At 46.9% G+C, this 491,680-nt stretch overlaps 4 protein-coding genes across 9 annotated transcripts; 1 reads left to right on the forward strand and 3 right to left on the reverse strand.

The window, feature by feature from the left end:
* Positions 1 to 10,892: 10,892 nt before the first annotated feature.
* Positions 10,893 to 28,291, reverse strand: EIF4H (eukaryotic translation initiation factor 4H). The gene is made up of 7 exons (XM_075904312.1): positions 28,136 to 28,291; positions 19,872 to 20,056; positions 18,649 to 18,713; positions 18,437 to 18,536; positions 16,626 to 16,691; positions 13,064 to 13,222; positions 10,893 to 12,912 (listed from the first exon to the last, which is right to left on the reverse strand). Exons 1-7 carry the CDS (start codon positions 28,189 to 28,191, stop codon positions 12,776 to 12,778), a joined length of 768 nt encoding a protein of 255 aa, XP_075760427.1. The 5' UTR covers positions 28,192 to 28,291; the 3' UTR covers positions 10,893 to 12,775.
* Positions 28,292 to 32,060: 3,769 nt separating this feature from the next.
* Positions 32,061 to 113,366, forward strand: MYBBP1A (MYB binding protein 1a). The gene is made up of 27 exons (XM_075904314.1): positions 32,061 to 32,564; positions 34,046 to 34,141; positions 35,187 to 35,270; positions 35,735 to 35,809; positions 36,843 to 36,950; positions 40,549 to 40,739; positions 41,088 to 41,255; positions 42,507 to 42,624; positions 46,446 to 46,735; positions 47,889 to 47,996; positions 48,722 to 48,847; positions 51,314 to 51,520; positions 55,105 to 55,210; positions 56,461 to 56,542; positions 58,043 to 58,194; positions 59,883 to 59,975; positions 61,266 to 61,412; positions 63,075 to 63,239; positions 64,966 to 65,123; positions 66,620 to 66,754; positions 68,102 to 68,222; positions 70,629 to 70,760; positions 73,939 to 74,007; positions 100,339 to 100,452; positions 110,144 to 110,245; positions 110,978 to 111,102; positions 112,914 to 113,366. Exons 1-27 carry the CDS (start codon positions 32,406 to 32,408, stop codon positions 113,272 to 113,274), a joined length of 3,792 nt encoding a protein of 1,263 aa, XP_075760429.1. The 5' UTR covers positions 32,061 to 32,405; the 3' UTR covers positions 113,275 to 113,366.
* Positions 113,367 to 116,206: 2,840 nt separating this feature from the next.
* Positions 116,207 to 317,166, reverse strand: SPNS2 (SPNS lysolipid transporter 2, sphingosine-1-phosphate). Of its 3 annotated transcripts, none has more exons than XM_075904318.1 (13): positions 317,133 to 317,166; positions 246,395 to 246,460; positions 209,598 to 209,734; positions 176,334 to 176,485; positions 173,879 to 173,945; positions 167,472 to 167,614; positions 166,258 to 166,410; positions 162,795 to 162,984; positions 156,390 to 156,455; positions 148,988 to 149,086; positions 141,987 to 142,150; positions 124,806 to 124,852; positions 116,207 to 122,034 (listed from the first exon to the last, which is right to left on the reverse strand). In XM_075904318.1, exons 1-12 carry the CDS (start codon positions 317,149 to 317,151, stop codon positions 124,810 to 124,812), a joined length of 1,299 nt encoding a protein of 432 aa, XP_075760433.1. In that variant the 5' UTR covers positions 317,152 to 317,166; the 3' UTR covers positions 116,207 to 122,034; positions 124,806 to 124,809. The 3 variants fall into 3 exon arrangements, with proteins under 3 accessions (XP_075760433.1, XP_075760431.1, XP_075760432.1); XM_075904316.1 differs by lacking the exon at positions 317,133 to 317,166 and adding an exon at positions 294,663 to 295,077; XM_075904317.1 differs by lacking the exons at positions 124,806 to 124,852; positions 317,133 to 317,166 and adding an exon at positions 294,663 to 295,078.
* Positions 317,167 to 333,351: 16,185 nt separating this feature from the next.
* On the reverse strand, positions 333,352 to 446,025 carry SPNS3 (SPNS lysolipid transporter 3, sphingosine-1-phosphate (putative)). 4 transcript variants are annotated; one of them, XR_012896993.1, is made up of 13 exons: positions 444,879 to 446,025; positions 438,359 to 438,424; positions 437,057 to 437,193; positions 435,642 to 435,793; positions 434,273 to 434,339; positions 431,548 to 431,738; positions 426,912 to 427,064; positions 421,521 to 421,710; positions 413,317 to 413,382; positions 401,406 to 401,504; positions 392,477 to 392,615; positions 351,527 to 351,659; positions 333,352 to 333,861 (listed from the first exon to the last, which is right to left on the reverse strand). XR_012896993.1 is itself a non-coding variant. In XM_006136063.4 (12 exons), the coding sequence occupies exons 1-12, from the start codon at positions 445,102 to 445,104 to the stop codon at positions 395,336 to 395,338; spliced, it is 1,584 nt and encodes a 527-aa protein (XP_006136125.2). In that variant the 5' UTR covers positions 445,105 to 446,022; the 3' UTR covers positions 392,625 to 395,335. The 4 variants fall into 4 exon arrangements, 2 of the variants coding, with proteins under 2 accessions (XP_075760430.1, XP_006136125.2); XR_012896992.1 differs by lacking the exons at positions 333,352 to 333,861; positions 351,527 to 351,659 and adding exons at positions 394,219 to 395,400; positions 396,373 to 396,544 and having other exon boundaries at positions 391,374 to 392,615; positions 444,879 to 446,022; XM_006136063.4 differs by lacking the exons at positions 333,352 to 333,861; positions 351,527 to 351,659; positions 392,477 to 392,615 and adding exons at positions 392,625 to 395,400; positions 396,373 to 396,544 and having other exon boundaries at positions 444,879 to 446,022.
* Positions 446,026 to 491,680: the final 45,655 nt, after the last annotated feature.

The following is a 491,680-nucleotide window of genomic DNA, read 5'->3' on the forward strand; positions in this document are numbered from 1 at the left end:
TTGATGGGGCACAGCCCATCCTCAAAAGCAGCAGAGACGCCGGATACATTGTCTGGCCTCTCGAATACAGCACAGAGTGGGCAGAGCGGGCAGCCTTCTTCCTGCCTGAAAGGAAGGTCAGAGAATAACCGTTCACTCAAATTTGAAACTGCCAGGCTGGTTTTTCTTCTCTCACAAATCCAGCATAAGAGCTAGAGCTGTACAAACGAAGGCTGATTAAAGGTCACTGGTGGAGCCTCATGCTGTTACCTACCATGATAAGTTAGGTTATATCCACACTTGAAGCTAAGGGTGCGATTCCCAACTCAACCAATGTACACTAGCTCTCAAGTAAAAAGTGGGTGGCCATAATAGAATGGTGAGTAGCCCAAAGCACGTACCCACACGGCATCCCGAAGGATTTGTTCACAGGGTGGCTAGCCTGTGCTGCAGCTTACCAGAGCCCATGCTAGCGCAGCAATGCTTCTCATTTTACCGGGCTAGCTCACGGAAAGCTAGAGCAAGTGACCCACTATTGGAGCTGGGAAGCACCGCTCTGGCTCACACTGCAGACCCAGCCTAAGGAGCTACCCTAGACTCAATTACACTTTTAAAAGCATATCTGTTTCAGGTTTTCCTAGAAACGCTTAGCTCGGTCGTTCCTTTGGGCCAGTTCACACCACTTGGGTAGTCTAAAGTCCCATAGAAAATACTGATTGGGGGTGATTTCTAGAGGTACTAAAGTCCACCAACTTGCCCTGGAAGGCCATACAGAATTAGGCATGACTGATCGAAGGCTCTAGAGGTTACAACGGCACTGACTGCAACTAAGCAAGAGCACGTTTCCCGCAGCTCACCCTTCTCGCTGCCTTAATGCTCCATGTGGCTGTAACGGAAAGTGGCAACACTGGCTGAAGATGTACGCTATGCTACCACCCAGTGGAAAGAGGAGCTAAGTGCAAAATAAAGACAGTAGCCGCATTTTGCCCAGGCCTGGCGATATACTTCCACACCATTTCAAACGCCTCTTGCAGCTCAAGCCAGTTTCTGTAATGGATGGAGGGTGGGACTATAAAGTACTTTGCTTTAAAATAAGCTGCTGAACTTGTTTGTCACGTGGAGCCCATCATCAGTAACCAGAAAGGCCAATGATAGGGATGCTTTCAACAGCATCTGGTTTAAAATACAACATTTTGAACCCGTCAAAACTCTGGATAAATTGCATGTAATGTGTGGGATTTAGCCACTAGGCTGATAAGAGATTGATTATTATAAATCGTTGCAAATTTAGCCTGCAATTTTAAGAATTAAATCAAAACACCAGTGCTTTATATTTAAAATTAAAATCTCAAAAGCTGAGACCAACTGAATGCTTATGGGTATCTCCAAAGTGATACCTCATTCTACATTTGCTAAAACATATACACAAATATTCTTATAAAACTATCCTAGTGCGCCACCAGTACCTAGCTAGCAAATGAAATGCACATTATCTAAAGCACACTAAAACACCAACAAAACTAAAAGCAAATATCCAGGTCACGGCAAACGTGTCCTTGAATAGAATGACACTGCATGTTGTGATACACTTCAGTAATCCATGATTAGATCCGGCGGTCTCTCCTTTTGTAGCTCAGTCCATGCCCTGGGATGCTTGTTAAACCCCAGGGCTACGTCTAGACCGGCATGATTTTCCGCAAATGCTTAACAGAAAAGTTTTCCGTTAAAAGCATTTGCGGAAAAGAGCATCTGGATTGGCACGGATGCTTTTCCGCAAAAGCACTTTTTGCGGAAAAGCATCTGTGCCAATCTAGATGCGCTTTTGTGCAAGAAAGCCCAGATGGCCATTTTCACGATCGGGGCTTTTTTGCGCCAAACAAATCTGAGCTGTCTACACTGGCCCTTTTGCCCGAACGGGAGCAGCATAGTATTTCCGCAAGAAGCACTGATTTCTTACATGAGATCAGTAGTGTTCTTGTGGAAATTCAAGCGGCCAGTGAAGACAGCGGGCAAAGTTTTTCCGCACAAGCAGCTGCTTTTGCGGAAAAACTTGCCTGAATAGACACAGCCCAGTAGCATGACTGGTGAGCCTGGATAAGATATTTGACACCCGATTTGTTTGGGTATTCAGGTTTGCCACTTGTGATCCAGCCCAACAGTGGGATATTTAAATTAGTTTTGATAACTAATTACACATCCATAGCATTTAAGATTGATAACTATAATTATGGAACATGGCCTAACACTGAAGTTAATTCTTCAGAACTGGAAATAATTTTATTAAGTTGAAGACCTCAAATTTCCTGCCTGGTGCCTGACAGGTTTCAGCCTGCCTCAAACTTCAGAGCAGAGGAATAACAAACCTCGATACTCAAAAACCAGATACCAAGTTTCTCTATGAGACTACATGCTCTTACCAAGGTGCACCAATGGACTCTTCCATCTCAAATATGCATTAGAAGAATGGACTAGCACTGATCCATTAGGGAAGAGGGTCAGTACAGTCTCAGAAAAATAAGTTGCCTTCAACTAAATGTGATGAGTACACTGTACTTAGCTAAAAAGTCCCAGGGAAGTGCACAACAATACACCAATGTTTTTTCAGACATTCAATTCCAGAATTCCCACAAACAAGCAGAATAGTGATAGAAATGTAGCCGTGTTAGTCTGGGGTAGTTGAAACAAAATGCAGGACAATGTAGCACTTTAAAGACTAACAAGATGGTTTATTAGATGATGAGCTTTCGTGGGCCAGACCCACTTCCTCAGATCAAATAGTGGAAGAAAGTAGTCACAACCATATATACCAAAGGATACAATTTAAAAAAATGAACAAATATGAAAAGGACAAATCACATTGCAGAACAGAAGGAGGATGCGGGGGGGTGGGAAGGGGGAGGAAGGAAGGTAAGTGTCTGTGAATTGCTGATATTAAAGGTAGGGAGAGTGGGATGTTTGTGAGTTAATGGTATTACAGGTGATAATTGGGGAAACTGTCTTGATAATGGGTGAGAAAGTTCAAAGACTTGTTAAGTCCTTGTTGGTAAGTGTCGAATTTTAACATGAATGACAGTTCAGAGGATTCCCTTTCAAGTGCAGATGTAAAAGGTCTTTGTAGCAGAATGCAGGTGGCTAAGTCATTTAGAGAGTGTCCTTTCTGGTTAAAGTGGCAAGAAACTGTTTTCTCTTTGTGATCTTGTCTAATATCTGTTTTGTGGGCATTAATCCTTTGGCGAAGTGTCTGAGATGTTTGTCCAATGTACATAGCAGACGGACACTTTCGGCACATGATAGCGTAGATTATATTTCTGGATGCGCAGGAATATGTGTTCTTGATCTTATAACTCACTTGGTTAGGTCCAATAATGGTATCAGCAGAATGAATATGTGGACAAAGCTGGCAACGGGGTTTGTTGCAAGGGAAGGTACCAGGGTTGGTATTAGTGTGGTATGTCCTGTGGTGGTTGGTAAGAATCATCTTGAGGTTAGGTGGTTGTCTATAGGAGACTATGGGTCTGTCTCCCAGAGCCTCTTTGAGTATGGTATCCTGTTCCAATATAGGCTGTAGTTTCTTGATAATGTGTTGGACAGGTTTAAGTTGGGGGTTGTAGGTGATGACAAGTGGTGTTCTATTGTTGGTTTTCTTGGGTCTGTCTTGAAGTAGATGGTTTCTAGGTATTCGTCTGGCTCTTTCAATTTGCTTTTTTGTTTCTCTGGGTGGGTAGTTGAGATTTATAAATGCTTGGTAGAGATCCTGAAGCTTCTGGTCTCTGTCAGTGGGGTTAGAGCAGATGCGGTTGTATCGAAGGGCTTGGCTATAGACGATGGATCGTGTGGTGTGTTCTGGATGGGAGCTGGATGCATGTAGGTAACTGTATGAGTCAGTGGGTTTTCTGTAGAGAGTGGTGTCTAATTTTCCATTGTTGATTTGTACGGTGGTGTCCAGGAAGTGGATCTCTCGTGTAGAATGGTCCAGGCTGAGGTTGATGGTGGGGTGTAGGTTGTTGAAATCTCTGTGGAATATCTCCAGTGTTTCTTGGCCATGTGTCCAGATCATAAAGATGTCATCGATGTACCGTAGGTAGAGGAGGGGTGAAAGGGGACGGGAGTTGAGGAAACGTTGTTCTAGGTCAGCCATAAAGATGTTAGCATACTGTGGGGCCATGCGTGTACCCATGGCTGTGCCGCTGATCTGGAGGTATAAGTTGTTCTCAAACCGGAAATAATTGTGGGTGAGAACAAAGTTACATAGGTCTGCTATCAGGTTGGCAGTAGTGTCCTCTGGGATAGTGTTTCTAATTGCTTGTAATCCGTCTTCATGTGGGATGTTGGTATATAGAGCTTCTACATCCATGGTGGCAAGGATGGTATTATTGGGGAGGTTATCGATGTTTTGTAATTTCCTTAGGAAGTCAGTAGTGTCTCGGAGATAGCTGGGGGTATTGGTTACGAAGGGTTTGAGAAGAGTGTCTACATAGCTGGATAGACCAGTAGTGAGCGTGCCAATACCAGAGATGATGGGACGTCCGGGGTGCCCAGGTTTATGGATCTTGGGAAGTAGATAGAACAATCCTGGTCGGGGGTCAGAAGGTGATTCTGTGAGGATTTGTTCCCGAGTAGCTGTGGGGAGGCTTTTAAGGAGACAGTGTAGTTTCTTTTGGTAGTCCAAGGTGGGATCAGAGGGGAGAGGTTTGTAAAATGTGGTGTTCGAGAGTTGTCTGGTTGCCTCCTGGTTATAGTCGGCCTTATTCATAATGACCACAGCACCCCCTTTGTCAGCTGGTTTGATTACAATGTCCAGGTTGTTTTTGAGACTCTGGATGGCATGGTGTTCAGCGCGGCTAAGATTGTGTGTCGCTTGTTGTCGTTTGTGAATAATGTCAGTCTGTGCGTTGTTGCGGAAGCTGTGTATATAGAAATCCAGATTGTAATTCCGACCGTCAGGGGGAGTCCATATAGAATTATTTTTCCTTTGGTGTTGGTAGGGGGGATCTGGTAGGTCAGATTGATGTTCAGTGGTGGTTTGGAAATATTCTCGGAGACGGAGGCGGCGAAAAAAAGCCTCAAGGTCACCACAAAATTGTATCCAGTTTGTGGGGGACGTGGGGCAGAAAGAGAGACCCCGGGACAAGACAGACTCTTCTGCTGGATTGAGTTTGTAGCTGGAGAGGTTAACAATATTATCCGGTGGGTTGAGGCAGTTGCTGTTGTAGCCAGTGGTATGGAGCACGCTCACTACTGGTCTATCCAGCTATGTAGACACTCTTCTCAAACCCTTCGTAACCAATACCCCCAGCTATCTCCGAGACACTACTGACTTCCTAAGGAAATTACAAAACATCGATAACCTCCCCAATAATACCATCCTTGCCACCATGGATGTAGAAGCTCTATATACCAACATCCCACATGAAGACGGATTACAAGCAATTAGAAACACTATCCCAGAGGACACTACTGCCAACCTGATAGCAGACCTATGTAACTTTGTTCTCACCCACAATTATTTCCGGTTTGAGAACAACTTATACCTCCAGATCAGCGGCACAGCCATGGGTACACGCATGGCCCCACAGTATGCTAACATCTTTATGGCTGACCTAGAACAACGTTTCCTCAACTCCCGTCCCCTTTCACCCCTCCTCTACCTACGGTACATCGATGACATCTTTATGATCTGGACACATGGCCAAGAAACACTGGAGATATTCCACAGAGATTTCAACAACCTACACCCCACCATCAACCTCAGCCTGGACCATTCTACACGAGAGATCCACTTCCTGGACACCACCGTACAAATCAACAATGGAAAATTAGACACCACTCTCTACAGAAAACCCACTGACTCATACAGTTACCTACATGCATCCAGCTCCCATCCAGAACACACCACACGATCCATCGTCTATAGCCAAGCCCTTCGATACAACCGCATCTGCTCTAACCCCACTGACAGAGACCAGAAGCTTCAGGATCTCTACCAAGCATTTATAAATCTCAACTACCCACCCAGAGAAACAAAAAAGCAAATTGAAAGAGCCAGACGAATACCTAGAAACCATCTACTTCAAGACAGACCCAAGAAAACCAACAATAGAACACCACTTGTCATCACCTACAACCCCCAACTTAAACCTGTCCAACACATTATCAAGAAACTACAGCCTATATTGGAACAGGATACCATACTCAAAGAGGCTCTGGGAGACAGACCCATAGTCTCCTATAGACAACCACCTAACCTCAAGATGATTCTTACCAACCACCACAGGACATACCACACTAATACCAACCCTGGTACCTTCCCTTGCAACAAACCCCGTTGCCAGCTTTGTCCACATATTCATTCTGCTGATACCATTATTGGACCTAACCAAGTGAGTTATAAGATCAAGAACACATATTCCTGCGCATCCAGAAATATAATCTACGCTATCATGTGCCGAAAGTGTCCGTCTGCTATGTACATTGGACAAACATCTCAGACACTTCGCCAAAGGATTAATGCCCACAAAACAGATATTAGACAAGATCACAAAGAGAAAACAGTTTCTTGCCACTTTAACCAGAAAGGACACTCTCTAAATGACTTAGCCACCTGCATTCTGCTACAAAGACCTTTTACATCTGCACTTGAAAGGGAATCCTCTGAACTGTCATTCATGTTAAAATTCGACACTTACCAACAAGGACTTAACAAGTCTTTGAACTTTCTCACCCATTATCAAGACAGTTTCCCCAATTATCACCTGTAATACCATTAACTCACAAACATCCCACTCTCCCTACCTTTAATATCAGCAATTCACAGACACTTACCTTCCTTCCTCCCCCTTCCCACCCCCCCGCATCCTCCTTCTGTTCTGCAATGTGATTTGTCCTTTTCATATTTGTTCATTTTTTTAAATTGTATCCTTTGGTATATATGGTTGTGACTACTTTCTTCCACTATTTGATCTGAGGAAGTGGGTCTGGCCCACGAAAGCTCATCATCTAATAAACCATCTTGTTAGTCTTTAAAGTGCTACATTGTCCTGCATTTTGTTTCAACTACCCCAGACTAACACGGCTACATTTCTATCACTATTCTACATGCAAGGCACTACATTTAGCCGTTTGGAATGGAAATCCATCAACCATATGAAGAAACTCGCACAGATACAGACAGACATCATCTTTCTATCCAAGTGCAAGAAAATGGACATCGTACCCAAAGGACTGAAAGTGAACAATCCACTAAGATCAACATACTTCACTGACTACAGTGAAAGACTCTGCCTCACACTATCCAAGAAATTAAGAAACCACCTGATAAGTATTTTATACAAGAAACAGAAAACCATCAAGAATGACATTTCTAACTTAGATCGTCTCATCTCAAGACAAACATCCACACCGACTGACACCTTGCAAGACTTTTGTTCCACCAGACAAGAAATCTACTATACACACTTCTATTCCCTACAACAAAGAAAAGACAATAAATTTTCTAACCTGCTCCATACCACTGGCTACAACAGCAACTGCCTCAACCCACCGGATAATATTGTTAACCTCTCCAGCTACAAACTCAATCCAGCAGAAGAGTCTGTCTTGTCCCGGGGTCTCTCTTTCTGCCCCACGTCCCCCACAAACTGGATACAATTTTGTGGTGACCTTGAGGCTTTTTTTCGCCGCCTCCGTCTCCGAGAATATTTCCAAACCACCACTGAACATCAATCTGACCTACCAGATCCCCCCTACCAACACCAAAGGAAAAATAATTCTATATGGACTCCCCCTGACGGTCGGAATTACAATCTGGATTTCTATATACACAGCTTCCGCAACAACGCACAGACTGACATTATTCACAAACGACAACAAGCGACACACAATCTTAGCCGCGCTGAACACCATGCCATCCAGAGTCTCAAAAACAACCTGGACATTGTAATCAAACCAGCTGACAAAGGGGGTGCTGTGGTCATTATGAATAAGGCCGACTATAACCAGGAGGCAACCAGACAACTCTCGAACACCACATTTTACAAACCTCTCCCCTCTGATCCCACCTTGGACTACCAAAAGAAACTACACTGTCTCCTTAAAAGCCTCCCCACAGCTACTCGGGAACAAATCCTCACAGAATCACCTTCTGACCCCCGACCAGGATTGTTCTATCTACTTCCCAAGATCCATAAACCTGGGCACCCCGGACGTCCCATCATCTCTGGTATTGGCACGCTCACTACTGGTCTATCCAGCTATGTAGACACTCTTCTCAAACCCTTCGTAACCAATACCCCCAGCTATCTCCGAGACACTACTGACTTCCTAAGGAAATTACAAAACATCGATAACCTCCCCAATAATACCATCCTTGCCACCATGGATGTAGAAGCTCTATATACCAACATCCCACATGAAGACGGATTACAAGCAATTAGAAACACTATCCCAGAGGACACTACTGCCAACCTGATAGCAGACCTATGTAACTTTGTTCTCACCCACAATTATTTCCGGTTTGAGAACAACTTATACCTCCAGATCAGCGGCACAGCCATGGGTACACGCATGGCCCCACAGTATGCTAACATCTTTATGGCTGACCTAGAACAACGTTTCCTCAACTCCCGTCCCCTTTCACCCCTCCTCTACCTACGGTACATCGATGACATCTTTATGATCTGGACACATGGCCAAGAAACACTGGAGATATTCCACAGAGATTTCAACAACCTACACCCCACCATCAACCTCAGCCTGGACCATTCTACACGAGAGATCCACTTCCTGGACACCACCGTACAAATCAACAATGGAAAATTAGACACCACTCTCTACAGAAAACCCACTGACTCATACAGTTACCTACATGCATCCAGCTCCCATCCAGAACACACCACACGATCCATCGTCTATAGCCAAGCCCTTCGATACAACCGCATCTGCTCTAACCCCACTGACAGAGACCAGAAGCTTCAGGATCTCTACCAAGCATTTATAAATCTCAACTACCCACCCAGAGAAACAAAAAAGCAAATTGAAAGAGCCAGACGAATACCTAGAAACCATCTACTTCAAGACAGACCCAAGAAAACCAACAATAGAACACCACTTGTCATCACCTACAACCCCCAACTTAAACCTGTCCAACACATTATCAAGAAACTACAGCCTATATTGGAACAGGATACCATACTCAAAGAGGCTCTGGGAGACAGACCCATAGTCTCCTATAGACAACCACCTAACCTCAAGATGATTCTTACCAACCACCACAGGACATACCACACTAATACCAACCCTGGTACCTTCCCTTGCAACAAACCCCGTTGCCAGCTTTGTCCACATATTCATTCTGCTGATACCATTATTGGACCTAACCAAGTGAGTTATAAGATCAAGAACACATATTCCTGCGCATCCAGAAATATAATCTACGCTATCATGTGCCGAAAGTGTCCGTCTGCTATGTACATTGGACAAACATCTCAGACACTTCGCCAAAGGATTAATGCCCACAAAACAGATATTAGACAAGATCACAAAGAGAAAACAGTTTCTTGCCACTTTAACCAGAAAGGACACTCTCTAAATGACTTAGCCACCTGCATTCTGCTACAAAGACCTTTTACATCTGCACTTGAAAGGGAATCCTCTGAACTGTCATTCATGTTAAAATTCGACACTTACCAACAAGGACTTAACAAGTCTTTGAACTTTCTCACCCATTATCAAGACAGTTTCCCCAATTATCACCTGTAATACCATTAACTCACAAACATCCCACTCTCCCTACCTTTAATATCAGCAATTCACAGACACTTACCTTCCTTCCTCCCCCTTCCCACCCCCCCGCATCCTCCTTCTGTTCTGCAATGTGATTTGTCCTTTTCATATTTGTTCATTTTTTTAAATTGTATCCTTTGGTATATATGGTTGTGACTACTTTCTTCCACTATTTGATCTGAGGAAGTGGGTCTGGCCCACGAAAGCTCATCATCTAATAAACCATCTTGTTAGTCTTTAAAGTGCTACATTGTCCTGCATTTTGTCACAAACAAGCAGTACAGTAAATCTTAGTTTTCACATGTACTAAGAACTGCAATTCCTATTGTGAGTCTCAGTTATGCTACTAGGATTCTCAAAACCGTGTGTGTTTCATGCTTCCCACTTTCTGAAGATATGGATTTGAAATGCTCCTGAATTTTTAATCAGTCCCTAAGAGAAACTATGGCAGTCATGTTTGAACAATACCCCCATAAAAACAGGCATGTACATTTTTCATTTTAACAGACAAGTTACAAAATAGACTTCTTTACGAGGAAGTCATCACACTGAAGACTGATAAGCTTATGAGCTATTCTTGCCCAACCACTTATTTCACTGCAGAGAGAAAAATCTCTCCCACTGGAGTTCTGACAAGTATGAGAAGATCCTTGTGGCTTATCAGATAAGAATTCTAGAAGTCCATAGATCTGGCCACCTTAAGGCTGTTAACTTGTTTAATTTTAGTAAAATGCTCTACAAGAGAAACAGAACTAAATTAAACCAAGAAACATCCAACTTTTAGAACTGCAGCTCTCATTTCTGCATCCACCTAGCAGCCTTTACTTCCTTCGCCAACAGGAGAATTCAGCCTAAGTCAGAGAGAAAAAACTAGGATTGTTCTATTCAAATTCAAACGTAAACAAATATTGTTACTGTATTTACAATCAGTTTTATGCCATTTAAAATGCTCACAATGCTTTATTAAATGAGACTACCTCAACATGTTCCTTTGCTATTGTCAGATACACCCATTCTGCATGCACATCTAATGTGACAGTTTCCCTAATACATGGACAGACCACAACTTTAGAATTAATGCAATGTTGCAGAGGGCTAAAAACCAGTGGATTCAAATAAAGATGAGCATTAAATATTATGTAATGTTTTCTTTTATTTAAAAGATCATCACAAAATACCATATTCATAAATTTACTTTCTGTTATGAAGCAGAATGTGTTAAGTGTTTGGAATTCCTTTTTTACATTTAAAAGTCAACTTTATTGAGAAGTGAGATTATATGGGAGTTTTTTGTTCTTAAAATCTTTTCCACATTGAAGATGCAAATAGGTCGTTGGCTATTATTGGTTTGGAATACAACCACACAAATGCATGTCTTTGTCTTAAATTAAGTATTAGTGTTAGACAAATGGTTCTTATCTCAGAAGCAGATTAAGTGACAGGCAGAAGGAAGGAAAGAAGGATAGTTCTGTAAATGGCTGAGAGACTGATGTTACAAAGTAACAGTATGAAAAAAATCCAGTACAACCCATGCTTCCTCGGCTCTTGGCCTCTTGCAGGTACTCTGGTAAGCTGGTTGTGTCATACCTGAAAATGCTCAGCAGTGGTGTTTGGGACCCAAGAGTTCTTTTCATGCACTGGGTAATAAGTCTCCTCTTAATATTACTTAGAATGTTACCGCTCAAAGTTTCTATAACACTGCCGCTATTCAATATGTCCTTCCCCACTCTCGCCCATCAAAATCTTTCAGGTTCAAAGAGGTACACTATTACTATCTGTTTAAAGATACCATTTACCTGAATCTATACATTACAAAGCAGAATTTATTGAATGAAATGATGGCAAAGAAATTAAATCTGTTCATTTTAGAGATTAACCTCTCAACTCTGCACCAATGGGCAAAGATTTGTAGGGGCTGAAGGTAAAGAGTGGCAAATTATACACTCCTTAAACAAAACAAAAATAAAAAAGTCAACTTTATTTGTAGAAACGTCATTTAAAAATTTACCAACCATGTAAAACTCAAGAGAAATAATAAGCAGAAAGAGCCAGTCAGTAGTAATGTGCTAGAACAGACACAGCTTTATAGCACCAATCTGCAAGTTCAAGTGTGTAGCATTATATCATTGGGGAATTAAGTAGACAGCACATTGCAAAACCTAAAGGCAGATGCCTCTTTCCATCTAGTATGCCTACCGAAAGAAAAGCATTACTTGTTCGTGTAGACTGAGCCACAATGGATTGGTGAAATCAATTACTAGGTACCGCCAGACTCATGAATTACCTCTTGCACTATTGCACAGGTACTTCATTAGAGATCTTTTTTCTCTTTTATTTCTATCTGTTTAGAAGTGCTATTTCCCCTTCGCATGGGACAGGAGGACAATCGAATTCATTTTCTTAGACATAGGGAGCTCTGCTGTTGAATATGGTAATCTTATTATTCACTGTTGCATATCATACTTAATTCTACATTGTCAGGGCTGTACAGCTTACTGATGCTGTTCAACTTGCCAGGACTCTTCAGTTTAGCCTCTTTAGAGCCACAGCAATACAGAACAAAACATGCAGGGTCAGAAAAGGAACACTGAGGACATCAAAAGAAAATGATATAGAGCAATAATGAAGTCTAACCTGTGCTTCTAAAGTAAAACAAACCCAGAAGAGAGAAAGTGAAGCAGCACCTTTGTCCAGAGAGGATGCCACAATGGTGGAAGCTGCCACTGATTTACCTGCTGGAAACAGTGTGCTGCTTGGAAGGAAAAGCAGAAGAGGGAAAACTTAGCACAAAGCAGGCACTAGATACAGCGAAGCCAAGAACGTACTAAAAACCACTTGTTAACAGCTGACATGCATTCACAAGCTCTGTGTTTTCGGTTTCAAAGAGGACAAGCATCAGATGGCAGGAATGGTAACTGCAGGGTAGACGTTCCAGCAGAGCTAGTCACTCTGTGCTGTCTTGCTTATACTCCTGCCCGCCCTCAGCCCCTCCACTCCCACTCCCTCAGCCCCAAGCTCATTCTTGCTCTTTTCCTGTTTCCTCTCGGGGCTTGGCTCCACCAAAGATAGCAGAGTTAGGATTGGCTACTTGATTGAGGGGAGTAGCAACTGTTCGAGGTTTGAGCTGAAGTCGGGGCCGCTGTGCTCTTTCCTCTGGAAAAAGAATATTGAAAGATGTGAGACACCAAATGCAGAGAAACCATTCTGAAATGTTCAGCTATTTTACATGCATCGCTTCTGCAGAGCAAAGGCTAAGGTTTTGTTTTACTGGAGATACTTAGTAAAAAATATACACGTTGTCCACCTTCTGTTGGTTCTCTGAAGTCCATGGAAACGCCACGAATGGGAGGTCCATCTCTAAAGCGGCCAGTCCCACCACCCGCCATTGGGGGTGCGCCTGTTCGACGATCTCCAGGACGTGTTCCTCTACCCCGACCTCCCAAGAAGTCATCATCTTTGAAGCCTGAAAGAAGAAGAGGTTGAGTTTTGAGAGCCTATTTCTCATTTTTGTTATACCTTCAAATTTATCAAGGATGAACCGATTGCTGTGTAACTATTACTGCTGTTAGTACAAATACTGCAATGTGATTTTATGAAAGACAATTTAGCTGTCATTAAGAATCAAAGATCACTCTGCAGATAGCCAAAACTAATTTTAGAAAAAACCCAAAACTTCCACTTGTGTGGGCAGAATGATCATGCGGCTGTCCTGAGCCAAGAGGCCATTTAATTCATGTAGATATGTATAATCTGGAACAAGGACTGAAAAAAAAACAAAAAAAAAAAAAACACACCACTGCATAGAGCAGGGACTGCAACCTTTTGAAGCATGAGATCACTTTTTGAATTTAAATGCAATCCAAGATCTACCTCAAATATAAATATGCTTGCCCTACCTCCTTCCCACCCCTTCTCCAAGGCCCCGCCCCAGCTCTCTCCATCCTCCCTCTCTTTCCCATCCTCCCTCACTTTCATCAGGCTGGGGCAGAGCGTTGGGGTGCAGGCTCTGGTCTTGGATTAACGGATCTGGATTGTGGGAGGGTCTCTGAGCTGAGCTTGGGGCAGGCAGTTGGGATGTAGGAGGGGGTTCTAGGTGCAGGCTCTGGGACGGCGTTTGGATGCAGGGCTTGGGGTGTAGGAGGGGGCTCATGACTGGGGTAGGAGTTTGGGATGTGGGCTCCAGCTGGGCTCTGCTAGCGGCTCCTGGTTGGTGGTGCAGTGGGGCTAAGGCAGGCTCACCTCTGCCCTGGGCTTGGACCACTCCCTAAAGCAGCCAGCAAACTCCATCCCAAGTCCTGTTGTGTCCCCTCTCTGCTTTGTGGAGAAAGGATACAGAGTGGGAGGGGGCACCTTGACATCAGCATCCCATCCCTCCTTTCCCTCCTCTGCCCTGCACAGAAAGCAGGAGGCTCGCTAGGGGGAGGGTCAGCTCCAAGGCAAAGGGCAGAAGATGAGCAGCAGTCGGGGAAGGGGTAGCTGAACTGCCAGCACTTGATAGCCTCTTGGCCAAACCAGTCAGGATCACCTGTCAGACGCTCCAAGATCAACGGGTAGATCCCAATGTACTGGTTGGTGACCCCGGTGTAGACCTAACACAAGCCTCCCATTTAGAAGTACTTTGACCTTAGCCACAGAAGTGGAGACAGCTTTTGCATGGAATTATGTACAAATTGTGTACGAGAAACGAAGGAATGAGGGAGCAGAGAAACATGTATTTAATACTATGAAAGAGAAGCCAAACAGTAATCTATTGATAGTGTGACTAACTACATGTCTCTGATGACAAAGTTCAAGAATCTAATAAAGTAGCATCTTCCTTGTGTAATACAGAAATGGGGGTGGGGGATCTCATTGAAGATTTAACGTACCACCCAGTGACTTTTATATGAAAAGGGAAAACTGCAGTAGTACCGGGGGAAGGAACTGGGGGCAGGAGATGAGAAAATTTGCCACAATACCAATAGGGCATTCCTTTTCTCAGATTCACCAGGAATTAGAGCATTTATCTCAGACTAAGTGTACCGTGAAGCATATCAACAGATCGCCCACATGTTGCCTGGAATTAAAAGCTGTCTTGCTCCTATTTTTAAATCTCTTGTATTAGAATGATAGATTATGCCCCTTCATCAATGCAGAAGCAACAGATGAAGCTTAGTTGTAGACCAATGTAGTGCCCCAAGATACAGGCTCTGTAACAACTAACAGTGACAGTTTTTAATGACTCAAATATTTGGGTGCAGAGAAGAGTATCATTTAAACTGTAGTAAATGAATTGCTGCATTATGAAATGTTTAGATCTCAGACTTGCTGTGCTTTTCTTTCAGGTCAGCTTTTGCAAGTAGTGCAAGTCTTTATAAGTAAACTGTATTTCATTAATAGGCTAACTTCCAATTGGTTGATTGTGCTATCAGTGAATGGTCATCCATCCAACATCCATATTGAGGCACTTGGATGAGAGGAAAGTGATTAGGAATAGTCAGCATGGATTCACAAAGGGCAAGTCGTGCCTGACCAATCTGATTAGCTTCTATGATGAGGTAACTGGCTCAGTGGACATGGGGAAGTCAGTGGATGTTATATACCTTGACTTTAGCAAGGCTTTTGATACGGTCTCCCACAATATTCTTGCCAGCAAGTTAAGGGATTGTGGATTGGATAAATGGACGGTAAGATGGATAGAAAGATGGCTAGAAGGCCGGGCCCAGCGAGTAGTGATCAATGGCTCGATGTCAGGATGGCGGTCGGTTTCTAGTGGAGTGCCCCAAGGTTCGGTTCTAGGACTGGTTTTGTTCAATATCTTTATTAATGACCTGGATGAGGGGATGGATTGCACCCTCAGCAAGTTTGTGGATGACACTAAGCTGGGGGGAGAGGTAGATACACTTAAGGGCAGAGATAGGGTACAGAATGACTTAGACAAATTGGAGGATTGGGCCACAAGAAATCTGATGAGGTTCAACAAGGACAAGCGTAGAGTCCTGCACTTGGGACGGAAGAATCCCAAGCATAGTTACAAGCTGGGGACCAACCGGTTAAGTAGTAGTTCTGCAGAAAAGGACCTGGGGGTTACAGTGGATGAGAAGCTAGATATGAGTCAACAGTGTGCCCTTGTAGCCAAGAAGGCTAATGGCATATTAGGTTGCATTAAGAGGAGCATTGCCAGCAGATCCAGAGATGTCATCATTCCCCTTTATTCGGCTTTGGTGAGGCTAGATCTGGAGTATTGTGTCCAGTTGTGGGCCCCCCACTACAAAAAGGATGTGGACGCATTGGAGAGGGTCCAGCGGAAGGCAACCAAAATGATTAGGGGGCTGGAGCACATGACCTATGAGGAGAGGCTGAGGGACTTGGGTCTGTTTAGTCTGCAGAAGCGAAGAGTGAGGGGGGATTTGATAGCAGCCTTCAACTTCCTGAAGGGAGGTTCCAAAGAGGATAGAGGGGGGCTGTTCTCAATAGTGACAGATGGCAGAACAAGGAGCAATGGTCTCAAGTTGTGGTGGGAGAGGTCCAGGTTGGATATTAGGAAAAACTATTTCACTAGGAGGGTGGTGAAGCACTGGAATGGGTTACCTAGGGAAGTAGTGGAGTCTCCATCCCTAGAGGTGTTTAAGTCTCGGCTTGACAAAGCCCTGGCCGGGTTGATTTAGTTGGAATTGGTCCTGTCTAGAGCAGGGGGCTGGAGTTGATCATCTTCTGAGGTCTCTTCCAGTTCTATGATCCTATGAATGTTACCCTCAGGAACTAGTACTATTAGGAGCAGTGAGTTAGTTATTAGTGTGCATGTCCATTCAATTCCAAGCAGTGACTTGCAACTGTCCATTTTTCAATGCAACTTTGCCCCACCAGAAAAATATAAATCGTGATACCAGAACCGAAGTCATCTCTAGGTTCCCATCCACCACCTCTTGACTCCCGAGGACCTCCTCCCATTCCTAAAAAGAAAAAAAAAAAAAAAACATGTCACAACTGTCAGCTCTAAAGTAATGCAAGACAATGATTACTGGGAAATATATACTGCCAAATTAATCTGGTGCAAAACCCTTGTTCATCTGAATAATGTCACAATGCTGCCTCTACTCCCACAAATACACACAAAAACAGTTTCTGAAGTGCGAGTTTTCAAACTGAACTAAGGAAGAGCTGATGACATAGCCTCTAAAGCAGGCATGTCAAACTTGAAGCCTACGGAGGGCCGCACAAATGATGGTTTGACCAAAAAAGAAAAAATTTGTCAAGCAAGCGCGCGCGCGCACACACGCACGCACGCACGCACAAATGCATTTTAGGTGCCAGGCAGAAGGCACCCATACAGGATGCCTGGCAACCCTAGGGTCACCAAAAACAATAGACTTTGTTGGAAAGTTATAGTTATTTATTATAGATTACGGTTTAGGTATATTTTATAATATTACAATAATTTGGTGTGTAAAATTGTTATTTGCTCATATTAAATAATTTTAAAATTAATTTTACATAATTTTTAATTTAAACAAATTTAAGGTACTTTTAAATTTTGTATAGGATATACAACTTGTTTTGTTGAAATAAAAACAAGTATAGACGATGGTTAATCAAATAGAACAGGCTTCTGTGAAAATTTCAGATACTTTGTAAGTTTGAGATTTTGCATAAAGATATAATTCATGCAATTGCAAAAAATTGACATTGATATAAAATTAATATACATTTTGTGATTTTATTTGGGAATAAATAAAAAATCAAAATATTAACAAAATAACCCCTTCTCCCCCAGAGCCAGGCATTCCCACACCCCCATTATAACCCAATCCCCCTCCGCTCCCCCAGAGCCAGTCCCCACAACCTAATGTCTCCTCTCTCCTGCAGAGCCAGGCACCCCCAACCTACTGCCTTGGCCAGAGCCAGGCACTCCCAGCCTCTCCCCCGCCCCCAACTTAATACCTGGGTCCCAGAGTTAACATTGCTGCCTGAGGCGCTAGGGTGGCGTAAGCACAGTGGCCAGCTGTGAGCCTGCTGGAGCGCCCAGCACAGAGCACCCAGCTGGCTGGGAGCGCATGCGCAGAGCAGCCCGGCCGGCTGTGAGCAGGCACTCGGCCACGTGCTTCAAACAGCTAGTGGGCCTCACTTCAATCTTTTATAAAAATGTAGTGGGAGCTGCAAAAAATTTCGATCGGGCCGCATGCGGCCCACCAAACACCAGTTTGACATGCCTGCTCTAAAGCAAAATCACCATGTAGAAAGGTTGAAGATACACTCCCTTAGAAATCCAACTAAGAGACTTTGGTGAAAAGGAAGTAAGAACTCAGATTTATCACAGCATATTTGAGGAATGTCATATTAAGCCTATTGTTTTTCATTAATTTAGCTTGCTCACCTTTTGTCCTATGAGAAAGCACAGAAGACAAGACAGCTGCACCAATTATTATGGTTTTGACTTCATTTCCTGGGCCTTGAGTGACAATGCATACAGCTCTTGCTGAAGTATGGAGTTTATTTACTCCTCTATGCAACTAACAAGCAACAATTACAGGGCTAAATGGAAATGAGTCATTTCTACTTTATATGTAATCTGAATGGAAAATTTATCCATATACCTGCTCTTCAGATGTCAGGTAGTTTTCACCTTACATGGTCATTATACAGCTATAACCAAATGGTAACACATTTATAAAATGTCATCTAAGTAAGAGAAAATTACCTCTGTCATCAGGCCCAGCACCTTTTCTGAAGCCAAATCCACCTTTGTCTTGTTTTCTGCCCTCAGCTATGTCCACTCGGAGTGCTCGGTCATTCAAAAGCTATTGAAAAGAAGAGGGGAAAATGCTTGAAGTATTTGCCAAACAGGATTGCAAAGAATTCTAACATTCTGCTGATCTTTACATTTAAGAACATAAATGGAGTTATACTTACTGCACCATCGTATGTCAAGGCTTCCTTAAGTGATTCCACCTCATCAAATTCTACATAACAAAATCCTATAAGAAAAATTAGAAATCAATAAAAGAGCTTCAAGAAGTGGCAACACACATCAATATCTAGAAAAAAAGAAGAGCTGGGATATGAAGAGTAATTCTGCTGTATGTAACAGACAGCATGCCCATGTCAGACTACTTTCTTTTAATTTTGTAGATTATTATAGATTAAGTTTACTCTCTCAGATTTTACAATTAAGGAGAAAGCTTCCAACCAGATCAATGAGTAACAATTAATTGTTCCAAAGTTTTCCAAGACTGACTATAGCATCTGTTGGACTGAAATAGTGATATTTTAAATGCCAAAATAACACTTATCTAATTCATTTTAACACTGCTTTAACACTACCATTCTGCTTGCTGCTCTTGTTTTTGAAATCCTCTGCTTCCTAGAGTTACAACATCTTCCTGCTCCAAACATTCGATTATACAGACTACTGATGCTGGCAGATGCTGAGAGAAATAGATGCCAATATCTTACAGGGGTGCCAGATTATTTTCTTTTAAACTGGCTGCCTTCAAGAAACGCAATCCCCTTCTGCAGTTTATCCTTTTCTTGTAGTAATGAGTTGATACTAGAGATGTAAAAATTAAAAAACTCACTGTGTAACACAGTTAAATACTCTGCAGGCTGCTGCCGGCCCCACAGTTAAGCAGTTAAAATCTTACATCCCTTGCTGAAATCATGCAAGTTTTCCTAGAAGCTAGAAACTGAGTTGATAATAAGGACTGAGGATCAGTAGAATTTGTCTCAGTGTCAGGTTACTTAAAAATTGCAGAAGTCTCAGTTCTGTTCTCAGAAGACTAAATTGCAGAAATGATTAAAAATTTGCAAGGTGAATCCATGAGAATAATCTGAAGTCCCTTATGCTGGGCAGCAGAAATATTTAGTCTTCTAGGCATATATTACAGTTTTCTGCAAATGAAGTCCATGTCTTTCTCAGTTACCCATTTGGGAGAGGTCAATGCTGTTTGTGTTCATCTGATTCATGTTCACATGTCAGATGCTAATGGATCCACAGAAAGTCATCAGCATACATGAAGAAATTCATTCAAATTTGTCAGATTTTAAAAATAGGATTTAGAACCCTCAAAGATCAAGTATCTGAGCAAACCTAATGAGTGGCTATGTAGGAAAAAAAAAATCATACAAGTGCCCACCTTTAAATTTGTCTGTTTCTTTATCTCTGACTAGTCGCACACTCTTTACACTGAGATCCTTAAAGATTGCATCTATGTCTCCTTGAACAGTGTTGAAGGGTAGATTTCCCACATATGCAGTAAAAGGGGGTTCTGTTGGCAGCTCTTTCTGTCTACGAGAACCAGGGCCAGGACCACCACGAGACCTAACGAGAAACTCAGAATTACAACTCTGATAGTTGGACAACTTCCAGGGTACTCAAGTAGTAACAGTCACAGTCTAAATGTTGATTGAATTGTAGTATTTAGTCACAGAGATGAACCCAGCTCTTAGCATCTTTAAGTTCTTCAGTCTTTATGGTCTTGGCTTTGTTTTAAAAACAGTTTAAGGTTATTTTTCAAACATCAGAACAATATGCTCCTGTGATATCACAAGCACCTGCTGCTGTCAAAAGAAAATTAAATACTCAAATGAATACTTAATACTCAAGAAAAGTCAAGCAATGGTTAAAAACTGAGGGGACACACTGCATCTTTGATTATAGCAAATTGTCTCTGTACTGTCTCATACAAAATTTTGAATATAGACTGCAGTTAAAACTTAACTCAGAATGTGATTTTCAAAGACATGTCACTCTCTTAGGCATTCCATCAACAGATGCGAGTACACGGCTCCCTTATGCCCCTTTAAAAATCCCAACCTTCCCAACCAACAGACTAATTCAATTACTAACCTATCTTTTCTAAATAATTGAAATGTAGACTATTAACTCCAGTATGTTACTGGATTAACCTGTACCAGTGTAAAGTCTCCCTTTGCACTGGTGCAGCTCATTTACATGGGACTGCACTGTGTGCAGTTACTCTAGTCTACTTTTTCTTAACAGACAGGAATGGAAAAACATCCATTAAAACTACCTGCAAGGCAACAATTTTAATATCAGGTTATTAGAAAACAAATTTTCCTACAAAGCTGTTGAGAACTTGGCCCTACTGAACTTTTTGTTAAGTCAACTGCCAGAGGCTAGGATAAAAAGCCATATTAATGTGAACTAGGGATGTTAGAAATTGTTTCTTTTACTAATTGTGTAACCGCAACAATTCTTAGCGGTTTTACAGTTACTAAAATGCTCCCCCCACCCCAGGGGCAAGGCTGGCAGTCCGTGCGCTCCCAGCTCCAGGACCCACTCCCAGGGAACTCCCTGCTATCCCCTGCTGCTGCCTCTATCAGAAGCAGCAGGCGGGAGCTGGTTTTTAAACTGGCTCTGTGCACAGACAGGCTTCCACCTGCCATCTTGCGCTGCTGTCTCTATTGGAAGCAGCAGCGTGGGGTGGCAGGTAATTCCTTTGCGTGCTCTTCATTTAAAGCTTGAACTGATAGGCTAGAACTGAGCCAACCTGCCAGTCCGAGTTTTAAATGTAGAGCACAAAGTGGAGAGGTGGTGGCAGCGGTGCTGTGGTTAATTGGGACTGTTAACTGACGAGCAATTGCTAATTAATTAAATGGTTTACCAAATAGCTAACAACCCTAATGTGAATAGGTAACTGGTTACTTGGGAGTAGCCTCTGCCAGTTAACCAATTAAATGGTATTTTACATACCTAATTACAAGTGTACTCTGCAATCTGTCAAATAACTCACTGAGATCTTAAACAGGGCTCATTTCAGGCTGCAGCATAGTGGCCTAAAAGTGAAATATCAAAATTTGTGATCTCTGCCTAGAAAACAACAAGTAGAATTGTTATAGTATTTAATTAAGACAATAGTTATTGCAGGGGAAAGCTACAGATGAAGGAAGACTCAATAGCACAGAGATTACTCAAAACTTCTCTGTACCAAAGAAAGCAGTGTTAGAGACTACAAAATGATCCATCTCACTGTAGGACGAAATGAAAGCCAAACCGCCCTGGCCATTCCCATATTTGCAGCGAACAGAATTCGTTTGGGAAAGAGGGGAAAGGAAAAGGGAACAAAGAATGCTAGAGTTTTAAACGGTGTTCTCAATTTACTGAGATTCAGGATTTCCAAAGTAATTTGATATTACTGTAATCTATTTCAATATTGTTTATATACCATTCCTGAAACAGGAACACATTACAATTTAAATTAAAATACGAACCAGTAGCGTTCCAGCAGTGTTCTTTCTACCTTTGCATCAAGTTACCCAATACTTTTAAATGGGCTTTTTGATTAATCTTGTTGACTACACTCACTCTCCCGTTTTGCTGCCTCTGTATCAGAGGCAGAGAGGAAGGGGGAGAGGGGAGAGGAGCGAGAATCGGTGCCTGTGAGAAGCTGGCTTTAAGCAGGCTGCCCATGAGTATTGGATCCACTGATAGAGAAGCAGCAGTACAAAGGGTGAGGGGGATAGGCTGGAGCTCATATGCACCGGATGCTGGCTTTCAAGCAGTCTTCCCCTGCGTGCCTGCTCCACAGACCTGCCTGTCTCCCCTTGTTGCCTCCTACAGAGGCAGCGAGGTGAAGTGGGGGCAGACAGGAGCCAGTGCCTGGGGGAGCTGGCTTAAAAGCTGGATTCCCCCCCAGTCAGTTCGCAGGGGATCCAAGTGCCCCGTGGATAGAGGTTGCTGCCTGAGAGCAGGTTTTTAAACTGGCTTCCCTGGCAGAGCAGTTACTGCCTGCAACCCCGATTCAGAGGCAGCAGGGTGGGATGGCAGGAGTGGGGCTGGAGCATACTGGCTGCTGGCCCTGTCCCCAGGACTATCAAAGAGTGGTGTAATGGCTAAGATTTCATGTCATTACACAGCTATTCAATTACATGATATTTAACATCCCTAGCGTCCTTTGCCCAGATGTCTGCTGCTACATCTGTAGTCTGCTTGTCAAACTGGCACTGGCTTCCAGTTGCCAAGTTAGCTTCAGGTTCCCCCTTGATTTCATCTCTATAAATAAAAATGTTTGCACACTGCTGCCCACTCTATTTGAAGCTGGTTGTAATAGAGCTATGCTTATATTGGTTCAACAACTGGAAGTTTGATTTGCCACCTCATTGACCGATTTCACCCTATACAAGTGAACTATGCAAATGAACTAAGGTAGGCTACAAAAGACAGGAGTACTTTACCTCCAACACTTACAACTGGCAAGACCATTAAAACATGGTATCTTTTGCAGGAATTTGTAATAACCTGCTTCCACTAGACTGGAGAGCAGGGATCGGCAAACTTTTCAAACCAAAGAGCCAAACTGCATCAAAATTCAGAACAATCAATCAGCAAAGAGCCATATAAGAATGCCCATTTGCATAAAACGTATTATTGATAAGTGACAGGATGATTAATAATAGCATAAATGAAACATTGTACTCCTAGACTATTTAATGGGACTTCTGCTGCTGTTGGGGTTGCAGTTTGTGGATGCAGGGGGGGTGCAGGAGTCAGGGTTAAGATGCATGAGGGGTTCAGGGCAGGAGGGTGGGGTGCGTGGGAGGTTCAGGAGACAGAGCAGGGAGCGGGAAGTAGAATATGTGGGAGGCCCTGGAGCTGGATACCTTATCTGGGCCAGGGCTGGGCTGCTGCACCAGGGCAACAGTGGCTGGATGAGGGGCCCAACCAGTCGTATTGTGGCTTTTCCTCCTACCTGTGCCACAGTAATAGGGGGGGCCACCACCAGCCCTTCCTGCAGCCAGATGGGGGCTGGACCACAGGGCCTGCTGGCCCCAGGATTGGGGGAGGGGACAAGATGCTGTGCCCAAATGGGGTTGGCCAGGCTGCCATGGCTAGAGCCCAATCCGGGGCACTGTGGCTGGGCTATTGCAGCAATCGTGGAGCCACTGGGGCTGGGCCGTGGGGGTCTGCCCCAGGAGTACGGCGGCTGGGGAGAGACCACAGCAGTCAGATGGGGGCTGGAGCCGGGCCACTATGGCCAGATAGGCTGGTGGCAGCAGATGCCTCTGTTTCACGATCCTGGCTGGGAGCACGCAAGCATCCCCTACAACTTGCCTTTAGCAGGCCCTTTAAACAAGCAGAGTGTTCCAGCCAGCTCTTGCCACAGTGCAGTCAGTTCTTATCAGGGTGCACTGCCTTACTTTCACCTCTGGTTAAAGGTGAAATAGACACACACACAAAAAAGCTCATCATCTAATAAACCATCTTGTTAGTCTTTAAAGTGCTACATTGTCCTGCATTTTGCTTCAAAAAAGAGAGAGACCATCTTGACAAGTAATTATGCATTTTTTAAATTAAAATGAAAAATTAATTCAAAATTTTAAGAGTTGCATATGTTTTGGGAATGACAGAACAGCCATACTTGGTTCCGTCCTAAGCCATATTTGACTCAAGGAGCCATAGGTTGTGACCCCTGAAGTAGAGACTACCATCATGCCATGATTGGACACTACAGTTTATTTAACTGTACTGCAGTAGAATCTAGATTTCTCAGTCATGGACAAAAATCCCATTGCTCTAAGCTCTGAACAAAGTAAAAAGTTCCTGCCTCAAAACATACAATCTAAGCATAAGATAAGAGACACTACAGGGCGCCCCTGTATACATCGATTCCGCACTAAAGTCACTGACTCTTTGAAGAACTGATGCATTATAAGTCCTCCCATTCCCTGCTCTTATATCACACAAAAAACCCCAAATCCCAATTTGTGCAAATGGAAGTCAGCAGGACAAAAATTCTCTACTTTATATCTTTTCACTGTACACCCACATTTTTTGGAATACCCCATGGATGTGTAGTGGGGATACCCTGTAGATAGATGCAACTGAAAAGGGACAGAACACAGGAAACAGTAAAAAAAAATACTAGTCACCATTAGGGATGTTAGCTTCTAACATTTAACCAATAAGCCTGGGCTTATCAATTAATCCTAATGACTACACACATTCCCCATGCCTGCCTCTGTGTGTGGGAGGAGGGTGGGGGAGAGGAAAAGAAGAGAAGAGAAGAAGCTGGTGTCTGTGAGGAGCCAGTTTTTAAGCCAGCTCCCCATGAACACTAGATCTTGCAGAGCTGCCCCCTTTAGACTCCCCCCCGCCCCAACTGCTGCTTCTGATGGAGAGGCAGCAGCACGGAGAATAAGGTGGGCAGGCAGGAAGCCAGTATGCACAGGCTTTTGAGCCACCTACCTGTGCATATCAGCTCCCATGGAGCTGCCTGCTCCCTCACACTGGTGCCTCTCTATCAGTCAGCAGCACAAGTGGCGGGTGGGGGCTCACCGTAGAGGCTGCTCCATGGGATGCCAGCTCCCCTCCCAGACAGAGGCAGCAGCATGGGGGTGGCAGAGGGCTCCCCATGAGTGGGGCTGGGAATGCACTGGCTGCCAGCCTTCCCCCAATGACTACTGAATAATCATGTAACTGTTAAGATTTGGTGCCATTACATGATTATTCAGCTAAACAATATCTAACATCCTTAGTCACCATGACAGGGAGTGGTCTCAGAATGCCAGCTGTCTACCTGTACTGATGAAAGTAAAATGTCAGAAGGATTTGCATTATGAAATAATTTTACCATCTAATACTCTGGGCTCGCTGAACCGCGGCGAGCCCCGCTCGCCAGCCGCGCTGTCTGGTGACCTGCGCATGCACAGATCGCCCAAACCTGGCTCTTCTGGGTTACAATCTACTTGCCACGGGCGAGTAGATTGTATTATTTGTCGAGCCCTGCTAATACTTTATTCTCAAGAATCAGGTTTTAGATCTCTGTTTTGTCTTAGGTGAACATTTCTCTCCTAAATTAGTGGTTCTCAAAACTATATGATCACCCCCCGTTCTTTGTGTCTAATATTTTATGCCCTCACCATGTTATACAAGTATATGTACACACTAGGGATGTTAGCAAGTTGTGAACTGGAGTATCTACTATGCACTTTCCCCTCCCTTTGCTGCCTCTATGAGAGGCACCAAGGGGGCAGGAAACAGAAGCCTGTGCTGGCGGGAGCCGGCTTCAAAATCCCCTCCCCGCCCCGCTGTTAGTATCAGAGGCAGCAGGGGTGGGATGGGGGAGGATGCTGCAAAGCAGCCTCTGCCCATGGTGGGCTGAGGCTTGCCATGGGCAGAAGCTGCTCTGGCTGCAGCCCCTGACTGTGGGGATCCTAGCAGGTAGCTATCTCCCACCTCACCCCCCCCACAGGGGCTGCGGCCGGAGAAGCCTTTGTTCAGGGCTGGCTGCCGCAAACAGGGGCTGATGGACTCAGTACAAGCCGGGACCGAGCAGTCCCAGCTCCTGCTGGTCTGGGATGCTGAGGCTCTTCATTTTAAACAGTTTTAAAAACATTTTAAACACATTTTAAAGGCTCTGCAGAGCGGTCCTTATTGACTAATTGTATAGTCAATACAAATTGTATCGACTACACGATTAGTCAGATAATCGTAATTTAACATCCCTAACAAACAGGCCTTAAGTTTGAATTGCAAAGAGTAATATGTAACTTCATTTCCATCAAACTTTCATTTCTATTAATTCAATATGTAAGGGAGACTGGAGTAAGGAGGACGGTAACCTGTTATACTCATCCTATTCATGTAGTCAAAGCCTTATGAGTCAGCAGTGACTAAACAGTCATTTTCATTGGGAAACTAGTAAACGCTCTCAATCAGACACAATTAAAGAGATCATGTTTTTCAAGTAGCACAACTATTAAACAAAACTACTAAATTGAGAGTTCAGTGTTTCAGGCAAAAGACTGTGGCTCTATTAAATAAAAGTTAATGTATTATCTCACCCAAAGCTGTATTTACTGATCTGCTAGCTATGTTTTTAACATTTCAGTTTAATGTAAAAATACGTCTAAGCTTTTCTTTGCTTAAAAGGTACTGAGTAAGAATGTTCCTTCCTTTGTTAAACCTAATGTAGATTTTCATTTTTTAGGACAGAAACTTGCCCTACCTCTGGAGAAACAGGATTGCATAGCACTATGTTAATAGTAACATTGTACGTGAATTACTCTTGTGTGTATTATGTGTATCCCTCAAACACTGTGGCTATTCGATTGATATACCAATTCTATTTCAGAAATTTAAAGACTATTTGAAACTTCTGAGAAAGATGAACATTGAAGCTGTTACAACTTCATTTTTATTTCATGAGATTTCTATAGAACCTTCAGATGGTTACCAAGGTTGGCATATTACCTGGTAATAGCAACGTTTGATACAACAAATTCTGAATTTAATTCTAAATCATTGTTAAATAAACTTTAAACCTAACACGGGCTAAGAGGTATAAGCTAATACTGTAAACATTCTTCAAGCGATTTTTGCTTGAGAAACACAACACCACTTGATCCTTCAGGCACAAAATGTAACTTAATTTAAAAAACTTAGATATTCACTCATTTCTAAATAATAAATGCAATGTTTTATTTTGGCTTTCTATTACTACCCTATGCATGGCTTACTATCCAATGCACTAGCACACAGGAACCAGAAACTGAAACTAATCCATTTGTACTGTGCCAAATGACAGACGGGCAAAAAGGAACACAGGTAACTAGTGAAAAGGAATTCTGACATTTCGAAGTGTTTTATTAGAGGGTATTACATTTTATCAATCAAGTTTTATTTTAAAAAAATAAGATAAAAATGCCCCTTACACATAGCTGTGGCCCAACCTAAACACGATACATTTTAATTAATCCTTATGAGCCGAACAGACTGCACAACAGCGGAATAGTAGCTGCTTCCTCCCTGCAGCATTGCAGAAGTCGACTGATGTTAGTCTAAAGGCAATAAAGTCACTTCGTTTCAGACACACTTAAAGAACCCCGTTATCCTTCCGCAGGGTTTGGAGGCGCTGGAGAGACACAGCACAAGGCACTCCCGGGGCGTCAGGCTCCTTCCTGCGGCCGCCTCCTCTTTTAGTGAAGCCACGCGCCTCTCAAGGGCCTGCAGACTCAGCGATCAGATTCCCATCCCTGAAGCCCCCTCTCACCTCAGCAGGCCGCGCACCACAGGGGCGGGCTCCCCCCCCCCCGTGTCCCTTGGAGGGGCTGCAAAGCCGCAGGCGTCACAATGCTCCACCCCGCGGCGTGTCCCCTTAGCTGCAGAGGCATCACAAGACCCTGCTCCCAGCCCCATTTGCCCCCAGCAGCCCCGCCGTCGCACGCGCCCCTCGCCCCGCCTTCCTCGCGCCAGCCCGGCCCGCCAGCGGGCTCTGCCCCCCCCAGTCACAGGCCCTCCCCCCCCAGCCTACCGGACCCCGCGACGTCTGCCCTCCAGCCGGGCCCCCCCCGCGTCTCCTCCCCCCCCGGGAGGCCCCGGCGACCCCCCGCCGGCCGGGGCCCCGCCTCCGCGTGAGCCCCGGCCGCCCGCGCTCACCGGCCGCCGCCGAAGCTGCTGTAGGCCCGGTCGTCATAAGCATCAAAATCCGCCATCGCCGCCTCAGCCTCCTCCCCGTGCGAGCGTGACAGGGCCGCGCCCGCAGGACCCCGCGCCGCTTATATAGGGGGCCCGGCCCGGGGCTGCCCGCGCCGCTGCCTGCGCCAAACTCCCCGCCCTGCCGCGGCTGCCCGCCGGGCTGCCTGTCTAAAAAGTCCCTCACCCGCCCAGCGCTGTTCCCGCGTCTCGGGCAGCACCGTAGGGGCCAACGCAGCCTCCCCCCCCCCCCACCTGGGGTAGCCCCAAAGGAGCCTGTGTAGTCCCCCCCCAGCCTGTGTCAGCAGCATAGGGGCCAATGCAGCCTCCCCCCCACCTGGGGTAGCCCCCCCAGCCTGTGTAGTCCCCCCCCAGCCTGTGTCAGCAGCATAGGGGCCAATGCAGCCTCCTCCCCACCTGGGGTAGCCCCAAAGGAGCCTGTGTAGCCCCCCCAGCCTGTGTCAGCACCGTAGGGGCCAACGCAGCCTCCTCCCCCCCACCTGGGGTAGCCCCACAGGAGCCTGTGTAGCCCCCCCCCCAGCCTGTGTCAGCAGCATAGGGGCCAATGCAGCCTCCTCCCCATCTGGGGTAGCCCCAAAGGAGCCTGTGTAGCCCCCCCAGCCTGTGTCAGCACCATAGGGGCCAACGCAGCCTCCTCCCCATCTGGGGTAGCCCCAAAGGAGCCTGTGTAGCCCCCCCCCCGCCTGTGTCAGCAGCATAGGGGCCAATGCAGCCTCCTCCCCATCTGGGGTAGCCCCAAAGGAGCCTGTGTAGCCCCCCCAGCCTGTGTCAGCACCATAGGGGCCAACGCAGCCTCCTCCCCATCTGGGGTAGCCCCAAAGGAGCCTGTGTAGCCCCCCCCCCGCCTGTGTCAGCAGCATAGGGGCCAATGCAGCCTCCTCCCCATCTGGGGTAGCCCCAAAGGAGCCTGTGTAGCCCCCCCAGCCTGTGTCAGCACCATAGGGGCCAATGCAGCCTCCTCCCCCCCACCTGGGGTAGCCCCAAAGGGGTCAATGTAGCCCCCCCAGCCTGTCAGCACCACAGGGGCCAATGCAGGCAGCCTCCTTCCCTTCCCCCAAACTGTGCCAGACACACAAGGCCCAACGCAGCCTCCTGCCCCCTCCAGCCTGTGTCTGTCTCATAGGGATTAGTGTGTTGCCTCCCCCAATACGCAGGCTGTGTGCACCATCCATGGAGCTCAATGCAGCTAGCTGCTGCTACCCAGCATGCCTGCTTATGGGCCACAGAGCCAGGGTGCTGGGCCCCCTGACTCCAGCTTGTATGCAGACCCATGGGAAGTGTTTACTGTCCTCATCCGCAGGGCTCAGGCTATCATCACAAAATGTATTTATAGCAAGTGCATTGGTGTACTCAATCGGTACTTTTAAAGAAATGCAATCAGGCAGCACAAGGCTCTGGCATTTTGGTTTTGGAAAGAAATTCTGCAATTCATAGAAATGGCGGTGTTTTTTTAGATATAAAAGCAACACAAACACTGCAGCACCCTACTAAATACACAAACTAGAAAATGACCTTTAAAAAGACCCTAACTACTCTCTATTTTTGCCACGCAACCTGAGTGTGATGTAAAAATCAACAGCATAAATTGTGACAAGCATTCGATGTTACAAACGTTTTCACATCTAAAATAATAATAAGATAATCTAAGATAATAACCCAAAGTTAGGACATTTGATTTAAAATAACAAGATTTGAATCCCTCTTAAAATATGAATCTGTTAGAATGCCTTTAAATTCTAGAATGCCTTGCCTAGGTATCACTAACAGCATAACACAAAGTACAGTCTCTTGTCTCTGTGCAGACAGGCGATGAGAAGAAATTTTAAAAGGAAAAATGACACTATACATTTATTGGACAGCTCTTCCTGGTAAATAGCATCTTGGGTGGGAACCTATCCTCATTCTTTGTGGTAATGTTGAGAGGGAAGATAATGGATTCTAGCTGAGAAACTTCCAATATCTTTAAAGATATATCCTCTGCATTATTTATTTATTTATTTTTAAACTGGGCTGCTCTTTGGGGTTTTATTATAGAAGTAGACGACATATTGATTCTTCCACAGTCTGATTGATTGTTGGTATGGTTAATGTCTGACCCAGACAAAATCAGGCTGTCATATTTCAAAAGCATTTGAGAGGCTAGCTTTCTCAATATCCATATCTACACAGCAGCTAGTTTTAGAGAATCTTACTTTCAAATTTAGGTCAGGAGACATGGACTATATTCATAATTGTAATTAATAGAGTCTAAGTCAGGTGCCAATAGGAAGATCCTACAGTGCGTGTGTACTTTTTTCAGATTTTGACACTGGTTGTTCTGCAGAGTTTCATGAAATGGAGAATGTGTAGTTCTAGAAAATTTAAACAATACATTAAATATGTTGATCCTACATCACTGGTTCTTGATTTCCAGTTATCTCCTATGAGTTGCTGGTCCATATGCTTGTGTGAGGCCTCTCATGAATAGCTCATGAATTTAAACAGGACGGATCATTCACCCTAAAAATTATGGGGAAATATGTACATATGGTGATATGGGTGGGCGATTGTGAACAGTGAAGGATGCAAAGGCCCATGAGGAAGAGGGACAAGATAATCACTTGACAGGTTACCCTAAAATGCAGAACCTCCCCAAGTGCGGAGCCAGGGATATCTGCCTATTAATGAGATCTAGATTTTGCATGCGTGAGACAACTTAAATGAAGAGATGTGTGTGCAGGGAAGGTGTTAAAATTAATAATCCATGACATTTTAAGCATTTTCTACTGAAGTGCCCACAGCAAAACCCTACATTTCCCAAGAGAAACTTTAAATGGCTCCTTAAAACATGTCTGTCAATATCTGACACCTAGCCTATCAGTGGATACTTACTGAGCTCAGTTCAAGGCAGTGTTTCACAATTTGGTTTGGCCACGTAACCCTTTTAAACTAGAAGGAATTTTGCAGAACCCCTAATATATAGAACTAAAAAAGCAGACCACAAATAAGTAAGGATAATGATAAACAAATGCTAAACAAGATCATGAGATCAACATTTAGTTCAATTGCACATATTTAAAAACAAAAATCACATATTAATTTTTTTTAAATAATAAAATGTCACTGTAATGGAATTTTCTCACAGAACCCTTATTTTCACTTCGCGGAACCCTGGGGGTCCATGGAACACCATTTGGGAAACACTGGTTTAAGGACATGAGAGTGTTGATTTTTGGATGGGCCCAGGGGAAAAAAACAATAATTTTGCTAAAAAGCAAGAGACTCCATTATTTTCCCACAGCCCTGGCCTGGAGTTGCCAACCCTCCTCCCGGATTGACCTGGCATCTCCAGGAATTAAAGATGAATCTCCCATTAAAGACTGTCATATGATGAGATCTCCAGGAATACAACTAACCCAAACTGGCAACCCTATAGCTGTGTCTACACTGGCCACTTGTTCCAGAAAATCAGCCGCTTTTCCGGAATAACTTGCCAGCTGACTACACTGGCCCCTTGAATTTCCAGAAAAGCACCGACAATCTACTGTAAGAAATCAGCCGCTTTTCCGGAAATACTATGCTGCTCCCGTTCGGGCAAAAGTCCTTTTCCCGGAAAACTGTTCCGTAAAAGGGCCAGTGTAGACAGCACAGTAGTGTTTTCTGCAAAAAAAAGCCCCGATCGCGAAAATGACGATGGGGGGCTTTTTTGCGGAAAAGCGTGTCTAGATTGGCCACGGACGCTTTTCTGGAAAAAGTGCTTTTTTTTCCTGCCAATGTAGATGCGCTTTTTCCGGAAATACTTACAACGGAAAACTTTTTTAAGCATTTCCGGAAAAGGGTGCCAGTGTAGACGTAGCCTATGGGGTCTGGCCAGGTGCGGTGACCGGTGCTCTCTGCTCTGGGGGGGAACATGCAGGAGCTGGGACCAGCTGGCACACGGGAGTGACTTCCCAAAGAGAGGCGAGAGGAGTGAGATGTGAGCTAGGTCCGGGGGGAGCCGCTCTGCTGTGGCGCTGGAGACCTCGCATCCAGCGGGGCAGTTTCCACCGGGACAGCCAACCCCGCCCAGGCCGGGGCAGGCTCCCGCGGAGCCCCGGGAAAGGCCGGGCACGGCCGGGCAGCCCAGGGGCAGCACACGCGGCTGCTGCGAGCCTCCCCCGGAAGAGGCGGACCCGGGGACCCACGTGCGGCTCTGGCTGCGGCGTGGCTGGGGAGCGCTCGGCGGCAGCGCGGTATGGAGGCGGCGCCGGCCCCGGGCCCCGCTGGCCCGCGGGGGACCCTGCAGCAGAACCGGCAGTTCCTGGACTTCTTCTGGGACATCGCCAAGCCCCAGCAGGAGGTGCGCCTGGCGGCCACCGAGAGCCTGCTGCGGTACCTGCGGGCCAGCGAGCAGGTCAGAGCCGGAGGGACTGGGGGGCGCAGAGGGGTGGGGTCCGGAGGACTTGGGGGGCGCAGAGGGGTGGGGTCTCGGTGGGAATGTGAGGGGGTATCCAGAGGACTTGGGGAGTGCAGAGGGGTGGGGTCCGGAGGACTTGGGGGGCGCAGAGGGGTGGGGTCTCGGTGGGAATATGAGGGGGTGTCCAGAGGACTTGGGGAGTGCAGAGGGGTGGGGTCTCGGTGGGAATGTGAGGGGGTATCCAGAGGACTTGGGAGTGCAGAGGGGTGGGGTCCAGAGGACTTGGGGGGCGCAGAGGGGTGGGGTCCGGAGGACTTGCGGGGTACAGAGGGGTGGGGTCTCGGTGGGAAGCTGGGACGTGTCCAGAGAACTGTGGATTGCAGGGGGTGTAAGCTCTTGGTAGGAATGTGTGGGGGTGTCTAGAGGATTTGGAAAGTGCAGAGGGGTGGGGTCTTGGTGGGAATTTAGGGAGTGCAGAGGGCTGGAGTCTCGGTGGGAACGTGAGGGGGTGTCCAGAGGACTGGGGGGGTACAGAGGGGTGAGCTTTTAGTAGGAATGTGTAGGGGTGTCCAGAGGACTTGGGAGGTGCAGAGGGGTGGAGTCCTGGTGGGAATGTGGGCTGTGTCCAGAGGACTTTAGGGGTGCAGCAGGCTGGGGTCTCGGTGGGAATGTGAGGGGGTGTCCACAGGACTGGGAGGGTGCAGAGGGCTGAGGTCTCGGTGGGAGCGCGTGTGTGTGGGGGGGTCTTGGTAGCTCTGATGCCAAAGCCCTGGGGGGCTGGTGTAGTCGGGAGTGGAATGCTGTGGGGCAGGGAGGAAGGGAGTTGGGTCCCAGAGATCTACTCTGGTTGGGGGGGTTGGAGGTGGGGGAGGGAAGGGAATCGGACTCCGGGGGAGTGCTGGGGTTGGGGGGTAGTGGATGTAATTGTATGCAAGTTCTTAAGTGTTTGGGGGTAGGAGGGAAGGACAGAATTAGGCCTGGGGAAGGAATTGCGCCCACCGTCCCAAGGGGCTGTTGGGTTGGGTGGGAGGGGCGGTGGAAGAGCGAAGGCCATGGGGTCTAGGCGACTGTGATTGCAGCTAGCACCCGGGACACTCTTTAGGTTGGGGTGAGTGGCTGCATAATCACAGCCCTGCCTTCCGCCCCTGTTATATAGAGGTTCCCCTGACAATGCTGTTGTTCCCTGGTCTGGTACCAGTCAGTATCCCTTTACCAAGCTTAAATCCCTGAGCAGACCAAGGGTTTAATACAGTCATGGGGACATGCTCAGGGCTGGCTAGTGTGATCTAGGGCAGTGAGGTGCCTTTGTGGAACTTGGTGGTGTTTATAAATGGCAGACCCGAACCCACTTAGGAGTACAGTTCCAGCCATATTTAATATTCCCTTTCCCTCTGGGCTGGCCGTACAGCCTTATGCTTTTCCGTATTGTAGGAATGTAGTCCTAAAAGGACCATATTTTTAAATATTATTTTTTTTAGGAAGATGAACTGAAATATACTTTAAAACGATTAATAGAAGGACTGGGAGCAACTCGAGAGGCAGCACGTCCAGGTTTCAGTCTGGCACTAGCTCAGGTTGGTATTTTCCCACTGGAGCAGGTTGTCTGAATAGTGCTCACATGACTTAGTGAAAGTGTGCTGCTTATTTTGAGCTTGGTGCACAGAAATAGCTCTGGGTGCACAGAGGTCTTGGGAAGAGTCCTTGAATCTGAGTGAACTTTTTACAGCCTTTTCTACACACACAAGTTGTACCGCTTTAGATACACTGATAGGGTAATCCGTACAATCTACCATGCACTTAGGCATGCTCATGCTAGTAAAATGTTTTCCTTTAAGGCAAGGAGAATGTGTTCTATGGCAGACCTGTGATTTCCTGAGCATCAGCGTTATAAGCAACTAATTATATGAGCTGGATTTTTTTTTGACTCTGAACTAGAATTCAGGCTTTTAGGCAGTGTTCCAGCAGCTGTACCTGATGGAAAAGAGACTGGGTGACAAAGAAATGTCATTCTCACAAAGAAAAATCAAGCACACTATATGTTGGTTACCATTCTTTAGGTGCACTGATATTGAACGATTAATGAATTAACTTTCGCACCTTACACACTGTCATTTTCAGATCTTTAGTTTTATGAACTTTTTTATTTTTCTGAGCTACTCAGTCTCCAAATAGTTCCTAAAACAGGGGTTCTTCTGTACCTACACTGGGCACCTTTAGTGTGGACACAATTGCATTGCTGTAGAGATTATATTGGTTTTAAAAAAAATCAAATACCTAACTGACATAGTTAGAATATAACCTCGTCTGCATGCAATTTTTGTTTTTGTGCTCTACTATAGGCACAGTTATTCTGTAGAAAATTGTGTGTATGCTATGACTTTCCTTGGAATAGCCATGTCATTTGAAAATAAATACAACTTTAAAAAATTGCACCCCTAACCAACATAGCTATGCAGGGACATTTTAAATTGTAGATCTCGTCTCAGGTTGATAGACTCAGAGAGTTCAGTTCCAGTTCTTTCTTCAGTCAGTAGTTGTTGCAGATGATAAATATGGGTGGTGTTAGAACATTTTCTCATGGAGTTTTAATCTCTGTCTCATGTTGATTCTGATATCCAGGTTTTGCAGTCTTTTGAGGAGATTCCACTGCATACTGTCCTGGAGCAGATAAAAGAAAAACACAATCTTGAGAGAGTCAAAAAGGTAGGTTTACCTTGTACTCAGAGGAACACCAGACAATAGTACATACTCTGTGTTCCTCAGTGAGTATTAATTGCCTTATCACCCTTACTTTGGGGACCCTTTTAAGGTAAATTATTCTAATGTGGTTAATTAATATCTGGAGTAAACCGTATTGTCACAGGATCTAATGTGCATGTGCACATGCAAAGATTTACGTATGTAAATTGAGGGCAGTACAGTACCTTTTGCCTGGACAAGAACAACAAATGGTCTGGTAGCACTTTATAGACTAACGAAACATGTAGATGGTATCATGAGCGTTCGTGGGCACATCCCACTTCTTAAGATGAGGATATGCAAGGCTGGCTTTCCTTACTGCCGATGAAAACTGCCCAGAAGCATGTAAGAACTGTTGCTGAACATGAGAGCTAGCTATTTCTGCATTTTTAATTGCTGGATTGCAATGTTGATTTTCTTCTTTTCAGAAACTCTTTAGAAGTGCTGCCTTTGGAAACTTTTTTGGGGTACTGGCTCTTTTCCAGTCTGGTCGTCTTGCAAAGGTATCACGAGTGGGGCTTGTTCATGAACAATGTACCTTGTACTGTCCCAAATGCGGAACGAGACTTAGAAAGGAGGGATGGCCCATTGGTTTTGACATTAGCCTGGGGATTTAAAAGTATCAGGTTCAATTCAATTCCTTACTCCGCCAGATGCGTCCTGTGTGACTGTGAGCAAATCACTTAAGGTATGTCTACACAGTCACATTATTTCAAAATAACTAGCATTATTTCGAAATCGTGTCGAAATCCTGTCAAGCTGGAGAACTTCTTACTCTGACTCTTGTAACCTTCATTGTCCAAGGAGTAAGGGAAGTCGGAGGAAGAGTGCTCTATCTTGAAATAAGTGCTGTGTAGATGCTCCCAATTTCAAAATAAGCTATTTTGAAATAAGCTACACAATTGACATAGCTCAATTTGCGTAGCTTATTTCAAGTTAAGCCCTGCTGTGTAGACAAACCCTATGGCTCTCTGTTCTTCAGTTCCCCATTTTACAAATGGAGGTAATACCATGCTTTCATCCTATGGGGATGTCGTGAGGATAAATACATTAAAGGTTATAAGGTGCTCAGGTGATGGGGGTCAGATAAGTGCTTGAGCTGATACCTGCCACTAAAATCACAAGCTTTGTTTCATTCAAAATTATTGTGTTAAATACAGCTAGAAATCAAAAGTGTCAAAGAAATCCAGAAAATATATTTGAAGTGCCTCCTTGTAGGAAAGTTATTGGAGCTAATCATCCTTTGATATGAATCTGAGTGGGGTGGGGGGGGAGAGGAGATGAAGGAGAGAGGATGAGAAGAGAGGAAAGAAGTAGTGGCTATAGATCGAGGGACAGAGGCGGTAGAACATCACTTGTCAGTTACACACAGAAAATGCTGTATTGGGAAGATCTTACTTCTGCAGGAGGAGGCAATTGGGTTGGGTTATTATTAATAATGTTAAGATTCAGCCTGTGCGCTATGGTTAATAATGGAAACGGGAGCTTAACCGTGGCTGCTTGGTCTTTATTTTTTTTTCTTGTTTGAATTTCTAGGATAAAAAGGCCCTCCTGGAATGTGTCCGACTCCTGCAGAACTTGGTACAGCACCACGCCCATCTCCGAGATCTACCCAGGAGAACCCTTGTTGATATCCTCACGGAGGTATGAAAACATGGCACCTGAATAGTGAAACCTGGTGTTTGTGGTATTGTTTTGTCGAAGCAAAAACACGCTTCTCTGTGTTTAGGCAGCTAACAAGCAGCTTTATTAATTAATAAAGCACAGCATGAGCCAAACGTGGTCACAGCAGAGCTAGACCCAGTAAGGCTGCTAATACAATCAATCCTAGTATCTTTATACCCTTAACCAAACAGTCTGACGTCAGGGCATCCAATTACAGAAATCCTCAATTAAATTTGGAAAAACAAAGCCTTATCAACAAGATGGCGGACAGGTGCGAGGGAGTACATCTCCTGTCCCAACCAGCCCAATTAACACATACCAATAGCCCATCCTGTAGGCCTCTTCTCACGGGGTGACAGAAAGTTCACTCTGGTCTACGTGCTTGAGAGAAAAGCTGAAATGGTTTCTGATATACAAGATGGCTTCTAGCTAAATATGAAAATGGTTTCTACAGCTTCTACAGTTTTTTCTCAGTTTGGGTTGGCACCAGCTTCGCTGATGTCAAAGGAGTCTTTCCATTAGCTTCAAAGGGTGTTGCACCAGATACTTAGTGGTCATGAAAAATGTCATATGGACGAGGGATGTTAAAGTGCAGCTGTGCATACAATTGCCTGATAAGCCCAGGTTTATCTGTTAATCTGAACGTAACATGCAACCCCCCCACCTGCTGCCTTTGTATCAGAGGCGGCAAAGGAGGAGGGAGGCAGGAGCCGGTGCTCATGGGAAACCTGCTTAAAAGCTGGCTCCTGGAGTCGTCTGTCCCCCGGTGGTCAGAGGGAGCTAGCTCCCCGTGGGCACCGGCTCCCGCAGAGCCGCCGGCCCCCCTGCATTGCTGCCTCTGATAGAGAGGCAGCAGTGTAGTGGGGGGTAGGCAGGAGCTAGTACATGCAGGAAGCAGGTTTTCAAGCCGGCTCCCTGCACATACCGGCTCCTGTGGAGCTGCCTGCCCCACGTGCTGCTGCCTCTGATAAGAGGCAGCAACGGGGCAGGCGGGAGCTGGTGCTTCGGAGAGCCGACTTAAAAGCCGGCTCCCTGCTGTCACCAGCTCTTGTCTGCCCCCCCCCTGCATGTAAATGTGTAACCTTTAAAAATTTCAGGGGTTACACATTTAGTCAAAAACTTGATTTTTAACATCCCTAATACGGACATGTCTGTTTAGGCAAGATCTGTCCCCAGAACTAGTGCAGGTCTGCGTGTGTTTCCCACGCTCAGTGTTGGTTGCCCAGGATAAGAGTAGATAGACTTGGATTGTTGGGGTTGGAGGAGAGGGAAATGATGCTGAGAAGGGAAGCTAAGGATGATAGCATAAAAAGATTGTGGAACGATTTATATGCTTTGTATGAATTCTCCAGGTGGAATGTGCAGACTAGCAACCTTAACTGAAAGTTAGCCAAGCTTTTTGTGGAGGAATATTCATGGTCTACCAACTTTGATATTAGGGTTTTTTGTATGCTTTCCATACTGCTGATTTGTGACCGTGACCAATTCAGGTACCTTGTAGTTCTTCAACGATGGGAGTTTCTTTTTTATTTCAAAAGAATCTATCCAGTTTATACCAAACCATATTAGTGTTCAAAATACTTGGCTAGGAAAATCCCATGGAGGTGAACCACACTTATTTAAAATGTATTTGTATTAAGAAATAATACAAAAAAAGCTTATGAATGTATAGCCGCAAAAGGGAAATGAATCAAAATGCAGCAGAAAGTCACAGTTCTAGCCATGGAATAAAGCAGTGTTTCTCACTCCTTTTTCAAAAGTATTGAAAAAGTATCCCTTTTTCTAAATAAATAAATAAATACTCCCAGTACCTACAGTTTTCAGACACACAATTTTTTTCTACCATTGGAACACAGTTGTTTAAACAACTGAATCGTAGCTGGGCGGGTGATGAAATTTTTGGGTGTAAAACGTATAAAAATAATAAAACGCTGTAAAACTTAAATCAAAAATTCAGTTTTCTTGAAATTTCAGTTGTGTTGACGTACCCCTGGACTTCTCTCAAGTACCCCTGAAGGTACTCGTACCACTGGTTGAGAAACACTGAAATAAAGCCCATAGAGCTGAGACCATCAGGGCCCCATTCTCGGTTGATCCATAGGTATTACTGTAGCAAATGTGATTAATTACAACATGCTGTCTTCTGATTGGGTGTCCATTGTACATCCTCTTGGGATCCTTGATGAAATTGGGTCTGATATTGTCCTGGTGGTGGTTGTTGCTGGTATTATATCAATAGAAAGTTTTTATAAGGTGCCAAAAAGGATACAGCCTATTCTGTAGTCATCAACGGGTTGCTGATGGATCCCGAAGATCTTTTTAGGCCAGAATCTATGTTTTATAAAAGTCAAAGTAAAGGGCTGGTAACCCTCCTCCTATCCGATCCACTGTAGCTTTTGATGTTGTTCAATCTTGTGTCATAGGGCTAAAGATGTAAAATCCCAGTTAAACATAATGTTTAACTGGTTAACCATGACCTCCCCCAAGGGACTGCTGCACCATAAGTGGGGGGCTGCAGTCCCTTGCGGGGGGGGGGGGTCACAGTTAACCAGTCTGCATTCATTGTGCGGTCTGTCTGTCTGTCGGCCTTCTGCGCCACAAGTAGGAGGCTACTCCGACCCGGCCTGGTCCAGCTGGGGCAGCCACCCACTGGTTAACTGGGTAAGCATGCTGCTAAGGAGTGTGCTTAACCCTTTACATCCCGATTAGGACCTGTCTCCGCACAAACTTTGTACCCCTTATCTATACCAGTATAATTACACTAGTTCAACATCTGGTCCAATTGTGTTTGTGTAAAGATGCTGTATACCAATATCACTGTTTCTGTAGCACAGTGTTTCCCAATTTTATTTGGCCACGGAACCCTTTTAAACGTGAAAGAATTTTGCAGAACCCCTAATAACAGTCTAATATATGGAGCTGAAAAAGTAGACCACAAAAAAGTAAGGATAATAATAAACAAATGCTAAACAGGGTCATGAGATCAACATTTAGTTAAATTGCACGTATTTAAAAACAAAAATCACATGTAACGTGTGCAAAAAATAAAGCAACTGGTTTGACAGCTGAAGCTTCAACTTTGTCCGCCGCCGCGCTAGTATATTCGTGTTCAGTCACCCATGTGATCCACGCTCCCTGAGAGTGAGTCCGGGGATTTACGGTGTTATATAACAGGTGATTGCAGTTATTGACTGCGCGCGCAGCGGTGAGCAGTGACATCATCATCCCCACTCTCTGGCTAAGCTGGCATTACACAGGGACACTTATCGTGGCGAACACAAATGAAAATTGTTTTCAATAAAATTCATAAATGCTTAAATATTAATGATTATTTTTTTAAATCATAAAATGTTATTGTAATGGAATCTTCTCGCGGAACCCTTATGGTCGCTTTGCAGAACCCCGTTTGGGAAACACTGCTATGGAGGAAGGAGAATATGCCATACTGATACAAGGCACCCGTGTATTGATACAACTGCATCCACCCTATGGGATTTAAGAAACCCACCCCCTTGCCTCATGTAGTTACACCATTCGATAACTTGCTGTGTTGCTTCTCAATTGCATTGCTGTTTAGATTCCTGAAGCTGTGTTTGAGGAAGTCCTGTTTGGCGCCCTGCAGGCTGACCTCACTTCGGCCTTCAGCACCCCGGGGCAGCTGCATCTCTTGCTCGTGAGCATTCAGAAGTTCCCTGGGGTTCTGAAACCCAGCAAACTGAAGAGACTGCTAGGCTCATCTGCCATTGTAACTAAGGAGAACATTCCCAGGTGAGTTGTAGAAGGGCATGGAGATGCCATGCGTCCAACCTCCTAACTGTCGAGGAGAAACAATCGTATGGCTCTGATGCCTGGAGGTGCTGGGCGCCTGTCTCTCCCATTGTGTCTCCCCTTAGATTCAGAATGGAGCTGCTGGTAGGGTTGAGGTTTATTCTTGGTCACTCCAGGTATGGCAGGGAGTGCTGCTTCCAATATGTAGATCAGTTGCTCACCCTTAGGGAAAGTGGCCAGGGATAACTTGTTAGTTTGTGCGCTGTTGTCTGTCTGCTCCAAAGCTCCTTCGCACCTGGATAGTTCCCGTTCCATTTCCTATCCTCCTGGGGTTGCTTTTCTCCTCAGGCTTGTGGAGGTTTTGAAAACTGCTGCCAGGTCTGAGAAGAAGGACAAGAATCTTCCACGTGTCGGGCTGGACTTGCTCCGAGTGTCTGTGAACGAAGGCGCCTTTGAACTCTTCTGGGAAGAAGCCGTGGAGAATGGGCTGCTTAAAGAAAAGTCGGGGCCGAACAGGTTTGTTTTAAATGCCGTCCTTTGTTCTTACTATAACCTACTTGTCCGCTTCCGATCAGAGCGCATATTCTGCTGCTCTATGGTAACTAAAACGTGACCAAAAAAGGGACAGACGCTTTGTGAGAAATTCTCCCCACTTTTTTACGTTTTTTAACTCGGATCTTGTTGTAACAAAATGAAGAAGCAACTTTGTTGCAGTTTAGGAAATACTGCTTAAAATGTGGTGCTGTTTCCTGTTCTCAATAACTCAGACAAAAAATCAGGCCCATGTGACTGAAGATGATGGAAACTTAAAGGCAGATATGCAGCCTAGAATTATTTATAACTTTTAAATTTACCAAATTTCAGTCTGACAGTGCCCCTCTGAATGTGAGATTTGGAGATGGCCCAGACGCTGAAATGTGGGTCCAGTCCCTTTTTGTGCGTTACTATGGGCTGAATGCACACCCTTAGACCTTATGTGCGCCCCGTTTGGTTTTGGATTTGGCACAGAACTGAAAACGTTCATTTCCATTTTTAACACGAAGGAGGCTGAGACTGCAAGAGTTAGCTGTTTTAGCTGGGGATGTCCATGTGTAGAAGACTACATGGTTAACTGATAAGCCTGGATTTACAAATTAATCCTGTCGTCTCATTCATCCTCCACATCCCCTGCTGCCTCTGTATCAGAGACAGCAAACGGTGGGAGCTGGTTTAATGTCGGCTCCCCACGAGCTCCGGATCTATCTGCCCTCTGCCACCCCCAATCTACTGATAGGTATGAGGAGCTGGCTTTTAAGCTGGTTCTCTGTGCATGCCAGCTCCATGGACTCGCTTGCCCCCGTTCTCCTTGCTATCGAAGGCAGCAGCATGGAGGGGGAACAGGGAAGGCTGCTCTGCAGCAGCAGCCCCTATACATGGAGCAGCCTCTGTCTGCGGGGAGCTCAGATCCCCTGCAGACAGGGGCTGCTGCCGCCCCGCGCTACTGCTTCTGTGTCAGAGGCAGCAGCACATGGTGGCAGGTGGGAGCCGGTCTGTGCAGGAGTGGTAGGGGGCTCCCCAGGAGATGCTGATGTCATGCTCTGACGTGCCATTCTTTGCCAGCCTCGCATTCTCAGGTGGGCAAGTTTTGTAAGTGTCCCTGTAGTCCTGATGGCTGCCATTATTTTGCGTCTCTGTGAAGTACACAAAATGTTCTTCCTCTGCCCTGTCCTTGCGTGTGATGTTACAACTGTGTCCTTCCCTGTGGGAATCTGTTCTCTTTCCACTCAGTTACATGTGCTACCGGTTGCTGGGCAGTGCTCTCCCGCTCTTGTCTCTGGATCAGCTGCCGATAGTTCTCCGAGGGGAAGTGATGCGGCACTACGGGGAGCATGTGGTATCGGCTCAGGTAGGCATCCCTGAGAGGATTTGATGCAACCCGTGCCAAAGACCCCATACCCAAGTGCAGACCCTACGAGATACAGCCATTTTCAAGTATCCCACTACAACAGCCGTGGCTGCCCCGTCATCCCTTACAGCGGCTCCCGGCTCCCCTGTGCTCACCTGGGCAGGGGAGCCGTCCTGTGCTTGAAATATGGTACTTCCAATACGGTAGTGGCTGGCGGGAGCCTGCTGAGGACAAAAAGCTTAGAAATGTGCTTCTTGCGCTTTTAAAGTGGCAGGCTTTCCCCCCCCCCCCTCCCTCTACAACTTTGCCTCGGCTCTTTGCACTGAATCCACTCATATCTTGGCTCTTCGTCCAGGATGGGTTGGCCATGCCTGCAGTACAGCGTTGTTAGCACTTGTGTAGTTTAAGGCAGTGTTCACTGTAAGTATAATGGACGCTTTTAAGTTGAGTTCCTACACGCTTTGTTGGCATGACCCTGTTTTAATTAATTTGCTCTCAGCACCCCAGACAGCACACGTGTGTGTGCAGCCTGGAGGTTGTCATTTTGTAGCACAAAATAGTATCCTCCACCCAGTGTGGCTTTGCCAGTACTGTAAGTGTGAGGTCATACTGCATAGAGGACTCCCCTTTGCATTCTCTGTGCATTGTGACCTCTCACCCACCAGACATGTGATATGATGCTGCGCCAAGCGATATGGTGTCCTCTGCACACACGGGATTGTGTGGCCCCATGTGATGATGGCGTGACCCCATTGGGGCCAGAGCCCATAGTTTGGGAGCTGCTGTGTCAGTAGTTTCCCATGAAATTGTTAAATAATCTGATTGGAGGTGGGTTTCATTTGGGAATTCACTGTAACATTTGTCACTGGCTCCAAGAAAACTAAAATAGCCATTTTACGTTGTGTGGGGGAACTTACCAAAAAAAGGCACTGTCTAGGCTCCGTGGGCTAACACAGTCCTGTTGCCTTTTGCTGTGGACACAGTGATCATTACTCTCTTCTTTTTGGGGGGCAAACAAGTATTCCAAGCGCCCATTTCTGGCATCACAGCAGCAGCTGAAACGCAGTTGTAGTTTTCAGGGAAGGGCAGCACTGGCACCTTCTTGCTCTTTTTTTCTCTTAATATCTGCAGACTTACCATTGTAGTACATCTTGCTCCTATTAGTCCTGCAAAATCAGCACTGCTGTGAGAGGAGAACTGAGTTCTGTTCCTCTTGGTGCATCAGGAGACTTGTTTACTAAATTCCGATCCGTCATCCTTGCAATGCCATGGGATTCTACAGATGACATGGAAAGCCTAATTTTGAAGGCATAGAAATAAATGCTAATTAATTTAACCAGCAGCACCGTTATGACTAGTTTGAGCCTCTAGTTCTGGGTTAAATTACCAGGGTTGGAATTTGGGGAAGCTATTGCTAGTTTCTTACACTTTCCTACAAGTCACCGGTGCAGGCTGTTGCCGACTGTGTGCAGGTTTGATCATTCCCCTGTTCCTAAAAACACATCAATCCGTTTGTTTTTTTTGTTTTTTCTACTTGTAAAATGAGCACATTTGACTTTGTTTAATCAGGGTGGGTCTGCTGATTTTGGACAGTACTAACATGAGCTGACCAATAGAATGCAAATGGCATTCAGTTGTGCAGTGCAGACAACATCTTTCTCGGGTATGTGTCTTCTGGCCAAATGGCCGTGGAGGCAGATTAATTACCTGTGATATTTACTGACTTTCTAATCTTGGGAACATTCAGTCTTTAAATTTCATTAGAGCTCCAACTTCCTTCATATCCTTGCATTGATCCTGACATTTCTTAAAATAGTTAGTTTAATTCACTTAGAAAAGCTGCATTATATGGTTGGGATGGAGTTGTGGTTCTTTTCCCCTTCAAGCTTTCTCCAGATAGATTTCCATTCTCTTCACAGCACAGATGAGTGAGTAGGGATAAGCGTATAACGGAGTCGAAATGCCATACGTTGTAAAGGACTATTTGGAAAATGGGATCCTTCTGTCAACTGCCCCACTGCTATATATATTGGACAAACTGGACAGTCCCTATGGGAAAGAATCAATGGACACCAATCAGATATACATAAAGGGAACATACAGAAACCTGTTGGGGAACACTTTAATCTACCTAATCACTGTTAAAAAATCTTCAAGTGGCTGTCTTGTCACAAACCATTTCTACTAGCCAAATGTGTAGAGGGGCGTTGGAATTACAATTCACCCGCAAGTTCAATTCTCATGCTAATGGCCTTAATCGTGATCAGGGATGGTTGGGACACTATCAACCTAGCATTCAATGAGGGTGCAAACAGCTCTTTGTGTAGATTCCTGTTATTGCCTTTCATTCTTATCTGCTTCATTTTAACTACCCAGTCTTCAGGTGCCTTCTGATTCCCAGTTCTGCCTTCCTGTTTTTCCCTTTGATATTTGCATACCCTCTGCTCCTCATACCCCCTTCCCCCCATTTATTTTGGGTCTGCACATCCTAAACTCAGAACTCCGGTCATTTGAAGAAGTGGGCTGTGCCCACAAAAGCTCATGATACCATCTACATATTTTGTTAGTCTAGAAAGTGCTACCAGACCATTTCTTGTTTTTTAAGTTTAAATTAATGGCTGTGTCTAGACTGGCCAGTTTTTCCGGAAAAACTTGCCAGCTGTCTACACTGGCCACTTGAATTTCTGCAAAAGCACGGACTTCCTACTGTAAGAAATCAGTGCTTCTTGCGGAAATACTATGCTGCTCCCGTTCGGGCAAAAGTCCCTTTTGCGCAAAACTTTTGCTCAAAAGGGCCAATGTAGACAGCTGAGATTTGTTTTCCGCAATAAAAGCCCCGATCGCGAAAATGGCGATCGGGGCTTTTTTGCGGAAAAGTGTCCGTGCCAATCTTCACGCTCTGTTCTGAAAATGCTTTTAATGGAAAACTTTTCCGTTTAAAGCATTTCCGGAAAATCATGCCAATCTAGTCATAGCCAATGTGTCTGGTGTTGCTGGGCTAGGTCTAACTGTAGCAGATTGCCATCGGTATTGTTCTAGTGTATATAGAGAGTCTGGGATCTTGTGCAGATCTCAGCACTCTGTGGCCACATTTACAGCATTCCCAGACTCAAAATTTGAAGCACTTGATCTGTGCAGGTTTCAGAGAGCCTAGGAGAACAGGTCACATGATACATTTTCATGTGCTGGGTTTCTGCTGCAGGGAGCCACAGTGGTCCTGATAAACTTTTTGGCCAATACTGCCCAGTTGATGGTTCTTAAGATTTCACCCATATAAACCAATGAGGAATCTAATCTACCAGGGAGGGAGGACTGCTGGTAATTTGAGATTAAGGTTTGGTGAATTCAACCTCAGTGGCAGGATGAAGCATGCAAGTCGCCATTGCTGGTAGGTGAGGCAGTTTTGTCTAGTAGATAGAGCACTTCCCTGAGCCCCAGGAGACCTGAGCTATATTCTCAGCTTGGCCACTAGCCTCTTGGGTGACATTGTGTAAGTCACTTCTCTTCCTTGTGCCTCAGCTTCCCTGCCTGTAAAAGGGGAACTGTGAGCTCATTGTCCAGCACTTTATGATTTACCGATATCGGATAAGACCTCAAGCTAGCATAGAGCGCTGACCTGACCACTGAAAGGGTGAGTGGGTTATGGGGGCCTGGAGTATTTGTACTGCCTCAATAGCTGTTCAGACCCGGGATTTATTGTACCACGCACACACACAGAGTAAGGTCAGTTGTGTACAGTGACTTCAGTGTGCCTGGTTTTTTTGTCTTCATTGTGCAGTATGATGGGTTGTAACCTGCTTTGTGCTGCCTGCGCCTTTCAGCTACCAGACCGGTTTAAGTTCGCTCCAGAGATGGAGACCTACGTTGACTCATTCCTCGAGGGCTGTGATGATCCAGAGAAGCAGCTGGCAGTAATGGTTGGCTTCTCCACTCTGACCAATCAAGGCTATCCGGTTGTGCCCAGCTTCTGGAAGGTGGTGAAACACTTGCAGCCTGAAACGCTGCTGAAATATGTCAACTGGCTCAAGAGAATGTTCCTTAGACCAGATTTTGACTGCTGCTTAGATTTCACCACCAGTCGGCAAAAGCAGAACCAAGAGAAAGCAAATCTGTAAGTCTGCTTGTACAACTTTGTCTTCTCTCTCGGATCTGTACTGGATGCATTTTCCTGTGTTTAGCTCTGTTTGCTTGTCCTAGGGGTGATGTGGGGGGGTCTTCAACAGCTGATACCCAGTAGGACTGTTAGGTGGTCCTACGTCAACAGCTTGTGTTTTCTGCTCCCTTTATCTTTATTGGGAAACCTTAGAAGTTTCCTCTTTGGACGTATTCCTGGGGAAACCAAGCCAGGGGGCTGGTGACTCTCCAGAGGTGGTCTTTCTCACTGAGTCACTGCTGTGCTACTACCCCAGCCTGGTGCTAGAAGGCACTTCATTAGCTCAGAGTGTCTCTTCCAACTGAGATGTAAAACTTAGATCCTGATTTGCCATGGGGGAAGCACGGCATTCTGTATAAGCTGAGCACTTGGGCAGCCACCGAAGAGAGATTCAAATGCTGCCCAGCTGATTAGCAGAGCACCCACCGCTGGCAGCATGAGTTTCTACTGGTAGTGCACATCTGCACATGGCTCGGTGCACGTGACAAAATGTATTCCGCGCATGGTTAGAAAAAATAGAGGGAATATTGGTGCAGCACTTTGTGACAAGTTGGAGCATTTGTCAGATGATGGTTTGGGTAACTATTCTGCCGACTTAAAATTCCAGCTGCACTTTCACTTTTAGATGAAGTGAAGGAGAGGGGTCTGGCTGTCTTCACTGTTGTGGTGTCGTATTCCAGCAGGAGACTTCCTCCTGGATGTGGGCAAAGGCTTGTAAAGCATTTTGTGATCATCTGGGCTAAGACATTATGTCAGCATGTTGTATTATCCCCGTGAAAGAAGTTATTCAGACCTCGGAACATTCTTGCTGCTCTTGAACCAGTTGTTGGAAGAACACAGAGGCATATTGGATTAGAACTGATCTGAGTTCATATTTGTTCATCAAGTGCATTTAAACTAGCTGAAGAGCAAATGCAGGTTGCTTAGGAAAAATACCTTTATACACGCACCTGTCATTTCTTACTGCATGTGTCAGAATTTGCTGCATAGTAGCTGATGTCTAACTATATAAGGCCTTTGAGCTGCTGAAAGTCTACACAGTCTCCAGAGTCTCATCCATTGTTTATGTTTTTTTGTGATTTATAATCTGTATCCATTTGCTTATTGAAAGGACCCAGCACTGTGTGCTCCGGCTGAGAAAATGGATTATCGCCCGGCTAGTCAGCATCATTGACAGTCAGGGGAAGAAGGAAGAGGATTTGGTGATGGACATTGTCAGGTGAGAGGGATTACAAAACAACGTAGTGCTACCCAGTGGCGGAATGATTCTTTCTAGAAGGCTGGAGTGGTACTAAATAAGGTTGTTAAGTAGCTGATAAATGACTAAGCATCTACTCAATACAATTTGTGTCGAGTACACGATTAGTCGATAAGGGGCTGCTGCGGCTCTGCAGTTTAAATGTTTTAGGAGCCGGGTGTGCCTGCAGCCCAGCGCCTACTACATTTAAACTGCAGAGCCACAGTGGGAGTAAGTCCAGGATCCGACTCCTGCTGGGTCCAGACTGCTGCAGCTCTGCTGAGAGGTTGGCTGCAGCGGGGTAGGAGTGGGGCCAAGAGGCCGCTGGAGACCTGAGAGGCCAGGGCTGAGTGGGCCCGAACCTCCCTGGTGGCCAGGGAGAGAGCCGGTCCTGCCTACCCCCAGAGACAAGGGGGGCTGGCGAGCATAGTGAGCAGGAGGGCATGGCGCCCAATAGTAATAAAAATGATGTTGCAGGGTGTTAAAACCCTTCTTCAATGTACTAAGCACCCTCCTCTCCCATTAACTTCAAGCACTTGGGAAGGGTCCAGTAGAATTGATGAAAATTAATGAATGAAAATTAATGTGAAGTGCTTGTATGAGAAATGCTAGAGAAGTACATGCTGTTTACAGAATTGAATGTGCTTTTTATAAAGGCACACAGAACCCAAGGCAGCTCTTTAGTCTGCTCTCTTCCCCCCTTCTAGGTTTTGCTTCTTCCATGCTTTCTTTGAGACCAAGAAACCAACCTCTGAAATACCAGAGACAGAATCCCTCCCCTCAGTGCCTCTGGATGGACAGTCTCACTCAACGGTCGCCAACTTGTTTTTCAGGTATGGACTTTGCCTGGGGGCATTTAATGTTGGAAGCTGATGTTCCTTTTCTCTAGAAGGGACATGTTATTGTGTATTGTTTGTGTTGTCCGTGGCGCCTACGTGTTGTGTGCCCCATGGGGATAGGTGCAAACGCAGAACAAAAAGATGGTCTCTGCCCCCAAGGAACTTACAGTTGAAGGCTAAGTCTACACTGGCTCTTGACAGCGCTGCAACTTTCTGGCTCAGGGATCTGAACATTCCCTTCTCCTCCCTCCCCGCCCCCACGCAAGACAATTTACAGCGCTGTCAAGTGTTAACAGGGCTACAGTGCTGGGAGCTTCGCTTCCCATGCTGCTAACTGCTTCCCTCACGGAGGTGGTGGCCACGCGTTCAGTTTAAAGCGCTGCTGCCGCAGCTGCACTTCAGACTTTTCAGTGTAGACAAAGCCTTGGTTCAAGGAAACAACGAAACGATAACGTCTTGAGACGAGACAGATGCGGGGTCAGGGAAGGGATAGGACACACAAGCAGCGTGAGCAATGGGATGGCGGTAACCAGGTTAAGTGCACAATTTTTTGGTGGGGTGGGTGCTTAGGAGTGAGTGAGCTGAATGGGGGCGAGGGGGAGGGCAGGTGTAGAGTGAAGCTGAGGTGAGAAGGGAGGGGGAGGTTGGTACCAGCAGCCCATCAGCACAGGGCTCAGACAGCCAGAACTGTCTCGATTTCTGACTGGAAAATCCTGAGGTTCCAGCTCCATCTGGCTCCCCTGGTGCGGGGGGAAGGCCTTGCCGTGTCCTAGTGCCCCCAGTTGTGGGTGCACTGTGTCCCCTGCACAATTGTGGGTCCAAGAGTACTGGGCAGAGGGCTGTGGCAGGTGGCTGGACCTGCTATTGGCCCCTCTCCTGTAGTTTGACAGTCCCTGCTTTGGGTACCTCTGGCCCTACCAGGCACGCGACAAGAAAGTGGGGTTTCTGCACTTCTGTTGCATTAAGTGTCGTGTGCCTCTGTGACCTTTTCCTTAGAGTTCTTGGGTAAAACTTCCTGGAAATGCTTAAGCTGCTTCTTAACAAAATAGCTGGCCCAAAGCGTATCTTGGCAGTGCTGAGGTGAGGCCAGTTTGCCTTTCTCCTCTAGTTTCCATTTGGCCCCGTGGACTGAGCAGTATTGCCTGAGGGGGGCACTGTTTATCCTTTCCAGGGACGGGGGCTTTTGTGGTGACACCGCAGGGCCTGGGAGCGTTATGTGGCTGTTCTCCATTGCCTCTGAACGGTGTAGAATAATTCCAGTGATACAGGCTTCCTTGAGCCAGACAGCCCAGTTACCTGAATCCACAGTGTGTTCCAGATCTAGCCCCATTTAGTTGAGAGAAGTATCGGTTCAGCTGACTGCCCAGTTACAGGCAAGTTTTGGATCTTCCCCCTCCCTCCCAGTTGCCCCTGCGCCAGTTTGGATGAGCAGAAGGGCACTGGTTTTGAGGCCTGCCGATTGGCGCTCCACTCACCCTTCCTGTTCTTGAGCAAAACAAATAGAGTATTGGTCTCTGCAATGTTGCTGCATCTGATGCTCCTCTGTCAGGCAACCAAGAGGCCGGGTGCTCAAGTGCCCCTCTGTTGGATGTTGGGAGAAGGGGAGAGGCATTGAGGAGAGCTGTCACTTTGCAAAGACTCCTGCGAGGCGCGGTGGGATAGAGCTCCGGGAGGGATGGCCTGCTGGTTATAAGACACTGGACTTAGAGGTGGGATTCCCAGTTCTGCCGCAGACTTCCTAGGTGGCTTTGGGCAAGGTTCTTCATCTCCCCTGCATCTCAGTTCTCCATTTGTAAAACGGGGATTTCTGACCAGTGGTTCCCAAACTTTTTGGCATCACGCCCCCTTTTTGATTTTTGAGAAACCCTCACGCCCTCCCTCAATACAAAGCAGCAAAACTCGTTGAGCAAAAAAAAAAAAAGGAACTGATCGGGGGCCGAAAAACAGAAATAGCAACAAAATTTCGGGGGGAGGGGGCTGGGTTGCCTCATGCCCCCCCTGGAATTTCTTCATGCCCCCCAGTTTGGGAACCCATGCTTTAGACTGTAAGTCCTTCAGGGCAGGGACTCAGTCTGACTTCATGTTCGGACAGCCCTTGGTACAGCTGCTCTTGCTTGGGGGGTCTTTGGAAGCTCTGCTAGTATAAATGGGGTCTCAGGAGAGAATTGTTCTTACATTTTGGGTCATGGAAGCAAAAAGTTTGCAAACAGATGTGATAAATTCCAATACATCTATTCCTACCAGGAAAGGACTAGAACGATGGAGCCGTGTTTGGAGACTGGTTCCTCTCCCTCATCCCAGCCATTGTGGTGTTGGGAACGGATGGCGGAATAAATCGCATACAGAGGGGTGCTAGTACGTAACTAGAAAGTTACAGGGTTACTACAGCACTGAGACCCATGCTAACAGCCGCAGATTTCCATTTAACGTGGTTCTCTCTGCTATCCGCTTGCTTTTCAGTTTGCTTCAGATTTTAAACAATCTGCCTGTGCTGGGGGACACGGCGGAAGCTGCCGCCCTGAGGGAAAAGCACGTCCATGGGGTGACTGCAGACAGGAGCCTGTGGCTCTACCTCATTCTCCAGTACGCCAGCACCCTCCTGTCCCATGGGAAGCACGTCAAGGCTGTGACTCCTTTCACCGCCGAACAGAGGGCTGCTTGGGACCGGTAAGAGGCTTGGGAGGCCATCTGAAGTGTGGTGACTCGTTGTGGGGATGAGGAAGAATAATGGGAATGGCTGAGGCATGCAGGAAGTCTAGGCTCCATAGAGGAATGCAAGAAATTGGGGTAGAAAGTAGGGCTGTCAAGCGATTAAAAAAATTAATTGCACGATGAAAGAAAACCGCTATTAATCGTGCCATTAAAAAAATTAATTGTGAATAATTGTGCAATTAATCCTACTGCAGAACAGTCGTCAGAATACTATCTATTTAAATATTTGTGGATGTTTTCTACATCTTCTAATATATTGATTTCGATTACCACACAGAATACAAGTGTATAGTGCTCACTTTATATTTATTTCTTATTACAAAACATTTACACCATAAAAAAAACAACCACTTCAGTTCACCTCACTGCAGTATTGTAGTGCAAATTCTATCATGAAAGCTGAACTTAAATTCTTCTATAAAATCTATATATTTGTGTCCTATTCAAAAGAGTCCTTTTTTAGCTCAGCCCCAGCTGCGGGCGGCACTGGGCCGGAACGGGGTAGACTCTGCTGTGCAGAGTTCGGAGGGAGAGGCTCAGTCCCTGACTGCAGGTGTCATAGGGCTCAGGGGTGGGGGTCAGCCCCCAAGCTCAGGAGATGGGGTGGGGTAAACCCCACCATGCGCAGTGAAGAGTTCGGGAGGTGGGGGACTCAGCCCCAGAATCTGATGTGGGGGGAGGGTTAGTCCCAGCCCCAGGAGGCAAAGAGAAGTTAGCTTGGGTGAGCCCTGCCGGGGATGGGGGAACAGGTTGGTCTAGCTGCCCCCCCCCCCCAGCTATTTTTTTTTTTTTAAATGTGGTCACCTGGGCGGGGAGAGGGATGGGTGTCAAGGTCTTTACTTTTCTTATTTACTTCTCCGTTGGAGCTGGAACCATGGCTTCAGTTTTTCCCCCCTCCTTTTTGGCTGCTTCATTTTTCCGTGTACCCTGTGGTGGCAGTTTATATTACTGCACCTTACCAGAGACGGCCCCTGCAGCAGCTCATGCTGGTTTGCCGACCTCTGCGATTAACGCGAGTTAATTTTTTTAACGCGTTCATTCTGCCCTGCGTTAATTGCGGGTGTAAATGCAGCAACTAATTGACAGCCCGAGTAAAAAGTGCTCCTTGAACGTGGTTTGCCAGGACCCTTCTAGAGGTGCCTCCAAGGCTGTGAGCGAGGCCTCTGTTTGGGTCAGATCATAGTAGAACAGCTGATTTCTCTAGACTGGAGTCGTCCAGGCATTTAACAGGAGACAATGGCAGCTGCCTGACTGAAAAAGCAGCTCCTGCACGCTGGGTGAAGCAGCCTGTATCTGCCTATTTAGTCTCTGCTGCGTGTGCATCTTCGATGTTAACAGCGATAAGCCTTCTGGGGGCACCTAGTTTGTTGTCTTGGTCAGTGCATGATGGTTCCCTGTGCTGTACTATGTCTAGTGTGAGTGAATTGTCCTAAGCAGCACAGTTCTGTTCCTTTCCTTCCTCTGGAGACCCATCCTTGATGTTTTGTTAGTCTGTAGAAGTTGTGCCTGAAATCCTGCCTGTGTTTTCCCTTTTACTTCACCCCTTTTTTTCTCCTCGCCAGACTCCCTTGCACCAGGGTGGATTGCCTTAAATCAAGACCGTTTAAATCATGGATTTAAATAATCGAAAAAAAATCATTGATTTAAATACAATTTCACGTTGATACCTACTTCGACTATTTCTACAAACAATAGTGCAAATCTGGCCACTAAAACATGTTAATTTACAGCTCTAGTCAACAGTTTACATAATCTAAGAGGGTATATTTTGTTTAATTGTTTAGATTTTTGTTCATTTAGGAAATAGTACATAATACTCATTACCTGTACCAAGTTGCAGATGTAGCAGCAGCACTTTAGGAATGGTAAGAGTTAACTCTCACACACACAAACACAACGGCACTTGCATGTTATTAAACTAAATCTTAACTCTTACTTGCATATTTCACATTTGCGATTGAGCAGTTTCCTGGGTTGCTGGCTGACGTCTGTCCTTAAACTCTTTTAAAAAAAAAAAAATTCAAATGTTATTAACTCTGACAAACAAGTCCTCAGAACACTAACTGTGTGCTCTCCTTAAAACTTCTAGAACAAGCTCTCATCTTTCCTACGTCCACTGTCATTTTGATGCAGATCTGGTTCCAAGTTACTAAAAAAGCTAAGACTGACTGTGCTTAGAGTGTGCTTAATTTTGGAGGAAGTCCCATTGAAAACAAGAATAGGATGGGGGTTCCTTTGGGAAAGCTGAGTTATGCTGAAGTAAAATAGGGAACAGGCTTATGGCATCACCATTATGGTCTGTGGTCATGATGTTCCAAAATAAGAGGCATGTTTTATGTAATATGTCATTATGTAAAATTCCAACGGCCACTGGCAACTCTAGATTGCTATTAGTGCAGCTTTCTCTGCCGTATAGTTGGGTGATAGATTCTAAACTTAGTTAACTAATTAAACAAGCCATGAAGATTAGCTAAATTAAACTTTTTTTCCTAACAATATCCAACATAGAGAACAGCTTGGGGAATTTACTCGTTAAACCCCACTTCTACTAAAAGGCATAGAGAGAGTCTTGAAGAAGGATACATTGCAAAGTTGGTTCCCATTGTTCTTCAGAGATAGCCATGTCATTTTCTCCCAATAGGCAGTTTTCCTTTTGATGTTTCATTGTTGCAGTGAGGCTCTGCATCTTCTTCTTGCTCTGCTTACACTTGACACGTTTTCCTTTTTTACCCAGGGAAGGAATTTCTTGAAAACATTCCCCACCACATAAGCACAGAACAAAAACAGTCCTATCCCGCCCGTGTCTGTGTTTGCATGTGCGTTTCGGTGGACTCAGAAATGGAAAGCCCAGAACTTTCAAGGCCCCAAGAGCTGGTTGTTAGGCTGGACAGACTAGAGACATCAGTTCATTTTTATAAGGCTGTTCCTGTAGGAATACCATGTTCGTGATGAGATTTAACAGTTACTGTTATTTTTAAATGAGAAATTTAGTATTTTATTGATTAAAATGTTTTAAAATCCAATTTAAATTAAAAACATTGACTTAAAAAAATCATTTTTTTTAAATCCACCCTGTCTTGCCCCAACTCAAACTCTCCCTCTTGCTCCTTCCACCTTTCAGATACTTGTTGATGGCCATATGCCTTTGCATTCCTGTTAGCCACTGCTTTCCCAGCCTGGATTTCTCTTTTAATCTTTTCTCCAGAAAGGCCAGTTCCACCAGCTCCCATATGACTGTTCTGAACTCATTCCACTCGAAATGATTATGCTGTTGTGATGTATTCCTCTGAAATCTGCTGGGGGATCTGTGCTTTGTCCTACAGACACACCTGTGCTGTTGCAAGAATGAAAGTGAATTTATCTGCGTCTGCCAATTCTTAGTCAAAGCCCTGTGCTTTCCTGCGTGCGTTGATGTGATTCTGGCCTAGTTACATTGCCTCTGCCGTGGTGCAGTTGATCTTGCTGGCTCCTGCACTGGTTTTCGGAAGCTCTTGCTCTTGTCTGAGATGATGTGGATTTTATCCTGTTTGTCTCTTCAGAATGCTGCAGTCTCTGGAGAACCTGCAGAAGAAAGACAAATCCCATAATATGGAAATCGTTGCTTTCCAGCACCTTTTGCTCTTAGTGGGCATTCATCTGTTCAAGGTAATTGGCGCAGTGTATCCTGAGCTGTATAAACCATCCTGGGTTTTCTGAACTGCTGGCACAAACAGCTGGACAGTAGCTGTGTGATTGACAAGCTATGATTCATCAGAATTTCTGGCTGTTTAAATGAAGGGACGGGGTCAAATACCAATCACAAGTGTTGAGCTTTCGACCCACAAAGGAAATGCACGTGGCTGTTAGAAAGGGAGTGAACGTGATTGAGTGGGAGGTGGAGTCCTGGTTTTTCAGTCCCAGCTCACCATCCTGTTTGCTGTGACTGTGGCAAGTCATGTACCTTTGCCCCTAAATGGGGTGCTGTTGCTGCCGCCTTTGGGATGTTGGGGTAGCTGACCGATGAATGTCTGCAAATGCTTGGAGATCCCTTGGGGAGGGGTATTCTACGCAAGCAAAGTCATTAATACAGTGGGGATTTGAGGCCTGCCTGTTAGAGTCCTCATTTAAAATGTACAGAGCATCAAAAAATACGTTGCTACATTCTAACCTCCCCTTTGGGATTGGCACCTTGTTAAAATAGGAATTGTAATAGAAAACACCCAGAAAATCCCTTCTCTTTTATTTCTCACCTTGGGCACCAGCTTTGCATGGTCTCCAGCTCAGGTGTGCGATGGAGTGGTGCCTGCCCTCCCCTCTGTGTATAATTATAAAAAAATGGAGGGCGGTTAGTGCCTGGAAAGAGAGGGCCTTTAAACCAGGCTCTTCTTGCAGAATTGTTCTATGTACAAAAAGCCATTTCTTCTTCCTTGGGGAGGGAGTGTTGGGCGCTTCCTCAGAGGTGTTGAGCTCCCTTCCTTCCCTGAGACTTGCCTCCTGTCTCTTCGTGGCACTTTCCTAAAGGTCTGCACAGCCCTGAAGGCTTGGGCCCAGGAGGTTCCTAGCTAGTCCAGTATCAGCGGGGTAGCCGTGTTAGTCTGAATCTGCAAAAGCGGCGAGGAGTCCTGTGGCACCTGAGAGACTAACTGAACTGTTGGAGCATAAGCTTTCGTGGGCAAAGACCCACTTCGTCAGATTAAAGTCCTAGCTCGTCTTGGTAACTCCCGCATCTTATCCCCCCTCACTCACATGGTTGAGGTGACAACCCCGACGTGCCTGTGTGCCTAGCACCCTAATGGTACGTTGTGCTGAATTCAGGAGCCGAGATGGGTACGTTTCTTGAGTTGCCATTGCACTTGCATTGGGAGAAGGGATTGACTGCCTGGCTTCTCTCTGAGCTTCTCTTTTGCACCACACAGACTCCGGCAGAGACCCTGGACCTTCTGAATGACCTTCTGAACTGCATCGAGAGGGCCTTTGACAAGAAATCCAAGAAGGCTGGTGAGCTCCTGTCTAAAGAGAGAGACTCAGGGAATTATTCACAGTCATCTGTCCCTATTTAATGTGCTTTCCATTGCCCAGAGCACAAGGGGGAGCATAAGCAGCCTGTGTGCTAGGCAGGGGAAGGCTTTGTCTTCCCAATCCGCCAGCCAGGCCCCACCGACCCTGCACCCTAGAACACCGACTGTAGGCATTCTGGGGGAGGAGTGTGGCTGCCCCCAGCACCCGCCCTTTGTGCCTTGGGGCCAGGGAGGCTGGGACCAGGCATCCTTCTCCCTCCCAGTGCTCTGGGGCTAGAAAGGCTGGAGCCATGCACCACCCGTCCTCCTACTTTCAAGTAGGAATAAGAGATCCTCCGGAAAAGAGCTTATTTTCCGGAGGATCGCGTCCAGACTGGCGCTTTTCTCCGGCTTATCTACAAGCCGGAAAAAAGCGGCAGCCATGAAAATGCAAATGCCACGGGGGATATTTAAATCCCCCGCGGATTTGCCTATTCCCAAGTGCTACATTTGCATCCCTATTACGGAATAGGGGCCAGTGTAGACGTAGCCCATATGTCAGTTGTTTTGATGTACCCCCCAGACTTCTCTTGAGAACCCCTAAGGGTACTTGTACCACTGGTTGAGAAACGCTCATCTATACAGTGAGCAACCTTTTCCATATACAGTAAAACTCCATTGGTCCGGCATCTGATGGTCCGGCACTCCTGATGGGCAGCCTGACCATTGGAGCTGAAACTGACCAGCGGCTGAATCGGGGAAGCCGGGGGCAGAGCAGCTGGGGTGCTGCCGGTAGGTCCCGTAGCACTGCCCCTTGGCGCTGTGGGACCAACCCAGCAGCACCCCAGCTGTCCCTGATTCAGCCACCACTGAAACTGACCAGTGGCTGACTCTGGGAAGCCTGAGGCAGAGCTGCTCTGCCCCAGGCTTCCCGGAGTCAGCCACTGGTCAGTTTCAGCAGCGGCTGACTTGGGGACACCTGCGGCAGAGCAGCTGGGGTGCTGCCGGGTTGGACCAGAGGCTGATTCCGGGAAGCCCAAGGCAGACCAACCTGGCAGCACCCCAGCTGCTCTGCCGCAGGTGTCCCGATTCAGCTGCTGCTGAAACTGACCAGGTGCGGCTGAATCGGGGATGCCTGGGGCAGAGCCGGACTATCAGAAGGGGGGGCTATGAGGGGTCTGGGGTGGCATCCCCCCACTCTACCCTAGACCCCTCATAGCCCTCCCTTCCAATAGTCCGGCATATCTGATAATCCGGCACCCCCTGCGTCCTAAAGGTGCCGGATTATCTGCAGTTTACTGTAGTTACATCACCTAGCAAGATACTGTATTATTCTAAGTCCACATCACTGCCGGAGAGCCTGTGTTATTCCCCCATTTGGCTAGCATTATTATTTTTTGCCAGATGGCGGTGTCTTCAGCTCTTTCTTTAAAGCACCTGGAGAGTCTGATGCCTGGGTTTTAATTTCTCCTCTGTTGATGCCTTTCTTTTTCCTGCACAGATGATGAAGAGCCAGAATGGGTAGAGGTGATAGTGGAAATCCTTCTATCCCTCCTCTCACAGCCCAGCCTACTTATGCGCAGGGTATCTAAAAGCGTGTTTGGACGCATATGTCCTTACATGTCAAAGAAGGCTCTGCATCTGATCCTGGATGTAAGTAAGGGACCGGGGCAGGGGAGCTGGATTGGTTGAAGTTTCTGGTTGTTTTACAAGTAAAGTGAAGTTTTGGTTAAATGAGGACAGTAAGGGCTCGGGGGGGTTTGGTACAGAAAGCAGCTCCTTTGCCTTCTAGTTTGTGGCCTGCTATCTAGGGATTTAAAATCCCCTTTAATTAGTTAACCAGGTAAATGTTAAGTTTAGCCAGTTAACTGATTAAACGGGGGAGCTGGGATGAAGCTCCCCTGTCCACAGTGCACCCCACGCTGGACCTGCCCTGGGTAAAAGCTGCTTCAGTTAAGGGTGAGGCTTACCAGTTATTCATTAACATCCCTAGAGCTCTGTTACTCTAGGTCCAGGAGCATGTGTCTAGTTTCTAGCTCAGGGGTTGAAAGCGAGGCCTCTGAGAGAGGGCAGCTATGAAATGAGAGAGTTCTATAGTATCGAGGGTGGCAGCCATGTTAGTCTGTATCTGCAAAAACAACGAGGAGTCCTGTGGCACCTTAGAGCCTAACAGATTTATTTGGGCCTAAGCTTTCGTGGGCAAAAACCCACTTCGCCAGATGCATCTTAGGCCCGAATAAATTTGCTAGAACAACAGGATTCCTCGTTGTTCTAAAGCATGTACATAAAAAGCATCTTATGAGCGAATTTGTGCATGGCCTCTTGTTCTTGAACTAGGGAACCTGGTGATGGCTTATATTTGGTGACTTTTTTTCTTCTGTCTTTAGTGTGGGAAATTGTGTCCCTTTATATACCACTTTGGTTTATATGGTCTAGCATGTATGGTAATTTAAAACATATTAAAAGTCCTTGAAATTCAAAATCGGATTGAATATGGTTACGTTACACCTAATGCCACATCACCTGAGAGAATAATCTATTGGTTGTCCCCCCCCACCCCCCCAAAAGCTACAAAGTACTTCCTGTGAGGAATGTAAAGTGTATTGAGTTAAAAACAATTTATTTACTTGTTCCCATAATATGAGAACTAGGGGCCACCAAATGAAACTAACGGGCAGCAGGTTTAAAACAAATAAAAGGAAGTTCTTCTTCACACAGCGCACAGTCAACCTGTGGAACTCCTTGCCTGAGGAGGTTGTGAAGGCTAGGACTGTAACAGGGTTTAAAAGAGAACTAGATACATTCATGGAGGTTAAGGCTATTAGCCAGTATGGGTAAGGAATGGTGTCCCTTGCCTCTGTTTGTCAGAGGGTGGAGATGGATGGCAGGAGAGAGATCGCTTGATCATTATCTGTTCGATTCACTCCCTTTGGGACACCTGGCATTGGCCACTGTCTGCAGTCAGGATACTGGGCTGGATGGATCTTTGGTCCGACTCAGTATGGCCATTCTTATGTTCTAAAATGTCAGTTAATTTTACGAGTATCAGAGGGGTAGCCCTGTTAGTCCGAATCTGCAAAACCAACGAGAAGTCCTGTGGCACCTTATAGACTAACAGATTTATTGGAGCGTCAGATTTTGTGGGCAAAGACTCATCTGACTCATCATACCTATGACTTTTTGTAAGTAACAGGTATAAAAGTATTGCTGCCTGCTCAAAAGCGGTTTATAGCCTGTTATAACTTGAATGGGGTCGTTGTTCATCTCATTCGGTTTGCTGTGAACAGCTGGACATTCTGTATTAAGAAACAGTCGGACTTATTTGGAAAGCTCTTCCGCAGGTGCTTGATCCGGAGCAAGACCAGGATGAAGAATGTGCTGTCGTTGTGATGGAAGAAACAGACAAAAAGAAGAAAAGCTCAGGGGCAAATATGGTAACTCTCCTTCATTTAAAGAAATAATTTTCCATCTCTGACTATTGAAAACTTTGTTATTGCAGATCTGTGGCTTGGGAAGTTAGTTGCATTTCTCTCTCAATTAATGCTAAGGTGAATTTTTCTTATGTCGTCTGAAGACATTTCATTGAAAGTGTCTAACTCCGGGGTGGCCAATCTGTGGCTCTTAAGCCACATGCGGCTCTTTGCTCACAGAAATGCGGCTCTCAGGGTTGCGGCTTGTTTGGAGCCACGTGCCTGCTTTGTGCATGCGCCCCAGTTCCTGGAGGGAGAAGTGTGTGGCTGTGGCGGTGGCCACTCCGGTGAGACCCAGGCATTGGGTTAGAATGGGAGAGTCCTGGAGGTGCCTGGCTCTGGGGAGGACACTGGGTTAGAGTGGGGGGGCTGCGGGTGCCTGGCTCTGGGGGAGGGATATGTGGCTTTTTACTCTACTATCCACGTCTCTTTTGGCTCTTCGTATCTAACTGGTTGGCCACCCCTGGTCTAACTGATCATCTGTGGGTCCTGAAGAAAAATCATATTGGAAAAGACGAAGCATGTGATTTCCACAGAAGAGGGCTGCACATCCCACAAGGCACCTGGGTTATTACCTCCTGGTGGTGGTGAAGCAGAAAGGTTGCAGCTTGAATATCTGTTGTGACTCAGGGTGGTCTGGGCCCTGGAGCTCACTGTGAGGTTCTGCAGTGACTCGAGAGTAGGCCAAATCCAAGTTCATTAGGCATGAAAATAACAAGGCCCCTCCTGCAGTGCTTGCGGGTCTTCTCCAAAGTCTGCCCCGACTGACTTCTCTTTGGTAATTCTCTTACATTATACTCTGGAGAGGTGTCCCGGCCTGGCCTGCTCTTTCTGCTACAATCTTAACCCTTTCCTGCAGACTGGGTGTCCTTTCAGCCAGCAGCCTGCCCAGCCGAGGCTGCAGGGAGGGTATCATTGGAAAAGCGAACATTGCCATTTCCAGGGCTCGACAAACAATACAGTCTACTCGCCCGTGGCGAGTAGATTTCAGCCATGTGCCCCGTTCATTCGCGGCGCGTGCATGCGCATTGCTGCTCTTGCGCATGCGCAGTACAGGGCTGGCGAGTGGTTTTCGCCGTCGTTTGTCAAGCCCTGGCCATTGCCTCTTCTTTGTCTTGTCAGCCTTCCATTCCCACACCACTTCGGAAGTGGAGCAGGGCGTATCATTGATGAGAACCCTTGTAATCAATGATCGCTCCCGCCAAGACCTGTGGGGAACATTTAATTGGTGGGATGGACTCTTCTTCTTCCCAGGACGAGGAGGAAAGCGCAGACTCTTCTGATGACAACAGCTCCGCAGAAGACGGAGAGGAAGACAGTGAAGACGAGAATAATACGGATGACGTTGATGAAAATTTTCGGAATCAGCTGATGAATGTCCTACAAGCAGGGAATGCCTTGGTAGGTGTTGGCAAACCTGCAAGATGGTTGGTGCTTTGGAGGGCATAAGAGGAAGTGTCTGACTATGCCGTGGTACTAAGTGTAACTAAGGCCCTGATGCAGTCTAATCCTCTTTCCTCTGGATAGCGAGAACCCTGATCCTCTATCCTTTATACCAGTGTTTCTTAAACTTTTTAAGACTGAGGAACACCAAACTATATATTTTTTTTTATGGGGAATACCAGTTTTTTTTGTTTTTTTTTGTTGAGAGTAGGGAGAAAAAAGGGGAGGAAAAGTTGATGAGCAGAGCAAAACAAACAAACAAAAAAGGACAGGGGAAAGAAGTTGTTAAGCAGAAAAAGCCAAACCGTTTGCCTTTTTAAGGGTGGCCATTTTGAACTCTGTTCTCCACAGCACACCTCCTACTGCCTCGTGCTGCGGAACATATTTTAAGAAACGCTGCTTTATACGTATTTGAAACCCGTGGCTGGTGTTTTCACAGGCGTCTAAGGGAGTTAGGCACTTACTTCCTATTGAAAGTCAGTGGGGCTTGAGTCCCAAGTACCATTCAAGCTCCTCTGTAAATTTATCCCTGTAACTCCAAGTTTATGCCTCAGGCAATATCTGATGCTCTTGGGCTCTTCCACGCAGTATGGCTGGTGGTCTGCATTCAGGTTGCGTGTGGGAGCGCAGTGCCTGCATATGCTGCCTGTGGAGACTGCTCATGCCGGTGTTAGCAGAGCGTCGGGCAGTTGGGGGATAGTAAACCTGAGCATTTATATAGAGGAGTGGCTAAATGTTAGTCCACTTTACTGAGGGAACAACTATGGCACTGAGAGAGCTGCCAAAGATCACACCATGAGCCAGAGACCAGAGGGAAACCCAGGCCTCTTTCCCATCACTAGGCCTCTGCAATCAGGGTTATTTGGTTAAAACGTATGACTCGAGTTCCCAAGCCCTGCCCTAGAATTCCCCCTCTGCAGAAGGAGAAAATCTTATGGAAGGATTTTAAGATGAAGGTAGGAGGCAACTATCCTATCGAATGGCCCACGTCTATCTTCGTAGCACGTTGTTAGACAGCTGGGTGTATTTTATTGAGTTGAATAAGTTGCTAAAGAAACCGGGAACATTAAATGTCCAGTTAGAGTGTGAGCTTCAGAATAAAACAATCCCGGTCAAAATTTTCCACCTGCACTTACCACATGGAAGGGGTTGGAGCACAAAAGTTGTCCCTTCGCCCGAGCGGCCATGTTGGAAGCCGTCTGAGTTGGGCCCACACTGTGTAAGTGTTTCTGCCTCTTGCTTCTCTCTGGGCAGGGTGGCTGGAAAACACCTGTCTCGTCATTTACGCAGTCATCTGGCTGTCAGAGACATGCATGCATGCAAGATCAAGGCAGGTAGTTGATCTTTTAAGCATCTCTGCTGCCTTCTTCCAACCCTGTGAGTGGGAGGCATCTGCTGTGCTAATCGGTGCTGGGTAAAAGTGTCTAAAGTTCAAGTTGGTCTCCACATGTGCGGAAGTCTGTCCGGCACTTACACTAGCCAATTCCATCCCGTCCTGCTTGAGGCTAGAACGCTCCGTTGCTCGAAGTGTTTGGACCCCAGAGAAATGTAGTCCCAAGAGGCTGGGGAAAAGAGGAATTTGAATTTTAAAATAAGTAAAATTGTTGTTTGTTTTTCAAGGGAGGAGATCAGAGCGATGATGACGTGGATGACGAGACTATGCTGGCCCTCGATGAGAATGTTTCGGCCCTCTTTGCCGAACAGCAGAAGCGAATCCAGGCAAAGAAGGACGAGAAAGAAAAGATGCGGAAGGAGAAAATCTTACGGAGGGATTTTAAGATTAAGGTAGGAGGCAAATTTCCTATCAAATGGCCCATGTCTATCTTTGTTGCATATTGTTAGACAGCTGGATGTATTTTATTGGGTTGAATAAGCTGCAAAAGAAACCAGAAATATTAAATGTCCATTTAGAGTGTAAGCTTTAGATGAAAACAGTCCCTGTCTCATGGCATTTGTACAGTTCCTAGCCAATGTTCCCTCCAATTTTTTCCATCCTTGTGCAGGATAAATTTTGTTATGTGCACTGAGGCATGCGTGGATGTGCATCACCAGTAGCAACACATGCTGCCAGCTCTGGACATTGGCGCTCTGCTAATCAGCTGGGTGGCATTTACATCTCTCCTGGGTGGTTGCTGAAGCACTCAGTTGACAGGAACACTGCTTTTAGCACGTTGGGGATTCTAGATCATGAAAAGGACTCTAAAGTCCCACTGCAATATGTAAAATAATAATAATAATTAATAAAAAGTAGGGCTGTCAAGTGATTAAAAAAATTGTGTGATTAATTGCGTGCGCTGCCCCTTTGAAACGCTGCGGTGGCATTTCAAAGGGGCAGCACTGCAGGAGCCCAGGATCAGCTGGAGTCCCCAGCTGACCCTGGCTCCGTGCCTTGCTGCCCTTTGGAAATGCTGCCCTGGCGTCTCCAAGGGGCAGCACTGTGGGAGCCCAGGGTCAGCTGAGGACTCCAGCTGATCCCAGGCTCCTTTGAAGTGCCAGGGCAGGGCTTGAAAGGGACAGCGCAGCATTAACACCTGCGATTAATGTGTTAAAAGAAATTAATGCGTTAATCCTGCCCTGCGTTAATCGCAGCCGTGAACGCACATCAGTTGACAGCCCTAATAAAAAGCAAAGCTTTTCAAAAGACAGCAGTGATTTTAGGTGCCATAACTGTTGTACGCTCAATTGGAGATGTCTTAAAAGGGCCTGATTTTTCAGATCAGACTTGGCACTTTTTGATTTTTATGTCTCAGGTTGGGCATCAAGAAGTTGAAGCATCCAGAATCCCTTCTAGAAACTCTTGCCTGTATGTTTTCCCTGGCCTATTGGGTATAATAATGGCCGGTCTTGGAGATGAACTGGGCAGTGAAACCAGTTACCCTGGGTAGCTGTGAATGTAGTATTGATTCGCGACTGCTAGATGGCAGTAGAATCTATAGAATTGATTGAGATTTGTCAAGCTGCTTCATCCAGTAAAAGGATTTTTGTGCAGTAACTTTTTCATAAATGTTGACAATGCAAGAGGGAGAAAAAGGAACCAAAGGGTGTCCAGGGTCCTTGGAGCATCTGAATTTTCATTTTAGTTACCTCCACCTGTGAACTGGTTTGAGATCACCATGTTGGGCTGGAAGTGAGTGGGCCAGATGCTTAACTACGGAAGTGATTGTCCATTTTGTTAACGCTAGTTGACACCTTTTGAGGATCTGGCTGGGAAATGTCATTGACCCATCAGCAACACCAGGAGACTCACTAACCACAGAGCACTGTCAAATGTACTAACTCGAGGGAAAAACCCAGAAATTTTCTTCACTCATCTCTGTCAGTTACAGCAATTCTAGGTGTTAGTAGGTGTCCTATTTTCACATGAAAATGTGATATATTTTTTAAGTGTTTCATTTTTATCCTGCAAGTTGGCAAGTGTGCCTTGAAAATAGACCAGTCGAGGGAGCTGTTCTTGGCACATCCTGCTGCCCCACATAGCAGGGATTCTCTTTTAAATGACCGGTATTCCTAGGTGCTGGACCTTGTTGAGGTGTTCCTTGCTAAGCAGCCGGAGAGTCCTCTTGTGTTTGATATTATCGAGGCCCTGCTTCTGGTGATTGAGCAGAGCATGAGTTCAGACGCAGATAAGCAGGAGCAAGACTTCCTCCAGAAAACAGCCGATATCTTCAAGTAAGTGTCCGCACTGAGATGGCTTTCGGAGCCCTTTAACTATGTCAGGCTGTCTTTGGTTTCTGTCGCAGGTGGCAACGGTGAGGCTGCAGTGTATAGAGAGTGTGTCTACACAGCACCCTAAACGCGAAATAAGAAATTGCGTATCTTATTTCAAATCTATTTCAAAATAGCTTATTTTGAAATTTGGCGCATCTACACAGTGCCAAATTTAAACATAAAACGCTATTTCGAGCCATCCCTTATCCCTCGTGCAACAAGGTTTGCTGGGATGGCGAAATAGCACACCCGTTATTTTGAAAAATGTTTCAAAATAACGGGCGGCCTGTGTAGACTTAGGGTAGCTATTTTGGGATACCTCCAGTATCCCGAAATAGCCGTGCAGTGTAGATGTACTCTGTATGGATTAAATATATTTCTTTTTTTTCCTGCTAATTGCACATGATTGGGTCAGGATTCTTTTCCTTCTAAATTGTTTATAGCATTCCTTGTTCAGGCCCCTCCTAGTGACGGATTTCAAATACTGAATAGATTTGAAGGAGGCAACTTCCCTAGATCCCATGCTTCTGAAGTCCATGGGAATTTTTCCGTAGACCTCAGACTGTGCATTGAATCACATGCTGTAAGTGGAAACTCGCCCTCTTTTGTCCAGCATGAAATCACCCAACAATTGATTCTCTTTCCAAAGTGCTGGGTAAATTTTCCAAATTATAAAACGTGATTTACAAGGCCCCGCCCTGCTGGACCTTGCCTTGTGAGCCCTGCAGTGGGTGGGGAAAAGCACCGCTGAGCTGCTGTTCATGGTCCTGCAGCAAGGAATCTCACTTTCCAGCAGGAGATTATTTTGAGACACGTGCTATCCTCCTACGGGAGGTGCAGAGACACATGGGACTAACACGTTCCTGAGTTCTCTGGTAGTTGACGTCATCCCAGCCAGCTTCGGGAGGGAGGGTGTTTTTATGAATAGAGAACCTCCATGTGCAGAAGCAGAACTGTGTGTGTGTGTGTGTGTGTGTGTGTGTGTGTGTGTGTGTTTGGGGTTGTTAAAGAGTACAAGAGGGGCTGATAGCACAGACTGGCATGAGGCATAGCGTGCTGTGCACAGTACGTGGCACCCTCCTATCCCCAGCAGAACCCTGCTCCAAGCACCTTCAGTTAGGAGTCACTTTCTCACCTCCAGCTGCTGCTCTGCATGTGCCTTAGTACTGACAAGCTTGGAGGCCACCGAATTTGTGAGTGTGGATCTCTAGATGAAAGGTTTGCAGAGCAGCTGCTCTGCAAACATGGCCGCCCTTGAATCGAACCGCTAATGAGTCCTGTAAGCAGGGTTACCTGTGGCTGCAGCATGGCTCCCGTTTCCAGCTGTGAGGTGCATGCTGGGTAACTTTTGAGCCCTGCCATGGAGGGGTAATGCCAGCGCATTGCTCCCAACTCTCTCTCCCGAGGTGACAGCCTTGCGTTTTTATGGCCCGTGTCCCTTCTAACGTTCTTTTCAGGAACCGCTTATGTAGAGCCAAGCAGTACTGTAAGAGCGTGGGTGACCATCAGGCAGATCTGCACGCCCAGTTGGAGAGCCTCGTGAAGAGAGCCAGCAAGCACACGGACTCTGCGGTGGCCCTCTACTATTTCAGGTGGGTAGCGAGGCTGGGAGAACTCTCTCGCACAGGGCTAGGATCGGGGCCGTATTTGCAGCTCTTGCAAGTGGGTGCAGTTGCACTGACGTCAGTGGAGGCCTGACGCGAGGTCTGTCTTCGGTCCATGTGCTCAGATGAACAGGCCGTTTCGCTGTGTGAGTAGGGAGGGGCCTCCGTTCAGGTTGGTGGAGCCAAAGATGTTGGGCTCGTGGGCTGAGGAAATGGCGCCAGTGTTTCAAGTGGTTAACTGAAGGGTGGGCGGTAGCAGTATTCTCTGTGCTCCATTGTAACCTCTTAGTTACGGTAGCACTGAGAACATGCCAAGAGAGAGAGCCGGTGAGACGACGTTGACCGGTAGATCCGGGGGAATCACGCAGGTTGGAAATCCCTAGGAGTCTGTAGAAGTCGGGGGGGGGGGGGAATGTCCTGAGAATTGTGGGCTAGCGGCTGAGCTGCCAAGCTAGGAAAGTGGCCTGCCACTTGGAAGCACCGATGATATGAGAAGCGAGATCTGTCGTGCTCCTCTTGCCTGAGATATGGGGTCCCTCCCAACTGGTAGAAAGTGCAAAGACTCCCTCTGGCTTCCGCAGCAGGCGATAGAATTGGGTCCGGATACTATCTGATCCAGATGGGAACTGGTGTCACTTCAGGGCTGGATTCCCCTTGCTGCATGCATCTTAAGAGCCTCTTTCCCCATCTGTATTTCCTGGGGGAAATGCAGCCTGAGCTTTACGCTGCTGACAATAGCAAATGGGAGGGGAGCAAAGCGCCACTTGACAGTGTCTGCTTCTCTGCAGGTGGGTTAGGCTCTCCCAGGCGGCTGGTGCTGCCCGTATTTATGTCACGCCGGAAAAGGTGGGAGACTTTGAGCTAGTCCTTTCCCATCTCTGAGCCGTCCACGACGTAGCGCTGTAAACGTGCCTGGTTAGGTTTGACTCAACTGTAACACTGTGCTTCCCTCTGTAATCTGTGGGCTGTATCCCCCTGGGGGGAGACTGCCTTCCCACTACATGTGAACAGTGCCTAGCGCAATAGGGCGGCTGTAGGCGCTAACAGAATACAGTAAAGGAGAGAGCAAGGCACTGGGCTAGCCTTGGGTAGGTGTCACGAGAGCTCCTGACGTAGCCGTCAATGAAACAAGCGACCGCGTTCGAGCGAGGAGACCCAGCCTCCAGGCCCGACTGTTGGCCTGGCTGCAGAACGCTGAGAGAAGCAGCTTGCTCTGTTGGTGTGGCCAGTGGCCTGCTTGTGAATTCTGGTGGAGATCTGGTTGCAGGGCCCTCGGTCTTGGCTTTCGGGCTCTCACCTCAACGCTGCCCGTCTCTGTTTTTGTGTCTGGTGCAGCGCCTCTTTGTACCTGTTCAAAGTGCTGAAAGGGAACATGGCCAGAGAAGAGGCGGCGACTCTTTCTTCTTCGAAAAAGAAACAGAAAAATAACAAAGAGAACAGTGCGCAGACTGACCAGGTAAGAGGGCCGGCCGCCGTGCTGGGATGTGGTCACAGATTGTTCCCCGGTGTGCTGATCATGCCACTGACGCCCGCCTCCTTGCTCTCAGGGGCTCTCCACCAGCCTGTTGTGCTGGGCCAGATCCTCTGCTCTTCTCCAGCCCAGGCACAAAGAGCCTGGAGAGCAATGCAGACCCTGAACTGTTTCCGCGGTGGGAGGATGTAGTTCTAGGGCACCGGACTTAGGAAACCAACCCTCCAAAGGGATCAAAATCTCAGATAACTCCATCTGTCTCTGTGTAAGAGTTTTCCACTGTGAAAGGTCGTTCAGGAAAGCTCCCCTTTAGCAATGAAAGAGGGATATGCACAGTGGGTGTTTCCCCACGTAACAGTTATTTACACTGGGCTTGATAGTAAACAAAAGTGTCTTTAGTAAGTACAACCAGTAGGGCTTAAGCGGTCAGTCGTTCAGGCTTCCAGGCTCTGATTAGCACATTTAAAGCTATAAACAGTCTCAGGCTTCATATTTCTAACTTTATATACAAAAACGCTACATGCACCAAAATAAGATCCAGCAGATTGTAACATGAACATTGAGAGGTTACATGAAGTATTTTGTCCAAAGCATCTCTGAGTTATGCATATGCATATTCATAAGCCACTTTCATAAAGCTTGGGGCGAGAACTGTCACAGCCACCTTCCCAGGAAGGGCTCTACATGGCTGAGATCCCAGCTGGCTTTTTATTGTCAGTCTGCACTGCACTCCGCAGTTGTGGTCCCCCACAATGTCCTGCTCTCTGATCAGAGGTAGGATGTGAAATCCTGCTTAACCAGTTAAATGTTATGTTGCTCCCCTTCCTGCGGTGAGTGGTGGGACTGCTCCAGGCCGTGACTGGTTAACCATTCACATCCCTAATCAGAAGACCCCTTTGGTTCCTGCACTGCTGTATCCTCGCTTCCCTTTCTAGCCTGTCTCCATCTTAACCACCTGGACATCTTAACCGTCTCTCCTTCAGCCATCAAAGGGTTGCTAATACGTTCCTGGGTGCCTGCTAACTGAATAGTAGATCGGGCCCCATGGATACATATTCATGCTTTTTATCCCATTGTTCTCATGGATCTCAGCGCCACTACCTCTTCCTGCTGACTCTCAGCCCTCTTCCAGGAGGAGTGGGGTGGTATTGGTTGGCCTTTATGCCCCCTCGGATGTCTCGGGGCATGTGTACTCTGCTGTGGTGCAGCTGTGCCCTGTAATGTAGACACTTCCTACGTTGGTGGAAAGGTTTTTCCCCTCAGTGTAGTTCAGCCACCTCTAGGTCGATGGGAGAATTCCTCTGTCGACCTACCTGCAGCAACACTGGGAGGTAGGCCTATTGTAAGGACATGTTCCAGGAGAGAGCATTTTTCACGGCCCTGAGCGATGTGACTATGTCCAGCTAACTTTCCGGTGTAGTTGAGGCGGTAGAGTTCTCTGAGGCCACCTTGTGCAATTAAGCAGACAGGTCAGAGGGGATCGTGAGCAGACCTGTAATGAGGCTTGGATAAGATTTATATCCCAAGAGTCTGTCTGGTGACTGTTAGCCTAGTGTTCGGGTCTGGGGGTCCATCTGCCCATCCCTAATCACTGTAGCTGTGGGCGGTGCCTGATTCCCCCTCCGCCTACCTGGCTGGGGGCCCCTTCTTGCGGGGCACTGCCATTCACATTGTGCAGCCGGGTGGGAACAGAGCACGGCGTAGGCACGAGAGCCAGACGTAGCAGAGCCCCACCATCACAAGGAGATCAGAGTAATTTCACACAGCAAATGACGGGGTGTGTATGGGGAGGGAACCCCTCTGTGTATTCCCAGAGGTATGTGTGTCAAAAACCTCCCCAGTGCTGACAGCTCTTTAGGTAATCGGAGTCTCGTTTGTAAAACTGAACTGCTCTGCACTGCTCTCAGCTGAGACTAGTGGGTGGTAACCCAGCCGATGGCACCATGGCGCATCTCACCTGGAGGCAGCGTTGCCTAGTGGATTGTCAATCGGAAACCTGGGTGCTGTTTTTAGCTCTGCCACTGATCTGCTGCATGACGTTGGATGGGAGTCTGGAGTTGTTCTGAAAATCTTAATGTCAGTCTCTTGCCGTGCCTTAGTTTTCCCTACCTACACAGTGGGACTAAGGAGAGTTCCCTTTTGTAAAGTGCATGGGGAGCTACAAATGAGCCAAGAGATCTTGATCCAGCATTCCTCGCACACTCCAAGCACGTGTGAGTTCGGGTGCATGCGGAATATGCTGAGGTAGGCATGTTGTTTTTGGGGCAAGTGTGTAAGTTGCCCAAGAACGTTAAGTTTTAGCAATCCAGCGCGTGCTCCCAGGTGCTCTGGTATTAACAGACTCAATCCCATTGCTTCCCAAGCTCATCTCTCCCTGCTGTACTTTTCCAGCTTTCGGACACAGGCCTTCTGGACCTGAAGCGAGTGACCATGGTGTATCAAGAGGCACTGAGTGGATTCTTGACCAAGCGAAAGAGTGCCCTCACGGCCGCTATGTTCCTGGATCTTTTGGCCCGCTTCCCGGTAAGTAGAACCCGGAATGTGGTTCGCTGTGTTCCACTATAAACCCTCAGAAAGCAACATGTTTTCTTTTCCTGTTTATTGCAGGCTTGCAAAACAGCTGTGAGGCTTGTAAGGATTTCAGCCTGCTAAGTCTGAGGGCACATCTAGACTACCCTCGGCTTCCGAAAGAAGATATGCAAATTAGGTGCAAATTTGCATGTCTTCCAATCCCTTTTTCAGAAGAGCTTTTTTCAGAAAAAAAAAGCCATCTAGATGGGGTTTTTCGTGCCAAAAACCCCTTTTTCAAAAGAACCCTGTAAACCTCATTTTTTGAGAAATAAGGGTTCTTTCGAAAAAGGGGGGGTTGCGTAAAAAACCCCATCTAGGCTGCTATTTTTTCCGAAAAAAGCTCTTTCCAAAAAGGGATCGGAAGAAGATATGCAAATTGGCATCTAATTTGCATATATTTCCAAAGCTGAGGGTAGTCTAGTTGCCCTAAGAGTCAAAGGAATGAACTATTGTTGCACTCTGCCATTAATACAGTGTCATATGGGGGTGCCGGCATGGAAATTTGAATTGAACTGAAAGGCCATTCAATTTAGGATACATTGTAACTCCCCAGCCAGATGAAATCTGCCCGTGTCTATTAGCTTGGGACTCACACTCAAGACAGTAGAGATGCATTCGGCTGGCAGTTCTAGTCCAGCTGCCTTCAGGTGGTGGCTTTTTAGCTGCACAAACAAGATGTTGCCGAGTGTCTGCCGAGGCTCCTGCAAACCAGACACCTGTGCCCATATTTCAGCCTCAGTGGAGCTGAGTAGTCACCCCAGTCCTTTGGGATAGTCAGTGGATGTTGACTCCTGCAGCCTTTGAACCTCTGCACCTACTTGGAACTGGTACTCTTTATATAGGCTGCTTCTAACCCTCGTGAGCCAGCTGGTTTTCTGGGAATCTGTCCAAGAACCTTGCTCTCTGTACCCCTCACCACCTGTTGACTACTGGAAGACTCAGATACACAGAGGCTTTTGGGGAAAGGAGGCTTTAGCGGGGTCATTTCTCCAGCCTCTTCAGCATTGTAAACCCTCTTTGGGGATGAGGCTGACCTGGTGTACTGGACTTGGAGCTGTATTTGAACACATTTCTGTTCCCAAGTGGAAACCCAATCAGACCCCTGATTCATCTCCCCCAGGCTGCTATGGCAGTTTCTTTAGCTTCATGGAGAGCGGTTGTGTTTGCAATAAGCTGATCACGGAACATCTGAGCTGGGGCCATCAAGGAAAGGAGGGGATGGTTTAAAAAGAAACTAAAACCTGTGAAATTCTGTGATGCTTCAGCCCTTCCAGCCGCTGTTGTTTGGGAGCAGGAGGAGCAGCCATTGGGCAGCTGTCTCGGGGCTGTTTAGGGGAAAGAGGCTCCAAAATGTCAAACAGCCTAATCTGTGGATTCATTTTCAGATTCTTTACTTAATTCAGGTCTGCGAAGGGGGTGCTTCTGGAAGACTGGCTTCCTTGTGAGGCTGTGCCCTGCCCCAGCCAACTTGACTGCTGTCATGTGGGAAGGGCAAATACCATCTATTGGCCAGAGAGTCTCATAGGTCTACTCCTAGCTCTTCCTTGATCTTGGGGCAGCTGGCTTAGGACCCGATCCTGTAAGATACCAAGTGCCCTTGATTGCCATTGGAGGCACTGGAGGCTAAGGGCAAGGAATCACTTTCAGGATGGCCTTCTAAACCTCCCTGAATTTTCCCATTGAAAGGCGATTGTTTTCTGAGGGTGTGGAAGTGTCTAGTTTCAGTTTTGCCTGTTGCCAGGGCTGTTTATTCACTGAGTCACAGGTCTTGAGTTTCCTCCTGAGTCTCTGTAGTGCTGATAACAGCAGAAAGAGTTCAGGACCATCCATTCTACAGCAAAGAATGTTGCGTGTGTCCAATGGCCAGAACAAAGCATTAGAGTTATGGTCACGAAGCTGGGAGATTCATTTAGGGACATAGGAGCTGGCACGTTGAATCAGACTCAGAGTCCGCTAGTCTGATATCCTCTCACTGATAGTGGTCAGTACCAGGGATGTAATAGTATAGGCGATTAACTGATAAGCAAAAGCGAATAAACTACATACATCCCTCCCGGCCAGTAAATTTTTTAGCAGGCTGGCCAGTAGCCCGGCTCAGTCCTGGCTTGCACTGGGTGCGGGATCTACCAACACTGCTACTCTGCATTTCAAGTGTATAAGGAGCCAGGCAGCTCGGCTCAGTTCTGGCTCACGCCGGGTGTGGGAGCTCAGACGCCACTCTCCCTGGACAAGGGCTGCTGCCACCTTGCGCTGCTGCCTCTATATCAGGCAGCATACCTGCTCCTGCCTGATTCCCCGTGCTGCTGCCTCTGATAGAGACACAGCAGCATGGGGTGACAGGAGGCTCCTCAGGAGTGGGGCTGGAGTGCACTAGCTGCTGGCCCCACTCCCTGGGGACTATAGAATAATCGACTAACCGATAAGAATTCGCGAGGTTAATTGACTATTCATTAGTTGATATTTAACATCCCTAGTCAATACCTGTTTTTTGGCGAGAAATTCAGCAGTGGGAACTTATGGGATTCCCTGACTGTAAGGAAACTTTCCTTGAGCTGCATTAGTTACAGGCTGATTTTCCTGTGCAATCGGTTTCCCTTCCAAAACTCTTGCTTGTTTATTTAGTATTCACCATCCGAAGGGCCTGTCTGCACAAGAAAACTAATCTGGAATAAATTAGCTTTGGGTGTGAATTTAAAGCTAGATAAAGCACTCGCAAAGTGGATTAAGTTAAATCATACTAAAGGTTCTGGAATAAAAGCTGCCAGACATGGAATTAATCAGGAAAACGTCACTTTGTAGACAGACCCTAATTCTGGGTGTTCTCATGCTTCACTGAGACTGTGAAGGTGCATAAATTGTTGGCAAAATCCAGGCTTTAAGCCCACAGTACCAGGCAGGAAATAGGGTGAAATTGTGATCCTATTGAAGACAGAGTTTTGCCACTGACTTCTGTAGAGCTAAGGTTTTGCTCAAAGTTGCTGTGAGCAAAGCATGTTACCTTTTAAGTAGCCAGGTGGAGAATCAACACACACAGCAGCTGACTACAATAGCAGCCTTAAAAAAACAAAACAAAAAACCTAGGCTTTGTGGCAAGGGGTTCTAATAATGGCGGGGTTCTTTTTTGTTACAGGTCATGTGTAAGCCGTTAATAGGCACCCTGGTCAAGTCTATCACAGCAGGAGCCCGGCAGCATCAGCAGGTAAGAAGGAAAGCAAGGAAGCAAAGAGGCATTACAGCCATGTGAAGATGGCACATAATCGTGCTGGCTTATGCTTAATATGGGTATAGCTGCCTTTGGAATCACCTCCTTCTGCAAAGTGGGTTCCCCCAGGCGCGTTCTTTTGGGGCTGTTGCTGGCTCACTGTGGGTCTATGAGGCAGGTTCTGAAGGTTTTGTATTTTCCGGGCCACTCGGTTTCCTCTCAGCTACCGAGCTCTTTCACTGCCTTCTACTGACCAATTCAGTCAGAGTGCTTGACAGGGTCCAGCTGGAAGAATAGTAGAATACGCCCTCATCCTTCTTGCCTTTGAATCACTGCTTGGTGCTCTGAGAGTCAGAAGCTCCTCTTATTAACGCCACGTACGAGGAAATCTCCGTTTCCTAATGCCAAGAACCAGTTCCACGGTTAGCCTCTGGTGCCTGCTTTAAGGCAATTGCTCCAGGCAATCCCCTCTCCTCAGCATGCAGTTCCAGCTCTCCTTTGCTTCCCAGACCAGGCAGTTCTATGTTCAGATCCTGTACTGTGGAAGTTAGGTGGGGTTTGGTTTTGTTTTTTTGCTGTGGCATTGTGAGAGCCAGGCTTTGCTATATGTGTTGCGCCTCATTGATGAAACATGAGCAGGAATGACTACCCACCACGGCCTCTTCACGCCCATGTAGTTGAAACCTGTCTACCAGGATTTTTATAGCTTTAGCCATTGCTGTGACATCCGAGTGTCTCCCATGAAAACTCCTCGAGACCACTGGCCTGGTTTTCTAACCGTCCCTTCCCTAGCTGTAAAGTGCTTAGAAAGCCAGCCTGGCGTGACTGTCACTCTTTAATTCCATTGCTGTTAATGATCAGAATACAAAGGACCAGATTCTCATCTATACTAAGGCTTCCGGGTGTAAATGAAGTTGGTTCACACTGATAAACCCCTTTGTGCTGCCAAAGCGACCTTGATGTAAATTAAAATTGGGCCCAAGTGGGCTTTGTTGGATAGAGATGGGAACAGGACTCATTAATAATAAGCACATTCATTAATTGAAGCACATTCTTGGCTCTGCCCTGGCTAGGGTTGCCCGGTGTCCGGTTTTGAACCAGACAGTCCGGTATTTGAGGGTTCTGTCTAGGAAACAAATTGAGACAATATCGGACATATAAAATGTCCAGTATTTTCTAATTAGGTACGTTTTATTATTAGTAGGAGTATCAGTACCTAGTTGTGAACTGCCTGGCTGGTAGACACTCTCACGCTGTGTGAGCGTGTCTACCAGCCAGATAGTACGCAATTACGCAGGGGGCAGGGGAGTGGGAGGGCAGGATGGACTCCCCGGGGCCGGACTCACCTGTGTGCCCCACCAGGACTGTGTGCGGGATGGGCAGCACCCCAGGATCTGCATGTGCCTGGGTCATTCCCGCTCCCCGCTGGCTGATGCTCTCCCTCTTCCGCCCCCGACTCCCTCTCTTCCTCCCCTCCCCGCGGCCAACCCTGCTCCCCTCCCAGCCAGTACCCCACCCCCCCAATCTGAGATCAAGTATGTCTGGTTTTTTTATTTTTATTTTTATTTTTTTTAAGCCATCTGGTAACTCTTGCCCTGGCGAGACCAGGCTGTATCCCTAGCCGAAAGCTTCGTTTGTATTACTATTGCTGCTTCTTCCATGGGGAGTAAGGACCCTTTCCTGTAGGGCATAGGTTCCCAAACTGGAGGGCGCGCCCCCCAGGGGGCGTGAAGAAATTCCAGGGGAGGGAACGAGGCAACCCAAGGCCCCCCGCCCTCTGTCAGTCTCTCCCCCAAGAAAGAGCCCACTCCGTCCAGTAAAAAAAATTAGAAAATACCTTGTGAGATGTCCAGTATTTTCTGTTTTTCCTGGCTCAGGCGGCCACTGGAACATGCACAGCTCAGGCCAGGGGGAGGATGGAGCATCCCGGGCAGACTTCAAAATGCCTGCTCTGCTCTTAAAGCGCAACCTTCTTTTACTGACCCAAAAAAAACCCAAAACTTTTCCCCTGGAGTACCAGAACCTTTTTTTTTTTTTTAAACATTGGTCCCGGAAATTAAAGGGGTCACAACTGTTTTTTAGCCCTGATCTTTTTTTTGTTTTTTCCTCAACAGGTTTTTGCTGCTGCCTTTTTTTTTTTTTTTGAGGGGGAGGGCATGAGGGTTTCTCAAAAATCAAAAAGGGAGCGTGATGCCGAAAAGTGGGAACCACTGCTATAGGGATTCCCACAGCAGTGTGTGAGTTTTGTTATGAGAGAGTGGTTAGCAGGAGAACTCTGGGTGCGTGGTGGGGGAGAGAACGTGAATGGGCTTGATAAAGAACAGGCGAAAGCCTGGTGAAATGGGATTTTTGTTTTGTGTGTGTGTGTGTGTGTGTGTGTGTGTGTGTGTGTGTGTGTGTGTGTGTTTGAGTCTGGAGTAGCAGCTGATTCACTGCTGTCAGCCACCTGAATCACCCAGGCTGCACCCATTTCAGGAGATTTGGCTTCTTACAGTCAGAATTCCAGTTCTTTGATTGGAGGTGAGGAGGAGGAAGGGTGTCTGTCAAACCCTCCCGATGGGTGAGAAGTAGGGAATATCCTGTCCCCTTACCTAAAGTTTAGGAGGCATGCCACAGATGGGTAAGGTGGCGTGGGCATAGGAGGGGGCACTTGGTGTGATTCTGAGCTATGGTGTGTAGCTCATTGGCAGCCCTTGGGAAACTCGTGAATTAGAACAGCTCCGAAGAGGATCTCATTTATACACAGGGCCCAGAATCATGTAGGTGCAAAAGTGGAGTGAAGCCACCTTTGGCTCACCCTGGTCTTTGCCGTCTGTACTGTGCCTAGGAGCATAGAATTTGCTGGCCTGGAACAGACCCAAGGTCCAGCTAATGGAGTATCTGGTCTCCAATATCAGATGCTGCGATAAATGTCCACGTTATAAGTCGTCTGGATATTCTTGATGGCCATGGGAACGTCCTTGAATCTGGCAAAGTTCTTGGTCTCAACTCTTTGTAACAGTGAGTTCCAAAACCTCTGGATCCACAGAACCTGACCCTGTCTCGCTGTGGAGACGTGGCATTTTCTGCAGAGATATATTCAGGCTGGGGGGCATTCAGAAGCATTTAGGTATGCTGAGAGGGGTCTCTCTTTAGCCCGATGGGTTAACTGACAGGCTGTCTTCTGCTGAACTGCTTCTAGGCAGAATGCCCCAGGCAGAGCCTGCAGGAAGTACCCGTTCCAAAGGATCAGGGTGGGTCAGATCTGGGTTTGGATTTTCGTCTTAACGCTTTTGTCTACAGTTAGGAAATGGTGAAAGGAGCCTGGAGCCTGTTACTTTGGATTAAGGGGGTCTGCTAGTGGATTTGTGCAGCTGAGCATGTGGGGAGACAGCATGCTTTTGTGGCGAGGACTTGGGGCGTCAGGAGATGTGGGTTCTATTTTGGCCTAGTCCTGCTGGCTGATCTTGGGCAAATGGCTTCCTCTTCCTACTCCTCTGTTTTGTCACTCACTGTTCATCTGACTTGTCTGTTTTAGATTGTAAATTCTTGGGGGCAGGGACTCGCTCTTCGGTGTGTATGGTACCTAGCAAAACGGGGCCACCGTCTGGCTGCGGGGCAGTTGTCATACAAGGAGTTAAGAGCCACTAATAATGGGGAGCACCTTCAGTTTGTCGTAAATCTGTGTGTGGGGAAGCGGGTGAGAGAGATGGGCGCAGCCTGAGCAGGATTTCACTGTTTGTACAGAGCTTAGCACAAAGGGGTCTGACCTGGCCAGCCTCTAGACACAAGCGCAGTGTTTAAATAACAACAGTGTGTTTGTTGACCCCGTGCATGGCTGCGATCTCTGTTCCTTTACATAGCATTTACAAAACCATTCTAGCCTTTTTCCCGGGGCTTCCGGTTGTCCTGGCACCACCAAACCCTGACCTTGCTTTAAGTTAGGAGAAGAGGAAGCTGCCTACTAAATTTTGGAGGCCCTAGCTCTTACCATTTCGGAGTTCTTGAACAAATGGACTAGCAGACAAACACTTTAAAATAAACTCCTAGAAAATAACCCCAGGAGGCCACGAGTGGCCAAGTTGCCCTCTACTGTACTAACAGGGGTGGGGAAAGCAATAGATGTGACCTGTCTTGATTTTAGTAAGGCGTGGATGGTTCCACATGACATCCTCAACAGCAAAGTGGGGAAATGGGATCTGGACGAAATTACTATAAGGCTTGAAGCTCATTACGTTCCCGTGGGTAGAGTGAGGGGAGACCTTCTGACGGAGCACAAAGCTCTGACATTTGTCGTGGGAGGCGGCGGTCACATTCCAGATGCTGTATCTCCTCTGAGCTAGCAGCAAAAGAACATGCCCATGTGATTCTTCTGGCTAAAAATCTTCAAGCTGTTGAAACGAACCCCTTCTGCTTGGCAGTGCTTGACAGCTGCTCCGTCTGCACTGTCTTTCAGATCTCAGTTTTCCCTTCAAGGGCTGGGGGAAGGAGGCTGTGTATGGTTCACATTATAAAAATGCACAAAGGCTTAAAGTCTTTAAAGTCCCCTGTTCATTCCTTCTTTTACGATACTTTCTACCATTGCCTCTGATACAGAGGCAGCAAGAGAGGGGAGTGAGTGTAGTTGACAAGATTAACTGCTAAACCCAGGTTTATTGGTTAATTGTGTGGTTTAGTGTTTCTCGACCTTTTTTTTTTTAATAAAATACCGCTTTTTCAAAAAAAGAAAAGAAATAAGTACACCCAGTACCTACAGTTTTCAGACACACAATTTTTTTTCTATCATTGCAATAAAATGTTTTAAACAGCTTAATCATAGCTGGGCGGGTGATGAAATTTTTGGGTGTCAAAAGTACAAAAATAACAAAGTGCTGTAAAACTTAAAACAAAAATTCAGTTTTCTCCAAATGTCAGTTGTGTTGATGTATGCCCCAGACTTCTCTCGAGTACCCCTAAGGATACTCGTACCACTGGTTGAGAAACACTGGTGTAGTTGATTACATGTCGACGTCCCTAATGAACATAGCTCATTGCTTGTTTATTGTGGCGTTTATTTACTGCACTGCTGTTGCTGGCAATAGGGACTTTTTAGTAAAAGTAGATTCACGCACATTCTGGATTACAAAGGATTATTACTGAGCCCTTAGACCTGCTTGCACTCGCTGTAAGGTTTTCTGACACTGGATACAGGATGTTACAGGCCAAATCTTCCACTGGGTTCGGTTTGTTGTATGCAGATCTTGGTACTGAGAACTGGAAAACACTGCCTGCTAATTTTGATCCTGCATCCACTGATGGATGCATGTTCAGGCCCTCTATGAGTCTGGAACCCATCTGCATGCAGCGATGGCCATGACCACTGTCCTTACACTGAGCGGTTTGTGTCAGATTAACTCTTGCACACGCACAAAGATGGTACAAACAGAAGTGGCAGCTAGCAGGAGGTTTTTTGATCACACATTTTAACACAGCAAGACAATGGAATCATAGACTCTTAGGGCTGGAGGAGACCTCAGGAGGTCATCGAGTCCAACCCCCTGCCCCATAGCAGGACCCAACCCCAACTCAGTCATCCCAGCCAGGGCTTTGTCAAGCTGGGACTTCAAAACCTCTAGGGATGGAGATTCCACCACCTCCCTAGGGAACCCATTCCAGTGCTTCACCACTCTCCTAGTGAAATAGTTTGTCCTAACATCCAATCTAGATCTCCCCGCCTGCAACTTGAGCCCATTGCTCCTTGTTCTGCCATCTGTCATCTCTGAGAACAGCCTCTCTCCATCCTCTTTGCAACTTCCCTTCAGGTAGTTAAAGGCTGCTATCAAATCTCCCCTCATTCTTCTCTTCTGTAGGCTAACCAAGCCCAAATCCGTCAGCCTCTCCTTGTAAGTCATGTGCTCCAGCCCCCTAATCATCTTTGCTGCCCTCCGCTGTACCCTCTCCAATGTGTTTACATCCTTTCTGGGCTCACCAGTGCCAAATCAAGGAAAATAATCATTTCTCTAGATCTGCTGGCAATGCTCCTCCTAATGCAACCTAATATGCCATTAGCCTCCTTGGCTACAGGGGCGCACTGTTGACTCATCTCCAGCTTCTCATCCACTGTCATCCCCAGGTCCTTTTCTGTCGAACTGTTGCATAGCCAGTCGCTGGGGATTCTTCCGACTCTGCTCTTGCCCTTGTTGAACCTCATCAGATTTCTTTTGGCCCCATGTGTCGTCATGTGCTGCCAACGAAACGGCTTGTGTCAGATCTTTGAACTTACCTGCTGCTAATTAATTGCTTCTGGCAGGTCCGTTGGCAATTCCCACGCTTGTGATGAGTGAAGCAGAATGTGTGTGGCATATTAAAACACGCAGGAGGCATGGTACCGTTCGGCTGCTCTGTGTTCTAGATGCGACATTGGGGCCTAGTGCGGTCAGCCTGACGGTTTCCATGAGCATGGAACTTCTTTTAAATTCTATTTTGAAATCTATGTGCTTGGATCCATTTCCCTCCTGCTTCCCTCCTACCATTCGATCTTACTGCTGCAGTTGTTTCCTCGGGGACCGTGTCCTTCAGATTGCTTCCTTGTGCGTTGTTCCGCTGTGTGAAGAATTGTTTTTTGATGAACTCCTGAAAGGATTGTTTTTGCTTGTTGGGCTGCGGCGTATAAACAGGGATTGAGGTGTGTGTTTCATCCTAGAGCTGGTTGCACAGCTCAGCTACATACCAGAGCTCTCCTGACCCTCCGGTGAGAAATGGCTTCCTGCTTTATTTTTAGCAATGCCAATACATTGTTGAGCGTAGCTGAAGTAACGTGACGCTCTGAGGAACTGCCTCTGGCCTTAGGTCCATCCCTCTGAAGCTATTAATGTGATGTTCGTTAGTGCCCTTTGAGTGTCCTTGTGCAAGGGACTGAAAAAGAGAAAAGTGTGATGGTTCTTTAGACCAGTGTTTCCCAGCTGGTGCCCTGCGAAACCCTGGGGTTCCGCGAAGTGAAAGTAAGGAGCCAGCACTTTCCCCCACCCCATCTTAAAGAGACAGAGGGGTGTTGGTGGTGCTTTTTTTTTTTTTTAAAGGCAACCTTAGGGGTTTTGTGGCCAAATAAAATTCGGAAACGCTGTTTTAGACGATGGGCCTATTTTGAGGCTGTGATGGAGATCAAGGCTCTGTTGTGCTGTAGGAAATGTGTGTGTGCATCAGAGACTGCTTGCAACAAAGCACTTGCTATCCAAATAGGGCAAAGGGAGGGTGGAAGACAGGAGCAGGTTAATCAGTTTAATGATAGCCAGAGTTACCTGGCAAGCATGCCGGTTAACCGGTAAGCATGCCAGTAACCCTCATGCTTCCTGGTTAACATCCCTAAACAGCATGTGCCGTTTATCCCCTTTTCCTAATGAGTGACTGTGGCAGAGCTGGGAATGAAGCAGCACTTGGCATCCACTAGCTAAGGGCTTGCGTATCGGGGAGGGTTTAGGGAAATGCAAACGGACTAGATCTGTGAAGCGTGCACATCAATTACAGCACATTTCGCATCCTCCCAATGGGGGCCTTTCGTTCCTCCAAGGAGAGTTAGGCCACAGTGAACATAAGGCCATTTTGCTTCTGAATGAGAACATTCACCTGCGGCTTTAGTGGACTTACGTGTGTTAACTTCCCACCTTTGTTGCCATCATCCAGGCAGGCCCTTGGGTCTGGATTAGATGGTTGATGCGTTTCCTAAAGACAGGAGCAAAGCCTGCATGGGCGCTCGGTGTTTGGTGAGGGTTTATAGCTGTTTAGGTGCATCCAGACAGAGCACTGAGCCTTTTGCAAGGGTGTAAGTTTCCTTGCCACCTTCCAAGGAGAAACGCAGGAGTTTCTCCTTGTCTGTCTCAAGACACCCAGGTGTGTACTTGAATTTGAGGGTGTGTCTAGACTACAGGGTTTTGTCCTCAAAAGTGGACTTTTGTCAACAAAACTATACTTGCATCTACACTACCGCCGAGTTCTGTCGACTTAACTTCGACAGAACTCAGCAGTTTTGTCGACGGCTGTAAACCTCATTTTACGAGGAATAACGCCTTCTGTCCACAGAGTTCTGTCGACAGAAGGTGTTATTGCATCTAAACTGTCCTTTGTGTCTACACTGCCATGTCGACAAAGTGGCTTGCTTTGTCGACAGAACTGGATGTAGTCTAGACGAGCTTTGTCGACAAAACTTCTGTCGACAAAAGCCTGTAGTCTAGACGTACCCTGAGGGTGTGAGGCAACGTCAGTACTAAAGGCTGATGCAGTCATTTTAAGTTTTAAAATGACTGGCAAGGTGGAAAAGCTGTGGGGAGTTGGATGAGGGCTCTGTATTGGAAATGGGGGAAAAAGAACCTCTTGCTCGTAGCTTGAATCTATTCGGGGGTTTTGATGGTGAGTCATTGGCTTGTGTGGCATTAGTTCAACTACCCTGGCAAGGAATAAGTCCTCTTATCAAGTGCCTGCGTGGAAAGCCACCGGGTTCCCAAAGTTGAGATCTTTATCCAAGTCCAGGCTAATGGAGTGATGCATATTTGTCTGGCCAGTCCTCATTGTGTGTGTTGTACTGTGTGTTTAAACACAATAATCTGGAGCCTTTGTGGTCACCTCCACATTTCAACGTAGGCACACGCATGTACCAAGTGAGGTACAAAGGTGATTCACCTGTCTTTCCTCTGTGCGGATTGTGGATGCAGGGGTAGGCCAGGGAAACAGAATATTTACTTGTCCAGCAAACACAAGTTTCATAGAATCCTAGAACACTAGAACTGGGAGGGACCTTGAGAGGTCATCAAGTCCAGTCCCCTGCCCTCACGGCAGGACCCAGCACCATCTCCTTGACAGATGTCTGTCTAACCTACTCTTAAATATCTCCAGAGACGGAGATTCCACAACCTCCCTGGGCAATTTATTGCAGTGTTTAATCACCCTGACAGTTAGGAATTTTTTCCTAATGTCCAACCTAAACCTCCCTTGCTGCAGTTTAAGCCCATTGCTTCTTGTCCCATCCTCAGAGGCCAGGAGAACAATTTTTCTCCCTCCTGCTTGTGACACCCTTTCAGATATTTGAAAGGAGGTCCATTCTTGTCCTTGGGTGATTGGGCTAGAATTCTGTGAGGCCTTCAAGTAAGTGCATAGCTGAAACGAAACAAAAATCACTTAGACTCATTGAACTTCTACTAGCATGGAGGTGGAGCTCAAAATGCTGCCTTTTGTCATATATATAGATTCATCACTGTTTCAAAATGCATTTTATAAAGCCGCCCATGATGGAAACCCCTTTAAAATGTATTTAATCTAGAATATATTTTAGGTGAGTTACTAATTATTCTTGGTGTCTCCTGAGCCTCCTTTAAAGAGCTCTAATGTATGTAGATAAACTTTGCAGAATCAAAGGAATTCTGTGCCAATGCTGCCTTCGCCCTGAGAGTGAGAAAGGATTCTAAACCCTGCCAAAAGTGGTCTTGGCTGGGTGACAATAATGCATTTGAACAGTTTATGTTTCGTGTAAGTTGAAAAGTAATTAATTAAATTTTAACATGTAAGTATAGCTAAAGAGCCGCACTGCATCAAAAGCTGGCACCCCTTGGCTAAGCATGTATTTCTGCCCAGGCTTGTGATCAACAAATGATTCATTACACTAATGCACCTTACTCTGAATGCATTTTCATAGATGTTTTCCAGCGGGTGGTAGAGGGAATTTGCTTCGGAATCGTTTGCATAAGCTGCTTTTGGTAATGAAGCAAATTTGAAACTCCACCTCCTTTCTTTTTGCAATGTTACTTGAAAAGCCCCAGAGTGGAAAGGGGCGATGGAGTCCCAGATCTCAGTCATTTAAACCAGCCTCCATTCTCTGCATTGTTCTAGTCGCAGAATTTGCTGCATATTTCCTGGGGAGAAGAGTCCTTTCTCAGAGCTTCCACTAGGGGGCGGCTTGACACTGGGCCCTGCAGAGGCAGGTGGGCAGGTGGAAACCTCAGTTAACGAGAAGACATTGTGCGGGTCTTTGGGCCATGCAGTAGAAGCAGCCTGCAGACCTCTGTTTAAACGTCCGGGCGGGGTGTCTACCAGGAAGCCTGATTTCAGCGTTCTGCCTGATTTTTTTCCCCCCTCCCTTCTTTTGCTTAAAGAGATGAGTTGGGGGGAATGGAAAGAAAAGCAGGATGTAAGAGTTAATCCCACCCTGAGCCTGCGAAGCACGTAAGCATGGGCTCGATTGCAGCCATGCAAGTTGCCTCCTGGGCCTCCGCAGGAATACTCAGGTGCTGCTGAAGGGGTTTGGTGACTGGGGCCAGAGTGCTGTGTCTCTGGCAGGACCTAGCCCTTGGCACTGCACTGCCCTGTAGATTATACGTCTCTGCCTTCCACGTCGGAAATGCAGTCATGAATTTGACACCCAGTCGTTTGCCTTGGGAAACTCAGAACCGTTTTTCCCTTAGAAGACGCGGTTGCTGAGTCTATAAATAACCTCTGATGTCATTTGGAAACGTGCCTTGTGCCGTTTTTATATGCAGCCCTTTGGCCCACGTTGCTTTCTAAGACTTTTTTTTTTTTTGTCCATGTGTTCGACTATGCTGATATAAAATAAAAATGTACCATAGAACCCCACTGCGGGGGGGGAGCTTGAAACATTTAAATATGCAAGGGTCCCAGCGCATTAATTTCTATTGTGGTATGTACTTGCACGGGTTACAAGTTGGGGTGTATAAATGGGTTTGTGCTACATCTCTGCACAGGTGGAATTCTGAGTAGCTTAGCGCACACTCCAGATTCTTGTGGGACCATCATATATGCTGATGTGTCCTGCCTTTAAAAGATCATTGCATACCTTTCTTTTCCTTCATGGTAATTTTTTTTCTGGTTCCTGTGTTGATGGCTGTTGCAAATGTTGGTTGTGAATCCATTGTCTGGTGGAGAAATGTCAGCACCAACACAGCCAGCACCAACCTGCCTCAGCAGAGACTTTGAAGACCAGATGGACTTGGGGGCTTGTAGGAGCAAGGGGAATAAATTTGTTCAGTTACAAGACTATTGCAGTGGGCTAATAATTAAGAGTGGAGAACATAGGGTCAGGGGTGACTCTTTCCTCATAGTGACAAAGTGGGCGACTGAATGGCTGGATCGTCTGGATTTAAGTAGCACAGATGGTACAGAACATTTTATGGTTTGTAAGGTCAATTCCTGCTCTCTTCAAATCACTGGTAGTTTTGCTTTTGCCTGGAATGGGACCAGCATCGGACCTTAAGTGGAAAATCATTGCTTTACTCTGATTTGTATGTGGCTGCTATTTTGCTTGGTACTTTCCCTTCTCATACTGTAAAGCTGAAGATGGCAGGAATAGCAGATGTGCTGTGATGACTTTTTCCTTGGCTTACGGTAGATGGAGAAAGTTTAGATTTTTGCAACCTGTGACGAGAGAGTATTGTATAGTTGTGACTCTCCTAAACAGGGCCTGGAGTAAATTGCTGATGGTGACCAGTGCAAGAGGACCCCCAGGTATTCTTACATCCTATAGGGGGCAGCAATTCCTGCCTGGCTTCGGAATCAAGGCTCTGGTGGGTGCATCTGGAAAATTGCGACGCTCGCATTTTGCCAGTGAAGATGCAGTTAGGACTCAGTCTTGCAATTTGGGCGGGTAGTTACAGGACTGACTTACACAAGCCATCTTCTTGACGTCAGTAACAACAATAATATCCAACTGATCTATGCCACTTTTACCCACAGATCCAGGCAGACCAGTGGCAGAGAGCCCTAGTCTCCAGTGTCTTAATCTAGTGCTCTCTCCATTGTTCAGCATTGCCTCCCTTGTAGCATTCCTTCCAGGACTAAGGAGCGTGGGATTGTTTTAACTCATGAAACTGCGTTATTTGGCCTAATATGAGCTCTAGCATTTTTGCTTCCCACACAGCAGCTTTTGTTTTTTGTCGTTTGAATGTTAAACTTCAAAAGCTGATACTTGAGTGCATCTGAATTTTAATTTTTCATTATCTGGCTGGTGAGAGTTTTTTTGAGAGATGAACAGTTCTGTCCGTCAACGGCAAAGTCACGATTCTTGTTGAGAGAATTGGGGATTACCAGCAAAAGGGAGAGGAAAGTATGGACAAAATGATAATGAGGATTATTTTCTTGGCATGTACATTGCTCTTAAATCTCTCATAATTTGGCTCTGGCAAGATCTGTTTAACTAGGCTGCTTTATACACTAGTCCTCATTATGAATAGCCGTGAAATAAATACGGAATGATGGAAAGGCAGCACTTTGGACCGGGGGAGCCATCCAGTTCAGGAATTGTTTGCAGGAGAATTTATTGCAGGACGAGTTTTCTTGTGTAGGCAGGTGACTAAGCACACGAGCTGCTCCATGGAGTTTGATGGGATTATTAGGGTGTGTAAAATTACTCATGTGCCTCAGTGTTGACAGGATCAGAACCTTTGGTTTTCACGGAGGAAAAAAAGGCTGGGTAAGGAAGGTGGCAGCTGCTAGCTCTTCATTATGAGGCCTGTGGTATTTGACCTTTTTTCCTTAAAGCCTCCGCCTCTGCAGTATTCCGTGGGGATTGCCGCTTGCCTTTAAAATCAAAAGGTTCACGGACTTACAGCTGAGGGGTAAATTTTGCAAACCTGAATGCTAAAGGATCTAAAACCAGGAGGCGAATAATAAAAATCACAAGATTTAAAAACAACCCCCCCCCCCCTCATTTTTGGAGGCTGACTCCTGATTTTGAACGCTTCAGCTGTCGGCAAAGGTGAAAGCACCCAACTACACCTCTTCACGGTGTGGCTCAGTGGCAGGATATACGGCACAACAATCCCATCCTACAGTGAGGACTGTAACTAGAGTGAGAGATTGTACGCGGGCCCATATGAGCTCTGGTCCCAGCTCTGCCACTAGTTCACCATATGATCTTGTGCAAGTCACTTCACCTCTCTGGCATCAATATTTTCTCTCTTTATTGCCCCACCCCCTTTCTAAATTTTTGTGATAGTAAGATACTGACTTCTGTTGAGGTAAATATTAAGACTCTTCTGCTTTGGTCAGTATTTACCTCTCAGGTATTCAACAAAACGAGAATTCATTATAGGGATTGTTTCATCTGGCCTGATTAACTACATCAGAAATTCCTTGATAGGCGGAAGGGCAAGGTATCAATGTAGATTTTCTTTTCATAAGTAGTTTTATCCAATTTCATCTGCCTAGTGGCCTATGGTGGAAGAGAAGCAAAAAAGGAGAAATCCCTTGAAATATTTGCATTTTGCAGGAATTTTTGCCCAATGGGATGCTTTGTATGTTCTTTGTGGTGTTATGAGAGAGACAGTGCACTTTGAAAAGTGCCAGGGGGAGGGGAGAGAAGGCACCTGCTTCCTGTTAGGGATGTAAAATCTCGTTTAATTACTTAACCAATTCAACAGAGGTAGGCCGGGGGAGGGGCTGCTCCAACTTGGCTGGCCTGGAGCAGCTCGGACCAAGCTGCAGCTCCCCCTCCTCTCCGCCCACGGTGAGTCCCATGGGGCTGGAGCAGCCCCCCCCCCCCCTTTCATTCCTCAGGCAGTGCTGGAAGTCCATGGGGGGAAAAAAAGACCCTTGTTTGCATAGGTTTGTCTGAGTTAGGGATGTTACATTTAGTTTAATCAACTTATCGACAAGTCGATGGATTTTCCGTCGACTAGTCGATAAGTGGAGGAGCTGCAGCACGGTTGGCTCCCGGTCCTGTGAGCTAATCCCGCTACGGCTCTGCCTTTTAAATGTATTAAGAGATGGCAACCTCTTAATACACTTAAAAGGCTGACGTGCAGCGGTCCAGCCAGGTTCCCCCACTTCGCTTCTGATTTGTAAATGTATTAAGAGCCAGCGGGTTCTTAATACATTTAAAAAGCAGAGATGCAGCGTCTGGGACTGGGGTGCAAACTGGGAATCAGCTGATTTCCAGCTCGTCCCCACTCCCCCTTGCCTCTCCTGTCCCCTGCGGGGACGGTGCTGGGGGGAACCAGCTTTTAAGCCAGCTCCCCCCAGCACCATCTCCTACTCCCCACCCTTGCTGCCTCTGATAGAGGCAGCAAGAGGGGGAAGTGACTAGTCAAGGGACTAGTCGTTTATCCGGTAAGCTTTTGCTTATCAGAAGTCGACTAGTCACTTACAACTCTAGTCTGAGCCAGTGTGTGTGTGGTGTACCTGGGTCTGCAGGCAGACTGCTGCGGTGCCTCTGTAGCTGCTCAGGGCTGGTGTATCGTACAAAAATTCAGGGTATTTCTTTTCCCAGGGGGGCTTATATTGAGATAACTGTAGTGTGGACACAGTATAGCAGTTAAAGGTGCCTTATTTTGGTATTCCGCATCCTGAACCAGAATAAGCTGTATCAGTGTAAACACGTTTGTACCATTTTAATTGCATGCATGCACGGGGGAGTTGCACTTCTGTGACGAACCCAGTATAGTTCAGTGTCAGAACAGCGTGAGTGCAGACAAGCCCGAAGGGGCAGCAGAGTGAAAATAGCGGCCCTCTGGGCAGAATCTTAGGGGCTGCTTGGAGCCCTGGGGGCAACAGTGAAATTGTCAAGACTCCTTGGAACAAGGCCGGGGAGGGGGTACAATGGTGGCGATCTCTTCCTCCTTCCAACAGGCCCTGGAGCGGGTAGAAGAAACAGAAAGCTCCTTATCTCTTTCAGCAGCTAATGGGGCGTGAATTAAATCCACAAAATATGAAGAAGGATGCTCCAAAGGCAGGTGGAAGCACCAGTGCCTTTTCCCTGGCCTGCTGCTGGGGATGCCAGCAGTCTCCCACCAGATCATTGCCCCTAAACCTCACTGATCAGGGTCCCATCTCTCTTGCCTGGCTGCCTCTGCCAAGTGGGTTTAGTTCTCGATCTACGGTTGCCTGCTAACTGGGTTTGTTGTTTCCCAGCCTTGCTGAGTTGGTGACTAGGTATTAAACGGGCAGATGATTCCTGCATTGTTGGCTTGGGTGTTCTAAGCAGCTGAGGAATCACGGAGTCTGGATGTGACAAGACTTTTCTGTGTTCTTATGAGCAGCCGTGTTTCACCACCGTTTAGAAAAGACAAGCTTGGGAGGGAGGGACTTTTTGGATCAGTGTTTTAGAAATAACCCAGTTGACTTAAGAAACATCCATTGATAGTTTGATCACGCAAGAAGACACCTCACGGATAGTCCGCATATCGTAGGAGCAAAATGTGTCTCGTCTGCGATGGGAATATTTTTCACGTGCTAATAAGGAAGCTGTCAGCGGTTGTTTAAAGGATCTTAGAGTGGAAGGCATCCAGCTACTTCTGCAGGAATCTGCATTATTTTTTTTTTAGATGTGGCAGGTGCTGTCTGCTTCTGATAATTCAGGGCTGCGGTACAAAATTGCTCATTCCGAAATCCTGGTAGTGCTTTAAATCATAAAAGCGTCAAGATCTCGGAATCGTGGTTGGAGTACATTGGGAGATTTCCTTACTTGTCAAAGGGGGTAAATATGATAAAATGCCACCTAAACACTTCATGTGTGGTGAAAAAGTCAGTCTGCAAAGTTCTATTCGTCCATCCATCTGGCTCAGTAACCTTTTAAAATGGGGGAGTAAAATGTCAATCTCCCCCCTCCCCGTTCCCTGTTGCACTAAATTTTTGGCAAGGAGAATTTTGTTCTTGGGCTTGTAAACTTTCCGTTGGATTAACCAGGGCTGCTGCTTAACCACATGACCAGCCCTTTGGTATGCTTTACTGAGAGTGGCTTTTGCAAAACACTGTAGGGTTGGCAGTCAGGTCAGGATAAACTTACCGCCTCTGAGATCAGGAATGACTTCAGACCTGTGTACATGGCTGCACGATGGCCTTGGTGCCTTTTATGGGATTATTATTTTTTACCTACTTCTGCAGCATTCCTCATTGGCTGTTCCTGCAGGAATGCATAACTCAGACCTCTCAGTGGTCTATATTAGACAGTGGCTGTGTCTACTCTTGAACAACCACAGTAACGCCACACTAGTGCTTCAGGGTTGATACTCACTACAGTGACACAGTTCTTCTGTGCACCTTGTGGTCTCTACCCCAAGTACATTGCTCGGGGACAGTATTTTTTCACACCTTCCCTTTCATCTGGGAAATGCCTCCTTGGTGCCATCCTTTTAAAACATTCAGAACTGGAAAATGCTGTCTCTCCTTGTGTCAGAAACTGGTTCCCGAGTCATCTCGCGTGGCCGAACGGATACCCAGGTGTAAACTAAGAGCTGAGATTTGAATAGTGCCTTCATCTTTTGAACATCGTACAGGGACTTGGATGCCCTTGTCAAGGGCTATGACCCTGACCTTGTCTGCTAGCTGTACAATGCTTGAAACTCCCCTTCCCCACACTGTCTCGGATGGTGATCTGGGGACCCTTTGCCTTGTTTCCAGTGTAGTGACCACACCAGGTGGGACCGGTCAACATGAACACGATGGTTGTGTTGCTCATGGTTAGACCATCACTTGCCATTTAAAAGGATCAGATTGCTTATGCATTGCTGGCAAAGATAGAGGTGTGTTGTGTATCCCAGCATCTTAGTCTTACTGCTCGCAGGAAACGGGCAGATTTGGGAACCCCCAGTGCACCTCAGTTACTGCAGTGAGCATGCAGTTAGTATTTTAAAGGGAGACTTGGGATTTATTCTGAATTGACAGGTGCGTTAGTATAAGAGCTGGCAGAAAAGCTGGCAGAAAAACTACACAAGTGATATTGTGGGTCATTACTGTTCATTTTCTTCCTCCCACATGAACTAATAATGAACGTTTCTACTCCATTTACTCCTGTGCCTAGGTGGATGAATGTGTGTGTATATCCACCTTAGATTATTTTTTTGTGAAGGGAGGAGGTTTAGTGTGTAGTTTCTTCTTTCCTTCTCCCTTTTAGCTAATTTTGAATTTCTTGAACTGGCTTCTAATAGAGGGTTTGGCTGGGGAACTGGCTTAGACGACCCAGAAAGTGATGTAAAATTTTTCACCTGGTCACAGGATCTAGCTTGGAATTTAGCTTTGCTTACAAATTTTCGTATCAGGGATATTAGACGTGATATGGTGGGAAGTGAAGAGTGTGTCCTGGAAGTATTATTGTCCAGGGAATTAAGCTCAGGTTTTGGGATCTGGGAAGTGCTGGGTATTCTGAGAAAAGGTTCTGAGCGAAATTTTCTTGAGCCTAAGTTTTGCCAGTTATAAAACAGGAAGAACGGTATGTTGATTTCCCTCCTGAGCCAAACTCACAGCTAAATAAAGGGCCTAATTGATTAGATAAATGGCAAACTCCGTAGCTCCACTGGGAAGAAAGTTGTACTGCTTGTTTGTACAGTGCCACACACATGCAGAGAGTTAGGCACATTTGGTGGGGTAGGCAGGGACACAACTTGAGCATTGCGTACGGTTAGAACCATACTCGCAAAGGGAGCGTTCCTTGCCCCCTGCAAATACCCAGTTTAAAATGAAGGCAACCCCAGACCATGCCAGTGGTCCCTCTAGTCCAATAGCCTGTCTTTGACACTGGCCAGAACCAGCTACTTCAAAGGAGGGTGCAAAAGATCATGGATGCGGCAGTTATGGAACACAGTGGACACAAGGAAAACTGCTTTCTTATCCTGTTCAGCTAGAGGATGGATGCCCTGAATGGGAGGGTTTAGATCCCTTCCAAAACTCTGGAGTTTTTAAACCCCTCTCATTGTGTGAAAATGTCTGTAAAAAAAAATCTTCTTTGATTTCGCAGAAAGGAAAGCAGACAAATGTCACTGGAAGCTTTTTCTGCACTTCTTTTCCCCGGTTCTAGTAGGCTGCCAGCTGTTCAGGACAAGGACAGCAGGAAGGGCATTGCTAACGGTAACAGTATTTTTATGTGGACACATGCCCCCAGAGCAGGACATGTTTCTAAGCATCTACTTAAATAAAAACCAATATCCTAGGCTCATGGAAATCTTACATCCCTAAAGGACTTGGATGGTCTCTCTCCCTAGACCACCTCTTGGATGACCAGCACCTTCCTCTGGACATAGAACGAAATAGTGCCCTACATTTTCAAAAGCGAATAGTAATTTTAGGTGCCTCGATTTTTGGTCTTTCTGCTTAAGGCACCCTTAAAAGAACTGGGTTCTCAGGAAGTGCTGAGGGCACGTTCTCAGAAAATCAGTCCTGCTTGTGATTGGCAACCTGACTCACTAGTCATGTTTGCATTAGGCTGGTGTTTTCTACCTAGTTTCCCTCACTAAATTCTGACACATCTGAACTGCTTGAGTCCCTTGTGCGTTGTATTCCTGCCCTCCGTGTATCTCCTGGCAGCCAAGCTCTGTCCATTAAGGAAATATTAACTATAAAGAGAAAAGAGCACGTTGTTTTTCAGTGCCCCTGAAAGGAAATGGCTTCTGGGTGATTATTTGAATTATAACTACACGTCAGTCAGCTTTATTTTTCTTCCCAGCAGAGTTTCCTCACCCCCTTCACATGCTACTGTATAAATAAAAAGGAGCAGCCTACACAAACAGCAGATTATTGCTTCCTAGTTGTTAAAATTCTCTGAACTTTAGTGGGCTGCCAAGAGCTGCGTGTCTGCAGGCAGCTTTCGACATCCTTCAGGCCTGTAGCTGGGCATTTCTCACCTTGGTTTAGGCCTATCACCTGTTGCTAAGGGCTGTCAGTCCCCACCCCAAATTTCAAGTCCGCACGCCAGCAAATTTCCAATGCCCCCCATTGTCCCTTTGGTCTGTATATATATTTGAGGGCGCGTCTGTCTGTATGCGAGTCCGTTTGGTCAAGAACTCCTAAACGGTAAGAGCTAGGGCCACCAAATTTGATAGGCAGCTTCCCCTTCTAACTTAAAGCACGGTCAGGGTTTGGTGGTGCCAGGACAACCGGCAGCCCCAGGAAAAGGGCTGTTTTCCATAACATGCAAAGGGAAAGGAGCTGCTGTTCGGAGGGACACGATATGAGTGGTGCCTGGGGACAGTGAGCCCACAGGGGAGAGCTATCTTGCAGTGTCCACTGGGGATAACCGTACCGCCAGGGGAGTGGCCAGCAGGGATGGGCTGGCACCATTTTGCCAGCCATCATATCGGGTAAGTGGCCAAACCTCCTCCTCCCCCCTTCCCCCGCCCCCGCTTGGCTTCAGTGCTGGGGGTAGGTGCAGGAGAAAAGGCCCCTGGTGGCCAAGAGGCTGGGTGGGAGGGGGGGAAGAAAAGGTCTCTATTGGATGGGACTCCCTCCCTAAGCCCCTTCTCACCACCGACTCTCTCACACCCACACCGCCCCCCCAGACTCCTGCATACAGCCCCCCCATAAACACATCCCCCAAGGCCCTCCCCTGAGTCTTGCACCCCTCCTCACCACTAACCCTCTGCCCCAAAGGACCTGGGCAATGCTGGATAAGTCTGCTAGTAGCGCTATAGAATCAAAGCTCAGGTTTTTTCGTACAAACAAATGATATGAACAAGGACTGGTATTTGTACTTCTTTTTAAACAAGAGAGTGCTGAAGTTTGCTGCTGGTTAATTGTTTGTTGGCCTGTCTCATGCTATAATTTGGGACCTGCTGCAGCTGATCTGTTTCCTTTCTTTCACTTACTCCCTTCAGGATTAAAAAATCTCAGCAGGGTAGCCTTGTTAGTCTGTAACTTTGAAACCAACGAGTAGTCCTGTGGCACCTTAGAGACTAATCAAAATGAATAGAATCATGAGTGTTCATTGATAAAAATCCATTTCATCAGATGAATTGTAGTGGAAATAACAGAAACTAAGACTTTATATTGTATAAACAGCAGAAGTACCTGTCAAGGACCCATGTTAATGAGGCTAATTCAGTGGACTGAATGCATCCCTTGCATAGCTTTTGATATGGAAATGCAGATGTTAAAGGCAGTAGATATTGGCTTTGTAATGTGCTGACCAGTTACTGTTTTGTTAATGCCCAAACGGTGCCAAATCTGTAGCTGAATTCCAGTTCTGCAGACTCTTTCTGTAATCGGATAGTGAAATTCTTTCATGGAAAAAGGGCTACTTTTAAAATCCATGATTTAAATCAGGATTATCAAATTTCTTGCCTTTTCCCAAAGAGTGTGACGCATTAATGTTACAAGGAATAATTTCTGGATAGCCGTGGTTCGTACGTTCATTCAGTACCCAGTCTGCCCAGAGCAGGAGTTTGGATGGAGAATAGGGAAGGATGTGGAGATTAAAGGTACCTGTGACGACAATCCTCGTTGCAATAGGTCACCCCCAAACCTCAACTCACCATGCCCCTTGTGCCGGTGGAGAACTAGTCCCGGTGCCAAACTGAAGCCTTTGGGCTAAGATGCTCTGAGGAGAAGAAAACAAGCACTTGCATGAGCAACCTAAAAGATCAACGTGTGTGAGGGGGCTGTGACGCTGCCGTGCTATGAAACTTGCAGCTGTTACAGCTCGACCTCCCTGGGCCAAGTTCCACTGCAATGTGCTGCATCCCTGTGTTTAAAAAGCAGCAGGAATAGAGCCCAACCTTTCCTCCCTGCAGCCAAGGTGGGATTTGTAAAGTTGTACACCTGCAGGAGTGAGTCCCCTCCGGGAAAATAGCAACTGTGAAAGGAGGAGGAGATGCACATGCCATGGATCCAGGTGTTTTGCTTATGAACAGTAGCTCTGTTTGCTGGGTTATTTAAAAGAAAAATAAGAAGAGGTCACTAGATTTATGCTGATTTAACCAGAGCGATAGATTCCCACCACTTTCTTCCAGACAGGATGCTCACATACATCTTGTGATTAAGAGTCAGCTCTGGCTTGTGAGACCAATTATGGCATTGTCTGAGTGCGTGCGCCGGGAGAGGGGGGGGCTGCCTTTTGTGCAGTTATAAAGAGAGTAGGTGACCCATGGAGTAAATGAAAGACCATAACTCACTTGAAGGACCAAGTTGAGATTATCAAGCCATCATCTTGCAGTTTCAATAACATTCTCCCAAATGACTTAGCCACCTGCATTCTGCTACAAAGACCTTTTACATCTGCACTTGAAAGGGAATCCTCTGAACTATCATTCATGTTAAAATTCGACACTTACCACCAGGGACTTAACAAGACTTTGAACTTTCTCACCCATTACCAAGACAGTTTCCCCAATTATCACCTGTAATACCATTAACTCACAAACATCCCACTCTCCCTACCTTTAATATCAGCAATTCACAGACACTTACCTTCCTTCCTCCCCCTTCCCACCCCCCCCGCATCCCCCTTCTGTTCTGCAATGTGATTTGTCCTTTTCATATTTGTTCATTTTTTTTAATTGTATCCTTTGGTATATATGGTTGTGACTATTTTCTTCCACTATTTGATCTGAGGAAGTGGGTCTGGCCCACGAAAGCTCATCATCTAATAAACCATCTTGTTAGTCTTTAAAGTGCTACATTGTCCTGCATTTTGCTTCAACTACCCCAGACTAACACGGCTACATCTCTATCACTATTCTACATGCAAGGCACTACATTTAGCCGTTTGGAATGGAAATCCATCAACCATATGAAGAAACTCGCACAGATACAGACAGACATCATCTTTCTATCCAAGTGCAAGAAAATGGACATCGTACCCAAAGGACTGAAAGTGAACAATCCACTAAGATCAACATACTTCACTGACTACAGTGAAAGACTCTGCCTCACACTATCCAAGAAATTAAGAAACCACCTGATAAGTATTTTATACAAGAAACAGAATACCATCAAGAATGACATTTCTAACTTAGATCGTCTCATCTCAAGACAAACATCCACACCGACTGACACCTTGCAAGACTTTTGTTCCACCAGACAAGAAATCTACTATACACACTTCTATTCCCTACAACAAAGAAAAGACAATAAATTTTCTAACCTGCTCCATACCACTGGCTACAACAGCAACTGCCTCAACCCACCGGATAATATTGTTAACCTCTCCAGCTACAAACTCAATCCAGCAGAAGAGTCTGTCTTGTCCCGGGGTCTCTCTTTCTGCCCCACGTCCCCCACAAACTGGATACAATTTTGTGGTGACCTTGAGGCTTTTTTTCGCCGCCTCCGTCTCCGAGAATATTTCCAAACCACCACTGAACATCAATCTGACCTACCAGATCCCCCCTACCAACACCAAAGGAAAAATAATTCTATGTGGACTCCCCCTGACGGTCGGAATTACAATCTGGATTTCTATATACACAGCTTCCGCAACAACGCACAGACTGACATTATTCGCAAACGACAACAAGCGACACACAATCTTAGCCGCGCTGAACACCATGCCATCCAGAGTCTCAAAAACAACCTGGACATTGTAATCAAACCAGCTGACAAAGGGGGTGCTGTGGTCATTATGAATAAGGCCGACTATAACCAGGAGGCAACCAGACAACTCTCGAACACCACATTTTACAAACCTCTCCCCTCTGATCCCACCTTGGACTACCAAAAGAAACTACACTGTCTCCTTAAAAGCCTCCCCACAGCTACTCGGGAACAAATCCTCACAGAATCACCTTCTGACCCCCGACCAGGATTGTTCTATCTACTTCCCAAGATCCATAAACCTGGGCACCCCGGACGTCCCATCATCTCTGGTATTGGCACGCTCACTACTGGTCTATCCAGCTATGTAGACACTCTTCTCAAACCCTTCGTAACCAATACCCCCAGCTATCTCCGAGACACCACTGACTTCCTAAGGAAACTACAAAACATCGATAAGCTCCCCAATAATACCATCCTTGCCACCATGGATGTAGAAGCTCTATATACCAACATCCCACATGAAGACGGATTACAAGCAATTAGAAACACTATCCCAGAGGACACTACTGCCAACCTGATAGCAGACCTATGTAACTTTGTTCTCACCCACAATTATTTCCGGTTTGAGAACAACTTATACCTCCAGATCAGCGGCACAGCCATGGGTACACGCATGGCCCCACAGTATGCTAACATCTTTATGGCTGACCTAGAACAACGTTTCCTCAACTCCCGTCCCCTTTCACCCCTCCTCTACCTACGGTACATCGATGACATCTTTATGATCTGGACACATGGCCAAGAAACACTGGAGATATTCCACAGAGATTTCAACAACCTACACCCCACCATCAACCTCAGCCTGGACCATTCTACACGAGAGATCCACTTCCTGGACACCACCGTACAAATCAACAATGGAAAATTAGACACCACTCTCTACAGAAAACCCACTGACTCATACAGTTACCTACATGCATCCAGCTCCCATCCAGAACACACCACACGATCCATCGTCTATAGCCAAGCCCTTCGATACAACCGCATCTGCTCTAACCCCACTGACAGAGACCAGAAGCTTCAGGATCTCTACCAAGCATTTATAAATCTCAACTACCCACCCAGAGAAACAAAAAAGCAAATTGAAAGAGCCAGACGAATACCTAGAAACCATCTACTTCAAGACAGACCCAAGAAAACCAACAATAGAACACCACTTGTCATCACCTACAACCCCCAACTAAAACCTGTCCAACACATTATCAATAAACTACAGCCAATATTGGAACAGGATACCATACTCAAAGAGGCTCTGGGAGACAGACCCATAGTCTCCTATAGACAACCACCTAACCTCAAGATGATTCTTAGCAACCACCACAGGACATACCACACTAATACCAACCCTGGTACCTTCCCTTGCAACAAACCCCGTTGCCAGCTTTGTCCACATATTCATTCTGCTGATACCATTATTGGACCTAACCAAGTGAGTTATAAGATCAAGAACACATATTCCTGCGCATCCAGAAATATAATCTACGCTATCATGTGCCGAAAGTGTCCGTCTGCTATGTACATTGGACAAACATCTCAGACACTTCGCCAAAGGATTAATGCCCACAAAACAGATATCAGACAAGATCACAAAGAGAAAACGGTTTCTTGCCACTTTAACCAGAAAGGACACTCTCTAAATGACTTAGCCACCTGCATTCTGCTACAAAGACCTTTTACATCTGCACTTGAAAGGGAATCCTCTGAACTATCATTCATGTTAAAATTCGACACTTACCACCAGGGACTTAACAAGACTTTGAACTTTCTCACCCATTACCAAGACAGTTTCCCCAATTATCACCTGTAATACCATTAACTCACAAACATCCCACTCTCCCTACCTTTAATATCAGCAATTCACAGACACTTACCTTCCTTCCTCCCCCTTCCCACCCCCCCCCGCATCCCCCTTCTGTTCTGCAATGTGATTTGTCCTTTTCATATTTGTTCATTTTTTTTAATTGTATCCTTTGGTATATATGGTTGTGACTATTTTCTTCCACTATTTGATCTGAGGAAGTGGGTCTGGCCCACGAAAGCTCATCATCTAATAAACCATCTTGTTAGTCTTTAAAGTGCTACATTGTCCTGCATTTTGCTTCATTCTCCCAAGCAACCCATCTTGGCTGTGTGAGGTTGCAAGGCAAGCGAATAGTTGCTTTACACTGCTCGAGCAGTATCCCAGGGCTATTGATGGATCCAAGGATGCCATCTTGCTCGTGTATTTTATGATTGCGAAATGGTGAGGGCCCTAGCAAGGAACAATACTGTCTTCCAGAAGTATCAGAGGTGACTAGTAACAGGGGGTGCCATTTTGGAGACCTGACTTGATATCTGCAAGGGATGTGTGGTTCCCCCCCCAGTGAAGAGCCAAGAACCTGCCCTCTGAATATCTGGCCTCTCTGAAGTATCTCAGCATCCCTTGCGAACTGTCCGGGGTTCCCTTTAATTTATGTCCACTCTGCTCCAGTACAAGTCTCCATTCTCTTTCCCTTCCACCAGGGGTTCTGCATCCTGCTCCTGTACAGTCCCTTCGCCAGCCCTCCCGCCGGAGCGGCGTTCCCGCTTTCTAACTCCAGTCCTGGCCTGATGGGCTAGTGCTGGGGGCTGGGGAAGGGCTGGGCCACTCCAATCCAAAGCCGCTCATTAGCCCCTTCTGTGCTCCTATGGGGTTTGGCTAGTCCATCGCGCACAGAGGCTGCAGCGAGCCCTTTGCGATGGTATCTGCAGACAGCAGCGTGGTGTTTCTGCCTGTGGGTACAATTCTCTCGCTCTTTTTCTTTCTGACATTTTATTGTCAGGGGAAGTGTCCACTTTAAATCCTCCAGCGTATTTACAGTAATTGTTGGTGTACTGCCCTGGTGAGTTTCCTTTGTTTGCTTTGTGCCTTGCCTGTGCTTACCATGAGGACTTAAAATAGGATCTCTGGACTAGAAAAGGACACGTGAGAAGGCTGCAGGTTCCTATTGCTCCTCTGTTGGATACTCTTCCTCTGCATGGCCCTGTTGACATGGAGGTTTAATGAGTGACTTGTACTCCAGGGCTCCGAGAGCTGTTTTGAGCTGCAATTTCCATCTGGGGCTTCCTTTAGAAACGGAGTGTGTGCTAGGCTGCCAGCGCTGATGGTTTCCTCTGTAACGTGTTTATCAACAGAGCTAGAGCGCAGTGCAAGGCAAAGGAACTGAAAAGGTTGCTTGCTGCTTTATGAAGAGTCTCTACATTGCCCTTGGGCGCATTTCTGCCATAAAGCGCTGATTCTGAAACCAGGATGATTTCTCCCACCGCTTGACTCCCATTTTAAATGCGTCCGTTCTAGGGATGTTACATACCGTGTGAGCGAATAATCGGGAAACCACATCAAATATTATCGGTTACACGATTATGCGATTGTGCATGGGGGCGGGGCTGGGAGTGCACTGGCTATATCAGAGGCAGCAGCCCGGGGTGGTGAAAACTCGGACAGCAGAGCTGGGACTAAGCCAGCCTGCTGGTCTGAGTGTTAAATGCAGAGCATGTGTGTATGGGGGAAGGGGGTGTTGTGCTTAACTGGGACGAGTAACCGGCTCTCCATGCTGACCAGCTCCCGCCTGCTGCCCTGTGCTGCTGTCTCCGATACAGCAGCCCCTGTCTGAGGGAGGGCCCAGGCTCCCTGTGGACAGAGGCTGTGCTGGCATCCCCCGGAGCAGCTTCCCCTGCCCCTTCTCTCTCCCTGATAGAGGCAGATTGGAGAGCGGCTCCCCGTGGGCACCAGCTCTCACCTCCCTCCCTCTTGCTGCCTCTGATACAGAGGCAGCAAGGAGGGGGATTGCATGTAGTCGATAGGAGTAACAGATAAGCCCAGGATCATTGGTTAATCGTGTAGTCGACTACACGTTGACATCCCTAATCCCTTCTACTGAATAATTCCAATCTGTTACCCGAGTGCCGTGTGTCGGGAACGACCATGAAAAGGAGAACAAATGTTCTGTGACGACTGTCGAGGACCGTCCCCGTCCCCCTCTGAGGCTGGTCTGTAGCGAGGTGGCTAATGCGAATGGCATGTCATGTGTCCCTCTCTTCCTTCGTTCCCAGGCGCAGGCGTGTGTGCTTCTCCAGAAGGCCCTGCAGACGCGGGATCTGAAGCTCTCCATGACAGAGGAGGAGTGGGGAGAGCTGATCAAAGAGAGCACCAGTCAGATCACGGAGGTAATGGGAACCAGCTGATTAATGTTGAGTAGTGCCTACCGGATGCCTTGTCTGCACCTGTGTCCTATTCAGACGTGGTGTACTTGCTTTGGCTCCATTGACTGGACTGAAGGGCACTTACATTTGATCTGAACCTGGACCCCGAGTACCTGCCAAATGTCTTTCCTCATGTTTGTGCCACATGGCCTCCATCGGGTATTGGACGTGGCCATCTTGTCCCATATATAACAAGTCCAGGAGGCTTGGCTGTAGGTCTGATACAGGAGGTTGTGGGTCCAAGCGGGAGATTTCCTAATGCGGGAGCCAGGTCCAGCGCTGGGGCAGCTGGTGGTGGCTGCCCAGCTGCTGCCTGAGTGGGCGGAGAGGGGTGGGATCCAGCTCACCACCCTGTTGCTCCAGAGACTGATGCTCTGTCCCCGAGTTCACTGGAGATCCCATTCCACCTCCCTACCTTCAGCAGGTCCTTTATCCTGCCTCCCTCATAGGCCTGAGGAATAATCTTGTCAGGATCAGACCATTTTAGGCATTTTAGATTCAATACCTAATGACATTCTGTGTCTACCTTTCATTGACATGGTTTGCTATAAGTCGTAAGTGAAGCCAAAATTTGGAACCCAGGAGTCCAGGCTCCTCGTCCCCTGGCATAGCTCCGGATTACTTGCTGCTAATGGCAGATGGGTATTCATCAAGAGAACCTAAAATGGCTTGCTCTAAAAATAGTGATGCAAAGACTGCAGCAGAGCTAGAGAGAAAGGATACTGAGTCCATGCTGCTTCGGGTGCCTTAGGAGAGTAAGTGTCCTGCAACGGTACAAGAGGTGAGCTCAGTGAACAAATAGGCTACGTCTGCACTATGGGCTCTGCCGGAAGAGGCAATGCAAATGAAGTGCGGATTAGCATTTTTCTCATGCTTCATTTGCATAATCTCTTCCGATTCGTTTTTGCGTAAGAGGTTCTTGCACAAAAACAAGTCGTGTGGAGGTTTCCTTTTTGTGCAAAACCTCCCCTTTGCGCAAGGTCCTTATGCTTTAAAAAAAAGAAGGCGGCGACATAAACTGTTGCCGAGCGGCATGAATCTTCACCCCTTTCCATTTGGGCAGATGTTGGTGTGTGAACAAACATGGCCACACAGTGGTTCGCGTAGATGGAGATTTTCAAGGAATCCAAAGGGAGTTGTGTTGTTTGAAAAATGTCCCCCCCACCCTCCCAAAATCGTGCTATTGTGAAAACGTGTTAAGCAGGCACGTGTTAAGCGAGGAATTACTGTATAGGAAGTGGCGGGAGCAGCGGCGGATTTAGGGCAGGGCGAGTGGGGCGGCTGCTCCGAGCCCCGCACTTTCCGAGGCCCCGCGCATGCGCCGTGGCACCACGGCACATGTGCCATGTCAGGGGGGGGTCCCCGCGAAATTTCGCTACCCGGGGCCCTGCGGTACTCTCATCCGCCCCTGGGCAGGAGGCAGGCGCTGTGGTCTGCTCAGCTCACGTTCCCTCTGCAAACAGGGACAGCAAGGGGCCCCTTCAGTGCCAGCTGGGTCCAGCTTCTGAGCTGTGTCCCAGGACTGAGACCAGCAACACTATTCCTTCCCAGCAGCCAGGAGGTGGTACCAGAACTCGCTCGCTACCGGCAGGAGGCCGGAATTAGCTACAAAAGGCTCTGTGTTCTCCAATCCTGCCCTGAATCATCTTTGTATGCATCTGCTGCATCCAAGGAGGTGACGGTGTTGAGTGCAGGATCTGAAATAACCTGGACCCTTTCAGAGGCTAATGCGTGTGCCGGTTGCTTAAACAACAGCACGCGTGCCTGTCAGCTGTGGCCAGGAGGGTTCGGTTCTGCCCTAGCAGCCGTCCTTCGAGTTGACAGCAGCGATGCCTGTGATCTCCTGGATTGAAGTGGGCTGCAGCAGGAGACGAGTAGAAAAACATCTTCTGTTTAGCTTCCCATCTTGCCTTGCCTCGGTGGTCCCGTTACACGCCGGAGATCTGCTTTGCAATGGCCATGGATTGCAGCGCAGAGAGGGAGCCTGGCAAGAGCAATGCATCTGGGATAGTATTGCAGTATCTTCGTGTCCCCGTGCAAACCCAGAAGGCAAAAGAGGGAGAATCAGTTGTTTGGAACCCTAAAATGATGAGACAGCTGCTTGAAATAGCAGCCGAGGCTGCTGCCAGGCTCTGCCTCTTATGTTTATATAAGCTTCCTTGACCTCATTTGTTCCCATGCTGTTTACATGCACACAAAACACACGTTAGCACCCCCACGGGGGCATCGTGTTTGCCCTCCCCCCACTGGCGGTAGGCCAGCAGATGCATCCAAGAGGATGATCTTGCACCAGCCATGTGTCCTGGGTGTGCTTACTGCCTCTGGGTGCTGCAAGGACATCTCCTTTGTGTTAGCCCAGTCACTGCACCTCCATACAGCCTGAGCACATGGCCTCACGTGCACAGAGCTGTCCATGGCAGGGCCCTCCGTGAGGGTGGAACTGAGGGCAGACTAGTCAATGGTGCAGCAGTTTTGTTTTCCCAGTTCCAGGACAGGCACTTGATTAAAAAATGCAACATTCCTGTGCAGTCTTGGGCTCGGACTGACTTCCAGTGGGTACGTCTCCACTGCAGTAAGATACCTATGGCACAGCCATGGCTGGCCTGGCTCAACTGACATGGGCTTGCGCCGTTTGGGAGTCGGGTCTGCAAATCACAGTGTGTAGTCTAGACCCTGCAGGGGCAAGGGTTGGGGTGAAATCTCGGAGCCAGGCTCCAGCCAGAGCCCACACATCTGCTCCGTTATTTTGAGTTCAAGTCGGTTGATCCGGGTGCGGTGGGGATTTGGATTGCAGTGTAGACGTGCTCTGTGTCTCGGATCCCCAGCGCTGCACTGCAGCGCCTCACAGAGGTGCCGTGATTAAAGATGCCAGATGCTCAGATGCTACTGGGGCCGAGCCATGTAATTGTCTTTGCCAGAGCGCCACCTTGGCCTTTGGATCAGCTCGGCTATTTTTTTGTTTTGGGGTTTTAAACTCCTAATGTAAGTTAAAGCTCTTGGCTGGAGCAGGGAGAAGCTCAAGGCCTTATGCATTTTGTACGGCCAGGGCGCTGGTTCTGCACACACTGTGTGCAAGGCGGTCCCCCGCTGACTTCAATGGAGCCACGTACCGAGATCCAGCTGTGCAGGAGGGTCGGTTCCTGGGTTTGTGTTTGGTTCTGTTTTTTCGAGGCCAGGTTTTGAGCCGCTTGCGGCCTGTGACTGCGTCTTACCTGCACGTTGCATTACCAGGAATGAGCCTGATTCAGGTTGTGCAAGTGGCTCTTTCATAGACTTTCCCAGGGCGTGAACAAAACCAAATTCCTGGGGTGTGCAGGCCTGTAATTTACGCAGCAGGGAGCTAGAATACTTGGGCTGATATTTTTCAAAGCTGCCAGTGGAAATGAGAGGCCATTTCATTAAAATGCCTGGGCTGACCCACAGCTGGGGAACAAACACCTCCGGGGGCTGAGGACTGTCAAAAGTCAGCACCTTCCATTTCCAACACAAGGCACATTGCATTGATTCACCTTCTCCGTCGTAAACACGGAGCAGTCCTCCCTGGTGCTTGTGTCTCCCTCTGCAGACAAGTTGCTCACCTCCTTGTAATGAGACGCTTTCGCGCTTGGAAATATCTTCATTGCCCTTGTCAGAAATGAACGTGAGCAGGAACAGAGAAACCTGTGAGGGGAAACCGGGTCTGGACCGATTTCATTAAAATCCTTCTGTCTAGCTTCGCATTATTAAGTCTCGCTCAAGCCGCAAGAATTGCTGTTGGCTGCTTCTGTGCTGGATGATTGGCAATCATTTGTCTGATTGAGTGTATCGCCAAAGGCAGCTTGCAGGCAAGAGTTTTGGCTGGGTGGCTGTTTACATAGCACCAGCCGTATGCTGGAGTCTTCTCAAAATTTTGCACTTGATGTAACTAGCTCTATATGCCCTCTCACATGCAAATCATGTACATCAGTGTAGACATGCACTAGCACAAAACAGGGCTTTTTCCAATGTAACTTGGGCTCTGATTTAGGAAAGCACTTAAGTCCATGGGGGCTAACACCCAGGCTGGGGGTGTGTCTAGCCTATAGGGTTTTGTCGACAAATCTATACCTGCGTCTACACTAACGCTGAGCTCTGTCGACAGAACGCGGCAGTTTTGTCGACGGTGGTAAACCTCATTCTCTGAGGAATAACGCCTTTTTTCGACAGAGTTATGTCGAAAAAAGATGCTATTGCACCCACACTGTGCTTTTTCAAAAGAGAGCATCTAGACTCTGTCGAAAAAGCGGCTTGCTTTGTTGACAGATCTGGTTGTAGTCTAGACGCTAAATTTCGACAGAGGCTTTGTCGACAGTATCTGTCAACATAGCCTGTAGTCTAGATGTACCCTAAATGTTTTACTGCAGCAGCCCAGTTAGAGTGAAATCCATCAATCCTTAAAAAAATAAAAATAAATTGGCACCAAAGACCTGATTTCAGAGGTGCCAAGCCAAAACATCTTGATTTCAGTGAGAGCTGCAGATGGTCAGTTCGTTTGGAAGTGAAGTAATAGGTACAGGGACTGGTCTTGCTCCTTTGCTCTGATCTTTAATTTCTTTTGATTTCAGAGGGCTCTGAATCACACCTTTATTGTGCCGTGGTGTTGAGTGTGAGTAAGTGCTTGGGAATCAAGACCTCAGACTGAACAGAAACTATTAAGTCTCTGTCTACCATGTCTTCCATTTCTCTTAGTTCAGACAATGAAACGAACAGCACAGCTGGTGGAAAGTAAATGGGGGTTTAGGAGTCTTTGTTTTAATAATCAAAAGCGTTGTTAATTTTCAAAGTGTGAAATAGTTTTGTCTTCCATTTCCCCATCTCACTCTTTGTCTCTCCTGTGTAGATGGTAAACTCTTAAGGCAGAAGTGTGTTTCACTGTGTATTTGTACAGCACCTTGCGTAAGGGGGCTGTCCTCTCTACTGATCTCAGCTACTGTACTACAAAGAATAATGTGAGCCGGGTTGCATCCTATGTAATACGAACAAGGATCTAACTCTGCTTTGTTTAAATACATAACTAACTTGCTGATTTGTGTGTGTGTGTGTGTATGTGGGGGAGGGGGGAGAGTAAGTGGCAAGTACATAGTCTCATAGTCTGTGGATTAATTTCATGCATGTCAGTATTTTTAATCATACAGCTAATAGTTGTTTTTCCTTTACCCTGAGAGACTTCAGAGCCATAGAGTTGTGTGCAGCCTTGGAGGTTAATGCTAGTTCTGGCATAGAGAAGCATAGCTTATACCCTCCAAGAGGGAGTAATTAGCAACTTACTGACAGTCTAGCAGAGTGGTGATGTAAATTCTAGCCTGCAGAAGCTGGGGGTGTTCAGTTGATGGCCCTGCTTGATAGATATGGAGACTTTTGAGGAACTGATCATTAAATGATTGTATTTTTTCAGTAGGTTTAATTTGAAGGTGTGGGATCCCTTAAAGATAACGAGATACCTGCTACTCCAGTCATTACATAATCATATGTTTCGGCTTTATTTTCCTGCAAAGCTATGCAATCAGGCTGGTTTGCTGTCATTTTACTCTGCTGTTGTAATCCCCAGTCAACAAAGGAGCTTCCCTCATGCATTAGAATTCTTTATACTTCCCAAAATCTGGTGTCTATATAAAGGGTTTGATTTCTGATTTAATTTACTCTGGTGTAAACCAGGAGTAACTTCTCTGAAGCTGGTGGAGTCGGGTTGGTGTGACTGCTGGATCAGAATGAGACCTAAGTTGTGTATGAGACCTATGTTGTGTATGACACACATCTGTGTGGGTGCTCTAAGGTCTGTCCTAGGCACTTACTGCCATAGTATCAGCACTGCTCTCACTCTTTAATATATTTATCCACAAAGCACCCTGTGAGGCAGGGCAGCACCATTTGCCCCATTTTACAGGTGAGGAACTGAGACAAAGAGGCTAAGTGACTTGCCCAAGGCCATGCAGAGAGTATGTGGCAGAACTGGGTCTCCTGACCACCAGAGCATCCCCTCTCTCTAACATTTATAAATATACAGATTTCTTTGCCCTCTTACTTCTGTTTTACATTTGCAGTGAGCAAAGTCCTGCTAGAAGTAGGTGAACAATTCCTATGGGAAGCTTATTCTGCAAGTGTAGCCTTTTCCCTAAACCGTTCATGAATTTTTCTGAAGCCACAACCTTTATATATCTCTTTGCTATTCAAAACTGAACTGGCTGATACAAGAGACTTGACAGCTCAGCATCCACGGGATCTTGAACTGCAAAAGAAAAGGAGAAGCATTTCTGGAGAGACTGAACTGCTCTGTAGTTGTGATTTCATAACCCGGGGGTGGGTGGGTGGGTGGGTGTGTGTGTTCCAGGACCCCACATGTGATCTTACTTGGTACATAGTCACTTTGAGAGACTTTCTGCAATGGTGCCTTTTTGCACTTTGAGCTTCTTGCCTTCCTGACTTCTTCTAGACAAACTATCTCCCGTACCCCCCATACACAGAATACAGGCATCCTCATCCCCTTGCCGGCATTCGACTTTATTTCAACATAGACTGATTTAAATCGAAGTGGATTTAAATAATTGATTTTACTCCTGTTTTAAACCAGCAAACAGGAAACCTTGATTTAAATAATTGATTTTAATCTTGTATTTTTTAGTTATTTTAACAAAGAATGTTTGATTGCCACTGGTTAGTAACCATTTATACATGTAGATTTGCATGCAAATATATCCTTGGCACTAAAATTGGTGCAGCTTTCTGTTAATTAGGAGGATATACCATGTCTAAATGCACATTCATTTAAGCCGTTGTGTTGCTTAACTTACATTTATTCAGATTCTTAATTTTCAGTTTTTTTATTAGAAATGGGTGATGTATTTTTTTAACTAGATTTTTTTCATTTGTAGGTGTTTTTTTTTTTACACTAGCTTTAATTGCATTGAAATTCAATTCAAAATGCACACATTTTCAAATTATTTCATTTAACTAAAACTACTTTGAATGTCCTGGATATGTTAGGAAAAGAAGTTTTATAAAAGTGTCTCAAACTTGTTTTGCATTTCAAACTGATTTATTAAACAAAGAAAATACCTGTAATTTGTAAATTGAATTGATTGTTTTGGGCCACTGTGTCCTTTGGGATTTTAGAACTAGTAAATCTCATCCTCTCAGACCTCATTTTTATTCATATATCAGAAAAGGAAAACAAGCTTTCCTGCTTGTTGAACTCACCGTTGGTTTCTTAGCTTTGAATGAACTAGTCATTGAATTGAACTAGTTACATTAACTGAAATGGAGAAAATATTCTCTGACAGGAAAACCCTGTCAAAAGGTGGTTTAGCACTTCAGCACACTCTGGTTCGCGGTGCTTAGCTAGTGCTTTCTTGTAGCTCAGTGGTTTGACTTCCTCTGAAACTTGGCGGCCAACCTGTATTGTTTAATATTGGGTTTATAGTTCATGTAAATGCGATGAAGAGATCGTAATTTAAGTTTAGACAATACCATAAGGTGCCATCAGTTGGAATTCTACTACCTCTCTGTGAGGGGGTTCACTCACCACCGCAGCACCCCCTGCAATTAGCTCCTTTGGCTGGCGGGGTACCTTCCCTCAGGTGGTGGTTCCCCTCTTTCCTCCAGGCCGTGGCATCCTCTTCAATACACGGCCCTCCGGCAGTGCCCAAGTCAGTCTCTGAGCCCCCCTTCCAGGGGTGGTTGTTTTTTCATCGGGCCGTTCATCAGGCCCTGCAGTCTGGAGGTTTGCTTGGCCAGAGCTCCCCTAGCCCTGCCTTGCCTCCCCAGCCCTGCCCTAGCTCCAGGGAGCCTCCTACTCCCCCAGCAGCCGCCCATGCTCTTATATAGCTCCCAGCTGGGCCCTAATCAACTAATGCAGCCTCAGCTGGGGCTAAACTCCCAGGCCCTGCTCCAGGCTGGGGTTTGCCCTTAAAGGGCCAGTGCAGGACGAACGCCCTGTCACACACTCTTTTAAAAAAGTGTTTAAAATACTATTGATGTAAATAAAAGCTACTGAGCCTTATTGGTAACTTGCATAATAATATCAGGAGGGAAATCTGAGCCTACATGATCTCCACCTTCTGAACTGCTCCTCTTGCTCTGTCTCTCTTTTCCCTCTAGCCCAGGGGTTCTCAAATGTCCACAACCCGAGGACCCCGTTTTGATTTCAAATTGTCGGGGGACCCATTTCCCTGCCCCTTCACCGAGGCCCTGCTCCCTTTGTCACTTTTGCCGGGCTGGGGCAAAGGGTTGGCATGCGGGAAGAGGGGGAAGGGATCCGGGTTGGGGCTCTGGGTTTGGAGTAGGGATGAAGGGTGCAGGTGGGGACTCTGGACTAGGGCAGAGGGTTGGGGTGTGGGGATGGTGCAAAGGCAGTTTGCGTGTGTGGGTAGGTGCTTCCTGGCTGGGCAGCACACAAAGCCCTCCCCGCCGGCCGGCACTCAGAGAAACACATGTCCCCTGCAGCCAGCTGCTTGGAGTAGTCTGCAGGAGCGTGGAACCAGGACAGGTCAGCCTGCCTTAGCCCCAGGCTGCAGGCCCCAGGAATCACTTGGGGCGGGGGAGGGAGGAGTTGATCGACGCGGCCCGTAGACCCCTTGGAGTTCCCTTGCAGACCCCGCTTTGAGAAAAGCTGCTCTGTCCACAGCTGTCTGGATTTGTTCACCTTCAGAGACTATTGCATGACCCTCGAGGGGAATTTATTTATCTTATTTTTTTTTGCAGCGTGGTGGTTCTTCCGGGGAGTGGCTGCTTGGTTTGTTTCTTTTTCACTGCATTCATTGTCGTTTCCTGAGGCACTGGGGCTATCAAGAGAGGAGTGAAAACTCGTTGGAATATTGTGTTTTAAACCTAAATAAGTAACCGTTCTGCTGACGGGAAGGCCCCAGCCGGCACGGCAGAACACAGGGTGTGCTCAGAGCCGGGGAGGTGCTGGGTGTAGCCATGTCCGATGACTCCTCTCTGGGCAGATCTTAACCGGGCAGCTGCACACAAGATTCTAATACCTGTCAACAAAAGACCCAGCATCTGCATTGTTGATGTGCCTGCCTTCGCTTTCTTTTCCCTTCCTCCCCTGGTAAATACATCTGGCCTCCTTTTAACCTGTCTCCGCTGCCGCAGCTGTTCTTTAAGCCAAACCGCGCCGGCGTCTCAGCACCGTCCATGCGTAATAGAAATACACAGAGAGCGTTTCGTCTCTCCTTTTTGGGAACGTACACTTGATCGACAAGCTCCCTCTTGGGACGCCCTGCGCAGAAGTGTTAATAAATTCACATTAGCACGTTATGTGTAAATCCCAGCTCCTGCTGCCATTGAGCTAGGCGGATGGTGGTCTCTCATGGGAAGCTACTTTCCAGCAGTGGGTTTCTCCTTTTAGTGGGAGAGAGACTAACTTTCCTCTTTCAGCCAGCATCCAGCGTTAGGTCTCAATGCTGCTGTTTCCCTGCAGTGCCAGATCATACCTTGCTTTGTTTGGTCTCATGTAGTAGCCTAAGCCGTAGCGGTTCCCATCACGCACCTTCTTAGGCTCTTCTGCCGTGTGATGGCGCTCACCTCCCTGGAAGTTTCACTGAGATTTTAAACGGGCTAATTGCATGTGGTCGGCTTTCTCCCGAGGGACGTTCTTCGGTTTCCAGTTTGCTGCACTTTGTTCCTTCCTTTGCAGAGCTTGAAAGCCGTGAACCAGTTCAAGGTGAAAGTTGACCAAGAGAAAGTCATTAAGTGCTTGGAGCTGTTGAACTTCCTCATCAAAACTGCCAACCAGCAGGTGAGCCCAGACTTTGGCTGAATGTACAGACCCTTCCAGATTTAGGCTATCATACCCTCTGTAAGGGGCTTTCAGCTTCAGTCCTGTCTGCGTCTTGATTTTCCACAGGGTGCAGTGAGCTTTTAACCACCTGGCTCCCACGGAAGACAGTGCAGCCCCATGTCTCTATCCCTGTGTAGGGTTTAGAAAATGAGTTCGTGGATGAATCTGATGATAGAAAAATCCCATGAAGTCCACAACAATTACAAGAATGCCTAGCTCTTGTAGAAGGCCCTTTGAACTGGCCCGGCTTGACCAAGTCACTTCCCTTTTTCCTGCACCTCAGTTTCCCCATCTGTATAATGGGAATAATGACGCTGCCCTGCTTTGCACTGTGCCTGGAGAGATCTGGGGGGTGGTAATATTATATGAAGGGGCAGAGCAGAGAGCAGGATTCTCCTGGTTTGGACTCAGAGGTAAAACTGCATTGACATAGTGCCGGGGAGCCGCAGTGTGACACTGGCAGGATTCAGAGGGCGTTATTTTGACAAACAGCATTTGCAGAATTTGTAAGTTATGTTTGGGCTGACTCCCCCGCCCCCCAGGAGTAACAAGGCCTCTTACAAAAGTTCTTCCCAACTGTTCCTTCCTCCTGCACGCAGTCCTGCGGTTGCTGCGGGGGCATCCTGGGAGGGCTCTGGGTTGTGCTGCAGGCCCGTGTATGTCCGTCTTCCTTTGCTACCGTTCCTACAGAAGCTGAGTGTGGAGCTGGCGGAGCTGAGCCGGGTGCTGCAAGCGCTGAGCCAGCAGGAGGGGTTCGGGAAATCCGGCCGCCTCAGCAATCTCTACTGGAACGTCATGAATCTGCTGGGGTTTGCGTACGTACCCTCTTCTCGGCGGCGTCCCCCGGCGCGTGCCTCGGGCTCTCCGCGCCCTCGGGCTGCGAATGGTTCTCGCCCTGGAGGGGTGATGCTTTCCGGTTACGTTTAACCGGTGGGGGTGTGGGCAGGGGGCTGCTCTCGCCCAGCAGGGTTGGCTGCAGGTGCAGGCTGCTTCAGCCCAGCAGTGCCCCCCCCCCCCATCGGTTACCTGGTTAAGCAGAAAGTTGAACCGGTTCACTAACGAACTGGGATTTGACATCCTGCTGTGCTGCTCTGGCCTCTCAGACTGGGGAGATGGGAACAAACAGGCCGGTGCCGTGGTCATGTAGGATAAGGGTGCACGGCCCGGGGAGTCACAGCGCCGGGCTGGCCGCCATTTTGTTTTCCTGGCTCAGCGCCTGACATGCACACAGCGGGGGTGGGGGGAGTGGCAGGGGAGTGGACTGGTGCTTGAATTTTTTTTTTTTTTTTTGGGGAGGGGGCTCGACCGAATTCTGCCGGCCCTGGGGATCACGAATTAAAAAAGGTTGAGCACCACTGGTGTCGGAGACTGGATGCCAGCCTGAGCGGAGCGGGCGGCGCTGGGAGGCGATTGGCCATCGTGAGGGACCTCGCTGGGCCAAGTGCGGCGTGTACCGGTGCCTCGTCGGCCCGGGGGCAGGGATAGCGAGCCTGCCCTGATCTTCGAGCCCCTTCCGTCCGCTCTCCAGACGCTTCACGTGGCGGGGTGTGGCGGGGTGGGGCAGGCCAGCTGCCAGCTGGAACCAGGCTGCAGGCCAGGGGCGGCGGTGGAATATCCGGGGAGGGGCGGTTTGCCCTCCCCGTGTGCCCAGGAGGGGCTACTGCCGGGGCAGGCCTGGATGAGGAGAGCAGAGGTGCCCAGCGAATGGGGATTTCCTACACTCCTGCGGCCAGGCAAGCGTCAGTGGCGTCAGAAACGACTTGTGGTGTTGTGTGCCCCAGTGTCCGGCTGCCCAACTGAAAACACCAGAGCGGGTGGGGGGCTCAGGCCCTTCAGGTGCCTCACGTGAGAGTCTCAAGGTCACTGGCCACAAGCGACCAGTGCAGGAGAAGAGCAGGCCTAGCGCGGGCCCAGCCTGTTGAGCCTCCCCTCTCCCCTTTCCTTCCGTGAGCTCTTACCCCTGTGAGTCTCTGCAACCCTCAGCATGGCTCTCAGGCCCCTTGGGACTCCGGGCAGGGGCTGAACGTGTCTCTGAGCCCTCAAACCGAGCCGTTCCGTTGGGCTGGGTTTAACTTCCGCCCCAGGGCAGAAAGAGAGTCTGTGTTCCTGGGCATCTGCCGTGTTCGCAGGCTCCCAGGCAAATCAAACTCTGCCACTCCCGGGGAGTTCTTGTGCAGGCAGTAGGAGAGGTGGGCCCAGCCTCGGGCGGCTTCCAGCCTCGATGACGATCCCTCCCTCGCGGTAAGATGACCTGTAGGGGAGGGACTTGTGGAGGGCACCTGACCCCCTTGGCTCTGTGCAGTTGGGGGGTTAGGGGCTCGACCCAAAGCCCGTCGAAGCGATTAGGATAAATCCCGAAGAACGTGTCGTCCTGCTCCTGCCGCTGTGCGAGAGCGGGTGACACGCTCCGGTGAGGAGCTGGGCCCGGCACACGCCCCGCTGTTAGGCGTTCCCGGCTGTGGAACAGGTCGAGTCCTGGAACTGTCTCTAGGGCGCTGACCGTAGCTGACCTGCTCCGTTCGCTTGCCAGGTTCTGCTTCCCGGGCGTCTCTCTTTCCGGCCCTGGCCAGAGCGGGCCCCCTTCCTGCCTGGCGCACGCCGTGATCTGTGTGTGCTTGGTTGGCAGGCGCCCCAAAAGGGAGAAGGCGGAGCCCCAACCTGAGCACGGCCCTGGGGCGGAGCCTCTCAAGCGGAAGAAGAAAGGCTTCCTGCCCGCCAGCAAGAAACGCAAGAACCGCAAAAAGGCTCCGGCGGAGCCCCCGGAGGGCGGGGCGGAGAGCGGCAAGGAGGCAGGTGCCGCGGGTGGCGAGGCTGCAGCGCACAACAGCAGGAAGAGGAAAGGAGCCGCAGGGAAGGCAGGCGGCGAGAGCCCTTGGCCAAAGAAGGCCAAGGGGAGTCCTGGCAAAGAGACTCCGGGGAAGCAGGGCAAAGCCAGAAGGAAGAAGAAGAAGAAGAAAGCAAAGCAAACGCCAGCTCCAACGGCGTGAGCTCTGTGGACTCAGACCTGCCCGGGAATTTTAAGAGCTTATCTCTATTTTTGCACCATCCCATAGTTTTAATAAACCCCCCTGGTGCCCACCCCATGACCTGCCCGTCTGATTCAGGCTGGGGGGGGGGGAGGGGAACGACTGAGCCTGCAGTACGGGAGCTGATCGCCACATCCCTGCCTTCGGCCTCCCACTGTCTGTGCTGTGACCCAGATGCAGCCGTGGGGCCCGTCCTCCTTCCTGCCAGCTTGCCTCACAGGAGCTGATTGCTCCCTGGCCAGGCCCTGCTGGGGTCTGCAGGCCCGAAATGGTCCCTGTGGTAGTTGTGGGCGGCATGTCTCTCTGCCGGGCCCCTGCCCATAGCCACCCGCCTCTCCCCCAGCCGAGGACACCAGGGCTTGGTGCCCCTTGGCTCTCTGGGGCCAGGCGGGGCTCAGGCACAGACCCACGCACCTGGTGTCTGTCCCCACAAGTCAGGGGTCCTGGTCCTTGTCAGCACGAGGGGCAGGTGCTTGTGCCGGTGTTGCTTCCCGGCGGAGTCATCTGGGCTGAGCTGGCTGCCCGCTGCCGAAGGGGGCTCTTGTGCTGGGGCGGCGGCGGCCTCTGGTCGGCCCTGGCAGGCTGGCGTCCTCCCGTCTGGCCCGTCCTGTGCCGGCGGCACTTCCCCGGGAGGGTTCGTGTCGGGTCGGGCGCCGGTTCCCAGGGGCTGGGAGGTGGGTTGCAGCCTCTGAACCGCCTTGCCGCGGGGGGGGGGGGGGGTTGGGGTTCCTGCCGCGGGGGGGGGGTTGGGGTTCCTGCCGCGGGGGGGGGGGGGGTTGGGTTCCTGCCGCGGGGGGGTTGGGGTTCCTGCTGCGGGGGGGGGGGGGGGTTGGGGTTCCTGCCGCGGGGGGGGGGGGGTTGGGGTTCCTGCCCAACTTAAAACAAAAATTCACTTTTCTCCAAATGTCAGTTGTGTTGACGTACCCCCCAGACTTCTCCTGAGTACCCCTAAGGTCCTCGTACCACTGGTGGAGAAACACTGCCCTATATTACAACTTGTACTCAAGGGCTTCAATGCCCTTGAGAAATCCCGGTTAGAAAGAGGTCTCCAGACCTTTCTTGTGGCAGCGGGGACTTGTGGAGGCGAGGGTGGTGAGCAGAGCTACGGATGGTGACAGGTCTAATCCTCGCCTTTCCTTAAAGCATTTCTTTAAGTGTCTCTCTGTGAGAGTGGCTGTCAAGACATGAGATTCTGAGTTCTTCCTACACGAAGGCTCTGAGCTAGGGGATAAGGGAGGCTGGATTCACTTTCAAGTTGTGATGAGGTTGGGGCCTGTTGTGCTAGTGTAACTCACACACCTAGTGGGTGTGGTTCACTGTCCCGTGTGGTGGCACTTAGACCACTTACAGCAAGAGCTAAGAATGAGGGCGCTCTACTGCCTTAGCTACAAACCAGCTGGCTTTATAGCTCAAGCTTTGTGGCTCCCATACTGAGCTCCCGAAGTTCCAGGTTCAAATCCACCTGCAGGCAGATATACTAGCTGCTGTTCGGGTGTAGTCACCACAACGCAGGAGTGCTGCCCTCCATGAAGGGGGTGTGAGTTGCAGGTGTCCAACACATCTTCAGACCAGGATTAACTTAGTAAATTGAGCTGGAGTCTGCTTGTCCTGCTGCAAAAGCCCTCAAGAAATGCCTTGGAAAGATCTCCAGCGCCAGCAGCAGGGAGGGGAGAGGAGAGACTAGACTAAAATGGCAAAGGAGCTGGAAGTGCAGCTTCTCGTTGCTGTCTCATCATTACAGGCACCTGCTAACGAGAGTGCTATGTGCCGCCTGCCGCAGCCAGATCGTGGGACCCTCCGAGAGCCACACTGGGTTCTGTGGCTTCTAGGTCACAGGGCAAACACTGCAGAGGTCCAAGTTCAGCTGCAGGAGCCTCTGGCAGCTGCTTCAATCAGACCCTTGGCACAATCCAATCAAGCTGAACTCCCGGTGCTCTTTGCCAAGAGGAATCGAGGCTGATGGCAGTTTCTGTAGGGAAGGAGCCAGTCCAGTGCCACAAAGCTGCCTTGCCAATGGGACCTGAGCTGTTCTGATTGGTGGTGCACCCCTGGTTGGCACTGGCAGCAAGTGCACAGTGGGGGCTAGGCTGTGCACCAACCTCTGTTGGTGCACTGGAGCTTGCAGGCCACTCCTGGGGTTAGGGGGAAGACTCCTGCCACCTGGCTATCTTTTCCCAACCAGCCCGGCCACTCAGGCTGGGTGCTGCCAGGGAAGGGATCCCTTTAATTTTTCATTTTTCTTCATGTGCAGAATAAATGTTATGTCCCCCAAGGCATGTGCAGATGTACACCACCAATGGACACACATGCTATTGGAGCTCTGCTAATCAGCTGGGTGGCATTTGGCTCTCTCCGGGGTGGCTCCCTAAGCGCTCAGTTTTCGGGGAACACCGTGCAATCTGCGCAAACGCGTCACTGCGTTTAGGCACCTGTGAAGTGCAGCCCCCTTTCTGTGAGTCTCCTCTCTGGGGAGAATTGGAGCCGGGCCCTCACATGGGTGAAGGTTCTGCCTCAGATGAGTTCCTGCTCTTGGGCCACCATGCCCCTGACCGCGCTGATTTTGCACCGGGCACTAGCTGGCTCCTTTGTTTACCAGCATGGCTGGGATTCACGCCAGCGCCCCGAAGAGACTCTGTGCCCCCTTACGCATCACCTGAGCGCTCCAGTGCACCGCGCTCTCTCGGTCCCCCGGGATCCATTTGGTCTCCTGCAGCTGGAGAGTCTCCCACCAGGAGCTGCTGTTAACACCGGGGAGCACAGCCCCGCCTGGCAGCCTGGACCACCCACCTCCGTGGGGAATGCCCCGCACGGCACCGGCACCACCGACAGCACCCACTCAAGTGCCGGCAGCCGCACCAGCCGTGGCCACGACACAGAGGAGAAAGCCGGGCGGTATGCTTTAAATATTTTTATTTCTTAATTTACATAAAGGTATATATTTGGCTTTATTTCTCTTTATACTCTGAGATTTGACAATCGATTGCTCTTAAAAAATAAAATAGCCATTTGCTTCTGAAAGAAATCAGAAAACTATTTTATACGCCTCCCTTGTATAACAAGAAAACGTGCCATCGCGTCCCATCCATCACGCTGGCAAAGTGGCCGCAAGCGCTGGGTTACAAAACACGAACGCAACCGGAGGAGAAACCAAGTCATTCGGCAGCAGGGGGCGGGGAGATAGGACCGGCGCCTTCTGGGCTGCAGAGAGGTTCCCTTTAGTGACGTTTCTCTTGCCCTGAGGTTCGGCTTTGTAGCCTGGGGCCCCTGGCAGAGCGGGTGCTGGGCCCAATCCATCAACCTTCGCTAAGGCGAGCAGCTGCCCAGGACGGCACCAAACCAGCCCCGGGAGCGGAGACTGCAGGATGCCAGTACTAGCTCAGGGCGGTGGCTAAAGTGTCCTGTGGCTCCCTTGTCCCCTCCGCCCTCAATTTTGCCTCCTGTTGTGTGTGTGGGGGGGGGGGGAAGAGGGGTGTTGCATTGGCATAAACGCTGCTGTTCGCGGCAGACGAGAAATGCTTTTCCGAGGGTGGGAAGCCCTTGCAAGCGGCTGTAACAGTCTGGCTCTGCTGAGGTGATCCTGCAGCCTCCCCAGCTCCCTGTGCGCTTTAGCCCAGCCACTGAGGCAGGGGCCGCTACCCTGGTGCGGCCCCGCCGGTGACTACCTGCAAGGCAATGGCCGATACCGGGCTGCGTCGAAGGGAGCGAGTGCCCAGCCGCCAAGCCTCGCCGGTGCGGACGTGAGGGAGAGATGAGGGAGGTCAGAGGGGCGCTGAGGGAGCGTTCCGGCCCCGTCGGTTGTGAGGGCTACACAGGGAGGGGAAAAGGTGCAGTGTGTGCCTGTCCCTAGCATCCTCCTTCTTGCATCAGGGGCCATGTGCGTAGGGCAGGCGAGGGAGAGTTCCCTCTCCCCCAGCTCCCATTCTGCTGTCCAGGTTTAGCTGCTCTAGCGTCGGCACTGCTCAGCACTGCAGCTTGTTGGTGGGGGAGAGATGCGGGGAGGTAGAAGCCGCCCACGGGCCCATGGCCTTGCAGATGCTCTCAGGACCCGCTAAAGCCTTACGTCTAATGCGCAGACCCCCATTTTGCCTACAGCCAATACCCAAGACTTGCTTCTGTTTCCTGAAGGGGGCCTACACAGGCAGAGCCGTGACCCTACAGCAATTACACTGAGGGGCATTTAAGTGCAGGGGCTAGGCCAGCACGTAGGGCTGTCGCGCTAACCCGCTACTGCCTCAGCTTCACGCGGAAAGTGATTTCTTAGCCCTGCCGTCTCTGCAGAGCTGGGGCAGCTTTCAGAGCCTCGCCCGCTGCGCTGGGTCCCTCCTCCTACTAGCTTCACTCTACGTCTACTTTCAGCCCCTCCCTCTCCCCTGGTACACCAGCAAGCGCTGGGCCTCGCGCAACGGTTGGGCGCGTTAGGGAAGCCCCCGGTACCAGCTGTCAAGTGACAAGCGCACGTTAAACTATCTGCGTCTCGGTGCCAAACGACGCACCCAACTCTATTTCTGCTGCGGCTTTTCCTGACGCCCTTCTGTGGGGAACCCCCGTCTCCATGGCGAGAGCCCCGGCCCTCGTCGGTTCTGAATGTGGCCGAGGAAGAGACTACAGTAGTGCCGCAGAGGAACACCGGCGTTTGCACCCTGCGCCAGAGCTGGGAAGGCAGAGCGTTCCTCGTGGACACGGTGCCAGAAAGGGCCGGTAACGCTCTCCATGTTACTGCTGAAGAAACAAGCGGAGAGGTAGCGTCTGGCCTACAGGCCACGCAGTGGAACTGGGCCTGGAACCCACTTGTCCTATTGGCAAGAACTGGCATCAGCGCCCATGAGATCAATGCCACCCGAGGGAGGATGCACTAGCAGAGAGCCCGAATGTTACACCAGAAGGTAGGTTGTACCCAGCCGCCTCCTCTTCAGTACTTCTCACGCCTCCCTTCTCTGGCAGCCAGAACGCTTGACTTGCTGCTTTGTCGTTGCCCTGCCCCCTTGATCCGAATGACCTGCTTTCTTTCTAAAGAATAAATATGTAATAGAAGCTCTAACAGAACAATGCTAGAGAAATTCCATCTCGAAATAGACATGTGTAGCGACACCTCAAAAACACCTTCCTCTCTTTGGGTGGCTGCACATGGTATGCAAAGGGGAGATGACAGCCTCAAGATGGGGGTTTCAAAGTCCCTGCTTCTTTCCCTCCCTGGGGTCTCATGGCTGGCTACTTTAGCTCTGTGGAGCCTGGCGTTTCATCCTCCGACAGGAGAATTCAGTCAGTGAAGGATCCCTGGTGTGGGGACAGGAGCTAATTCTCCATTTGCTTACACTGTGGCCAGACACCGTGGAAGTGTGGCCTGCCCCTCCACGACGGCTGTGCCTTCCTTCGAAGGAGATGGTTGTGTTGCCAAATGGAAAATGCGGTCAAATTAAGGCGTATTTATCAGCTCCCTCTCCACTGCAAATGTATTGGGAATAACATCCCAGGGGATGCCAACGTCCTGCTCTTGAGGGTTAAGTGCTGTAACTTTTAAAGCACCTTGAAGTAACAATTTAGGAAATCCAGCTCCTCTGCCCTTGGCCTCTGACATCCAGCTGCCTGCCTTCAAGGTTTTACATAGATTAACGGCGAACATCTTCACGAGAACCACAAAAAATCACGTGCTTCCAACGCAGGCCTTTGGCTGCCAGGCTGCGGAGGTTTCCTCGAGCAAGGTTGTTAACGGCATGAGGTGGGAAATGAAGCTTTGGTGTGCACTCGCTTTGCTGATTATTGTAGCGGAGCACAAGCCCAGTGGCTGTTCTCCTGGGGACGGGCCAGTAGAAGGCTTCGCGCTCCAACTGTCTGCTCAGCCTATAAAAAATACTTATAAACTCCCCCACCATCGAAGACTATTGGCAGATGAGTCCCTACAGCAGTGGTCCCCAACCTTTTGGGGCTGCCGGACGCCCGGGGACAGCACTGCCATGCGCCACGCACCCGGGGGCGGCACTGCGCATGCGCTGCACACCTGGGGCAGGGCCCACACATGTGCCTGGCGCCTGGGGCGTAAGAATGGCTCCGGCCGGCCCTGGTCACTAGGCGGGCGCACATAAATGCCCCCGGGCACCATGCTGGGGATCACTGCCCTACAGAATTCCCAGGGAGGAAACCAATAGGATTCTCTAGCCAGGAGTCACCAACTGTGCCAGGGGCTTCTGTAGAAATGACACTTCTCGTGGGATTTGTTTCTGCAAACGTGAGGTCACTAATCTCACCGTTTAAGGCCTGGGTTCCCAAACTGGGGGGGATGAAGAAATTCCAAGGGGGGGGCCGAGGTGACCCAGCTCTCCCCCACCCCCATCAAGTTTTGCTGCCCCTAGTTTTCCTCAACTAGTTTTACTGCTATTTTTTTGAGGGGGAGGGGGCCCGTGAGGGTTTTTCAAAAATCAAAAAGGGGGCGTGATGCCAAAAAGTTTGGGACCCACTGGTTTAAGGTGACCCAGGCAGTTCCAGGTTCTCTCGCAGGACTGTTAGAAGGGCTTGTATTGCTCATTTGGTTAGCCACAGCTACAGTGACGAACTGGTCTCGTTCACGTCAAGGGGATTATTAACTGACACTTTGCTCAGTTGTTTTAAAAGGAATCTTATTGCAAATGTGGCTATTTTTGACCAGGACACGGGTAACTGGAGGTAAATATCTGCCGTCTCTCGTGTCTTCCCTGCAGAGCACAGCTCCCTGCCTTCACGGTGGACGTGAAAAGACTTGAAACATTTTAAAGTGGGGTGGGCTCTGATTTACTCGTGCCGACGTGGTAGCGTTGACGTTAGTTAATCAGTGGCTCTGCTGCTACTAATCTCTACCCCACTGATGAGTAAAACCGGCCCAGAATGCTCGTTAGTATTGTTTCCAATCCAGCCCTGGCCTAGTTTGAAAGGAAGAGTATTTTGCTGGGCTGCTTGAAAAGGGCTGAGGCCTACATGCATTTTCCAGTGACACGTAAGTAAACGGAGGAGAGAGAATTGCCCCAGCTTACGCTTTTGACTAAGCAGAAAAATAAGGTGAGTGGGCAATTATTTTTCTGGAGCCGATAGCACCTCATTGCTCACAGCTGTAATACCTTCATGCTGGTGTAGTGTAAATGTGACACTTGAATGTCAACTACAAAAAACAAGACCTCTTTGTTAAACAAAAGATCTGACATTAGACACAAAGCGAGGAGAGGCTCACTCCTTACAGTGTGGACGAGGGTATTAAAAAGAAAATCCCAGAGGCAATTCTGGAAAGTTCAAAGTGAACTTAAGTCAGACTGTCACTCCCTTAGGAGGGAGCAAACCAGAACAGTTGGGGTGCATCTACGCTGCACCGTAACTCGAAATAAGAGATGCAATTTGACCTATGCACATTGCGTCTCTTATTTCAATGCTATTTCGAAATAGCTTATTTCGTCATTTAGTGCCAAATTTCAACCCTAAAAAATTTGCTTGAAAAGGGCTGAGGCCCAGTGATACGTAAGTAAACGGAGGAGAGAGACTTGTCCCAGCTTACGCTTTTGACTAAGCCAAAAAATGAGGTGAGCGGGCAATTATTTTTCTGGAGCCATTAGCACCTCATTGCTCACAGCTGTAATACCTAGAAAGCCGGGATATTCCAGTATCCCGAAATAGTGTTGCAGGGTAGACGTTGCCTAGGACTGCAGGGAGGGGAAATACTAAAATTGTAGGAACAAAGCTTTATAACACCATAAATGTGTTTGAAAAATACTGGGGGAAAATCATTAGTATTTGCAGCATGCATAATGATGATTCTATGCATGTGACCACACACAGACCCTCAGTGCAGCAATACCAGACTTCAGGGAAAGCAATTCATCTCTGGAGTTCGGTATTTTGTAAACTTTCTTCTCCCTGGCACTGAAACGAATTTCATTAAACAAAACTGGAAGCCACCAGAAAGCACTGACCATGGTTTTCCTGGCTCTTCTGTAACAATCCCAGAGAACATCTTGTGCAAGGGAGAGACTCTCCTTCTCCTCCTAGCTGCTCAAGAATGACTCACAGCTCTCCACGCTAGTGCCACCGTGTCTCCTTTAAGCAGGACGCTGTTGCTTGGACCTCTCTGCCATCCTTTCGCATGTTCCCCTGGAGCGCTCTTGGGGGATGGATGTGGCCATGCAGTGGAAGCGTTCACATCCAGTAAGGTGCCTGGCCTCACGAGATGCTCAAAGCTTGCATACAACTCTGCCAACTCTCTATTTGGTGTCTTCTGCGAAGATAAAGCATCTGCAGACCTGTTTGAATAATCATTGAAGAACGCCGGGTTGAGCCTTCAATTTGGAAAGCCGAGATATAGAGACCAGGTTTCCAGCTGGCACAGTCTCTGGCTGACCGAACTGGCAGCATTTACTAGGACGTATGTTGCCCTGTATGCAACAAAGACTTCTTCACTGGCTAAACCTAATGTATACACAATGTACAGTCAGTCACAGGGTGGTGTGGGTGTGGGGTCTGGACACTCACTGTTGACGTTCAGGGATATGGGAAACCCTACAAGACACTTAGGCCCCCGCTTTGCGTCTCTGACCCTGACCCTGCAGCTGGTTAGAGTGAAGTGATTGGCTTAGCACTTGATAAGACTCCAAATGCATCACGGAGCTGGATGTTTTGCTTGTTTCCAGTCCTGGGGGTTCCTAGCTCGGGTGGTGGTTGTGTGAGCTGGAGTCCGCCCCTCTTTTCCTTCAACGTCTGTCACGTCAGCTGTGAAGACAAGGGAACAAAAGTCGTTATGCAACAGGGGGTCTTTCTGGTCTTGGCACGAGCTTGAAAAACAAACCCTAGTTTCCACTCGATATGATGATCTGGAGAGATGGCACCAGAGGGAGGCCTCACTGATGTCCAGGTTGTACCACGTGAATGATGCCAGTCGCACTGAACCAGTGCCACGGGCCTACTGTGGATGTTGTTAGACTGGGGTAGCTTGTTCCCACGGGGGAAGGGAGAAATGTACCAGCATGAGGTGTCATGTACTCCCCTTCCTGCATCCGCAGGAGCGCTTGTGTTGGTCTAACTAGAGAGGTTTTAAAAATCAACTCCTCTTCCAAAGTAATTCTACTGCAGCCCACGGGTCTTAGCGCTCAAAACCCCACCCCATAAGTGCATGAAGAATGGGCAGTAGGAAAAATAACTGGAAGGGGTTAGGTGCACGTAACCCTTCCGCAACACAACGGCATTACCCGCTTGGCACATTGGACGCTCCCTCTGAAACCAGCCCTTCCCCTTTATCAAAGGACACCAAGAAAGATCTTAACTGTAGCTTGAGGCTCTTCCAATGACCAGGCCTGTTCCAATTATAGTCACAGGCCTCTCACATGTCTGCAGAGGGCATGAGAGCTTCCTGTGACTTCAACAACATTAAATTTTACTGAAAAAGTTGCACTAAAATTTGGAAGAAAACGGGGGGGGGGGCTCAAAAAGGAAAAAATCCAAAAAATAAAACACTCTGTGTACTTGTAAATGGCGCAGAATTGATGTGAAAATAGAAAAACAAGCCCAGAACCCAGCTCTTTTGTTTTTAATCACTTTTCAAACTGCTGCTCCTGCAACCAAAGGGTTGAGCAATTGCACTGAGTCGTTTGCAACTGGAACGCAGAGTCAGCGATTCTGCCACTAATGAAGAAGAAAGATGAACTAGAGCCCAGCCCCCCCTCCCCCCCCCTTCGCACTGCTGGGGTCACAGGAGTAAGAGGCAACATTAATTTCTTTTAAGGAAGTGGCACCAGCAGCTTTGATAGCGACTGCAGGCGGTAGCTCTGGTGGGTGAAGAGATGCTATTTTTTACATCACTATGTGACCTTCCGTTTCCAGCTGCTTTAATGGGAAATGTATTAAATCCATTATAAGGTAAGTTTTGCCAGAAGAGTCTCTGATGATTCTTTAACCATGTTCAAAATCATGTAGCATGCTATTAAATAGCATTAAGTTGGTGTTACCTTTCATGCCCTGGGCTGGGAGTTTAAGAGCTTGTCTATTGGGCGCTTAGATTCTACCATGATCTATGTACCGCCATAGAAACAATAGTCAAGATAACATTACATCAGTTCACAAAAAAGACCATCCTTAATTGTGCTATTTTAATTCTGATTTCACAAAGTCCCCACGGCACTTTTTTATGGGCAAGACCCCCCCCCCTTTTAAGCCGGATCGATTAATTTTCCTGAAGCCCCAGGAAGAGTTTACCCTTTGCTCTCTGCAGCTCTGAGCTGGGGGTACAGGGGTAGAGGTGTGCGTGTGGTCTAATGCCCAGGCCTCAGAATGGTCCTCCAGGGAGGCATATGGCTCAGCAAAGAGGCAAAGTCAAAAAACATTTTCCAGTGTAAGGTTGTGGATAGTCATGTGGCAGCACCACAGCAGAACTGCTGTACGCAAACGAACTTTAGGACAGGCCAAATACTGACCTGGCTTCCACTGACATCACCAGGGTTTGGTTTTGCACGTGGTCCCTAGTCTGGCCAGAAAAACGGTCATGGTGTTGCTGGAATTCAGTCAGTCCAGCAACGGGCTCTGTCTACACTACCGAGGCTAGGCAGGCATAGCCCCCTCTGTACGCCGACGGGCTGTGGGTTGCTTCATGCCCCTGACTGACACAGCTATGCCGGGATAGACTGGTGGTCCACGGAAGTACCGCAGGGGGTCCATGGAAAGTTTACAAGTCAGGAGCCTTCCTTCCTTTTCTTTTTCCTTCCATATTTTTCTTTCCCTCCCCACCCCCAGGGAGGGGTGTCCATGAAATTTTAATAGATTAATAAGGGCTCAAAAAGGTTGGGACCCACTGGTGTAGACCAAGGCCAGAGCATCTGGTTTGGCATTGGTATCACCATTCATGCTACGGACCTCCTTTGGATGGCAAAGACCTGCAGTATCTTTCAAGGAGGGTGGGCTGAGAGAAACTTTATAGGCCCCATTACCCCCCCCCCCCCCACCACCTTCTTCTCCAAGTTTTTTTTTTTTAAAGCAAGGCACCGGAGTACAAGGGGGTCACACAGGCCTCATAGCTTCTTCAGTCCCTTGCTTTTTTTTGCATCGATAAGGGAGTGATTTCATTGCAAGAGTCACTGAGAGACTTGATTCCCTGGGATTTGCCCTTGGGGATAAGCCGAGGGTGGGGGAGAGAGGGGAGGGGAGGGGAGGGGAGGCTCTGCTCTGCTCTGCTCTGAAGGAAGGTGTTTCACCACAGAGTGGCCTTTAGCTCCTAGGAAGCTGTAACTTTGGGCCCTGGGGCCCGGCAGAGTAAAATGGAGGGAGTTTGCAGCTAGGGCTTTTTTGGTCAAACTATTTGATCCTAAAGGCGCCTGCTTTGCACTCTCTCATGTGACTTGCCCTTGGTCCCTGTAAGCTAGAGGGAGGGACCCCCCCAGGACACAGTGCCATCCGTCTGCTCAACTGCAGGGGCAGGAACTGGAAAGCTCCTTCTCCAAGGCCCGGCGCACCCATGTCACCACTGTCATTGTGTGTTGGCTTTGGTCACTCACCTTCTCAGACTTTCACAGAGGCTGGTGGCACCATTAATTGATTCACCCTGGATAAAAGGGGGGAAAATAACGTCAGGAATAAACCGTCAGCAGGGAGGTGGCAGAGCATCCGTCGGCCCAAGGGACACCACCTAACATCCCCTGTCCTTGCCGGAAATGGTCAAGATTCGTATTGTCAGTGTGGCTGCTCTTCTCTCCAGAGGGCTCAGTCTCTTGAGAGGCGGGAAGCTGGCATGCGTTGGCAGCTGCCCTGCGAACACAGGTCTGGGGCTCCCACCACTTTCTTGGTAGAGTCTGTGGGCAGCTGGGCCAGCCACGGGAACATGCCCGGTGACATGTCCGATACGAATTGGCACAAACCCGTCCACAGACATTCCGACACGCAGCAGCCGTTTCCCTCAGCAGGGAACAAGGCTCTTTGCGCTGGAACTGTGGAGTGGTGTCCTTTGGACTGAGCATAAATGGGAACAGCCACCACTGAGACGGGTGGGTTTAAAAGCAGTCTTTCACTGGCGCTGAAAGACTTCTTGGTCCCGGCAGCAGCTCTCCGGGGTAGGTCTAATCCACCAGGTTGTGCAACTTCAGCACCACATCCCTGTTCTCTGTCCCAATCAATGTAAGCTGCCTTACGTCCACCTATCTGGAGGGTAGCCCGGGGCTAGGGTAAGACCCAGTCTCTCTCTCTCTCTCCAGCTGAGCAGGCATCTTTCCTGTATTTATCCTCACACTCCCCTGTGAAAGGGCAGTGCTATCACCCCACCTTTTAACAGATGGGGAACTGAGGCTCAGAGAGGTTGTTCCAAGTCATTCAGGAAGCCTGTGGCAGAGGAGAGAATTGAAACCTGGTCCCCTTACCCGCTGGAGCATCCCTCCTCTGCCAAACACACCAGGGCTATGTCTACACTCGCGGCTTCTTGCGCAAGTAATATGCAAATGAGGCTAAGCATGGAATATCGCCGAGCCTCATTTGCATACCTAATGAGCCACCATTTTTTTCAGAAGAGGCTCTTGCACAAGGAGCATCTACACTGCCCCTTCTTGCGCAAGAAAAACCCTCTTGTGAAATGAGGGTTATAGGAGTCGGAGTAAGAAGTTCTCCAGGTCGACATGATTTCAAAATAATGGCTTGTGCCCTTTATTTCAAAATAACGCTATTGTCTAGACGTACCCCAGGTGTTCGACTGGTTTTCTGTTTCATCTGAGATGCAGCCAGGTAGAACATTACTTACTGTCTCACCTGCACCCTGACTACCTTTTGATTGCATTTGAACTCCTGGCAGGTCAGCAGAGACTTAACAGAGAGAGGCAAAAATACTAGTAACTCCAAATTTTCCAATGGTCATAGAATGTCCCACAGAACCTTGAGCAGCCAGCATGCTCAGGAGTCTCCCAGACCTCGGCGGGGTCCCACACTGCAGTTTGTCACTTCCCATTTAGGAATATCTGCTGAGTAAGCAGCTGTTCCTAAATTGCAGTATTTTCTCCACAGCGTTTTCTCAAGGTCCTGAGTGGTTTCATTCCTCTGTCGGAGGGAGACAGGAACCGTTCTGTTCCTTCCCGACAGAGAAGGAAACTTGTCCAGACTGTCTTAATAACCGAAACTGGTTGGAGACACTTCCTGATTGTTTCCACGGTTATCTCCACCACTTACAAAATGAGTTTACCCCCCGCTCCCCAGTTTCCTCCATCTAGAAAACCCAAATCTCTCTCCCAGAGGTGATCAAATAGATTTTGTGATATGTGACAGCATCTATAATTACAAAGTATTTATAGAACCATCTCTTTAATATTAGACTACATGCTCTGAAATGATGTATTAAATATTTAAAGTATGTAAAGCAGATCTAATTTTGTTCTACTCAGAGAATTAGAACCAACGTAGTATATATTTGCTGTGACCTTTTATGGGTTATTGTGTCTATGCACCAGCGTCACTGAGAGGAAACTGGACTGTCTAAAAAAGGCTATTCTCCAGTTAACTCTAGCCCTTTTATTCCAGCCGGTCTACATGGCCAGCCAACGCACAAAGCAGCCCAAGATTTATTATTTGTAGCACACTAAGTCCCATTATGCAAGGAGCAATACACACACATACTAAGAGACCATTCCTGCCTCTGCTTCTAAAATGATTGCTGCCAAAATCCCAGCAAATCTTCTCCCCCCCCCCCCCCCCCCCGCCATTCAGGCATAAGGAGAAAGCCAGGCTTCCCTTTCTAGCCCCTCCCCCCACCCACCTATCTTGGCTTCATTTAGGCTAAAGTTTTCGAAAGTGTCTTAGTAGCTTGGGAGCCAAGCTGCCCCTTTCAGAAGTGACTTAGGCTCTATCTACACTTGGCGACAAAAGTGAATACCGGGTCAAACCGGTTTTACTTCCTTCCATTGTTGACATTTCATGGCCACATTGCTAGCTCCCCTGGTGGCAGAACAAAGCATTGTGGGTCAGCATCCCACACTGAAGGGTTGGGAGAAGGCAGAGCTGATCCCCGTGCTTGTTGGGATTCCTACATAGCTCTGGGAGCTCTCTGGACTAAGGGATGTCAAAGCAGCACAGCAGGGCTGTGCTCAGGGTTTTGTGATCTCTGCTGCTATCGCAATCTGCAAGAGCTATGCCAGAAGTTAGGCAGGAAGTGCTGGTGACATTCTCTGGCCTGTGTTAGGTGGAAGGTCAAACTAGATCACCATAATAGATTTTTAAGGCATAAAGGACTATGGAAAGCAACCCTTTCTCTAAATGCCAGAGAGCTGTTCCATTCCTTTCCTGCTCATCTTCCCCAAGGCTTACTTAGCACAACTCTCCCCTGTCTTGCATATGCAGAGACACTTGCCCGCAGGTTCACTGTTTGAGGATTAGAGTAATTACCAGCCCAGCAGGGACTGGCAGTCTGTGAACCCACCCTCTGGAATTCATGGAGTCAGTAGCCTTAATTTTGTAAAGGCTGCTGCCTGACAGATTTGGTGAAGGACACATCCCTCCTAGCCACATCGTCTCATGTGGAAAGGCACAGGGAATGAGTCTGTTGGAGGGAGCCCTATGAATCCACAGAGAACTAATTGCAGAATGGTTTGGCTCTCACAGCCTCTCCAGTGCACATCGCTAGCCCAATGGCCAGGGTAAGCGTCTACTTTTGAGTTTCTTGGTCTCAGATTGGTGCGCCCAGAGGGACAGGCAATGGTGTCAGTTTACCCCAACAATCCGATAGGGCAGCGCTTGGCAACCAAGGCTAGTGAGCGGCCCTCCTTCATCTCAGTTGGCCACAAAACTGAAACCAAGATGGTCTCTCGAGCCAGAGTAGTTTTTCTAACTGTGCTGGCGTACCTGGAATTTTCAGGGTGTGTGGACTGAACCGTAGCGGCACTTTGACTGGATGCAAGGGGCGTGCCCGGCTCTCACAGTCACTGTTGTGTGCAATCAGCATGCCCCTCATGTCACGTGCTCTTGCTTTACCTCCCTGTCCCTTTAGTAACAGTGGTAGGAAAGAAACGGCCTGGATGGAAGGTGACAGAATCTGGCAACGCTGTGCCCGGGCAACGGTAAACAAAACGTCTGGCTGGCCACACGTTGGCCACCACTGCGAGGGGACTAAGTTAGTGCAGCCACCCAGACAGGTGGGGAGCAGGGACTCAAAGGGGAAGGAGGATGGATCCCAGCACAAGGTGGGACGCAGGAATCTCCATGCAGTTTGGGCATCGTGTTCGCCAGCCCCATTTACAAAGGGAGGTTCTGATGGGCTTTCCTGGAAGAGGAATAGAACAGGAAAAAACATGATCCCTAGAACCAGCTCATGTACCACCAACGTCACCACCGCAGGCCGCATCTGAAATGGGCTGAGGCAGCTACATAGTAAGGTTTCAGGTACCCCTCCTCCCAGTGGGAAGTCAACTGTCTATTGTATCGTTTCAGCCCCATGTCTGGTACCATCATCCGCGTCAGCAGCGAGCTGAACTCTAGGTTGTTAAAAGCTAATTCTGCAAACTGTGCCCCAGCCTGTGCTACGAACAGGCGGCCATGAACTAAAATACAGATGGTGTGAGGCTGGCCCTGCAGAGCTCACTCAGAACTCTGCTGGTACGTCCCCACCGGCTGTGCTCACGACAGTGACGAAGCTGCTAACGCCGCTCACCAGCATTATCCAGCCTCCATGGCCCTGAAGCAAAGTTGCGGAGGCCGTGCCGGATTTCCCTACAGCACGGTTGCAGTGGCTGTGCCCTATCTCCCTACAGCACGGTTGCAGAGGCTGTGCCGGATCTCCCTACAGCACGGTTGCAGAGGCTGTGCCCGATCTCCCTACAGCATGGTTGTGGAGGCCGTGCCCAACGGAAATTTCCCTGTATGGGTATTCACACCGACACGTTTCTCCATGTCCCCTGGAGGCCTCTGTCAGAGCCAGTTAAATCCAACTGTCAAAGCAGCACAGCAGGGCTGTGCTCAGGGTTTTGTGATCTCTGCTGCCATCGCAATCTGCAAGAGCTATGCCAGAAGTTAGGCAGGAAGTGCTAGTGACATTCTCTGGCCTGTGTTAGATGGAAGGTCAAACTAGATCACCAACTGACTTCACCTATCGCTCCTTGTTGCCGACAGCTTTCTGTTGGGCCCGGGTTCATTCCGAGGTTCTGCTGAGTATTGACACAAGCTGGAAAAATCCCTGAATTTTTTTTCACAAAGATTTTTTTTACAAAGCCCCAGGAGGACCAGAAACCGAAGTAGCTATTTAGCTCTTGTACAGTGTTATCTTCAAAGCTCCCACTGGAGCACTCTTGCCACAGCTGTGTGGAGAACTCGCACTGGTCCCAGCAAGCCATCATCTTCAGGTCAATTGCCAGGCTCTTCTAGCTAACAGGAAAATGGTAGCTCAGAGCCTTTAGCACAGGGCTACTCAACTTTGGAAGCCCTGAGGACCAGAATGATACAGCACATGACGAGGGCTGCAACTGAAGTGTGGTTGCATGTACATGCAAATATATATGCAAATAAATGCAAATAGCTTCTTTCACACTGAGGGGCATGAATACAAAGATTAAGGCAAGACTACACAACACGCAGGCCCCGTGTAAGTCAGTTCTGCTGATATTAATAAAATGCAATAGTTACCCGATTTCCACCCATCTGACAGCACTTTTAGTGAGCAATGTCAGTCCAGGAATTTAACTACTAAACACTTATAAGGCTGCGTCTACACTGGCATGATTTTGCGCAAATACTTTTAATGGAAGAGTTTTTCTGTTAAAAGCATTTGCACAAGAGAGCATCTACACTGGCATGTGCCTTTGTGCAAAAGATTTGCTTTTGTGGAAAAGCATCCAGTGTAGACGCTCTCTTGCGCAAGAAAGCTCCAATGGCCATTTTAGCCATCGGGCTTTATTGTGCAAGAAATTGATGTTACCTGTCTACACTGGCCTCTTGCGCAAGAACACTTGCGCAAAAGGACTTATCCCCAAGCAGGAGCATCAGAGTATTTGTGCAAGAAGCACTGATTTTGTACACTACAACATCAGTGTTCTTGCGCAAATACTCGCGGCCAGTGTAGACAGGCGGCAAGATTTTGAGAAAAAGCGACCGCTTTAATGCAAAATCTTGCCAATGTAGACACAGTCTTGTTGACAGAAGACCATTATATTGACTCGCCATTGTGGAGCGTGTTCCCAGCGGAGGCCAAGTTCAAAGGATCCCACTCACGGGCTGTGTGTTGAGCCCCACGTAAGCCCAAACTGCACCGTGGGCCGCAGACAAACAGGCTGTGGGCCACCTGTTGAGTAGCTCTGATCTAGTGCAACAGTTGAGAACGTCAGCTGCACAGGTTGGAATCCAGCAACGTGCAGAGTCCTCCAAACACCTCCGTTAGCCCTTTCCATCTCCAAGGCAGGTGGGATAGTCCCAGGTCAGGCGGCCAGGCTGGGCCTCAGATGATCCTTGTTCAACTTTCTGCTCCATCACTGAGTCCTTTTATATAAACCTCAAGCAAATCGCCGTGATTCATTTTCCCCATCTGCAAATTCTCATCCCGCAGGGTGCTGTGAATGCAACCCCTTCAAAAAGGCCAGGACCTCTGTAACTATGGCAACAGGGGCCACATAAGCATAGCACGTGGTAGCCTGACCAGGAACTGAGAACTGCAGAGGCTGCTGCCAGAGAGCCCTTGCCTGACTATCTACTGAACCCAATGTTCCTTTGGCATTTGGACCATGCCACGCAGTGCAGATGGGAGTAACACCAGGCTTGGGAGAGACCCTCAAGGTCAGGGCTTTGATTTTAAGGGCTCCAGGTGACCTGGGCTGAAAGCAATATACACGCAAAGCTGGATCTAAGTGAGAAAGCAGGAAAAGTGAATGATGCAAAGGGAGGGGCGCAGCGATTTGCAGGGGGAGGCGATGGAGAGTTAGTGCACAGCTAAAAATATCCCATCCGGTAACAAGTCGCTGATGCATCACGACAGATTCTTCTAGCCTCTCAGGAGCAGGATCTGTTTGATGAAGCGGAGGTCAGTTTGCCAAGGGAAGAGACACTAACGATTAGCTTGCTTCCAAATGTTAATGCGCAAGTGGCACTGGCTGTAGGTTGGTTTTGGGGGGGGGGGGGGAGGGGAGAGGAGACTGTTATGTAATTTAGCTCTCCCTACTGCTTACCCATGAAATGCAGCACAAGGGGATTAAGGCTTCCAAAGAGAATGAAAGCGGGAGGTAAGTAACACACAGACCCCTTGCTAGCCCTTGGCAGGAGGGTGAATTTCATTTTGCAGCTGCTGTCACAAAAGCACAGCCCTTTGGTGAGAGCTGTGCTTCCTTCTGGCTGTGTCATGTGCTCTGCCAGCTGCCCTAAGCTATGAATTGGCTTAAATCCGCTATTTCTTCCTATATGTCAATGGCTTTATTGAATGGAATTCGGAACCATGTACAGGAGTATTTTTCCTCTTCATTCAGCTTTGCCTGTAAAAGCAACATGTACTCCATTCAAGTTTTCCATCTGCGTGTTAAATTCAGGTACTAAGCATATTTGCTCAGAGGGAGAAATGCAGGCCAGTGGTCTGTTTTCCTTTGCTACAGAGATCATAAAGAGAAGGCAAAGACTGGAATTAGGGAAAAATTCCATCGCTTTCCATTCTCTCTCATGCAGCAACCGAACAGGTTTCGAAGAGGAACGGCTAACAGCGTCCCTTAGATATCAAGGACTCGCGAAGGAAATAAACTTCACAGATAAGCCCTGTCCTACTCTGCAGCAGCAGCTGATGTGAACCCATAGGAAGTGCTACTGAAGCTGAAAATCTCTTTAAATCTGTCAGTTTCCCTGTGCATGTCCGATTGAAGCCTGGTGACAGTACAGCTCCGATGGATGCATTCTGGCTTCCCAGCCAACAGTTCAAGCTCCAAGCGTGACGTGGGCTCATCCGGGTCAATGAATGGGAGGAGGATTTTTTGTTTGTTTGCGTGTGGGTGGGGAAGAAGTGTCATCAACTGGATGCAATATGAGACTGGTTCCTGTTTGCCTCTGTGGACAGTTATAAGTTCTCACTTTCTGGTGGGGTTTGATTAGCAACATCTCTCACAAATGACATTCCTCTTCGATGTGATCCTGAGGGTGCGGGAAAGGACAGTCAGCAAACGTGGTAACTCCTCTTGTGACTGCCTGATACATTCGCGTGTAGAGAGATCCGTGTGCCTGACGGAATGGACCCTTCTTCCACCCCAGCATTCACAGTCTCACCAGGTTCGGATGTCAGAAAGCACTTGAACTGGAGTGCAGCCCAGTGCTTATGGCGCTCCTCGATCCAGCACTGGGAGACCCAAGAAAAGAGCCAGGACCTGATTTCAGTTATGGGTGCAGTCCGGATCACACCTCCAGTCATTGTGAATGGAAACCCACATGGGACCCTCTAACCTGCACCCACTGCTCGCGGAGCGTCTGCCTTCCTGAGCATGTGGGCATCTCCCCTGATTTCAGGTACGCCAAGTGTAACTTAGTCCACCCTTGCTTTCACCAGAAACATCTCATCCTTTACTGGCACAAACATCACCTTCCTTTGGCAAGGTATTTACGGCTTCTGATGGCACGTTCATCCCAAGTCAGATGACGACCGCAGGCATCAGGAAGTGGAACAGCAAGGCTGAGTTTTTCATAATTTGCTCTTCTGCTTCCTCGTGTCAGGAGCACCCTGGATTGGAAGGCAGGCTCCTGGGTAAACACCCTGACCACCTGCCTGAGATCTGGTGGGCTGCGTCTAGATTGGCATGATTTTCCGGAAATGCTTTTAACGGAAAAGTTTTCCGTTAAAAGCATTTTAGGAAAAGAGCGTCTGGATTGGCACGGATGCTTTTCCGCAAAAGCACTTTTTGCGGAAAAGCGTCCGTGCCAATCTAGATGCGCTTTTCTGCAAAAAAGCCCCGATCGCCATTTTCGCGATTGGGGCTTTTTTGCGGAAAACAAATCTCAGCTGTCTACACTGGCCCTTTTGTGCAAAAGTTTTGCGCAAAAGAGACTTTTGCCTGAACGGGAGCAGCATAGTATTTCCGCAAAAAGCACTGATTTCTTACCGTAGGAAGTCAGTGCTTTTGTGGAAATTCAAGCGGCCAGTGTAGACAGCTGGCAAGCTTTTCCGAAGCTGATTTTCCGGAAAAACGGGCCAGTCTAGACACAGCCACAGTGTTCTGTATCTGTGCCAATGCAGCATTAGTAAAGCAACTGCCCTAGGACACAGTTAAATCACTATTTAGCTCCTGTATAAACTCTATGCATGCCCGGAGCTGTCCTACTGCAGTGCATATAATGTACTGAGGGAGGGCATAGTTACGTAGCTCTTTGCAAACATGAATACTTGGGACTCAGACAAATGCTTGTTATCTCTATTTTACAGATGCAGATTTTTATGGAGAACTTTTGCCTTCCTTAAGGCCAAATAGGGGATTCAGAGGCAGCTCCAGCGAGTTCCCGGCTTCGTCCTGTGCACAGACCACAAGGTCTCCCCTTCCTTTCAATTCAGGGTCAAGAAACCCTTCTAGCCCTGCTGCACTGCATCACACAACCGGCTGGGGGCGTTCTGGAGATTTTTTTTTTTTCTCAGCGGCATCCGGTGCCCATGCTCCCCTCTGCGGGGTACGTTTGGAGGGCTAGTTCCCACATGCACTTGGTGGGCAGGGGCTTGGAGTGTCAAACTCGAAGTCCTGCCCATGTTTCGGCTGCTGTTGTAACTGCCCGTTCCAGCTGTCCCAGGCTTTCGGCCCTTCCTCAAGCAAAGCCCCCACCACCTGCGGCCTAGCTTGAGTGGCTCCTTTCAAACACCACAGGAAACGTTCTTCTGCAAGGGCCTTACTACTGGAGCCAACGTGCCCAAAACAAAATAATGCCACAGGCAACCCAACCAGCCTTGGACGCCTTCTAAAGTAACCTGCAGGCAAACAGGTTGGCCCCAGCAGTCGAACAACAGGACAGTGTCTTGACAGAAGACCGTTTTTTCCCCATTTGTACAACGGAAAAAGCCTGCTGCAGTGCGCTAGGTATCCCTTCCCCCCTACTCCTCTCCCCGCTTCAAAATCTGCCGGTTTCCTCTGCGGTTTTGGAGTTGTCGCTGGGTAAATGGGTTAAAACATAGGGAGAAAAGGTAAATCCACAAGATGCCTTCTGACACCAATGGCAGGGAATACTAAACCCCCTTCGTCTCCACTCCCATTTTCCCGACGTTCCAGCCCTTTCACTTCTATTTGGATCCTTTCTATCCCCTCAGCCTTGTGCCTGCCAATCCTGTCCTCCTCCCCCAACACGCTGCTGGGCTTTCTCCTTCCTGCAAACTGTTCCCCTTCATGCAATCTTCCTTTCCATCAATGATCCTCCAGCATCTTAAATTGGGAACTGCCACTTCTTTTGTTTTCCTGTAAGCTCTCCAGGGTCGGAAGAGCACCTGAGTTAGGTTAGAGAAGCATCAGAAATGTTTCTAGTGCCACGGATATGTTTTATTAGCATCATCTGCCTAAGTAAAGCCAACCCGTGCACCGTAAGCGTTATTCTAGAGAGTGCAAGGCTGGGATTTTCAGGGGAGCACAAAGAAGTTAGATGCTCAATTTCCACTGAATTCCAGTGGGGTTGGGCTCCTAACACCAACAGGTTCTTCAGTAAATTGCAGGCTGACTTTCTCTGGGTAGGGACTACCCACGAGGGCTGCAAAGCTTGCTAGTAGCTAGCCACACAATGAAACCCCCACTTTTCTGGGGATGACAGTCGGCCATATTGCCAGTTTGTGGTGATGCTGTGCACTGCTACACTGCAATCCTCTGATGCCTCACAAGCAGCTATACGCCAACTGTGCAAGAAGTGATCCTTAAAGATCCCGTTCTGGTTGCTGAGTGGAAAAATCACCTTGTCAACTGTGACAATCTCAATCTACCACTGAGCACATCACATCCTCTCAAGTGGGCACCTAGTTTCCTCATCAAAGAGAATTTTTATGAGTTTGTCTTAAATTAATTTGCAGAAAAAATGCTTTCTACTGAGGTAAAGGCCAAGCCCTTCTAACATGGAGAGTTAAACAAACCAAATGTACATCATAGCTTACTATTGCATATATGCTCGGGGGGGAGGGAGCTATATCCTGCTCTGGCAGGAACATGACAGTATCTGATGCATCTCTTCTAACTACCACACGTCTGCATAAAAGAAACTGAAAAGGATCAAAGGCGCCGTCAAGAAAAATAATTATTGCAACGTGGGAAGTTTGAGATGATTTTGTGCCTGCCTCTGGAAAAGGCTAGAACAAGCCTACTGTGAAGAGGGTCTGAAAATGGCTTGTTCTTCTCTTTGCTACAAGGGAGTCTGCAGTTTGTAGACTTAACACATTCAGGAAAACATAAGGCTACATGTTAATTAGACGGTGTTCTTTTTGTGTTTTACACCACCCAATCAGTAGTGTAAAAAGCAGTAACTTCCTCCTAGTAAGTGTCTGAACTAATTACGTTTAAATGATACCTAAATCATTCTGGTTACTTAAGTTTCCACACTCCATCAAAAGGGTTTAAGAGTGGCAGGTGTGTGTTAAATACAATGTTTAATTTTTATTGCAAATATTTCTGGGCTGGAAAACCAAGGCCTTTCAGGCAGCCGTACTTTTTGACGTTGTTTCAGGATAATAGCTAAATAGCTACGCTGTTGGGTAAGCTGGCTGCATCGGGGGGATTGCTTACACCTGTTAATCGTTGCATTGGAGATATGCAAGACTGCTCCATCTTGTGGCTTGGCCTGCCTAGTGGAAAAAACTGGCTGTTGCATGTACTATGTACTGGCTGATTCTATGGATAGCAAGATTATCTGGATGATCATAGTTAATGCTAAAAAAGCATGGGAAGGGGTGTCAAACCACATGCTTTGAGGCCTACATTGGAAATTAGGAGAAGACCTTTGTGAGCAGCAGATTTTCCCACAACTGCTTCCTATGGAGCCCTTTCACCTTCTGCTGAGCCATCGGGAACTGCTGGAGACGGGACACTGGGCTAGACGGACCATGGGTCTGATCCAGTTTGACAGTTCCTCTGCTCCTATGTCAAAGAGGAGACCGAGTAGCCTGCTCTTCCCAAAGTACGTCTAACGGGAGGGTCATGCTCCAGCCGTATAACAGATCAGCAGACGCCATATGAAAAAGACGGGCAGAAAATGCAAAGTGGTCGCACTGGTTTATGTGCCAACTGGTGTAGGGCCATGGCAGGAGCCTGTACCCAACATGCCTAGTAACCTGGCAAATGGCTCTTATTTTGTGTGCGCTAGGAAGAGGCTAGATTCTCCCTAATTAAGGGTGAAGCTATTTACACCTGCTAAGTGCCCATGTAAAGCATTGCTTCCTGGAGCTGTGTGTGCCTCACAGAGGGGTGCAAAGGTTCATTTTCCACGAGTTATGTGCTTTACCGATGGGAACACGGCGATGCAGGCAGGCTATGGCACTCCATGAGCAGTCATGACCGTGGAGCCGTAGAGCCGCTGCGTCCCAGGGCTTGTCTAAGCTTCATTCCTCTTCCAAAAGAGGAATGTCAATGAGCCTGATCGAAAATTCAAATGATTTACAAATCTCGCACTTCATTTGCATAATCGTAGAGCGCTTTTTCGAAAGTTTTTTTTTCAGGTGTACGGACTCTTTCGAAAAAGGGTGTTTTTTTTAAAAGAACCTCTTCTAGACTGCAACTTTTTCGAAAAACCATTTTTTGAAAGAGCGCTCTCCCGCGATTATGCAAATGAAGCACGAGATTTGTAAATCCACGCGTGATTTGAATTTTCGATCGGGTTAATTTACATTCCTCTTTTGGAAGAGGAATGGAGTTTAGACGAGCCCTCAGATGATTAGGCTTGAGCTGACTTCATCTGCTAAGGCCACAGCAGAGCTAGGAGTGAAACCCTCATCGCTCAATTGACACTCGCTTGCTATAGGCACTCGGCCATGCAGGTCCCAATACTGTCCTTGGGTACACCCCACAGCCCCGCTGGAAGAAGCTCGGCCTAGCTACGCTTCACACCACCTCTGTGACTTGGGTAAGGGGGATTTTAGGGTGCTCAGTCCAGCAGAAATACCCTGTAGCCACCCCAGCGAGCAACACAAAAGAATCTCGCAGTGCAAGGCAGGACCACAGCACGTGAAGCGATGCCTTAGTCCTTCGAGTGGAATCACAGGAGGAATTTTAGGTGAACAATATACCTGTCCAAGTCTGAATGTGAGCAAGGCCCTGAGCTAATATTCCTGACCTTACTAAACGGATCAACAGAATTGTAATTACTATAGGCAGCCAAGGCCTCGACAGCCGTCCCACTCTCTAATCACTTGAGGGAGGGGCTTATATTTTATGTATATATGAAAACACACCAGAAGTAATTAGCTTACATTATGGACTGATTGTTCTCATCTGTGTCATTCCTAAATGTATAGAAAGCCTCTTGCAGCTGGTGTATTTCCAAGTGCCTGGGATGTACGTGAAAGATCCATTATTTGAGAATAATCTCATTTGAAAGCAGGCTCGTTGTGCTGCTCTTCTCATGAGCTTTTTCTGGTTCATCGTTACCGTGGGGGAGTAGGGAAGCTTTGTCAACTGGATTTAATAGGCTAAAAAAGTCATCCACAAAGTAGGCCACGAGCTGCCGTGGTGCTGAGAGGAGCATAAAGGCGTTACGCAGGATTGACGGGCGGGAGGTTTCATCTTGTACGTTCTCTCGTCTAAAAAGGAAGCGTGGCGGAAGCGGTTGTGCAGCTTTTCACAGCGGCTCGGAGGGGGCTGCTCTATTTACGGCGGGTGAGGACATTTTTCCTAAGCACCAGCCAAAAACCCTGAACTGTCCTTCAGCCTGGCAAGTCGAGAGGCGGCAGACCCACCTCAGCAGAGGAGGACGCCAGGCCTCAGAATTACCCAGCTTTGCCCCCATCTTTAGTCATTAGTCAGGGCTGTGACCTCGAGCCTGTGAGACCTGACCCTACCTGTGATGAATGGGTTTAATCTCAGGCGTGACGCGGGGGCTTTCGATGCCTGCAGGTTAATCAATTTCACTTGGCAGGGTGCACTGGGGAGTCCTGCTAATTGATTGAGCAGCGGGCTCCTGGGTGGAGGAGCACACGGGCTTCCTGAAGGAGCAATGCTCTGTGCTCAGCCCCCGAGGGGTGGGTGGGACTGGGGACGGGCCTGGCAAGGGAAGCTATTCTAGCGGAGGATGCATTAATGCCCTGTACGCCCAGCCCGGTTCCACCATTCAGGAAGCATGTGGACAGATGGTAGCCGGAGAGCCGACCTGGAGTCCAGCATGGATCGCTAACATGCTAATAATCTCCAGGCCCTGCTGCCCTTCCTCCCATTCCCATGAGCCGGGCAAAGGGATCTATGCTGCTGAGCAAACCAGGAACAGGCTGGCAAGGGGGACAGCATGCTACCCCACCGGGGGTGTGGCCCAGCAGTGGCTTGGCTTGGATCAGAACTCAAAGGTTACTAATACATATTAAAAATACAGTTTGTTTGGGTGTTTTTGGTAATGGGCCTAACCACTGCAGCAACGACACCGTCCCGCTATGACAGAGCACTTTACCAGGAGCGTGACTGCGGGCCAGGATTTTTAACAAGGGAATAACGGTTCAGGGGCATAATGAAAAACCCAGCGGACAGAAAAGCCGAGCAGGTGCGAGACCAGTCGTGACTTATAGTAATGAGTCCATCTGTATTCTAGTGGAGCCCCTCAGCACCGGCCCGCGAAGGCGTGCGGGCCGAATAACTGTGCTGCGCAAACGGCAGCGAGTCAGCCGGAGAATGGAAAGGGGAAGGATGCGGAAGGGGAGACAGAAATATAAATAGGTTGCTCGCCTGCGTTTGAAATGGAATGAGGAAGGGGAAGGAAGCTGGGCCTCGCGGGATGTGAGCGGCATACAGGAGGGCTCCGGTCAGCGTGGAGAGAAGCAGTGGGACACATGTGGATGGCCAGGGACACGGTCGCTTGGGAGCTCCCATCCCCCAGAGCCGTCCAATCAGTTCTGGAGCAGTAGTCACTATACTAGAGGATGCTGCTCTAGCGAACTAGCTACACTCAAGTGATGTCTTCACGGCGCGATCTTATGGCAGGAAATATGCTAATGATGGGCTCATTAGCATAAGTCACAATCTCATTAGCATATTTTCTGCCATTTCTTTTTGCACAAGGGGTGTTTGTTCAAAAAGAAGCAGTGTGAATAGGGTTTTTTGGCGCCAAAAAAAGCCTCCGTTTTGCGGAAAAAAAACCCGCTCGTCCACACTGCTTCTTTTTGTGCAAAAACCCCTTGCGCAAAAAGACATGGCAAAATATGCTAATGAGATAGCAACTTATGCTAATGAGTTCATCATTAGCATATTTCTGCCAGATGATCTTGCAGTGAAGATCACCCCTCAAGCAGCCACATGTGGCTAGGGGCTAGCGTGTTGGACAGCACGGCCATAGAGGTGGGTTTGTATCTCTCTAGCCCCCCCCCCCCTTCTCCCTCCAGCCAATGGCTCTTGCACATGGCAGGGCTGAGCTGGCAAAGGCTTGTGTAAAATGTGCCCCTGCACTCTGGCACCTTAGCAAGGGCAGCGAACAGCTCGGGGATTTTCACTACAAGCGTTCACAGGCCAAATAAGGACTCTTCCAGCCACATGCTGCAGGGAATGCACCAGCCACAGAGAGGTCCGACCTGGGTCTGAGCTGCCATTGCCCGAAAGCCGTTGTTCTCACTTCCGAATGCACTAATGCAGGCGCTAGTTATTCATGCGCACAACAGGGGACAGCGCATCAGACTGAGCGACGTACAGAGAAGGTTGCTCAGCCCTACTCGCTCTCACGGGGGGGCACAAGGAAAGCCTCACGCTGCTGCCACCCCTCCCCCCCCGAATGAGCTTGCTTTAAACTCATAACGTGGCCATGTTGGATGTCAGTGTTATTAAATCCAGCTACCAGCCTGGACTCGCTGGCCCCCTCTGGCAACGCATGCCGGGCTGAGCGCCTTGCTGTATTGGATGCATCCGTTCATCTCCCTGCATCCCCACAATTACCACATGGTTAGGTGCCGTCTGCTTTAATGGGCTACCACTCAGCTAAACGCAGCAGCGCAGGACGCCCCAAAGCCAGGTTAAAGTCTCTGATTGTACAAGGCTGGAATTCAGTTACAGGGGACGTGCCAGGATCCAGGTCAGCGACCACTTAGAAACACGTTGCACCCTGCTTAGAAGATGTGTCCCTTCCCGCAGTTATTGGTGAAGAATAAATCACCAATTTATTCGAAGGTGGGGGGTGAAGAAGCCGAGCCGGTTGCTTCACGTATGACATCTTGGCTCATCCCCCCTCATTCTCTTCCCTCTCCATCCACCTGGCTGTTTCACTCACGCGCTGCCTCTTGGCATAACCCAGCTTGTGAGCTTTTGCAGCTTGGCATAACCCTTCACACTGTGCGTCGGCAGAGCAAATAACAGGGTGGGCCCATGATCCCTAGGGACTAAAAACGAGGAACGGGAACAGCGGAACTATTCCTGCTGACAGAAACAGTGATTCAGCTGCCCACGGGTGTGCAAGCACCGCCTGTGCTCCGTTATCCACTGTGTCACAGCCGGCTTTTACCTATTTCCAGGTATTCACAACGTGCAGTACCTCCAGCACCTCATTCCGAGCTTAGATTTCTCATTGCTATCAGGGCGGGCACATGGCTTTTTAACATTATAACAGGGTTTCCTCTCTCCCCACCGCGTGGCTTGCAGACAGGCGCACACCTGAGGAGATCCGAAGTGGGGTGACGACAACAGCAGCGTTGCTACACCGGCACAAGCTCCTAAAGCAGATGTGCTGCGCTGGCACCAGGCCAGTGGCCGCCTGAACTGCATCGAGGGAGGCTGCACTCGGCCAACGTCTCTACATCTGCTTGTGCAGATGTCAAGGCAAGTAACATCACCATCTGCACAAGCAGCAGCAACAACAAAAGCTGCTCTAGGGCAAACACCAGCCCACGCACCTGCCAGTGTTCACTGCAGGACCAGAATACACCCGGAGTCATATCCTTGTGCAAGGGTGACGAGAGAAACTAACCCAAAATGGTGTGTGTCACGTGGGCACATCGTCTGAACTACTGGCGTTGCCAAGAGTGAAGTGCTCCGAATCGGTGTCCTTACTGGACAACACATCACTTTTTTATAAGCAGTAGTTAGGAACCAGGAAAGACTTCCATATAGTGACTCCAGATCTAGATTTATTAGCTCCCCTCGACACCCTCCCTCCCCCAATGGTTTTCATTTTCTCAGTTGTTCCGTTGGACTATTTCCCATACCGTGTAGTGCGAAGGTGGCCCAGTTGTGTAACCCTGAGGTAAAAGCTGACCATTGAGCTCTACAAGGTGGCTCATGCTCATTCCCTTCTTTAAGTGGCCCCAGAAGACTACAGCTCCCAGCATGCAATGCTCCATTGTAAGCTAAATGGCCAAGATTTCGGTGCACCCTGGACAGCCACGCATTAAAAAAAACAAACCAAAGGAGGCTGCAAGTCTGAAATCTGGTGCTAGCCCCCGGGAGGGCTGAGAACCCCTGGACGCAGAAACGTATAAAGGATGCAAAAACAACGCCCGGTGCCTGTTGTGGCATCGTGTGCTCTGCTGCGTCCTTTCCTGAAGGGCTTGGTGAAACACTCCAAACGTAGCTGCGGTAGCAGATCACATGCTCCCATCCTCCCCCATCCCTGGTGGCCTGGCTACTCACTGTTGTTCAGCTTTGGCGCGGTCGCTGAGGAAGAAGAGGGCCGTGGCCAGGAAAAACATCCCTCCGAGGACGACGACCAAGGGGCAGAGCATGAGTGCGTAGCCCAGGCTGAGGAACTCCCAGAGCGGGGACTCCTTTGTGCTTTGTTGTATCAGGTCTGAGATCTAAGAGAGAAGGGCACAAAAACCCAACCAACAACGTTACTCAAAGTGCAAGGCTCGGCGTGCTGCAGAAATGGATTATCATTCCCCACAAGGGGGCTGAGCTTTCAGTTGGGAATGTCTCTGTGTTAAATATTGTGTCCCCTCCATGGGTTTTAAGACACTTACTCTGTATACACCATTCGTCTCTGTTCAGGAGACCTCGGTTCATTTGCAGAGAGGGGTTTATGAAGAGTTCTCTTTTCCTTACCTCTTTTGACCTGCCGCCTCATTATTCCCACACTCCTCCCCCTTTGTCCTCCCCCCTCCCTCTCCACACTGCTTTGGCATCTGACTATGTGCTAACCAAGACTATTAATGAGTCTGCACCGCAACATGGGGAAATATGACCCTGCTGCAGTGTTCCCTGTAAGCTGTGAACTCAAGAGCGATTCCAATGCCACCCAGTTGTTTAGCAGAACACCCGCAGGTAGGTTTTTGGTTTCTACTGATGGTGCACATTTGCACATGCTTTGGTGCACATAGAAAAATGTATTCTGCACATGGGTAGGGTTGTCAGGTGTCTGGTTTTTGCCCGGACAGTCCTGCAATTGCGTCTTCTGTTTGGTAAAAAACCTCCGGAAAATACTGGACGGAAGGCTGCCATGTTTGGGATTTTTGAGATTTTTTGTGAAAGTACCTGGCAACCCTACACATGGGTGAAAAAAATTAGAGGGACCATTGCCCTCAAGCAATGTCTATAAGGGCTGGTTATACCTATCATCTAACAGCAGGTGCATTGAATTCCGTGCAACTTAACTCTGTATGTTTGTTGCGGGGGGAGGGCTTCAATGTCAAAGCTTTTCAAGGACCACACATTCTTCTGAGGAGAGACCCCTGTTCTCTTCGCTTTCTGTTCTATCGCGTGCCCGTTATTTGTCTTGCAATCATGCCTAGGGGATCCCAGTCCTGGAACAAGGACCCATTGTGCTACATGCTGCAACAAACACCGAACAAAGAGCCTTGCCCGAACAACTTCCAGGCATAGCAGCTGTTTCCTTCTGCCAAAGAAGAGGCATGACTTAAATGTGGGGGGGAAGGGAGAAGGTGTGCTAATGTAATTGCCACTAGGTGGATTTGAACCTGGGCCCCCTGGAGCTTAGTGTAGGAGCGTTTGAGCTAAAAGCCAGCTGGTGCTCAGCTTAGGCTGTAGGGCTCCCTTGTTCTTATCTCTCGTGGTAAGTGGTCTAAGTGCCACTCCAAGGGACAGTGACCCACACCCTCTAGGTGCATGGGTTACGCTAGTAGCCTGGAACATGGGGCCTGGTGTCAGGTCTGAGGCCTGAGCCAAAAATTGCGAACTAAAATCAGGCCCTGCAGCCACGTAAGCATCTAGTAGGTGAATTGGGCAAAGTTGTTGCTAGTTGATTAGGAACTAGATATTTATGCCAACATGCTCCAGTGAGTACAGATACCTCCTGAGCTATTACAAGATAAGTTGGTTTGACAAAACAACGAACAGGGATGTTTTGCCCAAAATACCAGGACCACGGAGAGGCAAACAGGTGCCATGAAACACGTAAAGTGGAACGTACGATGTTTATCCCAGTTGTTTGTTTCAGTCGGGGTGTCTCGCCTTAACCCTTTGTGTGCCTGAGGAAACTGCAGAAACTTCCGCTGCTGACTGGACCACTCCTTGCCACAGAGCACTCGTCTGTCAGTATTCCTGTAACCCCGGAGCTGAGGTACTAGAACTGTGCCTTGGGGCCAATAACCCTGGTTGAGTGCCTTTGTTGCTGAACCATGCCTGTATCTTTCTTTATGAGCTAACCGCGAGATCTGCTGTATGAGCAAGCTGCACTATCGGCTGAGAGTGCCGATTACACTGGCGCTCCAAGGACAAAAGCACTGAGTGGCATTACCGTGCCAACGACATTCCCGCCTTCGACACTTCGGCTACGTCTATACTGCCGCCTTCTTCTGCAAACGCTTATGCAAATGAAGCGTGGAGTAGAAGATTGCCATGCTTCATTTGCATAATTAATGAGCAGCCGTTTTTGCACAAGAGGCTTTTGCGCCAATAAAAAAAAAAAGAGCAGTGTAGATGGCTCCTTTTTGGACAAAACCCTCCTCTTGTGCAAGAGCTGGTCTTCCTCATTTTTTTAGGAAGAACAGCTCTTGCGCAAGAGGGGGGTTTTGTGCAAAAAGGAGCCATCTACACTGCTCTTTTTTGCGCAAAAACGGCTGTTCATTCATTATGCAAATGAAACACGGCGATATTCTACTCATATTCTTCATTTGCATAAGTTTTTGCAGAAGAAGGCTGCAGTATCGACGTTGCCTTCATGGAAGTGAGGATATGACAGTGGACATGCCTCATGGGTGACAGAAATATAACAGAGTGGCATTATTTATTCCAATCTTCTGGAAAGCTTGGTGGCTAAAATGTAGTTTATGTAACATATTTAGGCAAAGCATTAATCATATCTTAGCATTTGCTGGTCAATGATCTAATAAAAATCAGCTTCTAACATGGCACGCGCTGTAACAGCGATGCTCCACTAGAAATGGATATTTAAATGTCAGTGCCGATACTGCAGCTTTTTTTGCTGATGCTGCTGGCAAGAAGACAACTAGCGCCAAGCACAGCAGGGATGCTGTACTGCAGACTCCTCCTGAAACCTGTACCGAGGCCCATTAGACGCTTTCCAAACTAGCCGCACATGTACTAGCCTTTAAAAAGCCGACATTTCAAGTCTAGGAACAGCGAAAGGTTGTGCAGGGAGATTTCCCTCTCCTCCCCCGACTCTGAATAGCTTCATCTAACGAAGCAGGATCCTCTGTGATAAGAGCAGCAGGTTTCAAGCACAACCCAACAGAAATAAATGACATTTAAGTTTGAGATTTAAAGACACCAACTAATTCGAGTGGGAGAAAATCTTATACCCCCGACTGAATCCCCGACTCGCAGCCCTAAAGCCAAACACAGTGAGGCAGCGGGTAAGAACCATTATAAGAAGCACCGTAGCAGAGAAAACAATTCAAAAGAAAAGGTTATAGGACTATAAGATATACGGGGACTTCACTGAAACTGCAGCACAAAGTGCTATAAAGGGCTTGTTGTAAGACACCCTCTATATGAACGGGACAGCAGCATTGGTTTCAGGTTCTTAATATTCATCATATTCCTATTACCACTCCGATGGGGACATACGAACTATGGTGAAACGTGTCAAGAAATATACCAAGGGGCAATGGGGCCAGACGCAGGCAATGTCAAATCCAATGAGACCTGGAATAAGGCACTTTTGAGACTTTTTTACACTGGGAAATTAATTCAGATGACGATTGAGTGTGAATTTAAAGATTAAAGAAGAGTGTGAATATAATTCCAAAATAATCCTCTTCCACAATGGATTAAATTAACTTGGCAATAGGCACGTTTGTTCCAGAATAAGAGCATCTACAGAGGGAATTCATCTGGAACAGCAATTCTGGAATAACAAGCACTTACCCCAAAACTAGAGCACGAATCTGCTTTAGATTATCATACCCCCACCCCATTCCATTCCAGATTAACTTTCATGTGTAGCTAACCCCCTAAATAGCTCTCAGTAGACCTAGTCTGTACACAATTCTGCCATGTAGTGACCTTCCATCTGTATTTAAGACTATTCATGTGAATGGCTAAGAACCAGAAAGTGCTTCAAAAATTAATCCGCAATGAGACCACTTCAAACCAGACCAAAAGGCCTGAGAAACCTACAGTTCCAATTATAATTTCCATTAACGTCGTATCCCAAACGCTGCATTTACTCTGATTTTCCTTTGCTATGTTGCTGATCTAGTGCTGCTCTATCTTGGTACAACTCAGCACCCGTGATAATTAACACTGTTCTGTTGACTACTTGTTAAAGGAAAGTCATTAGCATTTGTGCTATTTAAGTAGCTCATTAGATTCAGCTTATCAGCCCACTCAAATAATGGACTTGGGGCACAGGTGGGAGGTGAGAAGTGACGGGTTTATGGCTAAAATTTTTCCAGGAACTATTAAGAATCACACAAAGCTCTTTTAAAGTAACAAAACAGTCCGGCTTTGCCTAGAATTGATTGTTTGGTGACCAATGTTCCTATTCATCTTTTTTCATCCGGAGGCGAATTCTTTTCATCCATGCATGGAATAATTTTATGTGCACCAATGCACATGTGAATGTGCACCACCAGGACAAACAAAAAGCCTAGCTGTGGGCACTCTGCTAAACAGCTGGGCAGCATTTCAATCTCTCCTGGGTAGCCCTAAAAGCGCACAGCTTTCAGGGAACACTGCAGACAACCTACATTTTAGTCACTGCGACCCTCTGTTTTGGGGCAAGATGGGTTAATAGGGCAAAGAATCTGCTGCAGTCCCCTTCCAGCCAGGTAATCAAAGCTCCTGTCCTGGAAATGAACACACATCCGGGTGCCAGATTGCCAGGCCCTGGGCTCCAAAATGAGGACGTGTATAGAGCACCGGGGCTGAAATGACGTCAGCAGCAGGAACACTTCACACTACCCAAGCTGTTCCAACTGGGCGAAGAGAAGGGAAGGGCAGTCTCCGGGAGAGGGCAGAGGTGGGATTAGGAGATACTGAAGCTTGTGTCAACGCATGGAATTTCCTTGGCAGCTCAAAGGCAAGTGTCTGCTACAAACCGCTGGTCACTGTCACTGCTAGGCCTGGAAGCAGAAGTGAGGACGAAGGAGGAAAACACGGGTTGTGCTCGGATAGTGACCAGGAGCGTTCCAAAACACACTTGCGTTTCCTGACCTGAAGGATTATGTCAGGAGACCAAGGAAAACTGCTGTTCATGTATGGAAATCTGGTAAAACCACCCCCTGAAAACAGGCCTATCTGTGTGTAACCACCATGGGGCAGATTTGAACTGTGGACCTCTAGGCTATGTCTACACTAGCGGCTTCTTGCACGAGAAATATGCAAATGAGGCTAAGCGTGGAATATCGCCGAGCCTCATTTGCATACCTAATGAGCCACCATTTTTGCAGAAGAGGCTCTTGTGCCAGAAGGAGCTGTCTACACCGCCCCTTCTTGAGCAAGAAAAACCCTCTTGCGCAAAGCCGTTAGCGGGAAAGTATTTGCGCAAGAAGCACTGATTTTGTACATTACAAAGTCAGTGCTCTTGCGCAAATTCAAGTGGCCAGTGTAGACAGCTGGCAAGTTTTTGCCAGTCTAGATGCACCCCTAGAGTTTAGCATAGGAGCCTCTACCACTTGAGCTGTAAAGCCAGCTGGCTTTCACCTTAGGCTCTAGAGCTCCCTTGTGCTTAACTCTCACTGTATGTGGTCTAAATGCCACCACATGGGACAGTCAGCCACACTAGGTGCGTGGGTTACATATGTGCGCACAAACCTAGAAACACTTCTTATTCGTCCCAATAATAGATCTGTAGACGGCACTAGAGACGTGGCTGGGAAGAGCTAAGAAAAAAAGGCACTTTGGGGGAAATACGCTGCCATGCTCTGGCACACGAGGAGTTAACTATGTACCAGCTTTGACCCTCAATGAACATCCACGCAACTTTACTAGACTCGCAACAATGCAGCCTAGGGGACAGAGCACAGGTTTCCCTGTTTTATACCAGACACTACTGCTGGCTCTCTGGACAAGCTAGTTAGCTGGCTCTGTGCCTCAGTTTGCCATCCCATCTGTAGAATGGGTCTCTCTCCTTTGCAAAGTGCTTTAGTGCACATCAGCAGCAAAGGGGGGACCCTCAGGGGCTTCCTGGGGGCTGACCAGGGTCTCCCTATGCTGTTCAACAGGACTGTGGTGTCAATTTTGGCAAGTTACTGCAAAGTTCTTTAAAAAGACAATTGTGGCTATCGTGAAACAGAAAGTAGCTCACCCCCGGGCTAGGTCTACACTGTGGTTTTTTGGGTGGAAGAGGATATGCAAATGAATGCTCATTTGCATATCTTCTTCTGATTCTTTTTGCGGAAGAGATTTTTGCTGCTAAAAAGTCCCGCGTAGACGGGCCATTTGTCCGAAAAAAACCCTTTTCCGCAAGATCCTGTAAACCTCAATTTTTGAGGAATAAGGGAGAATGAACGCATTTGGACTTGGATTATTAGGTTGTATTAGGAGGAGCATTGCCAAGCAGGTCTAGAGAAGTGATTGTTCCCCTTCATTCGGCTCTGGGGAGGCCACATCTGGAGTATTATGTCCAGTTCTGGGGCCCCCACTGTAGAAAGGATGTGGACACAGTGGAGAGGATCCAGCGGAGGGCGACAAAAATGATTAGAGGGTTGGAGCACATGACCTATGAGGAGAGGCTGAGGGATATGAGCTTGTTTAATCTGCAGAAGCAAAGAGTGAGGGGGGATTTGATAGCAGCCCTCAACTTCCTGAAGGGAGGTTCCAAAGAGGATGGAGAGAGGCTGTTCACAGTAGTGACGGATGGATGGCAGAACAAGGGGCAATGGTCTCAAGTTACAGTGGGGAGGTCTAGGTTGGATATTAGGAAAAACTATTTCCCTAGGAGGGTGGGGAAGCGCTGGGCTGGGTTCCCTAGGGAGGTGGTGGAATCTCCATCCCTACAGGTTTTTAAGTCTCAGCTTGACAAAGCCCTGGCTGGGCGGATTTAGTTGGGGTTGGTCCTGCTTTGGGCAGGGGGCTGGACTCCTGAGGTCTCTTCCAGCCCTAGGATTCTATGACTCTTGCATTGGTGCTCCCCACATGGGCCCAGTTCTGTTGGTAAGCACTGAGCAGTTTAATGTGGCACCTTGTTCCCAGCACTAAGTTAGTACGTACGTGTATGCACGTACCACACACACACTCACACCCTGCCCATACCCCCGCCATGCACTTACGAATCCAATCAGGTAGGGGCTGCCGGCATCTCCCAGCAGGTGCGAAGTGAAGCTCTGCAAGGCCACGGCGGTCGCCCGTCGTGTCGGGATAACCACGTACTGCAAGGGAGAGGAGGAAAACACATGAGGGAAGTGGAAGAACTAACCTGTGTGGCAGATCCAGGCTGCGTGCTCGTGTTGTCAGAGAGAACGGGAACCCCCCTCGCTTTCAGTGACAAGGGTGGAGGAGACTTTGTTCCCAGGCAGTTCTGGGCAGCTCTGGAGCATTGCTAGCCCCATTGCATTTCCAGTGCTCCAGTCTGCAGAGGATTGGCACAGCCTGGCCAGGCCACTGAGCAAAGCGGGCAGGGGTTTGCTCCACGCTCCTGGTTTGCTCCACTGCGCAGCGCTCCAATGGCAATTTAAAGAGCCTGGAGCTCCGGGCGTCCCTACGGCTGCTCCCTTTTGAATAGCCAGGCCTGGGGCAGTTGCCCCTTTTGTCCCCTCTGGCAGCAGGCCTGCTCTCACTCATTACAACGCATCTAAAACACAAGTGTAAGATTTTGGGGGGAGCTGGGGCCACGTTTAACATTTGCATAAGCAATGCCTAACACAGCAGGGGCCAATGGACAAACACCACACAATGTAGCTATTTGTGGTTTTAAACTATAACCTTTGATTCACGGTATAAAGAGTAATACACTCCCAGCGCTAACTCTATTAAATTCTTAGCAGTATTTTGCTTGGGAGCGTTGATTAAGATCACAAAAGACAATGGTGACTCTTTAGGGAAGGTGCTTGGAAAAAAGCCCGTTGTGGCGTCTGAAAAACACGTGTCCAGGTACCACTGCACTCCTGGGACAGGACACGACTCCCCGTCACTCTGTTTGCTTAACACCATCAACATCACGCAGCATGGCCAATGGAGCACATGAATGGCATTTCCCTGTTCTGATGTTGGCGTGCATGGAAAACAGAGGAAGGCAAAAGCATGATTAAAATCTATGAGGTCAGCAGGGACCATTTTGATGATCTCGTCTGACCGCCTGCCTAACCCAGGCCAAAGAACCTCTCTCAGTAATTTCTGCATCAGAGCGAGAACGTCTGCTTAAGCACTGCTTCTCTGTGTGCGGCCCTGCCGTCTGCTAAAGGCCATCTCTGACGGCCACAGTGTGGGGTCGGGACTGCTGCCCCACCCAAAACACAGCAGGGCTTCGGATCATGCACCCCTCCCCTTTCACAGTTCCCGGATGTACCTGGCAGCTGAGTGAGCTGCTCCGTTTGGAGCACAAATAAGAAATCGGTGGCATGCTCCTGTTCTGCCCTGCACTAGGAACACAGCGGCAGGCGGGCAGAGGGCTGCTGCGAGGGAGGGGGACAGGCTGCTGTTCTGCTTTGACATTCCTCAGCCCGGAGAGCTCCCAGAGCTACTCACGATGCTGCTCCCAGCAGCTGAGGAGGCTGTGGGAGACCTGAGATGCACAGACACTGCACTGTGGGATACCTACCCACAGTGCATTGCTCACACGGGCGATGAGGGCGCCTGCTGCGTGGCCATGATCTCTGGACAGAGGGAGCGAGCATGAACACCCTCTGGCGATTTTTGTTCTGTCGACTTTCAGGCCCGGGCATCAGTTCTGTTGACAAAACTTGGCCATGGAGACGTACCCTGAGCAGCCGTTTGCGATCTGCCATTGTTTTTCTAGCCCTGCCCTCAGCCTTGTAGCTCTTTTCTGAATCCTCTCCTAGGCTGTGTCTACACTGGGCTACTTATTCCGGAAAATCAGCCGCTTTTCTGGAATAAGCTGCGAGCTGTCTACACTGGCCCTTGAATTTCCGGAAAAGCAACGATGCTCTACTGTACAAAATCAGCCGCTATTCCGGAAAAACTATTCTGCTCCTGCTCGAGCATAAGTCCTTATTCCGGAACACTGTTCTGGAAAAGGGCCAGTGTAGACAGCCCAGTAGTCTTTTCCAGAAAAAAGCCCCGATCACGAAAATGATGATCGGGGCTCTCTTCCGGAAAAGCACATCTACATTAGCCACAGATGCTTTTCTGGAAAAAGGGCTTTTCCGGAAAAGCAGCCTGCCAATGTAGACGCTCTTTTTCCGGAAATACTTATAACGAAAACTATTCTGTTTTAAGCATTTCCGGAAATTCATGCCAGTGTAGACACAGCCCTAGCGTGCTTCATTTGCTGATGTAACCCCCATCCTGGAGCTACCCCAGGAACCGCTTTGCCTCTGTGTCACTAATTTATTTACCGTGGGGTTCAGAGAGCCATTTGTTCTACAGTAACACGCCCCTCTCTCTTAGACAGAAGGGGGCTGCTTTTGGCCAATGAAGCATCATTTCCTCCTAAGGTGCGACAGGGCAGTCACTGTCTCTCTGGGGTCTAAAGGGCTAGTCACGTGACTGTCTCCACAGAGGAGCAGCGCGCAGAGCAACCAGGCGCCACGCGGGACGTGTCCGAACACGTGCATGCGATTTCATGTTGATAGAGAAAATGGGACTCGGGCACTTGGGCAAATTTGACCCCGTTCCTGGAGATTTTTTGCCTGTGGTTTCTCAGGAACACCTGGGTTGTCCCTGCCAGGGGGGGATGGAGCTGCAGATGTAACCGGCGTGCACGGATGCAGTGTGCTACTCAGACACTGCCTGCTACATTCTTGAGGCGCAGCAGCACTCCGCCAAAACAAGGCAAAGCTTCATCCACTCCCCTGATGACAATGACACGCAGCCTTCCCCAGTGCCTGCCAGCCAGGAGTCAAACACACAGAGCTCCCGGGCGGAGAGAAGTGCCATTCCTGCTGCACAGGTAGGCAAGCAGAGGCACAAAGACGTGTGATAGGTAACGCAGTGAGTCAGTGGCAGAGCTAGCTACTGAAGCCAGGAGTACCGCTGGGCTGCCACACAATACCCCATTTCTAGTACCCCCATGCTCTCACACACTATCCCGTTTCCAGTACCCCCGTGCTGCCACACAGTACCCCATTCCTAGTACCCCTGTGCTGCCACACAGTACCTGGTTCCCAGTACCCCTGTGCTGCCACACAGTACCCCATTCCCAGTACCCCTGTGCTGCCACACAGTACCCCGTTTCCAGTACCCCTGTGCTGCCACACACTACCCCGTTTCCAGTACCCCTGTGCTGCCACACACTACCCCGTTTCCAGTACCCCTGTGCTGCCACACAGTACCCCATTCCCAGTACCCCTGTGCTGCCACACACTACCCCGTTTCCAGTACCCCTGTGCTGCCACACAGTACCCCATTCCCAGTACCCCTGTGCTGCCACACAGTACCCCGTTTCCAGTACCCCTGTGCTGCCACACAGTACCCTGTTCCTAGTACCCCTGTGCTGCCACACACTACCCCGTTTCCAGTACCCCTGTGCTGCCACACACTACCCCGTTTCCAGTACCCCTGTGCTGCCACACAGTACCCTGTTCCTAGTACCCCTGTGCTGCCACACACTACCCCGTTTCCAGTACCCCTGTGCTGCCACACACTACCCCGTTTCCAGTACCCCTGTGCTGCCACACAGTACCCTGTTCCTAGTACCCCTGTGCTGCCACACAGTACCCCGTTTCCAGTACCCCTGTGCTGCCACACACTACCCCATTCCCAGTACCCCTGTGCTGCCACACAGTACCCCATTCTCAGTTCCCCTGTGCTGCCACACACTACCCCGTTCCTAGTACTCCTGTGCTGCCACAAAGTACCCCATTCCTACATGACAGCCTGGAGTGCAAGAAACTCCCTGGGCTGCTGAACAGTAGGTGAACTGCAGCTGACCTGCTGCCGCCCAGTTTGCACAGGAGCTGCAAGGAAGTGTCCTAAGAGTGACTTTGAGGAGATACAATCACGTTCCACCCTCGGGGAGGGGGGAGAAGGGGGAAGAGGTTGGATCATTTATTGGTTACAAACAGCAGGTGAATGAAACCTCACAGTCCTATGCTTTAGCCATAAGGCCGCCCTCTTCCAGCTGAAGAACAATTTAAAGCAGCGGTGGGGAGCCTGCGGCCCATCGGGGTTCTAGGTGTGGCCCACAAGACATTTTGTTCACCGTCGCCCACAATGCCGCTGGTTTCCATCGGCACCGCTTGTTTCCTCCTAGCTGGGGCACGCGAGGTGAGGCGTGTGCTGATTGCACACAGCAGCGACTGAGAGCCGGGCGCTCCCTTTGCATTAAATCAAAGCGCTACTACGGTTCAATCGACACAGCCTGAACATTTTAGGGACGCGAGCACAATTAGCAAAGCTACCCTGTCCTAGGGGCCGTCTTGTGGCCCGCTGCGATGAAGGAGGGACCACTCACTAGCTTAGATTGTCCTTCACTGATTCAGAAGCATAAGAATTTACTACTGATCAGTGAATAGCAGTAAATTGATGCTATTCGGGGCAAATTCCGCTTCTTGTCTCAGATAACTGGGCTTTGACCGTTAATCGTTGCTTCAATAAAACATAGATTTGCAAACAGCAATACAACTGCCAGTAAAGTTTTAAGTAATGAACTAATTAAATTACTGAGGGCAGAGACCAGACAGACTTTATAATGCCAAATGCGTTTGCATGTCTAGCTTGAAATCCTAGTGACAGAAATACAGCCCAGCAACCAAATGAATCATGATGAGATTGTTTCTTCTCCTTTGAATAACATTGGCGGCGGTGGGAAGAGGAACAGTTCTTCCTGCTTCAAGGATATTTTATTCTGATAGAGCAGAAATAGCTGGTTGCAAACCTTAGCCACTGTCCTAGGGAAGAGCGCAGTAAATTAAAGATCGGAACAGGGAAGCCAATATTAAAATAGAGCTAAATTCAAACCATGCGCTGGCTGGTTAGTTGAAATGTCTCCGCGGAAGCTGGAGGTGGAACAGCCACCCCAGCCAAGAGGAAGAGCGTGGGATTGTTCTGGCCCATTGCCCCGACTCCAGGTTGTGCAGGGAGGCTGACAAAGCGGCTTTGGGGTGAGCCTCGCCTCTTTAAATAGAGCCTCGGAAAGGCTGTGGTTGTATTACTGACATTCTACGTCTACACCTCTTGGCTGGCCAGGACTGTTATAAAGCTGCCGGATAAAACATGGCTATAATCTTGGCTCTCACTTGCTGACTGTCTAAATAACCTTTCAAGACCCCTGTGTAATATAAATGCACTTCAGACCATTTCTTCAGTTTACGGGCGAGTATTGATCTGCATGGACATTCGCATTTATTTGTATAGTGCTCTTAAGTATATCCTCCCACTAAAAATGTACTGAACAGGGGCATTATTGTATATTACAGACAGTTCGTTTGCCTAAGTAGCTAATTGTGAGAGTGGCTTAAAAGCCTATGCTAATTAAAATGATTATTAAAAATAATTTTGATGTTATTTTAAGTTCTCTTGCCTATGCTTCACTTCAGGGGTTTTGTTGGTTTGTTTTGGCTTGGTTTGCTCTGAGACAATGCCTGGGACTATACAGGTGTGTCTGCAAAAAACAAACAATATAAAGATCCAGTCCGACAAGGCAGCCTGCAGAGACTAGAAATCCATTAAAAAGTTACCGGATCCTACAATCCCATGGAAATCAAGGCAAAATTCTCAGGGGTAAAGAGGGAGCAGGATCATGTCCTTAGCCTGTGATTTAACACAAAAAATGCAGGCTACGTCTACACTAACATGATTTTCCAGAAATGCTTTTAACGGAAAAGTTTTCCGTTAAAAGCATTTTCGGAAAATCGCGTCTAGATTGGCAGGACGCTTTTCCGCAAAAACACTTTTTGCGGAAAAGCGTCCATGGACAATCTAGACGCGGTTATGCGCAAAAAAGCCCCGATTGCCATTTTAGCCATCAGGGCTTTTTTGCGGAAAACAGTCCTGTGCTGTTTACACTGGCCCTCTTGCGCAAATGATTTGTGCAAGAGGGCTTTTGCCCAAACGGGAGCAGCACAGTATTTCTGCAAGAACACTGACAATCTTACATGAGATCGTCAGTGTTCTTGTGGAAATTCAAATGGCCAGTGTAGACAGCTGGCAAGTTTTTCCGCAAAATCAGATGATTTTGCGGAAAAACTTGCCAGTCTAGACACAGCCGCAGTGTGGTGTCCAACATGCTAGCCACTAAGCCACATGTGGCTATTTAGCCAGCTGAGTGTGGCTACTTGGCTATACTTGGACACCAGGGATGTAGAGGAAGAATAAGGGCGGTCCAGTGATTAGGAACTAGCCTGGGACCTTGGAGACCTAGATTCAAATCCCTGCTCTGCCACAGGCTTCCCGTGTGATCTGAGAGAGTCACTCTGTGCCTCAGGTCCCCATCTCTACAATGGGGCTGGATAACAGCACGGCCTACCTCACAAACATGTGTGAGGGTGAATATAATAGACTGTGAGGTGCTCAGGGATAGGGACTATAAAAATATCTTAGACAGACAGACATAGGCATTTGTTTTGGGTTCGTACAGCACATACGTGCGACCATAATGCCAATAAATAATGGGCTTAATTTTCACCTGCACTCATCAAAGTCTTTAAGCATGTGCCTAGGTTTAAGCTTAAGTTCTTTGTTGAATTGGGGCCCTAATGCATAGAAATACTGGCCCTGATTTTCCATCTGCTTTTGTTTGTATAGGCAAGGAATAACCCTATCTGGAGATACATTGCAGGGCTTGCACAGTGATGGGGGTGGGAAAACTGTCCACACTCTGCCACTGACCTGCCACGTGATCTTGGGCAAGTTCTGTAACCCCTTTGTGCCTTAGTCTCCCGACATGTGAAACATACCTATTAACCTCTCTCACAATGACACTGCAAGGATCAATATGTTTCGTGATCTGCAAAGGGTTAACACATATTCAGAGCAGAAACCAGCAGGGGAGACCAGTGCTCTAGAGTTCTCCAGTCCTGGAGGCATGAAACATTTTACACAGAGAACAAATGGAAGGTGAGGTACCTGAAGTGAAAAAGCCTTGAGGGTTTCCTCTTGGAAGAGGAGACTATGGTCCAAGATTTCTTCATATTTTTTTCCTCCCCCCCTCCCTTCCTCTCCTCTCCCTGCCACTCAGTTCCCCTCCCCATAAAAGTGATACTCTCCGTGTCTGTGAAGAACGTTTGGTTTCCTGGCGGTAAGTCAGACAGAGGTAGATGGCTGACTTTGGGCCTGTGTAGAGGTGACTTCCTATTACTCAACGAAGCCAGTGGCAATTCTGGATGGTAAAACTGGCCAATGGGCAGCCCATTCCTGAGTCCTCACCGAACTCAACATGTGATTCCTTACATTTTCAGCCAGGTACCAGTGAGCTCTACAGAGGTTTCACCAAACTGAGGTGGAGTTAGGCTTTTAAAGGGACATGTCAGCACCTGCAGGCTGTCCTTTGCAATCTGAAAAGCTGTTTCTACCCGCCACTCCCAGGAAGAAAATGCTTTAATAGCAGCGACTCACCATTAGTATGTCAGCTGTGATTGCCCAGTTTGAAAACAGAAGAGTTTCTCCGATAAAAATGCAAATCTGTCATAACAAAACACACACAAAGGACAAGATTTAGTCACATGAAACTCAACATGGGTGTGTGTGTGTGTGTGTTTGCCATAAACCTTCCTATTCTGTTTGTTTGTTTCAAACTTGTTGCAATAAGTCCCTAGTTAATATTCACAACAGACCACATTACAAATATATCGATTTTTATGGGCTTGGATCATGGCTCCTTTAGCAAACATTGTGCACAGTCTAGAGAACAATTCCACAAAAGGCTGACACCCTCTGCAACAGGTTAACGTGAGAGCATAGCCCGGTGGATTCATGGCTTCAAAATATGAAGTTACACAGGTCTAATCCAAAAAGGAACAACATTTGTGTTGAATGTAACTCCCTGGGACACACAAAACCTACTTGCTAGTGAAGCAATTGACGAGTATTAAAGGTCACATAGCAAAATGGGAATTAATTTCTCTAACCATAGAACAGGTGTATCCATGCAAGATCCCCTCAGTATAACACTAGGCAAGGCCTCTAATCCTCCTCTGGAGGGAGCATACATCTAGGAATCAGTAATAATAGTTCAGGGCCCCAATGCACCAAAGCCATAAGTGCATATTTAGCTTAAGATCAACCCCATTCCATCAACATGCGGATGGAACGGAGGTTTTAGTCTCAATAGCCAATTCAGTTCTTGGCCTCTTGCTAACAATTATTCCAAAAGTTCTCCTCATTGGTTCAAGCCCCCTAAAAAGAAAGGGGAAACGCCTTCATTGGGATTTATTCCTCCTTTCCATTTCATACCTCGTGCTCTAACACCATCTGTTTGTAAGATGCTGTGGCTCATTGCAACAGGCGTATGAGATTTCAAAGGCATTCAGGCCACACAGAGGCACCTGACTAATCATTTGCAAAGTAAAGAGACAAACAAATGCCCAAAAATAGCCACCTTCACAACCTGCTCAGTACATGCCATGTAAAATACACACCATCCTGACAGGCTAGTGATGGCCCCGCTATTCCTCAAATCAAGAAGGCAAGAAAAGCCACAACGTGCCATCACAGCAGCGTATTTTGCTTCGTCGTATCACTCATTTTTTGATACTCCACCTAAAAGAGCTATTTCTCCTCAAGCCAGCCCTCGGGGGTGGAGGGGAGCAGAGACAGACTGATGCTCCTGGAAGCTCAAATCTTTGATTTATTTTTAATTTGCTTCTTCGGTTTCCTTTACGGTCTGGTTATCTGTTCCACTTCTTCTGCCTAAGGCTGGACCTCATCACCCTCAAATAAGGTCTGATTCATTTTGGGGATGAATTAAATGTATATGCGGAATACTTCTAAAGAACATTGTTGGTGCTGTCTCTGTGGTTTTGAGGGCTTCAGAGAGGGGATGAGTTAGCCACATGCCCATTGAAATCAAGTGGGTTGATTCTCTTGATTGTGTTAGACATATATTTTTGGGGGTGGAACATCTCATTCCTCCCTAGCAGTTCTGATGTGGCCATGTCATTTGCTTTCACTGTATGTTGGTTTAGGTTCCCTGAACTCTGATCCTTCTGTTACTGCTGGGAAGAGGTTTCCTTATTTAGCGAGTTTTCAATCCCGCACTGATTTGCTTCTAAAATTAAATCTATTTCTCACCCCAGCTCTCTGTGACTGGTCTTGTTTCTTGTATTATGGTGACAGAGCCAATTACTATGGCCTGGCTTCTGAGCTAGGAATTCTCAGTCCTTCCTTTGGTCATTACTATGGGTGCATCTGCACAGAACCCGTTGATCGAAATAAGATACGCAATTTGAGCTATGCAAATTGCGTATCTTATTTCAAAATTTAAATGTTGAAATAGAACGCTATTCCGAAATGCCCCTTAACCCTCGTGGTTACAGTGATGTCAGAACAGTGCCCCTGTTATTTGGAAATAACGGCTGCGTTTAAAAGATGCAGAATAGCTATTTCAGGATACTTCCAGTATCCTGAAATAGCGCCGCTGTCTAGACGTAGCCTATATGTTTTTGTACTCTGCCACTGAGTTCCTAGCTTCTTCTCTATTGTGCCTTTACATTAGACTTCTGTACATATATACAGGACTTGACGAACAGCGGTGAAAGCCGCTCGCCAGCCCCGCACTGCGCATGAGCAACACTCGCATTGCGCATGCGCGTGTCGCAAATGATCGGGGTGCCCAGCTGAAATCTACTCACCAAAGGCGAGTAGATTCAATGCTTTTTTGAGTCCTGCATATATTCTGATTTTACCCCGGGAAACCCACTATTCTGAAACATCCCTTACTCCCCGTGGCATGAGGTTTACAGGGATGTCGGAATAGCGAGCTCATTATATAGCAAAATAACGGGCTTGCTGTGAAGACACAGGATAGCTATTTTGTGATACTCCGGCATCCTGAAATAGTGTTGCAGTGCAGACGTAGCCTAAACAAGCATCGTCCCAAGCCATGCCGACTCTGGAGTTCTGATATCAAGCACATTAGGAAGCATTATGAATTCCCTACAGGTGTTTTTGGAGTCTATAATTATAAACTTAGTTTCACTGGTTTTGTAAGCTTCAAAGTGAGAATGATCATTCAACTATTTTGGAGGATGGGGGGGGCATAGGTACCATGCACTCAGTCAAACTGAAGCATGCCTAATTTTCAGTGCTGAATGGTATGCAAATCTCAAAAGGCAGAGAAGGAGCTACCTTTGGGACAAAAGACAGAGCACAGGACTTGGAAGCAAGCAGCCACCAAAATGACATGGGAAGTGTTTCATTTGGGAGAAGTTGTTTGCTTTTAAGATGATCTTGGGAAATCAAAGTAAGCACGGAATCCAAGGCACTACAGCAGCTAAAAGGCATATAAAACACCTCTTTGAAGCTCTCTTTATATTTAAGCCAAGAGTTAGGCACCTGAAATCTGCTTCTGGTCCTAGTATCTCTTGAACCTATGAGCGGCATGACACAGAATCATAGAATACTAGAACTGGAAGGAACCTTGAGAGGTCATCAAGGTTCTCCAGTCCTCTGTTCTCACAGCAGGACCAAACACCATCTACTATCACTGGCAGGTGTTTGTCTAACCTGGTCTTAAAAATCTCCACTGACAGAGATTTCACTACCTCCCTGGGAAATTTATTCCAGGCCTTAACCACCCTAACAGTTAGAAAGTTTTTCCTAATGTCCAACCTAAACCTCCTTTGCTGCAATTTAAGTCCATTGCTTCTTGTCCTATCAGAGGTTAAGGCAAATAATTTTTCTCCCTTCACCTTGTAAACAACCTGTTAGGTACTTGAAAGCTGCGATGTCCCTTCTTAATCTTTATTCCAGACTAAACAAACCCAGTTCTTTCAATCTTCCCTCATAGGTCATGTTTTCATTTTTGTTGCTCTTCTCCAATTTTCCACATCTCTCCTGAAATGTGGTAATAAGAACAGGACACAATACTCCGATTGTGGGGTATTCAATGCAGAGTAGAGTGAAAGAATGATTCCTTGTGTCTTGTTTACAACACTCTTGTTAATACATCCCAGAATGATGTTTGCTTCTTTTTTTTTTTTGGCCACAATGTCACACTGTTGACTCATATTCAGCTTGTGGTCCACTATGACCCTAGATCCCTTTGGGCATGTCTAAAATACATCCCTCTTTCGAAAGAGGGATGTAAATTAGACAGATCGAAATTGTAAATGAAGCCGGGATTTGAATTTTGAAAAAAAAAACCTTTTTCGAAATTTCCTGTACTCTTCTTTTGAAAACGGCTATTTCAAAAGTGAAACTGCTGTCTAGACTCAGCTCTTTTGAAAAAAATCCCCCCTTTTTCGAAAGATCTTGTACTCCGCAAAAAATGAGTACAGGATCTTTCAAAATGGGTTTATTTTTCCCAAAAGAACTGTGTCTAGACAGCAGTTTCACTTTTGAAATATCCATTTTCAAAAGAACGCGTGGCCACCATTATGCAAATGAAGCACGGGAAATTCAAATCCTGGCTTCATTTGCAATTTCAATCTGTCTTCTTTACATCCCTCTTTCAAAAAAAGAGGGATGTAGTCTAGACATAGCCTTCCTGCAGTATTCCTTCCCATTTCCCATTGGCTACGTCTAGACTGGCATGATTTTCCGAAAATGCTTTTAACAGAAAAGTTTTCCGTTAAAAGCATTTTCGGAAAAGCATGTCTAGATTGGCAGGATGCTTTTCCGCAAAAGCACTTTTTGTGGAAAAGCGTCCGTGGCCAATCTAGATGCGGTTTTCTGCAAAAAAACCCTGATCGCCATTTTCGCGATCGGGGCTTTTTTGCGGAAAACAGTACTGTGCTGTCTACACTGGCCCTTTTGTGCAAAAGTCTTTCGGAAAAAGACTTTTGCCCGAATGGGAGCAGCATAGTATTTCCGGAAAAGCACTGACGATCTTACATGAGATCGTCAGTGCTTTTCCGGAAATTCAAGCGGCCAGTGTAGACAGCTGGCAAGTTTTTCCGCAAAAGCAGATGATTTTGCGGAAAAACTTGCCAGTCTAGACACAGCCATTGTGTGTGTGTGAAACTGACTGTTCCTCTCTAAGTGGAGTACTTTGCATTTGTCCTTATTGAATTTCATCCTATTTATCTCAAACCATTTCCCCAGTTTGTCCAAATTATTCAATTATAATCCTATTCTCTAAAACACTTGCAACCCCACCCAGCTTGGTATCAACCACAAACTTTGGAAGTGTACTCTCTATGCCAATATCTAAATCATTGATGAAGATATTGAACAGAACCAGTCCCAACTGAGCCCTGCAGAACCTCTTTCAGCATGACTGGGAACCATGGATAACTAATCTCTGGGACTGGTTATCCAACCAGTTATGTGCCCACCTTATAGTACCCCTGTCTAGGTTGTATTTCTCTAATTTATTGATAAGAAGGTCATACAATGCTATACTAAAGCCTAGGAATACAACATCTGCCACTTCCCCCTTATCCATAAAGCTTGTTATCCTATCAAGAAAGCAATCAGGTTAGTCTGACATGATTTGTTCTTTACAAATCCATGTTGACTCTTACTTATGACCTCATTATGTTCCAGATGCTTGCAAATGGATTCCTTAGTTTTTGCTCCATTATCTTTCCTGGCACAGAAATGAAACTGACTAGCCTATAATTTCCTGAGCTGTTGTTTTTTCCCTTTTTATAGATGAGCACTACATTCACCCTTTTCCAGTCTTCTGGAATCTCTTCCATCTTCATTGACTTTTCAAAGATGATAGCTCAGATAATCTCCTCAGTTAGCTCCTGAGTATTCTTGGATGCATTTCATCAGGTACTGGGGACTTGAAGACATCTACATTTTCTAAGTCATTTTTAACTTGTTTTTTTTTCCTATTTTAAGTTCTGAATCTTCATCATTTTCTCCAGCATTCACTATGCTGGGCATCCAATCCCCACCCACCTTCTTGGTGAAAACCCAAACAAAGAAGTCGTTAAGCACCTTTGCCATTTCCACATTTTCTGTTATTGTTCCCCCCCCCCCTCTTCATTGAGTCCTACTCTGTCCTCGGTCGTCTTCTGGGTAACAATATATTTGTAGAATGTTTCCTTTCGGGTCTCTAGGTCGTTTGAGCTTGTTTGTGCCTTGGCCTTTCTAATTTTGCCCCTGCATCCTTGTGTTATTTGTTTATATTCATCCTTTGTAATCTGACCTCATTTCCACTTTTTGTGGGACTTCTTTTTGATTTTTACACCATTCAAAATCTCCTGGGAAAGCCAGGCTAGTCTCTTGCTGTGCAGCTAATGGGTTTGGAAAGATGAAATTGGATGTCTTGACACTGAAGGAGAAATGCAAATTTTGGAGAAAGTGGGACTTAAAGCTATACTGGATGACAACACATGCTCACACACACACTTTTTAATGGGCAGGATGACACAGATGACAATACACACACAAACATTTATATGGCAGAGTAAGGGGTAATCAGGATTTACAGCAAAATACAGTAACAAAAAGCAAACGTTGCAAGAACGAGTGTTCCCAAACGAGGGATCACTGGTGGTCTGTGGACAGCTAGCCAGTTTGGTGCTGCCTCTTGCGCTCATTTCCAGCTACTGCCAGCACAGAACAGCCTGGAGGCATATAAAGGCAGCTGAAAGAGAGGCGATAGCTTACACGGCATGCGATGGAAGAGGAGAAAACGACACAATGCCAACACAGCCCCAAAACCAGCACAGCAATGCTGACACGGCAGTGCGCAAAAGAAAGAAGACCAAGCAGAGGAGAGGCACACATAACCCTGGGTCTCAGCCCCGTTGCATGGAAGGACGTACGCGGTCCTGCTAAGGAGTGTGGAGGACAGGGCGCACGCGAGATGGCATGCAGCATATTCAGAGAAGGCACCATACTTACATAAGCTCCCACAATGCTGCTCTTGGCAGCAACGAAGATCAGACAGATGAAGATGGCCGACCCCAGCATGCCGACGGCACAGACCAGGGGGTCAGCTCGCTGGGTTTTTAACCGGCACCATTTGGTTGCTCCAGCCCCTGTGATCACACCCAGAAAACCAGTGAAGCACGTGATTGCTCCGAAGATCAAACTATTAAAACAAAATATTGAGAGAGGGTTACTTGCCCACCTACGCACTAACGTGCACAAGCATTATTCACAAGCAAGCAGAGAAAAGACAGAGCGATGGGATCTGCACTTCATTCTCTGGCTTTGCGGGTTTACCCAATTGTCACTGTCACTGTCTGTGATGGGTTGGAGGGGTGCTGGCCAGTGCCCGGTGCCTAACGGGTTAAACTCAGCGGGTTTTGCACAAAAAATCTGCAGTGGAGACGTAGCCTGAGTGTTAAGCCGCAGTACAGCAGGGCAAATTCTCAGTGTGGTCGAGTCTCATGATTTCACTGAAAGTCTCATGATACTTGATGTTAGTCTTAAAGCCCACGCTCCTGGGATTCATTTGATTGGAGGGGGGGAAAGGGAAGAAGTGTCTAGACTGCACAGTTGCAGAGAAAAGCTTGACATGCTACCTGGGACTAGCGGGGCCGGAAGGCAGCAGAATGTCCTTCCGGTGTTTATAAAGAAACAAATCCGCATCCTCTGCACAACATGACCTCACACTTGTCACAGCGGCAGGGGCAGGAGTCACGCTGACAGGGAGGGAGTAACTGTACTTAACAACTCAGGAGTGTGCCTTACACCCTAGTGGCTCAAAAAGAAAAAAAAAGCAGAAGTAAAAAAATCTCCAAATGATGCTGGGAACAAAATTCTTGGGATTATTAAGCCACTCTCCTGATTGGTTGACCCTTGATTTCTACTTTTGGAAGGTGTAACTTCCCTTCTAGTTAGTGACCTGTGGCAAACTCCTGGGGTACTAAGGAACTGGGAATGTCTCAGCACCAACAAAACCGAGAAGGCTGCTTGTTCCAAAACGGGTCGCCAAACCGTGTCTGCAAAGTCTGCACGGCCCGCTTTGGAAAACGTCACGTTTGCATGTGGGGGAAGGAACAGAATAGTTGTCTGAGGGGAGGGAGCAGGGGGCCCTGCCTCCGGTTAATCTGCCCGAGTTCAGAACAGGACAGGGGGAGAGCTGAGTTGAGTCAGAAGTTCACACACCAAGTTCTGCGCTCAGCTCTGTCAGGGCAGTGTGGGCGCACCCGGCAGCTTCACAGCACTTCTAGACCTGGCCTTCATTATTTCCAGCCTGCAATCTTTACCACTGCCTGCGTGTCAGCAAGCATCTTCTGGCTCCCTCTAATGCACAGTATACAATGGCCAGCGGCCATTCCTGGTGAGCTGGGTGTGAGGTAAGTGGCCAGTTTTGAAAACATGGCTCTGGGAGTCCAGGTCAACAGCCTCTTTCTTCTTTTGCCTCTGTGACATAAGTTGGAGGGGAGAGCTGAGACCAGTGCATCTTTACAACAGTATCACAATGTCACAGTGGGAATGGGGACGAACATGGTATTAAATGCCCTCTTCCCGCTCAAACATAGTTGCACTGCAGCATGAGAAGCAAGAAAGCAACAGGCTGATGATGGATTAGGAACCACTACTCCATTGGAGCTCTCGGCTCTTCCCCCTATCCTGTAGGCAGACAGGATACTGGGCTAGATGGACCTTTATCTGACCCAGTCTGGCCGTTCTTATGTTCTAAGAACCAGCTCTTAAAGAACCAGAGGGCAACAGCATCTGCATGGAGTAACCCTTAAGTAATTTTATGCCAGATTTGCAAAAGAGGCACTTGAGGCCATTCAAAATTTCATGGTCCATACCAAGGATATTAACCAGAGCTGATCACAATTTTCAACCATTTTTAAAAATTAAAATGGCAATGTTTGTGAGAAAAAAAAATCCACTTTCATACAAAATGGTCAGTTTTTCATCGAAAAACTGAACTAGTTTTCAAATGTTGATTGAAAGCTTTTAGTTCCTGAAGAATCTTTTATTTCCCAAAAGGGTTGAGAAAGTCAAGAGATTGTGACACATTTTTTTAATCACTTTTCCACATTTTTTGTACAGGGAAAAATAATGATTTCCCAATCGACTTTCACATTAACTCTGATGTGAGGGCCAATTTCCAAAACTGGCAACTGTGCTTTTTCTACCCAAAATCCCCTGCAATTTGGCAATTCTTCACTTTTTTTTCTAAAGAACAGGTTAGACAAACACCCATCAGGATGGTCTCAATAATATTTAGTCCTGCCTCAGAGAAGGGGACCCAACTAGATGACTGGGACCTTCCAGTTCTGCACGTCCATGATTTTATTCTTCTCAAATAATGTGCCATAGTGCAGTCTTACTGGGGCAGGTTCAAAGCAACAATAACTTCTCCTACAAGTCTGGGATCTCTTTTCAGCTCAGAAAGGAGCCCCAAAGCCTTTCATCTACTCAAAGATCATCCTTTGGCAGCCTGCTTCCAGCACATGGGGCAACTGGTAGAGGAGCACCCATTAGGGCTGAAGACATGGCATCAAGGGCACCCCTTTGCTGGTCCCTAGATGGAGAGGGACCACGTCAAGTCTTGTACTTTGGCCGCCATGCCAACCCAATCCCTGGTATCACTGAAAAAGTCTGAACCATCCTAACACCCTCCTCTAGTGCCAGAGTAGGCACCTCCTTCTGGACCTTACTTCCAACCTCACAGAGAGCTGCATTCCACCGAAAGGTCGCCAAGCGCCATATACACAAGAACCAATTAAACGGTTAGCTCCTCTGCGGAAATAGACAGGTACATATGGTAAAGCTCAGGCATGGAGAAGCCCCATCTCCAGGTAACATCATGCTAGGACTTGGTGGCCATAACAGGGTAGAACAGAGATCTCTTGGCTTTCAATCCTGTGCTTAAGTTACAAAGGCACCTGTCTTCCCTGATCTCCCTTGCCTGGCCTCAGGCCTTCACAATGGGGTCATGTCCAGGAGTGAAAAAGGGATCGGCTGCAACAATGAAGAGTAAATTCTGAATTTAAACCTGAGGGTTGCCTATTATTGTTGTCAAGGGCCACAGGAAGTTATAGGGAGCCTAGTAAATGGTTTTGGTCCTCTTAAGCCAGTGTTTCTTAAATAAGACCGAGGAACACCAACCAATATTTTTCTTATGAGGAACACCAAGGATTTTTTGTTGAAAAAATAAAAAGGTCGGGGGGAGGGGAGGAAAGGGATGGGGGGATAGTTATTGGGCCAAAAAAAAAATGGTTGGGGGAAAGTTATTGAAAAAAAAAAGTTGCCCCTTTAAGGGCGGCCATTTTGAATTCTGTTGTTCTCTGCGGCACACCTCCGACAGCTTCGTGGCACACCAGTATACCCCGGAACACAGTTTAGGAAACACTGTCTTCAGCCCTTCCTCACAATAGCACAGGGCAAGCCTTACCTGTCCCTGGTGCCGCATGGCTGCGCACTGCACGTCTCCACAGTTTTCTGTACCACTTGTGCCCTGTGAAGGTAGAGGGGGATCCACATGCCCAGCGCCCCCGTGGCGAAGGAGACGGCTGAGGTGGCCAGCGAGGAGAACACATAGCTGCGGCTGTGGAGAGGAGAAAGCGGAAAATCCAAGGGTTAGCCCCAGAACCGCGTTAGCCTCTGAGGTCGGGAAACTCCGGAGGAAGAAGAGCCGTGGGGCCAGCTGCACAGGTTGGGAAGGCAGGCGGCAGCCACGCAGAAAACGGCATCAGCTCAGCCCCGAGCCCATAAGGCAGAGCATCCCTAGATTGAGATCAACTCCAATAGGCTCTGAAGATACAATTACAGTTCTTTCTGCTGGAGCTGCCTCTGCCGAAGACGGGCTCTCAAAGGAAATTGCCTACAGGCTCTCTCAACGGGGAGCTCCTTTTGCAGCTGTCATCACTGTGGTTTTAGCCTGTGCCAGGCCATACGGCGTGGCTTTGTAAGTCGGGTTAAAGCATCACCACGCCGTACATGGCCTGGATCTCCCCTTGTTCAGTCATTTACATCAGCGCAAAGCAGGAGTCAAATTCCCCCAGGCTCCCAGGTGGTACTGTTTAGCACTCACAGGTGCAACCATGGCACACGGTGATGACAAATCAGGCCCTGGGTACATTTCCACCCCACTGTGCTGTGACAGTCACAAGACGTCGCACCTCCTGGACAGCCCTTCACATTGGCAAAGTGCCAAGCGACTAGTAAGTATTGCAGCTTCAGAAAACAGTCAGCCCTCAGCCACCAAGATGTCGTCCCTCTTCTTTTCCCAGCATGCCTGTATGCCTGCTCCATAAACATGCCTCGTGAAACCAGGTTTACCTGCGCCGGTCGACAAAGGCTTCCTTGTCAACCGCAGCGCGTCCAGACTGCCCCAAACTGCCAACAAACAGCTGATCATCAGCTGGTCAGCAGAGCGCAGCAGCCATTTAAATTTCCCTTTGCCGCTCAGCCTCATCTACATGGCTCTGTCGACAGAGCCATGTAGTTTAGATACACCCCTAGTGAAAAAGCAACGGTGGTTTCCTCTCTCAGGGAACATGCTTTCGGCTGCGTCTTGAGCGTGGCCGCAGATCACAGGGCAACTGGACAGCAAGGCCCCCTGACTCTCAGACTGGGTGTTAAAGGCCATTTCAGCGGCGCTCTTACTTCCTGATCAGCGCCTTCATGTCTCTTAGCCACGAGGTCCGAGCCTTCAGCTGCCCCCCCAGCTGCTCCACGTTGCCTCTTTTAGCAGCGGGTACGAATATCAAGATGAGTGTCCCTGTGATCATGCCCAGGAGTGGAGATACCTGGAAGAGAGGACCGGGAATCAGCACACGAAACAGCCAGTGGCTAGCCCAAAAGAAACAGATCGCATTCGTTTCATTTCATTCCTTACAGCTGGCCCGACTTATGCACCCACCGCCTCATCTGCTCCTCTCCCGCCTTTCCCCCTGGCTGTCGAGGCTCTTACTCTCTCTAGCAGCTCAGCTATGGGGATGCCTGTGATTTAGGGGGCCACGCTCTGTGTTACTGCTCTGCCCAGCTCATCTTTATTGACATTTAACCCTTCCGGAGCCAGCTAACCCCCAGGTGGGCTAGGGGACTAGCCAGTTTCTAGAGACATTTGAAAGATGTCTGGGGTGCCAGCAAGCTGAAAGGTTTTCTGGATGTTGGGAGTGAGCCTCCATTGGTTTGACCTCTCCCCTACTACATGTGCCCTGGCCCTGGTCTGGCTTTCATCTTCAGCCAAGTCCTGATTGCTCTCTGCACGGGGCATTCAAGGTGCAAAGTGGGGAAACGAGAGGCACACAAGGATTAGGTCTCCTGACTTCCAGTCCACCACTCCAGTGACTAGGGAAGATTTGCATCGTCCAAAGGATCTCAGGGTGTGTCTAGACTACACCTCTCTGTCGACAGATATAGATTAGGCACTTCGAAAATGAAAATGAAGCTGGGATTTAAATATTCCGTGCTTCGTTTGCATAAACATGGCTGCCGCTTTTTTCCGAAACAGCACTTTTTTGAAAAAAAAACAAAAACAAAAACAAAAAACAGCAGTCTAGACGTGGATCTTTCGAAAAATAAACCCTTTTCTGAAAGATCACTTATCCCTCATAAAATGAGATGTACAGGGTCTTTCGAAAAAGGGTTTATTTTTCAAAAGATCCGTGTCTAGGCTGCTGTTTTTTTCCGAAAAAGCTCTCTTTCAAAAAAAAAAAAAGCGGCAGCCACGTTTATGCAAATGAAGCACGGGATATTTAAATCCCGGCTTCACTTTCATTTTCGATGTGCCTAATCTACATCTCCCTGTCGACAGAGAGGTGTAGTCTAGACAGAGCCTCAGAGGGCTTCACAGGCTATAAAAACTGAACCAGGTATTTACTACTGACATTCAGTCTATATGAGGATGAAACACAGCCGGGGGGGTCGACAGCCTGCACGGGTCCCTGGACAACGCGGGGGCGTGGCTCCATGCTCCCAGAAGGGGCGGGGCCTCAGGTGGAAGCAGCTAGTGCATCTAACCATCTGAGCTGCCCGGAGTGCAGCATCCTCTCCTCCCTCCCCCCCCCCCCCGCCGTGTGAATCGCCGGGCCCTAGGGCAACTGCCCCCTTTTCCCTCCTGTGAGTAGGTCTGAACACAGTGCTGTGACACGGGCCACTGGGACACGCTGTGTATCTCTGCCTTGCCTGCGGCATCGAGTTGCCCCGTTGGGGCGATGAACTCGGGCTAGCAGGGTGCACGCTAGCGCTGGAGAAACAGCTGCGTGCACAGTGCTCTGAAGCTGTAGCACAGGCTGTCAAGCTTCGGGTCGGCTTCAGAAGCGAAGCTGCAGCCAGAGAAGCAGCCACATCGTGCTGCTTCCACAGCTATTCTTAGCGCTCTCGTGCAAACCCCGCTAGCCCTGGTTTGTCACCCCACGCTGGGAGGGGCACAGGTAAAAAGCCCTTCGGTCGGTGCAGTTTTTACCTACAAGTTCTGTGTGAGCCAAAGGAACTGTAGGCCCCAGGCTGAACACGGGCGCCTCAGAGTACCTAGCCTACACGTGCACTACAAAACTTGCAGGCCCAGGCCTGTTGCAAAGAGGAAACCTAAAATATTTCAAGACAGGAAACTAAGGAAAATGCGTCATTCAGCTGCAATGTCAGGAGGAACTTATGGCTTGCAGACGGTAAGTAACTGAGCTGAAATTTGGCTAGCATACAATGCCTTTAACTCCGCCAGGGGATCTTAAAGGACCCCACGTTTTCCTGACTTCTGTTTTATTTATCTGAAAGACCAGCTCCTTCAGCAACACGGCATCCTCTGGCACGCTACTGGAGCACTGGAATTACTGCTGAATCATGGAGAAATTGCCACGTGCAAAGCACCACGACAAGCACTCTGGTTCTTTCTCTGAGGTCCCCCATCCACATAAGGATTAGCCTGATCCTGCCTATATTAGGAGATATGGTGAGACTGCAAGAGGTGACACAGTAAAGCAACACACCGAGGAAATATGCAATTACGTTACGCTACTTCTTTGGAGGATAGGGACATAATTCAAAATGACCTTAGTAAGTTAGAGAAATGGTCAGAGGTAAACAGGATGAAGTTTAATAAAGAGAAATGCAAAGTGCTCCACTTAGGAAGGAACAATCAGTTCCATACATACAAGATGGGAAGCGACTGTCTAGGAAGGAGCATGGCGGAAAGGGATCTAGGGTTCATAGTGGACCACAAGTTGAATAGGAGTCAACAGTGTGATGCTGTTGCAAAAAAAGCAAATATGATTCTAGGTTGTATCAACAGGTGTGTTGCAAGCAAAACTTGTGAAGTCATTCTGCCGCTCTACTCTGCACTAGTTAGGCCTCAGCTGGAGTACTGTGTCCAGTTCTGGGCGCCACATTTCAAGAAAGATGTGGAGAAATTGGAAAGGGTACAGAGAAGAGCGACAAGAATGATTAAAGGTCTAGAGAACATGACCTATGAAGCCAGGCTTCATGAACTGGGCTTGTTTAGTTTGGAAAAAAGAAGATTAAGGGGGGACATGATAGCGGTTTTCAAATATCTAAAAGGGTGTCACAAGGAGGAAGGCGAAAATTTGTTCCTCTTGGTTTCTGAGGACAGGACAAGGAGTAATGGGCTTAAAGTGCAGCAGGGGAGGTTTAGATTGGACATTAGGAAAAAATTCCTAACTGTCAGGGTGGTCAAATATTGGAATAAATTGCCAAGGGAGGTGGTGGAATCTCCCTCTCTGGAGATATTTAAGAACAGGTTAGATAGACATCTGTCAGGGATGGTGTAGACGGAGCTTGGTCCTGCCTTGAGGGCGGGGGGCTGGACTCGATGACCTCTTGAGGTCCCTTCCAGTCCTATGATTCTATGATTCTATGATAAGGGGACATTTAAGAAACTTAACGTGAATGAATTTAAGGTGTGAACTTAAGGTGGGTTAGTTAAACCACATTAGACCCCTTTCCTGTTCAGAATGAAAGTGGTCTTCATTCAATGTAGTTTAATTAACTGGTGAGGGGTTTAATGAGGTTTAACTAATGCATTTTAAATTCACACTTTTAGTACATTTGAATTAACTTGCCTAAGTGTCTCCATGTAGACAAGACTAAAGGGAGACCATCCCCTCCTGACAGTTTCCTTATGTTTTGTACAGTCAGGTTATTACAGGCGGTTTATTTTGACGTCTGTATAGAACATGATGTAGGGAGGGAGCCTGGATCTACAAGCACAGCAGCCCAGAAAGACTCGTCAGAACCAAAAGTGGAGATTTCACTTTAAGAGAAAGGAGCTAACGGTGACTTCCTGTCTCAAACAAGACCATTAACCTTTCAGGGCAAGGTTTCTCAGCCTGCAGGTTGCAACTCAAACTTGGGTCTCCAAGATGTCACGTGGGAGGCCGGGGCGAAGCGAGCTGCATCTCACAGTCTCCCGGCAGTGACAGCTCCTGACCCGCAGGGCTGACTGGTCTCAGCTTCCCTCTCTGGACTTTGTGACTTGGCTGCAGGGTTGCAGTACAGGTCAGTTTTGGCCCAGTCACCCCTCTGTCATGGGCCAAATTTGTGGGAATGACCTTGTGGCACTATGCACCGGATCGCAACACCACTCATGCATGGGGTTGCCAGATACTTTCACAAAATATACCAAACATGGCAGGAAAAAAATTGGTGGAGCAAAAAAATAAAAAAGGGAGGGGGGGGACCAAAGTTGTTGAGTTGCTGTACCTTTAAATCCCCACGCTCCCCCACATTCCCCCCACACCCCAGCCAGATGCAGCAGGGGAAGAATGTCCCAGGTGGCCTTCGGTCTGAGAAAAACAGAAAATATCAGACATTTTTCTTGTCCAGTATTTTCTGTTTTTTTCACCAGACAGAGGCCGCAAATACCAGATTGTCCAGGCCAATACTGGACACCTGGCAACCCTATTCACGCACATTTGGCCTGGCTGGCTTCCTGAGAAGGCATCTGGCCAAACCCGAGTAGCGCTGTGATCCCAGAAGTTGCAATGCCTGGAAGGGTGAGCCAGACCCAGCTCACCCCACAGGACAGCAGCCACCGCTCTGGTATATACATGTGCACAATTTTACTATTTATACATTAATGTGCGCACTGTACCCCATGGGGACAAAATATTTCCTAAGCCAGATGTGTTGGGCACTAAAGCTATGGACTGCGTCATGCCATGAAGGTTTACAGTGGGGTCCTGATCCCAAAGGTTAAGAACCGTAGCCTTAGGGTGCCATGCACTCCTGTGCACTTGGCCAGCATGATACCTCTGCAGCACATCAGTCTCAGTTATGCCCCACTGGCTGAGGGCATGTCTAGACTACATGCCTCTGGTGACAGAGGCATGTAGATTAGGCTACCAGGCATAGGGAAATGAAGCCGCGATTTAAATAATCGCGGCTTCATTTAAATTTAAGTGGCTGCCGCGCTCTGCCGACCAGCTGATGATCAGCTGTTTGTCGGCAGGTCAGGGCAGTCTAGATGCGCCGCGGTCAACAAGGAAGCCTTTGTCGACCAGCGCAGGTATGCCTCGTGAAACCAGATTTACCTGCGGCGGTCGACAAAGGCTTCCTTGTCAACCGCAGTGCATCTAGACTGCCCCGATCTGCCAACAAACAGCTGATCATCAGCTGGTCGGCAGAGCATGGCAGCCATTTACATTTAAATGAAGCCGCGATTATTTAAATCGCGGCTTCATTTCCCTATGCCGGATAGCCTAATCTACATGCCTCTGTTGCCAGAGGCATGTAGTCTAGACATGCCCTGAGTGAGGGGCGTAAGCCGAGCGCTGCTCCTGGGCTCAGAAGCCAGTCCACCCTCAAAGCATTCCTGCCGGTAGGTGAAGTAGCCAATTTTCTGGTCTGAAACTGTAGGTCATTCAATTTGATTCTTTTCATTGTGGCATCCTGGCTGGCATCTGCTCTCACTCAGCTAGCTGCTGACGGGCAATTCCCGGTGACTTTGCTGGCTTCGCGTCTCGTTTCCAGCCGCCAAAAAGTGCCGTTTGTTTGAGGAAGGGAATCCATGTATTTCAGCACCTGCTGTTATAAACTGCACTGGCACAAGCTTCATGCCATTAATTGCCTTCACAAACTGCCAGCCCTGAGGGAGCGTCTCACTCAACCCCGTGCTGGCCAGACTGTCAAAGGCCAGAAAGCAGGTTTGCCGGGCTATTTCCTGCCAGCTCTTTCAAGGTATCCTTGCGTGTGGCTGCGTTTGTGTGTGTGTGGTGTATTATCTTTTCAACACATTTATCAAGGTCCCTGGAGGATAAAACAGAAGGAAACGGAGAGTCTGTGGGCAGAAAAACAAGCGGAAACTGGAACAAAGTGTTTTTTCCTCAAAGCAGGAAACCATCCTGGCAGAGTTTCTTCATAGCAAGGGGACTGAAAGGCTACAGATTTCAGGTTGCTGCCTCCCCTTCCCAGCCCATCAAGAAACCAATGTCGACTGATAATGAAGTGATTGGAAATCTGCTATTCCCAGGGAGGGAAACATGCCCAAAAACCAACAAGCTCGGTTCCCTTTTTATTCAGGAGCAGGATAGGTTTAATGGCCTATATGCTGAATATCTGTACATGCATCTGTCCAGTGCTCCTGGGTTTTTTATCATCCCCTGCCTAGCAGTCTTCTTTTGCCTTTAACCTCAACCTGTTAAATAGTGTTCCGTCTCAAGATGGTGCTTCTCATGGATCACTCAAGATAGAGTAAAACACAGTGGGGGCAGTACCATCGTCTTCTGAAACGGGAAAAAGACTGTGTCAATGGCCTGTGCTTACTGGAGTGGGTAGGAAATTTCCAACAGTTGCAATACCGTTGGCGGAGGGAGGGGGAAAGGTGGAAATTTAACCCACCCACAAACCTGCAAAAATATCGTCCACTTTTGGAAAATGTTGAAGAAAATTTCAGCCAAATATCTGATTTCAAAATTTTTGACTAGCTGAAGAGCTGGAAATTTTGAGGAAGTTTTCATGAAATTGACACCCTATTTGCTAGCCAGCTCTAATGTTCGCATGCATGAGTTCATGAGGGATATTTTAGCAGACTTATTGAAGATGAGACAGATGCTTACCCGCAATGCCCAGTGCCAGTCTCCTGCTACCTGCTTCACACTTGATCCCGTGATGTATCCCAAACCACTGCAAAAGGTACCAAGAGGGGAGACAGTTTTAATAAAGAGCTATAGGTGCAGCTGTTCCCAGAGAGCATGAACGTAGACAGAACAGACTTGTGGTCAGTTGCTGTTTCTGAAAGTTCCCTTTTCCTGTAAAGAGACAAATACGCATCACTGAAAGCAGAAAAAATGGAGCATGTGTAACTTCCAAGAGCATGATGGGTCCAAATAGCCAACAGTTTGGTGGAAAGTTAGCTACTGATCTGAACTGCACGGCCGACCCATTCAAATTCCAGCGCCCTAATCTCTGCAGTGAGCTAAACATGCATGTTTTGTAAGCCAGATCTAGAATTACTAAGAGTTGTCATGTTTGTACAGCACCAAACCATGGGAATGCCCTGTTAATTGAACAGCAGTTGGTCCCCAATATGTATCAAGAGACTGTTTTGCATACGGTCATACCAAAAATCTCACAAGCAGCACACAAGGCTGAAGGGTGAGCGCAATATACCTGCCAGGAGGTTAGAGAAGCCAATAGACTTTCAACCACGGATCAGAGCATTGCAATGAGCAGGCACAAAATCCATCTTTCAGCATTCATTGCAGAAGCTGCCGTGACTAAAGTTGCCAGAGTCGTTCCAGGGTGGATTAATGTTGCCAAACATGTTTCTTGTAAAGCCTTCTATGCCGTGCAGAGTTACCATCAATAACATTCTGGCACCGAGCCATTCACAGACATGGCTCTACAATCAAACCACAGGTCCCAATTCCATAAGACTTTGGGAAAAAACAGGCCCAGAGCCAAAATAAGCGACAGGGGCCCATTTCTAGCCATTTGCCATTTCCAGGCATGTCTATCTTTGGAAGGAATTGATTTGCTGCCAACCATTGCTCAGCTCAATTCTCTACTTAAGTGTTCAGTTTCCTAGGACTGTTTGGAAAAAGTTGTTTCCATTAGCGAAGGTCCGGCCATTTCTTCTTCCTGAAGAGCAAAGGAATGTTTTCAAGCTGTGTCTTAAAGTTACTGCCATAAATTCTATCAGGCTTATCAGCCTCTCCATCTAGATGTTTTTCACTGCAATGGTGGAATTAACTGCTGTCCAGGTTTTCCCTTTCTGGAAATCAACTCCGGGGGCCGCTTCTCCAGAGGAAGTCATCTGCCTCTGGGAACCGGGATCTGCACTGTGTAAGCCCACCCTGTCTACAACCTCACAATGCAGGGCCAACCATTGTGAAAAACACAGGATCCCTCTAGTCCCAACAATCAGACACTGCACGGGGCTGATAAGGAATCTCAACTGAAAGAAAGTGCCAGGGGAAATAATTACTCAAAGCCTGAGTCTGGCTGTTATATTAATCAGGAGACTATGGGCTGCACAGTCCTCAACTCCTTTGCATACGTTTCAGTGTGAATGCTCATGCCCGCAGCTCTCTTCAGCCTTGTCTACATTAGACAAATTCCCCACTGGTGCAGCTGCAATGATGGGAGTATTAAAGACTGGCTACTTTGCCTAGAACCTCTGGGTCCTCCAGGCTATTTCAGCAGATTCAAAATGGTTAGAGTGTGAGTGGGAGCTAAGGAATGCCTTGAGAAGGCCAAAACTTCAAAAGCTACATTGTGCCTCTGACCTGAACTCCCCAATATTCACATTCCTTCTGTAGATGTGTCTGCACTTGCACTTTGAAAGTTTAGTGCTTAATACCTTAACCTGATTGCTCTTCTAGAGCAGTGTTTCTCAACCAGTGAAGTGATACGAGTACCCTCAGGGGTACTCAAGAAAAGTCTGAGGGGTACATCAACACAACTGGAATTTGAAGAAAACTGAATGTTTGTTTTAAGTTTTACAGCGCTTTATTATTTTTGTACTTTTTACACCCAAAAGTTTCATCACCCGCCCAGCTATGATTAAGTTGTTTAAATAAATGTGTTGCAATGGTAGAAAAAAATGTGTGTCTGAAAACTAGGTACTGGGAGTATACGGGGTACTTTATTAAAAAAAAGGTTGAGAAACACTGTTCTGGAGTTCATGGTAACTTGGAGGAACTTGACTCAAAAGGACACGCACCTCAAATGAGTAAAAGCAACTAAGAGAACAGGTGTAGCATTATTCATCCGTTGTACAAGTAATATTGCTATTATTCCAAAAGAGTGGTTATTTTCTGTTTTCATGCAGCTTGGTTAATTAGTAATACCTCACATTTATTCCACAGATGGCTCTTAAACGCAGTTACACGTGACTCAGTGGCAAAACTGGTACCAGAACCCATTTCTTCTGACTAAGCAGCCCCCTACTCTAATCATTAACCCACAAACTTTTTCCCTACAAAACAATCCAAAGCTAAGAAATTGCGTCTATCTTGTCAGCTGCTTAGGTGGTATGCAAACTCAAGAGAACAGCAGTGGACTGGTTACCTGCCAAGAGGGATTGCGAAGTAGAAAACAGACAGCATGAGGGTTCTGGTGTTTTTGGTGAAAAGGTCTCCTATGATGGTGGGAGCAATGGTAGAATAACTGGCTTCACCGATGCCGACCAAACCTCGTGAGAGGACGAGGAGCCAGAAATACTGAAGGAAGAAATAAGAATACATTAATCAGTCTTCAAAACGGTCAGTAATGAAACACTCTTCCCACTGTTACTTATGTTTGCACTGCTGGGGAAAATGCAGCTAATGAGGCTAAAGAATAGGAATCAGGAGAGTCTCATTTCACTCTCAGAAAGAGATCAACCATAGGAGGTTTATGGGTCCAGACAGATCACCCTTATCAGAAGATTTGTGGGGGGCTGAGCTGATGACAACTCATATTTGGGTCTCAAAGAATGAGCATAAACTCTCTTTACCAGAGTTGTCACAGCGTACTGCGTTGAAAGGTCAATACTGGTGCAACTTTTCAGGCCCTTCAAAGGGCAGGGAAGATCCAAACCCAAACAACCTGGAATTTCGTGACGTGCGAGATCCCTCCCTGGATCAGAACGTTTCTGTTTTGGGCTGACTTGTAATTCAGGCAATGGACGGGCTGAGCAGGTGATTCTGAGATTATACAGTAGGGGGCAGGACGGCGGAAGACGTGCAGAGGAAGGATTTTCAGAAGCTCTCAGTGACGGTCTAGCGCAGTGATTCTCAACTCGTTTCAGTCCACAGACCACCAGGCCAATCAAAACATTTTTGTAGATTTTGGACAATGTTCCTGTGGACCACCAAAAAAGTCACCATGGACCACCAGTTGAGAACCGCAGGTCTAGGGGCAAGTCTACATGTGACATTTGAACACTCCTTGCAGCAGCACCGCTGCACAGAGGCCATTGTGTCGCTATGGTGTTTAAGTGAAGACACTCCTATGCTGATGAGAGAGCTTCTCCTGTTGGCCTCATTCATCCACCTCTATATGAACAAGAGAAGCTCCCCCACCAACATAGCACCATCTGTAGAGGGGGTTAGGTTGGCATAACTACATCACTTAAGAGACAGAGGATTTTCCCCACGCCTGAGCGACTCAGCGTGCATCTACACTGCACTGTTATTTTGAGATAACTAGCGTTACTTTGAAATAACAATGTGAGCACCTACACAGCCATTATTACAAATAATTTTGAAATAATGGGCAGCTTATTCTGAAATCTGTAAACCTCATTCCACGAGGAATAACGCCTATTCCGAAATAGCTATTTTGAAATAAGGCCTGTGTAGACGCTCCACTGCTGCTATTTCGAAATAGCCCCTCACCAGGGCCATTCTAAGTTATTCCTCCCCAGTGCCTCTAAATCGAGATAGCGCATCCATATTAGGGAAGTCTGCCTCGGACTAATTTTGAGGCTTCCCTGCAGTGTAGATGTGCTATTTTGAAATAAGCTATTTCGGAATAACTACTCCAGAATGGCTTATTCTAAAATAGCTGTGCAGTGCAGATGTACCCTTTAGTTATAAGTAGGGTTGCCAGGTGTCCAGTATTCTACCGGACAGTTGGGTTTTTGCGCCCTCTGTCTGGTAAAAAAATTCAGAAAATACTAGACATGTGCAATGTCCAGTATTTTCTGGTTGGGCGCCAGACAGAAGCCTGGCGGGGGCGGGGGGAGTGGCTGGGAGGCGGGGCCACGATTGGCACTGGGAGCCTGTGGTAGTGTGCAAAAACCTGGTGGGGGCAGAGGGAGTGGCAGGGAGGCGGGGCCGCGATCGGCACTGGGACCCTGTGGTAGTGTGCAAAAGCTTGGCGGGGGCGGAGGGAGTGTCTGGGACTCCCAGCCACTCCCCCTGCCTGGCTTCTGCACAAAACCACAGGCTCCCAGCGCCAATCGTGGCCCCAACTCCCAGCTGGGAGCCCGTGGTTGCGTGTAGAAGCTGGGCAGAGTCCCAGCCATTCCCCCCGCCCCCGCAAGGCGTTTTTTTTTTTTGCTCAACACATTTTTAGCCCGTGCATTCGGTATTTTTTGGGAGACCATCTGGCAACCCTAGTTATAAGGATATAGCTCTGTAGTGTAGACCTTGCCTAACTTTGCTCTCATTGAACTCAATAGCAGCAGAGTTTAGCCAGTACTGAATACGTCTGAAAAAATCTCACCTCATATGTTATAGTAAAACCAATGGCCAAACAAACCATGACAAACTTACAGAATTAAGGCTTTACTGACACCAGATGAGAGTGGCCCAGAGAGCACTGGTCTACTTATATTATAAAGCAGCCAGTTGCTGCTTATCACTAAGGATTCAGGGACAGCCCAGACAATTGTACATACAGGCAGTCCCCGGGTTACGTACAAGATAGGGACTGTAGGTCTGTTCTTAAGTTGAATTTGTATGTAAGTCGGAACTGGCACATATTGTAGGGGAAACTCTAGCCAAACATTTCTCCAGAGCTCAGTTTTATTCTCCCACACCTCACTTCCCTCAGTCCTTTATTCTCAAGCTGAGGTGTCTGCTGAGAAAAGCCGCTCCGCGTCTCCCTGGTCTGCTGGGGGGAAGCAGCTAGTGCGGGGTTGCCTCACCCCGTTTGTAAGTAGGGATCCGATGTAAGTCGGATCCATGTAACCCGGGGACTGCCTGTATTGGCTGTGTCTACACTGGCCACTTATTCCGGAAAAGCAGCCGCTTTTCCGGAATAACTTGCCAGCTGTCTACACTGGCCGCTTGCTTTTCCAGAAAAGCAATTATGATCTAATGTAAAATCGTCATTGTTTTTCCGGAAAAACTATGCTGCTCCCGTTCGGGCAAAAGTCCTTTTCTGGAAAAACTGTTCCGGAAAAGGGCCAGTGTAGACAGCCCAGCAGAATGACGATCGGGGCTTTTTTGCGGAAAAGCGCGTCAGCATTGGCACGGACGCTTTTCTGGAAAAAGTGCTTTTCCGGAAAAGCATCCTGCCAATGTAGACGCGCTTTTTCCAAAAATACTTATAACGGAAAACTGTTCCGTTTTAAGCATTTCCGGAAAAGGGTGCCAATGTAGATGTAGCCATTGTGTGAACGTAAAGCCAGTTACAGAAATAACAGAAAGAAGTGCACTGTCTGTAAGAGCTGGAAGTGTGCAGACACTGAACACAGACCAGAATATGTTAGAACAACATGAGATGCAACAAATGGAAATCTAATACAAGCCAGCATGGAAGAGGAAAAGGAATTTTCCACAGATGTCTGGGAAGGTATTTCCTGATAGTGGTGCCCCTCAGATCTGACAATAATATTACAGGTTGAGCCTCTCTGGTCTGGCAACATCCGTGGTCTGGCATGATTTTAGTGAGCCGAATGTCCACTTATCATGGGTGTGCCCAAGTTTCCCACAGCCCCATAAAGTTTGCTTACAGCTACCAGTACTGACTCTCAGTGTTCTATGTGGTTATTTAACTCTAATTTACCCTTGAATGTCTTCTAAGAGCCCAGTAAGCAGTGGAAGTGTTGGTAATGCTGCTAGACTATATTGACCGTCTACGGTTTGGCAAATTCTCTGATTCGGCACTGGTCAGGTCCCGAGGGTGCTGGATTAGAGAGGTTCACCTGATTTTCAAGCCAGCTTCCCTGTATGCTTGCAAGTTTTCTGGTCGCAACTGTTTAGAAGCATAGTTCTTGATACCTTGATGTCTAACTACCTGATGCACTAGCACAATTCATACTTAGGCATCAAAGCAACGTGAGTTGCACCCAGAAATAACAGCAGGTGCAGAAATGCAACACCAGTTAATGGCAGCTGCAGACTAAGTACAAAGAAAAGAGCTGGGGGAAGCTAAACTTTAAAAATCTCAGGTCCCCATATACTGGCACGTTTCTTATACAGGTCAGTTGGAGCTCTTTGGGTTACACTAACTAACTGCAAAAGCACTTTACAAAGGCAAGTCAGGGTTTCCATTTTTTGCAAAGGAGAAACCAAGTCAAAGAGCACATAAGTGAATTGCCCTAAGTCGCACAAGTCTAAAGTAGCGCTTGGATTGGAACGCAAATCTCTTAATCTCCGGGTTCTCTACTCTAACCATGCCAATTCCTTGCTGAGATGAGCAGTAAAATGTGGGTGACGAAGCACCTACTTTATCCTATATACATCTTTTGGCAGACAACTCATGAGTGCTTTCTCTAAACTCACTGGCAGTGCTTTGCACAGCCATCATCAGCCTCTCATTCGGATGCCAGCTCTACCTTGATATGCATTTGCTGAACATAATTATGACTTGCTGGGTGTTTGCAATTACAGGTATAATTGAATGTCTTCTCCAGCCCTGTCATAGTGAGCAGATGCGCGTGGGTGCATGCAGAAAGGGCAATATCATGACTCAAACTGGTTAAATTACGTCCATTGCCCCATGCTAACCCACCCAGGAATGCTGTGGCAGACGGGTTGCCTGTGACTGGCACACGGCTCGCCAATGCGGTTGGGATTTACTCACATACATACTGAATGCATTAGTGGGGAAGGATTAGAAATGGGTAAAACGGGAGGCTGGTTTTGGTTTGCACACATTCATCATCTGGTTTCTGGCATTGCAAAATCAAAACCAAAGGTGGTTCAGAAATAGATCCCAGCATGTGATGGGGACTGGGGTAAGGAGGCTCAGTTCCAGACCAAGAATCAGTAAGTATGAAATGTCAACCATGCCAGGAAAAGGACAAGCTTGCTGACATATGGGGCCTTTCTAACACTTGATCTATATGTAAATACTACTAGAAAGATACAGGAAAAAGTACCATTCTCAGTGATCACGCTACAGGGGCCTCCGCTACGGCACCTCTCAAGTCTTGCCTACAAATCTGGTGCAAAGCTTGCCTTCCCGTTGCCAACACCAGTTCAGCTCTGCCAGTACTGATGACGTCAGGAGCCCTAGTACACTAAGCACAGCTACGGCAGTCCAGCCACAGCAGGGTTCTCTCTGACACACTGAGAGCCAAACCCCGGTATTACTGATCTCTCGTGCTTTGGGAGTCTGAAGCTATGTCTACACTATAACAGCACAGCTAGGGTACTGCAGCTGTGGCATCGCAGAGTAGATGCAGCCTACGTCAATGGGAGGGAATTCTTCTGTCAACCTAACTGCATTCCCAGTTAAGTCAACTTAAGTACAGGCAAGCCCTGCACTTACGACCTATTTGGTTCCTGGAGAACTGTTGTAAGTCAAGCTGTTGTTGAGTCGAACCTTTTTTCCCCACAGGCCCAATGATAAAAATGGGGGTTCTGTTCCTGGCCCGCTTTGCCTCCTGGGAGTTATAGTCCTTGCCGTAAGCTGCTCCCAGAGCTGGCTGTGGGCTGTTTCGGGGGAAGGTGGCAAGATGCAAGCTGCTCCCAGAGCTTAGGCGCCCCCACTAGTCACTGGGTCACCCTACAGCAAGGCGACCCAACGCAGACGTGCGACCCACTGGATGGCGACCCATTGTTTGAAAACCGCTGCCCTAGATGACAATCAGCATAAGACTTGCATATGAGAAAACAGCCGCTCCAGGTACAAGCCGTGCAGCATTTCACAGAGAGCATCTTCAAGGCAATGGACAAAAGCACCTAGAGAAATGGAGCAGCGAGGCAGAAGATATAAACACATAAAATCTGACTAGGGCAGTATTGACAGTCAGATCCCAAGTATTCTGCCCCAGGATTAAACATGATTTATATTGCTGAGAAACCTCTTGAAGGTATTTTGATAGCACCTATCATTCGGGACCTAATATGACTCAGTAAGTCACTTTGTTGTATCAACCAAAGCTTAATCTTCCATGTTTAAAACACAGGGACCCATCATGTTGTAACATTTGTATTGTCAATGTGGAAAGAAAAAGCTCTCTAGCCACCTAGGGTAAAATATAATACCAGGTGGCATTTTCTGTTGTCCACAGACAAATAAAACCCCAGACAAAAACGATCACCCCCCAACTCTTACGCTAAAATGTGCAGAGGCCCCATCATACAATGAACTAATAGGAAGCCCACACAGATAATATATAAAAAGAGACATATCACACATGTCTATGTATAGCTTCCAAGGCCAGAAAGGACCCCTTTGGTCATCAAGTCTGACCTCAAACCAGCATCTCTTCCACGTGGGCGGGGAGGATAGTTTCCACTAGGTTGAGTCCCTTTCTTTCGGCTACTTTTCCTTTCTGTTACATCCCGCGGCCAGAGCAGAGCAGTGGACAAATACCCTGTCTGCTGTGGACACACTTGGCTCTGGGACCAGCGTGAGTAGCAGAGTGGGAATGGTCAGTCCAATTCAGGATTGGTAAGTATGAACAAAGTTTATTCCTCCTGTGTAATACTTCCGTACTTTGTTCCCCCGTGCAAATGCTTCTAACTCTCCTGGGGGATTCTGAAAGCCTAAGTCAATGTTCGGCACCAAGGCATGTTTTATCTGCATACAAATTAAGTCCAGGTTTTGGTGCTTTGCTCCCTGAGTCAGGGATGACGCCTTGTTGGAATTTTTGGGCCTGGAAGAACTTGCAAGGCAAATACTGTTTTTCCATAAAGGTTAATGATCACCCTGACGAGAATGGGTTTTCCACTGCTTCCCATCATGTCTACTACCAGTGACACCCTGGCACAGGAGGGGACAGCCTCCAGAAGTGGATGTAGGGAGCAAATCCACATCCCTCCGTCTGCTGCACTCGCAAGCCCTACACATATCGGTTTCAGCCAAAGCTCTAGCCGCACCATCTTGGTGGGACAGACAGCAGGAGAGGGAGCAGACAATCCGCATAGTATAATCCCCTAGAATTCCCCCATGTGACTTTTCCAGACCACAAAGGGTTGTGAGCAAAGCAGGTGCACCAAAAGCTGACCAGGTAGAGAAAGGATGAAGGCTGCTAGAGGCCTGGTGTCTCTGCAGTGCTTGTTGGACACTCCTCTGACAGCCACGTCAGCATGGAGTGTACCATGCAGACAGGGCAGCAGAGTGGTTGGCAGCAAGTCAGGAACTGTGGACCTGGCTCTTCTCTTCTAGTCTTTATAGGGTTGCCAGATACTTAAAAAAAATACCAAACATGGCGGAAAAAAAATTGGTTGAGGAAAAAAAAGTGAATGCACCTTTAAATAACCTGGTGCTTGGATACACACCCTGAGGCTCTGGGACCCCCTACATTGGGGAGCCCGTGCGAATGCTCCAGCCCCACTGCTGCCCCACCACAGGGCTGGAGCACACAAAATCTACTAGACTGGCCCTCCTCCCCCAGGCTCTGATGTGTGAGGGGAACGTGATTTTTCTATGGGTCAGTGGCTCCTGACCCACACAAGGTTCCCCACCCCTGCTTTAAGGAAGACCAGGTCCTTACCGCTTTGTCCACACATCCCATTGCTGGAAATCCAGGGCTGTACAGAGTAATAATTAAATGCATGTTGAGGAAGAAGCATAAGTCTTTATGCCTAAGGCCTCTAATGGGGTTGGTAAGGAATTTTCTTCTGGGATAGGCTAACCTGTAACTGCCCTCTGCTGGTATTTCTTGCACCTGGCTCTTGATGGAGAGAGAGGGGATGAGGGCCTAAGGGGTCCCTGGACTGACTCATTCTGCCAAGCCCTATAATCTTGTTGAAAATGACAGAGTGGCTTGAATCTTTCCTCTGTTCTTAAGCAAGCACCACGCAAGAAACAACCAACAGCGAGGGCTTCGTGATTTGACTCTGAAATATCACATTGCAATTTTCTATAGCACACACAGACCAAGCATATGTTAACATCTTCATGCCGTTTTGATTCCTGATCTCACACATCCCCTCAGAATTCGGCAGGCCAGGACGTCCTTTAACTAAGTCGGGCATGTGACTGCCTTGAACCACGTTCGAACGAAGCCCCTAATGACACATTTATCTCAGCGCACAGGCCATTGAGTGAGTAATGCATGTTTTAATAGGTCTAATAATGACCATACCTCTTTCTCGCTCTCTTTTAATAAGTTAACAAAAGGAATTGGGCCACGGGTCTCGATGAGATTAGTTGCCACTGAGAAGCCTATAATCTGCCTAAGTATGCATAAAACTCTGAAGAACCAGTCTTGCCCAGAGAGCCATGTGATCCAGAGCCCTGGGTCATTAAGCATTTAAATGTGAAGCAGCTGTAAAGAATCCCCTAACACAAAGGAAATATTAATTCATCTAGATTAGGGAAATTTGCACCACTAAAAAAAAAGGTGGGGGCTAAAATAAGTGTGTAGAGGGGAGATCTATTATTTTCTAAAGAAGCGGAAGTGACATCACAATGGCCTGTACCCAGGGCCGGTCCTAACCAATTGACGGTTTGGTGGTTGGCCTGTAGGGTTGCCAAAAAACTGCCAGGGAAAATTTGTCAAGAAAAAAAAAAGTGTGGGGGGAGTAACCTGGGGGAAGGATTCAGGAGGTCTAGTTGAAATGCGGCCGCTTGAAAATGGCGGTTCCAGGTGACCGTCTGGCTTGCCTGCCCCTAAGACCAGCTCTGCCTGTCCCCACTAATCACCACATCAGTTCCGCACCCCGGCCTCATCAGTTCTTTCTGCAGCTTCTAGGCCACTTCAACCTGCTTGTTCTCCTCCCGATCCTCTCCTTGGAGAATGGCTTTCTCCATAGATGGGAGACTGAGGGGGAGGGAGAGCTCTGCTCTCTTCTGCAGCAGCTCTGAGTGACTGCTCTGCCCCCAGAATGGTGAATTGTGAGCCCCTCGGCGACCTGGCTGGAGCTGGAGAAATGTTATTTGCTGGGTCTGTGACCTAGTGCACTTCAAGCACTGCCGACGTCTGAGTGGCTGCAGTAGTGCAAATCACCAGTCCACGTGCACTGCACATGCACAATCCATGTTTTGCACGGATGCAACATTGTCCACCACACAGGATTGCACCCGGATAGCTACATTAATTGCACCTTGTGAAAATCTTCCTCTCTCTAGACAGAGTTGACCTAAAGTTTCCATATTTAGCTTCTTTAAAGGAGGCTCAGCTCCAGGGTGTGCACTGCTGAGAGTCACTAAACAGAGGGCTGTTGTCATTCATGTGAGACAGAAGTCAGCCCGGCAAGTCGAACAGGACTAGTGTCACGTGAGCCAATGAGCCAACGCATTCTGCTGTGCTCCATTAACAGTTTTCCCCAGCTCTGGGTTAGGATCGCATGGTTAAAAGTTGACACCATGCTCTTTCGCCCAGGTGTTCCAAACCCAGGCTGCAAACCAGAATAGCAAGGTGCTTCTGTAGTACCAGCACGGTGACTAATAGGATTGGCAGCTTTAAACTCAGTGTGCAAATTTTCGCTCGTACACAGACACGCCCCAGGAGAAAGGGGCAATGAAACGATAGACAGAGGCAGGTGGCCTGTTCCTTTCAAGTTCCCAGCAAAGATGGAACCTGGGCGAAGTGGGGGGGGGGGGAGTACCAACTCCACGCTCCTAGAAGGGGTAGGGCAGAGGCCAGCCTTGGCACTGCCTGGAGCACACACACACACCCCCAGCCACCAGCCTTTAGCGCTGCCCAGAGAATGCAGCGCTCCAGCAGCAATTTAAAGCCGCAGTTTTCAAGGGTTTTTTCTCATGACCCAGTTGAAGAAAATTGCTGATGCCGTGACCCAGCATAATATGAGTAGTGAGTGGGCTCCCGGGTGGAGCTGGGGATGAGAGCTTTGGGGTGGGAAGGAGCTCCAGTTTTGGGGGGTGGGGCGGGGGCAGGAGGGGCTTACTTTGAGCAGCTCCAGGTCAGCAGCTTGCTGACTCTCTTGGCACCACAGACCAGACTGTGCCCCAGACTGTGCCAATAGCTAGTGCTCAAGGCAGGGGCAGTGCACGGAGTCCTGTGCATTCTCCCCCTACCCCTAGGAGCCGGACCCGTTGCCAGCCACTTCTGGGGTGCAGCGCGGTCTGCGGTGCCAGGACAGGCAAGTCGCTGCCTTAGCCCCCCACTGCTCACCTGATCCCCTTGCTGCAACCACACCCAGCGCCAGACGTTCCACGCCCCAGTACTGGGGTGCCACCCGCGGTTTGAAAACCACTGATTTAAAGGACGTAGCCCGCTGCTACTTCAGCCCCTTTGAATCACTGGGTCCTGGGGTAACTGCCACCTTTGCCCCCCGCCCCTACCCCTGTCAGCAGGAGTGGTGGGGTGACAAGTGTTCATGCAGGAAGAAATGGCCCTAATGATAAACTCCTAATCTAACCACTGCAAAAACTTGTAAAGGCACTAGAAATCCATCACCGAATAGTGGATACAACAAAAATCCTGGATCCAAACAACCCATGACATGTCTGAATGAGCCATGAAGATGAGCCGGAAACTGAGGGTCAGCATCTAAGCAATGTGCTGTCCATGAAAGATGGACTGCTCCCCTCTAAGACTAGGGGCATGCTGGGAGCCTGGTCAGAGGCAGGAGGTGACTTGGATTAGAAAAGGAAATTTAGCATTTATAGGCGTATAAAACCTGGAGATGCATCTTTGCATTTATTTTCTGTGTCGTGTGTGTGCACTTGCTTCTCCTACTTCACCTCTGAGTCTATGACTTTTCTATTAAATAAACTGTATGAATTGTGTCCCACAGAATGTACTGGTGACATGCATGTGTCGTTCCTTTGAGGGTGATGAGCCACAAGGGAAAAGCCCATGTATGTGGTAGTTAAGAACTCAGGGAGATGGAATTGTGGGGTAAAGGGAGCAGGCTGAGGGTCAGAAGGGATGTTGGAGTTCACCCTGCACAGAGCGGAAGCCAGGATGAGACATTTATGCTCGCAGGCTGCAAGGACAGAACCCCGCACTGGTCTGGGTGATCCCCAAACATCAGTTTACCCATGACTCAAGATCATCTCATCTGAAGAAGTGGGCCCTGTTTTCCATGAAAGCTCATGATACTATACGTACATTTTGTTAGTCTCTAAGGTTATGTCTAGACAGCAGGGCTATTTTGGGATACCGGAAATATCCCGAAATAACAATTCCACATCTTTAAACGTGCCTCTTATTTCAAATTAGATTTCAAAATAATGGGCATGCTATTCCAGCATCCCTGTAACCCTCGTTCCTCAAGGGTTAAGGGACTTGTCGGAATAGCGCTTTATTTCTAAATTACCTCGAAATAAGCTACGCAATTTGCATAGCTCTCTGGGAGACCTTTGTGTAGAAGATATTTCCATCTCATTAACTGGTTGTGGCATAGTCATAAATCCATGTAATTTGTAGTGGTGGCTGTTGCTGATTAATCTGAAGGAGGGGTGTGGCGTGAGGTGTGTGGTGGGGTGAGTGTGGCCAGTCTGAGGCTATGAATTATCATCACAGATGCAGTTATGAATTACCAGCATTCACTTCTTTGTCTTAGATTTGCAAGGGCACTTGGGGTATGTCTAGACCAGTGTTTCTCAACCAGTGGTATGAATACCCTTAGGGGTACTCGAGAGGAGTCCGAGGGGTGCGTCAACACAACTGAAATTTGGAGAAAACTGAATTTTTGTTTCAAGTTTTACAGCGCTTTATTATTTTTGTACTTTTTATACCCTAAAATTTCATCACTCACCCAGGCAATCTGGATGCTCTCTTTCGAAAAAGCCCGGTTTGTGTTCAAGAACACCTTTTTTCAAAAGAGCTCAAAGTTTACCAATATCAAAAAAACCACCATGTGCTTTCTATTTAATTTTGAAAGAACGCAATGTCAGTCTAAATGCAGGTGACGTTTTTTTGAAAAAAGGCCACTTTTTTTCGAAAAAAACCCCTCAGTAATCTAGACACACCTATAGAGGCTGGGGCGATGGGCACTTCCTTGGTAGATGCAGTTATAAACAACCATCTCCCGCCAAGCAATCACCTCTCCTTCTCAGACATGAGTCACAATCACAGAGTGGCCTAAGGAAGCTTTCACTGCTGCTGCCGCTTCTGTTCCCACTTGGTATATTTAAGCTCGGCAAAATGTATTTTTTAAAATAATTTCAGCAGCTGCTATCATTGTTTATTTTAAGCACGTTTGATTTGTTTAAAGAGTTAAATTTTCCCAGTTGTGGGAAATTATGGGAGGGGCCAAACAATAAGGAGGTCAAATAATAGTCAGCTAATGACAGCTGCTATTGAGATTCAGAAATGTAAAGCTTTATAACCATGGAAACACAAATCATCAATATCACATACTAACGTATAGCTCTTACTTTGTCTTTCTGCAAATTTCAGGGATTATGAAAAGAGCTATTTTTTTATCAGTTTGTGTGGGTTTGGCGATATCATCGTTTATAAAAATGCATTCCTTCCAAGCCTAGGTATATTACAGAGAAGTAGCTTTCAGTGCTCTTCACCCTCCCTTCCCCATCAGACCGTTCCCACCCAATCCAGGCTGTCACTAAATCCTAGCAGTTTTTTGTTTCAAGTTTCTCCAAAATCGGACCTTTCCTTTAAGCCCCGGGGGCCACAATGATACAGCACATGCCGAGGGCCGCAACTTCAGTGTGGTTGCATATACATGCAAATATATGCAAATAGCTTCTTTTACACTGATGGGCATGAATACAAAGATTAAGGCAAGACTACACAACACGCAGGCCCCATTTGAGTCAGTTCTGCTGATATTAATAAAATGCAGCAGTTACCCGATTTCCACCCATATGACAGCACTTTTTTGAATAATGACAGTCCAGGAATTTAACTACTAAAATGCATCTCAACAGAAGACCATTATATTGACTACTATTTTGTTTTGGCTGCTACCCGCGGGCTACATGTTCAGTCCCTCGTAAACTCAAACCGCACCATGGGCCGCAAACAGGCCATGGGCTGTGTGTTGAGTAGCCCTGTTTTAAGGTCTGCTCTGCCTGGAAAAGTTACATCAGCCTAGCTATATTGGCATTGCATAGCATTGACCGACGTAGGTAGGCCAACACAACCCTCTATGTAAACTCAGCAAGGTCAATGGACGAGTTCTTTTGTCCACATGGCTAACTTTGTTCCTCACTGATAGGAAAACCGCTTCCTTCAATGAAGATTGTGTCTACAGTATGGGGCTATGCCAGCATACCTGTAGTGATGGTTTCTGTAGCACAGACATCGCCTCAGGGCATGTGAATCACTAGCAATGCTACACTTATTTCTCTCAGGGGAATTCTGTATCACTGCTCAAACGCAGAATTAATGTCCCCCACAGACTTCTTTGCTTCCCCACAGTAAAATGATATCTAATGGGGAAGTAAAAAGAAACTCACAAAAGCCCCACCTTAGCAGAACGCACGATTCCAAAGATTAACCAATGACTGCTAAATGCTAGAAGCATATTACAGACACAGGAAGAACCTGTTCTAGATAACTGAGTTGTCGGCCTCCAACAATTGTTTAATCGTTTAGGGTGCATCTACGCAGCAGGGCTTAACTCGAAATAAGCTATGCAAATTGAGCTACATCAATCGCATAGCTTATTTCGAAATTGGGAGTGACTAAACAGCACTTATTTTGAAATAGAGCACTCTTCCCCTGACTGCCTTTACTCCTTGTGCAATGAGGGTTACAGGAGTCAGAGTAAGAAGTCCTCCAGCTTGACAGTATTTCGACATTATGTCGAAATAACTGTCGGCTGTGTAGCCACGGACTAAGTTATTTTGAAATAATGTTGCTGTGTAGACGTACCCTAAGGCCTTTTCACTCTTTGGCAGAGGACGGCTGAAGAAATGAGTTTAAGGGAGATGCAAGTTCTACTCCAGTCTCTACTGCATGTTTCCTATGCGACTTTGGCCAAGTCACTTTAACTTTATGCCTCAATTTTCCCCATTTGTAAAAGACAGGCTACTCAACCGACATCAAAATGGCAGGATCGGCCCCCACTGTGTTTTTAAATCCTTGGAGCAGAGGCATTACCGAGGCGCAAAGACACTAGGAACTGGCCCGAAACTACCAATTTGTGTAGACGCAGACTAAGTTATTTTGAAATAACGCTAGTTATTTCAAATAATGTTGCTGTGTAGACGTACTAAGTCAAGTCTATTGATTTATTAACCCTTTATAAATGGTGCTTGATTTTTCTAATCTCCATAAACTAAAATCAACACCTCCGTTTTAACTGATTTCAATTGCTTTACGTATCCAGCAGCTCTTATTCTCAGATCGGTCTCTTTAGAGCACCCCCCTTTGGGGAATTTTGGCTATTACTATCCTGCCAGAAGAGGAAGGACTGCAGCAAGGAGAAAAGAAAAAACTGTATCTAAATATAACAGCGAGGCAGGGAGATGCAGCCACGTCTGTCAGCCTCTGCTCTAATTGTTATTGGTATTTGTTAATAGTGTTAGTTCTCCCTAGTGACTTGTTCAGTAACACTTGATTGAATATGGAGGGCTTTATTTGGAAATATTTGGGATTCAGTCCGATTAAAATCCCCTCTTGGTCAGCTTGACACATGACCTTAGCCTTAAATAGGCTGGGGCTACCTCTACACTGCGGGTTTTTTGCGGAAAAGAATATGCAAATGGTGTGCTTATTTGCATATCTTGTGTGCTCATTTGCATTTCTTCTTCCATTCCTTTTTGTGGAAGAGGTTTTGCTATTAAAAAGCCGTGTGTAGACAGGGCCATTTGTTGGAAAAAACCCTTTTTCGCAAGATCCTGTAAACCTCGATTTTTGAGGAATAAGGGATCTTGTGCAAAAGAGTTTTTTCCCGACAAATGGCCCTTTCTACACAGGGCTTTTTAAACGGCAAAACCTCTTCCGCAAAAAGGATTGTCAGAAGATATGCAAATGAGCATGCAGTATATGCAAATGAGCGTCCCATTTGCATATCCTCTTCTGCAGAAAACCCACCATGTAGACGTAGCCTGAGAAGTGATACAGAGAGATACCCATGTTTTTAAAATGGGTGTCTACAAGTAGACCTCAAAATGTCTATTTAGGCACTGAATTAAGCATTGAGCTCTACAAAAACAAAACAAAACAAAAAAGCAAAAATGTTAATCCTCTAGCTCTTATGAGTCAATTCAAAGTCAACAGAAACTGTGGGGCCACTGGTTTCCATGCCTGAATACAGACTTAGGCTGAGATTTGCAATGCTGCGTAAGGATGTCTAATTTCCATTTAGATTTGAAAATCTCAGCCTGGAAGCCTGATGGCAGACCCTACTGCTGAAGGACTTGGTTTGGATGCAGAAGACCTCATTATGCCTCCATTTCGAACCCAACCTTCTGGAACCTAGGAGTGCGTCTACACTGCAGGGCTGAACTCGAAATAATCTACACAAACTGAGCTACGTCAATTGTGTAGCTTATTTCAAAATAGTTTATTTCAAAATAGGGAGCATCTACACAGCACTTATTTCGAAACAGAGCACTCTTCCTTTGACTTCCCTTACTCCTCATACATTGAGGTTTACAGGAGTTGGAGTAAGAAGTCCTCCAGCTCAACAGTATTTTGACACTATTTCGAAATAACTGCCGGCTGTGTAGACACGGACTAAAGGTATGTCTACACTACAAAGTTAATTCGAAAAAACAGACGTTAGTTCGAATTAACTTTGATAGGCGCTACACATACAAACCGCTAGTTTGAACTTAATTCGAACTAGCGGAGCGCTTAATTCGAACTAGGTAAACCTCATTGTACGAGGACTAACGCCTAGTTCGAATTAACTAGTTCGAATTAAGGGCTGTGTAGCCACTTAATTCGAACTAGTGGGAGGCTAGCCCTCCCCAGCTTTCCCTGGTGGCCACTCTGGGCACCACCAGGGAAACTCGTCTGCCTCCCCTCCCGGCCCCGGAGCCCTTAAAGGGGCACCGTCTGGCTACGGTGCCCGTGCCAGGTGCAAGCCTGCCAGAACCCAGCCAGCAGACCCTGCACCTGGCACGGCACGAACCAGCCACCCGCTGCCACCCAGCCCTCCGCCTCTTCCCGGGACCAGGCTGGCGGCTCCCGGGAGCCTGCCCAGGTCCGCAAGAGGCGGACGCCCACCTGGTCTAGTGCAGAGATCGTGGACCTCATCTACAGGAAAGTGGACCTAGGCACAGGAAAGTGGCCGTCTAGGGCAGGATAGCTGCCAGCCTGGCCACCCAGGAGCAGGTTTGCATGAAAATCAGGGTGGTCCAGTGAGACCCCCGACCCTGAGCCCTGAGCTTAGAATGGCCGTCCTGGGTCAGACCAAAGGTCCATCTAGCCCAGTAGCCTGTCTGCCAACAGTGGCCAACACTAGGGACCCTGGAGAGGATGGATTGAAGACAATGACCAAGCCATTTGTCTCGTGCCATCCCTCTCCAGCCTTCCACAAACAGAGGCCAGGGACACCATTTCTACCCCCTGGCTAATAGCACTCCATGGACCCAACCTCCATGAATTTATCTAACTTCTCTTTAACCTCTGTTATAGTTCTGCAGCAAGGAGTTCCACAGGTTGACTATTTGCTTTGTGAAGAAGAACTTTCTGTTATTAGTTTGAAGCCTGCTACCCATTCATTTCATTTGGTGTCCTCTAGTCCTTCTATTATGGGAACTAATGAAGAACTTTGCTTTATGCACCCTCTCCACACCACTCATGGTTTTATAGACCTCTATCCTATCCCCCCTCCGTCTCCTCTTTTCTAAGCTGAGAAGTCCCAGTCTCTTTAGCCTCTCTTCATATGGGACCTGTTCCCAACCCCTGATCATTGTAGTTGCCCTCCCCTCTCCCACCCTCTCTCTTCCCCTCTCCCACCTTCTTTCCCCAGTCTCTCCGAGTTTTGTTCAATAAAGCGAGTTTCTATTTTTGAACACACGTGTCCTTTATTTTGTACATCAGGAAGGGGGGCTAGGGAGGGGTAAGTGGAAGGAGGTGAGGGAGGACTGGGGTATGAGCCCCCCGATGGGGAGGACTGAGGTGGCTCTGCGGGCTCCTTGGGGTGGAAGCTGTCCTGGAGCCCCCCGATTGATCCCCCCTCCCCCCGGATGGCAGCCTGCGGCAAGTGCAGCCAGGCTGATGGCCGAGTGCTGTGATGTGCTGAGTGTGGGCATTCAGGGCACTCCAAGCCAGGACTGCTTTGCTGTCCCTCATCGAGTTAGACAAGTGAGCGGGGAACCCCTGAGAACTGTCTGTCCGGGGTGGGGGTCGGGTCCCTTTAAGCACAGCCCTCGGCTAGCCTGAGACAGCAGTTTCACGTTCTAAGTCCTAATCTGGTGCCCTGCCGGCACTGCTTCCGGCCATCCTTAACCTCGGTTCAGGGTCCACTCAATGTGGACATGCTAGTTCGAATTAGCAAAATGCTAATTCGAACTAGTTTTTAGGTCTAGATGCACTAATTCGAATTAGCTTAGTTTGAATTAACTAATTCGAATTAAATTAGTTCGAATTAGTGCTGTAGTGTAGACATACCCTAAGTTATTTCAGAATAGCATTAGTTATTTCGAAATAGTGTTGCAGTGTAGATATATCCTAGGAGACTCTGCCTTCAAATTTCAGATATTTTCAGGAAACAAAAACCAAACTGCAAGCCCACTCCCCACTATCACCTAATTAAATAATTTAATTATAGGGTCCAGACTACAGGCTAAGTACAATCAAAGACAGCAATTCAGTTTGATAACTGAAGTACCTCTCATTTGACTGTGCTGCCTTGCAACAGACATATTACATGACTCTCCCATGGACAGATTTTATGTGCTTCTGGGTTTAGCCCACTAGCTTAATGTGAGCGAAAGGGGCCTGGAACGTAACGGAAAGGAACAGATTGACTTACTTACTCACCGGAATATCACAAGGCGAAACATTACCTGGATGGCTGCTTATAAAGTATAACTTAGGTGGCTTAAAGAGAGAGGAACATTAGAAACCTACGTGACTGGGGCTTGGTAGAACACTGATTAAATGCATTAGCTGAATGTCTGAGTGTAGGCACAAGCAGAGGAGCCTAGCAGTGCTATGCATCATTTAAGTAGTGGTCATTTGTCCACATTACAAAGCCATCATCACATGGTTCAGCCAGAGTGGGCCTTCCAGAACCATTAACCAAATTGGTATTTGTTGATCAGAACAGAAGCAAGCTGTTTTTGCAAACCTGTGAGGTGGTAAACCATGCTCTGGCATTTACAACACTTCTGGCTCTCGCTAATGCTAACAATTGCTCACTTTGACAAGCACAGATATCCAACATATTAATCTGAATGGGAACCAGGAGACTTACACCTTGTCTTCTTAACAATAAAGTAGACCTGAGGTTTTGGATGCAAAAGGACAATAAGACCAAAGTTTTCAAACTTGGACACCTAAAACAAGACAACAAAACAGCTACTCAAGATACCAAATAAAAGTGGCCCAATTCTGTGGGATTCAGAGCCCTACCACCAATCAGATCATTTCTGTGGGAGATGTGAGCCTCAGCACTGTTGAAGATCAGTCCAGTTATTTATGCAAACAAGTACAAAAGATCTGTCCTAGTAACTACATTCTGGAGGCTGGGCAAGATTTTCTACAGTCCATAAAAGACACAGATTTTAATGATGCCTTAGAGAACTACAAGATATTACTCAAGAACGAATTTCTTACCATTAGTACCCTTACCCATTACTGTATTCAGCTACGGTTTAGCTCATTTGTGTCTATTTTACTTGGTGCACGGCTAAAACCTAAGTGTATGAATGAATAGGATTGCCAGATGGTTTAACCAAAAATACTGAACACACACCCCCTTCCAAAAAAAACCAAACCATCCTTTTACTGGCACAAGGGCAATCCCCATTTAATGGTACTTAGGCACCAGGGTGGATTCTTCTTCTAAATCCAGGAAGTGCTGTGGCTATACTCTATTAAATGCATTTGCTTGTTTTGCAGCTACCCCTAATGAGATTTCAATCATATGTTCAGATATGCAGTGTTATTAGGGATTTGCAACTCAAGACCTATTTCATGGGCCTGGCCTTATCACTGGAATTCAGTGATCTCCAATTAAGCTATGTCTACACTAGCACTTCGGTAGGGGGAGCAAAACACACCACTTATTGGAGCTGATTTAATTATGTGGGCAGGGAGCTCTCTCCAGCTGCCATCAAATGGCTACACAAGAGACCGTATCGTGGCACAATCGTGCTGCTGAAAAAGTTGGTAGTGTAGCTATATAAGTGGCCACCTTGGAGTTTTTTGCAGTATGTGAAACTTCAGCACTTAAAAAAACCCAAGTTAGTGCTTCAAAGGTATCTGATGCCAGCAAGGTGTATTACCCACAATCACACTGCTTATCCATACTCCGAGAACACAGGCGCCCATTTTGGCAGTCTTTACACAATAGCTAGCATGCCAGGCCTTCTGTGATAACTCATGCAGAGTCACATTATGAAAGGTGTGATTGTTTTGTTTTCAAACGAGCACTTGACAGTAGGCTTGCTCCGAGCATGCCCCCAGTAAGGAATATGGATGAAGAACTTTCACTACTGGGCTCATAGTTAATGCACAAGACTGCTGGACAGACGAGGTCAAATGGCGAGAGACGTGGCCCCCTCCACCAACACCCAAATCATGTTTAATATCCAAATCATGTTTAATTCCCCAGAAAGCTGAGAACAGGATCACACAGGGTTGCCAGGTGTCCAGTATTAAACCAGACAGTCCATTATTTTTGCCTGTCTGGTCAAAAAAAAATTTTTTTTTCTCTGCTCAACAAACTTTTTTCCTGGCATGTTTTTTGTTGCTGTTCGGTACTTTTTTTTCCCTGAAACCATTTGGCAATCCTAGGATCACATGGTGCTGCCAGGCCATCATAGTCTAGCCAACTGGTTCCCCTTCCAAACTCCTTGGGCCAAGTCACTAATGCAAGTCACTCCAAGGCACTTTTGCAACGCTGCCCACTGGGAAGGTGGGCATCTGTCTGATCACAATCATTACACGGGGCACATGAGATTTAGGAGCATTTTATATTTACTCACTCTTCTCTGTAACGTGCATTTAGAAGCTTACGGGCATTTCTTTCATTTCCAGTTCAGTCCTGTTTTACCTAAGGAACTTTTCCCCTTTCTCCATCCCCTTAGTATTTCAAACGGAGCTGAAATGAATAGCCAACGATAACAATTATTTATGAAGCACTTCCTTGCACTTTATAAACATTCAAGGTGATACAACAGACAGACACTCCCGCATCCTATACAACGTAACATCTTGGGTGGTCAGCATCAAGCCCAGCTCTGAGAATCCACAACTGCTGCAGAAGGACCCACAAAACACACTGATTTTATCAGTATTTGATCTGAGGAAGTGGGTCTGGCCCACGAAAGCTCATCATCTAATAAACCATCTTGTTAGTCTTTAAAGTGCTACATTGTCCTGCATTTTGCTTCAGCTACCCCAGACTAACACGGCTACATCTCTATCACTGATTTTATGGGTCTCACAATAATAGAGACAGCTTGGAAAATGTAACCTGGTTGGCAATGAATTAAACACACACATACACTCTGCTTCCCCAGGGAATAGCTCAATCAAGTCTAGAGACCTTTCTCTACTAGACAGCTTAAAAGCTGAGATAGGATGATTTTTGCTCCTTTTAGCATTCATTGACCTTTCTATAAATGGTGCCAACTGGCCAGCTTTCCCGCTGTTTAACTAATAGGAACAGATACAGGGACATGCGCAGGGACAAAAATACTTAAGGCTGCAAAACTTACATGTACGGACATCACCTAACTAGGGCTGCCAATTGATCTGCGTTAACACCTGAGATTAACGCAGGGCAGGATTAATGCGTTAATTGTTTTAATGTGTTAATCGCAGGCGTTAATGCTGCGCTGCCCCTTTGAAGCGTTGCTCTGGCACTTCAAAGGGGCAGTGCATTAGGAGCTTGGGATCAGCTGGAGTCCCCAGCTGACCCTGGGCTCCGTGCAGCACTGCCCCTTTGAAGCACCAGTCAGACGCTTCAAAGGGGCAGCATAACATGGAGCCGGGAATCAGCTGGGCACTCCAGCTCATCCCAGGCTCCTAATGCACTGCCCCTTTGAAATGCTGGAGCAGCACGTTAAAAGGGCAGCACAGCATTAACGCCTGCCCAGCTGATCAGTGCCCAGCTGATCCCCAGCTCCACGTTGTGCTGCCCTTTTGAAGCACCAGACCAGGGCTTCAAAGGGGCAGAGCGTGTTATTAATCACGCAATTAATCACAATTAATTTTTAATAGCTTGACAGCCCTGCACCTAACATTGTGATGCCACATTTTCAGTCGGAGCCTCTAACAGCTATCAACATGCTGTGATGGGTAGAAGGAGTACTGGCCAGCACTTAGTGGCTAAGGGGTTAAACTCAGATAGGTAGTAAGGGTGTCGGCAGGGAGCCAGAAGAACCAATGGGAATATGGTGCTGAAATTTCAGTTGCATGTAGATACCTTGCCTGTTTCCTTTGTATGGGGTGTTTAACCCCTTAGCCCCCGGGTGCTGGCCAGCACTCCTCCTAGCCATCACACATACAAACACATACAAATAATACATAAAGAATAATCAAATATAACCATGTCCATTTAGACCATTGGCCTACAGGCCACAAATGGCCCAGCAGGTTCTACATGAGGCCCACGGGACATCTTATTTACCACTGCCCACGTGCAGGGTTGCCAGATTCCTCTGGTTTCCGTCCACATTGGTTTTTCCTGCCAGTGTTACTAAAGTGATACGCGCATAAAGGCCTGGGAAGGGAAGTGCGTGCTGATTGCACACAACATTGGCTGTGAGAGCCGTGTGCGCTCTCTGCATCCAATCAAAGCTCTGTTGTGGTTCAATCGCCAAGTGCTGCACATTCTAAGTGCACAAGTGCAGGTAGCAAAACTACCCTGTGCTAGGAATCAGTCTTGGTTACGACAGTCTTGTGGCCCTCTGAAAAGAAGAAGGTTCCTCGTGTGGCCCACTCACTAGCCTAAGCTGCTATTGCAGATTGACAGAGACAGGTTCTGTTCTAACAACTCCTATGAAAGCCACTAGAAAAAGTCTCCCTGACTTCCCTGAGAGCTGGAGCAGGCCTACAAAGCACAGACTCCATGGGGACGGCTAGGGTTGCCAGGTGTCCGGTTTTTGCCCAGACTGTCAGTTATTCGGGTCCCCTGTTCGGTAAAAAAAAAAAAGAAAATACTGGACATGTGAAATGTCCGGTATTTCCTATTTTCCTCGGATGGAAACCCGTTGGGGACAATTTTTCCCTGGAGGAGTGAGGAGCGCATGGCCATTTAAAGGTACAGTGCTCCCCCTTTTTTTTTGCTTAACAACTTTAGTCTCCCCTTTTTTTTTCTTAACAGAATTTTTTCCTGGTGTTTTTTTTTTTGGGTGAGGGGAGGGGTTCGGTATTGTTTTGTTAAATCATCTGGTAGCCCTAGGGATGGCCTTTCCATGTGCCAAACATTTTTCAATAGCCTAAACATCCAACATCTTCCTGAACAGAGAGGGGGGACCAAGGCACACGCCTATATACATGCACGAGCACAGAGCCACCCCGCTGGATCCCTACTCAGCTTCTATTGAGCTCTCGTGCAAGCCCATCGAAGTTACCAAGAGTTTGCCCCAAAAAGGACCCTCGGCTCTAGCTGAAGGAGTGCATCAGTCTCCTCTAGCACCGTGTTCTGTCAGGCTCACCCCGAACGAGGCCTGAGCTCTGATTAGCAATCTTGATGTTTCAGGGCTGGCTGCTGTCCTTGTTACCATGAGCTGGCAACAGAAGCCTTTGCAGCCGCAGCCGTGTGCATGAATTATGCTTCCAGTGATCCTGAGTGAAAGAGACATCAGCTTCCATTTCAGCCTCCGCAACGTTGGTTCCCGCATCCCAGGATATTAGACTAGCTAATGAACCCCAGCCCGGAGGGCAGGAGATGCAGGGTTATGAACAGAACCCTACTGGACATGCAGTAAAACCCGGTCAGAGTTGTTTCAGTAGGACGCCGTGCACTTAGGCCTCTACCAGTCCAGCAGCTGCTCTTCGGGGCAGGCAGGCAGGCTCCCTTAGAGTTCTCGAGGTCCCTGGAGGGAGGAGAGCCAGACTTGTTCTGGAGACACAGCAGAGATGGGAACCGTTACATGACAGGGATTGTCTTTTTGATAACGTTGTCCATTTTATGTTCTGGAGCAGAAATGAGCTCACCTCCCAGTGAACTCGTGTGTCGCCTGAGGTGGACATGTGGGGCTCTGCAGTACAGCTGCATTTGAGACCCCTTTTCACCACTAGCTGCCGCGTCTCTGAAGGCACTGCCCACTCTGGAATGCACAGACAGGAGTTGCGGAGGGAAAGCAATTCCTCCTTCCCTGCTGGAGGGGTTTCCCTCCCTTCCCCCCCGCTTGTGAAACAGGGCTCCCCCATAGTGCTCCCACATCTCCTCGATCAGTGCAGTGAGCGCCCCTCTCCATCTACTGTAACCACTGGGAATGGGGTCAGGAGCCAGTGAGGGGTGGAAAAGGAACATAGGATGGATTAACTTAAAAAACAATGAATAGTCTAGCAGCACCTGAAAGACTTAACAAAACATGTATTGGAGATGGTAAAACTCATAATACCATCTAAGGCTGTGTCTAAACGACATGGCTCCATCGATGGAGCTATGTAGATGAGGGTTGTAGGCAAAGGGAAATGAAGACGTGATTTAAATAATCGCGGCTTCATTTAAATTTACATGGCTGCCGCGCTAAGCCGACAAACAGCTGATCAGCTGTTTGTTGGCTCAGCGTGCTAGTCTGGACGCTCCCGCGCCGACCTGAAAGCCCTTTATCGACCTCCCCGTTATGCCTCGTGGGATGAGGTTTACCGGGGATGTCGATAAAAGGCTTTCATTTCGACAGGGGAGCGTCCAGACTAGCACGCTGAGCCGACAAACAGCTGATCAGCTGTTTGTTGTCTCAGCGCCGTAGCCATGTACATTTAAATGAAGCCGCGATTATTTAAATCGCGGCTTCATTTCCCTTTGCCAAAAAAACAAATCTACATGGCTCCGTCGATGGAGCCATGTAGTTTAGACGTACCCTAACTGTTTTGTTAGTCTTTAAGGTGCTGCAAGACTATTTGTTGTTTCTTAAGTTTTTCCAGTTACAGACTAACTTGGCTACCCCTCTGACGCCTAGGATGGATGAGACATACTGGTAGGGCACAGAACATCCGTGCCCTTCGCTTTGGTCAACTCCAACGACTGCATCCCTGGGGTAACTCTTACTTCTTTCCCCACACAACACAAGTTGAGCGGTTCAGTGGGGTAAAGTGCCCAAGATTCAGACAGTGACTCAAAGATCATCCGCACTTCTCTGTGCAAACTCTCCCAGCTCAGCTTAGCTGGTGGAATTCTGACCAGGCCCAGACCTAGAGGAACTGACCCCGGCCACGCCTCCATGCTTGCAAGCCACTAAGCAAATATGCGCCTCTTCCCCTCCTCTCCCTCACCTTTTGGAAAAAGGAAGAGGACCGAAAGTGTGATAACATTGGGAGTCTGCCTGGAAAGAGGAGTGAATGGCAGCCACCTAGAGGAACGGAAGAAAACAGCATTCTCCGGTTCCTTCAGGAATTCTCACGCTTCCTGCAAAAATATGCCATCCAGGATCCGATTTGGGCACGACTGGTCTGATCTAGTCTAGCTGGAAGCAAGTAGGCAAGAGGTGGTCCTGACTGTGGAGAGAGAGCTGAACGCTAGCTCCACCCGACAGGATTTGATTTATGAGAGTTTGGGGCATTAACCGTAGATGGATCAACACATCAGTGGCAGCTACAGTAATTCCTCATTTAACGCTATAGATACATTTCAGAAAACGATCGTGTTAAGTGAAAACGTGTTATGTGGGGTCAATTTTCCCATTGAAAATAATGGAAAAGGTGGGGGTTGCGTTTCAAGCGGTGGTGTCTGTTGGGACCGGGACATAAGGTCGGGGGAGAAAAGGGACTGGGTTACAGCAGGGAGGGGAGGTGTTTGGCTCTGGGGAAGGGAAGGGGAGGAGACGGGAGCAGGATTGGGTTGGGAGTATGCCCCTGTGACGGGTCTGCCGGGATGCGCACCGCGTCCGGCGAGGGGGAGTTGCTGGGGAACGGCGCTGCAAGCGGCAAACCCTCCGCCGCTTTGCAGGGAGGCGGGGGAAGCCCCGCGCAGCTGCCGGCAACAGGCCGGCTGTGGAAACCCAGCCGCCGGCCTGCAAGCGGGACAGAGGAGAGGGGTAAGGTGTCCGGCGAGAGGGAGTCAGTGGGGAACGGCGTGGTGAGCAACAAACCCTCCGCCGCTTTGCAGGGAGGCAGGGGAAGCCCCGCGCAGCCGCCGGCAATGAGCCAGCTGCGGAAATCATGTTATTCCGGGGACGGTCATGTAATTCAAAAAACGTTCCCTAAAAAAAAATCGTGCTATCACAAAAACGTGTTAAGCGAGCACATGTTAAATGAGGAATTACTGTACTAGAAAGCTCCCCTCTGGAGGAAGGAACACATCTCTGTCCAGCAGCAAGCATTCACCCAGGGCTCTGGCACATGTGTCTCTTTCCATGGGCTGGGCAGTAGATTTTACTTTTTCCCAGAGCAGTTAAGCACTGAACAGACATTTCATATTATAGACTTGTTAGTGCAGAAGGCTTTAAGCAGTGGCTACAAAAATGCTGCTGAGCCCATGCACTGCCCTGGTTCATCAGCCCCTGAATTGCCGTCAGCAGCACAGACCCATTTCACAGCTGAGCAAACTGACACAGAGATAATGTTAATCAGGGGCCCAGGTACGGCACAATCACAGCTCCCAGACTCCAGATGCAAAGCTCATTTGGGAATCTATTTTGCCCACCCTCAGAAACAGACTTCAGCTTACCTACAACAGTATACCACCAGGCCATCAGTTCAATGAGTCTGCAGCAAAACCTCCAGTTCCCGTTAGCCATGAAAAACTAAAAGCACGAAGACCTCTTTTTGTTTGCTTCTGGCTTTTAAATCTGAGGCTTTATTTTACTCAATAGAATCAAACGCACATAGGGGTATGTTCTACAGGCCAGAGTGCTGTAGAGGGCTTGATATTTTTCTTTGCCTCCAAGGAACCTGAATTTTACTTTTTTTTCTTACACCGTGAGTAATTTTCAGTGTCTCTTCTATCTCTCCTTGAACTAAAATGACCTGACTTTAAGTTAGGCATGTTTCAAAGACATGATTTGAGGAAGCCCTCAACACTGAGGGCATGTCTACACTACAGGTTTTTTTTGGAAAAATGGCCGTTTTTCCGAAAAAACGTCATTTACGTCCGCACTGCAATCGTGTTCTTTTGAAACAAAATCAAAAGAACAGAGGGGATTTTCCGACACTGGTAAACCTCTTTCTGTGAGGAAGAAGCCTTTTTCCAAAGAGTCCTTTCGGAAAAAGGTATGTGTTGATGGGAAGAGGGAGTTCTTTTGAAAGAAGAGAAAAGAGGAAAAAGCACAGGTGCCTGGTGGCCACTTCGTCCATAGAAATCACAGCTTAAATGTGATATAGCGTCCATTCAGTTTGGACGCTATCTTTCGAAAAAAGTGCTTTGGCAGTGTGGACGCTCTCCTTTTGGAGGAAATTCTTCCGGAAGATCTCTTCCGGAAAAGCTTCTTCTGAAAGAAGCCTGCAACTCTAGATGTATCCTGAGATGCATTTTGGCTTTGGCTGGCAGCATGTTTCTTGGGGGTTGTTCTTTCCCTTTTACAGGGCCAAATGTAGAGGGGTGGCACACAGCAAAGGCACCTGTCAGTAAGTCAGTGTAATTGACCTGCAGAGGAAACAGAAGCTGGGTTGCATGTGTCTTGGATGTTTTTATAGCTCCTGCCCTACTATATCGCAGGAGCTTTTAAGTACTGAATCCTGAACCAACCAACGGGAGGGTGGTAGAGGCTGGAAGATACAAAACCACCTGTCTTCATCTCACAGCCCTCTGCTGGTTGCTCTTCCTGCTGCAACACTATCTTCCCTCAGCAGTTAATTTGCACAGACTTATGGACGTACAGTTCACATCAGCTCCAAACTGGCATCACCTCTGAAAACAGCCCATTATTTTCAAAACCAGTTCAGGTCTGTTATCGAAAGAGCGGTCCACAGCCTCAGGGCGAGGCACGGATTATAAAAATAATTCCTGGCCACCTCTAGGAGCAGATTGTGATGCAGCAAATCCTTCTTGGTGGCTAAGCTAAGTAATAGAAGGCAGACAACACAAACCTTGAATTAACACAGCTGAAGTGTGCTTCTCCAGATGTTCTAGCTCAATGGTTCCCAACCTGGGGTCAGTGGACCCCAGGAGAGTATTGCAGGGGGTCCGTGAAAAAAATAAAAGATAAATAAAAATGATCATAGAAAATAAGTTTTAAATAAATTGCAAAGTTACAATCAATTATTATTTTTAAATTAAATATCTTCCAATAATGTTATTAATTGCAGTCCGAAAATCTATATTGTGGCGCTTTTATGTGATGAAAGGATCACAACAGTTAGAAGCATACAAACGTTAGCTACACATTCAGCACGGATCTGGGGCTGAAATCAGTCTCACTGAAGAAAAAGGAGACTGATGAGCAGAGTGAAGCATCAAACAGACATAAGTAAACAAAGTGAGAAAAGACTCCGCTGACTACTAGAATTGTGGCTAGAATTGGCTTTGACAGGGTTGCGTGAACGGTTTGGGGGGAATTTTGGGGGGTCCATGAATGGTTTGGGGGCAATTGGGGGGTCCACACTAGTGAAAAGGTTGGAGACCACTGTTCTAGCTTGTTCCTCCATTCAGCACTGTCACAGCCTTCCCCGGTTTGGGCCTCATTTATATATAGTCCCCTTTCATCGTGAAGGAGCTGCAAATGCGTAACACCACACCCCCCGCACTGGGATCATTTTGCCCATCTGCGAAGGACAGTCACCAAGAAGGAGAGGTGAGCTTTACTCAAGCCATGGGCATGGGAAATATCACTGCACCGTGAAGGACTGAGAACACTTTGCAAACTCTCCACGCGCCTGCATCGCCTCGCTTTAAGAAATCGTAGCTGTCTGCCCACCAGAGGGCTGATGTACTGGACCCAACAGAGAAGGGAAGTGTGGGAGGCCAATGCGAGGGGGGTGAGCACAACTCTTCAATACTTCTCCAGAGACAGAAGTCTGGCCAAATGAAGCAGCCATGAGAACTCTTAGTATGATGTAGACAGAGCCATCTTAGCAGACACATTCAAACTCTCAGAAGAGCCAGCACAGTCTGATTGCTCCTGATAACTCGGTAGCTTCAACATGGAAAGCGAACAAAAGAGCAATCACAGGTTTATATGGCCTCCTAATGAAACACCATAAGGCAAGCCATCCCAGGTGGAATAAGCCCCAGATATACAGGGCAGTCAGACATCTGATTAACGAAAACACTATCCCAAAAGAAAACTGACTTTTGCCATGGTCATTACTTGGCTATCACAGTGCCAGACAAAGAGACTGGAGAAATATTTACCGCCTTGTATGGACTGAAAATATAGTGACTGGAGCCAAGTTTGGTAGAAGAGCCCTGTGGGGCTTCTTGAGTTCAGAAGGCATCTGAATGAAATGTTTGTCTTGAGTCCCATAACAGCTCCTCCGAGTTTTTAAGTCTGCAGGTTGCCATTTTTATTACTAAGCCTGAACCAATACCCTGAACAAGTGTTCCTCAAATACTCGCCAAAAATGGTTTGCAGAGGTGACACTGGTACGCTTTGCACATAACACCAGGACAGGACTACTTAAAGGGTATGCACAACGGACTTGAATTTTTAGTAGGTATTTGCACCTGCAAAGTGCAGGCAGAGGGTCACAGATACAGATGGGCATAATTCTGAGCAGGGAGTCGAACCAGATCCAAACTGGTTTAGACCAATACCAAACCTGTACTTGATTTTCGTCCTATTTGCTGAACCTCAATGGGAGTGGAACTGGGGGGAAAATGTCTTGCTGGTTCAAATAAAGGCTCAGCATTTTTAATTATAATATTTTATAAAGCTACTGTGATCTTATTTTCAACAAGACAACAAAGTAGGCATGTGATGGCAGGGATTGATCCATTGGCCGTCGATTTATTGTGTCTGCTTAGGCATGATAAAACGACCTTTGAGCGCTCGCCCCTCAACTCCTGTACTCCACCAGGAAGAGGAGGTGGAGTCAACGGGAGAGCAGACTCTGCCTATCTTATCACATGCAAGACACTGTGGTAAACAGGTCTAAGTAGGGTTGCCAGATAGTTTCACAAAAAATACCGACCATGGCAGGAAAAAAATTGGTTGAGCAAAAAAAACAAAAAGTTGTTGAGCAAAAAGAGTCACAGCCCCTTTATATCCCTCCAAACTCTCCCATACTCCCCCTCTCCCCCACCAGACACAATGGGGGAAGAATGTGCCAAGCGACCTTCCGTCCGAGAAAAACAGAAAATACTAGACATTTTACATGTCCGGTATTTTCTGAGGTTTTTTTACCGGACAGAAGCCACGAATACCGGGCTGTCCAGTCCAATAACGGACACCTGGCAACCTTAGGTCTAAGTACGACATCTTCAGCTATGCTATTCACGTAGCCGAAGTTGTGTATCTTAGATTGACTGAAGGGGGAGCAGGTGCAGTGTAGATCAGGCCTAAGATGAGAGTGAGAAGAAAAGGGTGGCCCATGAGAGTACACACAGAAGTGGAAGCTTAAGCACCACATGAGGCAGCAGGATGCCCTAGAGATAGGTGGACATCTATAAGACCCCCTCCAGAGGACAGAAGCGATGGAATGTTTCCTTGTCCCAGAAGCTAACAATAACTCTTCCAGGCTCCCTAGTCATCCTCCCCCTTAGACTCCCTCCTCCTTCCCACCCCAACCTCAGGGACAGCTCCTCCTTCCAGCTGAGGCAAGACCCACACGTGCACCAAACTCAGATTTATCCTTTCCCTGCAGAGGCCCAACTGGACAGAGCCAAGGTTAGAAGATGTTATTTTAGTTCTCAAATATAGAAAAAAAAATCATGTTTCTATAACAACCCAAAAGCACTAGGAAAACTCATGTACAGTTAAAGGTCATAAATAAATGGTCAAAAAGCAAAATGGCTTCAATTTTCAGTTTCAGCTCTCCTTGACTTTATGTCCAATGAAACTCAAATGTGTGAACCTGTTTAAAATGGAAACGGGGCCATTTTTTAAAAATCGGAACACAATGAACGCAACAACTGAACCAAAACGAACACCAGTTTGACTCCCTGATTCTGGGCATGCACAACTGGAGGCAGACCAGCTGACCTGAATGTTTATCCCTAATACGGAACTTGTTGACTGCTTCCTTTATGTCCAATTTTCAGTCAGCAATGGATATTTATGAGGCAGACACCATCAACGCCCTTTACCCAGCCAATGGATTCTTTTATTCACGGGAGCAGGTAGCTGTTCAGCCCCTCTGAAAGACAGGCCACTTGTATTTACAGTTACTACAGGGATGGGTGCTTGTAGTGGTCTGCATGACATTGTGGCGGTTTACACAATGCATTCCACACTTCCCAAACAGAGAAAGGCAGTTTGCTGTTTTCACTGAACCGCTATTGTTTCTTGCCTACTTCAGGATTTCTGCTGCCACCACATAAAGGCGTTTTCTATGCAGTATTTCTATGGGCTCAGGCTGTGCCAGCTTGCTGCTCCTCACCCGGTGTTTTCACGCCAGCATGGACACGGGCCATATCGTCTGCTCACAGCAACCCAGCCACGGCTTTTATTCAAGCTGGTGAAGGGATTTTCATATTTTAAACCACCATCCCATCCTACTGTCACTTCTCTCCCTTCTTTAAGAACCACTTGTGTTTTCTCTTTAAGCTGATGTTAGAAGCCAAAGATCATAAGCTGGGCAATGACTGTATAAATAAGAACAGCATTTACTCTTCTCTGACCTCTTGGCATAGCTAGTTCAGGGTATGTCTACACTACCCCGCTAGTGTACCGGTAGTTTGGAATAGGAATCCTAGTTCGAACTACCTAGTTCGAGCCCCGTGTAGCCGCGCTGCACGGGGTTTGAACCAGCGGGGTTTTAAAAATGGCGGCTCCCCGCTTATGCAAATGAAGCCCGGGAAATTCAAATCCCGGGCTTCATTTGCAAGTGCGGTATGCCTACATTACCCTCCTAGTTCGAACTAGGAGGGTAGTGTAGACATACCCTCAGAGAATCACCCTGGACAAGCTGGTGTGACTTGTCTGCAGATTTCATGCCACCTGCCTAGGGAGCAGGACTGTTTTCAGTATGACTCAGGGGTCTCTGTCCTGTTGCTGACATACTGGGAAAACTTAAAAAACAACGAATAGTCTAGAACAAGTGTGGCCAACCCATTCTGGAAGAAGAGCCAAGATCCAGCTGGATACAGCGCAAAGAGCCGGTGCAAAAAAAGGTAGAGCAAAAAGAAATAAAATAAAAAGGCACCCCAAAAAATGGTAGAACAAAAAAAAAAAAAAAAAAAAAACCAATTGGCCCTTTAAGAAGGCTTTTTGGCCTCAGCAGGCTCCCATCCGCAGCTGCCTTTTTGGATAAACCTGCCCCAGTGAGCACAGGGGAGTTGGGAGCAGCTTCATAAGCCACACTGACCCGGGGGGGGGGGGGGGGAGAACGGGGAAGGACGACAGCCGTATGCAGCTTGCAAGCTGCAGGTTGGCCACGCCTGATCTAGCAGCACCTTAAAGACTAACAAAACATGTAGATGGTATCATGAGCTTTCGTGGGTACAACCCACTTCTTCAGATGATGGGTTGTACCTACGAAAGCTCATGATACCATCTACATGTTTTCTTAGTCTTTAAGGTGCTGCTAGACTATTCGGGGGGAGGGAGGGAGGGAGGGTTAAGTTTTTCCAGTTACAGACTAACTCGGCTACCCCTCTGAAGCTTTTAATATTGGTGAAAGTGTGTCCTCTCACTAGCTGCAGAGTCTACGGTGGTGATGAACTCTTGGGTGGCTTCTTTTGGTTTTCTTTCAAAACATGCTGTGAAAGCAACTGTGATTACAGCAAAAGGGCATTGTCTGTCGCTGCCACTCTGTTGTAAGCCAGAAAGGACTCTGGCAACAGCCTTTGCTTTCCTGCTTACTAGCCGTTTGCACAGTTGCTTTCACAGCCTGTTTTGAAAGAAAACCAAAAGAAACCCGATGTTTTAACCCTGCAGCCCAGGCCATACCAGCCTGAGTAAATTGACTGGCCTTTGAGATGTGGGGCCATGGGTCTTCCATTGCTATGTAGACATTACCCTAAAGACTTCTGCATTTGGCCCTATGATCTATGGGGTGGCTAGAAACATTGTCCCATCCAAGTAGACATCAAGGTGAACAAGTCACTTGTGAGACTTCTACCATTTCCAGGGGTGGCGGCAGCCCCTGTATTAAAAACTGCACAGCATGCCTGTCATCCTCAGAGAATGACCATAGCACTGCCACCCCTGGAATGCGGCTAAACCGAGAGGAAGAATGTCTGCTCCCTAAAGAAATCCGTCTGTGACTCCCAGAGCTGTGATTTCTCTCGCCGGGAATTCTGCCTCCTGCAACAATTAAGCCTCCTCTGTGGTATAATTTAAATGAAAGGATTCTTTTCTCAAGCCCTCCCAAGCCTTTGCTGTTTGGCCGTATCCTTGACAGGCAAGAAAACAGACAGACCGCCATGGCCTCATTTACAGTAGCCTGAAATGGGGAGCATTGTGAAATGGATCAAAGGCAGGCAGGGGATGCTATATTTGACTTTCCAAATTTAGGTGAGCCTGAGGATCCCATCATCAGTTCCCCAGAGAGATAATTTAATAGAGAAAGGACTTGAGGCTCTATTAATCTAAATCCTATCATTCACCTTCACTGCCTTTCAGGGAAACTGAGCCACGTGGCTATTTTAAATCTGTGTCCAAACTCCGTCTGACCAGCGTTTGTCATTCTATGTAATCTGGACAAGCAGAGTAAATGGCAAACTTGCCATGTAAGCTCGGCTTGTAATAAAGCTCACATGTCAATTTGAACATGTGTCTACATGAGCTTCCCTTGGGCTACATCTACATTGTGTTCTCTTGTACAAGAACATATGCAACTAAGCGGCAGAACGGCTCTTGCGCAAGAGGGTTTTTTTGCGCAAGAAAGAGCAGCATAGACTGCTCCTTCTTGTGCAAAATGGTGGCTCATTAAGTATGCAAATGAGGTGTGGCGATATTCATTGCCACGGCTCATTTGCATATGTTCTTGCGCAAGAGAACATAATGGAGTGTTTCTGTGAGTCACATGACCAGGGAAGACCACCCTTCACTTTTAAAGAGACACGTGACCACAAACATGGTACTTTATTACACGGTGCTCTGTGATATGCCAAACACACATCAATGGGGTGTCTGCGATGGGGAGTTTGGAACAGGAGTCTGTTATAGTCGGCATGCTTTGCAGGATGTCTTTGCTGATATTCCCAGCCCACAGGCAGATCTTACCTGCTCAGTGATGAAGGAGCTTGAAAAGGTGATTGCTGACCAGAAGAAGATCCCGCAGCTGAGAATGATTTTCCTGTTGAAGCGGTCACCAAGGTAACCAAATATAGGCGCTGCCACCATGAAACTACAGATGAAAACTGCAGAGGGGAGAAAAGCAGGAGGACAGCTAATAAATATCAGGCAAAAAATCAGAAACCTAATAGTCTGGAGAGTAGGCCTGCCTAACTGGATGCTTTGCAGCCTTGATTTACCATGTTAGGCAACCCGACAGGCTTCCAGAAAGCACAATTTCTATACGCAAACTGACATCTCATTCCCAGAGAAACACTGGACTCGTGACCTTGGGTTACCTTTAAAACACTAACAGTCCTGAGAGAGTCTGCTGCAAGCTTACAGTTGAGGGATGGGCAAAACAGAGATGGAATAGATCCGGAGCCTCTGTTCAAACGAGGGATGTAAAACCCCATTTAAAATGTTAAACGACATGTTAACCAGCCTGCCGTGTCACACCGTGGGTAGGGCACAGCAGGCCTGGCCAGGCAGGAGCACCCCACTGCCTGCAATGCAGCAAGCCCAGCCGAGCGGCTGCGCTAGCCGGGCCAGGCACCGGTTAACGAGTTACCCCTTTATTTCCCTAGCTCAAACCTCAACAAGAAGCTGAGACAAAGGTTTGAGAGCATTCAGGAAAGTGTATAGATGTTGGCCCTCTTGGGGGCTAGCTCGGCAGAGGTGAATTACCCATGGAGACTCACCCTTAGAAGTAACTTTTTACGGCAGTGCTGTGGCGGTGTGAGAGTCGTTTCCACACCATTCCCTTACTGCCCCCGCTGTGTGGCTCCAGGACAGCAGCTTAACACAACACTAAAATCACTTTTCTTTAAATTTTTGCCAGACATTGTATGTACCAATAGTGGGTAACTATTCCACTACTGGGGACAGCTTTGATCTATAAGGGTACATCCACACTTGCTCCCTCATTTGAGCTAGGGATGCAAATGTAGGCCACCAAAATTGCTAACGAAGCAGGGATTTAAATATCCCGCGCTTCATTAGCATGATCTCGCCGGCGCGTTACTCCACTCAACAGCCGATTCGAACCAGGAAGTTTGCGCCAGGATGCGTTAGTTCGAACCAAGCCCCTCCTCAAAAAATGAGGAGTAATGTTAGTTCGAACCAAGGGGTTTGGTTCAAACTAACGCATCCCAGCACGCATTTCCTGGTTCAAATCAACTGTTAAGCGGAGTAACATGCCGGCGAGATCATGCTAATGAAGTGCAGGATATTTAAATTAGCAATTTCGGTCGCCTACATTTGCATCCCTAGCTCGAACTAGGGAGCAAGTGTAGACGTACCCTAAGATAATAGTGTGGGACCTCCTTATCCGAAAAGCTGCCTTTCTCCTCCTGCCGCTCTGACTCAGTTGCCACTCATACAAGGGAGGAGGCTGCTAGCAGAGCATCTTCTTCTCAGCTTGGAAACTCACTTCTAGAGCCATGCTCCAAAACAGCACTTGGGTCATGTCCATGATAGATCTCGGGACACCCCCGCAGACCTCTAGTGCACTAAAACGAGTTTAAAAATCACTCGTGTCAATTTGGCTAGTAAAGAAACATGTGAAAATCGATACAAGAAAGATTTAAATCAGTGTGGATCTACATTTGGGGTTTGCACTGGTGCAACGACAGCGATTTTATATCAATTTAGGCACAACAGGATGGTTCGTTGCCCTTTTAACAGTGTTTCTCGAATTTTTTGGTCTCAGGCACCGTCGTGCTCATTTCCTAAATTGCGTCAGAGAAACAGTTAAAAGGCCCTAATTTACTGACCTCCAGAGCATGCTGCAAAGCTCCTGTATTCCTTGAACTGACAGAAAATGGGGGGGAGGGGCAAATTTAGAGACTAGAAATAAGAAATAAGGGTAATAAATCCTATTAATTATCAGGTGACTCCTGGCAGGCAAGGTGGGTTTCTGGCATTGTTTATTTGTAGCATTCTATTTTGAAATTACTCAGAGGAGCCTGTAGAGTGAAGGACAAGGACTCCTTCTGATGAAATGCGTGTATAAACAAAGTAATTAAGGGATTTTCATGGTAATAGGAGATAATATCCTCAAAAATGTGTACAATGCTGAACTGCAGGACGCTGTTTGAAGAGGCACAATTTCCATACTAAAATGACTAAACCTTCAAAAAAAATACATGTTTCTCAGCTGATGTCCATATTTTGGAATCCATACAATGGTACTTTATATTTTATCTCAATTTTTTATATGTCCTGTAGTAAGCAACATTACAACGCAATCATGTATAGTATATTATATCAAAGAAAGGAATAATTCAAAGATAAAGACTAGATAAAATAGAAACAGAAATAAATGCAAGATTATATCCATGCACCTGTTTCACTTGTTGTGAAAAGCCACTATTTTGCTACATAGGCACTATATAAAATCTCACACCGGACACATGGGGTGCATCTGCACTGCACCCGTAGCTCGAAACAAGCTACGCAGTTTGCAAGTTGCATAGTTTATTTCAAGTGTATTTCAAAATAGCTTATTTCAAAATTTGGCAGTGCTTAGACAGCGCCCAATTTCAAAATGAACCACTATTCCGAAACGTCCCTTAATCCTCATGGAACAAGGTTTACAGGAATGTCGGAATTGCGAGCCCGTTATTTCGAAAGCTATTTCAAAATAATGGGCTTGCTTAAAAGACACGGATTAGCTATCGTGGAATACCGGACATACTCTTGGAGCCTAGTTCAACAGTCCCGGCACAAGCGGAATTCCCAGTGAAATTTGCTATTTTCACTAGTAGATCTCAAAGTGCTTTATCAAAGCAGGGCAGTATCATTATCCCCATTTTGCACGTGGGGAAATGAAGCACAAGCAGGGGTATGGTTTGCCCAAGGTCACCCAGCAAGCCACAGCCAGGAATAAAACTCAGGTCCCCTGAGTCCTCCCATCCCTGTTCTATCCGCTACAGCATGCTAACTCCATAATAGGAAGGCAAGATAAGGCCAGCTGCTAGCGGAGTTATCAGGAGGTGCTGCTCCTCCCTTACTGTAATGCATGGTGTGAGGAAGTGGGGAGTTTTGGGGGTTCAATGGGGGGTTACATACAGCGGGGCACTCAGTGCCCAGAGGTTACTGGTTTAATGTGACAAGGGTGGGGAGTTTGTTGTTTCAGAGAACAGCCCAGAACTGGAGCCGCCACGTCTGGTACCCAGGTGACCCAGGCCCTGCTCAGAGGACACAGCCGGTTCCAGCCAGAGGACAGGCAATGGGCTGCAGAGGAAAACCCTGGCGACCGGCCCAGCTGATCCCAGTGAGGGGAGAACATTGGATGGAGGAGAGAAGAGGCGGAGAAGAGAGGGCCAGGCAACCCTCTTACCTGAAGAGAAGACAATGGACTGGGGAGGGGCTGTTGCTGGGGTTATTGGAGGCTGTGCTGGGAGACGGGGACAGAGCAGAGCAGGCAGGACTCAGCTAGCTGGAGGAGAGACTGACTTGCGGGCTGAGGACCCAGGCCTACTGGCCTGAGAGATCCTGTACAGTGTTCAAAACTCAATAAACCCTCCTGTTTTGTGCTGGCTGATAGTTGCTCTGGTCTAGAGAACAGGGTGGCACTATTCCTTCTGGGAATGGAGGCCCCGGGAGGCCAGAGGAAGAGGGCCCCCCAACAGGGGCTGATGGCAGAGGCAGGCGTGCTGAAGGCCCTGAGAGGTGCCGTCCCGTAGGCGGAGAGAAAGACCCCACGAGAGGGTCACTGCACTGGAGTGGAGTGGAGTGGGCTCTCCGAGAAGGGGCTGCTGCACTGCAGAGGGGGGGTTCCGCCCGGGAGCCGAGGGGCCACGTGTGGGCACGACCTGTGAGCCGTGACGCATGGGCACACGCTTCCGGAGGACCCTGAACACCGTACAACTGGTGGAATTCCACCATGCGCTGGAGCTAGGGACTGTACAGTGTTCTCCATATGAACCACTTACTGCCACTCTGCGAGGGTTCCCGCTGTGTCCTCATTGAGAAGGGGTAGGAATGACCTGGGGAGACCAAGTTGGATTCACTCCTATGCTGGCCAATGCCCCCAGTGTTGCTGTAGGAGAACCTTGGCTAATGTGCTGTAGTGGGGAGGATTCCTTGGCCAGCCAACCCACCTCCACCCTCCGAGCCCCTGAGCACACAGCACAGTTACTCAAGCTGTGCACTCAGTGGAGTGTTTGCCCTGACATGAACTCAGCTTAGAGAGCCCAGTGTGCATTCAAATATCCTCCTCCCAACTCACTGATATCTCCCAGTTCCCAATGGATACCAATATCCTCCTCCCAACTCACTGATATCTCCCAGTTCCCAATGGATACCAATATCCTCCTCCCAACTCACTGTTCCCATGGATGACAATACAGAACACTGCCTTTGCTACGCTGGGGCCCTTGCGGAATGCAATGTTGGCAAATTCTCTTCTGAACCAAGCTGTGAGCCTTTTCACAGGTAACAAGCTGACTTGACAGCTCCATGAAGGAGTAAACAAAGGGACAACAGAACCTAATAAATAATAGAGAGCGGAATAAAGCTGTCACAATAATAAATTTAATTTGCATCAGATTATTTATGACCCAAATATGCCTCAAAGCACTGATGGACTCTTAAGCCAATGCAGAAAATGATGGCTGTGTGATCCGTCAAACGGCTCTGCCTGTTAGATGTGTTTCCCACACATCCGTTTTTGCAAGTGCTCCCTGTAAATGACAGATGAGGTTCCTGAACAGGAGAGACGGGTTCAAAAATAACAAAAAGTGACTCCATGCAACTTATAAACTAGGACAGGAAAGCAAAGGAGAACAAATCCAGGGCACTCCCTCCCCCCCACACACACACCAGGCAGGAGGGAACCTGAGCTTCGACAAGGGCATTCATTAGACAGAGGGAGAAGAGGAGAACAATTTGCAGGGAAAGGAAGATCACTGGTCTGTAACGAGTCCAGCTCTCATGCTAGGTCTTCCTCTTTTCCAAGTCCCTCTCTCGGCCTCTCTCCTGACATAGCCGCTTTATCTCAGACCACCGCCCAGCAGTTACCAATTGTCTGCATTAGAGAAAGGACAGTTACAAGAACCTTCCGGCATTTCATTACCCGCCCCCCAATGGACAGCTCCTCTCCCTCGCTCTGCACTGCCAGCCCTTTCAGAACAGAACCAGCCGCCGAAACGAGAGGAAGCGAGGCAAGGCCGCGGCAGTCACGCCGGGAGGAGCTGCTCAGAAGGCACACTGGGTGTGTCAGCACAAACCCATCCGGGGAGAAGGGCGATGGGGTGTGACAGCCATTATGTAGGCTGAGAGATGGCTTGCGTTCAGCAAAGGGGCTAAACCGGGCCCAAGCAAAGAGGCCAGTGGTGTTGGCGTGTGCACCTGCAGAAGCAAAGGAAGCCTCCGAGCAGTGGATGAGTAAAAATACATTTACTAAACTGCCTCTCGGAGGAAGGCTCTTTTAAGCACAGGTGTTTTGGAAAGGGGGGACGCATTTGTCTTTCTCCCGCCTTCTACCTCACAAAAACTAAAATGCCTACTGTGGTGAAAACACAGGAAGAGTCTAATTGCCTAAACAGGATGGCTCAGGATCTATTTTTGCCTGACTCGCCCTGAGACAGGTGGGCTGGCGCTCCCAGCACGCCTTCTGGATGTGGCTGGAATGATAAAAAAAAAGGTATTTTTAAAAAACAAAACAGCAAAGCATCCTCTCTGAGCTCCCTTGCCTCTTTCACGCACCGCTGCCCCCGAGTGCTCATTCAGTGATTCTGCCCAGCGAGCTGCCATTCAACCCACATTTTCCTCCCTCAGGAAAGAGCCAGCTGCCCATTTACTCAGTAGAAAAGAGAAACCTCAGACACTTGAGACAAAAGGATGGGAGGGAGAGACAAGAGAGAAAGTGCAGAAGTTACCGTCTTATAGCCACAAAATCCTCTTGCTTCCTCCCTGCGCCCCTCCCCTGCATAAAGTTTTTGACCCCTGTAGTTGCACCCCATGTTGGTGGCCTGAAAAGAACCTGCTGGCGAGATGGCCGACCCACAGCTTTCTACGTCTTCACTCTATTCCTACGGCCTTGCCTGCTTTGCAGCACTCGCTCAGTCTTGCGAGGGAATATGTCTGCCACAATAGCATGGGCCCTGTGTGACAGAGGGGAACAAGGGGTTCTACCAAAGGAACTAGGTAGAAGCTACATTTACTGGAAAGCCGCTAGGCTCCCATTGCAGCTGACAAAAATAAACAATCCAGCCAGGCAGTGATTTAATGCCACAAAGGCTGTTTTTCCATCGGGGATCATTTACAAAGGCTCTGTTGCAACTAAAAATAGTTTTCTTTCTCTGAGCAAGGATGTTTCCTATAAGAAGTGGCCTCTACATTAGAAAACTAACTCTGCATGGAGCTGTGTATTTACCACCAATTGAGTACTGACAGTACGCTTGGCTCTCTGGAGGGGAAATCTAGACAGCCTCTTCCCCCAGGGACATGCAATTTAAGCAGCAACAGAGAAGGCGGATGCGCTGGGAGGTTGTTAATATTGTCCCAAGAACAACATATTTCTAAACAACGGGAACATCTGAAACACCCGGCATCTTGCTAGGCTTTGGTAATATACAGACATACACACGCAAATAGTTCTCTGCACCTGCAAGGGAAAACAAATTTCTTACCATCTATGCAGCCAGCCCTGCTGTTTTGAGGGCACTTTGGCTGAATACTATAGTATTTATGGTTGCTTTATAGTGATAATAATCTCACTGAGCACGTATATAGCACTTTTTAAAGGAAGCTGAACATCATTAACTCCATTTAAAGATAAGGAAATTAAGATCTGGAGAGAGGGGAAGGGACTTGCCCACAGTCAACAGGCCAGTCGTGGAGCTAGGAAGAAAATCCAGATCTTTTGACCCTGAGCATAGTGCCTTAGCTATTGAACTGCACCTCCATGGGAAGGTGAATGAGCCATGCTAATTCATCTGTCAGAACTCCAGGGCAAGGTCTGATGACTACACTTAGGCTGTGTCAAGACTATATGGCTCCATCGATGGAGCCATGTAAATTAGGGTTGTAGGCAAAGAGAAATGAAGCGGCGATTTAAATAATCGCCGCTTCATTTAAATTTAAATGGCTGCCGTGCTGAGCCGACAAACAGCTGATTAGCTGTTTGTTGGCTCAGCGCGCTAGTCTGGGCGCTCTGCTGTCGACATCAAAGCCCTTTGTCGACCACCCCATTATTCCTCGTGGGATGAGTTTTACCGGGGCGGTTGGCAAAGGGCTTTGATGTCAACCGCGGAGCATCCAGACTAGCGCGCTGAGCCTACAAACAGCCGATCAGCTGTTTGTCGGCTCAGCGCGGCAGCCATTTAAATTTAAATGAAGCGGCGATTATTTAAATCGCTGCTTCATTTCCCTTTGCCCAATAAACAAATCTACATGGCTCCGTCGACAGAGCCATGTAATGTAGACATACCCTTACTGAGTAGAACTTTTATTACAGCACCAGATGCAGGACTGGTCTGGACCACAAAAAGAGTGCTCATTCTGTGGAGCTGCATGCTGCTGTCCTAGATACACGAGGGGTAAAACCTGGCTTTCCTGACACCTATGGGAGGTTCTGATTGCTTAGCAATCTAAGAGTGCATTATCCTTGTTCACAGATTTCATCCATCCTTCTCAGCAGCATCCTTATGAATGAAGGGAGAACAGCACTCACGTGTGAGATGCCAATACATTTGTACAGGATGAACCTCTCTCGTTTGGCACCCTCTGGACGTGGCTGGTGCCCAGTTTGCTGGACCATGGGAGGTCAATGTTATCTGGACGCATTACCAACACTTACACTGCTTACTGGGCTCTTAGAAGACATTTAGGGGTAAAAACTTAAACAACAAATCAACTAGCAGCACCTTAGAGACTAACAAAACACGTAGATGAAACAAAAGACAGGACTATGCAGCACTTGTAGATGGTATCATGTAGATGGTATCATGAGATTTTGTGGGCGCAACTCACTTCTCAGATGACGGGAGTATTAGAAGTCCAGATCCAAAAATAAATAAAGGAGGGGAGAGCGTGGGGGAGGAGGGGGGAGAGGAAAAAAAGAAAGGGGAAAGGTTCAAATACTTACAAGAGGCTGATAAGAACAATTAGCACCTCCATTGTTTGGTTGGTAGGTTAAGTCATAGGATGTGGAAGATAATGTGCAAGCCAGCACACTAATTTAGGGGTAAATTCAAGCTAAATAACAGCACAGAACACAGAGCCAGGGCTGATGGTGTAAGCAAACTTTATGGGTCTGCGGGAAATTTGGCCTTACGCCATACCCATGGTAAGTCGACATCCGTCTAATTAAAATCATGCCGGACCACGGATGTTGCTGGACTAGAGAGTGCCAGAGACAATGATACAGCCTCCTATATCAGATATATCCTGCAATCCTACATTATCACAAACGATTTGATTATGATGCTATTATGTCACTCCCCTTGAACGTTATCTTTTATGATTTTCCTACCTTCGCAGCCCGTGGCTGGATCATGTCAAACAAAAACAAACCAATAAAAACCATGAGATAATGAGCCTGAGGCACACAGGTTTCAGACATCAGTGATTTGTAGGAGTTGGGGGCCAGTTCAGAACAGGCCATCAGTCAACGCGCTGAGCATGCATGTTGCATATGGACAGAACTGAGACAGCTTCACAGGAAAAATGCACCAAATTGCTCTCAATCTCCAGAATGGAGCAGAAGGCAAAATCAACTAGGGAAGCTAAACAGTGTTTCATCCTTCTTAGCATGCTAATAAGAACTAATGGACAGTGGGAGCCATTAAAAGTAAGATACTTCCCACTTGTAGCAGTTACGTTTATCACAGTCTTCCTCTCGTTCTGTGATGTTTCATGCCATGCCACTCTGTGTGCATGAACTCCAGACACTACACCTTGCTGAGGGACTATGGGAGAGCTGAACTGATTTCCCCACAATACACTGTGAGGCAGCACAATCGGCATGGCTGCACAAGTACAGTTGACATTGTGTTTGCTCGCTGTGGCAGGGTCTGATAGTTGTCCCCATCTGGTTACACCTGGAGTACAGACGGGGTCCTGAATGCACAACCTTCCCTACACATTCATGACTCACTGAGCTTCTAACAATACTGTCTATAGGGAAGGATCAAATACTAACAACTCCCATCCCCTTTGACCACCTCAGAAACTGGGTTCTTCCAGAAAATAGTTGCCTCCCAGCAGAGGATATCCTGAAAGCAGACACTGTGTACCTTATCTAGCATGAATAATTATTTCAGTGGGAATTGCTGGGAAATCCACTCCTCTTGGAAACAGAAGAGCAAACAAAGAACAGAGAATTCATGCAATAATATATTAACATACCAGAGCACTGGGAGAAACTGCTAGGCTAAAGGTATCAAAGTCATGTGGGTAAAAGGATAAGCTACAAGCTTGAACAATCTCTAAAAAAATTGACATAAAATAACATAAAGTAACATAAAATTGACTCTAAATTGGAGCAGACCATCTGGTCATCAACGCCAGGGTCCTGCAATAACCACTATCTGATATTTCAGCCAATCGTGTAATGTTCCATAAGTGGAATAAAGAAAGATTCCTTCCAACCCTCTCAGTTTACAGTTTGTTTACTTTTTATTTGTAGCAGGTTATTATTGCTCAAAAAAAGTTATCCATCAAAAAAATCAAGGCTTAAAGCATCAATTCACATACTATAACTACCCACTACTAGCCAGACATCTCAGAGATAAGAGACTGTGGATAAAACAGCATACACAATAGCAAAATCCTATAAAGAACTACCCGACAGCATTTAGATTTTCTGAAGAGACTTTTATGGACGCAAGATGGAGGATAAGAAGAGGTCATGACATCGATTAGTAAGAGCTGTTTACAGCCAACTAGCTGTCAAGAGGTGGCTTCACTCATCATTGTTATGGGTGGGTGGAGACAGGTAGGAAATGCATGCTTGCAGACAAGGGGACATTACCAGAAGGGGTGGGGAGGAGAAGGAAGAGGAGTATTGGCTTTCTGGTGGTGCTACTGTCACCCACATAGCTTCTGGGTATGGTGCTGTCCCATCTAGTGACACTGAGACCACTTCCAGAGAGAATAATGATTCTGCTCTACAGCCTTAGCTAATAGCCAGCTGGCTTTTAGGTCTTGCTGTATGGACTCGTGGTAAACTCCAGGTTCAGTTCCGCCAGCAGATGATCAGGCTCTGTTGGTGTTGCCCTACCTCCCTCAGCATCTTTCCTGGGAAGCTTGGTAAAAATGTGGCTGCTGTTTACAGCATTTGATTCCCACACTTGCAAAAGTAGCCATCGAACAAAGATTCTTCTGCCCCAGAACAGCTGCATGACAAGTTTTCCATGATGGGGGAAGGGAATATAACTCTCCTTCTGCTTCACTTATCTGTGGGTATCTCTATAGCTTGTCTCTTGAGTAAGTTGAGTAGCATTTCTGAGACCCAGCCATGAAGCTAGCTGCAAGCCAAGTTCACCCACTGATATAGGACAATGTCCAGGTCACAGTGATGGGGATGGGAAAATTGAGCACCTAAAGATGGAGAAGATATGTGATTGAGTGATTAAAGCACAGAAACGGGAGCCAGGAACTCTGAGGTACGCATGGTTCTATCATACATGTGTTTTGTAAATGTGAGCAGATCACGTCACGCTTCCTGTCTGCTGTCCTGTAAAACTGGGATAAAGCTGCTATCCCACCTCGCAACTGCATTGGCAATATCTGTGAAGAAGTTTGAGAATTGCAGATCAAATAATCATCAGTGTTCTTACAACAGGTTTAGATGCTTATCCAGACCCCTCGAGTCTGCAAAATTGAGCTGCATCTCTCCCCTAAACAGATGCCAACATGAGACTCCTACTAAGTCCTGTTCAGAATGGGCCAGAAATAGCATATATGTTTGGGGGAGAAATAAACAGGCTGCGTCTAGACCGGCATGATTTTGCGGAAATACTTTTAACGGAAAAGTTTTCCGTTAAAAGTATTTCCGCAAAAGCGCGTCTAGATTGGCACGGATGCTTTTGCGCAAAAAGTGCTTGTGCACAAAAGCATCCGTGGCCAGTCTAGATGCGATTTTGCGTGAGAAAGCCCCGATCGCCATTTTAGCCATCGGGGCATTTTTGCACAAAACAGTTCTTCTCTGTCTACATTGGCCCTCTTGTGCAAGTATTCTTGCTCAAGAGGGCTTCTTCCCGAGCGGGAGCGTGAAAGTATTTGCGCAAGAAGCACTGATTTTGTACATTACGAAGTCAGTGCTCTTGCGCAAATTCAAGCGGCCAGTGTAGACAGCTGGCAAGTTTTTGCCAGTCTTGCCAGTCTAGACGCACCCACAGGCTGTGTCTACACTGGGCCACTTATTCCGGAAAATCAGCCGCTTTTCCGGAATAAGCTACGAGCTGTCTACACTGGCCCTTGAATTTCCGGAAAAGCAACGATGCTCTACTGTACAAAATCAGCCGCTATTTCGGAAAAACTATTCTGCTCCCACTTGGGCATAAGTCCTTATTCCGGAACATTGTTCCGGAAAAGGGCCAGTGTAGACAGCCCAGTAGTCTTTTCCGGAAAAAAGCCCCGATCGCGAAAATGGCGATCGGGGCTCTTTTCCGGCAAAGCGCGTCTACATTGGCCACAGACGCTTTTCCAGAAAAAGGGCTTTTCCGGAAAAGCAGCCTGCCAATGTAGACGCTCCTTTTCCGGAAAAACTGAAAACGGAATAGTATTCCATTTTAAGCATTTCCGGAAATTCATGCCAGTGTAGACACAGCCACAGAGTTTAACATTTTGGTTTACGTCCCAATCAGAGGCTAGAAAAGCAGAGGCAACTAAACAGTGGGCAAGGAAGATATAAACCACAATTTTTAAAAATATTTCCAGTCGTGTAGAAGGTCTGAACCCATTTATCCACTCGTAGTCAGTGAGTCATGTCTATATTTTGCCCAACTCTTCCCTAATCAAAAGGAAGCACTAGAAGTCCGAGAACACATGCTAAAGTCCATGACATTTGGATCAGGCCATTTTTATTTAGAATCAATTGTCTTCACTGAGATTTTTAAACTGTGAGAAAATATTTTTACCAGCAATAGCTTTTATTCAAGCTTCTAAAACACAACAAACCCCACAAAATTCAAGTTTGCAGTATTCCTCAAAACACACTTACGCGTGCACGCACACACACACACCTTTTTCTAATGTAAAGTAATAAGCTATCTTGTCAGACAGCAGAAGTTTTCTTCCCTTGGGATTTCTCTCTCTATTTGATTTCACTTGGTCTGATGATTTGAAAACTCTACAGATCAACACAGTGGACTAAAACAGCAAGTCACCCCTTCATGAAGACAGCCTCAACTCACACAGAACACGTAGGTTTGTTTGCCATTGTGCAATCTTATTAGGGATAACCTTGTTAACTCAGCCAGCCGATTAGAATGGATTTGCATCCATTTGGGTCAAATCTGAATTAGAACAGAAGTCTCAGAGGTGCAGAGCTTGGTCGATACCTTGAAACATTTTCAGAGACATTCACACAGGATTGGTTTTTGCCTTCACACTGCCACACACTTCAATGAGATGGGTTGCTATTCTGCAAACAACTGTTGACTGAGAAAGTTAAAGAAAGCCTCATCTGAAACAACAACCAGCCACCGTTTTTTCCTCTCCTTCGTACTTGATCTGTACATCTTTCGAAAAGAAATTCAGATCACACCAGGTACGCCCAACCACATCCCAATGACTGCACTAGTTCCACATAAAACCCAGAGAACTGAAGCCATGTTTCATGGGTGCCAAGTGGTGGGGCGAGCAGGAGAACAGAATCTTCATTTCCAGGCTTTGGGTTAGAGAGAGGTCTTGAAAGAAGCAGGGTCAGGCTGGAGGACTACAGCAGATAGAGAGAGAGGCAGCAACAGCCCTGGTCAATCAGGAGCAAAGGAGATAGGGCTGCTGTAACTCAATCAGAGCCAGTTGATCTCACCTGAGGCTGCCGTGGAGCCTTTTAAGAGGAAGCTCTCCTGGCAGGGAGGGGGAGAGTAAGAGAAAATGAGCAGACCTAAGAAGGCGGCATGGGCGTCATAATCATAGGGGTGGGGTGTGTGTATCCCAAACCGAGCAGGTCTAGGAATGTAACAACTGTGTGTGTGTGCCCCAATCCGAGCAGGCCTAGGAAGGTAACAACAACATAGGGGTGTGTGTATGTGTGTGTCCCAAACCAAGGGTTTTAGGCCCTCCTGAGCCCAGCTGGGAGCTGGAAAGGACTGTTTTGCAGTCCAGGCTGACCCTGGGGCACTAGCCCCAACGCCTTCGGAGCTGAGAGACCGGAGCTGGAACCCTGCCAAGGGCTAGTAGCGCAGGACTGAGATCACCCAAGGAGGGACTGAACAGGACCCAGGAGTGGGGTTACTCTGTCACACGGGTCATAAAAATTGAACGTTGTTACTTTATTCCTCTCCGTCTGGCAGAAACAATTTCCCAGCGTGTGCATGGCACGATACACACATTGCTGTAGCAGTCCCTGCAGCCTCAATGAAACTAAGGCCAAGATCATCTGAACTAGTTAGTGATTTGGGGGGCTGAAATTGAGACGTGGCCTCGGTGTCCCCATTTGGAGCTAATCAGGCCCTTATTAGGCATCTCACGTCGGACCTGCAAGCACCGAGGCCAGTGGCGGATGGGAGGTCACACAGCTGCAAAGCCCCATGTTGCAAACTTTGGTCACACCAGCTGCAAGTCTCTTCTTAGCCAATGGGTATTTTAAAACCAGCCACGGCCACCCGGAAGCCTGCACTATCATTTGGTAGAAGATTATCCCTCAAGCCTGGTTTCCTCCTGGCAGAAACAGATGTCCATGTGCTATGCACCTCCCTGCCCACTCAGCAGTGTCAGTAAGTGTGGGCAGGGAGCAAGGGAGGGACAGTAGCAAGGGAGGGGAGAAGGAAATGAACAGAAAGGGAACTGACTTCAGGGTCTGAAGAAGAAGGAGCCAGCCAATAGAAAATCTGTGGTGCTTCTTACCAGGACTCTGGATCAAGTGTGTCTTGATGGTTTCAGGCGAATCCATCGCAGGCTTTATACAGGAAATGTTGCCTGCAGAATGAGGATTTGCTTAGACCTCGAAAGCCCTCTAGGCTAAGCAGGGAGCAGTCAAACTATTAGCTCTTAGGGCCTGACTTTGTACTCATATGCTGACAAATTTCCAATGATTTCAATCAAAAGTATTCCTACCGGAGGAGTACAGGACTGAGATCCAAACACAGGCCAAATGCTGGCCCTTTGGGCCAGATCCCAGGTTTCCATAGGGGACAGGGTGTGTTTTGTTTATGTAGCATTATTCCCCCTCCTGGAGGCTGGTCTGTGACTGCCACGACAGCCTCCAAGCTGCTCCAGGGCCCTTGCTCAACCAGTGAATGTGAGTAGCAAAGGTTTGGTTGCAAGACCTCCACACAGCAGGTAGCAGACAAACCAGGCTGGAGCGAGGACCCCCCCCCCCCCCCCCATCAGCCCAACTACACCAGCCTGGGAGACTGGCAGGATCAGGTCTGAGGAAAAACTAAAGATGCCTACAGACCTGAGATACAACATGGGTCTGGGGGGCAGTTAGTTAATTCACCCAGATTTTTGCTATCGGTATTCACTTTGCCAAGGGTCAAAATCGCCAATTTTTATTTGACAGCAACATTTCCCAGCTACCAGCATGCAGGGAGGAAGAACATAAGAACGGCCACACTGGGTCAGACCAACAGTCCATCTAGCCCAGTAACCTGTCTGTCGACAGTGATCAATGCCAGATGCCCCAGAGGGAGGGAACACATCAGGTAATCCTCACAGGATCCCTCCCCTGTCATCCATCTCCAGACAAACAGAGGCTAGGGACACCATTCCTACCCAACCTGGCTAATAGCCATTGATGAACCTAACCTCCATGAATCTATCTAGCTCTTTTTTGAACCCTGTTAAAATCCTAGCCTTCACCACATCCTCTGGCAAGGAGTTCCACAGGTTGACTGTGCACTGAGTGAAGAAAAACTTCCTTTTGTTTGTTTTAAAACTTCTTTTTGTTTCTTTTAAAACTTCCTTTTGTTTGTTTTGCTGCCTATTAAGGGGATTGCTAATTTGCATTGCAGACCAGAGTCTGTAGAAGGGTACTTCTTGCCCTGCTCACTTGGGAGGCTCCACTCCAGCTCTGATAAAACAAGTCTCCCTGAGTCAGAACAGCAGGGAAAGACTTTGGAGCTCTCTGGCAGAATTAAGGCTGCCCCAGAGAAAAACCCTCACTAGGGCAAGTGGCAGTAACAGAGACTGTCTCCCAGAAGGTAAAATCCCCCATTGAAATGTCTAACTGGTTTAAGTTATAGCTCCCTATATTAGCCAGAGTGAATCTGGCCTATCCCCTGGTGGTATCCCTAGCATTAACCTTTTGCTTACGCCTCCAGGACAGATGACCATACGCCATTAAACCATCACAGACACGACCTTGCCAGCAGCATCTCTGCTTCCCAGAATCACACCGCACCAGCAGCACTGGAATCAGGCACACAGGAAAATGTGAGGTTTCCTGTTCTTAATTAGGATATTTTTAATGTAACCTCAAGGCTACATTTCCCCCTTTCCCGTGGATCACTAGTTTCATTTCTCGCCCAGTAACACATCCCGATTCCAGATCACGCACTAAGTTAGTCTGCCTCAGAGTAGAAATCAGCCCCCAAACCTGCTTTCTGCCGTAAACGGAAAACAGGAGAGTGAGCAAAAATACACCATAAAAATACAGCGTATTCCTAGTAAATCCTTTGCTACTTTTAGCTCACCAATGGCAGCAACTTCCTAAGAACAACATTACAATAGGAAATCCAAGAGCTTCTCATGCCAGGGTTGCTAATGGAAACCTACTAAAAGAAACATGTGCCTGGTATATTCTTATCCCAGCGCTTGATTCAGGCTCTGGCTTTTAAAAAAATAAATTCACATATGAATGTCTCTTTTCCCGCTGTGGGAGACTTTTAACATCCTGGTAGGCTTCTGGTGGCATTTACAAAGCTGGAGAAAGGCTGCAATGCCTATCTGAACAACAGGGACACAAGCCAGCAAATGGCTCCACTGCAGCGCGAAAGGATGCTGGGAAAGCTAGCTAGGTCCACTGTGTCTGTCCCTCTAGTTTCAACCCAAACATTTAGAGTGCGCCTACCCGGCAGGGCTTAACACGCAATAAGCGATGCAAATTGAGCGAGGTCAATTGCGTAGCTTATTTCGAAATAGCTTATTTCAAAATTGGGAGTGTCTACACAGCACTTATTTCGAGACTGAGCACTCTTCCCCCGACTTCCCTTACTCCTCGTACAATGAGAGCTACAGGAGTCAGAAATCCTCCCGCTTGACAGGATTTCAACACTATTTCAAATAACTGCCGGCTGTGTAGACACGGACTAAGGTATTTCAAAATAATGTTGCTGGGCAGACATAGACCAATGGGGGACTCAGCCACGCTTCACCCCAGGCAGGGTGGCACTCCTGGAAATTGGAGAAGAGGACACCTTAGATGGCAGGTGCCCCCCAAGGAGAGTTCACATTGTACAGCTCCGCTGCTGTTTCACCCTGACATGCGTGCTGCTGCCCTTTCTAGTAAATGGTCTCCCAGGCACCATCCCCTGGTTCCTTAGGGGGCTGTTTTAGAAGCTGATGGGGGGAGGCAGCTAGGGTTGCCAGATGGTTGAAATAAAAATACCGAACACCCCCCCACCAAAAAAAAACCAACACCGGGGAAAAATTCTGTTGAAGAAAAAAAAGGGGGGGGGGGGGGTGAGACCAAAGTTGTTGAGAAAAAAAAAAGACTCCAAGACTTATTAAGCAAAATAAATAAATAAAATAAAACAGCATTAAAACAGCATGTCCCCTTTAAGAGTGAGTGCATGGACAGGAACAGGGGAGAAGTTGAGGCATTGCTTCCCCTGGTCTTTTTGCCGGCAGCCATTTTGTGCCGGCAGGCTTGCGGAACCAGGTAAGCATGGGGTCTGGGGTTGGGAGACTGGGGGTGTTGGGGACCTGGGGGGGCTCAAGAAGGGGGAGGCCGGGTGCTGAGTGTTTGTAGAGTTGCCAGGTGTCCGGTATTCTCTGAATTTTTTTACCAGACAGGAGGTGAAAATACCGGACTGTCCAGGTAAATACCGGACACCTGGCAACGCTAGAGGCGGCAGAGACTCTGTTCCCTATTTGCGGGGAAAGAGCCTGTGCTTAATTTGAATTGTGGGATTGCTCGGCACCCAGATAGCCCAGAGTCGTACTCAAGCACATCCTGTGTGGCAGTGAGAGGATCGAAACACTGGGTTTTGTTCAAGTCACTGATCTAGTTGGGCTCGGTGGGCAGGAGCAGCTCTCGCTACTCTGCAGTCAGTATTTGGGGGTCAGGTCCCGCTACTGTAGCAGCCCAGCCAGAGCTGTAGCGCAAGGGATTCACTGGGCCTGTGTGAGTGGGGTGAAAGGCTGAGAACTTGCCCTAGCTCCCGCTTCCATCTTATCCGAAGGCACAGGGCTGTGGGAGCGGGTCTCCTGCAAGAAACAGCATTTGCAGCACTTTTCTACCCATGCAAGTGAAAACATGCAGGCTTTGAAAGCAAATTCCTTTCACACGGCTTCTGTAAAATTCTAACCTTTTCAATCAAAGACATGTAGGTATACGTGCAGCAGAGAAAACGGCAGCTCCAGAAACAATACACTTAAAAAACCCCCACGAGGAATCTATGACTATATTTTAAAACACAGAGATACCGTGTCAAACTGTGACCAACTTTCTCCATTAAGGTGAATTCAAATCCCTGTGAATTTCTGAACAGAGAGCACAAGCCGAGGGGTGACTCTTCTGTTCCTCAGTCTCTTGGGGAGGAAGAATTTTGTCATGTTAAACTAGAATTCAAGGAGCAGTAGGGGGACAATGTATTATATCTTGCAGCAAAGGCCTGAGGATATTGGAAACATCTGACCTTTATTCGCCTCCTTGCTCTAAAGTGGTCAGCACATGGGCATGGGGCTATAACTCTGAAAATCATGTGTCTGCAGCTTTATGTTAATTCACTTCTTTAGGCATACAAATCATTGTGGACTGGGAATACGATCCCATCTGCACAGATTAGGCATCAGTTGGAGTATTGTGTCCAGTTCTGGGCATGGCATTTCAAGAAAGATGTGGAGAAATGGGAGAAGGTCCAGAGAAGAGCAACAAAAATGATTAAAGGTCAAGAGAACATGAGCTATGAGGGAAGACTGAAAGAACTCGGCTTGTAAAGTAGGGATGCCAGATGGTTTAACCAAAAATACCGAACACTCCCCCCTCCAAAAAAAAAGGGAGAGACCAAAGTTGTTGAGCCAAAAAACCAAGAGAGTTATTAAGCAAAAAAAATATATATTTTTTAAACAGCATGGCCCCTTTAAGAAATGCCTTTGAGGCTTTTTGCCGGTGGCCATCTTGTTTTCCTGCTCCAGGTGTCCAGTATTTTCGCTTCGTGGCAGGGAAAAAAAATCAGAAAATACAGGACATTGTAGGTGTCTGGTATTTTCTGAATTTTTTTTACCGGAGGAAAATACCAGACTGTCCGGGTCAATATCAGACACCTGGCAACCCTCCATGATAGCAGTTTTCAAGTGTCTAAAAGGGTGTTCCAAGAAGGAGGGAGAAAAATTGTTCTCCTTGGCCTCTGAGGATAGGACAAGAAGCAATGGGCTTAAATTGCAGCAAGGGAGGTTTAGGATAGACATTTGGAAAAACTTTCTAACTGTCAAGGTGGTTAAACACTGGAATAAATTGCCTAGGGAGGTTGTGGATAGACACCTATCAGGGATGATCTAGATCAATGTGTCTTAAAATTTTTAAGACCGAGGCACACCCAACAATAATTTTTTTTAATGAGGAACACCAAGGATTTTTTGGTGAGGAAAAAAAAGGTCGGGGGTAGGGAAGGGTTGCGAGGAAAGTTATTAAGAAAAAAAAGGTTGGGGGAAAGTTATTGAGAAAAAAAAAGGCAGCCTTTAAGAACAGCCATTTTGAATTCCGTTGTTCTCTGGGGCACGTCTCCGACTGCCTCACGGCACACTGGTGTGCCACGAAACACAGTTTAAGAAACACTGATCTAGACGGTGCTTGGTCCTGCCGGGAGGGCTGGGGACTGGACTTGATGACCTCTCGAGGGCCCTTCCAGTTCTAGAATTCTATTCTACATTAAATTCCACAGGCGATGTGGATATAAAAGCAATTGTGGCTAATTGCTATTGTTCAATGCCTGGGATTTTGGCTCACTTTTCTACATGTGATTTTTTTTTACTGCCTCGCTCCTCCTCCATTCATTGAGAAAAGTCAGATACAGATTCCCCCCTGCTGCCCGTATTTATCGGGACAGAGGGGATTTCAGACTCCCTGTTCAATGGCCTCCCTCTGTGGCCATCCAGAGTCAGTGCCTAGTTCAATTACAGTGTTTGGGATTTGAATGCCTCACGTGCATTAGAAACTGGACTGCGATTCCACGCATTCATTTCACAGAGGCCACTTACTCCACTGATAATCGCCAACCATTTCAGAGGAAGGTGCAAGAAACCCTGCTGTTTAGGGACAGCTTTCCTATAGGAAACTGCCTCCTAAAGCACATTAGTTCCAGGCTGACTCCTGCTCCGAAGCATGAGGGTTTACGTTCCTTCTAAAAACTCTTGTTTATTTTATTTTAATGTTTACTGTTAGAACTCGATTATCCTTCTAAATGTTCCGCCTCTGGGTTGTTGTGGGTTTTTTTAACATTTCCACCACAGTCTTGGCCTCAATGATGTTGCTTGTGTCAGTGAGTTCCACAGGCCCATTGCTTATGTGGAAAAAAATGTTCTCTCCTTTAATTGGCTTGGTATGTGTCATCTTTCAGCTCCACTGAATGTCCCTTTCTTGTGGTATCATAAGAGAGGCTGAACAGAAGCACCCACTCCACTTTCTCCAAACCCCTGATCATTGTGCATGTCACCATCACACCCCCTTGGGTGTCTGAAGGTGAGCAAACGTACAGCAGCTCCAGGGAAGTAAGCGATTGGGGTCTGAGAAGGGACACAGAGACAGCGGGGGCGTTTATATAAGAGTAAGGGACTGGTGAGCTGAGCTAGATGTGTTAGCCAAGAATGTCTCGAGCGCAAATGAACGTGGTGTCTAGTTTCATTATGAACCATCAATTCCTTGACTCTGCTCATCTGAGGAAGTAGGTTTTGCCCAGGAAAGCTCATGATACTACATATATATTTGTGAGTCTCTAAGGTGCTACAGGACTCTGCAAAGCTGACAAGAGACGATCTGCTCTGGCATTTATCCCCTACCCTGAATTTATTCTCACTGATTTTATTTCCCCAGCTGTTATGATCTTCCCGTCACTCCACATGCACTGCTCCAGAAAGAATTCTTATTTATTCTTGACAGCATCGGCCCCAGCAGATACCTGCAGGACTAGGAAGGAGTTAATCTGCCTGGCTGCTCAGACACATTTACAATATATGCCTGCTTTACTCAAAAAGGAGTTCAGGTACAGCATACGGCAAATTCAATTTTTGACTCAAAATATGGGCCGAAGCTCTGGTATCTTCGTAGTCACCGTGGGGCTTTTCTTTTGTAATAAAATAACACACACCACATCTCTAGCGACACTCTCACTTAGGCCGTGTCTACACTTGCACTTGGTGGACAAAACTTTTGTCGTTCATAGGTGCTGAAACCACCCCACCGTGGGAATGACAAAACTGTCAACGCTGCTTTGTCGGCAGAGGCATCCTCCTGCCAACAAAACCACTCAAAGGGGGTGGAAGTATATAGTCGGCAAATTGCCAACAAACGGCATTTGAACACTGACTTTTAGCAGCAGGGCTGTGTCGACACAGCCTTGGTGCTAAAAGCTACATAGCATAGACATTTCCTTTGGATACATCTACACTGCATGGCTATTTCAAAATAAGCTATTTCGGAATAGTGATTCCGAAATAGCGTATTTCAAAATAGCACGTCTACACACTGCAGGGAAGCCTCAAAATTAGTCCGAGGCAGGCTTCCCTAATGTAGACGCACTATCTCAATTTAAAGCCCCAGGAGGCACTGGGAAGGAAAAACTCTGAATGGCCCTACTGAGGAGCTATTTCGAAATAGCAGCAGAGTGTCTACACAGGCCTTATTTCGAAATAGCTATTTCAGAATAAGCGTTATTCCTCGTAGAATGAGGTTTACAGATTTCAGAATAAGCCGTCCGTTATTTTGAAATTATTTCAAAATAATGAAATGGTTGTGTAGGCGCTCGCAGAGCTATTTCAAAATAACACTAGTTATCTCGAAATAATGGTGCAGTGTAGACGCACCCCTAGTTATTTCTAAGCCATCTACCACTGTGATAACTAAGCTTCAATATTTGACTTTCCATTCATCAACCAGTGAATCCTGCTAAACCCCGCTTAGGAGGGAAGTAAGTGAGAGAGCTGAGTTCCAACCCAGTTCAGTGCAGTGTATGGCGTCCTCAGCTCTGAGGGTATGTCTACACTGCCACACCCTAGTTCGAACTAGGGTGGCTAATGTAGGCATTCGAAGTTGCAAATGAAGCCCGGGATTTAAATATCCCGGGCTTCATTTGCATCTTGCCGGGCGCCGCCATTTTTAAATCCCCCTTAGTGCGGACTCCGTGCCCGCGGCTACACGCGGCACGGATAGGTAGTTCGAATTAGGCTCTCTAATTCGAACTACCGTTACCCCTCGCGGGCACGGAGTCTGCATTAAGGGGGATTTAAAAATGGCGGCGCCTGGCAAGATGCAAATGAAGCCCAGGATATTTAAATCCTGGGCTTCATTTGCAACTTTGAATGCCTACATTAGCCACCCTAGTTCGAACTAGGGTGGCAGTGTAGACATATCTGACTTCAATAGCAGGTGAGTGCCTTCAACAGCCTTTATAGCATTAGGACCTATAGTACTTGGCCATAACCCCAGAGGGAGTCATTATTATTGCTGGGATTCAAATTTAGAAAGGTGACACCTGAGCATCAGACTAGAAGCCATCGACACCCAAGAAAGATAATCCCTGTTTTATAACCAGTTCCATCATTCGGTGCAGCATATCCACCAACGGCCAAAGGAATCTCTCCTCCTGCCGAGGTCTATTGCCGTGGGTTTGCCGATCTGTTTCTCCAAACAGCTAGTGACCTTTTGCTGCGTCTTCTGCACCATCAGGTGAATACAAAGCAATGCTGGCAATGGGCTGTAGTTTGCAATTATGCATCACAGGACAAAGGGCTGCCCAAACGATGCTCACAAGCCACAAATAAACACCGTTGCTCACAAGCCAGCTTCGCCAGACAATGCAGGAGGATTATGGAGGTTGCAAGGAAGCATCTGTCTTACATTTGTAAGTGACTGGTGCTACTCCACAGAAATTATTCACCGGCGATAGTTCCCTGGCAGCTGTTAGGGAGCACGTTGCCTTGTACATACAGCAACCTGTTCACACGAGCTGGGGCCAATTCCCTCAAGTGAATCGTTAAACAGTGACACATCCCTGGGTTCAGATGAACTTGAACAAAAACCAAACCATCCCCGTTAGAGAGGGGACTTGCACTGATCACTACTGAGTCAGAAGAGGACCTTCATGTTAAAAGCCAAGTGGCATCAGTGTGTTGGCAAAACCCCAACTCTCCATTTTGGGGAAAGTTGGTACCAAGGGCTGGAGCTGAACTGGGCAACTCAGGAGCATCTCTAGATACACTCCATGGCTTCTAGACAAGATCAAGGCTAACAACTAGAGATGTAATGGTCTAGTCAATTAACCAATAAGCAAAAGCGTACAGACTACATGCATTCCCCCACCAGTAAATTTTTTTAGCAGGCTGACCAGCAGCCCAACTTAGTCCCAGCTTGCACCAAGTCTGAGACCTACCCCCACTGTGGCTCTGCATTTACAGTGTGTTAGGAGCCAGGCGGGCAGGCAGCCTGGCTCAGTTCCAGCTCACGCTGGGTCTGGGAGCTTAAACATCCCCCCTCCCCCGGACAGGGGCTGTATCAGAGGCAGCAGTGTGGAGCGACAGGAAGCTAGTCCGTGAGGGAAGCTGGTTTTTAAACTGGCTCTCCTCACGGACCAGCTCCTGCCTGGCACCCCACACTGCTGCCTCTGATACAGAGGCAGCAGTGCACAGTGGCAGGGGCTCCTCAGGAACGGGGCCAGAGCACACTGGCTGCCCGCCTCACCCCTGGGGACTACAGAATAGTCAAATAACCGAAAAGAATTCATGAGGTTAATCGACTATTCAATTAACCGATATTTAACATCCCTACTACCAGCGATTCCAGTGGCCATAGAAGGCTATTATTCTCGTGACACGTGTCCCCATATTTAGGAGAGCGATTCTGACTGTTATGATCCATTTACAGAATTAGCACTGCCAAATCATAGAATCATAGAATAATAGGACTGGAAGGGACCTCAAGAGGTCATCGAGTCCAGCCCCCCGCCCTCAAGGCAGGACCAAGCTCCGTCTACACCATCCCTGACAGATGTCTATCTAACCTGTTCTTAAATATCTCCAGAGAGGGAGATTCCACCATGAAATCTGAAATGAAAAAGAAAAGCCAAGTGCAAACTATTGGAGAGTGTAAGGGTTACAAATGCAACACAGATTTGTACATCACCCGTGACACGGATGGAAACTCATTGCTTTTTTTTTGTAAAGGCACCGGATGGCTCCAGGGATTTTTACCTGATTAAGGAGCCCATCACTTCCAGATTGCTTGTTTCAATGAGGACTCAGTGTGCCGTGGATAAAAGTAATGCCAACTGTTCAGTGCTCAGTAGCTCATCTGAAATGAGTTTGTGCCTGCAGCCCCGTCGGTCCTATTCCTTCGGGGACAGCTGTCTGCAGGCAGTGGCCAAGGACTGAATGGACCAATGCATACTGAATGTGTGCAGGGAACTTGTCCTGCTGCTTGCCAGCACTTTATCCTTCCTGTGGTCAAAGTGAGGGGCCTAATCTTTTGGGCTGCCAATCCAGCACCTTTCATCCACACATCATTCACTAAATACCATTGTTAAAAAAAACCCAGCAGAACACCAGAGGTGTTTTCAATATGCGAGTGTTTTCTCAGCACGTACGCACGAGATGTACTGTATTATCCGAGCCATTGTAAGCACAGTTAGTGAGCTCACAGGAATATCTCACTGGGGAGCGTTTAGTGTGAATTCAGCATTTTGTTGTGTAACGTTCTGCATTATCGCCTCTAGCATCAGAGGAAGTCCTCAGCCAGAGAGAGGGCCGATTTGGCCAATAGGTTTCCCAGGGAAATCTGTTCTCTCTGCTTTTTTATTGCCCTATTGTATCAGGCTCCTCCTCGCTGGATGGGGGACCTCTAAGCACATACTGGCTGGGTGTACACATCAGCAGAGTTAGCCTTGCTGTCCTTGGAGTGAGTTGCAATGCCAGGTTTTCAAAGAGGCTTTGGCTCGGTGTTTAGCTTCGGGAGCCTGCATTCGAGCCCCACTCACAAACCACGGGGGTTGAATGCAAGTGATATGTGCACACCAAGATCGGAAACGTAAGGGGCTACTGTGGAGAGTTAGACCCAGTGGGCATGGCCACTGTGAGGTTCTGGGCCTGCAAAAACAGAGGAGCCCAAATATATATGTGGACATCTTGAATAAGCAAGACATCAGGAATGGTTACACGCATAAACCTGGAGAGGAACACTTTAACCTCTCTGGACATTCAGAGAGGATCTGAAAGTAGCCATCCTTCTACAAAAGAATTGCAAACCCCTATTATTAAGGGAGGCAGCTGAACTGGAATTCATTTGCAAATTCCACACAATCAACTTAAGATTGAATAAGGATTTCAGCTGGTTAACGCACTACAAAGGCAATTTCCCCTCTCTGGATATTCACATCTCCATATCCAATGCTGGGAATGAGCCACTTACCCCTGACTTGATTAGCAACAAGCAACTTCTTCCTTGTATATACTCCTGCCTTTGTTACTTCAGCTCCAACACATCGGATGAAGTGGGTTTTACCCACGAAAGCTTACGCCCTAATAAATCGGTTAGTCTCTAAGGCGCCACAGGACTCCTGGTAGTTTTTGCAGATGAAGACTCACATGGCTCCCTTCTGAGACTCAAACAAACAGTTTAAATTCAGCGCCCTGAAATTAAATTTTTATCGTTCCTATCAGCTGGCTGAGTAGGATTTCCCATTAGAGAAGCACTAGTTGAACCAAACTTCAAATCGCACATCCAAGCGTACCGCTGTATTGAACCAACTCATACAATACAGGGTTGCAAAGCTTCCCTCTGCCTTATGCACTCTATCTCAGTCAAAGGAACTTGCACTAGTAGCATCATGCAACTTCACAGCCTCAGATCCCAACATTCCCACACGTTAATTCATGCTGGGATGGACAGACTCGTTTGGGGGCCAGGAATATCCCTTCCCCTTCTCCCCGCTCACTGCCCCATGTTTAACTCGGAACTCCCAGGCTTTTCAGAAGCATTTCCTTCCATTCTCTGCCGCAACCAGAACTGGTCGTGCCAAGACACAGCCAGCAGCTGCTCACACGTGATTTCTACTCCAGTCCGCGGACTCCAGCCGCTCAGATCAACGTCCAAACCAAACGGAACCTTTTGAGGTTTCCCCATCCTGGGAGCATTCCTGGTGACCATGGTGCTTATATAAGGCAAGAGAAATTCAGGGCCACATCCTGCTCTAGCCAGGGTGCTCTACAAGAGGAAAGAGTGGAACATGGGTGAGGGTTTTCTCTGCTCTGTGATTCCTGTGGGCAAGGCAGAGCTTCGTGCGGGGGGGGGGGGAGGGGTGTAGAGTGTGGCTCACACACCGCTGAACCTTAAGAAAGATACAGCATCACCCCCCGGCACATTCCATCAGGTCCGCCACAAAATGCAGCATGTGTGTCAGCCAGGCAGAGAGCCGGTAATGACTGGTCCCCAGCAATTCGCCCTTCCTGGTAGGGTTGCCAGATGGTTTAACAAAAAATAGCAAACACACCCCAGCCCAAAAAAACCCCCAAACACCAGGGAAAAATTGTGTTGAGAAAAAAAAAGGCGGGAGACCAAACTTGTTAAGAAAAAAAAGGCACTGCGCCTTTAAATGGCCCCGCACTCCTCACTCCCCTGCCCCGGCCAGATACGGCAGGGGGAAATTGTCTCCGCCGGGCTTCCATCCGAAGGAAACAGGAAATACACATGTCCGGTACACATTTCACATGTCCGGTATTTTCTGTTGTTTTTTACCGGATGGGGGACCCGAATAACAGACAGTCCGGGCGAAAACTGGATACCTGGCAACCCTACTTTCTGGAGGAAAGTCCGCTGGCACAGCAGCGAGTCTGCCTTCACAGCACGCAGGGCTGCCTGCACTGGGGAGCTGCCAGATACTGGCATTGCTGCATCACGTCAAGTCGCTAGGGCAAAAAATGGGATTTGCACCATTGCAGCTCAATCCAGTCTCAAGCACCGGTGCCAAGGGCAGTGTATACCAAGTCACCCGCTCTGCCCGCTCGTGGCTTGTGTGCAGATATGGCACCCGGGGCTGGAATCGCCAAGGCAGGAACGTCGGAGGAGCTGGAGTCCTGGTGCTTAACATGACTAGAGGAAAGCAAAGAGGCTCCTTGTGCTCTCTCTTACCCTAGAAATGCTGATCCGCAGAGCGCAGGAGGAAGCACGAAGCACGTAGCATGCTCCGATCTCTCCCCCACCCCAGTGACACACCGCTCCACTTTAGGCTGGTGTCCCACTTGTCCCTGGGAGCCAAGCATTCCCAGCTCAGGCACAGTGATCAACCAAACCAAGAGCCACAGGGCGGTAAACTTACATCAGAGGCTGGGCTCACCTTATGCTGGAGGTCAAGAACAGCCCCTCAGGCTGCAGCCTCCTTCCACTTTTCCTCTGCCTGCCCCCACACGATTAAGCCGAAAGCCAAAAGAAACCGAATGGCTGCTCCCCTTATTGTGATTCTGAAAACCACAGCGGCAGCAACACCTGGAAGTTAAATGCTTGCACACTGCTTCTGAGAACACCCGCAAAGAAGAGGTTACCGATGGCAGCCCCTTCATGGGAGACGGTGCCAGTAAAAAAAAAAAGTATCCATTCAAAATGAAAAGCAAAGCCAGGTAACCAGATCGTCTGTGCAATTTTTCCTGGAAGACTGATTAGTCAATGAGGTGACGCTGTCTATCCAAGTACGTATATGGCCTCCCATCACCCTAACTCTTTCCTTCACCTCCGCCCAACGAAAATCTATTTTCAGGGCCTGATTTTTAAAGGGTCTTCCACTCAGCCACCAATTTTGAGCCTGCAATTTACTGGAGGAGCAATTCTGCAGGTGCAATTTATGCCATTTAGCATCTAACGACTTGTTTTGCAGGCACAATCAGGCAGTTAAATGTCTAAATGCCGTCAACGACACCTGTACAATTGGAGCAGTTTTTAAAAGCCAGGCCCTAATCCCTGAATTAACAGAGCGCAGCTCAATCAGACGTGATTTCTCTAATGCGTCACGTCACTCAGAAACTTAACAGGAATTTACTGTTTGGTTCATTTTGTTTTGCAAGACTGCCCTCTAACTTTCCCATCTTCCTCAGAGGAGTACGTACCGTGACAATGCACATGTCAGACAGACAATGCCCATCTTTCTTTACTGGTCTGAGTCAATGACGTCTGATGCTAGCCAGGGGTTTAGTACAGTTCGTATCATCCTCCAGCACCAATCAACCTGCTGAGTAAACAGGCATGAAGCTCTCAGCGAACTCCAATGTCTACACTGTTATTTTTAGACCCACAACCCAAGTCAATAGACCTGGGCTGCAAGACTCTGGACCACAAGCTTTTCTTTGCTATGTATCTATACCCTCAGAGATCACCTCCCAAATCATCTGAAGAAGTGGGTTACACCCATGAAAGCACATGACACCATTTACATGTTTTGTTCGTCTCTAAGGCAGCAGTTCCCAACAGCCGGTCCGTGGGCCGCGAACCCCTGCCAGCCGGACCGTGGCACATTGCCTGACCACACCCCAGCTTTTGATTAGCCCTGTCTGCTGAGGTGTCCTATAAGGGAATTCCCTTCCATCCACTTCATCGTGCAGCAGCAGGGTGAGTGAGGCGGCAGGCAGCGGTGAAGCATAATGAAGACATTATAAAGGAGGCAGGGACATTAGACCTAAAATATTATTATAATGCCCCCTAAGTCTTATCATCTCACTTTTACTCCACAGATCTCAAAGCCAGTATCATTAGCCCTGTTTCACAAATGGGGAAACTGAGGCATGGAGCAGGGAAGGGACTTACCCAAGGTCACCCAGGGCACGTCTAGACTACATTCTCATTTCGAAAGAGGAGATGCAAATTCTGCAGGAATTTGCATATCTTCTTCCAATCGCTTTTTCGAAAGCGGGTCTTTCTAAAGTGAAAGCAGTCTGGAGGCAGGGCGGGGGGGTTTCAGAAAAAAAAAACCTTTTTCGAAAAAACCGCTCTTCCTAAAAAAAGGTTTACACGGTTTTTCGAAAAAGAGTTTTTACCCCCCAAAAAACGCATCCAGACTACTTTCACTTTCGAAAAAACGATTGGAAGAAGATATGAAAATTCCCACGGAATTTGCATCTCCTCTTTCGAAATTAGAACATAGTCTAGACGTGCCCCAATACGTCAGTGGCTAAGCTGGTTATAAAACCTGAGATCTAATCCAAGTACTGTATCTATGACGAAGCCCACTAAACATAGACTCTACGTATTAAAACCCAGACTGCTGAGTCTATCTGGTACGAACTCTCTCGTGCTATTGGTGAAATTGTCCTAAACTGCAATTTAGCAAACCAAGGGAAACAGGAACAAGCACAGGTCCCATGCAGTATCAGTACGTTATGATAACCTTTTTCACCTTAGTAGCTCATTTCCCATGTCCTCTATAAAGGTCATTACACGTGAGTAACTACAAACTCAGCCACAATCCCTCTAACGAAGCTAACGAAGGCAAGCACGGAGGAGACACAGAGCCCGTTTCCTCTGGGGCTGAACCGTGACTGCTCTCTAAAGACACTGAAAATACAGCATGTCTTCACTATCAGCTGCAGCGTGTTTCACTACTGGTTTCACTTAGGCACTTCCTCGGGGACAGCCCTCTCTCTCTCACACACTCATCACTTACAAATCAGTGCAGTTTTGTTTAGACTCCTCCGGTAGCCAGGGCAAAGTGCTCTGGATGATGTGCTTCAGAACGCAAGAAGTGGGGTGGCGTGAGCGCAAGCAAAGGGGGCACCTTTTGAGCAGTTCAATGTTATTGTTCAAATAGAAACCGGACCTACGGGTTAACAACACCACTGAGGCTAAGGAGAAGGTTGTTCGCTTTTGAACATCCTGCTCTGGCAAGCAGCGTTGAATTCATTTTTGAACCCTCCTCCCCCTCCGATCTTTTGTCTGGAAAAGGACACTCCTTTAAATCGCGTACAAAATCTACGTGCATGTATGTGGCGGTGGGAGTGCAAAGAACCGCTGCACCTCGCTCTGAAATTCAGCTACTTCTGATGTAGAACATAACAACAGCACACAGCTACCACACATAATGTAGGATGAGAGTCAAAGAATGCCACGTCCAAATGGAACCAAAAGAGGAATTTTAGATAGGCAAAATTGTCTGTCATGCAAGTGAAATATACCCAGGACACCCCCATGACTACAAAAAAAAAGTCACGGTATTATCAGTGACTGGTAGGTGTCTCACAGAAAGACATCTTGAGCATCGCAGAGCTCCTACCAATATGCTGAGCTCCTCAATCCATACCAAAACAGGGGAAAGAATGACACCTATTGGATCAAACTCCCACCTCAATCACCAACACCGTACCACACTTGGACGGGACTGGAAATCATTGAGGAAGGCTGACCGCTTGTCACAAAGATCTGAGTATGGTTGCTTAGCGTTTCCACATCACATTATGTTACCCCACAGAGAGCTTTGCAAAACTACAGGGTTGTGCTTCAAGAGAATGAATGAGTGTGAAAAAAATTAGGGCAGAAAAAAAAACCCGTTTTTTTGTTAGGTTTATTTATGTATCTATTGCAAAAGGTAAGAGCCTAAAAAAAGTACTTTGGGATTCCCTGTGGTGACATACGCCATGTAAAAGCAATGTATTATAGACAACAGAACTGTTCTCAGTATACGCAGGGGACCGTGAGCCCTGGTCAAGTCCTGAATGAACACCTGGAAACACCTCGCCATCACAGACTCCTTGGAAAGCTACCGATGGAACAAAATCCAGGGGTGGGGACTGAGAGGCTGTATGCCCTCTGCACACAGGGCAGCGAGGTGTTGTTTCCTGTTGTGAGCCCTTTCAGGCTACTCCCTTCCCTTCCTCCACTTGTTCCTGACCCCATCCGTCTGGCTTTGGGATAGCAGGACTTCCTCTTCTGATATTACCAACGCCTTCCTTAAGATAGCCACTGTTATTGCTTCTCACCCCTCTTCACAGTCTCTGTCTCAAACAGACCACGGTACCGGAATGCACTGGGTCCACAAGCCTTCCCTCGGTCATGCTCAGCGCTTGGACTCTCTCGGGCTGGAATAGAATGGTGCTCATTGAGGAATCTCACTGGGTCCAATTTTGAATCCAGTCCAATGTCCTGCGATCAAAAGCTGGCCCCGGGAGCTATTCCTGGCTCTGCTCTCCCCCCACCCAGCCTACTGTGTTACCATGGATACCTGCCTGCCTCCTGAGTATCCCCCGTCTGCCATTTTAAAAACGAGCCAGCGTCATTTGTCCTGGCTCGTAAAGCACTCCAGGCCGAGGAAGCAGTGCATGAGAGACAGGTACCACCACCTTCAGTTCCACGTTCTGCTCAAGAGAGGCAGGAAAAGGGCAAAGAGGAGATCAGTCCCATGTGGGGAAGAAAGGCGAGTGGGCAGCGTGAGAAACCAAGGGTCAGACTGAAGCGAGAAGAGATTTTTTTTAATCGGCAGGCCAGTGTAGTACAGAGCAATCATTCATACAGGTCGGGTGTCAGTACCAGGTGCCTTCACCCCGAAGGTTTCAATTTTCGGGTAGGTCTACACTGCAACACGAAACCAGCGGCGGGTCCAGGCTGGGTGACTCAGGCTTGGGGGCTGAGGCTGTGTGCATACTGCCTCCCACGTCTGTGTACGTTATGTCGCTCGAAGGCAGAGCCAAGCAGCTGCCGCCTGAACAATGTAACATGGATCTAAGCAGGCCAGCTCTGTCCGCGAGAGAAGCAATCCTGCCGCCAGAGCGACTGCCACTTGCAGGGGCTGGTGCAAGGAAGTCAACAGGAGAGCGCTCTCCAGACAATGTAAACCGTCCACACCAGCAGCACTGATGTGCCATCGTAAGCCACTTCAGCAGCCCCAAGTCCCGGGAGGTTGCATCGGTTTGCATGGGCACTCACAGGGGTCTACCTGCAATGATTAGGGGCTGGAGCATATGACTTATGAGGAGAGGCTGAGGGACTTGGGTCTGTTTAGTCTGCAGAAGTGAAGAGCGAGGGGGGATTTGATAGCAGCCTTCAACTTCCTGAAGGGAGGTTCCAGAGAGGATGGAGAGAGGCTGTTCTCAGTAGTGACAGATGGCAGAACAAGGAGCAATGGTCTCAAGTTGTGGTGGGAGAGGTCCAGGTTGGATATTAGGAAAAACTATTTCACTAGGAGGGTGGTGAAGCACTGGAATGGGTTACCTAGGGAAGTAGTGGAGTCTCCCTCCCTAGAGGTGTTTAAGTCTCGGCTTGACAAAGCCCTGGCCGGGTTCATTTAGTTGGAATTGGTCCTGCCTAGAGCAGGGGGCTGGACTTGATGACCTTCTGAGGTCTCTTCCAGTTCTATGATTCCATGAATGTAGACATACCCTAGAAACGTGAGTTTTAAAAACAGGGTTCAGGGTTTTCTTTTAACCACAACAGACCATTTGAATCAGCTTTATAAATCTCTCTCTCTCCATTTATGAGACTTGTGAACTCCAGGAGTTTCTCCCTGCCCCATGTGCTTTTCCAGTCCTACCTCGTTCACAACCCTTCACCATGGAATCACCTATTGCATGGCATGGCTTATAACAATCATATTGACTGGTCACAGCTGCCCTGGCTCCACTAGCCACGGGAACCCGATAGCACATCTCGATATCAGCCCGCCTTAGCCACTCTCTACACAACAAAAGCAACAGTTGGGAAATGAAAGGAACGGCAAGATAAAAAAACCCACATGGAGCAACACGCACGCACAAGCCTGGAGGACAATTCAGTACAAATTAATATTATTTACACAGTAGCAAGTGCATGCAGCACTTTAAAAAGAAAAAGACTCAACTCTCAATGTTAGCCTCATCAGGAGATAATTGAAGTTCTGGGGTCGATGTGGTTACACGCCTATCACTCAAAAATACTGAGCAAGCAGCAATCGTGATCCATCTGTCAGCATGCCCTTCGCTGTCACAGAGTCCTCGTTAACAGAGATTACTACGTTTTGACGGCGCAGGCATTAGAATTCAGGGGATTTTGCCACATGAGGAGTTACATGCTCCTCAGAGCAGCTTATGTTGTAGATCTGGTATGCACATGAAGTCCTAATTAGCACAAAAAAAATAACACAACTCAGGTTTCCTCTCTTCCCTGACAGGCTAGCAGGCACCTGTGTTATCCGGAAACATTTGGGCCTAGAAACTGAGAATGAGTGCAAGTCAGTTCTGATGTGTTTAGACAGAGTGATTTGAGAGACAGTTTATGCGTGTGGCGATGAGTGTATGAATTCAGGAGCATATGGCTTGCCTTTGGAGGGTTTCTTTTCTTTCTCCTCTGAGTTTGCAATACCATCGCATCCTAAACAACCTGCTCCGGCATTTTGTCTGGTCGGCTAAAAGGCTGAAAGTTTTTTTTTATGAGAAATTAGCTTCATTATTTGAAGAGTGTTAAGAACTAACAAAGGATGTCTTATTATTTTTATTCCTCCATGTAACAGAGGTTTAAATTAATTTCTTCCTCATTAAAAAGCAGGATTAACGACCCTGAAAATGGAAATCCTCCCCTTATTCTTAGGGCAGGAACAAGATGGGCAGCTTTTTTTCCCACATTACTGACTGGAGGGGACCACTCCTGGGGCATTCGAGGATATTTCTGTCTACAAGGGTATGTCTAGACTACAGGCTTCTGTCGACAAAGAGCATCTAGACTACATTCAGTTCTGTCGACAAAGCAAGTTGCTTTGTCGACATGGCAGTGTAGACGCAAAGGACAGTTTAGATGCAATAATGCCTTCTGTCGACAGAACTCTGTCGACAGAAGGCGTTATTCCTCGTAAAATGAGGTTTACCAGCGTCCACTTTTGTCGACAAAGCCCTGTAGTCTAGACACACCCCAAGGGTGCGTCTACCTAGCGGGGCTTAACTCAAAATAAGTGACGTGAACTGAGCGACAGCAATTGTGTATCTTATTGCGAAACAGCTTATTTTGAAATGGGGAGCGTTTACACAGCACTTCAAAATAGAGCACTCATCCTCCGACTTCCCTTACTCCTCATACAATGCAGGTTACAGGAGTCAGAGTAAGAAGTCCTCCAGCTTGACAGTATTTCAACATTATGTCAAAATAACTGCTGGCTGTGTAGACACGGACTAAGTTATTTCGAAATAATGTTGCTGTGTAGACGTACCCTAAGGCCTTTTCACTCTTTGGCAGAGGACGGCTGAAGTAATGAGTTTAAGGGAGAGAACAAGGAGATGCGAGTTCTACTCCGGTCTCTACTGCAGGTTTCCTGTGCAACTTTGGTCAAGTCACTTTAGCTTTATGCCTCAATTTTCCCCATTTGTACTTGGTGAGCAGTCCTATTCACCTAGTGAGAATACTCACAGGCTACTCAACCGACGACAAAGTGGCAGGATTGGCCCGCCACTGTGTTTTTAAATCCTTGAAGCAGAGGTGATACCCTAGGCACGAAGACACTAGGAACTGGCCCGAAACCACCAATTTGTGACAGGTAGGACACTGATCAGTCATCCGAGAGGCAGAAACAACTTTCAAAGCAGCAAAGAACGAGAAGCGATTCCTTTGCCAAAACAACATTTGGCTGCTGACAAAGCCTGCTGCATTCCCACCAGTGAGTAATCCCCCAATCCGGGAAAGGGCTGTGACATCGAAATGGTGTTTTCTGACAGCCCGCCTGTTCTGCTACAGAAATCAATACTACTACGTCTCACAATTAAAAGACGAGCTGCCTTCAAGGAGCCTGGCTCTTCCTATACTTGCTACCTGCAAGTAATCTGTAAAAGCTTCTCCTCCAGTGAGGGGAGTGAAGATTAAATATTGGCTTTGGAGTGTGCTGTTTTCTGCCAGAGTTTTACTGGAGATGCTCTGTGACTAACCAAGTTGAGGCTCTCAGAGCCAAATAAATAAAAATAACTCTGTACAGGAGGGCCAGACAGACACCCAGTGCCACTCGGGCATAAGAGACTCAGACCACTCCTAATTAGTCACATTTGTAAAGTTCGGTCCTTCTGTTCCCAATGCGCGTCCTGCACGCCAGCGTGGCTGAACTCTGCCTTTCTAAGCTAGAGTGTTAACGAGCCAGTGATGGCAGGTAGTTTGCTCTGGTATTCATGATGCTAGAGCACCTCGTTCTTAGAATGCAAACTGTATTCGCTGAGGGCTGTTCCAGCCCCGCCAATCATTGCTAACTAACAGTGCGTTGCAAAGATCTCTCTCTAAATGGAGCCATCTAACGCAGGGGCAGCCAATCCGCGGCTTGCAAGCGGCTCTTCAACAGAAGAATTGCAGCTCCCACACCCGTGGCTCTTCTCATGGTCCCCTGCTCTGACCTTTTTTTCCTTGTGTGGGCAGGGCGCCGCTTGGTGCAGCGAGATCTGACGCTGCAGCCAACAGAAGCCTGCTTGGGCCACACATGGCTCTTAAAGGGGCAGCGGGGGGGGGGGGGTTATTTTTCTTTTTGCTCAACAACTTCCCACTTGGTGCCGTGAGATCTGATGCTGCAGCCAATGGAAGCCTGCTTGGGCCACACGCGGCTTTTAAAGGGGCAGCATCGGTGGGTTTTGTTGTTGTTTTGCTCCCTTGGCTCTTTGTGCTATATACACCACTATTTTGGCTCGTCGTCTGTGATGGGTTGGCCACCCCTGATCTAGTGCCAGCCTGCAGACCTCCTTGCATTTAGCTAGGGGGCTACCACACTGGCATTCCCACCACCGCCACTCGAGTGACACCCGAGGTAGAAAAGCCCCAGTGTAGGTTATTATTTTGTATTTGTAGAGCAGTACTATCCAGAAGCCCCCGTCATAGGCCAGGACCCCCTCGGGCTAGGAGCTGTACAAACTCAATAATAAAACACAGAGCTTACGATCCCAGGATTCCATCCACTCCTTTCTGGGAAACATGCTGTATTCCTACTCGGGAGGTGCACCCCTGAACAGGGACAGCAAACAGAGAAACCCACATGCCACAGCAGTAGCACCAGCCTTGCAGGTCTCCAGCCAACAACGGTGCCATTGGCATCCCCAAACAGCTTTCTCCCTAATATCACATTTGCTCTGTGAAACTGTCAACCCAAACGAGCAGACCATCCACCTAGGGCTGCCCCTCAAAGTGGCCACTTGGCCGAAGTGTCAGTTGAAACCACACTACATGCAGAGGTCAGAGCATGCGGGTTTACCCTGTGGTTGGACCAAACCCAGATGGGTTGCAACACAAACAGGAAGTGGGCTTAGATTTCGACAACCCTTATCACTTCCATGCAGGGACAAAAGGGCCTGAACTTATGGGCTTGAAAGTCAAATGTTCCTGTTTTCTTCCCCTAACCCAAGGGGATACTGATCTAAGAAGGACCAATGGCTGCAGTTCTCTGTGCCAGATTTATTTCAATACACTTAACGGTGTCACACCATCATGCTCGCTTGTGCGACACATTATGGCTACGTCTACACTGGCCCCTTTTCCGAAAGGGGCATGTTAATTTTTCAGGTCGTAATAGAGAAATCCGCGGGGGATTTAAATATCCCCCGCGGCATTTAAATAAAAATGTCTGCTGCTTTTTTCCGGCTTTTAGAAAAGCCGGAAAAGAGCGTCTACATTGGCCCCGATCCGACCCGATCCTCCGGAAAAAAGCCCTTTTCCGGAGGATCTCTTATTCCTACTTCAAAGAAAAGCCGGAAAAAAGCGGCGGACATTTTTATTTAAATGCCGCGGGGGATATTTAAATCCCCCGCGGATTTCCCTATTACAATCTGAAAAATTAGCATGCCCCTTCCGGAAAAGGGGCCAGTGTAGACGTAGCCAATGAGTCTACCTGACCAGCACGTTCTATACACAATGTGATCAGTGGTGCATACCATTCCTCCCTTCCCTTCACTGGCATACACTGTGCTCTCCCTAATACAAGCCAAGCTGGTTATCTCCTTACTGTGGCTTGACACTTTGCCTCTTTTCAGTTCCTATAAGCTATGTGCACCAAGCTATCCACATCATGTGTACTCAAGCTATAGCAGGCTCCACCCACCCTGCCCAGTGCCAGGGAAAATTTGGATGCTGCAAACTCAGCTGCTGCTGGCTGTAAGTGAAACACAGCCACAGAGTTAGGGAGAATTGGCAAGCCAATGTTCATGCAAAGACAGCATGACCTTAACTCAAGAAACCGTAAAAACACCCCCGAAGAAAGGGAAACGAAACTAAACAGCCAGGAAATGTGCAACACTCTTACCTGTCTGTAGTAAGCCAGCCCCACTGTCTTTAACTCCAAAATGCTGTTGGATGTCTAGTAACACACCTGCAGAGAAAACGGAGAAAAGAAACTCAGTGTCTTTGTCCTGCAGAATGTGCAGCAGAGATGTGTAGCTTTGGGCAGCAACAGCAGGGTCTGCAAAGCCTCCAGCAACTCAGAACATGCAACAACATTCAAAACCCGTTCACTGACTTCTTCTTTCCTGTGCATGTTTGTTGCTTTGGGGATAATTGGGGCAAGTAAATTACCAACAAGGGTCAGCAGATTAATAGAGCGCAACATGTTCACAATGAAACCCAAAGGCATAAAAAGTTTGTGGCTAGGGTCTTCATTTCAATCATTGCTCTGGGGTGGGGCTGGGGATGAGGGGTTCAGTCTGCAGGCTGCCCCAGGGAGAGAGGACAACCCTTGCCCTCTCTCACCGCAGCAACTTGGGGCCATGTGAGAAGCGCCTGTCCATGGCTGCTGCAGCAGGCACAGCCGGGGGAAGGGTATATATCCCCTGGTTGGGGGACAGACACACTGAAAGACACACAAACAGATAAACTCTCTGAAATATATGGTAAGTAGCTGTCCACCCCTACCCTCTGCTGGCCCAGTGGGGTTATAGATGTCCCAGTCCCCATCTCTAGCCCCATGCTGCCCTCCTGTGGTCATTCTATAGTATAACGGTCTCTACTTCCAGACCCCTTCCTTTCCATTTTATGAGAAACAATTGAATTCCATGCACATCCCATTATCCTGGCACAACCAAATCCCGACATTGCTTCAAGTTACAATACGAGGAAGCTACACACCAAATGTGGTAATTCTAGCTCTTACCCTTTAGGAGGAGTTCTTGAACAAACAGACTCATGGACAGACAGATGGATGGACAGATGCACATTTCTGTCAAGGGAGGTGTAGGCAGGAGCGGCCCTAAACAAGCTGCCGGCAACTGGCGCCCTATGCGAAATGCGCAATCGGCGTGCGATCGGCGCCCCCACCTCTAATGCCCTCAACAGCCATTTATCTTGGCGCCCTAGATGACTGCCCTGGAATAAGAGATCCTCCGGAAAAGGGCTTTATTCCGGAGGATCGTGCCAGTCTAGATGCTTTTTTCCGGCTTTTCCCCAAGCCGGAAAAAAAGCGGCGGACATGTTTATTTAAATCCCGCGGGGGATATTTAAATCCCCCGCGGATATCCCTATTCCAAAGTGAGAAATTAGCATGCCTCTTCCGGAGAAGGGGCCAGTCTAGACGTAGCCCAGGTGTGCTGAGTTGTTTCAGCATTGTCTTTTATAGTTACTTATGATGGGCAAATATCTCCAAAGCTTCAGGTTTCTTTTGGGTCAGATAAGGATCCAAACACTTCCATGTGTGTCCAAAGCTGAAGCAAAGTTACTCCAACTTTCCTGGCCTGGAATATGCACACTCACTTGTTTTCTCAATTTCTAACACTTCCTTGATTTGGCTAGACAGCAATCAATACACAGATAGACCAATTTGTGAAACTGCTGCTTGTGGCTTCTACCAAAACCAGGAAATGCACGGAAACCATCTCTTCAAGCAACTGGCACATTTTCCCGACCACATTCAACATCTGAACAAGTTCAGATCCAGCTCAAAAGCTAGCCCCAGCTTTTCACCAGTATGATTCTGTTCATCCTTCATCTGTCACCGGAAGAAACTCTCTGAGTTAACTGGATCTCACTGGCCATAAAACATCTTAACTTTCAGAACAGTCAGGAGTCATGCCAAAATGTTTAAAAAAAGACACATGGAACAGGAACAAGTATTACCAGAAGGTATGAGGAAAACAATCAAGAATTAAAACAAAACAAAAACCAAACAAACAAAAAGCCAACAGAAAAGGGAACAAAGAGAAAGAGAATCGAAACCCATTGTGTGTCCCAACTGGGTCACCTAAAAATGCACCATTTTCTTAAGACAACAGCTTTCAGCATGCTTTTAGAATGACTCCAATCTCTGCGCCTCAACAATTATTCAGTCTCATAGCTCCCACCATCAACTCCTTTCCTTCATTTTTGGAATGACACAGTGTTTTAGATGTCTGTCCCAAGGTAGCATCTGCCTTCATTTCTACTCTGCCCTGGACTCAGGTTGCTTTGAAAGCATTGCTGTGTTTGACAATTTTAGGGTGTAACCACTCCAGAGCTTTTGTTTTGTTACTGGAACACAGATAAATCTCCACTGTGTCACTATCCTTCATTCAGCGGTTACACAGGACAGGACTGGTTTAATCAGAAAGCAACATTAACCCTTTAAAAGAGTCGGACAATGGTAGTGTCAAAGGAGAGAAAAAGAAAATGTATTTTATTTTGCTTTCCTCTCCTTTTGTCATCCCTCAGGCTCAGCCGTGTGCTAAGGAGCAATTCCATCTGGCTGCAGTTTGAATGGCTATTGAAGTTCCAGTCATTGTTTCACTTCAATCCCAAGATAAAATCTAGGGTTGGCCCACATCTCTTTGGTTACCAAGCTAGAGGGTCTGCTTACTCCAGAGGGTGCAATTGCAGGGGCTGTGGGGTTGGGGAGGGCTCTACGCTCGTCAGTGAAACACAGCTGAGCCATACTCCTCAGGTCCCAAGTGGAGTGGGAGAGAAAGTCTCATGTGGTTCATGGAGATCTGCATGCTTAATTGGCATGAATTTCCTATTGCACATTAAGGTCATTTGGTATTTATTCCCTTTGGAGCACAGGTGTTTTGACACAGGATTCGGAATAGTAAACTGGAGGCAGCAGGAAGCCACTGATGTAACACACGCAGAGAATGACAGAAGTTTCTCTCTAGTGGAAGAGAGAGCATTCTTCCTCGACGTGTAGCTATAACGCTGGGAAAATACCCCTCTCTTTTTCTACCCTGCCCAGCTATGCTTATTTCTGCCTGCCACGTTGCTGGTGACTCACTCGGAACGTTAATAGGAGTCAGGGACACAATTAAGAAAGGACAGATTTTTTTGGAAAAGAAAGGAAAACCAGCAGCAACACCGGTGCCTTTGTTTCTCTGCTCTGTGCCGCGGGAAGGCGGGGATAGCCTGGACCCACTCCAGGGCCATGGGAAAGAATCCCATTGCTCATTGAGCGGTGCGTGCATGCCTCCCACTGGAGCGCAACACCTGATGCAGCCGGGGAAAGGGAAGCCGCTGAACGTGGCTGACAAAGTCTTTTCTAACTCCAAAGTTCATCTCCCCGTCTCGGGAGGAGCTGGGAACAGCTGTGACTAGCGAACAGGCAGGCAACGCCCTTCGTGAGAAATGGCTTTTTGCCACGGACTGTTCCTGTAAGGGATGGGTTTAGGACACACATATGCAGATTCATTTGTTTTATTACAGAGTGTTATTTGTCAAGCACCATCATGGCCCAGGCCTGAACAAAGAGACAAGAAATCCGGAGCCTCAAAGAGCTTCGAAGCTGAATCGGACGCTGGTGGGCGCTCCCGGTGTGCGTGGGGAGGCAGAAGACAAAACAAAGGCCGACCCAGAGAAGACAGGATGCACTATCATCATTAGCTCAGTTCTGTTTCTCTAGAGCAGGGGTGGGGAACCTCAGGCTGGGGGCCAGATGTGACCCCCCCAGCTTGCCTGGATCTGGCCCCTGAGGTCAGCGGGGGAGCCTGTGCTGGCTTCAGCCCCCAGCCAGGCACCTTCAGGGCGGGAGCATACAAAACCTAGTAGCCTGCCCCTCCCCTGACTCTGATGTGCACGGGGAATGTGTCAAGTATCAGAGGGGTCGCCGTGTTAGTCTGAATCTGCAAAAACAGCGAGGAGTGACATGCATCTGGCGAAGTGGGTCTTTGCCCACGAAAGCTTCTGCTCCAACACTTCAGTTAGTCTATAAGGTGCCACAGGACTCCTCGCCGCTTTTACGGGGAACGTGGGAAGTTTCTTTCTCCTTCTCAGTCAGAGGCTTCTCACTTTGCTCCTCACTTGTGTGCGCCCCCCCAAATGATTTCTCGGGGGGGGGGTCAGTGGCTAGGGTTGCCAGGTGTCCAGCATTCACCCGGACAGTCCGGTATTTTCGCCTCCTGTCCAGTAAAAAAAATTCAGAAAATACCGGACACCTAAAATGTCCGGTATTTTCTGATTTTTTTCCTGGCTAGGAGGCAAAAATCCCGGATGCTTACCTGGTTCTGCAGGGGAGCTGTCTCGCCCGGAGCAAGAAGACAAGAAAGTGGGCGGCCACCGGCAGCCTGTTAGGGCCAAAAAGCCTCAAAAGCATTTCTTAAAGGGGTCATGCTGGTTTGTTTTGTTTTGTTTTTTTGCTTACTAACTCTCGGGGTCTTTTTATGTGTTTTTTGTTCAACAATTTTGGTCTCCCCCTTTTTTCTCTCAACAGAATTTTTTCCCCGGTGTTTTTTTTGGGGGAGGGTGGGGGTCAGTATTTTTGGTTAAAGTATCTGGCAACCCTATCAGTGGCTCCTGACTCAAAAAAGGGTTCTTCCCTGCCCCTGCTCTAGAGTAGTATCAGGGTGATAGCTGAGTGCCTAGCACAAAGTTTAAAAGCGGCATCAGCCGGGCCGCTGCTTCCCGTGGCTCCCCTTGGCTGCAAATGGCAAAACGGAGCCTACAGGAGCCACAAGGCTCCATGGCCATGGCGCTGGGAAGTAAATAAACCGGCGTGGCCAGTGAACAGGTTTCTCCAAGTGCTTTCGCAGGCCGCTGGGAGAAACATGGCTTTACATCCACAACGGCATCTCTATACTGCGCTGGGTGCTGAAGAGACTTGTCAAGCAAAATCTAGGTCAGGTCATAGTGAGCCAAGTGTTTGGAGAATCAGTGCTGTGACCCTTCAGGGCATTGCAATAGCTGCTTGAGAATCTGTAAAAACCAGGACCACAACAAAACCACTGAGCGGGTTCCAAGTCTTAGAGCAGGGCTACTCAACACGTGGTAGCTGTTGAATTTTATTCATATCAGCAGAACTGACTTAAATGGGGCCTGTGTGTTGTGTAGTCTTGCCTTTATTTTTGTATTCATGCCCTTCAGTGTGAAAGAAGCTATTTGCATATACTTGCATATATATGCAACGACACTTAAGTTGTGGCCCTCAGCATGTGCTGTGAGTATCATTGTGACCCCCGGCCTCCCAAAGTTGAGTAGCCCTGCTTTAGAGTCAGCTGTGATGGCACCGGAGACTAGAGAGGTTCCTCTAGGTTTGCACATGTGGAAAAGGGATGGGTCTGAAGTTCAACTCAGGAGACTGTTTGACAAGGGAGGTAAAACCAGAGAACAAACAGCTGCAGCCACTCCGCCCAGGAGACCTCCCTGCTTCACTGCGGTGGTCTTTTCAATGGGGCTTTGTGGAGCAGTAGTTGCTATGCATCTGAATCTCTGTTTAGGAAATTGCTGGCTATTGCACAGGAAAGCACTGAGGCAAGCATTTCATTTGATATGCCACAAAATTCCTACTCGGGACAGGAAAACAGGTTTCGCTGCATGGCCTGTCACGCCCATTTCTTTCCATTCAGTTTTTTATAATCATTATCGTTATGGGAAGATACCTGAACTATTCCTTCATCCCCAAGGCCAGTGGCTTATCTCCACATGCTGATGTAACAGGTAATTAAGCATCAGACAGGAGGAATGGAATTAGCCAAGGGGTGAAGAGAGGAAAAATATTTAAAAAACAACTCACCACCTCTCTCTGTAAGGGTGTAAGTAGAAATGATTGTGGGCTTTTCTACAGTGAAGTGTTAGCCTCCATTTCCTAGTGTAAATGTGGCATGGCAGGATAAGAAAACTTACACCATGGTAGATTACCTCAGTTTCAAATGAGGTGTAAGATAAGAACAGTATCTAGGTGTTAAGCAGCACTTTTCAGCTGAAGATTTCAAAGCACTTTACAGAGAAGGTCCGTGTTAGCCCCATTTTACAGGGGGAAACTGACACACAGAGACATGCCCAAGGTCACTCAGCAGGCCAGTGGCAGAGCAGTGAACAGAACCCCACACTCTCATGTCCTAGTTCTCTGTCCATTAGGCTCAGTACAAGTTACTATTTACACTCATGAAGTATGCTTACAGTGAGGGCTTATCAATGCAGTTATCCTGGGGGGTTGAACTCCAGTGCAAACATCCTTTACTGGCAGAATTCTACTCAGGGACCTCATTTACCTTCTTACACATGGCACCTGGGTACAGCTGAGGACATGAGAAAGCACCAAGAAAGCTGATCGGCAGTGCTATCACACACACGGCCAGAAAAGGTTTAATTGGGGTTCAGCCCTGACATCCTTCATTTATGGAACTGAAGTCATACTCCACATTTCTTCCCAGATGCCGTTCCCAGAAACTGGGCAGGACTGCTAATCCTGCTTTCTGTGTGTGCTTTCGTGGCAGGGCCACACCCTAATCAAATCCCTGATCTCCCTAATTACAGTGCAGGGCTCTGGCTGGGAAGCAAACCTTGTGCCTATCAGATGGAGGGTGCTGTGTTCTCAGTCAATGCATGCAGGAGAGCTGTGTGAAATCCGAATGCCTTCCATCCACAACCCCAACAACAGCTCCCACTGGTAAAATGGCAGATTAAGAAGAGATTAAGTTTGAGTCCCAGATCTTTGTCGCCACTAACCAACCCAAATCTGAGAGTTTTCCTACCAACTCCTTGCTCTTTGAGCAACCCAGGATTAAGGGAGATAAACGCAGATAATCCTGGGAAGCGACCTGCACTCCACACTGTGGAGAAAGAAGAAACTATGCCTGGGGACTCTATCAAGCTGACGTTGGGCTAATCCAGCGGTCCCCAACGTGGTGCCCGCGGGCACCATGGCGCCCGCTGGGCCATTTCTGTGCGCCCGCCGAGTGATCAGGGCCGACCCTGCCCCCAGGCGCGTGGCGCATGGGCGGTGCCAGCCCCAGGGCATGCAGCGTATAGGCAGCCCCACCCCCGGGTGCACGCGCAAGGGCTGTGCTGGTCCCGGGCGCGCGGACTATAGGCGTCCCCACACCTGGGCACGCGGCACAGGAGCAGCATTGACCCTGGGAGTGCGGCGCATGGGTGGCCCCGCCCTCGGGCGTGTGTGCGGCTCCACCCCCAGGCGCGTGTGCAGCCCTGCCCGTGTGCCTGGAACGTGAGTGGCCCCGCCCCCGGGCGCCCGGCAGCCACAAAAGGTTGGGGACCACTGGGCTAATCCCTTCCTGACGGTTCGAATGTGGATATGTAAGCAAAGAACCAGCCTGCGAAACACCTGGGAGGAGACTGCTCACTGTCCCCTCAGAGTCCTGGCCCACCCTGTTCAATGTCCCAGCCTGACCTGAGCCTTCACCAGGCTCTTCCTTTGAGGTTGGCTTATTCAAACCTCCACGGTGGCCTATGAGGCTCCACCGTCCCTCCTCTCAGTGTGTGCACCATAGGGTTGCCAGATGGCTTCAACAAAAATACCGAACACCCCCCACCCAAAAAAACCCACCAGGGAGAAAACTCTGTTGAGGGGGGAAAAAGAGGAGGGGAGATCAAAGTTGTTGAGCCAAAAAAAAGGGGGGAACCGCAAGAGTTAAGCAAAAAAATAAATAAAACAGCATTAAAACAGCATTGCCCCTTTAATTGCATGCAGAGTCAGAATAGGGACAGGAAGAGAACAGGTTGAGCACTAAGACCCAGGGAAGGTATTGCTTCCCCTTGTAAAGGGCTTTCGTTTTTTTGCCGGCGGTCATCTTGTTTTCTTGGTCAAGCCAGAAGGGAGCTTCCCTACGGAAGCAGGTAAGCAGGGGGGCCGGGGCAGAGGTCCGGGGGAGAATGGGAACTGGGCCCAGTTGCTGAGTGTGTCATAGGGTTGCCAGGTATCTGGTATTTTCGTCTCCTGGCAGGAAAAAAAAACAGAAAATACCAGACATTTTAGGTGTCAAGTATTTTCTGAATTTTTTTACCGGACAGGAGGTGAAAATACTGGACTGTCCAGGCCAATACCGGACACCTGGCAACCCTAGTGAACCACTGAAGAATGGCAAGAGCATGACGCTGCAAACTCTAGGGTCGCCAGGGGTCCAGTATTGAACCGGACAGCCTGGTATTTGCACCTTCTGTCCAGTAAAAAATTCAGAAAATACCGGTCATCTAAAATGTCTGGTATTTTCTGTTTTTCCCAAGGCCCAGCTTGGGCACCCGATGGAAGGCCGCTTGGCACATGCGGCGCAGCTCACGCTGGCTGGAGCAGGGAGATCAGCTTGGGAATTAAAGGGGCCAGCATTTCAGCCTATTCCGGGGCTTTTTTTTTTTTTTCCTCAACAGAATTTTTTCCCAGCTTTTTTGTGAAATCATCCGGTAACCCTACAAACTACAGCACCCTTGGAGCTTCCCGATGTGGCGCATCACCCCTCAGTTAGCAAATCTCAGAGACAAGACTCAGACGGTGAATTCATCCACCCGTCATTTCTCTCACGTGGTCACCCTGGGTACAGCTTAATTAAAAACAAACCAGAACTGAGAAGGACAGCACAACTCAAATGACATGTGAATCCAGCCATGACTTGTTGCTCCGTTGCAGGCAACAGGGCACGTCGTAGGCCTGGAGTAACAGAGTCACAAGGCTGGCAACAGCCACACGCCACAGAGAACAAGAATGCAAATGCCGAAAATACTCATTTATTGGCTGTCGTGTCTGATGGATTTGTCTCTGTGGCACTGACATCCATCCCGCCCTCACAACAATCTCAGGTCTCCCAGATGGAGGAAACCCACAGTGCGGGATATTTTTCGCTGCAAATACAAGACAAGTTGTTCCTCTTTCATTCACACACTGTCCAGTGCATTCCCATCTCAGGGATGTTGGATTCTAGATGAGCTTGGTAGATCTCCGCCCAGTTTATCAGATTTGGAACGACATCACCAAATGCACCGTAGGATAACCGAAACAACAGAGCCCTCAGCGGGCACCTAGCCCAGTGTCTCACTCTGAGGCAACAACAAGTACACCTAGACCATTTCTGGCAGGGGGTTGTCTAACCTGTTCTTAAAAACTTCCAGGGACAGGGAATCCACAGCTTCCCTTGGCAACCTCTTCCCGTATTTAGCTATCTTTATAGTTCTTCCTAATATCTCGCCATAATCTCCCCTGCTGCAGATTACGCGCATTACTCCCGGTCTCGCCTTCAGTGGATGGAGAAAAACTGATTGGTGTCCTCTTTAAAACAGTCCTTAATGTATTTGAAGACTTATCAGGTCCCTCCTGAGCCTCCTTTGCTCAAGATTAAATAGAATCTGATTTTTATCATTCCCTCCCAGATCAGGTTTTCTAAACCTTGTATCTTTTTTGTGCTCCTCTGGACTCCCTCCAGCTTGTCCACATCTTTCCTAAAAAGTGGTGCACGGAACTAGACCCACTTCTCCGAGGCCTCACCCATGCCAAGTGGAGCAGGACTTTTACCTCTCATGTCTTACCACATGCCTGTTAATATACCCCAGGATGATCTTAACCCTTTTGGGAAACTATATCCCATTGCTGACTCATTCAGTTTGTGATCCACGATAACTATCCTTGGCTCCTTTTCAGCCATACTACTGCCTGCCTCGTTATTCCCCAGTTAGTATCTGTACAACTGACTTTTTGTCCTTCCTAAGCATGGTACTTTGCACTTTATAGACCTTTCTTGCAAAGGCCTCGAATGGGTCTCCTAGGCTACGGCTAAACTATGAACTTTTTCCGGAAGAGGAAATGCAAATGGAGTGCTCATTTGCATATCTCGCGCACTCAGTTGCATATTCTCTTCCCATCCTTTTTGCAGAAGAGGTTTTTGCGCAAAAAAGCACTGTGTAGACAGCGCCTTTTTGCGCAAAAAAACCTTTTGCACAAGATCCCGACTTCCTCAAAAATTGGAAGAAGGGATTTTGCGCAAAAAGGCGATGTCTACACAGCACTTTTTTGCGCAAAAACCTCTTTGGCAAAATGAGAGCGTGAGATATGCAAATGAGAGCTCCATTGGCATTTCCTCTTCTGGAAAAAGTTTGTAGTGTAGCCGTAGCCCTAGCTAGCAAGCTCTGCAAGGGGTAAGTGGTCCATGGAGGCCTGCACTCCCCTCTCATCTTCTGACACGGGTCATGGCAGAGTCTAGGTATATTGGCAGAGCAGCAGGGGAGAGGATGGGTAGGGGGCGCTGAGGAGCATGTGTTGTGCTACACCATGTGCACAGAGCTAATTCTCTGAGCTCATCAGTCGAGCACATTTCATCACTACAAAATTCAAGCCACACTTTTAACAAAAAGTCACCTACAGGAGTTTAAGAAATCCCCTTGTTTATAAAGGGGCCTTTCAAGGCACCAGGGACTGGGTGAGAAAGGCAGCCTGTAAGTCGCAGAGTGTGTACACAGAGCACCGAAGACTGAAATGGGGGTGAACACATGGGATAATTAGTGACTGATGCTTTACTGCAGATGACAGCCAGTTTTTCCATTTAAGGAGATTTTCTATCAAATCTGTAGAAACACGCACTGAGCTTCGACATACTTCAAAACGACTGCCTCTCGCTGCAAGTTTGCATTTTGCTTTCCCTTAGCAATGCCTCGCAATGAATTGCCAAGCGCCGGGTGCTGCCCAGGGCACGCTGGTGTGTTCTCACACAGCCAAGAAGGGTTTTCTAATCTCTTTCCCACTTATGGAGATTCCAAAGGCAGGTCTGTGTCTTACACTGTGTTCTCGGAAGTGAAGGATGAATAGTGCTGGATGGAATAGGATAAGTCAGGCAGGTGTCAGACAAGTTTGCTCCCTGCTGCTCTGCCCTCCCTGACACGAACACACCTGCTATCCCAAGCCTGGGCTCCCAAGGAGCTCTGTTAATGCACCACCATTCTGATCTCAAACTCACAACTGCATCATTTTGCAATATGGGTGAACACCCACCAAATCATTCCCCCTGGGAGGCCCCAAGCTGGATTGGAACCTATATTCTCTAGGGCAACAGCACACGGAGGCTATGTCTAAACTGCAGCCTTCTTCCACAAAAGCTTATGCAAATGAAGCGCGGAGTAGAATATCGCCACACTTCATTTGCATCATTAATTAGCAGCTGTTTTTGCGCAAGAGGCTTTTGTGCAAAAAGGAGCTGTGCAGACGGCTCCTTTATGCACAAGAAAAACCCTCTTGCGTAAGAGCCGTTCTTCCTGAAAAAGCCTCTTGCACAAAAATGGCTGCTAATTAATTATGCAAATGAAGCGTGGCGATATTCTACTCCGCGCTTCATTTCCATAAGCTTTTGAGGAAGAAGGCTGCAGTATAGACGTAGTCTAAAGGTTAGGTCTATTCGCTCTGCCCACAGAAAAATATTGAAAAGGAAAGCGCTCATAGAATATGCCACCACGGCCTCATCACCCAGGGAATCTTGTTTTAAGTTAAAAGTGCAAATACTATTGGCCCAAAGAAGCTGTTGGGTAGATAAAAGAACCCACCCTTGTGTCAATTCTCCCAGAACAGCATCTTCCCCTGGATATTTCTGTTGAAGCCTTCGCTGCTGAACTCCCTAGGAAGTATTGCAAGAGTGCCGTCTTCCAGATAAAGCCATGGCAAAGCCACTTTCTTAGTTTTCTCTTTTCTCCCAGGTTTTCTAGAGCACAGTTCCTAGAAGTTTCCGCCTTCCTCTCCTGTCCATCTCATTTATCCGTCTCTGATCTGTGGTGCAGCCATGCACTAAACCAGTGGTCCCCAACTTTTTGGGGTTGCCAGGCGCCCAGGGGCAGGGCCGCGCGCACGGGGAGGCGGGGCCAGCACATGTGTTGCGTGCTCGGGGCCGGCACCGGCATGTGCTGCAATCCCGGGGAAGAGGCCGCCCATGCGCCAGGTGCCCAGGGCCAGCACCAGCATGTGCCACGACCTCGGGGCAGGGGCCGTCCATGCGCCAGGCACCCAGGGCCAGCACAGGCATGTGCCACGACCCCGGGGCAGGGGCCACCAACGCGCCAGAGGCCGGCACCACGCATGTGCCACGTGCCCGGGGGCGGGGCCGGCTCAGATTGTTCGGCGGGCACACATAAATGGCGTTGGGGACCACTGCACTAAACACAGCCTTTTAACTCCGCTCCTCTTGGCACTGAGCTATCCCAGGGTCCTATGAGTAAGGATAAGATTGTCACCGAAGTCCTGGATTCCGTGACGTTCAGAGACCTCCGTGATACTTCCTGCTTCGGAAGCTCAGGGCAGCAGGACCGGAGCTGTCAGCCGGCAGGGGCCCTGTAGCTCTGAGGTGCTCAAGCCATTCACTACCATGTCTCTCATCCCATTCTGCCCTCGTTTCCGTTCCCCCCTTAGCACCCATCCCCCATTATCTTCAGCAAAAGTCACAGACGGGTTTCTATTTATTGACCACAGTCTGTGACTTTTACCAAAAAGAACTGTGACAAAGCCCTAACCTTACCTGGGACGCGCTGTGTTAGCATATTAGGCATGTTGCAAATAAATCAGGAGATCCCATTTACAGGGGCTCCTTTCATATCGCCACATGACCTGAGAGAGGCATCCCTTCTGCCGCGGAGGCCTGAGGGTACACGACTGTGACGCTGTCAAAGCAGTCGCCTGGAACCCCCTTGTGTTTTCTTCTGCAGCTATTTAAAGTAGCCACTGCAGCCTTCAGCGTATTGATTCTCATCACGCCTATTCTCCCCTCCGAGCCAGGCCAGGAAGGAGCGGTTTCTCCCTAGCCCACGGACTGATGGAAAACATCCTTTTACTACACAATCCAGCACCTGCCCCCGCGCCGCCACAGACCCGGCTCCAGATGAAATAAACACACCAGCTTGAAGGGATGGGCTTCCACTTTACATTTCATTCTGGGTCACGGTCAGGGGGGAATGATCCAGTACGGTGCCCAACGGACAGAGGGCCGCATTAGTTATTCGAAGCAGCATCTCTGCAAACTCATCTGGCTGACACAGCAAGTGGCTTCTGTACGGTTAATTAATAAAGCACAGATGCGTTTGAGAGGAAGAGCTGCGTGAGGTCCAGAAAGCGTCGTAATGACTCGCAGAGTCACATGCGGCATTGGGAGGGGAAGGGAGGTATTTAAACGTGTGTGTGCATACAGATTTTTAAACCAGTTCCGTGACATTTTTGTAAATATTTCCTATGAGAGCACCATTGCCGATACACTGTCGGCACAAGTTCCGGTGTACACGTATGTGCGTGTGTGCAGCAGGAGTCAGCAGCTTTCATATGTTTACATGAGAATAGAGTGTAGTAACTAACTACAGCGTACTAGAGCCAACACCACTCCGCTCTGTTCCCAGCCTGCCATTGAATCGCTGTGTGACGTTGGGCAAGTCATTTACTCACTCCACAATGCGAAGCCTCAGCCAGTAGAGGATAATTATCATTTATTTCACAGGTGTTGGGAGGCTTGGTTAAGAAATGCTTGGGAGCTGCTTAGAATCATCAGGTGAAAGGTGGCAAGGGAAGGTAAAGAATCATTACGAGATACATGCAGCCAAAATAACACAAAGTCAGGGGATATATTTTCTCGTTATTGAAAGACAAAGTTCCTCTTGGGTCAAGGCAGTATTTATTTCTGTATTTCCACAACTCTCTCTGGCCTGTTTTAACCATTTTCCATCTTGCGACGTTTTTCGGGACAACAGGAAGGTGATAAATCATGCTGAGGCTCTGCCAAGGGAAACATAAAAGGCTCTCTCTGCTCAAAGCAAATCACAGAGCAGGCAGCAAATGTGATCCCAGAGCAAATAGCATTCAGGATGCCTGCCATAGACAGGGGCGTTTCAGCTTTGCCTTATCAGTGGTGCTGGGTGGGATTCAAAATTCACTGGTGCCCTGAACAAACGAAAACCTGGGATGGAAGGGGAGGAGTAATCTGTTGCAAAGAAACTCACCAGAGCGAGCAGTCAGGAGCCCATCGCTTTGGTGAGTCATCCCTTTAACATCAGGAGAACTTTGTGAGTTATAGCACAACATTTTTGTATAAGACTTTTTACCTGTTGAGAGCGAAGTGCGTCACAAAGAAGGTGGGAGGGAAACTGAGGCACAAAGGGACCTGATTAGCCCAAGACCACCTAGCAGGTCAGTGGCAGAGTCAGGAACAGAACCCAGCTCTTCAGAATCCCAGGGCTGTGTGCCATCCACTAGGATGCACAGCTTCTATGGTCGCTAGGTGTCCAGTATTCACCCGGACAGTCCGGTATTTTCGGCTCCTGTTCGGTAAAAAAATTCAGAGCATACCGGACACCTGAGCTGTCTGGTATTTCCTGAATTTTTCCCTGGTCAGGAGGTGAAAATGCTGGGCACTTGGCAACCCTACAAACACTCAGTGCCTGGCCTCTCCCCGCCCAAGACCTCCCCAGCCCCCCCCCCCCCCGATCCCAGTCCCCATGCTTACCTGGTTCCCCAAGGCTGCTGGCACAAAATGGCTGCCGGCCAGAAGACCCAGGGGAAGCAATGCTTCCTCTGGATCTTAGTGCTCAACCTTGCCCCTGTTCCTATCCCTGCACTCACTCTTAAAGGGGACATGGTGTTTTAATGCTCTTTTATTTTATTTTATTTTTATTTTTTTTGGCTCAACAACTTTGGTCTCCCCCCCCCCCTTTTTTTCCCCCTTCAACAGAATTTTTTCCCAGTGTTTTTTTTTTGGGGGGGAGGGGCGTTTGGTATTTTTGTTTCAACCATCTGGCAACCCTAACAGCTTCCCCGCACTCACCACACCACCACCACCCCCCAAGACAGGAGCATCATCCACACTTTCCATAGGGGCAAAGTGATTTGCCCAAAGCAACTGTGTAGGTAGTCAGCAGCAAAGCTATCTCGGCTCCTTGCCTCCGCTCTTGTCTCTAATTGCTGAATGACAGCTAGGGTTGCCAGATACTTTCACAAACAATCCCGAACATGGCGGGGGAAAAAATTGGTTGAGCGCAAAAAAAAACCCAAAACCAGGGGACCAAAATTATTCAGCAAAAAACAAAACAAAACAAAACAAAACCAAACCCCAGGAGATCAAACTTGTTGAGCAAAAGGAAATATGTCCCTGCCCGCCTTCTGTCTGAAGAAAAACTGACTTTTTTTTACTGGACAGGGGCCACAAATACCGGACTGTCCGGGTGAAAACCGGACACCCGGCAACCCTAATGACAACACCTCCTTCAATTCCATCTCTTCTGGAAACCAACACTGCTCCAGCTCGAAACACATTGCATAATATTGCCTGGACAGTGCTGAATACTACCCATTGTCCCTTGGAGAGATTAATCATGAAATCTTTAAAGAACATGTGAACAGGAGACTCTGGAGAAGAAATACTCATACCCCTCTGCCCCAGAACACGCAGAAACCTTTCACTCCCCTTGAACAGAAAGGGTTTTTTTCACGTCTTAAAACTGGGCCAGGATTAAAGTTTTTATTTCTCAAGGTATGTCTACACAGCAACATTATTTTGAATTCACTAGTGTTATTTCAAAATAACTTAGTCCGTGTCTACACAGCTGGTAGTTATTTCAAAATACAGGAAGTCCCCGGGTTACGTACAAGATAGGGACTGTAGGTTTGTTCTTAAGTTGAATTTGTATGTAAGTCGGAACTGGTACATATTGTAGGGGAAACTCTAGCCAAACATTTCTCCAGAGCTCAGTTTTATTCTCCCACACCTCACTTCCCTCAGTCCTTTATTCTCAAGCTGAGGTGTCTGCTGAGAAAAGCCGCTCCGCGTCTCCCTGGTCTGCTGGGGGGGGGGGGGGGCACTAGCTTCGCGTCTCCCTGGTCTGCTGGGGGGAAACAGCTAGTGCGGGGTTGCCTCACCCCATTTGTAAGTAGGGATCCGATGTAAGTCGGATCCATGTAACCCGGGGACTGCCTGTAGTGTCAAAATACTGTCAAGCCGGAGTACTTCTTACTCCGACTCCTGTAACCCTCATTGTACGAGGAGTAAGGGAAGTTGGAGGAAGAGTGCTCTATTTTGAAATTAGTGCTGTGTAGACACTCCCAATTTCAAAATAAGCTACGCAATTGACATCACTCAATTTGCGTAGCTTATTTCGAGTTAAGCACTACTGCACAGACACACCCTCTGGGATCAGATGAGACACATTTTTGGAAAGTGCTGACAACAGAACCAGTTGGTCATTAATTTAGTATAATTATCAGAGCAAGAGGAGATCAAGAGACGGGTTCATCGCGCATTTCAGAAGGAACTGCACTTAGGTTTACCAGAAGGATTTTTCTCTTGCTGTGAAAAGTGGCATAACAGGCCCAACCGTCTCTATTCATTGTAAGGGCAGATGCAACTCTGATTAGTTATTTGGGTGGCTCAGTACAGAGCTTAGGTGTCTAACTTTCGGCATCCACGTGTGGCCAGGTTTCAAAAGGAAGAAGGTGCTCCAATCGCTTAGTCATCAATACTGTACAGAGCTGAAGAGTCTGGCTCTCCAAGGCATAGAGGCACAGGCAGGTATGTGTGTGGTCTCTCAGTGAATCTGAAATAAAATGTCTACAGTTTAAATGAATGAAAAATGTTTTTCTAACAACTCAGCCTGAAATCTGGCAGCTAATCGATGCCTTTCCTAGCTCTTACATCATCACCGACAAGAAAGGGTCTGCATGAGGAAAACGTCAATGCTGCTAGCCACGTATGACCATTTAGAAATTGAAAGGGATGTAACAGAGCACCTAGAAGGGTGAAGCTGTATGTGCACGGAGACATCACAGCATAATGCACAGAAGAGTTTGAATAAAGGAATCACAAACAAGTCTCCCCAGTCACTCAGGGTGCATCTACACAGCAGGGCTTAATTCAAAATTAACTATGTAAGTTGAGTGATGTCAATTGTGTAGGTTATTTTGAAACAGCTTATTTCAAAATTGGGAGCATCTACACAGCACTTATTTCGAGGTAGAGCACTCTACCCCTGTCTTCCCTTCCTCCTGAGGTTACAGGAGTCAGAGTAAGAAGTCCTCCAGCCTGACAGTATTTCGACATTCATAGAATCATAGAAAACTAAAACTGGAGGGGACCTCGAGATGTTACCGTCTAGATCATCCCTGGTAGATGTCTGTCCACCCCGCTCTTAAATATCTCCAGTGGTGGAGATTCCATAACCTCCCTAGGCAATTTATTCCAGTGTTTAGCCAGCCTGACAGGTAGGAAGTTTTTCCTAATGTCTAACCTAAACCTCCCTTGCTGCAATTTAAGCCCATTGCTTCTTGTCCTCTCCTTCTTCCTTATAACACCCTTTTAGATCCTTGAAAACCATTATCATGTCCCCTCTCAGACCTCTTCTTTCTAAACTAAACAAGCCCAAATTTTTCAGTCTTCCTTCACAGGTCATGTTCTCTAGACCTTTAAACATTCTTGTTGCTCTTCTCTGGACCTTCTCCAGTTTCTCCACATCTTTCATGAAATGTGATGCCCAGAACTGGACACAATACTCCAACTGAGGCCTAATCAGCTCAGACATTATTTCAAAATAACTGCCAGCTGTGTAGACGTGGACTAAGTTATTTCAAAATAACATTAGTTATTTTGAAATAACGTTGCTGTGTAGACGTACCCTCAGTGCCCCTTCCAAAACACCCAGGATAACAGAGGAGTTCTGCACACTACTCTGGCAGACAGCTCGTTCAGAGCTAGTGGGGGCAGAGAAAGTGGAGCAGTGCGGGTATTTGGCCTCTTCATTTGTCACTGGTGCAATACCATGTCCACGTCTGATGCCCACAGTTCAAGGAAGTGGAGACATTTGAGAGAATTCAGAAAAGAGCCACAAGAATCATTAAAGGACTGGAAAACATGCCCCACTGTGGTAGACTCCAGGAGCTCCTTCTATTGTATTTAACAAAGAGAAGGCGAAGAGATGGCTTGAGTAACATTGCACAGGGGACAAATGTTTCATCAAGGGCTCTTCAGGCCAGCAGAGGAAGGTATAACACAACTTAATGGCTGGAAGCTGCCCCTCGACAAATTCAGATAGGAAACAACGCGAAACTTACAATCGGCCTGTGCTCAACAGGAGGTGAGACTAGATCGGTGAGTACAGGGGTGCCATCTTGCCTTGGAATCGATGAATATGGAAAACACCCTGACATCACCCTTTTCCGCTGACCAAGGGAAAGCAACCTCCTGCCTGCAGCTGTCATCATACCACACAGGGGTGGCCTCACAAGCAAGCAAACCACAGACCATTGGGCTTTACAGGCAAAAGCCAACCGCTGAGACTCCACCCTGACAACAGGCACCCTGGATTCTGCTCTCTGATCTGCAACAGCACCTGCTCACACGCAGTCTGGGGAACTCTTCCCCTACTCCCATTGCTGAGTGTATGTGTGTGGCCAGAAGAGATTACTGTTCCGTTTCCCATATCTGAAGCAGTAGCTAGAAATAAAAACAGGAGGCACGTAAAGAAAGGAGCTGCAACTGCTAACACACTCTCCACAGGGGCGCTTGTGAAATGAAGGATGATGATGCCTTTTTAGATAGCAACTGCACTTTGAGGTGGAGATTTTCAAAGTCAGTCAGGAAATCTGGTATCCCCCTATGGCATTCACTTTCAGGGAATTTCATGTCCAGATCACTTTGGCAGCTTTGAAAATCTCAGTCTCAATCAGTGTTTCTTAAACTTTTTAAGACCGAGGCACACCAAACAATGTTTTTTTATGAGGAACACCAAGGATTTTTTGTTGAGGAAAGAAAAAAAAGGTTGCGGGAGGAGAAGGGTCGGGAGGGAAAGTTATTGAGAAAAAAAAGGTTGCTTGCCCCTTTAAGGGTGGCCATTTTGAATTCTGTTGTTTTCTGCGGCACACCTCCAACTGCCTTGCGGCACACTGGTGTGCCGCGGAACACAGTTTAAGAAACACTGGTCTAAATACTTCACTGTGGTTAGACCCAGGTGGTTAAACAAGCAGTTTTGGACAATCTCTTGTGACCTGCCTGAAATGGCTACACACAAAATATTGAGCAATTTTCTATTCCTGTTTTTCCTGACAGGAAGGAAAAAAGCAGCGAGAAATAACTTTTAAGAAGGACGAACATGGTGCAGATAAGGCCCCTTCATAGCACTACTATGAGCCATTAAAGTCAACAGCCATGTCATGTCTTCATCAGACTCTGATAGGTCTGGCACTAAGCATGGACTTGCAAAGGAAGGGGGACAGAATGTAAGCAGAGGAAGAGTGAGGTGAACCCACCAATAACCCATCTTCACCAGCGTTGTATAGTCTTGGAAAGAGGGAGAAATGCTTTGGTCCCTGTCCCCATGCCTAGTGTTGGCCATATGTTCATTACAACAACCTGTAATTAATAAAAAACAAAAACCCATCGCAAAAGATCACCTGGGAGTTCTCACAGCACTTCCCCTGTGAAATGAACACCAATTTCCACTGTGGACCTAGCCAAGAAAGAACTAACTTCTGACAACATCAAAAAGCTGCAAAATCGAGACACTGTGGTGGTGTTATCTGATTGTGATCATTATTGCAACCACTGCTTGAAATTGGCAAAAGTCGTGGGCAAATGTTGAACAGGAGATCGTTAGAAAGGTTATGAAGCAGACACTGAAGCATGGGAGGTACCCAACTATACTGAACGGGCTTTACTGCAAACCTTCAATCTGCAATGTAGCAATGGCTTCTCCTAGAAAGAACTAAGTTATACAAGGACAGTGGGTAACTAGTTCATGTGACTCCAGACACCATCTTGCTGTTGTACTTTTCCACAGCAAGAACCATGCAATTCCCTCCACATGACAGAGGATATAAAAGGCATCAAAAACATCTCAATTTTATCTTCAAATTTGCTTCTCCTTTGGAGGAACTCTGCTACATACTGAAGCTCTAAACAACAGACTGATCGGCCCGCCCAAGATGAGGATATACTCCAGAGCAGTGCTTTTTTATGATGGTACTGCCAGGCAGTACCAGCACCTCCAGTCAAAGCTTATCTGGAAAGAACCGGCACCTCTGTACGCAAAAGTCCGACACTCGGCTGGGCCTTGTGTCTTAAAGGGAGACATGTCTCTTAAAAGGGCAATGCCGGGCCCCACCCCGGTTTGTGTGCATTTGGGTTTTTTTGCTCAACAATTTTTTCCCTGGAGTATCGGCACCTTTTTTTTTTTTTTTTTAAAGCACTGCTCCAGAGACTTGACTTAAGCCAGCAGTTTATTCCATCACTGCTGCAAGCCTGCACCAGAACTTGGCAATTGTTGTATGTATTTGATTCCTTAAACAATTAACTTGTTCTTTCTTTCTTTTCATAAATAAGCATTTTGATTTTAGATGCTAACAGACTGATATGGTGTGATTCTGGGATGCATTAACAGGAGTGTTGTGAGTAAGACATGAGAAGTCATTCTTCCGCTCTACTCTGCGCTTATTAGGCCTCAATTGGAGTGTTGTATCCAGTTCTGGGCACCACATTTCAAGAAAGATATGAAGGAACTGAGAAGGGCTAGAGTAAAAAAAATTATTAAAGGTCTAGAAAACATGAGCAGTGGGAGGAGGATTGAAAGAATTGGGCTTGTTTACTTTAGAGACAACTGAGAGGGAATATGATAGCAGTGTTCAAGGATCTAAAAGGAGGAGGGAGAAAAAGGGTGTTACAAGGAGGAGGGAGAAAAATTGTTCTCCATGGCCTCTGAGGATGGGACAAGAAGCAATGGGCTTAAATTGCAGCAAGGGAGGTTTAGGTTGGACATTAGGAAAAACTTTCTAACTGTCAGGGTGGCTAAACACTGGAATAAATTGCCTTGGGGGGTTGTGGAATTTCCATCACTGGAGATATTTTAGAGCAGGGTAGACAGACATCTACCAGGGATGATCTAGATAGTGCCTGGTGCTGCCGTGAGGGCAGGGGACTGGACTCAATGACCTCTTGAGGTCCCTTCCAGTTCTAGGATCCTATGATTTTTGGGTAAGGACTGAGTTTTCAATTGGCGTGGGCATATGACTGGTCCTTTGGAATCAGAAGAAGCTTTTATTTGCTGAGATTGGTTTTCAGAACCTCTCGTCTCTCTAACGTTACTGGTGGTGACACAGGAGAACTGGAGCGTATATGAGGAAATTGCTCATATGACTTTTTGTTAGTGAGTGGTGAACCAAAAGGTCTCTTTGTGACTGGTTTGGTGCCTTAGAGTAGGAACCCGAGTCCAGAGCTGTGGTAGCCCTGTCTCTGAGCAATTCACCATGAACTGATACTCGCAGTAGTGTCCCCCCCAAAGCACACCCCTTGCTACAGCTACTTAAAAACAAAAGTTCCCACTAGTGCCTATGGCACACCTGGAACGTAAGTATGGTAGCAAAAGATGTTGCTACCTCAGGCACATGGTATTATAGGCTGTGCATTTTTAGAGTACATTCACTGATTCTGAAAACTGTTCAGACTTTGAAGCATTGTTATCTAATTTGTCTTCAGCCCTTAGGGCTGAACATCTGACCATGGAATAGGAATAGTGGAGTTCTCAATTCTAGAAACAGCTGAGCAGCATTTTAATACTCTAATAATTACATTGAGATATCAGGTCAAAGCTGAGCCATTTTGCAAAGCTAGGGAGAACACGAAGAACACAGAAATGCATACGCCAAAGGGAAAAAGGAAGCAGAGGTCAGAAAAAAGTGTTCCCCCAAATCAGTTTGTCAAGTATTACAGGCGTTTTAAAACAGCAGTTTAAAACAAACCTCCCTCCATTACTTACAGTTTAATGTAGGGCTCCATTTACTGGTTTTGATTTTGTATTTCTTATTTTGAGCTTATTGCTCACATTTTAAGATGGAGCATTGACTGTTGGGAAATCACAGCTGATGAACACAGTGTGAATCCAAAACCAGTCCCCTCTCTCTACAGAAATCAGCACTTTCACTGTAAAGACCTGCACACACATTGCCCAGACTGTTTGTCACTGGCAACTTTCATTTGTTATTTAAGTCAATGGCCCCGCTCTCCATGCTCTTGTATAGGTCAGAGAAACAGGGCTTGGGAGAAATGATGTAGGAAAAGGAGTGGGAGGTGACAATGAGCCCAAGAGAAATTTCTTGCAATGGAATCAAGTGGAGTGCCCTGGGGTCGGTTTTGTTCAACATCTTTAGTAGTGATCTGGAGGAGGGGATGGACTGCATCCTCAGCAAGTTCACGGATGACACTAAGCTAGGGGGAGAGGTAGAAATGCGGGAGGGTCAGAGTGACCTAGACAAATTGGCGGATGGGGCCAAAAGAAATCTCATGAGGTTCAACAAGAAGTGTAGGGTCCTTGCACTTGGGATGGAAGAATCCCAAGCATTGTTACAGGCTGGGGACCAACTGGCTAGGCAGAAGTTCAGCAGAAAAAGACCTGGGGATTACAGCGGATGAGAAGCTGGATATGAGTCCACAGTGCGCCTTTGTAGCCAAGAAGACTAATGGCATATTAGGGTGCATTAGGAGGAGCATTGCCTGCAGATCTAGAGAAGTTTATTCATCACTGGTGATGCCACATTTGGAGTATTGCGTCCAATTCTGGGCCCCTCATTACAGAAAGGATGTGGACGCTTGGACAAAGTCCAGCAGAGGGCAATAAAAAAGATTAGGGGGCTAGAGCCCATGACTTACAAGGAGAGGCTGAGGGATTTGGGCTTATTTCGTCTACAGAAGAGAAGAGTGAGGGGGGATTTGATGGCAGTCTTTAACAACCTAATGGGGGTTTCAAAGAGGATGGAGAGAGGCTGTTCTCAGATGGCAGAACAAGGAGCAAGGGTTTCAAGGTACAGTGGAGGAGGTCTAGGTTGAATATTAGGAAAAGCTATTTCCCCAGGAGGGTGGTGAAGCACTGGAATGAGTTACCTAAGGAGGTGGTGGAATCTCCATCCCTAGAAGTTTTTATGTCCCAGCTTGACTAAGCCCTGGCTGGGATGGTTTAGTTGGATTTTTGGGCGTAGGGGGTTGGACTCAATGACTTCCTGAGGTCTCTTTCAACCCAATGATTCTATGTTTGACAACCTGGAGTCCAAGGCAGGTAATTAATTTATCTCTTTGTGGGAAGGACTTGCATGGAATGGTCATATCTTTTTCTCATGGGTAAGGTGTTATAGGACTGTCATATCTTCAAAGACAACCAGGATGCCTCTGAGGTAGTGGAAATAGAGAGTTATCAAAAACAGGTGGCACTTGTCTTTCCCCCTGTTTCTGTATAACTTTTGCAGGTTTGGGGGGTTGGGTTATTTTTAACACTGGCTTTTACTGTGGTATTAGCAGGGGGATGCTTCAGGCAAGTCATCTGAGGTGCCAGAGCTAGAGGTACAGGCATTGCTGAACACAGTGACAGACTTGAGGATCCTGCTGTGTATAATTCATCTCCATTAAGCTAAACATACAGGGGAAGGGTGGGGGGTAAGGAAGAAATTGCTTAAAAACACAGAAACAAATGGCATTTTCCTACCAGTCCTCATCAAATTTGCTTGTTAGTTCTGAATCTATACTTTGTGTTCCACTCATGTTCTTTGTCAAGAAAATTGTTACTTGCAACATTTCCTCTCCCCCAGTGGTGTGTGCAGCTGTCGGGAAACCTCTGAACTTTGTCTGGGGGGCTGAGGCGACCAGCAGAGGAACTCCTACAGGAAGTAATGGTGTCTCAGCAAGAAAAGGGCATGTTAAAGACTCATCAGCTGCCACTGGCGCTCTGAATAGCTTTCCTTTGTCCAGCTGACAACTGGCAGTGTAATGGTACAATCATGTAGCCTTCTGGAACATTTAATCGCGTTACTAGACTCTAGGAGATCTGGACAGGCGTCTCAAGACTGGACTTATGATCTGCACAAGCGAGCTCTTGGGAAGCCAATGGGGAGGCTTTTAAGGTGCCTCTCCACTAGTTCAGCTGTGGAAATGGGAGGTGCTGATTTTGGTCGAGGCTCTGCGTCGGGGCACTAGTGTAGCTCTCTCTGGCGTTGCACGCAGACACTTGTCTGGCTTCACCTCTGATCAGGATGTAGATGCTGCCGCAACTTGCATCTTTTTGAAGAAACAATCCCAGTGCTTTCAGCTCCTGTGATTTCATTCACAGTCTGGTGCTTTCCGAAAGCCCCAGCTCCTGATGTTAACTGATTATGGGAGAATCTCAGCTTCCACTGAAACACACATCCCCTGGGTTTCTAGCCCCATGGCTGTGGAGATAAGATTGAAAACATGCTACAAAATACCCTAATCCCAGAAGACATATAATAAGAACCCCATTTGCTCACGATTCATTGCAAGACTGACATGTGGTGTCTGAATACCAGTAACCTGGGGTTGGGACTATTATTATTATTATTTGCAGGGCGGTAGCACCTCGAAGCCCCATCTTTATGGTGTCAGATGCAGTACGACGAGAGAACAAGACAGCAAAGACTTCCAGAGCTCTTACAATCTACAACAAGAGAGAACAGATGAATGGAATCGTGACCAGGGGAGCATGAGAAAACAATGAGATAATATTGGTCAGCACCACAGACAGTGGTTTGCTTAGGTATGCACAGAGAGGATTCAGGTGGGTTTGTATTCAGGCAGTGAGCCAGAGCTGCTGGCAGGGAGTCCCTTAACTACATGGATATTTTTAGCATGGTAGCTCCAGCAGACCTTGAATGTCTGTCTACTTGCACTAGGAAGAACAATGAAGAGTCCTGAGGCACCTTAAAGACATAGGGTATGTCTACACTACCCCGCTATTTCGAACTAACGGGGTAATATAGGCATACCGCACTTGCAAATGAAGCCCGGGATTTGAATTTCCCGGGCTTCATTTGCATAAGCGGGGAGCCGCCATTTTTAAAACCCCGCTGGTTCGAACCCCGTGCAGCGCGGCTACACGGGGCACGAACTAGGTAGTTCGAACTAGGCTTCCTAGTTCAAACTACCGTTACTCCTCGTGAAATGATTTAAATATCCTCCGCGGGATTCAAATAAACATGTCCGCCGCTTTTTTTCCGGCTTGGAGAAAAGCCGGAAAAGAGCGTCTAGACTGGCGCGATCCTCCGGAATAAAGCCCTTTTCCGGAGGATCTCTTATTCCTACTTTCAAGCCGGAAAAAAGCGGCGGACATGTCTATTTGAATCCCGCGGGGGATATTTAAATTCCCCGCGGATTTCCCTATTCCAAAGTTGGAAATTAGCATGGCTATTTCGTAATAGGGGCCAGTCTAGACGTAGTCTAGACGTAGCCACCATGCATAGTCAATCTGTGGAACTCCTTGCCTCAGGAGGTTGTGAAGGCTAGCACTATAACAGGGTTTAAAAGAGAACTAGGTAAATTCATGGAGGTTAAGTCCATTAATGGCTATTATGGGTAAGGAATGGTGTCCCTTTCTTCTGTTTGTCAGAGGGTGGAGATGGATGGCAGGAGAGAGATCCCTTGATCATTACCTGTTCAGTTCACTCCCTCTGGGACACCTGGCATTAGCCACTGTCGGCAGACAGGGTACTGGGCTGGATGGACTTTTGGTCTGACCCAGTATGGCCGTCCTTATGTTCTTATGTGACACAGGACTCTTTGTTGTCTTTGCAGATACAGACTAACATGGCTACAGGTGGACCTCTCTAGTATGGCACTCTGGTCCGGCAACATCTGTGGTCCGGCAGGATTTTAGTTAGCCAAATGTCCACTTACCATGGGTGTGGCCAAGTTTCCTGCAGTCCCATAAAGTTTGTTGACGGCCACCCGTCCTGGCTCGCAGTGCTCTGTGCTGCTCTTTCGCTCTAATTTACCCCTCAATGACTTCTAAGAGCCTACTCAGCAGTGGAAAGGTTGGTAATGCTGCTAGGCAATACTGACCTCCCGTAGTCCGGCAAGTTCAGCACCGGTCAGGTCCAGAGGATGCCAGACTAGAGAGGTTCAACTTGTACTCCTCTGATACTTCACACTAGGAAGCATGCTTCCAGCTGTAGCATAGATGTATCCAAAGAATCCGATCCCATGCCTGATTCTTTACTGCCCAAACAGTGGTAATAGCACATGCGCCTAGTTATCCCTGGGATCTGTACTGAACACCAATATTTCATCAGAGGGAAACTCCATTGCTAGGGTCTCCGGTATTCATTCTAGTTACACGCAGGCCCAAGGAGCGTCTCTGCCTTTTACATGCTCTGAGCTGAGTGGGTTTCTTGTGATTCTCCCTCTAGTTCCTTGACACTGACTGATACTTTCTGACAGATGATGTCATGCAAGTGCTGGTGCTCCTGTGCCGTTCATCCTCTTGTTTTTAAGAAAACGTCTTTTAAAAAACCAACATCCTGTATGCACAATGCTGGGGAAGCTTTACATTTTATTCCCGTGACATCAGCTGTGAATGTGAGGCGAGATGAGAATTAAACATGCAAATGAACCCATTCACCTTTTGAGGCTACATTCATTTGCCTCTGCTTGGTGCCCAGGCATGCCAGGAACAGCGCCCCAGAGAAGAGTAAGCCGTGGAAACAGCAATAGGGGAGGTGGGCGTTATCTTAAAAAAGCTGTTTCAACCACCACGCGATACGAGTCTTTATAATTTCTGCTGCTCGTTGTCCTTCAAATATCTCACCATTTCCAGCAGACAATAGGGAATAATAATAATGGGCTACCTCAGAGGGGCCTTGTGAGTCTTTGTTGCTTCATATTTGCAATGGCCTGTACAAATATGAGGCATTACCTGCATTTAGCAGCTGGAGAAATAGACTCAGAGAGCATCCACACAGCAATGTCAGCCCAGGGTTAGCAGAGTCTGGATCTGTTAGCCTATGGCTTGAGCAGCTACTCTCATTCACAACCCCAGAAAAGGGATTGTTGAACCTGGCGCTTCAGTATCAGCTGCCCAGCCACTGTGGAATTGAACCCACCACCCTGTGCTCCTGAGGCTGATGCCCTATCCCCTACTGCACTCAAGAACCCAGACCACCTTCAATGGGCCTTCCTTTCCTCTCGTCCTCCTCCCCCCCCCCCCCCGGTGTAGGCAAGGGCTGGTCCGGCCAGCCCAAGCCTGCCACTGGGTGTGGGCTGCTCTGACTAGGCCGGAGTGTCCCAGGCGTGACGCTCCCTTTCCCCCCCGCCAGCTGGGCCACCAGTTAACTCTACTTGGCAAGCATCACCCGGTAAGGGTGATGCTTACTGGTTAACCGGTTAATCATCCGCATCCCTAGGATCAATGCTGCCAGCTGCGCAGGAGTCCAGAGAACAGGGGCCTACTCTGAATAAAGATGACCGTGTCGGGGAACATGTGTTTTCACGGTTGTTTTACTGCCAGGTTGAGAAATCTCATAGTTCTTCTCTGGGGTAGCTGCGTGGCTATCACACGCTGGAACCCCTTGGTGTAGAAATGCCCACTCCCCTGGCATTCACTCTTGTGGGGAGGCTACCCAACTCTCAAAGGCCCCAATAAGCTTTTCCATGTTGCAGTCAGAGAGCGCCAAGCCTCTGCCACGTGCACAGCGTGTACTCCCTCTACCACCCAGCCACTCTCTGTCCGTGCCACTGGGACCTCCCTAGCTCTGGCTGGTGTGGCCTATAATCTGAACCCTCCCGACATGGTCCTAGGACATCTCCCCTCTCCCCCGCCCTCAGAGAGGCTATGGAAACACCCGATTGCGGGCTTTGTGACAGCCGCCTGCAGCCTGTATGGTCAAGAAAACATCTTGAGAAAGAATCCAGGGCAGCTCAATTACAGAGGACTTTTCAGTCCAACTCCACACACACAGAGAGCTGGCCTATTTGATGGACTGACACACGGCTGCCAACAATGTACACGCATCCCCGTTTTAAGAAGGAGGAAGCAGAATGCTGTTTATCAGGTCAGCGTCCTGGTTTCCTACTCCGGCCGCTGCTCTGGGAGGCTCTCTGCCCACAGCAACCCCTGCACCTCAAGGCACTGTCTCCTCAGCGTCGCTCTTTTACTCCAGCTCCTTGTGCTCCAGCTCGCGGCCCACCACAGGCTCACCCTCCTCTCACCTGCCCACAATCACCACAAAGCTTTCGGTTGCATCTGGATTAGAAAACAGATTTATTTTTCCTCAGCTAGACGAGGCCCTAGACTGAAAAAGGAACCAGAGTCACAAGGTGCCTTTGGGGTCCAGCGGGCTACCTCATTTCCCATGGAATCTGGCCACTGTCCGTGAGGGAAGGCGATAGGGTTACCAGGTGTCCAGTATTGAACCAGACAGTCTGGTATTTGGACTTTGTGTCCGGTAAACAAATTGAGAAAATACCGGACATGTAAAAGTCCAGTATTTTTTAATTAAGTCAGTTTTTCTGCTTTTCCTGGGCCCGGCGTGGTGCCCAACGGAAGGCCGCTCAGGACACGTGACAAATAAGGGACCGCAACCCCCCGATTACTCTCCAGCATTTTTTTTTTGTTCGACACATTTTTGTCTGGTATTTTTTTAAAATCATCTGGCAACTCTAGAAAGCAAGGACTAAAAATACACCAAGTCAAGCCCATCAGGCACCAAGGCAGGCTCAGACTGATAGCGAGCGTGCTTCTGTGTCATAATATCGCTCAGCCTAGGCCCAGGCTAGGTAACCCTGCCAGCCCTTGAGCTCACTCACAACTGAGCCTGAAATTCTATGAGGAGACGACACATTCCTCCAGTGAAAAACAAACCGACCAGCCAACCAACCTCCCTCCTTTCTCGGTCCTTTCGGCCAAAAACATACATCAGAACATAGGCCTCAGCGAGGGGGAAGAGGGGGGGACAGATCATAGGGCCATCTAATGCGCTGCCTCTGAAGGCTATATAGTCCCTTGAGAGAGGCAAGAATCTTTGCTTTGAAACTAGCTCGGAAAACGCACGCCGAGCAGTTGAAAGGGAACGAAGTTCCAACTCGGAAAGCAGCAGCTACCCATGGCCAACATTTCCAAGGGCAAAATTACAGTGTGTGAGAATTACAGAGCTGCAAACAAACCAGCAATCTGTGAGGAATTCGAGTCACCAGGAGAAACAAATTAGGACCACAATGATAACAGAATTAGACACAGTCTCCTCTTAACCCCATCTCTATTTTTAAGGTGGCTTTTTAAAAAGGCTTCTGTTTGTTTGTTGTTGTGCTGTTAAAGAGTCCATGAAATTGGGCGGAGAACTATTCTGAACCAACCTTCCCCATAATTTGGTCTCATTACTTGGGCTGTGTGAAATTATCCCCATGTGTGCAATTTAAAATAATGACAGCCAAAGTCCGGAATCGTGCTGCAAAGAGAAAATGCTGCATGGTCCAGTAATTCTATGTGGCCTCCGCCAGCATGCCAGCTAGGAGAGGGATGATAGCTGTGGAGTCTATAGAGACTCTCTTGCCTTCCTACGGCTTTTCCCCACTAGGGGACATGGCTAGAGGTAGAAACCACGTCTTCCTCTCAACAAAAGCCTGATGGACTGCACTAAAGAAACAACTTAGATCTGCCCTAATGTCTCCTTGCAACTATTCTTGTTAGTGCTGGTAATCAATGGAACAATTCATGTTCCAATACAACAAACTGCTAGTCCTATTTCCTTCCCCCACGGTAGAAACTGAAACCTGGGCGATCAAGAGCAAAGGCTTATTTGCTAAATACTGGGCTTCCCCCACAGGGGACCTCCTGAGGCCTCTTCCTCCTGGGAACGTCTACATTGTGGCGCTATTTTGGGATACTTCCGGTATCCCGAAATAGCTATTCCGTTTCTTGACAGCACGCCCGTTATTTCAAAATATCCTTTGAAATAACGGGCGTGCTATTCTGACATCCCTGTAAACCTCGTTCCATGAGGATTAAGAAACATTTTGGAAGAGTTTGGAACCCATGCATCTGACGAAGTGGGTCTTTGCCCATGAAAGCTTATGCTCCAACACTTCAGTTAGTCTATAAGGTGCCACAGGACTCCTCGCCGATTTTGGAAGAGCGGTTTATTTCAAAATTTGGCGCTGTGTAGACACTGCCAAGTGACAAAATAGGCTATTTTGAAATACACTTGAAATAAACAATACAATTTGCGTAGCTCAAATTCCGTTGCTTATTTTGAGTGAAGGATGCAGTGCAGATGCACCCTATGATTCTAAGATGTGCAAAACATCTCCAGTTGAGGGGGGATGCTCTCATGTACCAGTTCTATTACTCCAAGTGGCTACGTATGCACCGGGTCCTTAGTACTAACTGATGCATAGAACCTATATTCTTGCTGATTTGGACCCCTGGTTGGGTATTTTTCTAGTGTCCAAACCAGGCTTTCTGGAAGTTAAGTTAGTGATGGTGAAGGTTGCATGCTGGCACAGGAAGAAAAGAAAGTTCTTAATGTATCTACGAAGCAAAACCAACAAGAGGAGTAGCAGTACAAGCTTCCCCTGCACTGCTCTGTCACCAGGCTACAAGTTCAACCACTGTTGAAAGGTACATCAGCCTCTCTGGCCCACTGAGCCTTTAGCTTCTCTGAGCAGCAGCCTGCCACGGGTCAAATGAGAAAATGCCACCGAGAACAAAGACCCAGCACGTGGGGCACAAAACAGTCATTCATGCAAGAAACAATGTGCTGGGGGACTTGTCCTCTTGCCCTTGTTACCCCTTCTCACAATGTTTGGGGGGTGATGTAAACCATTTTCAATAGCAGAAGTGAGAAGACACCAAAATAGCAAGGAACATTAGGAACTTTGGGCTTACGCTGAAAGAAAGCAAGGAGAGGCCTTTCAAAGGGATGTCTCCAAGACCAAGAAAAAGGTTGTCAGTTTATACCACTTGTAGTGGCAGATTCAGTTTTCCTTAATGAAGACAAGGCCTAGGTGAGATGAGATTGGTGGTCGTTATCTATATATAGTGTCCTCAGCTACTCCAGTGATGAGCCTAGTATAAGAACCCATAAGGTACGTCTACAGTAGCTCGTTAGTTCGAGTTAGGTAGGGTAATGAGGGCAAGCGGAGTTGCAAATGAAGCCCGGGATGTAAATATCCTGGGCTTCATTTGCATGTTCCCGGGCGCCGCCATTTTTAAATCCCCCTTAGTCCGAACTCCGTGCCCGCGGCTACACGCAGCACGGAGTAGGTAGTTCGAATTAAAGATCCTAATTCGAACTACCGGTATTCCTCGTGTAATGAGGAGTAACGGTAATTCGAATTAGGATCTTTAATTCGAACTATCTACTCCGTGCTGCGTGTAGCTGCGGGCACAGAGTTCGGACTAAGGGGGATTTAAAAATGGCAGCACCCGGGAACATGCAAATGAAGCCCGGGATATTTAAATCCCGGGCTTCATTTGCAACTCCACTTGCCCTCATTACCCTACCTAGCTCGAACTAACGAGCTAGTGTAGACGTACCCATATAGACTAGAACACAGCCGCACTGGTTGCTACCAAGCTGGGACTGAACTAAACAAAGAATCGATAGTGTTTCATCTCCCAATCTTTCAAGCCACCCACTCCCCTAGCACAATTATCTGGCTCTTTCACTCCTGGTGGGATGAGCCTTCCTTTAGCTACAGATCTAATATAAACCATTCAGTGTTGCCCTCTGCCGCTCTCAGCACATAAAGGCTGGGTGTACGCTGCAGAGCTATTTGGAGATACCAAAATAGCTATCCCGCATCTCAACAACAAGCCCATTATTTCTATGTGCAAGGGGCTTGCTATTCTAACGTCCCTGTAAACCTCATTCCACAAGGTGTAAGGGGCGTTTTGGAATAGTGATTGATTTAGAAATAAGTGCCATGTAGACAGCGCCAAAGTATGAAATAAGCTACGTCAAAATGGACTTGAAATAAGCCACACAATTTGTGTAGCTCAAATTGCGTTGCTTATTTCGCGCTATGGGAGCAGTGTAGATGTACCCTAACTGGCAAGATTCCTCAGCCAGAACTGGTCAAAATATCCTTAATGTTTGTGGATATCAAGACATGCTTCGCACCAGTGGGAGACAAGGAGGGAAAATGTGCCTAAAATGGCTTGGCTTAGAGAGAGGAAAAACAGGGAGGATGCTTACCAGTGGGGACTGCTGGCATATGAGACCAGATCTGTGGCAGGTGCAAATGATGAAATCGATCTGTAACTTCTAGGGGATCAGCTTCCTAACAGATATGCTCAACTCCTTCACACTGGGGCATGGGCCACGGTTTTCTTTGACGGATTAAATGACACAGCATGCAGCTTAAAAAATGTTTGGAAAAAGCAAGTGCCCGATAAGCACCCACGCGCTGATCGGAAGCCTACTCAAGCAGCATCACGATCAGCAGCAGGGATTCTGAGCAACAGTCACAGCAAAAGGATAAGGGGTACCTCACAGTTGACATGGCATCATAATTTGCAAGGCAAAAAATGACTTGCCTTCCGCTCAGCTAACCACATGCTGCACAGCAATTTCAGCTGCAGACGCGCTCCCACTTTTAAAGGGAAACCGGTCTTTTGTTTTAAAAAACACAAACAGAACAGAGACTCCGTAGTCTCTCCCCCAACACCACCTCTAGTACGGAAGGCTTACAGGCTCACAATGGCCATCATGAATCACCTCTAGCCTGGTCCTGAGGATGTTGCTACCGCAGAAAGGAAGTGCTGCATTTCCTCTGATTAGTGGCATGTCCTTCAATCAGCCTACTAAGGATGCTGCACAGATTCACATGTGTGTATAGTATTGCCCACGAGTATTCATGTGTGCGTATAACTGTTGACGGGATCAGGAACTTCGACTTGGTGTTAGCACCTCCACAGCTCTGTGCGGATACACAATTTGCATCCATACCTGCATCCATAGCTGCACAAACGAGCTACACATAGCAGCATCCGCAAGTGCAGATACAGACAGATAATCTGCAGGGCAGTCTTCTGTTTTGCTCAAGTTTACACAGGACCAATTAACTCTACACAGCGTGCCCCCTGCCACAGGCGCTAAACCTCATAGCAAACTGGGGTGGCTTTGTTGGGATACTGACTAATACACAAATACAAGAGTTCCACCCAAGATGACATCATCCAGCATTAAATCCAGGAATATCATGACGGAAGAAAGTTGTTAGTGCTAAGTAGGTTAGGAACATTTTTTAACCTGCTTTAAAATTGTCAAAACACTCCCCCTATCAAAGTTTAAATTATACTTTCTAAATTATATATTTTAATATCTAAAGTATATAATTATAAGAAAGGGATGTCATTATAATATATTTTAAAACCACCACACTTTCACAAAGGTATTTTTAAAAATAGAAACACTGTCTGCAGGATTACAACACAATTTCTAGGTCTGCTGCTTTGAAGCTGGACAGCTCACAGAGGAAACCAGAGTTAACAAATTCTGTTTCCAGGACAGGAAGCTGCAAATGGATTACAGGGAATATCATCCACAATGATGATGACAAACAAGGAAGTAGATACACGAGGGTCTTAACGCAGGGAAAACATATCGACATTCCTTTCACAAAAGGTGGCAAAACTGCGTTGCTATGAAGCAAACCAAAATAGAAAGAACTATTATAATGAAGCTCATACAAACAATGGAAAGATTTCGTGTTTTGTTTTGCTTTGTTTAGAATATCCAGACTACTTGACAAGTGTCCCTGTAAATCACAATTCCTGGCCAACATGGGGATTGATAAAATTAACAGTTCAATTACCTCGGTCCAGGCCCCAGCGAACTGATGTCCACATCACAACTGGAATTTTGGGCATGCTCTGCACAAAGACCAGAAACTGAATATGCCATGAAGACCGAACTCTTCTCACTGCTAGGCTGTGTCTACGCTCTCCTTTTTTACGCACCATTGCTAACACTGCTGCAACCAGACCTACTCATGGTCCCTGTAGCTCAGGAGTGCAGAAGGAATGAAGAAGCTTGTACAAGTTGAACCGCTCTACTCAGGAACTCTCCAGTCCGGCAACATCCGTGGTCCGGCATGATTTTAGTTAGCTGGATGTGCACGTCTCTTGGGTGTGGCCAAGTTTACTGCAGTCCCACAGAGTTTGTTTATGGCCACCAGTCCTGGTTCTCAGTGTTCTTGTGTGGCTATTTAGTTCTAATTTAGCCCTAAATGTCTTCTAAGGGCCCAGTAGGCAGTGGAAGTGTTGCTAATGCTGCTAGACAATACTGACCTCCCGTGATTCGGCAAATTCTCTGGTTCAGCATCAGTCAGGTCCCAAGGGTGCTGGACTAGAAAGGTACAACCCTGTAGCTCTACTGCACATGCTATGCATGTTCAATGATCAAACAGGTCTAAAACTCCAGCCCATTCAGTCCAGCGCTTCGTAAGCTTTAAATGAATAATTTCATAATTGTGTGTGGGGAAAACAACAGTTTACAACCATCTACCAACTGCAATAAGGAAGTTTCATTTATTACCCATATTAGAATTTAGTGGATGCATCCAAGAAACTTTTATCTATTTACTCATAGGGTCCTCATGAGAATATTACTTAAGCGCCTAGATTCTAATCTAGGTGCCACTCCTCATTTTCTGTGGGATAACAACTCACTGGGAGGTAAGAAGTGATGAGTTGACATTGTCACCAGGCTCTGAAGATATAAAGCAAAGCACTACAGGAAAGTGCTAAGTATTAATAACAAAGAGTCAATTTTAAATTGAAATGGGCAAAGTTGACAAAAGTAAAGAAATTCAGTAGAAAATAAGAGCTGTTTGCTTCTCCTTTCCCCCAAGCTGTTATTCATATCCCTAGCTACCAGCACAATACCTCACAGCTACAGTTTAAGAGCCTGTTATTTAATTAGCTTAATCGTGAGTAGAAAAAACATTAAGATTTGCCAAATAAGGGCCTGATTCAGCAAGGCATTGACAAGTTTCACTTTAAGCTTGTGAGTAAACTCTTCCTTGTGTAGCAAAGCTCTGAAGCATGTGCTTATGTACTTATAACCAGAGACTAAACAGCCCTTGCAAGGACACAGTATCATGACTCAGTGGGAAAAAATGTGTAGCGCTTTAAAGACTAACAATATGGTTTAATAAGTGATGAGCTTTCGTGGGCCAGACCCACTTTCTCAGATCATATTCTGGAAAGGATCCTGTTAATCTTTGAAGTGCTACACAGTTTTTCCTTTTTTTTTTAGCAAGATCAGACTAACACAGCTACCTCTCTATTACTATGACTCAATGGGAGCGTAGCTAGACTTTCACTGGGAATAAGCACCCAGCAGTATAGCTGTTTGCACTGCATCAGGTACAAAACTTTTTCAGGCCACAGGTGAAATTGACAGAGATCTTCCCCCTCTCCCCCCCCCCCCCAAGCTCAAAACTTTATCAATAAAGTCACTGAATTAAATAAACAGTTTCCTCTTGACGTTAAGAGCCTGATCCAAAGCTCCTGGCAGAACAGCAATCCATAAATGATCACTGTCCCTAAAACCATGAGCCAACTGCTGGGGGACAGTCCCCTATGCCAAGTTCCAGCCTGCTGAGGAATAAAATGTGTGAATTAAGACTCCAAAAATACAGGTTTTATGATGAAAATGGTGCATGACCCTGAACTACAGTGGTGTTACTAAGGCACAGCTATAATGAAAAAGGCGAGAGAAGTAATCTCATTTATTTTATTGCTTTTTCATTTCTGCTGTACAGTTCAAAGCACGCCACAGAGCTGGCAATCGGCAGTACTCTAAGTGCTAGGGGAGCTGTTACAAATGTCTCATGAATATCCGGTGCCTGAAAAAATACAAAAAATGTAAATGAAATTAACAGGCAGTAGATGAATTACAGGTACCCAGATCTGAAATGCCAACTACATAGGCATTGCAAATTACTCATGTTTTGAGTTTGTGCATGTGCATGCTTTATTTTACAAGTCCCAGATCATGCTGTTCTTACTACAGGTTGGAGCTTCTTGGGCGGGCACCCTCGGGACCTGACCTGTCCCGAATGAGGGATTTTGCCTGGACCACAGGAGGTCATTTCTGGCCCCCCGCCACCAGCCCCACAGCCTGGCTCCGCTCCTGGCCGGTGGCAGGTCTCCTGGCAGGCTTCTCACCACCATCCCCAGCCCACCGGCAGCCCAAGGGCACTCCAACTGCCCTGCTGCCAGCACAGCTGGACTCCCGAGGCAGGGCTCCCGGCTGCGAGCTCCCTACACCCAGTCCAGCTGGGCTCCCAGGCCTGGCAGGGCTCCTGCTACCAGCCCTTCACCAGGATTCTCTGGTCCAGGAATATCCATTATCCTGCCAAATCAGAGAGTTCTATTTTAGAGAGGTTCTACCCGTACTAGGCCACCTACCCTTCTGTCTGAGTTTGGCTGGAGTATGGGAATGATTATTATCTATCACTCGGACAGCTCTGTTTGATGACTTGAAAATTCCACCCTGGTAGGACTGTAACTATTTATGGATCTTGTATACAGGTGCAGATGCAAATATTGCAACTTGGCTCCTCCTATACAAAGGGGTCACAGTAATTTGGTGTCTTGTCATAACCCTTATCTTTCTCCAACTTTAAGCATCCTAAGGAGCATGGCAGAAAGTTGACTGGCAAAAGCCCAAAATGTGCTGCATGCTAGCTCAAGTATCCACAATAAATGGCTGGCCAGGAGCAATTCAGAATGTCTTTACTGTGTGAAAGAAAAGGCAAGGTGAAGAAGTGCTTTGAGTATGTTCTACCTCTGAGCTTAAAAATAAGGATGTTGTCAAACATTTTTCATTACTAGACTATGTAAAAGCAGAGACTATGTAAAAAACAAAGGGGTGTGTTTTGTGTCCGGGAAATCAGGGTCCTGTACAAAAATAATGTATACACACAGCCTCCTTGCACAGTGGACCCAATTCTCCTCCCATTTAAACCCATTTTATACTGGATCTGCCTTCAATGTAATTTTTTCATTTACACCAGAAAAGCAGCTAATTTATTTTGGACAAAAATCGTTTTACCCTGAAATGACAAGACATTTCAGAAGTTCACATTTGCAATGTGACAATGGCTAGTTTGTCTAAAAACCTCGTGGAGCAAAACAAATCAAAACTCAACGTAAGATTTTAGTGTGGCAACATTTGTGTTGACTGGTACACTGTTCGCTGTGACCCCAATTTAGCAGCACGCTTAGCTTTATGCACCCTGGTAGTCAATCCCTCTGAAATCAAAGGGACCATTCACATGCTTAAAATTAAGTGCAAGCTTAAGTGTTTTGCTCAAACAGGACTCACAGCTGATATTTAGATGCGAGAATTTCTCGCCTTGTTTTCAATTTTATAATGTTTCAATAACACATTCTTTCCACTTTCCAACTCGCAGCCCTGGAAATCTGACAGACACTCCAGAGATGAATGATCAGGAAACTTTGTTATCTTTCAGTGGAACATAGTTCTAATCTGAGCACTGCAGCTGTGGGCCCCATGGAGTATCTGAGAGGTGACTCTATGGGTGTTTGTTCCTGCATACATCTATAAAATCAGCCTGAAAGTTAGTCAGCAGTTTTTGGCTGCTAGGAAAAAAATCAAGAATTTCTATAATTGCATTAAAATTAATGTAGCTGTGTGTAGAGTATTAGAATTTTGACAGTCTAAAAGTAAAGGGAGGCAAATGCATCATAGAGCTTTTGGGGTTTTATGTTGTGTTAGAAAAGACAGAGCAAACATTTTTCTTTTAACTTGCTCTAGAGGAAGAAATCTATCCACAGCTAATGTAGTTAATAGCGCAGTAATACCATGCTAATTATTATTTGTTTAGCACTGGCAACGTGCTAAGAAGTGAACAGGTTACCAAATAGACTCTAGCCATGGAGAGCTTTAAAACAGAGCTAACTCAGCATCCCTTGCCTAATGTTTCTTACAAATACTGGTTCAATCGATGGAGACTACAGAACTACAGGAACTCATTAACCATGGAAGACCAAGCTATCTAACTCATGTAATCAGGCCTAAAATGGACCTTTGTGTCCTATGCACCCCAACATAGCTCAGATCACTGCTTAGGGATATAAAAAGGGGAGGGGATACACACCTGCTTGGAAATTTCACGTTTGGGAACTGGACGCCCTGTCACAGCACTGATGTTTTGAAATTAGATGCCCCATTCAACAAATATGATCAAAGAACGCCTGGCCGTCTGCTAGTTCCCTGTGCAGCTGTCCACCTTGGAGCACTACCGTCTGTGCGATGAGCCCAAAGCCAAGGTATACGGTACTCAAACACAGAGACAGGCCAGCTCGTCCCAGCAGCTCTGGAACAAGTGGTACAACAGACTGGTGCACAGGAAAGAAGGATTAAAACCCATTCTACATGATAATGGGCAAGATCCTCTTTTCAGATCTTCAGGCCAGTGCCCCACCTCAGCAGCCTGCTTTCCCTATGTGGTTCACCCCCCTACAGCAATAGCAGGTAGGGAGAGCCTGCAATACCCAGCTGGAGCCAGTACTGGTCTGAACTCTGCAGATCTCACCCAGGCAAACTCCCTGTGGACTTCAGCGAGAGTTTTCTCCGCACGAGCGATTTCACCGACCCTCACTTTCTGTGCCACCACCAAGTACACTGAATGATGCTCACACAATAAATAGCAAATAGGCTAAGAAAAACAAACAGTTAACTGTGTTCTTTTAATTACCTGATTAAGCCTGACCAAGGAGCAAAAGGGATTATAGCAGTTTTGGTTCAATGCAGCTTTAAACAAAAAAATCATCACATGCCAAGGCTAAAAGGATTATTGCTCCAGCATGTGGTTCTGTTAGTTTGTCGGCTAAGCTCTGAGCTGCTATGGCCACTATCCTCTGTGTAGCTTGCCCTCCTCTTTTCCCTCTGCTGCTCTGTTCAGCCAGTGCAGTCACTAGCCTCCTCCAGGAGCAATAATAAGATTGGGAGAATGAATACTGTTTGCCAACAATCAGAGGTCAGTGCATGTGGACTTTAGAAAAAAGAATTTAGCTCTCTTCAGGCTTACAGCTGCATTTGGACTCCAATTTGTCGTCGTCTTCTTATTTTACAGCTTTTATATTTAAAATGGCATTGTGAATTTAGGGATGGAAGAAGCTGCCAGATTAAAAGCCCTGAAGAAGGATGATAAATGCTAATACCAAACCCCTGACCAAATGCAACGGACATAGCAGCAGTCGCGACCACACAGTGCATCTATCTTAGGTACTACCTTGGTCTTCAACATTAAGGCTACGTCTACACTACATGCTTCTTGCTCAAGGAGCCTTTTGCACAAGAGTTTTTGTGCAAAAACTTCTTGCACACAAGCACGTCCACACCTCAAAGCACATCTCAAAAGCCAGGTGCTTTTGCGCAAGAGAGCGTCCACACTGCATGGACGCTCTTGTGCAAGAAAGCTCAGAAGGCCATTCACAGATTGGCCATCAGAGCACCTGTGCTTTTGCCAATACCCCTCTGGAGCATCCACACTTGCCTTTTTGCGCAATAGCTGTAACGCAAAAAGGGGTTATGCCTCATAAAAGGAGGTTTACCTACACTGGCAAAAGCCCTCTGTTTTGCTGTTTTACTGTTGATTTACTTGTGCAAAAGAGCATTTGAAGCGTGGATGCTCCACAGGTTTTTGAGCAAAAACATTTGTTTTTGCGCAAAAACCTTGCAGTGTAGACATAGCCTAAGGTATCTGAGTGCTTCAAAATCTTTAATATATTTATCCCATCAAGCAGTGAAGCATTAGTATCCCCTTCTGTGAGAAAGAAATAGCGGCACAGAGAGGAAGGGTATGTCTACACTGCACCATTCTTGTGGAATAACTGACGTTATTCTGAAATAACAAAGAGAGTTTCTACACTACAAGCTTTTACTTCAAAATAATGTCGAGAGAGGATTTCTTACTCTGACTCTTGTAACCCTCCTTTTACAAGGAGTAAGGGAAGTGGAAGGAAGAGTGTTCTTCCTCAGACTTGCTGCTGTGTAGTCAGCGCTTAAAGCCGAGTTAAGCAATTTCGACTTAAGCTCCACAATTGACGTAGCGGAAGTTGTGTAGCTTAATTCGACTTGAAATGAGTCTCCCACAGCCCAGACTAGAGTTCTAACAAGTGGTCCATCCTTTTGGCATCACCTTGCCACCGTGTCTCACTGCTGCCTTGGAGGGACCACCTCTCCAGGGAATGAGGGTAGTGTGGACTTTATGGCTCATTCTGTCCTTGGACTCTCAGCTGAGACTAGTAGTGAGAGTGGAAATGGTTTTCGTGGCATCAATAGCTGAGCACAGAGAAGTGAAATGAGAGCACTAGGTCATAGGCCATCCTACAGAACATCAGATGGAAACTTTCAAACACTCCAGTCCAGACCAAGGCTAGTGACCAATGAGGTAGAAGATTCTCTGTTCCATTTATTATCCAATCTCTATCAGATTTTCACTTTTCTAACAATGGCTGTCTCCCTTAGCCACGATGTCATTAAATGTCTTTAGATTTCTCCCCATGAATGTCTTAGCGAAGATAGTCAAATATTTCTATCACTGACACTGATATTTTCAAATGAAACATTACAGTTCAGACTCAGAGGTACAGTATTTAAAATATCTTCTAATGATCATCATTACGCGTATGCATACATCACACAAGAAACCCACTGAAAGTTGAGGTAATACAGACCCATAATGCAACATTCCCAAACAAGTCTGAGGGATTTTTAACTAGTACTCTATTCTCATTTGTACCTGTGTAACAGAGTCATAAAATACTCAGCTGTAAGGCAAAACCATTTCTAAAGATGTGAAGCAAGAACTACGACCTTTCATAAGAGAGGAGAGATGCAGACTTTAACAATGGCTACTGAACCCAGCAGACTACAAAGCTAACTGGTAAGCAGTATAGTTACCTACAATGTGCAGCCTATATACCATAACACAAAATAAAAAAACACAGATTGCTTGATGGGGTTTGACCCAGTTCAACTCAGCACTCTCCTAAAGTGCAGGGCTCCCAAAAGTCTTTCCACATGGCTTACAATATTGAGGAATATAAGCCCAGAGATTCAGTTTGCCTGATTATATCATCGAAGTAGTCATAGGAACAAGATTATAAGTATGTACCAGAATCTAACAGCCTTGATACAAAAGGTTTTGCTCATTAACGACAATAAAACACATAACTTCTTTCCCACATGAAATTAAAGTAACTGACACTGAACATACTGTGAAATGTATGGTAGCAGATTTAAACAAACAAAAGGAGGTTTTTCTCACACAGCAGAGTCAATCTGTGGAACTCCTTGCCAGAGGAGGTTGTGAATACCAGGACTTTAACACAGTTCAAGAAAGAACTAGATAAATTCACGAAGGTTAGGTCCATCAATACTTATTAGCCAGAGGATGGAAAGAGGTGACAAGAGAGGGATCACTTGATGATTACCAGAAGCTGGGAATGGGTGATGGGATGGATCGATCATTTGAGTCCCTGTTCTGTCCATTCCCTCTGGGGCACGTGGCACTGGCAAATGTCAGAAGACAGGACACTGGGGCTATGTCTACACTATGAGTTTTGCCGGAAGAGGCAATTTAAATGAAGCACGGATTAGCATTTTCTCACGCTTCATTTGCATAATCTCTTTCGATCCGTTTTTGCGCTAGGAGTTTTTGCACAAAAATAAACAGTGTGGATGTTTCCTTTTTGTGCAAAAACCCCTTTTTGCGCAAGATCCTTATGCCTCAAAAAAGGAGGTATACCGATCTTGTGCAAAAAGGAGTTTTTGCGCAAAAACCCCTACCGCAAAACAGATCGGAAGAGATTATGCAAATGAAGCACGAGAAAATGCTAATCTGCGCTTCATTTGCATTGCCTCTTCCGTTAAAACTCATAGTGTAGACATAGCCTGAGTTGGCCTTCGATCTGACCCAGTATGGCTGTTCCTCTCGAGTCCACCCTGTGTAAGAAATACCTTTCTATTGCAGGTCTTTGTGCTACGAAATGCTTCTCATTGCTCTTTTCTGCAGCAGCAATGGTCTCTCTGCTGGCATGCACTTGTTTCGTGCTTCCTGAATAGTTTGAGTCGCACCTATTTCCCAATCAAACCCCACCCCCTGTGGTCCTGTTACACATTCCTGCCGTGCTTGTCAGGTGTATCTCATGAGCACTACTGAAGGGTAACGAGTTATGTACACTATGTGCACTTTGTTCTTTCCAGCAGATTGGAATTTCCTCCCACAGCCAAACCGATGTACAATAATGTTGAGTTTAGTTCAACAAAAAGGGAAAAATAAAGGTCTAAAGTTGCCACTCCAGGCACAGTCTCAGGCTACGTCTACACTGGCCCCAAATTCCGGAAAAGGGATGCAAAGCAGGTAAGTCAGAATAGGGAAATCCGCGGGGGATTTAAATATCCCCCGCGGATTTAAATAAACGTGTCCGCCGCTTTTTTTCCGGCTTGGGGAAAAGCCGGAAAAAAAGCGCCTTGAAAGTAGGAATAAGAGATCTTCCGGAAAAGGGCTTTATTCCGGAGGATCGCGCCAGTCTAGACGCTTTTTTTCCGGCTTTTCCCCAAGCCGGAAAAAAAGCGGTGGACACGTTTATTTAAATCCGCGGGGGATATTTAAATCCCCTGCGGATTTCCCTATTCTGACTTACCTGCTTTGCATCCCTTTTCCGGAATTTGGGGCCAGTGTAGATGTAGCCTCATTGCAGGGATATTCCAATCAGGGATTAAACGATGTATTTTAATATTACATCTATTAGCTTGTTAGCTGTCCAAAGCTCTTTGGGATCCTTCACAATGAAATGACCTACGTACAAAGGAAGATACAACAGAAAACATGAAAAGGTGACAAAGATAGATAGGCCTTTTTAATTCTTGCATTTGAGAATGAACGTTGACTTTCTCCAATCTTGTTAGCACAGCTTGTGCTGTCCAGAAGCAAACTTGACTTTTTAATTTCAGTGGCAATGTATACTTACACAGTTAACTATTGTCAAGAGTGGGGTTGGCAGCTAATGTTGTGGAAAAAGGCCAAGTCTCTTCAGGACTATATAAAATGATTAACACACATATGTGGCCAGACTTTACAACAAAAAGTTATATAAACAATGAATTCTCAAACCGGAACCTAGGGCTCATTCTGCATCACGGAGGTCTGCAATCTTCCAAGGATACTGATCGCAAGAGTCTGAATTAGGATTCTAATCCCACCTCTACCACAAAGTAGGTGTATCACCTTGGGCCAGGGTGGCCAACTAGGTAGCACGAAGAGCCAAAAGAGCTGTGGATAGTAGTGCAAAGAGCCACATATCTCTCCCCCAGAGCCAAGCACCTCAAGCCCCTTCCCCAACCTAATGCCCTCTCCCTCCCCCAGATCCAGGCCCTCCCAGTTCCCCTCACTCTAACCCAATGCCCTCCCCCAGAGCCAGGCACCCCCAATGCCTGGGTCTCACTGGAGCTGCCATCGCCAGAGCCACGCACTTCTCCCTCCAGCAGGGTTGCCAAATGGTTTCCACAAAAACACCAGACACACTTGACATTACATCACAATCTACATTGTATCTTATTTAGAAAATACCGGACAGTTCTATTTTCTCAGTTATATTTTCTCAATTTGTTTCCCAAACAGAAAGCTCAAATACTGGACTGTCCGGTTCAAAACTGGACACCTGGCAACCCGATCCTCCAGGAACTGGGGTGCGTGCACAAAGCGGGCTGTAACCCTGAGAGACACATTTCTGTGAGCAAAGAGCCGCATGTGGCTCCAGAGCCACAGGTTGGCCACGCCTGCCTTAGGCAAATCACTTAGGCGAAACTTTTCTCGTTTGCGGGTGCTTACCAAACACACGCCCACCCCCAAACGACAAACGTTTTGCCACAGCACGTGCAAGTGTGAACACTGCTTTGTTGGCAGGAGTGCTCTCCTGCTGACAAAGCGAAAGCCACTCATGGGGGCTAGAAATATTTTGTCAGAAAAAGTACAAACAAACAGCATTCACACCTGCTGATTTTTAGCAGTACTAAAAAGGTCTTATTGCCAAAACCTGCCATGTAGACATATCCCTACTCTCTCTTCAACTCGGTTTCTCCACCTGTAATGGAGACAAGGACCGGGACATACCTGACAGGGGAGCTGGGAGACTCAATTAACATTTTAAGACGTTATCCTTGCAATGAAATGTGTTAAAGCAATGCAAAGCACTGCTGTTTAATTAGAAGGAGGAGAAAAGAGACGACAATCATGATGAAACGAGACAATTGTCACAGTCATCAATGGGAACAAAAGCTCATTTGTGACATAATTACAGGGCTTCCTCCAAAACTTCACTAAAGAAGAGGATAGGGTCAGGTATCATCAGACCTCTGGAATGTGGTTTTGCAATGAGGACTCACAGGTCATCTCTCTCTCTCTCTCTCTCTCTCTCTCTCTCTCTCTCTCTCATTTCTTCATGATTTCCCTTCCTTATAGCCACAAAACCAACAGACCTTTTGAAAAGAGTAGAATTCCACTCCCTGCAAAGTCATCACATCAAATGTAAGCTAGGCTTTCAGTATGCTTCATGATAATTTAAGACAGAATTACAGAAAGTGATTTCCCTTAATGTCAACAATTTTCAGTACAAGATTTTCCGTATTAGGAACCATCACAGGAAACTCCCTCTCATCACACACAAAGGTCTTTAAACTTTTTGGAGAACTTTTTTAAAACAGCAGACAAAATAATTACTCCACAGCAGAAGTTCAGAGCCATCCTTGGCAAATCACTTCCCCTGTCTGCCTTGGTTTCCCATCTGTAAAACAGGAATAATGATACTGAACTTCCTTGTAATGTGCTTTGAGGCCTCGTCGTGTAAAACACTATTTAAGAGCTAGGTGTTGCTACCTCTGGCCACATGAAAGACCTGCTTCAGAGTTTGCAAGGTACATAGAAACACATGCTATCTTGACTCATTTCAATAGCACTTGTATGATGAAACCAAAACTAAGCTAGAAGAAATTGAGTGTGTGACTCAACATCTCCCTCAAAAATTACAAGAATACCAAAGGACTTAACTCACTTTACACACAAAAAACAACGAATAGTCTAGCAACACCTTAAAGACTAACAAAACATGTCAATGGTATCATGAGCTTTCACCATCTACATGTTTTGTTCACTTTACACAGTTTGATTGTGCCGAGGCAGAACAAAATAAACATAAGGAAATAAAAACAACCATTTTTCTGTTTGAGTCCATCATACCAATGAGGAGCAAGAAGTGTAAGGGATGGAAGCTTTTCTTACTCTCAATTAAAATCACCTTTCATTGATGGAATTCATATTCTATAACTTCTGTGTGGCCAATGTGAAGTATATGAAGGATATTTTGGAATTCACATTTTTATATACAGGCAGTCCCCAGGTTACGTACAAGATAGGGACTGTAGGTTTGTTCTTAAGTTGAATTTGTATGTAAGTCGGAACTGGTACATATTGTAGGGGAAACTCTAGCCAAACATTTCTCCAGAGCTCAGTTTTATTCTCCCACACCTCACTTCCCTCAGTCCTTTATTCTCAAGCTGAGGTGTCTGCTGAGAAAAGCCGCTCCGCGTCTCCCTGGTCTGCTGGGGGGGGAAGCAGCTAGTGCGGGGTTGCCTCACCCCGTTTGTAAGTAGGGATCCGATGTAAGTCGGATCCATGTAACCCGGGGACTGCTTGTACTCTATATATTTACTCAATTATTTATTGTATAACTATATATTTGCAAAACTTTAAGAGATACATATTACTGACCAGATATATTATTATATCCATTATAGGCTAAGTAAAAATATGGGGTCTTCCTTCAAAGCCAAAGAGGAATTAATCTGAGCCCAAAACTAATTTTAGTCTCAAATCAATTCTATGGCGTAAAGTAAATCATAATTTTTGACTCAGTTTCCCTGATAATGGGAATGCTTGACTCTCTCATCAACATATTGCAACAATTAATGTCCGTAAAGTGCTCTGAAGATTTAAAAAGCTGCAGGCATTAATTGCTATCGGGTTTGAGAAACAAACAGGATTCACGCACTGGACCTACTAACTGGATTCACACACATATATATCTGTCACACCACTATGCTGTGTGTACCCGAGGTCTAAAACATCAACATGTAGGTCTTCTTATAAAATAACTGTATGGAAAGTAGTTTTTGGAGTCAGTAGCCACATCGTTTTTACTACCTCAATTGTTCTATTGGAGTGAATTAAAATATGTTATGTTCTGAATTAGCAACTTGCAAAGTGTCATTTTGAAAAACTAGTAAGTCAGAATATACCAGAAAAGCATGGAACTGTTTAGCACTTTTGCAGCTCAAAAAATCTCCAAACTCCCATTTAAGCAAAATCTGGCTTTTAAGCTAAAATTTTTATGTCAAGGACAAGCCAACACTAAATTTTGCATATGAGTTCTCACTCAGCCCATTCAAAACTAGGATCTCGCCTGGAAATAATGAAAACCTTAGTGTCAGGCTCTATTGCTATTATAGAATGGTCAGCTGGCATTTTACATTCTGTTTGGACAGACGTTTCCTGGCCTTCCTACAAATGAAGATACTCAGTTTCTCCCTGTCAGAAGAGCCCTTCCCTTTTTTCCTACAGCCAGAAAAATCAGATGTGATGTCTCCTCTCAGGAGCTACTGTAACAAATGGGTGAACAGAATAACGAGAGCCCTCTCCCTTTCTTTCTTTCTTTCTTTCTTTCTTTCTTTCTTTCTTTCTTTCTTTCTTTCTTTCTTTCTTTCTTTCTTTCTTTTTCAGATCTGCCTAGAGAAAAATTCCTGCAAAATAAGCAAAAGCTTAAAAAATCCCTAGTGCTTGTCAGCCTCATCTGTTGTATCAGAGAGATTTCCATTTTCTGCACACAAAAATTACCAGAAATCACAGTGATAGAAGTGTGACCTGATATCTTTTGGCCTGATCTTGCAAGATACCTATACTGGTCAATATCTTGGAGCACTGGAATCTTATCTGTCACACAGAAGGAAATCTCTTTTTAAAAAATGAGGTAGAACAACAACTAACTTCTCTTTCTAAACACACATTTGAATTAAACTTAGGTCCAAACTGCAACATTTTTTCCCAAACTTACACTGCTTTAAGACAGTCTATACAAACACAAAGGTGTTTTAGTATATCCTGTTGGTTTCTAGACATTAAAAATAAATACATGTGTATACATGCTTTAATCCTATCTATAACTGTGCAGATAAGATTATCAATATGGAAAACATTAAAATAAATATTATCGTACATGTCAGTTTAATACCAACAGGCCTACTTCATACCTAATTACACTCAGTTCAATAAGCATTTTCCTCTTTGCTGTTACTGCCTGACAAGAATAAATGAAGAGTCCCTCTAGGGACTGTACAGTAAACATCTTAAGATATATTTGATCTTAAACTGGGCTTCACAATATTGATTGCTCGGGCACAAGCTGCAGACTGCCTTCCATGCGAAACATCGTGTAAAAGATATCGATGAGGGAGCGCACAGTTTTGAAATGCTTATCAGCCCAGGGAAATACACACTTTTCATAATGCAATGCTGCGGTATCATTGCTCCTACACATCAGTCTGTTACAAGCAAGCAAAATCCTAACCCATGTTCTTGCTCCTATTAGGGAATTCTGCATACAATTATTCTCTGCATTAAAGACCCCTCAATGACCCATCAAAAACTAAGCAAAGGTGATTTGCTTCTGTGTGGTTTGTCCAAAGAAACAAGCAAGTAAATGTGATTCCAAGCCCCACATTTCAATGCGAATTTTATCTGTCCGACAGCAGCTGCACCTGTCACCTCGGGCATTTTGCGTTATTCATTAATTTGGCAGTATTTTCCTCCATCAATCCAGGGATTTAGATGCTGTATGTACATTGTCGGGACTGCGTAGCCAACGGTTTTCTTTAATGATTGAACATGTATGCTATGACTAAACCAAAGAGACTAATTTTTAGTGTCTACAGATATGTGCAGTCAAGACAGCATAGGCCATAGGAAAAGAGTCAGTACAAGAAGAGCTAATGACAACATATGGACCAGCTTTCACCTAGTGCTAACTGAGCCATGGTGAAAAGGGGGATGTATTTATCGGACTATTTCTCTTCTGACCTGTGCTGGGGGAGATGAACCCCTGTGTGTCACTGCTTGTACATGGCCTGCCTAATAATAGACGAAAGAGTTTTGTATAGAAGAGAATTGTATGAGAAGCAGTTTCCTCCGCTCTCCCGGCGAGGAGGAGAGATGCCTGCTTTGCATCCTGCTATCCCTCCCTTGGAAAGCCTGCCTCTTCCCCCGTCAGCGATGGGGATCCAGCTGCACCTCCTCTGCCCCAGGCACGACCCATTTCCAATACAAAGGGTGCCAGGTGCTCTCGGAGCCCGTTCGCCTGCCGGTCCGAGCCCCCGGGGGTTCTCCCTTTTGTGTGCTGCCAGAGAGCCCCGCGCTGCATCTAGCAGCCTGGGCTGAGCAGCTGGCCGGAGGGAGGGAGGGAGGGGGGCGGCCGAATGAAGAAGCCGAGGGGTGCGGGGAGCCATGGCGGGGCGGGCGGAGCAGCGCGATGCCGCGGCCCCTTACCTGCCACCGTGTACCTGTCCAGGTAGTTGAGCACGTTGCCCACGCTGAGGATGCCGGCGGCCGCCACCCGGGCCCGGCCCAGGCTGGGGGGCTTGGGGCGCGGGGCCAGGCGCTCGGGGCTCATGCGGCCCGACAGGGTCTGCACCTCGCCCTCGGCGCCGCGGCCGCAGCAGCCCCGCTCGCCCTCCTCCTCCTCCTCCTCGTCCCCCGCTCGCAGGCGCCCGCCGCAGCCCGGGCTGCCGGCCGCCGAGCCGCCGCTCTCCAGGCACATCATGGGCCGCGGGCGGCGGCCGGGCAGGGAGGCGCCCGCTGGCTCCGCAGCAGCGCGGCCGGGCACAGACGCCAGCGGAGCCGCTCAGCGCAGCATCCCCGCAGCCCGCGGGACCGGCCGCCGCCAGCCGCTGACAACGGGGCGTGGGCAGCCCGGGCTCCGCCTCCGCCCGGCTCCGCGCCGAGAGCGCACCTGGACCGGGGGAAAACACCCCCCCGCGGCTGGCAGCGCCCCCCGGGGGAGGGACACGCGGGACCCCCGGGGGAAACGGGATCCCCGCGCCCAGCCTGGCTCCTCCCAGGGCATCCGCGGGCCCCCCCCAAGCAACCCCGCAGAACCGCGCACGGGACCCAGCACACACCAGGGGGGCTGCCCCCCCCCCAAGCAACCCCGCAGAACCGCGCACGGGACCCAGCACACACCAGGGGGGCTGCCCCCCCCCCCCCAAGCAACCCCGCAGAACCGCGCACGGGGCCCAGCACACACCAGGGGGGCTGCCCCCCCCCCGCAAGCAACCCCGCAGAACCGCGCACGGGACCCAGCACACACCAGGGGGGCTGCCCCCCCCCCGCAAGCAACCCCGCAGAACCGCGCACGGGGCCCAGCACACACCTGGGGGGCGGCCCCCCCAAGCACCAGGGGGGCTGCCCCCCAACCCCCGCAGAACCGCGCACGGGACCCAGCACACACCTGGGGGGCGCCCCCCCCCCCGCAAGCAACCCCGCAGAACCGCGCACGGGACCCAGCACACACCAGGGGGGCGGCCCCCCCAAGCACCAGGGGGGCTGCCCCCCAACCCCCACAGAACCGCGCACGGGACCCAGCACACACCTGGGGGGCTGCCGCCCAGTAAACAACCCCCACAGAATCGCGCATGGGGTCCCAGCACACCCCAGGGGAGCTGCCCCCCCAAACAACCCCACAGAACTGCACACTGGGGAGCCCCATTCCCAGAGGCATCCCAGAGCCTACGCTGGCCCGAGGGCCTCCACTGCTGCCACCCAGCACCCCCCAGGCAGTCCCACACTCCCCACCCCTTTTTGCTGCCCCCTCCAATACTCGGCAGAGCATCCCCCCCTCTGCTGTACAGCCCCAAAATGGGCCCTTCTGCTCAAGGCTCCCCAGCCCCAGGGGGTGGCCTTGGTGCCAATGCAGACCTCCCGCCAGAGGCTGGGGCTCTCTGCAGGCACATAGAGGCTGGGGGACCATGTTTACAGACCCCCAGTGCCCCACACCTGCCTACAGGGTTAACACTTTAAGGACTTGTCTACACTACGGAGAAGGTCGACCCTCCGGAGGTGGATCTTCTAGGGGTCAGTCCAGGGGGTCTAGTGTAGACCCTCCCCCCCAAAGTTGCGTACTCCTCCTTCTGTGACGAGAAAGGGAAGCCGACTGGAGCGTGTGCTCCCTTTGTCCTCCTGCAGTGTAGACACTGCAGTGGCTCTGCTTAAGGTAAGAGGGCGTACCTTAAGCTGACCTGCCTCGTCTAGTGCAGACCAGGCTTGGCTTAGAGTGGAAGCTATTGCCTCTTGGAGGGGCCTTAAGACCATTCTCAATTTAGAGTCCAAGAGCTCCAGATTCCTGGAAGGGGGTTAAGATGCTCTCAGGGGAGGCCTAGAAATGGAATTGCTCCGTCTCAACTCCCTGCTCTTGCCCCCAGACAACGCTCTCACCTCAAAGAAGCTGATTTTGGAAGAATTCCACCGTAAAGCATCTGAAAACTGCCCAAATCTTCCACTTGCTGAAAAACACCACCACAAGTTTTACCCCCCACCCTCAGATTCATCCCTGCACTAAGCACAAGCAAGAGAAAATTTGGCTCAAAAAGTAAAGAGGTAAAAGTGTTCAGAATGAAAGGTCATGTGTGCACAGCACAGCACTGAGCACAAATAACTACCAGGACACAGGACAGCTGATGAGCTACCATGGTGCCACATGGACCCTGCTATGATGTGAACGTGAGACTTTTATATTCAGGACATATGTGAAATAAACGCATTTATAAACCATCAGGCTTGCCCTCAGACTGAGGCAGTGGAGACTACTCTAGGAAGAGCACAGGAGTGTTTGTGTGTAGGGGCGGATGAGAGTGCCACGGGGCCCAGGGCAGTACCGTGGGGCCCCGGGCAGTGAAATTTTGCGGGGCCCCGCCTTTGACACGGCGCATGCGCAGGGCCTCAGGAAGCGCGGGGCCCGGGGCAGCCACCCCGCTCGCCCTGCCCTAAATCCGCCGCTGTTTGTGTGAACATGCACAGTTTTGTCACACACATTCACTAAGAGTTGGAAACAGAGTAAATAGCAGCCTAGTTGTGCTTACCTCAGTAAATCAGTACTCGGATGAGTCTCATAGACAAGGCTCGCCAAACCGCGGCGAGCCCCACTCGCCAGCCGCGCTGTCCGGCGATCTGCGCATGTGCAGATCACCCGAACCCGGCTCTTCCGGGTTGTAATCTTCTTGCCACGGGCGAGTAGATTGCATTATTTGTCGAGACCTGCTCATAGAATTTAAGGTCAAAAGGGACCACCATGATCATCTAGTCTGACCTGCACATTGCAAACCGCAGGATACTACAGAAAAAGACAGGCAAAACAGTAGTAGTTTTCCATCTAAGGCTCTGTCTACACTAGGAAGGTTTGGTGACAAAAGCTCTGTCAACATGCAAAAGTCGGCAAAAGTGAAAACCAGTCAAACTGGTTTTTCTACCTCCCCTTGTTGACATTTCATGGCCACGTGGCTAGCTCTCCTGGTGACAGAACAAAGCATTGTGGGTAAGCATCCAACAGTGCAGTGTTGTGGGAAGGCAGAGCTGATCCCTGCACTTCTTGAGATTCTCTCCGACGTCTCCCACAGCCTCCTCAGCTGCGGGGAGTGTCGTCATGAGTATCTCTGGGTGCTCTCCATGCTGAGGAACGTGTTTCTAGCAGGGCAGGGCTGGAGCATTCCAATGATTTGCTCTTTTTTGTTTGTTCCTCAAATGGAGCAGCTTACTCAACTGTTGGATACTTCCTGGCGCTTTGAAAGGGGAGGGGCGCATGCCTGCAGGGCAGCAGAGATCCCAAAACACTGAGCAGAGCCATCAGGGCAGGCATTGTGGGATACTGGTGGAAGCCAGTTCTCTCAACAAAACAGAGTCCACACTGGCTCTTTGTCAACAATAAAGGGAGGGGAGAGACAAAAGTCTTTCACAGAGATGGAAGTTTTTTGTCGCCAAAACTTTTTTTTCCTGACAAAATTTGCATTGTAAGTGTGTATGCTTTCACTGTTTTGTCAACAAAAGGCAGTTTTTTATGACAAAACATGCCAGTTTAGACCAGGCTTAAGTCATTGTTTGAATCAGTTCCGCTTGGGTGACAGGGTTAAGACACAAACAGAATATGATTGGCCACTAGGGGTCTTTTAAAAAATGCCACGAGTGGAAGGATTAGCCTCAGTGTCCTAATCAAATTCCAGTAAAGGTAATTATGTAGCATTTACATTGCTCTTCTAGCTTCTGTTTGGTGCCATATTTTCCCCTCACCTTTTGTTCCAAATAGTTGAGCAATCTGGTGTTAAATAGCTACCATATTTTATCCGGTTAGTGCCTAACAGTGGAGGAAGTGACTGAGCATGTAGTAGAGAGTTTATTTGTCGGACTGTAGAGTTTATAGACAGTAACTCAGATCAGGGCCCCACTGTGCTAGATGCTGTACATTCATGTAGTAAGAGACACTGCCTCCCCTGAAAAGCTTATAGTTGGTAGAGATAGAAAAGAGTGTGAGGAGAAGGAGAAAACCAGACAAGGCTGACAGGGTTTTCAATTACAGTGTAGACATTCAGGCTCAGACTGGACCCTGAGCCTGAATGTCTACTCTGAAATTTTATAGTTCTTGTAAGGGAAGCAACAAACCAAGGCCTCAGTGTGTTCACACATTCCAGATCTTAAAGCAGACTCCTTTTCCTTCCCTTCTCTTCCTTCATCCAGGAGTCTATAACTCAGAATCAGGCTGGCTCTATTGAACTAAAACACTAACAAAGTCCAAACGACAATATAACAAAAGGTTTCACACTACACTCAGTATGAAAATAAATGTTTCAATTAATCTCCTCATAACTAAAATAGAAATCTGCACAAAGGATACCACAATCTATTCTCTCTATGTCAATTCAGGGAATATCTCCTTCCAAAAGGTCACATGCATATAAAAAATATTTTTACTCACAAAATGTATAGATTTCAGTGTAGAGAATATAGTAATTGTTCACATATCAGTAAATCTAAGTGTGTCAATTGGGAAGAAGTTATTATAAGTAAAAATTATCAACCTTGCTGTGTTAGTGTTTTTAAGTAACAAGGACAATACTTAATACAAGGTAGACTATTCTAATCATCTGGAGTTAGGATAGTAATTGTATAATTTAGAAGTAATTTAAAATTAGAATCAAATTGGGAATAATTTCTTACTTCATTTGGAAGTGCAATAGAACAAAACTCACCTCAAAGATAAAAAACAAAGAAAAACGAAAAAAGTTTCCAGAAGATAATTATCCTGTGTTAAATGGTTCCAGAACAAGAAACAGAAAGTGAGCTAAAAGGCTTTTTAAAACAATACTAGTCGTATATATTTTTACTAATTATGCTAAAGAAAAAAAAAAGTTTTCAAGGAAAGGCTAAAAACTCATGTAAAGGAACGTTGTGTAAAGCTTGAATGCCACCTACTGGATGGGCAGGAAACTTGCCAGAACATTTTTGACCTGTCCAGTTAATGAATGACTTCTCAAAAACAAAAGAGTCAATACAAATTACTAAATATGTTCTTTAGAGGTAGACCAAGCATCAGTCAAATGGGCAGATAATAAAATTAAAGGATTGTGAAGCAGCATCTACATTCAATAGATCTATGAGCAATCCAAAGGAGCTGGTCCAATCTGCAAAATAAATGTTTAATTTTCCCTAAAGTGTCTCTACACAGCACCGTAACTCAAAATAAGATACACAATTTGAGCTATGCAAATTACGTATCTTATTTTGATGCTATTTCAAAATAGCTTATTTCGTCATTTGGCGTTGTCTACACAGTGCCAAATTTTGAAATAAAGTGCTATTCCAAAACGTCCCTTACTCCTCATAGAATGAGGTTTACAGGGACTTTGGAATAGCGAGCCTATTATATATCAAAATAACGGGCTTGCTGTGAAGACACAGGATAGCTATTCCGGGATACTCCGGTATCCTGAAACAGTATTGCAGTATAGATGCAGCCTAAGAGAGTGATTTTCTTTGACTAAGGGTCCTTTATGAACAAGAATCTTCTGAATTCCAGAATCCCAATTGTAAGCATATTTGGGAAAGAGATGAGACAATAGCCTAAACCTCATCATGAAAAAACAAAACAAAACCCAAAACTACATACTGAACAGGAAGAAGGGTAAGAGATTTCACCTTCTTAAAGGTACAGAACAATTCAGAAAAAAGTTAAGCCCATTGCTTCATATCCTACCGTCAGAGGTTAAGGAGAACAATTTTTCTCCCTCCTCCTTGTAATCTTTTAAGTACTTGAAAGCTGTTATGTCCCCTCAGTCTTTTCTCTTCCAGACTAAAGAAACCCAGTTCTTTCAATTCTTCCCTCATGGCTCATGTTTTCTAGGCCTTTAATCATTTTTGTTGCTCTTCTTTGGACCTTCTCCAATTTGTCCACATCTTTCCTGAAATGTAGCACCCAGAACTGGACACAGTACTCCAGCTGAGATCTAACCAGTTCAGACTGGAAGTGTCTTGCTTACAACACTGCTGTTAATACATCCCAGAAAGAGATTTGCTTTTTTGCCACAGTGTCACACTGTTGACCCATATTTAGCTTGTGGTCCCTTTCTGCAGTATTCCTTCCTAGACAGTCACTTCCCATTCTGCACATGTGAAACTGACTGTTCCTTCTTAAGTGGAGTATTTTGCATTTGTCCTTATTGAATTTCACCCTATTTACCTCCGACCATTTCTCTGGTTTGTCCAGATTATTCAACTATAATCCTATTCTCTAAAACACTTGCAACCCCTCCAGACTTGGTATCATCTTCAAACTTTATAAGCGTACTCTCTGTGCCATTGTCTAAATTGTTGATGAAGATATGGAACAGAACTGGTCCAAAAATTCATCCCTGCAGAGCCCCGCTTGTTATGTGCCCTTCCAGCATGACTGCAAACTGTTGATAACTGCTCTCTGGCAATGGTTATTCAAGCAGTTATGAACCCACTTTGTAGGAGCCCCATCTAGGTTGTATTTCCCCTAATTTCCTAATGAGAAGGTCATGTGAAACTGTATCACAAGTTTTACTAAAGTCGAGAGAAACCACTTCTACCTCTTACCCCTTATCCCCAAGGCTTGTTATCTTTATCAAAGAAAGCTATCAGGTTAGTTTGACATGATTTCTTCTTGACAAATCCCTGCTGACTGTTATTTATCACCTTATTATCTTCTTACAAATGGATTTCTTATTATTTTTTCCATTATTTATCATTCCAATTTCTTATCATATTTATTATTATTTTTTCCTGGTACAGAAGTTAAGATGACTGCTCTGTAGTTTCCTGGGTTGTCCTTATTTTCCTTTTTATAGATGAGCACTATATTTGCCCTTTTCCAGTCTTCTGCAATCTCTCCCAACTTCCATGACTTTTCACACATAATAGCTAATGGGTGATATATCTCCTCAATCAGCTCCTTGACTACTCTAGGAATAATTTCTTCAGGCCCTGGTGACTGGAAGGCATCTAACCTAAGTAATTTTTAACTTGTTCCTTTCTTATTGTAACTTCTAGATCTGCCTTGTTTTCACCAGCATTCTCTGGGTTACGTGTCCAATCACCACCAACCGTCTCGCTGAAAACTGAAAGAAGACATTAATCACCTCCGCCATTTCCCCATTTGCTAGGTTGACTAGGACAATATAATTGAAAAGTGGGCATGCACTATCAATGGAACAGATAGCTGTAATCCAACATATCTCCCAACAGCTTCCCGCAGGCAACCAATATCACCTCGGTCTTCTCACGTCTGAGTTTTGGCCATTTCTTATTAATGCCCAAATCTTAGCCAGACCCTAGGTGAGGCATTTCTGAGTGATAGGAGATAGTCTTGGGCGCAGTATGAGATCACTGAGAGCAGCACAGTCCGTACCTCCTCACTAACCCGCAACTGTAGGTGGCCCCGGACACACACAGACTAGGGACAAGGAGATACCGTGACAACAGCCAGATGGAAAGGACTCCCCCACCATCCCTCGGAGAAAGTTTAGCAAACAAGGAGCAGAGCTGCTCCCTGGCAGAACATTCTCACCGTCAAAGGAACTGGGCTTTTCACTTTTTTTATTCCTTTTCTGTTATTTCAGTGATGCCTTCAAAGCTCGACAGCCTTCCTTGGTATGATTTTATGCCAGTCTGCGGTCATTGATTTTTTTTTTCTCCCCACCCCTAAGTTTTAAAGGAGGGAAAAACATTTTTTTGACAACAGATACAAAGTATCTTTTGGAAACTGCACCAACCTTTTTTGTGCACCCGCATAATCTAAACCCCCAGCACAGCGCTGGGAATAGAGGCTGAGAGGCCACAATCGCTGCTGCAGGACCAGTTCTGAGTGCTACAAAGCAAGTCCTGGTTTTAAAATGTGCCAGGCCCTGGGAACACATGTGGGGGATGCTCTTTATAAATACATTTTCAAACAGTTTATAAAGGGTTAAAAGATTAGCTATTTTAAGCATGTTATAGACTTAAGTAACATATTATAGACTATTACAGGCACATCAGTAGAAGGCGTGATAGACTGCCAGTCCAACAGGTCAGTAGCCTGAAGGGTTGCCAGATGGTTTAATCAAAAATACTGAATCCCACCCACCCACCCCGCAACAAAAATAAAACACTGGTGAAAAAATTCTTTTGAAAAAAAAAAAGGGGGGGAGACCAAAGTTGTTGAGAAAAAAAAAAAGGAGCACGACAGCAGTTATTAAGCAAAAAAAAATTTAAAAATAAAAAAATAAAAAATCAGCATGGCCCCTTTAAGAAAAGGCTTTTTTGCTGGCAGCCATTTTGTTTTTCTGCTCCAGCCACAAGACAAGACCTGCGGAAACAGGTGGGGGAGGCATCTGGGGCACCCGGTGGGGGGTTTCCAGGGGCTGGGCCCAGTTGCTGAGTGTGTCGTAGGGTTACCAGGTGTCCGGTATTTTCACCTCCTGGCAGGGAAAAAAAATCAGAAAATACCGGACTGTCCAGGTCAATACCGGACACCTGGCAACCCTAGTAGCCTGCTCATAATCTGTAACAGTTAGCCATTGAGCAAAGTTTCACGAGAATCACAGTTCCGATGACGCATACCCAAGGGGGGAAGGACAGAACCAGGTGGACAGTTTTAGCAAATAAAGGATATTTATTTATGATGAATTTATAGTATTTATTCTAAGATTTTTAATAGACCGTGTTAATAATGAATTTACAGTATTTATTATATTTATTCTACGATTTCTAATTAAATGTGTCAGAGATATAAGGATGGGAATGGCAAGAGGAATGGTTTCTATTCTAACAATATCCAGCTACACTAATTAAATAAGAGTAATAACTACAAACTCTATGTACTACCCAAAACAACTACAACACTAAGCTTATACAACAAAGAAAATCCAATCATACATACCAACTTACACAGCACACGGAACATTTCAAAGATATCGGTTCGGTTGCGAAGGCCTTGGTTACGCCCGAGAGTTGGGGGAGGTGGCTGGTCGGTTCATCAGGCCGGCAGCGCTTTGGAGTATATGGGAAGGCACACGCACGGTGGTACATGTGTTGCGAAGACCTCCTCGAGCGAACTGTGCGATGGGTATTTATCCCCAAATCTGCACATCACTTTCCCGCGCTTGCATTTTACCATATATGGCCCAATGGTCACCAAGTGGGGGGTCTGTGTCCCAGGGGTTGGGCCGAAACTGAGCAGGTTTCATGAGGCCAGGTAAGCCCCACAGTTCTCACGCCAAGGTGACGGGTGGGAGAGTCTGAGGCTATTTTCCCCTTTTCACACCTTCCCTTTTTCTAAGGGCAATGGTATGCAGGAAGGGTGTGGCCGGTTTCGCCCAAGGAGTACTGCAGCCCACTATAGCAAGAGCGGCCTGGCCAAACTTTTTTTACTGGGGGAGCAGTTTTTTTTCTAACATAAAGCTTTATAATTTTGTCCTCATGCTTTAATATAAAATATGACTGGTTATTTTAATTTATTGCCATTTCTGGCCCAGTTTATTTTGAATCCAGATACCCCCCTGCGAACAAAGCAATTTTCAGGAAGGTCCCTTCTGGACTTTAAAAACTTAATCATGTCCCGTTAATACAGGATTGTTCAAGGACAGTGTGGTGGTCTCATTGCAATAATGCTCAGCTGAAATACATACACACCACAGCTACCACCAACAATAGGGACAAAAGATCTTGATTTCCCAGAAGGAAGAACTGCCTCCTGTAGACTAGTATTTTTAGATTTCTAAAGAAAAGAATGATGGTCCAAGAGAATATGTCCCTCACCAAGATTTTGCTTAAACCAGGGCTCTTATATAATCGGGTATAAACAGAGACACACACACATACACACAAAGGGTATGTCTACACTACAGTTTTGTTAGGAAAACGACTGTTTTTCCGACAAAACTAGAATTACGTCCACACTGCAATCGCGTTCTTTCGAAAGTAAATCAAAAGAACAGAGGGGTTTCCTGACAGCGGTACTCCTCTTTCTACGAGGAAGAAACCTTTTTCTGCAAGAGCTCTTTCAGAAAAAGGTGTGTGTGGACGGGGAGGAGGGTTTTCTTTCAAAAGAAGAGGCCTCCAGGAAATAACACAGGTCTCCTGGTGGACACTCCATCCAAAGTAATCACAATTCTGCAGTTCCTGTCTCCCGGCACCTCTGAAAGCTGCAGGCACCCTGGACAAGCCTTGTGACAGGAAGCCGGCCTTGGAGCAGCACCCTGACCACCCGGCTCTCCCTGCCACAGGCCTGCTCTCTGATGGCAAAGATACAAGACTCCCAAGACCTCCTTGACCCTCACAGGGAGCAGCCCCAGCGGTTCCAGGACCCACCTAGAGGGACCAAGAGGCGATTACCCTCCTAGTCCGGAGCAGAGATCCTGTCCCTCCTCGAGCTGTTGGGCGAGGAGGAGACATTTCAGGATCTCCACTCCAAGCGCTGCAACGCGGACATCTTTGAGCACATGGTCAAATCCCTACCGCAGCGCGGACACCCACCTTAGAACAGGTCCAGAGTAAGGTCAAAAAGTTCCGTCAGGGATACGTCAGGGCCAGAGAGCGCAGCTCGCACTCAGGGGCAGGACCCCACACCTGCCTTTACTATGATGAGCTGCACCAGATCCTGAGAGATGGGGAATTCATTTCCCTGCCCATCATGGTGGACTCCAGCCCTGAGACCTGCCTGTCATCACCCGGCCGCAGGTCACGGAGGAGGAAAAGGAGGAGACGGACACCGTCACCCTGTCCCTGGATCTGGTACCTGTCAGCCAACACGTCTCCCAGGCCTAGTCTGACACCGGGGAGGGATCTTCAGGTGAGTGCTCTCAGTTTGTCACACACACAGGGCGGGGGAGGTGGGTGCACAGGGGGCAGATTGTGAGTGTTGCTTGGGCTGGACATGATGCTGCAGTCCGTGCATGTGAAACCACATGAAGCGTTAGTGTGCGTCGCGCAGACTCAGCAGGCAGCCCTGAGGACAGGGGGGATCCTGCTGCCAGGCTCAGGGGAGACCATGCATGACCTCCCCAAGCCCCCCTTCCCTTTCAGCACTTGCCATGGCTGGAAGCAGACTGGCCACAAAGGCGCATGCATGACCACAGACACCCTGAGAAGAGCCGCACACAGCACATGGACATGCCTGCACCTGCGAGGCACCACCCACTGCCGCAGGTGTGTGTGCAGACCCCAGGGAGGGCCAGGTTGCTCCCGGCTCCTCTGCCACCCATGAGGGGATCCCACTGTGGCCGCACACTTCCCTTGTCTGCTTGTCCATGGGCTGGGGAGGGGGACAGTGGGAAGCAGGCAACGTAGTCCCCTGGACACCTCGGGGCCTCTGTGAGGCAGGGCCTGCTGTGCAGGCCACACATGGCCTTGCTCCTGGAACGTCCCCTCCTGTGGCCCGAGGACTGTTGGTCGCTGCTCACAGAGGAGGACACGGCCTCAGGGACCGTGGGCATGGTTGACCGGCCAGCTCTCCGTCTTTGTGTTCTCCACAGCCAGATCAATCGGGACCGAGGGGCGACTCACACCACCCGCGCCAGCCGCCAGAGCCCAGGGGACCCGAAAGCGCACCAGGGTCCAGATTATGAGCCCCCTTCCCTTCCCCAGCTTTTTTTAATGAAAGATCAATACAGACTTTGTTTTGTTGGAAACCAAACAGGTGTTTTTATTGAGCGGTCAGGGAAGGGGCGAAGGGAGGGGTTGTGGGGGGAAGGGATTGGGCAGCAAACCAGAGGACCCTGTTGGGGAGGCCCTGGGGAGAGTTACTGGAGTCCTTGAGAGAACCTCTCCCTCAGGGCCTCCCGGGTGTGCACCCTGCCCTGATGGGCCTGGCGGATGGCAGCTGCTTGAAGGGTCACCCCTCGCGGCCAGTGTCTGCCCCCCACCCCGGGAAGAAGGCCTCCCCCTTCCTCTCCACAGTGTGGTGGAGGACACAACTTGCTGCGACCACCTCGGCGGTGTTATGCTCCCCCATCTCTAGGTGGGTCAGCAGGCACCTGAACTGCGCTTGAGGCAGACGAAGGTGCATTAAGCCTGGATCCTGGCCCGGTTCAGGTGGGCATTAAATTGGTCCCTGCTGAGGTCCAGTTTAAGGCTTTATGAGCCTTGGCATGAGGGGAGGCCGCGTCACCCACGATGCACAACGGCATCTGTACATCCCCAATTGCTAGCTCACGGCAGGGGAAGAATGTGCCCAGCTGCAGCTTCCCGTACAGGCTAGAGTTCTGAAAGACGTGGGCATCGTGTGCCCTGCCCGACCACCCGACGAAAATGCCCGTAAACTGTCCATGGTGGTTGCCCAGGGCCTGCAGCACCATGGAGAAGTAGCCCTTCCTATTAATACACTGGGGCGCTCAGTGCTCAGGTGTGTGGATCAGTATGTGGGGCCCCTCTATGGCTCCAGCACAGTTCAGGAACCCCAGGGCAGCAAATCCAGCCATGATCAGGTCCAGGTCTCCCAGGCAGATGACCCTCTGCAGCAGGATCAAGTTGATGGCCCTCACCACCTGCAGAAGGAGACAAACACACAAAACAGAGAATGAGCGAGGCAGTGCCTGAGCCCTTGGGAGGTGCCCACTCCCCTCTCCTCCTTTCCTCTCCCCCAAACACCCCAGGAGCCACCCCCTATGAGGCCACCCCCTGGGGACAGTGTGAGGGCGGGACAGCACAGCCCCCTGGAGACAGGGCTTCCCCCACAGTTCCCAACCCCCCTTTCCTGAGGGTCCCCCTTTTCCAGGACTCCCCCCACCCTGGGTGCCTTACCTTCATGAGGAGGGCCTCAATGGTGGACTTCCCCATGCCAAACTGGTTGCCCACTGACCAGTAGCTGTCGGAGGTGGCGAGCTTCCAGAGAGTGATTGCGACCCGCTTCTCCGGGGGATGGCAGGCCACAGGTGGGTGTCGCATCTCCAGAGGGCGGGGCGAGCCAGGCACACAGCTCCATAAAGGTGGCCTTCTGCATGTGGAAGTTTTGGAGCCACTGCTGGTCGTCCCACCGCTCCATGACCAGCCGGTCCCACCAGCTGAACTGGTGTCCAGCCTCCAAAAACGTCTCTCCACTGTGGGGTGCGGTTGTCAGAGTTTAGCTCCCGCACCCAGGGAGAGGGTCCCCAGAATGAGCTCGGGGTCGTGCTGGGTCAGGACGAGGAAGGCAGCTGGCACAAAGTGCTGCAGAAACTGCAGCCTGGCCGTGTGGGGCCATCCCATGCCCAGGGGCAGCTCCGGCTCCATGGCACCTAGAGAAAAGCTGTGGTGTCCAAAAAAGCGGGACAACCACAGCAGGCACTGCGAGAGCTTTGCTGTCCCTCGAAGAGGTAGCAAGCGCACAGCAGACGCAGAGAAACGGCTGTGTAGGGGGGTCTCCCTTTAAGCGCATGTCTCTGCAACGCTCCGGTGCCAGCACTCGGAAGCAACTGGTGAGCTAAAGCTCTGGCTGAAGTGGTTCTGGGTGGCCCTTTATGCGAGAGAGCATCCAATCCGTCTGGACGCTCTCTTTCGAAAAAGCAGATCGCGTTTTCGATGCGCTTTTGTGCGTGGACACTCTCTTTTGAAAGACGTTTTTCCAGAAGATCTCTTCCAAAAAAAACACCTTTTGAAAGACACCTGCAGTCTAGACGTAGCCAAAGAGGAATACACCCAGCATTATGCAACAATAACGCTACAGAATTCTGACGGCTGAGACACCAAACCTAGTATTCCAGAGAACCCTACAGAGAACATTCACCTGACTGCATCTTACAATGTGTTATATCGGTGGGATGTTACTATGCTGCAAGAACACAATCAAAAGGGGGATGAGGAGACATAAAATACTCTAGCTGTGAATATTCTGTTTGATTGAGTGGCCGACAGCTGCACGGAGGGTGAGGGGAGAGAAAGCAAGCTATTCCCAAGTTATAGCTTCCACTAGAAGAGCTGTGCCCGCAGTTTTTCCATGCATTACAGTAACACCAGCTCTGAACCAAATCGTGCTGTACAACATCTTCTGCGGTCACTTGACAGTCCCTCCCCCAAGGATTCTGGACACTGGAGTGGCACCAGATTGGTTTTATTGTCCTAGATTTTACATGGCAAAAATTACAGAGTAATACTCTGTATCTGCAGTCGCACGTTTCCCCCAAGAATGTCCAAGTGCTTTGCCAACACCAGTAACACCCTCACAGGATTAATATCTCCTCCCTCCACGCACATAGGATCACACCCTCCACCACCGTAAGTATTAGGGCCAACCTGGGAGACTTGTGCTGATTTCAACCACTGGTGGCTGAAGTTTGGGCAAACGTTCAATGCAGGCAAGGCACTGTCCACTCATTTCCCAATAGGGTGAATCAGGGCACCAAGAGGTTATGAAACTCAGTCCATATCACAAGAGTGCCCTCTACTCCAGTGTTTCCCAACCTTATTTTATAAAGTACCCCTTTTAAAAAAAATTATAAGTACCCCCATTACCTACAGCTTTCAGACACACACAAAAGATTTTCTACCATTGCAAGGTATTTGTTTAAACAACTTAATCATAGCCAGGCGGGTGATGGAATTTCGGGGTGTTAAAAGTACAAAAATAATAAAGCGCTGTAAAACCTAAAACAAAAATTCAGTTTTCTCCAAATTTCAGTTGTGTTGACATCCTCCCCCCCAGACTTCTCTCGCGTACCCTAAGGGTACTCGTACCACTGGTTGAGAAACACTGCTCTACTCTACAGCTACTGCCACATTGCAGACCCTGTTACAAGACAGTTATCCCCCACATCAATATAGACAGGTAGTACTGAAAAGACTAGAGGTCCCAGCTGACATTAGGGCCTTCCCCATGCTAGGTGCTGTACAAACACATTAAGAGTGTCCCAAACACATTCTAAAGCTCTGGGCATATCCAATGCTTTAGCTCAGGCCAAGGATGTTGGTAAGTCACAATGGATCTGTGTTGTCACGGGGTCCCCCGGACCCAGCTGTAGTTGTGATGGAGACAAGGATACACTGAATCAGGGGAAGTTTCAGAAATAGGAAGCAAGAGTCCTGTTGCTTTAACCACTAGGCTACAGCCCCTTAAATACCAGATCATATGCACAAGAGAAACTGTGTTGCAGTGAAGAAATTCACGCTGGGGGAAAGTAGTCAGGGTCAGAGTTGGGGGTGAGGAGGTTCTTGGGGTGGGGAGCAGCCAAGAGTCAGGGTTTGAGGTGGAGGGGCTCGGGCCTGGGGGTTGCAGGGCTCAGGGCAGAGGGCTGAGTGTGTGTGTAGGGTAGGTGGGGGATTAGGGTGCCATTTCAGGAGGCTGGGGGGGGGGAAGGAGGGCTGCAGCTGCACATACCAGCTGCTGGTGCCCTTCTGTTCCTTCCCCTGATTGTCAGGGAGCAAGGGGAAAGTGCAGCGCTTGTGTGAATTACTCTCCTACCCCTCCCCTCAGTAGCCAGGAGCGAGAAGAAAGCAGGCAAGCTGTGCACTTGCCCCTTGCTCCCTGACAGCGGAATTGGAAGAAGAGCACCAGTCTCCAGAAAGTGCGGCTGCAGCCCCCCCACCCTCTCTAAAGAGTGTCCTGGGGATGGAGGCTTGGGACTGGGGCAGCCCCAGACTGCTTAATGTGGCAGCCTGCAGGGAAACCCCAGGAGTCAGGCTGGGAGCAGCCACGCCTCCTTCTGCAACCGAGTGCCCCAGCTGGCCAGCTCCTTCTGGCTGGATCAGCACATCTGGGGGCACTGGCTTACTTTCACCTCGGTATGCAACAGTCTCAGGAGGACTGGAAGGATTCGATTTTAATCAGTAAATGCCAATTTTACTGTACACACACAAAATAAATTGCATCCATGATAGTCAAAATGCACTAAGAAGCAAAGTAAGAAAAATGCTGCTTGAGGATACATGAGGGTTTGATTGAAGGGTATTTACTTTGTCTATTTTGACATATGATATTGTGCTCTAACAGTCAATCTCAATGTCTGCAGGCATTAAACAGAGCTCCATCTACACTGTCAGGTTTAGCATTTCTCGCGCTCTCATTTGCATATTCTCTTCCGATCCTTTTTGCGGAAAAAAACGCAGTGGAGATGGGGCCATTTTGCACAAAAAAAACCCTTTTGCGCAAGAACCCTTATTCCTTTAAATATTTCAAACCCATGTTTGCAGCACTGTGAAAATGTAAATAGATAAAAACTGAAAAAGCTTACACATTGAAATTATATATATAAAAAAATCTGTCAACCCAAAATACAAGCAGTCACCTGCCCCCTAGGTAAGGGACCATATATTTGTTTGTGCATTTTGCAGTTAAATGTCTTTTCACTCTGTTCTGATATGCATGGAATTCTGTGGCCAGTGCCAAGCCCAAATAAAAAAAAAGTCACAATTATATCAGGCTGCCCGCGGAACCACAGTGTCCAGAGGCAGTTACTGCAGCCAGCAAATAGCTCACCCGCCCTTTGGAATTGCTAAGCGAATAGCCTTTGATGTTTGGGATGGCTTGCTGAATGCTGCAATCCATCGCCAGAAGCACTCAGAGGGATGTCCGGGTCTTGCGGTCTCCGCTCCGCTCCAAATGGAGACTGTAATCTCATCTACTCCACAATTGTGGAAACCCTGCTCCATGTTTAAATGAATGAGCACTGACCTGAAATACTGCCTCTTCCCACTAGAGGCCTCAGACTGTGTGAATGTCGCTGTTGGAAAACATCTCAGCTCTCAGAGCTGCCAAATAGTTGAGGTCTGATTAACTAGCATTTAAAGTCCTGTGTGGAGCAGAGAGCTACAGAAATAGCAGTGCCATACCACCCCAGCATTACAGGAGGGGACTGCCAACCCCGTGTGGGAATGGAGGAATCACAGAACAATATGGAGAGACCCAGCAATTACCAACTTGCACATGGATTCTTGGCATCTCACTAAAGGACTCAAGGCAGATGAGGAGATGCTTAAAAAACAATATCAACACAAGGCTTCCGCCAGTTTTCTTAGCGCACAGGAGAGGAATGAGAATAATTGAGGCAAGAGAAGAAATGAGGTTACACAAAGTGAAACAAGCCAAGGTCAGAATCCCAGACATAATGAAAGGGGCTATGTACCCAGCCTCCTTTAACTTTTATTGGCATTGCGCACCCAACTCCTTTAAGCATCTTTGAAAGTCCCAGCCTATTAGTACAGTAGCCCCTGACTAAGACTGAAGGCCTGATGCTGAAGGTGTACAAATACAAATTCTTGTTCCCTAGAATTTACAATCCCAGGCCTCTACCGTGAAAGTTGGTCCATGTGGATTGACCTTTAGGGCCCAATCCTGCAAACAACTTCAGCACACAAGTAACTTCACTTACATGAATAGACCAATTGAATAAAAGCCACTCATATGCTCAAGTGCTTGTGTAACCCACACACCTAGGCTAGGTCTACACCGCAGGCTTCTTGTGCAAGAACTTTTTGCGGAAGAGATCTTCCACAAAAAGTTCTTGCGCAAGAGCATGACCACACTATGCTTTTGCGCAAGAGCACGTCCACACTGCCATGTGCTTTTGCGCAAGAGAGCATCCACACTGCCATGGATGCTCTTGAGCAAGAAAGCTCTGATGGCCATTCACAGAATGGCCATCAGAGCACCTCTGCTTTTCCCAACAGGGGTTTCTTGCACAAGAAACCCCTGTTGTCCATCCACACACACCTTTTTGCGCAAGAGTTCTTGCGCAAAAAGGCTTATTCCTCATAGAAAGAGGAAAAACTCTTGTGAAAAAAGCCCTGCCTTCTGACAATCTACTGTACTTTTTCTTGCACAAAAACATGCTTGTAGTGTGGACGCTCTGCGAGTTTTTGTGCAAAAATTGATGTTTCTGTGCAAAAACTCTGCAGTATACATGTAGCCCTAGTGTGGGTCCCTGTCCCATGGAGTGGCACTTAGATCGTTTACAGTGAGAGATACGAACGAGGGAGCTCTACAGCCTCAGCTTTATCATTCAAACTGTAGAGACTCCTATGCTGCACTCCAGGGCTATGTCTACACTCTCGACTTCTTGCGTGAGAAATATGCAAATGAGGCTAAGCGTGGACTATCGCAGAGCCTCATTTGCATACCTAATGAGCCACCATTTTTGCAGAAGAGGGTCTTGCGCCAGAAGGAGCTGTCTACACTGCCCCGTCTTGTGCAAGAAAAACCCTCTTGCACAATGCAGCTACGCTGATTATTTTCATAGCCAAGAGGTACCAGGTTCAAACATGCCTGGTAGCAGTTATGCTTATAGGGTCAGATGCTAAAAAGCTAAAACTCAAATATGGCAGGGGAGAAAAAGGATATAAGAAAGTGAGTTAGGAAATGACTGCATGTCCTCTTCCTTCCAGAGGTTTGATTTACCTTTCACATCAAAATATGACCCCATTGGACTTATTCTGCCTGACTGCCCTGTTCTCCTTTTTTCTCTACGTTCACAAGTTTTAGAGAGCTCATTTTAATAGCAGCCTCTCCAACTGATCTTAATCTTTTAAAGGAACCATGGGTTATAAGTGGAGCAGTGGCAGGTTGCAGGTTAATGTCTAATATGAAGGGATAGAATGTTTAAGGAGTTTTTAGTGGGGAACTAATTGGAAATTGTTACATTTTTTCTCATTTCATGGTTCACATTGTGGGGAGTGCCTTAGGCTCTGGAGAGTTAGAAAGTGAACAATTACACAAGCATCCCACCTGCAAGCACTGCAAAATCAGGAAGGAAAAAAGCGATCTAGGCTACATGTGAGAGACTAAAGCATCAAGTTTTGAACCCCATCGTGGGGGTGAAACTGAACCAGGCGCCTTGTGAGATGGTGAAGTCTCGGGTGATTAGCTAACACCGGCATTTCCCTCTCGTTTGAAGATCCTTGGCAAAAGGGCAGCAGCTAGAGGAGGGAGGCTTGCATGCAATTCCCCTGTTCCCAGCCATGCGGAAACGCAATGTACACTGAGACCAACGTGATTACATTTAGGAGAAGGGCTGCATTGGCACTTAAAAATAACATAAAGGCAAAGGGAAGGACAGGAACACCGTCCTTCGGGGAAGTGAGTCATTTTCCAAGAAGCACTGATAGGAATCCCACTCTTCCTCCACTCTTCTATACTGCATAGGTTGGTAGAGCTCTCCAGGCCCACACTTCCCATTAAGCATTAGATTATAGCCACTGCTGGTGCAGGAGTCATGCTACGACTCAGGTCAACTTCTCATGGTCCCTAGTGCCCATCCAAGACCTGGCGAGCATGTCACAAAGACCCTCAGGTTGCCAATCGTGATTACAGCTTTCAGTAGACACAGCAGTGACTCCATTTCCTACCTGGCGTCAAATCTGCAAAATTCCAACAGTTTTGTTTTGTCGCCTGGTTATTTTGTGGGCTCCAAATTCCAGACATTTTTCACCGTCACTTGCAACAGCTTTAAAAAAAAATAAAATCCTTGCAAGCAAGGGCTGGCTCTTGGCTGGGGAAGATCTAATTGAATACAACTGTAATTCACGTTTTCCTGCCATTCATAAACTGAGGGAACTTCCATCAGCAGTTCCTTTGATTGAATTACACGGTGCCATGGAATCAGGAAACACATGTTTGCTACTAGCCGGCGAAGGGATTGAAATGGAGAGCTCAGCACATCCCTCCTGACAGTACACACTTGTGTTTAATGCTATTCCGTAATCAGGGGGAAAAAAGGTATTTGTACAGCAGGAAGTAAGGGAGAATTAATGGCCTGGAAGAGCTGCCAGAAAACTATGAAAAGGACAGAAGGAAAGAATGCTTGGAATGTATCAGGGCAGAGTAGCCCAGACTCATTGTAATATAGATATATAATTCCCCATTAGCTGTAATAATAAGAATGTGTCAGGTTTCCTAGAGACCTTCGTTCAGTAGTATAATCACCCAGTATTGTTCACATCTTTCATTTCCTAAGGGACCTGCAATGTTCTTGCCTCAGCTACCACTAGCTGATACCCCCATCTTAATGCTTAACATATCTGTCACCGTTATTAAGCCCCTTTGTTTAGTTATTGTTTGCATTACAATGAGACCTGGGTCCCCATCATGCTGGTGCTGTACAGAGTGGAAAGAGTCTTGTCCCGATTCGGAATTTAAATAGACATGCCAAAGCATGGGGAAAAGGCAATGTCTGTTTCACAGAGGGCATGGGGAGCGGTCCAGGGAGATTAAATGGTTCATCAACAAAGACTCTGTTGTAGCTCTAGGACCTGAATCCTATCTACTGCCTTACCCACAAGACCCTCCCATCCTCCACTCTGAGCCCCCCTTACAGAGATCTTCTATCCTTTTCTGTAGGGGCAGGCAGCAGGGGCATTCTTCTTTGGGATGGCACTAAGGGACTGTCTACGCTGGCCATGGCTGGCCTGTGCTAGCTGGCTTGGGATTGCAAGACTCGGGAGAAGGGGCTGTGTAACTGTCGTGCACACCCTGGGCTCTGGGACACTTCAAAGGGAGAGGGTGCCATAGCCTGGGCCCCTGCCTAAGCCCAAACATCGACATCCCAGTTAAACAGCCCCTGAGTGCTACCCCAAAGGCGGGTACCACAGATGCCTGCCCCAATAGGAAAGTGACATGATGCCAGAACCCAAAATACCGATAACAAACGGGCCGATACAGTAGGGAGGGGATCATCCTGCCATGCTCTCGATGATCAGCGGCAAGGCAGGAAGTAGCTGCAGGAACAGGAGACACCACAGAAAGGGAACTCAGGAGAGCAGGTCGCGGTTGTGGGCACTCAGGCAGGTGGGAGCTCTTCTCTTCTCTCTTCTCCTTGACCCGCCGTCATGTGTGCAGTATGCTGACTGGGAGTGAGGGTCGGGGGATGTGTGTGTGTGAGTCTGCCGGAGGAATCCAACTGCCTGAACCCCATTGCTCTTACCTTGACCGAAATCAAATACACCCTGTGCCAGCAGCCTCTGCTGCTGGCTGTAGGGAAACAGGCTGGCTCCAACACTGAGGACAGTACCAGACTCTCTCTCTCTCTCTATCTGGTTGGAGGAGATCCCCAGTCTCTCAGTGGTTGGCAAGTAAGTGGGCTGCTGCCTCTGGCGGCCTACTGAGCCGACAGCCCGCCCCAGCTGCCTGAATAGGGTTACAGTCGACCTGCCCCTCCAGCACCGTTCAGTCACAGAAAGCGTAAAGAGAGCCCTGAGGGGCGGGTGAATGCCCCTTATAAGCCCTCCTGTTGCTGGGCAGATTAGGGACAGGAGACCCCACTTTTCCCACCTTTCTTTTTCCTGCCTTTTTCAGGCTTAGGATAGCGGCAGGGAGGCTGACAGCAACTTCAGAAAAAAAATCAAAATGGTGGACCCCCAAAAAGGCCACACACACACACATGCAACCCCTCACTGATCTGTTCCGCCCCCCAAGTGAAAAGGAGACAAAAAACCTCTCTCACTGTGGCCCCCCCAACTGAGAAAAAAAAAGAAAGCAAGAGAGACACTCACCTCACTCATGCTAGTCAAGGCACCAGGGTTCCCCTCGCATGAATCTGACATGTAAATGTCTTGCACTGCCGGCTACCACAGTGCTATGAGAACACCTGTTCTCACTTTAGGCATGTCTAGACTACGTGCGGCTTCCGAAAGATTATATGCAAATTTGGCTCAAATTTGCATATCTTCTTCCATTTTTTCCCCAGAAGAGGCTTTTCGAATATTTGGCCCATCAACAGGGGGCCAAATATTGGGGGAAAAAACCCTCTTTTGAAAGCCCCCTGTAAACCTCAATATAATTTCCTGCAAATTGTAATCAAACTTATTTGTGTGAGCAATTGGCTGAACAAGAAATAGGACCTCCATTGTTTTGTTTTTGAATACAGTTATTTTTGTACATAATTCTACATTTGTAAGTTCAATTTTCACGATAAAGGGATTGCATTACAGTACTTCTATTAGGTGAACTGAAAAATACTATTCTTTTGTTTTTTACCATGCAAATATTTGTAATAAAAATAAATATAAAGGGAGCACTGTACACGTTTTATTCTGCATTGTAATTGAAATCAATATATTTGAAAATGTAGAAAACAACCAATATGTTTAAATAAATGGTACTGTATTATTTTTAAATTGCGTAATTAATCGCAATTCATTTTTTAAATCCCTTGACAGCCCTAATTTACACCAAAGCTTTTACTGACATAGCTGTTGGCTGCAGCATGTGATATTTTCCCCCCCTCCACAGTGTGAACTAGCCCAGCTAGGCTGGGAAAACATATAAATGTAGATCAGGCCAGCCTTCAATATTCTTTCTTAACACCCTGAAGTGCTGGCCCAACAATGTTGAACCTTTAAAATAAAATCCTAAAGTTCACTTCAGACACAAGATCATTTAAAAGCACCTTTTACATGCTGGAGTAAATGGGTCTAACTTGCAAGTAGAAGGGGTAGCAAGAAAAGCCAGAAGGCAGAGACTGTAAACTATATCCACCTAAAATACATCGCTCACACCTGGACTCAGTAGCCACTTACATTTTACTTGAGAGAACATCAGAACACCATGGCTCTTGAGTGTGTCGCTAGATAAACTGGTCTGCTCCTATCCCCCAACTAACGCCTCCACAGACAGAATATTTCAGGGCCTAGGAACAAAGCAAGATATTTTACTAATCAAACCACACGGCGCACAGTGCAGCAAGGGTGGGGAAGTGACCCGGGCTGTCGTGAAAGGCAGAGAAAACCTTCTCCCTGAGTCAGCTTGTTTTAACCTAGAAGACTGTAGCGCATGGCGAGCTCAGCTGCAGTGGACATCAATTCCCCTTTGGCTAACAGGGCAAGAACATGCTGCAAAGTGCGCTCGCAAGCTGATGACTCTACCTACAGGAACCTCAAAACTGCAGGCTCCAAGTAAGACTTTGTATACACTTAAGAGTGTAATGTTGCTGAGGCAGCTCTTTAAACTGACATGAACACTGGGAGAGCACTCTCCTAGTGCTCCACGTAAACCATTCCACAAGGGGAGTAGCTCACTGGGGCTTCCTCTACGCTGCAGGCTTAAGTGGCAGTGCCTATGCAAATGAACTGCAGATTAGCATATCACCATGTTTAATTTGCATAATTTATTCAAGCCATTTTTGCAGAAAAACAAGCAGCGTGAATGGGTTTTTTTTGCGCAAAAACCCTGTTTTGCGGAAGATCCTTATGCCTGTCCTGGAAAGACATAGGGATCTTGCACAAAATGGGGTTTTTACACACAAAAAACCCATCCACACTGCTTGTTTTTGCACAAAAATAGTTTGAATAAATTATGCAAATGAAGTGTGGTGATATGCTATCTGCGCTTCATTTGCATAGGCACTGCCGGCAAAGCCAGTAGTGTAGACATAGCCTCAGAGTGTGGCTCCCAGCGCTGTAGCCTGGTTCACACTGGTGCATTACAGCGCTGTAACTGTGTGTGTGTCTGTGTCTAGAGGTGTGTCTAGACTACATGCCTCCTTCGACGGAGGCATGTAGATTAGCCAGATCGGAAGAGGGAAATGAAGCCGCGATTAAAATAATCGCGGCTTCATTTAAATTTAAATGGCTGCCCCGATCTGCCGATCAGCTGTTTGTCGGCAGATCGGGGTAGTCTGGACGCGATGCGCCGACAAAGAAGCCTTTCTTCATCGGCACAGGTAAACCTGGTTTCACGAGGCTTACCTGTGCCGATGAAGAAAGGCTTCTTTGTCGGCGCATCGCGTCCAGACTGCCCCGATCTGCCGACAAACAGCTGATCGGCAGATCGGGGCAGCCATTTAAATTTAAATGAAGCCGCGATTATTTTAATCGCGGCTTCATTTCCCTCTTCCGATCTGGCTAATCTACATGCCTCCGTCGAAGGAGGCATGTAGTCTAGACACACCCTGTATGTGTGGTGCTTTACAGCACTCTGTGTGTGTCTGTGTGTCCTCTATTCTTCCATCAGCTGCTGAAGATTTTGAGCAAAGTATTCCTTAGGGGAGTGGTCAAGGCAGAAATAAAACAAGGAACATGGCCTGGTGGTCTAAGCACATGACAAGGATCCAGGAACTTGAATTCTTAATGCTGGCTCTTAGCACAGACTTCTGTGAAAATACAAAATTTTCAAGCTCCCTGCCTCAGTTTCCCCTCCAGGAAATGGGGCTGATACTCCTTTGCTCCACTGGGAGCTCAAGGGTTTTCAAGATAGGTTCATGTTCACAGAAGGATATGCAAATTAGATCTACTAGATTTTAATTAACACAATATAAACAGCAATAAGAAAAAAAGGAAAGAAGTCCTAGTTGGGACATTTGGCATAATGCTGGTGGATTCTGGAGAAGGAGCAGAGTTACAATAAGAAATAAACTTGAAAAAAATGCCCACATTTCATGTCCATATTTCATGGTGGGAAAACAAACAGGCCCGTCTATAACACAAGCTCAGTTTGTGTGCCCTTTAAACTGGGCAATCGCCAAAATAGAAAAATCACGTAAACCTCCTTTTTTTAGGAAGAGCGGTTTTTCAAAAAAGGGCTTTTTTTCCGAAAAAAAAACCCATGTCCAGACTACTTTCACTTTAGAAAAACCTGCTTTTGAAAAAGCAATCAGAAGAAGATATGCAAATTAGCACCACATTTGCATATCTCCGTTTGGAAAAAAGACCCGTAGTCTAGACGTACCCTGAAATAAATGAGAGGTGGAGGCAAGACTGTTTATTATGAGCATTGACCCTACCCGGAAGCCTGTGCTTCAATTGTTCTCCAGGAGAAACTCAAAACCGCCCCTGCCTTTGGTCCCATGTGCTAACCAAGGCCTGGGAAAAGCTGCTGTTAAAGCTGCTCCAAACCTATTGCTCTGAAAAAGAAACCACAACTTGCAACTGTGCAGTGAAACGATGCAGAACCCACAGGACTTTCGCCACCCCAAAGGAGCCTGCCCTTTGAGCCACATAAATGTGGGTTTTGGCCCACTAGAAATAGTTTTGATAGTTGGGGTTTCCTTGTTTGTTGGTGGACTGAGCTCTCCAGGGAACGGGTGGGTCAGTGAAATACACTGGGCTTCCCCACATCTGAGCACCACAGGAATTTCAGGACCGTGCCATGTTAGTGCTGTGGAGAACAGAAGCACGGCCCAAAGGCAGCTGAGTTACATAACCATACTCCTGCAAATGCCAGCTCACCTCCTCCTAGGATGAAATGTTCTCCTCCCACAGAAGTTTAAGGGAGTTGATTTCTAGCCTTCTGGATCAGGAAGCAAAGGGCTATATTGCCATAGTTATTACTGGGAGGGTGGGGGAAACTAGTCTGTGAAGTTTTACAGACTAGCGATCTCTGCAGAAACTTTGGGTGAGTTCCGTAATATACCCTGCTCCGGCTAGCCAGCTCACTAAAAAGGTGTGGTCCTAGCACTAGTATGAGAACCAGGACTCCAGATGTCCAAATGCTGCTCTGACATAGACTCCATTTCTAACCCTGGGTAAGTCACTTCACCTCCCTGCCTCACTTTCCCATTTGTAAAGTGGGAAGTAAAACAAAGGCCTGGTCTCTGTATGGAAAGCTGTTTAATTTACACGTGCATTTACACTGGTGCAAACTCTTATGTGGACAAACTTATTTCACTTTGGCTCAAATGTCGTCTCAGTGGCCTTAAACTGAAAAAGCCACTCTGAAAGCAAGATAAGGCTATGTCTACACTCGCAGCTTCTTGCACGAAAAATATGCAAATGAGACTAAGCATGGAATATCGCCGAGCCTCATTTGCATACCTAATGAGCCACCATTTTTGCAGAAGAGGCTCTTGCACTAGAAGGAGCTGTCTACACTGCACCTTCTTGCGCAAGAAAAACCCTCGTGTGCAATGCCGCTATGCTGATAATTTTCAGGAATAAGAGCATTGCGCAAGAGAGTTTTTCTCAGCTGGGCTGAGGAGGGACCCGGAGCTGGAGTGCGGCTCAGCTGGGCTCTGGGGGGAGGGGGAGGAGTCAGGATGCAGGAAGAGGGGCAACAGGTGGGCCCTGAAATGACCTCCCCTGGTCCGGAAAAATCCCTCATCCAGGACCAGTCAGGTCCCAAGGGTGCTGGACCAGGGAGGTCCAACCTGTACACTGTTTGGGTACGTCTACACTAGCCCCCTAGTTCGAACTAGGGAGTCTAATGAGGGCGACTGAAACCATTCCATGAGGTTTAACTGTTAATTCAAAGTAAGGGGTTTATTTCGGAATCGCCCTTCTCTGCCGTGTGTAGACGCAGGCAGTTCTTCTAGGCTAGTCAATTTCCAAAAATGGCAACCTCCCAGGAACATGCTAATGAAGCACGGGATATTTAAATCCCACGCTTCATTTGCAATTTCGGTTGCCCTCATTAGCCTCCCTAGTTCGAACTCGGGGGCTAGTGTAGACATACCCTTTGTTATTCTGGTTTGGAAACTATTGGATCCAAAGTGTATTTACAATTAGGGAAACTGCAGAAGTGTCTTATTTTAACATAACACAGTACCATCACTTGAGATGGGCCATGAATCAGACCAGCGGCCTATCTCGTCTAGTATCCCATGTGACAAATGCCAGCACCAGATGATCAATTCAAGAGGAAGACGAAAGAATCCCAGCTGTGGTTAGTTATAGAATAAAACACCCAGATAGGAAGTTTCTTCCTAAATCCTGTAAATAGTGGTTGAGTGATGTGCTGAAGCATGAAGATTTACAACCTTAAAGAGACATTTTTATCATACTAGAACATAAGAACATAAGAATGGCCATACTGAGTCAGACCAAAGGTCCATCCAGCCCAGTATCCTGTCTGCCCCAGAGGGAGGGCACATAACAGGTAATCATCATGTGAGCCCTCTCCTGTCATCCATTTCCAGACAAACAGAGGCTAGGGACACCTTTCCTTCACATCCTGGCTAAGCCATTGATGGACCTAACCTCCAGGAATTTATCTAGCTCTTTTTTGAACTCTGTTAAAGTCCTAGTCTTCTCAACATCCTCTAGCAAGGAGTTCCACAGATTTACTGTACGCTGCATGAAGAAAAACTTCCATTTGTTTGTTTTAAACCTGGGTAATAACGGAAGTGCAGACTCCTTGAAATCTCCGACAGCTACTCTTTTGAGATCTCAACCTCAGTCTTTTAAGGTATCAAGCTCCTTCATTTGAAGAAAATTATTTTTCTTGTTCCTATCTTATTTCTTGGTCTGGACTAAGTCACTGAAGATCTAGTTCTATTCCCATGTATGTCACAGATGCATTACTATACGCTGGACAACTCCCATCACCATTGTGCCTCAGTTTACCCAACCACAGAAGGGATAACTGTTTTCTCCATTTCTTGCTGATATTGAGAGACATAATTCAGCCATGCTGGCAACTTCCCTGGCTGCCTTCTTACATCGTCCTCGGAACAGATGGCGCATGAGCAGCACAAACACCAAAGTTGGGTTGCAATCATTCACACACGCCTAATACTTCATTAAGTAGCAGCTGCCTCACTTAAGAAGGAAAAAAAATCTGTTGACTGTGATCAAGGTGTTGCAATAAAACAAAAACAAAAAAAAACAGAGGAAAATTCCTTAGTATAGTTACCTGGCAGCTGCTACGCACAAGTGTTCCTTTAGACACCGTTCGCAGGGATGCGACCCTGCTGCTGCCCGTTCCAAAGCGTGAGACTAGCACATTGCAGGAAATAAGAAGGCGATGCAGGAAATAAGTGAATGATTTTCCTCCCTATGCCAGAGCTGGCGATCTGGTCAGCCCTGAAGCAGACAGAAAAGCTCTTGAGTAGTGGGGGTAGAAGCAAGCCCGCCAATGGGGATGAGGATGGAGGAAGGAGGCAGCTGCTCTGGGCCCAGGCAATTTAAAAGGACTCAGGACTCTTTGCTGCTGTTGCTACTGTGCCAGAGGTCGGAGCCCCTGGTCCTTTAAATCGTCGTCAGAGGCCCGAGCGGTGCATTCCCGGCAGCCCTGAAATGCTGGCTGGGGAGATTAGCCCCACCCCTTCCACCCAAGACACAGCTCCCCGCTATGTTGCCCAAGGGCTCAGCCAGTCTGTCGGCTGCCCTGGGGAGGTCTGCCACTCTCGCGAGAATCAGCAGTTTCTAATCACACCACACAAAGGAATCGTGGTCTAGCAAATGGAATCTAAAAGTGGGGTGAGGCCGGCTAAGCTCCTCTGCCCACTCTGGCCCTCTCACCCCCGTCCCAGACTGCTCTCCTGCCGTTCGGCTGCAAGTGCTCAGAATGATGGGGACGTTTGCCCATTGTGCGTGGGAGGCACAGAAACCAAAGGCACAGATCAGAAGGGCAACTTGCTCCAAGCCATCCAGCAAGTCAAGGCCACGTTCAGGACTTGATGCAGAAAAGCTGCACCAGTGATACCCCGGTGGGATTGCCCCTGTATGGATACGGGTATAATTTCCAAAGCGGATGCTCATTCTGCAAGACGTGGGCTTCGTTTAAACTGCTTCCTAAGCAACGATAACCGGATGTGGAAAAGGGCACTCGGCACCAGACCCCATACAAAGCCTGTCAGTCTGTACCCTCGTCTGCGCCCTGAAGTCCATCCTGTCCTTTGTACCCACACAGAGATGCTGTCGCACAGGCACCTTCTGAGATCCTCTCCTACACGTTGTAACACTGTCAGTGGGTTAATACACCAGACACAGGGACATGGCAGGAAAGGGGCTTGGTCTTGGACAAGCATCTTCTTCCACAGGTGCTTAGTAGACAAGTATCTGAACCTACCCATGCCAGAAGGCATCCTCTAGCTCAAGGTGGGGAACCTCAGTCCGTGGGGCCGGATGCGGCCCCTGTCTTGCCTGAAACCAGCCCCTGAGGCTCACCCACCTCACAGCATTGAGGAGCCTGCACTGGTGCTCCAGCCCTCCTGCTACCCCACTGTGACCCCTCCTGGTCTGTGCCTTCGGTTTCTGTGCCTCCCGCGCACTGTGAGACTGAAGCACACACAATCTACTAGGCTGGGCCCCCTTGGGCTCTGGTGTGCAGGGGGAACGTGGGGAGCGTCTTTCTCCTCAGTTGGGGGCCAGATCAGTGAGGGTTTGTTTGCTTTTTTGTTTGTTTGTTTGGTTGGTTTTTTTGCGTCTCACTTGTGGGCGGCCCCCGACTGATTTTTCTGTGGGTCAGCAGCCCCCCGACCCAAAAAAGGTTCCCCACCCCTGCTCTAGCTCTTACACAGAAGATCATGAGATGGGACCCCACCTTTGGCAGCCAAAACTACCCATTCCGTTTTTACACGTGCACCGACCAGTTGAGGTTCTCACCTCACCTCTCAAATGAAGAGGTGTGCAACAACCCATTCGTTCCCACGGAGAGGTGGAACAGGCGGCGCAGGAGACTTGCATTCCTATACAAACACACTCAATTGGGCTAAGGGTGCAGTTCTGGAACCACGTGCCTTACTGACCCATATAGACAGCTCATTTCATGAGGTGTAGGGAAGCCTCTACTGGTGACTGGCTAAGTGTCACATCAGGACTTGCTAAGGCCGCTCCAGAACTCTCCTTTGAATGCTAGGGTTGCCATGCATCCCATATTGGCCCGGACAGTCCGGTATTTGCAGCCTCTGTCTATAAAAAAAACCAGAAAATACCAGATATGTAAAATGTCCGGTATTTTCTGTTTTTCTCGGATGGAAGGCCGCTTGGGACATTCTCCCCTTGCCGCATCTGGCGGGAGCGGAGGGAGAAGTGAGCGTGGGAATTTAAAAGCGCAGTGCCTCCTCTTTTGTGCCAGTTTTTTTTTTTTTTTTTGCTCAATAACTTTGGTCCCCTGTTTTTTTTCTCAACCAATTTTTCTCCCACCATGTTCATTTTTTTTAAAGTATCTGGCCACCCTATTAAACGCAGGGTACCCAGTAGAAGCTAACATACATTTTACACAGACCAGCTTACCTACTCTTCATCATTCCGTGTGCTTTAAATACCAGTGGGAGTGAATCCCAGGGAATCCAGCTTTCGGGAGTTCGCAGAACTAGTTCACATTAGCTAACATTTGTCCTATAATTTAAGCCTTTCAAGGTAAAGCAGGTTGTTTTTAAACTATTTCTAGGTAGAAGACAGTCTGTGATGTGTACAAGAGGAAAGTAGCTGTTTGCCTTACAGTACCCCCAGCTCAGAAGGGTCCCACTGTAAGCTCTGCATACACAAGTAGTGCAAGGTCCCTGCCACAGAGCTCTCCATCGGAACAGAAAACCTGCAGGAGAAAGGACTCATAATCTCTGTTTACAGGCAGAGATCCGCAAACACAGAAACTTGTTAGAAGTCACATGTAGCAGAGCCAGGGATGGAATGGAGCTCTCTAGCCCCAGCTAAGTGTCTTATCCATAATACACATGAAGCACCGTACTCCGGCTGTCCCTAATCCAGAAACTCCCTTGGGTCAGACTCTGGCAGGCTCTGCATGCTGCTGTTCTTCTTCCTCCCGGCTAAGAGAACAGCAGAGCGACAAACTTCTCCTCAGACTTTTCTCTGCTACTTCCATAGTGGCTGGGGTGATGCCTGGCACAGGCGGGGAGCCCGGAGATACATGTGTGGCACCAGGTAAACACCCCACCTTTCTCCCCCTCATGCCCAGACCCCGCCGTGCCCTTCCTGGCCCTGAAAGTTCTTTAATCTGGCATACGCTGTTTGGGTTGCCGGATTAAAGAGGTTCATGTGTACCTTCAAAGGTAAACTGAAACCGGGGAGTGCTTAAAGAATCTCTCCCTTCAAAATACTAAAGTCTCCTCCTCGTGTTGGTCCTTTTCCCGTTCTATGTGCGGCCCGCGAGACATTTTGTTTACCGTTGCCCACACGCAGATTCTGCTGGTTTCCATCTGCACAATGTTTTTTCCTACCAGCATTCCTAAAGTGGCACGCACATAAAGCCAGGACACGCGAAGGGAGGTGCGTGCCGATTGCGCACGTTGACTATGAGCGCCGGGTGCTCCCTCTGCATCCAATCAAAGTGCTGCTACAGTTCAATCAGCGCACCCCGCAAATTCTAGGTACAGAAGCGCAGTTAGCAAAATTACCCTATCCTGGGAGACGGTCCTAATCCCGACAACCTTACGGCCCACTGAGATGCAGGAGGGCCACTCATGTGACCTACTCATTAGCCTCACATGCCCATTGCTGCTTTATATAGATTGTTTAACTCTGACCTCTGTATTCCTTCCCCTCTGGCCCCTCAGAAGAGTGTTCAGGTTCATCTTGGGATTAGCTAAACCACGTTTGCTGAGCCTGAGCTAAATGTGTCTTTTTTTCTAGTCACGACAAAGCCTTACGCCTAAAACGAACCCCAGCACGGCATGAGCTGGAATTCTGGACCCTCAGTGTGGGCGCGGGTTTGTAGCTAGGCCAGACTGGCTTGCTGCTCACACATCCAACAAACTCAATGTACAGAACAGTCGTGAGCCCAGCCTGCCCCTGCAGTGAGCTCAGAAATCGTTCAGAGCTAACCGGAGGTCTCATTTATTCCATGTAGTTTCCCCCTCAAATAAGGTCTAAACACGCATCCTCCTGACTCACACCAGTCTACAGGAGCCAAGCTAATCAAGCTGTTCCTCCTACAGGTTAGGAACAAAAAAGAAGTAAAAGATACAAATAATATTTCCAAGTATCTGGGAGGCAGCCTGGCACTGTGAACCTAGGTACCTTAGACAGATGGAACAGATTAAAGGGGGGAAAGCAGGCCTCAGCAGAGCATGTAATATCCTGTATTCTCTTCTCTGTCACCTTTGGGATAGCTTGTCTTAAGAGGAGGATACTCCGTCCACTTCAGTAGCATTCGTCATGCCCTGTCGCTGGCTAAGGGTTAGGAAGTCACTGGGGAAACGCTTGTTTCAAGACTTGTCCCATCTCTTCATGTGGCCCAATGAAAAGTTCAACTAGACAGGACTCTTTCCTTCTGAAAACATGTACCCCCTGCTTTGGGGCTCTCATAAGGCTATGGCTACTCTGCCTTTTTTTTGCAGAGAAGGATATGTAAATAGCACTCTCATTTGCATATCTTCTTCTGATTCTTTTTGCAGAAGAGGGTTTGCCGATAAAAAGCCCCATGTAGACGGGGCCATTTGTTGGAAAACAAAACCCTTTTTCACAAGATTCCTTATTCCTCAAACATCGAAGTTTGCAGGATATTGCGAAAAAGGGTTTTTTTTCTGACAAACAGCCCCATCTACACGGAGCTTTTTATCGGCAAAACCTCTTCCGTAAAAAGATTGGGAAGAAGATATGCAAATGAGAGCGTGATTTGCATATCCTCTTCTGCAAAAAAATTGGCAGTGTAGCCGTAGCCTCAGTCTTGGACCTACACATTTGCAGTCTCCTCATTAAATAACTGCAGATGTGGCAGACCCACACTTGGTTCTGAATGGCAGCACAGCAGGTCAGTACGGCAGCTCAGCTGCCCTGTTCTCAGGCAGGTTTGGCTAGAGCATTCTGGTTTGGGTTTTGCACCAAAAGGAACTAGAGAAACACACGCGCAGCACAAGTCACTGCAGGAGAAAACGACTCTGCACTTCCACAATACCTTGCTACCCCAGAGATTGCAAACCATTGGTGAACTAAGATCAATATATTTTTATGTATCTCACTGAATAATTTATTGTATAGAAAGGTGCATGGAGGTTACAGAAACACTGTTAAACATGTTTATGTGTCTCCATCTTCTATCCAGGACATACCACACGATCCATTATCTACGCCAGGACTTAAGATACAACTGCATTTGCTCCAGTCCCTCAGACAGACACAAACCTCTACAGGATCTCTAATGAGCATTCTTAAAACGACAATGCCCAGATGGGGAAGTGAGGAAACAGACTGACAGAACCAAACAGGTATCCAGACGTCACCTACTACAGGACAGGCCCAACAAGGAAAATAACAGAACACCACTGGCCATCACCTACAGTCCCCTATTCAAACCTTTCCAGCACATTGTCCAAGATCTACAACTTAGGCTAGAGACCAATCCCTCACTCTCACAGACCTTGGAGACAAACCAGTCTTCATAGGCCAACCCCCCAAACTTAAGCAAACACTCATCAGCAACTACACACCACACTATAGAAACACGAACCCAGGAACCTATGCCTGCTAGACACTGCCAAATCTGCCTGCATATCTTCTGAAGCGACACTATCATAGGACCTCGCTGCATCAGCCATGCTGTGAGGGACTTACCTGCACAGCGTGTAGTCAGCCTGTGGAACTCCTCGCCAGAGGAGGCTGTGAAGGCTAGGACTATAATAGAGTTTAAAGAGACACTAGATAATTTCATGGAGGTTAGGTCCATAAAAGGCTATTAGCCAGGGGATAAAATGGTGTCCTTGGCCTCTGTTTGTCAGAGGCTGGAGAGGGATGGCAGGAGACAAATCGCTTGTTCATTGTCTTCGGTCCACCCCCTCTGGGGCACCTGGTGCTGGCCACTGTCGGCAGACAGGCTACTGGGCTAGATGGACCTTTGGTCTGACCCAGTACAGCCGTTCTTATGTTCACATCTGCTAATGTGATATAACCCAGCATGCGCCTCTGCCATGTACACTGGCCAAACTGGGCAGTCTCTATGCAAAAGAATAAATAGGCACAAATCAGACACCGAGAATGGTAACATACAGAAACCCGGAGGAGAGCACTTCAATCTCCCTGGACACTCAGTAACAGATTTAAACATGGCCATCCTTCAACACTTCAGACACAGACGGCAAGAGAAACTGCAGAGCTGCATTTCATTTGCAAACTTGACGCTATTGAATTGAGACTGGGAATGGCTGTCTCACTACAAAAGAAATGTTCTCTCTCTCGGTATTCACACTTCCGCATCCACATCCACCTAGGTGGGCCACATCCACCAGCACTGAATTGACCTCATTAGCACTATCTTATAAGGTAACTCCCTTCATCTGGTGTGCTAGTATATATATCCCTGCCTCTATCAGTTCTGCTCCATGCATCTGATGAAGTGGCTTTTACCCACAAAAGCTTATGAACAAATAAATCTGTTAGGGTACATCTAAGCAGCAGCGTTATCTCGGAATAACTGACGTTATTTTGAAATAACAAAGTGCGCGTCTACACATCATGCCATTGTTTCAAAATAATTTTGAGCTGGAGGACTTCTTACTCCAACTTCCGTAGCTCTTATTTCATGAGGAGTAAGGGAAGTCAAAGGAAGAATGTCTTTCCTGTGACTTCCTGCTGTGTAGACAGCGCCAAAAACCAAATTACATTATTTCAACTTCAGCTACGCAATTGACATAGCTGAAGTTGTGTAGTTTAATTTGACTTTTGTCCTGCTGTGTAGATGTGCCCTTCATCTTTAAGGTGCCCCTGGATGCCTCATTTTTGTGGATATAGACTAACACAGCTACCCCTGATACTGTTAATCGTATACATCATTTAATGAATCTCTTTCCTAGGTTCCCATGACCTTAGATTAGCAAATACTTGCTTTTATATCCTATTCCCTCCATCTTTCATCTAGACATTCACTGAATTTGCCCTCTCGTCAGGCAGCGGCTCTGTCAGATATCTGTAAATGACTTTGCACAGTTCTAGCATGGCATGCTAATTAACCCTGCACATTTTGTCCATTTAATCTACATGTCACTCTTCCTGGACAATTAACCATTGCAGCACTGAGCTGCTGCTAAGAACCTGTCCATCTGAATTGCAAACAGCAGGAGAATGATGAAGATGAGCCTTCTCCCATGCAGGCAAAGAAACCATGAAAATACTCCTATGGCTCTTAGGCAGACGTAGCACAGCTTGGGAGGCCATGCGCTCCTTTGATGTGAACACGGAGTCAAGAAACCATGGGTTCCCCACCTGTCTGCCATTTATTGGCTGTGCGACTTTGAGCCACTGGTACCATTTCACATCAAACTCCCTCTGTAAAACTATGGTTTTAGTGCACCAGAGTCTATGGGGGTGTATCTAAGATTACACCTCTCTGTCGACAGAGAGATGTAGATTAGGCACGTCGAAATTGCTAATGAAGCCAGGATTTAAATATCCCACACCTCATGAGCATAAACATGGCCACTGGGTTTTTTTCAAAATGGAGTTTTTTCGGAAAATAAAAAGGCAGTCTAGTCGCGGATCTGTCGAAACTAAAGCCTTTTTCGACAGATCCTATAAACCTCATTTTTTGAGGAATACAGGATCTGTCGAAAAAGGCTTTAGTTTCAACACGTCCGCGTCTAGACTGCCGGTTTTTTTTTTAAAAAAGTGGCGGACATGTTTATGCTAATGAGGCACCGGATACTTAAATCCCGGCTTCATTAGCAATTTCGACATGCCTAATCTACATCTCTCTGTCGACAGAGAGCTGTAGTCTAGACACACCCTGGGAGTGTTTTCTGGTTCCCTTCCTGCAGCCATTTAGATGGACGAGGGTGTTGTCTTTCATTTGAGCCGTCCCCATCACGCACGCTTCCTCTGAGCCATGCTCGCCCTCCTGTTTATGCACCCCTCTGAGCAGTGCTGTGGCACTCTTTGAGGATAACACCAAGCCACAGCACACTACCCTGTACTTAATTAAGCCAGATGGATAACAGCAGTAGTACTACAGAAGCATCCAGCACCGCCAGCTATGATCAAGCCCTCTTGTGCTGGAAGTTATGCACGTATGCGCGTGTGCGCACGCACACACACACACACACACACACAGAGTAAGCTTTGGGGAGCAGAGGCTGTCTGTTGGGGAAACATGGGCACAGAGAAAGAAAGTGGCTTCCCCAAGGTCAGTGTCAGAGCCAGGAACAGTATCCAAGTCTCTCACATCCCATTTCCAGTTCATGAGTGCACTGTGCACAGTTACAATAGTTTTGTTACAGTTTTCTAAGAACCATAGGGATCTCCACCACTACTGGACAAGCAGGCATTTCCCAAATGCTGTACCAGAACCTCAAGTCAACCTTTGGTATTGAGGAAGAAATCTTCCAATTCTGTATGGAAGATTTGTAGCAAGGCAGGCATGAAACATCCACAGCTGCCCCTAACTGGGTTAACAGCTGCATAAGTGACATTTGGGCTCAGCTTATTTTGGGAAACCCTTGCCCATCCGACTGGGTAATTTAGCCATTATCCTTGGGGCAGAGAGGGAAGCAATTTTCACTTCCACTGACAAGACTTTATGAGTTAATTACTGAAGGTAACTAATACACATGGGGTATGTCTAGACTGCATCCCTCTGTTGGCAGAGGGATGCAGATTAGGCAGGTCGACATTGCAAATGAGGCGGGGATTTAAATATCCGATGTCTAATTTGCATAAAAATGGCCGCCACGTTTTGCAGACTCAGCACTTTGTCGGCAAAAAGTGGCAGTCTAGAGGGGGATCTGTCGAGAAAGAAAGCCTTTTTCAACAGATCCCTTATGCCTCCTGCAAGGAAGTGTACAGGCTCTGGAAAATCCTCAACTGCAAAAAAACTGGACCTAACTAATGGAAGCTATTAGATGCCAATGTATATCAGGGATCTAAACTTCACCACAATTATTGTTCAGAGTTAAACAGGACTTGCAGCTTTCCCCCCAGACTCATTTCTTTTTCTTCCCCTCTTTGTGGTGCCAGCAGTGATGGGCAATCACCTTCTCAGCTCTCTTAGGTGGTCCTTGCAAAAATCTGATTTGTGGACCTGAAAACGCATCCCCTACTTCTACCACGTAAACAGGTGAAAAGCGAAAGGTGTCTTTCCCCTGCAGTGACATGGTGTAAGTCCAGCTGAGCTAGTGAGGTCCTGGAATGGAAGCTGAGTGTTTTACAAAGCAGGGAATAGTAATGACACAGTCCCGACACCAATCCAGACCAGTGGAACGTCCCTTCACTATGAACGTTCCCAAAGATCAGCTGAGCTTGGTAGATCAGATGGGAAACTTTATGGATGTATAGATGCTGGTTTCAGTTTCCACTGCTCAGCTACATTGACCACATGGCCAGTTTCATCTGCCTGCCTGAGTTGGGTGATTAGGAACATCAGACTTCTGCCAATGCCATTTGCTCAGGGCCATCCTTAGGACATATGGGGCCGTATGCAGTACTATTAAATTGTTGTCCCTATGCCCCTTGGCAGGTGGGGAGGAGGGCAATTTTTTAGAGCTGTGATTTTATAATCTTCAGCCACACACTAATTAAATATTTTCCAAACAAATGTTAAACTCAGGTCCTGTCGACTAACACAGTACATTCAGAAACTGACGGTATGGACCTGGGGTTGGCAAATGCCTGTTAAATGGCTTCATTGCCACTTGAATGGCTCTTTCCCAGGTTCAATGTCTTCTAATTGGTCTAGCAGGTTGTTTCTCTTTCCTCTCCAAAGGAAACAGCCACAGAACAGGGACAGGAAGAGACAGGAGGGTGGACATTAAGACCCAGAAGTGCCCCACATTTTCAGGTGCCCTACACAACTGCATATTCTGTGTATGGGTAAGGATGGCCCTGCGTTTGTTTCTATTTCAAATCCTCAACAGATTGTGAGATGGAAAAATAGGAGCAGTCTTCCAAAGCTGCCTTTTTGAACAGCTGAGAGAGGCCAAAGCCTGTGCAATAGGTAAGTCAAGCAGATTCTGATTACGCAAAGTCCTCACCCTTCTTTCAACAAACCCAGAAATGCCCCCATAGGGCTAAAATCGAATTAAGCTACATAACCTCAGCCATGTCAATTGTGTACACTCTTCCCTTAACTTCCCTTACTCCTTATGAAATGAGGGTTAGTAGGCATCAGGGTAAGAAGTCCTCCAGCTTAACATTATTTTGAAATAAAGGCTTGTAGTGTAGACACACGTTATGTTATTTTGGAATAACATGAGTTATTCCAAAATAACGCTGCTGTGTAGACGTACCTTTAGTGTCCAAAACTGATCACCTTTTCCTTTACCGTCTAAAAAGGGTTTTGCCTGAAGTTTCCACCTTGCAAGGTCTCCTGCCCTAGAGATGCTCCACCTGTCTTCCAAGTTAGTAGAACATCACAGCATTTTCACACAGGGTCCAGGACCCAACACATCAGCAACATGGAGCAAATAATTCTTCAGCTTTTGCAGCATCTGGTTGCCTTTATAAAGTATTTTTAGTTCAACTAATATTAAGAGTGGCTAGTTGGCATTATGGCCAACTATAAAGAAAACAAAGTAAACATACCAACACGCCCCCCCCCCCCCCCCAAGACTTCCCCCTCCCATCTTCGAGAGGCTCAGAGGAACATAAAACACTTAAATACACACTCCTTCCAGTTCACTTTCAAACCACCAGGGCGCCACATCCAATGTTAAGTTTTATGCACCAAAGAAGGCACCGTTTGCCATCAGTTCTCACCGGGAGAGCTCTTTTCTGCTTTATTCTATTGACTGTAGGCAGAATTATTTGACATTCACATTGTGGTAGAGCCTAGAGGCGTTGTCCCCCTTGGAGACGCACTGTGTTGAGTGAATGCCATCCCTCACAGCACTCAGCAGCATCCATTTGGAGTCACAAGTGTTTGTGTCCTTTCATTGCTATTCACAGCCATTTCCATTAACAGGGGTTTGTCTGCATCTGCCCTGAGGGAATGGCTATGCCTGGGGTTAAGGTACAGACAAGGGTATTTGTCCACCACCAACAGAATTTGCTGTTTTCAAAGCATTTCAACCATGCCATTAAAGAGCGGGAACACTCTAGTGCAGTGGTCCCCAACCTTTTGGGGCTGCCGGGCGCCCGGGGGCGGGGACGGGGCATGCGCCAGGTGCCCAGGGCCCGGGGTGCAAGAATGGCTCAGGCCAGCCCTGCTCACTAGGCGGGTGCACATAAATGCCCTGGAGGGCGCCATGGCACCCACAGGCACTGCGTTGGGGACCACTGCTCTAGTGTGATTTAGATCTGCTCTCAACTTTTTCCTCACCAGAATTCAAATAAGATCAACATCCTATCTACCCAGAACCTAAACAGGATGCCTTCCTGCCACCTCCAGTTACCTACACAGGAAGGACTGGATGCCTGTGATTCTGACCCGTGTTTGCATCCCACCGTGAACAATAAATCACGCACCACACAGCCAGAAGTAACCAGTCCAGACACCCCATGGAATTACATTTATTCACATGCATTAATCAGCATTGGCCAATAATGAATCAATTTGCAGAAATGAGGATCAGGACATGAACAGGAAGAGGGTTACAGTTGCCAGGTATCTTCATCTGCAGCCAATAATTCAAGCTCTTTAGTTCTGGCATCTCAGTGTGTTCCATAAGGCATGATGAAATTACCTTCCACTACAGAATACACTTTCTGATCCCTGAATAAAAGACAGGGAATGAAGATTCACTTGTGGGAGGCTGACAGCAAGTGCCGTTCAGTGCGCTTTAAAGTGCACATCAGTCAAAGCTGCCGATTGCCAAAGTGCCATGCAGGATCTGGCGGGCACAACACAGTGTGTGTAAAATCATCCATGCTACAGGATTTAGAGTCAGGAAAAATAGCATCATTCCAGCTTCTCTACACAAACCTTTCTCCTGGAGTTCCATCGGTTTTAAAGGGACACTTCCCTCTGTAATCTGCCTGTATTCCAGTCATTTCCCCCATGATTACTGCTCTGTTCACCCATTCCTTTACCTATATAAATTCCATTGCTCCAGAAGTGCTATTATGTCCCAGAAAGCTTTCCCCATTGCAAAGACACAAAGATCCTATCACAGTCTATGACTTTTAGCCCAGGATTGTAGCTGAAAGCAGCTGTGGAAACCTGGCGAGATCCTCTCAGATACTTCCAAATGTCTGCTCATGCTAGGAATCTTCAGGTACTGAATTAAATGGGGTAGAAAGAGGTCGTTTACACTATTGTGTCACAATTGATTTAGAACACTGTTAATTTAGAACATTATTGATTTAGAACACTGTCAAAGTACCTGCCATGATACCTTTCCCATTCTCCCACCAATCCCTCAGACGTCTTGGTGCTGATGAATGTTCCTGTTTCTTGTAAGATGTTCCTACCCAATCTCTCTCACACAGCAGTGCAGGGCTGCTCATGAGCATTGGTCAACTGGCACTGATACTTTTAAAAGAAAATTTGCACTTTTATTTGTTCTTTTTAAAGACCCATGGAACTATGCAGACGCTGCAAAAAGGTAAAGAGAGGGGAAGATTCTGATCCTGCTACCCTTAATAGGGTCTCATTGAAAGTCAGTTAGCCCAATATTGTCCTACATGCTGTTTACAGTTACCTGGTCTGGGAACATGTTGATATCAGTTGTTCCAATTAGTGACCTTCAGAATTTAATAGCAACACAACCAATAGAATGTCATTGGAACAAGCTTCTATAACTGCAGAAACCTATGGCCCAGTGGAGTCTATGAAAAGGATTCCTGTTGACCCCAGTGAATTCTAAAATCGAGAGCCTTAAAAATAGAGACAGATTTTCAAAAGTGCCTAACTAATTCAGGAGCATATGTCCTACTGAAAGCGAATGAGATAATTTTGAAAATCTTGCACTACAAAGTGTTACTGGTTCCTTCCCCCTTTGGTCTTTACGTGGCTTCCTATGTCTTTATATAGTATCAGAGGACTTCATAATCTTCAATGTATTTACCTTTACGACAACCAATGAGGCAGAGAAGTGCTATTCCCCCCCATCCCCATTGCACAGATGGGGAAACTGAGGTCAAGAGAAACTAAGTGAAGTGAACCAGGATCTCCAGAGCCCCCATCTAGCTACTGGACCATCAATCTTCTCAGGCTAGTTTAGGAGTTCGATGATGACGATACCGTTCTATTAAATCCAAGAGGATCTTTCCATAGACATTACTCTAACTAGTTTGCGTGTCACTTATACACTATTTCTATCTGCCAGCCAGCTACTACTCAGCATCAAAATATCCTGTGTCAAAAGCCACACGTGCAAGAGGCCTGAATTAAGCATGCTGCTGAAGTTTCTCCAGTTCCATGCTCTTGTGGGATTATTGCTCAGCTATATTTTTACTTGGTTGCTTTTGGGTTTAATGCTAATACGGATGAACTTAATTGCATCCTTGCTATTCTCTCAAAACTCATAGGGAACGCGCATAACTTACTAGTGAGTAATCTTTCTAGTGTGGTAACTGGCTCTTTCCATACAGGAAAATCAAGAGGGAAAGAAGAGAGATGCTGTTTGAGATTGACAATGCCTTCTCCACACAGGAGTTCACATTATGCCAACAGGCATTGTACTAGATAAAGTCCTTGACAGTATTAATTGACATGCAAGCCTGCCAAAGACTAGATTTGGGAGGCCCTCCGGTGAATGAAGAGTTTCCCCATGATTAATGCAAAGTGGTATGCGCTGATTATTTCTTTTCCCATTCCCTGCCTTGACAAAACTAGAGTTGCTCATGTTTGCTGCCAATTCCTATTCAGTTACTGTTCCACCATCTGCTTCTGGTAATTCTTTCCTACGCAACGCACGTAAGATTTTTATTATAAAATGTTTATGGCACTAATCGAAGGGTCTCTCCAACTCTTGAGAGCATTAGTAGGGGCAAAAGTCTCTACAAGAGCAACAAGGGCCGGCTCGAGCCACTCCTGCATCCCAGGCAGCAGGCGCATGGTGCATGCGTGGCCCCGCCCCCGGCGCGCTGCACACCTTACAGCTGCAATCGGGTGTGCGGCACCTGATTGCAGCTCTAAGGAGCACTGCACAGCCCCCGGCCCTGGGTGCACGGCGCCCCTTACAGCTGCCATCAGGCACCCCCCATAGATTGGCACCCCGGGCAGCTGCCCGGCTAGCCCCACCCCTAGCCCTGAGAGCAACATTCCTTGGCCTAGCATCTCCTAGATAATACAAATGGCAGAGATACATCATAATACCCTCACAAACATCAGTCATTAACGAATCATAAAATACTCCAATTGGAGGGAATCTCAGGAGGTCTTCCAGTCCAAGGATCCTTCATGGTGATATTTCATCCAGTGTCCAGCTCATGAAGTACTGCATATAGCACTGATATTGATTTAATTCTCAGTTTTAAAAACAACAGCCCTTGGTCAGATCCCTGCCGACAGAGATACTGTAAACCTCAATTTTTGAGGAAAAAGGGATCTTGCAAAAATGGGTTTTTTTCTGACAAAGGGCCCCGTCTACACGGGGCTTTTTAGAGGCAAAACCTCTTCCGCAAAAAGAATCGGAAGAAGATATGCAAATGAGCGCACCATTTGCATATCCTCTTCCACACAAAAAAAACAACAATGCAGTGTAGACATAGCCATAGAGTGGGGACATGCAAATACTGGCATAACCATAATGTGGGTACATCTACACTACAGGCTTTTGTCGACAGAAGTTTTGTCGACAGATACTGTCGACAAAGCTTCTGTCAACAAAGAGCATCTAGACTACAGCCAGTTCTGTCGACAAAGCAAGCTGCTTTGTTGACATGACAGTGTAGACACAAAGGACAGTGTAGATGCAATAACGCCTTCTATCGACAGAACTCTGTCGACAAAAGGTGTTATTCCTCATAGAATGAGGTTTACAGCTGTCGACAAAACTGCTGAGCTCTGTTAACGTTATGTCGACAGAACTCAGCAGCAGTGTAGATGCAGGTATAGTTTTGTCGACAAAACCCTGTAGTCTAGACACACCCTGAGGGTATGTCTACACTAGCTCGTTAATTCGAGCTAGGTAGGCAAATCAGGGAACCGGAGTTGCAAATGAAGCCCGGGATTTAAATATCCCGGGCTTTATTTGCATGTTCCCATCCACCCGCCATTTTTAAATCCCCCTTAGTCCGAACAATCTGCCCGTGGCTACACGTGGCAGTTTAAGTTAATTCGAACTAAGTCCTTAGTTCGGATTAACTGTTACTCCTCATTCCACGAGGCATCAGGGACGTTTCGGAATAGCGGGTTATTTCAAAACGTGATGCTGTGTAGGCAGCGCCAAATGACGGAATAAGCCAGTTCGAAATAAGATCGAAATAAGATACACCATTTGCAAAGCTCAAATTGCGTATCTCATGTTGAGCTACAGGGCAGTATAGACGTAGCCTTAGTTCCTTGCAATTCAGTTCTATCTCACTACCCAGGTTTTCAGTGTGGGATGCACTGCATCCGCCCCCCGCCCCCTTTTCCCCAGCAGGCCAGTTCCAGGAAGGGAAGGAGCAAAGCTCAGGGTTTAAATATAAATCAGTCTCTCTCTTTCTTTCTCTCTCTCTCTGTTTTTTTAATTAAAAGCTTTCCCACCACTCGTAACCCCATTGCCAAAAAGCTAATCATGCAGAATTAGCCCACTGGGCCGCTAGTCATCAGCTGGCAGGCTGAACACCGTGCTGCTCCCACATGGTCAGAGATAGAGGGGAAATGCTTAATGAGTATTTAAAATCCACCCCGCCCCTCCCCCCATGTGGGTCTGGCTGGAACTCCAGCCAGATGGTAGGGTATACTGTAGTGTATTTATTTTACAGAGAAAATGTGAGCCCACTACAGCAAATGCAGCCCTATTCTCTTACAGAACCAGCATGCAGGTGAGGACTGCGGTGTCTAGGTGCTATGGTGATTCACACAGAAAATATGAAGTTAGCCCATGTCACGGGGCCACTGGACAGGGCACCTTGATGGTGGCTTCCCTTCACTGGAAATAGAGGAGCAAGCCCTCATGCCACTAAAGGGAAAAGCATTTTGTGACTGCTTTCAACTCCATGGGTTTGCACAGTCTGCAAGAGAGAGAAAGATCGGGTGCATCTACACAGCACTGTAACTCAACATAAGATACACAATTTGATCTATGCAAATTGCATATCTTATTTCGATGTTATTTTGAAATAGCTTATTTCATCATTTGGGGCTGTCTACGCTGTACCAAATTTTGAAATAACCCGCTATTCCAAAAAGTCTCTTATGCCTCGTAGAATGAGGTTTACAGGGACGTTGGAATAGCAAGCCTGTTCCGTTATATATCGAAATAACGGGCTTGCTGTGAATACGCGGGCTAGCTATTTTGGGATACTTTGGTATCCCGAAATAGTGTGGTAGTGTAGACGTACCCATAAAGTGGCAAATATCTTGTTAGACTGAGTCATATCAGTACACAAATACACAGAATTAAGAGGCCAGTTTTAGCTCTTCCTCAGCTGTACCAAATTTTCATTTAACAAAGCTAAAGACTGGCAAAAATTGAGTTTTCTGCTCATATGGATTATTAGAATTACAGTTACAAACAGCCCCCAGGAAAGCATTGCAAAAACTGGAACACGCGTCGTTATGCAAGGCTGTTAATATTAAACATTTATCATTGACCCAATTAGGTTGAGGCCTCTTTTCTGAACACCAATTGGGAAGAAACATGTCATGTCCATTCTGGCCTGAGCTTGTCACACAGACACAGCTCAGCAACCCAGTTTACAAGAAGTGTCCATACCAGGAAACCGGAGATTATTAACCAAGCTGTGCTTGCAATGAAAAACTCACTACGAAGCCAAATACAACCTGCCCATATGGGGCTGTGTGGCGCTCAAAATTGCAGGCGCATTTGCAAGTCATTCTGGGTTAGGAGGAAGACAATGGGGTTAATTCTCCTACTTTTATAGAGGAAAAAAGATGCAGCAGAATCTTTAATAGCCACCGGTGCTTTGGGTCTCTGTCTGAAGCCTCACAGCATTCTGCAGCAGGGCAGCCCTGCTTACCGCTATGGGTGGGCGCTGATGCAATACAGGATCCAAGGAGAAAGTGCCACCTCCATCGCTCCTGCAGCATTCCAAGCGTTCCTTGGTCTCTCATCCAAGTACAGCATCAACCTGGTGGCAGAACACTCAGCGTGGGAGTCCTGAGAAGGCTGCAGGAGGACGAGGGATGCTGGGCTCCCCATGGATGGCAAAGCAGGTGCAGTTACAGGCGATCACCCAAGAAAGCTCATGGGGGAGGGAAAATGGCTAGAGGGAATGATGACGTCAGCTACATTATTTGTGTAGCTGAAGTAGATCAACAGTGGGGGTTAGTATAGACAAGGCTTTCGTAATCCTTAATTCTCCATGCTTCTGAATTTCAGCACATTTGCTCCTACACTGTCCCCACCCAACAGAGCTTTGCAAACAGATACTGATTGGAAAAAATAAAAACTTAAAAAAGAAGTGAATCTGAAGCACCGAAAAGACTAAAAAAAATATAGATGGTATCATGAGCTTTTATGGGCACAACCCACTTCTTCGGTAAATGGAGTATGAGAAGTGGGTTGTCCCCACGAACGCTCCTGATACCTTCTCTATTTCCTCTAAGGTGCTACAGAACCACTTGTTGTTTAAGTTTTTTTATATTACAGACTGACACGGCTCCCCCTCTGAGATATCGATCAGGTTAACTATCTCCCTTGGGCCCATGGAAATAAACTCACAGGACTGTCTCTGAGCCAATGCTTCTGTGCAGATCCCTGACCCACTTCTGTGCTGCCTGTTAAGAGACAATTGTGCTGGGATCCTACTTTAAAAATATCTCAAACTCCGGGGCTTGCAAAAGCACGTCACACTAACTATTGGCACTTTTCTAAGCTTTTCACAGCTGAAGGTCTGTGCATTAAGGAACGGTAGGTGCAAATGCCAGGGTGCCCCTTCACCTTGACACTGGGGGCTTTCTGCCATTTCAGCTCCCACATGACAACAGAACTAACGCAAAGCTTCCACAGGCCCGCGGCCCTTAAGCTGTGGGGCCGTGTGGCTGTGCATTAAGCCCCGCTCAGGGCTGCAGCAAGGAGAGTTCTCTCTCCCCAAGCCCTGAACCTGCTGAGAAATGGCAGGAGGAGCCCCTTCCCAGCACAGAGCTGCTGCAGCCGGGGAAAAGCGGACCCTCTATGGCATCCCCAGCAAGCAGCCACCCAGATAAGCCCGAGCCCCAACTCTCTGCCCCACTTTGAGTCCCCCCCATCCCTAAGCATCCTCCTGCAGCCTCATCTCCAGACCCACCAAGGCCCACACCCCCAGCCTAGAGCCTGTATTCTCTTCTGCACCGCAGCCTGAACTCTTCTCCAAACCTAGTGCCCCCCTGCACCCAAGCCCCTTATCCCCAGCCCCACCCTAGAGCCTGCACCCCCGGTCAATGCCCAGCCCTCTGTCCCAGGCCTGAGCCCCTCATCTCTAGCCCCATCCCAGAGCCTGCACCCCCAGCTAGAGGCCTCACACTCCTGCACCCCAACCCTCTGCCCCAGCTCTGACCGCCCCGCCCCCAAACCCTTTGGCCCCACCCCCACCACGTCAGTTTTGTTCTGGGCACCAATATGAAGGTGGCGCATTACCTCCATACTAGCGCCCATAAGAAAATTCATTCCACACGGATGGAAAAGGGAACACTGCCCCCAGCTTACCTTGATCCGCAGGGCTGGAGCCAGAGAACCATCTTGTCCCGCTGCAGGGGAAAGCCCTGAGGGTCGGAAGACCCCCGCCTCCCTCGGAGCTGGAATGCAAGATGAGCCCTGGCACCCTGAGTGGTGCAAGTGGGAGCCAGGTTGGAGGCAGAGGTTTGTTTGCTTGGGTTTTGATTTGCTTTCGGTCGTGGTTAGTTCAGGGAGGGGTTGTTTTACGTCTCAGGGTATGTCTATGCTGAAGAGCTCTTTCGGAAAAAGGCGTGTGTGGACGGGAAAGAGGGTTTTTTTTTCTAAAGAAGAGGCCTCCAGGAAAAAGCACAGGTGCCCTGGTGGCCACTCCGTCCATAGTAATCACAGCTGAAATGCGAGATAGCATCCAATCAGTGTGGACACTATCTCTCAAAAAAGCAGAGCGCTTTTTTGATGTGCTTTGGCAGTATGGATGCTCTCTTTCGGAAGAAGTTTTTTTGGAAGATCTCTTCCCGAAAAGCTTCTTCCAAAAAAAGCCTGCAGTCTAGATGTTGCCTCACTTGTGTGTAGCCCCTGAATGGTTTTTCTGTGGCTCAATGGCCCCCAACCGAAAAAAAAAAACCCTTTCCCCAGCCTGATGTACACTTTCCACTCTAGATCCAAGGAAGGGTAAATCAGGGACACTCCTTGCCTCATATGACGCATTTTGATCTTTTATTCTCTGCTGCCTGCAATTTGATTCTCCAGCTGCATCCTTTCAAGTAATGCTCCTGTAATCCAAATAAGTACAGGCCAGCTACAAGTTTCATAGAGCACAGCACTAAACAAAATTGAGCAGATATTCACTAAAGCAGGAATATGAAGGTGTCTGCCTTAATTCTTTGAAAAGAATCTATTCTGATTCTCACAGACACATGCTATCATCAAGTGCATTGTTACATACATTCATTGTGACAGTAAAATGGTAGACGGCATTCCACATCTGACTGCAGAAACCGCCAGCAAGTTGCAGCGTTGCTTTTACTCCAGAGTTTGAAAAGACCGATTAAGTTATATGTCCAGAGAAGTAACTTCCTGATTAACAAGTTTCACTGAACTCACTACAGCCAATCAGGTTACATCCTTCACCCTCTGCAGTGGGAGTGGTTAACGTTGCTCCAGAGATCAGTTTTATTAATGCTTTTAGTACAGGCAGACCAACTCAATTCTTTCCTGCCAATCAGAAGCCATGATTTGCTTCATGTCTCCAGCAAAGCTTTGCATTCAGATAGCATCTTGCATCCCAAATCTCACAGTTTTAATTAAAGCCTCAATTTACCCCTGTGATAATGGGGGTTCATTGATCTCTTATTTTTCAAACTGAGAAACGAAAACACAGAAAAATGAAGGGTCTTTCACAAAGCTGCCGAGCGTGTCAGGAGGGAAATTAGGAGATACAGTTCCCAGTTCAGACCCAAGTTCTTTGGTCCAACAATGTTCCCCACTATAGCGGGGAAGACTAAGTCCCTCTCATGAAGCTCTACTACGGGCTACAAAGGAGGTCAGATGAGAGGATGATGATGGTCCCATCTCACTGTACAGTCTAGGACTCTATGGGCACGTCTACACAGCAGGGCAAAAGTCGAAGTAAGCAACACAACTTCAGCTATGCCAATTGCACAGATGAAGTCGAAATAGCTTAATTCAGCTTTGGGCACTGTCTACACAGCAGGAAGTCAAAGGAAGAACACTCTTCGACCTCCTTTACTCCTTATGAAATGAGGGTTACAGGAGTTGGAGTAAGAAGTCCTCCAGCTCGACACTGTTTCAAAATAATGGCTTGCTGTGTACGTGCACGGCTATTTCGAAATAATGCTGCAGTGTAGATGTGCCCCAAAAGCCCCTGTTCTATTCAGATATTGTTGTCTCCAAGATAATTAGGCAAAATATCACAGACAAGGTTGAATGTGCTTACTCTTGGCCATTAAAATAAATGTGAAAAACCTTCCTCTGCCAAACATTTAGGACAGGCACACCAACTCTTACCACTCCACTCCATACCTTAGTTTGCAATTAAGAGACAGGTGTTTTCTTCATAGACCACTGCTTCCACTAATTCCAGGTCTCCAGCTTGTTGTCCATTGCCCTTGCTGAGTACTCCATTCACAGTCTCCAACACACACTCAGACTGTCTCAACAGTAAAAATTCATGTCTGCAAACAAACTATTTCCAAGCTTTGGCTAACTGCTCAGATGTTAGGGTAGACTAACCCCTGGTTAATCACCCACAGCCACAGTTGTGGCATGTGTACTCATTTTTGCCTAAGGGCTTGTTTTCACTTACCCAAGATGGACGCTCTGGAGATCGACCTCCCATGGTTTGATTTAGCAAGTCTAGAAAGGACCCACTAAATCGACCACTGATGGTGACCCCATCGACTCTGGTACTCCACCAGAGGAGTAAGGGAAGTCAATGGGAGAGTTTCTCCTGTTGACCTCCCACTGTGGGGATGCCGCAGAAATTCGACGTAAGGTACGTCTACCCCAGCTACCCTGTTCTTGTAGCTGGAGTGGCATATCTGAGGTTGACTTTCTCCAGTAGGGTAGACCTGGCATGAGGCTATCCATGCTAAGCAGTGCAGGCAGGGACAGGTTTAGCCCAGTCCAGTCCATGTCTATTCTGTTACCTGGAGAAATTTTTTGCAGAAAAAGGTACTTATATTGGAGTTGAGGAAAGGCATTTTTATTTTTGAGGAAGCAGCATAATCAGCAGTACTGGACTGCTAATAACTCTTTGCTTTTACACAGCACCTTTCATCTGCACCGCACACTTTGAAACCCTTGAGAGTTAAGTCTCAAAACAGCCCTGATTAGTGCATGAGCAGGCTGCCGCTTACTTACACTTGAGGCTTTCAGCTACATGGCCAACAGCTAAGGTTCCATTAGCCCCCAAGGGGAGAAGGAGCCCGTGCTTTTGAAGTCAGAAGATCAGAATTCTAGCCTCACTATCACCAAGTTCCATGTGGTCAAGCAATGTGACATATAGATACATGTGACATTCCGAGACTGGTGAGGGTTTGTCACAGTATTGATAAGATCCCCATTTCACAGATGGGGAAACAGAAGTGCAACAGAGTCAAGCGATATGCCCAGGGTCACACTGCAAGTCAACAGCTGAGCCTGAGGCAACCTTGATTCCTAGCCCCACTCCTGTTCTGACCCTGTGACGTGAAGGGCTAGATTCTCCTCTCATTGGTTTGATGCACGTGTGGCTCCACTAATGTTCATGGAGCCACTCCCAACGTATACCAGGGGTCACCAAGCCCATCTCCGTGCACTGATGTCCAGCTGTCTGACATCAGACAGAAATCAAGAAGTCTAACCATCTTTTTGTACGGTACCCAGCAGAAAGGGATCCTGATCCATGAATGGGGCTTCTAGGCACTGTGATAAGAACCGAGGGAATCGTGTCAGTAATGTGCTGTTTTCCTGGGTTCATTAACCAAGTTGTAAGTCGGGGTCCCAGTTGTACTTGGGTTAAAAAGAAATGAGGGATGATCAGCAGGAGAGAAGCTGCTCCCAGAAATCTCAGGAGGCAGTCTGAGGTCGGAGCTGATGCCACACAGTGTCAGCTGATGCTACATGAAGCATGTCGAGGATACTCCTCAACTTCGGAGCTACTCTGCCAGCTGGGCAAGTGGAATAAATCTGGGTGACTCAGCCCCCTCTGACAGCAGCTGCCAAACGGAACAAATCCACTCCCCAGCACTGCTGCGACCGTACAGTATGAAGCTAGATGGATTGGTTTGTTTAAAGCAGCCAAGAGAGATACCGGTACCAGGGACGGAATCCTCAGAACCGTCTATTTGAAAGAGAGAAACCATTTCGCTATTTCTCTCACCACCAGCTGGTTTAGTTGATTTGTTAAAGTCCCAGCCTATGATCAGCAGAGTAAGTGCCATTCAGAAGGGAAAATGGCTCTGCACTCATGGTTTGATTTGCCACCTGTCCTCCCTCCTCTTCCATACAAAAGGGAGCCTTGGTGAGAGGGAAGATGAAAAATTTTCAGTGTCTGTCTAGCTCTCCTGTCTCACGCTGGTGAAATATGAAGGCTGACACATGTTATTGAGAAGCAGGATGATGTCTTGTATAATATATCTCAAGTGCTTTCAATGCTAATGGAAGATGACCAGAGGAAGGTAAAACCTACTAGGTAAGAAATAAGCCATGGCAACATGTTCTTCCCACTGCCTCTCCCACTCAGCTCCTTCAACTCCTCCTGGATTCAGTTAAACCTGCTGTACCTTCATGGCCCTCACTGAAGCTGTACTTACAATGGCTGTGTCTAGACTGGCATGATTTTCCGGAAATGCTTTTAACGGAAAACTTTTCAGTTAAAAGCATTTTCGGAACAGAGCATCTAGATTAGCACAGACGCTTTTCCGCAAAAGCACTTTTTGTGGAAAAGCTTCCGTGCCAATCTAGACGCGCTCTTCCGCAAAAAAGCCCCGATCGCCATTTTCGTGATTGGAGCTTTTTTGCGCAAAACAAATTTGAGCTGTCTACACTGGCCCTTTTGCGCAAAAGTTTTGCGCAAAAGGACTTTTGCCCGAACGGGAGCAGCATAGCATTTTCACAAGAAGAAATTGTTACTCACCTTGTGCAGTAACATCTGTTCTTCGAGATGGGTGTCCCTGTGGGTGCTCCACTGAAGGTGTCGGGCTTGTCCCAGCACCGCAAACCGGAGAGTTTTTGCCAGCAGTAGCCCCCTCCTGAGGACCGCGCATGCGCAGAAGTGCCTCGCGCCATTCGTGCTCTTTTCTGCGTTGAGCGGTCCGACGCGCCAGTTCCTCCTAGCCGGAACATCTGTAAGATACAAACATAAGCGTTCCGAAGCAGGGAGGAGGGCGGGTCATGGAGCACCCACGGGGACACACATCTCGAAGAACAGATGTTACTGCACAAGGTGAGTAACAATTTCTTCTTCTTTGAGTGATGTCCCCGTGGGTGCTCCACTGAAGGTGAGTAGGAAGCAGTAGCCCAAACAGAGATGCCGTGCTTCGGAATTATCTGTGCACAGAAGAGAGAACTGCTTGAGCGACTGCTATGTCTGTAGCCCTGAAGCGATCCAGGGCATAATGCCTAGCGAACGTAGACGAAGATGACCAAGTAGCCGCACGGCATATGTCTCTCAGGGGAACGTTTTTCAGGAATGCCATGGAAGTGGACATGCTCCTGGTCAAGTGTGCTTTTGGTCTACAGGGCAGGGATCTGCCGCAGATGGCGTAACAGTTAGTGATGCAATTCACAATATGTGAGGAGATGCGCTGCGAGGAGATCAGTTGGCCTTTAGAGTGGGTTGCCAGGGATAGTAGTAGGCGTGAGGACTTTCGAAAAGAGCGCGTTCTGTCCAAGTAGAATGCAAGCGCTCTCCTGATGTCTAGTGTGTGCAGGCACGCCTCCTCGGGGTTAGCGTGTGGTTTCAGAAAGAAAATGGGAAAAACCATGGGCTCGTTGACGTGGAATGGTGAATTGACTTTTGGCAAGAAGGCTGGGTGACAGCGTAATGTGACCCCCCTGTTGGGTGAATAACGTATACGGAGGATCGGCGGAAAGTGCTGCGAGTTCAGAAACGCTGCGGGCTGACGTGATCGCCAGGAGAAAGGCAACCTTAGTGGTGAGAGTCTGCATGTCACAAGTTGCCAGCGGTTCAAATGGTGGCCGAGTAAGAGTGTCCAGTACCAAGGTAAGGTCCCAGGGCTCAGGAGTGGGCCTGTATGGTGGGTAAAGGTTGGTAATTCCTTTCATGAACCTCTTTGCGAGTGAATGCGCAAAGACAGAAGATCCGTCTACGGGAGAATGGAAGGCTGAGATTGCAGCCAAGTGAACCTTAAGTGAAGTAATCACCAAGCTCTGTGAGCGTAAGTAGAGCATATAGTCGAGGATGGATTGTATAGGTGCCCTTCGAGGGTCCGTGTCCTGTGAGTGGCACCACGTCTGGAAGCGCCGCCACTTGTAGAGGTAAGACCTCCTGGTGGATTGGCGCCTGCTTTGTATGAGGACTTCTCTGACTGCTTGGGAACAGGTTAATTCCGGTCCTTGGAGCCAGTCAGGAGCCAGGCTGTTAGGTGCAGGCGGTTGACACTGGGGTGGAGAAGGGTGCCATGCTGCTGAGAGAGGAGGTTGGGCCACTGCGGAAGCTGGAGAGGCTGAGACATCAACATGTGCATCAGTTGCGGCAGCCAAGTCTGGCGGGGCCAAAAGGGAGCCACCAGGATTACTGTTGCTACATCCGCCAGTATCTTCTCTATCACCCGAGGAATGAGGGGAATTGGGGGAAAGGCGTAATGAGGGGAAATGATTTGCACAAGAGGGCTTTTGCCCGAACGGGAGCAGCACAGTATTTCCTCGAGAACACTGACGATCTCACATGAGATCGTCAGTGTTCTTACGGAAATTCAAGCAGCCAGTGTAGACAGTTGGCAAGTTTTTCCGCAAAATCATATGATTTTGCGGAAAAACTTGCCAGTCTAGACACAGCCGACAAGGAGATGACCTCTGCCTGACTTGGGAGCTGTTCAGTCCCAGTAAGTCCTATGGTCGTCAAGGGGAGTCCATGGGAAGGAAGCCAGCTCAGAATCTGACCCAAAATAGTCACTACCCAAACCTGCAGTTCTGCAGTGTCAGTGACCACGCTGCGGATGGGAAAAGACCTCAAGGAGAATGCGGAAGACTGAAGGATCCCACCAATCCACAGTGCTGCTAAAACACCACGACCAAAGTCTGTGTGAAAGAGTGAGAAAAAAATCTGTTGCAATATTCAGACTTTCAAGGTCTTGGACTCTTTTAGCCCAACAAACTGAAGGGCTTGGGCCATTGCTCTGAGGCACCGTGAGCGAGGATTTCAAGTTTTCAGTGCTGGCTTAAGTAAATACAATCCCATTGACATCTGCAGTGGTTTGACTGTTCACGGAAGTGGCCAGGCCAACGCAGATCACGTTTGTAAATCCCAACCTTATTTCTTTGTCAGTTAGGGAAGGAAACAGGCCGGCTCTAGCTATGACAGTGTTTTTTGATATGTCCACATACACCCTTTAGGAAGTACACTGAAACCCGCAACTTGCGCCAAGCAGATCATGGAACAAAAACCAGACAGATGCACTTTTGACCACAGGGGACTGGGCTCGATGACCTCTTGAGGTCCCTTCCAGTTCCAGTGTTCTAGGATTCTATGTTGGTTTTGACCTGGCGTGTGTGACAGGGCGCCTGCTGCCCTGCACTGGCCCTTTAAGGCCAAGACTCAGGCCCTGAGCGGGGGCTGAGAACAGAGAGGGCAGCTGAGGCCGTTAGGGCTAGTGAGAGCCCAGCTGGCAGCTAAATAGGGAAACACAGTTGGCTTGAAGAGGCCAGCTGAAGCCGGTAGGGGAGTGAGGGCCCGGTCGGCAGCTATATAGAGGAGCACAGCTTGCTTAGATGGGGAAAGCCAGCGAAGGACTGACTGTGGAGGAAGCAGGGGATCCCAGGAGGGAGAACAGCTGGGGATAGCCAGCTAGGGCTGGGAGAGGGCCAGCCAAGACTCCCCCTGGCCAGGGGCTGGAGGCAAGGCCTAGGGGTTTGGAGGCGGATTACAATGCAGCCTGGGTAAGCGGGGCAATAGAGATAACCCCAATGCCAATAATGAGCAACCCGTACAGACTGTAACTTGCCCCGAGAGGGGCTAAATGAGGACAGTTGGGGCACTGAGGCACAGTGGGGAGCGTGCACCCTGCCAGTGTGACATAGATGAAAAGTTATGTATCATCTAGGATGTCCAGGTCCCTAGAGCTTCTTCTCAGCATGAGTCTAACCCACATGCTCACTAAATCTACAGAATCAGAGAGAGAGATTTATTCAGACTGTATTTACAGCAGCGACAAGGAAAGGAATCACTGCAATAAAAGAAACATCCTACCTTTACAATGTAGCCAAACAATCTATGAGAAACCAGACTCCAAGACCTATATAAGACTATCAGCTACTTGTAATATGCATGAAATCCGCAACATTGAGTTAAAACCAAATTGTGACATCTCTGGAAAGGGGTTAATCTCTTCGGCTGTGTCTAGACTTGCACCCCTTTTGCGGAAAAGGGATGCAGATTAGACACAGCGCAATTACAAATGAAGCGGGGATTTAAATCTCCCCCGCTTCATTTGCATGAACATGGCTGCCGCTTTTTTCCGTCTCGGGGCTTTGCCGGCAAAAAGCGCCAGTCTAGACGAGGATCTTCCGGAAAATAAAGCCTTTTCCGAAAGATCCCTTATTCCTGATTTTGAGAGGAATAAGGGATCTTTCAGAAAAGGCTTTATTTTCCAAAAGATCCTCGTCTAGACTGGCGCTTTTTGCCGGCAAAGCCCCGAGACGGAAAAAAGCGGCAGCCATGTTCATGCAAATGAAGCGGGGGAGATTTAAATCCCTGCTTCATTTGTAATTGCGCTGTGTCTAATCTGCATCCCTTTTCCGCAAAAGGGGTGCAGTCTAGACACAGACTTCTTGCGTGACCTATTTTAGACCTACACAATACCTCGCTGCACCACAGGTTTTTGTGGTGTATTGGTGTTGTAGATATAGATCTTGTTGTTATAGTAACTGAGTTAGGAAACTAAGGGTCAGCCCAGTCAGTTTGGGCTGGTTCTAGTTAGTTCTGTGTTATGAAATAAATGGACACTTGCAACTGCTCAAGCTCTCTGTGTTTCCAGTGATTTCCTTCTAAACCATGGCACTCCAAACGATATAATAGTTTTTGTATTGTCATACGGCACAGTGCAAACCATAACCGTGCACCCTCCAAAACCTCTGTAAGCTGCTATTCAGGTGCAGAACATTCTACATTGAACTCCCAGGCATCCATCAGCATGGAAGAAAGCAGAAAATACCAGTGTACTTGACATATGCATATTAAACAATTCAAGTGCGTATGCAATCAGCGGTGTACAGACTTAGCCCTCCAAATACATGTATTACCTAGGAGCCCATAACAACTCTACATCAAACCTATACTCTGGGTAGTTACCTGTATCTGTCTCTATGAAATATAATCTGCTTAAAGAGACTCCTTAGGGATACATGCATGATGTTTTTCCTCCCTCACAGTGCTGCATTGTCATGACAACAGGATGCTAAAGGCTCATGCTAAGTGGAATACTCGAGATAAAAGCTTTGGTTTACATAAGTGAACTGGGAAGGCCTAGCACAATAAAACCGCATCTGAACTGAATCAAGGCCAGTAGAAAATGCATACAGCAACATCAGTGAGAGAATTGTATCTTGTAGGCAGAGTAAGCAGAATGAACTATGCCAAGACCTCTCTAGTCCTTCTGCAGCATAGGCCACATCTTTCAAAGAAGGGTCAGCCGTGAGCCCAACTCATGCCGATGCGAGAGAGAAAGAGACTCTCAGGCACCCCCTTAATTCTCTGCATGGGCCACCTGCACTGCCAGATCTACACCAGGCTAAGCAGGAGCTGCTACTAAGCTGCCACTCCGCATCCCATGCAGGTAGGCAGAAGTGGGGGCAGCCTTGGAATTGCCTCCATCCCCAAAACACAGGCCAGGGTGGCTAAGTCCCTGCAGCAGTGGCAATAGTCTGCCCCACCTGATACTCATAGACTCATAGACTTTAAGCTCAGAAGGGACCATTTTGATCATCTAGTCTGACCCCTGCACAGTGCAGGCCACAGAATCTCACCCACCCACTGCTAGAATAATCTTCTCACCTATATCTCAGATACTGAAGTCCTTGAAACGATGGTTCAAAGACCCCAAGATGCAGAGAATCCTCCCGCTAGTGACCCATGCCCCATGCTACAGAGGAAGGCGAAAAACCTCCAGGACCTCTGCCAATCTACCCTGGATGAAAATTCCTTCCTGACCCCAAATATGGCGATCAGCTGAACCCTGAGCATGTGGGCAAGACTCACAAGCCAGACACCCAGAAAAAAATTCTCTATAGCAACTCCTATCATCCCTCCATTGGCCTATTTACCACTGATAGTGAAAGGTCAACTAATTGCCAAGATCATGTTACCTCATCAAACCATCTCCTTCAGAAACCCATCTAGCTTTATCTTGAAGCCAGACAGATGTTTTGCCAGATAGATACATTTTAGCTCATCCATGGGGCCAGGGATTAGATTGTGACTGGGAGCTACCTTGTGGAGGCAGCTCTCTTCCTGGGGCAGTACTCAGACTGGATTGCCAGGTGCACACCCAACCCAGAATTGTTTGGACCTCTTCCCTTCTGAGCAAGTGGATCCACTCCCCTCCTTCACCTCCCCCCCCCCCCCCCCCGTGACATCTCTGTGGCAACAATAATCGTTTCCATGGAAAACAACAGAGTTTCTGCTGCCTACAACGTGAGAAATGCTTTGTTGGGTTTGGAGAAAGTGAGCCACACGCAGCTGTTCCCTTCTGCCACCTTTCCTGTTTCCCATGGCTGGAGAGGAGGAGGAGAGCCAGGGCCATGTGACCTGCCAGCACGCCACGGACCACCAGGTGCTCCGGTAACCACTCAGCCACATGGAAAGGAGTTTTCACATCAGGGTGAGATTCCCATTTAAAACAAAAATATTTTCTGGCTAATTATAAAGTTGCCCTCCGTTCCAAAAAAACCTCCGCTTTTAAGAAACCAACGCTCACTAGCAGTACTTACTAGTTCGGTGCAGCAGATAAGAAGGTACCACAATGGGATTCAGGGATCCTGGCTACTTCCTCCCAGCTATGAAACCAATGTCTGTGGGATCTTGGGTAAGTCACGTCTTCTCTCAGAGCCAGGGCCTCCCCATCTGAAAGACGGGAATCATAAAGCTTAATGCATCTTTGCAAAGTGAGGGCTTAGTGTTCTATCTCCTTCTTTGCCTCTTTTTTCAGATGCACATGGGTAAAGTTAGGCCTTAAATCAGGGGAGGGGAACTTCAGGCCTGGGGGCTGGATGTGGCCGCTGGCTTGCCCGGATCCAGCCCTGAGGCTCATGCCCCCCTCCCTCCCTCCCTCCCTCCCTTCCATCATTGGGAAGCTGACCCTCGTGGTCCAGCCCCACCACTACTCCACCATGGGGCTGGAGCGCACAAAATCTACTAGGCTGGGTCCCCCTAGGCCCTGATGTGTGAGGGGAATGTGAAGAGTGTCTTTCTGCTTCTCAGTCAGAGGTCACGTCAGGGAGGGACTGGTTTTTGGTTTTTTGCTTCTCACTTGTGTGCAGCCCCCGACTGATTTTTCTGTGGGTGTGCAGCCCCCAACCCAAAAAAGGTTCCCCACTGCTGCCCTAAGTCAATCTTTAGGCACCAAAATAAGAGGCTCCACTGACCATGCTCAACTCTTAATACCTTCCATGGGAGTCACGTGCGTGGTTCACTTCTGAAAATCCAGCCTTCTCAGCTAAATAGTAAAGAATAATTGAGTGCTATCTAGTTTTGACCAGCAAGTTTTTCCATGGATCAGCTCAAGCCTCCTGCAATGAGCTCAAAAGCTTTATGGGCTTGCAATGACACCTTGATATAAACAAACAAATGGGTTTAGTATCTCTTAGCGAGAAGGCAGCCAGGGTATTGGCTGGGGGGGTGGAGTGTAAACAGCTTTGCCTTCTGTCAAACCAAAGACACCCCTCCAGACCTGGGAAGCCAGTCGATAATGTTTGCTGTTCCCATGCTCAGAATCAAAGCACTGGCATCACATGTGAAGAAGACATTCTCCACAGAACACTGCCGCTTCAAAGAGACTGGCAGTTAACACAGGACCACTATGTGGTCCGAGTAAACAGCCACAGGACAACAAAAGAGATCACTGAGCTGCAATTTAGGGCCCTACAGTCTCGTCACACCTTGGAGAAAGAGCTAAAGATGGCTGGGAGCGAAGAAAACAACTTTTCTCCGAACCCCTGCTCATTTCCGGTGCCACAGTGGACCCCCTAAAGGGAGCCTTTGTGACAATCTGAATCGTTCCCTTAACTCCCACTAACTCCAGGGGTTTTCCTTCAGACTCATGCTGACACTGAGCCAAGAATGCCAACAATCACATAAGGCAGGCAGCTATTGAGGTGTTTGCAGCCTGTTTTCAGCCGAAGCTTCCAGACTCCTGACATTCAGGTGAACACGTGAGCTTGTGGGGGTCAAGCGGAACTGCACCCACATTCCAAGTCATCTGTCATTTCTTATTAGAATGTTCTTGGTAGTCCTGACCAAGCTTTTACAACCTTCACAGAAGAGACTCTGAGCACCGGGCATGCTTGCATGAGGGATGAGGGGCTTGGAGACCAGCGGTTTGCAAACTGTGGGTTGGGACCTCCAAGTGGGTTGCCACCTACTTTTAACAGGGTCACCAGGGCTGAATCCCACTGCCTGGGGCCAGAGCCTAAGGGCCTCCCTCCTGGAACATCAGCTTTGGCCCCTAGAGCAGTGGGGCTCCGGCTTTGATTCCCCCCTCCTGGGATTGTGTAGGAAAGGGGACTGGGCTGCAATGAAGTCTGAGAGCCCCTGGTGTCAACCATCTGCCCAGGGACTTTGTGAATAGGACCGAAGAACCCCATGGTTCTGTACTACCCTGCAGCACAGAGCCTCAGTGCTTTGAGAGAAGAGATTCCTGGGCTCCTGACACCCACCCCCAGTGACATCCGAACTAACACAGGGCCCCGTGCTGGAAAGTGGAAGCCACCTTCTGCAAAACACCCATATCTCACAGTGGAGTCCATGAGTGCTGAGGGCACTGGCCTCTTCCAGGGTTGGGACCATCATCTGGTATTAAGCAAGTACTTACTATCTCTCATATCTCTCACTGCTCTAGCTAGATAACTTACTGAAGTCAGACAGGCCAGACTGTCCTTTGTGCTCTCATGTGACAGCCATCCAAGGAAGGAAGATCTTGCTACCGCTCCCCATATGGCTGCACAGAACCTGCCCAGATACTGATTGCAGGTGTGTTGCAAAGCATAGAAAGTGTGTAGGTAGGAGGCAGAGAAAAGAAACAGATGGAACCCATAAGGTAGGAATCAGAGGGCCCCTACTTTCAAAGCTTCCTTCCGGGGTGCAAATGAATTTGTCTGAACAGCTCCAATTCCTTCCTTCCCCAGATATCTTCTGCAGTGATACAACTACCCCCTATTCCTCATTGAGGGCTGAGCGGCATAGCTCCAGCTAGCCCATTAGCAGCTCAGCACAGCATAGGTCAAAGTTTGCACATGTGGGGGGGAAAGCTAGGCAACTAAATTAGTGGGTTTTCAGATGCCCAAGGAGCAGAGCTAGGAAAGGGTTAGTTTAACAGTATGACATTTATACTTAAAGAAAAGAAAAAGAGTTTACAAGAGAAACACAAGGGAGAACCCAACTGCGCAGGTAACACCTGCCTTTTCCCCTCAGTACGTGCTATTATCTCAAGAAGCAAAAGCTTCAACATGCTTACCTGAAGGCAACATTGTAGTGGACCTTTCTCTAGAATTAAGAGAACCCAAATTACACCACGCCATTGGACTCCATTTTGGTTTCTGGGTGGGATTGCAAAGTGCTGTTATTTATAACTTCCACAGACCACCCTCTGGTGTCAGGAATGCAATACTGCAGGGGGCTTTGGCTCTTCACTGATGAAAATGCTAAATAGCTCTTGGCTTGCTGGTTCCAAATTCAGTAAGGGTGCATCTAGACTGGCAAGATTTTGCGCAAAAACGGCCACTTTTGCGCAAAATCTTGCCGCCTGTCTACACTGGCCACGAGTATTTGTGCAAGAACACTGATTTTGTACTGTACAAAATCAGTGGTTCTTGCGCAAATACTCCAACGCTCCCGCTCAGGGATAAGCCCTCTTGCGCAAGTATTCTTGCACAAGAGGCCAGTGTAGGCAGCCAAGTTAATTTCTTGCGCAAGAAAGCCCGATGGCTAAAATGGCTGCCGGAGCTTTCTTGCACAAGAGAGCGTCTACAATGGCACTGATGCTTTTGCACAAAAGCAAATTTTTTGCGCAAAAGCACATGCCAGTATAGACGCTCTCTTGCGCAAATACTTTTAACGGAAAAACTTTTCCGTTAAAAGTATTTGCGCAAAATCATGCCAGTCTAGATGCAACCAGAGGCTGTGTCCAGACTCAGGGGTTTTTTCGAAAAAAGTAGCCTTTTTTCGAAAAAACTTCCCCTGCGTCCAGACTCAAGCCGCGTTCTTTCGAAATTAATTCGAAAGAACACGGCTTTTCTTTCAATGGCGGTAAACCTTATTTCACGAGGAAGAACGCCTTCTTTCGAAAGTTCCTCTTTCGAAAGAAGGCGTTCTTCAATGTAAATAGGGCTTCTTCAAAAGAGAGCATCCAAACTCACTGGATGCTTTCTTTCGAAAAAGCAAGCCGCTTTTTCGAAATTTCTCCGTGCAGTCTAGACGCTCTCTTTCGAAAGAAGCCTGCAGTCTAGACATAGCCTAAGTGTATAGGGGTGGTTTGCTGATAGTGGCCCCTTATATCTTTCTGACTAGCAAAGGGAGTAATGGAGAGAATCTACACAAATAAGTAAGCAGGAGGAAAACATGCCTGCATGGAAATGAGAGGGCTGATTGGCCAAAACCAAGACAGGGTTAAGCCAAGAGACTCTCACACTGGTCTCCAAAGCCGCCCTTCTGTCCACCCCTCACCCCATCTTATAAATGAAAAGTTAGCCCTGTTGTCATTTTAAGTTAGAAATTTCTTCCAATGTTTTCCTGCCCAAAAGATAGATATTTTAAAGGATATTTAAAGATATGTCATTTGACTAACATTGTTAAATTTCTATAAATCAAAATGTTTTTCCTATGAATTTTTTTAATCTTGTTTCTATATTATACTGATCTTCTCTCCTATTTCTCAGCATTGTATTTGAGTTTTTCACCCATATTTCTGATGCTGCAATTATGTATCTTGAACACACATAAGATTTGCCTGCACTATGGCTTCCCCATTTTGCTTTGCAGAGGACAGGATCTGTTGAGTGAAATTCAAGATGAAAATGCCAAATGCTGTAGATAAATTATGTCCACTGGATTGCGATGTTAGCTAAATAAAGGGGTTGTGCTTTATTCCTGGAGCTTTGAGCAAAACCAGATTCACTCTACTTTTAAATAATGTTCACCCTGGTGCTGAGGACCAATACAAAATCTGTGCACTTGCATGGATGCAACCTCTGGTATACAAAGAGATGAATTACTCCAACAACTCAGCAATTTTTTGTACAGGTTGAAGCTCTCCAGTCTGGCACTCTCTAGACCGGCAACATCCATGGTCCAGAATGATTTTAGTTAGCCAGATGTCTGCTTATCATGGGTCTGGCCAGGTTTCTCATGGTCCTGTAAAATTTGTTTACAGCTACCAGTCCTGGCTCTCAGTGTTCTGTGACGTTATTTAGCTCTAATTTATCCCTAAATGTCTTCTGAGAGCCCAGGAAGCAGGAAGTGTTGGTGATGCTGCTTCTCGTGACTGTTGTTCTCTGAGATGTGTTGTTCATGTCCATTCCAATTAGGTGTCGGTGTGTGCACGTGCGTGTTAGCCAGAAGATTTTTTTCCCCTAGAGGCTAGCCATAGGGTCTGTCTGGGTGCCCCCTGGAGTGGTGCCGAAATGGTGACCAATATAGATCCCTGCCAACTCCCGCCCCTTCAGTTCCTTCTTGCCAGTTACCCCGACTGTGGGAAGGAGAGTGGGTACTGGAATGGATATTAACAACACATCTCAAAGAGCAACAGTCACAAGAAGGTATGTAACCATTTTTTCTTCTTTGAAACCTGCTTATTTACTTATGCCAATAAAATAAAATTGTGTAACAACACTAACACTTTGTTATGAAGACAGCTGCTAAGCTTGGCTAGGCACAGACTTCTCTGGGGTGTTTCAGAACAGTCATATCAGTGCAGTTATATATTATGAAGTAGCACTGTTCCTTTAGTCACCTCAGCAAAATAAAAATAAAGAGACCCACTCGCTACACTGTTGACTTCCTGTGGTTTGGCAAATTCTCTGGTTCGGCAGCTGTCAGGTCCTGAGGGTGCCAGACTAGAGAGTTTCAACAAGCATATAACCTTCTGGGATGGTCTAAGAATGGAAGCTGAAATTAAACTCTGTCTGCTTACTGTAAATATTTTGTTGTTTGTCGTAGATAACTCTAGCACCAGAAATGTAGCTGACATGCTACATTTGGAAAAATTTATCTGACAAGCTACATGGAAAATATTTGGTGACCCTAGTTTGCTAGTCAAGCAACACTAAAATGGAAAGAGAACCTGTTTTGAGTGGAATAAAGGGAAATGCACTTGCTGAGTATAATTCACTTGTGGAATTCATTCCCGCAAGGGAATCCTTGAGACAATTGAGCAGGCTTCAAGAAAATAATTAGATGTTTGGGCCAGAATAACCTCCAGGAGGCAGTCACTCTGACTAGCTGAGACAGCTCATTCTGTTTAGGGTAAAATTCCCCTCGGTGCAGATTTGAACAAGGTCTATGCATCCCTCTAGCCTTAAATACTAGGATTTGCTTGGGCTCTGAGTGGAAGGATACATTTCACCTTTGAAGGGGAGGAGGTTCACCAAGTCAGGCTGCTGCTGGTTACCCTGAAAGATCCTGCTTGAAGTCTTGGTTGATGTGGCATGGAGGCAGCACCCCACCAGCCCTCAGCCTCACTGTAATGCAGAAAGGTTAGGCCCAAGTAATGTCACAAGCTGTTCTATGGTGGAAGGTGAGCAGAATTCCCCCCTGTTAAATACCTGTGGGAGAATGTGTCTCTATTTATTTCTCTACTTATCACTGTTGGAGACAGGCCCCTGCCCAGATAGATCAATTGCCCACTCCAGTATCAGCTCATGTTACTGGGGTTGCAGGACACTGGAGAAGTGGCTTACAGAGCTGCTTCCAAACACTCCAAAGTGTGACTAAGTGAAACTGGAGGCAGGTCTGCATTTCAAATGCACATGCCTTACGCCTTGTCTGAACGTGGCTTTTGTACTGCTATTGCAGTTCGGGGCGTGACCATAACAGAAAAGCGTTTCCTGGCACAATCTTCATCATGTGGCTACAGTTATACCCGTAGTTTATTTCCTTTCCTGTACTGGTACCAAACGCCTTTAATGCAGGTGTAACAGTCCCTGGTGGGTACCGCTTCAACTGCAAGTCTTTGGTCTAGGACAGGGGTGGGCAAAAGTCACTTAGCTGGCTGAATTCGGCCCGCCTAGGGCTTTGACCCGACCCATGCGGCTGTTCCAGGCCCTGCCCCCTAGCGTGTTGCCTCGGGGCTGGAGCCACACGACTCTGTGTAAAGGGCTCACACCTTCTCCGTGCCTGCCAGGCAACAACCCCAGAGAAGGCGCGAGCCCTTTAAATAGAAGCACTTGAAAGGGCTCCCATGTCCCCAGCTCCCAGGCGATGTGCTAGCAGTACAGCCAGGAGCAGGGAGCCCTTTAAATAGCAGGAATTGAAAGGGCTTGCATCATGTTAGCCAGAGATGGGAGCTGCCTGGGAGTTTCAGGTTAGGTGCGAGTCCTTTCAACTCCTGCTATTTAAAGGTTCTGCCCCTTCCGCCTGAGGCTCTGCCCCTTCTGGGTTGGCCCACAACCACTTCAAAAAAATTTTAAGTGGCCCCTGCTCAAAAATGATTGCCCACCCCGGCCTAGGAGCAGAATTCACTTTCTCTGGCTCTTCCTACTCGACCGGAAACGGAATGCGCTACCAAGCCACATCAGCTTTGGCAGATGACTGTTTTGTGGTGTCCATGTAAATCAAACTGATCAAAACTTCCTCGTGATGCCAGGACTGAAGGGTGACAGAAAATGGATGAGAGGAGCCACTAAATTGCTGCATTAGACAGACAGTGGATTGGGGGGAGACTTAATAGACATTGAGCCTTATTGGGTGGAGAGGACATAAACATCAGATCCAAAATGGGATGGATAACCCAAGCAACTGAACTCATCCTCAAAAAGGATTTTTACTTGTATAAAAACACAGAACAAAATGCAACAACATACTTTAGTTTCCCCAGGGAATGTGGGGAGTGGGGTCAGTATGAAGCAGGTGGCTGTGAAAATCTCAATCTTAAAACATGGTTCAGGCTATAAAAATGCTTGATCAATTAACTAGACATTTGAAATGCAACTGATTAGTCATCATATGTTCCTTAGTCAGGTGAAGCCTATATTTAGAGGTGTGATTTTGTTAGCATGCTGTATTGGGTTAGAAATAAACAGACCTGGAACAGGAGGGAGTTAATAACTTCAGCAGTTTAACAGAATTGTTTATAAAAATCTCACTTCAAATTATAGCCAGAATAGGAACGTGCATTACTTCTCTAGGGGCATGTGACTGAGAAGCAGCAGCTAGACAGGAGTAGCCTGAGAATGCAGTGCCTTTGTAAACCAGGTCCTTGGTGCAAACTAAGCAAACAATCTTGCCAAGAGAGGTTTATTGCCAGCCCCTCTGTGCACAGAATTCCACAGAGCGGGTGCATGGAATCAGTTTGAAAACTGTGTAGAGTCAAAACAGGAGGGCAGCAGCTATCATCCTACATGCTGCATCCTTTCCCTCCCCGCCAACTAGGTCTGGTAACCTTCCTCTTACCAGCCTTTCCTCCTCCTGAGAGTCCATGACAGCGGGGTTATTCCAGAGTCAGCACCAGCCTAGTTTAGCATCCTTAAACTATGTCTCCACTACAGAGCTTTTCCGGGATCCTGGAAAAGCTCTACAGTGTCCAAGGAACACGTCTGCTTTTCCACAAAAAAAAAAAATTGGAAAAGCAGATGCATTTTTTTGGCATTCCTGTAAATCTCATTCTACAAGGAAGAAGAAATGTTCCGAAAGAGGGTTCTTTTCTGACATTTGGCCCCATGTAGATGGGCCAAATGTCAGAAAAGCCTCTTTCGGAAGAAAAGCGGAAAAAGATATGCAAATTGTGGTTTGCAATTTGCGTATCTTTTTCCGACTTTTCTTTGTCATGTAGACATAGCCTTAGTATGGATACCTTTCAGCTGGAGACAGTGAAATACTCTACAAAGGTGGGTAAGCATTATAAACACCATTTTACACATGAAGAACCAGGACACAGACCTCGCCTGAAGCTGGAAACACAACCAAAGAGATTCCACCATGATTCCTGCTAGAAGAGCATATTAACCCAGTTTCCTAACAGTTTTCAAATAAACTTATTATGCAAACTCTGTCACTACGTCCTCCTGTGTTTATACACCTCTAGTACAGTGAGGGGCCTGACCTGGATTAGGCCTCAAGGGGCAGTAGGGAGTTTGCTGTCACACAGGGGTCTCCAACCTTTTTAAGCACAAGATCACTTTTTGAATTTAAGTGAAATCCAGGATCTACCTCAAACCCAGCCACCCTTGCCCTGTCTTCTTCCCGCCCCTTCTCCAAGGCCCCGCCCCTGCTCACTCCATCCTCCCCTCCGCCCCCCCCCCCCCCATCCTCAATCACTTTTATAAGGCAGTGGGCAGCGGGCTGAGATGCGGGGAGGGAGATGCAGGTTAAAGGATTTGAAGTGTGGGAGGGGCTCTGAGCTGAGCCTGGGGCAGGGAGTTGAGATGCAGGAGGGGGTTCAGGGTGGAGGCTCTGAGAGGGAGTTTGGGTATAGGGGGGACTCAGGGCTAGGACAAACTCAGGGGTTGTGGTGCAGGAGGGGTTCAGGGCCAGGGCTGGGGTATGGAATGTAGTCTCTAGTTGGGCACTTGCTTACTACAGGTGGCTTCTGGATGGTGGTGCAGTGGGGCTAAGGCAGGCTCACCCCTAACCTGGCCCTGAAGCACTCCCAAAAGCAGCCAGCAAACTCTCTTCATCCCTGTCCCCACTCTGCTCTACGAGTTGGGGGAGAAGGGCACCCAGATAACAGCACCCTCTCCTCTTCTTCCCATGTCTTGCACAGCAAGCAGGAGGCTCTCGGGGTTGGGAGGCAGCTCCAAAGCAAAGGGCAGGAGTAGCATAGCAGTGCTGAGAGGGGCAGATGAAGTGCTGGCCCTTGATAGCCTCCCAGTCAAACCGTTCAGGATCACCTGTCAAAGGCTCCAAGACCTACCAGTAGATCCCTGACCACTGCTGTAACACATGATAAATCCTATCTAACCAGAGATTCTCTATTACAAATGGGTTATGCTCAATCCTAGTGGTTGCATGTCAGCAGTGCATGGAGCAGAAAATAAAGCACTTTGAGATCCCTATGGAAGAAAAATACCCCACACCGAGGTCAGATTCTTTTCTCCCCAAAGTGTTGTTCATCCGTTTGGGTTTATTCTCACCAATGCTCAGTTCTGCACTGATTTGTGCAATCTAATGAGTTGGTGCTCAAGCAGGCTGTATGTATTTGTACACGATCCAAACCCTACAGGGGCATGGATTACTTGAATGATAAGCATTCTGTTCCATCAATTCTGATGCACTAGGCAAGCACATAAGCCAGTAAAATCATAAAAGACTCTCTGAAATTTCACCTGACGAGGTAGGGAGCAATTAAGGCTAATTACTTTAACTGAAAAAGCAAAAGCTAAAGGGACACTATAAGCCACACTGGTTATTATTTTAAGAAAATCCTCTCTCCCTTTGAACATCAATCGTGCAATAAATCACAAATTAAAAGTAGCTCCTGCTCATAGGGGGAAAATAACCTTTCATTCAAAGGAGGTGTGATATCACTCAGATTAGTGTTCCTTTTTGGGAATGCACATTCCTCACCTCTCATTCATGGTTATTGTTGGGTTTTACAGTGACTAATATGAGAAGGGTGAGAAAGGAAGAACAAGATGGTGTGCACACTGGAACTGTAAGTTCTCAATGGACTAACGTGAGCAAAGCAAGCAAGAGCCAAAGTAACAGCTTACTCCTTTCAGAGCTCTGGGTCAACAAGTCTTCAGGAGTTACAGGGAGGGCCTGTGTACCTGGAGGAGGGGAACTGAGTTCTACTTCCAGCTCAGCCATGGATCTGCAAGGTGACTCATTTGCAAGAAAGTCGCTGCCCCCCTACCTGTCTGTAAAATGCATCTAATGAGTTCCGTATGTTCAGTGCATGTCTGATGTGACAGTGCTTCAGGGGGTAGCCGAGTTAGTCTGTACAGGATAACCTTAAAAAACAACAAATGGTCTGGTAGCACTTTAAAGACTTAGGGTATGTCTACACTACCCCACTAGTTCGAACTAGCGGGGTAATGTATGCATACCGAACTTGCTAATGAAGCCCGGGATTTGAATTTCCCAGGCTTCATTAGCATAAAGCCGGCTCCGCCATTTTTAAAAGCCGGCTAGTGCGAACCCTGTGCCGCGCAGCTACACGAGGAGTACAGATAGTTCGGAATGGCTACGTAGTTCGAACTATCTAGCCCGTGCCGCGTGTAGCCGCGCGGCACGGGGTTCGCACTAGCCGGCTTTTAAAAATGGCGGTGCCGGCTTTATGCTAATGAAGCCCGGGAAATTCAAATCCCGGGCTTCATTAGCAAGTTCGGTATGCATACATTACCCTGCTAGTTCGAACTAGCGGGGTAGTGTAGACATACCCTAACATATCATGTTGATGATATCATGAGCTTTCGTGGGCACAGCCCACTTCTTCAGCTGACTGGCTGTTACAGTGTTTGTAAAGTGCCCAGAAATCCCCATTTGAAAGGCGGTGTGAAAACCAGCAGAGAATGTCCCTGTACACTGGAAGCAGAGAGAGTGGAAGCTGCCAAGAGCCCCATGGCACAGCAGAGAACAAGCTCAGCATTAGCACAGTGTCAGACAGGTTCTACCCTGACGAGGCGTGAGGCTTGCCTAGGTCGGGACAAAAGGGGTTTGTAAAACATGCTACCTAACAAGCAGGGTAAGTCGCACCGTGGTGTTAGCTTGCAGGGGTGAGCCTTGTATCCGCTCTTGGGGAAACTCTCTGCCAGGTAACATTGCAAAACAGAGCTTGCCCTGCCTACACTGAATCATAGACTCATAGAACACTAGAACTGAAAGGGACCTCAAGAGGTCATCGGGTCCAGTCCGCTGCCCTCACAACAGAACCAAGCACCATCTACTGCTTCCCTGACAGGTGTTTATCTCACCTGCTCTTAAATATCCCTAGTGATGGAGATTCTACAAACTCCCTAGGCAATTTATTCCACTATTTAGCCACCCTGACAGTTACAAAGTTTTTCCTGATGTCCAGCCTAAACCTCCCTTGCTGCAGATTAAGCCCATTGCTTCTTGTCCTATCCTCAAGAGGCCAAGGAGAACAATTTTTTTCCATCCTCCTTGTAACATCCTTTTAGATACTTGAAAACTGCTATCATGTCCCCTCTCAGTCTTCTCTTTTCTAAGCTAAACAGGCTAAGTTCTTTCAGTCTTCCCTTAAAGCTCATGTTCTCTAGAACTTTCATCATTCTTGTTGCTCTTCTCTGGACCTTCTCCAATTTCTCCACATCTTTCTTGAAATGTGGTGCCCAGAACTGGACTCAGTACTCCAACTGAGGCCTAATCAGTGCAGAGTAGAGCGGAAGAATGACTTCTCGTGTCTTGCTCACCACACTCCTGTTAATGTCTCCCAGAGTCATGTTTGCTTTTTTTCCACAGTGTCACAGTGCTGACTCATATTTAGCTTGTGGTCCACTATGACTCCTAGTGTGTTAAAATGCTAATGGGAACCAGTTAGCAAATATATTAGCCTGTATTTAAGAGGGACAAAAATAGATAGTTAAAGCTCCGTATGCTTGCGTAGGTTTAATGGAGCCTTCTCATTTATTGTAGTGAATGTGATGTGATGTCTATTCCTGCCACCGTAGGCTTGTTCTGGACATAGATGAAGCTGCTCTAGTAAGAAGGAGTGGAGGAAGAGCCCTATGGCACAGCCTGATCACAACAATGGAGCTGGGCTGCAGCAGCTTCTATGGGCAGCTCCACTGCTTTGGGGCAGTTGCACAGGTGAGGGGCTAAGCCAGTAGGAGGGAACTCTGCCACCAGGGGAGTTAATCCACCCCTCTGAAAGGCAATCGCGAGGTCACTGGGAGAAGCTGCCCCGTCCACCTAGTGCTGTCTTCTCAGGATGTGAGGTCAAGATAACGACGTCTCTCGGAGTGTGGATTTTTCACACCCCACCCCGAGCGACGTAGTCATAGCGATTTTGGTCTGTCATGTAGAATCATAGGGCTGAAAGAGAGTCCAGTCCCCTGCCCAAAGCAGGACCAACCCTAACTAAATCATCCCAGCCAGGGCTTTCTCAAGTCGAGACTTAAAAATCTCTAAGGATGGAGATTCCACCCCCTCCCTAGGGAACTCATCCCAGTGCTTCCCCACCCTCCTAGGGAAATAGCTTTTCCTAATATCCAACCTAGACATCCCCCACTGCAACTTGAGACCATCGCTCCTCAGTCTGCCATCTGTCACCACTGGGAACAGCCTCTCTCCATCCTCTTTGGAACCTCCCTTCAGGGAGTTGAAGGCTGCTATCAAATCCCCCCTCACTCTTCTCTTCTGCAAACTAAACAAACCCAAATTTCTCAGCCTCTCCTCAAAAGTCATGTGCTCCTGCCCCCTAATCATTTATGTTGCCAAAAGTGACCGCTTGCTCTGCACTACTATGAGCAGTGTGACTTAAGTACATAACTGAGGTAGGTTTGATCTAGGCAGCTTGGGGCAATGCCTCATGGAAGTGTGCAGGGCGGATCAGAGCTTTGTCTCTCCCCTGGTGCTCTCATCAACATGGTGGAAATCTGATACAACCAGAGAGATACGGCCACCTGATGGGATGTTCACTGTGGCTGGATTCAAAAAACAGGTGGCAGGAGATATTCAAACCAGGCTTTCTTCTTTCACGGTCAGAACCTGGTTTAAATAATTTCTCTCTAAAAGAGGCTAAAATTGGTCCCTCCCAGTTGTGGACGGGCAAATGCGAAACCTGCCCCAGTGATCAGTTAATGGGTATTTCTTAAGTGCTTTGGTACATCTTCAGCTTTCAAGTGACTTCATGCTGTGATCATCTGCTTCATTCATATTTCATTGTGTTCCCTTCAGGGAAGCAGGCTTTGTTGTGTTGCAAAACTAGCTTCACTTGCTTTTACTATCATCAGAGGCTTGTGATATTGTAAACTGCTGACAGCACATCAGAGCGCCAATAAGATGAGTGGATATAATACAGTGATGGGTAGAGAGGGGCTTCGTCAGACATGCCCAGAAGTTCAAATGCTTCAATTTCCTATTCTCAGCGGAACCCAAAGGGTGTTAGGGAAGAATGTACAGGGACCACTGTCCTAACAGGAGTGGTAGGGTTTGTTAATGCACCTATCTACTCTGGGGCAATAAGATCTGGAGCACATTTTGGCTACGTCTAGACTGGCATGATTTTCTGCAAATGCTCTTAACAGAAAAGTTTTTCTGTTAAAAGCATTTGCGGAAAAGAGTGTCTAGATAGGCATGGACGCTTTTCCACAAAAGCACTTTTTGCAGAAAAGCATCCGTGCCAATCTAGACGTGGTTTTGCTCAAGAAAGCCCCAATCGCCATTTTTGCCATCGGGGCTTTTTTGCGCAAAACCGCGTCTAGATTGCCTGGAAGCTTTCCCTGCTGCTCCTATTGGCTGGAATCCTAGCCAATGGTAGCAGCAGGGGATGGTGTCTGGAAGCAGCAGGGGCGCAGAGCCAGGTAACCATCCCCCATCCCCTGACTCTTACCTCCGTCCCCCTCCCACTTACCCCTCCCACACAGACTCCCATCCCCAACCCACTCCTGCACCCTCCCTCCTGCCCAGGCTTTAGCCCCCCAGCCTGCTCCTGCCCCCTCTCTCCCGGCCAGATCTTAGCAAACCCGCCAGACCAGCTGGTTTGCTGAGGTTTCATTTTCACATGAAAATAAATAGGCCTAACTATGAACACATAATGATGGCTGTACGTTAGACTGTAGACAGTAATGGCTGTGTATATCGCGTCGTAAAAATCTCACTCCTATTCCACTATGCGGAGTGGAGCGGCGGCATCCAAATTATTGTAGCCAGTTGTGGTAACTTGACGCATTTTTTTTCTGACAGGCAAATTTATGAGCCCCAAATGAGATTGACCCATTCCATCGGGTGCTATATACAAAACCCGCAGTTTCTACTATGAAGACTTTAGTGCAAAGCAGCAGGAGAGAGAAAGGGCTAGTAAAGTGAAGTAGCAGATTCCCATTTTATAGACAGGAAACAGAGGCACAGAGAAGGGATTTACACAAGACATCTAGGAAGCCTGTGGCCCAGCCAGCATGGGCACGCCGGACACACACTGATGCCTGAGCCACACAACCACACAACCTTCGGTCAGTGGTTATTTAGCTCTAATTGTGCGAGTTCCATTTGGCAAATGCCTGCTGTAAGTGAACGTGGTGGGAAGGGCCTTTTTCAGGGGCTGCACTCGGGCAGCTTCCCCTTCCCTCTTTCAAAGGTCTGTTTGGATTTTCTTAAGCCTCCTGGGGAAGGGGAGAGGTTGCCAGTTGTTTCTCTCTCAGCTCCCCTGCAATATGCAAGGCTCCTTATGAGGCAGGGTAGCTTTCTTCCTGGTTGCTGCCCCTTTCTTTTCCAGCTTGTCTCCTCCGCTGGAGCAGGCTCTGCTGTGTGTCTCCTTCTTCTGACGGGGATGGGAGCATCCCCCTCACAGGGAATTATAGTGTCTTTCATATACTAGGGCCCCCTTTCATTCAAGCAACATAGTACTTTGCAAACACCTAGTACCACGATGTTTCTGAGTAAGGATGTTAAGAGGCGGGTAATTGGCTAATTGTGTAGCTCCTAGACCCGGGGCGAGCTGGGACTGAGCTGGGCTTTCTCAGTCCCAGTTTGCACTGGGTCCAGCAGCCCCTGTCTGCGGAGGAAGGGGAATCCGAGCTCCCCACTAGGACCCCACACAGACAGGGGCTGCTCCGCATCCTGCAGAGCAGGCTCTGCTCCCAGCAAGCCTGGGCCGGCTGCGGGCAAAGGCTGCTTTGCGTCAGCCTCCCCGCCTCTTATAGGCAAGCAACACCATGGAGGGGGGAACCGACTTTTAGTCTGACTCCCCCCAACACCAGCCCCTGCTTCCCCACCTTGCTATCTCTGATACAGAGGCAGCAAGGGAGAGGGGAAATGCAAGTAGTCAGCTCAACTATCCCATAATCCTAGGTTTATCAGGTACTCAACTACTCGACTACTCACTTAGGGTATGTCTACACTACCACCCTAGTTCGAAATAGGGTGGTAATGTAGGCAACCGGAGTTGCAAATGAAGCCCAGGATTTGAATTTCCCGGGCTTCATTTGCATAAAGCCGGGTGCCACCATTTTTAAATGTCCACTAGTGCGGACTCTGTGCCGCGTGTAGCCGCGTGGCACAGAGTCCTCATTAGCGGACATTTAAAAATGGCGGCACCCGGCTTTATGCAAATGAAGCCCGGGAAATTCAAATCCCGGGCTTCATTTGCAACTCCGGTTGCCTATATTACCACCCTATTTCGAACTAGGGTGGTAGTGTAGACATACCCTTACATCCCTATATCTGAGTGAAAAGTATTACCCCCTGCTGAGGCCTAGAGTAGTTTTTTCAAGATCACACATGGGAATCAGTGACACAGCTGGGAACAGAAAGCAATAGTCCTCTCTCTACCCAGCTGTTGGCACCTTTCTCCCACCTGTTGTTGCATGGATGCAGCTATAGCTATAGCTATCCATAAAGCCCTGCAAATGCACAAATTTATATCTGCTTTGCATCCTCAGGGATGCAGATATCTGGGACTCCTTTTTGCAGATACAAATTTGGTATCCGTGCACAACTCTATCAGTCTGGACCACATGGCACATAGGTGAGTTAATGGAGAAAAAAAGCTCATTTCAAAGTCTCTCTCCTATAGCACAACAGGGAAATATTGCAATGTGCAGTAGTTGATGCTATTGTCTATGGGACAAAAGGAACCCAGCTGGTGGCAAATAATTTGTATTGCAAAACACATGGGGTACATCCACACAGCAATTCAACACTCACAGCTGAGCTGGCCTAGCTACTTGGGCTCTTGAGGTCAGGCCTTGGGGCTGTGAAATTGCTGTGTACACATTTGGGCATGGGCTGGAGCCTGAGCTCTGGGATCTTGGAAGGGGGGAAGGTCCCAGAGTCTGTGCTGCAGTCCAAGCCTGAATGTTAACACAGCAATGTCTTTAGCCCTGCAAAATGAGTCTTTCATTCCTGTGTAGACGTACCCATCGCGAACCCACAACAGCTTCCCAATCCCACCTCACCAGTACTTATTCAGACTGTCTTCCACCCCGCTCTGTCCTCTGCCTATTTAGCCTGCTTTTAGCAAGTACACAGCCAACATACCAACTAGCCCCTTCAGGACAGTAAATAGGGGAAGGAGTATGAGCAGAAACAAAGGCGATTTTATTATATATTTTCCTACATTGCTCCTCCAATGATTTTTTCTCTCTTTAATTGGAACAGATACTTAGTGTTTGAGTAGAGTTGGCCACTTGACTCACTCATCTGACCTTCCTGTCACTCGGGAGTATAAAGCATTTTGACACGTATGCTTCATAATGGTAAATTATGATCAGAGCTCTTTGCAGTAAATCACATGAAGAAAACACTTAGCACTAGCAGTATAGATTTATGAAAACAAAAACAAACCAGTAAGTCCTTCTCTTACTGCTTGAGAACTTTTAAATCTGAGCCAAAGCCTTCCTCTCATATACAATATAGGAAAATGTATGGCAACACAGCAGGGAGTTCCCTACACCCACCATGGCAGTGTATACCCCCCTGAATTTCCCCAACACCCATCCCCCTGGTTTTGTGAACTAGTTACATGCCAATTTAGTGATTGTTTGAAAATTTGAATTGAAATTGAAACATAAATGCACACTTTAAAAGCATATACAGTGTATGATAAGATGTGTATCTGAAAAAGTATAATAGATTTGAAAAGTATGAACATAGACTAGCTTCCTTATACAGCTGGGCTGTGTCTAGACTGGCCAGTTTTTCTGGAAAATCAGCCACTTTTCCGGAAAAACTTGCCAGCTGTCTACACTGGCCACTTGAATTTCTGCAAAATCACTGAGGGTATGTCTACACTACCCTCCTAGTTCGAACTAGGAGGGTAATGTAGGCATACCGCACTTGCAAATGAAGCCCGGGATTTGAATTTCCCAGGCTTCATTTGCATAAGCGGGGAGCCGCCATTTTTAAAACTCCGCTGGTTCAAACCCTGTGCAGCGCGGCTACATGGGGCACGAACTAGGTAGTTCGAACTAGGCTTCCTAGTTCGAACTACCGTTACGCCTCATTTCACGAGGAGTAACGGTAGTTCGAACTAGGAAGCCTAGTTCGAACTACCGAGTTCGTGCCCCGTGTAGCCGCGCTGCACGGGGTTCGAACCAGCGGGGTTTTAAAAATGGCGGCTCCCCGCTTATGCAAATGAAGCCCGGGAAATTCAAATCCCGGGCTTCATTTGCAAGTGCGGTATGCCTACATTACCCTCCTAGTTCGAACTAGCGGGGTAGTGTAGACATACCCTGACTCCCTACTGTAAGAAATCAGTGCTTCTTGCGGAAATACTATTCTGCTCCCATTTAGGCAAAAGTCCCTTTTACGCAAAGCTTTTGCGCAAAAGGGCCAGTGTAGACAGCTCAGCTTTGTTTTCCGCAAAAAAGCCCCGATCGCAAAAATGGCGATCGGGGCTTTTTTGCAGAAAAGCGCGTCTAGATTGGCACGGACGCTTTTCCGCAAAAAGTGCTTTTGCAGAAAAGCATCCGTGCCAATCTAGATGCTCTTTTCCGAAAATGCTTTTAACGGAAAATCATGCCAATCTAGACTCAGCCTTGTTGTTTTTTATGACAATGTCAGTGCATTCATTTTGGTGATGTTGGCCAACCTAATAATTTCAAATTATGATTTGTAAGCAAAGTCAAAATGAGCTCTCCCTGACAGCTAGTGATGAGCTGGGGGCTGGGGGGAAAGGCTTCAGGACCAGATTGTATTTACATTCACACCTAATCTACCTCGGTATTCAGCAAACAGAGCTGTGTTGCCCAAGTGATAGATTTTGGCGGGGGTTGGGTTACAAATCACTTGAATGCGGGGAGAGAGGGGAATGAAATGTTGTTGTTTTTATTGTATGAGTAAAGGGCAGTAGAACTGTACTTAACCTGTACTGATGAAGGGCATCACGAGAGAGGGTGGTTTTGCTTGATGGTCTAAGTCTCAAGTACTATTTGACCTGCCCCTCTCCACTGTTTAAAGACAGAGCTGATTAGACTCCATATATAGTCTTTTGTTTTGTTAAGTGACCACTACAGCTGAAATCAGTGTTAATCCAGTCTAAGTGCTTAGTCCTGCTGTGGGGACAGTGTTCCTGTGGGTACAGTGTTTTTGTGTAAGAGACAGCTCAGACTGCATTAGCACCGAGGTTCCCCCACTGAGAGCTCAGCTGAAATCACTGAGAGCTGGGTGGAACCTCAAGAGACCAACTCGCAGAGGTCACAGTGGCAGGTGGCAGCAGACAGTGACGGCACAGAGCCATTGGCAAGAGAGTGATGGAGTGAACGATGGCACAACGAACAACAGTAGCCAGAGCAAACAGTGAGCAGCTGGAGGAACAAGCAAGGTGCCTCCTTGCCCCCCACCTGGGAGGTGTACTCACGTAAAAGCATCTCTGAACTCTGAGTCTCCACTGATCAAGGACGACACCGGTGAGTGGGGTGAGGTGGAAGGAAAAATGAGGGGCACGTTAAATAAACATTTGTTTGTGGGACTATACTTTAGCGACTTTGCTCCAGAATGCTAGATTTGTGACTGGGAATGGAAACTTATATAATTGTGTTTCCTACTAGGCCAAGATTTTTAAAATGCGTTATTTGCCAAGGTTGTTATCTCACATCGTTGCTATCTTGAGAGGTCATTATGTTGGGGAGTTTCTGGACTAAACATTTTTATTATTATAATTAATTTTCACATAAGAATGGTCATACTGGGTCAGACCAGTGGTCCATATAGCCCGGTATCCTGTCTTCCGACAGTGGTCAAGGCCAGGTGCTTCAGAGGGAATGAACAGAGCAGGTAATCAAGTGATCCATCCTGTTGCCCATTCCCAGCTTCTGGCAACAGGCTAGGTACACGCAGAGCATGGTATTGCATCCCTCCCCATCCTGGCTAATAGCCACTGATGGACCTATTCTCCAGGAATTTATCGAGTTCTTTTTTAAATCCTGTTATACTTTTGGTCTTCACAGCATCCCCTGGCAAAGAGTTCCACGGGTTGAATTTATGTTGTGTGAAGAAGTACTTCCTTCTGTGTTTTTTTAAACCTGCCGCCTATTAATTTCATTGGGTGACTGCTAGTTCTTGTGTTATGTGAAGGATTAAATAACATTTCCTTATTCACTTTCCTCACACCCGTCAAGATTTTATAGACCCCCTATCATAATCCCCCCTTAGTCGTCTCTTTTCTAAGTTGAAAATTCCCAGTCATTTTAATCTCCCCATTTAATCTCCCCGTTTCATACCCCTAATCATTGTAGTTGCCCATCTCTGTACCTTTTCCAATTCCAATATATCTTTTTTGGGATGGGGTGATCAGGGTCTGCACCCTGATCCTAGATTCTACTCAACCTCTACGTAGCTTTTACAGATGCCTGTCCTATAAAACGCCAACAGTTGAGTGGAGTGAGGCACTACCAGCAATGGGGCTGCCACGTGCTCAGGACAGAATAGAGAATTTGAACACAGAGTGGAATATCATATGACGAATGAATGAAGATTTGACTTCAACTTCTTTTTTATCATCACTAGTGGCTCGACCAGATCTTTGTGCTATGTTTCCTGGGATAAAAGAAGTAGGAATTCATCTCTTGCAACTCCCAGTCACAACACTACAGTTGAGCGTACTTTTTCATCATTGAATAGAATTTTGTGTTCTGAAAGAAGTCATGTGAATGAACTAATGAGCATATCAGCTGAAGGAATGGAAGTACCGGACACACGAGAAGCCACTGAAGATGAATGCATTGCATTCGAGAAGTTCATTAACAGAGCTGTGCAAAATTATTATAAGAAAACAAGAAGGATGTAGATGTAGTGCTTCACAGAAGGCTTGAGTAGCCAACTTTAATTTGTGTGATTTTAAAACATGAGTTAAATCTAATAAAATGGTCATGAAACATTTTTCAGTTTTTACTATGGTGCCATACAGCCCTCCTTCACCCTCACGGTCTCACCCCTCATCAGCCCTGCCACCCCCCCTGTAAATTCGAACCTCCCTCCCCCAATTTCAATTCCTGGGGAAAACACTGCAACACAGTACCCGCTGCTTCCAATAGCAGGAGGTATGGTTATATTTACATGGGACAGCCCACAGCCTTAATTCTATAGGCTGAAAGAGTATGTCTACACAGCGCCGCTATTTCAGAATAATGGACGTTATCCCGAAAGAGCGTTCCGCACTGTCTACACATGAAGTACATTCAAAATAACGGGCGTCTTATTCCAGCTTCCTGTATACCTCGTTGGACAAGGAATAAGGAAGCTCAAATTGCGTAGCTTATTTCGAGCTAGCGCTGCTGTGTAGACACACCCAAAATGAACTTACGAAGCAAAGGAAGATTTCAGGTGCACATATAAAATCTTGGCTCCTAATATTATTAGGTCAGTTGGCTATGATTTATCAGGGCTCTTCTACACAGCAGGGCAAAAGTCGAATTAAGCTATGCAACCTGATTACGTCTATTGCGTAGCTTAAGTCAAAATACCTTAATTTGGCTTTTGGCACTGTCTACACAGCAGGAAGTTGAAGGAGGTACACTCTTCCTTCTACTTCCCTTACTTCTTGGATTACAGGAGTCAGACTAAGAAGTCCTCCAGCTCGACATTATTTCAAAAAAATGGCTTGCTGTGTAGACATGCTCTTTGTTATTTTGGAATAACATCAGTTATTCCGAAATAACGCTGCTGTCTAGACACAGCCTCGGTGTCCCATCTGGTAAGGATGTAACACAGAGAAAGAGGAATTTCATTGGATCCACAAGCCAGGTCTGTAGCAGCAGAGAGCAACTTAACACTCAGGTTGCAAACATGGTTTAAGTAACTGGAAGGACTGATTAGAAAGGAAAGACAAAAAGAGCTAAATGTGGTTGTTGTTTTTTTAATGTGAGAGATGGGGCGCTGACTGCAGGTGCTCTAGAGGCATAAAAGGAGAAGAAATGAAGGAATATTAGGATGATCTTTAGACAACAGGAAGGTGACTATCAGAAGAAAATATATCCATTAGTCTCTGGTATTGTGAGGGAACTGACAGAAACTCCATAGATAAATAGATTTAAAACTAAATTGCACAGAGCACTCAAGGGAAAACTTTATGGAACAACCTTGCATTAGCAAACAGGTCAAAGAATGGATGGCCCAACAGATCTTTCCATCAGGAAATGCCTCTGATACAAGAACAAACGGTAAGGGTAATATATTTGAGTGGGAGGCAGGTATTTTTTCCCCTCACACTTTTCATCTTCAATTGGTTTTACATTTTTGGTTCTTTCAGGTCATCTCTGACAAATGCCATTTCTGATGGGGCTGAGGTGCTTCCAGCATGGCATTGGGAAACCCATATACAGAGCCTCCCAACACCATTCAGGTTTCCCTCGTCTTACAAATGGATATTTAAATATCATGGGTGGGGGGTAGAAATCTGTCTTGAGCCAATCAAAATCTAATCACAGATGATAAAGCCTCACTCCAGGAGCATTCCAATGGTACCCACAATCACGGAGACTCTCCTCACCATTATACAAACATCGTTATGGAAAATTAACATTAGCATATCCAATTGTAGCATCACTGCCATTAAACCACAGAGTGTAGATCACTTCTAAAGACACTCAGACTGTCCTCTGCCAAGACAGAAGCCAAAGACAGGGTGTATATCAACATATCTTCTACAAGTGACTGACTGCCTCGCCTTACGGATTTAGCTGAATCGCGTGTTTAATTTCATAGAGAATAGAAACGTCTCTGGTGTCATGCATGGAGGTTTGAGTGGCATCAGCTGGCAATTTGTGAGCCTGACTAGGTGTTCAAGTCTCTTCTCCTCTTTCTCCTTCTCTGTTTCTTTAAGCCAATGGTCCCCAACCTTTTGGGGCTGCCGGGCGCCCGGAGGTGGGGCCACTCACACACCGGGCACCCGGGGGCAGGGCTACACATACACCCGGGGGCGGGGCTGCGCACGCGCCAGGGGGCGGGGCCACCCACATGCTGCGTGCCTGGAGCTGGCGCCACCCTTACGCTGCGCACCCGGGGCTGGAACAGCCCATGTCCCGTGCTCCCAGGGGCAGGGCTGCCACCGCCCATGCACTGCGTGCCCGGAGCCGGCGCCTGTGCTGCGCGCCCAGGAGCTGGCAGCGCCTTTGCGCCACGCGCCCAGTGGCGGGGCCGCCCATGTGCTGCGCGCCCGGGGCCGGCTCCGCCCCTATGCCATGTGCCCGGGGATGGCACAGTCCTCGCACCACTCACCCGGGGGTGGAGCTGCCCATGTGCTGCGCGCCCGGGGCTGGCACAGAACTCGTGCCGCGCACCCGGGGGTGGGGCTGCCTAACCACCACGCGCCTGGGGCCGGCACCGACCATGTGCTGCGCACCCGGGGCTGGCGCCGCTCATGCGCCCAGGGGCTGGCACCGCCCATACGCCATGTACCTGGGGGCGGGGCCGGCCCCGATCACTCGGTGGGCACACAGAAATGGCCCGGTGGGTGCCATGGCGCCCGCGGGCACCGCGTTGGGGACCACTGCTTTAAGCTGTTGCTGTTCTGTTGGGCCTAGGAAAGAAGGAGCAAATCTATCACTAAAAGGTGCCACGATGTAAAGCTCACCGTCTTTCTAGTCCTCCGAAGGCCATAGCTAAGGGAGCATCCCATTTGTTGTTGGATGGGGCCTCGCAAGCTCCTGGCTGTACTGTGCTGCATATCAGCAAATCCACATGATGCAAAAGTACCAACAGTACCTCCCTTGGACATTCAGCACTGGAAACAGCAGTACTAGGGATGTAAGCGACTAGTCGACTACCTGATAAGCATAGGCCTATCGGGCAGGCGAGTAGCAACTCGAGTAGTCACTTCCCCCCTTGCTGCCTCTATCAGCAACAAGCAGCAAGGGGAGGAGCTGGAGCCAGTACTAGGGGGAGACGGCTTAAAGGCTGGTTCCCCCCAGCATCATCTCCGTGTGGGGAGCATAGGAGGCAGAGGCACAGCGGAGAAACGGCGCAAGCCGGGACTCAAGCAGTCCCCTTACGCCCCATGTTCCAATTGCTTCCGTCCCCACTCACCCTGCGTTCTCTGCTGCACTTCTACCTTTGAACTGTAGTAAGAGCTGTGGGAGGCTTTTACTACATTTAAAAGGCAGAGGCGCAGCTGGGATAGCGAACACACCTTCCTCCTCCTTATTGACTAATCAAGTAGTCGATGGAAATTCCGTCGACTACTCAAGTAGCTGATTAATCAAAATTTAAGCTGAACTGCAAATTCAGTATGATCAACTTAGAGGTGAATAAGGATCTTAACGCTACCAACTCCTCTCTTTTGATATCCACATTTCCACATCAACTGCTGTGAATGAGCCACTTCCACCCTGACTTGATTAGCCTCATTCAAACAAGCTCCCTCTTTCTTTTGTTGTCCTTAGATATGCCCCTGCCTCTGTAACCTCCACTCCAATTCATCTGATGAAATGGGTTTTACCCACAAAAGCATATGCCTCTAATAAATTTGCTAGCCTCTATAGGGCCACAGGACCCTGCGTTGCTTTTGCAGATACAGACTAACCCGGTGACTCCTCTGAGACATTTCTATCTGTGCTATCTATAGAAGACATGCTCCTCTACACCCTATCCTATCCCCAGTGCTCTCCCCTAAGGATAGTAGGTAGCCATAAGCCAGTTCACGATGTGCAAGTAAACAAAAAACAAAAGTAAAACCCCAAACCATCCAGCTTCTTCATGTAGTTTCCCTCCATCTACAATAGGCCTCTGATAACAAAACAGTATGTTCCCTGTGCAACAGGACATCTTCTTTCCCTAGACTAGACCAATTTATATTTTCTCCTACTTGCTTTTGCCTTATGCTCACACCAGGCTGCCAGAGCAAGTGTGAGGCTTATCCAGGACTTCTGCCTCTGTTCCTCTGTGCCATGGGGCTTGGGCTGCTGTCCTCTCGGGTTTACGTAAAGTAGGCTTTGAGTATTCCTACAGCATTTGGCCACAGATGCTGGCTGGTGGAGGTGAACCGTGAGCCTGGCCAACTGGTAGCATTGTCCAAGAACTGCTTGAATGTGAAGTAGTGCGGTCAGTAAATAACAGCCAGCTAGGAAGTTGTCTCTGCACTGCAATCCACTCCACAACCCTATGGAACTTCACAGCAAACACTTGGCTCACATGCCAGTCCTCCAGCAGAGCAGAGCTAGAGTATGCCCCACCGATGAGCAATTCTGATTCTCTGCCAAAGATGCAATCCAACTTGCACAATGGAGGCAATGTAATGCCACTCTGAAAAGGGGCTCCTTACTCCGCAGTGGTGTTTGTCTGCCTCATCCCTCCTAGCCAATTATCTGCTCTCTCCAGTAGAAAGATGCTTTCTTTTCTTTGCTTCTTGTCCGTAATAATTCCTCTTACTGCAGAGCAGGTCAAGGGCCTTTGTAATACAGTAACACTCTCAGAGGAGTCTGGCAAGACCCCCTGGATGGGCAACTGCTCAGATGCGTGCCAGCTCTTCATGGAAATGGATCCACCGCCTCATTTCAACCTTCCACGTCAGGAACCACCTTTCTGCGCCAGCTTGCTCTTTTATTTTCAACCAGACTTCGCTCTCCCGTTGTCCTTTCTGACTGTTGTAGAGACAATGGATGTGAAGCCACTGAACTTTTATCAGAACGTTTCTTTCCAACGCAAAATACACCACAGGCAAAATGCTTATTGCCGGGTACTCTTAGCTGTGGGGATGATGAGGCCTGAAGCAAAATGATGTTTTTACAGCAATTATGATATCCTTCAATTTCTTATGTAAAACATGGACGTTTGTGCAAATGACTGGTCAGTGGAAGTTACTCCTCGGTGATACAATGTTTCAGGCAGAGTTTTGACAGAGATTTAGCTAGCCAAAAGCTGCATTAGTCAGCATTATTCCACAGTAACTATAAGCATTCAGACCTTTCTCTGTGTTCACCTTCCTCTCTGCTTAAATTTCTTCTCTCCTTTCTAAGCCTTCCTGACTGCATTTTTTTTCTTCTAGCCTCAGCTCCTGCCACCAACCCCTTCTTCACTCTCAACAGCAAAAGTTACTTCAAAATCCACTCCTCCCCACTACTAGGGTATGTCTAGACTACATGGCTCCGTCAACGGAGCCGTGTAAACTAGTTTACCCAGCACAGGCAAAGAAGTGGGGATTTAAATAATCCCTGCTTCATTAAAATAAACATGGCAGCCGCGCTGTGCCAACGATCAGCTGATCCGGCACAGAGCGGCAGTCTAGACGTGGATCTGTTGTCTGGGGAAGCCTTTGCCAACTGATCCTGTAAACCTCGTTTACATGGCTCCATTGACAGAGCCATGTAGTCTAGACATACCCCTAGAGTATTTCAGCAGGAAGGCTGAAAGCAGGGCTCACTTTTTGTTTGTTTTTTTAATTCAAGGTCTTTGCACCGTGATGACTGGCTTCCCAGCTAAACAGAACTCTTATCTCCACTTCTAGGGTTGCCAGATGGTTTCAACAAAAATACCGGACGCACTTGACATTACATCACAATGTAAATTACATCTTATTTAGAAATAACGGACATTTATATTTTCTCATTTACATTTACTCAGTTTGTTTCCCAAACAGAAAGCTCAAATACTGGATGGTTCAAAACTGGACACCTGGCAACCCTATCCACTTCCTTTGCTGCACAGGGCCTGAGACAAGGCCTGCGTGTACTAGGGCTGTAGGGAGGCAGCCAGGATAGGAAAAGGCAGCAGGGCCACACACACCCTTTGCAAAGCTGAGTGGCCATTTCAGATGGCAGCTTGCCCCTGAGGTAAGGAACAAGATGAAGACCGGCAGCGAGTCACTGAGGCAAGGTGGGTGTAGGAGAACTGGGGGTTCCTTGGGAGTGGAGGACCCCAGAGCGCAGGGGCCCTGACCTAGGACACTCTTTGGAGGAAAGGGCACAGTCTGAGGAGGAAAGGGGGCTGAAGAGTTGGTTCCCAGAGTGACCACCTGGAGATGCCTTGCGGGGAGTGCTGGCCCTGTGACAGACCCATTTGAGTTATAAAAGGAACACTGAGGGTATGTCTACACTAACCCCCTAGTTCGAACTAGGGGGGTAATGTAGTCATTCGGAGTTGCAAATGAAGCCCGGGATTTGAATTTCCCGGGCTTCATTTGCATGATGCCGGCCGGCGCCATTTTTAAATGCCGGCTAGTTCGAACCCCGTGCCGCGCGGCTACACGCGGCACGGACTAGCTAGTTCGGATTAGGCTTCCCTCGTTCCACGAGGCGTACAGCTAGTTCGGAACAGAAAGCCTAATCCGAACTAGCTAGTCCGTGCCGCGTGGCTACTAGCTGTACGCCTTGTGGAACGAGGGAAGCCTAATCCGAACTAGCTAGTCCGTGCCGCGTGTAGCCGCGTGGCACGGGGTCCGAACTAGCCGGCATTTAAAAATGGCGCCGGCCGGCATCATGCAAATGAAGCCCGGGAAATTCAAATCCCGGGCTTCATTTGCAACTCTGAATGACTGCATTACCCCCCTTGTTCGAACTAGGGGGGTAGTGTAGACATACCCCAAGAGACCTGAAATTTCACCCATTCTGGCAACACTATCCGTTAATACCACTGGCAGCTTGCTCCAGCCTGGCCCTATCTGGACCAGGCCCACGCCGCCATGGACAGAAGTTGCTCCAGATGTCTGGAGCAGCCTCCCTCTGTTGGCAGGCCCCCTGTGGGGCTGGAATAGCCCCTTGCCTGTGACAGGCAAGGAGCTGCCCCAGCCCCCACCAGTTAACCAGAACCAGTATCATCCATTAAGGTAGAAACTTACCAGTTAACCTTTCACATCCCTACCAAGTGTCTCCAGGTCTTCTTTATTTAAACTATCCATGCTTCTGATGGCTTTTCCACATTGGGTAGCAAAGAGCAATATCACGTGAACCAAACACCAAAGTAAGTGCTTTGAATAATTGGCGACTGTTGACACGGGAAAATATTGGCTTCATTTAGAGCAACGAAAGCAAATGCAAGGGAAGGGCTGGGCAGGTGGAGAAGATCCATCCCTTTTATTCTGCTCTCCCTCCTCAAAAAATTAATTTTCTTGCTGTCAGTGATCAATGAGAGAAAAGCCTAGTTAGATCAGATAAGCAGATTTCATGTAGGTTACATGAGGAAAAGAATCCATGGGGTGGTTCTAAAATTAATCCTATTAAAATGGGAGAAACCCATGTACTTCTCTGATATTAATGAGGATTTAAAATAAATCCTTTGACAAAACAAATTAATTTGATGTTTCTTTGAAAAACGTAATGTCGCTGCCGTTAAATGAGACACTGGAAGCCTATGAATTGGGTTTTCAATGGAAAGTGCAAGTGTTTTTCATTTTCCTCAGGGTACATCTACACTGCATAGTTTTTTCGGAAAAAAGGCCATTTTTCCAAAAAAAACTTCAATTACGTCCACACTGCAATCGCGTTCTTTCAAAAGAAAATCGAAAGAACAGAGGGTTTTTTCCGACATTGGTAAACCTCTTTCTACGAGGAAGAAGCCTTTTTCCAAAAGAGCCCTTCTGGAAAAAGGCGTGTGTGGACAGGGAAGAAGGAGTTCTTTTGCAAGAAAAGGAAAGAGGTAAAAGCACAGGTGCCTTCATGGCCATTCTGCCCATAGTAATCACAGCTTACATGCGAGATAGCATCCATTCAGTCTGGACGCTATCTTTCAAAAAATCAGATCGCTTTTTTGATGCACTTTGGCAGTGTGGACGCCCTGTTTTGGAAGAAGTTTTTTCGGAAGATCTCTCCCAGTAAAGCGTCTTCCGAAAGAAGCCTGCAGTCTAGACATAGTCTCAGCCTTGTTTTTTCCCGTATCAAGCAGGGGGAACTAGCAGTATTGTGAGGCAGTGGGTATGTCCAATGAGAAGATGTGGCCTACTATTATTCATTCTAGGCAGGCACAGATTGGCAAATCACCATTACAGAACTGCAGATACTAGCCATGCTAGAGACAAAAACCATGGTGATGGACATGGAGTTGGTGAAAGAATCTAAAAAGAATAACATTACAAAACCCCAAACCATACAGAACTCAGAGTCTGGGGATCTGAGGTCTTTGAAATTCCAGACTGAATCCACAAAGTGGACCCTTATAGTGCTTCATCTACTATATATTTGAGAGAGTTTGAGCGTCTGGGAATCCGTCCGTGTGTTCGTCCATTTGTGAGTCTGTCTGTTCAAGAACTCCTCCTAAATGGTAAGAACTAGGACCACCCAATTTGGTAGGCAGCTTCCTCTTCTCATAACATAAAGCAAGGTTAGGGGTTGGGTTGTGCCAGGACAGTGGGATATGCCTGGAATGTGATTGTTTCTCATCAAACAGAAAAGGAGGGATGTGATAGCAGGGACAGTTATACCCCAGAATGACCACAGGGGGGCAGCAAGCACCCCAGTCCTGGGGAGCAGCCACTGGCCAGCAGCCGGACCCTGCCAGCCCCAAGGAGAAGCTGCCGACTGGGCTGCACAGCTTCAGGCTGGCCTGAGGGAGCAGCTGGCAGGCAGGCCACATGACCCCCACTGCCCTGTGAAAACCCCAAAGAAGAGCTGGTGGGCAGACCCACCCCCTGCCCTGATCCCCTTCACCCCCTGCTCTGACTCCTGAAACCCCTACCCCTTTGCCTGGAGCTCCTCCTCACTCCAACACTGACTCCTGCACCCCACACTCCCAACCTCTTGCACTGAGCCCCCTACATCCCCAAGCCTCTGCCCTGACTCCTGCAGTCCCACACTCCCAGCCTCCTACCCCCCGCCCTGAAGGACCTGAGAAATACTGGGTAAGTCATATACCTTGTAATGAAAGAGGTGCCAGGGCTATGAATTGCCAAGGCTTGGCACAAATTAGGCACCGGACCCTTAGCAAGCTGAACTTTGAGAAGAAGACGTCATGAATCCCTGGGAGCCTGAGTTGGCCAGTTTCACTGTCTCATGCCATCCCTCGATTTTTCTACATCAGCTCTTCTGCCCTTCAAAACACTGGTATGAGTTTGAGCAGACAAGTGACCTAAGTATGAATTCTAGTCCTTGCCACTAGCCCACACACGCTCTACTCAATCAGGTGATGCCTGGCCAAGGAAGTGAGCGAGCTGGGGAGCATCAAGTCAGAGGGCCTGGAGTTTGCCCCCTCTCAGGCCTGGAGAAAGAGATGGGGGGAGATGCAGGTTTGGCCTTTGCCTCGATGCCTACACAGGTGGGGAGGAGCGGGGGGGCGGGGAAGCAAAGACTGACTGGGCAGGAAATTCAGAGCACCAGCTGGCGCAGCAGACCTGATCTCTGGCGGCCTCTACTGCTAGCAGCATGTATTGCAGGGCCACTTAAAAAAAGCTGCATCTCATCCCAGAGCAGCGTGTAGCCCCCTCTCCCCCGCCCGCCCAAGCTAAACAGAAAGTTGGGCAGTGTTCCTGGCCCTCTCACCCAGGAGGGGAAAGATTTTAGCTTTGATCTCTCTCGTCCCGCAGAGCCACACGCAGATCTGACAATTGCAATTATTAAGAAGTTCCTGTTCCTACCTCTGTGCAAACCCCACTTCTATTTGGCCTGCAAAATCTGTCACCCGGAATATCACATAGGCCCAAGAGAGCCTAGCTTGATTCAGCTCTAGGGCAAGTTTTCGAAGCTGGAAGTGAATGTATTTACTTGTAACAGATCAGGTCCAGTCTCTGGGTATGTCTACACTAGCCACCCTAGTTCGAACTAGGGTGGCTAATGTAGGCAACCGGAGTTGCAAATGAAGCCCGGGATTTGAATTTCCTGGGCTTCATTTGCATAATGCCGGGCGCCGCCATTTTTAAATGTCCGCTAGTTCGGACTCCGTGCCCGCGGCTACACGCGGCACGAACTAGGTAGTTCGGACTAGGAAACCTAGTCCGAACTACCTAGTTCGTGCCGCGTGTAGCCGCGGGCACGGAGTCCGAACTAGTGGACATTTAAAAATGGCGGACATTTAAAAATGGCGGCGCCCGGCATTATGCAAATGAAGCCCGGGAAATTCAAATCCCGGGCTTCATTTGCAACTCCGGTTGCCTACATTAGCCACCCTAGTTCGAACTAGGGTGGCTAGTGTAGACATACCCTCTGAGGCTATGTCTACACTATGAGTTATGCCAGAAGAGGCAATCCAAATGAAGCATGGATTAGCATTTTCTCACACTTTGTTTGCTTACTCTCTTTTGATCCGTTTTTGTGCTAGGGATTTTGCATAAAACAAGCAGTGTGGACGTTTCCTTTTTGTGCAGAAACCCCTTTTTGCGCAAGATCAGTATACCTCCTTTTTTGAGGCATAAGGATCGTGAGCAAAAACCTCCGATCTTGTGCAAAAAGAGGTTTTTGCGCAAAAAGGAAACATCCACACTGCTTGTTTTGTGCAAAAACCCCTAGTGCAAAAATGGATCGGAAGAGAGTATGCACAAGAAGTGCGAGAAAATGCTAATCCACGCTTCATTTGCATTGCCTCTTCCGGCAAAACTCGTAGTGTAGACGTAGCCTCAGATAACAAAATATGAAGCCCCAGCAGTGCCTTTGTTGAAGTCATTTCTGAGCAGACCCACACCTGCAGCATTGTGTTTTCTTTAGGGAGTGAGCAGCACCCTGTGAGTGACTGGCTTCCCATCATGAAATAAGTTTGCCTGTAAGGAGGCAGCAACAATTAAGACACTTCTGCCCGGTCTCTTTACCCTCCCCTGCACTTCTGAGGCAAGCCAAAACCAAGTTCCGTGAAAATACAACCTGGCACGAGCTCTTACCCCACATCCACTGGTGTGAGGTTTCATTCTCTCCAAAGCAGAGACTGTCCACATCCTTCAAAGTCACTGATATCCACTGGCGACTCTACAATCTCATTGTTACTGCCAGTCCCCCAAGAGCCGCTTTGTCTCCCAAACTACGCAGGCTCATTAAAGTGTAGTAGAAAGCATTAGTCATTGCATTAAACCAGGAGGCACGGGCCTGCTACAGCATGACAGCACTTAATATAAACTGAATTTACAGGAGAAAGCAGCTGGCATGGAAATAACTGTATCTGCCTCACTCCCTGACATTCTTCTCCTTGCACGTGCTTAGCAGTTTATTCAGAGAGGATGATGAATCATATTTAATCACATGCTATTAGAGCAGGATAAGACCACATAGCATGTCTAGGTTAATAGGTAGGAGATGCCATGTCTGACGCCAGCTTAAAAAAAAATTCTCTAGACAGAATTCAAATCACAGAGTTCTCTTTAGGAAGCGTGCCTTCTCATTTGAGGGATTAGGCAAACAGCTCTCTCCGCCATGGCTTCCGGGAGGACATAGTACCAGAGCAAGCTAATTGTCATGCTTGGGATTTAGCACCACAACTCCTACTAAATAGCTCAGAGAGAAGCCCATCAGGTTTGTGGAACAATTAAAATTAAGCCAGGGTGAGCAGCAGGAACCTCTGATGTGGAGGGGAGTCCTAGTTTAAATCAGGTGGCTGTTTCTATGGTGAAATTAGTCCATGTAGATTGCCTTCCAAGAGAAATGGGTGCAGTTTAACTGCCTACATACTGATAGACACTTTATCAGTGTGGCTTCTACAGCAAATTCCATTTCTACCGCGTGCGGCATTTAACCGTGAACAAAGCGCAAGAAAATGTAGGGCAGGAAGACGGATGGGATGGCCAATGTTGCCTTCACCAACTAGGGTGGTAGTGTAGACATACCCCCATGCAGTGCCAGAAGCCTGATGCTGGCCACATTCCACGCTCACAGAAATCTGAGCAGTGACCCCACATGTTCCCCATGGGGAAGACACAGCACCAGAGCCCAGCCAGGAATGGAGAGCATAGAGTGCCAGGAAGGGAGGTTTGGGTAGGTCGGTCTCTCCCCTCTTGTGAGAGAGGCATAGAGGAGAGTGTGCGTCTCCCCTCCTCGTGTGTGTCACTTCTGCCTGTGTGAACCTTTCAGCCTTAAAGACAAAAGGTAAATAAAAAGAATCCAACTAATCCATATTTTTTTTTCTTTCCAACAGAACTCCCAGGAAGTCAAGAGCTGTTAACGATCCATAAGAGGAGCTCTCAGAGCTGGATCTCATACCATTGCAATGACTGGGCACAGGATCAAGTCCCAATTTCCCAGTTCGCTAGTTATACTCGCTCAGCAGAGCCTTCTGTTCCATTCTCCATTCCAAGCAGGCCAGGGCCAGGCAGACTTTTAAGGTAAGAAGTGTAGTTCCCATTTATGAAAGACACAGCAGCCACATGGCTCAGAATTCAGTTAGTCAATATGCTGCTCAGTTAACATTCAGGGTATGTCTACATTGCAGAGTTTTTCCAAAAAAACAGCTGTTTTCCCAGAAAAACAATACTTACGTCCACACTGTCATTGCATTCTTTTGACAGAAACTTAAAAGAACGGAGGGGTTTTTCTGACATAGGTAAACTTCTTTCTATGAGGAAGAAGCCTTTTTCTGAAAAAGCTTTTTTGGAAAAAGGCTTGTGTGGATGCAGAAGAGAATGTTTTTTCGAAAGAAGAGGCCTCCAGGAAAAAGCACAGGTGCCCTGGTGGCCTATCCGTCCACAGTAATCACAACTGAAATGCAAGCTAGCATCCAATCAATGTGGACGCTATCTTTTGAAAAAGCACATCGCTTTTATGTTGCACTTTTGCACTGTGGATGCTCTCTTTCGGAAGAAGTTTTTTCGGAAGAACTCTTCTGGAAAAGCTTCTTCCGAAAGAAGCCTGCAGTCTATACATAGCCTCAGAGACCTACATCAACCTTCGAGAGTTTCAGGGGATAGCTGAGTTAGTCTGTACAGCATAAACTTAAAAAACAACAAATGGTCTGGTAGCACTTTATGGACTAACAAAACATATAGATGGTATAATGAGCTTTCGTGGGCACAGCCCACTTCTTCAGATGACCAGTTTTGAATTTAGGCTGTGCAGACCCAAAATAAATAGGGGAGAAGGGAGGGGGGGGAGGAAAAAAAAGGAGGGGGGTGGCAAAAAACAAGGAGCAGAGGGTATGAAAATATCAAAGGGAAAAACAAGTAGGCAGAACTGGCAATCTGTAAGCACCTGAAGATTGGATAGTTAAAAAGAAGCAGATCAGGATCAAAGGACAGCAATAGACAGGAAGGATACTAACTCAAGAATCTACACAGACAAAGAGAGTTTGATTGTCCACCCAGCTCTCTCACAGCACACACCCCCTTCTCTGGGGAAAGGCTAAAACTTGAGCCTTGCACCATGTCCTAAGAGGCAAATGCTGAGTTTGTCGACAAAGGGAGTCAAGGGAATAAATGTTCTGAGCTTTGCCCCCTCTAGGAGCCCTTTACTGCCCCACTCCAGTACATCAACAGTTGAAAGCAGCCAATGAGGCACTTGACTTCGGCAGCAGCACCCACTAACTGCACAGGATCAGGTCCAGGAAGGGAGGGAGTTGTCGTAAACCCCAGAAGCTGGAGAGCCTAGAATGCTGGAGGATTGCGATCCGCATTGATCTCACGATTTGAATCTTTCTTGAAAACGTTGATGTTAGCTGCCAGAAAGAGGTGTTTTTATTCACAGCTCACTAATGTGTGGTAACTAGTTTGCTGTAAAACGTAGGGTGTGCTTCACTGCACAGTTAACCTGGGCGCTCAACCAGATTTTAGCCCTACCCCTACCACCATCCATACTGAAAAGCCTCTGAGATGGTGCTGTAGGCCCAAGCTAGCTGGCCTGCCTGGGCATGTGGATAAGAGCCTGACCTGCTTAACTCTGGCTCAAACCTGCCTACTTTGCAGGGAGGATGCAGGATAAATCACTTTGGTGCTTACAGTCCTCCAGTGCCTTCTCACAATCACAAGGGCAGGCGCGTTCTCCTGGAATTCACCAGAGCATCCCAGACACATGGGCAATGGCAGAAGCAGCAAGGATACAGTAACTCAGGGGGAGCTTTATAGTGGGAACGCCCCATTGAAGTTAGACTAACCCAGGTACTCAGACCCCAGTTATCTGCAGTAAAGATGTACCTGCAGTGAGGACAAGGCACTGCGGCTTTTACCAGGAGCTAGTTATATGAGGTCACTACGGTTGTCCTCTCCCCTGGTCGACCTGGCCAAGCCGCCTCATCTTGCCTCTACCAGGATTTTACAGCAGGATAGATGTGCATTATATCACTGAAACCCTCCACCATTTCTGCAGTGAAGACACTAGCTGAGAACAAGACTAAGGCTGAGGTCGATGGGAGAAACTTCAGGAGTCGACAGGGGCGCAATCAGCATTCGATTTCGTGGGTCCTTATTAGATCCACTAAATCAAAGCCCAGGAGATTGATCTCTGCAGGATTGATCTCCCAGTAAGAGGAGACAAGCCCTAGCAGTGGTTCCCAAACTTTTCAGCATCATGCCCCCCTTTTTGATTTTTGAAAAACCCTCACGCCCCCCCCCCCCAAAAAAATAGCAGCAAAACTTGTTAAGAAGAAAAAAAAAAGGAACTGACCGGGGCAGCAAAACTTGATGGAGGAGGGGGGCTGGGTCGCCTTGTGCCCCCCCTGGAATTTCTTCATGCCCCCCAGTTTCGGAACCCACTAAGGTGTGGAAAGTGGCCGCTGCCCACATGCACATATCACCCTTGCTTTCCAAAGAAATCCTGGGGATTTATTCACTGCCTGCCTAAACGTGCATTTATACAACAAGACAGAAGAGCACCACAGGAGGGCTACAGTCCCTCGCTCTCTCCAGCTCTTCTGACTGGCACTTTACCTCATGATAGATGACATTTTCCAGGGGGGAGGGAGGGAGGCAGGTGATTTAAGGTCTCAGTGAATTTCCTGCCTCTGTTCCCCTGCATCACAGCTCAGTGGAACAAGGTGACTGTCAATAACAAATGCGAACAAGAAAAAGGTCTGTTATTATCCTTCTAACTGGAGGAGTTTACCTGAATTTAGAGGATATTGGCTGGGGTCATCCTAGCACAGGAACTGCGGAAGGTCAGTGGCTGAGCACAACAGCTACTTGCAACAAGACGGGCAGGATGATTTGATTTCCCTTTACTGTGGGCCGCCCCGATGCTGCACAGAAATGACAGCAGTAATGCATTCTCAGTCCTGGGTACCAAGCTTCAGTGCCCACCGCCTACAAAGAGGCGAAACCTTAAGCAGCAGCAGACAGCCTGCAAGCATCCTAAGGAAACTATTATCTTATCCTGTCAGGCCAGTCAATGCCTGGTCTGTCAATACTGGTCAGTTCAATTAGAGGTGAGAAACCAGCCCAGACTTTGTATTGATTATTGGGAAGAAGCAGAGCTCACAGTGTGAACGAATCTACTGGGAGTGGGCTTGGCCTGCATTTTCTATTCACGCTGGCCTCCCTGAGCATCCCAAGGAAAACTCTCACTGACGAAGGTCGTTTCATGGAGGTCATTAACCATTTGGCATCTTCAGTTATTGCCACCAAATTGTGCCCGCTCGTCAGATTTTGCTTTAGTGAGGCCTACGGGATTGGGATCATAGAATGCGCACAAAATGGATGCAGATATTCCTCATCCAGCTCTCCTGTCAGCACTGGCATTTGCCTGAGTTATGGCTGTGCAGTCCAGAACATGAACACTTTTTGTTGCAATTGTACAGCAACCCACCTCTCCTCGGCAATACCCATAATAAATGCACCTGCCTCCCTTGGGATAAGCCTCAAGCATGCGGTTTGTCACATTACTCACTTGACATGGAGTCTGAACTGCTCTCTTGCTCCTGGGAGGCGGTCCCTCCCACTCATGCTAGACTGAGAGCTGGGCAGCATGGGGTGCGGAGTGGGGAGGTTTGCGCGCTCTCTGTTCTGCTAATACACATTGTCTCTGGGGCTGCCAATCCAATACTTTCCATCAGCATACAAATCACTCAGTTTAAAATATCAGAACATAGAAAGAACTGGCAAAAATCCAGGCACATACTGGGCTGCGCAGCAGGCATTCACTTCAATAATGAATAGTGGCTAGCAAGGAAACACTGAGGGGGAAATTAGAGCAACCGCTTTTGGGACCAGCAAGGGGCTCACAGTGCAGAAAGGGCCCCACCACCGCCTCCCTGCTGATCATATGTTATAAAGGCCTTGGAAAGCCTCCCTCCAAGTCTGTTACATGCAAGCTGCCTGTGCCTTTGAGAACTGTTAGGTCACCTGTTTAAATCTCACAGAACTCCAGCAAGAATTGAAGCCTGGAATTGACAGCAGTTCTCTGCTGTCTTGAACCCTGCTTTCAAACTGAAGGACAACCTTTGGTTTCTGCAGCTGCATTTCACAGAACAGCCACCGTGGCTCCCCACACTAAGGGTTTGTCTACACTTGCACCCTCCTTCGAGAGAGGGATGCAAATGCAGCTGAGTGAAATTGCAAATGAAGTGCGGATTTGAATTTTCCATGCTTCATTTGCATAATCGTGGACTGCCGCTATTTCAAAATACCCTATTTCGAAATAACAAACGCTGTGTAGATGCGGTTATTTCGGGAGAAAACCCTTCTTCCGAAATAACCCTTATTCCTTAGACAATGAGGTTTACCGGTTATTTCGGAAGAAGGGTTTTCTCCCGAAATAACCGCGTCTACACAGCGTTTCTTTTTTCAACGTTTCTTTTTTCAAAGTAACGCTATTTCGAAATAGCGGCAGTCCGCGATTATGCAAATGAAGCACAGGAAATTCAAATGCGCGCTTCATTTGCCATTTCGCTCAGCTGCATTTGCCTCCCTCTCTAGAAAGAGGGTGCAAATGTAGACATACCCTAAGAAATCCAGCTGTGTGTGTGGTTAAGGTGACATGGGACTAAACAAGGGATATTGTTAAAAGAGCCATTCAGGATACATCTCCCTGAGCTGTGAAGCTAGGAGCATGCGTCCCAGCTCAGGGAGACAGACACTCGCGACCTTTGCTGAAGCTCCCATGCTAAAAAGAGTAGTGTGGGCAGGGTAGCACCAGTGGTGGTTTGGACTGGCTGTATATACCCAGCAAGCACTGAGGGGGTTAGGGTGGATTTGTACCTGGGTGGCTAGTCTGAGCTGCTGTCCGTGCTACCCCCAGCTACGCTTCTCCTTTTAGTGCACCAGCTCAAGCACAGCAAGCTCGTCCGTCCACTCGTGCTGGAAAGCCCGCTGGCATCTGCAGTGTAGATGATCCCTTCCTGAGAATGCGTTGCTTTGCTCTACATCCTTTAAACTAAAGCCACAGACTGCCCTCTCCACACCGTGAGTCACTGAGACCACTAACTAGCTGGACTTTACTATCACACTCCATTTTCAGGAGCAGACCAACATAACAAATGGACTTTGAAAACAAAATCCCTCTGTCAGCAATAGACTGTAGTATCAGCGTTGCTTCTGATGAGTCATTTGGAGAGATGGGCGATACAATATTACTAAACTTAGCTTGGACTGGCTGTTTTCTGGTTTGGTCACCCCTTTTGCATCAAGAGGAAAGCTTGTGAAGTTCTAAAAACCTCAATATACACAAAGAGCACTAAAACCCAACACGCCTCATCAGCCCAGAGTTTGCAGGGCACATTATGACCTTATGGGACAACCCCACTGCATCTTTTGAAACTGCTCAAAAAAGCTTTTTGGTTTTTTGCACTTTTGTTTTAGGGCGGGACAGTAACTGGGAGACACTAAGGTAGGAGAAGGGGATATGCACTTTTTTTTAGAAAAGAAAATGCAACTGAGCCCATTTTTGTTGGTTTGCCAATACAAGAGACAAACTAAAGTCTTCCAGGTGATTGTGCATTGCTGCATCATGAGCACCACTTTGGGTTCCTTTACATACTACATTTTTATTGAATCACACAAAGAAAATTCCAAGATCAAAGAACAAATCAGCTCAGTAACCTTCAGTCTTCCAACTCAGATCTTTTCCAAGTAGGCAGATACTCATGTGCAAGTTAGAAAATTCATGGCAACCAGATATCATTTCTTTCTACTTGGAATACACTAAATATTTTGTTTTCTAAATAATTTATGTTCAATGGACTCCTAATTAATGCTCGGTACTTTATTGGCACGCAATACTGTTCCAACAACAGCCCTACGAAAGGTTTCTGATAGCACACTAAGGCAGCCTTCTTTCGCAAAAGCTTATGCAAATGAAACGCGGAGTAGAATATCACCATACTTCATTTGCATCATTAATTAGCAGCCATTTTTGTGCAAGAGGCTTTTGCGCAAAAAGGAGCTGTGTAAACAGCTCCTTTTTGAGCAAGAACCCCCTCTTGCACAAGAGCCGTTCTTCCTCATTTTTTCAGGAAGAATGAGTCTTGTGCAAGGAGTTTTGCGCAAAAAGGAGCCATCTACACAGATCCTTTTTGCACAAAAGCCTCTTGCGCAAAAACAGCTGTTAATTAATTATGCAAATGAAGCATGGCAATATTCTACTCTGTGCTTCATTTGCATAAGCTTTGGTAGAAGAAGGCTGCAGTATAGACGTAGCCTGGAAGCATAAAAAACCTTAAATGGTTATACCCTTCCCAACATCTCTTGGTTTATTTCAAATTCTAAGACATCAGTTTTATTCAAGGAATTATGGTAGGAATAGGCAACATGTTAGAATTAAGTATGCACAGAAAAAGACAGGAAGAGGACCATAGAGGAGAGCCATATAAGGAGGCACATGTTCTTGTATTAGAGAACCCTTATGAATAGTGGGTAACTCTATTACTAAATTTCCCCTTGATCATGAACACAAACCTAGAACTACATTTGTAACAAGAATTGGCACCACAGTATGTCTAGGCACTATGGATTTGGATTCTTTTGCACATGCATCATCCAAATGATGTGTAACATCAGTTCTGACTACCCCCAAACTTTCGGAAGCGCTGATCTAAACAGCACGGATGATTCCAATTCCATAATGAACCGAGCCAAGACTGATGCACACACTGAAAGTCATCACACCAGCTTTAATCAACCACAACATTTTGGATATTTGGATCCAGATGCAAATTTTACAGTTAGGACTGACACGTTGTTCTATTGACATGAGAAGTGTGCAAAAATGCCTTTAAATGCCTAGCTCCTGATGGGTGTTCCCTCTCCGCTGAGTGCTTGGGTGGCTGCCCAGGAGAGATTCAGGTGATTCTGAATAGCAGCGCGCCCACAGCTGGCCACAGCCAGTAGCATGTGTTTCTCCTGGTGGTACACTTCCACTCATGCCTTGGCAGACAACAATTTATTCCGTCCATGGATGGAAAAAATTAGAGGGAACACTGCTCCGGATGCCAAATATCAATTCTTTCTGTTGCCAGAGGGGCAGGCACACGTAGAAAGTGCAATATCATGGGTGGTTGGTGCAGCTAGGGCTGGGAGACGCAGGCTCCCAGCCCCACCCCTTCTGTTGAGGCCCCGCCCCCACACAGGGAGGGAAGAAGGCAGGGCAGCACACTGAGCGCACGTATCCCCCACCACCGTGGGGAGGAGAAGAAAGGGGAGGCTACCAGATGCCTGTGAGCAATATTTTCAAACGCGTATGGCTAGAGTAAAGGAGGAGGGGTGAGGAAAAAGAACTGCCTTTACTTTATTCTAGGGCAAGTACTTTCTTACATAGCTTCTCCACATTCAAGTCTGTTACCATGACTCACTACTTCTGGGCTAACATCACTGGAATTAACAGATACATCTATATCCTTTGCTCTCAGGAGTATTCATAAGCTCAAAAGGAGTATGCCATAGTCTAATCAGATGCTTGCACCTTGAGCTTTCATGAACCTACAACACATCTTTCTTCCACCCAGTAATGTAGAAAAATTAGCATGCAGATAGCCAGAAATACTCCTCCATTTAACCAGGAGGTACCAGTAATCAGAAAGTTTGATACCACCTCCATGCACCCATCACACCCTAAAGTGTGCTGGTCTAGAGACCCCAATGTAGTCAATTGTTTCTTTCACTTCTCAGTGTAATTGTTGGTGCCATGTCTGCATGCTAAAATGCCTCAGCGCGTTGATTTTTTTATTTAAAGAAGTTTGATTCCTTTCATGCATCCTACCCAAGGGGCTACACTTCTGTGCTCATTAACATTTAATTTGCTAGCTGCAGTGAGTAAGCAAAGACAAAAATCGGAGGGCCTGGTCAGGCAAATTTTTGAAGTGTCATACTTTAAAGACTGTAAAACCCTCTCTGATCTCTGGCCTGTGCTAGAGAGTTACTTTGGTGTAACCATGTTTCTTGGGATTGTGAATAATCCACACCCCTGAGCAACACAGTTATACTTGTCTATGTGCTACTGTAGACAGGGCTGTGTCAGCGGGAGACGGAGGTGGAATAACTGAGCCAAAGGGAGATGCTCTCTCCTGTTGGCTTATGGAGTCTTTGTTAAAGTGTAGCAGCTGCATTGACGCACCATTTTATATGAAGATCTGCCCTCAGACTCAAGTGGCTCAGGGAAAGAATTTCACAGAATAACTACCCACAGCCTCTTTACACTTACTCAGTCATAGCCAGTCTGAGAGCTCTGCCTTAACAAGCTATGCAGTACTCCTGCAGTTTCAGAGAGGCACAAGCAAAACTCAGAGTATCTTGCCTTTCGGATGTAACAGTGGGATCAGCAGCAGCATAGTTAAAAACTTCTGCAGAAAGAGAGAAGAAAAACAAAGCATGTACTGAAAAAAAATATTGACTTGCTCACCTCAGATTTCTAGTCTGAAGTCTTATTTTCATGAACTTGTACACAGACAGGTAAGATTTCTAAAACTCAGAGCTGGAATCTCTGAAGGCAAAAAGTTCGGCAGAAAAGCTATTTTCCATCTCTCGCTCAATATACTGAATACAGGTTGTACCTCCCAAAACTGGCATTCTCTGGTCAGGCAACATCTGTGATCCTGCCGGACCACAGATGCTCCCGGACCAGAGAGCATGGGAGCCTGAGTGTAGGATAGCCAGCTGAGTTGGGGCAACAGGGTCTGCAGCCCGACTGGGGGCAGCGCCGGACGGGTGCTGGAGCCCTGCAGCAGCCTCCAGCAGCATGTGGGAGTGCGGGGGTCAGACCGGAGCCCTGCTGCAACCCCCAGGAGAGCAGGGCTGGAGCCCCACAGCAGCCTCTTGTAGTCCCCAAGAGCGTGGGCCAGGGCTGGAGCTCCGCGGCTTCCCCCAGCTATGCAGACTGAGGCTCGGCCTTTTGGTGGCCTGATGGATAAGCCTCCGGAGCCTCGGAGCTGCACAACAGGAGCCAGAACTTGTGTGGCCCAGCCAGCCAGAAGCAGCTAGGCAAGCAGATCAGCTAGGTTGAGGGGGGAGGGAGAGGCAGGGCTGCCTGCTGGGGGCAGTGGCAGGAGACCTCCCCTGGTCCGGCAAATTTTCTCATTCAGAACCAGTCAGGTCCAACCTGTATCAAACCCTGAGAGTGCATTTTTTGTTGTTTGTTTTTAAACAGCGACAGTCATGGAAAATAAGTTCTTTATTCAAAGAACAGACAGTGCAGTGCAGGGAAATATATATACTACTATTCCAAACATGCCTTACCCCTATAACAGCGAGATAATTTAGGCTCCATGGCTCTTTAAACTTTGTCTCTCTGCCAGGACTGTTAGTAGCCTATTGTGCTGGTGAATGGGGATTCTGTGATGTGAGCACCCAAGAGTCACCTTGTGGTAGCAAGTTTCCATCACTCTTATGCTAAGCTAGAGTCTAGCTTGGAGGCTGAAGGCATCAGATTTCTTTATTGAATCTCCAGGTAGCCATTCAGTTCCAAACCCTTTTACTACATTACTTCACCACACAAAAAAAAATTCTTGGCCAGAAAGGTAGTAACAGCCAAACAAAATACACCCTGGTCAATTCATAGTTATGCTATATGGATGCAGGTATATGTAATGCATACAGAGCTATGACGTAACCTAGAACCTTCAGTACAGGATGAATATAAACAAATTCTCCAAAACTACAAGTAAAATCTGATGAAAAATTATCTAAGACAAAGGGGCAACCAATAAAAGGTTCTGTAATTACACTTAGTAGAAGACAAAGTTTTGGCCTCTGATGCTGGTGTACACCAGCTGTTGAATGTGATCCCAAGTATTAGAACTTGTCTAGCACTTGGAAGTGTAGGGAATAGCTATTGCGGAATAATTATTTGAGTTTAAGCTCTTGTGTGGACATTTTCATTCTGGAAGAACAGTGTCGTTTCCCAGTTTAGTTTAACCAAGTTACATGGGTCAAGTCCTATGTACTTACTCAGGATTTAGGTCCATAGGGGTTTTGTTTGTTTGTTTCAGACAAAGTACTGCTAATTATGTCCTTGACAGCTTTGCACTGTATGTATTTAAAGTTCCAATGAGCTTTCTATTATTACCAAATTGATCTGGGGTTTCTTCTTTTGAAAAATGAGGGCATATTTAGGGGAAAAAACAGATTGATGTGCTTGTAGGTTGTGCCTAGTGAAGACATGGCTGCGGAATTATCAGTTATATTAATAATGTTTCACTTGCCCTTGCAATTTAGCTGATTCACCTAGCAAGTGTTTGCTGTGTGGATAAATCCAAATGGCTTTTGCACACTGTATAACCATGATTGTACAAATGAATCCTAAGGCCCCTGAAGGACCAATCCACCAACTGGTACAAACACCTGGAAAATGCCACGAAAAGCTGCTGTGCGGGAACACGTGATATTGTGCTACGACAAACTGCTCCAACATTTTCATCTCTGACTCTAAAACTCAGTCTGCACCATCTTCAGAAGTTCATTGGAAGAGTTGCACAGTATTTCAGAATCCAGATTGTTTTGAATCCTGACACATGAGGTTGCTGTTGAGTCTCCTGACGTTTTTCTTTTGTCCTTGTGATTGTTTAAAGTTGTATTTATTTAACTTCCATAATAACATATTCTGCCCCTAGTTACACTCGTTCAATTCCACAGCCAGCCTTTGTCTTCCATTGTCATAAATAAGGATATGGGGATACAGAATCCGCAGCTCCGTTTGGTCTTGCTCTGATTTTCCAAACATTTAAACAGGATGATTAATTTTTTCCCCTAGAATTTACAGTAGCCCCATCCCTTCATCTCTGTCTCCACCTGACATTCTTAAATAGGATTGTCTTCTTGGGACAATATCCATTTCTGTGACAGCTCTATACTCCTGGCTTCTGGAGCTATAAAACTCCACCGAGCTCCCGTGCCAATTTCACACAGGGTTTGCCATATGCCACTTCAGTAGCAGTTTTTGACTCTCAGTCAAAAGCATCAGAAAAATCAGCATGAAGGTGTTCCATTCCATATGGAGGGATTCTTATTTGACCTTTTCCTCCAACGCTAGCTTCACTGGGCGAAAGGAAAGGAAGCAGTGGCTCCTTCATGCTTTGGGGCGCTCATCCTGGAGTTCATCTTCGCTTGAAACGTAGCCTTTATTCTCAGTACCTGGAAAACAGAGTCTGTCAGAAGAGGTGTGCTACTGAGCAGAGTGTTTCTAATAAGGGAACATTATACATCAGTTCTCACTAGGATGACTACACTCTTGAATCTAGATCCTTGCATGGAATAAGGCAGAACTTATACTGTTGCATAAAACCAGAAACAGTCCTTCTGATCTTGCCTTTTGCCTGAGAAAGACTGATATCCTGCTCCAGAGAATGGCCTAAAACCCCACAGTGAGCTGAATTATGTAGTACTTCCAATGCCATTTTAATATTGTAATGTTGTGAGGTTACTAGAGGAGTTGCCAAAAATGGCAATTTGCTGACTTTTAGGACACATTGCAAAGCTTACTGCCCCAGGATATGAGGAATTTATTTAGTCTGCTAGGGTACGTCTACACTAGCTCGTTAGTTCGAGTAGGTAGGGTAATTAGGGCAAGCAGAGTTGCAAATGAAGCCCGGGATTTAAATATCCTGGGCTTCATTTGCATGTTCCCGGGCGCCGCCATTTTTAAATCCCCCTTAGTCCGAACTCCGTGCCCGCGGCTACACACGGCACAGAGTAGGTAGTTTGAATTAAAGATCCTAATTCAAACTACCATTACTCCTCATTCCATGAGGAATAATGTCTCTTCCAAAAAAGCTCTTTCAGAAGAGGGTGTGTATGGACACTTCACTGCTGCTATGTTGAAATAGCTCCTCACCAGGGCCATTCTAAGTTATTCCTCCCCAGTGCCTCCTGGGGCTCTAAATCAAGATAGCACGTCCACATTAGGGTAGCCTATCTTGCACTAATTCTGAGGCTTCCCTGTAGTGTGAACACTCTAAGCTACTCTGGACGATATCTTCTGGAATATCTTTTTCTGAAATAAGCATGCAGTGTAGATGTACCCCGAGAGTGTATTTTAGCTTGAGGTAGAAACAGCTACAGCAGTTGGATAGGCTGGCAGAGGAAATTACAAATGGATATAGAAACCTCTGCAAAATTGCTGTGCTTCCTTACGATCTTCCTCAACATAAAGGGCCGTCAGGAGGAAAAAGCCTCCCCCAAGGACACCAACGAAGGCACACAAGATGAAGCTGTACTGCAGGCTCCGGAATGCCCCCAGGTATGAGTCACTGTGTCTGGCCTGGATAGCGTCAGAGACCTAGGAAAGAGAACACAGTGTCATTTACTTTGGACTCAATGGCTTCTTTTCTCCATGCTTTAATGTGCTGCTCACAGAGACATCACTGACGAGAACAAGAGAGAGGATAGGTGAGGAAAACTTGCCTGTACTTGCTACGTCTGGTAACATACAAATTGGCCTTCCCTGCATCTCAGTCCAAGTCTTATGTAATCAGGTTGTTGCATATGTCCAAAGCTTCCAGTTTCCCAAGAGCTGCAAATAGCTGCAACCATGGCAGGATGGACTCATGCAGTAGCCATTAACTCAATTCAATGGGTTTCCTACTTGACCTCCAACAAACAGGTCTGAGCCACATTGCAAATCTGAGCAAAGGGGCTGAGTCCTTTCTTGCATTATCAGAAGTTCTTCACCCATCCCTAATCAAGGCTTTCACTTTTGATCGATGGGGTAGGCATCAAAGCTGGCACTGTCGGAAGAAGCAGGCGGCAGCAGCAAGAGCCAAAAAGAGAAGGGAAGAATTGTACAGGGGCGTCAGGGTGAGGAAAGGCAGTTGGATTTTGAGCAAGAAAGCATTCAAGATGAGGTGGAGTAACATGGGAAGAAATGGGAAGAAGAGGTCCTATTAGCTGCATATTCTGAGGAATGGAGGAGAAGGCTGTAAAAGTCACAAAGGGCCCAAGTGAGTTTTAAGCTGTGTGGCATATAATGAGCACTCATCTGAAGATGTCAAGTATCAGAGGGGGAGCCGTGTTAGTCTGAATCTGCAAAAGCAGCGAGGAGTCCTGTGGCACCTTATAGACTAACTGAAGTGTTGGAGCATAAGCTTTCGTGGGCAAAGACCCACTTCGTCTTGACATACATCTGACGAAGTGGGTCTTTGCCCACGAAAGCTTATGCTCCAACACTTCAGTTAGTCTATAAGGTGCCACAAGACTCCTTGCCGCATCTGAAGATGTTCAGCCAAAACCCTCTGTATTTAATCTCACTTCCCATGTGGTTAAAGTACCCAGCTGTGTCTACATTGGCATCCCTTTCCGGAAAAGGGATGCTAATGAGACCAGTCGGAATTGCAAATCCGCGGGGGATTTAAATATCCCCCGCGGCATTTGCATTTACATTTACATGGCTGCCGCTTTTTTCCGGCTTGGGGATAAGCCGGAGAAAAGCGCCAGTCTAGACGTGATTCTCTGGAAAATAAACCCTTTTCCGGAGGATCTTTTATTCCTACTTTCAAGTAGGAATAAAAGATCCTCCGGAAAAGGGTTTATTTTCCAGAGAATCACGTCTAGACTGGCGCTTTTCTCCGGCTTATCCCCAAGCCGGAAAAAAGTGGCAGCCATGTAAATGTAAATGCCGCGGGGGATATTTAAATCCCCCGTGGATTTGCAATTCCGACTGGTCTCATTAGCATCCCTTTTCCGGAAAGGGATGCCAATGTAGACACAGCCCCCATGTAGAGCAGAGCTGAGGGATGGATATAGAAAAGTACAGTTCTTTTTACTCTTACATTGGCCTGGCATAGATCTGAGAAGCTAAATGAAGAAAAGATTCTTCACTATCTGTAAGTAGGGCAAAGTTTAAATAAATCCATTAGGTTTTACTGTTTTATGGTATGGGAATGGGAATCTGATGGCTGTGCATTTAAAAATGGGTTTTGCTCTCCTTTGTAACTAAGCTTTTGGCCCATGGTGGAATCCCCCCCATGAGTATATTAATTTGTGATTTTTCCATCTAGTCATTATGCTTGCAACAGGAATATTGTGGTGATAATAAAAGTTCTTTCTCTTTTCTTTTTATTAACCTGGTACTGGTTAATTTTTGTGTCCTGGTTTTTACTTTTGGGGCTGAGATTTCCCAAGTGGTCTCTCCCTGGTTTCCTTATCACTACTTGGGTGGTGGCAGCGGATTTTTATCCCCAAAATCTAGGTTTTTTTAGATTTTGGGGGGAAGTTTTATACCAAAACCTGGAAAGATAAGGTTATGGGATACTTTTGTAGGCCCCCACTTCTGCATTTATCATGTCAGAGTGGGGAATAAGCCTTGATGGACACAAAGCCAGGAGCTCCATCACAGCAGTCGGGGAGGCAAACATGGCCTCCTGCTGCTTTGCCTGCTGCTCCTTGGTGGCTCTTCTCTCCTGGTGCTCCGCAATCAAGTCCAGGTGCTCTGCCCACATCTCCTCCATGAGGGAGTGCACACTGTCAGTCTGCTCCCAGAACATGGAATCATAGAACATAGACTCCTAGAACTGGAAGGGACCTTGAGAGATCATCAAGTCCAGTCCCCTGCCCTCACGACAGGACCAACCACCATCTATGTCATCCCTGATAATATCCAACCTGCTCTTAAACATGTCCAGTGATGGAGATTCCACAACCTCCCTAGGCAATTTATTCCAGTGTTTAACCACTCTAACAGGCGGGACGTTTTTCCTAATGTCCAACCTAAACCTCCCGTGCTGCAATTTAAACCCATTGCTTCTTGTCCTATCATCAGAGGCCAAGGCGAACAATTCTTCTCCCTCCTCCTTGTAACACTCTTTTAGATACTTGAACACTGCTATCATGTCCCCTCTCAGTGTTCTCTTTTCTAAACTAAACAAGCCCAATTCTTTCAGTTTTCCCTCATAGCTCGTGTTTTCTAGATCTTTAATCTTTTTTTTCTCTCTCTTCTCTGGTCCTTCTCCAATTTCTCCACATCTTTTTTGAAATGCAGTGCCCAGAACATGTTCTCCCTTGTCCACTTTCGCCTGCGGATCTGAGCCAGGTGAGCAGATGCTGTAAGAGGCGGAGTACGCACCGAGCTGGCTGCTGTCCCAGCTGTAAAGAAAAGTTACAAGGGCAGACTTTACAGCAGATACGTTGTGTTAAGCCTAACGCTAATCTGTCAGCCTACACTGAAGGTCTCTTTAAAAACAAAGAAGATGTGTTCCATGCAAGGCCAAATGTTTGCTTTAAATACAGCAGGTGCACAGACATCTCAGGAGAACATCAGGACACACTTGGTCCGAAGGCAGGGAAGCACAGTAAGGGGCCAGACAGGGCAGGAGCCTGAAGGCAGAAGTAGGGAGGGTGGGGCGGATTGGTTTCCACTGTATCCGGCACACACTGGGAACAGCACACATTTCTTCCCAGGCACACTGCTTTTCCTGCCTGCAGGGGTCAGGATTTGTGTCCAGAACACGCAGCTTCCCGGGGTGAGTGCTTCCCCTCCTCCTTCCTCCAGGTTGCCATGTGAGATATCAGTCTTCTCTGGATCACACGGAGTGATTGGGAGTGTATGCTGACTGAATGCGGCCATAAAACTAGCCCTTATGCAGCAATGCTTTGTGGTTCCATGGTGATAGACCACTTACTCATGGCTTGACATGGGAAGGTGTCCTACCGCAGAGGACAGAATAAGGCTGGCCTCCCCAAAAATCTTGTGCAAAGACTCAAAGAGTTCTTATGTGAGAGCTTCATGGAGCTGTGCAGGTAGAACTCCCACATCATCTGCAGACACGTTAACAAGCTGCAGCAGACCATCTGCTCACCTTCTTTGCCTTATAGTAGGACTGCCTCTGTTTCTTGATTTTCACTCGGCACTGCTGGGCGTCTTCGGAATAGCCTTTAGCCACCAGACAGCTTGCAATCTTGCTGTAAATGTCAGTTTTCCTCTTGCTGGTTCAGAGGTCAGAGAGGATGGATTTATCGCCCCACTCCTTGATGAGGTCCAAGATCTCCTGGACACTCTACACTAACACTCTTCTGCGCCCCTGGGAACTGGAACCCATGACAAAGCCTTCGGTGCGAATACTAGGCCCTAGTGGGCATTTATACACACCAGAACGCATCACTACAGGTGGCACTAATTTGGAACTGAAGAGCCCCCACAATGCCATCTTGTGACAGGATTCTGGATATCTTGGCTGCAGGATTAACCTATCAACTGGGATTCCTATTGGTCATGGGTAGCAGCTGCACCAAGTGAGCCAAAGGGAAAGTGACTGGTTTGTGAGGTATCCATAACATGCCAATTTTACACCCTTCTTAAGAACAAAACTAATGGAAGGGATCACACAGTTCTTGAATGGATATGCAGAAAGCACTGAATGGCAAAGACATAAAAGCTGTGAGAGGAAGTTTGACCAACTTTATTTACCAATAGTGATAAGAGACTCAGGTCTCATTAATAGGGTGTTACCAAATCCATGGTCCATTTTGGTCAATTTCATGATCATAGGATTTTAGAAATCACAAATTTCATGATTTCAATTATTTAAATATGAAATTTCAGGGTGCTGCAATTGTAGAGGTGCTGATCCCTATAATTTTAATTCACCCCTTATCTACTGCACTCCTCTCTTCTGTGCAGTAGATAAGGGGTGAATTAAAATTATAGGGATCAGCACCTCTACAATTGCAGCACCCTGAAATTTCATATTTAAATAACTGAAATCATGAAATTTGTGATTTCTAAAATCCTATGATCCCTGAGATCTTGCTTACAGATTTTATTGGATTATATTTTACATTTTGAAGTGCAAAATATTATGTTATGAGTTGCTACGAAATCTGAATGAGTATAGCTGATATCAAAGTGAGGTCTGAATCCTGCAGATACTTTTGCACACAGTGAAACTAATGGCATGTATAGAATTAAGTGTGTATTTACATATTTACAAGGCCAGGAGGCCAACAGTGATATACATGCTTTAAAACAGAAGGGCTGGGTTAAGTTGCATCTGGGTCAGAGTTCCACACTGCAAAAAAGACAATTAAATGCATTTCCAATATGGAACCAGAAATCTGAGCCTATTCTTCAGAAAATTCCAAATGTTTTATATTTTGAAAGGTATGGATACGCTGCAGAGAAGTAGTCAAAACATCCCCATACTTACAATTCCAATGAGGTATGGGCTGCCTGTATCTCCCAGCAAATGGCTCACTGAAATCTGCAAGGCAACAGCTGTTGACTGGCACTTTGGTACCACCACGTACTGAAAGAAAACAAGAGGATCATCAATATTTGAAGACTCGATAATTCTGTAACTGACCTGCACAGACCAAGATTGAAAGTTGCAGACTACTTTCTGTGACTACTCTTGGGAAAACTACTCAGTGAAAAAAATTCAGAAGAAAGAATGAAGGTGAAATGGGGAGGAGTGACACCCCATTAGTAGCCTTCCCCTCCTCCGATAACTGGAGAGCTCTTAGTTGGCCGCTTCCCTTTGAATGGTCTGTTGTTTAGCATATGGAGTTAACACATATTTCAGTCCATTTCACAATGCATTTAGCAGCATACATTTACCAGATCTAGAGAAGAGTTCTGTGTAACCTCAAAAGCTTGTCTCTCTCACTAATAGAAATCGGTCTAATAAAAGACCACACCCAGCTCGTCTCTCAATGCAGGGTGTACCGATCCATTTCGCCATGCCATTAGCTTTTACAGACAATGCTGAATGATAGGTGTTGTGGTTTTATTGATTTACCTTAAGCAGATACTTGCTCTGCAATTTTCTCTGTCGTTTCACCCACACTGTCAGTTGCCCTGGCCCTGAAGAACAGCTTCATCTTGGATTGAGGGTATTTCTGACTCCAGACTGAGTCTGGAAACTCTGCCAAGTCTAATAAGGATGCCAGCCGAGACAAAACATTATGCATTCCAAGTCACTAGGGTTGGAGCTCAAACTTTTCACACAAGACATCCAAAAAGGTGTCAGATGCTGGCAATTCTACCTCTGATGACCAACTAAATTCTATTAATCCCTAGAGACATCCATTCTACCCAATAATATTGCTCAGAGAGTGCTTTAATTACAAATACTTTAAAATAACCATTTGAAAGAACATATGTACCCGTGTGTCCATGACACTTGAAAAGCACTGGGATAATTACAGTCATGTTTTATAAATGAAATATGATTATGGTTAATGGAATATGATTTTGGATAATGGAGGAGATAAACTATGTATAAAAGGCACATTGGGATCCTACATTGTTAGTGCTTCTTTTCTATACTTTCTGTCCTGACACTATGTTTACATTATTAGACACAGCCAGGAAACTTATTTGCAGAGCACTAAAATAACAAAAATTATAAAGCTTTAGGGCATTTTGTTTTCAAGTACTTGCCATCTGCTCACTTTGAAGACAAAAGCACATAGTGTTCTCTGCACCTCCTGTTTCCAAACTTTATAGTCCAGGATTTTTATTGGTGTGATTTTTGAAGGCAAAGACACATTCATACATACAGCCCAGAGATAGCATACTCAGCCTCAAACCAACTGCAGTCAAGTCTAAGCCAATCTGGAGCCCACAGATACACAGCGATATTACGGTAGTGTCACGAGTCCCCAGCTGACAACAGGGTTCCATTGCACTAGGTGCTGGGTAGCCAGTATAAGCCTATCCTTGGAGATGGAGTGTGTGTTCACGTGTCCTCAGCACGTTAGACGAGACTTTATCCTAATAGTGGAAAAGGATAACTTGTATTTTAGAAGTTTCAGGGGGTAGCTGAGTTAGTCAGAACCCAGCCCTGCAATCAGCCACAGTACCAACTCTACCTACATATCTATACAAGTGAATATATATGGAGCCAACAACATAAGCTACCAAATCAGAGGCGCGTTTAACTGTACCTCCAGTAATTTGATCTATGCCATCAAATGCCAGCAATGCCCCACTACTACATATATTGGACAAACTGGACAGTACCTACAGGAAAGACTCAATGGACACAAATCAGATATATGTAAAGGGAACATACAGAAACTTGTTGGAGAAACTTCAATCTACCTAATCACTCTTTAAAAGAGCTCCAGGTGGCTGTCTTGTCACAAACCAGTTCTATAAGCCAAATACACAGAGACTGAATTCATCCACAAATTCAATTCTCACACTGATGACATCCTCAATCGAGATAACGGATGGCTGGGACATTATCAATCTAACATTCATTTCTGTGCCAGGCATGTGGCATATGGGCATCCCTGCCCCTGGGCACACAGCACAGGAGTGGTGCTGGCCCCAGGCACGTGGCACATGACACATGTGCCGTGGGCGCGCGGCGTATGGACACATGTGCCGGCTTCTGGGTGCGCTGCGTACGGACGTCCCCACCCCTGGGCACGCGACACAGGAGCGGTGCTGGGCACAGGCGCGGAGCGCATGGGTGCTGCTGGCTCATGGGCGTGTGGCACAGGAGCGATGGCAACCCTGGGCATGCAGTGCATGGGCTGTTCTGGCCCCGGGCGCACGGCGTATGGGCAGCCCTGCCCCTGGGCAGACGGCACAGGAGAGGCACCAGCTCCAGGCGCGTGGCGTATGGGCAGACCCACCCCTGGGCGTGTGGCACAGGAGAGGCGCCGAACCCGGGAGTGCGGCACATGGGTGGCGCTGGCACTGGGCACGTGCATGGGCGGCCCCACCCCCGGACACGTGCGCAGCCCCTCCCCTAGGTGCATCTGTGGCCCCGCTCCTAGGTGCCCGGCGCCTGAGTGGCCTCTCCCCTGGGCGCCCGGCAGCCCCAAAAGGTTGGGGACCACTGGTCTAGATCATCCCTGACGTGTCTGTCTAACCTGCTCTTAAATATCTCCAGTGATGGAGATTCCACAACCCCCCTAAGCAATTTATTCCAGTGTTTCCTAATGTCCAACCTAAACCTCCCGTGCTGCAATTTTAACCCATTTCTTCTTGTCCTAACCTCAAAGGCCAAGGAGAACAATTTTTCTTCCTCTTCCTTGTAACACCCTTTTAGATACTTAAAAACTGCTATCATGTCCCCTCTCAGTGTTCTCTTTTCTAAACTAAAGAAGACCAATTCTTTCAGTCCTCCCTGCACAGCTCATGTTCTCTAGACCTTTAATCATTTTTGTTGCTCTTCTCTGGATCTTAGCCAATTTTTCCACATTATTCTTGAAATGTGGTGCCCAGAGCTGGACACAACACTCCAATTGAGGCCTAATCAGCCCAGAGTAGGAGAATGACTTCTCGTGTCTTGTGCACAACACTCCTATTAATGCAATCGTATGAGCTGCTTATCCTGTGGCCAACACACAAGAGTTACACTATATTTCAGGCATGTGAAATTCATTTTTTCAGTTTCTATTGGCTGCCTAACTCTCTAAATGTGGTTTAATTGGCAGCCTCTTCCCTCCCAAAGCAGTGCTACTTGGACAAAGCACTGTTACATAAAAAAGCAAGCAAAATTTTGTTCCTTTTTTTAAAAAATGAAGGAAAATTAAGGTTGGAGTGAGAGTTTGGGGTTGAGGCAAAGCAGATGGCGTGTGGCTTAGGGCAGAAGGTTGGGAAGTGGGCGGCTCCTGGCAGGGAGAAGGAGTGCAGAAGTCAAGGCAGGTGGGAGGTGCAGGACTCAGGGCAGGGGGCCCAGGACAGGAGGCTGGGAGGGGGCCTTACTGGGACCACCTGGGGCGGTGAGGATGGCACTGCTCTGGTGGTGAATCCTCCAGAGGGCTGGAGTAGCGCTCCCCTACCAGCGCCACCACACACACACCTCCTCCCCACCCGCCACAGTTGCCTCCCCCATGGCATACAGGCTGCCTGAGAGGGGACCATGATCCAAAGACTGCGGCCCACACCAGCATCCCCCCTCAAGACATGAAGACTGTCTAGGGATGGCGAAGCTCACCCCTCCAGCAGTGCCCCCTGAAGCCTGTCAGGGGATGAGGCTCCAGGGGCTGCCCTTAGCCTCCAGCAGCCTCATCCCATAGCTTGCAGGCTATCTAGAGAGGGGCCAGGTTCCAGGGGCTGCCTCCATCCAGCAACCCACTACACACAGCCTGCAGGCTTTCCATGGTGGGGGCAAAGACTCCAGATGTGGGGCACGGGGGGGAAGGGAGGGCTCCTTATCAGTGTGCTGACAGGCAAAGTGCCAGAGGCCCAGCCCTGCTGGCTCTTCTCTTGGGCTGTGTCTAGACTGCAGGGTTTTTTTGAAAAAAGTAGCCTTTTTTAGAAAAAACTTCACCTGCGACTAGACTACTGCCACGTTCTTTCGAATTAAATCGAAAGAATGCGGCGTTTCTTTCAATGGCGGTAATCCTCATCTCACGAGGAATAACGCCTTTTTTCGAAAGTGTTCTTTCAAAAAAAAAAAGGCGCTCTTGAACGCAAACAGGGCTTTTTCGAAACAGAGCATCCAGACTGCCTGGGTGCTCGCTTTCAAAAAAGCGGCTCACTTTTTCGAAAGAAGTCTAGACACTCTCTTTCAAAATAGGCTTTTTCAAAAGATTCTTTCAAAAAAGCCTTTTTTGAAAGAGACTTGTAGTCTAGACGTACCCTTGGTGCTGCAGCTGCCCCACAGTGGCCACTTTCAGTATCACATCTCGCCTTTCTGTGCCCCTCTCTTCCATGTTATAGAAAATAGTCCCATTCCCAGCACTTCATGTTTTCCAGGCACATCCAAATCCTGATCTTGGTTTAAGTTACGGTAAGAGGAAGCTGCATGTCAAATTTGGTGGTCCTAGCTCTTATGGTTTCGGAGGAGCTCTTGAACAAACGCACTCACAGGTAGACAGACACACTCTAAAATATAGAGAGAGATTCTCTAACAGATGTTTAAGGGACTCAGATATTTATCCCCTTTTCCTTAGACAAGTGGTTTGAAAATCCACCCCTGGATTAAGGCAACCCTTGGATTTTACAATGAGATGGGGCAACACCAAAGCTCAGATGTCTATGAGCCACTCTGATCTTTCCAGTAAGCAAATGGGGAGAAGCTATGGAACACTGTATTCCTATCTTTGTCCTCTATGGAAGGACAGTTTCTTCGGCTAAATGATCATGTGCTTAAAATCCTAGATGAGACAGAACCAGACAAAGACACAGCGCTGCATTGTTAATTATTAACATTCTCATAAATATAGAAACGGCCCCTCACCTGAGGGCACCTCATGAAGTATTTAACGCGATGGCTGGTGTTTTTCTTTCCACACCCAAGGTGTCTGCATTAGCTGCTATGAGCGAGGAAGTATTTGTTTCTTGTCTGTGTAAAAGGGAGCTTAATAAGCAAGGCAAACAACTCAGAAAAAGATCTGATTTCATCTTTGACTTGTACGTGAAGTTCATTAACGTGCTTTGTGCCTTTCTACACATCACCGTGCATATAAAGAGATCCCAGAACCCCTGACAGAGGGATCACATCTTTCATCCGTGAAATACAGCTACACTCCACCATCGCATATAACTGCTTCCGCTTAAACTGAAGGTGGAAGTTAGGAAGGCTACAAGGAGTTTTGGCCAAGACCACAGGGTTAACACTAGGGATATAAAATCCCATTTAATTAGCTAACCAGTTAAACACCTTCCCCCACTGCCACTTCCGCTCCACGTGAACCTCTCGAGCCTGCATGGGCTGGGGCTCCGCAGCCCTCCCCTTTTCCCTGCTGCCACTTCTGCTCCACCTGTCCCACCCAAGCCTGCTGACTCCCGGCCTGTGGGGGCTTGGAGCCAGTAGCCCCCGCTCAGTGGCAGCCCGTCAATACAGGTGAACTAGGCGGTCACCTAAAGCGCCAAGATAAATGGCCATTGAGGGCTTTGGAGACAGGGGCGCCGATCGCGCGTTTCACCTAGGGCACCAGTTGCCGGCAGCTCCTCTAGGGCCACTCCTGTCCCCGCTGGGTGCCATGGACAGAGGACTACTCCCAGGTAATCAGTTAACTAGTTACCCATTCACATACCCTTTACCCTAGTTAACACCCACTCTGGGTATGTCTACACTTGCCCCCTAGTAAGTTCGATCTAGGAAGGCTAATGAGGGTGACCAAAATTGCAAATGAAGCATGGGATTTAAATATCCCGCGCTTCATTAGCATGTTCCTGGCCGGTCACCATTTAGCCCGAAGTAACTGCCCACGTCTACATGCGGCAGTGAAACGGTATTCCGAATTAAAGCCCTAAATTGAATTACCTGGTAAACCTCATTGCAGGAGGAATAACAGCTAATTCGATTTAGGGCTGTAATTGGGAATCCCATTTCACTGCCGCATGTAGACGTGGGCAGTTACTTCGGGCTAGTCAATTTCTAAAATGGCGACCGGCCGGGAACATGCTAATGAATCGTGGGATATTTAAATCCCACGCTTCATTTGCAATTTCGGACACCCTCATTAACCTCCCTAGATCGAACTAGGGGGCTAGTGTAGATATACCCTCTCTTACAGAAAGGACCGTACACTATTTAATTACCAGAAGAGGTCAGGCTCTTCATGTAAAAGTTTTATGCAGTTATACCAGTGTGACTTATTCCCATACAGCGGCGGATATAGGGCAGGGCGAGCGGGACAGCTGCCCTGGGCCCCGCGTTCAGGGGCGAACTGGCCCGGTGGGATAGCACACTTTAAATTCCCCCACGCCGCACGGTGGAGGAGCACATGCGCAGCGTGCTGAAACGCCGCGCAACACAGGTGAGAGAGGAGACGCCCGGTGAGAGGTGAAAGGGGCCCCGCGAAATTGTGCTGCCCTAGGCCCCGCAAAATTCTCATCCGCCCCTGTTCCCATATTGGAAAGAAAAATAATCTTAACTAGTATAATTGTGTCCGCACTGCAATTTGTATTACTGTAACTATTTTGGTTCAAAATAAAAACATAGCTATGCCAGTACAAAAAAAAAAATAGAGCAAACCTCAATTTTACATGTTGAAGAAATCATCAGCAACAGCCATAAGGCTTCCCTCTGCTCCATTCTGAGGCACTAGGTTCAGCATGAATAGACACACCAGAACCAAAGCCCTGTCTGCTGCAACTGACATGTCCAGCTTCAATACCCCTTGTGTCTGGCAATGTGGGACACTGGATTCCTAGCAGAAGTGTTGTATGTGCTTATGAACATGCCTTCTTCCCCCTGGACCATTGTCCTGGTTGTTCACTTTGATAACCAACCTCATACACAAGAAGATACTATCTAAAGCTCCCACACAGATAGAAGAAAGCAACAAGGCAGCTTGGCACTTCTCCATTCACTCAAGTTATGACTGTGGTTGTATATTAGTTCTCTTCGGCTGTGTCTACATTGGCATCCCTTTCCGGAAAAGGGATGCTAATGAGACACATCGCAATTGCGAATTCCGCGGGGGATTTAAATATCCCCCGCGGCATTTGCATTTACATGGCTGCCGCTTTTTTCCGGCTTGGGGATAAGCCGGAGAAAAGCGCCAGTCTAGACATGATTCTCCGGAAAATAAGCCCTTTTCCTGAGGATCTCTTATTCCTACTTTCAAAAGGGCTTATTTTCCGGAGAATCATGTCTAGACTGGCGCTTTTCTCCGGCTTATCCCCAAGCCGGAAAAAAGCGGCAGCCATGTAAATGCAAATGCCGCGGGGGATATTTAAATCCCCCGCGGAATTCGCAATTGCGATGTGTCTCATTAGCATCCCTTTTCCGGAAAGGGATGCCAATGTAGACACAGTCTTCATGTTTGGTGCTGGGAGTGGGGGGACACAAGCTACGTCTAGACTGCAGGCTTCTTTCGGAAGAAGCTTTTCCGGAAGAGATCTTCCAGAAAAACTTCTTCCAAAAGAGAGCGTTCACACTGTCAAAGCACATCGAAAAAGCGATCTGCTTTTTCAAAGAGAGCGTCCACATTGAATGGACGCAGTAGCCACCAGGGCACCTGTGCTTCTTCCTCTTTCCTCTTCTTTCGAAAAAACATTCTCTTCCCCGTCCAAATGCCTTTTTCCGTGTGTCTTCTTCCTCACAGAATGAGGATTGCCAATGTCGGAAAAAAACCTCTGTTATTTTGATTTTCTTTTGGAAGAACATAATTGCAGTGTGAACTTAATAGAAGTTTTTTTGGAAAAGCGACCATTTTTCTGAAAAAAAACTCTGTAGGGTAGACATACCCACAGAAGTTGCTACATTCAATGCATCTTGATTCAATAGCCACAAAAGAGCAGGAGCCTTATCATTCACCCAGCATATTCCTTTGACTGCAGCTCCACAGGTTACAGAATAAATACAGCCTAGAGATACTTTCTGAGTAGCAACACCACATGAGGGAGGGGGGAAAAAGCTACTTTAATGGCAAAATAAGAACAGCCATTCCTAAGTCCAGCCATATTATCAGCAACCGTTGGAACCATATAAATAACAATACATATATAAAATCCCTCAAGATTAAATGATTACTGTGCTGCTCTGTAGCCGAGATGATAGCATTAGTACATTGAAGCCATGTGGCTTTTCAATGCAATGGAATACAATTCCAAAGTTATAGTGGCCTTGCATGAGCCAAGACACAACAAGGGAACTAAGAGCAGATTGGCGTAACAGGAAAATGTCAATTACTGAAGTTTAAAATTGAAGGTTACCTCACAAAGCATACTCAGAAAATAGTTTACTGCCTTTGCACCAGTGGGCACTGAGTCACTAATTAAATGGTAGCAGAGCTCTGCACTGGCAAGTGGGCAAATTAAAAGGGTTGGAACTGACTGATGAAGAGTCACCTTTTACTATGGCAAAAGGTATATGAAAAGTGTGGCTTGCTTGGTCTTTCAAGTTTTTAAATTAGCATTCTGGTTTGACATACTGCCTAAGGGTATGTCTACACTAGCCCCCTAGTTCGAACTAGGGTGGCTAATATAGGCATTCGAACTTGCAAATGTAGTTAGTCGAACTACACGCGGCAGTCAGAAGTTAATCCGAACTAATTCCTTAGTTCGGATTAACTGTTATTCCTCCTGCAATGAGGTGTAACAGTTAGTCCGAACTAAGGACTTAGTTCAGATTAACTTCTGACTGCCATGTGTAGCCACGGGCAGTCAGCTCGAGCTAAGGGGATTTAAAAATGGCGCCCGCCCGGGAACATGTGAATGAAGCTCAGGATATTCAAATCCCGGGCTTCATTTGCAACTCCGGTTGCCTACATTACCACCCTAGTTTGAACTAGGGTGGTAGTGTAGACATACCCTCAGAGACTAGGCCATAAAGGTTCCCAGTCGGAAAGTGTGAGGGTGCACTCATTGTGAATGTGAACCAGAGGCGGATATAGGGCAGGGCAAGTGGGGTGGCTGGCCCAGGCCCCGCGCTTCAATAGGCCCCCGGCACCCAGTCGTAGAGCAATGCGGCGGAGCAGCCGGGCAACGAGGGCCCACACAGCTGCCTTGGTGCGGACGCAGGGTGACTGAGCCAGGCGGTTGCCCCCAGCCCCAGCCAGGAGGGACCCAGCCCACAAGCTGCGCAGCATCAGGCTGGCAGAGCGCTCTGCTTGGGCCACTCCTGGGGGTGGGAGGATGACAGTGGCAGGCTCGTTTGCTGTGTCCGAGCTCCCTTTCTCGGCAGGGGCCAGTCGGGGCAGCCTCTGTGGCCCCTCCTCTGACCCTGCATGGAGCCTGAGGTGCCATCTGCTTTCCCTCCAGCTGCTCTGCAGGCTCCTGAGAGGCTGCTGGCTCGGACACAGCAGCCAGCCCCATCTAAACCAGGTCAGGATTTCCCTGCTCCTCGGGCGCCTCGCTGCTCCAGTGTCTGAGGCTGGAGAAGGGGCTGATGCTGGGGAGAAGCCCTTTTTCCACCGGTTGTTAGAGACCCAGCTGTCAAAAGAGCTAGACAGCTATAACAGACTTAAATACGAATGAAAATGTTTAATTATTAATGCAGAATTTTGTTTAAGAATGAATTACAATGTAATTAAAATAAAAAATTATCCCACTAAATTAAGTTTCTATCAAATTTACCCAAATCACATGTAATATGAAAATAACCTTCAATTTGTGCATTTGATGCCTTTTTTCTATTTTTTCTCCAAAGGAGGGCCGTGAAATTGTGCTGCCCTGGGCCCCGCAAAACTCTCATCCGCCCCTGATGTGAACTCCTCTATAGAGTGACAATGTTAGCAAACAGTTCCTGCTAAAGAAAAGAGTCACGACAATAGCTTCCACATCTGGAAAGGAGACTTCACTTTTGAGAGGGGATTTCAGTAGACACAAGTTGTTACTGACTAGGCAGAGAAAGCAAGCACTGACTTACTGAACAAACCGACAGAAGGTGTCACCTGAAGGCAAGAGCTGATGGAACAGGTGTCCACCCGGACACTAAGGCTATGTCTAGCCTGTAGGGCTACGTCTAGACTGCAAGCCTCTTTCGAAAGATACTTCTTTCGAAAAAGAGCATCTAGACTACAAACAGTACTTTCAAAAAAGCAAGCTGCTTTTTTGAAAGAGACCACCTAGGCAGTCTGGATGCTCTCTTTCGAAAAAGCACAGTTTGCATTATATAGCGCCTTTTTTCGAAAGAGCACTTTCAAAAAAAGGTATTATTCCTCGTGAAATGAGGAGTACCACCAGCGAAAGAAAAGCCGTGTTCTTTCGATTTAATTTCAAAAGAACACGGCTGTAGTCTAGACGCAGGTGAAGTTTTTTCAAAAAAAGTAGCCTTTTTTCGAAAAAAAAAACCCCTGCAGTCTAGACACAGCCTAGGCTTTTTTTGGAAGAAGCTTTTCCAGAAGATAACTTTCAAAAAAACTTCTTCCAAAAGAGAGCATCCACAGTGCCAAAGCGCATCAAAAAAGTGATCTGCTTTTTCAAAAGATACCGTCCAGACTGAATGGACACTATCTCACATGTAAGCTGTGATTACTATGGGCGGAATGGCCACCAGGGCACCTCTGCTTTTTCCTCTTTCCTCTTCTTGCGAAAGAACTCCTTCTTCCCCATCCACGCACACCTTTTTCCGAAAGAGCTCTTTCAGAAAAAGGCTTCTTCCTGATAGAAAGATGTTTACCAATGTCAGAAAAACCTCTCTGTTCTTTCAATTTTCTTTTGAAAGAATGCAACTGCAGTGTGGACATAATTGAAGTTTTTTCGGAAAAATGACTGTTTTTCCGAAAAAAAAACTCTGTAGTGTAGACATACCCTGGCTGTCAGCACTAGTGATAGCCAAAGTATATTATTAATCTCACTTGAATAGAAAGGAATCATCATCCCTCTCTCCATCACAGATGCTGCCCCATGATCATGAACACTCCAAATTCATGCCAAGAATATGCTGCCCGAATCCCACGTTGTGCCTACCTAGGATCTCTACATAGCAGCAGCATAGCAGCAAAGCCATTGATCTGAGGGTCTTTCAAGTTCATGCTCCAAGTGAAGTTACTGTCACTGAGCATGATCCTTCATTTGTATCTTTCGAAGAGATCACTAAAGACAGTATAATGTCTGTCTACAACACTGGTGTTCACTCTTGGAACACTTTTTCCCCTTCCAGAATGCTTAGCAGTTTCATAAAACTCAATGTCTTTAAACCTCTGTTTTCTAAAGAAAATCTTGAAATTAGCAAGCAAGCGACTCCATTTCATTTCACCACGCTGTCAGTTATCAGCAAATTCCTCCATACCCCAAAATAGTGCACACAGCTTTCAGCATTTACAGATCAAATTAATAAACAGCGCCACATTGCCAAAGTGTTAGAAAAACAGTGAAGTTCCGCATACTATTGGGGGTTCCAGTAGTGACACTGCAAACCCAGGAGAGTAACAATGCATATTTCATCAGACTTTCCTAATAAGCAAGTTTTCTTTAGAAAACAGAGGTTTAAAAATATTGAGTTTTCCCCATTTGGATTTTTTATTCAAAGCCATGTCAGCACAAACATAAAATATTTGAATACGGACAGTGAAGTGGAGTCTCTTACTGGTGCAGGGCCAACTTTTAGTGTTAATGGGATACCAATTGTAGTGTTCTTAAGAGGAAACAAAAGGCTTACCAGTAGAAGCAGGTGCTCTGAGTACACAGATTTGAGAACAGAATTAAAATAATCAGCACAAACCATACAACTACAGGAAGAATGAATTTAAGCTTACCAGTAGTATGTCAGCCACAATGGCCCAGTTTAAGGATAAAAGGAATTCTCCAAGTGCAATAAAAATCTGAAAGAAACAATAACCAAAACATAGCAGCATTGTATGATTTTTCTGTACAATAAAGTGGCTAGATGAGTTCACTGAAGTGCAATTACACTTTGCTGTTGTAATGAGAGGTGTTGTATATGAAAATCTCTTTCTAAACCTTAACTAAGAATCCTAACACCTCCTGAGATATATTTAAATAGTGTCACATTTTAAAGATGGAGAAAAGGAGACACAGTGACTTGGCCAACATTACACATTGTCATTGGTAGAGTCAGGGACAGGAGTCATGAGACCTCACTTCCCAAAATCTCAGATGCACCAAACATAAAGGGGAGGTTTACGTGTAGTAAATGGGGAAAAGTATTTCAGAACTCAGGGTATGTCTACACTTGCAGCCTATTTCGGAATAGGGCTGCAAATGTAGGCATTCGGAATTGCAAATCAAGCCCAAGATTTAAATATCCAGCACTTGATTTGCATCTTCCCAGCCGGGCACCTTTTTTTTTTTTTTTTTTTTTTTTTTTTAAATTTACAACCCCGGAATAACTGCCCACATCTACACACGGCAGTGAAATGGGTGTTCGAAATAAAGCCCTATTTTGAACTACCTGTTATTCCTCCTGCAATGAGGTTTAACAGGTAGTTCGAAATAGGGCTTTATTTCGAACGCCCATTTCACTGCCGCATGTAGACATGGGCAGTTATTCCGGGCTTGTAAATTTCAAAAATGGCGCCTGGCTGGAGCGATGCAAATCAAGCGCAGGATATTTAAATCCCGGGCTTCATTTGTAATTCCGAATGCCTACATTTGCAGCCCTATTCCGAAATAGGCTGCAAGTGTAGACATACCCTCAATTAAAAATCCCCAGTAACAATACAATAAAATACAGCAAAGCAATAGTGCAGAGGGAGATCCCCACAGCGCGATGAGTTTTTAAATGAGCTCCACAGAGGCAAAGTTTGAGTACTCCATTCAGAGGGCTCTTCCCAAGAGCAAGGGAGGGACTGGCTCTTAGCCATAGCCGACCCAGGCTCCTTGAATTGCATTCCTTTTATGGTGCCCTGTGGGAATTCCCTAAGTCACTGCAGATGGGCCATGCCACACTTCCCACCATGGCTGGGTCCCTAATAAATCTTATATCTGCGGTCTTGGAAAGTATTAACCCTGTCCTTGACAGCCCCTAGTTATAGGTTTAAATCAGGTTGTGTGGACCAAGCAGCATCTGATGGAAGTACGACAAGATTAAAAAGTTAACCTGTAATAAACTATCTATTTGGAGCAATTTCAGAAGGCAGCTTCTGACTTCAGGACAGTGGCCACCGTTATGCTAACTGTAGCACTCTGGTCACTTAGGGAACATCCACACAGCAGCGTTATTTTAGAATAACAAAATGCGCATCTACACAGCAAGCCATTATTCTGAAATAATGTCGAGCTGAAGGACTTCTTATTGCAACTACTGTAACCCTCATTTCACAAGGAGTAAGGGAAGTCGAAGGAAACGTTCTTCCTGCGACTTCCTGTTGTGTAGACAGTGCCAAAAGCTGAGTTAAGCCAGCTCGACTTCAGTTATGTAATTGAGATAGCTGAAGTTGCATATCTTAATTCGACTTTTGCCCTGCAGTGCAGACGTGCCTTTAGGTAATGGCATAACAAAGAAGATTACAGTATTAACTGGAGGCAGTTAACCTGTTATGGGAGATCCTTGACACTTGGACGCAATGATTGGGCTAATGAGGTAATTAGCTGAATAAGGGAATCTATGTAATTGACAGGAAAGAAGGGCAGAGCTGAGAGATTGAGCTAGGTAGAAGGCTTCTTCTGACATATGCCTTGACGTGATGCTTGGTGATGCTAGGAATCTAAACACTGAAGATACTCCGTTGCTTTTCCCCTCCATGTGTATGTGTATATTGTGACTATTCAACAGTACAAATACGGCACTGTAACTCATGGGGTAGCTGCCTGGTCACACCTGTCCTTGCAGATTTGGATTGCAGTCTCTTTTCCAATTACAAATTCTGCTTTTATGGGTTGTGATAGCCCATAAACTGTACAGACATGTTTTCTGTGCTGCTGAGGAGCAAGAAATACTTTAATTATAGCACATTGGCCCAAATGAAACATGCCTGTTAATATGGGTAGCCATATCATACAACTTTGCCTATTTCAAGCCATCCAGCAATAACCACAAATAGTCTAGCACCTTGTGAACCATTTAAGCATATCAGCCCTTCTCTGCCTCAACCCAAACTACTATGCTTTCGTTAATTTCTCCCTAGACAGTCCTAACTGAGCAGGTGCATCTACACAGCAGGGCTTAACTCGAAATAAGCTACGCAAATAAAACTATGTCAATTCCGTAGCTCAGGAGTTCTCAAACTTTGTGATACCGCGACCCCCCTCTAAGTTGCTTGTGATCCCCTGGGGGGTTGGGACTCATAGTTTGAGAAAGGCGGGTGTAGCTTATTTCGAAATAGCTTATTTCGAAATTGGGAGCATCTACACAGCACTTATTTCGAAATAGAGCACTCTTCCTCCGATCTCCCTTCCTCCTCGTGCAATGAGGGTTACAAGAGTCGGAGTAAGAAGTCCTCCAGCTTGACAGTATTTCAACATTATTTTGAAATAACTGCTTGCTGTGTAGAGGCAGACTAAATTATTTCAAAATAAGCATTATTTTGGAATAACAAAATGTGCATCTACACAGCAAGCCATTATTTTGAAATAATATTGCTGTGTAGACATACCCATCATGTGCTAAACATGTCCCTTACTTCTCTTTAGTGGTGCCATGAAAATTCAGCAGGATCACTGTTTGTAATTTGATACTTTAGAATCACTGCAGATTGAGGGAGTAGGTTTCAGCACTGAAACAAGGCTCTGTCCAAGTGTTTGCATACAGTTGAGTCCTGCTGTGCAGCTTAAACTATATGCAAATCCATCCATCCTGAAGCAGCTTATAAGAGACAGTGCAAGTTCAAGTGATGTAGAGAAGAGACACTAAAAGAAAGTTGCAGCTCTTTTGGATCTAGAAGATCAGGGGCTGTGTCTACACTGGCATCAATTTCCGGAAATGCTTAAAACAGAATAGTTTTCGTTATAAGTATTTCCGGAAAAAGAGCGTCTACATTGGCAGGCTGCTTTTCTGGAAAAGTCCTTTTTCCGGAAAAGCATCTGTGGCCAATGTAGACGCGCTTTACCAGAAAAGAGCCCCGATCGTCATTTACGCGATCGGGACTTTTTTCCGGAAAAGACTACTGGGCTGTCTACACTGGCCCTTTTCCGGAACAGTGTTCCGGAATAAGGACTTATGCCCGAGTGAGAGCAGAATAGTTTTTACGGAATAGTGGCTGATTTTGTACAGTAGAGCATCGTAGCTTTTCCGGAAATTCAAGGGCCAGTGTAGACAGCTCGCAGCTTATTCCGGAAAAGCGGCTGATTTTCCGGAATAAGTGGCCCAGTGTAGACACAGCCTGTGTGTTTGTGTATGTAAAGATTAGAACCAAAGAACTGCAAGAGTTCTGGACTCTTCAGGTACATCTACATCGCAACACTATTTTAGGATACCAGAGTATCCTGAAATAGCTATCCCGTGTCTTAACAGCAAGCCCGTTATTTTGGGCTCACTATTCCAATGTCCCTGTAAACCTCATTCTATGAGGAGTAAGAGACATTTCAGAATAGCACTTTATTTCTAAGTTTGGCGCTGTGAGGGGGGAATGGCTCAATCAGAGCTAGAGACAATATTGCTTGTTTCGTGGCAAGTCAGCTCTCATCTGTTAATAAGTATAATTATATATCCAAGAGCTTGGAATGTCTGTCCAAAACAACAGGGAAAGCCCAGCTATTGTACTGTTCAGACCACAGAGTCAACTGAGAGCTAGATATAGTACTAGGAGACAGCAGTTAATTAAGCTGGAGTGGTTAGAAGATTCCATAGCAATAGGGTTTTTATTTTATTGGGATTATGGCTGTGAGTGAGGTATCTATATTCTTATATAGCTCTTATAAACTAGGCTAAATGCTGTACCATGATATTTAAACTTGAAATGAGATTTAAGAATGTCCTGCTATAAAAGTCAGTCACATATCTTGTAACATACCATTACACAAAAAACTTTCCATGACTGTCTTCAAACTTCATTGCAACAATGGCTTGCAAAACCAGATCATATATGCCTGCCATGAAGAATAGGCTAGATGTGTCGCTCCTGCAGCAAATGAAGTCAAGAGGTTGAACCAAGGATGCACATTTGGTCTATTATTTAAAGTCTTAAAGACAGTTCCCTCCTTCCCTCAACATTAGGTTTTACATTAGTGGCCTTAAATACTTACTGCATATTTAGTGCAACTACAGTATTTGGGCAAGAACTCAGTAGCCATGTGTACTGTATCAAAGGAGTTTTGTATCACTTTCTTTGCCCTATTTCTTAAGTCCCTTTTCTACCCTATGCCTCATCCCTCCCGCCACATTGGATTCCAGCACTGTGCCCACTCCAGTTGTCTTTTTCTTTCTGTTTCCCTTCCAGTCCCTGACAAATAGTCAGTTTAAAGCCTGATGGTAGTTTCCATGGCACGCTGGCTACAATTTCAATTTGAGGATACTGTCAGCTTTGAAGTAAAGATCTTACATCATCCCTAGAGAGTTGTGAACAGGAATGACCACATGCTGAACATCTGTCTTCCTGGGGTTCCCTATAAACATCCTAGAAAAATCTAAATCCCAGGTGATTTTTTTTCTAAAGAGATTCAGAAAGCCATTTTAAGGGCAGCGGGTTTGCTGTTACATTGTCAATTGAAAAATAAATTAGATGAAGGAATCAAACTTGTGCTAAAATCAGTTCCAGCAAGACAGCTTGGGAAGAGTCAGAGTAGCATTGAATGGGCTGGTGTAAAAAAGACATTGTGCCTCTTTCCTAAACAAAGTAGAATGATCACATGGGCAAGAAGTGGACATCACATGTCATGGAGAGGGACTAAGTGCTGACCACAGATTAAATCCCAGGATTTGCAACAGTCTGCAGTTGAGAGAGCTGCTGCAGGTTGGCTCAAAATTTGGCTTCACTGGGCAAACTCTGTCTTTAAGTCAAGAGAGGTGCAGCCCTCACTGTACTCTGGCTCTTGGTAAATAGCTAATATTCAAACATAAAGCTTAGCAAGGTACTAAGGAGACAGCACTCACTGCTACAGCCAAGTATACTCCTCTCTTTTCAGCGTAAGGAAACTTGTAGCTTTGCATGGTGGAATAGATTCAGACAGGTGATCCAAAGCAAACACACCACTTCTTGAGATAGAACAAAATTCAGGGACCTTTGTTGCAATCTGTACAAAAACTAATTTTGAAATCAGGAACTGCTAAACTGCGCTGAGAGAAAGCAGAGGAAAGACACAGTTCTCATGGCTTTGTCAATCCAGCTGCCAAAGGGAAACACTAAAAAAGTCTTGAAATATTTCCATATCAAATTCCACGAGAAGTTTCTTGTATGTTTGGATAGAAAACACAAGGCTGATGTTCACCCTCCAGCTACATACAGCCAAAGGAGCCTTCATAATTTATTCAAATGAACTGAGCAATGAGGCAAGCACTCTTAAGGAACTATGGCTATGGCTATACTACGGGGTTTTTCCAGGATACCAGAGGTAAACCACTGCATCCAGGGAATGTGTCTGCTCTTCTGCTTTTTTTTGTGTGGAAGAGCAGATGCTATTTTGGAAGCCATGTCTTCCTCCTCCATGAGGAAGAAGGGCTCTTCTGAAAGAGGAGACTTTTCTGATATTTGGCCTGAGCCTCATCCGAAAAAGCTATCGGAAAAAGGTACGCAAATTGCAGAGCGCAAGTTGCATACCTTTTTCTGATATATCCCTGTAGTGAGACATAGCCTATGTGAAGCTTGCAGTTTTTGCCTCAATAGCTTTCTAATAATTTAAGTACAGACTAGTTTGCTGGTCACCATGTGTCCGAATTAACATGATCAAGAAAGCCAGCTTCTCTGCCTGCTTCCTACACCATGGAAAGCTCCAATTCAGTGGGATCTTTGAGTCAGATGCATCGGCTGGCAGTCCATCTCAATTCTCACATCATTATGAGATTGAGATGGAGTTTGTAAAGAAAAAAACAGAATGGTAGGTTTAGGGAAGGGAAACATTTAGGCATCTTATAGATGTAAGAATCAGAAAAAGCAAGTGGCAAGACTATACAGATCTCAATAAAATAAATAAATAACACTATAGTCTTCTACATAGAGAACCTGCAGCATTAAAAAGCCCACTAGCCTCTACGGAGGGGGGCGGAGGCGGGGAAAACTATGTCTCTCTATATCCCACTCTGGGATTGAAAGCTTGAGAACAGTGTTGGATGCCAGCCCCATTTAAGGGAGGATTCTTCCAATACATTTTAGAAGAGATGATGGGATGTTCCCCTGCCCTTTAAAACTGAGACTTTTGTGGGGGGGGGCGGGAATCGTTCATGATGATTTTCACCACATGCTGCTCAGTCATCATTTGATGTCTCATGCAACAACCAGAGAACAGGAGATGACAAACGTCTTTGAGCAAATTAATTTTTGTCCAACCCTGCATAGTCAAAAAGAGGGGGCAGGAAGGAGGAGCAGGACTATGACAGGCTGGCAGAATCATTTATGATGTTTCTTAAAGCTAGTGGAATATACGGTAGGAATGTAAGCGACTAGTCGACTAGTCCCTCTAGGGGAACAGGAGCTGGTGCCAGGGGGAGTCCCAGACGGGCTCTTAATACATTAAAAAGGCTAAAACACAGCAGGGGAACCTGGCACGAGCTGGGAATCAGCTGGCCCGGCTCACACTCGGTCCCCCCAGCTTTTAAATGTATTAAAGAGTGGGGCCAGGAGCTAACCTCGCTGTGGCTCCCCTGCTTATTGACTAATCGGCTAATTGATTGATTCGTTAATTAACCTATATTTAGCATACCTAATACACAGTTATAATTCTGTGCTACCCCTTTAGGTGTAAAATGTCTGCGTGTGGCAGGATTGTATTTGAATCTGAGATAGAGGTTCTTAGAAAGAAGGCAGATTCTCAAGACAATTATATTCTCTGTCATTTACTGCTACACAACTGAACCTTTAAAAAAAAAGTCAAGTCCACATTTTGCTCTGTGTGCATGAAAATTTCATCTGTTTCCTCCTTTAAGTGTTAGGGGGTCTTTCACTGGAATTTTAGACTGCTGAAGAGGTAAATGGAAAACCTTTTTGAACAAAAGCTATTTTTAGAAGAGAAAAACCCTGTGATAGCACCATTTTTGCAGTGAAGTGTTGATTACTGTAATTAACTTTACATGGATCCTATTATTTATGTTAATTCTGGTAATGGTGGATCTAGAGTCATTGGAGGGGATTTGGAGTTCTTTCATAACTCTTAATGAATTATTTCTAAACTAAGGCTTGCATTCAGTTCATCTTCTTAGGGAATTCCTGCTGCTACTGATCTCTCTTGCTAGGTTTCAGCATTCCTCTTCGCTGACAGAAGGATTTAAGCTATTTACACATCTACACGGGTCTAAGAAAAGCAACTAGTGATTTTGGGCACCCAACTTACTGACTAAATTCTTTAACAGGAACTCTGTTTATTGCACAGTGCCAAGCGCATTGTAATTTTAAGCATTCTAGGAGAGAAGAGAAATAGTACTATACATGACAGGTTGATTTAATTAAACACCAAGTTTAGGACTTTGTGCCTAAAAATACCTATGGAACCAGAGGCAATCAAACCATGCACAGCTAAAGATGCATTGTAGACTTTTAGCAAGAAGGCATCATAGGTTGACTAAACTTACCATTCTCTTCAGTACAAAGATGCAGTGCATGGAGGTTACAAGTCCCAATCTGCAACATCCCCTTTTCCATACATGTTCTGACTGTTCAGATTAAAGGGGAACTCTGCACAATGGGATGTATTCCCTAGGTTGCACCTCTGAAGTCAAGACTACAACCACCAATGGAGTTATAGCCCCCTGCGCAGCACTTGGCCTGTGGGCTACATTGTGGCATAACATGAGTCATTGCAAGCTGTTAATTAAATTCCTTCAACTAGACCATTCTGAGACCTGCACCCTGAAACCCATCCGTGCTATCTTACAAAACCATTTGTCAGAGCTACACACTTTATCGATACTTACATAAGCAGCATGGATGCTTTGTGAGGCCAGCATGATAGACAGATAGAGACATGGGGCGAAGGACAGCATGCCTACAGCACAGATCAGAGGGTCAGCCTTAGGGTTTATCTTCTTATATCTCTTTGCAATTACTCCCCCGGTGATGACACCAACAACTCCTGTCACGATGGTAATTGCTCCAAATATTAGGCTGGCAGTAAAGCAAAAGGATGTGATGAGTAGGGAAACGAAAGCACATTAAGAGAAAAGAATCTGTCCAAGTGCCTATCATTCATCTGTGACCTCCACTTCTCTTGTATGTCTCTGAGAAATGTTACAAGCTTCTTTTCTCTCCCCACCCTTTTCAAGGTGTTTACTGCACAAAGCCTAGAAAGATTTCAATGGAGAAATCAAATCTGGGCTCCATTTTATCCAAGTCTTTCAAGACTAAAGACATGCCTCAGCATCTGATAAATTGGACCTTGTTCCTCTGCTATTGATGTCCTGTCCACCAAAGCAGTGATGTGCCCGTGCATAGAGCAGGTATTATCACCTGTTCCAGAGGAAGGGAGATTAACGACCCCCTGGGTGTTCTGTTAATAGGAATTGCCTTAGAGAGCCACAGATTCAGAGGCATTTCTAGCTGTCTTGGCCATACCTATGAACTGAGCTACTCCCCACCCGCAGTGCAGATGGGGTAGCTTCGCATCACAGGCTGCTCCCATGGAAAAGATTCCATCCTATGGGATCACACTGCTAGAACTCATCATAACCATCAAATTAATCTGGCTCGCATGGGACATTTCTCTCATCGCTGGATACACCAAGCCTAGTTACATGACAGCCTGGGGCAGACTGAAGAGTTATCCAGCTGGAACTTCACCATGTAGAATTTCAAATGTCACTCAGTTTCCTTTCATGTGCCCAGGAAAGCTGAAGTGCTCCTCTGAGGAACAGCCCATTGGCCTTCTTGCCTAATTGCTCACAAGACTTGACTTGACTGTCCCAGATGAGAGTCTGATGATGAAAATAAACTTCCTATGATAAAGAAGATTCTGGTGTCCCTGAGTGTTTAATCTATCATAGCCCTCATGAATGAAGTAGAGACAGAAATGCAGCGTTCCTAACAGAAGAGGCTATATCTATTCTGCAATGAGACACCCCTGGCTGGCTTATGCCAGCTGCCTCGGGCTCATGGAGCTGTTTAATTGTGGTGTAGATGTTCAGGATCATTCTGGGGCCTGGACTCTAGGACGCTGAGAGGCTGGGCTGCAACCCAAGCTCAAACAACCACACCACAATTCAGCAGCCCGAGCCTGAGTCAGCTGGCACAGGCCAGCTATGGGGGTCTAATTGTAGAATAGGCGTGCCCTTAAGAAGTTGTGCCCTTTCTTGGTGCTCCCTAGCTCTAAGGCTGGGAGATCTGAATTTGTTTGTGATGCCAAACTGCAGCACACTGGCTCTTACCATTTCTCCTGGATGATTAGGAGGAAATTAGTTACTAATTCTACACTAAAAAGGTGAAGCAATAATTGACAGCTAACTCGAATGGGCAGCGTTCATGTGTGCCTTATCACTAGGGATGTAAATGATTAATGAGCTAACCACTAAGCCTCATCCTCAGTGGGTGAGGCTTACTAGTTCGAGTTAATGGGTAGGGGCTGGAGCAGCTCCCCACCCGCCCTGAGGCTATGTCTACACTCGTGGCTTCTTGCGCGAGAAATATGCAAATGAGGCTAAACATGGAATATCGCCAAGCATCATTTGCATACCTAATGAGCCACCATTTTTGCAAAAGTGGCTCTTGCACCAGAAGGAGCTGTCTACACTGCCCCTTCTTGGGCAAGAAAAACCCTCTTGTGCGATGTCGCTACGCTGATTATTTTCAGGAATAATGGCATTGCGCAAGATGGTTTTTCTTGTGCAAGAGGCAGTGTAGACAGCTCCTTCTGGTGCAAGAGCCTCTTTTCCAAAAATGGTGGCTCATTAGGTATGCAAATGAGGCTTGGTGATATTCCATGCTTAGCCTCATTTGCATATTTCTCACTCAAGAAGCCACGAGTGTAGACATAGCCTGAGAGTGCTCCGCCGCAGACAGGGGTTGCTCCTGTTGGCCAGCTGGAGTCACCCCTGTCCATGGTAGGCCCCTTCCAGCCTCCCCTACCGCAGGTTACCCACTGACTCTGTGTGAGCCAGCTGCAGAGTCTGCAGTGAAACCTCTCTGTCTCCAGTAGGACTGATCTCCTGTAGCCCTTTGGCCTGACACAGTCACAGTAAGCAAAACAATAAAACCATGCATCCACACCCTCAGCTTGGAAAAAGGTACTCAAAATACAAGGGGAAGTTTAGCTTCCTTCCTTCCCTCTCCTGCCTAAGTCAGACTCTGCCACGTGGGGAAGAACACTCATTTCTGCAGCAACGATATCTAAATAATATGAAACTTTCAACTACAGCTGTGTGAGTAATTTTCCAGTTCACTAGCAGTCCCCAAAAATAATAATTTTAATTTTACAACCAAAACATTTTTACATTTCAACTATTTTAAGATTTTTGCTTTTTAAATACAATTGCAATTGTGAAACACAATTAAAAATACAGTTTTTAAAAAAGTCATGTAGACTTTGATTTCTAGAATGGTATTTGCTTCCCTCCATCCCCCAATGGAACCAATTCAGCAAACCAACAAGAATACAGAAAAAAATGTTTTGGTGCTGCCAAATATGCATTTTTCCACCAGACCAGGTTTCCACTGAAAGATTTCTCCCAGCTCTAATTCTAAGATCTGCACAAGGGCAAATATGCTTCTCCTCCAGTTACTTGCAGGTAAAGTAACCCAAAGGTCTCTCATTGAAGGTCTCTGATGTCTGTGAATCTCTATTAATATGTAATTTGGACAGGTCCTGCCAGTTTCACTGCCTAAACCTGTGCTGGCCAATGCAAAAAACCTGTGCACTGAAATTCTGATTGTTACCGTCCAGGATACCTCAAACAATGAATTCTGAGCCTTCTGGCCTGCTTCCTTGAAGTTTCTTGCATCTCACAGGCACCAGGACTTGATCAGGGTTCTACTGATTTTCTTTACTTTATTCTAACCCCTCTACATGGATGAAAAGCATGGCATATCACTCAGCCCTTGAAATATCCTGAAAGGCTACGCAGGGCTGGATTAAGGAGGGGGCAAGCCGGGCTAGCTGGGCCACTGCCCGGGGCACCAACCTATGGGGGGCGCCTCATGGCAGCTGTAAGGGTGCCACACGCCCGATTGCAGCTGTAAGGTGCGCAGCGCGCCAGGGGGTGGAGCCACGCATGCATTGCGCTCCTGCTGCCCGGGGCGCAGGAATGGCTCGAGCCGGCCCTAAGGCTAAGGAATGTAAAAGAAGGAAATTGAAAATGCAAATGAAGCACAGATTTACAAATATCACACTTCATTTGCATAATCACGTTCAATCACTTTTTCAAAAAAGGTTTTTTCGGGGGGAAAAAAGCAGTCTTGACACGCTTCTTTCAAAAAAAAAATTTTTTTTGAAAGAACCCGTAAACCTCATTTTTTCAGGAATAAGAGTTCCTTCAAAAAAAAAAAAAGAATTGTGGGTTTTTTTTTCAAAAGAACCACGTCTAGACTGCTTTTTTTTTCTTCCGAAAAAACCTTTTTCGAAAAAGTGATCAGACGCGATTGTGCAAATGAAGTGCGAGATTTGAAATCTGCGCTTCATGTGCATTTTCGATTTCCTTCATTTACATTCCTCTTTCGAAAGATGACTATAGTCTAGACGCACCCTAAGTGCAGAAAGTCCAGGAGGATTGTCTTCCTCCACCCTGAAAGAGGAAAGTGTTCTGACAACATCAAATCCAATGGAATGTCAGATGAAAATTTACAGCCTCGCTTTCCTGCCACCCAGCTGGGACACAAAGCAACAAATCCCTCTTCCTTCTAACCCCGCGCATTGTTTTGTGAAGGTACCTGATATTTTATCTGAATTTCAAGATCTGTAATAGAAAATTCCTGCTCAGAAGAGCTCTGCCTGCAGAAAAATTATTGATTGGTGGGAATTACCTTATTTTGTTGTAAAAGATTATGGTTCTGTGCCAGATGAATCAAGCCTGATTCACACTGGCATCACACTGATTCTGCCACTTTGGCAGTTGATTGGAATGCCAAAAGAGCAGGATGTCCACATTTTTTATAAAATTATAAAAGCTTTAGAAAATCTGACCTATGGGGGAAGGTTTTAAAAAATCTGGGCATATTTAGTCCTGAGAAAAGAAGATTGAGGAGGGAACCTGATAACAGATAAGAGGACAATGATCAGTTGTTTTCCCTGTCCACCAAAGGTAGAAGTAAACTCCCTTAAACACTGAATCTGAACCTCATGCTTAAACCCTTCTCCAGTCAGCAATTTTTCATTACCAGGATGTTTAAATTACTGCTCCCCTCCAACCCATGTATTCTAATACCTATATAGATGTGATGCTGTTAGAAAGCCCTTTAAGAGAATACGTTTATTTGAGATGCTCCCCAAGAAGCCAAATTAAGGACTTGTCCACACACAGAATTTGCATAGATTTAACTAATTCAGTGTAGTAAAATCTGTGAAAGTCCTTGAGGGAACACCTGTATGGTATGTGTGTGTGTAAGCCTGGCCTTTAGACTTCTATTTCTTGCAAGGGAAGCTGCTTGTTTAAGACACCCATCAGGGATTCAGTGGCATCCAAGTAGTGATGCTCTGCAGACCAAGAGCTGATACTTCTTTGTAAGGAGGGAGCTAACGCCAAGCTGACGTAGTACCACCTTCTAGGCACTGTTCAACAGAGTTAGCATGTGGCCCTGGATTTCCCTTACTCCACTACGAGTCAACTCCATCTGGGAGAAATCATCATCAGGGCCTTTCACTCGTGGCCAATTTAAAGCCTTTATTCAGCTCACAAATGGTACACGAGACAAGTCAAGGAATCTGAGAGGCATTTCAGGAGCAAGGCAGCATCTTCTCTTAATTGGGTTACCGTCTCATTTGGGATGAGGCGAAATCCTTTAGGGCACCCTAATTCAGCAGATTCTTTTGTAAAAAGTGTACCGTTAGCCATAATATGCACAGTTCATAATAAAGCAATTTACACAGAGGAATTTTATCCCCATTGTAAGGAAGGCACAGCGGCATCAGTTCCGGGCTCCATTACATACTACCTTGGGTGACCTTGGGCAAGTCAGCTATCTGACTCAGCTTGTCATCGGTAAAATGGAGCAATACATCAGCACTGATGCCTCATCTGCCTTCTCAATAAGTGTTCACAGCCACATCCCATCCTTTGTCTTTAGGAAGAGACATGATAGTCAGTAGCACTGAAAAATCTAGAGTGTTCATACAGGCATTTCCTATGTCCTAGCTGATCTTTTCAAAATGAAGTGCACCTCACCTGTTGGAAGAACTGCATGGCTCCTGAAGGCATGGGGGTACAAGGTCATGGACTAGCTGAGCCCTGTAAAGGAACAATGGCATCCAAAGTCCCAGGGCTCCAGTCACAAAGCTAATGGCTGTCACGCCCAACGAGGACCATATGAAACTTCGGCTGTCAAACCAAAAGAAATATTTATCAGTGCTATGATCAATAGTTTAAACAAACAGGGCATGGGAAGAAAGGGAAAGTCCAGCCTGGGTATCTAGTGTTCTAAGTAATCAATATGAATGGATTGCTTCAGAGAGCTTTCAACAATGTGGATAACTTCCTTATTGATTATGAAGATCGCTTATGGAAAAGATCAAATCTATAGACACACAGACCAGCTTTCACAGTGTTGAAGTCCATCTTTCGTCTCTTGCAGATTCATACAGGATATGAAGGAATGCTTCCCTTACAGCTGGCTGGAAGCAGGGAGAGATGCTGTGTCTATGTAAATATAGTTTGTTCCTGCTTTGCTTAGATTAGTTACATATTCAGTAGATGGAGTGTATTTTGCTCATTGGAATCAACTTAACATGTGACCCAACACCAGCTCCGTTTGTATTCAATGCAGCCATAGAGGAAATATGGTTACCAATGTTTGTAATTTTGTGGAAATACACAAAAGCAGGAAGGACTGTGCTAAACTGTTCCAAAGGAAAGGTGAACAGAAGGAACCTTGCTGAGCAGTGGCTCGACTCTCAGGCTACGTCTAGACTACATAGCTCCATCGACGGAGCCAAGTAAAATAGTTTATTCGGCATAGTCAAAGAAGCGGGGATTTAAATAATCCCCACTTCATTAAAATAAAAATGGCCACCGCACTGTGACGATGATCAGCTGATCCGGCACAGCGCGGCAGTCTAGATGCATCGCAGTTGAAAAAGGAAGCATACCGGAGTTGTCAACAAAGGCTCCCTTTGTTGACCGCGCCGCGTTTAGACTGCCGCGCTGTGCTGGATCAGCTGATCATCGGCACAGAGCAGCAGCCATTTTTATTTTAATGAAGTGGTGATTATTTAAATCCCCACTTCTTTGACTATGCCGAATAAACTATTTTACATGGCTCGGTCGACGGAGCCATGTAGTCTAGATGCAGCCTCAGAGCTCTGTCAGAGCAAGAGGGGATGAGGGAAGGTTATTCTGATCAGGAGGCTACATACTCTCCCTTGCCTGAACTGGTTTGACCTTTTCCCCATACTGTTCAAAGAACAGAGCTAAATAGGCATCATTAAGAGCCTCTTTCCTATGTTAATTGTGTTGGAGTTGTGTTTCTTCTATTCTGCTTGCTAAGAGCTGAAATCCCTGGGAGTTGAAATCCCTTGAGACAGATGGGCAGAAATCACAGCCAAGAGATGGATGGTAGCAGGTAGCTAAAGCAGATGGTGACCAACAGCAGTAGGGCAGCTAGAGAGGTGCAATGAGAGGCTAGCAGGGAGGCAGTGGAGAGCAGTGAGCTAGCGGATAGCAAGTGACCAGCGAAGTGAGTAAGATGCATCTTTACCTCCCCTCATCCAGAATGGGAGGTGAACTCTGCAGATGTACCTCTGAACTCTGGGTCTGCACTAACCAAGGGCAGCAACTGTGAGTGAGATGCAGAGGAGAGTTGGGCATGTGAAGGGGACATTGACATTGCTGGACTTGAGAACAGCAAAGGAAAAGGACACTGCCCAACCTACTTGGGGTAAACCCTGTTTGTGGTGCTTGCCCAAATGAATGCCAAGTTACTTCCCTCCCTTTTATTACAAGTTTCTCTTCTACACTCAGACTCTGTGCTTACAAGTGGGAAAGCATTGCCTCTCAGAGGTGCTCAGGGGCAGTATGTGAATTCCCTAAGTTACTGGGGTGGGGGGCTCGAGCCAGGTCTGTGTTGGAACCCCTACATAGAGAACCTGCACTTGGCTGCTGCTGGTTCCATCTGGCAGAAAGGTCACAATACCAAGATTTCCTGCAGGTAGGCGTTGAACCAAAAAGGACAGTGTTGGAAGGTGGGTGAAAATGCACAGAGTGCACAGAGCTCTGCATACTTCAGGCTGATTTCAAGTCTGTTCTCTTGCCAATGTAAATAAGAATAACAGTTCAAATAGTCCAATAGTTAAGGAAGGAGTTAAGAAGTTAAGTGTTGCTGTATCTAAAAGTATCATGAAAGTATAAATTATTTCGTAACCAGAAAAATTTTCAAGCAGAAGGGTAAGCAATGTAACAAGCTGCCTCTACTGGAAGCAACTAGAACTGTTTAACAGTTTCACAGGCCCAGTGGGACTAACAGAAAGTCTGCTTGAGGGTGAAAGGTCAAGAGGGTAAGGAAGACATCTTAGTGTAAAACAATGGTTCTCAACCTTTCCAGACTACTGTACCCCTTTCAGGAGTCTGATTTGTCTTATGTACCCCAATTTTCATCTCACTTAAAAACTAATTGCTTACAGAAATCAGATATAACACCACAAATGTGTCATAGCACACTACTACTGAAAAGCTGCTTACTTTCTCATTTGGTCTGCGTGAAACTTTAGTTTGTATAAGCTTCACTAATGCTTTCTACGTAACCTGTTGTAAAACTAGGCAAGTATCTAGTTGACTTGATGAATCCCTTGGAAGACCTCTGTGTACTCCAAGTGGCATGAGTATCCCCAGCTGAGAACCACTGCTATAACATACATGTGCTATGAAGACATGTCATAATCCTCCAATAAGCCAGTACCTCAGCTCCCTAAGACACATAGCTCTAGCATTAAGAGATCTCCCTTGATTTATGGTAGTAGGTCCCTTATACTTTGTGAATCAGTTACTAGAAGAAAATAGGTCAAATACATATGTGACTAGTACATGACCCTAGAGTGGCCACAGAGCTGTTACATCACTACTGTTTGAAGTGTGACTGCTGAGAAAAGCTTTGTGTTGCATGCATTGGAACAGGACAAATGTTTGTGGTCTCCCCTGAGGCTATCAAATGAAATATAAAGACAGGATCCCTTTTGGCTCACCTAGACAGCTGTTGTCTACAGACCACAAAACCATGATCTGGGTCTCAAGTGAGATTACTGTGCTAGGTGCATGCAAAGAAAACACCAGTCACCAAGTGAAGGACTCTGGACTAGTATCCAGCCTCCAAGGTGCCAAGATATGATCAAACCTGGTTCCTAAAAAAGCAGAAGAGGGAGTTTGTCCTTAAAATAAAGGGAGCTGATAGGAATACATTTGAAGCCAGATTACAGCGTTAGCCAGGTCTGGGAGAAAGAAACTTTATGCAAGTTGAGAGTGCCACCTAGGGGATAAAGACGACTAGCTTTTCCAGCCTTTTGCCAAAGCTGAAGTGGTTGCTGGTCATCCCAGGATACAGTCACAAATCTAAGTCCTGATCCTGCCAGAGCCGCTGGCTGGTGTCAGAAGGCCCTGCAGCAGGCTATTCAATACATACAAGGCTGCCTGAGAAGTGCTGATCCAACATTCCTTTGGAGACGCACATTCAGAACCAGGAAAAGGAAGTGAAATTAACATGAGCACTTGGGCACAAAGTTCAACAGCACATTGGTCACAGGTAAAGGCACTGCTGAGAGTTATGGAATTTCATGTTCTTAATTTTCCCCTGATTCCAGCCATGTTTTCCTCTAGGAACTTTTCAGAGTTGAGCAAGAGATCTCTGTGGTAAGAGATCCTGAGCCTGGCATTCCCCAAAAGGAGTGGCAAGCATTTACTGCTAGGTGTAGCCCTGCTCAAGTCCCTCCTTGAGGATGTTCAAAAATGTTTATTTTTGTAAATGTGTAACAGCTGAATTTTTAGCATATTTACATGCATGGGGGCAGGTGGGAGCCGGTGCTCGCCTGCCCCTCCCCTGCTGCCTCTGATAGAGAAGCAGCAGCATGGGGGGCAGGTGGCTCCCTGGGGGCCGGCACATGCAGCGAGCCGGCTTCAAAGTTGGCTTCTCATGTGTACCAGCTCCCACCTGCCCTCCACTCCCTGTACTGCTGCCTCCCTATCAAAGGCAGAAGCACAGGGGGGCAGACAGCTCGTGCTCCCCTCAAGCATCTGCTCCCAACGGTAGCCTCCCCCCCCTCCCCCACACACACACTGCTATCTCTCTGGAAGGTGGCAGGGTGGGCAGGCGGCTGTGTGGGAGCTGGCACATGTGGACAGCCAGCTTAAAAGCCTGCTCCCCACACATATAGCCTCCCACCTGTCCCTCCACACTCTGCATGCTACCTCTGAGGGAAGCAGGGAGAGGGGACAGGCAGCTCCATGGAAGCTTAAAAAAAAAGCTGGCTCCCACCTTTCCCCCCCAACCTTGCTGCCTCTGATACCGATGAGCCCAGGCTTATCGATTCATTGTGTAAACAAGTACACACTAACATCCCTCTCTCACATTGTAACAAACATATGCCCAGCAGTAAACACTTGCTGGAGTGGGCCCCTGTTCAGGAAGCTCTTAGGGGAAGGGAGGGCCTTTTGCTCTAATTGCAGAAGGCATTATAGATTCACAAGACGGAACAATTATCTCTGTGATTTTTACATGCCCTACAGCACATAGATGCAGAGGAATATGGCAGTGTTGAATATGGCAACTTTCTGAATGTGGAATTGCTCTGTTGGATTAACAGCCTTTACAGCCACGTACTTCTTGCTGAGCGATTTGATGTCTTCCCGCCAGGTCGTGCAGGCAGTACTCTGGGCACCATGCTCTTTATCTGCTCCCTGAGTTGTACTAGTGATGCTCCAGCCTCCATGTCCCTCAGATGCATGTTGGGTTGGATCAGGGACCAGCAGAATCAGAAGAACCAGTGCTATAACACCCATGCAAGGAGTTATCTGTAGAGACAAAACTGGGGTAAGGTCATGGTCACCCTTCCTCTGATACTGAAGGCCAGTTAATAGCTACAGAAAGTTACAACATTGCTCCTAAAGATTTAAATTGAGGGAGCTCCAGCTGTATGCATCACTTAGACACGATTAGCTCTCCCTTCAGGGGAGAAATCCTTTTGACGATGTTAGTGAAAAGACGCAGAACATTCCCAATATGCATGCTCCTATGCAAAGGCACTACCCCTTTCCCATGATCCTAGACAAAAATATAAGAGGAGTGCTCCCCACAATGCAATAGTGGGAGCTTGAACAAGATCACCACATAATGGATCTACAGCACCTCTGCTGCACCTAGAAAATCATTCACTTCCCCATGCATAGTGTGACAGGTGGGGTCACAGAAGACCGCGCGTAGGGCTGTTTCCCAATGTGATAAAGCCACTGACACTCAGCTTCTTGCTCTTTGGGGCTCCTCACTGCCCTGACCCGCTAGGCCAGTTCTTCTGCTCTCCCCCAGACAAGGCACAGAGATGAGATAACCACCCCCAAAGAGCAATGCAGACACTGAATCTCTTCAACTCTGGGAAAATGCAGTTCAAGGGCACGACATCCAGGAAATGGATCCCCAATGGGATCAAAACCCCAAATAAGTCTTTCACTGTGAGAGTGTCACACCTTGAAAGCTCATTCAGATAAGCCCACTTTAACAATGAAAGGAGGAGGTGCACACTGATTGTTCCCCCCCAGGTAACAATTATTTACACTGGGATTGATAGTAAATAAAAAGTAATTTTATTAAGTACAAACAGTAGGATTTCCTACCTATCACTGGTTGCAAGTGATCAAAGGCATATCAAAGTAAGTTACAGGATTAAAAGAAAAGAAAACGCATAGCTAATACTAATATACCAAAGCTTATTGCAAATTTACCCTAAAACTGTTCTTGTTTCAGGCAAGCCTTCAGGTCAGAGAAGATCTTTTTACTCTAACTGGGATCCGTCTCCTTTGGATATGTCACACCAGCCAAAAACAAAGAGCTTTCCAGCTTCAATAGACATCCTTTTGGGCAGGAATCCTTTGTTATATCTATACACACACTCCTTTCCATGGAAAATCACCTGGTTAAACTGGTATATCAATATAAATTGGTCTGGTCACATGTCTTTCCAGGACCAACCACTGCTCAAACTTAAGAGAGAAAACCAGGCTCTTTACAGGCCATTAAGTTGATCACTCAGTCGTTAAGGTTGCCAGAGCATAGGAAACACCCTTGATGGCTTCATTTGCACGTTTAAAACCATAAACCATTCTATGCCCCACATTTCTAATTTTACATACAAGAATGATATATACACCAAAATAGGATATACAGAGCCAGCTGATTGTGACTTTAAAATTGATAGGTTATATGAGGCATTTTGTCCAAAGCATCTTCAAATTATGTATATTTGTGTCCATAAGACAATTTCACAAAGCATGTGAAACCGCGTCTAGATTGGCCACGGACACTTTTCTGCAAAAAGTGCTTTTGCGGAAAAGCATCCTGCCAATCTAGACGTGCTTTTCCGAAAATGCTTTTAATGGAAAACTTTTCCGTTAAAAGCATTTTCGGAAATTCATGCCAGTCTAGACGTAGCCCCAAGTTCTAGTCCCAGCTATCACTCATTTTCTGTGCAGCCCTAAGTCTAATACCATATCTCTTTGCCCCACAATAAATCTTCCTAGCTCACCTGTGAAGAATAAGTGCTTTCAAGATATGAATTGTCCTACAAGGGCAGAACATCATGGCAATATGGCTAAATGCAAGAACAGGGTTTGTTTCCAGCAGTATTTTTACAAAACTAGTTCATCTTGTAACAATTTCTCTGCAAAATGACATGATTCTATGCCACAGTGATGACCAGGTTAGTTTTTAGGTGCTTTTGAAAAGGCCTGTACGTTCACTATCAGCTGCCCTTCAGTCCACTGTAGCTCTTTCACATGAGTCTTTAACTAAGGAGTGCCTATGAAATTAAGGAGGATACAATGTCCAAAATAAAAATTGACTAGAGTGTGGCTCAGCAGTTCACCCATCCTTGCTTTGAGCACAGTTATAGTTGGGGAACCATAAAACACCATTTGTTCTCCAGAAAGAGTTCCATTAAATAGTGACAGAGGGTAGCCAAGTTAGTCTATAACTGGAAAAACTTAAAAAACAACCAATAGTCTAGCAGCACCTTGAACAAAACAGGTAGATGGTGTCATGGGCTTTTGTGGGTACAACCCACTTCTTCAGATGAAATATTAAATGGCGAGTTCATGTAAGAAAGGAGGGCTTTAATGCAATGTTCCAGGACGGCAATTCTCTTCTCTGGTGATAACTATGTTCCCTTCCATTCATTCTTGCATTTTATCTTTTAAAAACCCTTTTAACATTCTTATTGAAAAACCATCAGAGAAGTCCCTGCATATAGGATTGACATTCTAGTGACACAAAGCCAAACAGGTTCAGTCAAAGCCGGGATTTTACAAAGAGTGGATCAGTGAGAGAAAAGACTCACCCTAAATGCCCAGTGCCAATGGCCGACAGCCTGTGTTACACCAGATGCCAGAACATAACCAAAACCACTGTAAGAGAGAAAATGTGAGGTCAACATTTCATTAGTTTCCCTTAGTGCAACAAGACTCTCCAAGACTCAGCAAGGGTAGGATTTGTACTGAGAGGAGCACAGATGAGCATTTTTGCAGTCATTTCCTAGCAGTGAGGCCTATTTAATTGCAGTTCTCAGGTAAACTAGTTGGGTATAGAAATTGTAACCTGTTCAGAGCAGGTCTGAGATAAGAATATCTAAGCCACATTGTCATTAGTATTTATACAAGTATGCTGATGCTATAAAAAGGGTACTGATTTTTCACAGTATAGACATACTCTGCATTGTCCTTATTGCTGAATCCCAGATGATCAGCCTACCTTTCCTGCAGACAACAGATTTGGAGAGCAGTGAGAGACTGGCCGTCACCCAGCAGCCCCACACAAAATGTTAAGATTGGGGAGAAGCAATCCAACTCCGTTGCACTATCCTAGAAAAGGGTTTCCCAGGTCCATGAAGGCACAGAAGCAATGTGATGATGACTTTGGCTTGCCAGCCCTTCCCTCCATGAAGGTAATGGGAAATGGGAAAGGTGGGGAGATAGTGGCTAAGCTAAGAAAGAGGGTAAGGAAGAGTATTATTCGGCATATCAGATAGAAGGTACATTTCACCTGGGAGTACACATTTATTCTCTGTAATTACTCCTAAGCATCCAAATCCAGGCAGCCCACACACAGGTTCACTGCAAGACCCTGCTAGTGTAAATCATATAAATTAAGTTCTGTGATGGTTCCTTCCTTTAGCTTTAGCTGGGAGCCTGAGTGCTAATCCTGACTGCCACTAACACACTGTAGGACTCTAGACAGCTTATCTAAGAAACCAATGTTTTCCCCACTCTCAGAGCATTTTTTTTAATAAACAAAGTAAGCCACATCTTCAGTACTTTAGTCTTTCTATTGTGCAGAGCTATTTGAAAAGTGCAAATGGGAAGTTTTTCATGGGAAATGTTTAAAATCCCACCCTCCCTGACAATAAAGAGCTTTTGGTATTTCAGAAAAATTCTGCTTTTCATTTTACTTTTGTTTTATTTAAAAATCAATGTTTCCCACAAGAAAAAAAATTGGTGAAAAAAAAACATTTTTATTTGAAAAGGTAAAGATGAAAAAATGTAACCCCCTCAATGTAAGTGTACCAAACAAGCATTACACCCCACCATAAAAACCTTCGTCTAAGACACAAATCAATATGGCTTAGTCAAGGCAAGGCTCAAAGTATTCTGTGTTGTAGTTCTGTCTAGCAAGTGTTCCACAAAGTGCCAGTTATTGGTGAGCAGACAAACCTTCCAACCGGGATGAAGATATAGAAGACAGACAACATACAGGTCCTTTGGTCCCCCTCAGACAGGTCTGCAATGATCGTAGGTGCAATGGTGGAGTAACTGGAAGTGCCGATGCCAACAAATGCTCGTGAAACGAAGAATATCCAGGGATACTGGGGACAAAAGAGACATTAAGATCCAAAAATGGATGGAGGATGGAGACAGGCTGTTCACAGTAGTGACGGATGGCAGAACAAGGAACAGTGGCCTCAAGTTACAGCGGGGGAGGTCTAGGTTGGATATTAGGAAAAACTATTTCACTAGGAGGGTGGTGAATCTCCAACCCTAGAGGTTTTTAAGTCTCAGCTTGACAAAGCCCTGGCTGGGTTGATTGAGTTGGGATTGGTCCTGCCTTGGGCAGGGGGCTGGACTTGATGATCTCCCGAGGTCTCTTCCAGCTCTATGATTCTATGAAAAACCACATTCGAACTAGAAGATACCTTTTAACAAAACATGTTTCTCGTGGGATGGGAGTTTAATGCCTGGTCTCCACTATGGAGGTAAGCCACTCTAAGTTATGCTAGTTACATTAGGCAACTTAAGCCAGCATAGTTTAGATCAGTGTTTCTGAACCAGTGGTACGAGTACCTTTAGGGGTACACGAGAGAAGTCTGAGGGTACGTCAACACAACTGATATTTGGAGAATTTTTGTTTTAAGTTTTACATCACTTTATTATTTTTGTACTTTTTACACCCAAAAATTTCATCACCCATCTGGCTATGATTAAGTTGTTTAAACAAATGTGTTGCAATGATAGAAAAAAAATGTGTGTGTCTGAAAACTGTAGGTACTGGGGGTACTTATAATTTTTTTAAAGGGGTACTTTATAAAAAAAAGGTTGAGAAATACTGGTTTAGATTGACTTCCAGCAGTGTCTAAACTGTGCTATGTCAATGGGAGACATTCTCCTGCCAGCATAGGTTTCCTCCGCTCACAGAGTGCTCTCTTCTCCCACACTTGAAACTCCTCCCACCACAATGCTATGCTTTTCAAGCTTCCTTCTGCAGCACCATGTGGTGAATTCTCCAGTGTCACTGGGCATGGTCAGTAGTTCTGCAGATTCACCAGCCAATTCCCTACACTCTAATGCACGTGGGTCAGCAAGAGGGCACGGACCCAGCTAAGAGTACTATGGCAGCAGCTGTGGAATCGTTTCACTGGTGCTCAGGCCTAGAAGGGACAGGATGTCATTTGCTATGGAGATTTCCCACACAACGCGCTTCCATTTACTCATGTTTCAGGGAATAAGATCCAGGGTGCTGCCTGAAAGCTGTTGCAAAGTATAACATGATCAGAACAAAAGTTCCATGAGTCACTGCAAGACTCAGGCAGCTGATTTCTAAAAGTAACATTCCAAGTAAGCAAGTGACATACCGATTCAGTGACGAATGAGCTGCCTAATGTTGCACCTGACCAGAGGAAGATACCAACACTGAGGATGATTTTCCTGTTGTACCGGTCACCAAGGTATCCAAAGAAAGGCGCAGACAGCAGAAAACCAAAGATGAAGACTGCAAAAGCAAGAGCAGTGACAATGCAGGCCACTTTATTCTTACGCCTGTCTTCCCTCTTCAGAAAGGGATACTATGTACTATTTATTAGGTTGAATGCCCAATTTTGAGGTTGCAGAAGTGCAATCCATGAGTTGAGAGCTCTGTGCCATCCCTCTAGATTGAAACACTTTACATCTTTATATCCCTGGCTCCTCTCCAGTTACAAAATTGTTGGGTTTATTAATTTTGTCTTAGGCTATGGCTTTTCTAGATAGCAAAATTTACAGAGAGAGATGAGCAAGACAATGAATAGTAAAATACATGTTTAAAACAATAAACTGGATAAAATGTGTTACTAAGTTACTTTTTTAGATACATACCTAAGTACTTCAATAGACCATAAAGGGACACTGAAAATACAGCCCAAGGTTGTACCTTAGTGACATCTCCCTGGCTTTCCTTGGAAACCCTTCAGATGCTGCAGCTACCAACCCAGCTTACCAGTTCATATCACCATCTAGAATGGACAGGTTATTCCCAAAGCATGATCTAAAAGTGGGCAGCGCCCTTCAATACTATTGAATTCAGTGGAAGAGTTCTAATTCTGGAACTGATTGTTTTATAGGGTCTGAAAAGTACTCAACAGTTAAAAGTAAACCAAGAAATTACACACAATGAGCACTTTATGTAGAACTTTCATTCCTGCCAATTACTTTATGAAAAAAAAAATGCTATTTGACTGGTTAGCCTTCTCTATTCATATCCTGGAGTCAATGGAGTCGACTAAGTTAGAATTTTACCTAGTATGTTCAGGGCTGGAAGCAAATATCTTCCCCAATGGCAAACGCAAGGAAAATGTGTATACGCAGAATTGTATTGTTCAAGGTGAAAGTTAGCTGAGAAATCAAGGTTAGCTCCCCCGCATCCCTCCAGTTCTTATGGTTAAGTGCCATAGAAACTTTAGTGACCACAGTCAAGGACTTTCTTTATTCTTGGAAGATGACTTTCAGTCTTGTATTTTTTAGCAAACTGATTAAACATTGTAAAGATCAAACCAAAATCAACAGGATAATGGGGAACTGGAAAAAATAAGGAACAAGGAAGAACTAGACTGCATTTTAGAGACAGAAAACATGCATTTGGAGCATGCTAAGCTGCCCCCAGTAGTGTGACATTTCCTTACCGGTGTGCAGGAAGCCTGCCCAACCATCACTGATTTTGAAGTACGTCTTTATATCTAACAGCACCCCTGCAACAAAGAGAAAAGTCATAATTATGCAGCTATAGCAGAGTGTATCATTCCTCAGTAGTTGCCATTTTACTCACTTACTCACCTGAAGACTCACTGCAAGGCAAGGGGTCGCATAGAGGTGGTGAGTTTGACCTATTAATTTTCATGAGAGCTGCAATCTTTAAAATGAAGTGTCATCTTTTAAACCTACAATAGCATCTTGTATACATTAATAAACTAGTTATTGTGAAGTTTCCATCAATTAGTTCAGACAATTCTGATTCATCTTACTATGGAGATCTTGCAAGACTCATCTCAGACAGAATGTCCACTATAGTTTCTAAAGAATCATGTGTGTGCATAGTGATGTATCGATAGTTTACAATTTCAAGTTTGGAGGGATCGACTGGGAAACAGAATAGAGGCGAGTTTTACCCATGAAAGCTGGGGCTCGTGCAGCCCATTAGAGAACAGGGCTAACAGTCAGGTGACCTCCTCTGGTCAGGCAAAACTCTGTGGTTTGGGACCACTCAGATCCTGAGGGTTATAGACGAGGGAGGTCCCACCTGTTCATAATTTTTCAGTAGGAACCAAGTTAGAAAGTACTGATCCTAACCCCCAGAAACTGGATTACAAACAAGAGGCAAAATTCAAATGAATGTAATTATCAACACCTGAAGAAACATTTGATGGATTCTATTGTCTCTTTTCCACTCATATAATTAGATTCACACAGACAAAAGGTCTCGTATGGTTGAGGGTCTGAGCAAACCAGAACATATTGTGAAAAGTATAGGTTGAGCTTCTACGGTCCGGCACTCACTGATCTGACAACATCCCAGGTATGGCATGATTTTAGTTAGCCGAATGTCCACTTATGGGTGTGGCCGAGTATCCTGCAATATCCTGTAGTCCAGTGTTTCTCAACCAGTGGTATGAGTACCCTTAGGGGTACTCGAGAGAAGTCTGGGGGGGTACGTCAGCACAACTGAAATTTGGAGAAAACTGAACTTTTGTTTTAAATTTTACAGTGCTTTATAATTCTTGTACTTTTTACGCTCAAAAATTTTATCACCCACCCGGTTACAATTAAGTTTTTTAAATGAATGTGTTGCAATGGTAGAAAAAAATTATGTGTGTCTGAAAACGATAGGTACTGGGGGGTACTTTTAAAAAAAAACGGGGTACTTATAATTTTTTTTAAAGGGGTACTTTATAAAAAGAGGTTGAGAAATACTGCTGTAATCCCATAAAGTTTATTTACAGACGCCATTCCTGTTCTGGCTCTCAGTGTTCTGTGCTATTCCTTAGCTCTAATTTACCCCAAATGTCTTCAAAGAGCCCAACAAGTAATGGAAATGTTGGTAATGCCTCCAAGCGTAAACATGGTTTATAAGCTTTATTTACTTATTTCTTTGTGCCAATACAATAACATTGTGTAATAACACTACCATTTCATTAAGAAGAGAGCTGATGAGCTTTGGTTAGGCATAGGCTTATATAAGGAGTATCAGTACAGTTATATATTACTAAGCCACATTACAAACATTTTCCATTGACTTGCCTCAGCAAAATAAAAAGAAAAAGAGACCCACCTGCTACGATATTGACTTCCCTTGGTTCAACAAATTCTCTGGTCCGGCACCCATCAAGTCCCAAGGGTGCTGGACTAGACAGGTTCAACCTGTAGCAGTAAGAACATAACACCACCCCCTAGGTGGGTCCTGGGACACCTGGGGCTGCTCCCTGTGAGGGCTAGGGGAGTCTTGGGGGGCCTCTGGCTGTGCCATGGGTGGCAAGGCCTGGGTCAGGGAGAGCCGCGTGGTCAGGGTGCTGCTCTCAGGCCGGCTTCCTGCCAAAAGGTTTGGCCAGGGTGCCTGCAGCTTTAAGAGGGGCCAGGAGACAGAAACTATAGAGTTGTGATTACTGTGGATGGAGTGTCTACCAGGGCACCTGTGTTATTTCTTGGAGGCCTCTTCTTTTGAAATAAATCCCTCCTCCCTGTCCACACATGCATTTTTTTTTGAAAGAGCTCTTTCAGAAAAAGGCTTCTCTCTCATAGAAAGAGGATTACCAATGCTGGAAAAACCCCTCTGTTCTTTCGCTTTTCTTGTGGAAGAACACGATTGCAGTGTGGACGTAATTAAAGTTTTGTCGGAAAAACAACCATTTTTTCCAACAAAACTCTGCAGTGTAGACATACCCAGAGTTATTTCTAAGATTAATTCAAACCCCAGCAGCCAAAGTCTATTAAACGTCACTGGGAGGCCCACTGCCATTGGCTGTGTAGATATACCTTCTATTTAAGGATTCTGACATCCAAAGAGATAGAAGAGTCAAAAAGGAAGGTAGTTGATGCAAGAATTTTGCAATACAGTTTGACTTCAAGCCAGTGTACAGGATATTGCTATACTTCATAAATAGTAATTTTAAACTGGTAAACAAAGGGGATATGTAACACTGTGGGTATGTCTACACTACAGAGTTAATTCAAAATAACAGCAGTTATTTTTAATTAACTGTAATTAACTGAAATTAATTCAAAATAGTGGAGCCCTTATTTCGAATTAAGTAAACCTCATTCTATGAGGAATAACACCTAATTCGAAATAGCTAATTCAAAATAAGTGCCGTGTAGACACTTAATTCGAAATAGGGAGCCTCCAGCCCTTCCCAGGGAGCCCTGGTGGCCACTCTGGACACAACCAGGAAAACTTACTCTCCTCTCCCCCAGCCCCGGAGCCATTAAAGGGGTAGACTCTGGTGCCTGTGCCAGCTCCAATCCTGCCAACCCAGAGCCAGCAGTGGCCACTGGGGCCCCTGATCCAGTGGCCTCAAAACATGATCCAGCAAGCCACTGGCAGCCAGCCCTCCACCGCTCCTCAGGAACAGTCTGCCAGCTCCCAGGAGCCTGACAGGGGCTGGAGAAGGTGGGCGCCTTCCTGGTCCAGGGTGGAGATCATGGACCTTATTCAGGTTTGGGGGGGATGCCCCCAACTTCCATGATCTCAGCCCTAGACGGAGGAACACGGCCATCTATGGTAGGATAGCTGCCAGCCTGGCCACCAAAGGCCACATGCCAACCCAGGAGCAGGTTTGAATGAAAGTCAGGTTGGTCCAGCGAGACCCCCAAACCTGAGCCCTGAGCTTCCCCTCCCCCTTCTTCCCCTTCCAGCTCCCTCCTCCTAGGTTTCCCCCTTCCCTCTCCCACCCTCTGTCTTCCCCTCTCACACCTCCTTTTCCCAGTCTCCCCAGAGGCTCATCCCCCACCTAGTTTTGTTCAATAAACCCAGTTTCTATTTTTGAACATAAGTGTCTTTTATTTGACATCAGGAAGGGGAGCTAGGGAAGGGTAAGTGGAAGGACATGAGGGAGGAATGGGGCATGAGCCCCCGGTGAGGAGGACCGGGGAGGCTCTGAGGGCTCCTTGTGGTGGACGCTCTACCTCAGGGCTTCCTGGACCCTAAGAGCCCCCCGATGCACCCCCCGGATGGCAGCCTGCAGCAAGTGCAGCCAGGCTGATAGCACCAACTCCACGAGATGCACTGGCGTGCCCAGGGGCAGCTCTAGCTCCATGTGGCCGAGTGCTGTGGTGTTCTGAGTGTGGGCACTCAGGGCACTCCAAGACAGGACTGCTTTGCTGTCCCTCATCGAGGTAGACAAGCAAGTGGGGAACCCTGAAAACTGTCTGTCCGGGGTGGGGGTAGGGTCCCTTTAAGCATGGAGCTCAGTTAGCCTCAGGCAGCAGCCCCACACACTCAAGTCCTAACCTGATGCCCTGCCGGCACTGGTTCCGGCCAGCCTTAACTTCGGTTCGGGATCCACTCAGTGTGGATGCGCTATTTCAAAATAGTTTTTGTGTATAGATGTGTTATTTCGAATTAGCTTAATTCGAATGAACTATTTCGAATTAAGTTAATTCAAAATAGTGCTGTAGTGTAGACATACCCTGTGAATTGAAACATTATCAGTTAATTCTTATCTTATGGTTAGGATACAGAACTGATATGTCTAACCCAATCTCTGTTATGGCGTTCCTCTGTCATCTTAGTCGTGTTAAATTGTGCCTCAGTCTCTTTAATTATTAAGCTGGGGTGCCATCATTGACTTCATGGGGAGGTGCAAAACTTCACTAAACCATGCAAAGAACTTACACATCATAATGGAAGGAGCAAAAGCAGCCCAGTAGTAGCAATAAGCTGAATGACAATCATCATGGCTTTGCATACCTAGCTTCTGTCAAATTAATTTTACAGGAAACCAACGACTTCCGACCACCCGAGCTCCAACCCTCCGCACTTACAACCATTTTTGTAAGTGCGGAAGGGGCCGAAAACCCCTGACTTACATCATCGGCCCGCACAGCGCCTGTTGTAAATAAGGGTTCGAGTTACAACACCCCCACTTGCGATGCTTCCCTGGGAACCAATCGCATCGCAAGCTGGGAGCTGCCTGTATTAACAACCAACATTTTCTCTGTATGTACTCTTCCTCCTTCTCCCCTGTCCATCTCCCATTTGGCTCCTAGCTGAGGGTCAATTATGTGCTGCCTAAGCAAAATAAACAGTAAAACAGTCAAAGTTCCCATGAACGATTTGTGGCATTAACTGACTTGTTACTTCATTCAGCTCATATACCTATTTCTGGCTGAAAAGAAATTATGTTCATTTCTCCAATTAGGGGGGAACAAGTTTGAACACAGATACAGTGTACAGCCCCAGTACCTCAACATTGCTAAGACTGTGGGATTAAGTCTATGGCAATATAGTTTCATTTCAGTGCACAAAATAACTCTTGTTCCTGTTCAGAGCAGTCAGGCATTTATTTAAGTCTAGACTGACTGATCTAACCCTCAAAGACATTGTCAAACAAGAAACTCAGGATTGCGGCGTTAAATTTGCTGTTTTATGAATAAAACGTGTGTTTGCTAGATAGCAAGACTGTGGAAATTCCAGTCTTTGTGCCCAATCAGAAACCAAATAAACACCAGCAAGCAGCCTGGGAAACCCATCACAAGTTTCCATTCTTGCCTCCATGTTTAGAGTAAGAGAAAGGTTTGCAGGTGAGGAAGGGTGTGTCTACACAGCAAAGTTATTTCGGAATATTTCGGCCGATATTCCACAATAACTATGTGAGCACCTACAACAGCAATTCCGTTTTTTTAAATAGTTTCAAAAAAACAGACGGCTTCTTCCGAAATCTGTAAACCTCATTCTACGAGGAATAATGCCTCTTCCAAAATAGCTATTTCTAAATAAAGCGTGGGTAGACGCTCCACTGATGCTATTTCGAAATAGCCCCTCACCAGGGCCATTCTAAGTTATTCCTCTCCAGTGCCCCCTGGGGATCTAAATCGAGATAGCACATCTACATTAGGGAAGCCTGCCTCAGACTAATTTTGAGGCTTCCCTGCACTGTGGACACTCTATTTTTCAATAAGCTATTTTAGAATAACTATTCCGGAATAGTTTATTTCTAAATAAGCGTGCAGTGTAGATATACCTGAAGGGAGAGAAGTAGAAATAGAGTTTTGAATCTAGACAGGATGAAATCTCACAAACCACAATTCATCTGAAGAACCATGGCTTTCTCGCTACTTTCTAGATATCCAAATTGCAACAAAGCTCCACTAGAAGCAGTGCTTTTAATCGTGGTTCCCACTCATGCCTTCAGAAAAGTCATCCTCCTAAGTCAGCATGATCTTATTCAGAGAATTATTTGTGATTCTGGAGGAAATGCAATGAAGAATGAGTCTCCTCTAGCCTCAGCCCCTCATAAAGGTACGTGAAACTTCTGCCTGCAAAAAAATCACAGAGTTTCCATTGGGCCTGAAAATCAAGCCACCCTTTCCCTAACAAAATTTTAGCCAAAAGAATACTAGTTTTGATTTTAATCCCGTCCACAGGAGAAGAATCAAGGATGATCTCATCATTAGTCCTTATACAAACAAGGCTCACTAGTCCCAATGGGAGCTTTGTTTAAAACAAGCAAAGAGGGCATTAATCTCCCACTCACTTCCCTAGGGCAGAAGGGAGAAAAACCTCCTAGGGATAGATGTGGCAAGTTGCTGTCTACAGCTCCACAAAAGCATCTTTGTCAAAGTTCTGCAAAGTTGTTATATAGAACCAAACCAGTTATTCTTTATACTGTACCTGGGTTCCATTTATAAATGGTTGCAGGGTTAATAAATGATTAATGCATGTTATATACATGTTACACACATGACTAGTTGTAGATTGCTTAAGTCTATCAACCTTTAACAATTATTAAAAATATAAATGGCATCTTGACAGGAAATGTGACCAGCAAACCAAAGCAAAGACATGATCAGTATTAAACAGTCCGTGCTTCTGAATGATTTACTATTTTTACACTAATAAACAACTTTAAGCCAGATGTTTCCTTGTTAACTGTGGAGTGAACAGTTACTGACAACTATAGTTTGTTCTTTCTAAGAGAAGAAAAGTCTTACCTGCTACAATGAACCAATCCATGTAGTTGAGTAAGTTAATATAGCACAGCACACCAACTGCTAGATAAGATCTTTTTGCTGAAATGTTTCCTGGCGTCTTTAAGAACTGAGCAGTTGTTGTAGTTGGTTCAGTAGCTCCATAATTCTGGGAGCCAGAGGGCTGCTGGGATTGCAGGCCGGTGAACTCATTCATTCCACTGGATTCCTCTGGCACAGAGTTCTGCATGATCTACTGTGCATAAAGGCACCTTGGGTTTCAAAGCCTTGCCTGAGTGCATTAAGTGAAGTCTCAATTTTGCAATCAAGTTATGAGGAACTTGACACAGGGTAGTCATTTCCTGAAATGAAGATCCACCCACAAGGCTAGCCACTAGCACTGACAATTAACGTTTCCCATGGTAGAGATCGGCAGGAAAAGAGGATCCAACCCTGCCACTTTTGTAGAGAAATTTAAGCTGTGAAATACGTTACATGGCACTCAAGGTAAGAGAGGATAAAATAATACACTGGGCAAAAAGAAAAAAGGACTAAAGAATTCTGTGAAGGCCTCAAAGTTTAGGTAAGCAGAGAAGATCTTAATGATAATCTTTTCCAGATTATAGGACTCAATAAGATTCTTCAGAGCCAAAGATGGTAATTTTGACAGAGGAGTCAAGGAGGTGAGACAAGATGTCTAGAGTACTAGCCTAGAATTCAGGGAAAGCTAGCTACAAGTCTTTGCTCTACTATAAAACCTCTACAATCTGGACTTCTCTTGCCTGGCAACATCCATGGTCCAGCATCTGTGGATGCTTCACAGATAGCAGCAGAGGGGCTGGCATTCATTACCTCATCCAGTACCAAGCAGGTTCAACCTATGCAGACTTCCTGGGTAAGTTTTGTCAAGTCATGAAGTCTCTGGCTCCATTCTCATCTGTAGCAAGGAGATAACAGCACGGACTTCCTCAGAAGAGTGTTGCAAGGATAAATACATTACAAGATCTTGATGTTCTGATACTATGATGATGCAGGTCACTACCTCAGATATTGGTACCAGACTCCACATAACTCAAGACTGAAGGAAAGTAGATAATTATTTCATCTACCCACAGAATCTCAGCATGTTTTACTATAGGGATTCTTGCTCACAGAAACTGAACAAAAGCTTCAGAGGAGTAGCTGAGTTAGTCTGTAACCGGAAAAACTTAAAAGACAACAAATAGTCTAGCAGCACCTTAAAGACAAACAAAACATGTAGACGGTATCATGAGCTTTCGTGGGCACAACCCACTTATGTACCCACAAAAGCTCATGATACCATCTACATGTTTTGTTTTCTTTAAGGTGCTGCTAGAAATTGAACAGTTTAGCATATTATGTAAAAGGGGAGGGATAAAGAAGGAACTTTCTCCTCTCCTTGCATATTGCCAAAGAGATGACAAATTTCATTTCAAGACTGAGTACTGAAATGGGTTCTGAGAGGATTAGGCAGGCATTAGTATCACCATCTTCTTCTAATCAGGCAGCGCACCATGGTCTTTCCAATTTTTGTTTAGGCTTAATTTTAGTCTCACAAATTCAAAATGAAATAAATACAGCAGTAAAAAGAAATGAAAATTATAGTGCAGGAGTATCTGTGATATTGCAATTCCCTGTGAAGCTTCTGGCCACAGATACTTGAGTACTGCAGGACACAAGAGTCAGTGGCCTGTTTACTAAACTAAATCCAAGTTATGAATTGTTTGTGATGTAGTCAAGCGTAGTTCTAGGATAAATGGGAAGAGGAGGACCACAAGGACACCCATTTTCTTCATAACGCAGGCTGCCCACCATTGATTGAGAGTATGTCTACACTACAGAGTATTTTCAGAAAAACAGCCATTTTTCCGACAAAACTTGAGGAACATCCACACTGCAATTGTCTTCTTCTGCAAGAAGATCAAAAGAACGGAGGGGTTTTTCTGGCATTGGTAATCCTCATTCTACGAGGAAGAAGTCTTGTTGCCAAAGAGCTCTTTCTGAAAAAGGTGTGTGTGGACGGGGAAGAGGGAGTTCTTTCAGAAGAAGAGGAAAGAGGAAAAAGCACAGATGCCCTGGTGGCCATTCCGTCCATTACAATCACAGCTTACATGCAAGAGAGCATCCATTCAGTGTGGACGCTCTCTTTCGAAAAAGCAGATCACTTTTTCGAATCAATTTTGCAGTGTGGACACTCCCTTTCGGGAAGAAGTTTTTTCGGAAGATCTCTTCCGAACAAAGCTTCTTCCGAAAGAAGCCTGCAGTCTAGACGTAGCCATAGATGGACCTGTGCTGGCACCAAGTCATCCTCAGCAGCAAAGCAAAGGGGGACATGTTGCCAGGGACCCACATTTGGCAGCAGTTGCCCCAAGGTCCACTAGAATGATCACCATGGAGCAGCTAATAGTCACCCTCCTGCTGCCTAATCGCTCCTCCCAGCCTGTTTTGATTTGGCTGGATCAGCCTGAAGGACAGAATGTCTTCTCAGAAAATTCAGGCTCAGCTGCAGATCAACCTAAACTAAAGGCCAAGGATCAAAAACAGATACAGTTTCTGGTGGTTTGTAGTAAAGAGCAGATAGCTACAATAAGTGAAGAAAATATACAGGCACTCTCCTGAGTTACGAGCATCTGCACATACAAACAAAAGCTCACCTGCAGCCTCAGCAGGGAGCAGGCAAGCAGCACAAGTGCTGGCTGGAGGACTTCGGATGAGCAGAGGGAGGTCACGCAGCCAGTAGCTGGAGAGAAGCAGCACTTTGAAGAGGAAACTGCTGTTTCCCTCCAGCTGCTAGCTGCATGGCCACCCCCTGCTCCTCTGGAGTACTCTGGCTCACACTCGCACTGCTCGCCACTTCCTGGTAATGCGGGCTAGGTGAAAGCTGGGAGGGGGAGGCAGGGAGGGAATGGGGCTGGCTGCAGGAGCTGGCACAGAGCCCAGGGAGGAGAGGAGGTGCAGCTGGAGGATAGCCAGAAGTCCCCTTCAGAATCTCCGTGTCACGAGTCCGTACTCGTAATTTATGCAAATCACCCTTTTATTTAGTCATACACTCCCCCACACCCCCAGTCCCCGAATAGTCCAGAGCCAAACTACTGGCAGATCGCCCTGTGTCCAGCCACCTGCCGTGACTGGACTCCGTGGGTTGCCTCCGGACGGCGGAGAGGGGGGCCCGGGCCCACGCACTCTCCCGGGCCCCAGCCCAGGGCCCTGATGCAGGGACCTAAGCTCCCTCCTGTAGCAAACGGGGGTGTTGCTCCTAAACACGTTTGCTCGTGGGCTACACGACCCCGCCCTGGGCCACTGCTCAGCTCTGCCGCCCAGACTCGGGTTGTGGGTGCCTAGTGCACTCGTCGCGCCCCCGCCCTTGGGTTCCCCTGCACCTCTTCCTCTTGTGTCTCCCATGCCCCTGCTCCTGCTCTTTGTCCCCCTCTTCTGCCTGCCCGTCCTTCTTTTATGACCCGACCTGGGCTCCGCGGGTGACGTCTACTCCTTCCCCCGGCCTTGACCCCTCACCTACAGGACTTTCTGGGCGTCCGGCTGACGTCACACGCCCGGAGGGTGGGACGTCATTTTCCTGCGCCGGGCCCAGGATGGCCTGCAGGGTCCGCGCTCCTTGCGCGGCTCCTCCCCCCTCTCCATCCAGCGTCTCCAGAGCCAGCCCCGCCACTTTCCCTGAGGTGCGGACGTCGGCACTTTCGCCGTTCGGGGCTTCTCCTGGCCTGGGATCGTGGCGGGGTTGCTCCACACTGCCACACGCTTCCCCCTTTAAATTGACCCTTATACTCGCCCCCATCTCCTCATCGGTCTCGGGATCCTTGAAATGAAGTCCGCATTCTGTTTTTTTGTACCTGCCCAGTGTACTACATCAAAGCGGTACGGTTGCAAACTTAAGTACCGCCGTAAAATCCGGGGGTGAGCGTCCTTCATAGTTTGGATCCATTTCAGTGGTGCGTGGTCTGTCACCAACATGAAGTGGTTTCCTAAAAGAAAATAGAGTAAAGTATCGATGGGCCACTTAACAGCTAAAGCCTCCTTTTCTATAGTGGCATAGCTCTTTTCACAGGGAAACAATTCTCTGCTTAAGTACAATATAGAGTGCTCAGCCCCTCCTTCCTCCTGTGCTAGCATTGCAGCAAGGCCTACCTCTGACGCATCGGTTTGCAGTATGAACGGCTTATCGAAATCTGGTTGGTGCAACACAGGTGCCGTAACTAAACATCCCTGTAATGTGTTAAACGCCCGGGTACCTTTTTCTGTCCACACTACTCGTTGGGGTTGTCCTTTTTTGGTGAGGTCCATTAAAGGGGCAGCTGCGGAGGCGAAGTGTGATATAAATCGTCGGTAGTACCCAGCCAGTCCCAAGAACTGGTGTACCTGCTGCTTGGTGGTGGGGCGTGGGTAATCCCTGATGGTTTGGACTTTGTCTACTAGCGGTTTCAGTCTGCCCTTGCCAATCATATACCCCAGATAAGATACCTTGCCCTTACCAAAGTAACATTTCCTCGTGTTTGCAGTCAGCCCAGCTTGGATTAGGACTCCCAGCACTGCAGCTATGTGTCGCAGGTGCTCTTCCCACGATGTACTGAAAATTACAATGTCGTCAATGTACGCTGCTGCATACTGCCAATGCTCGCTCAGGATCCAATTCATCAGTCACTGGAAGGTAGCCGCAGAGACGTGGAGTCTGAACGGCATGGTTATAATCTGGTATAAGCTGAAGGGTGTCGCAAAGGCCATTTTTTCTCGGGATTCAGGCGACAGCAGGATTTGCCAATATCCTTTTGTCAAGTCGATTGTGGATAATTATCTGGCCTGTCCCAATTGTTCTAGCAACTCGTCTATGCAGGGCATGGGGTACGCATCAAAGCGTGAGATGGCGTTCACTTTCCTAAAGTCTATACAAAATCGTGTGGTCCCATCTTTCTTCGGCACTAGCACGATGGGACTTCTCCAATCACTATGGGACTCTTCCACTACTCCCCACCATATCATATCCTGAAACAAGGTGTGTACTGTCTCCCACAATTTACGGGATATGGGACAGATGGCGTCCCGTACCTTCTTCCCTGCGTTGGTGGTTATAGTGTGGTTGGTCAGGTGCATTCTTCCCGGTCAATTAGAAAGCCCCTCGCTGGCCGCCCGGAGCACTTCCCGTAGTTCTTCCTGCTGCATCGCATTCAGGTCCTCTCCCATCTGGCTCTCTTCCCAAGTCACCTCTTTTCCCCAGCACAGGCCAAACTCTATGTCGCCGGTCATTGCCTCGCCAAGGAGTACCTCTCAGGGTACCCACTTCTTTAGTAGATGTATGTGATAAATGTGCTTGTTTTTCCTTTTCCCTTCCAACTGGACTTCATAGTCTGCTTGCCCCGCTCTTCTTAGTATTTTGAAAGGTCCTTGCCAGTGGGCTAATAGTTTAGATTCCCCCGTGGGTAATAGGACCAACACTTGGTCTCCTATTTCAAGCTCTCGTATCTTGGCCTTTTGATTATACTGGTGCATTTGGGTTTCCTGGGCCTTCTGTATCTTCTCGAAGGCTCACTGCCCCAGCGAGCTTAGCTGCTGCCACAACTTTAGTACATACTGAGCTGACCCTAGGGCCGAAGACATCTGTTCTTCCCACCCTTCTTTTATCAAATCTAATATCCCCTGTGGGTATCGCCCATATAAAAGTTCAAAAAGGGAATATCCGACTGAAGCCTGTGGCACCTCCCATACTGCAAACAAGAGGGCCGGTAAGAGTTTGTCCCAGTCCTGGGGATCGTCTTGCACTAACTTACATAACATAGCCTTCAACATTCAATTAAACCTTTCGATGAGCCCATCCATCTGGGGGTGGTACACCGACGTTCTAATCTTTTTGATCTGCAGCCATTTGTATAACTCCTGCATTATCTGAGACGTCAGGTTTGGGCCTTGATCTGTCAGTATCTCCTTGGGCAGACCTACTCTCGAAAACATTTTCATTAGTTCGTCAGCTAGGATGGGGGAGGTTGTCTTTCGCAGGGGGACCACTTTGGGGTATCGAGCGGCATAGTCCACCACTACAAATATGTATTGGTGGCCCCTTCGGGAGTGCTCCAGGGGTCCCACCAGATCTAGACTGACCCTCTCAAGCAGCTCTCTGACTACTGGGAGGGGCATTAAGGGTGCCTTTGGCACTTTCGTCCCGGAGGTTAATTGACACTATGGGCATGAAGCACAAAAATCTTTGATTTCTTTATACACCCCTGGCCAATAGAACCATTGCAATACCCATTGCTGTGTCTTGTCAGCCCCCAAATGTCCCGCCCAGAGGTTATCATGTGCCAACTCCATAACCTTCCACCGGTAGGCTCTGGGGACTAATAATTGGGCCAGTTCTTCTCGCTCCTCCCCCTCTCTTACCACTCGATACAGTCTGTCTCCTCGCACCTCGAAGCAGGGTCCCCGTGCAGCAGGTGGGCTGATCTCCTCTTGACCTTCCTCCATCTGTTGGGTGCTCTCCCAAGCTTGCTGCAGAGTCGGGTCCTCTTGTTGGAGCGTTAGTAAGTCATCTATATCTGGTTCCAGGGCTATGGGTGGTAACTGCCTGTCTCCCCGGGTCTCTTGTCGGGCGGTTGGGGCAGGACTTTCTTCACCCTGGGTAACCCAAGCCATTTTGTCTCCTGCCCCCCGGCCCCTTTGCCCTGACTGTAATAAGTGGTGGAACCCAGGCCAGTCCCTACCTAACAATACAGAACCCACCGCCACCTTGCATGGTTTTTCCCAGTCCCCATCAGTTATCCTAACCCAGGCCGTCGGGTACGGCCATGCGTCCCCATGCACGCATCTTATCCAGAGTTGTGATCCCTGGGGTACATGCGGCCCCAATACATTGGCTCGGACCACTGTTTATCCACACCCAGAGTCAATAATCGCCTCTACTTCTCTCCTGTTTACTCGCACCCTTCGCGTTATTTGTCACTGGCTTACCTCCCTTCGCAGGATCTTTCCAGATGTCGCCTGCCCAAAGGTGCAGTCCATAAGGGGGCATTCCCTTCGGAAGTGCCCCTCCTGTCCACACTGATAGCAAGTTACCATCGGGGTGGGGTTCGCCTTGGTACTTACGCCCTTCTCTTTGCCAGGTGTGGCTCCACCTTCCTTTGCTTCCAGCGACCGCCACACCGGCGCCAATCTCCTCTCTGACCTGCGGCTCATCATTAACTTGAGGCTGGGGCTGGAGTCAAAGCAGTTTTCCCCCCCTCGAGGGAGGGCGGGGGGCTTAGGTCCTGCACCGGTACTCTGCATCCTCCCCTTCCCTTCCGCTCCCTCAGATGCTGCAAAGTGCTCCATGAGGGTCACGGCTTCTTCCAAGGTACCAGGGAGAGGTCAGCAGACCCACTGTTGGCCTTCGGGTGGCAAGAGCTGGAGATATTGCTCCAAAATAACCAGATCGGTGACTTGGAAAGCCGACTTGTTTTCCGGTTCTAGCCACCTTACTCCGGCCTCCTTCACCCGTTGGGCGACGGCCCTTGGTCGCTCCCCCATCCCATACCGCGACTCCCTGAACCTCTGGCAATAAGTTTCTGGTGATATGCCCAGCTGGTCCAGGATTGCTTCCTTTACTTTGTAGTAACAGAAGGCATCTCTATCAGACATATTGTGGTGTGCTGGACCCGACAAATAAGGTGCCAGGAGCGTAGACCAGTGTTCTTGGCGCCATTTTGCAGCTGTGGCCACCCTCTCAAAGGTAATCAAAAAGGCCTCCGCATCATCCTCTGGACCCAACTTTGAGAGCCAGATCGGCAACAGGGTACCCACGTCCCCGTCTTCATTCGGGGCTTCTTCTGGCCTGGATGGTCCTATTTACCTCAGACCATTTCTCTAGTTTGTCCAGATTATTTTGAATTATGACCCTATTCTCCAAAGCACATGCACCCCCTCCCAGCTCGGTAACATCTGCAAACTTAAACATACTCTCTATGCCAATATAAAAATAATTGATGACGATATTGAACAGATCCGGTCCCAATACAACGTACAAACAAACTTTTGGAATACAACCTGTTTGTAAGTTGGGGACTTTCTGGATTTAAATCCACCAATTGGAAAGTGGACATTTAAAAGTTCTTGTTGACTTTCTGAAGCTCCTTCAATGTTATATTATTAGTCAAAGATGGTTTTTGTACTTCTGGTTGTAATAGGTGTGATGAGACAACCTGTTAGTAGTAGCCCTTCCTTCCCAGCCTTCCTGACTGCTTAAAAGACTTCTCAGGATACTCGGATCTAATAGTCCAATCACATGATCTCATGACCAGTATTCTTATTACAAACATTGTGGCATCACAAATCTAAGTTTTAGGGGGGAAATGGCAACTCATCACTCATCTTGTGTCTCACTCTTGCACACTACCAACTTCTTTAAACTCCCTTAATAGACTACAGCATGAATAATGCGTGCATGAACAGTATAGCATCTGGCCCTATGTGCAACAGCTAGACAGGCACTTAAATTGCATTCCAGGAGGAATGGCTAATGACATCATTGGTGAGCTGTGCATAGGGACAGAGCAGTAGAGTCACATTTTTAAGTGCTCAGAATCTCACACTTGGAGCAAGTTTTCTTTTGATAATCAGCAACTAGAATGTTGAATTCCTTTGACAATCTGCCCCCAATGCAAGAGAACGAAAACTGCAGTATGTTCTTGTGTTCTTGAAGATCTGGCTCTCTGTGAACCAGAGAATTTGATTCCACTCCTAGTGAAATTTAAGCAAGCTTTTGGTTTTGCAAAAACCAAAGGTAATACATTTTAATTACGCACCAAACAGCTTTTCAATAAGCATCCTCTAAAAACTCATTTGATCATAGTTCTTCCAAAACCTAATTAATTTCATTTCATTCTTACATTTCTCCAATAGTCTCTCCCTATCGCAACTGCATATGACAAGTAGAATAGATTTTGCCATAATTCTGCTTCAAATCTCACCTATCTGGGCTTGACGGATAGTCCAGTAACTCAAGTATTTAGTGCATGCAGGAAAGTGATCACTTTCCTTTTGTCTACATATACCTGGGGAAAATAAAGGTTGAGAAAACCTTATTGCAATTCAAGTAAGCTACCATTATTGGTAATTAAGCTAGAGGTAGACATGAAAATATTTTTAAACTAGACTGTTTTAATTTCAGTGATTAGCTTTTCAGAGTTAAATTTTAAGGAAATTGAAGGGGGTGCTCTGATTTCAATAGTGAATATGGGTGAATGAACACACAATATATTTTGTTTGTTTTCCCAGGAAATACTGTAGTTATTTATCATAATTAATGTAGTTCAATAGGGAAGTGGGCCACCAGATGTCACTGAAGTATGAAAAATGCAGCATGTATTTGTTACAATATGGAACACTTTGTCCAAGGTTCCTGTTGTACAGGAACCCTCTGCGTTCATGGGGTATACGTTCCAGAGATGGCTGTAAATGCCGAAATCCATGAATATGGGAGAACAGGGATGTCGTCAACACAAAAACAATGCATTGTCCAAAATGAGTGTTTTATTGCCTGCTGTTTCACAGTCAATAAACCACTTGATCTTTAAAATACTAGATTTCCAACCAAACCTAAGCATAAGATAATACTGCATAGTCAAACAACTTCAACTTCAGAATTAATCACCCAAAACAGTTTTTTGAGCTCACTCCCTGTAAATTCTACTGTTTCTCCGGGACGGGGATTAACAGAGTGGAACTACAAAGTAACATTGTGATGGGAAGCTGTGAGGAACCATCCTGTGCTACTGCACTGATGCAGATTCCCCTGTTAACTTCAAATTATGTATATTGTGCCTCTTATTACATTTGTCAAATCAACCCTTGCTTGCAGTGAACGACACTGCACTGTCATGACTTCCCCCCTCCTACATGATGCTTGTAAAAAATGCTTCCACAATTATCTGAAAGCCTTTTCTTAAATTACAGTAGCATTCAGAGATGCTCATTTCTGTGCCATATCTTCAATCCAAACGGTAAGCTTAAGAAAGTGATTGTTCCCCTTTGGCACTGGTGAGAGCACATCTGGAGTATTGCGTCCAGTTCTGGGGCCCCCGTTACAGAAGGGATGGGGACACATTGGAGCACATGACTTATGAGGAGAGGCTGAGGGATTTGGCCTTTTAGTCTACAGAAGAGAAGAGCAAAGGGGGATTTGATAGCAGCCTTCAACTACCTGAAGAGAGGTTCCAAAGAAGATGGAGAGATGCTGTTTTCAGTGGTGACAGATGACAGAACAAGGAGCAATAATCTCAAATTGCAGTGGAGGAGGTCTAGGTTGGATATTAGGAAAATCTATTTCCCTAAGAGGGTGGTGAATCACTGGAATGGGTTCCCTAGGGAGGCGGTAGAATCTTCATACCTAAAGATTTTTAAGTCCCAGCTTGACAAAACCCTGTCTGGGATGATTTAGTTGGGATTGGTCCTGCTTTTAGCAGGGGGTTTGACTCGATGACCTCCTGAGGTCTCTTCCAACCCTAGGATTCTATGCCTTTTCCATTTTTCAGTTATGGGATCATGGCTCACACAAGCCTTTGCACAAGCTGACGCACTTGCAGCAACACTGGTTTTTTTTTCTGTGTTTTTTTAATATGATGCTAAGCAAACTCGTTAATGCCATACATTCTAGCTACTGAGGCTGCACAATGACCACTTGCAAGCTTATCCAATAATTCAACTTTCTGGCTTAAAGACATCACCTTTTTCCCCTTCTTAGCCTCTTGACCATTGTCTACATCACTTGCTTTTGTTTTTTGGTGCCATATTAAAGGTATGTGTTGCTTTAGTAATCATAATTTGGTTACTAGAGTTCAGTGAGAAAGCGTCAGCATGCTGCATCATGAGCTTGTGCTGGTGCGGCACACCTCATATAGGTGAAACTGCAAACAGTGAAAACGTGGATAGCAAGGTCTTGCTATACAGGCAGTCCCCGGGTTACATGGATCCGACTTACATCGGATCCCTACTTACAAACGGGGTGAGGCAACCCCGCACTAGCTGCTTCCCCCCCCCTGCAGACCAGGGAGACACGAAGCTAGCGCCCCCCCCCCCCCCCAGCAGACCAGGGAGACGCGAAGCTAGCGCCCGCCCCCCCCCAGCAGACACCTCAGCTTGAGAATAAAGGACTGAGGGAAGTGAGGTGTGGGAGAATAAAACTGAGCTCTGGAGAAATGTTTGGCTAGAGTTTCCCCTACAATATGTACCAGTTCCGACTTACATACAAATTCAACTTAAGAACAAACCTACAGTCCCTATCTTGTACATAACCCGGGGACTGCCTGTATTTCTTATCATCTTCACACTTCAGTCATGCTGGCTGCTCTGGGTCAGCTTCACTATCAATAAGACATACTTTTTAAAAAGTGTAATACTCAGAAACAATGACTTTTTGTCCTGGAATTATTCAACTAAGCCCTGACACCGAACACTGCGGCCAGTGAAACAGTATCTCTGGAAGTGTTCGAAGTTTGGAAGCAGCCATCATTATGTTTTCAATAGTTTTTTTCTTTAAAGCAACACATTAGTAATTTAGATTTCACTAGATTTTGTTTACAGGAGCTTATGTTTTGGGTCTGATATTATATGATATTATACCTGCTTCAGTTAATTTCAGGTTTTTCAAAGGTGTTTGTAAAAATATTGTCGTGGGATGTTGGAAAGTCAAACAGCACCATTGTTCTAGTGCTTACCCAGAAAGTGAGGCTGATTGTAAACAGAAAGTGAAACAGGCCAGTTTAGTTCCACTATTTAAGCTTAGCAAAGCAAAGAACATATGCAGTAAAACAAAATTTCAAAATGAAAATGCCTTTATAGTTTTAGATATCCTTTGTTTCCATTTTAATCCTCCCTTCAAAACAAGATCAAGATGCATCTATATTGCTCTATTAATTGTATAGAGACACTGCCCCGCTGTATCCCATTGAGTTTCCTGCACTTCAGGAGCAGACACTGAAAGGAAGGCTAGAACACAACTCCACTTGTGATAGTCTAAATCCCCTCTTGCTTGGGACCCCTATCTCACACCACTTCTGGTTCAGCTGGCTTCAGGGCATGGCCATTTCCACAGACTTCTGAACATCAGTTACTGAGCTTGTTGCCAAGTACCTAGTGTAAGAGATATATAGAACAGATACCTTGAATGACCAATAACTACTGATTCCTTCTGGCCCTTGAGGAATTAGAAAAGCTGTCCACCTCTATTTATCCCAGAATAGGAACCACCTAGGAAGTAAATAAAAATGGTTCACACCATGTGACACACAATCTAGGGACGGTCATAAGTTCTTTTTCCTGGTATGTAAATGGCTAAATGAGAGTACTGTTAATCACCAAGGGTATGTCTACACTACCACCCTAGTTCGAACTAGGGTGGTTAATGTAGGCAACTGAAGTTGCAAATGAAGCCCGGGATTTAAATATCCCGGGCTTCATTTGCATCTTGCCGGGCGCCGCCATTTTTAAAGCCCCGCTAGTTTGGACTCCGTGCCCGCGGCTACACGCGGCACGGAGTAGGTAGTTCGGATTAGGTTTCCTATTCCGAACTACCGGTACACCTCGTTTGAACTAGGGTGGTAGTGTAGACATACCCCTAAATAAGAAGCACACATAATTTGCATATGAATAAAATCTCCTTCTCCCTCCAGACCTAGCTAGAAAAATACTCCAAGGTACCAAGCAAGGGTAACACCCTGTGCTCTCCTAGGCTAAGTAGCGTACTTCAACACTGCTCTCTCATTAGACTCACACATTCAGGCCATATCTACTTCTCACTACAGATACATATTTCTGTTAAAGTTCTATGGCTCTGGCCTTTCCTCTCTCCACACCACCAAAATCTCTCATCCAAGTCTTCATCTTGTATTTCAACTCTGGTATCTTTTCTGCTATTAGCGTCTCACACACCTCAGCACCCTCTAATCGTTTCTATCCATGAGCAGATTTTTTTCCCATCCATGTGTAGAACAAATGTTATGTGCACCAGCATTAGAAACAAAAGAGCTGTCTGAGCTCTGCTATCAGGTGGGTGCCATTTTACTCTCTCCTGAGTGGCTGCACAAGAAAACACCGCCTCTAAGGTGTAGCCTCACCCTTGGAGTTTTTGTGGCCATTGTAGCCATAAATATTGCTCTGCCAAAGATGCCAGCCTAAGGAGACCATTAGTATTTCTCCCCTCAAAACTTCCACGATCTCACATGCTTCCATTATGCATGGGGAAAATTCCCTTTCCTCAAAATTAAATCACCATCTCATGACTGACCATTGCTATTATGCCTACAGAATGCAACCATCAGATAATGGCTATGCATACTATTGTTTCTTATACAACAGATTCACTTTTACCAAGGCGTGTGTTCTTCTTATTTGTCTCTCTCATTCACACATCTCTCTTAATCACAAATACAGAGGGAAACTCTGGAACAGATTCTCCGCTACATTTGTGCAATGCCTCACACAACAGGACTCCTAGGAACTGACTGTGATTCAAATACGTCATTCTTTACCCACTATCACACCTATTCCCACATTTATCCTCTTTACTCTCCATTTGGGAGCTACAGCTTAAATAGCTATGTTATGCAAAAGAGTCACCCGCCATTCAATTCTTCTGAGGCAGCAAAGAGTGAGAACCTGTTTAGTCTAAACTGTAAGCATTAATCCGCATGTGTAGCTAGATAGTTTTGCACTATTTTGAACCTGGCAGACACAACTGAGAATTCCCAGAAGAATATACGCAATAAGTGGTAATAGCTAGAACAGGTCTCTTGCTACTCAGCTGGACAAGCCATAGATGCTTTATGCACTTAGGAAATCTGTTTGTTTTACCTGGAGTGATTAATTAACTGAGTTCAGCTTAGATGCTACTCACTGAAAAAGTGTTCTACCCTCTGACATCCACTTAACTGGCCCACTATATCCAGTTGAGTCTCTGATCGGTAGTTCTGTTGGATCTTTATGTTCAGAGTACCAAGCTAAACAGCCAAAGTCTCTATCCACATCTGCCCATAAAACGAGACCATGCTGCACTCTTATTAGGAAGAAATAGCACATTGGTGTAACGGGAGGCAACTGAAGAAAAGGTGGTAAGCCCACTAAAGTGATGCTAAGTTAACTAGCTAAGATTTGTAGAAGACACACACTAGAGCAACCAGCCATTTATTTGCCAGCTTCATTAAATCCAGTTTAAAAGCTGCTCTCAGACAACAGATGTAAAGGCACCAGTTTTGCTTGAAATTACTTTCCACCATGTATTACCAATATTTTTTAATGTATTTTTTATGTACATTTACCTTCTTAGGCACTAATATTCTGCAATATTAATTTAAAGTTTGCTGTTTCTGTGAGCAGCCTTGAAGGTAAGCTAGTTTGCCAGGACAGTCTCAGAAAGGTAATCTAACAGAGGCATTAATGAAGAGCCAGTATGTTTACAAACTGCAAACAAATCTGAGATTTTTTACTATATTCACTAACAGGGTTGCCAGGTGTCCGGTATTCTACCGGACAGCAGTATTTCCTGGATTTCTGGCTGGGTGCCGAATGGAAGCCTGGTAGGGGCTGGGGGAGTAGCTGGGAGGCGGGGTGCGATTGGCGCTGGGAGCCCTGGCTGCATCTGACGCCTTGGGGAGGAGGAGAAGTCCTGTCCCTGCTCCTGAGCGCATGGTGGAGCCGTAATCGGACTCACTCATGCTTCTCCGGACCATGCGTGGGACTGACAGCGTCCTGGGATCTCCATGTGCCCGGGTCTGTCCTGCCCACCCCCCCACCCCCGCTTTCCCCGACCCTTCCCAACCAGCTCCGCTACCCCCGACCCCCTCCTGGCCACTCCTGCTTCCTGCCAGCCAGTTCTTCTATTCCCAATCTCCCCTGGCCAGCCGCGCTGCCCTCGACCCCGCCCCCATCTCCCCAGGCCAGCCGCACTGCCCCCAACCCACCCCCCGCATCTCCTCCAGCCAGCCACGCTGCCCCCAACCCCTCCCCCATCTCCCTGGACCAGCCACGCTGCCCCAACCTCCTGCCCATCAACCCCACCCCCCCATCTCCTCCGGCCTGCTGCGCTGCCCCAACCTCCCCCCCCCCCCCACATCTCCTCCGGCCAGCCACACTGCCCCCAACCCTCCGCCTGCCAGCCCTGCCCATCGGCTCCCCCATCTCCTGCGGCCAGCTGCGCTGCCCCCGCTCCTCCCCTCCCGGCCATCCCTGCTCCCCTCCTGGCTGGTCCCTTCTCCCACCCATCAAGTGTGTCCGGTATTTTTTCTAAACCTACCTGGTAACCCTATTCACTAACTCCAAATCATCTCCACTGCAAAGATCCCAAGACAGAGGTTAACTGACTCAAGATCAAGCAGCAAAATCTGTAGCATAATTGATACTCAGGGCATGTCTACACTAGGAAATTATTTAGAAATAACTAAATTTGAAATAACAAAATCGAAATAGCATGTCCCCACTACAGGGAAACCTCCAAATTAGTCCAACGCAGTCTCCTTTATTGTGGGCATGCTACCTCCACATAGAGCCCCAGGAAGCAATGGGGAATAATTACTTTGAATTACTCTGGGGAGTCGTTATTCCAAAATAGCAGCAGCAGAGCGTCCACATTGCTGCTATTTCAAAATAAGCATTATTCCCCAAGAAAAACAGGAGTACAAATTTCTAAATGACCAGCCTGTTATTTCAAAATAACAGGCTTGGTAGTGTGGACGCTGCACTTACTATTTTGAAATAAGGGGGTTATTTTGAAATAACTCCCCAGTGTAGATCAGGGCTCACAGGCAGGAACAGATCCCTCTCTGCTGTTTGCTCCCTATAGTCTTTTCCTCACAGCTAAGCAAGAAGAGTTAGAGCTGTACGTGTAAATGCAAAGGCAGATAAAATCAATCTTGTCATACTGTGGTTCATTTTACTACACAATTGATAGTGATGGGTTAGAAGCTGCATTTGTAAAAAGAGACTTCATGATTTTAACATCTGAATGTTAGGATTGTGCTGCAATTACCTGCAATGTAGGTGGCAGCGTGACCAAACTCGAGAGCTGAAAATGAGATGCGATGCAACTCAAGGGAAAAGGCAGCCTAGTACACGAGGTGGATGGGAGGAACTAACCTGAAAGATTCAATAGAAGGGAATACATGGAAAGCAGTAGCAACTACAAGTGAGCCAGTGGCAGTGTTTGAATCTGATCTGATTTAGATAAGGCTTTGGGTTCCACAGCCAAGATTTTTGAGAGTTGTCACCTTGAGCTGTATTTGAACCACATTTAGAGTGTTTCTACACAGCAAAGTTATTTCGGAATAATGGCCATTATTCTGCAATAACTATGGCTGTGTCTAGACTACATGCCTCTGTCGGCAGAGGCATGTAGATTAGACACATAGGCAAAGGCAAATGAAGCCGCGATTTAAATGATCGCGGCTTCATTTACATTTACATGGCTGCCACGCTGAGCCAACAAACAGCTGATCAGCTGTTTGTCGGCTCGCGCGCTAGTCTGGACGTTCCCCCTGTCGACATCAAAGCCCTTTGTCGGCAGCCCCGTTATTCCTCGTGGAATGAGGTTTACTGATCAGCTGTTTGCCGGCTCAGCGCGGCAGCCATGTAAATGTAAATGAAGCCGCGATCATTTAAATCGCGGCTTCATTTGCCTTTGCCAAAAAAACAAATCTACATGCCTCTGCCGACAGAGGCATGTAGTTTATACGTACCCTATGTGAGTGTCTACACAACAATTCCGTTATTTCAAAATAATTTCGAAATAACAGACGGCTTATTCCAACTTCTGTAAACCTCATTCTATGAAGAATAATGCCTATTCCAAAATAGCTCTTTCAAAATAGGGTCTGTGTAGACACTCCACTTCTGCTATTTCGAAATAGCTCCTCACTAGGGCCATTCTAAGTTATTCTTCCTGGGGCTCTCAATCGAGATAGCACATCTACGTTAGGGAAGCCTGACTCAGACTAAGTTTTAGGCTTCGCTGCAGTGTACACCTTCTATTTCAAAATAATCTATTTTAGAATAACTATTCCAGAATAGCTTATTCCAAAATAACTGTACAGTGTAGACGTAGCCTTAGAAAATAGAGCTCTTCCAATTTTAGATCCAATTCAGCACCAAGAACATTCAAGCTGTTTTAGATTCAGGCATTAGAATCTGATGCATGTGTGAAGGGATAGAAATCCGATTTACTATTTGAACCAACACCTAGCAATGACAGGTGTGGCAGTTACGTGGCACAGAAAGTTACAGAAGTTTGCAATGTGAAATGGAAAGTGATTTGGGGCTTCCGAAGCACTATACTGCAGAACGCCAACAGCCTCTCTAATTCTAGCAAGCATATTGTCATACTCCAAGGTGACTAGAATACAGTTTGTGCACATCTTTCTGGCATTCAGACGCCCTTCTGACTTACGTACATCTTTCAGGAATTTGGTACCATTAGAATAGATATTGTGAAGGAGGAGGTCTGTGCTATCATGAAGGTGTAGCTACAAAAGTTTGAGAACCTCTGGATACATAGTTTGCCAAATTTACCCAGTCTTGATATCTAACATTGGACTACTCATTGGTGATGAAATAACATTCTAATGATAATTGCAGTAGTTGTTTACTTAGAAAAGTAGTGCTAGGGAAATATTTAACTTTTAAAATGGAATTTAGCAGCTGTATATTGAGAACCAACATGAGATGATCAGACTGCCAGCAAATACCCAGATCATGGGTGTCTGTTTGGGAACCACTCTTGAACCACTCTTTCAGTTCATTCAAGTCTTGATTGATTTGGCTTTGCTTTCCTGGGCTATCAAGGCATGAAATGAAGATGTATGAGAGGTTGAACTGTGCAAGGTAGTAGATTTATCTCAAGTTAGTCTTCTCAGGACAATACACTTCACAAGCAACATCTTTTTATAAAAAGTTCTGATAAAATAAGACATCAGATTGTCTTTAGTACTGACATATGGGGAAAATATCTTCTTCAAACCAACCGTCACATTTTGGAAACACAGTTATTACTAATGTTACATTTTTAGCCATCCCACCCTTGTTTGTTGTCAATATATTCTATTATGGGACAAATTATCCTCCATTACATTCAACTCTGCTGACTTCACTGGCATTACACAAGTGCCAGAGGGTAAGATATTTGATCCTGTATTTCCAGAAGACTTTTTTGGGGGTAAAGTTTCTGATGTATATTCGTTATTTGTTACATGCCTGTGAGATGAGCCCACCTAGAGGCAGACCCAAACTTCGACAAAGTTAAGGGGATGTTTAGACCAGAGGATTTATTTCAGACCTATCTACTATTACCCACTGAAAGAGAACTAATATGTGACTACCAAAATTTACAGTGCAGCCTTATCTGAAGCTATTTAACTATAATAATACTTCTTAATACCATCCAGCTCTGACTTCAGTGGAGTTACATGTCTTTAGCACTCAGTGTTGCTTTAAATTTCCCCCCCACACACTTTTAAAAATATGTAAGCTCCCAGAACAGTCCCACTAACCTCTTTCCCCGGCAAGAAAAATCTTGACTGATTTGCAGCGAGAACATTTTGTCATAACTGGAGCTGAAGGAGGAAGCTCATCTACCTGGGATTTTGCTTTCTGTTCTGTCTGGGATGGTATCCCCGTTTTAGAAGACAGTGCTGCTAACATTTTTTCAGCCTAGGACCATCATGTATCTGGTATTCACATAGCAAGCTAAAAGAAAAACAAATCTATTTCTGAAAACTGTAACACCCTCCCTCCACAAATCAAAGCTTCAAAATGTGGTTGTGAAATCCACATGCAATTCAGCAGGGGAAGCTGTATCATTAAATGTCTAACCAATATTTAATCTCTGTTTTGACCATTTTTGTACCAGAGAAGACACTAAACCCTGAAAGGATCATTTAGAGATCACCGCAGTCATGGTCACTTATCCATTGGGTTCCCTCTTAACTAAGATGAAACCATAAATAAGTAGTAATTTTCTATGACTCAGGATGAGTTATTAAATGACAGAATGAAAACACAGTCTGTCCTCAAGGACAGGGGTTTTCAAACTTGACACTCGGGCCCACTCAGATAAACTGCTGGGGGGTCATGAGGCGCATTGTTTATCTAAGTGTCCATAGGCACAGAGCCTCATAGCTCCCATTGGCTACAGTTCGCCATTTCCAGATCGTGTGGGACAGGTCACTATTTCCCACAGCTCCCCTTGGCTGGAAACAGCAAACCATAGCCAATGGGAGCTGTGAGGCTCTGTGTCTATGGACACTTGGAAAAACAAAGCATCTTGCAGCCCACCAGCAGCTTACTCAGGCGGACCTGCAACCCAAGTTCGAAACCCCCTGCTCTCGGATGTTATAACACTGCAATAGTAGAGGATAGAGTAATCCTGGGGGAATTCTGCAACAAAAATTAAAAATTCTGTGCACAATATTTTCAAATTCTGCATATTTTATTTGTGAAAATAACACAATATGATCACACCAGCTTCAATTATTTTGTCATTTATTTCAAAATACCTGTCAGCATGTATGCCTGTAACAATACAGACAATAAAAAAGATTCAGAAAATGTTTTCATGCATAGATTCCTTACTAGGCATATTAATACAGAACTCTGAATAATAATTACTGGAAACTACACTACAGAATTGTATTTCCTGCACTCCCCAGGAGCAGTGCAAAGGCTGAGGGAGACGGAAGAAATTGGTGGGAAGGAGCCTGAATGTGAACTTGGAGGGTTGTTGGTTACGGGTAAGAAAATTATGGAAGGTTTTTTGGAGGGGCAGGGAGGGACTGTTAGGGAGCTTTCCCCATGCAGACTCTGACTGATCCCTAGACTCTCCCATTCAGCCAGATCCATCTGCCCTGTCCCTATGTGGCCCTGAATTCCCCCATATGTTCTTGCACCCCCATCTACCTGCATCCCTTCATCTCCACTTAGACACCCACTCCCTCATCCCCTGTTGCTTTGAATCCCCACTCCATCCCCAGGTGTCTCTGTACCCCCTCTCAGGTACCTCCATTGCCCCTAGGCCTCTACTCTTATTCAGCCCTTATTCTTATTCAGCACTCTTATTCTCCCCCACTAGCCTTTATCTGTCCCCATCTCTCCCCTGCCCCCCCAGCTCTCCCGCAATGTCTGTCTCTCCACAGCCCCTGTCTTCTGATCTGGCCCAACAGGTGCTGTGAAGAAGGTTCTTTCTCTTCCCTAGCTCGCTGGGAGCTTATAATGTGCTTTATAACCACAGCACCTTCTGGTGTGCAAAAGGTGGAACTGCATCAAGTTTTCTATAGAAGCTTTTTTCTGCACAAAAGATTAAAATATGCATGGCTCATTAGTTAGGCACATACATAGGGTTGCCAGGTGTCTGGTATTGGCCCAGACAGTCCGGTATTTGCAGCCTCCATCTGGCAAGAAAAACAGAAAATACCAGACATGTAAAATGTCCTATATTTTCTGTTTTTTTCAGAGGGAAGGCCGCTTGGGACATTCCTCCCCTACAGCATTTGGCGGGGGGATTGAAAGGTGCAGAGTCTGTGTGTGTGTGTGTGTGTGTGTGTGCGCGCGCACGTGTGGTTTTTTATTTTGTTTGGGGGGTTTTTGCACAACAACTTTGGCTTTTTTTTTCCCTGGGAGTAATAGAGCCTTCAGTATAGAACTATGTAGGTAAGCAGTTGAAAACAGTATTTGTCATAACCCAATTGTGGCAAGTATTTAAACCACTATTAATTATAATTCAAGGAAATGCACCTATAAAGTAAGACCAATATCATATAGTGTTTCCAAAATGTTTTAATCCCTAAAGAGGATTAATTTTCCAGGTGCAGACCATTAAGTGGTACAACTTCAAACAAGAAAGTGAGTGTAATGTCTGACAACATTGTACCCCGCTTATGTAAAATAGGCTACCCGACATAGTCAATGAAGCGAGGATTTAAATATCCCCGGCTTCATTAAAATAAAAATGGCCGCCGCACTGTGCCAGCTCAGCTGATCATCAGCACAGAGCGCGAGTAAAGACATGAATAGGTCAACAAGGGAAGCCTTTGTCGACCGCTCCCTTATGCCTCATGAAACGAGGTTTACAGGAGCGGTCGACAAAGGCTTCCTTTGTCGACTGATCCGCGTCTTGACTCGCGCACTGTGCCGACGATCAGCTGAGCTGGCACAGCACGGCGGCCATTTTTATTTTAATGAAGCCGGGGATATTTAAATCCTCGCTTCATTGACTATGTTGGATAGCCTATTTTACATGCCTCTGATGGAAGAGGCATGTAATCTAGACGTACCCTTGGGGTTTGCTTCCCCATGCAGTGGCACAAGCCAGCACTGAAGCTCCAGCCATGCAGGGACTCTGTTGCTGGAGCACCAGCACCGGCTCTCCACTGCAGGGGAGGAAAGTCCCAAGCCACGCGAGCCTGATCAAGGCAAGTGGCTCGTGGGCTCTGCTTTGCAGCTGGCAGGGAGCAGCTCTACACACCCCGTTATTTGGGAATTGTGGCCAATGGGAACAGCAGGGGGAAGGGGCAATGCCTGCAGGGAGCACTTCACTGCAATGTGCAGACCCACACAAAGACACCTGTGCCCCCCCAGAATCTCTCCCAAGCAGGCACCCCATTCCCTATCTTATCACACCCAGACCTTCCACCCCACTCTCACCCCACTTTTGCATCCTCGGTCTCTTCCAGATCCCACACCCTCAGCCTGCTGCTGCACTCTCTCAACTAGCCAGACTTTGCACCCTTACCTGCTTCTGCATTCTACCTCCCACCCAGACCTTGCACACCCCCAGCCTGCTCCTGGCAACCCCGTCCCACTCACTGCAACCTTCATTTTGGCCCCACCCCAGAGCCTAGCAGGGCCCCACAAAATCTAGTAGCCCTGGTCTCCCAGAAGAGTTAATCCAGGCCTGGAGGTAAGCCCTAAGCCTTGTCACCTCCTCCCTCCCCACCCCCACCTTATGGGACTGGAGCTTGAGGGGAGTTTCTATTTTTTCTTCTTCTTAGTTGGAGGGATCATACCTGTGAGAGGTTTTTTTTCTCCTTTTCACTTGGAGGCCAGGTCAGTGAGAGTTGGAGGTGCTTTTGCTTGTTTGTTTTTTGCTTCTCACTTGTGTGCCCCGGCCCCCAACTGATTTTTCTATGGGTCAGTGATCCTGACCAAAAAAAAAGGTTCCCACCCCCATCTACAGTATAAACTAGATTCATATCAAGGTCTTCAGCATTGCTTTCACTTGCAAGCAAGCAAACAATCATTAACATGACTGGTCCCTTGACATCATTCCAGATATAAACATTCATGTGGTATACATTCAAACTCTCCATGAGTGCTTAAAGCAAGTCTTCCTTCATCTATTCCTCCAGGGAAATTGAGAACTGTCTCTGAGGATGTGCTATTCTGACTGGAAACAAATCAACACCTTGGCTGTAATCCGCATGCCCTGAAACTTAACTCACTTTTCTATCTACAGTATATTTCTGTGTCCCCATTTTCCCCTTAGTTCAAGTCTGCACAGGGTAAGGCATCACCAGCTGACCTAAATGCAGTTCACGGTAACTAGTCTCCTTGCTTCTGGAGTACTGTGTCATTCCAGGTTATCACTGTTTTTCTGCATTTAGTCCTCTCATACAATCTCTTTATTTCCATGGCTGTAGAACTGTTTTTACAAAGTGTAATAAACAAGCATAATCAGTAGTTTACTAATGTGATATGCTACTTCACTGTCTCCTAGATTCTTGTTTGTGGCTTTCACTGTCCGCTGGATTTCTGTTTGTGGGTTTCAGTTGGCTGGCTCTGCCTGTGCCCAAGGCGAGTGTGGGACAGACTCGCTCACAAATCCAGAACCTAGCCCTGTTGGGCACAGGAGCCACCACTGCTTGAAATGAATGTGGGGCAGGCTCACTCTCCAACTGTGCCCTTACCCCTACATTCCCTGGCACTACCTAGCCCAGGATTAGGGTTGCTGTGCCAAGGTAGAGGATGCTGCTGGAAGTGGTACAAAAAAATGTACAAAAACTGTAACTGTGTAACCAATCGAAATTCTATCTGATACACAGTTAAATGTTTACTGGGGTAGGGAGGAAAAGGTCCTGAGGGGTTCCCCCAGTCCCAGGCTCTCAGCTGTTGTCCCTGCACTAAGGACTCCACAACTCTCGCCAGCAGGCTCCTGGCAGCTGAATTTAACCAGTAACAGAAACTGATAAGGATCAGCTAATCAGTTAAACTGTTTAAGGGTTTAACGGTTATTTTGAAAGAAGGGTTTGTTTTTTAAATAACCCCATCTACACAACTTTTTTTTTTCTAAATAGGATATTTCGAACAAGCGGCCGGACACCATTATGCAAATGAAGCGTGGGAAATTAAAATCCGCGCTTCATTTGCAATTTTGTTCCGCTGTATTTGCATTCCTCTCTCGAAAGAGGAATGCAATATAGATATACCCTGTTACATTCTTACATCCCTGTTTGTACCCCGCTTATGTGTCAGTGTATTTTTTAAAACAAAAGTCACGGGGCAGTCACTAAACCCATGATTTTCACTAAATTTATCAGAACTGCTCTGTGATTTTTCTTTAAAAAAAAATGCTCTGACAAATCTGTCAATGTGAAGACACAGATTTCTAGAACAAGAGCATAAACAAGGCCCAGGATATTCTGCTGTTATCAGTTTCTGGAGGACATAAGATATCCTGTGGCAGGTCTTTATGGTCAGTATACTAACCAAATAAAGAAGGATGGTCCAGTAAATAGGGCACTAGCCAAGGTCTCCAGAGTCATCTCTGATCTGACACAGACTAAGGAGTTATCATAGGCAAGCTCTTGGGCCCCTGTTCCACCTCTGTAAAACATGTGTGCTATGAGGATAAACACATGAAGGACTGTGAGATGGTCAGATACTATGGTGATGGAGGCAATATAAATGCCTAAAATAGATAAACCACAAAGAAAGACTTGCTGAGATTTTTATTTTGAGGGAGTTCTCATCTGGTCTTATTTTAAGACATTTCTGAAAGGTGTGTCACTCTCTTGGAACAGAGGCTTTTGCAGTGTGTGTCATCTAGAAATCAAAGCTGAAATACCTTGACAACCCTGGCCTATAGTCAACTACTTGGAGGATCACTAAATACTCATAGGATTAGTTACCAAAGCAGACACTCCTTTCTTGTTTTTTCTGCTTCCATCTAGCATACATATTCAAATATAAATAAGTATGAACATGGCATCTAAAGGCCTACGGCACTTGACACAATATTATATACAGTTACAGAGATTTAGGCATTGTTTTCTTCCCCATCCAAGGACATGTTAGCTGTTCCCCACCATGAAACTGCACCAGACAATTGTATTGTCACTGTGTTATTTCATGTTCCTGAAATAAAGGGCCAATACCAGAATTTTATTATCATGATGTTTCTGCTACTTTGTCTCTGGAGTGCATTCAGGACAGAGTTGGGACACGTAGTCGCTTCCAAGCATACAGAAGAAACCCACATATAAATAAATTGGAAACGCAGGTATAATTCTGAATGGTGTATAAGCAGGTACTTGTCTGCTTTGCTCTTGTAAACAGGCAGCATATTGATGTTTATGGGTGTTGAATGATATATTTTGCTTCGGTGAAAAATGCTGCTGTCTGCTGCTGTTCTGACTCATTTAGGAACAGGCAGTTATGATCGCCTTCTTTATTCTGTTTCAGCAAGGAAGGTCAGAAAAAGGCCTTTTATAAATAACCTACTCAATGACTGTCTCTGAACTATATTGGAGACCAATAGGGTGTAATACTGAGTTTTCAGCCATGCCATCTTGTGAAGTAACCTTGTTGTTGTATAAACTAAAGATGTTCTATGGCTGCAAGTCATCCATATGCTTAATACTACAGCCTTTACAGAGAAGAACAATACCAGCTACAGTGGAATTACCTGTCTGAATAAAGACGATCAAGATTTACCATTGTAAACCATTTATTAAATGAAATTAAGTAGGGCTTTGTTTTTAAAGCCCAGATAGCCAAAGTAAATAAGAATTCTGAATTATTAATAATAATCTTTGATTCTGGTCACTTGTTTCCATGCTTCAACTTTCTTATCTGTAATATAGTGAATTATTCCTACCTAACATGGTTTGTCCTCCTGTGGCATAATACACTTGTGTTGGTGAAATGTTTTCAGGTTCACTACAAGAAGGTGCTCCTGGAAACAAACAGAAGTTAAGGACACAAGTATAAGCTGGTGGCATGATTCAATGGGTTGAACAAACAGGTTTAACTCGAGCTGGCTATGTTTCTCTTCCATTCCTATGCAGAGCATAATAGCTGCAAAAACAAAAACAAACTAGTTTTGCATGACAAGAAATCAAGCCCAGAAGAACCCAACGCTTGAGGGTGACCTGAGCACGAAGAGGACAGTTAGCAAACTTTCCTGCACCAAGGCATTCTCCCTTTGGTTCCTTCCACACACCTTCCCAAGAAGCTGATCTTATAGAGTTTTCTTCCCTCAGACATCTGTGAAAACTTAGTCAGGAGATGCTAAATCTACACTAGAAAAATGCATACTGATTTAACCTTTGGTTAGAGGTGCAATTTTGTATCTATAGTTATGCCAATTTAAGCTCAAAGGTGGAAGCAGTTAAACTAGCATAGTTTATTTTGCTTCCCAGCTGGAAAAATAACTTTTATAGTAGTATGTCTGCATCCACAATAATGGTGGTTTGCAGCTTTTACTGTATGAGTATTATTAAAGTGCAAAATCTTTTCTAGCATAGACAAAGTTTCTCTGCTGATGATCTCTTAGGGCTCCTCTACACAATGTTACACCCAAAATAATTGCTTCCATTGATCTCTGTAGGGATATTCCTTGATTAGACTGAAAGATACTGACAAATACCAGAAAAAAGTGTTACCTGCTGTGTACAGAAGTTGGCTTTTGTTTTGTGCACTAAGTTTGAGATAATCTGTTGACAGTAATGTGTCTACTTTGTTTAATTATTTTTGTTTCCCCAAGGCTACTGCAATAGAAGATGCAACTCGTATTACAGATTTTTAGAATTATGCAGTCAAACATCATTCAGACAGAAGATTCTCTATCACTGCAGTTTATTTTGGCTATCATTTGAAAAGCTTCACAATTTATGCCTGTCATGTACAAGGAAGACAAGCATTAGGGCTGTAAGTAGGTGTTTCTAAAGTGCTTTTTTTTTTACCTGACAATGAAAAACAAGTTCAGCCAGATGAAAAGAGGGACACAGTCAGCACTAGTGTAGTCATCTCTTTCTATGATTTTTCCACTCATGACAGTTTTAGGGAAGTACTAGCTCAAATTTGGGGTCTCTTCTTCCTTTCTGATTACATGAATGTATTGCAACATCCATATTCAACAGAGAATTGAGGAATGCAGAATATTTTAACAATACTGCTTTGATTACACAAATCCCCCCCATGAGCTAAGTAATAATTCCATTATACAGTTAAGGAAACTGAGGCAGAGTTGATAAGTGACTGACCCATGACCAGAAAAGGAGTCAGTACCAAAGCCAGTATTCTAACTCCTGGCCCTCTCTTCAGACTGAGACCATGTCCTGTCTCAATGAGAATAAGTGTTGCCCTTTATATTCTTAAAGTAACAATACTTAAATTTGTGTTTTTCTAACATGCCAACCTCAAACAAGCCAAATCTAAAACTACCCCACATTCCTTCTCTCTGAATTCACTTGATGGGTTGCAAAGTGCTACAAAACTGGACATCTTTAGAGATGGATCAAACTTTGTAGGTGGGAAAGTAAAATTCTCCTCAAACTCACCTAAGAAATAATCACAGGGCTACACCCATGATGAATTAATCCTCATAAAACACTTGAACTTCTCCTTTTAGACCAAGGATACAGTAAGATGTACTGGCAGATCCAAAGCCACCAAAAGAATCAAACTAACAATTTCTGCTGCTTATTCCCCTCTGATGTACCTCAGTTTTATGCTGCTATCACTTCACTGACTTCAGGGGGCATTATACCCCATTTGCCCCCAAGTCAGTGGAGAATCAGACTCTTGGTCTCCCTGTTGTGTGGCCAAACCATTCCATTCAGAGCAAACTATTATAATTCTCAACTACCAAGCTTACTTATGATCAATTCTGTCACTATCCTCAATTGGAACTATGGACACAGCACTTATGAAAAATCCAGACCATGCTATGTCAAATTGGGCCATCTGTCAGATAGGCTCTGGATAAGCTGCCTGACACCCTGCCTCAGTTTCCCCATTTGTTACTGCTTTTGGTGTAATTGCACAAACTTACCAGTTTCAAGGTAAGATCACTCTGGCTTAATGAAGTCTCAAACAGAGCTACCCTTCTTAGAGCACCGTTATCATAAAATCTCCAGTTCTTCAGATTATCTTCCAGTACTTCCCCTCAAGGCTCCTATTCACTAGGAATCTATCTACAAAGCCTAAGACTTTCCCCAAGGCTTTCTTTGTACATCATTTACTCCTTCTTGGAGGTCTTTTCCACACTATATTAATGCTTCTTTCCTGGTCAGCTTAAAACAAAATCACTGCTCCTTACAAGGCATTCTCCATAGATTGGCCAGAACACAACATCTAGGTCTCATTCCCCTGACAGTCACCTTTTATATCTTGCCTTTGTTCACATGATCAGAAATATACATTCAAGACTGTATTCCCCAGAATTCCTGGCCTTAAAGAGACAAGGCCCTTTCCACAGGCATATTGGGCCACAGTCATGCCTCACGCACTAGCACCCATATATTAATGCACCCAAAGAACAGCAGCTTTTGAAACATTTTGCATCAGTTTCCAGGAACTGAAGACACTTTCCCCCTTTCATTAACATTAAAGGTGCACTTTTCCTAAGGACACTTTTCCAGTTAAACAGCATACTGAAGCCTTTTAAAGGGCTGTAGGCTGCTTACAACAAAATGGGTGTTTAAGATTCTGCTCTTTAATGTATTACTATCTACTTTGAAACTGTTTCTCATCTGTGGTTACTGTTACATGCTTACCAACCTTATTGAAACAATGTTAATCAAAACAAGAATCAAGAACAAGAACAGAAGAAAAGCTTAAATTTCAAAGGGATAGCTACTTTGGATATACCTTGGAGTAAATATGAAAACAGGTTCACCCCTCCAAGAAATTTTTAATTCAGTGGAGTTATGCTGCAGATTCAGATCTTAGTCCTGCTTCATTGAAGTCAAAGTTTTTCTATTAATGTCAAACAGGAGCAAGATTAAGCCCCATTTTACCACACAAAATTTCAGGCCAGAATTATTCTTTGTTCTAAGCTTCTGTTGTCAAAAATAATCTTGTGGTGTGCGAAAAGAAGTGCCAAAATGCTCCAGGTTTTAAACTTTTCTCCATATAAGGGCATGAGCAAGTTTTAAAAATAAGTATAGTGGAAGCAGCAACAAAAACCCACTCACCAAGGCCAAATACTCCTGTAGGCATAGAATTTACTAGTATAACTGAGGTGAGAATCTGGGTCCACAGTGACTAGCTACTCCCAAATGTATTTGTTTGCTAATTCAGCAAATCTGCCAACCTTTCCTGTAATACATCCACCACATTTAGCTATTTGCCACCAGTTATGCTTAAATGTTCCCCAGAATCTTATGTACAGGGCTCCCATGACTCTCTGAAGTAGGTAAAGCCCTTCAAATCTGTGGATATCCATGGACCATGTTTGCAGATTATGAATGAATACTGATCCAAATTTTATATCTAGAATAGGAATGTAAAACCCCATTTAATTGGTTAAATGTAATGTTTAACTGGTTAACCAATTAAAGATGGGGGCTGGTAGACCACTCCAGCTCAGACGGGCTGGAGCGGCCCCCTTGCTGTGGACATGCACTGCTTCGGCCAGCTAGAGTGCCCCTACCTTCAGTGTGCCACATGGGTCTGGAGCAACTCCTTGCTTGCAGTGGGTGGGGAGCTGTGCCAGCCCCCGCCGCTAAACCAAAACTTGAAATGCCACCCATTAAAGGGGAAGCTTACTGGTTAACCGGTTAACCATTCTAATGCCTAATCTAGAGCCCTGCAAATTTCCAAATATCCACTTTATATCTGTGGCTGTAAATGCAGATATCCACGGACTATTTTGGGGAATTGTGGATCAGATGAAAATACAAATTTTGTATCTATGCAGAACTCTAGAAGTAGGGTCAAAGTCCCACTTCAAAGTGGGCACTACAGGAATCTATGCAATGGTTCACTTCTGGTATCAGATAAGGACCTTGTTATAAGTGGCTGAGTAATCCCTTTGTGGGTTGTGGCCACAGGAGCAACAGAGAGAAGACACCTTTAATTATGACCTAATCCTACACTCTTTTCTCATTGATTGCAATGGGAATTTTATGAGAGGCCTAAGATTGCTGTATTGCCCCTCATCATCATCATCATCTTCTTTCTCGTCTTCTCTAGTCAAGTCACTCCACTCTACACTTCTCCTCCCAAAAAACATTATTCTTCCCCCCTCAAGAAGAGAAGAGCTCCAGCAGTAGGGAAAACTGCTGTGTTCAGTAAGGCATAATAGACTGGTGCCAATTACATTAGATACAAGCTGCCAGAAGTAAATATTCCACAGCTATATCTACACAGCAAAAAAAAAAAACCTGTGAGTCAACTGACTTGTGCTCGTAGGGCTTGTGCTGTGGGACTAAAAAGAGCAGTGTAGGCATTCCACCTCAGTCTGAAACTTGGCAAGAGGGAGAGTCTTGGAGCCCAGGCTGCAGCCTGAGCCCAAATATCTACACTTCTATTTTCAGCCCCACAGTGTGAGCCTGGGTCAGTTGAACCAGGCTCTTACGTACTGCTGCAGGATTGTGTTTTGTTTGATTGGTTGGTTTTGTTTTTTACTATGTAAACATAAGTATGTGGAGGCATGGGCATAAGGCAAGAGGCAATGGGGCACAGGACTGGGAGTCAGACCCAGCTTCTATTCCTGGCTCCGACACAGACTTACTATTGAATCCTGGGCAAGTCACTTCAGCACTATTTGACTACAGTAATTCCTCATTTAACCCCATAGATATGTTTCAGAAAATGATTGTGTTCAGTGAAAACGTGTTATGCGAGGTCAATTTTCCCATTGAAAATAATGGAAAAGGTGGGGGTTGTGTTTCAAGCGGTGGTGTCTGTTAGGACCGGGACATAAGGTTGGGGGAGAAAGGGGACTGGGTTACAGCAGGGAGGGGAGGTGTTTGGCTCTGGGAAAGGGAAGGGGAGGAGAGGGAAGGGGGATTGGGTTGGGAGTATGCCCCTGTGACAGGTCCGCAAGGACCCGCACTGTGTCCAGCAAACGGGGGGTCGCCGGGGAATGGTGCGGTGAGCGCCAAACCCTCCGTTGCTTTTCAGGGAGGCAGGGGAATCCCCGCGCAGCTGCTGGTCTGCAAGTGGGGTGGAGGAGAGGGGGCAAGGCATTCAGCGACGGGGAATCAGCGAGGAATGGCGTGGCGAGCAGCAAACCCTCCACCGCTTTGCAGGGAGGCAGGGGAAGCCCCAGGCAGCCACCGGTGACAGTCCGGCTGGGGAAATAGTGTTATTCCAAGGACAGTCGTGTAATTCAAAAAAATGTTCCCTAAAAAAATAATCGTGCTATCACGAAAATGTGTTAAGCGGGCATGTGTTAAATGAGGAAATACTGTATTTCTCTATGCATCTCTTGGGACTCTAAGCTCTAAAGGGGTGGGGACTGTCTTAGTGCATGTTTACACAGTATTAGCTCAACAGGGCTCTGATCTTAGGGTGTGTCTAGACTACCGAGTTTTGTCGACAAAAGTGGACTTTTGTCGACAAAACTATACCAGCGTCTACACTACCGCTGAGTTCTGTCGACATAACGTCGACAGAACTCAGCAGTTTTGTCGACACTGGTATACCTCATTTTACGAGGCAAAACACCTTCTGTCAACAGAGTTCTGTCGACAGAAGGTGTTATTGCCTGTAGGGTTGCGTCCAGACTACGGGATTCTGTCAACAAAGCAGCTTGCTTTGTCGACAGAACTCAATGTGTCTGGACGCTCTTTGTCGACGGAAGTTTTGTCGACAGTATCTGTCGACAAAACTTCCGTCGACAAAACGCAGTAGTCTAGACGTACCCTTAGTTGGAGCACCTAAGCATGAGCACTATGGTGATACAAATAAACAAGAGATGCTGTGGTGAGGTTCACAATAGTCAGAGTAACACTTTTCCTCAGTGATGGGCAATGTAGGCTAGTGAGTGGACCATATGAGTGGTTCTCCTTCATCTCAGTGGGCCGCAAGATTATTATAACCAAGATGGTCTCACTGGATAAGGGAGTTTTGCTAATTGTGCTTGCTAACTAGAATTTGTGCGGTCTGCCTTATTGAAACTTAGCAGTACTTTAGTTGGATTCATCAGGAATGCACGGTTCTCATGGTCAATGTTGTGTGCAATCAGCATGCTCCTCACTTCACGTGCATGTCACTTTAGTAATACCGTGAGGGAAAAAAAACTATTTGGACGGAAATTAGCGGTATCTGGCAACCTTGTATGTAGGCAACAGTAAACAAAATGCCTCGTGGGTCACACACAGAATCCTGACAGGCCACATGCGGCCCTTGGGCGTCAGATTGCCCACTGCTGCTTTTCCCCCCCTCACAGTTTCTCTACACTTATTTGCTACTCTGCCTCTTCTCTGCTCTATTTTTCACTGGATACTCCTCCTGCTCTTCCCAGTGGAACATGAACCTAGCAACATTTGAGTAGGAGTTGAACTTTTGAACCTGCCATGCAGGAGTGGGTTTGAACTTAGATAAAATAGTTCTTACCATGCTGTCCTAGGATCCAGCGTCCCAGTGTATTTATATAGATCAAGTTTAATCAGAAAAATAATACAATTTTTAGATCTTTGCTGTGATGTTATTAAAGCCCTTGTACAAATCCATGGAACAGGACGCTGTATATGGAAGAACCCAGTGCACTGCTCTAGTCTTTTCCCCCGAGCCCTCACTGATTGAAGAGTTTGCAGAACACTCATTTTTTACATGAATCTGAGTATGCTTGCAAGATGAAAGCCAAATGTTGCCCTCATTCTCAGGAGGAAATTTGGCTCTCATCACATGCAAGCTCATTCAGGATTAGCCACTCAGGGTACGTCTAAACTACATGGCTCTAGTCGACGGAGCCATGTAGATTAATGTACTTGAAAAAGGGAAATGAAGTGGCGATTTAAATAATCACCGTTTCATTTACATCAAAATGGCTGCTGCGCTGTGCCAATCAGCTGTTTGGCGGCACAGCGTCAGGGCTGACTTATCCATTAGGCACAGTAGGCACAGTGCCTACGGCCCACAATACTTTTAGGGGCCCATGAAAATGTTTTAATTTCTTTTAAAATCAGAAGGAAAAAAATGAATCTTTTAGGGCCCTCAAAAATCTATTAAATTTTGCCTAAAACAGAAAAAAAATGTTGAAGTATTTAAAGTTATATCAAAAATAATTTTTAATATTTTTTTTTATGGAGGAAGGGGCCCACGAAGGCAAAAGTGCCTAGGGCCCACGCAAGTCATAATGCGGCCCTGCACAGCGTGGTAGTCTGGACATTCTGCGGTCGACAAGGGAAGCCCTTGTCAACGGCCCCAGTAAACCTCATTCCACGAGGCACAACGGGGTGGTCGAGCATCTAGACTACTGCACTGTGCTGCCAAACAGCTGATCGGCACAGCGCAGCAGCCATTTGGATGTAAATTGCCGCTTCATTTCCCTATGTCTAGAAACCTTATCTACATGGCTCCGTCGACAAAGCCGTGTAGTCTAGACCTACCCTCAGATAACAGTGCTAAGGAATGCATTATAAAAATGTAAAGCAGTGTTTCTCAAAGTGGGATGTGGGACTACTCAACTTTGGAAGCCCCAGGAGCCACAATAATACACACAGCACATGCAGAGGGCTGCAACTTAAGTGTGGTTGCATATATATGCAAATAGCTTCTTTCACATTGACAGACATTAATACAAAGATTAAGGCAAGACTACACAACACACAGGCCCCATTTAAGTCAGTTCTGTTGATATTAATAAAATGCAATATTTACCCAATTTCCACCAGTATGACAGCACTTTTAACGAGCAATGACAATCCAGGAATTTAACTACTAAAACGCATGTCAATAGAAGACCATTATATTGACTACTTTTTTGTTTTGGCTCCCACCCACGAGTTTGAGCCCCGTGTAAATTCAAACTGCACTGCAGACTGCAAACAAACAGACCATGAGCCGCATGCAGTAGCCACGTGTTAAGTAGGGTTGCCAGGTGTCCAGTTTTGAACCAGCCAGTCCGGTATTAGAAGGTTCTGTTCGGGAAACAAATTGAGAAAATACCGGACATTTTATATGTCCAGTATTTTCTAATTAGGTAGGTTTTATTATCATTAGGAGTATCAGTAAGTAGTTGTGAACTGCCTGGCTGGTAGACATGCTCACGCTTCATGAGTGTGTCTACCAGCCAGGCAATACGTAACTACGTGAGGGGGGCAGGAGAGGGTGGGGCTGGGGTGAGATGAAATCCCCGGGGCTGGACTCACTTGTGCTTCGCCGGGACCGTGCGCGGGACAGGCAGCACCCCGGGATCTGCGAGTGCCCGGGTCAGTCCCGTTCCCCGCCTGCCAATTCTCTCCCCCTACTCCCCTCAACCCGCCCCTCTGCCCCCGACCAGCCCTGCTTCCCGCCGGCCAGTTCTCCCCACTTCCATCTCCCCCGGCCAGCTCCGCTCTCTCCGACCCCCTCCCAGCCAGCCCTGCTTCCTGCTGGCCAGTCCCCTCGCCATCTCCCCCAGCCAGCCCCGCTCCCCTCCCAGACGGTCCCGTCCCACCCCCGCATCTGAGATCAAATGTGTCCGCTATTTTTTTTTAAGCCACCTGGTAACCCTAGTGTTGAGTAGCCCTGACCTAAAGTGTCTGTCACAGAGTTTTGCAGCTCCCATTGGTTCTGGTTTGACATTTCCAGACAAAGGAAGCCACAGCTACAGACCCTTTAAGTAAATAAAATGGTGTGGACCCGCTAGCAAATTTCCCAAAGTGGCCCACTTTGTGAAACACTGATGTAAAGGATCAGCGTGGGTGGTTTACTACAGCCCAGGAAAATGGTCCTTTCCCCTGGTGATTGCCTGGATACCAAATTTAAGTCTTTGTAACCAAAAGGACTACAGGGGATTTTGTTTGTTTATTATTTATAGAACAAAAACTTCATATTGTCAGCTTGTAAACTGATGGAGTGGTGACTACTTAAATCTGCAAACAACCTGAAATAATAAAAGCTATGACATACTTTCTAAGTTGTCTCAGTGGGATTGAGTTTTAAGACTAAAGATATTTATCAATGTTGCAATTTGAATTTAATTTCACTAATCTCAGCATGAATGAAATACAATTGCATTACAGAGATCTATGCTATCTACCGAGAGTAGTTGATCATTTGGGGTACGTCTACACTACATGCCTCTGTCGGCAGAGGCATGTAGATTTGTTTATTCAGCAAAGGTAAATGAAGCCGCGATTTAAATGATCGCGGCTTCATTTACATTTACATGGCTGCCGCGCTGAGCCGACAAACAGCTGATCAGCTGTTTGTCGGCTCGCCGCTAGTCTGAACGTTCCCCCTGTCGACATCAAAACCCTTTGTCGGCAGCCCCGGTAAACCTCATTCCACGAGGAATAACGGGGCTGCCGACAAAGGGCTTTGATGTCGACAGGGGGAACGTCCAGACTAGCGGTGAGCCGACAAACAGCTGATCAGCTGTTTGTCGGCTCAGCGCGGCAGCCATGTAAATGTAAATGAAGCCGCGATCATTTAAATCGCGGCTTCATTTACCTTTGCCTACAACCCTAATCTACATGCCTCTGCCGACAGAGGCATGTAGTGTAGACACAGCCTTGGTGACATGAGGATACAGACATTAGGTGTGGTAAGAACACCACTTGTCCCTAAACTGCCCCCTGCAGATAGTTATGATGGTGCAAGGGGAAGGATCACTACCACCAGCTCACTACTACCAGCTTCTGACCGACCAATCCTTGTTGCTTCTACTAAGGCCAGGTCTACATTATGGCGTTAGCTGCCTTATGTCGACCTGTGGTCGACCAAAGTCTTTATCTATACTACAGCACTGCTTCTGAGAGCGTAAGTCCCCGACTATACCAATCTAATGACTCCACCTCTATAAGAGGGATAGTGTTTAGTTCAATGTAGTAAGGGTGATGCAATGTCTGTAGACACGGTGTTACTTTTATTTCCTACCAGCTGTGAGCTGACTGGCATCAAGAGCCTGGGCTCTCAGCACCGAGCTCCATGAGGAGCTTACAACCCTGGCTCTCATGCAGAGAATCATAGAATCCTAGGGTTGGAAGAGACCTCAGGAGGTCATTGAGTCCAACCCCCTGCTAAAAGCAGAGCCAGCCCCAACTAAAACATCCCAGCCAGGGCCTTGCCAAGCCACGATTTAAAAACCCCTGGGATGGAGATTTCACCCCCTCCCTAGGGAACCCATTCCAGTGCTTCACTGCCCTCCTAGGGAAATAGTTTTTTCTAATATCCATCTTAGACTTCCCCCACTGCAACTTGAGATCATTGCTCCTCATTCTGTCATCTGTCACCACTGAGAACAGCCTCTCTCTATCCTTATCAAATTCCCCCTCACTGTTCTCTTCTAGGGTGTGTCTAGACTACAGGGTTTTGTCAACAAAAGTCTATACTACCGCTGAGTTCTGTCAGCAGTAAGTCGATAGAATGCGGCAGTTTTGTCGATGGCGGTAAACCTCATTCTACGAGGAATAATGCCTTTTTTCAACAGAGTTATGTCGAAAAAAGGTGCTATTGCATCCACACTGTGCTTTTTCAAAAGAGAGTGTCTAGACTCTGTCAAAAAAGCAGCTTGCGTTGTTGACCAAACTGGCTGTAGTCTAGATGCTCTTTTTCGACAGAGGCTTTGTTGACAGTATCTGTAGACAAAGCCTCTGTTGAAAAAAGCCTGTAGTCTAGACGTACCCCTATAGACTAAATAAGCCCAGATACCTCAGCCTTTCCTCATAAGTCATGTGTTCCAAACCCCTAGTGCTTTTTGTTGCCCTTTGCTGTAGCAGTGTTTTGGAGTCTTCTGTCCCAAGTGCACTTGTCCTTGTTGAACCTCATCAGATTTCTTTTGGCACAGCCGGCGCAGCGCAGTGTGTGCATGCGCAGCTCGCAGAACCGCACAGCTGGCGAGCAGGGCTCGCCGCCGCTCAGCGAGCCCTGTATATATATATATATATGCAGAAGATGGGGATGGTGGAGCCGTATCAATCCCAGAGACGTGGGGTTGTAGGGCCGTAGGGGCCGGTGCCGAAACAACCGACGGAGCCGGCTCAGCCGCGCACAATGGTTGGTCGGTGCGGGCTGGTGCAGACGTGCCCTGTGTGTGTGGGGTAGCTGCATCACTAGGTCTTGAATGGGATGACCTAGGTGCCGAGTGTTTTCTCGGTGCCGTATCCGGTGCCTTAGGTGGTTGCGGCTTAGTCTTTGGTGCCTGCTTAGGCTTCGGTGCCGGGCCGACTCCCGGTGCCGGCTTAGCCTGGGAGCGATCATGAGGCAACGGTGCCGAGTGCCTCGGTGCCGAGGACCGCACCGTATCTGGCTGCGGTGCCGCTCGCAGACTCGGTGCCGCCGATGATGGTGCCAATTCTGGGCGGCCTGGCGGGACCGATATCACTGAGAGTGCGGGGCTCGGCGCTGATGTGCTGCGGGCTTTCGATAAGTTGTCCGCTCCCTGTGTGGGAGGGTGGCCCGACGAGCCTCGTGCGTCTGCTGCACTTAGGCTCTTGGACGGAGCGGAGCCTCTTCCGTCCTTGGACTTATGCGCGCCCGGAGCCTCTCGTTCTGTTGCTGATGGGGGCTGGAGAGCCTTATTGAAAAGCAGCATTTTCAGGCGCATTTCTCTGTCATGCCTTGTGCGTGCAGTCAGCTTGGCACAGTGACCACATTTCTGGGGGATGTGGCCTTCTCCTAGACAGCGAATGCAACAGGAGTGGCCATCAGAGACGGGCATGGCCTCTCCGCACGAAGCACATTTCTTAAATTCCGGAGAGCCGGGCATGTCTACTGAGGAGGTCTCCGGGGAAAGACCAACTTGAGGGGCTCGCCGGAGTGCCCCTCAGGGCTTATAATGGGAAAGGAAAACAATTTTTTTTTTAAACTATTAACTACTAACTAACTAATCTAAGACAATAACTGACTAACACTAATTAGGAAGGGGCTAACTGGGAAAGAATACAGAAATAACAATGCAATTTCTCCTCAGGAGAGGAGCGTGTTCCAAATCCGTCTGCGGCCATGGACGGTTAGGAGGAACTGGAGGGTCGGACCGCGCGACGCAGAAAAGGCACGAACGCCGCGGGACGCTCTGCACATGCACGGTCCTCCGGAGGGGGCTACTGCTAGCAAGAACTTTCCGGTTTGCGGAGCTGGGACGAGCCCGACATCTGTAGTGGAGCACCCACGGGGACATCACTCGAAGAAGAAGAGGTACTTCTTTTTGTTTGTTTTACACCTGCTACCTATTAATTTCATTTGGTCACCCCTAGGTCCTTGTATCATGAGAAAGAGTAAATAACTTTTCTTTATTCACTTTTTTCCACACTAGCCATGATTTTATAGATCTCTATCATATCCCCCTTTAGTTGTCTCTTTTCCAAGATGAAAAATCCTAGTCTTATTAATTTCTCCTCATACAGCAGCCATTCCATACCCCTCCTAATCATTTTGATGGCCCTTTTCTGAACTTTTTCCAATGCCAAGATATCTTTTTAGAGTTTAAGTGACCACATCTGCAACCAATATTCAAGATGTGGGTATACCTCTATTTATCTAGAGGCAATAAGATATTCTCTGTTTTATTCTTTATCTTTCTTAATTGTTCCTATCATTCTGTTTTCTTTTTTGACCACTGCTGCACATTGAGTGTATGTCTTCAGAGAACTATCCACAATGACTCCAAGATCTCTTAATCATTAATTTGGTCTCCATCATTTTATACATATAGTTGGGATTATGTTTTCCAATATGCATTACATTGCATTTATAATTAAAATTCATCTGCCATTTTGTTGCCTAGTCTCTTAGTTTTGTGAAGATCCTTTTGAAGCTCTTCACAGTCTCCTTTGGACTTTATTGTCATGAGCGGTTTTGTATCTTCTGCAAATTGCACCACCTCACTGTTTATCCCTTTCTCCAGATCATTTATGATTATGCTGAATAGGATTGGTCCCAGTACAGACTCCTGAAGAACACCATTATTTACCTCACTCTATTCTGAAAACTATTTATTCCTACTCTTTGTTTCCTATCTTTTAACTAGTTATCAATCTTGGAGAGGACCTTCTCTGTTATCCAAAGACAGCTTACTTTGCTTAAGAGCCTATGGTGAGAGGGACCTTGTCAAAGGCTTTCTGGAAATCTAAGTACACCATATCCATGGGATCCCCCTTGTCCACATGCTTGTCAATCCCCTCAAAGAATTCTAGTATACTGGTGGGACATGATTTCCCTCTACAGAAACTATGCTGACTTTTCTCCCAACAACTTATGTTTATCTATATGTCTGACAATTCTGTTCTTTACTATAGTATCAATCCATTTGTCTGGTACTGAAATTAGACTTATTGGCCTGTAGTTGCCAGGATCGTCTCTAGAGCTCTTTTTAAAAACTGCCATCACATTAGCTATCCTCCAATCATTTGGTACAAAAGATGTTTTAAAGGACAGGTTATAAACCACAATTTGTAATTCTGCAATTTCACATTTGAGTTCTTTCATAACTCTTTAGTGAATGCCGTCTGGTCCTGGTGATTTTTTACTGTTTATCAATTTGTTCCAAAACCTCTTCTATTGACACCTCAATTTGGGACACTTCTCAGATTTGTCACCTAAAAAGAATGGCTCGGGTTTGGGAATCTCCCTCACATCCCCAGCTGTGAATACTGAAGCAAAGAATTCATTTACTTTCTCCGCAATTACCTTATCATCCTTGAGTACTCTTTTAGCATCTGATCGTCCAGTGGCCCCAAGGGTTGTTTAGCAGGTTTCCTATTTCTGATACATTTTTAAATGTTTGCTATTACTTTTTGAGTATTTAGCTAGCTGTTCTTCAAATTCCCTTTTGGCCTTCCCAATTTTATTTTTATACTTCATTTGACAGAGTTTAGGCTCCTTTCTATTTTACTCACTAGGACTTAACTTCCACTTTTTAAAGGATGTCTTTTAATCTCTCACTGCTTGTTTTACTTGGTTGTTAAGCCAGAGTGGCATTTTTCTGGTTCTCTTGATTTGTTTTTTAATTTTGGGTATACATTTAAGTTAAGCCTCTACTATAGTGCCTTTTAAAAGTTTCCATACAGATTGCAAGGATTTCAGTTTTGGCACTGTACCTTTTAATTTCTCTTTAACTAACCTCCTCATTTTTGTGTAGTTCCCCTTTCTGAAATTAAATGACACAATGTTAGACCCTTGTGGTGTTTTTTCTTCCAGAAAGACGTTACATTTAATTATATTACGGTCCCTATTTCCAAGTGGTCCAGCTATAGTCATTTCTTGGATCAGATCCTGTATTCCATTTAGGACTAAATCAAGAATTGCCTCTCCCAATCAAAATGGGGATAGTTGAAATCCCCCATTATTATTTAGTTTATTTATTTTTATAGCCTCTCTAATCTCCCTTAGCATTTCACTGTCATTATCATCATCCTGATCAGGTGATCGGTAATGTATCTTTACTAGAGATCTTAAAATTCAGGTAATTATGTAAACATGTAACCCTCACATTTAAAAATGAAAAAAAGTCAGTAGTTACCCACGCCTGGCTCCCCAGGAGCCGGTGCTTCCCACATGTACCAGCTGCAGGTGGTTCCCCGGGAGCTGGTGCACAGAAACCAACTATCAAGCTAGCTCCCGGCATGCACTGGCTTCTGCCTACAGCCCTGCTCCCGGGGAGCTGGCAGCCACCCTCAGGCTAATACAGAGGCAGCAGTAACAGGTGATGGCCAGCTTCCTGGGAGCATGATGGGAGCCTGGGTATAACTGTGAACTTTAACCCTTTACATATTTATACATTCACATCCCTAATCTTTACTGTCATATTCATATTATTAGAGCATGGAATTACTATTGATAGGGAGTCTATGGAACAGTTTGTTTCATTTAAGTTTTCTTTCACAGATAGTCCCACTCTCCCACCAGCACAACCTGTTCTGTCCATCCGATATATTTTGTACTCTGGTATTACTGTATCCCATTGATTATCTTCATTCCATGAAGTTCTGTGATACCATATCAATATCCTCATTCAATACAAGGCACTCTAATTCACCCATCTTATTATTTAGACTTCTGTTTGTATATAAGCACTTAAACTTGTCACTATTTAGCAGTTTGCCATTACATGATGTGATTGAATAGCACTCTTTTCATTTGACTGTTTCTTATCAGATCTTACTTATATTTTATCATTTTCTATCATCTCTTCTTTACTAGGACATAGAGAATCTCTTGTTAAATCCTCCCCAAAGGAATGTTTCTGTCTGATGCATGTGCTCCTCTGCACCTGTAGGCTTTCCCCAAGCCCTTAGTTTAAAAACAGCTCTGCAACCTTTTCAAATTTAAGTGCCAGAAATCTGGTTCCATTTTGATATATGTGGAACCCATCTTTCCTGTATAGGTAAAGCCCTGCGCAGATACAGAATTTGTGTCTGTAAAAATGAGTCATGGATATTCACATCGACATCCCAAGGAGCGGATACCTGCAAATATCCACAGATCTGCAGGGTTCTAGCTACAAAATTTGTATTTATATCCACATCCATATCCACAAAAATGAGCCATGAATATTTGCAAAAATGAGTCACAGATATCCGCATCCATACAGATGCTGATACCCTTGGATATAAAGTGGATATAGACAGATTTGCAGGGCTCTATGTATAGGCTGCTTCTTTCCCCAAAGTTTCCCCAGCTCCCAATAAGTCTAAACCCTTCCTCTCTAGACCATCATCTCATCCATGCATTGAGACCCTGCAGTTCTGTCTGTCTACCTTGCTCTACATGTGGAACTGGAAGCATTTCAGAAAACACTACCATTGAGGTCCTGGATTTCAATCTCTTACTGGCAGCCTAAATTTGGCTTCCAGGACCTCTCTCCTATCCTTCCCTATGTCATTGGTATCTACATGTACCACGACCTTCCCAGTAGGGTTGCCAGATGGTTAAACCAAAAAATACCGAACAACCCCCTCCCCGAAAAAAAACCCACCGGGGGGGGGGGGGGGGGGAAGGACCCCAAGAGTTGTTAAGCAAAAATTTTTTTAAAATATATATATTTTTAAAAAGCGTGGTCCCTTTAAGCAATGCTTTTGAGGCTTTTTGGAACTAACAGGCTGCTCGCCATCTTGCCTCTCTGCACTGGGCCGGATAACTCCCCTGCAGAACCTGGTAAGCACCTGGGATTTTTGCCTCCTGTCCGGGAAATAATCAGAAAATACCAGACATTTTAAGAGTGTGGTATTTTCTGAACTTTTCTGCTGGACAGGAGGCAAAAATACCAGACTGTCTGGTTCAATACCAGACACCTGGCAACCCTACTTCCCAGAACTATATGTAACCCTTCTGCCGGGTAGACCTGGTAGTAACCAGGCCTGGGTTCAATATCTTGGGGTCCATCTCACACAGAACTGGCTCGAGCCCCCACCCAGTAATCTGGCAAATTCACACACCCTTGGGTGCCTCCGAGATGCAACGCTTCCCCACTCGCAAGCACTGAGTCTGAATGTAGGAAAGAAACATTTAACGAAACAGAGAAGCTACGTCTAGACTGGCATGATTTTCCGGAAATGCTTTTAACGGAAAAGTTTTCAATTAAAAGCATTTGTGGAAAGGAGCGTCTAGATTGGCATGGACGCTTTTCCGCAAAAGCACTTTTTGCGGAAAAGCGTCGATGGCCAATCTAGACGCACTTTTGCACAAAAAAGCCCCGATTGCCATTTTCGCAATCGGGGCTTTTTTGCGCAAAACAAATCTGAGCTGTCTACATTGGCCCTTTTGCACAAAAGTTTTGCGTAAAAGGGACTTTTGCCAGAACAGGAGCAGCATAGTATTTCCGCAAAAAGCACTGATTTCTTACAGTAGGAAGTCAGTGCTTTTGCAGAAATTCAAGTGGCCAGTGTAGACAGCTGGCAAGTTTTTCTGGAAAAGTGGCTGATTTTCCAGAAAAACTGGCCAATCTAGACACAGCCAGAGAGAAGTCATACGGCATTAACTTGGGGGAAACACCACAAACAGAGTTCATAACACAAACATGAGCTAAGCCCTCCTCCCAGCCAAGAATCACCTGAAGTCCAATGAGTCCGACACCCCAAAAGTCTCTGTCCCTGGTCCGTGCCACCCAGAGTCCCAAAGTTCACCCACAAGGTTTTACCTTCCAACCTGGGTAGAAATGGGGGTGGCGGGATAGATAGGGGGCACCTTACAACACTCCGCTACGCTCCACCAGCTGTCTCGTCCCATGCCACCGGACGCTCCGCTGATCGCCTGCCGCCGCTCCTCACCTGCTGCCGCCCCGCACCACGCCGCTGGTCACCGTGCCACGCCGCTGGTCGTCGCTCTGAGCCACATCATGCCACCAGCCAGTGATTCCCACCAGCCACTCTCAGCCAAACCAGTGATTTCAACTCTTTAGCCACTAGCTGGACTGGCAAAGAAATCCAGCTTCCACTGGACTAGCAAAAGAAAAGACTCCTCAGGGAGTCTGCTTTAGGTCTGTCCTTAAAACAAAGGGGGCTGTGTCTAGACTGGCCAGTTTTTCTGGAAAATCAGCCGCTTTTCCAGAAAAACTTGCCAGCTGTCTATACTGGCCGCTTGAATTTCCACAAAAGCACTGACTTCCTACTGTAAGAAATCAGTGCTTCTTGCAGAAATACTATGCTGCTCCCGTTCAGGCAAAAGTCCTTTTGCACAAAAGGGCCAGCATAGACAGCTCAGATTTGTTTTCCACAAAAAAGCCCCGATTACGAAAACGGCAATCGGGGCTTTTTTGCAGAAAAGCATCTGTGCCAATCTAGACACTCTTTTCCAAAAATGCTTTTAACGGAAAACTTTTCCATTAAAAGCATTTCTGGAAAATCATGCCAGTCTAGACACAGGTCAGGCCAATCTTACAGCTCACACCTGGTAGGCATGAAGCAGGCTAACTCAAGCCCTTTAATCCTTCCCCCCAGCTCAGTTCACTCAACTCTGGAAAGGGGGGGGGGGGGGGGCTTGTTCTTCCAAGATCTCTTACCATGATGGGGGTGTCTCTCCTGCAAGCACTGGTGGCATGTTTTACAGTTCCCACATTTAGGGGTAGCATGATTAGTGACCCCCCACAACAGTCCCAAATTAGTTACAATTTTCCACATTCCATTCCAGCACTGACCCTCCATCAGCCCTGGCTGAATGGGATTTACATAGCCACACCTTGGATTCTCTCCTGAGCTCTATTTACATATCAACAGTTAACAGTTAATTACCATGTAGAGCTAAACAACTGTAGCGGGCACACCCACCCCTCCTTTTAGCTGGCTGACAGCAAGAAGCAGTTCAGTCCCTGCTTACATATACGTAAGTTTATGAGATCGGCAATCTTCGCAGCAGGCAGCCAAGTCAACATTCATCATGCAGTTCTCTTAAGCATTGCAAACCCAGCTGTCTATGTTTCTTATGATTGACTTCCCCATTACTAACACCTGTTTTACCCTAACAACTGGAATTCCCTCCCCCAGAGAGATTCCTCAGTGCAAGAGGATACCACAACATCATCTGGAAGGAGGATGCCAGCTAGAGATGTAAAATCCCATTTAATTGGTTAAACTTTTGACCAATTAAAGGCGATTAGACAGAGGGACCACTCCACTGGGGCTGGTCTATAGTTGCCATGGCTCCCAGCCTCAGTGGCTGCCGCAGCTTCCAGCCTCCTCACAAGGGCTGCCATTGCAGCTCTTGGCCTTCCTGCAGGGGCTGCTATCTCCCAGCCAATGGCAGCCCTGTATGGGCGCCCCAGCAGGGTGATGCTTACCAGGTACCCGTTAACATCCCTAGTCCCAAGTATGGGATCATTTCCCGCTGCTCCAGTTGGATGTTCTCCGTTCCTGAGACTTTCTGTAGGCCGCATGTAGCCCGCGACCTGTTTGTTTGCAGCCCGCGGTATAGTTTGGGTTTACACAAGGCTCAATACGCAGCCTGTGGGTGGGATCCTTTGAACATAGACTTCACTGGAAACATGCTCCATAATGGTGAGTCAATATAATGGTCTTCTGTTGATATGGTTTTTAATAGTTAAATTCCCGGACTGTCATTACTCATTAAAAGTGCTGTCATATGGGTAGAAATCGGGTAAATATTACATTTTATTAATATCAGCAGAACTGACTTAAATGGAGCCTGTGTGTTGTGTAGTGTTGCCTTAATCTTTGTATTCATGACCATCAGTGTGAAATAAGCTATTTGCATATATATTTGCATGTACATGGAACCACACTTAAATTGTGGCCCTCAGCATGTGCTGTATCATTGTGGCCACTGGATAGGGTTGCCAGGTGTCCGGTTTTCTACTGGACAGTCCGGTATTTGCGCCCTCTGTCCAGTAGAAAAATTCAGAAAATACCGGACATGTGCAATGTCCGGTATTTTCTGAATTTCCGGCTGGGCGCCAGACGGAAGCCTGGTGGGGGTGTGGGAGCGACTGGGAGGCGGGCCGTGATTGGCGCTGGGAGCCCTGTGGTCGCGTGCAAAATCCAAGCAGGGCAGGGGCAGTGGCTGGGAATCCCAGCCGCTGGGCTTCTGCACACAACCAGAGGCTCCCAACACCAATCGCGGCCCTGCCTCCCAGCTGGGAGCCTCTGGTTGGGTGCGGAAGCCAGGTGGGAGGAGTGGCTCCCAGACACTCCCCTCCTCCCCTGCCTGGCTTCTACTAGCAACTAGAGGGAGTGCCAGTCGGTGGTGTGGCCTGTTGGACTCCGGCTGCAGCCAGTGGCTGCACCCCTCCCCTCCCTTGCTCTGCTTCCCGCCCCCCCTTCCTCCCGGCCAGCCCCACGGTCCTCGACCCTCTCCCCCGCCAACCCCGCCTCCCCCCCTTCCTTCTGGCCAACCCCCACGGCACCCAAGCCTACGCCCCCGCCAGCCCTGCCTCCCGCCCCCCCTTTCTCTGGGCCATCCCCACCCCCCTCCTGGCCAGTCTCTCTCCCCCATCCCCACCCACAATCAAGTGTGTCTGGTATTCTGGGGGGGGGGTCTCTCTGGTAACCCTACCCCCGGACCTTCGAAAGTTGAGTAGCCCCGTTCTACTGTGTCCCAAAAAGTCTCATTTATGTACCTCTCTACCCCCCTTAGCTCCTCTAATTCAGCCACCCTCATCTCTAAAGCCAGTACATGGTCTCTGAGGACCAAGAGCTCTTTGCACCAAATGCACACATACACCACTTGTCCATATGTTCTTATTTATTTTAGAGAGCCCTTTGCACCTGTAGTTTGCTTTATCTTTGTAGAAAGACAGCTACTGCCTCAGCTTCACTATCCTCCTTAGTTGTGTATTTCAGTCCTCTGAACAAATACTCTAGGTTGGATATTAGGTTGGATATTAGGAAAAACTATTTCACTAGAAGAGTGGTGAAGCACTGGAATGGGTTACCTAGGGAAGTAGTGGAGTCTCCAACCCTAGAGGTGTTTAAGTCTCAACTTGACAAAGCCCTGCCTGAGTTGATTTAGTTGGGATTGGTCCTGCCTAGAGCAGGGAGCTGGACTTGATGACCTTCTGAGATCTTTTCCGGCTCTATGATTCTATGATACCTCTTACAGGATTAAATAAATAATATAAATAATAAGAATCCAATAAAACACCCAAAAGCCTTCACTATTCAGCACAGTGGCTTGCATCTCTTCTAAGGAGTCAAACAAGTTTTTGATAAAAACAACCAGAAAGCAGTTCTTACTCTTTCCAGAGTATTTACTGGATTTCTAGCTTGAATCACTTCTCTTCAGGTCACTTCCATGCAAAAGTACCCTTACCCATACACAGAATACGCAGCTGTAATTTTGGGACACCACTGGGTCTTAATGTCCACCCATCCTCCTCTTATTCTTACCTGTTCTGTGTCTCTCTTTCCTCCAGTGAGAAAGTAGTTAACTTAAAAGTGAAAAAGCCTACCAGACCTATTAGCAGCAGATTGAACATGCGATAGAGCCAGTCAAGTGGCAAATAAGCCATTTAACAGACATTTGCAAACCCCAGGGTTATGTCTACACTAGCGGGTTCTTGTGCCAGAAATATGCAAATGAGGCTAAGCGTGGACTATTGCTGAGCCTCATTTGCATATCTAATGAGCCGCCATTTTGCGGAAGAGGCTCTTGCGCCAGAAGGAGCGTCTACCCTGCCTCTTCTTGCACAAGAAAAACCTTCTGGCGCAAGAGCCTCTTCTGCAAAAATGGCGGCCCATTAGATAGGCAAATGAGGCTCAGCGATATTCCACGCTTAGCCTCATTTGCATATTTCTGGCACAAGAACCTGCCAGTGTAGACATAGCCCAGGTGTATACTGTCAGATTCTGAATTTACTGTATCAGAGGGGTAGCCGTGTTAGTCTCAATCTGCAAAAGCAGCGAGGAGTCCTGTGGCACCTTATAGACTAACAGAAATGTTGGAGCATAAGCTTTCGTGGGCAAAAACCCACTTCGTCAGATGCATCTGACAAAGTGGGTCTTTGTCCACGAAAGCTTATGCTTCAACAC

The sequence above is a fragment of the Pelodiscus sinensis genome, chromosome 21, assembly GCF_049634645.1.
Source record: "Pelodiscus sinensis isolate JC-2024 chromosome 21, ASM4963464v1, whole genome shotgun sequence".
Taxonomy (NCBI): Eukaryota; Metazoa; Chordata; order Testudines; family Trionychidae; genus Pelodiscus; species Pelodiscus sinensis.

Excerpts from the sequence above, each read along its gene's own strand:
- EIF4H (XM_075904312.1), bottom strand. The coding sequence starts at position 28,191 with ATGGCGGATTTTGATGCTTATGACGACCGGGCCTACAGCAGCTTCGGC. Across the intron at positions 16,692-18,436 it reads TGCTGGGCCTGATGACAGAG|GAATGGGAGGAGGTCCTCGG; the intron begins GTAATTTTCTCT and ends TTTTCTTTTTAG. Across the intron at positions 12,913-13,063 it reads CTTCAGAGAACCAACAGAAG|AGGAAAGAGCACAGCGGCCC; the intron begins GTGGACAACGTG and ends TTCTTTTTCCAG.
- MYBBP1A (XM_075904314.1), top strand. The coding sequence starts at position 32,406 with ATGGAGGCGGCGCCGGCCCCGGGCCCCGCTGGCCCGCGGGGGACCCTG. Across the intron at positions 46,736-47,888 it reads AACCAAGAGAAAGCAAATCT|GACCCAGCACTGTGTGCTCC; the intron begins GTAAGTCTGCTT and ends GCTTATTGAAAG. Across the intron at positions 65,124-66,619 it reads AAAACAGCCGATATCTTCAA|GAACCGCTTATGTAGAGCCA; the intron begins GTAAGTGTCCGC and ends CGTTCTTTTCAG.
- SPNS2 (XM_075904316.1), bottom strand. The coding sequence starts at position 294,936 with ATGATGTGCCTGGAGAGCGGCGGCTCGGCGGCCGGCAGCCCGGGCTGC. Across the intron at positions 176,486-209,597 it reads GCTCCTTCATCACTGAGCAG|TATTTCTGGCTCCTCGTCCT; the intron begins GTAAGATCTGCC and ends TTCTTCCTTCAG. Across the intron at positions 142,151-148,987 it reads GCCCCTACCTGATTGGATTC|ATCTCAGACCTGATACAACA; the intron begins GTAAGTGCATGG and ends CTTCTCTCTTAG.
- SPNS3 (XM_006136063.4), bottom strand. The coding sequence starts at position 445,104 with ATGCAGAACTCTGTGCCAGAGGAATCCAGTGGAATGAATGAGTTCACC. Across the intron at positions 438,425-444,878 it reads GGATTGGTTCATTGTAGCAG|GGGTGCTGTTAGATATAAAG; the intron begins GTAAGACTTTTC and ends TCTTTGTTGCAG. Across the intron at positions 434,340-435,641 it reads ATCTTCATCCCGGTTGGAAG|TGGTTTTGGTTATGTTCTGG; the intron begins GTTTGTCTGCTC and ends TCTCTCTTACAG.